At 42.8% G+C, this 448768-nt stretch overlaps 2 protein-coding genes across 4 annotated transcripts in view; both read left to right on the top strand.

The window, feature by feature from the left end:
- Positions 1 to 9568, top strand: part of PARVA (parvin alpha) — a 180386-nt gene extending 170818 nt beyond the window's left edge. For all 3 annotated transcript variants that reach the window (XM_079928089.1, XM_079928090.1, XM_079928088.1), the window contains one exon: positions 7508 to 9568. In XM_079928089.1, coding sequence (XP_079784215.1) covers positions 7508 to 7584 — 77 coding nt within the window. In that variant the 3' untranslated portion in view covers positions 7585 to 9568. The remainder of the gene's footprint in view (positions 1 to 7507) is intronic.
- A 152673-nt stretch (positions 9569 to 162241) lies between these two features.
- Positions 162242 to 424942, top strand: TEAD1 (TEA domain transcription factor 1; the record flags this gene model as incomplete). The annotated part of the gene is made up of 14 exons (XM_079929549.1): positions 162242 to 162356; positions 162520 to 162673; positions 162927 to 163404; positions 245991 to 246246; positions 350079 to 350143; positions 352639 to 352701; positions 366487 to 366621; positions 367749 to 367795; positions 368701 to 368762; positions 369759 to 369883; positions 384627 to 384800; positions 406100 to 406240; positions 411240 to 411392; positions 416628 to 424942. The coding sequence occupies 14 exons, from the start codon at positions 162242 to 162244 to the stop codon at positions 416739 to 416741; spliced, it is 2082 nt and encodes a 693-aa protein (XP_079785675.1). The 3' UTR covers positions 416742 to 424942.
- Positions 424943 to 448768: the final 23826 nt, after the last annotated feature.

Raw genomic sequence — 448768 nt, 5'->3', positions numbered from 1 at the left:
AAGGGATCAATACAAGAAGAGGATGTAACACTTGCTAACATATATGCACCTAAATATATAAAGCAAACATTGACATAACAGGAGAAATTGACAGTAATACAATAATAGTAGGGGACTTTTTTAAATTTATTTTTTGGCTGTGTTGGGTCTTCGTTGCTGCACACGGGCTTTCTCTAGTTGCAGCAAGTGGTGGCTACTCTATGTTGCAGTGTGTGGGCTTCTCATTGCAGTGGCTTCTCTTGTTGTGGAGCACGGGCTCCAGGCACACAGGCTTCAGTAGTTGTGGCACGGCATGTGGGATCTTCCCAGACCAGGGCTCAAACCTGTGTCCCCTGCATTGGCAGGCAGATTCTTAGCCACTGTGCCACCAGGGAAGTCCCAGTTGGGGACTTTAATACCCACTTACATCAATGAACAGATCACCAGAAGAAAATTAGTAAGGAAACAGTGGTCTTAAATGACATATTAGATTAGTTGGACCTAATAGATATCTACATTCCACCCAGAAACAGCAGAATACACGTTTTTTTCAAGTGCACATGGAATGTTCTCCAGGATAGAGCACATGCTAGGCCACAAAACAAGTCTCAACAAATTTAAGAGGATAGAAATTATATCAAGCATTTTCCCAAACACAATGGTATGAAACTAGAAATCCGCTACAGGAAGAAAAATGGGAAAAGCACAAACATATGGAGACTAAACAATGTTCTACTTTAAAAAAACGGTGGGTCAATGAAAAAATCAAAAAAGAAAGCAGAAAATACCTCGAGACAAACGAAAATGGAAACACAACTTTCCAAAATCTGTGGGATGCAGGAAAAGCAGTTCTAAGAGGGAACCTTATAGCAATACAGGACTATTTAAAGAAATAAGAAAAAAATCTCTAATAAACAATCTAACTGACCATCTAATGGAATTAGAGAAAGAAGAACAAACAAAGCCCAAAGTTAGCAGAAGGAGGGAAATAATAAAGATCAGAGAGTAAATAAATAAAATAGAGACCAAAAAAAAAAAAAACCCAAATATCAATGAAACCAAAAGCTGGTGTTTTTTTGAAAAGATAAACAAAATTGACAGATTTTTACCCAAGCTCACCAAGGGAAAAAAAGAGAGAGAGAGGATACCAAAAAACAAAATAAGAAATGAAAGAAGAGAAATAACAACCAATATCACAGAGATACAAAAAAATCATAAGAGAATACTATGAACAGTTATATGCCAAAAACTTGGACAACCTAGAAGAAATGGTCAAATTTCTAGAAACATACAACCTTCCAAGACTGAATCAGGAAGAAACAATCTGAACAGAGTGATCACTGGTAGTGAATTGAATTTGTAATTTTAAGAAAACCAAACAAACAAACAAACAAAAAGAAAAAAACTCCCAGCAAACAAAAGTCCAGAAAGCTTCACAGGGAAATTCTACCAAACATATAAAGAAGAACTAATATCATCCTTCTCAACTATTAAAAAAATTGAAGAGGAGAGAACATTTGTAAATTCATTCTACAAGGCCATCATTACCTTGATACCAAAATCAGGCAAAGACACTACAAAAAAAAAAAAAAGAAAAAATTGCAGGCCAATATATAAGATAAATATAAACAAAAATTCTCAACAAAATATTACCAAACCAAATTCAACAATATAAAAATCCCAAAATCAAGTGTGATTTATTCCAGGAATGCAAGGATGGTTCAATATCCCCAAATCAATATGATACATCACATTAACAAAAAGAAGGATAAAAATCACACGATTATCTCAATAGACACAGAAAAGGCATTTGACAAAATTCAACATCCATTCATGACAAAAATTCTCATCAAGTTGTTATAGAAGGAACATATCTCAATATAATAAAGGCAATTTATGACAGACTCACAGCTAACACCATACTCAACAATGAAAAGTTAAAAGCTTTTTCTCTAGAACCAGGAACACGACAAGGATGCCCATTCTCATCACTTCTGGTTAACATAGTTTGGAAGTCCTAGCCGTAACAATCGGAAAAGAAATAGAAATAAAAGGCATCCAACCAGATGGGAAGAAGTAAAACTGTCACTATTTGTAGATGACATCATACTATGTATTGAAAACTCTAAAGTCTCCACCAAAAAATGATTAGAACTAATAAGTGAATTCAGTAAAGTTGCAGGATATAAGAATACCTAGGAATAAACTTAACTAAGGAGGTGCAAGTCCTATAATCTGAAAACCATAAAACACTTACGAAGGAAATTGAAGACAATACAGAGAAATGGAAAGATATCCCATGTTCATGGATTGGAAGAATTAATATTGTTAAAATGTCCATACTACCCAAAGCAATCTACAGATTTAACACAATCCCTACCAAAATACCCATGACGTTTTTCACAAAACTAGAACAAATAATCCTAAAACGTATATGTAACCACAAAACACCCCAAATTGCAAAAGCAATCTCAAGAAAAAAGAACAAAGCTGGAGGAATCACTCGCCCTGACTTTAGACTATACTACAAAGCTACAGTAATCAAAATAGCATGGTGCTTGCACAAAAACAGACACATAGATCAATGGAATAGAATAGTGAGCCCAGAAATAAACCCACACACTTATGGTCAATTAATCTAAAACAAAGGAGGCAAGAATATATGATGGGAAAAAAGTCTCTTCAATAAGTGGTACAAGGAAAACTGGACAGCTACATGTAAAAGAATAAAATTAGAACGCTTGTTCATATCATATGCAAAAATAAACTCAAAATGAACTGAAGACCTAAATTTAAGACCTGAAACCATAAAACTCCTAGAGGACAACATAGGCAGAACACTCTTTGACATAGTTGTAGCAATATTTTGGGGGATCTCTCTCCTAACACAAAAGAAATAAAAGCAAAAATAAATAAATGGGACCTAATTAAACTTAAAAACTTGCACAGCAAAAGAAATATTGACAAAATGAAAAGACAACCTACTGAATAGAAGAAAATATTTGCAAATGATATTACCAGTAAGTGGTTAGTTTCCAAAATATATAAATAGCTTATACAACTCAATATCAAAAAGTCAAACAACCTGATTAAAAAATGGGCAGATGTGCATCTGGAGCTTGTGCTCTGCAATGGGAGAGGCCGTGACAGTGAGAGGCCCGTGCACCGTGATGAAGAGTGGCCCCCGCTCACCACAACTAGAGAAAGCCCTTGCACAGAAACAAAGACCCAACACAGCCAAAAATAAATAAATAAAGAAGCTTTCATTTAAAAAAAAAGGGCAGAAAACCTGAATAGACATTTTTCCGAAGAACATGTACAGATGACCAACAGGCACATGAAAAGATGCTCAACATGGCTAATCATCAGAGAAATGCAAATCAAAACAATAATGAGATATCACATCACACCTGTCAGAATGGCTACCATCAAAAAGTCTGTAAATAATAAATGCTGGAGAGGGTGTGGATAAAAGAGAACCCTTCTACACTGTTGGTGGGAATGTAAACTGTTGCAACCACTATGGAAACAGTATGGAGCTTCCTCCAAAACTAAAAATAGAACTACCATATGATCCAGCAATTCCACTGCTGGGTATATATCTGGAAAAGATGAAAACTAATTCAAAAAGATACATGCACCCTGATGTTCACAGCAGCACTATTTACAATAGCCAAGACATGGAAGCAACCCAAGTGCTCATCAACAGATGAATGGATCAAGAAGATGTGGTATATATATAATATGGAATACTACTCAGCCATAAAAAAGAATGAAATAGTGCCATTTGCAGCAATGTGGATGGACCTAGAGAATACTATGCTTAGTGAAATAAGCCAGAGAAAGACAAATACTATATGATTTCACTTATATGTGGAATCTAAAAAATAAAACAAATTAATATAACAAAACAGAGACTCACAGATATGAGAACAAACTAGTGATTACCAGGGAGGAAAGGGAATGAGGGAGGGGGAAGATAGTGGTAGGGGATTAACAAACTACTATGCCTAAAATAAATAAGCAAGGATATACTGTACAGCATAGGAAACTATAGCCATTGTTTTATAATAACTTTAAATGGAGTAAAATCTACAGAAATATTGAATCACTGTGTTGTATACCTGAAACTAATATAACACTGTAAATCAACTATACTGTAAATCAGCAATAAAAGGAAAAAGAAATAAATTGGAGTAAATTAAATGGTCATTTTGAAACATTCTCCCATATTGGACATTTTCTTTCTCTAGCAATCTTAGAACTCCCCTGTCTTTAAAGGGAACAACAGTGCTTCCCTGGTGGCGCAGTGGTTGAGAGTCCGCCTGCCAATGCAGGGGACACGGGTTCGTGCCCCAGTCCGGGAAGATCCCACATGCCGCAGAGCGGCTGGGTGCATGAGCCATGGCCGCTGAGCCTGCGCGTCTGGAGCCTGTGCTCCGCAGCGGGAGAGGCTACAACAGTGAGAGGCCCGCGTAGCGCAAAAAAAAAAAAAAAAAAGGGAACAATAAATCCTCCCGCCTCCATCCATAGCTCTCCTTCCTCAGTCTCCCAAGTTCATCCTTTGCACCCATGCCCATTGCCTCCACCTCTCATCTGCCCATTCTGCTGTTCACACCTTGCCACCACCTGCACATGGCCTTGCTCTCTCCCAAGCCACCAGCAGGACCATGTCCCCTGGGAACTCTTTCCAGCCCTTACCCTCTTCACCCTCTTGGGAGCATGTGGCTCTATTGGTCATCCCCTCTTTCTGGAATTTTCTTTCTTGGCTTCCAGGACATTGGGAAATCATTCATGCATTTATTTATTAATATCTTTTGAGGTCTGTGCATGCCAGGTACTGGGCCAGGCACTGGAGCAAAACAAGATCAACTCTCTGCAGTCACGTTGGTCACACTCCCGAGCAGAGGCAGATTTCATTAGATAAGCACACAAACCACTGCTTGAGAACTGGAGTGAGTGCTATGAAGGAAGAGTGTGGGGGTTTTGAGAACATAAGACAGGATGCCCTCACCAAGGCCAGGTGTCAAGGCTTCACTCAGGAGGCAGTGCTTTGAGCTGAGGTCTGCAAGAGGATCAGGAGGCAGCTACTTGGGAAGAACAATCTAGATGTTGCAACAGCATGTGCAGAGGCCGAGATGATGGAGGAGCACAGCCTATTGGGACGTTGTGAAAGGAAGCCCCTGTGACCAGTGCAGAGTGAATGAGGGGGAACGTGGCATGAAGTGAGACTAGAAGGGTGGGCCGGAGTCAGCTTTTGCCTTGTAAAACCATGGATTAGGATTCTGGACTTTATCTTATGTGAAATAGCTGTGTGGGCATACAAGTTGTGACCTGCACAATCCCTGGGGCCAGAGTTGTATTGTAGTCTGTGGTAATGATACCTTGGAAATATGAAGATGTGCCCTGGAGTTGTGCAGTGTGCATCCTGCACAACCATACCCAGAAGCCAAATAGTCTAGCTGCAGTGGGTAGAAGGGACTGGAGAGGGCAAGAGGCTTTGAGGAGCCCAGTTAGGAGCCTGCTGCAGTGGCCCCAGTGTCAGCCTACTTTCCCCTTCACGCTCACTCCCTTAGTGAGCTCACCTTTGTCCCTGTCTGCCTTTCTAGCAGTTCCTTCTTAGGGTAACTTCCTAATCTTTGACTTGGGTGGAATTTAAGGAACACTCATCGCCAAGCAGTCAGCGGAGGACAGGAATCAGCCCAGAGGACATAGGACCTACCTGACAGGGCGATTCAGCATTAGCAAGGCAAGGTAGCAGGGCTCAGCCACTGGGCAGGGTCCAAGCTGGAGGCTCACGTACGTGCACAAACCAGCATGGGAGCAGAAAGGAAGCTGAGCTCCAGGCCTCACGGGTGGTCCCTGAGCCCCTGGTCTATCGCAAGAGAGCTTGAAGCAGAGTCTGAACCCAGCAGGGGTGGAGTAGGATTGGTCTACAACTGGGACTAAGGCCTGGGAGGGGGCAGGCAGGATGGGGCCCAGGGGTTTGGGGAGCCCTAAGGAGATTCCCCAGCCCTGGGCCCTTGGCTTATGGCCCAGTAGGTGTTGATCTTTGCGGGGCCTAGGGCCTGGGCACACCTGACTGTGGCAGCTACAACTGCAAGAGTCCCAAGGCTAAGACCTGGAACCACAGCCCAGCCTGCCAGAGCCACCGGCCTCCCGCTCTGCTGGTCCTGGACGATCCCTGTTCCTGTTGACCATGCCGCTGCTGGAGCCCTGACATTGTCCCCCAATCCCTTCCCTCCCAGTGACTCAGCCTCCCACCTTTGAAACCCAGAGCATTTATTATTTTCTATTATTTTCTCTTACATCATTTACTTCATCAGACCTTCTGCACAGTTAGGGTTTTTTTCAAATAACTTTAGTGAAATATTATCCAACAAGCCACCATATAACCAGCACCCAGCTCAAGGGATACAGCAATCCCAGCTCCCCAGACTTCCTTCCGCTTGCTCTTTTTGGACACAATCTTCAACCTCAACTCTCCTGACTTGTATAGTCATCAGGCTTTTGCCTTTTTCCTTCTTTTTTTTTTTTTTTTAAACTTTTCCTTTTCCTTCTATTACCTCAGTCTGCATCCCTAAGTAGTAGGCAGAGTTCCTTTCTTTATGTTTTCACTATGCCAGTTCCTCAGGGAAGGCGCTCCCACAGGGGTGTGAGTGCAGAGGGGCAAGTGCAGGGTGGGGCCTTGGGGGGCAGGAGAAGGCAGAGGAGTCCACAGAGGGTTAGAGAGGCAGCCAGAGGAGGTGACCAGTAAAGAGAAGGAAGAGAGGGAGGGGTCAGGGGAAGTGAGGGCGGGAGGAAATGGTTGTATAAAAGCTCAGGACCCACGGTGGAACTCTCCTGAAAATATAATCCAGCTCCCAGCCTCAAACCTGGCCGCCTTGCTCTGTCCTTAATCTTTCGGATGACACATAATCTATTGAGTGCTCCCTGCCGGGTGGGCTTCTCTGCCCTTTAGGGGCCCTCCCTCCCGTCTTAAGGGAGAGGCAGCTTAGTTCTCCTAACTCACCACCTCGTCCCCCAGTGTAGCTGCAGGCCCTCCCCTCCTTGCCACCCCTCACGGCTGGCTCTGTGGGGCAGGGTGAAGGCAGAGGGAGAGGGGCCCCCGAGAGACAGGTGAGACCCAGGGCACAGAGTCGGGTCAGGGTCCTCTCGCCTGGGATTCTATTTCCAGGGCGAAGACTACATGCTCTGGGGTCTGCTTTCTTTCAGTGAGAGATGAGACGCCCATGCCCCAGCACCTCTGCCCCTCGCTGCCCCCTGCTCTGAATTCTTGCTGCACACACTGCCCATCCTTCAACACCCACCTGCCCCTGGTTGTCTCATGGGGATGCTCTTCTCTCCCGGCAGGACAGGGAGCTAGCTCTTCAGGAGCACAGAATGGTGTCCTATGGGAGAGGGGAGACACCCTCCCCAGGACCATGCTGGGCACATGGTGGGTGGCAGAAGGAAGAGGACACCCAATGCCAGTTTGGGGCCATGTGGCACCACTGAAGCAATGTGTGTTTTTTCGTTTTCTATGCAGACATCGTCAACTGTGACCTGAAATCCACACTGCGAGTGTTGTACAACCTCTTCACCAAGTACCGGAATGTGGAGTGAGGGGCAGACTGGACCGTCCCCTGGACCGCCTTAACCTGCTTATTCCTGTCTCTTGCTCTGTGCTCTCTCCCAAGTCCGCCTGCTCTATTCCCAGAGATAGTGGAAACTGAGATTAGGAAGGAAATGATCAGTAACTCAGGGGGCTGACCCACACCTCCCAGGCTCTAAAGCTGACCCTGCAATGGCTTGTGAAGGTTGTTGCCATCCTAGTGCCAGGTCCAGATTTCCCTCAGTGTGATCTGGAACCAACGTAGGCACAAGAGCCCACCCCCCCACCCACCCTCAGAAGATGAAAATAAAGGTAATAGTTACCATTGAATGGGTATAACCTATGGGCTGGGCACCACACTAAGTGCTCTGAGCTACTCAGACTCACAAATACTCATGACTCCCATTGAAGCAGATGTTATCAGCCCCTTTTACAGATACGGAAACTGAGGCTCAGAGAGGTTACATGACTTGCCAGTAGCTGCCATTGGTTTTTCTTCTTTGAAGAACATATGTGTTAATAACCAGCCCATTGCATTACAGTCTCTGCACATTCTATCCGTGTGTGTGTGTGTGTGTGTGTGTGTGTGTGTGTGTGTGTGTGTGTGTCTACGTGTGCACCTGTGCGCTCCAAGAAGACAGGAGCCCCCTGATCTCACCACCAGGCAGGCTAGGTCAGGGCTCAGTGATTCACACTGAAATTGGCAAATCAAATTTCACCCAATTAATAGTGTGTGCGTGGCAGGAGTCATGTCCCTCAAATCCTTTGCAAATGAAAATTACTCTTAATTCCTTCAGATTTGTAATAACCCCTTACTCTGGTTTCAGGGTGACATTTGGGGTAGATCCTGTTTAAAATTAATGGAGTGGCACATTTTGCAGCCTTCTTGCTTGATTGCATGTAATGGAAGTGCCCTATATTTTCCTACAAAATAAGTCCTCAATTCACTATCGTTAGGCAAATGTGCAATATACCCAGGCACCACAGAGAGCTGGGTGCGGGCCCATGCGAGCAGGGCTTGGGAAATAGGGCTCTTCAACAGGGACCCTTGAGCTTAAAGAAAGGAACTCCTTTTTGCCCTCTAATTGATCATTTAGACCATTTCTGGCTAAGTCTGCCCACATGCAATTACTGGCTAATTCAGGTGAGGAAAAATGTAAGTTATTTAGACCCAAGCTGAGTGGTTTCCTTGCGTGGGTTACCCGCAGACTTGCAGTTACATGGATCCCCTCTACGTGAACCCAAGTTTGGAATACAGGGCTCTAGTTGTCCCAGCCTGTGGGGCCTGGAGGGATAGGAAAGGGGCTGAAGTGGGGGCGACTAGGAGGACAAGAAGCGTGGGGCAAATACTTGCACACTTAGTATGCATGGGACCCCCTTAGACCGAAGGTTCCAGCTTGGGGTACTTAACACTTGTACTCATAAGTTGACCAAGCCCTTAGGATAATTAATAACTTGTACTGATATTATATCTTCATTATAGAATTTTCCTAAGTATGCTCAGTGGACACCAGTCTGTATCCCCACCGCCAGAAGTCTATGCCTGCTTTGTCACTACTTTAGGCCCAATTGCCCAAAGCCCATCCCTAGTTTGAGGAATTCACTGTGATCTCTGTCTACCCCACCCAGAGGGAGGCCTCCCATCATGTCCAAAACATTCCTTCCAGCTTTTCATCACTTCTTACTCTATGGTCTAGCTGCAGTCACTCAGAACCCATACAATTTCGATATACTACCTATTTCTGGGGAGATTTTGCTCTAAGAAAGAAGTATTAGCATAATGAGCATTAAGCATAGAAAGAAAATGTACTCTCTGGGTCAATTTGTGCAAAAGTATACAATTCTTTTTACATAATTAGTGAAATATTTCATTTGTCATTAGGAAACACTAAATACTGTGATATTTGTTTGCTCTCTTTTAAATTCCTGATAGCAAATCAACATAAATAATTGCTTTGTCTCCTTGAGCAATACTAAAGCGGGATGAAATAAATAATGCATTCATTTAAACGTGCTTTGCTGTATGAATTTTGTCTCCTTTTTTTGTGTTCTTATATTCAAGCTGCAAGTGGACAGTGGACAAGTGGCCTTATGAAGAGCATCCTTTTTTTATATTTTACAAATATACTGTATGAAGACACATCAGAACACTCGGAAACTTTTTTAATAGCAGGTCTAGTTTATCAGAAAATTGTGTTTTGAGACTGAGGTCTTCGCCACAGTCCAGAATCCCAGGGCCTGGGCCTGGTTTTATGATGCTGCTGTCTCATTTAGAGGTTTTGTTTACATTCTGGAACCTTCTGCCTAATACATGACTGTGTTTTTGAAGGGGGGTAAAAGGCATCAGGAAACAAGCCAGACTTAACCCTCATCTCTTTTAAAAGAAAAAAGAAAAGCTGAGGCAAGAATCAAGTCTCTGTAGGCTCACTGGGTCCTTTTTTCCCCCTTTTCCTCTTTTCTAAATTTAAATTCATTGATTTTTTAATAGCTGATGTATAAATGGTACAAAATTTAAAAAGTGTGAATGGGTATCTAGTGAAAAACCTACTTCCTCTCCCTCCCCTCCCCCAGCAGCCAGTACCTGTCCCCAGAAGCAACTATTTTGTTCTGTTTCTTATATTCACTTCCAGAGATGCCCCAACAACATAAAGCATATAATTATTTGTCAACATACATATAAAATCATTCTTTAAACATAAATAGCATATTATACACAGTATCGTGCACATTGCTTTTTTCACCTAATGTTCTATCTTGGAGATTATTCTGCACTGAGTATTAAAACTTCTTACAGTTTAAAATGAGAATATGAGTACTTTATAAATACAAATGCACACCTCTGGTCTGCATGAGCTAGAAAACGAAAGCCCTACCAGAAGGAGGTAACGTTGCCTAGGCAGTGATTTCAAAAATCAAGACTGGTACCTACTGGGGTGGGGGGGGGGGGTAGGGAGGGCATTACCAGAAACATTCTTCTGTGCCCTAAACTGAATTTATTTTTTTAAAGGCCTCCTTTGGATTATTATGGCAAATGATGTACAGTTTGATTAAGCTTTCATTTGTACATATTACTAGGGCTACTAATTTGTAATTGACTAAGAAAGTGCTAAAGGTTACTGAGTGCCCCACAGTATCCTGCTATAAGCCTGATGCCTGTACAGTGCCTGTCCACTCTATGAGAAGGTCCAATTTCACATGTGCAGGCACAGAACTGACACTTCCAAAATGTGAGAGAAGGACTTTTTATCAGGATATCATCGGTGTTGTCTTGAGTTGGTTGCTATTTGCAATTGCTGCTTTCAGTACTTTTTAATTATGAATTACAGTTAGCTTAGCTTTATCATTATCAGTTTATTTTGTTGTGGGTTGCTTGGTTAACCCTACAGAGTATACTGAAGCTTATTTGCATCAACAGTATTCTGGGGCTGTAATTTTCCAATAACTTGACTCTCAGACATGTATACATTGTGGTTCAAATATGAATCATCCATACTCCAGTGCTAGAGCAAATGTATACATAATCCACTCCCCCTATATTATCACTAATTTATTTTTCCACTGGAAAATGAGACTAGATGGAGTCAGTAGGTCAAGCGGTTTTGCCCTGCCTAAGTAGGGGCTGATCAAAAATAATCTGATGTTTGCAGATGACATGATACTATACATAGAAAATCCTAAAGATGCCACCAGGAAACTACTAGAGCTAATTAATGAATTTGGTAAAGTAACAGGATACAAAATTAATGCACAGAAATCTCCTGCATTCCTATACAATAACAACGATAGAAAGAGAAATTAAGGAAACACTCCCATTTACTATTGCAACAAAAAGAATAAAATACCTAGGAATGAACCTACCTAAGGAGACAAAAGACCTGTGTGCAGAAAACTATAAGACACTGATGAAAGAAACCAAAGACAATACAAACAGATGGAAAGATATACCGTGTTCTTGGATTGGAAGAATCAACATTGTGAAAATGACTATACTACCCAAAGCAATCTACAGATTCAGTGTGATCCCTATCAAATTACCAATGGCAGTTTTTACAGGACTAGAACAAAAAAGTTTACAATTTGTATGGAAACATAAAAGACCCCGAATAGCCAAAGCAATCTTGAGAAAGAAAAATGGAGCTGGAGGAATCAGGCTCCCTGACTTCAGACTATACTACAAAGCTACACTAATCAAGACAATGTGGTACCAGCACAAAAACAGAAATATAGATCAATGGAATAGGATCAGAAGCCCAGAGATAAACCCATGCACATATGGTCACCCTATCTTTGACAAAGGAGGCAAGAATATACAATGGAGAAAAGACAGCCTCTTCAATAAGTGATGCTGGGAAAACTGGACAGCTCCATGTAAAAGAATGAAATTAGAACACTTCCTAATACTATACACAAAAATAAACTCAAAATGGATTGAAGTCCTAAATGTTAAGGCCAGACACTATAAAACTCTTAGAGGAAAACATAGGCAGAACACTCTAACATAAATCACAGCAAGATTCTTTTTGACCCACCTCCTAGAGTAATGGAAATAAAATCAAAAATAAACAAATGGGACCTAATGAAACTTAAAAACTTTTGCACAGCAAAGGAAACCATAAACAAGATGAAAAGACAACCCTCAGAATGGGAGAAAATATTTGCAAATGAAGCAACTGACAAAGGATTAATCTCCAAAACATACAAGCAGGTCATGCAGCTCAATGCAAAGAAACAAACAACCCAATCAAAAAATGGGCGGAAGACCTAAATATATACTTCTCCAAAGTAGACATACAGATTGCCAACAAACACATGAAAAGATGTTCAACATCACTAATCATTAGAGAAATGCAAACCAAAACCACGAGGTGTCACCTCACACCAGTCAGAATGGCCATCATCAAAAAATCTAGAAACAATAAATGCTGGAGAGGGTGTGAAGAAAAGGGAACCCTCCTGCACTGTTGGTGGGAATGTGAATTGATACAGCCACTATGGAGAACAGTATGGAGATTCCTTAAAAAACTAAAAATAGAACTACAATACTACCCAGCAATCCCACTACTGGGCGTATACCCAGAGAAAACCATAATTCAAAAAGATATATGGGGCTTCCCTGGTGGCACAGTGATTGAGAGTCTGCCTGCCGATGCATGGGACACGGGTTCGTGCCCCGGTCTGGGAAGATCCCACATGCCGTGGAGCGGCTGGGCCCGTGAGACATGGCCGCTGAGACTGCGCGACCAGAGCCTGTGCTCCGCAAAGTGACAGGCCACAACATTGAGAGGCCTACATACAGAAAAAAAAAAAAAAAGATATATGAATAAAAAAAGATACATGTACACAATGTTCATTGCAGCACTATTTACAATAGCCAGGACATGGAAGCAACCTAAATGTCCATCGACAGATGACTGGATAAAGAAGATGTGGCACATATATACAATGGAATATTACTCGGCCATAGAAGGGAACGAAATTGAGTTATTTGTAATGAGGTGGATGGACCTAGAGTCTGCCATACAGAGTGAAGTTAGTCAAAGAGGAAAACAAATACCGTATGCTAACGCACCTATATGGAATCTAAAACAAACGGTACCGATGAACCTAGTGTCAGGGCAGGAATAAAGATGCCGGAGGGGAAGCTGGGACGAAGTGAGAGAGTAGCATCGGAATGACCTCTGTGAAGAAGTACAAAAAATTCTGAAGGAGATCTCATTCAGATTTTGAGGTCAAGAGAGGTCTCTGGCAAAGTGATGTTTTAAAGTGACGCCTGAATCATTGAGCCGCTCGAGTAAAGAGCTATTAAGGGAAGGGTCCCAGCTAGGAGAAAACTAGGTTCCCTGGAGGAGCTGGTAGAAAGCCAGGATGGCTAGACTACAAAGAGTGAGCGGGGAGAAGAGGTGTCAGATCAGAGGATTACAGATTTTATCATAGGAGAAATGGGACACAACGTGTGTTAAAAAGCCTTCTGGCCACTATGTGGGAAAACTCTGGAGAAAGCTATGTCAGCAATATGGAGGCCTGAGACTGCCCTTCCCATCTCCATACTGTGGTCATGGCTGGAGGGCAAAGGAGACCAGGAGAGGAGCTCCAGCTTCTTCCCTGCCCCACAGCTAATCTGGTCTCAAGCATGTGCAGGAAGCCTGGCTGTGCTATCCAAATGCAAGGCCTGCTGGGCGCCCCTAATACTCCACCTCCTGCTGGGACAGCAACTCTTAGGCCATCTCCATCCTCTCTACATTTGGGTCCTTTGAAAAGAGCTGAGGGAACCAGAAGACTGGACGAGGCTGCATATGTAAAGCAAAGGAAAGGAGAGGACTACCAGCCAGAAAGCTGATCTCTGGGTACCAGGGCCTCCAACCTTCTCACCAGAGGACCTGTGCTATTTTATCCCTGTATGGATTCAATGTGGGCATTGGGAATGCTGTCATCTAGCCTGGGGGCAGGGCAAGGTATAGGGTTCCTGAAGGTGGAATAATAATTTCATTTTCCCAATTCAGATTCATCAGTGTGAACTACTATTGCTATATTACATAAAGCCTATCAAAACGGTCACTTATGCTTCACAGTTAGGGTCTTGTGAAATATCTTTCATAGGAAGGTAGTATATTATTTTATTTTCACTGGGAGTTTTGAAATACCAAAAATATCCCAGGAAACCCCTGCTTGGGAGCTCCTTGGGTGGAAACCAGTCCAGTGGGTACCTGCCCCAGAAGGATACAGATTCTCCTTAGCAGGCTCCCTGCCCGAGCAATCGGTATTCTTGCCTCGACTCCCCTAGGCCTTCTGCAAACACACAGGCACTAGCCTTGATGCTGGCATTTCAAAGGGCACTTAGGAAATTCTAAAAAGCCCCAATGATTAAGATAAATGATGTTTTATCAGTGAAATGAACTTTTCATTTCTTGTTATCGATTTTCATGTTTTCACATCTTCAGATCTGATTTGTTCGCCCTGGGTGGCATTCCAAGACACACAAACGTCACTAAGGCAACTGCTTTAAAGAGTGCCCTGTTTTATTGAGGTGGACAGGACAATAGAAAACTATTTAATCTGCTACACGTTTGCTCAGTCTGGGAGTCAGGGTTAGGACCGCACGACACTCAGGCTCTTGTATGTCTTCCTGGAAGCCCTGACAATGGCCTCACTGCCTGCCCTTGGCAAACATTTGCCAGTGTTTCTGAAAAGCAGCTCCTGGAAGGCTTTTTTTTCACTCGCGCTTCAGAGGCTATCCCATCTTTCCTTATTTGCCATGGTATTGGAGAATATAAACTCTCATAGAACTGGGGACATTTGGCTTGAAATAATGGATAATAAGACGGTGACCAGTGAACATGTGCTAAGCTAGGTTACTGAGGCCATGTACCCCTCATCTCCTCCACGTTGTGAGTCTCTAGATGATGCAGCGCACTTGGGGGCAGGGGGTGGCTGCATCCTCTGTACAGTACCTGAGCCTATACTTCCTGCATCGTTGGTTCTCCAGCTAATTCCCATAATGTCCTACTATCTGCATTGGAATTGCATGCAGTCCAGACCCATGATCAAGGTTGCCATTGCCTGTGAGAGACCAAGCTTACCAGCAACCGCTCTAATCTGGGGACCTGCCAGATTGTTTTGGTTTATAAAATTTACCTATTCATGTGTCTTCATTTATGGAATAAATGGCTTTCTGACCTGCGTACCTTTGGTGTGATTTTCCAATAAGATACAGAGCTTTCTCTCCTGTTCTTTTCATGATGATTCCAATTCCTACATGAAGTGTTCCCACCCATGGCAGCACAGGCCTGCCCTAGCATTGATGACCAAAACACCGAACACCACGGGACAAGAAGACTCCCAGTCAACTCCTTTGGCAAGGCCCCAGACTGCACACGATCAGAATGCAGTCAAGTCTGGGAATATTTGTGGAATGCCTGTTCTAGGTCCAGGCCCATTCTATGCACAGAATGGGATCAGAAATTACAGGGTCCCTTCCCAAATGGAGTCTTCCATCCTAATGGGGTTGACAGATGCAGTTCATTTGAAATAATTCAGTGACGTGATGAGACAGGCCAGATACCTTTGAGGGTCCCTAGTTAGATTCTCCCAGAAAATACCCCAGCTCCAGCTGCCATGTAATCTCCAGTGGCATTTGCCCCTAGGGTCAGCAATTTCATGTTCCATACAGATTTGGTGCTTCAAAAACCACACAACTCACCCTAAAGCCAAATGGAGACTTAGGAATAGTTTTTTACAGTTCTTGCTTGTTGCTGGGAAATCATTGTCTTTGTTCCACAGGTCCCAACTAGCCAGCAAGGACCCCAACGTCTAGCCTGGGCTCCATTGCCAGATGTTTTGACTCTGTCATTGCACTCAAAGCTCCATTGCCTCTCCAAGTCTCCCTTCATTCAGCCCCACCATTAGGCATCTCTAGTCTTCTTTCCCAGCACAGAATTGTTGCAGAAAGTCACAGTGTGGACAACACCAGCTGCCCACTCGGTCATCTTGGGTGCATCTTCAGTTGCCATTGGGTGCTCCCTGGCTTCTGCAAGTCCTCTCTCATCTCTCGTGAATTGCCTTCACCTTTACAAGCACCTATGCCCTACATTTTCCCCATGCCACTTCTCTCACTTCCTCCCGGTTTATGTCTTCAGCCCTTCCTTCACCAAAAAATCAAAGCTGTTTGCTTCATGTTCTTTCCACAAAATCTCAACTTCTTGCTGCCTCTTGCTTCTTCCTACCTCAATCCCTGGACTGTCCCTTCCTCCACCTGCCTCATCCAGGACCAGCTTCCTCATCCTCCTACAAACTCGAGCCTCCCTCCTCCTCCAGCATCTTGACTTTTACTCCAAACCATTCATATTTCTAGGATGACAAAAACTTGTATCGATATTTGAGCCACTCCTCCCTGCAATTCCATCTTTTTCCCTATTGAACTCTTCCTTAAGACATTCTCCTGGAAGTATACAGATCCATACTGATTCCATTTCCTCCCTTTCTTTTATGAATCCCTAAAACGTATCACTAGTTTTCCAGAAGCTGAAACTGCTCTCTGAGTAGTCAGCTCTCCACCCACTGGGCTAAGCCAGCCCTTATTTCCCAGGCTGTGCAGCGTCTGACCTTATTGTCCATCGCTTCCTTCCAGGAACTCCGCAGCCAAGGTTTCGGAGGCACTGCATTCTTCTGCTTCCCTCCCAGCCTCCGGCTGCTGCTCTGTTTGCTCCTAGGTACCCTCTTCCGTTCCCCAGCCCCCAAATGTGAATGCCGCCTGGGGGCGTGCTCCATACTTCTCTCCTTACATCTCTCCCTGGCATCTCCTGCCACCTGCTATCCCCTGGCCCCAACATCTCACCGGCCAATTGGGTATTTCCAGCTTCACAACATCTCCTTTTGAATGGGGTACCCCAAGTCCAACTTGGCACACCCCAAACTCAATTTTTATCCTTCCTACACCAGCTTCTTCTTTAAACATCCCTTGTCTCTTCCAGAGGTGCTTTCTCCTTTCCAGGCCTCCTAGCTCTCAGATGCATGTGTCCTGAATTTTCTGCTCCCCACCCCACTGCAGCCAGTCAGTTCTACTGACTGCCTCTTCATGAACCACCTGTTTTGCATTGATTCCCTCCTCTCAAGCACTCAATGATTTCCCTGACTTAGACCTCATCCTCTCATTCCTGGACATCACAATGGCCTCTGAACTAGTTTCCCTTTGGGCTAATCCATGCTTCACATGTTCCCTGCTTAAATGTCTTGAAATGCAGCTCAGATTATCTCACAACTTATCAAATAACACTAACGGTGGTGCTTCTTGAGAACTGACAGTATGCACTTTACACATGTAAATCTCATTTAATCCTCTCAACAACCCTAGGAGGTAGGTACCACTATCATCCTTATTTTACAGAAGAAAAAATGAAGATGCAGAGAGATTTAGTGACTTGACACAGGTCATATGCCTTGTCAGTGACAGAGCTGGGCTTTGAGCCTGGGCAGCCCGGCCCCAGAGTTCAGGTTCTAACTTCATGAACTCAGAACCATTAGTGGCTCCCACTGTCCATAGACCAGAATCCCTTTGCCTACTCAAGGCCCCCAGAATCTGGTTCTTTGCCACCTGAGCAATCGTTAACTCTTTGCATCCAGACAGAACCATCTGTTGCCAGAGAACCTTTGTTTCCTGCCAGCAGCTGTTCTCCTTTGCCTTGTTTTAAAGTGGAATTCCTGAAAAAACCAGGTTCTGATTGATAAGGTTGTCGTTCATTCATTTATTCTTTGTTCAATAAATATTTAGACATTACCTATACTGCCAGACACTGTTCTAGGCACAGAACACCACAGAGAACAAAACAGACATGCCTCGTCCCGACATGTATACGCTCCAGACCCCACGTGGAACTGGGCTGCACCTCCTGTGCTTCTGCTCAGTCTTGACCCCCTACAGCTGCCATCTCTGCTAGGAACCTGCTAATCCCTTTGTCTCTGGGACCAGACCCCCTTTGCTTGTGTCGTACATAACCTGTGCTTTGCCATAGCCAAGAGTGCTGCCAAGGGACAGATGCTCCCTCTTGGGAAGGCTCAGCTCCAAGCCCCTTTCTGCTCAGGAGGCCATGATTCAGTGACGAGTGGCAGTGGTAAAGCAAAGACTTAACCCTTGTTGGACTCCAACCATGTGCCAGGCACAGGGTTGGCTCCTACACACATCTCAGCAACCTCTCAGGTAGGTGCTCTTGTTATCCCTATCTTACAGAAGAGAAAACAGAGGTCCACTAGAGGTTCACCAGCTGGGACTCAAAGCCAGCTCTGTCGCACTCTGAAGTCTCCATTCTCTCCACAATTCCCTGCTGCCTCGATGTTCTTATAATCGTGGCTGACCCAGGGCACACGAGATGGAGACAGGGGTCAAGAGCAATGCCAGTGGGGTTTGACTTTAACTGTGGGACAGTGTCCCTTTTAATGTCTTAAATACTATGTTTCTTCTTGACTTTATTTTATGTATTTGTGTATTTCATTATTTGATTGGCAGAGGGGGAATGGTAGGGCTTTCCTTAACTGACTGCAAGAAACTCTAATTGGATGAAGAAAGGTTTAACAAAACTCCAAAGGTGTTCTTTCGAGGGTATGTTCCGTGTCTTTTCTGGCAAACACCTGGTTATTGGGACGCTCTGGGAAGGGGTGCAAGTATAAATGCCTGAAGGAGGCTTACTTCCTTTGCAGCAAAGACATGGCCTGTCACTTCCCTGGAGTGGGGATTCAGGGGGCTGTGTGACTTTGGGCAGAACGCAGGAGACAGGCTGAGCACGAGGCACGTGGCTGGAGGGAGGGGAAGGGCCTGGGTCTGGGCAGGCTGGGGCAGCTGACCACTGCCGGGCAAGCAGCCAGACCTGCTGAGGTCCCACAGGTGAGGCTCACACAGGCTCCACCCAGTTCAGGCAGGTATATGGGGAGGAGGACCTCAGCAGGTAGGGCTGAGCCCAGGCAGTAAGCAAGGCTTGAGAACACAGAGGGAGGCTGACCAACTAGCCTTCTGAGCACCACTGGGGAACAGCGATGTAGGGCGGGGGTCCAGGCAGGAGCCTACGCCTGTGAGGTGGACAAGAGAGCCAGGGAAGAGGGCGCTGCCATTAAAGTGCCCAGGTGCTCTAACGTGACACTGGGTCTTTAACAACCAAACCTTTCCAGGGCTGTTGAGCTGCCATCTGCCTGCGAACCCTATCCCCACCCTCTCCAATCTTCCTCCCCAAATTCCCCCAGTCAGGGAGTTGGCTCCCACATCTGGCTGGGCATATCAGTGGACCCAGGACCCAGCAGTGGGGAACTGAAGAAATGTGATGACAGCCGTCCTGGCTCACAAATCCAGGCCCAGCCCAGCCTCCCTGCCTAGAGTACACGGCTCTGTCGGCAGGGCCGGCGTCCATGTGTGAACGGCTGCACCGAAAGTCTCTGCTTCCTCCACTCACGACCCAAGATTACTCACACTGGCCTCCGCCCGCATAAATGCAGTTCCAAAGTTAAAGGTGCCACACAGATGCATATTTACAATAACTCTATGAGATCACGTTTCAGAATGGATTTCTAGGGGACAAAGAAAGCCACACACAGCAGCCATTCTCTCCTCCTCTTAGATTTTCCCGATGGGTCAGGGAGTTAACTTACATGAACCAGGACAAACCCAGGACAGAGGACACAAGCACTAGGTGTAGCCAGAACCCCTGAAAACTTCTGTTTCGAGCAAAGGACCTGGACTCAAGCCCTAGCACTTGCTAGCTGTGTGTCACTGGGTAAGTCCCTTTACCTCTTTGAGCCTCTTTTTCTGCAGTGAGAGGTAAAGGGGGGTCGTCACACATTGAGTATTGGGCTTGGTTCTGCTTGCCTGACTCAGAAGGTGTATCCTTCTAACCTCACCCTCTTCAGGCCTCCCTTCTGAGGGCTGTGTTTCAACTCTGAGGGTAACCATCCCAAACCCAGCAGGACCATTCTATAACCCAGTGCTTGTCAGGACAACTGAATGAGTGTAGCTACAGACATTCAGTGAAGCCGAGAGCGCCAAGGTGGATGTGAAGTTCTTATTATTGTTATTCCTACAAGCATAAGACCAGGGTAGGCCAAAAGCAGCACGCTCACTCAGCTCCTCACATACCTACGGCAGACATTACTAATCAATCCAGCACTCTTCCTCCTTAGATTGACCAGCGATGTCTGCAGTGGAGTAGGAGGGAGGTAGGAAAGGAAAGCTCTTTGCCATTGCAATGCTGCACAGAGTTTACAACTTGGATACAAACACAAGTCTCCAAATAGGTGCCTGAATGCTAATCACTGGCCCTGTTTAGCTCAGATACCTACTCCTGGGCCAATTAGCTGCACCTGGGCATAGGGGCAGAAGGCAGAATCTATAAGGAGGTAGTAACTACCATTCAAACTTGAGAGAAGGAAACATCTACTAGAAGAAAGCATGTTGTTCTGCTCAGGTGGAACTATTGTTCTCCTCTGGAAAAGCCACTACACCGGGTTCTGAGGGTAGCACCAATTCACGTGGGAGATGAGCCAACAAACCCAGGGAGGTTAAGTGGTATGGACAAGATGACCCTCTAGAACCATCTGCCCCCAGCTTCTGTGCTTTTTACCTCTGGGCAGGCAACAAGGTTTGCAAACACCCATGTGTTACCCAGACAACCTTGCAGAGACCTGCAGACCCTGCAGCCAGAGGGCAGCCTGAAAAGTGAGACCCAGGGAGCCCTTGGCCAGGTTCTAAGAGCTGAGAAGCAACCACAATGAAATCCAGAAGGCTCTTTATAGAGAAGCCTGCAGCTTGGGAACAATCCCGCTAAGTCATAAATGCTTCAAATTCCTCAGCTTTTGCCTTCAGAATTTCTGGCAGCCCCAGGCAGAGGGTGAGTGTTCGTGGACAGACACTGATTTTCCTCTGCTGGGGAAGGCCAGGCTTGAGACAAAGAAGCCAGCAGACCAAGTCTCTCCTCTAGAAAAGTCTGGAGGGGGACTTCCCTGGTGGTCCAGTGGCTAAGACTCCGCGCTCCCAATCCAGGGGGCCCGGGTTTGATCCCTGGTCAGGGAACTAGATCCCACATGCATGCCGCAACTAAGAGTTCACATGCGGCAAGGAAGATCCCGCACAGGGCAGTGAAGATCCTATGTGCCGCAACTAAGACCTGGCACAGCCAAATAAATATAATAAATATTTAAAAGGAAAGAAAAGTCTGGAGGTGGGAAGGGTTTCACTGTGGAGGCTATGGTGCCCACCCAGATTCCCCTTAGGACCCAAGCTCTCATTCCCCCATTATCTCCTCCGTCCCCCTCCCGCCATAGCTGTCTCCCACACGGCCATCAGCCCCAGCCAAAGAGGCGGCTGGGTCCAAGTCTACACGGCGTCCCCTGGAGACCCAATCACCGGTCCACGTGGGCACCAAGGCCAGTACCTTGTTTCTGTCCAGGACCTCTCTGCGCAGCCGGCCCGGCTTCGGAGCTCCCGGTGAGAGTTGCAGCGGCCGCGGGGCTCACCTTCCCTCCCGCCGGCTCCGGCTCCCTCACCGCTGTGGGCCCTGCAGTCAGCGCTCCCGACAGGTGGATCTTGTTCCCCGCTCCCCTGTCTGCCTGGTATTGGCAAACCTCCATCTCAGAGCCTGCTTCCCAGGAAGCTGAAATGTAGAGCCTGGAAAGGGAAGGAAGAGTCATGGGGTCTGGTTACTGAGAGCACTGAGACTTAATCTCACCCAGCCCCACCATCCCACCCGTGGAAACAGCCTGCCCGAGGTTGCAGAGCTGATTGGTGGCAACGCTGGCCCCAGGGGTATTTGACCCCATTGCCCTCCACCTTTGTGGGATGATACTAAAATTCCTGACATGTTCGATGTTGGGCTACACCCCACAGGCCTGCAAGGCTTGTAGTTGCCCAGCCTCAACACAACTAACTGGCCCAGAGACAGCAACAGAGACATCAGTGGTTTAATGGATAGGGAGGTCTTACATACCTAAAGCAACACTCCACCATGTGCGCCAGATAGCGGGGAAGACGTGACAACACCCTCCTCCACCCAGAGGAGATGGAGGCTACCATTTATAGGGGGAATTAACATCAGGTTGGCTCATCAGCTACCAGGGAAACCAGCAGCAGGGGCAGATCCTTCACAGCCCCTCAGGTTAATGACCATCAGGAGAGCAGATGTTTTCCTTTAATAAACTCACAGGTGGAGCTGCTCTGGCCAAAGGGGCAGGGAGCAAGCACCTTCATGTCAGTAGGGCAGAGGTGAAGCCAGTGTAGGTCAAGCAGGAGGATGTACAAAGAGCAAGAGAACAGCCATCTTGAGCGGCCTGACCATACATTTGAATACCTACTCTGTATATAAGCATTTCCCCTAATCTTCACAGCACCCCTGTGAGGGACATGTCATCAGCTTCACTTTTCACAGATGTTATAAATGAGTTGCCTGAGGTTGCACGGCTTGGAGATCGTGGAGCCAGATTCCAACCCAGGTCTGCACATCTCCCCAGCCCAGACTCTGTGCACAGTGCCACTAGCTCTTTGGGAGAAAACGGGTTGTTTATGACACATACGAGACCCACGTGGGTCCCGTCCCCTGTTGCCTCTGGGTGAGGATGGCCTGGGGAGGTGCTCTGTGGACGAGGCTGCGCTCCAGGCCGCAGCGGGTCCTGAGCTGAATGTGGCCCACATGTAGTCATTCCTTTTGCAGATCAAGTTCCCACGTACTCCTCGGGGCAGCCCTGTCAGGTTGGCCTTCCACCCCAGGAATGCCAGAGCTTGCAGAATCAGGAATTAAGCCAAATCCGCTGCCGCTCCCCAGGGAGGTCCCCAAAGGTGACAGAAATGTGTCACACTCGTGCTCTATACACTAGGCTGAGTCAGAACTGCTGTGACTCAAGACATGGCTCATTGAGGAGGCAGCAGGCTGTATGTCCAAGACGAGGTACAACGGGGAAGAGGAGGAGGATAAAAGCCTCCTGACAAACCAGCCAGGAGAGAAAAGGGAGGGCTTACCTCTGCACAGGCAAGAAAGGGAAATGGGCAGAAAAGCAGGGGGCAGGCCCACCAGTTCCTGCGGGTGCCCCTGCACTGCTTCTGCATGTGCACACACACCCCGACCCTGCGCACCTCAGGCCATGAGGCCTCTACCTGCCAGGTCAGTCTCCTTTCAGGCCCTGAGCCCACAGAGGGCCCCGCAGCACCCAGCGATGTTATCCTCCCACGCCTGTGAGCCTGCGTGGCTGAGGCCTCAGACGCTGCGAATCTGAGCAGCGGCCTCTCACCGCTCCCCAACACACCTGCGTTTCTGCCCCAGTTTCCTTTCCTGGTTCTCACATTTCCCAAAGAAAGTACTGCTGATCCTGAGTCCACCCCGCTTGACTGAGGTCCTGACATCATGCCCAGCCTTGGCTCCCTTCCCCAGGGGTTAGGGGTAGGGATGTCAGTATTTGTGCCCACTGGTTGTGGCCTCCTCAAAGGGATAGCGTTCCCAGCACTCGGCCACCGATGGAGGGTGTTGGAAGCTGACGATGGAGGGTGGTCAGAGGAGGTGGCGCTATATGGCTGCGGAAGCTCAGACAAGGTTTAGATGGGGTGGACCTGGGCAGGGCCAGCCCCATAGGCAGACGTGGTATCCAATATCCAACATCAGGCAGAGGGTGGAGATGCTGGCCACCTACCCAGCTTGGCAGACTGGGAGCTTCAGGGAAATCCCTGGAGTTCAGGGCTGAGCCCCAGGCCAGAAAAGGCCTCTAGGCCCAAGGACTGAACTGCATCTGGATCAGCAATGAGAGCCCTGGAGAGGTGGGGCCAGCCAGGGCAAGAAATAAGGGGTCTGGACCCTGAGGTGCTCACGCACTCAGCAACGTTTGCCTGAGAAAAGCCAAGAGTCATCAGTCCCCGAAAAGTGACCCAGGGTAGGCAGGGGTGTACCCCAGGAATGCATACAAGAGACGAGCTGTCACGGTGCTCAGCCTGGTACAGAAGCATTGGGGCTGCAGAGCAGGGTCAGTCCAGGTAACACGTGAGATGTGTCATCAGGCAAGGAGTCCTGAGACCCGTGTTCAAGAGCCAGCTCCACCCCTGAGATGCCGGGAGACCTTGGGCGAGTCGCAGCACCTCTGTCTCAGGTGAGTCCCTGCAGAAAATGCATGGGGCACTCAGAAGGAGTGAGAATTTAATGAAGTCACTGTTTTCAAAGCTGCGGGCAGGGCTGAGGGAGCAATGAGGGACAATGAAGCGCTGGAGACAAGCAGCTCTGGGGACCTGGTACCACGCCAGGGGCAAGAGTAGGGGCCCTCACAGGGACCCAACAAAATCTATAGCTGCAAGAAAGGGCCACCAGACAGGAGCCATGGCTTTTTTTTTCCCTTTTTTTTGGCAGTACGCGGGCCTCTCACTGTTGTGGCCTCTCCCGCTGCGGAGCACAGGCTCCGGACGTGCAGGCTCAGCGGCCATGGCTCACGGGCCCAGCAGCTCCGCGGCATGTGGGATCCTCCTGGACTGGGGCACGAACCCACGTCCCCTGCATCGGCAGGTGGACTCTCAACCACTGCACCACCAGGGAAGCCCAGGAGCCATGGCTTTTGGTGGTGGAATCTACTCACTACTGCCAAACCAAGGTCAGGCAGGCAGATGAACACCCCCTCTTTCTCCTCCGGCCCTTGAGTCTCCTGCCGGAGGCCAGGGGAGCCCAGGTGTTGCAGTCTCCTGGGGGCACAGAGAAGCATGAACAAAGTTTAGAAGCAGACCTGGAGGGGCAAACAGAGACGATCCAGTACATCCTCTGAAAACATTTCCTCATCCAAAAAAGGAGGAAACCATATCTGTCCTGCTAACCTCCAAGGAGGCTGTGAGGATCCGGCAGACGGGGGACTGGGGCACTTCTGAAGTCCCGTTCAGCTCTCGGAGCCTAGGATTCTCAGCAAATAAATCCACTAGAAGGAAGGACTGAGAAGGGCACCTGGGACAGAAAAGTCTGTGGATGCTCACAGAGCCAGTCTGGAGACCCAGAGTTCAAACTTGAGTGTAAATTTAAGTGGCCGCCACAGTTGGCACCAACTTCCTCAGGAGACAATGGGTATATGTAAAAGGAGTAGTTAAAAGGCCCAGGTTCAAATTCTGGTTTTGCCACTTATTAGGTAAGAAACAGTACTAAAGAAAGACACTATCCTAAACTGTAAAAATGGGAATAAACTCTCACAGCCTTGTTATGAAGATTAAATTCAAAGAGATGATTTGTCACAATGCCTGGCATACAGTTTGTTCTCATTAAGTAGGAGCTCTTCCCTTTCCTTTCTTAGGGACACAGGACATGGAAGAAAATGGCACAGACTTAGTGTGAAATGGTGAAAATAAAAGTGAAAAAGCAAGTGAGCTCGGCTTGTCTCAGGAAATGGGTTGCCCATGAAACCAGTCCCCCTAAAGGAGGGCTGGGGAAGGTCTGAAAGAACCCCCAAAATGCTTTAAGACAGGTAATATGAGACCATAGAGTGACCCAACGTGAATGTCCAGAGATGACTCGGCCTCAGGGCAGAACGTGGTCCAAAGCACATACCAGCCAAAGTTGCAGGTCCTCCGGCAGCCGGCTCACCAAGTCTTGGTGAACACACACTCCTTCAGAGGGCATCCTGCGGCTTCCAGGTGCCCTGCTGGTTGGGATAGGCATCTAGGATAAACCCTTGGGCGTGTGCTCTCTCTGCGTGAGGGGCCAGCTCCTCGTTAGTTGCATGAGGGACGTGAATCGGGTGCTGAGGAAGTACACCTGGATGCAGTGCCAGCAGTTCTGGGTGCAGTTCCCACTGTGCCACTAGTTGCGGCTTCTCCTTGAGTCTCTTTTTCTCAGAAACAGCAGAACAGGAGTGATGATAATCTCCACTTCACAGAGTTTCCATGATGACTCTGAAAGAGTGCATGGAATGTGGAAAAGTACTCACCCAAGGGTGCGGAAGATCAAGGGGGAGTGTCCCGAGTTCCGTGCTCTCCTCTAGGTGGAAGTGCCCAGTGGGGAAATGACTCTCCCCATCAAAGGCAGAGGGAGGGCTAACTCTTCCCTGCCTCAGGGCAGGAGGGAGTTTATGCTGATTGGTATGGAGAACAGACATCCAGGTCCCAGAAATCTGAGTACCAAGGTCACAGGGAGAGAAGTCATTTGGGGATTTGGGGTGGTACTAGCAGGGCAAGCCGATTAGACAGAAGTAACCTCCAAGAGAGCTAATTCACCAAGACTGTGCTCACAGCCAACTGAACCACTGTAGATGCTGAGAATTCCCTGCATGGAAGGGGCATCCAGTGAAACTCGGCAGTGAGCTCCCAGTCAGGGAATACAGCAGCTGGAATGAGAGGACTCCTGCCTGAGTCAGGGCAGAGATAACTCCCCCCGTACCTCTCAAACCTGCCCTGACCCATGGTGTACAAACTGGGTAAGGTTCTCATTGTAGAGTGTGGGATCAGTCATTCCCAGCAAACCCTTCTTTATGCTCACAAGAGCTCCAGGTGATTGGTGATGAGGGAAGCCAACCTAGGTAGACTCTGTCTATAAGCTTAGTGATTCTAGTTCTCAGGATAGGCCAACTGAAGAAGCTCCCCAGTTCCCAGTCTTTGTTGGAAAAAAATGATCTCTTAGGCAGACTGGCTTCTCTCTGGACGTGCTTCCTGGGATACCAGCTCCCAGAACAATTCCTGGCCCCTCACCAGCAGTCAGTGAACGATCGTGCTTTCATTCCCCCATGGCATGTACTGCCATCTGGACCCAAGAAAACAACACTCATGGTCTAATATTTGTACCCAGGCTATTGGAGAAGGACTTCTGGAAGCAGTCTGCACCCAATGCCCCAGAAAGAACCGAGACCCCAGGCCCCAGCACATCTTAAAGGAGAGAAAGCCAAGCATCCCAGGCCCAGGATCTCCAGCTGTCTGGACCCAGTTAACAAGGCAGACAGCTTTTGCTGCAGTCCCTGAGCATCACAGCTCCTCCAGATGCTAGGCTGGGCTCTGGGGGTTCAGAAAGGCATAAGACACATCTTTGCCCTCAAAATGGCTATCCTCAGACTTGTAAACAGGTCTGAGTGATAGGGAACGGAAGGCGCGGAGTAGGGGTAAGTGTTGAAAGAAGGACAGGGGTTGGGTCGTGAAAGACCTTGAATGTCAAGCTAAGGGACTGTCTTTGTCCCGCGTTCCGGAGAGAGAGGGTCTCCAAGTTTCTCTAAGCTCAGAAGTGATAAGATCAGGTGTGACCATGCAAGGAGAGGGAAAGAGGGGCCCTGCCTGTTCCCTGGGCTCACAGCCTGGCCACCAGAGCAGCGCCGATGGGCATGTCAGCTCCCCTGGCCCACAGAGTCCAGGTGCCAGGTGGCTTCATCCCTGCTCTCTTGCTCACTTTACCCCCAGGCTCATTATGCTTCCTGCCAGCAGGATCAGAGGATTTGGATGGTCTTGTTAAGGCCCAGAAATCTTCAGACTTCACAGTGTAATATAAATGTTAGAGCACTGGCTTGGAGACAGGCAGGGTGGGTTCTAGAACCAAATTTCCTTTCTGAATGACTTTGAACGGGACATGACCACTCTCTGAGCTGGGTTCTGTTACTGGAGAACAGCTTTGCTCATTGCTGGGGGGAGGGGGTGTGCAATGAGATCACGTGTGTCAAGGCAGCTTGTGTGCCCTGAGCACCCAGAATGAGGTCAATCAATGCTTGCCGAACACGAACCTAGCAGCTCAGGCTGGAGGCTCTTCGGGAGGAAGTCTAGCCAGGCCCAGCCCAGCAGGAAAAAAGTTCCCTAACTGGGAGAATTCCGGGGATCACCAGTATTCTGAGACCATATCAGGCAGTGCTCTGACCCCTCCACTGTCCCCAGGGTAGGAGAGGCTGGGGCCCTGCTCCAAGTGTTTATAGGCTATTAATAGTTCGTAGCAGCAGGGCTGCAGGCCACTGTCCAAGGGACTTCTCTTTTCCCCGCTGCTCTCAGCTACTCTGCTCTTTAAACCACTTAGAAAGAGTTGTATTATTTGGGAAAGCTGGTGAGGGAGAGGGCATGAAATCCTTCCTAGAGAAGACCACCACTTTCCCCCCAATTTTTGTTTCCCAACAAATATCTATATATTTCTAGTAAGGTAAATGAAAGTCTTCCTTTTCTGCTCTTTGAGGCCTTTTTTAGATTTTGTATAAAGAGGAGTTCACACTGTAAAGCACTTTGACATTTTTTCATTTAATCCTTATCCTCAGGTAGCGGCTCCTTATATCCCCATTTTGTAGGTAAGAAAACTGAGGTTCTGAGAGCTTATGTGATTCAGCAAGAGCTGCAGAGCTGGCAACGGAATCTCCAGGATCAAGGTCGGTATTTCTTCCTCCAAGTCCTGCACTCTCTCTAGTGCCCCCGCCCACCCTCCCTTGTTTCCCTAAGGAACTCCCTCCAATGGCTTTTCAGAGTTTCTCTCTGAAGAGCACAGGAGCAAAGAATTCAGAGTTTGAAAGGACCTGCTGCATTTCCCACACAAGGCAGGAACCCGTCCCACAATATTCCCGGCAGATGGACGTCCTGTTTCCGGGAAGGGGAAGGGAGGAGAACCAACATTAACAAACCCGTGAAGGAGTGTATCACATACGTCGCCTTCAACTAGAGAAAGCATAAGTTCTGACTTGACCGGCCTAAATCAGAAGGAAACTTCATCTATTGTATGTAACAAGAATTCCAGGGCTGGTTAATTCGGTGGCTTTGTGATGTCATCAAGGGCACAGGTTCCTTCTGGGGTTCAGTGCTGCCATCCTCAGGGGTCAGTGTTTCTCCATATGGGCCTGAGACGGTTGCCTCCGTTCCAGACCTCACAGGCAGACTCAAGGAAAGCCAGTGGAAACAGAACAGGATTTATTTCCCCCTATGTGTCTTCTTCTTCCTCTTTTTTAAAGCAAAAACACCTTTCCTGGCATCCCTTAGTGATGTTCTCGCATGTCTCCTCGGCCAGGACTAAGCCTCACGGCCACCCTTAAAACAATCTCAGGCAAAGGGAGTGAGATCACCAGGGTGACTGGCCTGAAATCATGAATATTTATTATGCCTCCCTGAGTCACGGAGAGGGAGCATGGAGCCCTGAATACAATCAGGATTCTGCCAGCAAGGGAAAAGGGGAGAATGGTTTGGGCGGAGCTGACCAACTATCTCTGGTGCTGGTAAATGCTATTTTCTCTGGCTTTAGGTGGAAGAAAAAAATGACATTGAGAAGAACTCAATGACTTGAATCCTTGTCTGTTGGATTTTACCCAGCCTCTCCCTCACTTCTGTAACCCCAAGCGTATCCAGAACAATGCTTTTCAGATAGGTGGTGCTCAACAAACTAGCTGGATTTAATGCAAGACATTTAGGGGTTGCCTACTATGTGCCAAGAAGTTTGTAGAGTGATGGGGGTACAGGGATGAACAAGGCCGAGTCTCTACCCTTGAGCTTACAATCTGGCACCTTTGGGTTATTATCTTTTATATTGTTGTTATTATTAACTAACATTTACTTAAACACACATAATGTGCTACAAGTTTTAGAAATATATAACATTCATGTCAAGATTCAGGGTATTTTTTTGTACCCCATTTAACAAATAATTGACACTGTGGGGCAGGAAGTAACTTGCCCAAAGTCTCAGGGTTCATGGGCGTCAGGCACAAGGACAAACTCAGGTCTGCCTAATTCAGAGACCACTCTCTTTCTGTCAGTCGTGTTCTCCATGCCCCTCGCCCTACTGATGTTCTAGCTTAGCAATTAAAAAATGTATAAAGTTAAACTAGCATGTGGGTACGTAGGTCTCAAAAGTTATTGTCATAAGGCCAATTTTTGCTTCTCTCTCCTGGTCTTTTTTGATCTACTCAGTAGGGATTGCCCTTCCCCTTCCAAGAGATGCAAAGTTGAGCCATTTCTTCTGACTCTTAATGCCTCACATAAAGATTCCAGCAAAATAGTTGGAAGATTCAAATATCTCCCCTCCCTCAGCTGGAGACATGTCAGGGAGAGCCCACAGTCAGGGATGTGGGATGCCTCTTCTCTCTTTGCTCTTTAGACAGCAGATTTTCCTCAGGTCAGAATCACTGGTGAGCCATCTCTGGAATCCAGCAGTTCCTCCACTTTACCACCAGCCTCTGGTACCTCTGGGCCTTCTAGAACTGCCTCAGGATGATCCAGGGGACACGCTCTAAGATGCCACAGGAGAAAATGAAAGACATTTGTTGGCCAGCTTTGCTCAGAAGTGTCCTTTTTTTTTTCTTTTTTTTTGCGGTACACGGGCCTCTCACTGTTGGGGCCTCTCCCGTCGCGGAGCACAGGCTCCGGATGCGCAGGCTCAGCGGCCATGGCTCACGGGCCCAGCCGCTCCGCGGCATGTGGGATCTTCCCGGACTGGGTCAGGAACCCGTGTCCCCTGCATCGGCAGGCGCACTCTCAACCACTGCGCCACCAGGGAAGCCCAGAAGTGTCCTTCTTAACATGTCATGTGCCTCAGGGTCCCACTGGGTCTGCTATGAACCCATTCTTCTCTCTTCACCAGCACACACTGCTGGATGTTACTGGGATATGCTCAGAGTCCATCTCCCTCTCTGGATTGAGGATGATTTGTGCCTTAAAACAGATCTGCTGCCATCCTCCTGGGAGCCCAGAATCCCAGGAGTGGGCACTCAGCCACCCATCTGGCCCAGGAAGTCTGTTTGAAAGGGATTGTAATCCATAAACATCGCTCCCTAAACCCCAGTGAATCCCACTGTAGGTCTCTCAGTGCCCTGGGCCGTCGTGTCTGGAATCTGAACTCCTTAGAGCACAGACGTATCTCTATGTTGGGTGCACCCAGGAAGCTTCCTCCTCTCCCTCGGGGGCAAAGAGCAAGGGCTGCTTCTCAGAACACTTCAGGCTCTGTGCCAGTCGCTCAAAGTTCTTCTCCTTAAATAAGTGCTTTCCGGGGAAATTTGGTCAATGACCTCCCACTGGGCTCCCAGGGCTCACAAGGTCTTCAGAGGTTGGGCTCGGGGTGAATGTGGGCCTAGCCTCTGTCATTTTTATCATATGCTCTACCCACCTACCTCTACCTTCTCTCACCTGAGTTCCAGTTTCCCCTCTACTGTTCACCTTAGTTTTTCTTGTCTCAGTCTCCTTTCCTGGATGCTAAATAAGACCTTCTTGCTTATGGCCAGTGTTGTAACATAGTGAGAACAAGCAGAGGCCTGAGATTCAGGCTACAGCCAGGTTCCAATCCACATACTTCTACTTACCACTGAGTTCTAAAGTAACTCTCCTGAGACCCAATTTCCTCTTTTGTAAAATAGGGATAATAGTTCCTACTTCACAGCTCTGTTGGTGGATTAAATGAGATCTTTTGCGTAGGGGAACTGGTACATAGCCTGGCATATTGTCGGATACACAGTCCGTGTCATTCAGCATCACACCATGTAGCCCACCTAAACAGACTCACTAGTGTTCCATATAGGTTTCTTGAACTAACCTGAAATAGACATTTTTCAGATTTCTGGGCTGCACTGGAAGGGTTTCCTCGACCATCCCTACTTCAGTTTTTTTTTTAAAAAATCAAAAGCTTGAAAGTTGAGGAGGGACTGGAGAGAAGGCAATGAAGTAAGCCGGATGCTAGAAGCCCAGACTGCCTTTGGCTCAGTCCAGATTTGAGGGAAACCTGGAATTACTGCAATTTCATCACAGCAGCTGGTCCAAGATAAACCTGCCAGAACTGCTCAGAGGCCAGATCTGGATTGCAGTGATAGCCGGGGCCTGCTGAGAAGCAAGGAGAAACTATTTATCTGACATTTCTTCAACCCCAACCAAGAATTGTGTTTGGCTCAAGACGCCGTTGGGACTGGTTTTCATTTGCATGGAGCTCATTTGAGCATCGCGCCTCTGACAGCAGAAACTTCTTAGAAAGACTTCCATTCCCCTGCCTCCCTTCCACGTGTGTCTTTCTCCTAATTCGGAAATAATGATTCATCCAGGAAGGCTAATCCCCTGGTCTTACTTGTACTTGGATAGTGCCAGAACCTCACATATAGGTTTTCTCTGATTCGGTTCCCCACCCAGCCTGTACAGGCCTGGGCAGCAGTGAAGATGGCCACCAAGGAATATCTGCCCTCCTTCCAAATTGGCAGGCTTCAACTAATCGAACCCATGTTAACCAATGTGGCACATTTTAATACACTTCGCTGTTTCAAGCTGTGACAGAAAATTAGAGTGGGAATCTCCTTAACAGCCGCTTCTAGAGTGGCTGTCTGAAATCTCTGCATCTTTGACTCTTTGGTGCCAACCAAAGAAAGACTATTCCATTTATTATATATGTTGGAGGGGTTTTAAGACAGTCATGTCTGGACGAAAATGCCACCATTCTTGTAATATTATTATGTAGATTCTACACTTTTCAAATAGGCAGATTTGGGGAGTGGTATGAATAATCTAGGAATAGAATAGTGAGGTATTTTTTGAGACAACAATCCAGAATGAATCCAATCAGATCAGCATTATCTGCTTCCAACTAGTCACCTTATTCCAAGGGCATTGACCGGAGCTCCTGGAGCTGCCTTAGGGGCCTGTTGTATGTCTTTGGTTCATCATTTTTAGTCAAAACCAAGTGCAAGAATGGTCTTTGCTGCACTGCCATGGCCAAAGGTCAGAAACAAATGTTCATCAAAAGGGGACTGGCTAGCGGAGCAACTAAGCCTGTGTGCCGCAGCTACTGAGCCTGCGCTCTAGAGCCCGTGAGCCACAACTACTGAGCCCGCGCGCCACAACTACTGAAACCCCCATGCCTAGAGCCCGTGCTCCGCAACAAGAGAAGCTACCGCAATGAGAAGCCCGCGCACCGCAACAAAGAACAGCCCCCACTTGCTGCAACTAAAGCCCTCGTGCAGCAACGAAGACCCAACGCAGCCAAAAATAAATAAATAAAATTTAAATATATATATATATATATATATATATATATATAAAGGAGACTGTCTAAATTAATTATGATACATCCAGCCAATGGAATGCCAAATAATCATTAAAAAAAGAATGATGTAGCAAGAATAAACCAGTGTTGTTAGAGATCCATGTTGAAGAAATAGATCCTAGCCATACTGGTTATCTCTGGGGAGGAAAACTAGAGGCAGAGGGCCAAGGGAAAGCAAGAAGTTTTGTTTTCATCATCTGATTTTTATAGATGTTGCATTTTGTACCTTGTATTACCCATATACACAATAATAAAATAACTGATTTTTCCAAAATACATTCAGAGTCCAGTCCAAAGAAAGATGGTTGAACTAGCTATAGAATTCAAACAATTATAATCACTAGCATTCTCATCTGCTGAGCATTTAACCTGTATCAGCCTTTATATTAAAGCTACTTACTACACACTTTATCTTATTTTCTCCTCAAAGTAATCTTATGAAGTAGATTTTACCATCTTTATTTTAGAAATGAGGACACTGTGACTCAAAGAGTTTTTAAAAGTTGCCTAAGTTTACACAATCCACACAAGGCAAAACTGGGATTCAAACCTAGGTTGGGCTAACTTTTTCCTTTGGCCCCTGGGGGCCTCCTACCATCACTCAATGAGACTGCATCTCCATCGTCATTCCATCCCCAGGGCCTGGCAGAGTACTTGGCACACAGGAGGTGTCTAATACATGCTGAATGAATGATAAACAGAAAGAAAAACAGTGAGAACAAGACTCAGACAGAAATTCCCTAAAAGGAATGTTACACATGTTTGAGCATCTTAGAATTGCAGGATAACATCCCTCTGAGGTTACTTGGAAGACAGCAACCTTCATTTGGAGGGCTATATTCTGCTGTGTTTGCTGAAAAATAATAGTCACGTTGTTTTTAGTCACACCTCACAAAGCCTCATTACTTCAAAATGCTTTCCGCTGGAAGAGGATTTCACAACAAGGAGAACCAGAGAATATGGTTTTCATTAGGCTACCTTTAAAAAGAACTGTCTTTCCGATGGGATCATATGAACAAATAAGTATTTCTCTTTTGTTTTATCTTCTGTTTTTCTTCATGATTGTTGGAAAATTCCAACAAGCTTAGCCATTCATTTCAGGGTGAATTTGGGACCCAAACAGTTAAACATCAGCCAATTTGGCTTCCTTGCTGCCTCCCAGCCAAGGAGATGAATGGAATGTTCATGAGGTCGCTTGGCAGGCATCCACATTCCTATGGGAACGTTGCAGCAGGGAGAGCTTTGGGACACTAAGAGGCAAATGTGTGGGAGTTATGGGGCAAACTGCAAATGATCCAAAGTCTCAGAAAAATGTGTGGAGTGCCATTGGCCCAAGGATGCTTTGCAGAGGACCAGCTAAGTCTCCTCCCTTGCTCACATCCCTGACACAACAGGAATCACACTGTTCAGTACTTTCCTACAGCCTCCCAGGAGTGGAATGGTATGGGCCACTTCCCTCACCACTGCAGATGGAAGCTTATTAAAAGAATTTCATCAAAGAGTCCCACTTCTTCAGCTGATCTTTCTATTCGTTCCTCTTTCTCTCATCCTCAAGAAAATGACTAGGGGAATGTGCCCAACCCCCTCTTCCCCACCCCTGAAGCTTTCTCTGTCCTTCCTCAAGAAAGGGACTCAAACCCACTGCATTTTCATTTTCCTGAAGTGCTTCCTTGTGTCCTTTAAAATGTACTCGAGAGACCAGGTGAGCTCACCAGATTTCCGCATTACGATCCCCTCCAGCTTTTAGAAAAGGCTACATTTAATGGAGGATGATGGTAGAAGTGGGATTTTCTGTTTAAAATTAGAAACTGTGATATTCGTGTTCTCCCCCAAAGAGCAGCTCAACAGAAATTTTCTTACCACCACACTAAAAAGGAAGCTTGAGCCTAGAGTTAGGCATCCAGAGACTTCTGTGTGTCCTCCAAACATCTCCTGTGCTGGTCATACTGAGAAATGCTCTCTGCTGGGAGCCCTGTGCTCTGATTCCCCCTCCCACTTGGTGGCATTGGTACCAAGGAGTGGTAGACACTTGAGAAGAGTTCTCTGTAGTAAGCTGGGCTGTTAAGACTTTTTTATCTTGGCACCAGTAGCCTAGGACATGGATCATCTTAATCTCCAGTGTTTTCAAAAAGACACCTTTCCATTTCATCTCCAAAGGCTAAGAGATAAACTAGTAGGTCACTGGCTTTGTTGGTGAGGCCCTAACTAATTAATGTCCCTGAAGGCAAAACTATCAATCTCTCCCAAGGCCAGCAAGCCAGACTAAGTCCTTACAAGGAAGGACTATCTGGGGGAGAAACAGTAGTTTGTAGGGAGCGAAACAGCACCCTGGCTCTGTTGGTACCATAGGGCACCAAAACCTTAGAAGCCTTCAGGACCAGAACAAAAAGCATAAAGGAATAAAATGGCATGGAAATTACTTTAATATAATATAATATTAATGTAATATAGTCATCTGCTGAGCCCATAATCTATCTTCCAGAGAAGCTGCATTTCTTTGGCCACAAAAGTAGCCCTTGGCTACAGCATTAGCTGAACATATGCCCTGCTCCCCACCCCCTGGCTAATTGATCACTGATGGACACTTGACCCAAACTGAACAAATCAGATTCTCTGTCCAGGAGTTTATATTTGGGATCCAAAGATGCTACATGTCCCAGTTAGCCATTTGAATTGAAGAGATGTATTTTAGCAGCAGTGGAGTAGCCATCTTTTGTCCTGTAGATAGAGAAGCCTAAAACCCCCTCTGTAGAAAAAGAAGAAGAATGAACTGACCAGGTGAACAGAAGCAGAGAGAGACCACGTAGAGTCAGACAGCCCCTGAACGACCCTGACCCTGGCTCCTAAGGGTATCTTTGCTCAGGTCTGGTCACATCCTTGGATTCTACAAAACCCATCTATTCTTATAATAATCCCCCTCCCCCTATTTTCTTTGACTAAGCTTGTATGAGTGGGTTTCTGTCACTTATAACCTAAAGAACATTGGCTAAGACAGAAGCCCAGAAAGGTCCACAGGCCAAGGTAGGAACAGAGAGCGTCCCGGTAACATTTGTAAGGTGAAGTGGTTGACCTGGGCGTCAGGATGGAACTGCAACTGTCCTCACCTCATCTAGACTGCCCTCCTCCACAAACCCTGAAGAGTTTGTTGTTGTTGTTTTCTTACACAACTAAGATATATATACATACACATACACACACACACACACACACATATATATATACTCTTAGTAAAGTTCCCAACAATATAAAAGTATATAGAATAAATACAGATGTCTCTCATCACTTACTTAATAATCGATCCTACCTCCAAGATTACCTTTGCTTGCGCCATATTTCATGCAAACTGAAATGCCGTCAATTGTCAGATACATGCTCATTTCTGAGATGTTAAAAGATGCAAGGAGATACAGTAGTATGTTGGGTATCTTTTCACATATTTTTCTCAGCATTCCACATATCCATAGATTTTTGCATGGTTATTAGTTTTTATCATTAATACATTCATTCCAAGCACATTGTTCTTCAACTGCCTTCTGAACATTTCTTCGAGCATCTTCCTTTTCAGTGAAGATTTGATTCTCTCCACGACTGTATCTCGAGTGCTAGAACCGTCCCTGGAACATGGTAGGAACTCAAGAAAGAAAGAAAGTTTCAACTAATGAATGTCCAGCCTCTTTTGTTCTAATATCTACATGGTCTTCAATAGTATTTACTCAACCTTTCGCCATTAAAGTAACCAGAATGTTTACTTTATTCAAAGAGATGGTTCCTTCCCATTTTTTTTAACCTTTTACAAATAATACTACTTACAAATAATACCAAATATCCTGGCTCCACTGGGTTTATAGAACAGAAATGGTCATCATCATTTAGTTACAGATGCTATTATAAGCACTTTACATGTATTAACTTATTTAATATTCTCGAAAGCCATCTGAGGTTGGTGCTATTATTATCATTTCCATTTTTCAGATGACAAAACTGAGAAAAAAAGAGGTTAAATGACTTGCCCCCAAAGTCAGCAGGGAATAAGTTAACAGGCAAGGATTTAGATCCCAGGCAACCTTGCTCCAAAAGCCAGGCTCATATCACTGTGCTCCTTTGGCTGGATATCTTGAAGTTGAATTGTTATGTCTGACAGAAAGAACATTTGAATCCAAAAATGCTGCATCAATTTAATTCCCTCCCTCACTGTTTGAGAATAACTGCTTCCCACCACCCTGGCCAATAATGGATGCTATCAGTTTTTAAGTCATTTTAAAATATAGGTAAAAAAATGGTATTTCAGTATTCATTTCATTTGTATTTCCAGATTTACTGTGACATTAAGCTTGATTTCCATTGATTATTGGCTATTTGTATTTTTCCTGTGAATTGCCTGCTCATTTTCTTTGCCCACTTCTTCTATTGGGTTTTCTGTCTTTTAGTTATTGATTTTTAGGAACTCTGAGTATTATTATAAATGTGGCAAAAAGTTTCACCTAGGCCATTTCTTTGATATGATATAGTTTGTCACACAAAAGTTTTTAAAATCTGATGGAATTAAATTCATCCGTTTCTTTCTACATATGGCTTCTGACTTTTGTGCCCTCTCCCACTCACAATGATAAAGGATTCTATTTTCTTCTTCTAACATTTTATTTTTAGGTTTAACTCTATATTCCATCTGGAACCTATTTGGGGATAAAACTTGGGCTCTAATTTTTTTTAAGTGAAGACCCAGTGTTACTATCACTATTCTTTGCTCTGTTTATCATACATTGAATTTCCATAAATGCAAGGATCTGTTTCTAGACCTTCTGTTTCATTGTTTTAATGGTCTATTCCTGGCCACAGTATGTATGTAAAGCACAGAGACACAGTCAGCACATAATTAATGTCAATGATCTCCTTCATCTCTTGTTATCCTTCCTATATTCTTTTTCTTTTCACAGTTCCAATCTATAAATTCATGCCTCTGTTATTTTTCTTATCTATTTAGAATCTTTCACCCTGAATTTTAGAGTACACATCTGACTACCCTCGTCTCTAATGAAATGAGATAATGTGGTCACTTAACCAAATCATTTTTGTGTAGCTTTATAGCTGTAAATAACACAGCTCCCTCCCAGTCTTATTAAACCAGCCAATCTCTCCTCATTGATCAGAATAACAAACAGATGAATTTCTTCAGGTCACTTCTTAGGGTTCCTGGAGATAATATCATTCACAAGTCTGCTTGCCAATCATTCTGCTGTTAGCTGAACCTGAGGTTTTGGGAAAGGATCCAGAGAGACAACTCCCCATCATGGCTATAGTGCCATTTGTGTCCTTTCTGTTGTTGGTTCAGATGGGATCACTGGATGTCTCCCCATGGCCATGTGACCTACCACAAAGTCCCACAGGTGTCCTCACCACTGCCAGGTTTATTGATTCTCACTCAAGTGACCCACGTTCCACCCCTGCCCCTTCTCATAGGGCTGTTTCTGTGAATGAAGGTGATTCTTCTGTCAGCATATTCCAGTCCAGCTCCAGCCTCCACAGAGTCAGTGACACTATGAGATCCCTCTCAAGTCATGAATAAAAATCTCACATTTATTCTGCAAGTTACCTATTTTCTACACATTGGTGTTTTAATATTTGGGGCCATAATAACCTAGTCCCTATTCACTGTTTCTCCGTATAATGCAGAACATCTGGCTAAGAGCATGGCCCCAGAAGCCAGTCGGCTCTGTCTGATCCCAGCTGCCCCCTCAACCAGCCGTGCAATTCAAGCCTCTGTCTACCTCAGTTTCCTCATTTGTAAAACGGGGGCGATGATGACAATAAACCCATCTTATAGAGTTGCTGTGAGACTAAATAAATTAATAATTATAAAGTACTTGGAACAGTGCCTGACACATAATAAAGCCCTGGAATTATTTGCTAAAATAAGTTAAATGAACCATAAAGCCTTTCCTATATTTTCATTAATCTCCCCATGTCATTCCTTCTACTCCACATAAAAATTGCTTTATTTACATTTCTCTCTCCTTAAATATTCATGTGAAAATATTCTTTAGTTATATCAGCTAGGCTTGGAACATATACGCTTTTTCCCATCCTCCATAGATGTCCTGCAGATTTCTGAGATTGATAAGCCCATAGAAATAATAGTAGTGAAAGCATAATAATAATAATAAAGAAGTTTGCAAGGCCTGTATGAAGAAAACTTTTAAACTCTCCTGAAGGAAATAAAGGATTTGCCTAAGTGAGTAGCTTCCTATCATAGTAGCTTCAGTATCATAAAGATGTCAATTATCCTTGAGTTAATTTGTAAATTAACTCAATAAAAATACCGATAAGTTTTTCAGAACTAGGTAAGGTGATTCTAAAAATTATGTGAAAGAGAAAAACAAACATATCCTGGAAAACTCTGAAAAAGAAGAGAAATGAGGAGGGAACTATACTTAGCAGATTTAAAAACTTTTTTATAGAGTCTCATGAGCTCTTGGTACATGAAGTCACAGACTGACCAGTAAAACAGAAGAAATTAGCCTTTAGTGTACAATAAAGGAGACATCTCAAATCATGGGGAAAGATGAACTATTCAGTGATGGTGTGGGGGGCAGTTAGTAGCCATCTTGAAAAACCATAGCAGTCAATTCTCATCAGCAGTAGTTACATTCTATAAAAATACTGCAAACACTGAGTTAGTGAACACTGAACCACTTTTGCTAGGAGAAATACAGGGTTCTGCAAGCCTCTGGTCACAACCATTTCATCAGCTGATCAACAGATAACCTTGTTTTATGTGTCTTTCTGTTTAAAGACACCTTATTAATATACATTGTTGACTCAACATTTAACTCATGGCCAATAACACTATAACTCATGCCTGAACAAAGCTTATCTAGCACCCATATTTTCCCTGTAAGGCACTATAATAAATAACAAGCTTCTTGTGCTTGAGAACACTAGATAGCACTTCAGCGCTACACTTGCGGGCCATTTTAAACAGCAAAATTCCCAACAAACACAGCACGGAAACGCGAAATGTGGTGCTAAATAGACCACAGAAAGGACATTCGTTTCCAGTACTAGAGCTGAAACAAGAAAGCAGAGCAACATCTTGGTCAACCTCAGCTGGCAACATGCACATGACAGGCAACTCAAATTTCCGCCACTCCTTATATGTCCACAAGTGACAGCACAAGCACTGTGAGTATTGATTTTGGAGTTACAAATGCATTTTAGCAAGTAGGTGAATTTGTAAATGCAGAATCTGTGAATAATGAAGATAGATGTAGGTAGAACCATATCCCACATTACATACTAGGATAAATTCCGAAGCATCAAATCTTGAAGTGTTAAAAAAAAGTAATCACAAAGTATTAGAAAAAATAATGGACATTGTTCTTTATAACCTTGGAATGGAGAACTGTCTAATCAAAGCACAAAATCAAAAAGCCACAAATAAAAATTGTTAAATTTGACTGCAGTAAAAGAAACAAAAACAACTTTAAGACAAAAAAGAACTACTCTAACAGAAGTCAAACTTAACTTATTAAACAATCGAAATAACAAAAGATAAATGACAAATTGGGAAAATATTTGCAATTCTTATAAGAACAGAAGGCTAACCTCCTTACAAAATAAAATGTCCAAGACATTGACAAGAAAAAAACTAAACTCCAATTTTAAAAAAACTGAAAAATGCAAAGAAAAATTATACAGACAGTTCACAAATCATATGATAAGGTGCTCAACTTTCATAATAAAAGGAATGTAAAGTAAAGCTATATTTAGATATTATTTCTCATCAGACTACCAAAAATCCAAAAGATTTTAGAATGGTGTGATGACACTGCTTTGAAGAAACAAGCATTTTATACATTTCCATTGGGGGTTTTAATGGTACAACCTGCAGTGAGGACAAGTTGTCAATAATTATCAGAATTCAACTGGATATAACCTTTGACCCAGAAATTCACTCTTAGGAATTTATCCTATACTTAGGCACATGCAAAATGACCAATGGACAGAATTATTCATTGCAACATTGTTAGCATTAGCCAAAGATTAGAATGTCAATAAAATAAGGATTAAATACACTATGGTTATTTAAACAATGGAAGACTGCAGCTGTAAAAACACATGAAAGAGTTCTTTATGGATTAACACAAAAAGATCCTGGAGATACACTGTTAAGTGAAGAGCAAGATGCAGAAGTATATTCATGTTATCCTTTGTATAAAAAGGAGAGAAGAAAAAATATTATGCATAATATTATGCAATATTATGCACTGGCTTGCATATGCATAAAAATTCAATGAAAGGATTATTAAGAAACTAATAACAATGAATTATTAAGAAACTAATAACAATGGATTATTAAGAAACTAATAACAATGATTACCTATTCATAGTAATGGAAACTGAGCAAATATAGGAACAAAGTGGGAAGGAGCTTGTTTTAGAATTACCGATATTCAACCCTTGGAAATATACACCATATTCAAAAAATTAAGTAGAAAATTTTATTTGAAAATGGAAGCTGGATAGATTGGATTATAAAATGAAGGCACATTATCCTTTTATCGACACAAAATCAGAAAGGCAATTAGAAACTCCAGGAAGGGGAATTCCCTGGCAGTCCAGTGGTTAGGCCTCACTGCTGAGGGCCAGGGTTTGATCCCCGCTTGAGGAACTAAGGATACACGACCCGCGCGGCATGGCCAAAAAAACAACTCCCGGAAGAAAACAAACAAAAATACTATATACAAAAGTCCTGGTCCAAACTGCAAGCAAACTAAAATTCATCATGATAGCTGTAGATGATATGCTATATGCAAAGTGAATCCATCTAGCCTTGATGCTTAGGACAATGTCATTCAGGACCTATCCATTCTCTGGGTCCCAGATTCTTGAGCAGTCAGATCAGGTCAGTGGGTACTGATTTCAGCCCCTCCTGTGACACACTCAGTGAAACTAAGATCAATGACATTCAAAAGGGAAGTTGTCATGACTGGAAAGTCACTGTGTGGCCCAGCCACCTTGTCTTTTTGTAAAATTACTAAACTAACTGTTAAAATTAACATTAAATCTAACTGTAAACAAAAGCACCTTTCTTTAAAACTCACACACTTCTCTAACAAGTAATAATCTAAAAACCCAACCTCGCTTTGGTCATTCTACCAGCCCCAGCAGGCTCTGGGAAGACAAGGATGATTCAAAGACGCAATGGAATAATGTAACTATATTTGTGAAAATTCCCTGGCCATCACCAGCATAGTTTAGCTTCTCTTCACAGTCAGGCTGTGATAAGAAAAGAGTTGTGTGCCAGAGAGTTCCATCTCATTTTCTCTCCACTCTTGCTGGGGTTTCAAGAGTTGCCATCCAGACTTTCTCTACCTGATTCAGACAATCCCTGAGAGGTCCCTGAGTACAGAGGAAGCCTTAGTTTATGGATATATGTGTGTAATTATGGCATTTCATCGTGGAATAGACTCAAGAGCAGTGGTCAGCAAACTACAGCCCACAGACCAAATCTGGCCAGCTGCCTGTTTCTGTAAATAAAATTTAATTGCAACATGGCTACATCCATGCATTCATGTATTGTTTATAGCTGCTTTCATACTACAATAGCAGAGTTGAGTAGTTGCAACAAGAAAACATACAGCCTGGGCTTCCCTGGCGGTGCAGTGGTTGAGAATCCGCCTGCCAGTGCCAGGGACACGGGTTTGATCCCTGGTCAGGGAAGATCCCACATACCACAGAGCAACTAAGCCTGTGTGCCACAACTACTGAGCCTGCTCTCTAGAGCCCGTGAGCCACAACTATTGAGCCCACGTACCACAACCACTGAAGCCGCGCGCCTAGAGCCCGTGCTCCACAGCGAAAGAAGCCACCGAAATGAGAAGCCCGCGCACTGCAACGAAGACCCAACGCAGCCTAAAATAAATAAATAAATAAATATTTTTTAAAAATAAAAGAGAACATACAGCCTGCAAGCCAAAAATATTTACTACCTAGTCTTTCACAGAAAAATTTCACTGAACCCTGTGCAAGAGTATCTAGGGCTGGCATCCAGCAGATTCCCAATGACAAAATCAGACAGACATGTAGCCTGAATTGCCACTACAAATCCTGCTTTGGACGTATAGATATAGGTAAAATCATCATTATTATCATACATAGTAAGTATATATATGTATATGTCTGTGTGTGTATATGTATGACAGCACACTCTCACTACAAAATAACAGTAAGATCCAGAACAAGAGGTTCACTCAAAGGGATGTAGTAATCTTATCCTCACTCTTCATTCTCACAAGAATCCAGTGCGTTCTACACAGCTAAGGGAGGCAGCATAGTGTAATGCAAATAGCAGACAGATCTGGTTGAAAGCAGCCCACTCACATCCTGGTCCCCTGGCTCAAACAGTGAGACACCACATGTGAAGTGCACCACACATTGTCAGCACCCAGTAAGTGGTGATTATTAGTTTTACATCACCTATACCCTTCTGCCTGGATCCCACTCTTCTTTTCTTGCTTTTTTCATTCCCTGGTCCCATTTCCCAATCAGCATTTCCTTTCATTACTAACAATATCTTTATTAAAACACTTTCTCTTATCGGTATTTAGGTACTTAAAATTTATTTATTTATTTGGCTGCGTCGGGTCTTAGTTGAGGCACGTGGGATCTTTTGTTGCGGTGTGCGGGCTTCTCTAGTTGTGGTGCACAGGCTTCTCTCTAGTTGTGGTGTGCAGGCTCCAGAGCATGTGGGCTCAGTAATGATGGCACACAGGCTCTCTAGTTGTGGCGCATGGGCTCAGTAGTTGCAGCACGTAGGCTCTCTAGTTGTGGCGCGCAGGCTTATTTGTCCCGTGGCATGTGGGATCTTAGTTCCCCGGATAGGGATCAAACCCATGTCCCCTGCACTGGAAGGCAGATTCTTAACCACTGGACCACCAGGGAAGTCCCAGGTACTTATTTTTTAAATGCAAATTATTGAAGGCTGGAAGCTTCACTAAGTTGCCACTAACAGGCTTCTACTGGTGGCGCAGTGGTTAAGAATCTGCTTGCAATGCAGGGTCATGGGTTCCATCCCTGATCCAGGAAGATCCCACACACTGTGGAGCAACTAAGCCCGTGCACCACAACTACTGAGCCTGTGCTCTAAAGCCTGTGAGCCACAACTACTGAGCCTGCATGCCACAACTACTGAAGCCCATGCACCTAGAGCCCGTGCTCCGCAATAAGAGAAGCCACCACAGTGAGAAGACCATGCACTACAACAAAGAGTAGCCCCCGCTCGCCACAACTAGAGAAAGCCCTTGCGCAGCAATGAAGACCCAACGCAGCAACAAATAAATTAATTAATTAATTAAAAAAAGAAAAAACTTGACACTAGCTAGTAATCAAAAAGAAGTCATGTTGTTATCTGGAAGAGATATATTATATATATATATATATATATATATATATATATATATATATATATATATATATATGCTTTTAATAGTTAATACCATAAGAATAAAGAGAAATCTCTACATCCTAGAAATGAAGAAGAAACTGAAAATCAGAACAATAAATATGAGAAGTGACTCTGTGAAGGTCCTTGAGGAAAGGAGGTGATGCTAGTTTCAGTAATCTAGGGATTTCAGCACCAACATAACGACAGAAAAGCCTTCTATAATGCTAGGAGTTAGAAATGAGATATCTACACAAGGAGAAGTTTTCTACACCTCCTAAGGGAGGGAGAAAACTATCTATTAGCATGTAAGGAGCATAAGAAAGTTTGTCAGTCTTTTCTTAGGCTCTGGATTGAAAAAGAGGAAAAGTCTCTTTTGACAATTCAAAAATGAGAGCCCACAACATACATGGCTTTGGACTTTGAATTTATATACTTCATGTGATCTGAGGACATCAAAGATGTCCAATGGCTCAACACAATTATTTTATATATTTTGTGAGCTTATCTTCGGTGGGTTTTTAATCCGTGGGAATACTGTACAGCTGAGAAATTAACATAATCCAGTATAAGGGAATACAAAACTACCCTGGAAAGACATGCCTTCAACACTGGCTACACAGGATTTTTTAAAAAAGCCCACTAACAATGAGGTCATAATAAAAGATAACAATGTTAGATGTTTGAAAACATAACACCATGAGTAAACAGTATTCACCACATAAAACACAAGGTAATCATTTAAGTCTTAGATACAGTCTGCATCCATAATACAGATACTTTTAAAGTTATTAAGGATGAGAACTTCCACTTCTGGTCAATATGAAGTAACAGAGACGGCATATGCTTTTCATCTGAAACAATCCAAAAAAGGACACCATATATGAAACAATGGTTTTCAGATACTGGACATCAGGCAGTTCTGGACAGTGACACCTGAGAGAGAAGGAACACAGAAGATGAGTCCAACAATTGCCTCAGCTTACTGCTTGGAGGGAATTTCCTGGCCACAACATAGGAAGAGAGAAGGGAGGCAGAGGCTTGCAGTTTCCTTACGCTGAGAAGAGAGAGCTAGAAGACAGGGAGGCCGAAGAGGCTAGAGCTCCCAGGACAGAGAACCAGAGAAGAGGAAGACCAGCCAAGAGAGAGCTCCAGAGATCATCAGTGCCTCTTGAGTCTTCAGCTGAATACAGATCAGAGCATGTTTGTAAGAAGACTACCCAAGGATGGGGAAATAATCAACCAAAAATAGCAGGGGGAAAACCCCCAAAGCTCACACCAAGCCAGAAATAGTTCATTTTCCTACCAGCCAACATGAAAAACCTTCTAATTCATAAGCATTGACTAGAATACTTAGAAGGATGCCACTTCGTTAGTAATATCAAGATTTAAAACAAAAAAATACATAGTGATGGATAAAGAGAGACACAACAACAATAAAGATATCAATTCATCAAAAGGAAATAATTATTGACTTGAGGAGATGTAACTGAGAGCTTGGGGAGACCAAGGTGACTAATATTTGAAGGACAGAGTACAAGAGAAGACCGAGCATCACAAAAAGAGAGCTCTGGGGTCTGCAGGGGGTCTCCTTGAATATTCAGCTGAGTATGATAAGCACATGTGTGTGAAGAAACTAGACAAGGCTGGGGAAACAACCATTTAAAAGATTTAGAGGTAACAATGCCCAGAGCTCTCACATAGCTAGGAATAGTTCCCACTAGCCAGGCTGGGAAACCTTATGATTCTCAGAGTGTGAGGTAGAAATACACAGAAGACACTTGTACCAATAGTGGGGAATAATTAGTCCTCTACTGAACACTGCTTTAGCTTTGCCTAATAACTCTTAAAAGCAAATCCTGAGGACTTCCCTGGTGGTGCAGTGGTTGAGGGTCTGCCTGTCGATGCAGGGGACACGGATTCGTGCCCTGGTCTGGGAAGATCCCACATGCCGCGGAGCGGCTGGGCCTGTGAGCCATGGCTGCTGAGCCTGCACGTCAGGAGCCTGTGCTCTGCAACGGGAGGGGTCACGGCAGTGAGAGGCCCGCGTACTGCAAAAAAAAAAAAAAATTCCCAGATACAAAAAAGGAGAAAAAGTTGACCTATAATGAGATAAAATAAATACATACATTAAAACCAAACCAGAACTGAAACAGATATTAAAATTACCAAACATAGTCATTAAAACAGTTACAATGACTATATTCCACATGTTAAAAAATAGTTAAGTGGGGCTTCCCTGGTGGTGCAGTGGTTGAGAGTCCGCCTGCCGATGCAGGGGACACGGGTTCGTGCCCCGGTCCGGGAAGATCCCACATGCTGCAGAGCGGCTGGGCCCGTGAGCCATGGCCGCTGAGCCTGCACGTCCGGAGCCTGTGCTCCGCAATGGGAGAGGCCACAACAGTGAGAGGCCCGTGTACCGCAAAATAAAAAAAAAAAGTTAAGTGGAGATATGTAAGATATTAAAAAAAGAACCAAATAAAACTTCTAGAGAAGAAAACTACAATGTGTGAGATGGAAAATACACTGGATAGGATTAATGGCAAATTAGATTTTGTAGAAGAAAAGGTTAATGAATCTGAAGATGGAACAATAGAAACTATACAAAAAAAAAAAGAAAAGAAACTAGAAAGAAAAGAGAAATTTTCTTAAATGAGCATAGCATCAGTGAGCTATGGAAAGACTTCACAGGACCTAATAATGTTTGTAATGGGAGTCCCTGAAGGAGAGGAAATGTAGGAGCAGAAAAAATATATCCAGAAATAATAACAATAATTTTTCAAAATTTGATGAAATCTATAAGCCCACGAATCCAAGACTCTCAGCAATCCACAAATGCAGAAAAAATTAAGAAAAATATACCAATGCCCATCATAAATTGTTCAAAACCAGTGATAAGAAAACTTAAAAGCATCCAGATTTAAAACAAAACAAAACAAAACAATATGTCGCATCACACTTTCTGATTTCAAACTATATTACAAAGCTATAGTCATCAAAACAGTATGGTACTAGCATAAAAACAGACACATAAATTGATGGAACACAACAGAGAGTCTAGAAATAAACCCATGCATATATGGTCAATTAATTTACAACAAAGGAGCAAATAATATACAGGAAAGGACAGCTTCTTCAATAAGTGGTGCTGGGAAAACTGCACAGAGCCAAACGCAAAAGAATGAAACTGGATCACTATCTGACACCATATACAAAGATCAACTGAAAATGGATTAAGGACTTGAACGTAAGACATGAAACTGTAAAACTCCTGGAAGAAAACATATAGGGAGTAAGCTTCTTGACACTGGTCTTGGCAATGATTTTTTGGATTTGATACCCAAAGTGAAGGCAATAAAAGCAAAAGTAAATTAGTGGAACTACATCAAACTAAAAAGCTCTGCACAGCAAAGGAAATGATAAACAAAAATGAAAAGGCGGGCTTCCCTGGTGGCGCAGTGGTTGAGAGTCAGCCTGCCAATGCAGGGGACATGGGTTCATGCCCTGGTCCAGGAAGATCCCACATGCTGCAGAGCAGCTGGGCCCGTGAGCCATGGCCGCTGAGCCTGCGCATCCGGAGCCTGTGCTCTGCAACAGGAGAGGCCACAACAGTGAGAGGCCCACGTACCACAAAAAAAAAAAAAAAGAAAGAAAAGGCAACCTACTGAATGAGAGAAAATATTTGCAAATCATATATTTGACAAGGGGTTAATATCTAAAATATACAGAGATTCATAAAACTCAATAGCAAAAAGCAAATGAACAATCCAATTAAAAAACAGGCAGAGGAAATGAATAGACATTTTTTCTCAGGAAGACATACAAATAGCCAACAGGTACATGAAAAAGCACCCAACACCATTAATCATCAGGAAAATGCAAATCAAAACCACAGTGATATTACCTCATACCTGTTAGAAGAGCTATTATCAAAAAGACAAGAGATAACATGCATTGGCAAGGATCAGAGAAAAGGGACCATTGTGCACTGTTGATAGGAATGTAAATTGGTTCAGCCACTATGGAAAACAGTATGGAGTTTCCTCAAAAAATTAAAAATAGAACTACCATATGATCCAACAATCCCACTTCTGTGTATATATCCAAAGGAAATGGAAACAGGGTATCAAAGAGATATTTGCACTCCCGTGTTCATTGCAGCATTATTCATAATAGCCAAGACACGGAAACAACCTAAGTTTCTATCAATGGTGAATGGATAAAGAAATAGATAGATACACACATATATACATACATACATAGGCAGATATACATATACACATACATCAATACACACACAATGGAACATTATTCAGCCATGAGAAGGAAGGAAATCCTGCCATTTGCAACAACATGGATAGAAATTGAGGGCATTATGCTAAGTGAAACAAGCCAGAGAAAGACAAATACTGCGTGGTATCACTTACATGTGTAATCTTTTAAAAAAAAAAGTCAAACTGATAGAAACAAAGAGTAGAAAAGTTGTTGCCAGGGCTGGGGGTGGGGGAAATAGGGAGAGGTTGGTAAAATGGTATAAATACTGAGCTATAAAAAGAATAAAGTCTGAGGATCTAATGTAAAACATGGTGATTATAGTTGATAATACTGTATTTTATAATTGAAATTTTCTGAAAGTAGAATTTAATGTTCTCACACACAAAAAATGATAATATGTGAGGTAGTGAATGTGTTAATTAACCAGATGGTGGGAATCCCTTCACAATGTATATGTACATCAAATCATCACAATGTACACTGTAAATATCTTACAATTTATTTATCAACTATACCTCAATAAAGCTGAGAAAACCAATATGTAACATATGGGGAACAAAAATAACTTGCCAGAAACAATGCAGAGTAGAAGACATCAGACAACATCTTTAAAATGCTGAAAGAAAATAAACATCAGCCTAGAATTTGATACCTAGCAAAAATATCTTTCAAAAACAAAGATGAAACAGATTTTATTCAGATACTCAAAAGCTAAAAACAAAATTACTACCAGCAGACTCACACTATAAGAAATAGTAAAAGAAATCCCTCAGGCAGAAGCAAAAAGAAATAAGATAAAAATATGGATCTGCACAAAGGAGGAACGAGCACTGCAAATGGTAACTACATAGGTAAATACGTAAGATTTTTCTTTTATTATATAAATTACTGTAAAGGAAATGACTCTTTAAACAAAGGCAATAACTAGTTAATGTGGGTTTTATAACACATGTAAAAGTAAAACTTATGACAAAAATAGCACAAAGTTTAGGAGGAAAGAGATGGAAGTATACTATTGAAAAGTTCTTATACTATATGTGAAGTGGTATAATATCACTAGAAGGTAGAATGTGATAAGTCAAAGATGTATATTATAAATGCTAGAGCAACTTCTAAAATAATAAAAAGAATAATAAAAACTATAATTAATAATCTATCATGAGATAAAATGGAATCACAAAACATATTCAATTTATCCAAAAGAAGTTAGAAAGAGAGGGAAAAAGGGAACAAAGAAAAATGGGACAAATAGGGGGAAAAAAAGGAAGATGATAGATTTAAACATAACTATATCAGTAATCATGTTATGTGTAAATGGTCTAATTGCCCTAATTAAAAGGCAAAAATTGTCAGATTGGTTAAAAAAAATTGTGAGGCCCAATTATATGCTGCCTATAAGAAACTCATTTCAAGCATAAAGAGCAGAAGTCACCTTCCCTGGTCTTCTTGCCAGAAGGAAAAGGTTTTCTCTGAGTTTTACTCTTCATATTACAGTTCTATAATTGGGGCCACACTTGGGTTAAAGCTGGGATACAAAGGAAGAAGCAAAACCAGGAAATTCAATCTCATATTGATTGCTCTGCAAGATCTGACTTCCCGCCCCAATCTAAATATTATTTTTTTATTTTTCAGAGTCTTTAAGTAGTTTTTAAAATTTCTATTCAGAGTTATTAGTTTGTAACCTGTGGAAAACATAGGCTGTAGTGGATTTAATCCATCTTGACCAATGCTGGAAGTTACGAATATCTTTTCAAGGCAGGCGAAGTTTATGAACATACTTTCAATAGTGGCAGAGAACAATAAACTGATAAACTCATGAAAAAATACTGACATTCATTTATAATCATGGAAATGGCAGTTAATGTGATAAAATTTGTACACAGCAGTTTGGCAATTTTTTTTTGTCATCTGATAACATCAAGAGTGGAAGAAGATATAAGGACACAGGAACTCTAATATTTTAGGTGGAATTGTAAATTGGTATAACCAATTTCTAACCAAAGACAAAACAGAGATTAAAAGAGCTAAGAGAATATCACATGCAAAATCCATAGGCACAAATTTGAAAATCTACAGAAAACAGATAAGTTTCTAACAAAATAAAAATTATCAACATTAACCTGAGAAGAAAAAAAGTCTGAACAGACCAATTATAAAAGTGGTTGAAAAATGACAAAAAATCTACCATTGAAAATGGCACTAAATCCAAATGCATTTAGAACTGAGCTTCATCTAAGCTATAAGACAAATTATTATAATTCTATTTAAATTATTCCAAACCACAAAATAATATAGAAAACTCTCCAACTCATTTTACTAGCAAATATTTTAACAACCAAATTGGTTACAGACAGTACAAAACAAAGATGATTGAAATCACCCATTTATTTAGAAAGAAAAATTCTAAACAAAATATTAGCAAATAAAATGCAGCCATGTACAGTAAAACCATATGACCAATTGGTATTTATTTTAGAGATTCAAGGATGGTACAATAGGAAAAGATTGACCAACATAATCCATTACATAAAGACATCAAAGGAGAAAAACTGTGTCATCATTGAGCTTCTATCAACACCTGTCAAGATGTTCAAGACTAATAATCATTAAGAAGCATAGCTGAGAGAGAGAGAGCACCTAATTATCTTTTAAGTTGAATTCTGATCGTGTATGATCAGCACTTCGTCTGTCCTTCTTGATTACATAAACGGATACATTTCTCTTTTATTTAAATTTCTCTTAATTACATAAACCAATACTTCAGCCAGTTTGATTTGGAATGCTGTCACTTGAAATTGTGAGTACATATTAATAAAGCATCAACAGAAAAAACACTAAAAGAAAAGATTATTCAATAAGATAGTCACATACAAAGTAAATATATTAAAATCAATAGAGAATCTTCACACATTGCTGGTGGGAATGTAAAATAGTGTAGCCACTCTGGAAAACAGTTGGGCAATTTCTCAAAAAGTTAAACATAATCAATAACAAAAAAACAACAACCCAATCCAAAAATGGGCAGAAGACCTGAATAGACATTTCTCCAAAGAAGATATACAGACTGCCAACAAACACATGAAAGAATGCTCAACATCATTAATCATTAGAGAAATGCAAATCAAAACTACAATGAGATATCATCTCACACCGGTCAGAATGGCCATCATCAAAAAAATCTAGCAACAATAAATGCTGGAGAGGGTGTGGAGAAAAGGGAACACTCTTGCACTGCTGGTGGGAATGTGAATTGGTACAGCCACTATGGCGAACAGTGTGGAGGTTCCTTAAAAAACTACAAATAGAACTACCATATGACCCAGCAATCCCACTAGTGGGCATATACCCTGAGAAAACCATAATTCAAAAAGAGTCATGTACCAAAATGTTCATTGCAGCTCTATTTACAATAGCCAGGAGATGGAAGCAACCTAAGTGTCCATCATCAGATGAATGGATAAAGAAGATGTGGCACATATATACAATGGAATATTACTCAGCCATAAAAAGAAATGAAATTGAGTTATTTGTAGCGAGGTGGATGGACCTAGAGTCTGTCATACATAGTGAAGTAAGTCAGAAAGAGAAAGACAAATACCGTATGCTAACACATATATATATGGAATCTAAGAAAAAAAAATGTCATGAAGAACCTAGGGGTAAGATGGGAATAAAGACACAGACCTACTAGAGAATGGACTTGAGGATATGGGGAGGGGGAACGGTAAGCTGTGACAAAGTGAGAGAGTGGCATGGACATATATACACTACCAAACGTAAAATAGATAGCTTGTGGGAAGCAGCCGCATAGCACAGGGAGTTCAGCTCAGTGCTTTGTGACCACTTAGAGGGGTGGGATAGTGAGGGTGGGAGGGAGGGAGACACAAGAGGGAAGAGATATGGGGACATATGTATACGTATAACTGATTCACTTTGTTATAAAGCAGAAACTAACACACCATTGTAAAGCAATTATACTCCAATAAAGATGTTAAAAAATAAATAATAAATTAAGTAATTAATTTAAAAAAAACACATGTCCCCACAAAGACTTCATGCAAATGTTCATAGTAGCATTATTTATAAATAGTCCATAACTGAAAACAACCTAAATGTCCATCATTGGTGAAAAGATAGACAAAATGTGATATAAATGTGCAGTGGAATACTATTTGGCAGTAATAACAAACAAACCGCTAACATAGGCTACATCACAGATAAATCTCAAAAAACATTGCGCTAAATGAAAGACAGATACTTGAGACTACATATTGTATGATTTACTGATATGAATTGTTTAGAAAATTTATAGAGACAGAAAGTAGATTAGTGTTCACCTGGGGCTGGGGATGAGAACTGGGATTAACTGTAAACAGTCACGAACGATCTCACTAGAGGAAGGAAAATATTCTAAAAATAATTTATGGTGATTGTTGCACTATTCAGCAACATTACTAAAAATCATCAAAATGCATGCTTGAAATGGGTGAATTCTACCATACTGTAAAATTTATCTTAGTAAAGCTACTAAAAAATTTAAAATAAAGCTAATAGATTTCTGATATACAAAAATAATCAAGTAAAATATATGACAGAAGAAAACATTCCATTCAAATCATAGAAAATCATAAATTATCTAGGAATGCTGTAACAAGAAATGTTTGGAAGTTGTTGGAAACTATAAAATTCTACTAAGAACATTAAATCTTGAATAAATGGAAAGAGATATCTTGTTTTTTAAAAGTAAATTTCACCATAATAAATTTTTCCTAACTTAAACTATAATTTCAGTGTATTCACAATCAAAATCCCAGAATTATTCTTTTAGAAGGAACTTGAAAAAATGATTCTTAAATTTACCTAAAATTATAAACATGTGAGACTAGCCAGGAAAATTCTTAAAAGAACAAGAAATGGAAACATGTCATAAAATACATTATTATCATAAGGCTATCATCCTTAAACAGTAGAATAGAATTTAGAGTTATATCAATGGAATGGAATAAAAGTTAGTAAATCAGCAAATAAATATGCAAATTTAATATATTATAAATCAAAGTTCAAAGCAAAGGGGAAAACATAGAATATTCAATACCTGGTGTTTGGACTGGTGTCAAGACATTTGGAAAAACACAAAGTGTGATTCTGACCTCACTTCATATGTCAAAATAAAATCCAGATGGATGCTATTTCTATAATTGCTGAGTAGAGAAGACTTTTCTAAGCATTTCACGAAGATCATTGTCTATAGCGAAAAGGTTGATACATTGGATTGCATTTTAGCTAACAGTATTTGACAGCTCACCCTGTACGAGGCACTTTTCTAAGCTTTTAAAAACTAGTAAAGTGGACTTCCCTGGTGGTGCAGTGGTTAAGAATCCACCTGCCAATGCAGAGGACACAGGCTCGAACCCTGGTCCAGGAAGGTCCCACATGCCGCAGAGCAACTAAGCCCGTGTGCCACAATTACTGAGCCTGTGCTCTACAGCCCGTGAGCCACAACTACTGAGTCTGTGTGCCACAACTACTGAAGCCCACGCACCTAGAGCCCGTGCTCTGCAACAAAAGAAGCCACCACAATGAGAAGCCCGCGCACCGCAACGAAGAGTAGCCTGTGCTCACTGCAACTAGAGAAAGCCTGCGCGCACAACACAGCCAAAAATAAATAAATAAATATTTTAAATAATAATAAATAAAATAAAAACTAGTAACGTATTTAATCCACACAACAACCCTATGATGTAGGTACTAGTAGTAGCCCTAAAAATAATCCTATTTTGTGCACGTCCTCATAGTCTCTCAGCCTCACATCTCCTGCACGCTCAGCCATTTGCTCTGGCCAACACCCTGGCCAAAGGACTTCTTGTAGGCCCTTGTGGTCTTGATGCCTGAGGCTGGCCAACCACTTACCTGGAGTCTATGGCTCCTCCCACAACCTCCAGGCCCAGAGGAAATGCCACTCCACAGGGTAAGGGATTCGGTTGCCCACAGTTGCCAAAAAGCCTGATGATGCAACAGAGAAGGAGGGAAACTTAATTCCCAGTGGGACAAATGTTGACCCCCCCAGGAAAAAACAGGAAGCTGGAGGATAGAATCCCTACCCTTCCTTTTACCCACAGACTGTTCTGAGACTCAGGTTGTCATTCAGCCTATCTGGAGACATCTTGCATGGCTGACAGACTCACCAGCTAAGCCACTGCTTACATCCTTGTAGCTCATCAAGAGACAGTGGCCAGGGTAGTGAGACATTACTTTGCGTTGCTTCCCACACTGCCTGGCCTCACTTTCCTTTGCACTCATTCTTGCTATTCTGGAATTACACCTCCTTTATAAAGCATTAGCACTTAATCCTTGTCCCAGTCTGTTTATCAGAGAATCTAGAGTAGGACATCCATCTTTTTCTCATGAGAAAACTCACAGAGAGGTAAAATTACTTGCCAAAGATCGTCCAGCTAGTTATTTACAAAGCTTGGCTTTAAACCCAAGGAAATTCATTAATCTTATGGAATATAACTCTTAAAAAGAAAAAAAAAAAAAACCAAGACCAAAAACAACAGTGAACACCATCCTTACTGTTGAACTATGGAACACTACTTTGGGGACTGGGAACAAGACAAGACTGCCTTATTCTACTTATTACCACCTCAGTTCAGTATTACACTGGAAATCCTAGCTATTCATTATGGCAAGCAAAAAAACAAAAGAAACAGCATTGATATTACTCACAGATGTTATGATTGTATATGTAGAACAAATTTTTAATCTATAGGTAAATTATTAGAATTAATAAACTTGAATTAATAAAATATTTTTGAATACAAGGTCAATATACAAACCTCAAGTATATTTTTACATATCAGCAACAAAACACAAATACTGCTTTCAATAGCATAAAAAGTACCCAGGAATAAGTCTTACAAAAAATGTGCAAGGCATTCTCAAAACCATAGAACATTATCAAGAGAAATTAATAAGGACTACTCCAAAATGGAGACACATATCATACCAATGAATTATAAGAGTCAATATTATAATGATGTCATTTCTTCTCAAATTTATTCATAGATTCAATGTGATCTTAAAGTTTTAGCAATTTTTTGTTTTGGAGGTATTTTGCATGTGTGTGTAATAAATGGGTACAAAGGATCAAGAATAATCAAAATGCCCTTGAAGAAAAACAAATGAAGAGGGACCTGTTCTAACAGAGGCTAAGCTACAGAAAATTCAATACAGTATTGACACAAAGGTTGAAAAACAATGGAAAAGAATAGAACCCTGACTCAAACTTATGCATAAGGAAATAGGCCATAATAAATAATACACTCTTGGACACTTACTTCATACTATACCTAAAATGAATCCTAGGTAAAGATGAAATGAGAAAGGTAAAACTATATCACTTTCAGAAAATAATATATCTTCATTATTTCACAGTAGGAAAGGCTTTCTTAAGATGCAAAAAGGAAAAAAACACAGAGAAAAAAGTAGATATTCTAAAACATGACACAAATGAACCTATCTATGAAAAAGAAACAGATTCACAGACGTAGAGAACAGACTTGTGGTTTCCAAGGGGGAGGGGGGAGGGGGAGGGAAGTATTGGGAGTTTGGGATTAGCAGATGCAAACTATTATACACAGATAGATAAACAACAGGTCCTACTATATAGCACAGGTAACTATATTCAATATCCTGAGATAAACCATAATGGAAAAGAATATAAAAAAGAATGTATATATAACTGAGTCACTTTGCTGTATAGCAGAAATGAAAATGACATTGTAAATCAACTATACTTCAATAAAAAAATTTTTTAAAAAAAGAAAAGAGACCTCCAGAGGGCTTCCCCAGTGTTTTACTCCTGACCTTGATTGGTGGTTACATGGGTGTTTTTTTCTATTTGTTAAAATGTACAGTTGCACAACTCTGTGACTATACTAAACACCATTGAATTGTATACATTAAAGGGGTAAATTGTATAGTTGTAAACTATATCTTAAGTTGGGTTTTTTAAAGATATGTGTTTATTAAAGTGAAAAGTTAGGCAGGGAGACCTTCAAGATGGCGGAGGAGACGTGGAGATCGCCTTCCTCCCCACAAATACATTCGAAATACATCTACATGTGGAACAACTCCTACAGAACACCTACTGAACGCTGGCAGAAGACCTCAGACCTCCCAAAAGGCAAGAAGCTCCCCATGTACCTGGGTAGGGCAAAAGAAAAAAGAAAAAACAGAGACAAAAGAATAGGGACGGGACCTGCACCTCTGGGGAGGAGACGTGAAGGAGGAAAGGTTTGCAGACACTAGGAAGCCCCTTCACTGGCGGAGACGGGGGTGGCAGAGGGGAACCTTCGGAGCCACGGAGGAGAGCGCAGCAACAGGGGTGCAGAGGGCAAAGCGGAGAGATTCCCGCACAGAGGATCACTGCAGACCAGCACTCACCAGCCCGAGAGGCTTGTCTGCTCACCCGCCGGGGCGGGCGGGGCTGGGAACTGAGGCTCGGGCTTTGATCAGATCCCAGGGAGAGGACTGGGGTTGACTGCGTGAACACAGCCTGAAGGGGGCTAGTGCGCCACAGCTAGACAGGAGGGAGTCCAGGAAAATGGAACCGCCTAAGAGGCAAAAGACAATTGTGCACGAGGAGTGCACAAGGAGAGGGGATTCAGAGCGCTGCTTAGAGGAGCTCCAGAGACGGACGCGAGCCGCAGCAATCAGCGCGGATCCCAGAGACAGGCGTGAAACGCTAAGGCTGCTGCTGCCGCCACCAAGAAGCCTGTGAGCAAGCACAGGTCACTATCCACACTGCCCCTCCGGGGAGCCTGTGCAGCCCGCCACTGCCAGGGTCCCATGATCCAGGAGAACGCACGGTGCGCCTCAGGCTGGTGCAACGTCACCCCGGCCTCTGCCGCCGCAGGCTCGCGCTACATTCCGTACCCCTCCCTCCCCCCGGCCTGAGTGAGCCAGAGCCCCCGAATCAGCAGCTCCTTTAACCCCCTCCTGTCTGAGCGAAGAACAGATGCCCTCAGGCGACCTACATGCAGAGGCGGGGCCAAATCCAAAGCTGAACCCCAGGAGCTGTGCGAACAAAGAAGAGAAACGGAAATCTCTCCCAGCAGCCTCAGGAGCAGCGGATTAAATCTCCACAATCAACTTGATTGTACCCTGCATCTGTGGAATACCTGAATACACAACGAATCATCCCAAATTGAGGCAGTGGACTTTGGGAGCAACAATATATATATATTTTTCCTTTTTCTCTTTTTGTGAGTGTGTATGTGCATGCTTCTTTGTGTGATTTTTGTCTGTATAGCTTTGCTTTTACCATTTGTCCTAGGGTTCTGTCTGTCTGGTTTTTTTGTGGGGAGGGGTTGGGTTTTTTTTTAGTACAGTTGTTAGCACTTGTTATCATTGGTGGATATCTTTTTTGATTTGGTGGATCTCTTCTTTCTTTTTTTATTTTTAATAATTTTTTTATTTTAATTAATTTAATTTTATTATTATTTTTTCTTTCTTTCTTTCTTTTCTTCTCCCTTTTCTTCTGAGCTGTGTGGCTGACAGGGTCTTGGTGCTTGGGCCAGGTGTCAGGCCTGTGCCTCTGAGGTAGGAGAGCCGAGTTCAGGACATTGGTCCACCAGAGACCCCCCCCCCCCCAGCTCGATGTAATATTAAACGGCAAAAGCTCTCCCAGAGATATCTCAAATCTAAGACCCAGCTCTACTCAAGAACCAGTAAGCTACAGTTCTGGACATCGTATGCCAATCAACTAGCAAGACAGGAACACAACCCCACCCATTAGCAGAGAGGCTGCCTAAAATCATAAGGTCACAGACACCCCAAAACACACCACCGGACGTGCTCCTGAGCATCAGAAAGACAAGATCCAGCCTCATCCTCCAGAACACAGGCACCCGTCCCCTCCACCAGGAAGCCTACACAACCCACTGAACCAACCTAGCCACTGGGGGCAGACAACAAAAACAACGGGAACTACGAACCTGCAGCCTGCAAAAAGGAAACCCCAAACACAGTAAGTTAAGCAAAATGAGAAGACAGAGAAACACACAGCAGATGAAGGAGCAAGGTAAAAACCCACCAGACCAAACAAATGAAGAGGAAATAAGCAGTCTACGTGAAAAAGAATTCAGAGTAATGATAGTAAAGATGATCCAAAATCTTGGAAATAGAATGGAGAAAATACAAGAAACGTATAACAAGGACCTAGAAGAACTAAAGAGCAAACAAACAATGATGAAAAATACAATAAATGAAATTCAAAATTCTCTAGAAGGAATCAATAGCAGAATAACTGAGGCAGAAGAACGGATAATTAACCAGGAAGATAAAATAGTGGAAATAACTACTGCAGAGCAGAATAAAGAAAAATAATGAAAAGAATTGAGGACAGTCTCAGAGACCCCCGGGACAACACTAAACTCACCAATATTCGAATTATAGGGGTCCCAGAAGAAGAAGAGAAAAAGAAAGAGACTGAGAAAATATTTGAAGAGATTAGAGTTGAAAACTTCCCTAATATGGGAAAGGAAATAGTTAATCAAGTCCAGGAAGTGCAGAGAATCCCATACAGGATAAATCCAAGGAGAAACACACCAAGACATATATTAATCAAACTATCAAAAATTAAATACAAAGAAAGCATATTAAAAGCAGCAAGGGAAAAACAACAAATAACATACAAGGGAATCCCCATAAGGTTAACAGCTGATCTTTCAGCAGAAACTCTGCAAACCAGAAGGGAGTAGCAGGACGTATTGAAAGTGATGAAAGGGAAAAACCTACAACCAAGATTACTCTACCCAGCAAGGATCTCATTCAGATTCAACAGAGAAATTAAAACCTTTACAGACAAGCAAAAGCTAAGAGAATTCAGCACCACCAAACCAGCTTTACAACAAATGCTAAAGGAACTTCTCTAAGTGGGAAACACAAGAGAAGAAAAAGACTTACAAAAACCCAAAACAGTTAAGAAAATGGTAATAGGAATATACATATTGATAATTACCTTAAATGTAAATGGATTAAAGCCTCCAACCAAAATACACAGGCTTCCTGAATGGATTAAAAAAAAAAGACCTATATATATGCTGTCTACAAGAGACCCACTTCAGAACTAGGGACACATACAGGCTGAAAGTGAGGGGATGGAAAAAGATATTCCATGCAGATGGAAAGCAAAAGAAAGCTGGAGTAGTAATTATCATATCAGACAAAATAGAATTTAAAATAAAGACTATTACAAGAGACAAAGAAGGACACTACATAATAATCAAGGGATCAATCCAAGAAGAAGATATAACAATTGTAAATATTTATGCACCTAACGTAGGAGCACGTCAATACATAAGGCAAATGCTAACAGCCATAAAAGGGGAAATCGACAGTAACACAATCATAGTAGGGAACTTTAACACCCCACTTTCACCAATGGATAGGTCATTCAAAAGGAAAATAAATAAGGAAACACAAGCATTAAATGACACATTAAACAAGATGGATTTTATTGATATTTATAGGACATTCCATCCAAAAACAACAAAATATACTTTCTTCTCAAGTGCTCATGGAACATTCTCCAGGATAGATCATATCTTGGGTCACAAATCAAGCCTTGGTAAATTTAAGAAAATTGAAATCATATCAAGTATCTTTTCTGACCACAACGCTGTGAGACTAGATATCAATTACAGGAGAAAATCTGTAAAAAATAAAAATTCAAGGAGGCTAAACAATACACTTCTTAATAACCAAGAGATCATTGAAGAAATCAAAGAGGAAATTAAGAAATACCTAGAAACATATGACAATGAAAACACGACAACCCAAAACCTATGGGATGCAGCAAAAGCAGTTCTAAGTGGGAAGTTTATAGCAATACAATCCTACCTCAAGAAACAAGAAACATCTCAAATAAACAACCTAACTTGACACCTAAAGCAATTAGAGAAAGAAGAACAAAAAAGCCCCAAAGTTAGTAGAAGGAAAGAAATCATAAAGATCAGCTCAGAAATAAATGAAAAAAATGAAGGAAACAATAGCAAAGATCAATAAAACTAAAAGCTGGTTCTTTGAGAAGATAAATGAAATCGATAAACCATTAGCCAGACTCATCAAGAAAAAAAGGGAGAAGACTCAAATCAATAGAATTAGAAATGAAAAAGAAGTAACAACTGACACTGCAGAAATACAAAGAATCATGAGAGATTACCACAAGCAACTATATGCCAATAAATTGGACAACCTGGAAGAAATGGACACATCCTTAGAAAAGCATAACCTTCTGAGACTGAACCAGGAAGAAATAGAAAATATAAACAGACCAAACACAAGCACTGAAATTGAAACTGTGATTAAAATTTTTCCAACAAACAAAAGCCCAGGACCAGATGGCTTCACAGGTGAATTCTATCAAACATTTAGAGAAGAGCTAATACCTATCCTTCTCAAACTCTTCCAATATATAGCAGAAGGAGGAACACTCCGAAACTCATTCTACAAGGCCACCATCACCCTGATACCAAAACCAGACAAAGATGTCACAAAGAAAGAAAACTACAGGCCAATATCACTGATGAACACAGATGCAAAAATCCTCAACAAAATACTAGCAAACAGAATCCAACAGCACATTAAAAGGATCATACACCATGATCAAGTGGGGTTTATCCAGGAATGCAAGGATTCTTCAACATACACAAATCAATCCCTGTGATACACCATATTAACAAATTGAAGGAGAAAAACCATATGATCATCTCAATAGATGCAGAAAACGCTTTCGACAAAATTCAACACCCATTTATGATAAAAACCCTCCAGAAAGTAGGCATAGAGTGAAATTACCTCAACATAATAAAGGCCGTATATGACAAACCCACAGCCAACATCATTCTCAATGGTGAAAAACTGAAACCATTTCCACTAAGATAAGGAACAAGACAAGGTTACCCACTCTCACCACTATTATTCAACATAGTTTTGGAAGTTTTAGCCACAGCAATCAGAGAAGAAAAAGAAATAAAAGGAATCCAAATCGGAAAAGGAGAAGTAAAGCTGTCACTTTTTGCAGATGACATGATACTATACATAGAGAATCCTAAAGACACTACCAGAAAACTACTAGAGCTAATCAATGAATTTGGTAAAGTTGCAGGATACAAAATTAATGCACAGAAATCTCTTGCATTCCTATACACCAATGATGAAAAATCTGAAGGAGAAATGAAGGAAACACTCCCATTTACCATTGCAACAAAAAGAATAAAATACCTAGGAATAAACCTACCTAGGGAGACAAAAGACCTGTATGCAGAAAACTATGACACCGATGAAAGAAATTAACGATGATACAGATGGATAGCTATATCATGTTCTTGGATTGGAAGAATCAACATTGCCAAAATGACTATACTACCCAAAGCAATCTAAATATTCAATGCAATCCCTATCAAACTACCAATGGCATTTTTCACAGAACTAGAACAAAAAATTTCACAATTTGTATGGAAACACATAAGACCCCGAATAGCCAAAGCAATCTTCAGAAAGAAAAACGGAACTGGAGGAAACAGGCTCCCAGACTTAAGACTATACTACAAATGTACGGTAATCAAGACAGTATGGTACTGGCACAAAAACAGAAATATAGATCAATGGAACAGGATAGAAAGCCCAGAGATAAACCCATGCACATATGGTCACCTTACCTTTGATAAAGGAGGCAAGAATATACAATAGAGAAAAGACAGCCTCTTCAATAAGTGGTGCTAGGAAAACTGGACAGCTACATGTAGAAGAATGAAATTAGAACACTCCCTAACACTATACACAAAAATAAGCTCAAAATGGATTAAAGACCTAAATGTAAGGCCAGACACTATCAAACTCTTAGAGGAAAACATAGGTAAGACACTCTATGACATAAATCACAGCAAGGTCCTTTTTGACCCACCTCCTAGAGAAATGGAAATAAAAATAAACAAATGGGACCTAATGAAACTTAAAAGCTTTTGCACAGCAAAGGAAACCATAAACAAGATGAAAAGACAACCCTCAGGTTTGAGAAAATATTTGCCAATGAGCAACTGACAAAGGACTAATCTCCAAAATTTACAAGCAGCTCATGCAGCTCCATATCAAAAAAACAAACAACCCAATCCAAAAATGGGCAGAAGACCTAAATAGACATTTCTCCAAAGAAGATATACAGACAGCCAACAGACACATGAAAGAATGCTCAACATCACTAATCATTAGAGAAATGCAAATCAAAACTACGATGAGGTATCACCTCACACCGGTCAGAATGGCCACCATCAAAAAATCTACAAACAGTGCTTCCCTGGTGGCGCAGTGGCTGAGGGTCCGCCTGCCAATGCAGGGGACATGGGTTCGTGCCCCGGTCTGGGAAGATCCCACATGCCACAGAGCAGCTGGGCCTGTGAGCCATGGCCACTGAGCCTGCGCGTCCGGAGCCTGTGCTCCGCAACGGGAGAGACCACAACAGTGAGAGGCCCACACACCACAAAAATAAATAAATAAATAAATAAATAATCTACAAACAATAAATGCTGGAGAGGGTGTGGAGAAAAGGGAACCCTCCTACACTCTTGGTGGGAATGGAAATTGATACAGCCACTATGAAGAACAGTATGGAGGTTCCTTGAAAAACTAAACATAGAACTACCAGACGACCAGGCAATCCCACTACTGGGCATATACCCTGAGAAAACCATAATTCAAAAAGAATCATGTACCACAATGTTCATTGCAGCTCTATTTACAATAGCCAGGAGATGCAAGCAACCTAAATGTCCATCATCGGATGAATGGATAAAGAAGATATGGCACATACATACAATGGAATATTACTCAGCCATAAAAAGAAACGAAACTGAGTTATTTGTAGTGAGGTAGATGGACCTAGAATCTGTCAAACAAAGTGAAGTAAGTCAGAAAGAGAAAAACAAATACCATATGCTAACACATATATATGGAATCTAAAAAAAAAAAAAAAATGGTCATGAAGAACCTAGGGACAGGACAGGAATAATGACGCAGATGTAGAGAATGGACTTGAGGACTCGGGGAGGTAGAAGGGTAAGTTGGGACGAAGTGAGAGAGTGGCATGGACTAATATATACTACCAAATGTAAAATAGATAGTTAGTGGGAAGCAGCCGCATAGCACAGGGAGATCAGCTTGGAGCTTTGTGACCACCTATAGGGGTGGAATAGGGAGGGTGGGAGGGAGATGCAAGAGAGAGGAGATATGGGGATATATGTGTATGTATAGCTGATTCACTTTGTTATAAAGCAGAAACTAACACACCATTGTAAAGCAATTATACTCCAATAAAGATGTTAAAAAAAAAAGACGCAACGGCAGCCAAAAATAAATTAATTAATTAAAAAATAAAAATAGGGCTTCCCTGGTGGTGCAGTGGTTGGGGGTCCGCCTTCTGATGCAGGGGATGCGGGTTTGTGCCCCTGTCTAGGAGGATCCCGCGTGCCGCGGGGCGGCTGGGCCCGTGGGCCATGGCCGCTGGGCCTGCGCATCTGGAGCCTGTGCCCGCAACGGGAGAGGCCGCAGCGGTGAGAGGCCCACGTACCGTAAAAAATAAATAAATAAATAAATAAATAAATAAATAAAGTGAAAAGCTAAAAAACCCTGAAATTTCCAACCAATTATAGAGTTTAAGATCTGTTGGCATTTCTTCTTTATTTTTACACTGAAGGTAAAGTACTGTGCTCAAAATTACCTGGATTCATTTACTTTTTTTCTCTGAAGTTATGTTTATTTGAAATACAACGAGGTTAATTTGTTTCTCTTTATATTCAATATTAGAGTTGTAGCTACATCCATATTGATACAATTCTAGTTTTGAATACTTGAAACTTTTGTTTCCAGAATAAGAACTATACATATTATACTCAGAAAAAATGAATAAAATAAAATGCACATAGTGATTTATGCACATTTCTGTATAAATGTCCTATCTTGAATAAAACAATACAAAATTTTTTCAAAAGAATACAAGTTAGACTTCATTAAAACTTAGAACTTCAGTTAATCAAAGGAGTCATAAAGAAAGGGAAAAACCAAGCCAAAAATTGGGAGAAGCTGTTTGCAGCACATAAAACTACCAAAGGTCTTGTACCTAGAATACCATATTTTTTGTTTTTAAAACATTTTCCCAGGACTTCCCTGGTGGTCCAGTGGGTAAGACTCCACGCTCCCAATGAAGGGGGCCTGGGTTCAATCCCTGGTCAGGGAACTAGATCCCACATGCATGCTGCAACTGAGTCCACATGACGCAACTAAGAAGTCTGATTGCTGCAACAAATATCCCACGTGCCACAATTAAGACCTAGTGCAACCATAAATAAATTAATAAATAAAACATTTTCCACATTTTACCATCACAGAAATTGGGTACATATCATGGTCAATGGCAGGTTATAATTTAATTGATAATGTTCTCTTTCTTTTAATGTAACGTAAAATAGCAGAGCATTTTTAATCAATGGCATCTCAGCTTTGATTAAAAACTACATGTAATGAATACTTAAGAATCACTAAATAAAAGATAAACAACTCAAAAGAAAAATGGACAAATGACTTAAATACTGTATAAAGGGACAACCAAAATGGTCATCAATTATGTGAAAAACAAACCTTAAAATCGTTAGGAACAAGGTAAATGCCAATTAATACCATGATGAGATTCTACATATAGGCAAAAGGTTTCAAGTCTGGCAATACCAAGTGTTGACAAAGATGTGAAGAAATAGGACCTCTCATCCACTGCTGGTCAGAGAGTAAATTGGTAAAACTATTCTGAAATACAACTTGGGTTATCTAGCAAAGATAGACATGTGCAAACCCTATGATCCAACAATCTCTCTCCTAAGTACATATCATAGGAAAACTTTTATACAGTTACACCAGAAGATATAAATTACTTATAATAGTATTATTCATAATATGAAAAAACTGAAAACACAAATGTCCATCAACAGTTCAATGGATAAACAAATTGACATATCCAGGTAATGAAATATTATACATCAATGAAAATAAATGAACTACAGCTACATGAAACAACATGAATGAATCTCATTAACACTACTGAATGAAAGAAAGAAGTCACAGGAAAATGCATTCAGTGTTATTCCTTTTATATAAAGTTCACAACAGCCAAAACTAAACAAAATATTATTTCGGGATACACAGATATATGATAGAAGCATAAAGAAAATCAGGGCAATGATCGTCACAAAAATCAAGGTCATGATTTCCTATGGAAGACTGAGAAGTGCTTGTGATCATGAAGGGACACAGACAACTTCTAAGGTGCAGGATATTTTATATTTCTTAACTTGAGTAGAGGTTGCACTGGTGTACATTTAATTATAATTCATTAAAACGTACACATCCATTTATATAATCATCTGTATGTATGATAACATATCACAAAATTTTAAGAAGAAAAGACAAAAAAGCAAATTGCAGAGTAATATGATCTCATTTAATTTTCATACTTCTATATGTTAAGGGCTAATGGATACAAGAACTCTGGAATACTACATAAACTGCTTAACTTATGGGGTCTGACCTCTGGTATCCTGGGTTGTGAGCTTCTAAGATATTCATGGTCTACGCTGTTTGAATTTTTACAATAAGCTCATATTACTTTGTAATTAATTACTTTGTAAGTAAAACTTTTAAACAACCAGGAAAATCATGCTAGGAAAAATGTCCCAGGTATTGAGGCTAGCCAACTTTCACCCAAATAACTGAAATTGAAGATTTCCATAAATTTTTATATTCTTTACCATATTGCCTGGATTGCTAAGAATCTGATTTCAAAGGCCAAATAAAGCCCTTACAGAAAACCTATTATATCAATACAAGCACAGCCAAAATTCTGGTGCTGACAGTAACTCTAACTGCGGCCCCACCATCACATTGTATCACAGTAAGCTTTATCTGCTATAAATAATACTCAGCTACTTCAGACACATTCTAGAGCTTTTTCCAAATATAACAAGAGACAAAGACATTCCAAAATTTACACAAACATCTTGTAGCTTTCCAAAGACATGGACAACAGGGCAGTAGCAGGACAGTGGCAGGATGCGGCAAGTGTAAAATTTGTAAACACAGATTAAATCTCATGCATCACCTCCAAGCTTAATCAGCTCTAAAATAAAATAAAAAAGAATCCTATCATCCCATCTATAGCTATTTAATGAGATTTTCTAGCCCCTAAAATTTTTTTCCAATTGAGTTTATATTAATAGTGTCTAATTTCTACTTCATAACTACATTCTCATCAGCGTTTTATTTTTCTTTTCTTTTTTAACTAAAGAACACCCATACAAAACATTTTTATTTGTAAGATACCAAGCCCCCTTTTTTAGCCCCCTGAGTGTTAGCTATCCCAAATACAGAAGAGAGCAACCGCAGGCAACAGTAGTTTTAATCATTACTGTTCTTTTGACATTGGCTCTGAACCTTGCCCTTTTCCCAGGGATTAAATCAATGGTGTCCTGATAAATGTTTAGCAACCAGCTTTTGGGAGAGTGGAGGTTGGTTGGTAGTATTTGCTGATTTCCATGGTGTAAATACTTCACAATGGACCATTTCAAGGTACTTATGTAATGTCACTGAACACATAGTCAGAAAGAGATGCACAGTGGCACACCAACCACTACATAGTATTTCCACCATTCAGTGTTAATAGATAGAAACAACTCAAAAGCATAGATAACAGTAAAATGTAGTAAAATAATTAAGAAGTGATGAGTTTTGAGCTTGTAGTTTCTTTGTTCTTAGTATAATTTTTAATTATTTTATGTTTATAAAACTTAATTTTTAATAATGGCTGCATCTAATAACCAGCTCACAGAATTCCTGCAAATTTAACCATCAGCTTTGTGAGCTGGCACATCACTGGATTTGACCTTCCAATTTGAGCTTAACTTCCCACAGAGACCTCTCTTGGCTCTGTGGTTAGGAGACGTACACTTTCCACACTGGACTCCTTGAGGACTCTCACACCTCTGCATAGACAGGTCCCTCCTTTACTTACCTTTTGCCCAGGAAAGAAAGTTCCCTGAAGACTTTTTGTTATTCACAGCTTAGGTCATTTCCCTCCCTTTGAGTTAGAAAAAGGGGCGAAATACCTCCTACATTAAGCTTAAAACTAGTTATTTAGAAGTTATAAAAGTTAGTTATAGGGCTTCCCTGGTGGTGCAGTGGTTGAGAGTCCGCCTGCCAATGCAGGGGATACGGCTTCGTGCCCCGGTCCGCGAGGATCCCACATGCCGCGGAGCGGCTGGGCCCATGAGCCATGGCCGCTGAGCCTGTTTGTCCGGAGCCTGTGCTCCGCAACGGGAGAGGCCACAGCAGTGAGAGGCCCGCGTACCGCAAAAAAAAAAAAAAAAAAAAAAAAGTTAGTTATATTGTTGATAAAAACAGAAAGACCTGGGTCTTAATTCTTATTCTACTATGTATAAGCTGTAGGACATCATTCAGCTTCTCTGAGTTTCAGTATCCTCATCAGTAAAATGGGAATTATAACAACCTCATGGGTGGTTATGAAGATTAAATTAAATAATGTCTACAAAACAGCACAGTGTCTGGCATTGACTAAGTGCTCAACACATGGTAACTGTTGATATTACCTGTTTTTTTTTTGTTTGTTTTGTTTTTGTTTTGTTTTTGCAGTACGTGGGCTTCTCATTGCTCTGGCCTCTCCCGTTGCGGAGCACAGGCTCCGGACGCGCAGGCTCAGTGTCCATGACTCACGGGCCCAGCCACTCCGCGGCATGTGGGATCTTCCCGCACCGGGGCACGAACCCGTGTCCCCTGCATCGGCAGGCGGACTCTCAACCACTGCACCACCAGGGAAGCCCGATATTACCTCTTTTTAAAGGCCAATGTTATGCAGGTACACATATGATACAACTTATGAAAGTTTAGAATAATCTGAACTCCTGGTTAACTAGCTCATTACCAAAGCAAAATGCCTTCCAAAAATCACATTATTTCAATATTCACACTCAAATATTAAAATCAGGAATATGTTCTTCAGCCACCAAAACACCCAACCTGCTTTTTCATACTAATGTGGTAGAGAGGCACGTTCATTTATTCGTCCAGTTTTCCAGGCATGGGAAATACAGCATTTAACAAGGTTGATACACTTTTTGACAATCATGGAAATTAAAGGCCTGGTGGGGGACAGGGGAATGGAAGATAATCACATAAATATATAATTTCATACTGAAATTGAAGAGCAAGGAAAAGATGTTATAAGAAATTATTATAAACTGGAGTGATAGGGGAGCTATCTGTTCAAAAGAGACATTTAAGCTAAGATCTAAATAATGAGTTGGAGTTAACCAGCCACAGATTAGGTGGAAAAGCATTTCATGGTAAGGGATCAGCCTTTGATGAGGCCTTGAAGTGGGAGAGAGCTTGGTGTGTTCAACGCAGTGAAAGATGGGAGGTACATAGTGTAATAAGCAAACTAAGAAAATAAAGAAAAACTATGTCTGTTATTAACATTCACTATATTTGTTATTTCCCCATCACTCATTCCCCAGCCTCTCCAGTTCTTTCTAAGAGGGTGGATCCTATACCTAGAGAGCTCTTTGTGATATGTTTGACTGCACCAGTTTGGAGGTAGAAATTGGAAACAAGTTGGGATCAAGCTTAACAGCTCAGCATATTAACAGAATAAGTTTAAGAGCAACCTAGAAGGAGAAGCTGAGAGCCAGGGATGCAGTATGCTATACTGAGGAAGGGAGTTTCAGCTGGTAGGAAAAGATCAGAGGCTAGAAGGAGGGCAGAAGCCCAGGGTATTGACTCCCTATCTATCTGCCTCCAGCTGGGTCTCCAGCAGCAGCTGCACCTTTGCTGGTCACTTCAGACCCTGCCAGACAACCTCTTGGTCCCAGCTCCCTTCAGGAAGGCATGGCCATGTTGCTAGCTACCACCAAGGCACCGACTTCTAGTCTTTGGTAACAACGTCTCCTCTCGGTATTCCTTCAACTCTGAGGAAAACTGTGGCTTCCTGCTATTGGTAATCTCTGTTTGACTCAACTTCCCCTATTTCCTTGCTATTCAAAATGTGGCTCATGAACCAGCAGCACTGACTTTATTTGGGAACTTCTTAAAAACACAGAATCTCATGCTCCACTCCAAATCTATTGAATCTGCATTTTAAAAAGACCCCAGGTGGGACTTTCCTGTTGGCACAGTGGTTAAGAATCTGCCTGCCAATGCAGGGGACATGGGTTTGATCCCTGGTCTGGGAAGATCCCACATGCCACGCAGCAACTAAGCCCGTGCACCACAACTACTGAGCCTGAGCTCTAGAGCCCGTGAGCCACAACTACTGAGCCCGAGTGCCTAGAGCCCATGCTCTGCAACAAGATAAGCCAACACAACAAGAAGCCCATGTACCACAACAAAGAGTAGCCCCCGCTCGCCGCAACTAGAGAAAACCCACACGCAGCAACGAAGACCCAACGTAGCCAAAAATAAATAAATTAATTAATTTAAAAAAAAAGACCCCAGGTGATTTGAACACATTAAAGTTTGAGAAGTAAGGCCCTATTTGTGTCTTCAGGAAGACCATCCTCTAAGTAACAAATAGCCTGTACTAAATTCCCTCTGTTTGAAATGCCTAGATGGTCTCTGCAGGACCTAACTGACACAGTTAAGTTTTTATGTTCGCATGTTCACTTGTTTTCAATGCTTACTACCTACCCCTTTATACTACAATTTAATATTCTTGAATTATTTTAGACTCACCTCTCTCTTGGTTTCTCTGACCAATACTTGTTTCACATTTTTTTCCTTCAAAACTACACAGACATTGCTTTATTGTTTTAAGTTATTCAGTGTTGCCAAAGAGAAGTCTGATTTTTGTTCCTCTGTAGATAATCTGGGTTGTTCTATTTTTGTTTGGGGCATGGATTCTTACAGAATCTTTTGTTTTCCTTAAAATTCAAAATAGGTCATTAGGAATATATATTAATATCACCTGGAACATACCAAATCCTATTGTTCTCCAAACACTGCCCTTTTCTCCCAATAAAGAATAGTTTCTTCTATTAAGACTTAGATTTTTATCCTTTTTTATTTGTTCTAATCTTTTCTTCAGGAACAGTTCAATTTTATAAAATCATGTCCAAATTGATATTATTAATCCTGCTTTTGGAGTTGAATTGCAAGCTTCCTTTTTATTTCAAACCATTGCTGATAAAGCTCACTTATCCTTCTTCAGAGAGAACATGACTGCCTGCATCTTGCTGGAAAGAGCTAGCAAATGTCTTCCAAAAACTTTTCTGACTCCTCTAGTAGGTAATTTTTACTTTTTTTTTTTTTTTTTTTACTATTTTGTTCCAGTTTTATTGAGATATAATTGACGCACAGCACTGTATAAGTTTAAGGTGTACAACATAATGATTTGACTTACCTACATCATGAAATGATTACCACAATAGGCTTAGTGAACATCCATCATCTGATATAGATACAACATTAAAGAAATAGAAAAATATACGGATTTTTTCCTTTTGATGAGAACTCTTAGGATTTACTCTCTTAACTTTAATTTATACCATACAGCTGTGTTAATTATCTTTATCACATTACATAGTAAGTAATTTCTAGAGTAAAGATTTTCTTCTGAGCCTAGACAATAATTTTCCATTTCTTTTATGCTACAGTAATTTTTATAGGGTTCCTTTTTTTTTTTTTTTTTTTACTTTTGACTTATCTTTTAACAAGGCTCAACTTTTGCCAACAGGTAGAGGCCATGGGATCTCCTTGGTTTCTCTCCCTGTGCACTTGGGTGCTGGAGCATACTTCTCTAAGATCCACACTTAGAGTAGGTATGATATACATGGTCCCTAGTCCTGGGCCGGGCGGGTAATTTGTCTCACTTGGCTAAGGAAGACTGAGGTAAGCTCTCCTCTCCCTCTGACGTTTGGGTCAGATGCATTTGTTAGTTCTCTTGTCAGAGCATAAAAGACCACATCCTTTTTCCTGCCTCTGCCTCCATCACTACTAGCTTCTCTCTATGTGTGGAGTGGTATTTATGGAATTGAGAGGATAGGACCAGTTCTATCAAGTTCAAAAGATAAACCCCAGATGCAGAAGGGATGTAGCTGCACAAGGTTTGCTGATATTTGGGGTCACTTTAGACTCCTTCTCCAAAGGGGGCTCCATGCTTTCTAAAGGAGAATGTAGTTAGTCTAGGATGTGTACCTTTACCAACAGTATAGCTGGAAGGAATTCCCCCACAGACTTTGGCTTATGGTCTTCCCTTTAGCCTCCAGTGTTTGTCTTTTTGCATAACTTCGTGGATATTTTAATGGAAGGATATCAGACAATACACTGGGGCCTGCTAATCTGCTGTTATAACAACAACAACAATAAAGGCTAACATGGGTTGAGTGTTTACTATGTGCCAGGCACTGTGCTTAGTATTTTGTGTGTATTACCTCATATTTCATCCTCACAAAAATACTTTGCTGTAGGTGTTGGAAGCAACCTCTCGTCCTCTGGTTTCATGTTTCCACATGGAAGGATCTCCATTAGAATAAAACTCTTGGCCTCTTGCTCACCTCTTCAGTCTCCCTGGGGACAGTCACTCACCTCATTGGCTTGTTATGAAGAAGGAACTAGACACATCTGGCTCAGCCGCATCCAGGACCACTCTTCGATCTGCCTCCTAGAGAAAGGATGCTCTTTGTTCTGCTGCTGAGTCTCACCGTGAGCTGAGTGGAGTAGATCTGCCCCAGGAGAGGGGCCCGTATTTCCGTGTCTTCCTGTGCCTAGTGAGTGTGTTTGATGTTGAGGTACAGGACTAGGAAACACATCATTTCTAAAACATCCAAGTTTTCAAACAGTCTTATTAGTAGTAAAGCAACATTTTGATATCCATCCCTCTAATTTCTGCCCTTTCAGTTATTCAAATTTATATGGGGAAGATGGGAAAGTATTTGTAATCTTTTAAAATCCCCAGAGTAGGAATTATTGGCGTCTCTAGTTTAAGTTGTGAAACACAAGCACTGAGCCAACTTATCCAAGGTTCCACAGCTCATCAATGACAGAGCATGGATTCTTACTCAGTTCTGGCTAACTCTAGAGCAAACACTTGACAACCATGCCAAGCTAATCCCTGTAACTTCCCTGCTCCCCACGGCTGAACTTCACAAAATCTCATCATACCTTTAAGACTCAGTGTTGGCCCCATCTGAGGAAAACCCAACCTACCCTTCCAGGATCTGCTGTGGAGCCTTTCCCGATTCTCCCAGAGTTAGTGAGTCCATTCTCTGTGTTCTTTGTACAGCCTTCTGTTGGAGAGCAAAGATTAACTCAGTTACTGAATTATTTCATTTCTCTCTCTAACCTTAGAATCTAGCACAGAGTAGCTGCCAGCTGGGTTTGTGTTAAATGATACTCATAGAAACAGATTAACTAATACCAACTTCTTCAAAGCAACGACTTTCAGCACAAGGTCTTACACAGATTCCAGGATGGATTCAGTTGCACTCTAGCAATGTTTAAGTTACAGGGCCTCCCTCTGTTCCATTTAGTGTTGGGGGACGGGTTTTTGCTTTTGTGTGTGTTTGTTTGTTTAAGTTCTTTCTATTCTTGCCTTTAGAAGCTGTTGTGCTGAGAAGCAGTAAGCTGGCAGCATATCTGATGCCCATTAGCATTGTTTTACTGCACCTGATTTAATCTCACCCAGAATTACTACAAGAACCCGAAATAACTGCAACATTTACAGAACATGAAAATAATAACTACCACTTATTTTTTTATGAGTTAATTTATTATTTTTTTAATTAATTTATTTATTTTGGGGGGCTGTGTTTGGTCTTCATTGCTGCATGCGGGCTTTCTCTAGTTGCTGCGAGCAGGGGCTACTCTTCATTGTGGTGCGCAGGCTTCTCATTGCGGTGGCTTCTCTTGTTGTGGAGCAGGGGCTCTAGGCATGCAGGCTTCAGTAGTTGTGGCACATGGGCTCAGTAGTTGTGGCTCACAGGCTCTAGAGCACAGGCTCAGTAGTTGTGGCACACGGGCTTAGGTGCTCCACGGCATGTGGGATCTTCCCTGACCAGGGCTCGAACCTGTGTCCCCTGCACTGGCAAGTGGATTCTTAAAGTCCCATAACTACCACTTATCAAGCACCTATCATGTGCCAAACACCATGCCACATGGGTTATACCCATTAGCTCTAACCATCACAAGAAGGCTGTGAGGTAAGTATTATTACTCCCATTTTACAAATGAGAAAACTGAGGCTCAAGGAGATGAAGAGATCTGCCCCCTTCCACACACCAGTAAGTGGCAGAGCAGAAATGGAATCAGTGCTGTCTGGATCCACAGCCGGATTTCTTTTCCTTTATTCAGTGCCCTCTGGAACATATAGCAGCTGTTGTGATGATTAGAAAAGATAATGGATAGGAAAGTGCTTGGAAAACTCCACAGAGAACCAAGCATGTAAGAGATTATGAAGACTTGTTGAGAGCTTTGGCAAGGGCACTGTGATAATAGCCCTGGGGAGGGGGAACAAATTGATCTGGCTGGAGTTTAGGGACATTTCCTATTATATAATTGCTCTGAATGCAGTATTTCTCAAGCAGTGGAGATGCAGACCCTCCTTTCTTTGTGAAACAGTCCTCATCTCTGGGAACAAAGATGGGAGAGGTTAGTTTGGTTTAAACTAGTAATTTTCTTCCAGGACAAATGAAAGGGTGGGGGAGGATGATGGTGTTGTCCACTTGCTGTTGGGTCCTAGGCGTTGATTGGTTCCGGACTCTGCTTTGAGTGAGAGCAGTTACTACAACACATGCTGAACGTTTTTCCATTTAAAATGCATTTCAAAACCACAATAGGCCTGTGTGTTTATTCTCTGAAATATAGCACAACAGAACACATGGTTGTTACATATGTTCTGAATGCTTCACCAGAATTCAGAGGCAGAGAAAGGCATTTTTGTTCTCTCATTCACACAACAAATATTTATTGAATGATTTCTGTATGTCAAGCATTGTACTAGGCACTGAGGAACAAGACAAGGGCCCTGTTGTCAAAAAAAATAAGACTAGAGTAGGAGAGATATACTTATAAACTAATTTTTTAAATATTATGATACAACGTAAGTGTAACAATAGAAGTACACACAAGATAAAGAAAATTGAATGAGAGAGTGATGCTCTCCACCAATGGAGACTCTTTCCAAGAATAAATGATGTCTGAGCTGATTTTTGATGACCAAACTGGAATATTAAGCCCAATCCCTATAATGTGCACTCTGCATATATATATATGTCCGGTGCATGGAAACACACTAAAATATCATTTGTTATTTTAATAATTATTTATTAAGCACCTAGTACATGCAGAACACTATGTTAATATTTGTGCAGGATGCAAAGAATAAAGTATTGTTCTATCTACCTGACCTATCAAAACAGATTATATTAGAATAGAGAAAACAAGACATGTTCCATAATAATAACAGAATAAACAATAATGGGGAAAATATTTGCCCAACACTGGCTATGAAAGATCAAGCAGACAAAATATAAACTCTGAATCAACAGAGAGGCAGAGAGTGGGGTTAATGACTTAAGCATCCACCTTAAGAAGCTAGAAAAAGTAAATTAAACCCAAAATATGTAGAAGGGGAGAAACAGTAAAACCATTTCTGAAATGATCAATAGAATTGAAAAAAACTCTAGCAAGACTTCTCAAGAATAAAAGAGAGTAGACACAAAGTGACAGTTTAGGAATGAAAGAAGGAACATCACTTTAGATACTGTAGATACTAAAAGAATACTACTATGAACAACATAAGGTCAACAAATGTGACAACTTAGATGAAATGGACAAATTCCCTAAAAGAATACAACTTACCAAAACTGACTCAAGAAGAAATAGAAAATATGAATAGATCTATATTTTATTTAAAAATTGCATTTATACCTAAATACTGTTATGGATTAAATATTTGTGTCTTCCTAAAATTCATATATTGAAGCCTAATCCCAATGTGATGGTATTTGGAGGTGAGGCCTTTGGAGGGTGATTATCTCATAAGGGTAAAGCCCTCACGAATGAGATTAGTGCCCTTTAAGGGGATGAAGAGACAAGAGTTCTCCCTTTCTGCCACGTGAGGACACAATGTTGATGAGGATGTAAAACAACTGAAACCCCAGCAGTGCTGGTGAGAGTGTAAACTGGTACCACTTTGAAAAACATTTTCTCAGTTTCTTAAAAAGTTAAATACATTGCATGAAGCCCAGAAATTCCATTCATAGGGTTTTACTCAAGAGGAATAAAAACTTATGTCAAACAAAGAAGTATACACAAATGTTCACAGCAGCATTTTTCATAATAGCTCAAAACTGGAAACCACACAAATGTCTATCAGGAGGAATGGTGGATAAATGAAGAAACTGTTGTATATTGACCCAATGGAATACTACTCAGCAATAAAAAGAAACGAACTACTGATATATGCAACAACATGGATAAATGTTAAGCAAAAGAACCCAAACCCCAAAGTGTTCATATTGTATGAGTCTATTTACATGAAGTTCTAGAGAAATCAGGTTAGTGGTTACCTGGGGTGGAATTGACCCCTGAGGCAGGTGTCCCCAAGCCCCTGGCCGCAGCCTGGTCCACACAGCAGGAGGTGAGAGGCGGGCGAATGAACGAAGCTTCCTCTGCCGTTCCCCATTGCTGGCATTATCACCTGAACCATCCCCTCCACCCCCGTCCGTGAAAAAATTGTCTTCCATGAAACCGGTCCCTGGTGCCAAACAGGGTGGGGACCACTGCCCTAAGGGACACAAGGGAACTTTTGAGCACAATGGAAATATTTATATTTTTATTGTGGTGGTAATTACAAGGGTGTATACATTTGTCAAAACTCATCAAATTGTACATTCAAAATGAGGGCATTTTTTTTTGGATTTTTGAATTTTATTTTATTTATTTTTTTATACAGCAGGTTCTTATTAGTTATCCATTTTATACATATTAGTGTATACATGTCAATCCCAATCTCCCAATTCATCCCACCACCACCACCCCCGTCGCCACTCTCCCCCCTTGGTGTCCGTAGGTTTTTTCTCTACATCTGTGTCTCTATTTCTGCAAAATGAGGGCATTTTATTGTAAGTTAATTAGATCTAACTAGAGTTGACTTAAAAAGGAAAAAAAAAGAAACTAAACAACAAGGAAGTGTGATACAGGAAATAGATTATAGACTGATATTCAGACCAACTGGGTTCAAATCTCAGCCCTTATATCCCAGAGATGTGACTTCGGACAGATTACTTTACCTCTCAGATTTTCAGTTTCCTCATCTATATAGCGAGAGTACTGACATCTATATCAAACAGTTGTGTTTGATAACACACAGTAAATATATACACAGAGAAGTAAGTACATATATATACACATATATATATATATACATATAATACACTTATATACTTATAAATATTTATATGTAGGTAAATTCAACATATAATACTATTAGTGTTCTAATAATATTCATTCTCTTGTATTTAACTTCCACCAGGAGATGAAAGAACAGGAAGGCTGTGGTATTTCTTGGAGATGTTTAGCCAGCCTTTTGGACCCAAACAGTCCAGAAGTAATTATGGCCCCGAGTCACAGATCAGGCTGGCAGACACTACTTTCTTCCCTGGATAATAAAACAAAACACAGGAAATTGTGGCTTGGCAGTGGTTCTTAGATAAAAGGAAGGCTTGTAGGACAGACCATCCGGAGGGAGGAAGATGGGTAAGAAGCAGGGAAAGGAGATACAAGTCCAACTGTGGATAAGAAGGCTTTTCCTCTCTGCTGCGATTCCAAGTTTTTCTTCAGTTCTATGATTGATGGTGTCTGTAGGTAACAAATAATTACAGTGTCCAGTGCAGGGTAGCCTGGTAGAAAGAAAACAGCCTTTGAAGCTCTCAGCCTTGAGCTTGTATGCCAACTTTCCCATTCCATGGGTGTGTGATCCTTGGCAGGAGAGATAGGGTCTCTGAATCACAGTCTCCTCGTCTCAAGACAAGGATAATAAAAGAATCTAGCTCCTAGGGTGTCCTGGGTATTAAATTAGTACAGACTTCCACCAAAATCTATTACAGACAGAGTTCTCAAAGACAGGAGTTCCCCTGCATGCAGACCAAGAATAGGCACAGAGCTTCTGGAGGGGGTTCCCCAGAGGCAAGTCCAGATTGGACGAGAATGTTCCCTCAGCCAATTGGCCAAACACCCCAGCCCGGAGGGTCTTGAGTGAGCTACTCAAGATTTTGCTGGGTCATGAAAGTCTCTGTCCTCCTCACCCCGATTCTCACTCACATTTCTCCTGCAGGATCTCAGCTCTGCCCCCTACCACTGTTGAGCCTCTTGGCCCTGGAACCCCCAGAGCAGAATGTAAGTGTATTTCCCGTGGGGAAGCACTGCATCACAGCTGGGTACGTTCTGTGAAGTGTTTGTCCTGCCTGCTCTTGGTAAATGACCCCTCCCCTCTGTGGGCCCAAGGCCTCCTGTCCCAGTTGGCGTGCGCACGTCCCGCAGCGGCCGCTAGGGGGAGCCTAGTCCAGGAGCTCTGGGAAGTTGGACCACTCTGCTGAGGTCATCATCCCAGTAAGAAATCTTGCGGTGGCCCTATGTCTGTGCCCGAAAGGACCTCACTGTAAATAGACCAGTATTCGCAGAATATCTGAGAAAGGAAAACTGTCCAACGCTGAACGAAAAAAATCAGGAAACATACTATTATCTCTACACTCTCCCTTCACCGGCTAAGATAGTCAGCATTTTCCCCATTCATCCTTTCAATAGTCACTTCAGAAGCTGTGTAGTGTAGTGGGAAGAACAAGGGTCAAAACTCATGGATTCAAGACTGTTTTGAACTCTCCCTGGTTATGAGAATGTGGACGTGTCTCTACTTTTCTGAACCTTTGTTTATTAATAATCTCTATTACCATTCATTGGCTCTGTTCCCTGGGTTATGCTGCTAAAAATTACCTCATTTAATCCTCACAACAATTACATGAAGGAAGTGTTTGTTTTCCTCATTTTATAGACTAAGAAATGGAGACATAAGAAGTCACTTGCCCAAACTTTTAGGCCAGTAGAGTTGTTGAGATCTTTCTGACTCCAAAGTTTCTGCTGAAGCAGTTTTATCTCCAGTATAGTCTCTTACTTTTCAAATGTGCCTTAGTAGTAGTAATAATAATAATAATAACAATAATAATGTCTTCATCACATATTTTGTCTTCCAGACTTTAAAGTTATTCAAATGATTATTTATATTCAAGATTATGTTCAAGGTCACAAAAAGACCCTGTGTTTCAGAATGAGTCACCTCCACAGATGGCTGTGTGTGAGCAGGAAGAGATCTGTGGAGAGAGCTGAAACCAAGACCACGACCCAAGCACACACAATGGCAGCGGGCTTCTCCTTCTGCCTTCTCTCCTCACTTGGCACAGGTGCTGAGGCATGTGGAATAGCCTTGTTTCTTCCCGGCCACTCCTTTGCTCCTGGGCAGGGGTCTCCAATCCTCTCCTGAAGAGTCTGATGCCGCAGTCCCTTTTCCTTGTCACAGCTAGGCAGGCTGGCTTTATTCTTCTTTTGAAATCTACTGCATCTCCCTCAAAACATTCCTCCCAGACATTTATCCAAACTTTTCCTCCATTCTCCTCCTCTGCGGAGCCCCCAGGGTTGCATGGCTCATAATAGCTAAAATCTGGAGCAACTTAAATGTCCATCCATAGAGGACTGATTAAATACATGACGCTACCTCCTTACATTGTTCATTAGTCACCTAAATTTTAAGTGTAGTTGAAATAAACACAACTCAAACTCCCAGAGGCCAAAATGGGGGCTTACCAGCTGATGTAACTGAAAGACACAAGGACATATGGCTTCAGGTCCAGTGGGATCCAGGTATCCAAAGAATGTTGTCAGGAACCTGCTTCTTTTCATCTCTTGTCTCTGCAGTCTTCTTCTGCATACACTTCACGCTCAGGCAGTAGAGATAGCCAACAGCAGCTCAGGCTTTTATCCCACAAAATTCACTACCCCAAAATGTAAAGAGTATCTCATGTAATAGTTGGAGCTATGGCTGCCCATTTCTTGACCAATCTTTGTGATTCAGACCAGGCCAAGTCCTAATCAAGGGATAGATATAACATGAAACTTCTAGAAGAAACATGATAAAATCCTTACAGCTTTGGAATAGGCAAAGGTTTTCTTAAACACCAAAAAAGAACTCGTCATAAAAGGAAACAAATATATAAATTAGACTTAAGCAGGGCTTCCCTGGTGGCACAGTGGTTAAGAATCCATCTGCCAATGCAGGGGACACAGTTTCGAGCCCTGGTCCGGGAAGATCCCACATGCCGCGGAGCAACTAAGTCCGTGTGCCACAACTACTGAGTCTCTGCTCTAGAGCCCGCGAGCCACAACTACTGAGCCTGCGTAACACAACTACTAAAGCCTGCGTGCCTAGAGCCCACGATCTGCAACAAGAGAAGCCACCTCAATGAGAAGCCCGCGCACCGCCAATGAAGAGTAGCCCCTGCTTGCCGCAACTAGAGAAGGCCTGCTCATAGCAACAAAGACCCAACACGGCCAAAAATAAATTAATTAAACAAATTAATTAAAAAATAATAATAATAAGGGGAGAGATCCCCCCTCCCTTTAAAAACAAATTAGACTTAAGCAAAGTTAAAAGCTGTTGTTTGAATGGCACTATTGGAGGTGAAAAGTCAAGACTCAGACTGAGAGAAAACAATAGATGCCCCTTAAATTGTAAAATAATTTTGTCACTGTTAAAAATAAGTGGCATGTATCTATATGAAAAGATCTTTGGGATAGGAATTTCTGTTTTGTTTACCACTACATCTCTAACACTTAAAATGGTGCACAATCAATATTTGTTGAGTGAATGAATGACCAAAATATATTACTAAGTTAAAAATAATGCTATGTGCAGATTGATCTCATTTATGTAAAAAAGTATTCTTATATGTGTGTAAATGCATAGAAAAAGGATTAAAAGGGGGAAGAGAGAGGTGAGCTTTTACTTTTCACTTCTTATACTTATGTAGATGTTGGATTTTTTACTAAAATAAATAGAAAACATAAAAATCATAAGGCTATCTTATTTCAGGGCCTGGCCTTTGAGTCCTCAGGCCAGTCCTACTCCAGACTCTGTCTTCCAAGCCTACTTCAAAATTTCACTCAAGATTGATTTTTCAAGTTTTAGTCCAATTTGTACACAACTGAGCTTCTCATTTTTGACCCAGCTCCTTCAAACTGACAAATTGACTAACTTTTAATTTGCCTTTTTTACAAGATCCTATCTCTCTAGTCATTCCCTCAGACCGTCCATTTCCTCTCTTGAATGAATGATGCTCCAACTTGTCACTGGCCCAGGTTCCCTGGAAACTGTATCCTGATGCAGGAAGGTCCCCTGCAGAACAGGATGAGGAATCAACATTGCTCTCTCTTGGGGGTGAAAACTTTGCAAGATGCCTTCAAGTCACTGGAATTATGTAAAACATAACAGCGTAAGAAAAACTACCCTATGTTTAACATGTTTACTGTTTCACAGACTATGAGCATAACAAGGATTCTTTATTGTTCCCATTTTAAAGAAAGGGGAAAGCTGAAACTCCAAGTTTGAATAACATGCCCTAGGTCACACAGCTAGAGTGGCTCTGGCTCCAATGAAAGTCTCTTTACTGAAGTTCATTCTCTCATGTTCAATTACACCAAGTTACTACCCGAGAATATGAGCAGATAGCAGGACCCTGCTCATCCCCAAGTCTCCTCATCTAAATTTGGAACTAACAGAATTCACCTAAAGAATGAAGGAAGTTTCTGCTATAATCTTATTATTACCCCTGCATGTCCCATCAATGACATTGCTTTGAGAGAGCCCAGGTACTAACCATCATGAGTAGATGGACATCCCATCACCTGGAAGGTATCCCAGGTTATGAAAGATTACCCAAGCGAGCTTGATTATTTCCCACTCACCCAAACCAAGAGGTGTGGTTTCTCTGGAAATATAAAGATTTCAGAACTTGCAAAAGTGCTTCAAGGATAGTGAGTCAAAATGTAAAAATGTGCTTTATAAAGAGTTTGCTCATAATGCCCTCCCATTCAATATCCTCTTGGAAAAATACCCTAACCTCAGTACAAAAGTGGCAGCTCTATACACTATGTGACTAAGTCCCTGATCACTGTTTACTGGGCCAGAAATGGACACCTGAAATGGAACTGGTCAGACCTTACCCCCTGGCTGAGGTGTTCTAAACTCAGGGAACAACTCAAGGAAGTGGGGAAGCACTGGCCTGAATATTGAAGAAAGAAGTGAAAAATCATCAAACTGATTGGTGAGACATCCCAGGACTTTCAAAGCTAGGAGTATACCCCTGCTCAAGAGAAAGGACTTACATATACTGACATTTTAATGTCCCCTCAAGGAAATGGCCAGGTTACCTTTAATCAGTGAAGTCTACTGCAGCCTTTCCCCTTCAACCTCTCTCTCTCTCTCTCTCTCTCTCACACACACACACACACACAATCTCCAAACAACATTTAGTGCCTTGTTTTTCAAATATATGTTTTTTAAAAATAAGTCTCCTTAGACATCTGGAGAAAGTTTATATTTTAACATAACAGACTGATGCAAAATGAAGAAACAGGAGAAAGAAAAGAAGAAAGGAAGGAAGAAAAAAGACAGTAATATAGACAAATTAGAAACAATACAGGAAATTAATGTACTTTTAAAAATTATAATATGCTCAAGAAAAAGGCAGGTGAGGTTATTGAGTAATGTGAAATTAGATTATATAACCACTCTTCTGCTGAACTGTTAAAAATTTTTTAATCTGCTCAGAGTCACTGAAGAACCCAAAAGATAGTTAAAAATTGCTGGACAAAGATGCAGGAGAAAGCAGAAATTTGGAGGTATCAGGAACTTAGGGTACCGTTAACCTAGAGGCACTTACCAACTCCAGAAGTGTGTTGAAACACCAAAAGCTAATTTTCTTACAGTCTGGAGGCCAGAAGCCCAAAATCAGTTTCACTGGGACAAAATCAAGATGTCAGCAGGGTCACATCCCTCCGGAGGCTCTAGGAGAGAATCTGTTCCTGCCTCTTCTGCCTTCTGGAGGCTGTTGGCATTCTTGGACTAGTGGTGACATCACTCCAATCTTCAAGACCAGCATCTTCAGATTTCTCTCTGCTGCATCTTCATATGACCTTCTCCCCTATGTGCCAATGCCAAATCTTCCCCTGCTTCTCATAAGGATGGCCCACCCGTGGTGGCATTTTGGGCTTATCCAGGTAATCCAGGACAATCTTCTCACCTCAAAATCCTTAACCTAATTACATTTGCAAAACCTCATTTCCAAATAAGGTCACAATTGCAGGTTTCAAGGATTAGGACCTGACATCATTAGGGGGCCATTTTTCAGCCTTCTAAAAGGAGCATCAAAAAACCTCAAGTATCCAGTAATAAATATAATGAAAGATATGCAAGACCTCTACACTGACAACCACATAATGTAATTGAAAGAAATAACAATAAATCTAAATAAGTGGAAGGATATACCATTTTCATGAATGGAAGATAATAGTTTAAAGATACCAATACTCTCCAAATTGATCTATAAATTGTGAGCACTCCTGATCAAAAAATAAGCCATGTTTTATTGGGAGAAATAGACAAGCTGTTTTTAAAATTTATATGAAAATGCAAAAGCTGAGAAGAGCCAAGACAAACTTGAAAAAAGAACAACATTGGAGGACTTGAACTACTAGATATTAATAAAAAGTTAAAATATAAATGAAGTTATATGACAATTGAATTCTAAAGCAGCATTTTGAAAACCTTAATGTATACAGGAGAACCAGGTAGGCATATCAATTATATCTTTTCTACTCCCTGTCCCCCACTTTCCAGGATAAGCACATTCACTGCAGTGAGGGCTTTTGTTTACAATATGTGGAAGAAGTGGGTGTTCAGTAAATATTTGCTGAATTGACTTTCATAACCCAGTTCTCTCGGCAATTTTTTAAATAATAAATATCACATCAACAAAAGGACGAATACCTTCCCATACATGTCCATTAGTGGTCTGGGGAAATGATAAGTGATCTTATACTAAACTTGGATATTGGATATTGGATGAGTCCGTTTTCTATGAAGGCTTTTTCCTGATATAATGAGCTACAGACCAAGAAGACAATGGGACCAGTTCTGTACTTCAGCTGATATCTAGGAAGCACAAGCCTTATTCAGTAATTCCCTCAGGTTAGGTGTGTATTTTACATCAGTACCTTTATCTACACAAAAGGCCCTGGGACCTCAGTCTATTGTGATTCAACAAACAGTACTAGCTAGTGATCTGAAATCAGCTGCCTATACCAATAACGGCTCCATTGGACCTTATCTTTCTATTGTTGCTCCTAAAATTAGTATTTCTTTCTGTTATAATGAAAAAATCAATCTCCATTGATTGCAAAGAGCAAACCTGATATTACAACGTGATTACTTTCAGAATAAATTGAATCCTGTATTGTTCAGTAATAATTATCATGTTAAAGAGATTTCAATTTGTGAGATAAGAAGAAATCCCGACAATTAGATAATAGCCAATAAACCAATAACCAAACTGTACCAGTACATTAAACATAATTAGCTTTAGGTTTTTAAAAAATAATTCAGAGGCAAAGTCAAGCCATTCCCTGGGAAGATGTTATGATTGCCAAGTGCAGCTACAAGTCACTCCTGTATCTGAGGCTGACAGAGGCTCAGAAGACAGCATGATGTTTAAGAACATGGTATGAGTAATGCTTTTAGGTTTATTGTTTTATTATTATATTTAATGCTTTATTGTCCTTTGTTCCCACTATAGTAAGCTAGTTTAGGCCCTTGTCACTTAACATACGTGTCTTTGTGCATTCAGGTTACTATGACAAAATACCTCAGACTAAATGGCTTATAAACAACAGAAATCTATTTCTCACAGTTCTGAAGGCTGGATGTTTTGATCAAGGTGTCCATATGGTCAGGTTCTGTGTCTGGTGAGGCCCTGCTTCCCAGTTCATACAAGACCACCCTCTCACTGTGTCCTCACAAGGTGGAAGGGGACTAGGGAGCTTTGTGCGGGTCTCTTTTACAAGAGCACTAATCTCATTCATGATGGCTCCATGCTCACGACCTAATCATCTCCCAAAAGCCCCACCTCCCAATACCATCACATTAGACATCAGGTTTCAACATATGAATTTAGGGGGGTGCAGGGCACAGATATCCAGTCTATAGCAATATGTTCCCATATCTAGGCTGTGCTTCTCTCTACCCATGTCTGTTGAACACCACAATTATATTATCTAAAAAACTAGAGTCATACTTTGCCAACCTGATATTCTTTGCATCAGTTAGGATTGGTTAGGTTACGGTATGGCAAGTGCATTATCTCCACGTCCTAGCGGTTTACTGTACCAAAAGTTTATTTCTTGCTTATGCTGCATGTTCATTGATGGTTGGCAGTGGGGCTGTGCTCTTTGTAAACTCTCAGATCTGGGTAGAGGAAAGCTGTAATGGGTCATAATCCCCACAGCTGAAGGAAGGAAGAGAACATGGCAAATTATACACTGACACTTAACTCTTCTGCCTAGAAGTGACATCCGTGGTGGCCACTCACCTTTCTTTGTCCAAGGCAAGTCACATGACTATGCCTAACTTCAAAAGGGGCAGGGAAATGCTATCTTATTATGTGCTTACAGAGAGAAATGGAATATTATCAACAGCCCAAATAATTCATACTTTTATAATAGGAGAATTTAAATAAAAGAAACATGCAACCTTATGGGAAAAGTCAAGTGAGGACCACCAAAATTAAAACTTTCAACAAAGTAAATAAATTACCTCAGCACACCATTAGCATTAGTTTTTTAATACATATTAAATTAGCAATAAAGATTCTCTACAATTAATTTCCTATTATCATTCTTTACTCTCTGGAAAATTTAAAATTTCTCTCCTCAGTAGTTTCAGTACTAGCTGTATATTCATTTTGCTTGGTATGTATAATGTATGTAGAATACACAAATATACAAATTATATAAATATAAGGTATGTGAAAAGGCATTTTTCTACTATTTAATATTCCATTCAGGTGTTCTGTTTTATCTTTAACTCCTCATAACAATTGAAAATTCACATATTCCCAGTCAGACATATTCATAGTCTAGAATAATATACATAATTTTATCTTCCACAACTCAAAATTTATAGAAAAGATATTTGAGATAGAAAAAAATATCTGGAGTGGCTTCTTGCTATTATTTTACTTCTCTGCTCAAAATCTTTAAAATTTTCCATTATCTACCGTTCAAATACAAATGCTAATGTTTGGTATTAAATCACTAAAAAAAAAAAAAAAGAAAGAAAGAAAGAAAGAAAAGGCTACACAACGAACATGGCTTTGTTCCCAAAAAACTTGATTTACAGGCCGGAGGGGAAGATGGGGGAAGAGTAAGACGCGGAGATCACCTTCCTCCCCACAGATACACCAGAAATACATCTACACGTGGAACAACTCCTACAGAACACCTACTGAATGCTGGCAGAAGACCTCAGACCTCCCAAAAGGCAAGAAACTCCCCACGTAGCTGGGTAGGGCAAAAGAAAAAAGAATAAACAGAGACAAAAGGATAGGGACAGGACCTGCACCAGTGAGAGGGAGCTGTGAAGGAGGAAAGGTTTCCACACACTAGGAGGCCCCTTTGCGGGCGGAGACTGCGGGTAGCAGAGGGGGGAGCTTCAGAGCCGTGGAGGAGAGCACAGTAACAGGGGTGCGGAGGGCAAAGCGGGGAGATTCCCGCACGGAGGATTGGTGCCGACCGGCACTCACCAGCCCGAGAGGCTTGTCTGCTCGCCCGCCGGGGCGGGCGGGGCTGCGAGCTGGGGCTCGGGCTTTGGTCGGAGCGCAGGGAGATGACTGGGGTTGGCTGCGTGAACACAGCCTGAAGGGGTTAGTGCACCACGGCTAGCCGGGAGGGAGTCCGGGAAAAGGTCTGGAGCTGCCAAAGAGGCAAGAGACTTTTTCTTCCCTTTTTGTTTCCTGGTGCGTGAGGAGAGGGGATTAAGAGCGCTGCTTAAAGGAACTCCAGAGACGGGTGCGAGCCGCAGCCTAAAAGCGCGGACCCCAGAGACGGGCGCGAGCCGCGGCTAAAAGCGCGGACCTCAGAGACGGGCGGGAGACGCTAAGGCTGCTGCTGCCGCCACCAAGGGGCCTGTGTGTGAGCACAGGTCACTATCCACACCCCTCTTCCGGGGAGCCTGTGCAGTCCGCCACTACCAGGTTCCCAGGATCCAGGGACAACTCCCCCGGGAGAACGCACGGCGGCCCTCAGGCTGGTGCAACGTCACGTCGGCCTCTGCCGCCACAGGCTCGCCCCGCACTCCGCGCCCCTCCCTCCCCCCAGCCTGAGTGAGCCAGAGCCCCCGAATAAGCGGCTCCTTTAACCCCGTCCTGTCTGAGGAAAAACAGACGCCCTCCAGCGACCTACACAGAGGCGGGGCCAAATCCAAAACTGAGCCCCTGGGAGCTGTGAGAACAAAGAAGAGAAAGGGAAATCTCTCCCAGCAACCTCAGAAGAAGCGGATTAAAGCTCCACAATCAACTTGATGTACCTGCATCTGTGGAATACATGAATAGACAACGAATCATCCCAAATTGAGGAGGTGGACTTCGAGAGCAAGATCTATGATTTTTTCCCCTTTTCCTCTTTTTGTGAGTGTGTATGTGTATGCTTCTGTGTGAGATTTTTGTCTGTATAGCTTTGCTTCCACCATTTGTGCTAAGGTTCTATCCGTCCATTTTTTATTTTTATTTTTTTCCTAATAATTACTTTTTTAATGTAATAATTTTATTATATTTTACTTTATTTTACTTTATTTTCTTTCTTTTGTCCTTCCTTCCCTCCTTCCTTCCTTCTTTCCTCCCACCATCCCTCCCTCCTTTCTTTCTTTCTTTCCTTCTTTCCATCTTTTCTTCTTTCTTTCTTCCTTCCTTCCTTCCTTCCCTCCTTTCTTTCTTTCTTTCTTTCTTTCTCTCTTTCTACTTCTACTAATTCTTTCTCTCTACTTTTTCTCCCTTTTATTCTGAGCCGTGTGGATGAAAGCCTCTTGGTGGTGCAGCCAGGAGTCAGTGCTGTGCCTCTGAGGTGGGAGAGCCAACTTCAGGACACTGGTCAACAGGAGACCTCCCAGCTCCACATAATATCAAATGGTGAAAATCTCCCAGAGATCTCCATCTCAACACCAGCACCCAGCTTCACTCAACAACCAGCAAGCTACAGTGCTGGACACCCTATGTCAAACAACTAGCAAAACAGGAACACAACCCCACCCATTAGCAGAGAGGCTGCCTAAAATCATAATAAGTCCACAGACACCCCAAAACACACCAGCAGACGTGGACCTGCCCACCAGAAAGACAAGATTCAGCCTCATCCACCAAAACACAGGCACTAGTCCCCTCCACCAGGAAGCCTACACAACCCACTGAACCAACCTTAGCCACTGGGGACAGACACCAAAAACAATGGGAACTACAAACCTGCAGCCTGCAAAAAGGAGACCCCAAATACAGTAAGATAAGCAAAATGAGAAGACAGAAAAACACACAGCAGATGAAGGAGCAAGATAAAAACGTACCAGACCTAACAAATGAAGAGGAAATAGGCAGTCTACCTGAAAAAGAATTCAGAATAATGATAGTAAAGATGATCCAAAATCTTGGAAATAGAATAGACAAAATGCAAGAAACATTTAACAAGGACCTGGAAGAACTAAAGATGAAACAAACAATGATGAAAAACACAATAAATCAAATGAAAAATACTCTAGATGGGATCAATAGCAGAATAACTGAGGCAGAAGAACGGATAAGTGACCTGGAAGATAAAATAGTGGAAATAACTACTGCAGAGCAGAATAAAGAAAAAATAATGAAAAGAACTGAAGACAGTCTCAGAGACCTCTGGGACAACATTAAATGCACCAATATTCGAATTATAGGGGTTCCAGAAGAAGAAGAGAAAAAGAAAGGGACTGAGAAAATATTTTAAGAGATTATAGTTGAAAACTTCCCTAATATGGGAAAGGAAATAGTTAATCAAGTCCAGGAAGCACAGAGAGTCCCATACAGGATAAATCCAAGGAGAAATACGCCAAGACACATATTAATCAAACTGTCAAAAATTAAATACAAAGAAAGCATATTAAAAGCAGCAAGGGAAAAACAACAAATAACACACAAGGGAATCCCCATAAGGTTAACGGCTGATCTCTCAGCAGAAACTCTGCAAGCCAGAAGGGAGTGGCAACACATACTGAAAGTGATGAAGGAGAAAAACCTGCAACCAAGATTACTCTACCCAGCAAGGATCTCATTCAGATTTGATGGAGAAATTAAAACCTTTACGGACAAGCAAAAGCTGAGAGAGTTCAGCACCACCAAACCAGCTTTACAACAAATGCTAAAGGAACTTCTCTAGGCAAGAAACACAAGAGAAGGAAAAGACCTACAATAACGAACCCAAAACAATTTAGAAAATGGGAATAGGAACATACATATCGATAATTACCTTAAATGTAAATGGACTAAATGCTCCCACCAAAAGACACAGATTGGCTGAATGGATACAAAAGCAAGACCCATATATATGCTGTCTACAAGAGATCCACTTCAGACCTAGAGACACATACAGACTGAAAGTAAGGGAATGGAAAAAGATATTCCATGTAAATGGAAACCAAAAGAAAGCTGGAGTAGCAATTCTCATATCAGACAAAATAGAGACTATTTTAAAATAAAGACTATTAGAAGAGATAAAGAAGGACACTACATAATGATCAAGGGATTGATCCAAGAAGAAGATATAACAATTGTAAATATTTATGCACCCAACATAGGAGGAGCACCTCAATACATAAGGCAAATACTAACAGCCATAAAAGGGGAAATCGACAGTAACACATTCATAGTAGGGGACTTTAACACCCCACTTTCACCAATGGACAGATCATCCAAAATGAAAATAAATAAGAAACACAAGCTTTAAATGATACATTAAACAAGATGGACTTAATTGATATTTATAGGACACTCCATCCAAAAACAACAGAATACACATTTTTCTCAAGTGCTCATGGAACATTCTCCAGGATAGATCATATCTTGGGTCACAAATCAAGCCTTGGTAAATTTAAGACAATTGAAATTGTATCAAGTATCTTTTCCGACCACAACTCCATAAGACTAGATATCAATCACAGGAAAAGATCTGTAAAAAATACAAACACATGGAGGCTAAACAATACACTACTTAATAACGAAGTGATCACTGAAGAAATCAAAGAGGAAATCAAAAAATACCTAGAAACAAATGACAATGGAGACACGACGACCCAAAACCTATGGGATGCAGGAAAAGCAGTTATAAGAGGGAAGTTTACAGCAATACAAGCTCACCTTAAGAAACAGGAAACATCTCGAATAAACAACCTAACCTTGCACCTAAAGCAATTAGAGAAAGAAGAACAAAAAAAACCCAAAGTTAGCAGAAGGAAAGAAATCATAAAAATCAGATCAGAAATAAATGAAAAAGAAATGAAGGAAACAATAGCAAAGATCAATAAAACTAAAAGCTGGTTCTTTGAGAAGATAAACAAAATAGGTAAATCATTAGCCAGACTCATCAAGAAAAAAAGGGAGAAGACTGAAATCAATAGAATTAGAAATGAAAAAGGAGAAGTAACAACTGACACTGCAGAAATACAAAAGATCATGAGAGATTACTACAAGCAACTCTATGCCAATAAAATGGACAACCTGGAAGAAATGGACAAATTCTTAGAAATGCACAACCTGCCAAGACTGAATCAGGAAGAAATAGAAAATATGAACAGACCAATCACAAGCACTGAAATTGAAACTGTGATTAAAAATCTTCCAACAAACAAAAGCCCAGGACCAGATGGCTTCACAGGCGAATTCTATCAAACACTTGGAGAAGAGCTAACACCTATCCTTCTCAAACTCTTCCAAAATATAGCAGAGGGAGGAACACTCCCAAATTCATTCTACAAGGCCACCATCACCTTGATACCAAAACCAGACAAGGATGTCACAAAGAAAGAAAACTACAGGCCAATATCACTGATGAACATAGATGCAAAAATCCTCAACAAAATACTAGCAAACAGAATCCAACAGCACATTAAAAGGATCACACACCATGATCAAGTGGGGTTTATTCCAGGGATTCAAGGATTCTTCAATATACGCAAATCAATCAATGTGATAAACCATATTAACAAATTGAAGGAGAAAAACCATATGATCATCTCAATAGATGCAGAGAAAGCTTTTGACAAAATTCAACACCCATTTATGATAAAAACCCTGCAGAAAGTAGGCATAGAGGGAACTTTCCTCAACATAATAAAGGCCATAAATGACAAACCCACAGCCAACATCATCCTCAATGGTGAAAAACTGAAAGCATTTCCACTAAGATTGGGAACAAGACTAGGTTGCCCACTCTCACCACTCTTATTCAATATAGTTTTGGAAGTTTTAGCCACAGCAATCAGAGAAGAAAAGGAAATACAAGGAATCCAAATCGGAAAAGAAGAAGTAAAGCTGTCACTGTTTGCAGATGACAGGATACTATACACAGAGAATCCTAAAGATGCTACCAGAAAACTACTAGAGCTAAACAAGAATTTGGTAAAGTTGCAGGATACAAAATTAATGCACAGAAATCTCTTGCATTCCTATACACTAATGATGAAAAATCTGAAAGTGAAATCAAGAAAACATTTACCATTGCAACAAAAAGAATAAAATATCTAGGAATAAACCTACTTAAGGAGACAAAAGACCTGTATGCAGAAAATTATAAGACACTGATGAAAGAAATTAAAAATGATACAAATAGATGGAGAGATATACCATGTTCTTGGATTGGAAGAATCAACATTGTGAAAATGACTCTACTCCCCAAAGCAATCTACAGATTCAATGCAATCCCTATCAAACTACCAATGGCATTTTTCACAGAACTAGAACAAAAAATTTCACAATTTGTATGGAAACACAAAAGACCCCGAATAGCCAAAGCAATCTTGAGAATGACAAACGGAGCTGGAGGAATCAGGCTCCCTGACTTCAGACTATACTACAAAGCTACAGTAATCAAGACAGTATGTACTGGCACAAAAACAGAAAGATAGATCAATGGAACAGGATAGAAAGCCCAGAGAAAACCCACGCACATATGGTCACCTTATCTTTGATAAAGGAGGCAGGAATGCACAGTGGAGAAAGGACAGCCTCTTCAATAAGTGGTGCTGGGAAAACTGGACAGGTACATGTAAAAGTATGAGATTAGATCACTCCCTAACACCATACACAAAAATAAGCTCAAAATGGATTAAAGACCTAAATGTAAGGCCAGAAACTATCAAACTCTTAGAGGAAAACATAGGCAGAACACTCTATGACATAAATCACAGCAAGATCCTTTTTGACCCACCTCCTAGAGAAATGGAAATAAAAACAAAAATAAACAAATGGGACATAATGAAACTTAAAAGCTTTTGCACAGCAAAGGAAACCATAAACAAGACCAAAAGACAACCCTCAGAATGGGAGAAAATATTTGCAAATGAAACAACTGACAAAGGATTAATTTCCAAAATTTACAAGCAGCTCATGCAGCTCAATAACAAAAAAACAAACAACCCAATCCAAAAATGGGCAGAAGACCTGAATAGACATTTCTCCAAAGAAGATATACAGACTGCCAACAAACACATGAAAGAATGCTCAACATCATTAATCATTAGGGAAATGCAAATCAAAACTACAATGAGATATCACCTCACACCAGTCAGAATGGTCATCATCAAAAAATCTAGAAACAATAAATGCTGGAGAGGGTGTGGAGAAAAGGGAACACTCTTGCACTGCTGGTGGGAATGTGAATTGGTACAGCCACTATGGTGAACAGTATGAAGGTTCCTTAAAAAACTACAAATAGAACTACCATATGACCCAGCAATCCCACTACTGGGCATATACCCTGAGAAAACCATAATTCAAAAAGAGTCATGTACCAAAATGTTCATTGCAGCTCTATTTACAATAGCCAGGACATGGAAACAACCTAAGTGCCCATCATCGGATGAATGGATAAAGAAGATGTGGCACACATATACAATGCAATATTACTCAGCCATAAAAAGAAACAAAATTGAGCTATTTGTAATGAGGTGGATAGACCTAGAGTCTGTCATACAGAGTGAAGTAAGTCAGAAAGAGAAAGAAAAATACCATATGCTAACACATATATATGGAATTTAAGGGAAAAAAATGTCATGAAGAACCTAGGGGTAAGACGGGAATAAAGACACAGACCTACTGGAGAACGGACTTGAGGATATGGGGAGGAGGAAGGGGGAGCTGTGACAAAGTGAGAGAGAGGCATGGACGTATATACACTACCAAACGTAAGGTAGATAGCTAGCGGGAAGCAGCCGCATAGCACAGGGATATCAGCTTGGTGCTTTGTGACCGCCTAGAGGGGTGGGATAGGGAGGGTGGGAGGGAGGGAGATGCAAGAGGGAAGAGATATGGGAACATATGTATATGTATAACTGATTCACTTGTTATAAAGCAGAAACGAACACACCATTGTAAAGCAATTATACCCCAATAAAGACGTTAAAAAAAAGAAAAACTTTATTTCCAAAAAATTCTGTTGCTTGGCTTTTGCAAAGATGGCTAGTTCTCTATGAAAAATTCAGAAAGTCCTTTCTCCTTTCAGAGTGTGGAGCTGTCACTGGGAAATGGCTGCCTAGCTCTCCTTACAGCCAGATACAGCTAGTGGAATGTAAGCAGGAGTTATTATTACTATAGTTTTTGCTATTATATATAAAACACTTGTAAAGTGCATAATATGTGTCAGGTATAGATAAGTGTTTGACAAACATCAACTCATTTAATGCACATAACAATTCTATTGTTATGTAGAAAGGAAAGTTCTATTACTGCCCCCATTTCACAGACAAAGAAAGTGAGGGTCAGAGTAGTTGAATAATACAGAGGAACACAGCTAATAAGTCACGGAGATGAAATTCCAGCTTAAGACATCTAATTCGAGTCCATACTCTTAACCATTGCATTATGCTTCCTCTTGGGCCAGGGCCTTTATAAAGCAAATGAGGCTTCTCTATGTACTCTGTGGCCCCAGGGGATGGCAGAGCCACATAACTGTAGGGTCCTGGGTTTCTGATTAGCCACAGGGAAGCAAGCTGCCCTCTGACCACAAACTCCCACACTAGACTAACACATGAATGAAAAATAAACTTCTGTTGAGTCAACGCACTGAAATTTTGGCTTTGTTTGTTACAGCATCTAGTGCTTGCCCTAACTGATACACTTGGCAACCAAGACCCACCATAATTTGTCCAGAGTCAAAGACCTGGATTCTAGCCCCAGTACAGGCTCTGACTTAATGTGTGACCTTAAAGAAGCACTTCCCTCAAGGCTACATTGGAAAGGTAAGAGGATTAGATTGGATCAACATTTTACAATCTGTATTTCATTTTCTATCTTGAATATGTTGCTTGAATCTTCTTCAAAATAGGACTCTATGGCCAAATAAGGTCGGAAAATTTTGGATACTACATTCCCACATTAGAGTTACATAAATATTCACTGAATGAAGGCTTTGAGACATCCTTCTGTAAGGACTTTAACAATATTCATTAGATGGAGTTGACCACAGAACCTCTTAATTTTTTATTCATTGGGAGAAATTTATTAATACTTAGAGAGTAACTATAGTTAATAATACTGTATTGTATATTTGGAAGCTGCTAAGAGAGTAGATCTTAAAAGTTCTCATCACAACAAAATAAATCTCTAACTATGTATGGTGATAGATATTAACTAGACTTATTGTGGTGATCATTTTTCAAATGATACAAATACTGAATCATTACACTGTACACCTGAAACTAATATAATGTTACATGTCAATTATACCTTAATTAAAACAATACTTAGAGGAATACTAGTGTAGTAAGAATTGTAGTTTGGAGAATGGTGAAATAGAACCCTAAAGCTATTCAAAATTCTAAAAATGCTCTGCATGGTTCTCTACCTTACCAAATTTCCCATACACAGCTCCAATCAAATTACCTCTTTATTGCTATATGTATGCAGCATATATCTCCACTGAGAGCTGGGAACGTCGCACATTGTTTCCTGAAGCTGGAATGACCCTTCTCGCCTCTAAATCACTCTGAGTCTTTCTTATATTTCAAGGCTCAACTCAACTCTGTGCCTGGTCCGTGAAGACTTCACAGTGTGATCTAGCACACACCATACTTTTCTCTTACTCAACACACATTAAACTGTGTGGGTCTTCCATAGACATTTTAGACTTGGACTCCCCTGAAAAGCTTCTTGAAAGAAAGTGTTTGTAGGGCAAGAGATAACTAGAAGGTGAGTTCCTTGAGCTATTTTGATATGCATTGCTTGAACAAAGATAAAATTAGACTGGAAACAGTCACAAACAAGAAATATGTGTATTTATTCCTTGGTGGAGAAGTGGGAGAAGAAACTACGTGGTCCTTGGTCAAGAGAATCCGGGAGGAGCAAATAAGGAGTGAGATGCAGTTCTAGTTGGAAATTCCAAAGATAGTCTGCAAACAGGAAGAGGTCGTGTGTTGGGATTGTCTTCTAAGGTAGGTTTATGTTTAACCAGGCTGAACATGCATTGACTGCATGGGTGTGGCCTATGTATTTAGTTTGCCTCCTCTACATTATGATGGCATCTCCTTTGGCATTTTGGGATATCTGATCTACCAGGATAAACACCCGGGTGCCAGTTACATTTCATGTATTGCCACACCACAGCCCAAAATAAAGTTCTGTTTTGGGGGTTTTATTTGCGGTACGTGGGCCTCTCACTGCCGTGGCCTCTCCCGTTGCGGAGCACAGGCTCCGGACGCACAGGTCCAGCGGCCATGGCTCACGGGCCCAGTCGCTCCGCGGCATGTGGGATCTTCCCGGACCGGGGCACGAACCCGTGTCCCCTGCATCGGCAGGCGGACTTTCAACCACTGCGCCACCAGGGAAGCCCTAAAGTTCTGTTACTGGCTGTCCAATATACTGACATATTTGAAAGAAAAAATAAATAATTCAAACATAATAGAAGAGGAATGAATACTTTCTAACTCACTCTTTGAGGCCAGAATTACCTTGATACCAAGGCCAGACAACGAATTCTCAAGAAAGAAACTACAGAAAACTATATCCCTTATGAACATGGATGCAAAAATCCTGAACAACACACTGGCAAACCAAATCTAGCAGCATATAAAAAGGATTATACATCATTACAAAGTGAAATTTATCCCAGGAATTCAAGGGTGATTCAACATATGAAAATTAATCAACGTAATACACCATGTTGATAAAATAAAGGACAAAACCACATTATCATCTCAATAGATGCAGAGAAAGCATGGACAAAATCCAACACTCTCTTATGATAAGAATTTTTAACAAAGTAGGAATAGATGGGAACTTCCTCAACCTGATTAAAGGCATCTATGAAAAACTCACAGCTAACATCATAGTTAATGGGGAAAGACTGACAGATTTGCCTCTAAGGTCAGGACCAAGATCGGGATATTTGTCTCACCACTTCTAATCAGCATTGTAGTGAAGGAGCTAATCAAGGTACAAGGCAAGAAAAAGAAAAAAAAGTCGTCAGATTGTTGAAACAAAATAGAGCGCCCAGAAATAAACTTTATATGGTCAATTAATTTATGGCAATAATAGACAACAGGGAAAGAATAGTCTCCTCAATAAATTGTGTTGGGAAAACTGGACAGCCACATACAGAAGAATGAAACTGGACCATGAACTTACACTATGCACAAAAATTAACTTCCAATGAAGATTTGAATTTAAGACCTAAAACCATAAAACTCCCAGAAGAAAACATAGGCAGTAAGCTCCTTGACATACGTCTTGAAATGATTTTTCGGGTCTGATACCAAAAGCAAAGGCAATAAAAGCAAAAATAAACAAATGAAACTAGATCAAACTAAAAACTTCTGCACAGCAAAGGAAACCATCAACAAAATGAAAAGGCAATCTATGGAATGGGAAAATATATTTGCAAATATCTAATAAGGGGTTAATATCCAAAATATATAAAGAACTCATAAAACTCAATAAAAACCCAAACAATCCAATTAAGAAATGGATAGAAGATCTGAACAGATATTTTCCCAAAGAAAACATATAGTTGGTTAACAGGTACGTGAAAAGATGCTCACCATCACTAATCATTGGGGAAATGCAAATCTAAACCACAATGAGATATCACCCCACATGTGTCAGAATGGCTACTATCAAAAAAACAAGAAATAACAAGGGAATTCTCTGGTGGTGCAGTGGTTAGGGCTCTGCGCTTCCACTCCAGGGAGCACAGGTTCAATCCCTGGTCAGATAACTAAGATCCCACATGCCACATGGTGTGGCCAAAAAAAGAAAGAAAGAACAAGAGTCAGCAGGGATGTGGAGAAAAGGGAACTTTTGTGCACTGTTGATGGGAATATAAATTGATACAGCTACTATGGAAAACAATATGAGGGTCCCTCAAAAAATTAAAAATAGAACTACCATATGATCCAGCACTTCCACTGCTGAGTATTTATCTGAAGAAAAGGAAAACCCTAATTTGAAAAGATAATGCATCTCATGTTCATTGCAGCATTATTTACAATAATCAATACATGAAAGCAATCATTGATGGACGAATGGATAAAGAAAATGTGATACACACACACACACACACACACACATACACACACACACACACACACACACACACACAGAGGAATATTATACAGCCATAAAAAATGAAACCTTGCCATTTGCGACAACATGGATAGACCTTGAGGGCATTATGCTAAGTGAAATGAGTCAGGCAGAGAAAGACAAATACTGTATGATCTCACTTATATGTGGAATCTAAACAAACAAACAAACAAAAACAAGCTCATAGATACAGAGATCATATTGGTGGTTGCCAAAGGGGAGGGGTAGGAGATGGGAGAAATCGGTGAAGGGGGACAAAAGGCACAACCTTCCAGTTACAAAATAAATAACTTATGGAGATGTAACATACAGCATGATGATATTGGGTTGGCCAAAAATTTGTTCGGTTTTTTTTTCCATAAGCTCTTACAGAAAACCCAAACAAACTTTTTGGCCAACGCAGTAGTTAATAATACTGTATTACAAATTTGAAAGTTGCCTAGAGAGTAAATCTTAAAAGTTCTTATGACAAGAAAAAAATGTTTTCTAACTATGCATGGTGACCGATGTTAACTAGACCTTGTGGTGATCATTTCACAATGTACACAAATATTGAATCACTATGTTGTACACCTGAAACTAATATTATATGTCAATTATACCTCATAACAACAAAATAAGTTTTAAAAGTTTATTTAACATTGTTAAGATGACAATACTCCCCCAAATTGATCTACATATTCAACACAATCTCTTTGAAAATTCCAGCTGGTATAGTTTCAGAAGCTGATCCTAACATGCATATGAAAATGCAAACAATCTTGAAAAAGTAAAACACAGTAAGAAGAATCACACTTCCTTCAAAACTTACTAAAAATTTACAGTAATCAAAACAGTGTGGTACTGACATTATAATAGACATACAGATCAACAGAATAGAATGTAAAGTCTAGAAATAAACCCATACATCTATGGCCAATTGATTTTTTTTTTTTTTTTTTTTTGGCAGTACACGGGCCTCTCACCGTTGTGGCCTCTCCCGTTGCGGGGCACAGGCTCCGGACGCACAGGCTCAGCAGCCATGGCTCACGGGCCCAGCAGCTCCGCGGCATGTGGGATCCTCCCAGACCGGGGCACGAACCCGTGTCCCTTGCATCGGCAGGTGGACTCTCAACCACTGTGCCACCAGGGAAGCCCTGGCCAATTGATTTTTGACAAGGATGCCAAAACCATTTAACAGAGAAAGAATAATTTCTTCAACAAATGGTGTGGGACAACTTAACACCCCCATGCAAAAGAATGAAGTTGGGTTCTTCCCTCACGTCATACAAAAACTAACTCAAAATGGAGCAAAGACCTAAATATCAGAGCTAAAACTGTGACACTCTTTGAAGAAAACATAAGGGTAAAGCTTCATGATCTTGGACTTATCACTAGATTCTTAGGTATGACATCAAAAGCACAAGTAACAAAAGAAAAATAGATATATTCTACTTTGTCAAAATTAAAAGCTTTTAGGCATAAGAGGACACTATTAAGAAAATGAAAAGAGAAACAGAATAGGAGAAAATATTTGCAAATCATATATCTGATAAGTGTCTAGTGTCTAGAATATATAAAAAACTCTTACATCTCAAAAAAAAAAAAAAAAGCAAATAATCCAATTAAAAAGTGGCTGAAGGGCTTCCCTGGTGGCACAGTGGTTGAGAGCCCGCCTGCCAATGTAGGGGACATGGGTTCGTGCCCCAGTCCGGGAAGATCCCACATGCTGCAGAGCGGCTGGGCCCAAGAGCCATGGCCGCTGAGCCTGCGTGTCTGGAGCCTGTGCTTTGCAACGGGAGAGGCCACAACAGTGAGAGGCCCACGTACCGCCAAAAAAAAAAAAAAAAAAAAAAGTGGCTGAAGACACTTCCCAAATATATATACACATGAAAGATCCAGAACTGCCAAAGCAATTCTGAGGGAAAAAAACAAAGCTGGAGGCACAACCCTTCCTGACTTCAGACAATACTACAAAGCTACAGTAATCAAAACAGCATGGTACTGGCACAAAAACAGACAAATAGAGCAATGGAACAGAATCAAGAGCCCAGAAATAAACCCACACACCTATGGTCGATTAATCTATGACAAAGGGGGCAAAAATATACAATGGAGAAAAAGGCAGTCTACTTAGCAAGTGATGTTGGGAAAGCTGGACAGTTACATGTAAATAAATGAAATTAGAACATTCCCTTATACCATATACAAAAATAAACTCAAAATAGTTTAGAGACCTAAATGAAAGACATGACATCATAAAACTCCTAGAAGAGAACATAAGCAAAACATTATTGGACATAAATCATAGCAATATTTTCTTAGGTCAGTCTCCCAAATCAAAAGAAATAAAAGCAAAAATAAACAAATGGGACCTAATCAAACTTAAAATATTTTGCACAGCAAAGAAAACCATAAACAAAACAAAAAACCTACAGAGTGGGAAAAAATATTTGCACATGATACAACTGACAAGGGGTTAGTATCTAAAATATACAAACAATGCATAAAACTCAGTCAAAAAACCAAACAACCCAATCAAAAAATGGGCAGAAGACCTAAATAGACAGTTCTTCAAAGAAGACATACAGATGGCCAATAGGCACATGAAAAGATGCTCATCATCACTAATTATTAGAGAAATGCAAATCAAAACTACAATGAGGTATCACCTCACACCAGTCAGAATGGTTATCATGAAAAAGTCTGCAAATAATAAATGCTGGAGAGGGTGTGGAGAAAAGGGAACCCTCCAAAAGTATTGGTGGGAATGTAAATTGGTGCAGCCACTATGGAAAACAGTATGGAGATTCCTTAAAAAACTAAAAATAGGCTACCATATGATCCAACAATCCCACTCTAGGCATATATCCAGAAAAGATGAAAACTCTAATATGAAAACATACATGCACTCCAATCTTCATAGCGGTACTATTTACAACAGCCAAGACATGGAAGCAACCCAAGCACTCATCAACAGATGATTAGTTTAAGAAGATGTGTGGGGGGGGTGTGTGTGTAATACACACACACACACACACACACACACACACACACACACACACACACACACACAATGGAATATTAGTCACCCATAAAAAAGAATGAAATATTGCCATTTGCAGCAACATGGATGGACCTAGAGAATATCACACTAAGTGAAGTCAGACAGAGAAAGACAAATACCATATGATATCACTTATTTGAGGAATCTAAAAAATAATACAAATGATTCTATATACCAAATAGAAATAGACTCACAGACATAGAAAACAAACTTATGGTTACTGAACCAGGAAGGGAGGGGAGAGGGATAAATTAGGAGTATGGGATTAACAGATACAAACTAATATACGTAAGATAGATAAGCAACAAGGACCTCCTGTATAGCCCAGGGAACTATATTCAATATCTTGTAATAAACTATAAATGTAAAATAATCTGAAAATTTAAAAAATATATATATGTATAACTGAATCACTTTACTGTACACCTGAAACTAACACAATATTGTAAATTAACTATACTTCAGTAAAAACCAAGAAAAGTTAGAAAATATTTTGAACTTTTTAAAAATAAAAACCTAATATCAAAATTTATGGGATGCAGCTAAAGTAGGGATTAAAGGGATACTTTTAAACACCTATATCAGGAAACAATCAAGTTCTTAAAACCATTTGAATAGTATACTTACAGTTGGTGAATTTCATGGTATGCAAATTATACCTCAGTAAAGCTGTTAAAATGTGAAAAAAAAAATATATATATATATACAAATCACCAACAATCACATGAACAGACGTTCAACATCATTTGTCATTAGGGAAATGCAAATCAAATCCACAATAAGATACCACTTCACATCCACTAGGATGACTATCATCAAAAGACAGATAATAACAAGTGTTGGCAAGTATATGGAGACACTGGATTTCTCATATATTGCTGTTGGGAATGTAAAATGGTGCAGCCACTTTGGAAAAACTGTTTGGCAATTCCTCAAAAAGCTAACCGTAGATTTATCATATGACTCAGCAATTTTACTTCTAGGTATATACCCAAGAGAATTGAAAACATATATCCACACAGATGTACACAGATATTCATAGCAATTTTATTCAGCAAAAAAGTGGAAACCACCAAAACTTCCATCAACTGATGAATGGATAAACAAAATGTGGTCTAGCCATACAGTGGATTATTACTGACTCATAAAAATAAATGAAATATTAATTTATGCTACAACATGAACGAACCTTGACACATAATGCTAAATGAAAGAAGCCAGACACAGAAGGTCACATCCTGTATGATTCTATTTATATAAAATGTCCAGAAAAGGAAAACCCATAGAAACATAAAGCAAAGCACTTGTTGCCAGCATCCAAGGGAGGGAGGAATGGGGAGTAACTGTTAATGAGAATGGAGATTCTCTTTGGGGCAACGAAAATATTCTGGAATTAGATAGTTATACAGTGGTGATAGCTGCACTTCTCTGTGAATATAGTAAAACCCACTAAATTGTATACTTCTAAAGGTGAATTTCACAGGATGCACATTCTGTCTCAAAAAAAAATCATAGAAGACATGTTCACTCCTTGGAAAGAATCCCAGCAACATGACTTGGGACAAGGTACCTAGTCTTTTAGGACATTATTCCTTCATTTGCCAGTTAGACGCAATACCATCATCTCCACAAGCTTGTGGCTAAGTCAGTATATGTGATGTTCTGAGCCCTGTGCTCTTCATCCTGTTAGTACTCTCAGTTGAATCTGAATCCTTCTTCTTTTTTTATTTTATTTAAAAAATTTTTTTGTTTGTTTGTTTTTTTGCGGTACGCGGGCCTCTCACTGTTGTGGCCTCTCCCGTTGTGGAGCACAGGCTCCGGACGCGCAGGCTCAGCGGCCATGGCTCACGGGCCCAGCCGCTCTGCGGCATGTGGGATCTTCCCGGACCGGGGCACGAACCCACGTCCCCTGCATCGGCAGGCAGACTCTCAACCACTGCGCCACCAGGGAAGCCCCCTTCTTCTTTTTTTAATAGTATTGCCCTCTGTCCAATCTAGCCTCATCTAAGCCACTAGATGTTTTTCAGGTTTTTTGGTTTGGTTTGGCTTTTTATATGCCCTCTCCCTTTCTCAAAGTCCTGAAAGTCCTCTCCCTAGAGAAAGTAACATTCACTGAGGACCTATTATGTGCCAGACCCTGGTGTAAAATACCATAATTTAGGCCCCCAGACAATGACCTGGGTCAGCGGTATTTATTTCTACTTTAAAGAATAGACACTGAGGCCTGGATTACAAAATTCTCTCTAAGTCACACCATTAAAAAGGGTAGGATGTTGGAATTTAGATGGGCCTCAGTTCAAACATGCCTCTCAACAAATTTGATATCTCCCATTAATTACCTAAGCCTCCTGATCTTTGGTTTCCTCATCTATAAAACAGGGACAATGGGAGAAACTTTGCTGTGGAGTGGCTTTGAAAATTTAGTGATACAGAAGATGTACTTAGCACAGATCCTGAAATACAAGTTAACTATTGTTCTCTTACATTAATCTGACCAGTGGCTAAATTTGGATTGAAGCTGTGGCATTCCAAAGCCTTCTCTCCCACTTCCCCATGTTGCCTCTTCTCTTTTCTGTAGCTTCCAAGCAACTTGCCCTATCAGTTGACAAGCAGACTGTGTGTTGAAATGTTGAGTCAGCAGGGAGAAGGACTAAGAACAAATTATCAATAGGCATACACATCCAGTTTCCCCCAAACTTGTCACTTGCCAATCGCAGAGCTTCTTTCACGGATGCTCCCATGCTGCTCTTGCGCAATCTCTCGCTCTCTCTCTCTCTCTCTCACACACACACACACACACACACACACACACACACACACGCACACGCACACGCACACACACACACAGAGTTTTCTTACTTTTTCTGAGTAACCAGCCTTAACAGCTTCCTGGAAAAAGGGATACAGCTTGAATCAGAGTTTCACTGGAACGTCCCCAGAAAGTCTCACTTCTTTGGCCCTTCACAAAAACTCTGAGCCACAATCAAAAAGCTTGCACAAGCCTCTCCACTCCCTCTGTGTCTTCTAGTAAACTGGCTTCTGGCCTCTCACAGCTACATCTGTTCTTAGTGGAATGCGCTTATCAATCTTACTCCAGGGGAATGAGTCCAACAGCCTGGTGCCCTGGTGGCTGAGGAAGCTTATACAACCTTGTGACATGTCATCAACAAGTGGGTTGACACGGGATTTCAATTTTTTATCTTCTGGTAACTTCCATAAGACTCAGAATTCCTCCCCACATGCACCCACACTTCCAGATTCATTCTCTTTTTCTGTCTCAATCTCACTTGCTTTCCCGATCAGTCTATTAGCATCAATTGAGCATTAGCTCTCACTATGATCATTATTGTGTTGCTATTGTGGCGTACAGTAATCACTGGTCCAGCTGGACTCCCTGGTAGCTCAACAAAAGGATTTACCATTCCCCGGAAGGCGCTATGGAGTGGCAGAGGGCTTTAGGGTTGGACACCTCTGGCTTTGAATCCAGCTTTCAATACTGAGAGAACTTGAATATGGTTCTTCTCCTGAACCTGTATCCTCATTCGTAAAAGGTAGTTATTAGTCCCCACATAGCCAGATTTTTGGTGGGAAATAAATGAAATGATATAATAGGCTCCATGGCAATTATTGACATTGTCATTGCTGTTGTTGCTCTCAGGATTCCAAGAACCACCTGATAGGAACATATTCCAAAGCACGCTCTCAGCGCAAACTGTTACATCACTGTTAAAAATTAACCAGGAGATGTCTAAACCTCAAGGGTATACAACGCTTTATATGCAGACGCCCAACTCCTAGAACTTGAGTCTAAAGAAATAATCACGGATATAGGGCAAAGATTTAGCTACGAGAATGATCATCACTTTTTTTTTTTTTTTTTTTTGGCCGAGCTGCACTGTCCAGAACTAGGATCTTAGTTCCCTGACCAGGGATCAAACCCATGCCCCCTTGCAGCGGAAGCATGGAGTCCCAACCACTGGACTGCCAGGAAAGTCCTGATCACCACATATTATTGTTTATGACGCTGAAAAATTAGAAAAAACCTAAACATGAAAAATGACTTTGTATATAGACTATGGAACTCCAATTCAGTAGACAACTAGCAACCCTTTAAATGTGGTAAAAGAATGCTAATGACATGGAAAGGTGTTGACTGTATATATGGTGGAAGTTGCAAAACGCAGTTACAAAACAGAATCTAGAACATGGTCCTGATTTTTTCTGAAGGAAGGGCTGGAGAGGACATTTGAGTGTATAGAGAAAAGGCCAAAAGGATAATGATTAAAATGCTTGAAGTGGGTATTCTTTTGCAATATTTATTTTTCTATTTTGTATTTTCTAAATTTTTGATAATGAAAATATTGCGGAAAAAATTAACTTTTGGGGTAAGTTTTATTGAAGCAAAACATACACATTGAAAAGTTGTACAAATTCTAGTACAACTTGATGAATTTTGATAAAGTAACATACCTGTGTAATTAGCATCAGCTCATGAAACACCCCAGTCATTACTCGCCCCACACAGATAACCACTATTCTGATTTCTAACAGTCTAGACTAATTTAGTTTGATTTTAAGCACTTTACAAGTGGAATCATCCCATATGCTTTGTACAGTCTGTCTTCTTTCATTAACAATGTCTGTGAGTGTCCACGTTGCTGTATGTAATAGTAGTTCATTCATCCTCAACCCTGTATTCTGTTATATGAACATACAAACACAATTTATCTACCTATTCTTCTCTCAGTGTACATTTGTGTTATTACTTGTTTTTGGTACCATAAATAATGCTGCTGGGAACATTCTAGTTCCATCTTTTGTTGAACTTATGTATGCATGGAATTGCTGGTCAGAGGAAATGTGTATGTACAGTTTCATAGACACTGTCAAACTATTTTCCCAGATAGTTGTTCCAAAACACACGTCCACCAGTAGAGTGTAAAAGTTCTAGGTACTCCACTCCAGTCACATGTAAACACTTGGTACTGTCTGGTGTTTTCATTTTGGCCATTTCTAGTGGCATCACCTTGAGGCTTTAATTTACATTTCCCAAATAACAAGTGGAATTTAATATCTCTTCAAATGTTTATTGCCATTGGATACTCTCTTTTGTGAAGTACTGTTCAACTCCTTTGCCTATTTTTCTATTAGGTTACCTGCTTTTTTCATATTGACTTGTAAGAATTCATATACTCTGTACACAAGTTATAACAGATGCATGTACTGCAAACATCTTTTCCCATTGTGTAGACTTGATTTTTTTCAATCTCTTAATGGTGTCTTTTGATGAAAGAGAGTCTTAGTATTAGTGCCCGGTAGTTCTGTAGGATACTTGCTGTGTTCCCTGGCAAATGTGAGCCCCTGATCATTTTCCAAAGGCAAGAAAGGCAAACTCATAATCAGAATGAGTCTCTATCCCTGTGAGGATGAACTACTAGTCCTCCCAGAATGGAAAGAAGCCAGTAGTATTATTACCCCACCCTCAGTACTACTTTTGTTAACTGAGTCCTTGAGAAAGTCATGCCAAGATGGGATTAAGTGTGCAAAGATTTTCATTTAAGAAAATGGAGACAGAGCTGCAAACCACTGGGAGAGCCATCAGACCACAAATGCAGGAGACCCCAAGTGTTGGAGTAAGGAAAGAAAGCTTGGGTAGAAGCATCCTAGACTGTCATGGAACATTTCGCAAGGCTGTCAGGGAGTCCTTGAGCTGAAGTCAGTTGTCAAACTTCAGAATTATCCCACATCACTCAGAAATGGATCTGCCTCAGTATCCTGGCCACGCTTAGTCATTGCTGGCAGCAGCCCGTGGGAAGCATGGTCTCAGCCCAAACACAGTGAAGGATTTCAGAGCACAGTGGGCCCTTGGTCAATTACACTCCCTGTAGTTCACGTTCTGGTAGGTGCCCTCTCATAGCCACCACACCAAGGTAGGGAACATGGGAGAAGAAGTAGCGATAAATGGGGAAGGTGACTAATACGTTCATTTTTAAAATACTGAGTTTGATACACCTTTTCCTCTTAGCTATTCGGTAACCAACAAAATATACATAATTCAGCAAGTGGGTCTGGGTTGCTCAAATAAGACATTAGGGAGTGACCCCTAGAAGAGCTTTGAGAGTAAAGGACCCTCAGATATCTCCTTATAGGAGATATAATTGTACAAAGGGAACCCAGGGTTTTCAGTGACTTCCTGCTTTTTCTACCCAAAGCTCTTTCCGCTCAGTTGAGATGGTGGAGAACAGAGCGGGAAGAAAGAGATAGAGGCCTTGTGTGGTAGACCATGGGGCCATGCCCAGACTTAGTGCCCCTCCTTATTAAACACCTCCCCAAACATGAGAGCCCAATATTGCTGACATGTTTCTGCTCTATTTGTTTCAGCAGAGCAAATTGGTTTTTCCCATCTTAAAACTGAATGTGGCCAAAAGTAATTTGTATCACTATTCCAATAAGAATTTTAGAGGGAAGCCAATGTACATTCATTATACATATAAGTGAGCTTGCCCACATGCTTACACACACACACACACACACACACACACGGTACAAGGATATGAGCAGTCAGATGTGGTCAATCACAGAATTTATGCTCTGCAATCTGGAAGAGAGCGTGTGGGCCCACGAGTCAGGATTAAAACACCATAGCGACCAAGTCACTGAAGCTTGCACGAGTCAGACAGCAATTTCTGCTTAATAGAGCCCTTAGGTCTCAATAATTGCTTTGAAATCCACACATCAGCATGCAGTTCTCATACTGGGGAAGCCAGAAATCCAAGCGTGAGGACAGAACAGACAACCTCTCCTATGCACATTCTACCTCCTTCTCAGCATCTGTAAATGTGCATCTGAGACTATCCTTTTAGTACTGTCCAGTCACCCACCCTCACCTTTCGAAGTTTCAAGGCAGATTGGGCTGGTTTGTGGACAAGAGCAAGAAGTGGCCCCTGAATTAAAATTCGGCTTTTGCTAACAGAGCTGCCACTGAACCACACAACCAACGAGAAAAGGGCACCTTTTTCTCAAGACGCTATTCTTCTTATGTCTGAAAATTGTCGTAATATACTAACTTTGTTAAACAATTTAACAAAGCCACCTTTCAGAAAACAACTGTTGTAATAAATATGCAAATTATTAATGTTTACTTTTTGAATGGAAAATGTGGCAGGATTCAACATAGACAACAGTACATGGCAGCCGTCTCATCTCAGCACCCAGGAATTGTCCTTCTTCTGCTCTTTGTTTTCACACTGTTGAATTTAACATACTACATTTATATGGCTACCACTTGTTAGGAAAACAGCTATTCCAGCATGCCAGGTTCTGTGCCAGGAATTTCACAGCTGTAGATGCTCATGGTCTATCTGGAATGACAAGCAGAGCCTGGCGGGATAGAGGAGGCAAAGACTTCCAGCATCAGAGATACTCAAGAAACCTCAACAAACGTGGAGAACAAGGAAGCCTAGAACACTGTGCCCCAGATGTTTGCAGCCTAGAAGCTGCTCTGTGCCTGGCTTTCTTCCTTGGCCTCTGTCTTGCTGGCTCTTTCCAACTCTCCCTATTCCACTTCTCCTCACTCCCAGGGTCCCTCCGCAGCAGTAAATGTGGCTGCTTGAACAGAGAGGTCATTGCTTGGGAAACGGTGGTAGCCAGCATTGAGAAAGAGAGTGCTCTCCCCTTCTCTCCTGGACCAGCGGTGGTCACCATGGGGCCGAGCCCAGCCTGGCCAGAGAATGTCCAGGAACACATGCCTCTCACTGTGCAGGGCACTGCTCAGGAGCCTCAAGAAGAATTATGGAAACTCTGATCTAGAGTCCTGGATTAGAGTTTTTAAATCTTTTTTTTTCCCCCATATTTAAAATAATACAACACAGGGGAGTTCCCTGGTGGCCTAGTGGTTAGGATTCTAGCCTTTCACTGCTGTGGCCCAGGTTCAATCCCTGGTTGGGGAACTGAGATCCCACAAGCCACACGGCATGGCCAAAAAAAGACCCAAACAAACAAACAATAAAAAAAAAAAAAAACTATGGAAAAATAACAAAAAGAATTAAGAAGATGAGTTTCCCTTAATCTCACTAACCAAAGATAAGTTGCCTATTTTTTGTTTTGTTTACAGAAATAATACATGTAGTCATTATAGAAAAATCTGAAAAATAAACAGAAATATTAAGGAAAAAACTGTTTTATGTATCATTCAGCATCATTTAAATTTGTTCTTTGTCTTTTTCTGTGTACACCACTTTAAAAACAAATGAGGGGGGCTTCCCTGGTGGCGTAGTGGATAAGACTCCACGCTCCCAATGCAGGGGGCCCAGGTTTGATCCCTGGTCAGGGACTAGATCCTACATGCATGCCGCAACTAAGAGTTCGCATGCCACAACTAAGGAGCCCATGTGCTGTAACTAAGGAGCCTGCTTCCTGCAACTAAGGCCTGGTACAACCAAATAAATAAATAAATAAATAAATATTTAAAAAATAACAACAACAACAAATGGGATTATACCATATATATGGTTTACTGTGGGTTTCTTTTTTCATTTATTTTTATTCTATGAGCATTTTCCCAGGAATTTTAAAATTTATTTCTACTTCTTTTCTTTTTTTAAATTAATTTATTTTTGTCTGCACTGGGTCTTTGTCGCTGGGTGCGGGCTTTCTCTAGTTGTGGCAAGCAGCAGCTACTCTTTGTTGAGGTGCACAGTCTTCTCACTGCGGTGACTTCTCTTGCTGCGGAGCATGGGCTCTAAGCACATGGGCTTCAGTAGTTGTGGCACGCAGGCTCAGTAGTTGTGGCGCACAGGCTTAGTTGCTCTGTGGCATGTGGGATCTTCCTGGACCAGGGCTCAAACCCGTGTCCCCTGCATTGGCAGGTGGATTCTTAACCACTGTGCCACCAGGGAGACCCTCTACTTCTTTTTTACTTTTAAATGTTATTCTTATTTTTTATTTATTGATTTTGGAATGGGTTATATATCTACATTGTACAAAATTTGAAAAATATGAAAGGACATAAAGTGAATAATATGTTTTCCCTTCATTCCTATTTCCCACAGGAGCCATTATCATTAACAGCTTTTTATCTCCTTTCTGAGATAGATAGTCTACAAATTAACACACACACACACACACACACACATACACACACACACATTAGTAGTATATTAGTTATTGTGCTGTACTTTTTTCATTTCTTATATTGAGTTTTATTTAATACACAAAGTTCCACAGTAGTCATGAGGTAAATGAAGTACCTCATTCTTTTTAACAGCTGCATAGTATGCTACTTTTTTTCTTTTAATTTTGGCCATGCCATACAGCATGTGGGATCTTAGGTCCCCCCCACTGCATTGTAAGTCTGGAGTCTTAACCACTGGACCGCTAGGGAAGTCCCTAGTATGTTACTTTTGATAACTGTGCCATCTTGTATTTACCCAATGCTCTATTGATAGGCACTTAGTTGTTTCCAGCTTTTGCCACTGAAACAATACTGTAATAACTCTCCTTGTACATATATCATGAGACACAAATGCAAATGTATCTGCAGGATAAGTTCTTAAAAGTAGAAGTCTTGGGTCCCAAAGTTTGTGTATTTTAAAATTTGATAGAAATTGCCACTCATTGCAGCACTATTTACAATAGTCAAGACATGGGGCTTCCCTGGTGGCGTAGTGGTTGAGAGTCCGCCTGCCGATGCAGGGGACATGGGTTCGTGCCCCGGTCCGGGAAGATCCCACATGCCGCGGAGCGGCTAGGCCCGTGAGACATGGCCACTGAGCCTGCATGTCCGGAGCCTGTGCTCCACAATGGGAGAGGCCACAACAGTGAGAGGCCCGCGTACCGCAAAAAAAAAAAAAGTTACAATAGTCAAGACATGGAAGCAACCTAAATGTCCATTGACAGATGAATAGATAAAGAAGAGGTGGTATATATATACAATGTAATATTACTTAGCCATAAAAAAGAATGAAATATTGCCATTTCTAGCAACATGGATGGACCTTGAGATTATCATACTAAGTGAAGAAAGCCAAAGACAAATATCATATGATATAGCTTATATGTAGAACCCAAAAAAACAAAAGATACAAATGAACTTTTTTGCAAAACAGAAATAGATCCAAAGGCACAGAAAACAAACTTATGATTATCAAAGAGGAAAGGGGGGCAGGGAAGGATAAATTAGGAGTTTGGGATTAACATATACACTATATATATAAAATAACCAACAATAGATAACTTACTGTAAAGCACAGGGAACTATACTCAATATTTTATAATAACCTATAAGGGAAAATAATCTGAAAAAGAATATATATATGTGTATGTGTGTTTGTGTATGTACATGTATAACTGAATCACTGTGCTGTATACCTGAAACTAACACAACATTGTAAATCAACTACACGTCAATTAAAAAAAAAAAGTTACCAATCATCTTCCAAGAAGGGTGTGGAATTTATCTTCCTACTTGCGGAATATGTGGGCCTCCTATATGGCCCTGATAATCCTCATCTGGTATTCATGTCCTTAAGTGTTCTCCGCCCACATTAAATCAGAGTTTTTCCTGTATTTAAGAGAATTTACACCTACTTTCTTGTGAACCATATATTTTCTCTAAATACAGTGGACTCTCTGTATCCACAGGGAATTCGTTCCAGGATCCCTACAGATACCAAACTCCACAGATGCTCAAGTCCCACATATAAAGTGATGTAGTACTTCCATATAACCTACACACATCCTCCTGCATACTTTAAATCATTTCTAAATTATTTATTATACCTAATACAATGTAAATGCTATGTAAATAGTTGTAAATACAACATAAATTCTGTATAAATAGTTACTGGTGCAAGGCAAAGTCAAGTTTTGCTTTTTGGAATTTTATGGAATTCTTTCAAATATTTTCCATCTGCAGTTAGTTGAATCTGTGGTATCTCCACAGATATGGAGGACTGACTATGAATCATTTTTCGTGGAGGCGTGATATTCCACTATATAAGTTTAATGTTACTAATTTAATCATTCATCTATTATTAGACACTGAAGTAAATTTCCATTATTTTGGCATTAGCAATACTGGGATAAACATCACAAATCTGTGTTCATATAGCTGATCATTTCCTGAAAGGAGGTTGTTATAAGGACAGCCTCTTCAATAAGTGGTGCTGGGAAAACTGGACAGCTACATGTAAAAGTATGAGATTAGATCACTCCCTAACACCATACACAAAAATAAGCTCAAAATGGATTAAAGACCTAAATATAAGGCCAGAAACTATCAAACTCTTAGAGGAAAACATAGGCAGGACACTCTATGACATAAATCACAGCAAGATCCTTTTTGACCCACCTCCTAGAGAAATGGAAATAAAAACAAAAGTAAACAAATGGGACCTAATGAAACTTAAAAGCTTTTGCACAGCAAAGGAAACCATAAACAAGACCAAAAGACAACCCTCAGAATGGGAGAAAATATTTGCAAATGAAGCAACTGACAAAGGATTAATCTCTCCAAAATTTACAAGAACTCATGCAGCTCAATAACAAAAAAACAAACAACCCAATCCAAAAATGGGCAGAAGACCTAAATAGACATTTCTCCAAAGAAGATATACAGACTGCCAACAAACACATGAAAGAATGCTCAACATCATTAATCATTAGAGAAATGCAAATCAAAACTACAATGAGGTATCACCTCACACCAGTCAGAATGGCCATCATCAAAAAATCTAGAAACAATAAATGCTGGAGAGGGTGTGGAGAAAAGGGAACACTCTTACACTGTTGGTGGGAATGTAAATTGATACAGCCACTGTGGAGAACAGTATGGAGGTTCTTTAAAAAACTACAAATAGAACTACCATATGACCCAGCAATCCCACTACTGGGCATATACCCTGAGAAAACCATAATTCAAAAAGAGTCATGTACCAAAATGTTCATTGCAGCTCTATTTACAACAGCCCGGAGATGGAAACAACCTACGTGTCCATCATCGGATGAATGGATAAAGAAGATGTGGCACATATATACAATGGAATATTACTCAGCCATAAAAAGAAACGAAATTGAGCTATTTGTAATGAGGTGGATAGACCTAGAGTCTGTCATACAGAGTGAAGTAAGTCAGAAAGAGAGAGACAAATACCGTATGCTAACACATATATATGAATTTAAGAAAAAAAAATGTCATGAAAAACCTAGGGGTGAAACAGGAATAAAGACACAGACTTACTAGAGAATGGACTTGAGGCTATGGGGAGGGGGAAGGGTAAACGGTGACAAAGCGAGAGAGAGGCATGGACATATATACAGTACCAAACGTAAGGTAGATAGCTAGTGGGAAGCAGCCGCATAGCACAGGGAGATCAGCTCGGTGCTTTGTGACCGCCTGGAGGGGGTGATAGGGAGGGTGGGAGGGAGGGAGACGCAAGCGGGAAGAGATATGGGAACATATGTATATATATAACTGATTCATTTTGTTGTGAAGCTGAAACTAACATACCATTGTAAAGCAATTATACTCGAATAAAGATGTTAAAATGAAAAAAATAAATAAATAAAATTGTGCAACATCAAAAAAAAAAAAAAGAAATACTGGGCCAAAGTGCATTATGAGACAGATATGTATAACAGAGCTGTCTAGAAATCTGTCTAATTTTTTAAGGCTCCTTATACAAAGGGGCAAACTCCTTTTCGTAAAAGTTCTGTTAATGTATACTCCTACCCATCTCAACCTCATCCTTCACCGAAGCCAGTCTTATCATTTTCTTTTTTTTTTTAGTATTATCATTTAAAAAAAAAAAAAAACCATGTTGCTAATCTAAAAGACAAAAAATGGCCTTGTGCTACCAGTACTGCTTTTGAAAAGCACCCTCGTGGAGAACCCTAATTGAAACTGGGGTTGCATCAAGGCATGATTAGCCAGTAGGGGTATCTTAGGGCCTCTGGCATCACTCCAAATTCTCACTGTCACCTGAATGTCACCTGACATGAACCTACCTTGGACAATAGCAAAAGCAAAGGCAGCTGTTAGGGTTGTGAAGACCATAGAAGCTGGGACCCTACTGCTCAAAGCTTTGGCTACAACAGATGCCAGGTTTCTGGGGCAGCTCTGATTACACATATTCTGGTCATAATCCCACGAGCACACGCATGTTTGTCAGACCTTGTGTCCCCAGATGGGGTGTGGAAAATGTGGATGCAAATCTCATTACCCATGCATTGCCTTGGCTCACACTCCCCGAGCCCGGAACAGCAGGGCAGGCATTTAGGACTATCAGGACATCCCTATGAATGGAAGGTGGCTGGAGCCTAGGGCCCTGTCAGCTAGCTAGGGGGCAAAAGGCTCCTGACAGAAGAGCCCAGGCCCCCAGGGCTGTGAATTTCCTCTTCATGGAGGTTTGGAATCCTCCAGGGCTCAGGAGGCTCTTTGAGAAAGATTCAGACTAAGAGAGTCCATGTGGTAATATTTAGGCTGCAGGGCTCCCTTCTTGCCCAGTGCCAGTCCGTCCCACTGAGCACTAGGGATCCTGCCCTCTTATCTGACATGACCTCCCGATCCTGCCCTGAACATTCTCCCAGGCTCAGAGCCAGCCCTTGACTTGCTGGCCCTGCTTCCAGCACCCAGTTTCCCTGCCTGCTTTTCTCACTTGGAACAGGTGGATTGCAGGCCTTCCCCAGGACCTTGGGGGTATTAACAGAAGTAGGAAACTATCAGCCTGCTTCCCACAGCTCGAGTTAATTTGGATACTTTGGGACGAGGCACACCAGAGACCCTTAGCAAAGGCTCGGCTTTCCTGAGACAGTGGCTATAGGTCACCTCTTCCAGTTCCTGTATGTGTAGTGACTTCATGGTCCAAACAAACCCAATCAAGACATCAGACAAAGTAGGGTTATCTCTCATTGTACCACTTCAGAAATTCTCTTAAAGGTAAGAAATTATTAAGCAAGTGGTTTTTAGGTAGGGGAAGATCACTTATAAATAGGATATAAGGTAAAAGTTCTCAAAATGTTAATCTCCATCGTTTTTTCTTCCTGGGAACTTCCTGACCTTTTTCATAATAAACAAAATCATCTATGTGGCCTTAAGAAGTAAAGGTATTGACGGGGTGGGTTTGTAGAGCATTAAATATTAACCAATATAAGTGATGGGGCCAAGAGGTGGCTTCACTGTATCTTCCTCACTAATTATGCAAACTCAGCTTCCAGACAAATTCCCAGCCCCTGGGAAGACTGAAGGAAGATTGCTTCCTTTCTACAAATCCCCTCACTTCCTCTCTACAAATCCCCTCACTTGCAGCAGAGCAAGATTGTACTATTTAGTGGTTCTATTTCCAATGGGCCAAATATGCACATAGTAGGCCCTCTGTAGTGTTTGCTCTGCCTCATCAACTCATTGAATCTTCCAAAAAACAAAAAGACCTTCAAATATCTGGAGAAACTATCAACTTTTATCTAAACTTTCCAAACCCTTCAACTACATCCAGGTGATATCATTTGTTTATTCATTCATTTATTTATCCAATCATCCATTCATTCATTTGATAATTGCCTACCCTAGGCTAAGCACTGTGACAATCAATTAACTAAGGAACCATGGAATGACAGAGAAACATGACTCAGTAAAATGGAGTTGACTTCTGTATTTCATTAAATAATTATTTTAATTTGTTCTGTTTTTTATCTACTTCAAATTGAGGGAATCTAACCCAACCTTGTAAGCTAATGCTTATTTTCTTTTTCTCATTTTCCTAGGTTACCTAAGTAAGTGTTGTCATTATGAGTTCAAATTCTCAACTATAATATAGTATAGGTAAAATTATAAATTACTGATCTATGCTCTGATTCCAGGGCATTCGTTAGCTGCAATGAAAAACAAAAAGATATGTTTATCTATATATTTTTTTTCTTTTATTTTAAAGCTAATAATAGTTTTAAATGGAAATAGAACAAAAAAGTGAAGTAAAGAAAACCCGGAAAGCACAAATACATTACTCCTTTTTGGTACTGAGTATAATATAGGTGGTTCTGCAATTCAGAGCCAGTTGCACTCCAAAAGGGCACTTATAACTCAGTTGCTCGGAACGCAGATCTTGTTTCCCATAGGCAGAAACAATTGCACACATAGGGGTTAAGCCCCTCCACCCCTGGAAAATCTAGTGAAGGGAGAAACACAAACTGAAGCCAACATACTGTACGTTTCCCACTGAATACTGTTAGGAGACATGCTATGGCTACACACAAAATAGGAAAGCAACAAAATTCAATAAGAAAATTCTTTTTACTTATTTTTCTAGTTCTTGATTATAAGCGAGTATTATTCATTCATTCAAAATACATTTATTGGGATTTATTTAGAAAGAGATTTTAAAATCCATCTTGGCAAAATTTGCAGAGATTCTCTTTTATTTTGGGCCGCGCCTTGTGGCTTGTGGGATTTTAATTCCCCAACCAGGGATCGAACTCATGCCCCCTGCAATGGAAGCATGGAGTCCTAACCGCTGGACTGCCAGGGAATTCCCTTGCAGAGATTCTAAAAGGGACTTCTGGGCACTGTCAAGGCACTTGGAGAGTTATGCTACTTCTTTAATTATGAGTAATTTCATTTTTGAATGTATTGTTTTTCTTTTCCTTGATATAGGTAAACTACCAACAATATTTATGCACTGACTGGCATAAGCATGGCCACTTTGGGGGTTGTCAGCCAAATGAAACCAAGGTTATTGTTGAGGAATTTTCCAGAGATAACTGGGCAAGAGCTAGAAAACAATGGAAGGAACTCTAAGATCTCACTGTTACGTAACTAAACTAAAACAATTACCTATGTACTGGAAAAGCAATGAAAAGAGGGATATATTAAGTGTCTACTTGTACCAATAAACAAGACAAACATGTTTTTATAATTCTACGTGACACAAAAGAAAGAAGGCGATGGGAAGGAGACATGAGTCAGCATATTCCCTGTGGTGGCCTCCACAAGTTCTTCTCAGCCAGGGTGTCATTTGATTTCAGAGACAGATCTGGGAAAAGGAGGGAAGAGGCAAGTTCTCTGTGTTGGAGGTACTAGAAGAAGCATCCTACTGCTGTCTCTTTGAGTTAAGGGTGCTTGAACTGGTCATCCAAACTCCAAAAGCATCTATATGCCTTGAGGAAAACATAATTGCCGTAGAACAATTGCATAAATTGTGAAGAGATGAAAAGTAAAATAATAAATATTAGTAAGCATTGTATTGTTCCCCCACCTTATATTACAGGATAATTCAGCACTGTTCTCCATGTTAAAAGGCTCCACAGTAGATCAATCGGTCTATCAGTCAAGTCTTTGTTGAGCTCCTTGGGAAGGCACAATAGAAAACAATCCCTCAGGGAGCTTACAGTCAAATGGAGAAGGAAACATTATTAAACAATAAATAACTCAAAATAATAAATATTACAGGTGTGGAAAGGGATGGTCTCTGTTTCAGTGGGGCGCTGGATCTCCCCACATCAGGACACAATGAGAGGACTTTGCTGATGTGTGAGGCTTAGGCTGAATTCTGAACCATGAGTAGAAATTAGCCAGGTAAAAAAAGAGTGGCACAGCTTTCCAAGCACATGAAAGCTGTGTGGGTAGGTCCTGAGGCAGAAGACAGCTTAGCATGTTTGAGGAACTGGGAGAGATCTTGTGTGGCCAGTGGGAAAAGAGTAAGAAAGAAATTAGTTCAAACTGAAGCTGGAGAGCCAGGCTAGATTATGTAGGTTGGCCAAATTGAGAATTTTAGATTTTATTCTAAAAGTAATAGGGAATCATTAAATTCATTAAATTGCTTTAGGTTAGAGAGGAGGAATAGTTTCAGAGCAGGAAAATCATTTAGGTTTACATTTTTAAAAGATCATTTTGGGGGTGGGACTTCCAGAATGGTGGAGTAAGGAGCTCAGTGGGCCCTCTTCCCAGCAAAACATCAGTGTAACTGGAGAAAATTATTTTAAGAAAACAACAATTAAGTCTCTGGAAGGAGACGCAAGAGGGAAGAGATATGGGAATATATGTGTATGTATAACTGATTCACTTTGTTATAAAGCAGAAACTAGCACACCATTGTAAAGCAATTATACCCCAATAAAGATGTTAAAAAAAAAGAAGAAAAATGAAATAAAAAAAATATGTAAATTGAAACATAAAAAAAAAGTCTCTGGAAATTGTCTTAAAGACATACAGCAAATGGAGAAACATTCACTTAAGAAAATCTACTAAGTCTTGGTAAGAATAGTGAGCTACCACTCCCTCCTTTATACACTCTGATCTACATGTTATGGAAACTCTACCCTAGGTATTCAACTCCAGGCAGAAAGAGCTGTCAAGAAGCAGCCAAGAAAGTGAGGACTACGTCTCCCCTCAACCCCCAATCTGGGGTTATACATTCAACCCAGAGGGGGAATGCTGCTGGGGCTTCTCATCCACCACCACCACACCACATTCCAACCTTGTATTGCAGAGGCTCTATTCTATTCCATTCAGCCCCACTCATAGAATAGAAATTCTACCCTAGGCATAAAAGGCTGAGAATACTAGGAGTCAAATCATCCCCCACCCTCACCCCCACCCCATGTACTCACAGAGCAGAGTCTCCATGCTAGGAGAGTCAAGCCACGAAGATAAGGGATTGCTACTTCCCTCCCCTCCATTCCCAGTCTCCTCTTGTACAGCAGGAGTATCACCAAAATAAAAGTTGGTCTCCACCCCCAGTTAGATGCAGTGGCACAGGGTTATGCCTGGGAGGAGAGGTAGGCCACAAGATGAAGAACTCTGCAGGTCTGCCTGAGGGGACTGACTGGAACAGAGTGGAGAACTCCTTGCCTAAGAAGGTTGTCAAAAACCAAGAAGACTAGGTGGAGAACAATGAAGAGGAGGCCAGTAGCTCCATTATACAAATCAAATAATAAAGCAGACACAAGTTTAATAGAGAGAACCAGGGAAAGAGATAGTCAAGAAGAAGCTTCCTGGGATCACAGTCAACTCTGGAGTCAGGAAGGCTGTGTGCATGTGCAAGGCTGCACCGATGCAGGAGCAGTCAGAGTAGGACATGGGGCAGACTTGAAAACATTCCCTGAGCCACATATAGACCCATCAATACAAGGTGAAGCTTCAATAGAGTAAGGGGATTAAATACAGGCATACCATGGAGATATTGCAGGTTCGTTTCCAGACCACCACAATAGATTGAATACCACAATAAAATAAGTCACACAAATTTTTTGGTTTCCCAGTACATATAAAAGTTATGTTTACATATACTGCATTCTAATGCTATGTCTAAAAAAAATTATGTCTAAAAAACAACATGCACAATTTAATTTAAAACACTTTATTGTTAGAAAATGTTAACCATCATCTGACAATGCAGGGTTGCCACAAACCTTCAATTTGTAAAAAGAATGCAGTATCTGCAAAGTGCAATAAAGGAGAGGTCTGCCTGTACACATATGACCAAACACAGGAACAATAAGCTACTCTGCTGCAGAGACAATGCCTAAGAAGCCAATCTTAAAAATGAAATCACACCCATCACTGGCAAACTGGAAGAATGTGTGATGCACAAGACTGCACCCTCTCGGGAGTGATTAGAGAAGGAACATCCAAGTTACCAGTCCCTGGCTGAATGCGGTGCAAAAATGTAAATATCTTAAATTGTGATAGCAGACTGCAAAACACAACAGTAAAATGTAAAAAATCTAACTGGCTAAGGGAGCTTAAGCATGACCTTTGACCAATAAGTGACTTCTGCTGACCAAGGAGTGACTCTTAGGTATCCAGGCTAAAGGATAAAAACAAAAGGAGAAAATTGAGTAGGTAAATTAGAGGCTCCATACTACAGGAGAAACAGACTTTGTACAAAATTAGTTCATACAAGTCACTAAAGGAATAAGCAAACAATCAAGCAAAGAAAATAAACAACAACAACTTCCTGGGAATGAGGCAATAAGTATTCAAGCTGCCACAATATAATATCTAAGATGTCAAGTTTTCAACAACAACAACAAAAAAAACTATAAGATATGGAAAGAAACAGGAAAGTGTGACCCCTACATAGGAAAAAATGCAGACATTAAAAACTGCCATTCAGGGCTTCCCTGGTGGCGTAGTGGTTGAGAGCCCGCCTGCTGATGCAGGGGACATGGGTTCGTGCCCCGGTCCGGGAGGATCCCACATGCCGCGGAGCGGCTGGGCCTGTGAGCCACGGCCGCTGAGCCTGCGCTCCGCAACGGGAGAGGCCACAACAGTGAGAGGCCCGCGTACTGCAAAAAAAAAAAAAAAACAAAAACTGCCATTCAAAGGGGGCACAGCTGGTGGAATTAGCTGACAAAACTTGAAAACAGTTATTACATAAATGTCCAAAGAGCTAAAGGAAAAAAAACTTAAAGAAAAGTATGATGACCATGTCTCATCAATAGGGAATATCAATAAAGAGCTAGAAACTATTTAAAGGAATCAGTGGGATTCTGCAGTTGAAAAGTACAATAACCAAAATGACAAATCCACTAGAGGAGCTCAGTAGGAGATTTGAGCTGGCAGAACAAAGAATCAACTAATATGCAGATACAGCAACAGAAATTATGCAAATGTTTTTGAAAACAGAGTCTCAGAAAAATGTGCGATATCATTAAGTGCACCATCACATATGTAATGAGAGTATCAGAGAGGAAGGAAAGAAAAGGACAGGAAAAAATATGAAAAATGAATGGCTGAAATTTTCCAAAATTTGCTAGTAAACGTTAACCTATACATCAAAGAAGCTCAACATGCTCCAAGTAAGATAAACACAAAGAGATACATATATGGTCATATCATAGCCAAAATGTTAAAAGAAAAAGAGAAATATCTTGAAAACAGGGAAAGAAGAACTACTTGCCATGTACTAGGCAACACCAATATGACTTTTCAAAAAAATTTTATTATTTTTTGGCCGCACCACGCAGCACGTGGGATCTTCATTCCCCTGACCAGGGATCAAACCCGCACCCACTGCAGTGGAAGTGCAGAGTCTTAACCACTGGACAGCCAGGGAAGTCCCACCAATAAGATTAATTGTTGACTTCTTATGATAAACAGTGGAGGCCATCAAACAATGGAATGACATAGTCAGAGTGCTAAAAAAATTTTTTTAAGAAAAAAAGACCTGTAACCAAATATCTTATAATAAAAAACTATCTTTCAAAAATGAAGGTAAGACATTCTTATATAAACAAAACCTAAGTTTTTTTTTTTTATTGCTAGTAGATATGCCTTACGAGAAATACTAATGAGAAAGTAAAACTTAAGAAGACTGCCAAACAGGCTTGTTCCTGGCTTCAGCTTTTCTTAAAGGCGAGGCCAGCCCAGATCAGAGTGACTTCATGCAAAATGGTGAAGTAGGAATCTCCAACAGTTGGTCCCTTCACCAAAGCAACGGCTGAGCTGGAAAGAGTTGCTTGAATTAACTATTTTGGAACTCTGAAACTCTGACTAGATACTTATAATAACCAGAAGAGTGCTTGTTTCAGTAGATAAGTTTTTAAAAAACATAAGAGAATATAGTGAACAACTTTATGCTAATAAAATTTAAATGAAATTAAAAATACAGCAAACCATATCACCAAGATTGACTCCAAAAGAAATAGAAAATCTAAAGACTGTTGGCTCTTTAAGAAATTGAATTAATAGTCAAATATCTCTCAAAAAGCACCATGTGTTATCAGTGAAGTTTACCAAACTTTTAAAAAGAGAGATAACCTTCTTTTATATAAACTTTCAAAAGAAGAGAAAAAGACACTCAATTTGTTTTGATTCTAATAAAACATCGATACATAAACTAGACAAGGATGGTAGAGGAAAAGAAAATTATGGCATATCTTGCCAAGAAATCTAGACTCCAAAGTCCTAAAAATAATTGGCAAGTTGAATACAGATGTTTATCAAAACTGAATTTCTTAATTTGGATTTATCCAAGAATGCATGATTTCACATTAAAACCTCTATCAATTAATTTACAGCATTAATAGATTTTATAAACCATGTTATTACCTTCCAGTTTAGTGTGTGCTAAAAGCCTCTACAAAGAAAAGCTCAACTGTGTTGCAACAAATATATTAAACAATCTCTTTTTTTTTTGGCTGTGCCACACGGCATGTGGGATCCTAGTTCCCTGACCAGGGATTTAACCCCCACCCCCTGCATTTGAAGCACGGAGTCTTAACCACTGGACCTCCAGGGAAGTCCCCCAATACTTTTTTTTTTAGGTAAGAAGTGGATTTATTTAGAGAGAAACACACTCTACAGACAGAGTGTGGGCCATCTCAGAAGGTGAGAAATGCACCAGGGTAAGGGGTTGTCAGTTTTTATAGGAGTGGGTAATTTCATAGGCTAATGAGTGAGAGGAGTATTCCAGCTATTTTAGGAAGGGGCGGGCATTTCCAGGAACTGGGCCACCGCCCACTCTTTGATCCTTATGGTCAGTCTTGGAACTGTCATGGTGCCACTGGGTGTGTCATTTAGCTTGTTGATGTGAGCTTGCTGATACTGAGGTTCAAGGTCTAGTGGAAAAAGTTGACTTGTCCGCCATCTTGGATCCATTTGGTTCTAATCAGTTTATGTCATGTCCTCGGGCTATGTCATTCTTTCAAAGGTTGTGCCCTGCCCCCTTCCCTCCTGTTTCATTCCCCCGTCAGAGATTTTACTCCCATGTTCTTATGGGAAGCAGAAGGGCGATGGTCTGTCTTCTGTAACTGCTTCAAGGCTGAGTAGGGGTGTCAACCCTGCCTGTCAGGGAGTAAAAATCTCTGGATGCCTGATCTAGGGGCCCCAGGGGCAGGGAAGCTCCTTGTTAAGTCAGTATGGGCTGGAATCCTTGCAGAGCCATCATCTTGGTGTGGAACTGTTGTAATTGTTTCCATAGCCTTTCTATGAATCTCCTTGATGATGAAGCACTTTTTGTAACAGCATCAGAGTACAAAAATATCTATAAATGACAAAAGACTTAAAAGGCATGGTTAAACATCTGATTACAGTGTAACCGATAAAGAAACTTGGTTACAATAACCAGAATTACGAATGATTACATTTAACTTAACCTACCAAATAATCCTAGTTAAATATTTCTCTTTAAGATACCTCAGGGGACCTCTAAAGTACCCCAAAGTTAGCTGGAAATCAAAAGAAACAATTAAAATGTGATATTTGGGAAGTTCCTCAAAAAGTTTTAAAACACTTGGTCAAATAAGATCATAGGTCACTGTGAGACAATACTTATTCCTTAACCAAAGTTACAAAAGATCTTAAAAGCAAATACAAGTCACTTAAAGGCAAAGAAACTCATACAATCTGTTGTCAAAATCAGCATTTCAAGAATACTTTGGAGGGAGAAAAAAAATCCAGTCTTGTTTTAGACTAACAAAATCCATTTACCCAACTAAATTCAATCCAGTCTTAGAAAATCCTGATCATGCAAAACTCTTTTCAGTATTTTTCATTCTTCACACCTTTTACTAAAAACACATATTTTACTTTTCTTAAAAGTTTTTTTCACATTGAGTTACTTTTCTTGTTGACAAATTTGTAACAGAATAAGGTCTTATTTGACCTCTAATAAACCTAGGTACAACAGAAATATTATACTTGACATTGATGACTCTAACATGTCTATATTAATCAAATTAACAAGCTTAAAGCCACCTTCAATACCAGATATCAGTTTAGTACTGAATACTTTCCCAAAGACATGAACCTGAAATTCATTTTGGCCAGATTGTTTTTTATTTCTGAGTATTTATATAAGCACTTAATTTTTAAAAAGCCAATTAAGTAGAGCTCTTTTGTGAATTAATTCTTGGCAATACCATACACCTACAATGCACATGTAGGTACACAGGAACACACAAACAAACACAGAGGCCTCATAGTTCCCATTCCAAAATTTCAGCCCTGAGTCAGGTGCAACATAAAAGCCATCAGTTATGAGGGGCTGGATTCAAATTGGGCTTCTAGCAGATGGAACAAATCAAGGTCACCTGCCTAGATGGCTAAACCCTTTTTACTAGTGTTTACAGAAAAGACACTTAAGATTTCTATTTATCCTTGGCAAGTCAAATTCTAAATTACTTTACCCTCTTTTTATCTTTATTTAAGGTTTTAAAAATAACATTTATTTCTTAAAAGTTAACACGTGCATAATAGGAAACCAAAGAACACAAGAAGCAAAAACAAAGTCATCCATCATCACAAGCAGTTTACCATTTGATGTGTCCTTCTAGGTCTCATTTGTGTATTTAAACACAACTAAGCATCCATTTATATGTAATTAAGATCATACAGTTATGTATCATGCTTTTTCACACATCATGAATATTTACCATTTCAAAGTCCCAAAGCTATGAGTATTTTGATAACCAAAAATACACTACATCAACTCAATCTGGAAGGAAAAAAAAAATGTAATCCTTTCTTGGCGACAAAAATTTAAGAAAAGGCAAAAATAGCAACAGGCCTCTAGATAAAGATATTGGCAGAGTTATGATTAAAATACTACATTCCCTTAATGTTCAATTAAAAATGAGACATAGGGACTTCCCTGGTGGCGCAGTGGTTAAGAATCTGTCTGCCAATGCAGGGGATACGGGTTCAAGCTCTGGTCCAGGAACATCCCACATTCCATGGAGCAACTAAGCCTGTGCACCACAACTACTGAGCCTGCATTCTAGAGCCCATGAGCCACAACTACTGAGCGCATGTGCCACAACTACTGAAGCCCCCGTGCCTAGAGCCTGTGCTCCACAAGAGAAACCACCGCAATGAGAAGCGCACGCACCGCAATGAAGAGTAGCCCCAGCTCACCGCAACTAGAGAAAGCCTGCGTGCAGCAATGAAGACCTAACACAACCAAAAATAAATAAATAAATAAAATTGATTCTTTAAGGGAAAAAAAAGAGACATAAAGCAACAGAGTACACAAAGTATAATGCTTTTAAGAGGATTCATTATCCAATCTAAACTATTAAAGTATTAGGAAGGAGGTATGTATAAAAGGGAGGGAAGTATGTGGATGTGTTCCTATTTATATTTTGACAATAACCATTGATGTGTGTGCAATTCTTAGCTGTACTATAGGAATACATCGTTAAGTAATTCAATGGAAACATACCCTCTTTTTAAAATTTGCGTTTAAAAAGATGGCAGAGGTAAGCATTCCTGAGAAGACCAAGTAGGATATTTGCATCTCAAAGGAACGGGTAAGTGCCTCCTAGGATGACTTTGTTTCCCCTTTGTTTAATATTTACAAGCCTCTTAAGATAAATAGGGAAGGTTTGGGGAGTGGTAAAAGGATTGGTGGGTTTTGGATTATTTTTGGAGCCACACCTCTGGTCCTGTAAAGACTACATTTGTAAAACAAAGACAGTTTTCTTTTTCAAAGAATTGGGTGGTTACCTCAAGGATACTGAAGGGCTGACGTACCCATTCACCTATGTTAGAAAGTTTTACTTTTCCTCATGTAGTTTAGGGGAGAAGGCCTCCTCTAAAATTCCTATCAGACTCTGAATATCAGCTATGGTCAGTTTGGTCAGACCAGTGGCCTCCTATTTTGGTAATCTAGTTACAAACATTTTTGAGGATCTTCCCTAGGTTTAAGAAATTTGTACCTTATATTTAGACACACTATAACCCTTTTTACTTAATAATCACCGGCTGGATATCTTTGGCCAAGCCTGGAACCTCGATATTCCACATTCTAGGGTCTATTAAGGCTTCTGTTTCAGCTTCAGATTTTATCTGTTCCTTTTTGCTTTTTGTTAGAACCATTTGGTGATGAGGGTGTTCCCTTGCCCCTCAAGAAAGAGAATGGCCCCTAGCTTAATGAATCCCTCCCATTAAAGGGATGGGACAGTCAGGCACAAACAGAAAGGAATGTAAAAACAGTTGGCCATTGATCTTGCACAAAAGGGGTCCCAGGTTAAGTGTGCCCCTGTCTCTTCCCTGACAACCCCATTACGTATCCTTTATGATTGCTAAGGTTTCCAATCCTTTGGGTTAAGAGAAGGTTGTACCAGTGTCTATAAGAAATTCTATCAAGTAGCCCACCACATCAATGACCACCCAAGGTTAGACATTAGTTATGTAGATGGTATCTCTAGGCAGAGCCACTTTTGGCCTTGGGCCCCTTCAGTCTTCTGATTGCAAAACCATCGATGGCTGAAGGGGCCCCTTTGCTCTCTGGCATCTGGGGCATTCCCTCTTCCAATGCCCTGGATGTTTGCAAAGGGCACATCAATCACAGTCTTCCCCCCAGTGCCTTTTGTCCGCACAGGGTACACTGGCCTTGTATTGGTACCTGTGGCCTTGTGGTCTTCCAGGGCCAGATTAGCCCAGAAAAGCCAACTTCCCCTTTGGCAGTCTTTGAGCAGACAAAGCCACTGCAATCATTTGGGCCTTTTGCATATTTCTCTGGGTGCATTCAGGCTTTTTGGTCATATCCCTATTATTGAAAGCCTAAAAAGCCAATTGGAACAAATCATTCATTGGAGTCTGAGGACCAACAGTTGCTTTCTGAATTTTGTGCCTAATGTCTGGGACAGACTAAGTTATGAAATGCATAGTCAAAAGGGCCTGTACCTCGGAGGAGGAGGGATTCACATTCATTCGGGATCCATGGCCCTGTAGGGTGGGTCAGTTAAAATGTGCTCTGTGTCCTTCCTAGAGTTATCCCTCCAAGCTACACACGCCTTAAATTCCTTTTGGGTTCCATTGCCTAGATACAAGGCCATGAAAATTTGAACATAGGGTACTTCACTACATTTTAAATTTCCTAACTCATATAGTGGCCAAACCTGATTACATAACCTACTAAATGTTTTCCTTTTAATTCCTACTGTCCAATTCTTTCCCAGTCCTGGAGTATATGGCCCAGAGGGGTATTGGTTGGGATTGATACAGCCTGACCCATTTCAGACAAGCCTGAGGTGACGTCTGTAACTCCTGAGCTATCCAAAATTCCACCCTTAAGTCAAAATCCACCACACAATTTGGTCAATGTTTGCACTTATGATTTTAGATGTTATCCCTTCCAAGGTAGTCTCCCAACCGGGTGTTAGTGCCCCAAAAGTCGCAAAGAAATGCACAGAAGATGTCCTCAATGGTGTTGATGATGAGCAGGAGTTGGTGTAGCTATAAGTTGGGAATAAAGGGTCAGCACTTGTAAGAGTTAGAGGGAAGGGAGTAAAAGCAATAAAAAGTACACCTTGGTGGTCACACAGGTCTTCTGGGATTAACAGAACAGAGAAAGGAATAGAGCAGGAATGAATAAAAATGCAAGAATGTAGGAGAAAAACCTCAGAGTCAAGGAGAAGAGTATAGAGATTAACAATTCTGTCCTGGATCTGCTGTTGGATGTGCATAAGTATACGGAGTTGCCCTCTCGGTCTAAAATGAGCAGGCATGGGCAGAGTGTCCTCCCCAGTATGCCTGGCTCGTGGTGCCCCACGGGCCTCTTTAGGACCAAGACCTAACTCTCAACATTTTCTTACCTTATCACTGTCCCTTCGTGGTCACCAGCTGAAACCACGCACCTCAGATTGGGACTTGAACCCATGTGCCGGGACTAGAACCCAGCCAAAACCCAGAATGAGACTTGAACTCATGCGGCTGGGACTTGAACCTGGCCAAAACCCACAGTCTTCCCAACTGAGATCACACACCTCGTTTCAGGACTTAATGAAGCTCAAGTTCTTGATGTCTCATCACAGAAAGAATTCAGTGAGAGACAAAGTGATAGGTAAGAAGTAGATTTATTTAGAGAGAAACACCCTCCACAGACAGAGTGTGGGCCATCTCAGAAGGTGAGAAAGGCCAATATTTTTTTTAATAGTTGAAATTTTTTATTATTTTAATTGTAAAATACATGCAACATAAAATTTACCATCTTAACCATTTTAAAGTATACAGCTCAATAGTGTTAAAAGCATTTATATTGTTGTGCAATCTCCAGAACCCTTTTCATCTTGCAAAACTGAAAATCTACATCCATTAAACAACACGTCTCCATTCCACACTCCTCCCTCCCCCAGTCTTTGGCAACCACCATTCTACTTTTTATCTCTATGAATTTGACTACTCTAAGTACTTCATATAAATGGAATTACACAGTATTTGTCTTCTTGTAACTGGCTCATTTCACTTAGCATAATGCCATTAAAGTTTATCTATGTTGCTTTTTGTTTGTTTGTTTGTTTATTTATTTATTTATGGCTATGACAGGTCTTTGTTGCGGCACATGGGATCTTTCATTGTGGCACATGGATTCTTCGCTGCAGCATGCAGGCTTCTCTCTAGTTGTGGCATGCAGGCTTCTCTCTAGCTGTGGCACATGGGCTCAGTAGTAGAAGCATGTGGGCTCTCTAATTGTGGTGTGCGGGTTCCAGAGCACACAGGCTCCGTAGTTGCAGCACTAAGGCTCAGTAGTTGTGGCATGCAGGCTCAGTAATTGTGGCACATGGGCTTGGTTGCCCCCGCGGCATGTGGGATCTTAGTTTTCCAACCAGGGATCGAACTTGTGTTCCCTGCATTGGAAGGCAGATTCTTAACCACTGGACCACCAGGGAAGTGCCTATCTATGTTGTTTTGATAGCATATACCAGAATTTCCTTCCTTTTTAAGGCTAAATAATATTCCATTGTATGCACATACCACATTTTGTTTTCCATTCATCTGTTGATGGACACTTGGATTGCTTCAACCTTTTGGCTATTGTGAATAATGCAGCTATGAATATGGGTGTACAAATGTCTCTTTGAGACCTTGCTTTTAATTCTTTTGAGTATATACTCATAAGTGAAATTGCTGGATCATATGGCAATTCTATGTTCAATTTTTAAACACCATACTGTTTTCCCCAGTAGCTGTACAATTCTATATTCCCATCAACAGAGCACAAGGGTTCCAATTTCTCTACATCTTCATCAACATTTCTTATTTTCTGCTTTTTTAATAGTAGCCAACCTAATGCATGTGAGATGGTATCTCATTGTAGCTTTTAATTGCAGTTTCCTAATGATTAGTTATGTTTAGCATCTCTTCATGTGTTTGTTGACCATTTATAAATCTTTGGAAAAATGTCTATTCAAGTCCTTTGTCCACTTTCAGTCAGGTTGTTTTGTGTTGTTGTTGAGTTTTAGGAGTTATTTAAATATTCTGGATATTAACCTGTTATCAGATACATGATTTATAAATGTTTTTTCCATTAGGTTTCTTTTTCACTGTTGATTGTGTCCTTTGACGCACAGTTTTCAATTTTGAAGTAGTCCATATAACTACTTTTACTTTTGTACCTGCACTTTTGGTGTCATATTAAATAATACTTTTAAAATGTGGATATCAGTTAGGCAATGTCAGTGGTGGGTGTACGAGGTGAGGTCTCCTATCTGGGAGCTGCTACAGACAATAGAAAAAGATCCAGAGTAAATTAGATATTGGAGTTATCAAACAAGCATTTTAAATAACCATACTAACATGTGTAAAAAATTAAAAAATTTGACAGATAACTGAAAACTATTTTTAAGAAGTCAAATGGAACTTCTAGAAGTATAAAATAAACTGTAACTGAAATTAAGAATTCAAGAGATGGGCTTAAGGGCAGATTACAACATAGCAAAAAACAGGATTAATAAACTGGAAGTGAAAATATACAGGTTGAAATTCAGAGTGGGAAAAACAATGAATATTATATAAAACAGTGTAAGATAAGTATAGGATACAATGTGAAGATCTAACACATATATAATTGGAATTCCAGAAGGAGAGGAGAAGAAATAGGAACAGAAGAATGTTTGAAGATATACTAACCCCCAGATTTCCAAACCTAATGAAATGTATCAAACCACAAATTCAAAGAGTTCTTCAAACTCCAAGTTGGATAAATATAAAGAAAGCTGTATCTATAGTCAAACTGCTGAATTACAATTTCATTTGTAAATTATATCTCAATACATGTAAAATAAATAAATAAATAATAAAAACAAACTGCTTAAAATCAAAGGCAAAGAGTAAAATATAAGCAAATAGAGGGCAAAAAGGCATGCTACCCTCAAAGTAAAACAATAAAACTCAGTTACCTTCTCAGTAGAAACTATGAAAGACAGAAGACAGTGAATGATATCTTCAAAATACTGAAATTTTAAAGAAATCTGCCAACTTGGAATTTCATCCTTCAAAATTAAGGTAAAATTCTTCAAACAAACAATTTTTCAAACAAAGCTTCTGATGAAAAACTTTGTCACCAGAAGACTTGCACTATAAGAAAGACTCAAGAGAATTCCTCAAACTGAATGAAAATGATCCCAGATTGAAGCATGAAACTGAAGGAAGAAATAAAGACCATGGGAAAGGATAAATATGTAGATAATATAAATGAACCTTTACTGATAATAAAAATAATGTCGTAGATATTAAAATATAGGTAGTAATAAAATGTGTGACAACAATAACATAAAAGATAAGAAAGAGATGTGGGAATTCCCTGGTGGTCCAGTGGTTAGGACTCTGCACTTCCACTGCTGGGGTCCCAGGTTTGATCTCTGGTTGGGGAACTAAGATCCCACAAGCCATGTAGGGTGGCCAAAGAGAAGAACAAAAGAAAAAAAAGATGAGAAGGAGATAAATAGAATTAAACTGTTGTAAACTTCCTGCATTGTTCAGGAAGTGGCCAAAGTATTAATTTAAGTAGACTTTAACAAGTCAAGGGACATAGTGTCATTTATTTGGTAACCACTAAATGAATAATAAAAGAAGATATGACTCAAAAGCTAATAGAGAATAAAACTACAAATAAAAAAAATTTGGGACTTCCCTGGCAGTCCAGTGGTTAAGATTCCATGCCTCCACTGCAGGGGGCATGGGTTCAATCCCTGGTCGGGGAACTAAGATCCTGCATTCTTTATGGTGTGGCCAAAAAATTAAAATTATATTTAAAAAAAACTTGTTAATCCAAAAGAGGGCAAGAAAGGAGGAATAAAGAAACAAAGAAATAGAATGGACAAACAGAAAATAAATAAAAGGATGGTAGATTTAAACTCAGTTATATTACTAAGTATATACATTAAATATAAATGGATGAAAACTTTAATTAAAAGATAAATACTAAAAGACTAAATGTTTTTAAAAGGCCAGTTATGTTTATACAAAAACACTTTTATGATTATGGTTTTCATTCTGCAGGGTGCAGGATTGTAGTTCTTCTTGCTTCTGTTGTCTCAGGAAAACACTGTTAAATACAAAGTTAAGACAGACTGAGAGAAAAAGAAGGAAAAAGACATAAGATGCAAGTACTAATCCAAAAAACAGCTACATATATAAAATATAGCCCTCTAAGGAATCTAGGTGTATAATATATAGAACTCTAAGGGAAAAAAATATTACTAAAGGTTAAAAAGGAAATTTCATATGATAAAAAGGTGAACAGGAAGATGAAAAAACTCTAAACATGCATGAACCTAAGCTCACATTTGAAAATAGATAAACAAAAGTTAATAGAACTAAAAGAAGAAATACACAAACATAGTTGGAAATTTTAACAGACCTCTTTCAAGAACTAATAGAATAAGGAGACAAAAACTCAATGAGGATATAAAAGATTTGAAATGTATGATTAACCATCCTGACTTAATAAATATTTATAGAATAGCACACTGAACCACTGCATAATGTGAACTATTTCAAATACAGGTGGAACACCAAAATAGACTATAAGATGAGTTGTAAAGCAAGCCTCAACACACTTCAAAGGATTGAAATAATACGGAGTAGTGCTTCTCAAACTTTGTTTTTTTTTTTTGCGGTACGCAGGCCTCTCACTGTTGCAGCCTCTCCCGTTGCGGAGCACAGGCTCCAGACGCACAGGCTCAGCAGCCATGGCTCACGGGCCCAGCCGCTCCGTGGCATGTGGGATCTTCCCGGACTGGGGCACGAACCCATGTCCCCTGCATCGGCAGTCGGACTCTCAACCACTGCGCAACCAGGGAAGCCCTGTGCTTCTCAAACTTTAGTCAGCATAGATATCAACCAGGATCTTGAAAAAATGTAGATTTTTAATTTCCAACAAGTCCCCAAATGATACTGATGTTATTGGGCTCATGAATCACACTTTGAATACCAAGAATATAAAATATATTCTCTGAACACAGTTGATTTAAACTATAAATCAATTTTACAAAAGATTATTAGAAATTCTCCAGAGATTTGAAAGTTAAGCACTCACTTTTTAATAGCCCATGGATCAGAAAATAAATCACAATGGATGTTAGAAAAATATTTTAAATTGAATAATAGCCAAAAAAAATACTACATATACAGATGTGTAGGAAACACCTAAAGCAGTGCTTAGAGAGAAATTTTAAATGTTAAACGTATGTATTACAAAAAAAGAGAAAGGTTGAAAATAAATTATGAACGCTCCCAACTTTTGAGTCTAGAAAAAGAATAAGAAATCAACCTAAATAAAGTAGAAAGAAGGCAATAATAAAGATAAAAGCAGAGATCAATAAAACGGGAAGTAAACAGATAATAGAGAAATATAACAAAGTCTAAGTTTCTTTGCTGAGATTATTAAAATCAATAAATCCATAGAAAGATTGATGGAATAAAGAGAGCACTAATTATGAATATCAAGAATTCTAGAAATCCTACAACATAAAGATAAGAAGATATTAGGAATAACTTTGTGGCAATGAATTTGACAGAATAAAATGGATAAATTCCTATACAAACAAAAGTTAACAAAACTGAAATAAGAAGAAAAAATTCTTGAATAGTTCCATATCTATAAAAGAAATTCTATTTGTAATTTTTAAACTTTCTCTAGAGAAAACCTCAGATTTAAATGTATTCATTCCTGATTTCCTCTAAATATGTAATAAAGAAAAAGTACTAGGTTTTCCAAAAACTCTTTCGGGTCATAAAAATGTTAAGGGAATTTCCCAATTCATTTTATGAGTCAGCACAATTTTGATACCAAAAACTGAATAGGACATTACAAGATAGGAAAATTATAGACCATTATCTTTCATGAAACTAAACAATAATTCTATGTAAAATAATAGAAAATTGAATATAGGATTATGTAAAAGGGATAATCATGACCAACTGGACTTGTACCAGGAATGCAAGTGTATTACTTTTCTATTGCTGTATAATGAATTACCTCAGTATTTAATGGTTGAAACAAAAAATATTTATTATCTCATAGTATGGATTGGGAGTTTGAGAGTTGCTCAGATAGCTCTCAGGGTCTCTCATGGAGTTGAAGTCAAGATATTACCTGAGGCTATAGTCATCTGGAGGTTTGATGGAGACCAGATAATCAGCTTTGAAGATGGCTTACTTACATGGTTGTTGGCAGGAGGCCTCAGTTCATTGCCATGTGGGAAAGGACACAAAAGGCCACATATTTTATGATTTCACTTATATAGAATTTCTAGAAATAACAAAATTACACAGACGGAAAGCATTTCAGAGGGTGCTTAGAGGCTGGAATAAGAATAGGAATGAACTGCAAGGGAGAGCAAGGAAACATTTTGGGTGATAGTTTGTTATAGTGGTTGTACAACGGTGTACGTTTCCTAAAACTCATCAAACCGTACATTTAAAATTGGTGATTTTAAGGTATGTAAATTGTGCTTCAATAAATTTGTTAAAACATCAACCAATATAATTCACCACATTACTAAAATTAATGAGAAGAATTATATGTTTCTCAATAAATGCAGAAAAAGTATTTGATAAGATTTAACACCTATAAATGATACAGTCACAGAGGAGATTAGGAATAGAGGAGAACCTCCTTAATCTGATGAAGAGGTTATTACAAAAAAGGGAGAAGGAGAAAGAAAAAGCTAAATTTAAAAAAGACTAACACCAAATGTTGTTGAGGATACAGAACATTTGGAACTCATATATTGCTAGTGGTAATGGAAAACAGCACTACCAGTATGATAAACTGTTTTGAAGCTTCTTATAAAGTTAAACATAGACTTAATCCATCATAACTCAACAGTTCCTGTCCTAGGTTTTATCCCACCAGAAACTAAAATTTGGGTTCACAAAAGGACTTGTATGGAAATGTTTATAGTAGCTTTATTTATAATACCTTCAAACTAGAAATAGCTTAAATGTTCATCAAATAGATGAATAAATAAAAATGTATGGTATTTATGGTACATTGAAAATATTTTGCTGAGCAAATAAGCCAAAAAATAAAAGAATACATGCTCTACAATTCCATGTAAGTGAAAATTTAGAACAAACAAAACTAAAACCATGACAGAAATCAGAACAATGGTTGTCTATATGCTGTGTGTAGTGCCTGAAAGGAGGCAAGGGAGAAATAAAAATGTTTTAAATCTTGATTATGGTACTGGATATATGACTATATTATAATTCATCTAATTATATATATAATTATATACATGTGGATCTTTATGAAAATTTTACTTTGATTTAAAATACTTAAAAAACTTTAAACATGTGCTACATTCTCAATCATAATCAAAAGTAAATTATTTTACTTATTCTCTATTGGTCATTTTTTAAAATTGTCCTCTGAGTTTACAGTAGCAGGTCTTAATAATTTATATGGGGCTAAAGGACATTTTTTTAATGGTTCTGAATTTCGAACATGGGGGAAAACCCCCCCAAAAATCTATCATTGAAATCCTACTCAAAGGTGAAATATTGAATATTTTCCCACTGATCTCATAAATAAATCAAGGATGTCCACTATCACATTTATTCAGTTTTGTACTGGAGATCCTAACCAGTGCAATAAATCAAGTAAAACAAATAAAAATAAAGAGTAGAAAAGAAGAAAAAACTAAAATTGTCCTTATTCACAGAAATGTGATTGAGTACCTAGAAAATAAAAAAGAATCTACAGAAAAACTATTGTAATTATTAAGTAAATTTATCAAGTTGCTGGATACAAAATCAAAAATGTAAAAAAAATTATTTCTACATACCAATAATAAACATTTAGAAAATGAAATTAAGAAGTAATACCATTTACAGACAAAAACATCAAATGCACAGGAATAAACCTAATAAAAGATGTGTAAGATCTCTACCTTGACAACTATAACACTGCTGAGAGGAATTTAAAACATATGTAAATTGATTAAATATTCAAAGATCAATCAGTGTAACCACCATATCAACAGGCCAAAGAAGAAAAAACACATGATCATATCAGTTGGTGCAAAAACAAACATTTGACAAAATCTGTTTCCTGTTTGTGATAAAAACACCGAGCAAACTAGGAATAAAGGGGATCTTCCTCATCTCAATAAAGAGCATCTATATAAAAAACTGTCCGGTAATATTATACTTAATGTTGAAAGACTGAATGCTTTCTCCCTAAATTCAAGAACAAGACAAGGATACTCACTCCTTTTTTTTCCCCCTGTGGCTTGTGGGATCTTAGTTCTCCGACCAGGGACCAAACCCATGCCTCCTGCAGTGGAAGCGCAGAGTCTTAACCACTGGACCACCAGGGAAGTCCCAAGGATGCTCACTCTTAACACTCTTGTTCAACATAGTACTGGAAGGCCTAGCCAGCACAATAAGGCAATAAAAGAAAATAAAAGGCGCACGGATTGGAAAGGAGGAAATAAAACGGTCCCTATTTCCAGATGACATAATTATCTACATAGAAAATCCCAAGGAATCTAAAAAAAAACAAAACAAAAGCAACCTCCTAAATTAATAAGTGAGCCCAGCAGCAAGGCCACAGGAAACAAGATCAACACACAAAAATCAATGTATTTCTAGACACTAGAAATTAACAAGTAGAAAATGAAATTAAAAATATGGTATCAATTACAATCACTCAGAAGGAAAATATAATAAATTGAAGCTTAAATATTCCCTATCAATACACAACATTGAGCAAGCAAAAATGCAAGCCAAGGGCATGGGAAAGATATTTGCAGTGTACATCTCTACCAAAGGAATCCTATACAGAATATATAATATGTTCCAGCAGTTCACTAAATAAAAGTTGGGTGATTTTCACAAAAATGAGCTAAAATTTCAACAAGCACAGCACAAAAGAGGATGGGCAAATCACTAATAAATGGATGAAAAACTGTACAGTATTATCAACAATCTGGGAGACACAAATTAAAACCGTAGTCAATACCACTACACCCCCATCCTAAAAGACAGAGAATACCAAGTGTTGATGTTAATGTGGAGCAACTGGTACGCTCATACACTTTTTAGGAAGTTTAAATTGTTATAGCCACTATGGAAAACTGTTTGAAAGTGTCTCTTAAATCTGAATAAACTTATACTCTATGACCTAGCAATTCAATCTCTGAGTATGTTTCCAACATAAATAATTGCTTACATCCATCAAAAACACATCCAACAATATTCAAAGCAGGATTATTCACAATACCTCCAAACTCGAAAGCATGCTAATGTATATCAACAGCAAAATAGATCAATAAACTGTGCTTTTTCACACAGTGGAATTCTACATAGCAATGAGAAAGTACTAAATGTAATGAAATGGATAAATCTTTGAGACATAATGCTGAGCAAACAGAGACCCAAATAAAGAGAAAATCCTGTATGTGATATCCATATATGTGAGACTCAAAAACAGGCAAAAATGATTGGCATCAGTATAGCGGTTGCATTTCAAGGGTATTGACAGGGAAGGAGCATAAGATACTCTCATGGAGTACTGGAAATATTCCATATCCTAATCTGAGTGGTAGTTAGACAGGTTTATATATAGGTCAAACTTCATTTTAGCTATAAAACTAAGAATTGCATATTTTATGGTATGTAAGTTACAATTCAATAGGAAAAAAACTCTCACACACAAATCTACATAAACCTTTAGAATTTAAATAATTGAGCATTTGTGTAGTAATACACAAATGGATCAGTGTCCTGTGATAAAGAACTCAGAAATAGATTCACAAGTATGAGAATTCATATTATGAAGTGATAATCACATATCAGTAGGTAAAACAAGAACTATTTAGCTGTGTGTTATTGGGACAACAAAGTGGTCATCTAGGCAAAGGATGTGAACAATTTTAAGAAAAAGAAATACAGTTGGCTATAAAACATATCTTTTGCCTATTGTTCTTTTGGGTTGGTGGATTTATATTCTGGTTAATTTGTAGGACCTTATTGTGTATTATGGAAATTAACCCTTTGTAACAGGAGTTGCAAATATATAAGAATTTTACTGATAATTCCAGTTGATACTGTTGGAGATGAAAAAATTGTCCGAACTGAAATTAACAAAAAAATTATCTAAGAACCTCAATGGCTGAAGAAAAGTTGTCAAATTTGGCATTATGATCAATAGAAGACAAAGTACGTGAAAATCTTGACTGTAAGAAGATTATTAGTGATTTGCTGAAATGGAGGCAAGAAAAAAAACTTTGTGGGAAATATATAATTATTCATAGATTATATATATTTTAGTTTAGTAATCATCTAAATATCACAAATCCATCAGCAAACTCCCACACATACAGCAGAAACTAACAGAACAATGTACAGCAACTACACTCCAATAAAGATGTTTAAAAAAATTAAATCATATTTGTTATTTACTTACTTTTTAGTTTCAAAAAAGTATAGCCTTATAGTTTTTGGTCAGGAAAATTATTTGTCAGTGTAGGAGGGTAAAATATACTTTAACAGTTTGTTGTCCTGATTTAGATCTTAAATATTTAGACATAAAGTATGTGGGCCTCTATTTGTAATTTATCCAAGGCTATGAAAATGTAAGGAACTGACTAGAAGTAAATATGACAAAGTATTAGCAATTTTCAGTTCTGAGTAGTGGAAACACAACTATTTGTTACATTAATCTATTTGTTGTGTTTTACAAACAGTTTAAAAATTTTTTTAAATAATTTTTGTTTTATGATATGATACTTATTTTCTTCTTTATATTTTTCTCAATTTTCTAAATTTTAATATAATTAACATTTCAGTTTTGAATCAAAAAAAAGCATTCTAGGGCTTCCCTGGTGGCACAGTGGTTGAGAGTCCACCTGCCGATTCAGGGGACACAGGTTCGTGTCCCGGTCCGGGAAGATACCACATGCCGCAGAGCGGCTGGGCCCGTGAGCCATGGCCACTGAGCCTGCGCGTCCGGAGCCTGTGCTGCGCAACTGGAGAGGCCACAACAGTGAGAGGCCCGAGTAGCCCCCCCCCGCCAAAAAAAAAAAGCATTCTAAAATTTTAACAGAATAGTTTCGGGCTTCCCTGGTGGCGCAGTGGTTGAGAGTCTGCCTGCCAATGCAGGGACACAGGTTCGAGCCCCGGTCTGGGAAGATCCCACATGCCGCGGAGCAACTGGGCCCGTGAGCCACAATTACTGAGCCTGCGCGTCTGGAGCCTGTGCTCCGCAATAAGAGAGGCCGCGATAGTGAGAGGCCCGCGCACCTCGATGATGAGTGGCCCCCGCTTGCTGCAACTAGAGAAAGCCCTTGCACAGAAACGAAGACCCAACACAGCCAAAAATAAATAAATAAAAAATAAAAAAATAAAGGAATTCCTTTAAAAAAAATTAAAAAAAAAAAAAAGAATAGTTTGGAATGAAGATAATTTTAAGAACCCAATCCTGTTTTTACTTTTTGGCCACACCACACGGTTTGCAGAATTTTAGTTTCCTGACCAAGGACTGAACCCGGGTCCCGGCAGTGATAGTGCCGAGTCCTATCCACTGGACTGCCAGGGAATTCCCAAGAACCCAATCCTTGTACGAGCCTGTTTAAGCTTTTTAATATTTAAAGGAAAAACTGCTCCAACAGGCCTAGTCAGTCATTCACTGACATGCACCAGTAGCAACTAGGACAGGGTGTCAGAAGATAAAGATTAAAGGCAGGTCAAATCAAAGGACTTATTGGAAAACAAACTGCAGCACAATCCAATAGGGATGGGTAGTGGAAGTAATGAGTTGCCTGTAGGGAGACCAATCAAGGACCTTAGGACACATGAACTCATCCCCACTTTATATGATATTGTTGTCTATTATTTTAATTCTAGCCTGTATTCCTTCACAAACTGGACACTTAAAAAAATTTTATACAGTGTTTGCTTAGAGTTACTGAAATGTTTTTCAATATGTTCATCATTCCTTCATGCTCCTCAGATTTCCATATGCATTCATTTTCCTTTTGGCTGAAGTACAGCCCTTAAAATTTCTTTTAATGAAGGTCTGTGGGTGATGTAATCTCACATCTGTATCTGTCTGAAGTTTTTTTTATTTCTAACCCATTCTTGAAATATATAATATGTATATTATATATGGTTTGTATATGGTTTAGAATTGTAGTTTATTTTCTCTCAGCACATGAAGATGTTATTCTACTGTCTGCCAGCTTCCATCAGATCTTCTGCTGTTGAGAAGTCAGACAGCAATCAATATTGCTCCTCTGCAGGCGATGTGTCTTTTGTCTCTGGATGCTTTTGAAATCTTCTTTTTTCTTTGGTGTTCTTTAGTTATCTGATGATGAGTCTAGATATGTGTTTTGTTTTTATTCATCCTTCTTGGGATTCATTGGATTTCCTGCATTTAAAGATGTGTTTTTAACTCTTCTGGAAAATTATCAGTTATTATGAATTTGAATATTGGCTATTTCCTATTTATTACCTCTTTTTAAAACAGCTTTATTGATATGTAATTTATATAACATAAAGTTCACTTGTTTAAAGCGTATAGTTTCCGGACTTCCGTGGTGGCACAGTGGTTAAGAATCCGCCTGCCAGTGCAGGGGACATGAGTTCGATCCCTGGTCCGGGAAGATCCTACATGTCGCAGAGCAACTAAGCCCATGAGCCACAGCTATTGAGCCTGTGCTCTAGAGCCCAGGAGCCACAACTACTGACCCTGTGTGCTGCAACAACTGAAGCCCACGTACCTAGAGCCCATGCTCCACAACAAGAGAAGACACCACAATGAGAAGCCTGTGCACTGCAACGAAGAGTAGCACCCACTTGCCACAACTAGAGAAAGCCCATGTGCAGCAATGAAGACCCAATGCAGCAAAAATAAATAAATAAATAAATCTTAAAAAAACCGAAGTGTATAGTTTCCTGGTTTTCAGTGTATTTAGAGTTGTGTGCCACGACCATAATCTAATTTTAAAACACATTACACCCAAAAGAATTCTTGTACCTGTTAGCAGTCACTCCCCATTCCTACCTCACCTGCTGCCTAGTCCTGGGAAACCACTAATCTTCTTTCTTTTCCTATTTCTCTGCCTATTCTGGAAATTTCATATAAATAGAATCCTACAGTATGTAACTATTTGTTAACGGCTTGTTTCACTTACCATAATGTTTTTTTGTGTTTTTTTTGCAGTACGCGGGCCTCCCACTGTTGTGGCCTCTCCTGTTGCGGAGCACAGGCTCCGGACAAACAGGCTCAGCGGCCCTGGCTCATGGGCCCAGCCGCTCCACGGCATGTGGGATCTTCCCGGACCGGGGCACGAACCTGTGTCCCTTGCATCGGCAGGTGGACTCTCAACCACTGCGCCACCAGGGAAGCCCCATAATGTTTTTGAGATTCACTCATGTTGGAGTATTTATTTGTACTTCATTACTTCTTATTGGCAAATAATATTGTTGTATGGATATATCACATTTGTTTGTCCATTCATCATTTGGGTTGTTTCTACTTTTTGGCTATTGTGAATATGATGCTATGAACATTTGTGTACTAGTTTTTGCTTTTTTAAAAATATTTATTTATTTATTTGGTTGTGTTGGGTCTTAGTTGCGATAGGTGGGCTCCTTAGTTGTGGCTCGCTGGCTCCTTAGTTGTGGCATGCATGTGGGATCTATTTCCCAGACAAGGGATCGAACCCAGGCCCCCTGCATTGGGAATGCTGAGTCTTAACTACTGCGCCACCAGGAAGTCCCTGTATATAAGTTTTTGTGTGGCTGTATGTTTTCATTTCTCTTGTATAAATACCTAGTAGTGGCATTTCCAGATCATACACTAACTCTAAAGATTTTGAGGAATTATCAAACCATTTTCTAAAGTGTCTACAGCATTTTACATTCCCACCAGCAATGTATGAGGGTTCCAATCTTCCCATCCCCATTATCTTCTTTTGGAAATATGACTAGAGATATGCTAGACCTTCTCATTACATCCACCATATCTCATAACCTATCATATATTCAATCTCTTTATATTCCGTATAAATTCATCCAATTCTATCTTCAGTGGTAGAATCTACTTTCAGTGGTGGAACCCACTTTTCAAACAGGTGTTTTACTTTCCGTTATTATAATTTTAATTTTGAGAATTTCTATGGACTTTTCTCGATTCTGTCAAATTATTCCATGCTCCTATTTTAAGCTTGTCTTATATTTATGTAAACATATTGTGTTAGTCATCTTGGGCTGCCATAACAAAATACCATAGGATAGGTGGCTTAAACAACAGAATTTTATTTTCTCACAGCCTGGAGCCTGGACATCCAGAATCAGGATACCACCATGCTCAGGTTCCTGGTGAGTGCTCTCTTCCTAGCTTATAGGTGGCACTTCTGACCGAGTCCTCAGATGGTGGAGAAAGAGAACAAGCTTTCTGATGTCTTTTCTTATAAAGACACTAATCGTGTCGGGGCTCCACCCTCAAGACCTCATTTGACCTTAACTACTTCCTTACTCCAAATCCTTTCACACAGGGGGTTAGGATTTCAACATACACGTTTTAGGGGGGATATGATTCAGTCCATAACACACATTAAACTTAGTTACTTCAAAGTCCATGTCTTTTAGTCTTGTATCTGAATAATCTGAATACATAAAGGCTCTATTTCTGCCTTCTGTTTTTTCTGCTTGTTCTCACAGATGATACCTTGCTTTTTTAAAAAAAATTTCATTTATTTTATTTTTATTTATTTTTGGCTGCGCCAGATCTTCGTTGCTGCGCACGGGCTTCCTCTAGTTGCAGTGAGCGGGGGCTACTCTTTGTTGCGGTGCGTGAGCTTCTCATTGCGGTGGCTTCTCTTGTTGAAGAGCACGGGCTCTAGGTGCACGTGCGTCAGTAGTTGTGGCACGTAGGCTCAGTAGTTGTGGCTCGCAGGCTCTAGAGCGCAGGCTTGGTAGCTGTGGCGCATGGGCACAGTTGCTCCGCAGCATGTGGGATCCTCCTGGACCAGGGCTCGAACCCGCATTGACAGGTGGATTCTTAACCACTGTACCACCAGGGAAGCCCGGGTCCTTGCTTCTTAGCATGTTTTGTGATCTTATTTTACAATGCATTTCTCATTTGTGTTGGAACTTCATCTGTAGGAATTCTTGGAGGCCTGGATTGAGTTTGAATTTTTCCAGTGAGCATTCACTTTTGCGCCTCTGAGTCAATGAAGGGCCTTACAACAGGGGACCACTTTGAATACCATCATCAGCTTGCATTTTCCTTTACAGAAAACTCTGTAAACCCATATGATGGTCAGTTTTTGGTTACAAATTTTCAGATGATTCTTTTCCCCAACATCTAGCACCAAGGACAAGACATGTATGCAAGTTTTTCTTGCTGTCTCCTTTTTTTCAGTAAGATTGTTTTTCTCATTCACCTTAGACTGAGGGTGGGGTCTGAACTTTATGTAAGGGTCTGATATTTGATTCCCTTCTTTTTTTAACCCTTAGCTTTGCCTTCTATTTCCCATGCACCATGTAACTATTAAAATAGGAGCTCAAGTTCTCCAGTGATGCAGAAAATCTCAGGGAAAAAGACAAATCTTGGAGTCTCTTGTCTCCCAAGTTTCCTGCTATTATTTTGATTACAGCTCTGAGATTTCTTATATTCTTTCTGGTTCAGAGAAACATTTAAAATAATGGTTTAAAAAAATTTTTTTTAACTGACATTGTAATCATTTAATTAGGAAAGTGTGCCAAATTGTTACACTAATGGCCAGCAATGAATTGTCTCCCTGTGCTCCTTTGCAATGTAACTTGCTGCTCCAGCTCCAGCCATCAAAAAGTGAGGGTCTGGGGCTTCCCTGGTGGCGCAGTGGTTGAGAGTCCGCTTGCCGATGCAGGGGACACGGGTTTGTGCCCCGGTCCAGGAAGATGCCACATGCCGCGGAGCGGCTAGGCCCGTGAGCCATGACCGCTGAGCCTGCACATCCGGAGCCTGTGCTCCACAACGGAAGAGGCCACAACAGTGAGAGGCCTGCGTACCGCAAAAACAAAGAAAAAACAAAAGTGTGGGTCTGTTTCCCCACCCCTTGAATCTGGGCTGTCCTGTGACTTGCTTTGACTAATACAATGTAGTGTAAGTTACGTTGTATGACTTAAGAGGCCTTTCAGTTTTGCTTCCTGGAACACTTCCAGAATCATGAAAAGAAGTCCTAGGTGAAAGACCACACGAAGAGAGAGCTTGAGCCGTCCCAGCCATCTCAGCTAAGACCTCAGAAATGTGAATGAGGACATCTATGAATGGCCATTCTCCACCCAACCCACTAACTGAATGCAGCCAGATGAGTGAGCTCAGGTGAGATAAGCAGAACCTCCCAGTCAAGCCACAGAATTGTGAGAAGTAATAAATTACTTTTGTTTTAAGCCACTAAGGTTTTGGGTGGTTTGTTGCACATCTATTGGAAACTGATACAAAGGGTCATTTGGGATATCTAATTCACCATATTCCTGGAATAGGATGTTCCCAGTGTGAAGTGCAGGAACTTAACAAGGTGAAGACGGCATCCATGTCAGGGGAGGGGAGGCAGGAAGTGGTGAAGAGAAATTAGTTACAATAGGGGATTAATCAAATCATATATTAAGAATAATGGGGGGCTTCCCTGGTGGCGCAGTGGTTGAGAGTCTGCCTGCTGATGCAGGGGATACGGGTTCATGCCCCAGTCTGGGAAGATCCCACATGCCGCGGAGCGGCTGGGCCCGTGAGCCATGGTCGCTGGGCCTGCGCATCCGAGCCTGTGCTCTGCAACGGGAGAGGCCACAACAGTGAGAGGCCCGCAAAAAAAAAAAAAAAAAAAAAAAAAAGAATAATGGGAGCCAGTTTTCACAGTGTTGGAGAACGGAGATACAAATGTGGAAAAGAAAACTAGAATGAATTCAAGAGTATTTGTCTGGAATTGGAGGTACCATTATAAACTCATAGTTGCAAAAGATGATACCTAGCTAGCTAGCTAGATATACATGTAAGTATATATGTGAATGCATGCATATATTATCTAATTCTGTCTATAAAGATGCAATGAGAGAAGTAGTCACCCAAGAGCAATGAGCATACCTAGCACCCAGATCCTGACTTCTAAAAACCATTCTCTACTAAAAGGAATCATGTCTCTTTGGTGAAATGGCTAATTTGTGAGCTGGCCAAGGAAAGTATCAGATGTGTTGGGAACACTTTGGGGCCAGAAAGTTGTAAAGTGCTCAAAAAACGATGGAGACATGTCAAAAGGACACAGAAGTCAGTTGAAGGGGCCCTGACTGGCTAAATATGATATGAGTTGATCATCAAAATAAACACAGATAGTAATGGCTTATAACCACTGAATAAAATAGGAGTCCAGGGATCTATACAGATATAACAAAAATTGACGAATAAAGTGGAAGTTGTTTAAACACAGTACAGTCACGTGGTATCAAAGTACCTCCCCACAAATTACTTACTAATTACACACAAAAAAATATGCCTTTACAGTGGAGAAGCATGGCAGACACTACCTTAATCAAATGATCAAACCTAACCAATAAATTGAAATAATCATAGAAATGACAGGTTGCAATGAGAATATAGCATTACCACTGTGGTGTGCCTGCCATAGATGAATAGTTTGTATCTAATCATGAAGAAACAGACAAATCTGTATTCGTTAGCTATTGCTGCATAACAAATTATCTTTCAAAGTTTCTGTGGGTCGGGAATTTGGGAGCAACTTCGATGGGTGGCTCTCACTTAGGCTTTCCCCTGAGATGGCTGGAGAATCCACTCTCAAGGGGGCTTATTCCATGGCCAGCAGGGTAGTGTGGCTGCTGATTGGATGTTTTAGTTTATCTCCATGTGAGTTTCTCCACAGGAGTGTTGGAGTATCTTCAGGGTGCAATGACTGGCTTTCCCCAGAGAAAGCAATCCAAGAGGCAATCCAAGCAACCTGAGGCAAAGGTTGCAATGTCTTTTACCACCTGGTCTCTAGGTACATGCTGTCACTTCTGCAGTATTCTTCTGGTCACACAGGTCACCCCAGTACAATGTGGGAAGGGACTCCACAGGCCATATATACCAGGAGATGAGAATCACTGAAGACATTTTGGAGTCTGACTACTACAAACCCAAATTAAGGGACAAAATATTGATAGCTGACCTATAATCTTCAAAACCATTACCATCATGAAAGTTAAGAAAATGCTGAGGAACTAACTCAGATTAAAGGACCCTAAAGAGACATGACAATTAAATGCCACACATAATATGGGACAGGTTCCTTTGCTATAAAGGACTCTATTAGATAATTGAGGGAACCCAAATGCAGTTTGAGGCTTACAGGTCAGTGTTAATTTCCTAATTTAGATGACTGTATAAGGTTATGTATTGGAATGCTCATGTTTGGAGGAAAGACACATTGAAGAATTTGGGGGTGATGTGGTGTCATGTTGGTGGCTTCCACTTATCTTTTTGAATATTTGAGATTGTTGAAAGAAAAACACATACACCTTTCAATACATAGAAATGATTCAAACTTCTTAAAATATACATAATCAGGGGGTCTTATACTGCAATTCTTTAACTCAGATAATGTTTTTAGCAGACCTTCTTTATAAGAGTCACAGTGCTTTAAATTTGAAGAACACAGAAAATGCCAAAGAAAAAAATAAAAAATCACCTGTAATCTATAATATTCTGGCATGTACCTTTCTGGTCCTTTTCTGTGCACACATATACTTTTGTTTTTAATCTGAAATTTTATTTTGATTCTCTCATGCCTAATTTTTTAATGGATTAATTTTTAAATTTTTTATACAATTTTTAAAGTTTACACTCCAGTTACAGTTATTACAAAATATTGGCTATATTCCCTGTGTTGTACAATACATCCTTGTAGCCTTTCACCCAATAGCTTGTACCTCTCACTCCACCACCCATATATTGCCCCCCCTCTTTCCCTTTCCCCACTGGTAACCACTGGTTTGTTCTCTATACCTGTGAGTCTGCTTCTTTTTTGTTATATTCACTAGTTTGTTGTATTTTTTAGATTCTACCTAAATACTGTGATATAATACAGTATTTGTCTTTCTCTGACTTATTTCACTTAGCATAATGCCCTCCAAGTCCATCCATGCTGCTGCAAATGGCAAAATGTTTTTCTTTTCTATGGCTGAGCTGTATTCCATTATATATATGCCACATCTTCTCTATCCATTCATCTGCTAATGGATATTTAGGTTGCTTCCGTATCTTGGCTATTGTAAATAATGCTGCTATGAACATTGGGGTGCATGCACATTTTCAAATTAGTGTTTTTGTTTTTTTTCAGCTATATACCCAGGAGTGGAATTGCTGGGTCATATGGTAGTTCTATTTTTCATTTTTTGAGAAACCTCCATACTGTTTTCCACAGTAGCTGCACAAATTTACATTCCCAGAAATAGTGTACAAGGGTTCCCTTTTCTCCACATCCTTGCCAACATTTGTTATTTGTGTTCTTTTTGATGATAACCTTTACAAAAACAAATTATAAATGTGATATCATACTGTTCATGTTTTTTATCACAAACCTTTCCTTGGGCCAATAACATTCTTCTGCAATGTAAAAAAAAAAGATTACTTCTCACTTTTATACATCAATTCAGCAATGAGGCTGAGAGCCAAGCCAAGTTTGTACTGCCTCCAAAGTCTATACTCTTTCTCCTTGCACTCCTCCATCCCCCTGCCACCAAACAGTAAAATACAGCACAGATTTTTTTTTCCTCACCCACCAAAATGTATCAACAATGGCAAAGATGCTTGCCCGGTGTGCAGCTCTTTGCAGTTCCCAGCACCCTTTCACACCTGTTGTCCCAGGATCTACCAAAGAGGTGTATTGTTTTTTTTTTTAATAAAAAAATTGTATTGAGGGACTTCCCTGGTGATCCAGTGGTTAAGACTCCATGATCCCAGTGCATTCCTCAATCCCTGGTTGGGGTACTAAGATCCCACATACTGCAACTAAGCCCACAAGCCATAATAACTACTGAGCCTGCATGCTCTAGAGTCCATGCCCTGCAACTAGAGAAGCCCACACACAACAACAAAGAGCTTGCGCATCACGATAAAGACTCAGTGCAGGCAAAACTGAATAAATTAATTAATTAAAAAAGTAAACTAACTTAAAAAATTGTGTTGAAGTATAATTGATGTACAGTATGATGATATGTTACAGGTGTACAATACAGTGAGTCACAACATTTAAAGGTTATACTCCATTTATAGTTATTGTAAAATATTGGCTATATTCCCTGTGTTGTACAATATATCCTTATAGCTTATTTATTTTGTACATAGTAGTTTGTACCTCTTAATCCCCTACCCCTATATTGCCCCTCCCCCTTCCCTCTCCCCACTGGTAACCACTAGTTTGTTCTCTATATCTGTGAGTCTATTTCTTTTTTGTTATGTTCACTAGTTTGTTGTATTTTTTAGATTCCATCTATGAATGATAACATACAGTATTTGTCTTTCTCTGTCTGACATATTTCACTTAGCATAATAGAGGTGTACTATTTTTAACGCACCACCTTCATCCTCAGGACATTTACATAGCTAATAGCTGTCAGTCTCCATTTCATAATATTCTTTTCAGGAGGTTTATTTAAAATAGTGCTTCGTGGTTTACCACTGGCCCCTTTTGAAGTGATGATAGAAGGTGTCAGTGTATGAGTCAATCAAGCAATATTTGAATATCCACTATGCACAAAACTCTGCATCTCAAAACTCTTGGGAGAGAAAAGATGTGAATGCTAATTCCCTGCCAGAATGCACACTGAAACTCAACTAGGGAGAGAAGATAAATATGCATATGACAATACACAGTAGCACCAGGAAGTTCTGTGCTCAGTGACGGGAGTCAGTGAAGCACTTGGGATTTTATTATCAGAAAGACTTCATTGAGAAGGATGGATTGGGCTCAGCCTCCAATGATGAAGGGGTATACATGGAGCAAGTATTTTTGGTGAGAGAGATAGTATTAATAAAGCTGCAGGGGCAGGAATGTTTTAGACATGTGTGGTGGATGGTGAAGAGACGAGCTTGCCTAAAAGATGACAAAGAAAAAAGGGTAAGAAAAATGGGCCAGGGACTGATTGGGGGGAGCCTTGCATGACATATCCTGAACAAATTTGATTAAATAGGAAGCAAATGAATTAGATGAAAGTTAGGCTCTAGGTAAGAAATGAAGATGTAGGCAGACAGCTCCCCAGAACCAACTGGTAGGGAAAAGAAGGGGAAGATGGGACGGTGGCCTCAGGGTTAACTCAGGTTAACAACATTGGGTAATCTGTGCCTACTTGGTGGAGAGGGAAAGATGAAGATGATGAAGAGAAAGAGAATAATTAGTAAAGCAAGTTCTCCCGTGCGATGAAGGGCATAGAATCCAGAACACATCTGTTGATGGAGAAGTTGATGGAGGAACTGTATCTAAGAGGGAGAGAAATTACATACTCTGAGACAGGAGGGGCAAAGATTGGCCTAAGTACAGAGATGAAATGGTTTAAGGGTAAAGATGTGTTGTCTTGGCAGAGGAGCTGCCTAGAATAGGCCTAGGCTCAGTGGGTTCAGGGCAGCAGGTGTGGAGCAATCTGGTCTGGAGAGTGCTGGTGATTATTTAAAGTGAGATAGCTCAGAGGATAGATGGAGAAGAGAGAGAAAGCCTGGTGAGAGAGCACAGACCTGTAGAGGAAAATCCACACCCAGAGCCCCTCGATTAGGGACCATTTCCTTCAGGTGAGCTGGGGCTGTCTTTGCGATGGATAATTCCTCTAGCCCTTGGTTTCCTCTTCTTCCATGGCTTGGGAATTCTCTGGGGTTAGGATTATCTAGGTTCTCTGGCAGCACTATTCAATAGAATATTTTTGTGATAATACAAATGTCCTACAATTTGCACCTTTCAATATGGTAGTCACTCGCCACGTGTGACTTTTGAGCACTTGAAATGTGGTTAGTGCAACTGAGAAACCGAATTTAAAATTTTTATTTAATTTCAATTAATTTAAAATACACAAATGACTAATGGCCACCTCATTGGACAGAGCAGCTAATGAATGTCTCCTTTCTCCATAGTAAAGAAGGAGATAAGACTTTGCACAGGAGTGGAGGAATGCATGGGGTCAGATAGAAGAATCCGGTATTGAGAGCCACTAGTTCTCCCAGTGACCACTCTGGGTGATTCTCCCAATAGTAGATTGGTAGTTTCAGAAACTCCACTTTCTCTTCTTTTCATGATAAGAAAACTCAAAAGGATCAATTACTTTGGAGAACCTTTTTTTATCCATGACTAGATTCTGAGTATTATCTCACTTTAAGAACAATCTGTCCTTAAATTCTTACACCTGGGAAACTGAATTAGCTACCCCAAGGCTTCCTGATAAGAAAATCTAGAAACATAGGAGACAATTTCACTCAGACCAGAGTAACTTCTGTGCCTCTTTTGTTGTCATAGGGAGAAATTCTAGAGTCCTAGAAATAGTTCTGGCTTAGCAACAGAGGGATATGGATTCAAACTTTGGTACTTGAACAAGTTACCCAACAATTTTGACTCCACATCTATAAAATGGAAAGAATGATACCTACCTAAAAGGGGCATTGCAGGTGTCATTTATAATCTATAACTTATTCATATTTATTCCACACTAATTGCCAGATAGCGTGCTAGGTACCAGGAATCAGATGGAAAGAAAAGTAGATATGGTTCTTGTCCTACTAGCTTATTCCACTAACTTGTTTTAATGTGGGAAGATAGGCATTAATCAAATAGTCACAGAAGTATATACACAGACTGTGGCAAGTCCAGGAAGGGAGGGTATAGGTGAGGTGATTTTTAAAATATGTCTGCAGATTTTTTGACATTTCCCCTCTAAGCAGTAGAATCGAATTCCCCTCTCATTGGATATGGGCCAATCATCATGACTCACTTCTAACAAACAGAACATGGTAGAAGTGATACTATGTGGCTTCTGAGGCTAGTCATAAAAAGGATGCAGCTTTTTGCCTGCATGAGCTTTCTCTCTTTCTCTCTCTCCTTCCCCCCTTCCCTCCCTCTCTCTCTATCCACAACTCTCCCTTTCTCCCTCTCTCTCTGTCTCTTTCTCAAATCTTACCTTTGAATTCAAGCCACCATCTTGTGAGGAAGCCCAAGAAACATACGGAGGTCCATGTAGAGAGAAAGTGAGTCCCCTTGCCAAGAGCAAATACCAACTTGGTAGCCACATGAGTGAACAGTCTTAAAGTGGAAACTCCAATCCCAGTCAAACCTTCAGATAGCTGTATCCCCAGCTGATATCTGACTACAATCTCATGACAGATCGTAAGGTAGAACCACCTAGCCAAGACATTCCCAAATACTTGACCCATAGAAACCATGAAAGATAATACATGATTATTACTGTTTTAAGACATTACATTTTAGAGAGATTTGTTACCCCGCATTATATAACTAATGTGATAAAGGCTGGAGAATCATGAAAGACCCTCTTGACGAAATAACATTTGAGCTAATAACAGGGGGAGAAGAATGAATTAGCTAAAGAGGAAGGAAAAGTACTCCAAGGAGCTGTACTAACACAAAAAAGGACCCTGTGGGCAACTGATAAATTTGAGGAACTAAAAGTTTTCCAGTGTGCTAGGGACACACAGTTGGGAGGGAGAGATGCAAGATACCTGAAAAGGTAGGGAGAGGTTGGATCATGCAGGGCTTTAGAATGGCTTTTTGTAAATATGATAGAACACTATTGAAGAGTACTAAGCAGGTAGGGATGTATCAAGCCCATCATCTGTGTGCTTTTCTCAGAGATAGGAACCACCTGACAAGGACCACATTCATAGTGGAAGATCACAATTCTGGACAGGTTGTCTGACATACTTTTGAGATACCCAGATGATGTTGTCAAGCAGGAAATTATATATATATGTAACTGAATCAGCTACACTGAATCATGAGGGCTAGAAGGACACCTGTTTTGATGGAATAAGTAATGGAGGCAGAAGCCCAACTGGACAGGGTCAAAGAATAGTAAGAGGTAAAGAAATGGAGGTAATGGAGTCAGACAGTTCTTTTCAGATGTTTAGCTATGAAAGGAAGGAGAGAGGACAGTAGGAGGGAGGGCATGAGGTTAGAGCAATAGAAGGTTGTTTTTTATTGTTGTTGTTTTTAAGATGGGAAGACTTGTGTATGTTTAAATGCTGATGGAAAGGATCCAATATACAGTGAAGTTGAAAATCTGGAAGAGAAGGAATGATGTAGTCCAAAAGGATTATGGGAATGTGAGAAGGGATAGGATTCAGAACCAGGTCAAACCCTGGGCACATGGGAGGCATTTGAATATTGGCAGGTCTCTTTAACATTTATTTTTAATGTTTAAATATTGTGAAATATGGTCACCAAGGTGGCGACATCGGTTGTCCCTGACTTGGTCCCCCTCACAAGAGGAACAACTAGCAACTATTCCAGAACAAGACACAAATGATAGAATCCTAGAACACAGGGGTAAGGCTGGAGCACCTCCTGTAGCACAGAGACCAAGATAGATGGCATTAGAAGGTAAGAGAAGTGGTTACATGTTAACAGCATTGTCCCCACCCCCAACCCTGGGCCAGCATAGCACCATGGGGAAAGGTGTCCCCTGAGCCTCCAGTTCTTCCAGTGGGAAAAGAGAACCCCGGCAGGAACAACCAGCATCTCCCAGCATTGTGGGTCACTTTGTGGGAGCCCCTGCTCTGATCTCGTTCCATGGAATTGCAGGGAATCTGACTGACAGAGAAAAGGGTAGACGCTTGCGAAAACAATGGATCTTGGCAGATTGAGTTTACATCATGCAGTGCCCAAGTATTAATCCCAACCAGAGTTTTGCTCATCTGCAGAACCAAGCTGGGGGCACACTCTGACCAGGGAACTTGGCAGGGTGCATATCTGTCAGATTCGGACTTCAAACAAGGAGTTTTGCTGGCCCTAGACCCTGGTTTACCCATGCCCGGGCAAGCAGCTGAATCATAGCCCTACCCCCTGCTCTCCTTGCTGTGGAGAGTGTCTTGTGGCCCCATCTGACCAGAAGGGCTGGCAATAACTCCTGGAAGCAATGTGGCCCAGCAGTGCTCAAGCCAAGAGGTAGGCAGGCAGAGAGGACTGCCACCAGAGCAAAGCTAGTAGGGGACGGGGAATGTTCCCGTGCTACACACAGGCAGGGGGATTAACTCATAGCCAAGGTTGGTGATAGCTCTCAGCCTTTCCAACCTGAGCGCCTGTTCAGGAAATTGAGAGTTACCTAGAGCAGCCCCTCTCCCTCCTGTCCAGGCAAGGAAGCTGCTACATAGCCCTGTAGAGAGTACCTTCCAGCCTCATCTGACCACAAGGGTTGGACAAAATTCCTGGAAGCTGTGTGGCCCAGCAGCACTTGAACTGGGAGGCTGGTGGGCAGAGTTGACAGTTTGCAGAACACAGCCAGTGGCCCTATTCAATCAGGGAACTTGAGTGTGGGCTGGCTTGAGTTAAGATAATAAACACAGAACTTTACCAGCTTTAGGGCTGCTTCTCCCACTATCCCTGGGCAGGAAATCTAATTTGTAGCCCTGCTCATTGCAGAATACAGTCTTCAGCCTGTCTGACCAGGGAACCTAACCAGAGAACATGGGAAACATGTGGCCATTCAACAGTCCTACACACAGTGGCACTTGAACAGAGAGCACAGCCTATGGCTTCCACCATTTGTGTGGTAAAATGGTGGCCTCACCTGACCAGGGAATTCAGTGCACATTCTGATTTGGGTTCCCAAACAGCAACCTGTACAGGCTGGGGTCCTGTCCTGCTGTCCTGCCAGGGCATGGAAGCTAATTCATAGTCCCATCAGCTATTAAATATAGTACCCAGTCCTGACCATCTAGTAAACCTGACCAGGGAATCCACACAACCACGGACCCCATCCTAGAGCCTCACTTGGGTAGGAAACAATGCCAACAGTCCTATGCAACTGTTCTCAGTCAGTGGCACATGCCCTCCATCCATGTTCTCAGAGCTTGAACAGTTGCCTCCCCCCAAAATAGACCATAATAGCTGGTCCCACCTGCCCAAGGACATTACCAGCAGACATACCCAGAAATCCAACTAAGCTGACTGGTGAAGAACTGTTTCTGCCGAAGCAAACCTGTGAAGTCTGGAAGAGGAACCCCACTACTCAAATGCGCAGATACCAACATAAAGAATCAAGGATCATGAAAATCAGGTAAATATGACACCACCAATGGAAACTTTATTAAGCTCCAAAAACTGACCCTGAAGAAATGGAGATCTATGAGCTGTCAGACAAAGAATTCAGAATAATTCTTTTAAGGAAGTTTAGTGAACTACAAGAAAACACAAACAGACAACTAAACAGAATTAGGAAACTAATGCATGAACAAAACAAGAAGTTTCACCAAAAAAAATAGCAACCATCAAATAACAAAAACAAAAATGAAACTACCAAACAGAAATCCCAGAGTTGAAAAATACAATAACTAAACTGAAGAATTCAACAGAGTTTCAAAAATAGGTTCAACCATGCAGAAGAAAGAATCAGTGACCTGGAAGATAGGACATTGGAAATTACCCAGGAAGAGGAGCAAAAAGAAAGATTGAAAAAGAGTGAAGAAACTCTATGGGAATTATGGGACACAGGAAAAGAAACAATATCTACATTGTGAGAATTCCAGAAGGAAAAGAAAAAGGGACAGAAAGTATATTTAAGGCTGAAAACTTCCTGAACCTGGGGAGAGAAATGGACATCCAGATCCATCAGGACCAAAGGACCCCAAATAGCTTGAATTCAAATAGGGCTACAATGAGATACATTATAATTAAATTGTCAAAAGACAAAGAAAGAATTTTAAGAGCAGCAAGAGAAAAAAGAGAAGTTACATGCAAGGGACCATAAGATTATCAGCAGATTTCTCAAAAACTTTTCAGGCCAGGAGAAAATGGGATGACATATTGAAAATATTGAAGGAAAATAACTGTCAAACAAGAATTTTACACTCAGCTAAGCTTTCCTTCAGAAAAAAAGGAGGGATACAGACTTGCCCGAACAAACAAAAGTTGAGGAAGTTCATTACCACCAGACCTGCCTTACAAGAAATTTTATAGAGTTCTTTGAGTAGAAGTAAAAGATTGCTATCTAATATCATAAAAATATAAAAAGGTAGTATAAAACTCACTGGTAATGGTAAATATATAGTCATAGTTAGATTCTGCAATTTGGTAATAGTGGTGCATAATTCACTTACAACTCTAGTTTAAAAAAAATTTTAAGTAGTAAAATAGACATAACTATGATAATCTGTTATTAGTTATATAATACTAAAAACATGTAAACTGTAACAGCAATAACCAAAAATGTGTAAAAGTTTACAAATTCTATTGAAGCCAAGTTGTTATGAGTTTAAAATAGAGTGTTACACATTTAAGATATTCTATGTAAGCCTCATGGTAACCACAAGGGAAAACCTGTGGTAATTACACAAAAGAACATGATAAAGAAACCAAAGCACACTGATTCATAAAGACATCAAAACCCCCAGAAAGAGAGCAGGATAAGAAACAAAGAACAACAGATCTATAAAACAGCCAGAAAACAATGAACAAAATGGCAATAATAAGCGCTTATCAATAATTACTTTAAATATAAACAGATTAAATTCTTCAACTAAAAGACATAGAATGGATAAATGGATTTAAAAAAAAACAACAACAAGAAGATCCAACAATATGCTGCCTGTAAGAGACTCATTTTAGCCTTAAAGATATACATAAACCAAGAGTGAAGGGATGGAAAAAGACATTTCAAACAAATGGTAACCAAAGAAAGCAGGGGTAGCTATACTTATATCAGACAAAATAGACTCAAAACTGAAAATGGTAAAAAGGGACAAAGAAGGTCATTATGTAATGATAAAGGGTTCAATACATCAAGAAGATATAACAATTGTAATTATTTATGCACCCACTAAATATCGGGTTGGCCAAAAAGTTCATTTGGGGTTTTCTGTAACATCTTACAGAAAAACCTGAACGAACTTTTTGGCCAGCCCAATATATAAAGCAAAAACTAACAGAGTTAAAAGGAGAAATAAACAGTAATACAATAATAGTTGGGGGCTTTAATATCCCACTCTCAACAATGGATAGATCATCCAGAGAATCAATAAGGAAACTATTTGGACAAAATGGACCTAACAGACATATACAGAATATTCTATAAAATAACAGCAGAATACACATTCTTCTCAAGCACACTTGGAATATTTTCTCAGACAGACCATATGGTAGCCCACAAAACAAATTAGCAAATTCAAGAAGACTGAAATCATATCAAGTATTTTCTCGGACTACAATGGCATGAAACTAGAAGTCAATAACAAAGAGGAAAACTGGAAAATTTACAGACACACAGAAATTAAACACTCTCCTGAACAACCAATGGATCAATGAAGAAATTGAAGGGGAAATAAAAAAGTTCCTTGAGACAAACAAAAACTGGAAAATCAAGATACCAGAACTGGTGAAATACAGCAAAAGCAGTTCTAAGAGGGAATTTCATAGTAATAGACACCTACATGGAAAAGCAAGAAAGATCCCAAATAAACAACTTAATTCTATGCCTTAAGGAACTAGAAAAAGAGGAACAAACTGAGTCCAAAGTTAGCAGAAGAAAGAAAATAGTAAAGATGAGAGCAGAAATAAATGTAACAGAGAACAGAAAAAACAATAGAAAAGATTTTAATCAAACTAAGAGTTAGTTCTTTGAATAGATAGACAAAATTGACAAATCCTTAGCTAGACTAACCATGGAGAAAAAACAAAGGACTCAAATCAACAAAATTATAAATGAAAAAGAAGACATTACAACTGATACCACAGAAATTCAAAGGATCATAAGAGTCTACGAACAACTATAGAGTCTATGAACAACTATACACCAACAAACTGGACAACCTAGAAAAAATGTAAAAAATTCTTAGAAACATACAACTCAGTAAGGCAAATCAGGAAGAAATAGAAAATCTGAATACACCAATTACTAGAAAGGAGATTGAATGAGTAACCAAAAATCTCCAAACAAAGAAAAGCCCAGGACCAGATGGCTTCAGTGGTGAATTTTATCAAAAATTTATTTTTTTTCTTTATTTTATTTTATTTTATTATTTACTTTTTGGCCACGCCACACGGCTTGTGGGATCTTAGTTCCCTGACCAGGGACTGAACCCAGGCCCTCAGCAGTGAAAGCATGGAGTACTAACCAGTGGACCACCAGGGAATTCCCCTTTACCCAACATTTAAAGATAAATTGACACCAATTCTTCTCAAACTCTCCCAGAAATTCAAAGAGGAGGAAGCACTCTCAAACTCATTTTACTAGCCAGTATTATCCTGATATCAAAACCAGAAAAAGATACTATTAGAAAAGAAAACTACAGGCCAATATCCCTGGTGAACATTGATACAAAAATTTTTTTTTTTTTGATACAAAAATTTTTAATAAAATAACAGCAAACTGAATTCAGCAGCACATTAAAAGGATCATACCCCATGATCAAATGGGATTCAAGCCATTTGAATGGATTCAAGCATCTGGGATGCAAGAATGGTTCAACATAGGCAAATCAATCAATGTGATACATCACATTAATAGAATAAAAGAATTATATGATCATCTCAATAGATTCAGGAAAAGCATTTGACAAATTTCAACACCCATTTATGATAAACACTCTTAACAAATTAGGCATAGAAAGAATGTATCTCAACATAATAAGGGCCATATATGACAAGCCCACAGCTAACATCATTTTCAAAGGTTAAAGACTGAAAAATTTTCCTCTAAGATCAAGAACAAGACAGGGTACCCACTCTCACCACTCTTATTCAAAATAGTAATAGAAGTCCTAGCTAGAGCAATTAGGCAAGAAAAAGAAATAATGGTATTAGAATTGGAAAGAAGAAGGAAAATTGACTGTATTTGCAAATGACATGATTTTATATACAGAAAATCCTACAGACTCAACCAAAAAGCTGTTAGATCTAACCAATAAATTCAGTAAAGTCAAGGATACAAAATTAACATACAGTAATAAGTAGTGTTTCTATACACTAACAGTGAATTTTATGAAGAACAAATTGATCCCATTTATAACAGCATCAATTAAATATTTACGAATAAATTTAACCAAAGAAGTAAAAGATCTTTACTCTGAAAACTACAACATTTTGATCAAAGAAAGCAAAGAAGACACAAATAAATGGAAGTATATCTTGTGTTCATGGATTGGAAGAATTAATTTTGTTAAAATGTTAATAATACTACAAAAAGTCATCTATAAATTCAATGCAATTCCTACCAAGATTCCAGTGGAATTTTTTTTTACAGAAGTAGAAAGACCACTCCTAAAATTTGTATGAAACCACGAGAGACCCCAAATAGCCAAAGAAATCCTGAGAAAGAAGAACAAAGCAGGAGGCATCATATTTTCTGATTTCAAGCTGTACTATACAGTTATAGGCTTCAAAACAATATGGTACTGGCATAAAAACAGACATATAGACCAATGGAACAGAACCTAGAGCCCAGAAATAAATTCAGGCATAATATTTGATAAGGGAGCCAAGAATACTCAACGGAGAAAAGAAAGTCTTTTCAATAATGGTGGGATAATTATATATTCACATGTAAAGGAATAAAACTGAACCCGTAACCTACATCACCCCAAAAAATTAACTCAAAATTGGTTAAAGACCTAAATGTAAGACCTGAAACCATGAAACTCCTAGAAGAAAACATAGGAAGAGAGGTCCTTCACATGGTTCTTGGTATTGATTTTTTGGATATGACACCTAAAACACAAGCGACAAAAATAAACAAGTGGGACTACATCAAACTAAAAAGCTTCTACACAACAAAAGAAACCATTGACAAAGTGAAAAGACAACACATGGAATGGGAAAAAATATTTGCAACTCATGTGTCTGATAAGGGGTTAATATCTAAAATATATAAAGAACACATACAACTCAATAGCAAGAAAACAAATAACCCAATTAAAAAATTGGCAAAGGACCTGAACAGACATTTCTCCAAAGAAGATATATGAAAGGCCAACAGGTACATGAGAAGAGTCTCAATGTCACTAGTCATTAGAGAAATGCAAATTAAAAGCACAATGAGATATCACCTCATGTCTGTTAGAATGGCCATATCAAAAAGACAAGAGATAACAAATACCAGCATGGATGTGGAGAATAGTGAACCCTTGTGTACTGTTGGTGGGATTGTAAATTGGTACAAACACTATGGAAAACAGTATGGAGGATCCTCAAAAAATTAAATATAGATTTAATTTTGATTCAGCAATTCCACTTCTGGGAGTATATCCCAAGGAAATGAAAACACTAACTCAAAAAGATAGCACCCCCATGTTCATAACAGCATTATTTACAATAGCCAAGACATGGAAACAACATAAGAGTCCACCAGTGGATGAACAGATAAAGAAGTTGTGATACACACACACACACACACACACACAAACAGACACACAATGGAATATTATTCAGCCATAAAAAATGTGGAAATTCTATCATTTGTGACAACATGGATAAACCTTGAAGGCATTATGCTAAGTGAAATAAGTCAGATAAAGACAAACACTATGCGATTTCACTTATATGTAGAATCTTAAACAAACAAACTGAATAGCAAAAAGCCATAGAAAAAGATCAGACTTGTGGTTACCAGAGGTGGAGGAAATTGGAGGAAGGCGGTCAAATGGTACAAGCTTTCAGTTATAAGGTAAATAAGTACTAGGGATGTAATATACAACATGATGACTATAGCTAACACTACTCTATGATATAAATGAAAGTTATTAAGAGAGGAAATCCTATGAGTTCTCATCACAAGGAGAAAAAATTTTCCTTTTCTTTTTTCTTTCTTTTCTTTTTATTGTACCTATATGAGAAGATAGATGTTAGCTGAACCTACTGTGGTAATCATTTCACAATATATGTGAATCAAACCATCATGCTGTATGCCTTATACAGTGATGTACGTCAATTATTTCTCAATAAAACTTGAAACAAATTGTGAAATACAACAGATATGTAAAGAAGAATGCTTAAAACAAATACATAGCTTAATGAATCCTTATAATAAACACCCATGTAACCAGACAAAAATATAACATTGCCAGCACTCCAGAAGCCCCCTCTCCCAGGTTTCCCCTCTTTGCCAGAACATCCTATCATTTGGGATAACCACTACCCCAGATTTATTGGTAATTACTTCATGTTCTTCTATCTAGTTTTTTCCCCCCTTCTTTCTAGTTTTGTACATAATTATATATCCCTAAACAATGCTGGTAAATTTTGCTTATTTTTGAACTTTATATGAACGCAATTATACTTCATGGATTCTTTTATTTCATGCTGCTTTCACTCAATATTATATTTTTTAGCCTTTATCCATGTTGTTGCATGTAGCTGTACTTCATTCATTTTCAGCTCTGTATAGTATTCCACTGTATGATTATATCAAAATTCAGGTATCCTTTCTACTGTTAGTGGACATTTGGGTTGTTTCTTGCTTGGGGTTACTACAAAAATGCCCCAATGAACATTCTTGTACATGTGTCCTGGTGCATACATACCTGAGTTTCTCTTGGCTGTATTCCTAAGAACTTCTGGCTCACAAAATATGCATAGCTTCCACTCCACTAGCTACTACCAAACTTTTCGAACGTGGTTGTACCAATTTTTACACTCCTATAAGAAAAGGGGATCAACTTCTTAGAAACAAGACAAACTGTATCATTATTATTAATCATACATCTTTGTCTTCCAAAGCAGTATCTTCCTGAGCCAAGTGCTTCCTTATGGTAAATTCTAACCCACTGGCTCTCCTTTCTAGTTTCAGGTGGACTCAGAGTTTCTACCTCAGCATGACTTGTTACCATTAAGTGGATCACTGTTTCTCTTATATGTTACAAATTAGGTTCTTCCTTGGTAAAACTTGAAGGTAACAAACTTTCCTTTATCATAGGTGATATGTATAATTGTTACATTTCAGGGTAGGTCAGCCCCCGCAGATGGCTGATCTTTCTTGTTCTGTATACTACTGAGTTTGGGCCTTTGAGTGGAAGGTTAAGAGCATGAAATCTGGAGCTGGAATGCCTGGGTTTGAATCCTCACTCTGTACTTTCTAACAGTATGATCTTGACCAAATTATTTCACCTGATTCTCAGTTTGCTCACTGATAAAATGAGAATAAATAAAATCACCTACCTCATAGGGTGACTGTAGGGATTAAATGAGGTAATATATAGGAAGTACTTAGAACAGTGCCTGGCATTCTATTGTTTTGATATATATCCATTTCTGTTTTGTGGGCAATAGAGGGGTTCTGAACATGGGCTGAAGTCAGAAGAAATTCAGGACCTGGCTCTGCTCTTCCCTGACTATGGGACTGTAGGCAAGTCATAGTACCTTCCTATACCTCAGTTCTTCACCTGTATAAACTGAGCTAACGATTGCTACCTTGTACAAGTGCCATGAGGATGAACTGAGATGGCAAATGCAAAATGCCAAGGGCTAAGTGTTAGTACAGTACATGGTAGTTGCTACCATCTTAGCAGGTGGCAGCTACTTTTCCTGCCCTCAGATGCTGGGAGTGAACAGCTTCCGGGTCCTAAACCCTTAGCTCCTCTGCACTGACCAATGGGTAGCTGAGGAGACTGAGAATGTGTGGAGAGACCATGAAAGTTACTCCCATTTATGTGTAGGTCTCTGGCAGCGTACACATAGCTGAATGAGACCCAGTACACTTTCTAGAGGCTCAGATCTGGGGCACCCCAGTATGCTGGTAACTAACAGAATACAAGTACTTTGTCTGGAGAAAGGAATTTTGAGGGTGCTAGGGAGGAAATATCTACGTGAGTAGTCTTGCTGGAAGAAAAGGTTTTTAAGATGAGTCTCAAAAAATATGCTTGTAGATGGAAGTTGGAGAAAATACTGGTCATGAAGAGCTTTGAATCCTAGGCCAAGGATTTTTTTCCTGAATTCAGTAAGGATTGGGAGACCTTGTATTGCCATGTGGCTGTGAGATGGGAAATAGTGTCTGAAAGGTGCCCAGGTGTACTGGGCTAACCAACAGTGATTTAGAAACCCTACTGTCTGGCACTGTCATCGGACTCTATCTGGTGTATTTAGAAACTGATATTTGGAGAGAGATACGCCTAGTACAGCTGTAATGCCAAATTTTGTGTTTCCCTAACAAATTTCCCCAAACCAGCGTTAAGGTGGCTAGTCATTATTGTCACCCTCATTGTATCACCTCATTATTGCATGCAAACTAGATAGAGATAAAATGCATCTGTACCTGACTGTGGTGGTGGATACCTACACAGGTGAGAAAATTGTATAGAACGAAACACAGGCACACACAAATGAGTACAAGACTGGGGAAATGTGAATAAGATGTGGTGGATTGTATCAATGTCAATATCTCAATTGTGTTATTATAGTTAAGACATTACCACTGGTGAGAGAAATGGGGAAAATGAACAAAGGTTTTCTCTGTATTGTTATTTTTTACAACTGCATGTGAATATTTAATTTTATTCTCTCAACAAAAATTTCAATTAAAAATGCATTAGTAAAATTATGCCTTGTAGAAAATGTGCTGTCTCCAGTCACATTCCGCCTCCCTCAGTTACCCATATTTAGGGGATTCCTGGGGGCACACAAAATAGACGGCATTATGTATCCTGGGGGCCCCAACTGGAAAGGAGAGCGAAGTGCCCCAAGAAAAGAAGTCAACAGAACAGGAATTGCTATGCTACTTCGATCTAACTGAAACTGCCGGTTACAATTACCCCAAATTTTAGACAGTTCTGCCACAGTGGGTCAGCTTTACCCAGCTGTTTTCTGATTTACCCACGGAGTCTACTATGTCACTTCAGCGTCACTACCTCCAAAGGTAGGGTAAAAGTTATTCTATGTGTACATGAAGTTTATTCCCCCCATCACCAAAAAAAAAGAGTGACGTGAAATTGCCGGATGTAGCATTTAAAAATTTAGGGTTTTTACCTGACCCATTGCTTTCGAAAATTACAACTCGCAGGGATGAGTGAACTCGATTTCTTGAGCGACTCGGAGGAGACCGTGTTAGCAGGGCAGCATTATTACGAACTCCGGAATTATCCTTTCTTTGCTATGCTAAAGGTTTCCCTTTCCAACAGTAGGGCTGACTTCGACTTGAACGAGAGTCCTGAACTTTTATAAACTGAAAAAGAGGGGAAGACTTGGCAGGCTGGGAATCCGGCCCCGGGAAGGCGTCCACCGCGCTTGTGAACAACTACGTGAATTTCCAGAAGAGAAACTTCTCTTCCCCACACTTGCAGACTTCCTCCGAGTCCAGGAGCGCTCCAAGCGGCCGCCCGAGCTTCCGCGTCTCGGGACAGGGAAACTGAGGCAGGGCAGGAGCGGCGCGCGCATCTGCGGCCTCGGCGCCCGCCCCAAGGAAGGAACCCAGGATTCCAGAGTTCTTCGCGCTGCGTAGGCTCCTCCGAGGCGCCCTCCCCCCGGTCCGCCCCGCCCCGCTAGGGACAAAGCCCGGAGCCCGCGCCGGGAAGGGGCAGGGCGGCTCCCGCGCGCTCCCCGCTCCTCCGTGGGCGCGAGACTCCGCCCCGCCGCCCCTCCTGAGGGAGCCCGCGCGCGCCCCAACGGCTAGGCTGCCGAGCCGGGCCCGCCCCGAATCCCCATGACGTCACCGGCGGCGGCAGGCCCCGCCCCCGGCCCCGGGCGGCAGGCCGCATGACGTCACCGAGGCCCCACCCCTCCGGAGCGAGTTCGGTCCTGGCGTTCATTTCATTCCTGTCCTCATTCCGAACATTCTTAGCATCGCTCGCGCCGTGCCGCGCCGCCCGAGCCGAGCCGAGCCTCTGCAGCCGCCGCCGCGGCCCCGCCGCCCGCCGCGGGCGCCCACCAAGCACTTTGCAGACTCGCTTCCACCCTGCGGGCCAGTCCGCGCGGCGGGGCCCGGGCTCGGGGCGGCCGCGTCCGGGGACAGGCCATGCAGTGAAGCCCCCCCACCCCGTCCACCTTTGCCCGGAGCCGCGGGCAGCAGCCCAGTACGTCCAGCCGGCCCCGGGGCAGGAGTGGTGCTAGGTGGGGGGGGGGTGGCCCAGCCCGGGGACCGGGAGCCGGGCTCCGAGCTGAAGGCGGGGGAAGCGGCGCCGAAGTTTGCCTCGGACTCGCCGGGCGCTGCGGCAGCTCCCTTCGCCGAGGTAAGTTGGCGCGCGGGGCTGATGCTGGGTGCGGGGGGCGCGCGGGGCGCCGGGGGCTGGGAGCCCGTGGCGTACGGCACGGGCCGCTCTCTCTCTCCGGACTCTGCTTTGTGTGCAGAGGGCGGGTGGGCACGCGGAGGGCCGGGGCCGGGCCCCTGCGCCCGCCTCCCCGCGCCCCTTCAAGGTGAGCGGCCGGGCGCCGCCGCGGGAGTTGCCGGGACGCCAAGTTGGGCCGCGCGCTGCGGAGCCCGCGCGGCAACAGGCGGCCCTGGAGGCGCCAGGCCGGCCGCGCCCCCCGCGCCCCCCTCTCGCGCCCGTCTGCCTGCCAGCGCGCACACGCACACACCCTCGGGCAGTTTCCACGTTTTTCTCGGGGAAGTCAGAAGTTAGAGCGAGCGCGGGCTGCGAGAGCCGACGGCGCCTCCAGGGAGCCCGAAGCCGGCCCGATCCCCCCACCGCGCCTCCCCAGCCGCCCCAGGCGCCTGGGCCCCCCGAGGCCGGCCTGGGGGCTGCGCCGACTTGTGCTGCTGGCGGGGTTTCGCTCCTTCTTCTCAAAGATGAAAGGAGGCACGGTCGTCTTTGCCGCTTCTCCAGGACTGTTGCTGCCGCCGCCGCTGCTTCATTGCACATTCAAGTGGAAAATTTTCAGGAGTCAGCAGAAACATTGTGTCCAAAAAAGACTGAGTCGCAGTTACCACCAAACCCTGGAGGAGACTCTCCCTGGAAAACTTCCCTTCGGTAGGAAATACTGGGGGATTCGTTTGTTTATTGGAAGAGAAATGATCCCCAGGAGGGGAGAAAATCAGGGTGCATTTCTGCTCTTTGTTCGTAGCAGCAACATGTTTTGTTCTAAAGTCCAGAGGCCCGCTTTAAAGAAAGTACAACTTCTATGAGTTTCCTTTTTTTCTTTTTCTTTTAATGTGTTTTTATTTTTTTTTAAACCGAAGCAACATTTTAAATGAGTTGGAAACAGTGGAGGGGCTCACACCTCCCTTCTTTTTCTCCCACGAAAATAAATAAAATCCAGATCATAATTTTCTTCGCTTTTTAATTGTCTTTTTAAAGATTTATTTAAAGTTGAATGTCACTGTATAAAAATATTTATGAAACAATGAAATACCAGCCACCAGCATTTCTCAGGAGGCTTGTTAACTTCTCAGAAGCAAGTGGCTGCCTGTGATTTGCAGAAATGAAAATTGACCTCAGTAAGCACTGGAAACTTAGAGACAGATGATGTTCCAGGAGCGGGTAATGTAAAAAGGCCATGTTTTAAAAACAGTGCTTTGGAGGAAGCCCAGGTCCTGGCACAGAAAGGTCTGCAAAACCTATCAGATTTCAAAATATTATAGTTTAAAAAATATATGTATTAAAAATGCTACAGATATTGCAAATGAGTAGAACACTGTCAGTTCTGGACAACCACGTGTTTCTTCCTCCCTACCCTTTGCCTTGATTGTTTCTGGAAGTTTAGGTGGTCTGATGCTTGGGGTGTGCTGAGTGCCTGCAGGTGGTTACCTGAATAGACAGATCCCTTCAGGAAGAAGTGATCCCGCTGCGTTGTCCGAGCAGGGAGTGAGCTCTGTTCTCTAAAGCTTGCAGTGAATTTTGGCTGGTGTTTTATGCATGGGGGCTTGTCTGCCAGGGTACTGTGAGGTGGTTTGGGGAACAGACCTCAGGCTGTGCCAAGTGCTTCATCCTTTCACTATTGGATTTGTGCCTTTCTGTAAATAGCAGGATCTTTGAGCCCCAAGTACATCTGAATGCTTGTAAGGGCCAGACTTAGATCCAACTTTGGTAAGAATCTTTCCTTTTTAGATGGAAATAGTAGAATCAATTACAAAGTGACTCAGGAAAGACAAATGGATTAGTTGAACCTTTGTCAACAGTGAGGTTTTGAATTGTTGATTGTTTTTTAGGGGAAAGGCTTATTTTTCTAATCTCACTATTCCCATAAATGGTCACAGATATTTTTGTTTAGTATTTCTTTCTATGTGCAATTCTGTGTTGGACTCTCAGGTTTCAGATTTTAAACAGAGTTTACAATTCTTTTATTTGTTGTTGATGTAAAAGAATGAGCTGATAAGCTTCATCCATTACTGGTTCTTGCCGATGGTATAAAAATGCCCATGTAGACCATTTTATTTTTACGTTAATGATTAAGTATTATTTGATTTGCAGTTTTAGGAGAATATCAGCTACCTTTCCTTCCTCCCTTCCTCCCTTCTCTCTTTCTTTCTTTCTTTCTCTCTTTTCTTTCTCTCTCTCTCTCTTTTTACAAGTTTGAAATAAAACCAGTGTGACACTTTGCCTTGACAGTAAGAGTAAAAAACTATTAAAGGAAAGAATTTTTGTGTAGATTTCTCCTCTGTGTGATGTTTTATAAAGTAACAAATAGAACTCCATCCAGGAAACATGCCTGAGAGAGATTATTGGGGGATTTTTTTCTTCTTCTTTTCCCAAAACATAAACCAGGACTCACCGTGGCATATACTTAATGAAATTTAATTTAAAGAAGGAGGACACGCTAACTTAGTTTGAGCCAGACTGAACTGAATTTCTCACCAAGAGGTGCTTCCTGGCATTGTGGTGCTGTGTGTGCCTAGGCCCCAGCAGCAAATCAATTATATGTAAGGGCTGCTGGTGGTAGGGGGTTGGGGGGCAGCCTGGGGAAAGTCAGCTTCCTCCTTTCTTCTTCTCTGCCCCTCCCCCTCTTTTGCTTTATATAGAAAGAATTCTATATTCACATACTCAACTTTGGACACTGGTACCCCCACTTTTTTTTTTGGAAAAAGGACAAGTCATAAGGAAAAAAATGTTCGGGTTTTTTGCTGCTTGAGTTTCAGTCATTTATGAACAATTTTGAATTTTGTTGGCTCTGACGGTACAGGACAGCAAGTATAAGAGGGTATTTCTTAATGCGAAAATTTGGTGGAATATACTTGTATTGATATGGGGATCTAGATCATATTTGTTGTCACATTTTCAGTAGAAAAATGTGACAGTTCGAGAATGTAGATCCCAAATGTTAGATAGGCCTTTGGAGGAATGAGCTGTGCCGTTAACAATATTTTAAGGTTTCTTGCTTCTGAAATGGATTGACCTGTCATACATGGCAGTGGGACAAGAGTTTGTGCATCTGTGGGGTTACTCGTCTCTCTAATCTCTTGTGTTATTATGTGTTAATTGTGAGCATAATTATACTGCCTGCAAATGATAATTGTAGTGTCTTATCACTCCAAAGGTTGGTGCAAATAACTGTGTGTATGATCCCATGTATGTAAAATGACCGTGCTCACATACAGACAGTAGGTAGATAACACTTTTAAGCTTGTATTTTAGGCATTTTATCTTGTTTCCAATAAAGAGATTGCGAAAGGAGAGAAAAATATTGTGGATTGAAAGCTGTGCTTAGAAGTTGGATCTGTTTAGTGATAAAACTTTTTGGTTTTTTTCCAAAGACTGAAGAATACTGGCCCGAGCAAGTGTCCAGCTTTCTCTGTAGAATTGCAAGGAAATCAGAGCCCACCTTTTTGTTGATAAATGCGGGCATTACAGCTTCCTCTTTCGAGTTCAGAGACTGGAACTGCAGAGTGCTAATGGCCTACTTCTGAACTCGGCAAGAAAAGTATATTGTAAGCTTTGACAGACTCAGGCTGTGCTGCTGGGCTATTGGGGACTGACCGATGACTGGAGTAATCTCTTACAGCTGCGCGGCGCTTTTTCTTATTTTATCTGTAGAAGCCACAGATTACACTGTGGTGTTTAAGTTAGATCCCAAGTCAGGTTTGAACAGTATCAGTGATATATTTTATTTTCTTGTTCACGAAGGTGATAAAATCAAGTAATTCAGGTCCATCCTAAGCACTTAATGTTTCAGTATTTAGTATTTTTGACAAATACTAATTTCGACCCCCTTGTATCGCAATTACTGAATACTTCTGAAATCAGGGAAGTTTGGGGCCTTTCCTCTTCTGGGGTAGTTTGTGGAATGCTAGAATATTTGGATCTAAATACTTGGAGTGTTTTTTTCTTGTTTTTTTTTAAAATTTTTATTTATTTTTTGGCTGTGTTGGGTTTTTGTTGCTGCGCGCGGGCTTTCTCTAGTTGCGGGGAGCAGGGCTACTCTCCGTTGCGGTGCGCGGGCTTCTCATTGCAGTGGCTTCTCTCGTTGTGGAGCACGGGCTCCAGGTGCGCGGGCTCAGTAGTTGCCGCACGTGGGCTCAGTAGTTGCGGCTCATTGGCTCTAGAGCGCAGGCTCAGTAGTTTTGGCACACGGGCTTAGTTGCTCCACGGCATGTGGGATCTTCCTGGACGAGGGCTTGAACCCGTGTCCCCTGCATTGTCCCGTGGATTCTTAACCTCTGTGCCACCAGAGAAGCCCATTTGGAGTGTTTCTGCATGGGTTTTTATAATTTGTTTCAAAGCTGTGGGCAGTTGAGAGTTTTCAATGTGTAAGATTGTCATCATAAGCTTCCTCGACACTCTCCCTTGTTTGAACTCAGAGTAGAAATCCAACCATTTCTTCATATACATTCGGGCTTTGTAGTGGTGCAGCATAAGAGAATTTTGAAATGTGTATTTATTTTAGTCAAAGCAAATGGGTTTTCAGGAGTGTTTCTTACTGGGTGGGTCGCTTTCAGCTCTTAAGTTCTCCTTTTGTCCACTGGCTTTTTGCATGGTTGGGAGGATTCTCTGAAAATACTTTCCATAGTCTGGGAGTCCTGCCTGGCTAACTGTGAAACCACTGGTCTCTCTTCTGATTGGATAAGGGGTGGGGGGAGTTCCTAAGAGGCCGTCTTTTCTACTTTTGTGGCAGGCCCAGGGAGGAAGGCTCTATCCTGGCTGTATTTTGCCGCTAACCCCCCAGTATTAACTATCCTGATGCACTGCTTCCTGCCCTTTACACGTTAGTTTTTAAGGCTGTGTCCTAGGATTTCATTAATGGTTTTAGTATGAGGAGCAGAGCCCAGCATTGGAAAAGGGGTTTAAAAGAAAAAGCCAGTTTATTGATGAACAAGTTAAGCACCACCATTGTCTCCATTGGGAAGTTCTGGTTGCTTTGAGGCATCTGACAGGTTTAGATGTACGTGTAAAGTGACTGAAACATTATTGGCGGGGGTAGATACAACAATGGCGAGTGCTGTTGTTTTTACATATAAACTGAAAAACTGCTGCTAATGGTGGGAAATGTTAATTATGTGAGAACATATTGAACTTATATTCTCTGGCATGAACTTTTAAAAGAAATGCATGAACTGTGCTGCTTTTTTATAAGCACAGCTTTCTAATTATCATAATTCAGTTCAGCTCTGCTCTTGGATGGAGTTCAAGTGCAATCTCAATTTAACTTGAAAGGAGTTTTTTTTTTTTTATTTTAACTGAGAATGTTTAAGAAAATTTGAAAAGTTCATCCAAGAATGTTGTCTGCTTAGGTGTGGTTAATTGGGGGGATGAAATGAGTGGCTTTCTGTAATAGTTAATTAGATCTGAATATTAGGATAGAGGCTTTTTTTTTTTTGCTTTGTACTGTATCCAAACCTGCATCTTGTGCTTTTTTTCATAACCAGATGCTATGTGTTGTTGAGTTCTCTTTGAAAACCAGTGTCTTTTCCCTGATAGTAAACTAAATAGATATTCTGTTACCATCAATGATATAATCTCTGCAAAGATAGGAACCTGTTTTGAGAGAGTAGAAAGAAAGAAATGCAGAAATCTTATGAATTCATTTGCCAAAAATCACTTAATCTTTTATACCACCCAAGACTTTAGAATGTGATATCCTTATGTGGTCATACTTAATGGCATTTTGTAAAGGGAGTCATCTTTGACAGCATTCATTCCAGTGTCCTTTACATTTTCTGTGACCTTAGTGTCTTTTCAAAAAAAAAGAAAAAGTTAGTGAAGCCCAGGTGCCAAATCCTCTGTGGAATCAGTTTTAATTGGAAGAAAGAACATCTTCAGCTGGACCTTCCGACTTTCGTCCAGTCTGACTTCTGCTAAAATGCAGACTTCTGCCCGAGGAAACCAAATGACTTCATTTGCTCTGGCACTTGAGAGTCCGAATTCACTTCCCTGGTGGTGAAATAAAAGGAGCCAAGTGTTTTAAATAGCCACTCCCCGAGGCCCGCCTGCCCGAGTGTTTTGAGAAAAGCGCATTGTCTGCTTGCAGCTCTAGCTGGGAGCTGGCCTGGCTCGCCCTCCCCCCAACCAGACAGCTCCGTTTCTGAAGTTGACATCTGGTTTTCTCTCTGTTCACCTGATGTATACCACACACGTGCACACATGCAGCGTGCACGCATGTGTCCTGCAGGTAACACAGGTCTTTGACATTGAATGTGTGTATGTTTCAAGTCACTCCTGGGATAGGGGGAGGCTCACAGCTAATAGCACAAAATAAAATGTAAACATAGTAGCCACCCCACATGCCGCTGCTGCTGGGTTTCTGTCCAATGGTGCTTTCTGGGTAGGCGTGCCTATTGTTGTGGCAGCAACAGGCGGCAGAAGTTGGGGCACCATATGGCGGATGTGGGCCTCAGATAAGCTGTCTGGTAATTTAGCTCATCAATAGCATTTTGATATGCTTCATTTTCAGATCACCCATCACTGTGGCTGGGGCTATCTTGGGGGCTGATTCCGAAACCATTGAAACCTCTGGGAGCCGATGCTTCCTTTGGTGGAATCTCTTTCAGCCCTTTCTCCTTTTCATTTCAAAGCTTTTGGGAGACAATGGTGGTTGGTAAGAGTTAGAAAGAGCTATATCAGCTGAGGGAACCTTCAACCCCGTCTTGAAATCTGGAATGCTTAGAAGACCTCATCAGGTATTTCCATTGACAGAAAAGCAGAAAACAAGCTATTTAATAGCGTTTCATACTGGCAGAGCCAAGAAATTCCCATAATTCAAAATTTGCTTTTGTTCTAAATACTGGGAGGATAAGACCAATATGGTTCTTATTTTGACAAAATGTTTCTAGTTTTGTTGTGCATTAAAAATACCTCCCTAATTTTTTTCCACCTTTCATCAAGTGCAAAAATGATTAATATCTATGTAACTGAAAATCAGAGGAAGTATTATCTGTGATTCGGAGGCAAAAAGCAGCTTCCTTTATGACTAGGAATTCTTAGAGAGGGAAATGCTCCTAGAACATCTCTACTCAGATGTTCAGTGAAGCTGAAGCAAAACTAAAATCTCTGCCACTGGTGAATCGACTGGGGGACTCCTGCCTTGAGTTGCTGGGGCCATTTCAGGGATTCTGCACATAGTAGGTGGATTAGTGGAAATTTCATCATGTGCATGCCCAGGTGCTTATCAGCCATATGAATCTCATTCAGCAAACATTTGTGTCCCTGATGTGTGCCAGGCACTGGGGAAGCCAGGGTAAGACTGTCTGTCCCTTTCCCCACCCAGCCTCTCTGCACATTCTCAGTCTCCTTTCCAGGCCTCCCGCCTTTTGAATTTGGGGTTTCTAATTCTTGCTACACAGATCTGTTTACATGGCTAATGCAGGATGGTTCTGACGCAAACCCAGGGCAGCCTCTTTGCACGCCTGTCCTAGAGAGTCTCTGCCTCACCAGTGATTCCCGCCTGAGCGTGTGCATCACAGCCTCCATGGAGCTTTCCACAGACTGGGCATCAGCCCTGGAGCCTTAGGGCTGGGATAGGTGTAGTGTTTCTGTATTTCTAAGAGACCCCAGAGTGGTGTCCACCTCTGATTGGGAATTATTACTCTAGGTATTCTAACTTTTATCCTCAGATGGAATCAGGCTAAATTTGCCTCCTAACTCTAGATTTTTCCTGTATCTGTGAGGTGATGTACCTAGGAGCATATACTGACTGTTTATGGAATTCACTAAGATCTTTTTGGTTGGTTTTAAAGATATGGCTACACAAAAATGCGCAGGAGAAGCAACACAATGAGCAGAACCGCCTTCTCCGTGCTCAGCACACATCTGTTATCCCTTGGGAAGGTAGCAGTTGTTTCCAGATGTGATTATAGAGGTGAGCCTCAGGCTCCCTGGCAAGGAGTTTGAGGACTAATTCTTGCCTGGCTGTTTGCAGAGGTAGTTTTCATTTTTGAGTAGTGGGGATGTTCATAGAGGGTCTCACGTGGTGCGCCTTGATATTGCAGAGTGAGGGCATAGGAAGGGTGATCGTGACAACATCCCAGAGATGAGCATGGTTTTGCTGCTGATAAACCATACTCGGCTCTTATTCTTTCCTTTCTTCTTTCTTCCTTCCACCTTAGGCACTTTGAAATCTAGGGGCTCCCAGTTTTGCCTAGAACTGTTACATTGAAACATTTTCAGGGGTTACTGTGTGCCAGGGATTTGGTGATCAGCCAAGGGTGGTCAATGAATGGCCATCAGTAAAACACCCCTGCAGAGTTTCCAATTTAGCAAGGGAAACAGGCATGTGAAGAGATTAAAGAGATCATCACAATCCAGTGGGGAAGCTGTGTTTTTCATATTTCATGAGTTCCAAGGTGCAGTTTTCTTCCCCCATATTTGAACATTTCGAAATTAGGATGTGTCCTGCAATCATGGCTGGCCAGGTGGTGGTCATGACCCATGATGTGGTTGCGTACACTCATCACAGCCTGCAGAACAAATGCAGTGGAGAGGAAGAAAATTCCAGCGTCAGTCGCTAAGCATTCCTAAGAATGTATTTGATGTCGCCAGTGCTCTCATTGACACAGAGGGCAGTACTGTGTGGAAAAGCATGGATGTTGATCTCTCTGAGAAGTTGTTTTAGTATATCTTACCCACTTTTGTTTGCTTATATAGTTTCCTTTTTATATCTGCATAAGATTGACATATGATAAAGTTTCAATATTTATAAAATACAGTTTCTAAGTGATAAGGCTGTGCTCTGGCAACGTGTTTTGCAACAGTATTTCTTAGAAATAAAGTCATACTGCATTTAACAATCACTGGTGTCTTAGAGTTGATGAAATGTTGATGAAATATGTTTGCATCTCTTTCCAAAAGGATCTGGGAGATTATACATCATTGATGGGTTGCTTTGAGGGAGTGGATTGGGAAGGGGAGGGGCTTTCATTTTTACACATTTGTAGTTTTCAGGAACATACATTTTCTTAGGTAATATCAGAATAAAGGGGGGAAAAATCCAGTGGGGTGAGTGCTCATGATATATCCAAAGAGTTGTGTTTCCCAGTGGTGGAGACTAAAGAAACCTTTGTAGAGGAAGTGATGTTGGAATTGGGCCTTGAAGGGAAAGCGTTTTTTTTTTTTAATTTTTTTGGCCAGATGCCGTTTTGGGATTAGAGTGGGACTAAGTTGTTAAATAAACAAACAAACATCTCCCCCACCCCCTAAATACTCTCCAGAGTAATGAACTCAACCCTAAAATACTAAAAAAGAAGTTTCATCGCCAGTCGTGAGCCAGTATAGATCTAAAACTTGGCTATGAACAGTTAATGAAAGAAGCAAAAGGGAGGGAGGGGTCTGGTTGTGGGGAGCTGGAAGCTTCCTGATTCTGGTTTGGAAAAAGGCAGGATAATAACATAGGTTTAAAAGCACAGGTTTGGAGTCGGACACACCTCAGTGCGACTCTTGGTGCAGCCACACTTGTTCTGTACCCTTGGACAAATTACTTCCTCTCTGAGCTCTGAGCCTCCGTGTCCCCATCTGTACATTTTAATAGAATGCCTCCTGTGTGCCCGGCACATAATACATGCTCAGCAAACAGCAGCTTCATGTGCTGTCTTGTACACCAGGTCTCCCTGGAGTTCCTGCCAGGTCAGCCTGGACGTTGACTCCCGAAGAACACCCGAGGCTGAAGCAGTTGCTAAGAAGAGCCAGACTTATGGTCTCGGGCGAATGATTGAAATCCAGGAGAGGTGAGGCATCCCATAAAGTCCTAGACCATTTATCTCTTTGAACCACACTTCCCTGATTCATAAAGTAGAGGAAATCCATCAGTAAATACGCAATATCTGAGGTCATTCCTTGCCAAATGGTAATACCAGTTAAATGGGAATGCTTCCAAAGATGGGTAGCATGGTGCACCTATATCCACTCGAAAGGAAATGTCTTCCTTAGGTTCTTGCTTGGAAGCCACTCTCCCAACTTTGGGATTGGGTTCTGAAAGTTCTTTTCCAAGGTGTTTGTATAGAACTCGTCTTTTCATAGAGAAGCTATGCTCAAGGCCCTGGACCTGTTGGTAAAGCCATTATTGAGGAATCCCTGCTGGAGTTCTGAGGGCATCAACTCTGGGTGTGAGAGAACAAGAGGCAGAGAGGTACCTCCCCATACCTTTGCTGGCCTAATCGCACCTCTTAACCTGTTTAGAGGCAGACTGCTTAACTTCTCTGTGCCCTCAGTTTCCTCATCTGGAAAATGGGCTGGTGTGTTACCCACCTTGAAGGGCTGTGATAATATGTAGATAAGAGCTAGCTCAGTAGGCTAGAGCTGCAGGTGTGACTGCTGTTAAGACTTATCCTATTCCTCCAAGTACTCCAAGCTCTGGAGTTAAATCTCTGCCCCTCTCATCAGATTCCTTTCTCTGGGCCTTAAATATAATTCAAATAATAATTCACACTCATGTGTGAATGGCAGACCATCCCTCTGCCAGTATATTTGCATATTTTAAGAGAATGTTTGTTAGTCCCAGGTGAGTGTCTAAGTTGGGTTAGTACTGAGGTACTTCCTGGGCAGATGAGCTGAATACTTTCTGGATGCTGGTGGGTAGAAACCTGTGTTTTCAAAGCCAGAGGCCCTAGGCTGGTCATGCTCCACTTGACACCCAGGTACACTTCAGGGTGTGTCCATGTCCCCGTGTTTTCAGAGCGGGGCCACTCCCAGTGACTGGTTTGAGCAGTTAAGACTGCTTTGTGTGAGCCTAGGCTGAGGACCACCTGCATTTTTGCTCATGTCTTCTTAACCGGGGTATATAGAACTGTGTGTTAATCTGGTTTCCTAGTTTAAATTAAAAATTGAGGTTAAAAATTGTTAAGAGAGATGAGGAGACTAGTTGGGAAATAAAGGCTTTTAGAGGCAGGCAGACTGATAGTTGAAGAGGGGAGAAAGGTAGATTAAAAAAAATGGTTTACAACCTGTGAATCTACTAAAAGTCACTGAATTATACTTTTAAAAGGGTATGTGAATTATATCTCATAGAAAAAGATGGAGCACGGTACTCCCAGCACTCCTCACACGGCGGTACATTTGTTTTGCTGGTCAAGTGATTTAAGATTGATATTCAGAGCAATGACCTAATAATAAGGGTTTACATCTCTGCTAGTTTACTGGTTTTAGTGCGGAGCCTAAAGGTATCCATTAGAAGTATCTACAGTGGAAGGTGTTTTTACTTAAGAAAGAATAACTTCAGTAATGTGGGATGACTTGCTCCTTAATGATAAACGTTGACTATGTTAACCGCCCGTATGGCTTACACTTTAAACAGCCTGTGGACTAAATCATAAAAGATAAATAAACTAGGAGATCACGAGGGAGGGAGACCTGGAAGGCACGTGAGGCCACAAGTTAAGTATCGAATCTGATTTAAGTTGATTTAAGATGGGGAAAAGTTGAACCCAGCATAGGTTAATTTATACCTCCGAGTTTCAGGTTCTACTCTGCCCATTTTCTTCTTTTTTCTTTTTGTAAAACATCACTATTGGAGTATAATTGCTTCACAATGGTATGTTAGTTTCTGCTGTATAACAAAGTGAATCAGCTGTACATATACATATATCCCCATATGTCCTCCCTCTGGCGTCTCCCCTCCCCCCTGCCCATTTTTTTCTTAATTTTAACTTTTAATTTATTGCTGGGTCCTCCCACCAGATGCACACTGTCTTCCTCATAATAACTGTTTGTGGTAGTTTTTATCCACTTGTATTTCTAAAGGATTGTTCTCTACCATTCCTTGTGGCTGTGTAACTTCTGGCCTGGTGCAGTCCTGGTTTGGGCTGCTTGTGGCGCAGCCCTTAATCGCGCCCTCTTTTACTGTCAAAATGTCCCAGTTTGGAAGATAAGTGATATGGTCATCCTACGAATAGGAACTGTTGAGGAAACTGGCTGACTCTCTAATTAAGCAGAATAGAGAGAAAAATCTCAAGCAGGGGACTTTTGAGGTACCCTGATATTGAGCTCATAACAGTGTTATTCTTGCAGCATCCCAGGCTGTTTCTGAGCTTCAATAGAGGGGAGTTTCAGAGAACAACTTTTCCTATAAACCTGTGCTAGTTTCAACCAAATTGTTTCAAACCCTCTGCTATTCTGTGGATCAATTCATAACGAATTAAAAAAAGTGTCTCATCATTCATGGGAATGATTCAGCACTGGTTCATTTCCTTTGGGACTTGCAAAGTTCAATTTAGAAGTTTTTCCCAGTGGAATTCTGAAAGCTTTGTACTGTGTGAAATCTGGGGATTTCAGATTACAGATTTTAAAACCTGTAGTTTTGGCTCTCTTGACATTCTTAGTTTCAAACTTGCTTATCTTTGTTGTTTGGGAGACTGTAATGATGTCCTATGATGTGCCGAAATACATTGGACCCGGACCCAGTATCCACAGGGGATTGGTTCCAGGACCTCTGCAGATACCCAAATCCTCGGATGCTCAAGTCCCTTATGTAAAACGGTGTAGTATTTGTATGTAATTTACACACATCCTCCAGTATACTTTAAATTATCTGTATAGATTACTTATAATACCTAATACAATGTAAATGCCACGTGAATAGTTGTAAATACGGTGTAAATACTAAATGTTAATAGATACCAGCTTGTGGCATATTCACGTTTTGGTTTTTTTGAATTTCCTGGAAATTTTTTTTTTTCTCAGATAGTTTCGATTCGAGGTTGGTTGAATGTGGATTTGGAACCTGTGGATACAGAGGGAAAATGGAGTGGAATCTTAGAAATTTAAGAAATTTTAGTACTTTGCCTAAAACCAAAAATAATTGTAATGACACTGCTCAATTCCAGGTGGTTCTCTTAACAACACTATTCATTTAGTTATTTTATCATGTGCTCTAGGCAGTAACTTGGGCAGGTGTTCAGTTTGAAAGAATGGCTTCTGGCCTTTGCTGTTGAGAATTGGGAGAACTATTTCCTTGTTGGGGTGGTTCACTGGGAGAAGGCATTTGAGGGTCTTCCTAGGGCTGGGGTCTTGGTCCCTCCACTTCCAGCTGTGTGGGTTGGATAGCCCTTGGTCTTGGCTCTCCCTGTGACCTTGGGCAAGTCACTTGAAAATCTTTGCTTTCCCTTTCTGGTAAGATGATCCAGCCTGCTTTTGAGCCTAGCTTTAGATTAAAGAGATAAAGTGTGAGAGCCTTAGGCCAAAAGGTCCTGGAGCAGTGTTGTTATCTGAGCCATCCCGTCCACAACCCCACACTCCCTTCCCTTTTATGGAGGAGGAGCAGTACTGCTGAGTCTATTCCATACCTCTTCTCTCAGTTGTGCTAATTCCCAGGCCACCCTGGGAGAATTTGGATAAGAAAGGAAGGCTGACAGGCCAAGTTCTGTCTTAAGCCCATTCTTCAGCATTACCTTAATTTAAACCTGAGAGCTTTATTTGTGGTTGAAGAAAGTGAATCTCAGAGAGGTTTAGTAACCTGCCCAAGGTCACACAGCCAGTGCAATGGGGACCAAAATTTGAAACCAGTTCCTAGATCTGTGTGACTTCACGGCTGCCAGGCTGAAAAAGATTGCCTATTAAGTCACCTGTGGCATTTGAATGGTGTTTAGATTGTGACATTGAAACAAAGGTAGACTTCCCCTCTTTTGGTGTATTTGTGCAGAAAAGGCAGACTACTTAATACTTTATTTTGTTTTGTGTTCTTGGTGGCCCATTTTACTCTATTTTCAAAACAAACCTGTGGCTAAGGTCCTAAGATGTTAGGTGTGACCCACTCAAGCCTTTCCTGCCCCACCCTAGTCCTTCATCTTCTTGTGAAGGGGCAAGATTCACCTCCCCACTTTGGTGTCAGTCTTCAAAGACTGTGGGGACCCAGAACACCTCACCTCTCAGACTGGTTATATGAAAATGAGAGGCTATCTGGGGACTGGGTTGATCTAAACTGCTCTATAGCTGTGTTGGGGGCTCTGGCAAGAAGCTGATCTGGTTTGGAAGCCTGGAACTGGACCTGCCAGTTTATCTGGTTTTCCTTTGGAATGTGCTCTTGTTGGCCTGCAGGCAGAGTAAGTTAGCCCCCTCTACCACCCGGAAGGCCTGGATATGGAAATGCCTTCATGTTGGGGGTAGGGTTTTTAGGTAGATGACCTTTGGGAGTACTTGGGAACTAGGGAGATGGGGTGAATTTCTCCCCTCCCCACCCAGGTGACCAGCTGGAAATATGTTTTAGGCAGTGATGTGTGATGGACAGTGGCAGGGGCAGAAGGGAAAAGGGAGTTAACTGCTTTCTTCAGAGCCCTTAATAATCAGGTCTCTGAAATAGACAGCAGGGACTTTGAAATGGGATTGCTAATGGGGTTGCTACCCATCTTTGATGTCATGGTTGGTTTTTAGTGGAAGGTTGTGGAATAGTTGATACTGTCTTACTCCTGTTCACCTAATTCTGCTGACTCTGGGCCAAAAGGGGCTGGGGCACTGATGGCCAGTTTCTAGGACTTGTGCTCCTGTCTTCCCCTCCTTCCCTGTACTGGTTTGCCCCCTTCTTAGAGTTGTCATATATTTCCCAGTGCCTTTTGGGTACCTCTGCTGTTGGCCATTTTGGTGTTGCCCTAACGTTGTGTAGATCTCTCTAGTGCTATATATATTAAGCAAATATAAAAGCATGGCTTTGAAGTCAGACCCAGGTTCCAGTCCCAGTTCTGCTTATTGGCTGAGAGGTCTTGGGGAAAATTATTTAGTCTCTCTGGGCCTCTGTCTCCTTATCTGAAAAATGAAAATAAAAAGAATAAGTAAAATGATGGAGTATGGCGAATGGCCCACAGTGAGCTTCTCCATTGGTTGCCCCAACCCATTCTGAAGTCTCCTGCTTCCTCTGTCCTCCAGTTCTCTGTCCAAGATCCTGAGGGTTTTGTCCCAACCAGAATGGACCAGTCTGACAGGAGCTCATTTATTTGCTTTTCCATCTTCCTCCTTTGGGTTTAGTTTTAAGCTTTTTTCCAGCTTCCCTTCTTGCTGGATTTCCTGCTCTGTTGTTTTTCTCTCTTCAGACAATTTCCCTTTTGCTTTCATATTTTCACACACACACAGACACACACATGTGCCGTCCACTTTTTTCACCCTTTCTCCTCTGCTTTTATCACTTTGAGATCTTAAAGAGACTGCCCCTTCAGTTTCCTGGGTTTCACCAAAAATCGTCATCAGCAAAGCACCACTTCTTGATTCTGCTGTTTTTCACATTGGAAAGCGTCGGATCTCTTGACTTAGGGAGTTACCGGCACTTCCGGTAACTATTTTGCAAAGACATAACTCATCATGATTCTCATTACATTTTTGAATTTGTGGAATTACATACATTTCTTCCACTTACCTGTTTGACCTTGGGCAACCTCTTTATTTTTTTTGAACCCCAGTTTCTCACCTGTAAAATGGACATAGTAGTGCCCTTCTCATGGTTTATAGTGAGGGTTAGCACGATGCCTGGCAGAGTGTCTCATTAACGTTATCTGCTGATTATAATTACGGCTACTCTAAGTAGCCATGACTTAGAGTGCCAAGTATCTCTTCTCTTAGCATCTTTCTGTCTTTTTGAAGGAGGCGGACAGGAGCAGTGCCTTATTTTTATTTATTTCAGATTTTTAAAATATTTTAGATTTTATTATGAAAAGTTCAGTATAGTATATAGAGGGCAGTGAACGTCCCTGGACCATCATGACTTAGCAACAATCATCACCCCGTGGCCATTCTTGTTTCTTCTAAATCCCGGGTTCCTTTTCCACTAGATTATTTTGAAACAATCCCAGATGCCATACCATTTTATCTGTAAAGGTTTAGTATGTATTTTAAAAATATAACTCTTTTTAAAAAACACCAACTGTAATATCATCACGCCAATATTTTAATAATAATTCCTTAATGTAAAATATCTAGTGGCTCTTCAGTTTTTCCTTGACTGTCTCATCACTGTTTTTCCATAGTTGGTTTGTTTAAATCAGGGTCCAAACAAGATCAAAGGTTATCTTTGGTTGTTCTGTTTCTTAAAACTCTTTGAAGATCTCTTCCCTCCTTTATTCCCCCTTGCTGGTGATGTGTTTATAAAAGCCTATTTCTCTTGTCGAGTTTCTCGCTCATTCTGGATTTTGCAGTTGCATTCTCTTAGTGCTGTTTATCATGCTCCACTATCCTCTGTATCTCCTATAAATTGGAATTTAGACCTAGAAGTTTGGTCTGTTTGAGGTTTAATGTTTTTTGTTTTTTAAGGCAGGAATATTCCATAACTAGCAATCCACCAGGAGGCACGTGATGTCCAGTTGTCTCTTTCTTTGTGTGTTAGCCACTGATTTATGATCTCTACCTGTATCTGTTGTTTCATATGGGCTTCGTAAACTGGTCATATTCCAGTCCTCTCATTCTTACTTCATTTATTAGCCAAAATACTCATAGAAACTTTCTATCATCAATTGTTTGGTTAACCTGGCATATAGTTGTACAGAAAAGGCAGGTATGTGGTTTCTTTTGTTTGTTTGAATATCATTATGCAATCGTGGATTTAAAATTGTCAGATTTTTTTTTTTTTTTGGCGGTACGCGGGCCTCTCATTGCTGCGGCCTCTCCCGCTGTGGAGCACAGCCTCTGGACGCACAGGCTCAGTGGCCATGGCTCATGGGCCCAGCCGCTCCACAGCATGTGGGATCTTCCCAGACCGGGGCACGAACCCATGTCCCCTGCATCGGCAGGCGGACTCCCAACCGCTGCGCCGCCAGGGAAGCCCTGTCCAATGTTTTTGACTCTGTGTAGTTTCCTCTTCCTATTGATGCTCAAATTGTACAATCTTTGGGCAGTGAGAATTTCTTTAGTTGGCTCCTGTGTCCTTTTGATGGGACCCTTATTGATAGCAGCTTCCTTGCTATCCTGTGTCTTTTGTATTCTTGGAGTTAGAATGAACCATTTCCACAGAGCTTGGTTTCTTTTAGTGGGAAATGCTATTTCAGAGCTACAGCTTGGGTAGGATCTCTGTCACACACCCCTCGCCCCCTTCAGAAATGGATCCCACCTACCATGTCAACTTTTTGGTCCATGATAAAAACTTTCCTTGCACACTTGTCTCATGTTTGGCCCCTTTGGCTCTCATTCTGCCATTTCCACTCTTGTGCTTGTCATCGTGTCCTTTTCTCCCCTACGAAAAAGGCCAAACTGAATTCCCCCAGGACAGTTCATGACTTGACTCTCATCTTGAAGGCCAAAGCTCACATTAATTTAGGCTTCACGGAAGACTTTAATCATTGCTTTCAGTCCTGTCTCCCTGATGGTTTGTTCTGTGCCTTGTTTAAATAACCAGAAGGTGAGAGATTCCTTATCTTAAGACCGCTCTGAGCCATTCAGACTGCAAGCTGTATTTTGATGATATTGTTGGGGTCAATTTACACACATGTGTTTGAATAAATACTGGTTGAATTAAGTTTTGTACCTTTCTCTCCTAAAGTGTTTAAAATAGAATATATTTAATCTCTCACTCATTTAAAGAGTTTATCACTAACACATTATTTTTATAAGCTAAAAAATTTTAAAGCTCTGGTTTTAGGCAGCTGTATGCACTGGAGTCCTAGATGGAACACGGCTCTTCTGCTGTTGTGGGAATACAATAGTAAGCCTTTAAGTCTAAAATGAGTGTTTTTTTGTTTAATGAGTCTCCTATTAGACTTATTTTTAGTAATTTCTGTCTTTGCTTTTTGCAAATTGTTTGATGCCCCTGTTGGTGCGTCACAGAATATGCACTTAGGCCAAAAGAAAATCTCGTTTTAAATACATCTACAGTGGTCTCTCCTCAGAGGTTCCATTCAGGCCTGAAGTTTCAGTTTCAGTAATACTTTTTTGTTTTGTTGGTGAAACAAAGCCGTATGGGTTCACAGTCCAGCCAACACAGCCTCACAACAGAATGAGTGAGTAGTACTGAAATTATCATCATTCATGCCATCCCTGAGAAATTAACCAGCATCCTGTCCTGTGAAACTTTGTATACTCATTTAATATCCCTACCACACCCCTTCCCACCGCCCCCCCCCCTTTTTTTAAAGGCAGCAAGCTTCGTTTAATGGTTCCTCTGTGTTAAGGAAAGTACAGTAGAGTAGGGGTTTATTCCCTTCCCCTTCCTCCAGGGGCACAGAGAGAGGGTGAGGAGCCCTATAATTTACAGGCAGGCGTCTGTGCCCCGAGGTTAAGCTCGTTTCACAACGGGAATTTTCTTTATGGTCCTGTGGCTCCCTAACACAGGGGAGGCAAGTGGTAAAAGCTACCAAAGAAAAGCTGGACTGGAGCCACTGACGTCATGTCAGTAAATCTGTTGGAGGAGCCCAGCTGGGCAGGGCCTGCCAGGCAGCCCTTGCACTTTGGCCTTGCCTGGTCAACTGGTCTTACTGCTTCTTCCATCCCCCATGGCCCCCCTCCCCCCTGCCATTTTTGTCTTCTTTTCCCCCTTCCCTCTGTGTGACTGGACTGGTGTTGGTGTTGAAACCTGTAAACGGTTTGAAAGCCACCCCTGAAACTGGTCCTGTTCTTTTTTTTTTTTTTTTTTTTTTTGCTGTACGTGGGCCTCTCACTGTTGTGGCCTCTCCCGTTGTGGAGCACAGGCTCCGGATGCGCAGGCTCAGCGGCCATGGCTCACGGGCCCAGCCGCTCCGCGGCATGTGGAATCCTCCCGGACCGGGGCACGAACCCACGTCCCCTGCATCGGCAGGCCGACCCTCAACTACTGCGCCACCAGGGAAACCCTGGTCCTGTTCTTAATGCCCCTAGGGGGAGGGGCAAGGAAAACCCAAGGATTGGTGGGCCAGGGAGGCTTGAAAACTTTTCACTAGTGGGCTTTCTTGATGATGAATGCATCTATGGGGCAGTTACGGGGAGCAGCTAGAGGTGCCAGCTTCTGACTCTACTTTTAGAGAGTTTTGCTTTTCAGGACTGATGTGCTTGTGTGTGCGTGTGTGTGGAGGGGGGAAAGAGAAGACTGGTCAGAGGATGGGTGGAAATACTGAGTTGCAGTCTTCCTGTAGAGGATGATTTAAGAGAGTGAGTTCCACCATGAGTCCTTTATTACCCATTACTCATTGGTCAGCTAACCCTGAACTCTTTCCCTGGTTTGCAACTGTAGCAGTTAAATTTAGAGCTACATGCTGCTTTCCATCTTGGGTATTTGGAGTCACAACCCCAGATGCGCCTGAATTAAAACATTGCTGTGCTAAATCTATTTTTACATCTAGGGGAATGATATCTAAAAATAAACCTCATCCCACCTGTTATTCACTTTTGGGAAGTTTGGATGCTATCAAGTCACAGCCCACAGATTAGGCTTTTGATCATGGCTTCAAATGTGGCATCCACATTCTGCTTTTCCTGCCCTTGGTGTGATGTTTTCATTGTTTCATTAACCATTGTCCTCCTGTTTATTTTGCTGTGAATAGTCATTTGCAAATAAGAGTGAAGCCTAGGTTCAGATTGGTTTTCAAGTTCCTGAGTCTTAGGGTCAGAAACGTATTAAAAGCAGTATCTTATCCATGAATCATTAGATGAGTCAGTTCCTGAAACCACTACAAGCCTCATAGTTCTTGGCTACAAGCAAAAGCAGGAAATCCAGGCTTCAATAACTTCCTTTCCCAGTCCTGGCTATAGTCGCATTGGTGGTTAGGTTCTGCTGCCTGCCTTTGTAAGTGGTAGAAAGATGTATGTCTGAGGAACAAAGACACTCAAGTCAATTTACTGAAACTGTTTATAATTTGTGGTCTTGCTCTGAATGTCAGGCTGCATTGGCATACCCTGCCCTGCGCAACTCAGCCAGGAAAGGCAGCTGGCTCGGTCTGCCGAGGTGCCCCCAGAAATGCACAGGAAATGTTTCAGGGAGCTTTAGTTAAGCGTCCAGTGAATCCTAAAACTTGAGGGCATGCAAGCAGACATTAGGGGCAGAAAGCTCTGGAGTCCATATGAATAGCTGAAGTATCAACTTCTTTTGTTTTGTTCGCCTAGTCGGGAGACTGAGAAGGGAGAGAGAGAGAGAAAGGGAAGGAGGGAGGGAGGGAGGGATGGAGGGAGGGAGAGAACACACGAGTGCCAGCCTGCCCCGAGCTCTGGCTCTCTTGCTCTTGCTTTTTCTTGCAGTTTACTTCCTTATGTACAGGGTCTTTTTTTTTTTTAATTCCTTTTGCAGTGTTTCAGGCCAGTCTTACTGACTTCAAAATCAATTTGATAACTCTTTTATTAAATATTGTAAAGAGTGAGGGAGAAACGTGAAATGCTGCCTCCCAAAGTCATGCGTCTCCACACCCTGTATGTATTTATTCTCTTTTATGAGCAGCCCCCCCTTGTCTGCCTTCATAAGTGGGGGCAGACTCAGGCTGGTATCTCTCTGCTGCTTTATGGTTTGCTGGTGAGTTTATGAACTTTTTCCATCTTAAAAAAAATTAAAATTGAGTGTGATGCGTTTTCAGTTATTAACTCTAATGTTCTTCTCCGATGCTAATTGGTGTTGGCCAGCTGGAGGATTTGAGAAAGTGGGACTGAAACTAGACTTTTTTCCACTAGGTTTACATGGAGTCATTGGAAGTTCTGATAGGAGTCTAAAAATAGAGTGGGTAGACAAACCCTGTGAAAAAAGATGAGGAAAGAGAAGAGAAAAATGAACCTATGAGCGGTCACATATTGATGCTGTCTTTTAAATTGAGCTTGTTTCCAATTCATAGTTAGCGATAGCTCAGAAAGGTCAAATTCTATTTCAGCCTTTGTAAAGGATAAAGTAAAAGCAAACGCAAAAGTTTGCCTGCCTTCTTAATGAAGCCTGGCTGATTCAGAGCACAGCCAGGCTGGTGGGTGCCACTTTGTTCTTACTGGTCGTTTGTATTTGGGTAATTCTCTATTCAACTTCAGTCTGAGCTGAGAGGTTCTGATGAGTTTTTGAGAAAGGTGGACTCATCTTCATTTCAGAGGCTGGACTGAGAGTCATAATATCTGACTTTGGTTTTCCAGATTTCAGGCTTGTCCAAAAAAACCGCTTAATCCTAGGTGAGTTTGTTAGGAAATCACTGAAAATATATTTCCCTTATTAATATGTGAAGAGTAACTGTCTAAACTTGGAAGAGATTTTTTCTTATGTTGTAAGAGATACAAACCCAATTATTTTTATTTGTCCTGCATTGATCTGAGAGTTAATTTCTTTTTAAGGTAGCTTTCAGGCTGGGAGTGCAGATTGAATCTTGAATTGCTTACCCTTTCTGGACCAAGTTGTTCAGGCTCAGGGATTGATTCATTAATTAAAATCAATGTAAATGGATTTGTAAGCCTCCTGTAACAGATTATCTTATTAGCAACCACACAGAGCAGCCCATGATCTGGGAGGAATGTGTTTGTTGCTCTAGGTGAAGTAGACCCCCCACTGATGGACTCTTTGGGTCTACTTTATGAAAAACCCAGACGCTTTTGTAAGGAAGGAAGGAGCCTTGCTTAACCTTTACACCGAACAGATTCTTCCTATGGAAAATTATTTTTAGTATGCCTGCCCCAGAAGGCTTTAGTTCTGTGTGTGTATTTCTCTACCATGACTGTGTCTCTCCCCTACCTCTGTATTCATGATTCAAGGACATTTTTGTGTACTGCCGGGTTCTGCCTGTTTCCAGGCAAGATTCCTGCTGAGAACCCTCCTGTAAAGAGGAAAGGAGGAACCAGAAATAAATTCCTATTTGATAACAACAAAGTGCTTTTTTTCTCCGACCCAAGCAACCAACAGGCAAACTACAAAGAAGACATTTATCTGTTATTTGAGGATCTGGCTGTACAGCTGTGCTTCCTTGGAGTGATGATAAGAAGACAAGATGGTACCTTTGGAAACCTTGTGGCTTTAACAAAGGTCAGAGTTCATTAAGCTGTTGTCATTTATATTGTCATTTTTTGTAATTGTGCCAGACAGGTAGATATCCTCTATAGTTAGACCAACTTACCCACCTTCTCTCTGATGTTTGGATCAAAGGGGGCTGTCTGATTCAAGCTGAGTTGAACTCTCTCTCCTGAATCTTTTGGGATTGAGACAGCAATCCTAGTTGGTCTTTGATGCTCACCCTACAGTTCAGGGAAAAGCTAACTGGGGAGTAGATGTTTGACCCATGGGTACACAGAAGCATAGAATTAAAACTGATTTGCAGAGAGAAAACAACAAAGCTGTTGTGCAGAGGAGGAGATGAGAGACCTTGGGAATAGTCTCATTTCCGGATGGTTTTCCATTTCCTGGTTTCCATTTCCCATGAGGGCTGGCTGCAGTTCCTGATTCAGGGTCATCTGATAGACCCCTTGGCCTTATAATGAACCCACGTTCCCCTACCCTTCTTTTTTTTTTTTCCTTAGGTTAGTGGGAGTGGGTTTCTGTTAATTGAAACCAAATGGTCTCTGGCCGACTAGTTTGCTGGGAAGTAAGCCCTGTGTGGTGTTCTGGAGAGGCCCTACTCAGTGTGATAGCACACAGCTTCTGCTTGGTCTGCAAGGCAGGGCTGCTGTCCTGGACCCAGTTCTCCAGTATGGGTTCTGTCTGAGGGAGCTAAGCAGGTAGTAACAATAGGGTTACCCTCCTAACCTGTGTTTCAGACTGGAACATTTCCAGGCTTTATGTAGGCCTTTCTGCTGCCTGGTTTGCCATGTGGTTTAGGTTGTACGGTGGCTTGGTTCAAATGTGGCAGGTGAGGAATTTTTCCAGTCATACCCTGGGGCACTGAGGAGTTCTGGTGGCTGAGCACCTGGAAGGAGGCAGGCCAGGTGTGTCATTAGACCTGGGTGTCCTGCCTAGTGGCGCCACCCTTCACTTCCTCCCCTGCCGTCTCTGATCAGTGTGGAAAAGCATGTGCTCAGTGGCCTTTGGCAAATGCTTCCTGATGATAAATCCAGTGTGTATATTGTGCACGTGCATGAAGCTTCCTCGGTCAGGGAACCTTCCAGGTTCCTTTTATTAGCAAATGGATTAAATGGCAAACGCCTCTCTTGAGGAGACCTATAAGATGTGTGTGTGTGTGTGCCCCTGGGGATGGTGTCAGAAACAAAAGGCCTGCTTCATCTGCTGTTCCCCAGATTGGGGGGCATTGGGGGTGGCAGTATAAATGAGCAGGGAGGAAGATTTAGGTGAGACTTAACATTTAGAAATAGCAAAGTAGAAGTTGTTAAAGAGGATAGAATTTGTTTTGGAAAACCCTTACCATGTACATTAGGAGACATATGCAGTATTTGTTGGCATCTTTTACAGATTTGAAGCCATTTTTAGTTTAGGCTTGATATAACACGTTCTACCTGCGGGTTTTTTTTTTTTTTAACTGAGAAAGTTTGGAAATGTTTCCTCCTTTTTTTTTTGATTGACATATAATTAAGGTATAATATTATATAAGAAAGTGATTCACAGTTTTTAAAGGTTATACTCCATCTATAGTTATTATAAAATATTGACTGTATTCCCCATGTTGTGCAATATATCCTTGTAGCTTATTTTATACATAATAGTTTGTACCTCTTAATCCCCTACCCCTATACTGCCCCTGCCCCCTTCCCTCTCCCCACTGGTAACCACCAGTTTGCTCTCTATGTCTGTGAGTCTTTCTTTTCTGTTATAGTCACTAGTTTGTTGTATTTTTTAGATTTCACATATAAGTGAGATCATACAGTATTTGTCTTTCTCTGACTTATTTCACTTAGCGTAATGCCCTTCAAGTCCATGCACCTTGTTGCAAACGGCAAAATTTCATTCTTTTTTTTTTATGGCTGAGTAGTAGTATTCCATTGTATGTGTGTATACGCACACACACCACATCTTCTTTATCCACTCATCTGTCGCTGGATACTTAGGTTGCTTCCATGTCTTGGCAATTGCAAATAATGCTGTTATGAACATTGGGGTGCATGTATCTTTTCCAGTTAGTGTTTTTCGGTTGTATGCCCAGGAGTGGAATTGCTGGGTCATATGGTAGTTCTGTTTTTAGTATTTATGTTCTACCTGTTTTGTTCATAGTGTTTAGTTTGTATATTTAGAAAGTGGAAACCTGGAGAATTTTTTTTTTTCTTTAAATTGAGAAGGGATTGGAAAGGGGGGCAACGTAGAAATTTGTTGGGACGTGGACATGAGGGGGTTCAGATTTAGACGAGTATGTTCCCAATGTCACATCTAGTAAAAACGTCTAATGTTTATGTGATGTTTTACAATTTACACAGTTCTTTCAATAGATTAATTTATTTAAACCCTCACAACAACTTGGTTTGTATAAGTGAGGAAATACAGTCCAGGAGGTTAGGAGGCTAACCCAGGATCACGCAGCCAATAACTGGTTAAACAGCAACTGGGTAAACCATCACTGGGATGCCACTTAACCATGCTGTGGGCCTCCTTTGCTGTGCTCCTGTACTTTTGTCAGCCTTTGTTGTGAGAGGAGAATATGTTAGGACAAGGCTGCAGGAAGGTGATGTGTGGGTAGGGGAGGGAGGTCTGGGGGTGGGAAAGAAGTTTGAACTACCAGTTCAAACATGTCTCTCTGTAGTATTCTGAGCACAGAAAAGAGCAGGAAGGGACTCAGATGATCTTGTCCACTGGATTTCAAACCAGGCTGAATATCTTTGTCACCTGGGGAGTTAAAAAAAGAAAATACTGACTCTTCCTGTTCACCTTGGATCTTCTAAATCAGAATGTCCAATGGTGAAGTTTGGACCAAGGTTCTGAAACTTTCCCAAGTGATTCTTATGAGGTATCTGAGCCCCACTCAGTTCTGGCCCCATGTCTCTTTAATTTGAAAAGTTCTGTAAAATTTAGCTACTTGGTATTCCCGGGAGCCTGTTAGAGATGCAGACCCTGAGACCCCCCACTCCAGGCCTGCCAAATTAGAATCTTGACTTTAACAAGATTCCAGGTGAAGAGTATGCACATTAAAATTTGAGAAGCACTGCTAATGTCCCAGCGAAACGTCAGGGGGCTGTAGGGTGGGGTAGTTGCACATATTCTTTCCCAGTTTGTCATTTGCCTTTTGACTTTCCCTGTTACATAACTTTCCATGCAGAAATTAATCTTACATCAAATTTATCAACTCTTCCTTTATGGTTTCTAGGTTTTTCATTTGCATGCAAAAGACCATCTTATCCTGAAATTATTGGAAAAATGTCTTCCACATTAAAAAAATGAAGTCATAATATACTTTACATAGTTGAATATGTCTAGATTTTGTTTGGTATGGTAGAAAGAGTGAGGTAGAGATCCCAACCTTTTAACTTAATGCTTGTCTTGTCCTAACACAATTCATTGACTCTTTTCTCTATAGATCGGTAAACTAAATTCACATGTGCTCCATTATCTACCTGGAGCTTTAATTACCATAGCTCTGTGAGAGGGGTTTTGCTGTATAATTCAGCTACTCACTTTTTCATCACTTTCTTCTTTAAGATTTTTTCCTGGCTTTTTTCACAGGTGTGTTTATCTGTTTACACTTTCAGATGCACTTTGTCTAGTCAAAAAATTTTTCAGAAACTATTTTTATTGGGGTTCTATTAAGTTTATAGATTAGTTTAGCCTCATTCTATTATTAAACATAATTTTGTCTTTTCTAAATTATATATACTAGTTATTCAGAAAATTTTTTCAGTAACAGTCACACCAACCTTTGTAACAGGTGTTTTGCAAGTTTTAAGGATGTATCTTCTGTAGGGTTTTGTCTTCATAGAAACTCTAACTAACCATCCTATATGGTGGGTGCCTATCCCGTCTCTTCCCCAGCCCAGCTGCCTGTTATCCTGAATCATGTTCCTTTCCCTCAATAAAATTCATTTGTTGATGCTCTGACTGCTAGATTGTAAGCCCCACAAGGGAAGGTTCCATGTCTGTTTTATTTTCCAGTGGAATTGCTCAGTGCTTAGAAAATTCCTGGCAGTTGATGCTCAATAAATATTTGTTAAATGAGCTGGAATGAGTGAAATCCCAGTAACCAGAGCTTCTGGCCCTCTAGTTGAAGATTAGCTTCTTGTGGGATGGTCTGGACTTGGATCCCAGTTAGAATTCAGCCCATAGTTTGAGAAATTATTCAAATGGATTAAAGTGAATATGTGGTTTTTGAGGGGAAGCAGTAGTTATCTACCAAATGAATCAAGGACTGGCCTGGAGTGTTTTAATCTATGAAAGTTGACGAAGTGGTAGAAAGTCACAGTGAAGCGTGGAGATTGATGGTGATCGATAGCTAGTGCAGGTCTCGTCACCGGCCAGTCCTTTGGTAAATTAATGCACCCGGTCACATCCCACCACTTTGTGTTTAGCAGCGTCTGTCTAATAGATCATTCTGGTTAGGTTAATTTTTTTTTCTTTAACTAGGGGAAATAAAATATTGCTGCAAAGAACTTTGGACCTTTTTTCTGTTACTAAAAGTCCCTTACTGAAATTCGTATCATCTATTTATTAAACCCTTTCGCTTTGGGTACAAATACCCAACTTGTGAGCACCTTATGGGCAGGAACAGAATCTTCATTCATTTTTTTTTTGCAAACAAATTTATTTTATTTATTTATTTTTGGCTGCGTTAGGTCTTCACTGCTGCGCATGGGCTTTCTCTAGTCGCAGCGAGTGGGGGGCTACTCTTCGTTGCAGTGCGCGGGCTCCTCATTGCGGTAGCTTCCCTTGTTGCGGAGCACGGGCTCTAGGTGTGCGGGCTCAGTAGTTGTGGCACACGGGCTCAGTAGTTGTGGCTCACGGGCTCAGTAGTTGTGGCACATGGGCTTAGTTGCTCCGCGGCATGTGGGATCTTCCCGGACCAGGGATTGAACCCGAGTCCCCTGCATTGGCAGGTGGATTCTTAACCACTGTGCCACCAGGGAAGCCCCTTCATTCATTTTTATAACTCTTAACATCCAGGTGCTTGACAAAAGCTCAAGTAGTGAGAGAAAAATCAAACTCTAAACATACCGTGTATTTTAAAATTGTTGGAAAAGTGACGTTTTATCTGTAGTGTGCATTGTGCAGTGGAAATAACTTTTGCGTATGTCCTAGTTTTTTGCTGGCTTTCTTAAAAGCCACACGGATCTTTCAGGCTTTCCCTCCTATGATGGAAGAATTTCTAGAAATTGTGTTTCTTGACTCTCATTTATTTCCCCCTCACTCTGAAATGAGAAGTGTGGGATATTTCGATGGAGTTGGTCAGTCATTTAAAACACTGCGGCTTTGGCTCTGTAGTTTGTGATTTCAGGTCTATATTTGGAATAAATCGAAACTCCAGTGCTATTGGAGGCTTTTAACACATTTGGTGCCAAGGGGCTTGGCTTTGCAGATTATAAGTAGTTCAGTTGATTGTTTCTTCAATAAAAATTATTTTGAAAACCATCACAGTAGCTCCACCGCATGATTCTGTGGTCATCTCCTTGAGCTCCATTCGAGATACCCTGAGAAAGCCTGTCTCTAACACTTGCCTGCCTTGTGGTTCAGCTTTCGAGCGAAAAACCATGGTACTTCCCCACTGATGACCCTGTTCCGCTCGCTTTGAATTTGTTTGCTTCTTCGTGTGGACAGTGTACACTGTTTGAAGAGTGTATGTAAGCCCGCTGTGTTTTCTTTAATAAAACTGCATTTATCCTTGTGTAGACAGATTGTGTTCTTTGAGTCTAAATTCTTAGAGAACTCTGGGAACTGTTTACTTAGATCTTTTTTTCTTTCTTTAAATAAAGCGCTTCCTCTAGTTTATCAACTTTAAAACTGTTAAAAGTCAGCCGAAAAAGTTGGTTGAAGGGAGAAGGCCCTGTTCTTGAGTGGTTTGTATTTGGTAACTGTATTTTGGAGTGATAAGGGCTTTTACTTCTCCACAACCTGTATCAAACAAATCAAAACTGTAAAATGAAACACAGGCTAAGGTCACAAATCTAAATTAGGCCTTTCCTTTGACCTCGGAAGTCAGGTTTTTGGAAAACCAAACAGGGAGGCTTGAAGACATGAGGTGCTGCTATATTAAAAGACTTCTGAGTAAGGGGCAAACTTGAGTATTTGGAGCAGGTTGTGCCTGTGGGTTCTCACTGCTTTTGGATTCCAAAGGATGGGGTGACATTTCAATTCATTATATGCTAGGGTCTGTGTTGGGTGGTGGGGACTCAGAGAAGGATGAGAACTCTAGGCTAGTTCAGGAAACTTCAAGGAACTCCAGGGTAGTGGGAGGGAGAGAGTTGTGTTAAGGACACCGTCCCAGTCTTCTGTGGTGAATGATGTGATAGGGAGGCGCACGGTCTGCTGGAGAAGAGACTCGGGGCTGGGGCTCCTGAGTTCCTCCCGAAGCTAAAATAAAGAGAACTTAAACAGGGTATGCGAGCTGCTGCTCTTTATGGTCTCCTGGACTCTGTAGACTACACTCAACATGAAAAAGATGAGTTTCTGTAAGAAATCCTATCCAGAAAGTGACAAGATGTTGCAGGAAATGTAAACAAACACTTGGCTTTAATGGAAGGCAAACTGCTGGGGGGGCCGCCTGCTGCAGCCCACAGGGGCTGGTTTTCTCCTCCCCATCCCTGGCTGGCTCTGGAACCCTTCTTTTGATCTGCTTACAGGCTTTGTAACTGGAGAGCTGGAGGAGGTAGAGCCAACTGGGTTTTCTATGGGCTTCTTTTATACCTGGTGTGCCCTGGAGTGGCGAATTCTGCTGTCGGCACTGGGGGTCTGCCCCTTGAACCTTTGTGTGTTCTACCCTCAGTGCCGTGGCAGCCTCAGGTGTCCCTGGTCCCGGGCTGGTACCAGCCGGTAGCTGTGCAGGGCGAGGATGTTGGAATTGCCCCTCAGTCTTACTCTCTGGGAACATCATGGACAAGGTTGAGTAGAGTGTCTCTCTTTCCTTGGGCTCGTTCCCCAGACTAGTCCCTTGTCCCAACTCATGCCTCCCATCTGTACAGTGCATTATGTGTTAACATCCTGTGGCCAAATCCACTGCCCTATTAGCTCCTCATGACAATGCTGAGAATAGAAAGAGTAAGGATTGTTGGCTCCGTTTTCGAGATGGAAGATTTGAGGCTCTGAGGACTGCCCCTGGGTGTGTAAGGATTGAAGTCTAGCAAAGAGTCCTCTGAGTCTTTGCCAAGTGCTTTTATGGCTGAGCAGCCCCTCCAGCAGCACTGCTTTTCTCCCAGGCTGCAACCCTCTCCTCCCCTTTCGAGTTCTCTGATCTCTCAGATCGCTGACTTCCTCTCCTCCCCCCTCCCCTCGCCCCCCCTCCCGGTAGCTGCTACCATCCTTTCTCTTGTCTGGATTACTCTAGTCATCTCTGAGATAATATCCCAACTTCAGGATGTCTCATCTGGTTAATTAAGGCTGCTTCATCATCACCATCATTATCCAGTGACACTTCTATAGCAGTTTTTATGGGTGGCATTATTCTTATTGCTTTGCAAATTCATTTAGTGTCACAATTCTGTGAATTAGGTAGTATTATCATCCCCATCTAATAGGTGAGAAAGTGGAGGCACACAGAAGTTAAAGACCTTGTCCACAGGTCAGAGCTGGCTGGCTCCAGTGGCTCTTAGCTGCTGTGCCTGATCCTGGGCTCTTGTTTCTCCAAAGCTGCTTCTTCCCTACGTACTTCATCACCCAGTCAACAAACACATTCGCCTAAGGCCAGGTAGATTAGGCCCCTGCTGTGTGGTTTCAGTGTACCTTTCCAGCCGGATGGCCTACAATGTGTCCTTCCAACATATTGGATTCTTCTCATATCCCATACCGGCTGTACTCATGCCACTCCCTCTACCAGAAAGGCTTTCTGTAGCAGAGAACGAGGGCTCTACCACCCATGATGTGTGTGACATTGTGCTCACCAGGATTTCCATGCCCAGTCCCTGCGGTATCACCTGGCACACTGGTTTGTTGTGGGATTGAAGTGATGCATAGCAAGGGCTCAGAAAAGAGGAGCACCTTTTCCAACTGTTTTGTGTTGAAAACCTCCTCCATTTCTCTGCAGCTACCTCCTTCAGGAAGTCTCTTCCTTCTTTACCAGAAGGGACCTTTACTTCCTTTGGCCCGTCATGGTCTTAATGGCACTTTTCACCATCCAGCATGTTTTACTGGCTTTTAATATTATTATTTTTTGCTGCACCACGCAGCATGCGGGATCTTAGTTCCCCAACCAGGGATCAAACCCACGCCCCTTGCAGTGGAAGCGTGGAGTCTTAACTACTGGACCACCAGGGAAGTCCCTTTACTGGCTTTTGTAGGTGTCCTTCCTCCTAGGCTGTAAGCCCTTTCAGGGCTTGGGCTGTGGCTTGCACACCTTTATGGTCTCCGTGGTACTTTGCATATAATAGGCATTCAGAATGTATCTGTGAAGTGAGTGAATTTGGGGGCAGTGGGATTTGGTTACTGCATTGCTTGGAGAGCTGGGTGAGCAGTGCCCCGCGTGGGTTCACCTGCAAGAGCAGCTCTCTATTGCATGGGCTCTGGGTTCTGCTCTTTATTAAAAGTCTTCCCTGTTATAGCTGAGATCCTCCCCTCCATTTCAAACCCAGGCTCATGGGGTGGTGCAAATTTGCACAGCCTAAGCAAATTGGCTAAAACCCCAAATCCCCTGGAAGCAGAGTGGCCTTGGGCGTACTTTTAAAAAACTGCATGGATTTTAGAGCATGGAAAGACTTATGTTAGAGGAACTCGACTCCTGCCAAGTCAGAGACATGTATTATATTTATCTTCTATTATGGCTGAGTCGGCATTGTGATTGGTTTGTTTTGGGAGCTCCCCTCCATGTACCTAGAGCAGAGGAAGATGATGTATGTATTGGCCAAGCCTCCTGCCAAGCACAGGGAGAATGCGGTGTGACCACTCAATTTGGTATGTGGAGTTTGCTGGAGGAGCCACTCTTTCCACTTTACAGATGATTGAGGTGTCTGAGACCAGGCGACCTGAATCATATTAAGCCTGCTGATGAGAAAGGCTTGGTGTTCCCTCCCAGCCTCCTGGCCAGCCACTCCCACCCATTATTCCTGTTTCAGCCACACTCAACTGTCTCTTCTGCCTCCGTGCCTTCTCTTCCTCCTGCATCTACCTGGGATATGTTCTTGCTTTTGTTCAGCTCTTGCTTCTCTCTAAAGAGAAGAATGTACAGCATTTCACAGAAGCCTTCCCGGTTCCTTCAGGATAATGTAACTAAGCCTTCTTTCCTTTCCCCTAGTCCCCCATACTGTTACTCTGCCTTTGCATTTATCACATTGTCCTCTGTATCTTGGGTTTACTCCATTCCCTCCCTCTGAGCCCCTTGAGGGCAGGAACTGGATCTTATCTGTGTATCCTGCCTGGCACACAGAAGCGCAAAAGCACGCTTGCACAAGTCAAAGTATTTGGATGTGATAGAAATGGTTAACATTTGCCAAGTGCTGTACCTGTTTGGTTAACAGAAGTGAGTCCTGGTTCTGGTGATGGTCACTCATTTTGGGTATCTTCAGGTTACTTTTAAGGGTATTGAGGAACTCTCCAAAATAAAATATAATTAAATTTATGTGATTGGAAACATACACCATGCATATGCCTTCCGAAGTAGACATCCAGTGGATGTCTGCAGGTTGACCAAATTAATGTGTGAGTGAGTGGATGAATGAAGTGAGCCTCCATCCTCTGGGAAGGAGGGAAGGGTGGGATGTACTGCACTTCTGCACCGCTCTTGAAGCTGCATTTGTTGCTTGGCTTGAGGGCTGAGGCAGGAGCTGAGCTGACAGCAGCTCTCGGGGAATCAGCAGGTCTTGTGTGTCTCCTCACATGTTCCTAGATCCCAAGGGTTTACCCTGTTCTTAAGAATCGTAGAATTCCACCAAGTTTCAACCTGACGTGGAACACGTACTTGTAGCTTCCCAGTCCTCACCTCACAATACGCTGTGAAGGTGGTTAGTGTCGTCGTAGAGTGATGCATACAGAGAGAACCAAATGCTCCCCGTTTAATGAAAGTGCTGGGGCTGATGATGAATGCTCTTATGATGTAGCTCAGCGGAAGTGTGGGTGGTGCAGTTGTCAACGTTTTGCTTGCATTTGTATGTGTTTATCCAGGCAAACATGAGAAAGACCAGTTTTTTCAAGTACTTGACACACAGAAGTGAAGAAAATTTCATCTTAATATTGTGAGAACAATGGCAGCAAAATTGCCGAAGGGCTGGTTTGTATACCAGCTGTTACCAAAAGTTGTGTGTTGTATATACAAAACTGCTCATTCAGTAGGTAACCTCTTAGAGCGATGCTATGTGTGTAATATACAGTGTGGGCATTATTCTAAGATATTATCTTTTTATTTTTATGAGTTATTTGTAATGGCGTGGATAATAATCCTTAGGAGTTTACTTTTTCATACTAGAGTTTGTTAACCACTCAAGGAAAGGTTGAGCTCCAGATATTTCAAATGAGGTAATAAATCACTTCTTTACATCGGCTGACAAACTCCACTACCTAAATCTCTCAAATATAATTTGGTACCCTCGCTTGTATATCTTGTTGAAACTTTTACAATAAATTGAATGAGTTCCATTAGGCAATATGGGCTTGTGTTCTCACTGTGCGTATTTACAAAGGCTGGTAGAATGGCAGTGATGAAGTCGAAACTTAGTTTGAACTTAGTGTGTGAAACAAAATAAATTTGACTCTTGAAATTTTGCATAAATATCTGTCAGAGCCTGGTACCAAGTATCTGGGGATTTTTAGAGCTGACCTCATTTGAACGTTGAATTATGTTCCAAGATACATTTTAACAGTGCTTTCCTCCACACATAAAAGCTTAAACTGGCCAGTGAAACCATTCTTCACCTCCCTCCAAACTGAACATTTCCTAATAAGAAATGTAATCCAACTTGAAATAAAAATTTCCTAGGGGCCTCCCTGGTGGCACAGTGGTCGAGAATCCACCTGCCAATGCAGGGGACACAGGTTTGAGCCCTGGTCCGGGAAGATCCCACATTCTGTGGAGCAGCTAAGCCCGTGCACCACAGCTACTGAGCCTGCATGCTGCAACTACTGAAGCCCGTGTGCCTAGAGCCTGTGCTCTGCAAAAAGAGAAACCACCGCAATGAGTAGCCCGTGCACTGCAAAGGATAGTAGCCCCCACTCGCCGCAACTAGAGGAAGCCTGCGCGCAGCAACAAAGACCCAGCGCAGCCAAAAAAAAAAAAAAAAATTCTTATTGTCCTAAGTTTAGGTTTCTGGTTAGTTTAATTGAATGGATTCTTGAGGCTGCAAGTAAAAGACTAAATAGATACCATTTGCACTATTTGAGAATCAGGATTTTGTATTCCTGCTTTATATTTCTTATACTGTCAGAAAAATAAAAGGGAAATATATTAGATGTTTCATTTGTAATTTAATCTTATGTTCATGAGAGCAGCCTCACTGTATTTATAATAAATAAATACTATAAATTAAATAATTAAGAAATTCAAATACCACTTTTTTTTTTTTTTTTTTGCGGTACACGGGCCTCTCACTGTTGTGGCCTCTCCCGTTGTGGAGCGCAGGCTCAGCGGCCATGGCTCACCGGCCCAGCCGCTCCGTGGCATGTGGGATCTTCCCAGACTGGGGCACGAACCCGCGTCCCCTGCATCGGCAGGCAGACTCTCAACCACTGCACCACCTGGGAAGCCCCAAATACCACTTTTTATCTGTTTTATATATTGGGGGCATATGTAAGGTTTCCTTTGACAGAGGGTGATTCTGCTGTTAAAAACCATTGCCAAGATATTTCTAAAGCAGACAGTGGAGCTTCTGGGCTGCAGCCTGCTGTGTTGAATTGGAAACTTGTCATTGAGCCCCTTTCCTACCTGGCTCCTTCTAGGACTCTCAAGATCCTCTGGTGTGGCCGGACCAGATGTGGTGCTCCCCATGCACGTGTCCTGCAGTTCTTGCAGGCTTGAGTGGGAGGGGCAGCCTGGCCGACTCGTGGTGGCCACAGCTGTATCTCCTCACACTCCCCACGACGGCCCTCTTTTCCCAGAGAAGAGCAGGTGTCATCCCCGTTTTATGCTGATGGGAAAACTAAGCTGAGAAAGGGCATATGATTGGCCCAAGGTCATCTCTTGACCTTGACCCCAGCACAGGCCATGTGACACTTGTAGATCTCAGTGGCTGTGCCTAGGAGGAGAGTTTTGGTTTGTAAAACCTGTTGGCTCTAGATTGTTGGCCATTTGGAGGTTTTCTAGAAAGCTTAAGGGAAAGGAATAACAACATTTGCGACGCTTTTTTTTTGTTAGCAGTAGCATGCCGGCAGAAGACTTGTATACTTGCGGTGCTGTGCTTGTGTGCCTGGATGATCCTCTCATTTTCTGTGGAGGAAAGCAGTTGATGTGTTCTTTCGAAAATACTGGACCCAAGACCTTAGGATCACCCTTCCACTCCTCCTCATGCTTTTTCCTTTGGCGGCCAACCAGCTCCCTGCCTCTATGTGTCAAAAACAAAATCCCTCCCTCCAAGGATGTGATAGAGCTCTCTGCAAGCCATTTTAAGGCACATATTCAATGTAATGATGGCTCTTGAATGAGTTTTCACAAAGTCTGTGCACCAGAACTTAACTGCTTCACTCACAGTGACCTCCCCAAGCTTAGCTGCATCACTCAGAGGTGATTTCTATGCTCTGTTTGTTCTTAATGTATTTTTAATTCTAACCTACTTAATTACTGCTTCGCATAGCATAAATGACTGGAGGGGACCATTTATGGCTCTGAAGTAGAGAGGGGGCATCTGCTGGAGAGAGAGAAGCTGATAGCTGATAGTATGGGGAGAGACAAACTCAATAGTAGACACATTTAAAAAGTATATTAAACTGGGGTTCTTTAGCCCTCATTGCCCTGTTGTTTTGAGTGGTCAACACCCCTGTGGGTCTTCATGGTATGACTGTGATCCTTAAGAAACATGCTTCTGTCTAGTGAACTCTATTTAAGAAGGCAGGGAAGAATTGTAGAAATATTCTTCAAAAATATAAAAAGTTTTGATGCTCCAAGTGTTGATCCGTATTCATACTGAAAGTATATTAATGAAGAATGAAATTGCAGCTTGCGCCCCCCCCCCCCGTCTCCTATTGCTGACGATCCTTCAGCTCTGCCATCTCCCACCTCCTCTCCCTCCTGTAGTCAGTAACTCTCCTTGCCTGTTCACTCGATGCCAGCCCCTGTATGCCAGCTGTTGTACTGTACTACTGAACTTTTCAAGATACTGTACTGTAAGATTAAAAGTTTTTTCTTTATTTTTTGTGTTTGTTTTTTTATGTATTATTTGTGTGAAAAGTATTATAAACCTATTACAATACAGTACTATACAGCCGATTTTGTTAGTTGGGTACCTAGGCTAACAGTTGGACTTATGAACAAATTGAACTTTCGAATGTGCTCTCGGAATGGAGCTCGTTCGTATGTAGGGGACTTACTGTAAATGCTCTTGGCTCTAGCTCTGCTGTTGCAGTTCCCAGAGTCCCTCAGAACACAAGAATGATGAGCGGGGGTATACGTACTTGCTGCACAGCTGCTCCTTCATGAGGGTCTGTCTTGCAGAAGCTACAGGCTCTCTGTATACTGACGAGGGATCCTACCTGTGATCCCTTTGCTTTGTGGTCAGAGCCCAGAGCTAAGGACCTCTCTGTGGAATAGTGGTCTTCACCTGAGGTCTGTGCAGTTATGTGTGCCTCTAGTACAGCCCAGAGTTAACCTTGGTAAGGCTCTTGAACCCTGGTCCAGAATAGAATTAATGCCTGCTTTTCTTGAAGAGGCAGAGTTGGTGAGGTGAGTATGAATTGGTGCCAAGGGTCAGAGATTTTATCCTGCTGAAGGCATTAACTCTATTGATCAAAAAAAAAACCACCCTTCGTTGAGGTGGGGTGATGGTGGAATTTTATATATTACTGGTCGGGGTCCACATAACTTTTCTGGAGGGAATTTTGACAACAGGGATTATAAGGTCAAATGTGCATATTCTATGACCTGGCAGTTCTACTTCATATAATTTATCCTAAGGAAAGATTTGTATGAGTATGTTCCTCACCATACTATTTAATATAGTGTCAAACTAGGACTTTATTCTACATTTTTTAAAAAAATTGAAGTGTAGTTTTTTTTTAACAACAATTTCCTTGCTTTTTATTTATTATTATTTTTAAAATATCATTTATTTGTTTATTTGGCTGTGCTGCGTCTTAGCTGCGGCGTGCAGACTCTTAGTTGCAGCATGCATATGGGATTTAGTTCCCTGACCAGAGATTGCACCTGGTCCCCCTGCATTGGGAGCATGGAGTCTTAACCACTGGACCACCAGGGAAGTCCCCCCCCCTTTTTTTAAAAACTTTTTTGTTTGTTTTTTTAAATATTTATTTATTTATTTGGCTGCACTGGGTCTTAGTCACTTGCATGCGGGATCTTGGTTGCCGTGTGTGGAATCTTTGTTACGGCATGTGGGATCTTTAGTTGTGGCATGCGAACTCTTAGCTGTGACATGCATATGGGATCTAGTTCCCTGACCAGGGATCAAACCTGGGCCCCCTGCATTGGGAGCACAGAGTCTTAACCACTGGACCACTAGGGAAGCCCTGTTTTATTTATTTATTTAGCCATTTATTTATTTATTTATTTAGCCATGCAGCATGTGGGATCTTACTTCCCCCACCAGGGATCGAACCCACGACCCCTGCATTGGAAGCTTGGAGTCTTAATCACTAAACCACCAGGGAAGTCCCAAAATTCAAGTATAGTTGATTTACAATGTTGTGTTAATTACAGCTGTACAGCAAAGTGATTAAGTTGTACACATATATACATTCTTTTTTTATATTCTTTTCCATTATGTTTTATCATAGGATATTGAATGTAGTTCTCTGTGCTGTACAGTAGGACCTTATTGTTTATCCATCCTGTATATAATAGCTTACATCTGCTAACCCCAACCTCCCACTCCCTCCCTCCCCCACTCCCCTCCCCCTTGGCAACCACCAGTCTGTTCTCTATGTCTGTGATTCTGTTTCTGTTTTGTAGATAGGTTCATTTGTGTCATATTTTAGATTCCGCATATAAGTGAGATGGTGTAATATTTGTCTTTCTCTTTCTGACGTACTTCACTTAGTATGATAATCTCTAGTTGCATACATGTTGCTGCAAATGGCATTATTTTGTTCTTTTTTATGGCTGAGTAGCATTCCATTGTATATATGTACCACATCTTCTTTATCCATTCAACTGTCGATGGACATTTAGGTTGCTTCCATGTCTTGGCTATTGTGAATAGTGCTGCTATGAACATAGTGGTGCATGTATCTTTTTGAATTAGAGTTTTGTCTGGATATATGCCCAGGATTGCTGGATCATATGGTAATTCTATTTTAGTCAAACTAGGACTTTAGAACATTCATTGGTAAAGGAGTAGTTGAATAAACTCCAGTAAAACCATGTAGTAAATATTATAAAGCTTTTGAAAATGATGAAGTCATCTTATGTATTGTTATGGAAAGATGGCAGAGAACTTATGTGAGAAAGTTAGATTACAGATCAGTATGTATAGTGTGATCCTATTTTTAATATATATATATGTGTGTGTGTGTATGTATGAAATGAGTACATATTATATAATTTGATATGCATTAATTTTGCGGCGGGGAGAAGAATATACATCAAATGCTAATAGTTGGGCTTCCCTGGTGGTGCAGTGGTTGAGAGTCCGCTTGCCAATGCAGGGGACACGGGTTCGTGCCCTGGTCCGGGAAGATCCCACATGTCATGGAGCGGCTGAGCCCGTGAGCCATGGCCGCTGAGCCTGCGTCCGGAGCCTGTGCTCCGCAATGGGAGAGGCCACAACAGTGAGAGGCCTGCGTACCACAAAAAAAAAAAAAAAAAAAGCTAATAGTGATCACTTATTTAGGATTTAGAATTACGTAAGGACACTCATTTTCCACCTCATTCATTTTGTATTGTTTGAACTGTTTATTAAATGGAAAACCAAAAGGTTTTTATTACCTCTTTATTTTTTAAATTGATGTATAGTTGATTTACACTGTTATATTATTGGTAGTGTCAGGTGTACAACATAGTGATTGAATATTTTTATAGATTATACTCCATTTAGAGATAGTTACTTCTTAGAAAACCAGCATGGGCCTGTTTTTGAGGTCTTCTAATTTTTTGACTTGCTGGAAACTTTCTGGTTTCCCTTTTTGTAAGGGAGCTTTTTATACTTTTTAAAAGTCCAAAACTGCAACACATTTTTTTTTTCCTCTCCTAAATTTGTATAACCAGAATGAGCAAAGACATATTAAATAAAAAGGAACGGATTTGTGGATGTCTTTTGTGAAAATATGTGGCAGTCACCACTGGGTGTCCACTTTGTCAGGTGTCTGGGATGCAAGGGGTTCTTTGAAGAGTTTGCAGTGAAGAGACATGATTATCAACTGGATGGTAGGTGCTAATGGAGCGCCACGGTGCACACAGTGAGAAAGCAGTGATTCTAACAATTCATTTATCCAGTAAAGACTGAGCACCTTGTCTGGCCAGCTACTGTTGTAGGCACTGGGGACAGAGCACAGAGCAAGGCAGGTAGGATCCTGTGCTCATGGAGCTCCCATGCAGCAAGAGAGGGAAACAGACATGTCATGAAGAGCATGATCAGTGCGATGACAAAGAGTCAAGAAAAGGATAGGTGAGGCGGTTGTTGTGCCCCATGAGTTAGGAAGTAACTTCAGGAGGAGTACTGATGGTGAGCAGAGGAGAGTACTGGTGTTAGCTGCAAGGAAGGGTATGGAAGAGATGGGATGGCATTCCAGGCAGAGGTTCTAGCGGGTACAAAGCTACAGAGATAAGAAAGCTTATATCTGGGGATCTGCACCTGTTGTGGATGGACCCCAAGTCTGGAACAGTGTTTCTGGGGCTCCACTGTGAACATGTTTAGGAGTCTGGATTGTATCTATTAGTGACCAGCTGGCCCGCAGAATTTATGAACTGGGAAGAGATGTGATTGGATTGGTGGTTTAGAAAGTTTTCTTTGACTTTGAGGCTGGATTGTAAGGGAAGGAGACAGGAGTCTCAGGATATGCTCACCAGGGAGGCCACTGCACTGGCTCGGGAGGAGGTGATCTGGTTGTGTCAGAGGGCCTCCTCCCATGAGGCCCATTCACATTTCCGCATCCACCCAGCTTCGGTTGATGCTTATGCATGGATGACTCTCACCACAGCTCTGCTCCTTACTTGCTGTGTGACCTCGAGCAAGTTACCTAAACTCTGTCTCACTGTCCTCTTTCGGTAAAATGGGAACGCTAATATACTTATCTCAAAGGTTGCTTTGAAGATGAAATTAAACAATGATGTAAAATACGTGGCACATTGGCTACAATATATAACGTGCTAAAATGTCACGACGACCACCGCCACTACTACTACCATTAGTATTACTACTGTCACCACCATCCTTTCTTCCCTTGGGAAATATATCAGTCACATGGGAGAATTGGGAAAAAGTAAAATGAGAGACCAGTTTTATTTATTTGTTTGTTTGTTTGCCGCAGGAAGTCCCGAGAGACCAAGTTTTTATCTGGGTGAGAATAAATCAAATCCAGTGTGCTTGGCATTAATTACGCAAGCGTCAGAGGGCAATTTTGAATTGACCACAATCGACGGGTACCATCTGGGAAGACTTCATTGGGGGAAGTGAGTCTTAAATAGTTCTTGGACCTGAATTGACAAGGAGAAGCATAAAGTGTGGACCCCAACTGAATTGGAAAGGTCTTTGGTCTTCTGTTTAGTCAGAGGGTTCTCAAGTTGGGGGCCAGATATTTTTTAGGGGCTGGGGGAAAGGGCTGTGCAGTTAGTGTGAGTGTCCTCAAACCCGTATGCCCAGCCAAGAATTGTCTGCAGGCTCACTTAATTTAATTCTATGTGTGTTGTCTAAAATTATGCCTGAGTGTTTTTAGATTTCCTTAGATAGAATTAGTTGTCTACAATGCAAATTCACTTCAAAACATTACTGGAGGGCTTCCCTGGTGGCGCAGTGGTTGAGAGTCCACCTGCCGATGCAGGGGACACGGGTTCGTGCCCCGGTCTGGGAGGATCCCACATGCTGCGGAGCGGCTGGGCCCGTGAGCCATGGCCGCTGAGCCTGCGCATCTGGAGCCTGTGCTCCACAATGGGAGAGGCCCCAACAGTGAGAGGCCCGAGTACCGCAAAAAAAAAAGAAAAAGAAAAAAAAAATTACTGGAAGTCATAGTAGTTTATTGACTGTTAGATATTGGATACTGAAAGTAGGACTGCTATTAGATGGGTGTTGTGTAGAATGTTTTGACGTTGAAAGGGGGTCCCAAACTTGAAAAAGTCAGGAACCACAGATTTTGCCTAATAAAACTGGAAAGTTGATACCGGTAGCATTCCGGCTCATGTAATGTAGCTGGAGGCTTTTGGCTGCAAGTAACAGACAAACCAACTCAAAATGGCTTTATAATAAGGAGAACTTTAATCTCATAGGACTAGAAGTCTGGAGGTAGGGTGATCCTAGAGTACCTTAGGTCAGCAGCTCAGTGACCTCATCAAGGACCTGGGTCTTTCCATTTTTCTCTCTGCCATCCTTCACATGTCAGCTCCCTCCTCTTATGTCAGCAAATGACTGCAGCAGTTCCAGGCATCACATCACACTAATGCCCAGAAGTATTTGTTCCCAGACTCTCTCATGGTCAGCAAATGGCTGCAGCAGCTCCAGGCATCACATCACAACACTAATGCCCAGAAGTATTTGTTCCCAGAGTCTATTCTTTCATTAAGGATAGAAGGTACAGGGTGGTAGCCAGTAGAAATCTCTCAAGCAGTCACATCTGAGGGCTGTTCTGCCAAGCGGCTAGCCCCAGAGAGCCCCAGGGAGCTACGAGAAGTGGGAAGTTCTGTTTGGAGGGTGGGATGCTGATGGTAGAGATTGTACCCATATCCCTGTTCCCAGGAGCTTCAGCCTGGTCAGCCTCCAAATGGTGCTCTGGGGAGAGACTGGCTGCTGCTTTGGCCTTTTAAAATGACAGTACACCATGAATACTGGCACAAGCTTCAAAGATAAAATGCAGAATGAGACAGGCATGGACTCATCCCTCTTTCATTCATACATGTATTTGTTCATCCCCGTTAGTACTTCCGTAGGGTCGCCATAACAAAATACCACGGGCTGGGTGGCTTCAAGATGAGGGTGTTGGTGGGATTGGTTTCTTCTGAGGCCTCTCTCTTTGGCTTGCAGATGGCTGCCTTCTTGTTGTGTCCTCACTTGGTCTTTCCTCTGTCTGCGTGCACCCCTGGTGTCTCTCTGTGTGTCCAGATCTCCTCCTCTTCTTAGGACTCCAGTCCTACCGGATTAGGGCCCACCTTATGACCTCATTTTACTTTCATTATCTTTGTGAAGACCCCATCTCCAAATATCATCACAGTCTGAGGTACTGGGGGTTAGGGCTTCAATATATGAATTTTGGAGAGACACAATTCAACTAATAACAACCCCAGTTGTCTACTGTGTGCCAAAATGTGCCCTGCACTGTCCTAGGCACTAGGCCTATAGCTGTGAGTGAAAGAGACAAAGATCCCCGCCCGTATGCAGCTTGCCTTGGGATGGGGAATCGAGTAGTCACCGATTCTGGCTTCTGTTTAGGACCATCTAACGTACTGTGATTTCAGCACTTCACTCTCTCCCAGACTCCTTATTACTGTAAATTCCACGCTCTGGAGTCATTCCTTCTTCAGAGACATGGGTGGAAACACCTTGTGACCTAGTGTAACCAGCAGAACAGGTGTGAGAGAGAGAGAAGACATCCTTTCTAGTTTAGAGGGGCTTCTTGGGTCAGAGGATGGAAGCCAGCCTGGAGGCTGGGGAGGAGGGGCCGGGGAGAAGGTGTAGGTTGGGTCAGGTGGTTGGAAAGGCGGGGCAGGGGTAGCTGCGTCCCCTTCAGCTGGGTGCTGAGCACAGGCACCCTGCTTCTGCGGAAGCTTGTTTCTGGAAGTTGCAGCAGACCAGCCACTGCACTGGGGGCCGGTCTACACGAAGCAGGATCCTCTACCAGCAAAAAGATTACGACTTGATGAAGCCTCAGATGCTGGTTAGCATTTTTTAGCAATAAAGTACTTTGAAATTAAGGTATGTACATTGCTTTTAGGTATAATGCTATCGCACACTTAATCGACGCCAATATAGTGTAAGCATAAGTTTCATATGCACCGAGAAACCAAAAAATTTGTGTGACTCGCTTTATTGTGACATTGGCTTTATTGTGGTGGTCTGGACGGAACCCTCAATGTCTTCGAGGTAGGCCTGTAGTTTATAGTGACCATAGGCTACAATACCAAGAGTAATTTGGGGCTAATAAATAAGTAAGCAGCAGAATTGAATGGGGAATAATTATATATCTCTGTTATAATGCTGCCTTCTACATACAGCTGTGTGTGTTTGGTACTGTGTTTTTAAATGAAAAGATCAGATTAAGTTTGACTTTCTGTCACCAGATGGAGTCTAGCTGTACCTGAAACATGGATTAGGAGGCAGGGCCTTTCATTCCTGGGTATCCTGACTGATGGGGGTCTCGTGTTTTATGGATATAAGATGTGCTGGGTGAGGAGGACAATGGAATTACGCTTCCCACAGAAATCACTCCTGGACTGAGAATCGAGTTTGCACGTGTGCCCTGTAGCATTCATTCTTGCCGAGTGCTGGGAGATGGGTGGTTATTAGGTTATGTCAAAGTGGTGTTTGCCTTAATACACGATCCTCCTGCAGTAACTCAATAATGGGAGGTGGAAGGAGGGAGGGAGGGAATGTGGTGACCTGCATATTTCTGAAACACGGTGCGTCTGGAAGTTGAGGAAGCTTGGTGTGGTACTGTCAGGGAGCTGTGAGGGACCTGTACCCAGGCCCACGACAGGTTTGAATCCACGAACACTGGCACCTCTTGTGAGGCAGTATGTAGGTTAGTGGTCAAAAGAACAGCATCTGGGCCTAGACTGCCTGGCTCCTGGCTCCTGGCCTACCAGTTTCCAGCTTTTTGCCTTTGGGCAAATTACTTAACCTTGCTGTTTACTGAATAGTACAATAGGGGTATTAATAGGAGTTCCTACCTCATAGAGCTGTTGTAATAGTAAAATGAGGCAGGGTACATGAAGCGCTTAGAATCATGCCTGGCTCGTGCATCTTTATTGAGATAAAGCAGGAAGGAGTGGCTTTCTTTCCCTTTAACCTCATACTGTGAGGTAGGGTATGCACAGCTCTGGTAGGAATGGCTCAAAACAGGCTCACCATTCTACCCGCCCCCCCCCCCCCCCACCATCTCATACAGAGATGCATGGACATCCCTGGGAAAGATCCTGGGTGTTCTTTGTGCACAGTGGTCCATGGATGATGCTTGGCCCTGACGTGACCCGAGGCTCACCTGCTAGACCTGTCCCTTGCTGGCTGCGGGACCTTCAGCAGCTTCCTCCCCTCTCAGAGCTTGAAACAGATAAGCGGGCATCCCCACAGCCCTCACAGGAATGTCTTGGGGACATCAGAGAAGATAATGAAAGTGGAAGGGCTTTGTAAGCTGCAAAGTTCCTCTTCAGAGGGAAGGCATCACTGCTCTTAGCATCATCTTCCTCACTATGCTCCTGCATTCCCTTGGCCTCCCTGCAGCTCCCCCCACCGCCCCCCCAGCCCTTGTGGGACAGGGGCTTTGAAATCATGTTTATAGAATGATGTGGTTCTTCTGTAAGGATTTTGATATCTCCCATTTTTTTTTTGGTGGAATTATTGACATAATTCAAGTTTGAAGTTGTGTCAGAATAACATTTTGATTTCGTGTTAAGGGCATTTCTGAATCCAGTTCCTTCCTTTCCTTTTCTCTTCGCTAAATTACATTCTTGTTTTATCCCTGTAGGGTTCTCAAGCAGAGTGCAAGGCTAGTCTGTAGTCAGATCTAACTTTTCTCATTCATTTTAGTGTGACCCAGGCTTTTTTTTTAAAGGAGAAATTCCATCAAGTTCCAATAACCTCCATCCTAATGTTACCTTAAATATCTTCCTCTACTCTAATTTGGGCTGAGTAGTATAAATTTTACTTCCATATGCTTTACATGTATCATCATATTCAATTAAGGGCAGTTCTGTAACTTTTGAGAGTTGGAAGACTCTGCTCTGGAGTGTTCTTGGGGGGGCGTCCAAGAGTCTTTTGAGCAACCACCGTTGAATTGTGGTTGCTTTCTGGGATTGCCAGAGCTTGGGAGGCTATCTCTTAGACAGTGACATTTCCAGGAATCAGGAAAGGGCCCACTGTCCTGGTCTGGGTCACCCTGAGACCCCTCCTCAGGGTCTCTGCAGGGGCAGCAGCCCCTGTTTGCTCACCCCAAACAGTAGAATGAGAGCAGTTTGAGGAGGTGATGGAAGGTGCCTGGGGTTGGGTGAGGGACTGCGGTGGCATGCTGTAGCCTGCTGTGGAGGCATGTCCTTGTCCCAGAGTGAGAGAGGGAAGGAGAGGGCCCCACACACATCACTCACGTGAACGAGGGTAGGATACCGTCCCATAGGCTCCCCAATACCTGAGAGGGAGATGCTGCCCATGAGTCAGCCTCACGCCTTGCCGAGCCGCTGCACAGTCCCCGGCCACGCGGGGCATCGCTCAACGTCGGAGACTGTGTGCTGCGTGCCTGATTCCAGAGGGCTTCTCAGCACATCTCCGTCTCTCCCTCTCCTCCCCTTCCACTTTTTTGGTCAAAAGGCCAGGCTAGGGACAAGGATCGTTTTGCACTGAAAAGGACAAGCAGTGCTGAGGAAGATCTTGGCAGCCTTTTCAGAATTTGATCTGGGAGAAGCCCTGGGTTGGAGGTGGGGTAGGGGTAATGATTTAAACAGCAAAGAGCTTGACCAGATATACCAGCCTTGAGCTTTTGAGCCCTGAGACTTGAAAATTATGCTTTGGGAAATAAACATTGGGGGCATGGCCTCCCAAAAGAGGGGAGGGCAGGGCGGGAGGAGCATTTGCCCAGTAGCATTGCCCATAATGAAAATTCGAACCCTTCCACTTCACAAGCCAGGGTGTGTTGGTGGATGGAACAGGCTGTAGATTCCCTAATCTGCCATGTCCTTAAAGCATGAATGAGTCTTTGAATCCCCAGAGCCTATTGCTCCATAAATAGTTACTGAAGTGATTTGAATCGTAGATTTCTTTTCTTTGGGTAGGATGTTTGAAATCTAACTTGTACATTTTGCGGGGGCCCAGAAAGGCTAGGTGACCTTCCAGATCCCAGCCAGTAATTGGTCGAGGTGGAGCTCCATTCCCAGCTTCTCCTCCTAGGGAGGGGCATTTCTCATCATATCGTGTTGCTCTTCTAATTAAATCGTGGATAATGTCTATGGCATGTTTAATTTCTAATTAGATGACTTTATGGATCAATTTGCATTTAATGTTAAATCTAATGTGGAAATCATTAAAAAGTTAGATCCCTGGGGAGAGGAATAGGCACTTATTCCATGCCTATTAAAAATAACAGGTATATGCCCTGTGTTAATACATGATGCTTTTTTATGGGGAACAGGAAAAAATCAGTAGAAAATGCAGGACACATAGGTAGTGTGTGTGCTTGTGAATTGGAGAAACGTTAGGTGTCCAGATTTTACAATGCTTGTAGTGACTGTTGTAGTAGGTACCATTTACTACAACTTCATTGCATGCCAGTCCTGTGGTGAGTCCTTTAAGGACATTGTTTGCTTAACTCTCAAAACAGCTCTCTGAGGTGAGCATTATTATTATCTCCCTTTATAGATGAGGAAACCGAGTCTCGGGAGATGAAGGTCTCGCAGTCAGCAAATGGTGAATGCAGGATTTGAATCCAGGCCAGTTTGATTTCATAATTGATCTCAACTCTTCATTACATTGGGAAGTGCTCCCGTGGGTGCTCAATAATTATATAGCCAATAGAACCCTGCACGTGGTCTGGGTGTAAAGTCCATTGGATTCTAAAGTGTTTGCAGCTGATGGTAATTTGGGGGCAGCATCAGTGCTGCCATTACTTACTGCTTTCAAGGAGAGAGATGGCTCCCTAGGTGAGCAGCTGAGGCTCTCTCACAGCGTCCACAGGCTAAAGGGACAGTTCCTAGCAAGGGCGACCCCTGTCCACAGCTTGTGTAAGGTTGGCCCCAGTGCCTCCTCTTGGAAGCCTCTTTAAGTTAACTCCAGATCTTTGAACGTGTGTATACAGTGGGTTTCCTTTGGACAATGGATCCTCTATGGGGTGTTCTTTTAGACTTATATATTTTTTAATTTTCTTATTTTTCTTGTTTGACTACCCTGTATTAGTTAAGACTGCAGAGAATGTGGTTTTGAGTCCAGAGTCTCTTACTTACTGCCTGGGTCTTTGGACAGACCATTTAGACCTAGTTGCTAGTCTACTTGATGTCATTGTGGTTTCCTTGAGGACAGGTGAGTGTGGGAGTACGCAGCCCAGGGCATGGTGTGCACTTGGTAAAGAAGTTCCCCATTCCCTTCTCCTGTAGGAACAGTGTCCGTTTATTGATGAGATGACTGGATCCAGGAGCCCTCATACTTTTTCTGGCTCTTGCTGGTGCCTGTTGTTCATTCACTCAACCACTGTTCACAAATGCACAGCATTCCGGGCCCTGTTATAGCGTCTGGGGACACAGTGCCACTGTGCAGGACAGGAGGGATGCTCTACAGCCCACCCCCACGTCATGGGCCTTTCCCAGGGCTGCGGGCGGACAAGCACGCAAACAAAATAAACACTAAGTGTAGTTGGTTGGAAGATACTGCCACACTACCAGCTCAAGCAGTCCTTCATTCCCCTGTTTTTTCAGTAAGCGTTTTGAGCACCAGTTATGTTCCCAGCACTATGCTAAACATGGACATGTGAAATTGGATCATGTCTGGGAGCCCAGGAATTATTTCACCAGAAAAAGAAGTGTCTGAGGAATACAGATCACTCTCTTGTGTTCTTCCGTCTTAAACATTTTAACTCTTTGAGGTTAAATACTCATTTGAACAAGTACAAGCTTCTAACCCCCACCCCCCTCCCCAACCCAGGGAACTTTCCTGTGTGTGGGGAGATGGACATATGAGTTTGGGTGTTTGGATTTGGCAGATGTTTGCATGATTCTTAACTAGCGGTTCTCAAATATTCTTGTGCATAAGAATTGCCTGGGTAGCTGGTTAAATTCAGATTCAGGTGCTACACTCCCAGATACAGATCTTCCTTGATGGGGTTACATCCCGATATTCCTTAACTTTTACATTCTTTAATTGTAAATGTGAAATATGTTGGCTTAAAAAAAAAAATCAGACTACGTCTGCCATGTAAAGTAGAGAAAGTTCTATAATACAGATCTTCCTCCACTTAGGATGACTTTATGTCCCGATAAAACCCATCCTACATTGACAATATTGTAAGTCAAAATGCATTTGAAGCTTAGCCTAGCCTATCTTAAATGTGCTCTGAACATTTACCTTAGCCTACAGTTGGGTAAAATCATCTAACATAAAGCCTCTTTTATAGTAAGTGTTGAACATCTCATGTAATTGATTGAATAATACTGAAAGTGAAAAACAGACGGGTTGTATGGGTGCAGAATGGTTGTGAGTGTATCGGTTGTTTCCCCTTGTGATCGCTGTCCAGCATCATGAGATAGTGTGGTACCACTTATCACTAACCTAGGAAAAGATCAAAATTTAAAATTCGAAGTACGGTTTTTAGTGAATGGGTGTTACATTCAAACCTTGCAAATTTGAAAACTCCTTAAGTTGAACCATCCTTAAGTCTGGGATTGTCTGTACTCTGATTCACCAGGTCTGGTTTGGGGCCAACTGTCTGAGCTTTAACCTGGCGTGCAGGTGAGTTGGCTGCAGGTGGTCTATGAACCAAATGTGGATGGATCCACACAGTGCTGGAAGAAACTTGAATCTCTTCATTTTATTAAGGAGGGAAAACTATTTCCCAGTGATGGAAGGGATCTTGGAAGTAGTGGCAGAAGTAGACAGGATGGGCTGGGGCTTTGGAGCAGAATTGATGTGAAGTCTCATCCTGTCTCTGTCATTTGTAGCCTCATACAGACTTGGGTAGGTCGTTCTGCTTCTCTGAGCATCCGATTGCTCATCAGCCCGCCTCACTGGCTGAGAGATGTGATTGGAGGGACCCATGCAAAGCATAGGATAGAGACTCGTGCTAGGTATTGCACATGCCCTGAATTAGCGTATTGGTTTCTCAGATTCCTGATTCATCCTTTGAATGTGAGTTGAGCTGCTGCATATACACCCCGTGATTTCTCTTTATTTCACGAGATGAAATGCTCTAACCACAATAAAGGAAATGAAACAAAAGAAAAATAGTTCACCCACAAGCGTGCTATTCTAACACAACTGTTTTCATTTTTCCTTTTAGCCCTTGTCTGTATGCAGACATATTTCTGTATAGCTGTAATCATATGTAGACTCAATTTTGTATTCTGCTCTTTTCAGTAAACCTTAAGCAAATGTTTTCCAAATGGTTACAGAGTCTTCAAGATGATTTTTAATGGTCTTACAATCTGTCATCCCACAGGCTGAATTTATTTAACCATTCATCTATTATTGTACATTTAGATTTTTTTTCCCCTACAGTTTTGTGCTATTATAAATAATACTTGGAGATATGGCTTCATCCTATTGTAGATTAGTTCCTTGGGGTGAATTCCCAAGAGCATGATTTCTGGGTTAAAGGGCACAAACATTTTTTGGGGGGCCTCTGGATGGATTGCTAAACTGCTTTCCATAAGACTTGCGTCAGTTTACCATGCCACCAGCAGTGGGGTAAGGTACCCGTTTCAGCACTTGGCCTGCATGAGATAAATGGTCATTTTTACAAAGATTTGGCTCAGTGGTGCCTCGTTGTTTACTTGGTATTTCTTCTATTATGATAAGGTTGAATATGGCTTTATTATGGTCTCTTTTGGGTTTAATTTTTTTGCTTTTGTTATAGGCAGGACCTAGCCATGTGAGGTCAGGTTTTCTGCTCAGAATTTTTTAGATTCTTGGATTTTACAGTTAAAAAAAAACAAACCAAGCTACCATTACCCAGACCCAGAGCCCATCAGTATAATAAATACTTTGGACATATTTTACGGTTGGATTAGCTGTTTGTGATCTTAACATCCTTGCAGGTCACCGGTTAATAGGGTGATACTTGGAGAGGAGAGGGGCTCTTCCTCTTCTCCTTGGAGTCCGCTTTGTTCTTTCCTTCCACTGTCACTCCCCCATTTCCTGTCCCCCTCCTTCCCTGTAAATACTGTTTTTGTCTCCTTGGAGATAAAACATGAAAGGATCAGCTTTTCAGTCATGCTCCTTCAACTTATAAAATGCAGGTTGCCTAAATTATGTAGTACGGAACCAGGTTAAAGAAAATCACAGCATTGTAGCAAATTGCCTTTAACTGCACTGCAAAAGCAAATGTCTCAGAATCGTAGAAAGGTGTGTTTGAGGGTGTAATCTTAGCTAGTGGTGAAGGGGGAGTCTGACTTGTTTTTCAAGTCGGTCTTGAATAGCTTTGTTCTGGAATGCTTGCCCTCCTCAGCATGACAGAGTTTGCTTGATGACAGACTCTTTCACTCTGCCGTGCATACCAGGGCCGCAGAACTGGTTTGCTTATTTGCCTGGGGTAAATGATGGAAACGCCTCCCTCTTGCAGCAGCACCCAGCATGACAGGGGTGACTCTTGTCCCCCAGGTGCCCTTACAGTGGCCCCTGTGGTTGTCACTTCCCCCCACCCCCCAAGGACCACGAAAGCGCTGAAGGACACGCACTCCCTTGAGCAGAAGACACAGTTTCTTGGCACGTGGACGCCCCCCTTGGGTAGTGCTGCCCCAAGTGGGCGACAGTCTCATGTTGGCCGAATAGCCAGGCGTCTGTACATAAGAGAGTGGTCATGGCTCTATTGCAGTTTAATTCGCTAATGAAACAAGACGGAGCGCATTTTCCCCTCCTGCACACCTCCCGGGCTGTTTGAGATGAGGCACAATTAATTTATTTGTACTGTCTGTGGAGGCGTATGCCAGCTAATGTAGTGCAAAAGCTTTTATCTTTCTGTTTGTAATGAAGAGGGGCAGGCTGCTGGCAAATTGACAAGGATTACTGATGACTCATTCTCGGACTGCAAAGTGCTTTCTTCTGAAATGATAAAATGCGTGTACACACACACGTAGGTGCAAACCTAGTTCCTGTTTGAAATGGGCAGAACTGGTTTGGGAAAGTTCAGGTGCCCCTGAAACACTGCAGGAGAAAGAAAGAAAGAAAAGGCAGGTGAAGCTATTTCTCCAGCTCCTTGGCGTGGCCCGACTGAGGGCAGGACCCCTTGCTCAGTGGCGGCCCTGCCTTTCTGAGACAGAAACTCCCTGCCCAACCTCGAAAGGCTGGCTCCTTTGTCCGGTAGGCAGCCTTCCTCCACGGCCACGTCCCAGTGGCGCCGGGCAGACGCATGCCTGGTTTACCTGGGGGAGCCTGCCCTCTGGGCTGCTTCCTATCCAGGCAGCACCTTGGGGGCTCGGCTTTGTGAGGCTGTGAATTCTGGGCCTGTACAACGTTAGCCCCGGAGTGGAGTGCACTGGGTTCCTTCCGGCCTTTCCCTGAGTTCCCCAGGCCTGGGCCTTGGCCATGGCTGTGTTAGTTGTGAACTGCTCTGTCACCCCACTTTGACATGCTTTGGAAGAAGTAGTTTCTATAGTAGCTTACATTTGCTTGGCTCTGTATGGTATATAAGGCATTCTGGCATTACAACAACTCTGTGAGTTGGTTATATTGTTATCCCTGTTTTATGGATAAGGACATTGAAGTACAGAGAGGTTAAATAACACGTTGATGACCAAGGAACTAGCTGGTAAAAAGGCAGTTGTGATGAAAACCAGGACTTTGGAGTCTAAAACCTGATCTTGTGATCTTTTAATGACATTCATTCATTAAGGATAAAATTAAACATTTTCTGTATAAGAAGTATATAAATTATTGGCCAGGGAAGCTATTCAAGAATTACATGAGAGAATACAGGCATTTCTGTAGTTCTGTGGAAAAGAAGGAGGTTCATAGGATACTTTCTGAAGACCTGAAAACAGTCTGTTTTGCCCCATTTTGCACTGGTCTAGAGAAATAACCTCTCAAGTGCAATCTAAATGTTCCTTCCTGTGTCAGATGGCTAGTCAAGCTGGCTGTGCAATGTGGGCTCAGTATAAGCGCCCCAGTCGGTGCTGTGACCCGGGCGTAAGCAATGCAAGTCACTGCGTGGCCTTCTTGACTTTCAGAGCTGGAAGGAACCGTGGAGATTTTACAGACGAGGAAACTATGGCCTAGAGAGCGGGAGATTTTGTGTTAGGAGGAATTTCATTCATTTATCCCACCATCCATCCGTGCGTCTGGCAAATGTTTATTGAGGCTGTGCTGGGCTGGGAGATAAAGCTTGGGCTGTGAATGAAACAGAGTCCTGTTTCAAGGGACGTACAATAGTGGGTAACACAGCTGGGCAGGCACTCACAGTGTGGGGTTAAGGGCTGTGGTGTCTGAAGTGGGAGGGCTCTGTTGGGGGCATGGTCAGTGGGGGCTTCCTTAAAGGAGTGGTGCCTACGGTGAGACTTGAAGGATGGACCTGAAAGTCATTGAAACATGGAGAACCTATGTCGACTGACATTTGGGCCCTTCCCAGACTCAAATACAACAGAAGTCGGTGCCACTGAAAAGGCTTTATGTGCTTGGAAACAACAGGTGTTAGGCTCTGTGAGATTCAAGCACGTGTAAGAAGTGCTCGCTCCAGGTCCGTGCCGTGCAGTACGTAGCCACCAGCCACATGTGCTATTCAGCACTCAGAAGGAGGCTCCTCAACTGAGATGCTCCATCAGTGTGCAATGGCCACTGGACTTCAAAGACTTAGTACGAGGGCCTTCCCTGGTGGCACAGTGGTTGAGGGTCCGCCTGCCGATGCAGGGGGCGCGGGTTCGTGCCCCGGTCCGGGAAGATCCCACGTGCCGCAGAGCGGCTGGGCCCGTGAGCCATGGCCACTGAGCCTGCGCGTCCGGAGCCTGTGCTCCGTGACGGGAGAGGCCACAACAGTGAGAGGCCCGCGTACCGCAAAAAACAAACAAACAAAACCTCATTCGCAGCTATTTTTATATTGATTACAGGTAGAAATAATATTTGGGTTGTTGGGTTAGTAGATGTTATTAGAATCAATTAACACGTGTTTCTTTTTTCCTCTTTTTAACATCTTAATTGTAGTATAATTGCTTTACAATGGTGTGTTAGTTTCTGCTTTATAACAAAGTGAATCAGTTACACATATACACATGTTCCCATATCTCTTCCCTCCTGTGGCTTCCTCCCTCCCACCCTCCCTATCCCACCCCTCTAGGTGGTCACAAACCACCGAGCTGATCTCCCTGTGCTACGCGGCTGCTTCCCACTAGCTGTCCACTTTACGCTTGGTAGTGTATATATGTCCATGCCACTCTCTCACCTCGTCTTTTTTCCTCTTTTAATGAGGCTACTAGGAAATGTGCGATGACACGTGTGGCTCGTGTTGCGTTTCTGTTACGTGGCGATGCTAGGTGGAGAGTGAGGCCTGGGAGAGGAAGCGGGTAGGTGATGAGAGCACGGGATTTAGAGTGAAGAGGTGTGAGTTGGGTCCCAAGGGCACAGCCTATGGCAGGCCTGCGCATCACTGCACCTCTCTGCCCTCCTAACAGGGCACTAACAGTCTTACAGCTGGGGCTAAGAATGAAATAAAAATGCCTATGAGAAGTCCACCCCGTTATGAGGGGTGGCTCTCCTTGTAATAAAACAGTTTAGGGTGAAGACAGGATATGCCATGCAGTATATACCGATATTTTAAAAGACAGATGAGAAATTTGGCCAGTTGCAGAATAAGAGGCTGGTGTGTGGGAAATGCATTCAGTACACAATGAATTACAGACTGGGGGTGGATCTGTGTGAGATGCTGTGGATAAGAAAATTCCATTTCTGTTGCACTTGGCTTGCTCTGCTCCAGGAATTCCCTCACCCCTCACATCGGAGTTTGCATCCAGGCTTTTTCATAGTCCTTGATCCTTGTTTTGTTTAGTCTCCAAAGGCCAACAAGGGCTAACCATTTCTTTACTACTTTTTATCTTTGGGTATTTAGTATTTTAATCCTAAAACTCAGCACTCATTAAATGCTTGATGAACGAATTGTCATTCTGTCAGTATTTACTGAAGACCTGGATGTGTCAGGTATCTGCTGGGCTCCAGAGATGCTGCACTGAACAGAAAGCTACCCCGATCCCAAGATGCTCATTGTGGGGAAGGAGACAGTTAACAGGTTAAGGTAGAGAGGACTGCAGGAGATAGGAAAGCGTTCCTAACTGCTAGATCTTGTGGCCCAAAGGATAACTTGATTAAAGATAGCGAAGGAGAGAGCTAAGAGACAGTTGTAGCTGGCTGGAGTATACTTTCTTATAACTCCCTTTCAGACAGTGAACCCCAAGAGCTGAGTTTGCTTGGGATCTTACCAGCCCCCAGCCCGCAGGGGTTTCCAGCACTGTGGCAGTGTTCGATATTAACGTTACGTTTGTATATTAGTTACACTTTCCATTGTCGGTTTACAGACCGCAAGGAGCAAAGATGTTGCAGAACACATGGAGCAAACTGATAGCCCTTCCCATCAGGAGTGACCTGGGCTAATTGGAAGGCTCTCACAGGACCGGTGGGGTAGAGGCAGTTTGGCAGGGCCAAGCAGGGGCTATTTGGGGGCATGAAGTAGCTGTGACCTGGCATAGGAAGGCAGGCAGGCAGACAGTCATTTCAGCGGGAGAGAGCATCTGATACTCATCCCTTCGGGCTAGTCTTATAATAGTTGCAGATAAATAAGCTGCCTCCAGTATGTTCCCAGAATATCTCTGTCTGCAAGATGTCTTTGAGGGGATGTTTGACTTGCGAGCATGTGGTTGATAAAATAAATACATTTTGAAAATGTAAACCTCTCTATGAGAGGTTTTAGTCTCTTCTCTCCCCTGGGAAAAATAAGGCCCCTCTTGAACCTCTCTTCTCCCCTCAGTGTAGAATTCCTGCCATGCTTTATAAGAAGAAATATTTTTGGAATGTAGCACCTGCAGAAATATAAAGGGGCTGTGCCCAAACCATTGGGCGGTGGCTATGGTGTGGATGGGTCCTTGGTGGTTTGTGAAGAGATAGCAGCCCTGACACCTGCAAAGCATTTGAGGTGCTGGGCTAGGGTTGGAGGAGCTGGAATTCAGAGGCACTTAAATTGCTTTTAGCTGGATTTTGTGGGCAGGCAGCTGGATTGGGCCATTCTCTCTAGTATTAGAGAATCCTTACTGTTCAGTCACACCTGGCTAGAACAGGACCTGGCACCTAGAAAAGTGCCTGGCATGGTATAGGAACTTAATATATGGTTGTTGAGTGAGTGAATGACTGAATAAATGAGTGAGTGAACAAATGAGATGCTTTTCTGGGCTTTGGAGATCTTGTTGGATGAGCGTGCCCCTGGTCCTTGCTTCTTGAGGGTAGTCTGTAGACCACCAGCAGCCTCACTTTGTTAGCATAGGATTCATTCGAGGATCTTATTAAAATGCAGGTTCTGATTTAGTGGAGCTGGGACTTGGCCCAAGAATCTGCATTTTAACACGTTTCCAGATGATGCCAATAGTGCCAGTCCATAGGCTGTACTTTAAGTAGGGGTTCTATTAAGGTTCAGGCTCAGTAGTTGTGGCGCACGGGCTTAGTTGCTCTGCAGCAAGTGGGATCCTCCCGGACCAGGGCTCGAACCCGTGTCCCCTGCATTGGCAGGCGGATTCTTAACCACTGTGCCACCAGGGAAGCCCCTTCAGTGCAGTTTTCGATGTGTGTATATGTTGTTGTTTTTACAAAATGAAATTTGCCTGTAGTATTTGTCTATAGTATTTTGTAATTTTCTTTTTCTTATAAATAGAGTTTTCTTTTTATAACTTTCATGTCAGTAACTATGATATTGCAGTTGGTAACATTATTTCATAATGAGATAGGTAATTCTGTTTCATTTTGCCTGCTACCTCTCATTTTTTAAACCCCTGCTTTTGGGTTAACGTCAGTGCCTCTGTGGTTTAGGTCAACTGTATCTCTGTTAACCTATTCCTGCGAGTGGAATGGTAAAGCCCAAGACTAGTTTGAAAATGACTCTCATGGCCCTGTGAATTGTTCATTCTCCAGCTTCGTGATCCTCATTCCTATTAGCATGTGGCTTCACACTCCTGTCAGCGCTCTGAAACTTGCTCACTTTTGACCATTCATCCCCTGTGGTTGCTGGAATCCAGATTTGAGAGCTCACTTTTCTTACTGTGAACGCAGCAGTCTACTCAGGGCAGCCTGATACTGCATTAGCTTTTATAGGTGCCTCATCACACTGAGTCATTGAGCTCGTGGGCAACCCAGTCCCTTAAGACTTTCTCATGTGATCTTCTCTACCCTATACTTGTGAGTGAGTGAGTGAGTGTGTGTGTGTGTGCGCATGCGCGTGTTTTTTTTTTTTTTTTTTTTTTTTAGCGAGGTGCATAACTTGACATTTATCCTTATTAAATTTCCACCTTGTTAAAGTCAGCCGGTCATCATATCCTTTGAGATAGTATCAGGAGCAGACTCTGTTATCCTTCAGAGTCACTGTCCCTTCCAACTCCCAGTCACTGGCAAATTCCAGTGTCAAATGATTCAGCAAATCCCAGCAGTCAGTTACGTCTCCATCCTCCTCACTGGATTGTGAGTTGTTTGGGGCCAAGACCATACCATATTATTTTTCTTAAAAAAACCAATCCCTACTTCTGTTTTTATTTTACATGGCCTAGCGGATACCCAGAAAATGTTGCCATGTGGATATTTGCTTAAACTCCATGGTTGAAGGCATGGTGGTAGTGGTAGTATCATAGTGATGACAAATACAGAGAAGTCAAGGCTGGGTCTCTGGGTGAGGAACTTACAGTGGGGTTGGACAGCGTAAAAACTGAGTATCAGTTGTAGTAAAGATAAGTACAGAGACTTCTGGTGTTGCCCAAGGGTTGCCTGTTTTGCTTGAGTTCATTGTTGAGAAGGATCATTGATGCCTTCCAGGGAGGCAGGCGGTGGAGGGATTCCTCAGGGCACAGTAGGTGAATGGCAGGACGTCGATGGCAGGGGACGTGTTATATGCTGTGAGAGCTGATGACAGGAAAACCACCCACCCAGCCTTTGAGAATTGGGTTGAGTAATGATCACAGAGAGTGTTCCTATCTGACTGTCCTACGAGATACAGAACAAAAGTTGGCTTCTTTTTCCTCTTTTTATTTATGTATTTATCCCCCCCACCCCCTTTTTTTCTTTTTTGTCACACCTCGCAGCTTGTGGGATCTTAGTTCCTTGACCAGGGATCGAACCTGTGCCCCCCCTGCAGTGGAAGGACAGAGTCCTAACCACTGGACCACCAGGGAACTCCCTCTTTTTCTTTTTATAGTCATTGAGCTTAAGGCTCACAAAGTTAAGACCTACTCGCCATTGATTACACCTTAGATGAGAGGCTGAACTGAGACCAGAACCCAGGAGCTCAGATTCTTCTCCCTTGGCCAGTCGTCATGGTGTGAAGGTGGCCTGGTGGCTCCTCCATTTACCCACTTTGGTGTCTGCCTTTGGCCCCATCAGCTTTCCTGAACCTCAGACCCCTCACCTGTGAAAGGAATAATACCACCCCCCTTGCCTTTGTGGTGGTTGTGAAACACCCGAGATGGTGCTGTGAGAAGTGAGCCCTGAGCGCTGGGCTCTGGACACAGCTGCTTCTAAGTAAAGACCTACTGAGGTGGATGACAGTGAACTTGGCAGCATTTCTTAACCTCAAGAGAGTTAAGGGGCAGCAGCCTGAGGGTTCCAGCTCCCCCGGTGTGGCTGTGGTCTTTTGCAGGCATGAAGGCAGCTCTGGAGCCCCTGCTTCCCACCCCCAGCAGTTTCAGCTCTCCTGGTTGGGACAAAGGCCCTTGTTTACTAAAAGGAAAGCTTTCTTCCAGGAAGAGGGAGAGGTTCTTTAGGGGCTGGGTCCAGTCACAGGGAGTTCGAGCACCTCCAGCCCTCCAGCCCTGGTCTTCTTGGAAACTTCAGGGCTTCTTCATTGCGTGGGACCTTAGTTTTTGGTGCAGGGTGAGGTTGCAGGATTCTGGAGTAGACACTCAACTTACCTCTCTTGCTGCCTCCGGGTATGGTAGATACAGATACAGATGCTGGTATCTGTCACACTTGCCTCAACTACAAGGTTGGTTTATATTTGTATATAGATGCATGCCTACTTAAACAATGCACATATATGTGTGCATGTACATATATTTGTAAACATGTGCATTCACCACTAGATACACAGAAATACACAAACGCCCATTTTTTTTAAAAAAGAAAATGCAAGCTCTAAAATTATATTTGAGCTTGGTTTAGTCTTTCTTTTGTGTTGATTAAATGTTAATGTGCTGCAATTATTTTAATTTAGTAAAGGAAGTTCAAACAGGGAGATGGGAAGAAAATAACTACAGCTAATTGGCAAGAATCCGAGGCTATCCAGAAAAGTAGTCTAACCAGCAGAAGTTGAAATGTTTTAGGTATCTGGTTCAGGAGTTTTTTTGTTTTTTTATTTTTCCCTTTTCCAGTTTAGAACTACTGATGGCTTCCCTTCCAAAGGATGGCCATCTTCTCTTTTCTTTATTGTTAGCCAGGATTCTCTTTCCCACTCCCTTCCTCCCAGTTCCTTTTTGGTTCATTCACTCTGAGTCTTGCTCAGTCAGCATTGGGGAAAGGGGGGTTTTGCAGGAAGGATTAGAAAAGGGAGAGGAAGAAGAAGTGGCAAAAAAAATCTTATCCTCCCACAGTGGTTCTCTGCCACTCTGGTCCCTGCCCCAGACCTGGGGTAGCCATTGGGCAGAGATGGGGTTAACACATTTGCCATTCCAGATATTTCCATGTATGTTAGCTCATCACTACCCTAGGAGAGAGCACATGAGGACGCTGAGGCGTGGCAATGTGAAATGCATTGCCCTAGTACAGCAGAGTGGTGGAGTGTGCATTCCAGCCCAGCCCTCCAAGTTAAGAGTCAGGCTCCCTGCTAAACTCCAGCTCCTCAGGCCGATCTTTGCCTGCCCTCCCTGGCTCCTAACCTGCTTTATATTTTTTGAGTGCCTGCGATGTGCTATGCACTGTTCTGGGTGTCAGCTGATGTATCAGCCTCTCACTGAACTGTGAGATCTTTGAGGGTGGGGCCCGTGTTTATTACTCATCTTTATCTCTCCAGCACTAGTGCCTGGCCCAGAGTTGGCCACATGCCTGTTGAAGGCTAATTGAACAAATGCTTGTATGTTTTTTCTGACAGCCATCTAAATTTTGAGCAATCCAGATACCTACGACTTCTGTATCTCAGCCTTGCAGAAGTAGCATATAGTAGACCATGCTTTATCTAGACATCTAGAGAAGGGGATAAGGCAGTCCGTCAACCACTGCATTAGTATGTGTGAATTGTGAACAAAATTTCCTTTAAAATGTTAATATGATTATGGTATTTCTTTACTCTGGCAAAGTTCTTTCAGATTTCTGTCTATGAATCTACACGTAATATCCTGAAATTCCAACCGCATCCTTTTTCTTCCTCGCATTCACTATTTCTGTTCAAAACCGGAATATGTGAACATGTTTACAGCCTATTAAGACCAAAGAGATTTTTTTTTCCTAGACTTTTTTGTTTGTTTGTTTTGGTGCCACTGCCCCACCTAGAACAAACTTTTCAGGAAGCACAGGTTTGCCTGGAAGCAATGTATCTTAAAATAAAAAAGAACTCAATTTAAAGAAGGAATATGGAATTGAAAATATTATTTGTATTTAGGATTCTAGATATTTTGTTGAATTCAACTAGTTGTAAAGTGGGATAGACATGATCACTTCTCTTCCTTTGAAGATAGGATTTATCAATGGTTGTTCTTAAAACTAAAAAAACTCTATGAAAATTCACTGTATTCTAAGTTTCAGATGAAGGTATAATCCTCAAAGCTTATTGAATGGTGCTTGAACATATTAATTAAATAGAGAATTTTTATCAAATTTGATGGTCATGTGGAATGTGATGGGCTCCAGCTGGAACCTTGGTTTTTTATTCTTACCCATTCACAAAGTAATATACGTAAAGTGGGGTGGGGAGGGAAGCAGGAAATGTTGCTTTGAGATAGGCAGCCAAATGAAGCTTTTGCTTCTCTTTTATTTTATTTTTTTGTTTTTTAATCTTTTGGCTGCACCATGCGGCCTGCCGGGATCCCAGTTCCCCGACCAGCGATCGGACCCGCGCCCCCTGCATTGGCAGGGTGCTTCTCTTTTAAATGAGTTGTTATGCATGAGAATGTATTTTCTTTTTAAAATTTACCCATAATTTTCTTATAAGATTTTGTAAAACCTTTAAAAACAGTTGGACAAAATTATAAACACCATTTTTTATTATTTTGTGAGAAATAGTCTGCTTCTTCAGAAGCAAAAATGCTGTCAGAACATGTGTGTATATATATTGGGTTGGCCAAAAAGAAGTTCATTCGGTTTTAAGTAAAGATAGACACACTTTTCATCTTCACCAAGAACTGTATTGAACAACGTATTCACTAACAAAACGAACATTTTGGCCAACTATATATATATATATATATGATGTGGTCAATAATATTTTAGGGGACTTTAAAAATATTTAAGTGTTGGACAATCCACCCATGCCTGGGCTTGGAAAAAAAAAGAATTGCCAAAGGTTATACTCTTGTTCTGTCTTATCTTACCCAGCAGAAGTTAAGGGTCAGATTGTGTGCTGATACATCTCTGTCTCCATAATTCACATGTTTTGTAATAAGGATGGTTTGACTAAATAAATGGAAGATTAAGCAAAAAAAAAAAGAAGTAGTAATCAAGATCTCCATATAAAAATGTCCTCTGAGTGTCTGCTCCTCTATTTTAGATCCTCAAATATCCTTTACCTATGATTTTTATTGTGAATGGGTAAGAACAAAACCTAAGGTTCATGTGAAGACTTTGCTTACTGATTGAGGGTTTCCAGAAACCCACAGGCAGGTCTATCTCTTACCTTGATAATCTTTCCTTGTTACATCAGCATGACCTGTTTGGAGCTGTAACTCAAATGTGTGCACGTGCCCTGAAGTCAACTCAAGTCATGCTGGAAGTCATTTGTACTCCAGTTGGGTCCTATATGCTCTGCATGGTGGGGTTCCAGTGTGGATGAGCCTTGCTTGCCTCTCAGCGTCACTCTTATAGTTTGCCCGGTGATTGGAGGAGGAGGGGGAAAGGAAACACACTTTGCCCAGTAGCAAATCCAAAAATTTGTTCTCCTATGCAAAACATGCACCAAGAGTAGACGTGGAGATGTATACGGCAGAACAGATTTAGGGGTGATGAATTAATTTATATGGCAGAAAAACGTACAAGAGGAAATTCAGTACAGGTACCAGCTGCCTTAAAGAATGGACTAGGCAAAAAACAGCAGTTACTGCCCCCGCCTTCTGAGCTGACCCCTCAGTATCGATAAAGATTTACCAGCCTTTAAAGAATGTTTTCTAATTTTAGCCTGAAGAACAGGTGCCTGACAAATTGATCAAACTGCAGTTTAAACTTTTGTTCCTGCAAAGAGGAAAATACTCCCTTGACCTCAAGAGAATTTGAAGAGGTGATGTGTTTAAGCCCCTGTGCTGCGCCTGGCACCTGGGTCTCCGCCTGGGTATCAGAAGGTGGGCGTGGAGCTCTAACTTTGGTGGGGAGGGGTATAGATTCTGGAAATCAGCTGTTCACGAAGAACATCCCCTCTGTTTAATAGAGGAGGTAGAGGGGCAGTGGGAACCTGTCTGGCAATCTTCTGCGGTTGGATCCCCCACTGTTTTTTTTTTCAGTTTCAAGTTAGAAAATCTTTGGGTTTTCTGTGAGTTACAGTCGTCCTTTGGTATCTGCAGGAGTTGGTTCCAGGAGCCCACATAGATACCAGAATCTGTGGATGCTCAAGTCCCTTATGTGAAATGGCTTAGTCCAGTCAGCCCTCCATATCAGTGGGTTCTATATCTGAGGGATATGGAAGGCCGATGTATTAACTTGCCTTGTTGACAACTCCTTAAGACAACCCTGCGTGTAAGCTCTGAAAATCAGAGCAGTAGTCTAGCCTCTCCTTTTCTCAGCAGTTAATTAATTGACTCAGTACTTATTAAAGGTGATATTGGTTGAGTCAGGTCCTGTGGACTCATCTAAGCAAGATAAGGGTGCAGCCTTCACGGGCTTGACACTGGCTGGATAGACCTGTTGACGGGCTCTGGTACAAGGTCCTGGTACTATGGGAGCATGTGGCGGGCCCCCCAAGACTGGACTTGGGTATCCAAGAAGGCTCGCTGGAGGAAGTATCATCCTTGCTGAGAGGGGAAGAGTCTTGGAACGATACATGCAGCATCTATGTGCAGTGGTGAGTGTTCCAGCACTGAGGGCTATGTTTGGATTGCACTATAGGTATACTTTGACTTGGTCTGACTTCTTTGCTTTGTGGTCCTGTTTTACCTGTCTAATTATCTACCTACCTATTTATCTATAATTTTAATTATGGTAAAATGTACAGAACATAAATTTACTATTTTAACCATTTTTAAGTATAGAGTTCAGTGGCATTTAAGTACAGTCACATTATTTTGCTACCATTATCACTATCCATCTCCAGAACTGTTCTCATTTTGGAAAACAAACTCTGTGCCCGTGAAACAATAACTCCCCATTCCTTTCTCCCCTCAGCCCCTGGCAACCACCATTCTGCTTTCTGTCTCAATGAGAGTAATTATCCTAGGGACCTCATATACAATGAATCATACCGTATTTGTCCTTTTGTGACGGACTTATTTCACTTAGCATAATGTCCTCAAGCTTTATCGTTGTTGTAGTGGTTTTCCTTCCTTTTTGAAGATGCATACTTTTCAACGCCCTATTTTATTTTAACCCCAAGCATGTGTGAAATATTCACCCACCAACACATGAATTAGTTCTCTAGTCCCTTTACTGAGAAGTCATTCATGCATTTGTCCGGCCACCCATCCATCGTCTTCCCTCCCTCCTTCCTTGATTACATGTTACCTGCCAGACATTGGGCTAATGACTAGAGATACAAAGAATACCTCTATCTACTCCCCACCCCAAACTTGTATTCTCTGAGGAAGAAGGACTCAAACAATTAAATTACTAAGCAGTATCAGTGAAACGGTAATTGTGTGTTTAAAGTTCCATGAGATAGAGGAAACACAGCAAATCTGCATGAGAGCCAGGGAAGGCTTCGCTGAAGAGGTAGCACTTGAGGTGGCCTTTGTGTGGTAGCCTTAGAGATGACTAAGGGGAGGAAAGACGTTTCAGAAAAGAGGACCAGCAGAGCAGTGGCTGGGAGACTTGGCTATACAGACAGGCAGTCTAGTTGGGTAATTATCAGTTTAGACTCTGAAATCAGACTGTTCAGATCCTGGCTTTGAGGATGCATGAGCCAGGTGGGAAATTTACTTTCTCTTTTGGTGTCTTAATTTCCTTGTTTCTAAATGGGAATAATGATAGTACTTTTCTAATAGTGTTGTTATGAGAGTTAAATGCATTGACAGATAAAGTGCTTAGAATAGGGCCAGGTACAGAATATACACTCTGTAGGTATTAGCTATTATTGCTACTGAAATGTTTAGAGGAACATTAAGTCCTTAGGTCTACCTGAAGTAGGCTATCACCTGTGTATTGTGTTTGCATTTGAAGGTTGCAGCTAGACCTTGGAGATTGGTTGGGTGGATCCGAGTGGTAAAGAGGATTCAAGTATCCACAAATGTCTGACCTCTAAGCTTTCTTGTATTCAGATGCTTGAATACCTCAATTTGTACCTGAGTTTCCTTAAATTTTCTTAAAGTCGGAATAATTTCTTAAAAATTACAAAAACAATGGAACATAAAAAAGTGTAAAATAAAAATCTGTAATGTCACCCTCCTAACAGAGTAACTGTTTCCTTTTTATTTTCACTTTATTTCTGTAGAAATATGCATAAAACTAGAGTTGTAATTACATATATACATAATTATATATATATATACACATATACACACAATTTTGTATTTTGCTATTTATTTATGTATCTCTCTTTTTGCCGGCCTATCTGTCTATCTACCAATCTATCTAATTTTTTAGCCGCGCTGTGCGGCATGCGGGATCTTAGTTCTCCCTGACCAGGGATCAAACCCGTGCCTCCTGCAGTGGAAGCGTGGAGTCCTAACCACTGGACCGCCAGGGAGTTCCCCTGTATTTTGCTTTTTAAAATGAATATTCTTTGAGAAACTTTCCCTCATGGTTCTATTTTAAAAAATTTTTCTTGTAAAAGAATGCATAGTTTTCCTTTGCATTCATGTACTGTAGTTTTCTTAGTCATTCTGCTATTCATGGTATTATAGATGATTCTGTAATATAGATATTTGTGCTCCTAATTTTTTTTCTACCGTGGGATTTTCTCTTTTTGATAAATTTCTAGGGTTAAGGTTACTAGGTCGAAGAATTTCAGCCTTTTGAGGCGCTTAGTTAAGTATAGCCATTTGGATCTTCACATCCCCAACATCACTAGCATAGTTCCTGTGTCATGTTCACTACAGATGTTCTTATTGTCTTTTAAGGTTTGCTGATTAGGAGATTTAAAATAACACCTTAAACTTGCTTGAATTTGCCATTCTTTCCCCCTCCTAGCGAAGATGCGTATTTTGTCATATGCTTGTTCTCCTGTGTGACTTGTTCATTCACTTCCTTCTCTGGTTGTGTTCATGTTTTTTTCCAGTGCAAATGTGAATCATTAATTCACTGTAAATATAAGCTTTGTGTTGAAAAAAAAATTCAGGTGCAGGGATCACAACTCTTTCCCAGCCCTGCAGTAGCGAGGCTCTCATCCGTGCCACTGCATTTCTGGAGAGGGAGAAAGAGACACCAGTGCTTGCCATGTGCCAGCTCTGCTGGGGTCACGATGGCCAAGAGTCTGGACTCTCCACTGGCCTTGCTTTTCAGCTGCTTTTTATTGTGAGCAGAAAAATAGAGCGGCTGTCCATTATCTCAGCTCTAACAGTGTGCTCACTTCATTTACAGGGTCTCTCTTACTCCTCATGTCCCATACAGACACACCTGGTACAGAGCCAGCATACAGTAGGCAACTTGTTTTCGTGTGTCATAGATCAGGGGTTGGAATGGACCTTCCCTGACATTCTTCTGCCTACTCTAGTCCCCTGCACAGCATCCCTCCTCAACTGTTCCTTGATTACCTCCGGCGATGGGAGGTTCAGTGTCTCACAAAGACAGACCTTGGGCTCAAGGTGAGATAGATCTGGGTTTGAATTTCTGTTTGACCAGTGGATAAAAGACTTACTGTTTCTAAACCTTATTTGCTTCATTATCTGAATAATCAATATTGTAATATTACATCTCTACCTAATATAGATGTGATGAGGATTAGAAGAAATAATAAAAATCGAGTCTAGATCCCTGTTCCTCACACACAGTAGTGTTGAATAAATGTTACTTGTGAATATTATCTCCACTTACTACTACAAGGCATTTCCTTAAACTTTTGCCATTACATCTGATTTTATGAATCCAAAATATTTTTTATATCCGTTAATTAGAATTTTGCTTAATTGGCAAAGAAGCTGCAGCACCCAGAGTGACTTGGAATTTTGAGCATATTCTTCCATCATGGAGGTGTTGGATAGGCATTGTCTTTGAGCTGATTCCAGCTTGGGCCATGATCCCAGCTGCTGGGCTGGACAGTGCTGTAATGCATCCAGGTTGACCCCTTCTTGATTTTCAAAGTCTGATTTTACAGACCCCTTGTTTGTCTCTCTTCCCTTTCCTGGCTGGTGTTCCTGCCCTGGCACCCCCAGTAGAGGATGGACAAAAACATTTAGAGGAAACAAAACTCTCTTCCACTTATTAGTTACCTGTTCTCTTCCACAGAAAATAGCGTACTAAAGGGAGGGCTAAGGTAGAGGTCATGCTTCCAAGTGCATAGTCATATGCCCAGCCCTAAATGTTGCTTTGGTATTGTAGAGTGAGCCAGTACCAGGGTGGTCGGGGCATTAGTTAGGCTGTACCGACTCTTCTTATTCCTAGACTTCAGCATTTCAGTATTCTTGCTTTAGCTTGCTGAGACTATCATTGACGATCTGAGACCTCCTCAAAGTCTCATGTGATTTAAGCAGGTAGCTTTTACCCTCAGGGAACCAGTGTCACTGGTGTTCGTACTCTTAGGATGACTCTTAGGACTGTGATGTTCGTCTTTGTCTAACCCAGCTCACTGTGCTCTGTAGAGAATAACTTGGTGGGAACTGCCCCCCACCCCAGCCGCCGTCTCGGGAAGTTCTTCCCATTAAGTGTCCATTTCAATTTTAAAAATAAAATATTAGGGAATTTAATGAATTTCAGAGACAGCGCTGATGCGTTGGTGAATAAGATTTTAAGCAGTGGTCTCTGAGGAGCTGGTTGGAGGGGAGGATTAACAAAATTTAAAAAGCAAATCCCGGGTTATAGGTTATGTGTGGAGAGGGGTGATGTTTAAGGTATTTTAACAGACAGTGTGGACATGGACCCAATGGAAGACACTGGAGGCCCCCAGGTGTGCCAGGCACTTACATGTACTTGTTGTATACTGAGAAGATTGGGGGCACTGGAAGAGGGGTGGGAGGTAAGGAGACAGGCATTCAGTGGGCTTGGGCCACTGACTCTTTCCAGTTCGTGTGGAAGTATTTCAGTATTTGAAACAAGCAGGGTGGCTGTACAAGTGAGGTACTGATGGGGGCTGGCAGCATGAGGGGGTGGGAGCAGCATCTGAATCACCTTTGACAGGTGTTCAGAGGTGTTAGATCCATTCCTTGCTTGCCTTCCTTTATCTCAGTGCTTAGGGGACCTTTGTGGTGCTGACCCTGTTGACCTCTTGGTAGGCACTCGGAACGTGTCACATTAGACTTTAGGGTTCTCTGTTTGGAAAGCACTGAGACACATTGCTTTAATTAGAAAACACTACACGTGGCGGGCACCGTCCCTGTCTTCATGGGGTTCCCAATCTTCACCAGTGGCTTCAAGTTTTTCCTGCCCCTGGACTCTAGGAATTTGTCCATAGGAAATCATTACAAGGATGTTTGCTATACAGTGAAAAGCTGGGCAAAATCTAAATGTCCAGCCATGGGGAAATAGTCAAATAATGGTATATCCGTGACATGGAATACTATACCTCTTAAAATTCATGAATACAAAGGATATTTCAGGACTCAGGAAAATGCTGAATGTAAAATGTTCGGTGGACAATAAAAGAACCCGAAACTATAGGGAATAATAATAATAATGTTACTAGTACAAGGATGTACATCAAAATGCATTGTTAGCACTGACTATTGTTTGGAGGGCTGTGGGTAAAGTTAATTTTCTCCTATGTATGTTTCTGAATGTTCCACTTTTTTGGTCATCTGTGGGTATTAACTTTATAATTAGAAGCGTTCCATAAATATTATATTTCTTAAATCCAGTTTAGAGTTTAACAAGTTATTTGTATAATCAGCGACTGAGTATTTTGAATATAAACTTGGAGAAACACTTTTGGAGGTTGTGTTTATCGCCTGTAAAGGAAGCTGCTGACTTGGTGGGATAAAAATAAGAGCCTAGGTCAGCCTCGCGATGCGGGGGCCCCAGCTCCCCCGGCTTCCAGACTGCAAGGGTTCCAAGAGGCCCTAATACGCTTGTTGAAAGGCTCTCCTTGGCTTCTTATTAATGTCCCTCGCTGAGCCGTGCTCTGCTCTGCTGGCTAACCTTGTCAGAAGGTTACCCGTGGCTCTCCAGGTCTCAGCTAATTTTAAACCCAGTGTGCCGGCCAGTGCAGTGGCGTGGCATTGCGCTGCGGGGAAACGAACACTCCCTGGAAGACACGGCTGGGGAAAGATGAGCCGAGTCCCTGGGTTTTCCTCCTCCTCCTGTAAGTGACCAGGCACGCTGAACAAGCAAAGAGAGCTGGGATAATAATGAGAGCTTTTATGGTAAAAATCAGGACTATTAAAGATCTTTTAGCAGTGGCAATCAATGCTGGTTGATAATTGCACGGTGTGATGTGTCCTGCATGAGCTGTGTGAATTCTGACCACATGAGCAGGAGCGAGCTGGATGAGGTCCTCTCTTCCCGGAACTAGACTGACTGTTTTTAAAGCAGAATGAAACTGCCTCTCATTTCACTATTTATTTGGTGTTCTTCTAAATTTGTAGAGCTCAAACTCTGCTGGTAGTACGTTCCTTTTCTGAAGTTTTTACTGATTTGATTGGGAGAGAGCTAGTTTTTCTTAAAAGCTAAAAAATAAAACACACAGAATCTGCCTGTCTGCATGTCTGTTAGCTGCTGTTGGCTGCCACTAAGATTGTCATTTTAAGTACCTCCTTTTTTAAACATTTGCAATAGATAGAGTCCTGTTTAGAGTACTGCTGTGCCATATAAGGCTTGTAACCCTGATATTTTAACATGAAACATAAATCAGTAACTGCAAAATAACATGACATTGGGGAACCTTTCTCCATCTAAGTTAACTTAAAAACAAACAACCAACCAACCAGAGAATCCTTTTTCTCCCCCCTTTTGGATTTTATTTTTTTAAATCTTCTTTCTCTTTTAACACCTTCAGGCTGGGAATCTAAGGTGCCTATTAGAGTTAGCCGTCTTCCCCTGCCAGAGCATTCACAGCGTCTCTCACATGTAAGAGATTACAATGGGAAACTTCACCCACCCGGTTCACTGCCTGGTCTGGGGTTTACCTGCCCAGCTGGAAGAAGGGCATCTTTCCTAATAGCTGGGTCCCTATCTACTCTCTTATGAAACAGTTGCGAGAAGCCAATTAAAAAGGCATGGTGTGTGGAGTAAACCAAGATGAAAGCACAATGGATGGAGATTCAATAACCTGCTAACTCCCTGTAGTGATTGAAGTTAACTTTGTTTGAAGTACCCAGGCTGGGTCAGACCACATCAAGCCAGCAGTGTTCCTGCAAGAGGATAGCACAGGAGTGAACTGTAATTTTATTTTAGGGAAAAAAAATACATAAATGCTTTTTATTGGCCTTTTCTGTTTTGAAGGTCTGTCCCTCCTTCACTAGGCCTAATTAGCTCTGTCATGTTTGGATTTAATTTTGAGAAAATTAAAGCTGAGTAATATCAGGAATTTGTTGAATGGGAATACTTGTTAAAATCTTCACTGACCCAAATCTGACTTTTATAAATAGTATTAAATAAGCAAACTTTAAAAAAACCCCAAACAAACCCATCCCCCTCTTGCCTTAAAATAATGTTTTTAAAAGCACATTCAACATACTTAAGAATAATATATAAGCTACCCTGGATTGGATGCTAAATGAATGAGTTATTGCAGGGGCTGTAGTGGTGATGTTAGGAGTATACTTATGAATTTAAAGTACATTTTGTAAAGCCCAGTTCCTCTTCGACACAGACTCAAATGTCTGCTTTTCTTCTCCTGGTTCTCTCTTTCTCACCTTTCCCCTCCTGCGCTTGGCCTGCACGCCTGCCTGGTGTGGGCCCGCTGTTATTTTTGTGGTAACCTGACACTTTGGCCAGCAATCGCAGCCCCCAGGTCCCTGGGGGGTGAACTTGCTGTGAGCTGAAAAGGCAGGCTCCAGATCTGATCTCCCAGGTGGAGCAGCTGCTGCAGCAGGGCTGGGGGATGCCACAGACTGGGGAGGAGGGGTGTGTGTCACCAGTTCAGCCCTCGGATTGTGGCTTGTCAGGCAACAGGCCCTACCTTGAGATGGGGGGCCAGTAGAGGCCAGCTAGTCAGGGGTTTTGGAGACTGGAGGAAGGTTTTAAGCTACTACGTTTTTTTCATTTCATTCTGTGGGTCTGGTCTAGAGTATGCCTGAGGCTGTCTTTGTGATTCCTTAGACAAGGATGAGTTTCTTAATAGTCACGAAGATTGTATTAATATTTTATGTTAAACTAAAGCGAACAATTTTATCAAGCTGGGGTAGGGACGAGGTACAGAAATGAATGGGACAGAGCCCCTGTCTTCTGGAAATCTGCAGTATAGCAGGAATGACAGATATATAAGAAGTAGGTATTAATTATAGTTGTGTACGTTCATTCAGCAATTATTTGAGGACCTTCAGCGTGTCAGGCACAGCTCAAGACGTGTGCACACATACCCACTGATCTGTAAACATACAGATTAAGTAATGTATATAATGGTTGCCGAGGATTGAGACATCTATACTTACATGGATCATCTCGTTTAATCTTTCAACAGGTATGTAATGTTAATTCTCATTTTGCTTTGTACCTGCATGCGCACGCACACACACACACACACACAACACCCTGAGACACAGCTAACAAGTGGAGAACTCAAAATTAAAACCTCTGGGATTCTAAAGGCTTATATACTCTTTATATACACATATTTTTAACTGTTTGGCCATATAGACTCTCCAGATGCACAGTGTCCTCCCTGGAATTGCAGGGGTGCCCACAAAGGAAAGCACTTAGCAAACATTTTTGGAGTTCCAACAATTCATCTGATAGTGAGAGACGTTAAACATAGGAATGCCAAGGGACTTACCGATCAGCTGGAAACAGTATCTTAAGAGAAATTACAGTGAAGCGTACCAAGTATGATGTTGGAAGTTTGCTTGAGGTGCTATGAGGACATGGAAGTGACTTCTCCTAGTGGAGGAATCTGCCAAGGCTTCCCAGAGGAGAGGTTGGTGGCTTTGGTCTTGAAAGGACCAGTAGACATTCATTAGATGGAATTGCTGGTGAGAGAAGCAGCTGAGCAGAGGGGCCCAGGTGGCTGAGGGGGTGAAGTAGGCAGCCTGCTGTGTCTGGGCACCTTGGAGTGGTCTCTGGCTGGAATGTGGGGGACTGCACAGGTGCCTGAGAAGCAGGCTGGGGGCAGGTGGTCAAGGCCATGGGTGCCCTGTTATGCAGTTAGGTCCTGGAGGGTGTGGGCCTCTGCTGAAAGATTTAAAGTGAGCATAGGATAAAAGTCATATTTGCATTTTGGGAAGACTCTGTCTGAAGAATAGCACAGGAGAAGCTGACTAAAAATATATGAGCTGGAGATTCTGATTCAGTACTTCTGGCATCAGGGCTGAGATCTGTATTTTTAAGAAGCCATCTATGTACTTCCCAGGGTTGGGAACCTGGCAGAACTAGGTTGTTGGTAGTGGTGGTGTTTGGGGACATAGGGGACAGCCCACCTCAGGGAGGTGTGAAGAGGTCCTGCCTGTGAGACGGGAGCAAAGTTAGTGGGGGTGGAGAGGAGTGGAGGGGATGCAGTTGAGAGATGAGGGGCCGAGTGGACATTCTTGGTGACGAGTTGCATGGGAAGGGATGGGAGAAGCCTGAGATGATGGCCCTCCTTTGGGTGCTGATTCAGCGAGGTTCTCTGAGGAGCAGAATCCCTCAGAGGGAGCCTGAGGGATTGGGTTCCCTCACCCAGGGCCTGGGAAACCCTTTTTGGATTTTCTTGGGCGATTTTAGAGACAGATCCTTAATATAGAAACGTGACTTGGAAGGTGTCAGTGCCCGGTATGCCAGGTCTGTGTGTCTGTGAGGGTTTGGGTTTGTTTGCTTTGTCTTTGGGCCTTTTAGCCTCTCAAGTCTCGCCCTGTAAGTAAAGTCCTCATTAGTCGTTTGGACTGAGCAGGCATCAACACCGTGAATGTCCGAGACGGGGAGGGCTTTAGCGGCAGTTCACAGGTGTAATTGGAAATGGTGTAAATGTAATTGGAAATGCATTTTGATTAGAGAGAGGAGTTCCTTGTTCCTCTACCAGGGTTAGGAGAATCCGCAGGAGGAAGAGATCCTGGAAGGAAATACATATCTCTCCCCTTTATTATTATTTTTTTTCTAAAGAGACTCACTCCTCCTTTGTGCGTGTGTGCGTGTGCTGGGGAGGTGTAGAAATATTGATTGAATCAAGCTGTGGCCTTTTGCCTTTTTTGCTTGATACGACTGCCTCATTTGCTGGGGTGGGGAGCGTTGGGGATGAGGAGGGAGGAGTCCGGTGGCGGGTGTCATGACCAGAGTCCGCTTTCCTTCAGAGCACCTTGAGCCTTGCAGAAGTGAAGCAGATGTTTCGCCTGATTTCAGAGTTGGGTACCTCAGCTTTTCTGTCGATGCCTCTCTTTGCCTGGGTTTCTTGCCCCACTACATGCCCTGACGCGCTTATGGACTGCTTAGAGCTGGTGTTGTGCACACAGTAGGTGCTCAAGTAATATTTGTTAATTTGAATGACTGGTGTATTGTCTAAGGGGGAACAATACTTATTCTGCCTCAGCCAGTTTCCTGCCAAGATTCTTTCTCCTGATGAAGTCGCACTGGGTATAAAACAAGGACCGGTTTTCCATTTGGAGGGCAGGGATGGGGGCGAGGGTGAGGCTTTAATTGGCCCCTGAATTTGCATCCCTCTCAGTGTAAGACCAGTTTTGCAGCTGCTCTATCCCTGTATCATCATTAAATGGCAGATGTGTTTCTCATTGGAGGGGTGGGGGCTCAGTTGTATCAGTGACGCTGGGAACGGGTAGACATTTGTGAACAAGCAGTGTCATACATTTTTGGTTTGTTGATACACTTGCTCTCATTGCCATTTGCACGTTGGCCATGTGCACACATGTGTCACTGTGTAAGCATAGCAGTCTAGTCCCCACGTTGGGTTCAGGATGACCGCGCTATCCGCGAGGAACCAGGGAAATACGTGGAACCCTCCACGACCAACTCTGAGAGCATTTATTGGAAGAGCTGAGTGACTGGGCACCAACAGAGTGAATCCTGTGGTTCTAGGCTGTTTAAACAAGCACACCTGTATAAACGGTCATTGTCTTTTTGTGCATTAAAAGGCCTTTATAAATTTGGAACGCTTCAGGGATGAGCCACACTGTAACACTTGAATTTATCTAGAGAACTCTTTTGGACCACACCACACTGAAAATGCTTTTTTCTAAATGTCGGTTCATTGGTTTATTTATTTATTTTTGGCTGTGTTGGGTCTTTGTTTTTGTGCGAGGGCTTTCTCTAGTTGTGGCAAGCGGGGGCCCCTCTTCTTCATCGCGTTGCGCGGACCTCTCACTATCGTGGCCTCTCTTGTTGCGGAGCACAGGCTCCAGACGCGCAGGCTCAGTAGTTGTGGCTCACGGGCCTAGTTGCTCCACGGCATGTGGGATCTTCCCAGACCGGGGCTTGAACCCGTGTCCCCTGCATTGGCAGGCAGATTCTCAACCACTACGCCACCAGGGAAGCCCTGAAAATGCTTTTGATTAAACAATTTGGATTCCAAATTTATAAAATTGCCGGTTCTTCATCCTTTATCCCCCCAAATACACACATACACTAACACACACACCCCCCTTTAGGAGTTGCTTGCATACTCCTGATATTGCTGGCGTTTTCTTGTTGCCTTTGAATGAAACAACCCAAACTTTTTGTTGCTGTGTGTGTGGCCCCTTGTGGTCTGGCTCAGTTTACCTTTTGTTTTCTTGCTTTGTCTTTTCTTCACCACATCCCCTTCACAGATACCCATCTCTGCACAGGCCTCCCTGAGCTTTCTCATAATTGGCCTCGTAAGTCCTGCTCAGACTTCAAGACCAGCCTAAGCATCACCTCCCATGAGGCCCTTGTTGACCTGAGAGACAGAATCAGCTCCTGTTTCTGTGCTCCAACAGCACTTAGTTCATTCCTCTTTTGACATATTATATTCATGCACTTGTTCATTCATTTCTTCACCCGTGGGTTCATTATTTTAGGCACCCTTTGGGTCATTATTTTTGGGGAGCACTGACTGTGTGCCAGACCTTCATTAAATGCCAAGGACAGGAAAATGACTAAAGGCATGGACCTAAGCCTTAAAGATCTCACAAACCCCCAGGGTTGACAGCCACAGAGACGGATCATTCCTGTGCAGTGAGTGAGAGGGTTCATTTGTCCTGGGGAGCGAAGGTGCTTTCTGCAGGAACATGGCGGGAGTGGCTTCCCAACGAGTGGCTTGAAGTCTTGAAGGATAATTAACCTACTTCTGTGTCTCCCTGCTGGAAGGGTGCTCCTTGAGGGCAGGGAGGGGAGCATGTTTATTTCCTCTCTCTAGTGCCTGGCACATGGGTGGGGAGACATGGGATGGGGGGTTTCAATAAATCTTTGATCATATTGAATTGAAACAGATAATAAAAAGAAAACAGAAATTATTTCCCCTTCGTGATTCTGCCCTGTCCTGTTTCACAGTGAATTTAAGGCAGCTTGCAAGGCTGTAGAAGAGCACAAATTAAGAAGCAGGGAAAGAAGGAAGAAAAAGAAGAGGATTGAGGCAGGGACCTCAAAAAGCGGGTTTGGGAATGAAACCAAACTTGCCAACCATATAACCACCGTGCTCTGTCTGAGGGGCCTGCCAGTGGGGCTTAGTGCTCTTTGGCAGTGAGTGAGGAAGCCTAGTCGGGTGAACACGAGGTGAAAAACACGTGGTGTTTTGTTGGTTATTGAACTTTCCATTGGGACCTTTGTAAAGAGCAATCTGTGTAATGTGATGAAGGACATACTCAACTTCTTGGAGTACATCCAGTGACTAATTCATGGGATGTTTCTGGGTATGCTGATGGTATCACGTAAAAGCATAATTCAATAAAAGCAGTTTATCTGGAGCTCCTGGAATACACTTTCTCTCAGATAACTGTGGAATCACTATGGGACTGGAACAGATAGTTCTACCTGCTGTTCAGTCTGTCCCTCTTTTTTATCCAGTGTCCTAATTCTACATGCCACTGCCTTTGGTCCTAGAGGTCACACAAGCTCTGTTTCTGCTCCCAAGGAGTTTGATGATCATGTGTTGGGACTCAGAAAATACTCATGTATGATATGGGATCAGTATCTCTATGATCAGATGCATTAGAAATGGGTATTTAAAGTAAGATGGGCCAGACCAACACTCACACAAAAATGTAAACATATGATTTGTGATGGTTGAGAGGATGGAAAGGAACAACATTTGTCGCCGTGTATCGTGTTCTTGGTTACCCTAAGTTGGCAGGAAAGAGGAGTTTTTTCCTTCTGGGCATGTTGGAGCCTAAATTTTGGATTCTCTGATGCGGTGATGATGATAGTCTCATGGATCCATTGGGTCTTTAGAGAGCATTTGAATGCCACTGTACCCAGCTGAAGACTCTCAGCAGAGCTTGGTCCTCACAGTTCAGCACTTTCAAATGCCATCTTTTTCCAGTTTTCCTTGTCGATTGGCTTATGACCCAAGCAGAAGTCAGCCCTGGATTTACCTGTTGCTGCTTTCACCCAGCATGCTGTGTAATAATCCAGGGTAGACGGAGGCATGGCTAGAATGGGGGAAGCATCCTAAATCATAGAAACTGGAGAAGGCAGCCCAGGGCCGTTTCTCTGTGTAGAGTGGAGAGGGCCACTCCTAATGCAGCAGAATTAGGATTCCGCATCAGCCAAAGGAGCTGCATCCGGGCAGCTCAGCTGCTGGGACTTGGAGTCAGTCCAGAGCCAACACATCATTAAGTTGGCCGGCAATGAGCTGTGTAACACTGAGTGAGTCTCCACCAGCTTTTGTAAGAAGGATGGTGCCTTCTTACAACAAACGCCCCACCCCATGTCTCCCCACCCACGTGCCTACAGACTTGCCACCTAGGGAACAGCACCTTGATTGCATGAGGCCCATTTGTTTGGCATTCCTTCTGACCTGGGGCTGAGATGGACTCTTTTGCAATGCTTGTCTTAGGATCTGACCAAACGCAGCATATGTGTTTATCTGATGTGCTGGTAGCTTTTAAAATATGAACTGTCAGGATGTCCCTGGTGGTCCAGTAGTTAAGACGCCGTGCTTCTACTCTAGGGGGCACAGGTTCGATCCCTGGTTGGGGAACTAAGATCCTACGGGCCGCACGGTGTGGCCAAAAATAAAAAATAAAAAAAGTAAAACTGGGGCTTCCCTGGTGGCACAGTGGTTAGGAATACACCTGCCAGCACAGGGTACACGGGTTCAAGCCCTGGTCTGGGAGGATCCCACATGCCGTGGATCAACTAAGCCCACGTGCCACAACTACTGAGCCTTGGCTCTAGAGCCCGTGAGCCACAACTATGAGCCTGAGTGCCACAACTACTGAAGCCCGCGCGCCTAGAGCCCGTGCTCCGCAACAAGAGAAGCCACCACAATGAAGCCCGTGCACTGCAATGAAGAGTGGGCCCCGCTCCCCGCAACTGGGGAGAGCCTGCGCGCAGCAATGAAGACAGCCAAAAATAAATAAATTTAAAAAAAAGTAAAATAAAATATGAACTGTGTACTTTTGATTTTTAATTTGTACTCATTGTCATGTAAAATTCTGAGGCATCATGATAGGCTGATGGTGAATCTCACCACCTAAGAAAGTAACATTTCCCATGACTTAGTGACTAAAGAGTATTTTTTTCCTGGTATTTGTTTTCTTTGTTTAAGCATTAGGATTGGTGAGTCTACTTGAAATGTGTGTTCACTCTACAGACCTTTTGGAATGGAGGAGTTAGTTTGGGGTGTTTTCTTTGACTGTTATTCCTGGGAAAGGGCTTAGGAATGTTCCTTTTGAAATGCTACTTACTGCTAACTCTGTGGCATTGTTTTCTTTTTTCCCTCTTAGAGCATTAAAGAAGCTTCTGTTTCTGGCTTTGAAACGTGTTTCCCAAGGTTAAACAACCCACCTTCCAGGGATCCATGACTTGGGCTACAGGTCATGTCATCCAGCTTACGCTCCCCTTACAGGTGCACTGTTCTTGATAGCAAGTCTTCTCTTGGAATGGTCAGATGGCATAGATTGCCTGGACCCGAGTGTATGGCCTTGTCTTTTTGAAGGAGCCTACTGATGGAGAGCAGTGATTAAGCTTGCCTGGTGGTGGTGAAGAGGAAAGGAAGAGACAGGAATTTCTGTTCTTAATGGCTAACACATTCATTAAGGGGATGGGGAAGGTGATTCCCTCAAAGGCTGGTAATACAGAACCACATGGCATGAAATCAATCAGAGCCTTTCTCGAGCTGTCACCTGGGCAAGTACTTGGAGCTGATGGAGCAGAGAATTAATCAGGGAATCTCAGGAGGGTAATGCTAAGACCTCTGATGGGGTGCTCAGCATCGGGGTCTTGGTGAAGAGGTACTGGCTTGTTGATGGATCCTGTTGATAGAGAAGTGATTTTCGAAAAGGAGAAGGTGTAATTATCTGCTCCTTCCTGCTGAAATTAGAGGGAACCTATTGGCAGTTGGAGTGTATGACACTAAGGCTCACTGGCTGATACTACACAGCAGACGTTCCGTCTCTCTGGAGACTGCCTTCAAAACCAGGCTGCCGATCCTCACCTGTATTTCTCAGGCCACTTGTTAGCAAGTTTGGCTAGCCTCTGAAATGGTAGGAAAATAACAGCTCTCCCCATTTACATATGCAAAAGCGGTGAACCATCATTAGTGTCTGACATTCCTCCCAAGTACCCAGGGAGGTGAGTCAGTATCATAACTATTCATTAGGAATTCATTAGACTGTGCTTCATGGTGTCAGTTGTGGACAGAGCTGAGAATTCAGCACTGCCTACATTCTCTCCCTTTCGAATCCAGCCTCCAGCTCACTGTCTAGTGAGGATGTAGTTTGAGTCCAGTATTCCCATGGAACGTGCATTCTATCTGGAGCAATGACTATTAAGCATATGTGACTTCGGTCAACTTATTTAGGCCTCTGGACCTCATAAGGTAGGAATAATACCCAGTGCGGGCAGTGCAGTTACTAAATACGATCCTGTAGGTCAGCAGTCCCCAACCTTTTCAGCATTAGGGACCGGTTTCGTGGAAGACAGTTTTTCCACGGACCGGGGTGGGGCGGTGATGGTTCAGGCGGTAATGCGAGCGATGGGGAGCGGTGGGGAGCGGCAGATGAAGCTTTGCTCTCTCGCTGGCTGCTCACCTCCTGCTGTGTGGCCCAGTTCCTAACAGGCTGTGGACTGGTACTGGTATGCGGCCCGGGGGTTGGGGACCCCTGTCCTAGAAGACCCAAACCATATTTGTCCCTTTAACACAAAGGGCTCTTGGTTGTCTGTAATCGTGATTAATAAATAAGAAGTGGAATCAGACAGCTAACTCATGGTTATCCAAACTGTGCTTGGCATAAGTCTGTCCTCTTACATCTTCTTGGTTTGCTGATTTCCTTTGGGGCTCTTATTATTCATTAGAACCTTGGCCAGAGTCAGAGTGAGGAATGGGAAAGGAGCTGAAACTCTGACCCTTCTCATGGAAAGCTTGGGTGATAAGTTCAGTCATGTTGTTATCAAAGAATGTTCACATCATTTGGTTGTTGGTTCATTTTTTCTTTCTTTGAATATTTATTATGCCAAGTACTGTGCTAGCACAGGGGATACCTATGGTGACTGTAGTAGTCCTTGCCCTCAAGGACATTGGGATGTGGATGGGGGGAGTGATAACAAACCAACTTAATCTAAGATCTCTTATAGGTAGTCTTTGGAAACACAGGTGATGAATGATGAAGTTGGTTTCCTTCAGTGTTAACGGTGGAAACTGAGGCACATGGCGGATACTGTGTGGTCCAGGGTTACTCGGGTAGAGGCAGAGTCCTAACTTCCAGTCCACCTCTTTTCTTGTTGCCTCACAGAGTATGAAGATATTGGCTAAGATAAGCTTTATGGATTTTTTTGTTTTAGATCCTCACGTTCAGTGACGTTTCCCTAATCATGAGGGTTAGTTTAAACTAATACTTTTATTTAAGAGCTCTTAAATCACCAGTAAGTGGGTGAGATGCTTACATTATGAGAAACCCACAGGAATTAATATAAAGGGAGCAGCGATTCCTGTGTCCTGTGTCATACCCCTTGTGCATACGTTCCTTGGATAGAGTTGGTGTCAGAAGCACCTGCATTGACCATCTAACCTCCTTCTTCCCCTAGACTTTTAAATCAAAATATGTACTGGTTGAATACTATATATGTGTGTGTGTGTGTGTGTGTGTGTGTGTATGTGTGTATGTGTGTATATATATATAGGTGTGTATATATATATATATATATATATATATACACACACACACACACATATATATGTATAATGTTCATCATATAAGATGTCATTCCAATGTGCTCATGTTACCTGTCTTGAAATGTAAGTGGGTAATCCTGAAAGAGTGATTCATTTAGGCAGTGTGGCTATTAGCAGGAATGTTTGGGTCACTGGTAACATTTCTTTTTGGAGTTTATTCCAGTGTGGCTGGGAAGAGTTTCAGGAAAAAAGGAGGTTTTAGAAAAGTGTTAATGTTGGAAACTGAGGCACATGGGGGCTACGTGATATATAGTACATTTTCAACCAACAACATTTTCCCTTCTCTCTTTTGTTTTAGGCATTCGTTTAGATTTAGGGTTATTCCCCTCAACGAAACTTCCCAGAAGAATATGAAAACTATTGATTGTGTGCATTATAAGTGCAGGCGTTTGTTACCAATTTAAATTTTCCATTTAGGCATCTGAAGACCTTAAGGAAGAGGATCCTTTAAACTTATTTCCCAAAGGGAGCCATTAGGGAAGCTCCTTCATTTCTTTACCATCCCATTATCAGTAGGTGTTTGGGCATCACAAGGTCCATGCCACTGTCTAGAGATGATGGACTTGAAAACGTCATCTGTTCATGGTTTTTCAGATGATAGAGCACCTTCATTCATTATCTCACTAAATCTTTATGGAAACTCCATGGGGTAGAGTCCCTCCACTACTTAATGATTTTTCTGCACTGGGGTTGCATTTAATTTATTATTTTCATTTTATAAATTAAAACCTGAGCCTCTAGAGATTACCTAATTTAGTCTGGGCTGCGTGGCTAATGGGTGAGACAGGTTTGGAATCCAGATCAGTTTGAATCTTAATACCATACACCCCACCCCCCACCTCCGCTGCCTCCTCCACCCCCGCTGCCCCACAATGCTATGTTCTTCATTTACTGAAGTGAGTGAAAGTTGGCTCCCTTGCTCAAAGGATGTATGAGGCGGTGAGGACATCAGCTCTGCAGGCACAGATATTCTGTGCGTATATCACTTGATTAGATCTTATTGTTGGTAATAAGCAGGTGCTTGTTATTGTACATTCAGAAGCCAGGTAGATCGGGTGGTAGTTAACTAATTCCACACATTTTTAGGATGCTCCTAATGTGTGGCTGATTCTCTCAGAGCCACTAGATACAAGGATGGTTTCCAGGATGAGGTGGATTTTGAGCTGGGCTGGAAGGGAACTGAGGGATGGAATTTGGTATCCAGTACAGGGAGCTTTTCTCAGCCAGTCCTAGTCTTGTGATTGGAAACTCTGCCCATACAAGGCCTCATCTTACAATTGGGTTGTAAAACCAAGGGCCTGTAGAAGTCTGTGGATTATGTATCTGGTAGCTTCTGGGGCTGTGTCCTGGCCCTTGTCCAGAGTAGGTAATTCCATCCTGCTGAGCTCCAGTTCACCAAATGCAAGAGCCTGGACACGGAGTTCTTCTTCCCTTTGCAATAAATGAATAAAAACATGTGAGCATTTAGAGCAGCGCCTGTGGTTCCTAAGTGGATGGATCAATTGATGCTAGTTAATATTGCATTCCCCAACAACCAAGGAGTTGTGACCCTTAGCTTTAGAGGTAACTTGAAGGGGTTGTCTGCAAGACTCTGCTGCCTGTCTTATGAGGCCATCTACCACTTGTTGAACTAACAGGAAATTTTTCCTTATGTTGAGCCATAATCTTCTTTGGAACTTCTACAAAGCAGGTCTAACACCCTCCCTGTGTGTAACACCTTCAGAAGTTGTTTGGTGTCTGAGGACATTAAGCTTGGCAGTTATGATTCAGAAAGATCTTACCAGTTTTGAGCCACTGGCTAAGGCTAAAAATAATGGAATTTAATAGAATAGATATAAATTCCTGATTTTAGCTCCTAACCCAATTGATCAAGAGTCGGGATTCAGGAACAGCACTTGGAGGGTGGGAGCTTAGAAGTTTTATGGATCCTGAGTCTACCTCTGAGTGTCATTTATTGAAGGTTGTGACAAACTGGGCTGGGCAAGAGGGATGATGTGAATTGTGTCTAGTCTGGAACATGGTCAGGAGACTGGGGGCTGCTCTGGTCATACCTAAATGGGTGTCTTCGGGGAGATTTGCTTCCCCAAGGCATGGATAGACCTCAAGGCTGAATGATTAGAAGTTAACCAGGAGATGGGTTTTAGCTCGATAGATGGAAGAATTTCAACATGTTAGTACAAAGGAGGTGATACTGGGAAGGTAGTGGGTTCTTTGTTATTGTTATTGGTGATGTTCATGCATAGACTGACCAGTTAATGAGATGTGTCAGAGGGGACCTCAGCTATTGAATTAGGGTTGTTGTGTTTTGGTCTGGAGACTCTGAGGCTTTCAATTATATGGTAATGTTTTTTTAGTCAAATAAAGTTCCCCTGGTCCCCTGGATTCCATCCCTCTACCATAGTGGTTGAGCGCTGGACACAGTTTAATCTTAAAATGTGGCTCTCTGGAGTGAAGTCTTACTGCTGTGAGCTGCCTGGAGCTGAGGAATTGGCCTGTGTTTTTGTATGTGTCTGGTTGTGTTCGTTTTGTTTTGTTTAGTTTTGGGGTAAGGTGGAGAGGGAGAGGGTGAATGGCTAGTCACCGCTCAAAGAGTTCACACATATTCTTATAATTTCTCTAATAAACCTCTTTGGAGCTAGACTCTAGGGTAGCGTGCAGTTCAGCTTGGATTTTGTAAGACTCTTAGATCCCAACCAAGGAAAAAAATGTAATAATTTGAGAATTCAAAGGCCCACACTGCAGGCATTGTAGAGTTCATCTGGGGGTCAGTCACAAAACCCTTTCTTGTGGCATAATTTATATCTTTAACATTTGGCAGTTTTAAAATTCCTGTGTCAGTGTACATGTGTTGGTAAGAAGTAGTAAATATTTTGCTGACAAGTTCTTTGAAAGATGGATCAGTGGCAGCGTTCAAAGGCAGATAACCTGAGGGTTTCCTTTATCCAGGTGCTGCCAAATCTAAAGAGCTGTCAGGATGCGGAGCCAAAAGCACCCATTGGTTATACCATTTATTGTGTAATGTTCCTGTGCCTCAGACTTTCTGCACCTGGGATCTGTAGATATACACAGCAGGGGAAGGCAGGGGAAAAGGGTTCAGTTGGGAGAGAGAAGGAAAGGTCTGGCTCTCAGAGGTGCTGGCTCTCAGAGGTGACTGCCCTGGGATACAGAGCAGTGCCTGGTACCTAGTAGGGCTGCCTGCATCTGCTTCCCTCCTGGCCGCCTTTGTTGTGATGTTGCATGGACTTGAGGCAGCGGAAGGGGGTGGAATGGTGGTCGCACTAAGCTCTCCATACTCAGGCCCTGCGCCTCCCCTCTTCCAGTCAATCCCCAGGAGGAATTCTTATCCCCTTTTTGGGGAAGGCTTTGAATAAATGATCTGATGCCTTTTCAACAAAGGCATATTGATATGTTAGTGTGCAGACAGCAAGGGGTACTGGATTAGATCATTTTCACATTGGTGTTTGTGCCACTTTGACATTTGTTTGGAATGACCATAGGTTACATGCATAATTTAAGGAGAATAAATCTTTGAGAAAGATTTCTTTTGGTTCTGTAATCTTTAGTGCTACAGAAAAATAAACGAAAGCCTCCCGCACAGTTTTCCTGTGATCAGGAATTCCAAGGAGGCTACCAGACGAAGTGCCTCATGTGGGTGTGAAACATTTCTTCAGATGTGCTGGCCGCTTGCAGTTGTTGCAGGGAAGGCAGGAATTGGGGACAACTTGGTTCCAGCTTCAGGGTTACAATCTAGAAGCTGAGAGTGGCAAAGTGACCTGACTTGTACAGTGTAAAAAGCCCTGCGGATAAATGCTATAGAATAGCAGGTCCAGGTCTGCTGGCATTGCTGTTTGTAGAATGAGTATTTGTGATAAAATAATCTCCCTCCTTCTGTCTGCCATTCTGCCGCCATCTTGCTTCTTGGTGATCCCAGTGACAAATTCTCGGATGGTTTGACATTTTAGAGTTATCGTGCTAATTGCCACAGTGAGGTAGACGCCGTTTGTTTTACTTTATTTTCTTTTAAGCAACTTGTTCTGCTCTGGAGATTTGATTATCATCGAGCCAAGTGCTCCTGGTAGATAGTAGGTACTTAGCAAATTTTGCATGATTCATTGTGAACTTGCAATTCAGAGTGAGTACTGTTCGCAGATGAAAATTTCCTCTCATCTGTGAAGATTATCCAGCTTCTGCCTGCTGTTTTCTTTCTGTTCCTAACGTGATACATAGGAACAAAAGACACTTGGATCTCAGAATTCCATATTCTCTCCTAGGAGTTATCCTCCAAGCAGAGCTGGTGACTGAAAAGTCTGCGGTAGAACCAGCGAGAGCAGTATGTTGACGGTTACCGTGTCCTTATACTATCTTTTGATTTCTCTCTTAGGTTTATTTTCTTGAAAAGGCTCCAGGCTTCGGCTTGGAAAATCCAACCGCCAAAATTGAGCCCAGCAGCTGGAGCGGCAGTGAGAGCCCTGCCGAAAACATGGAAAGGATGAGTGACTCTGCAGATAAGCCCATTGACAATGATGCAGAAGGGGTCTGGAGCCCCGACATTGAGCAGAGCTTTCAGGAAGCCTTGGCTATCTATCCACCGTGTGGGAGGAGGAAAATCATCTTATCCGATGAAGGCAAGATGTATGGTAAGTGATTTGAAATGCTCCTTTGAAATGCTGCAACCTGCTTTTGTGGTAAGGGGTCAACGTAGCTAGCCTTCTACTGAGATCCATTCCTTGTATTGGGTTGAATGATCTTTGTACAATTTTAGTTGGCCATCCAAGGGACTGAATCTCAACTGAAGAGGAGAGTCAGTAAAGGACCTCTGGGAAATCATTCCCTGGAGTTTCTTCTTCTTCTTCATATCAAAAGCTCTCGAGGACCAGATAGGAACAGAGGTAGTTGCAGTGGCATATGCAGACACCAAAAGTGGGGACTAATTCTTCTGAATGCACGCCCCATGAAAAGGAAGTGCTGCTGCCTAGCTCCAGATAACTGACTGAAGCTCCGTAGAAATGGGGCCTCGTGCTGCCAAATCTAGCAAGATACATGTTTATATATGAAATGTACTCATTTTTAAAAGCCAGCATTTTTTTTTTAAACACAACCCTGTATAGGCCATATAAAACATGCCCAGGGACTTGATCAGACCTTTGAACCACCAGTTTGCTGCGTTGTTGCCAATTTGCAGTTGAATGGCCAGACAAGGCACTGACCCCCAGGCTACTCTGACCAGTCTCCCTTTCCACATGGGGACCCCTCACAGTGCACTCAAAACTCCAAGAGCACCCAAGAGGATGAGACCAGTTGACCAGATGGCTGGGGATGCCAAAGGTGGCAGCAAGCACCACCCATCCACTAGTCTGGGGCTTGCACACTGGGTTTGGACCTTCCCTGCACCTGCTGTAAAGGCTTCCAGCTGCTGACCTGTACTTTCTGCCTGCTTACCTTTTGGGAAGCAGATGGCAGGTGGTTGCAGATACATTCTGCTTGTCTAATTGGGCACGTTAAGTTGACAGTTTGCACTGTGGCTGAGTCTAAAGAGATGCAAACAAATAACCTAAACTCAAAGAGAACCGGCTCAGCAGCCTAGCGGAGCTTGTTAACTTATCATGGGAGTGATTTATTTCTAAATAATTTGAAAGCTTTTCCATAATAGGGTGTTGTACCTTTAATACCGCACCTCCTTTATCAGGAGCCGTAGGAGGCTGCAGCTCAAACTAGCACCCACTGCTGAGGAGAAAGCAGATGGTGGTGCAGCTGCCACCAGCTGTGCCCCCCACCCTGCCCTACCCCTCTCCAATTTGGATGATGTAATGGAAACAAGGAAAATTTTGCTTTCTGCAGCATTCGAGTCTCTCTCCCTTGGCCAGTCGGTGTCACACACACAGGAGAGAAAGAGAACGTAAACCTTCAGTATTTGTTTTATGTTCTCATGTGATCCTTCGTAGCCAAAGAAGCTTCTTCGTGTCTGGTGAAATGGACTCAAGATGAAACATCTCAGCTGCTGTGGGTAGAAAGTTTCAGGGCCTTCGATTTTCTGTGTGCTTGTATCTTTCCTGGGCTACCCTTCCTCAGCCTGGCTATTTGCTTTCAGGGTCTTGTTTTCATACCTAAAAATACAACTTCCCCATTTTAAAGGCAAAGAAAAGCACTTTAATCTTTGAGCCTTCTTTGAAGCTGATTTTATTAGGAGTAGTGAAGGTGGCTTCGGGCCATTCTACCTTGTACCAACACCCATTTGTTTACCCAGAGATTGTTTTAATCTAAAATACTGGCCTAGTGTTGGACATGCTGGTGGGAAGGACTACTGCCTTTCATTTCTCACTGGGAATATGGGAAAGGAACTGTCCCTTTAGGAAGCAGGTTTTTGGGCTAGGAATAAGAACATAATTCAAAGCTGGAGTTATTCTTTTCAACTCCAGTTTTGTTTTGTTTTTTTCCATTGATTTTACTTTTTAGGTGGCAGCCATGGTAGATTGAACTAATTTTTTTTGTGAAAATAATTTGTGAAAGAATTCTTGTTGGTATTTGGGGGTCAAAGGCAGCAGACTAGGAAAAAGAATTGTGAGAAGCTTTGGATTTGAGCCGTCTACCCACAGTGAACTTGAACAATCCTACCCCTTGGTGTGTGTCTGAGTTTTCTCCCCTGTACAAAACGAGGGTAGAGTAGATGATATCCGTGGTCCTTGGGGCGTATATGTTGTATGACGCTGGATTTTGTGACTTGTACTTCAGTAAGAGTGATCAGTCTGTTGACAAATGTGGTGCTGGTTGTGGAGCATGTCTTTAATACTGAAAGTAATCAGATTCTGAGTGCTTCCTGAGAGCGTGTGTTCTTGACGCATAGATTCTTTTTTTCCTGAAATCCACGTTACATTTATTGACTGTGTTGGTGACCAACCTGATTTAAAATTGGGCAGTCATTTTGAGCGAGTAGCATTAGGAATTACAACTGCAAGGTCATGTGTCCTGGTTAGGGGTGCAAGAGATGGATTTGCTGCAGTGGCCCTGAAGCCATCCCCATGTCTAGGCCACTGCCTTGGAGAGAAAACATCCCCTTCAACTCCCTCTCTTTGGCCAGCGTGGAGGAGCTTTGCTTGTACTGCTGCTTTGGAAGGGAAACATGGTGGTTATCAGGGCTATGGGAGATGGAGACTGGATCCCTTCAGAGAAGCTTGCCCAGGTGCCTGAGAGCTGCACGGGACCTGCCTGTAACTTTGAGGGCGAGAGACGGTTGATTTGGGAGCTTCCACAGTGAGGCCCCAGCCACTCGGGAATTGAGTCATGTGAGCAGTGTGGGACCAGAGCTACTGTTCCTTGGCTTCCAGCCTGTTCCCCATCTTACCACACGTGAATCAGGACACAAACCAGACCAGGAGTCGAGGTTTCTGAAGGTCCTAAGAGCATGCTTTTTCTCTTAAGCATTTTGGAAATGAAAACATTGAAAGCATTTTGGATTCCATGGAGTAAAATCAAAATAATTTAATGCCTTCTAGTGAGATACCAAGTGTTTTTGACTTGAGGGGGTTATTCTGGTGTTTCTGAGCATCTGTAGAGTATTGTGATGTCACTAATCCTGAGCCTTTGGAGAAGCAAGGTCAAGTGCAGTGCTGATTTATTTTGGTAATGAAGTCTCCTCCGTGGTTGATAGTGGGGCAAATGCGATCTTATAGAGGGGGAAAATGGAAAGCTCTCTTTACTTTGAGGTTTGGGCCATTAGAAAAGATGGCTTAATTTTCCCTATGCTACCTGGGTTGGTGGAGAGGCCAAGCCTTTATGTGGCTGGTCTCCACGTGGACAGATTATTTCTGCTTGCGGTACCCTATGGGTAGGCAGTTGTTCTTAGGGATTATTAGAAGGAGGGTGAGACTTCTTTGACTGTTCTTAAGAGGTTACAAGCTCACTCCCTCTCTTCTCTGTGTTTTCTTTTTCCTTTCTTTTTCGTACTTTTACATTGCTGTGTGTCTCTTTCTCTGTGGAGCAAGCTGTGGAGTAGTTAGCAGGAGGACAAGATGGCAGAGATGTTCTTGATCAGCAGAGTTGTCTGGAATTGAATTTCACAGGAGCAGGTCACAGCTTAAAACAAGACAGAACAAAACAGTGAATCATGGGAATGTCTGGATGTGTTTTCTATTGCACTTGAAAACCCTAGTCAGGCAGTGTGGTCAAATATCTCTCATAATCAAGTTAGGGACCGGAGCTAACATTCACTGGCTGCTTGCCTCAGAGACACGCAGTGTAGCACCTTAAAGTTTGAACTTTGGAATTGATATGAAGCCTGGCCCTACCTCTTCTAGACATCAGACTCCGGGCAAGTTGCTCTTCCTCTCTGTGCCTCCATTTCTTCAACTGCAAGAGAGATTTAGATAGATCTTCCTTCACAGGATCGTTATAAGAATTAAATGAACTTGTGGTTTGGGATCCTCCTACCACGCTTGAACAGTGTCTGGCATACAGTGTCTTAATCAGTGTTTCTGAAGTGAAAATAAAGAAGTGCTGTCTGCCAATAGCTGGGTTAAAGGCTTTACATAAAACTTCCGTCTCATGCTCACAACAACATTTTGAGGTGGGTATTGTGATTCCCACTTTATAGATGAGGAAGCTGAGTCTAAAAGGGATAAAGTGGCTTGTGCATGACCAGTATAAATGGTATAGCTGGATGCTTTCAAAACCAGCTCTGTCTGACTCCCAAACCCGGACTCTTTCCACTGTGCTTTCATTCCTTCCTTGCTGGAGGTCATTATAAGTGAATTCGACAAGTCAGCATTGAGAGTACCGCCTGTATTCCGGCCTCATACTAGGGGTTGTCAGGGATACAGCAACGAGCCAGACAGACAAGTCCCTGCCCTCATGGAGCCATCACAAGTTCATTTGCAGGAAGCACTGACCTGAGGTTAGGGCTGTGTGCCAGAGCTTTCTGGGAAGTCTGAGACCCCTTTGAAGATGTTCACCTTCCACTTAGCCTTTTGAAGCCTGTTCTTGGCCACCAGTGTCCAGGGCACCTGGCCCAATGCTGGCAGGAAGAAAGCTTCTCAAATATCGCAGCGGGGAGGATCCTAGATCATAAGGCTGGCCTTGGTGGTGGCCAGAAAGATGTCTGGAAGATTCTGGTGCCCTAGGATCCTACAGGCAGCTTGGGCAGAGCAATTGCTGGACAATTGATTTCTCCTTTTGTGAGCAGATATCTTCAGGGTCCTTGCTTAGGAGAGCTCCAGGGGTGCCCCCACTTTCTTGCTGGGTTGCTAGGCCTACTGGTCAGCCCTAGAGAGCTGAGTTGTGAGGCATAGAAAAGTTGAGGAGGAAGGTATCGCTGGGCCAGTCCTCCCTGGCTGGTCTTCCCCAGTTGCTGACCTGAGCCCTCCCAACCAGGGGAGCACAGGAGTCGGACTTGCCTCTTTTGCTTACTTCATAGAAGTACCAGATAGAGGAGAGAGGGGGCTGCTTCAGTGAGGTGGTGGCAGAACTGACAAGGGGACATCAGAAGGAGTGCACACAAGCAGGCACAGGTGTGCGCCAGTTCATCAGTGCAGACAAAGTGGCTGACATCTGAGGTCCCCATGCTCCTCCTGCTCCGAAGAACTGGGCAAGGCAGTGCAGAGTCGTCCCTCTGGAAGACGGGGTACTTTCATGTCATTTCTATGGGGACCAGGAAGGTGGGCTACCTCTGTGGAGGCCCCAGCAGCCCTGATGTGGACATGGCTGTAGAATCTGAGCCCTGTAGGATCTCCAGGCCTTGGGAGAGTGAGCCTTGGGGCCTGACCTGAACTTGTTCTTCCCATTTCTCTGAACATCATGTGGCATCTTTGATTTCCTCTTTCTGTCTTACCTGTGATTTGGGATATTATTTCAAATGAATTTGCTAGAAATGTGAAGGACAAAGTGCTGTGCCCTGAGAACAGGCTAGAAGCTCTGTAAGGCAGGGGCCCCACCCTGTCTTGCTGGACAGAGAAGGTATCAGTGATGTATGCTGAATATATGCATGTGTGAGTTATTATTTAAAATAAAGAAAGGTGAGTAGGTAAACCTCTGAGCCCCGAGAGGAGCTGGCTAGAAAGAAAGGGAGAAAACAGAAAAAAAAAAAAGAGAGAGAGAGAGAAAGGTGTGTTGGTATATTTAATGGTCTTCCTAGACTGAGAAGGAAGAAATACTGGTTTTTGCTCTGTGTGTTGGCAAATGTTAGTTCAAGAGGTAGGAAGGATTTCTACCCACATAAGCACAGCAACAGAACAAGGGTTAATTCTGGGATCCTCAGAACACATGAGTAATGGGGGATTTTGAAATAGTTTGGTTCCTGTGAGAATAGCAAAGCCAACGTCATCAGTGTTTGGACTGGGAAGTTTAACATAGTGGGGGTCTGACCTACAAAGGTTTATGCACAAGGTGTGAGCCCTTGTGCAATCCAGGTAAAAAATAGCTAATTAGGATGGCTCAAGAATTGGTCATAAGGGCGAAAAAAAAAAAAAGAGAGAGAATGTTAAATTATTACCAAGTTGGAAACTTATGCTTTTCAACAGCTTTCTGTGGCAATGGATGAGCGCTGGGATTCGGGAAGACATGGATTCGGGAGTCGTTCAGTGAGGGCCTGTGCTGTGCGTGGACTGTGAGTGGGGACTACAGATGTAAAATAATTAAGAAAGCTGACCTGTTTGACCACTTAACTGTGTGCTAGGCACTTTCTCATTGCTTTAGAATGCTTCGACTTGTTTATTCCTCAGAACAACCCAATGATGTAGGTTACCATGACTATCCCTGTTCTATAGCTGAGGAAGCTGAGGCCCACCAAGGTCAAGTTACTTGCTCAAGGCCACAGTAAATAAGTCGTAGAGTTGATGTTTGAAAGTCAGCTTGATACAACAAGCCAGTTAAGACAACTAACTACAATATTGACATGGAAGGAAGTATATGCTGTTCTAGAGAGATATACGGCTCAGTGGTAGGGCAGTAGAAAGTAACGATTGTTTATGATTGGGGAATGCGCATGTCTATATTTGAAAGTGCAAAAGGCTGGAAGAGTCAGAGTCTGAGAGGCAGACTTAGGTGAACTAACTTTCAATGGGAAAAGGCCACTTAGTGTTTTTTATTTTTATTTTTTTTGCTTTTAAACTTATTTTGGGTTACAGACTCCCTTTGAGAATCTATAGAAAGTTGTGGATCTCTTCTCCAAAAGAATGCATGCTTGTGCAGTTACAGAATTGTTGCATATAATTGTTGCAAGGGATTTCTGAAGCCTAGGTTCACATTTGCTACTGTGGGGAGAGAGAGAGAAGGGGAAGGGCATTCAGGCCTAAGGGAGCAGCATGATAAAGGCACAGAGTCCTGAAAGGACCCAGCTCTGGTGCTCTTAGAATTGAGGGTGTATCCTGGAGGGGGATGGCAGATGAACCTAGAAATGTGGGCTGGCACTGCATTGTGGAGGGCCTCAAGTGCCATGCCATGGTGTCCGGCGCTCATCCTGGGGACAGAGGGAAGCCATTGCATGTTTTCAGGAGAGGTGATGTGACTCAGCCTGGGTTTGACAAAGCCAACTCTGAAGGCGTGAAGAGAAGTTAGATGACTATTGCAGTAGGCCAGTGGGAGAGGCTGAGCCTAAACTTCGGTACTGACGGTGCTGGCAGAGAAGTTTCAGAGGTCGAACCAACAGGATTGGCTGACCAGATGCGATTTGTGAAAAAGAAGATAGAGTTGAAGATGATTCCAGGGTTCTGCTTCTGGGTGGTGGGGAGGACGATGGGACTATCAAATGGATGGGGAGTGGAGACATGAGAAGCAGTTTGTAGAGAGGAGAGGAATGAGGAGTTGAATTTTGTTATGTGCCGGAGGTGTACTGGGTGGCCATCCAGATGAGGGTGATCTGTGGTGTTCGGAAATTCCTGCTTGGAGCTCAGGCAGCTTGGAGTTGCAGGGGTAGTTTGGGGGCTCATCACCAGAGAAGGGATGAGAATGGGGGATATGCGCAGGCTCACGTGTACTGTGGTGAAATGGGCATGGATTTTAAATGGAGTGTCTGTGTTTGTGGGAGAGTAAAAAGATTGCCTTTTTAAGAAAAAGATAGACCCATCAGTGGTTCCCAAGTCTGACCATCATCAGCAGAAGCACTTGAGAAGCTTAAAACAAGAGACATAACAAAAACAGACTCAAACCAGTTGAATCAGAATCTCTGAGAGTGTGGTCTGGGAATCTGTGTTTTTAAAAGCTCCCTGAGTAATTTGGGTGATCAGCCAGGTTTGGGAGCCACTGGGCTAAGCTACAGCCTGGGTCCAAGAGGACAGGGCCACAGTTTTAGAGTTGGTAAAAGAAACAAATGAGGAGGGAATGAGACTGACATTTGAAGCAGTCCTTACAGACTTTGGGTACAGGAAATGAGCTACATTATTCAGTTTATGCTCCCTGTGTACAGAGAGGGAACATTACCATGGCCCAGATTTGCCATGTACAGGAAGAGCCATGAGGTAGTATCTTAAAGGGCATAAAAAGTTAAAGGAAGACTTATTTTAGGACAGGGTAGAGACTTGGCCATTTGGTTAGTAGAGGAGAAAATATATGCAATTGAGGATATATATGATGGAATAGAACCAGGAAGAGACTTTAAAAGGAGTAGGGCTTCTTTTACTCTGATGCATAATGGCAGGAGAAGGGTCCAGGTAGAGGGCCCAGGGAGGGCATAGTGATTCCTTTCTTCAGATGAGAAGTAAGGCCATGTGAGCTGAGGTGGCTTATGGGCTTTTGAAAAATAGAGCAAGCTTAGTAGAGATACTGTGGGGGAATGGGATATGGACGCACAGGGGTGAGTAAAAGAATTGCTGAGCGGTGGAAGGAGGGCCTGAGAGAAGTTGGAGAACATTACTTTCTTCTTTTAATTGAAATTTTTATTGAGATAATTGTAGATTCACATGCAATTGTAAGAAATAATACGAAGATCCTTTGTACACTTTGCCCATTTCCCCCCAGTGGTTACATTTTGTAAAACTGTAGTATAATATCATAATGAGGATATTAATGTTGATATAATCCACTGATCTTATTCAGATTTCCCCAGTTCTACTTGTACTCATTTGTGAATGAGTGTGTGTGTGTGTGTGTTTTATGAAGTTCTGTACAGTGTTATCACCTGTGTAGGTTTGTGTATCCACACCTCAATGGTACAGAACAGTTCCAACACCACAGGGATCCCCAGGGTTGCCCTTTTATAACCATACCCAATGCTGTCCTGCTTCCCCTGACTTTACCCCTAACTCCTAGCAACCATTAGTTATTCTCTATTTCTAAAATGTTGTCGTTTCAAACATGTTATCTAGTGAAATCATACTGTATGTAACCTTTTGGGATTGGCTTTTTTCCATTCATCATAATTCCCTGGAGATTCATCCAGGTTGTGTGTGTATCAGTAGTCTGTTCCTTTGATTGTTGAGTGGTTCCCTAGTGTGTATGTACCACAGTGTACTTACCCTCTCACCTGTTCAAGGGTATCTGGGTTGATTCTAGTTTTTGGCTATTACAAATAAAGCTGCTATGACCGTTTATATACAGGTTTTTGTGTGAACGTAAGTTTTCATTTCAGTGGGATAAAAGCATTGCTGGGTCAAATGGTAGTTGTGCCTTCAGTTTTTTTGTTTGTTTGTTTTAAACTGCTCAAGTGTTCTTCAGAGCAGCTGTACCATTTTACATTCTCACTTGCAATCTAGGTTCTCTGAATCCTCACCAGCATTTGGTGGTATCACTATTGTTTGTTTTAGCCATTCTGATAGGTGTGTGGTGATATCCCATGTGGTTTTAAATTGAGTTTCCCTAATGACTAATGATGTGGAACATCTTTTCAGGTGCTTATTTGCCATCTGTATATTCTCTTCAGTGAAATGTCTGTTCATGTCTTTTGTACCTTTTTTAGTTGGATTATTTATATTTTTACTGTTGAGTTTTGGGAGTTCTTTATTTTAGATATGAGTTCCTTGTCAGGTATGTGGTTTGCAAATATGTTCTCCTTGTCTGTAGCCTATCTTTCCATCTTCTTCACATGGGCTTCCGCAGAGTAAAAGTTTTAAATTTTGATGAGATCCAATGGATTAATTTTCCTTTTTGTGCATTGTACTTTTAGTGTCAAGTCTTAAGAACTCATTGCCTAACCCTGGATCCTGAAAATTTTCTTCTATGTTTTGTTCTGAAAGGTTTCTGGTTTTATGTTTTACATTTAAGTCTATGATCTGTTTTGAATTAATTTTTGTACAAGGCGGAGAACGTTACTTTTGGGGGAACCCACTGGCGTTATTGTGATATATATATTTTTTTCTGCCAGGGGATTATTGGTTTATCCATATTTTGACAATGTCAAGGCTTGGGGCCTGAGACACCAAGGTGCTAGTGAGTGCGTGCTTGCACCAGTCTAGGTAGGGACAGGGACAAGGTGAAGCTGGAGGGGCCGGCAGGTCGTGACATGTGCTGCTCAGAGGCTGTGCACACGTAGGAGAGGTGGCGGGACAGGAGGCTGTGGTCATGCACAGGTGAGGAAGCATCTGAGGTTAGAGGTGGAGAGATTTCAAGTGACGAGTTTCAAGGTGTGGCCGCAAATGTGGTCAACTGATGTGAACGTGGGTGATGGCCACTGGAGACACGGATGTAGGACATGGTGAGGCTCATCAGCATTGATTGGATAATATGTTGACGTTGAAGTCCACAGTAGTGAACTGTGAATTTGCAAATAAACCTACCAAAGTGTAACCAGTTAGTAGGGGGATTTCTTTTTTTCTTTTTCTTTTTTTTTTTTTTTTTTTTTTTTGCGGTACACGGGCCTCTCCCTGCTGTGGCCTCTCCCGTTGCGGAGCACAGGCTCCGGATGCACAGGCTCAGCGGCCATGGCTCACGGGCCCAGCCGCTCGCGGCATCTGGGATCTTCCCGGACCGGGGCATGAACCCGTGTCCCCTGCATCGGCAGGCGGACTCTCAACCACTGCACCGCCAGGGAAGCCCAGGGGGATTTCTTTGAGGAGGACATGACCCCATGGATATGAATGGGAAGAGTTTGATATTGATACGAATGGCATGGGCCTAGTAAAGAGCAGGTGGCAGAACAGCCTGGCAAAAGGAACATTGGGGTCACAAGAAATTGCTAACATTCTCTGCCTTCCTACTCCCAAATCTTTGGCTGCCCTAAAACTATACCTATTTGTGATGTATCTATATGCCTTGTTGCCCTCATCTGTAGAATGGGGCGAGGAAATCAACATATTTCTCCATACCTCTCAGCAATGTTGAGAGAAAATGCAATTATGTATGAGAAAGTATTTTGAACTGAATTCTAAAAATACTACTTTTCTTAGGTTAAGCCCCCCTGTTCATGGCACATTAGAAAGGTAGGAAAGTACATTTTGGAGCAGTCACTCAGGATTAAGTTGCCTAGCCTAGGTAGAGGGGTGTTTGGTTAAGGGAGGTACTTTGGTAGAAGAAACATTTCAGAGTTTCTGCCAAAGGAGGTACTGGAGAAGGGGAGATCAGGGCAAACTTGACTAGGTCAGAGTCACAGCTGATGGAAGGGACCAGTGGGCAGTGGGAACCTGTTGCCGGCAGAGGCTGGGCAGGCCCCATAGCAGTAGCTTCCACTGGACTCACGGATGTGCACTTTTTTAGCTGCACGGCCCTGGGTTCCAATGCTGTCTCTCTCGTTTACCCCTGCTGCCTTCCACCTAGGGCTAGAGCTTCGATTCCTCTCTCTATAGCATTTCACTTGAGAGTGTGTCTTAATTTCTTAATACCATTGTTATTTAAATGTATCCCATTCCTTTGGTAGTAAGTGTTTAAAGTGGTCATTTTACAAATTATTGTTATTATGATAGTGTTCTGCTGATCTCTGTAGTAGAGGGCCTATCCTAGAGAATACTCAACTCAGTAAATTAAAACATATAAATGTGCTATGTGATTAAGGTCATAGAAAAAATCTGAAGGAATTTAGAACATGAATAGAAGTTGCTGCAGGCGGATGGGTTTATGGGGAACTCTGTGTGTCTATTATATATTTCTGTATTAATGGAGTTCTGTTACATAGTGAACATATGTTACTTTTGGAATTAGAGGGAAAAATAATTATATAGTTTATTTTTTCCTCTGATTCTGAGTAAGAAATACTCATTAAAGAAAAATGTGGAAAATACCAAGAATGAGAAACAAGTCATATCATCCAGGTGGACAATGGCGTGATGTTCACTAGGGATTAAGTTGGGTGGGCCACTGCAAGGTCCTGGTGGGCAGGAGAGCGGTGCTGGGAGAGGAGCTGGTGCCAACAAGCTGTTCCTTCCATGGGTTCATGGCCGAGGCACCGATCTGGGGAAACAGGTGGTTTGAGAGTGGTGGTGCTGGGGCCAGGAAGCAGGGCAGGGTGTTCTTATTATACATCGTAGGACATTGGTCCAGGAGTTCGACAGGTGCCCAGTCAGTTGGACCTGTCAGTCAGCTGTCCAGACTAACAGTGGCATTATTCTGATGTTCATGTTTTGTGGTAAAATGGTGATGGGAGAGACAGAGGAAAGCCTTCAAATAAATCCATTCTTCCAGTGTCCACATGTTCACAGCAAGCTGCTACAACAGAAGGAACAGGATCCACATCTTTGCCGAGCTAATATTAATCGTTTAACTTGTACTCTAGGGTGGACATGCTTTATTTCTGGAGGGTTGCGGCCCTGTCTTTTTAAAAATGTCGGTAGTCTTTTTGATGACCATGTTATTCTTTGTAACAGATTCCTGGCAGGTAATCTTGTACTTGCATTGCCTTTAGGCAGAGGTGGGTGGATTTTAGAGTATGAAAACACTCTGGAGACTTTAGAGAGTGCTATAAATTCTCATTTGATTATAATCATTTGAGTTAATCACGGGTATATTTCATTTACTTGATATTTACCTGCTGTGCCTTCACTACAGATTATTCCGTCTGCCAACCTTTCTTCTCTCAAATGCTTCAATTCCAGGTAAATAATAAAATCAAATCGTTCTTCAAAGTCCATATGGATATTATTTCTTTAAAGCCTCTTCCCTCTCCTTTCTGCCCTCTCCTTTCTGCCCTTTTAGAATACAGTCTGAAAGGTGTGACAGTGAAATTTCCTGCCTGGGACATTTAATTTATTTTAAAAAAATTTTATGTAGTGTTGCAGTGCTCCCCCTCTACAGGCGGTGAAATTGGTCATTAGCTGAAAAAAAAAAATTCCATAGACACTGTTCTTTTTACAATAGCTGGAGGAACTTTTTAGGGCTACCTTGAAAGCAAGTGCTCTGGGGGAAATGTAATTGATCACCCCAAAGCTCTGCAGCATCCCGGGTAACTTTGAACATATGTTAATAAGCTGAGTCCCCCCGCCCCCCGCCATTTACAAAAGTCCTAATTACTCACTCTGTGCCTGCCCTCTTCCCTGGGTCTGCCTCTGTGCGCTGTGACTTGCTTGCTATTGTGTTGAGACAGGCTTTGGCAACTGTCTCTTAGATGAATGGTTCTATTACAAACACAGTAGCTTCCGTGACAGCTTAGAGGAGATTGTTGTTTATGACTGCTTTTATGGAGAGGGGTTTGGTGCACATTAATGTCCTGATAAAGACATTTGTACCTATAAAGTAGCCACAGCCTTAAACATACTTGATTGTGAATAAGGTATTGGGGCTGATGACATGCCAGATGTTAGGTATCGGATTGCATGTTTATTCAACTGTTGCTGCAGTCTCTGTACTTGGATGTGCCTTTGTGTTTGCTGTCTCACAGCAACACACAGACTGCAATGGCGATATGATCCTGATTATGGAAGATGCTGTTTGGGTTACTTGGATCCTAAGCCATGTGTATTAGGAAGCATTCTCTCAGTCCCCGTGTGTCCTGAGACAGCAGACATGAACAGTTGTTAGGTGAAGGGAATTGCCAGGTGGGATGACCACATGCATTGGGATAGGGGCCTTTTGAGATGGACAAATCTTAGTCAGGCCTGGACTGACCAGAGCAGGCATTGTGACAGAGATTGATAATAATAATAATAATAATGGTATTTATCCAGTGCTTGCAGTGTGCCAGGTACTGTTCTAAACAATTAACATCAACTCATTTAAGCCTCCTTACAAATCAATAGCTATTATTATTATTCCCATGTTACAGATGAGGAAACCAAGGCCTAAAAAGGGTCAGTAAATTGCCCAGGATCGTAGAACTAAGAACTCCTGGAGCCAGGATGTGAATCCCCATCAGTTTGGTTCCATTGCCTGAACTCTTCACCACCATCTTCTGCTGCCTCTGATTTGTGACAGGATGGGAACCTGAGGTTCTCTGGACCGTACCCCTACATTGCTGCCTTGCTGTGTGGAAGAGAGTTTTGGTTCCAAGTAAACAATGAAAAAAGGAGAATGGGCTTTCCTGGTATCTGGGACACTCTTCATCCTGTTTTCTGCCTGGTAAACTCCTACTGGTCCTTCAAGACCAGTAGGAGTAGAAAATACTCCCCCCTCTCTGAAACCTTCCTTAGTCTCCACAGGCAGAGCTAGTTGCTCCCTCCTTTGTGTTTCCATAGCATGTTATTTGACCGCCTTTCAGAGCGCTTTTCAGACTCTTTTTTTTTTTTTAACATCTTTATTGGAGTATAATTGCTTTGCATTGTTGTGTTAGTTTCTGCTGTATAACAAAGTGAATCAGCTATATGTATACTTATATCCCCATATCCCCTCCCTCTGGTGTCTCCCTCCCACCCTCCCTATCCCACCCCTCTAAGTGGTCACAAAGCACTGAGCTCATCTCCCTGTGTTATGTGGCTGCTTCCCACTAGCTATCTGTTTTACGTTTGGTAGTGTATATATGTCCATGCCACTCTCTCACTTCGTCCCAGCTTACCCTTCCCCCTCCCCGTGTCCTTAAGCCCATTGTCTACCTCTGCGTCTTCATTCCTGTCCTGCCCCTGGGTTTTTCAGAACCATTTTTTTTTTTAAGATTCCATGTAAGTATGTTAGCATATGGTATTTGTTTTTCTCTTTCTGACTTACTTGGCTCTGTATGACAGACTCTAGGTCCATCCACCTCATTATAAATAACTCAGTTTCATTTCTTTTTATGGCTGAGTAATATTCCATTGTATATACGTGCCACATCTTCTTTATCCGTTCATCTCAGACTCATTTTTAATGTGCGTGTCTGTATCTCCAGCCCCTAGCATAGTGCCTGGCACACATTAGGCCTTCAAAAAAATGTTTGAATTAGTGAAAGTTGCCGGTGATAATACTTTCATCTTTTTTCTCTATAAGGTGTTCTTTCCCGCAGCCTTATTGTTATCACATTTACAACATTCTAAAGAAATAATGGAGGCGAGGATTGTAATTTCATAGATAAGAAGCTGAGGCACAGAGCCCATGATGTTTTCCATTAGAGCATCTTATCTTGAGGAACCTCTTGGTGAAGCAGAACTTAGTGTAGAACCAGCAGCACCTCACTCCCATGTTTACACCCTTCTGTTGTAACCGTATTGACCCTGTGCCTGAGGTGTTGCGAATGAGAGCAGTTTAGTTTAGTTTACATTTTATGTCAGTATCACAATGATTTTGTCCAAATGGGACATTCAGTGGCTGTCTTCATTGCTGAGCTTGGTTTGGTTATTGCAGTGACTGAATCTACCCACTTCCCACCCTGATTTGATTTTTACAAGTCAGAAATTCTGTCCTTAGAAAGCTAGACTTCGACAATTATTTTTTCCTAGTATGTACCTGACACAGTATGTTTGTACGGTTATCTGTCTCCGAATGGAGGGTGTGTGTGTGTCTGTTTGTGTACATGCGCAAGTGTACATAGCTTTTTTCAGGTTGACTCTGGGTTTAGTTTTAGTTGTCTGAACGTTACCTCAACCACTGATTATTCTAAGATGACATTGTTGATCCTGGATGATTCACTTAAGTGGAACAATGAACCAAGTAAGCTATCACTGTGGAATTCAGAAGGATGTTAAGTTAGGGCGGGTTACTAGACCTTTGTGACCAGGTCACAAAATCTGGTTAGTATAGTTTTAACCTGCCACTAATCTAGTTAGTGTCTGGTTTGTATGGGGGCTTGTCAGTTAGCTCAAAGGAGTAAGTTCTTCATGGTGATGCAGGTCATAGGGTCAGGAGTGGGGGCTGACTGGGTTTAAATCCTGTGTCTACTATGTGTAACCGTGGGCAGTTTAATATTCTTAGACCTTCATTTCCTCATCTGATAAATGGGGCAAATACGAGTGCCCATCTTACAAGTTTGATGTGAAGGTTAAATAAGATAATGTGTGAAAACGTTTTGCACGCCCAACCCATTCTTTGAGAGCAATATTAACCCTGAAAACAAAACCAAAGACTTTATAAGAAGACTATAGACTAAATCTCTTATGAATATAGATGCAGAAATCCCCAACAAAATACTTGCAAACCGAATCCTGCAACATATATAAAGGATTACACACCATGCCCAAGTGGGATCTACCCCAGGAATGCAAGGTTAGTTTAAAATTCGAAATTAGTTAATGTATATAATAACATCATATCAATAAAGAACAAAAATCACATTAACATCTCAGGAGATGCACAAAAAGCATTTGACAAAATCCAACACCTCTTCGTGATATTAATACTCAACAAGCTAGAAATAGAACTTCCTCACCTGATAAAGGGCATTTATGAAAACTCCACCACTAACATCATACTTAAAAAGATATTCTATGTTCATGGATTGGAAGGCTTAATATTAGTAAGATGGCAGTAATCACCAGATTGATCTATAGATTCATTGTAATCCCTATGAAAACCCCAGCTAACTTCTTTGTAGAAATTGACAAGCTGATCCTAAAATTCATATGGAAATTCAGGGACCCAAAATAGTGAAAACAATCTTGAAAAAGAAGAAACTTCTTTTTCAAGATAACTTCTAAACTAATTACGGAGCTACAATCTTATGATGATGTGGTACTAGTATCAAGTTAGGCACACATGTCAGTGGAATAGAATCAAAAGTCCAGAAATAAACCCTCACGCTTATGGTCAGTTGAGTTGCAACGAATGTATCAAGATGATTTTAAGAGGAAAACAGTAGTCTTTTCAACAGATGGTGCTGGGACTGTTGGATATCCATATGCAAAGAATGAAGTGGACCCCTTTCTCATATCATACACTATAATAACTAAAAATCCATCATAGACATAAATGTAAGAACTAAAACTATAAAACTCCAGAAGAAAACTGAGAATAAGTCTTTCTGACTTTGGTTTAGCTTTCTTGGATATAACACCAAAAGCATAAGTAATATAAGTAAAAATAGATAAACTGATACTTCATAAAAATTACAAACTTTTTGTAAATTGTAAACTTTTTACAAACACAATATTGTAAAGCAACTGTACTCCAATAAAATTTTTTTAAAAGTATTAAAAAAAAGAAGACAACCCAGAGAATAGGAGAAAAAGTTTCTTCAGATTATAAATCTGATAAGGGACTTGTATCTAGAATGTATAAATAACTCTTACAACTCTAATAAAAAGACAAATAACCCAATTAAAGAATGGGCAGATGATCTAAACAGACATTTCTTCAAAGAAGATATACAAATGGCCAATAAGCATATGCAAAGATGCTCAACATCATTAGGCATCAGAGAAATGCAAATAAAAACCACAATGAGATACCACTTCATATCCGCTAGGATGGCTATAGTCAAAAAGACTGGCAATAAGTGTTGGCTTGGATGTGAAGAAACGGGGACTCTTATACATGACTGGTGGAAATATAAAATGACACCACCACTTTGGAAAATAGTCTGGCAGTTCTTCAGAAGGTTCATCATAGAATTGCTATATGACCGGAAGTTCTTCTCCCAGGTATATAACTAAGAGAAGTGAGAACAGATGTCCCGACAAAAACTTGTACGCTAGTATTCATAGCAACATTATTCATTAATAGCCAAAAAGTACAAGCATCCCAAATGTCCATCAGCTGATGACTATGTGAATAAAATGTGGTATATCCATACAACAGATTATTTGGCAATAAAAAGTACTAATAAATACTATGATATGAACAACTGTTGAAAACATTATGCTAAGTGAAAGAAGACTGTCACAAGACTACATATTGTGTGATTCTGTTTGTGTGAAATGTCTAGAACAGGCCAGTCTATAGACAGGAAGTAGATTAGTGGTTTTTTAGAACTGGAAGATTTGAGAGAAATTGGGGAGTTCCTGCTAATGGGTTTGGGATTTCTTTCCGAGATGATCAATATGTTCTAAGTTGGTTGTGGTGAGGCTTACACAAGTCTGTGAGTATACTAAAAATCAGAGCATTGTGCACTTTCAATGGGTGAGTTGTATGGTATGTGAACTATATCTCAATAAAGCTGGTCTGGGTGTATATGTATATGCCTAGCATTATATTAATACATGGCCCATTTTGAAAGTGGTCAATAAATGTTAGCTACTATTATAATAAAACTTTCTTCTTTCACTAGTAAAGATGAAATGAGAGGAGAATGCTGAAAAAGTAGGTGAACATACCAGTTAATTAAGATACTGAGTGAGAGAGAAGGTGGCCGAATCCAAGGCAGCAGTAGGCCAGGAGCTGAACGCTAATTTTGGAGAACTAATGTAAAGGTTAAGTCAAGTTACGTGGTGCAAGTGCCCGGCACATAGTAAGCACCCTGAACTGTTATGTACATTTGAATTTAGCTACCCTTAAAATGTTGTTGAACTTGGGTCTCCAGATCCAGATGTCACCAGACCACATGTTCTTCACAAAAGAATAATCACCGTTAGTGTGATAAAGGCCAGGGTTTTGTGTCGAGGAGTCATTAAACCAGATGTGTGTGTTTTCCTTTTAAATCACAATAAGTATGACAAAGACCAGGGTCTTGGTTCTGGTGCTCTGGTCTTTTTCCAGGTGCAATGTCTGGGGAAACTCAGTTTCCCATAGTCAGTCCAAGGTGAACAGCTTTGCTCTTTGCAGGATGCCTTTGGGCCTGTGTGCTCAAATCCCTCTAGAAGAGATGGACAGAAAGCCCAGCCCTCACACTCTGGAAGTTATTCTCTGCAGAAGCTTTGCATCAGTACTGTTGATGCCCTGAGCTAGTTATCAGTGGTTCCTCTTGTAGAGCTTGGAAAACATGTGCCAACTAGGCAAGAAGGTTCTCTGCTAAGTTGTGTGTATTTGCTATCGTGTGTCACAGTATTTTTTTCCCCAGGTGTCTGCCTATGGAAGGAATCTCCCGTGTCGCTGTTGAGAAAACCAAATGAGCTGCTTTTCTGATGTTTAGGCCACGCACTGGCAGCCAAGGTCACATAGTACTGAGTGGTGGAGTGGGGACTCAGAAACTCCCAGGTCTACCTGACTGCCAAGGCAGTTTGTTCTTAGTCTTAGCTACTATGCCGGACTGCCTTTCAGGGATGGACTAAGTAGAAGAGGAAGAGGGTTGAAGGCAGAGAGCTGTGAAAACATTCATGTTCTCAGGAACAGTAGGGTTCTGGTAGAGCTAGAGTGTGGGGTGCAGAGAAGGATGGATGAAGTAGAGCGGCTTATGAGCTGGGAAGGGCAGGATGAGAGATTATGGGGTAATGGGCCAGGCGATTGGGGCAGTAAAGGTCAACTTTTCTGTGCAGGTAGCACATTCCTGGAAGGGGTGGGGGGAATAGAAGCCATTGTTTTAGGGTATTCAACTAGTATTTGAGGAGAGTTATTCTGGAGGCCTGATGACCCATAAGGAGGCTATTGCAGTACTTGGGGCAGAAGGGCTACAACTAGGTCAGAGGCTATGGGAGTGACAAGGAGGGGATGAGGTGGGAAAGGTATTTCAGATCAGTATATTTGTGATCAGGTATTAGATTAGAGATATTGGAGATCAGAAGACTTGGTAGGGTTTATTGCAAGGAAAGAGATGCAGGTATTTCATCTGTATGGGCAGCTGTGCATTTATAGAGACAAGGAAGATGTACAGCATGGAAAGACAGGTTTTATGGGGCAGAATTGGAGTCACGAGTTTGAGTTGTATGGAATTTGCAGGGCCTTGGGGCTCTCCATAGAGCAGGAACCAGCAGGCACTTGGAAATTCAGCATTCTGGGTTGAGAACAATTTGGAAAATAGCATCTCAGGATTTGGAGCAGAAACCTTGGAAATTGTCTAGGAGAGAGAAAAGGCAAAGAGGAAGGAAGGCTAAGGAGAGAACCCATTTGAAGCACTGAGTCAGTGCTTCCCAACTCACTCCTGTGAACATCTTAGTGAGCATGTTGCATGTCACATGAAACCTTACAAATGCTGGAGCAAGATCCCTGCATCTTTACTGTACTAAGTATGCTGAAGTTTTTAAGTGTGTCCCTTGGTGGTGTGCTGATGGAAACACATATGATTTTTCATATGTGTGTTAACAGGGTGCCTCATGTCTTGGCACGTTCTAGTCTGTGGCTCCCTAGAGTGTTAATGGGCTGGACCCCAATCCAGTGTGGCTCCTTCCTTTTTTTTTTTAAGCCAACTCAGGTCCAAGCCCAAATGTGATTTCCTTCCTCCCAGTTGGGAGTGTTGCTGAGTTTCATTCAGTGGTTTCAACTGAGGCATCAGCCACCCTGTTAATTGTAGCTCCCACAGCTGAGAAGCGTGGACTTGCAGTGCACTGTGAATAACAGTGACAAGCTGCCCGGAGCCCTTGGCAGGTGTGTCGGGGTGTGAGGGAGCCTGGGGAATCAGCACTGTTTCAATATCTGCTACAATTTGCTCTCTTGGGGCCAACCTGAGGGCCAAGAAATCTGGAGAAAACCCAGAGGCAGTAGGTGTGACCTGTGAGAAGAAGCAGGGCCTGGCCTCTCTCCGTGTCAGATCAAAGACCGACTTTTGAGTCACTTGACACCCTAATGTGAGGATGCTTCTGAGCCAAGGCTGGGCTCCTGGTGGCCTGTGCCCGGGAACTGCGGGGGACGTGTGGACCTGCATGTGCTCGGTGCAGGCCCAGTGGGAGGGAAGGACAAGCATCTCTCCCAGCTGTTCTCTTAGCATTCAGAGCTGGAGGGATCTGGAGAGATCAGCCCTGTCTCCTCGGTTTTCATACTGGAAGCTGCTGCCCACAGATGCCCTTTCCCCAGTTCCAGTCCTGGGGGCGAGTTGGCCCTGCTTGATCGCAGCTGCTCTTACATGGCTGTTCCCTTCTGTCCCGTAGATCCTGGCTCCAGGGTGCCAAGGTCATTCTCAGTTTCACCACTTAACTTAATGTCCAAACTGAGACACTTAGAATAAAATGGAGCAGTGTAAATAACAACACCTGGAAACAGAAATAAACTGGGACCTTCCCAGGCAAAACAGGATATGTCATCTTCTCTGTACCTGCACTTTTGGCTCCCTTCCACCCCCTGCTCCCAGATCCCATGACCCACCTGACTTTAGGTGCCAAGGGCTTACAGATCTCGGTCCTTTGAGATTTAGGCTACAGAACGGAAACCTCAGAGGTCTCCCACGTTAGAAGTTTCAGGAGATGGGAGACTTGGGAATAACCCTGGGGAGCATGTGTCTGAAAATCCGTGACTATTCAGAACCTCGATATGGATAGTGTGGGTATGTCATAATTTACTAACATTTTTATTCTAAGTTCTAGATTGTTTTCACATATATTCAGTCTCCTCTCACATGTCGCAGAAGGTGGCCTGCTGGTGGCATACAGATAACGAGAGAAACATGCTGTTCCGAGAGCCTGTGGCCCTGTATAGAGTCAGAAACGCAGCCACACGGTCTGACCCGGAGCTGGAGCGGGAGCTGGGGCTCCGGGCCGTGACGGGAGTGTGCAGGCAGCCCGGAGTTAGGGACTTGTTTATGCTCTGTCTCTGTGGTTTCCACAGTCACAGAGGAGGGTGGGAGGGAACAAAGCATCTGGGCCTCTCTGAGACCAGGCCAAATGGGGATTTAGGAAAAGAAAGTGTTCCTTTTTGAGAGCAGAGGAGGCATAGATGAGAGCTCTGCCTGGTGGCTTCTTCAGCCTGCATGGGCCCATGTTTCAACCCAGAGCTGGCAGAACCCGGATCACCAGGGACCTCAATGAAGAGGGCCTGAGGAGAGGAAATGACCTCTCCCTTGGCCCTTTGATTACATCCTCAGACCTCTGCCTCGCCCAGTGACCTGGATGGCCTGGGTTTGACCATTCTGGAGTGAGGACTAAGGTGGTCAGATTTAGGGGGAAAAAAAATTGAGTTGCAGATAAACAAAGAATAATTTTTTGTGTACGTATATCCCATGCCATAGTCGTATTTTATCAATACATGGCAACCCTAGTTAGTAGGGCCTGGCCAGATTTTGCTTTCCAGTGGAGCATGGTGTAACCATTCACAGTGCTGCCTTCATTCAGCAGGTGTTCACTGAGTGCCAGCTATGTACTGCTCTAGGTGCTGTGGAGATGGCAGTGAGCAAAATCCAGCAGGGGTTTCTGACCTCATGGAGCTTACATCTAGTGGGATGATAGACGGTAAGAAAGTCAGATGGCGAAAGTGGTAAAGAGGAAATTAAGGCAGGAAGGGGGATGGGAGAGTTTGCACCTGAAGGAGGTGAGGCTACAGGCCAAGCAGATGTTTGGGGAAGCATGTTCTAGGCAGCGGGTGGGTGTGCGCGCGCGCACACACACACCCACCCTTGGCAAAGCCCTGGTGTGCCTAGTGTGTTTGAGGAGCCTGAGGGCCAGCGTGGCTGGAGTGGTCAGCGAGGGGGGAAGTGAGAAGAGGAACCAGTGAGGTCACAGGCCCAGAGTTTGTAGAGCCTTGGAGGCCTTTGTAAGGATTTTGGCTCTCGCCATGTGTCGGGATGAAGGGGGCCGGGATGAAGGGGGCCGTTAGAGGGTATTGAGCAGGGTTGGGGTGTATCTGATTAGATTTGCAGAGAGTCCCTGGCTGCTGATGGAGAACAGGCCAAAAGCCGGCCGGGGTCCTGGCCCCTACCTTGTCCTCAGGGATGGGCTGTGGGACTTGAGACATTTGCGTGTCATTTAGAATAAAGGGATGTTGCTCCCTGGACACAGCAGCACTTTATAGGGTCCTGGACCTCTGTTCTCTGAACAGAACTTCAGAGTTCTGAACCTTCCTGACTTTCTTCCTATTGGAATGGAATGTTCCTAGTGAAGAAGGGGAGGGATATGTAGTCATTACCTGTCCCTTTTTGCCAACCACTGTGTGATGTACCTGGTTTGAGGGACCAGTCCTTAATGTCTCCTATTCCTTAATGTCTCCTATTAAACTTGAGAGAAAGGGTTAGTGACTTGCTGCATATCACTTATATCTGGAGTTTTCACAGCCAAAGGATAATTCAGTAAAAATGTCAGTTTTTTGTTGAGGAAGTTGTTTTCCTTTGTATTAATTTAAATTTAAATTGTTTGAGAGCCGAAGGGCTTGAAAGCATGTCTTTTGTTTCCAGTCTGTGAAAAGAAGAGTCACATGGTCTGACTTACAATTTTTGAACTTTATAAGAGTGTGAAAACGATATGCATTCAGTAGAAACTATACATCAAATTTTGAATTTTGATCTTTTCCCAGGCTGGCGATGGGCGGTATGATACTCTCGTGATGCTGGGCAGTGGCAGTAGCCACAGCTCCCAGTCAGCCACGCCACTATGAAGGTGAACGACCGATACACTTACAACCATTCTGCACCCATACAGCCAGTCTGTTTTTCACTTTCAGTGCAGTATTCAATCAGTTACTTGAGATACTCAACACTGTTGTAAAGGAGGCTTTATATTAGGTGATTTTGCCCAACTGTAGGCTAATGTAAGTGTTCCTGAGCATGTTTAAGGAAGGCTAGGCTAAGCTATGATGTGTGACCGCTTAGGTATATTAAATGCATTTTTCGACTTAATGATATTTTCAACTTATGATGGGTTTATCAGGAGATAACTCAATTGTAAGTCAAGGAAGATCTGTGTCAGAACTTCTGCTGCTTTACCTGGCTGAATCAGTCTACTTTTTTAAAAAAAAGGCCAAACATATTTCACATTTCTTATTAAAGAATGCAAAAACTAAGGAATATATGCATTTTATTTTTATTTATTTATCTATTTATTTAATTTTATTTTTGGCTGCATTGGGTCTTTGTTGCTGTGCGTGGGCTTTCTCTAGTAGCGGCGAGTGGGGGCTACTCTTCGTTGCAGTGCGCAGGCTTCTCATTGCAGTGGCTTCTCTTGTTGCAGCGCAGGGGCTCTAGGCACGCAGGCTTCACTGGTTGTGGCACGCGGGCTCAGTAGTTGTGGCTCACGGGGCCCTAGAGCTCAGGCTCAGTAGTTGTGGCACACGGGCTTAGTTGCTCTGCGGCATGTGAGATCTTCCTGGACTAGGGCTGTAACCCATGTTCCCTGCATTGACAGGTGGATTCTTAACCACTGCGCCACCAGGGAAGCCTTATATGCATTTTATTTTATAAAATAATTCTTTGGAGAAAAATACTGAGACTATGAAAGCTTGGCTTTTTGGTCAGTAGGATTATTTTAAATGTCAGCCAAATTTGATGATGAGACTTATAATTTCCAAAGGGGTGGCAAATATTATCTAAATACCTTTGACAAGCCTATTGGCTTAGAGATGGCATACTAGTAAATTAGTTTTTATAAGTAATATTATTAATAAATATTTAAGTTTTCACATATTTCCATAAGGTTTATTTGAGAAAATGCAAAAATGAAACAATTTAAAAAATGTATAGTGCATGGGCTTCCCTGGTGGCGCAGTGGTTGAGAGTCCGCCTCCGATGCAGGGGACCCGGGTTCGTGCCCCGGTCCGGGAAGATCCCACATGCCGCGGAGCGGCTGGGCCCGTGAGCCATGGCCGCTGAGCCTGCGCGTCCGGAGCCTGTGCTCCGCAACGGGAGAGGCCACAACAGTGAGAGGCCCACGTACCGCAAAAAAAAAAAAAGTATAGTGCAAACATTTCAAATGTGAAAATGGCCTATTTCTACAGAGTTGTGAAGAATGTATTGAGACTGAGTCAGTATTTAAGCAGACTTTTCCGAGGGACTGTCTTTGCCAGTTTATGTGCTGGGCCCTAAGAATACATAATTGCTGGGGTGAGCACTGTAAAAAAAAAACATGGAATGAAGTGCAGTGTGTGTTAAAACACAGGTATGTATGCTGTGTAATTGGAGAAGTGGGTGTTTTTGTTTTGTTTTGCTCTGTTTTTGTTTTGGCTTTGCTGACAGCTTTCAGGATCTTAGTTCCCTGACCCAGGGATTGAACCCGGGCCCTGGCAGTGAAAACACCGAGTCTTAACCATTGCGCTGCCAGGGAATTCTTGAGAAGTGGGCATTTTAGATTACACCTTTTCTAGTGACTTTAGCTGTTCTCTTAAGCAGGGACTAAAATTCACTGTAAATCATTTTAATGTAATTGAGATCCCACCCAGGATAAATTGAGATTTTTGCCACCTCACTTTCGAATTACAAGGTAGAAGTGCATTTTAGTGTGTTCTAGCTCTTCATTTTAGAGCTAGAACGATATAGCAGGTTGACCTTGATTTCTCTAAGCTTTAGTTTCCCCTTTGTGAAATGGGGATAATGAAACCTACCTTGCGAAGTAGTTGTGCCAGTTAAATGAGGCGACTCCCATCGGTTCCTTAGATGGGTACTGGCACACAGTACGCTCTCGGTGCGTGTTGGCCCATGTCTTTCTTATGGGCGCTGCTTTTATTATTTCCTGATGGAGATAATGATTTCCAAGGCCACCCAACTTCAAGTTTGGGGTGTGCAGCTAGCATCTCTTGAATGCCTTGAGAGAGGGGGCACAGGCAGGAGAGAGTTTGGCTTAGGAATAGGTGGGAGGTGGGAACCCAGGGTCCTGGTGAATGTGCTATTACACTTGACATTGCCCTCCAGATTGCTGTTCAGCCAGGTTGATAAGTAGCTTCAACAGACGCAAGTCGAGAGGCTCCTGGCTGCTCTTCGACCGCGGGGATACGTAGTGAGAGGAGGACGTGAGGCAGGAGGCCCAAGTGTGGTTGAGGTGTGTGCAGCCGGGCTCAGCTGGGCCCGGGGAGGCATTGCCACGAGTTGGGCCCCCCTGACTCTGCCCCTGTCGGGGGGCTGCGGCCTCCAGCTACTCTGCTGTCTGTTTCAGGCCAGGGCTGTGCTATTTAAATCCATCATTGCTGGTAACTGCCTCCAGCCTAAGCAGAAGCAGTGTGTATTCGCTACAGGTTTCAGCCCATGACCTCGTCAGGGGTCCTGTCCGGCGTCTGGGTGCAGGCAAGGCTAGCACTGCAGCCCCCTGTGCCAGTCCTGACCCTCCAGAGGCAGTTGCTGAGCCTGGGCCCATTGTGGGGCCTCTGATGCCCCTGCAGTGCCGCTGCCTCCTACCTGCCCCCACCTTTCAGTGGACCTTTCTGGAGTTTTGTTTCCTGCCAGCCTGGGGGGAACTGTGATACTCAGGATTGGACAGCAAGAAGGTATGGACTCGGCCACCCAGGTTAAGTGACCTTGGATCACTTAAGTCAGTTTACCTCTTGGGTTTTGTTTCCTCTATTAATAGGCAGTGAACTTTTCGAGGGCTGTTCACATGCCTTCTTCATCTCCATGTCTCTTGGTCATAGTAGGTGCTCAGTAAACAGCAACTTAAATTTGAAAAATGGAGATGATGTTGCCTACATCCCTGAGTTGTGCTGAGGAGGAGAGACAATTTTTGCAGTTCCCTTAATCTGTGGAAAAGGGGGATTTCCCCAGGTTCTGCTCCTTCTGTATCCCCAATATCAAAGACACTCAGGATGTAAAAAGAAGCCTGTTTGCATGTCTTCATTTATTGATTCAAACTTTTACTGACTTTGCCAATGGATCATAACAGACATCTCTTCAGAGAAGGTACATAAATAATCAAGAAAGCACATGAAAAGATGCTCAACATCATTAGCCATTAGGGAAATGCAAATTAAAACCACAACGAGATACCCCTTCACACCTGCTGCTAGGATGACTGCAGTTGAGATGACTAACACTAAGAAGTGTTGTTGAGGATGGGGAACCATTGGAAGCCTCATAACCTGCTGGTGGGAGTGTAAAATGGTTCGGTCTATGTGGGAAATAGTCTGGCAGTTCCTCAAAATGGCAAACGTAGAGTAATCCACCTCTAGGTATCTACCCAAGAGAAGTGAAAGCATATGTCCACACAAAGACTTGGGTGCAAATATTCATAGCAACATTATTCTTATAGGCTGTATGTGAATGGCTGGTTTCTGTTATGGACTGGGTGTTGGGACATCCTGTGGGAAAGATCTTCCAGAAAGATCTTCCAGAAGTGGCTGTTCTCCTGTTGGGTCTGTCACGTGTGGCTCATGCCTAGGAAATACCTAGCTTTGGCTTTCATCATCTATAACTTTCAGAGAACTGCCTAAGTTTGGCCTGTGCTTAAGAACACAAATTCAGAGCATCTTTTCAGGCTTCTGTAGAAACCCTTATCAGCTGAAGGTATCTAGTATCTTCACAGACTTTGGTCTCCCCAGCGTTCCTTGCAATCAGCATGGGACGACCCCTTCTTGTTATGATGTGACTTGCTCTCAACACTTTGAAGATGGATTCCTGGTCTGATAGGAGATTCTGGCAGTAATGGGATATCTCTGGAAGGCACTGATAAGGGCCTTGTCAGTTTCAAGAGTGGGTAGGTCCTTCTTACTGAGGTTTCTTGTGACTGAGATACCCGATCAGCAGGCTTTTTCCTGGCTCCAGCCAGTGATGCCTTACAGTCGGGTTGGGTGTGGGAGTGGAACATCTTAGATATGTCTGTGGAGTTCAGGAGTCAGCGAGTATCGGCCTGGAGGAGAGGGCCTGTGGATTGAGGCCTGGGGCCAATTTAAGCCAGTTCTCTTTTCTTTCTTTTTTTTTAAAAAATAAATTTGTTTATTTATTTTTATTTTTGGCTGCATTAGGTCTTTGTTGCTGTGCGCGGGCTAAGCGACGAGCAGGGGCTACTCTTCGTTGCGGTCCCCGGGCTTCTCACTGGATGGCTTCTCTTGTTGTAGAGCACGGGCTCTAGGCTTGCAGGCTTCAGTAGTTGTGGCACTCAGGCTCAGTAGTTGTGGCTCGCGGGCTCTAGAGAGCAGGCTCAGTAGTTGTGGCGCACGGGCTTAGTTGCTCCGCGGCATGTGGGATCTTCCTGGACCAGGGCTCGAACCCGTGTCCCTTGCATTGTCAGGCGGATTCTTAACCACTGTACCACCAGGGAAGCCCTAAGCCAGTTTTCTAAGCAATTATTTTCTTGCCTTTGAGATACGTTCTTTCTTTAGTAAAATTATAGTGGAATAGGGGAAAATGCTTCCGTAATAGCAGGCCGAATAAAGCTAGATGACTGTAGGGAGACAATAAAAAGCACACAGCAAACAGCCTTATTTATTTGGAGAACATAGGTGCAATGTTTATTATACACAAAGTAAGTTAAACTAAAACTTGTGCATGAACCACAATGTGTAATTACAGAAACCTAAAGATAGAGGAATAACAAGATAATAACATTGTTCCACCAAAGGAACAAATGAACTAGACATGGACTCCGATGTTTCTTGAAACTAAGGATGGGTGGGCACTTAGAAGTACCTTCAATGGGAGATCAAGCTGCAGGGAGATGGACACTGGGCAAGTGCCCAGGACATTCCTCTGTGTGCATGGGGTTACTTCGAGATCACCTCACTGATTAGAAAGTTGCTTGGTGAGTCCAGAAATAGGACAAAAGTGAGTGAGTGTTTTTGAGGGAGTTTTCCATCAAGCTTTGTTTGATAGATAAATAGTGCCTCTCTGCTCTGGGGTGTTTTCTCTCGAGTCAGCTGTCATTGACCCCTCAGATGTTTTGTGGGGGCAGTTCTAAGGTTATTATAAGAGTAACCAGAAAAGGAAAGTAAGGGGAAAAATAGTTAAGAGTACTATATAGTACTATGAAGAAAGTTTTTACCTAGACATAAAAATAGAGGCAAATCTGAAAACTTGTTGCTTTCTTCTTTAGTTTGTTTCCTTTGATGTAAGCCTGTTTATTTTCATATCCTTGTGATGGTCACTGAAATAGAAATGCAGACTTGTTCTCAGGACCTCCACTGCATCACTCTGTTAGAACAATGTCCTGGTTTTAGAACAGGCCTGTATATGCACAGCTTAGCTTATACCTGAGCAACTCTGGGCAGGTTCACCAGCTTCTCTTTATCTTTAAAGAGGACAGTTGTGTGGAACACATATGGTAGCTGTGATGATTAAATGAGACATACGTAAATCTATTATAATACCAGGAACAAGGTAAACGCTAAAATGTCCTATTATATGTACTTAATTATCTTATAATGAAAGTTATAAATGGGAATAATATGTAGTACTTACTCATATTTACTGTTTTCCCTCTGATTATAACATTAGAAATAATTGAAGAATATAAATAAATGAAAATCAAACTCCCGTTATTTGGAAATTAATCAATTTAATATTTGGTTATATATTTTATATATTTTTATTTTAGTTTTTTTTTCGATGCCTAAAAACATTTTCTTTTACATAATGGAACACTGGAGTCACAATTTAGATTTTTGCAATATCATTGAAAATTTATAAAGTTACTTTAAAAAAATTACCTAGAATTGTAATTGTAGAACCAGTTACCTGTTTTTTGAGCAATTAAAGCAGTTTTTCCCTGCCACAAGTTAACTATAGTGAATGCTCTTGAGTAATATACCTGAGAATTTCTTTAGGACAATTCCAAGAAGTAGAATGTACATGGTTAAATGGTAGATTATTTTCTTTAAGAGCTATGATGATATTGCCAATTACTTGTGTCCACCCTACTAAAAAAGTAATGAGAATGTTCATTTCTCCAGTTCATGATCACTGCTGGGTATTTAATTTTTTAAATATCTGCTATTTTGATAGAAAATGTCTCATTATTAATTCAATTTGTATTTCTGTGGTTACAGGTGAACTTAGATAATTGTATATGTTTATTATGTATTTGTATTTCTTTCATATATTATCTATTTAGTATTTTCCTCTATTTTTCCCTTAGAGTATTGTCTTTCTTATTATTTGTAGGATGTTGACCCTTTTGAAGTAAGTTACAGAGAGATTGAGTTTGGCATTTCACTCCTTTTTCTTTTTTTAAGGCATTTTTAGATACCCACTGACATGGTGATGTTAAGACTTTGTTAGGAAAAAGGCATGCAGGATGTGGAACATGAACCTAAAAGACCTATCCCAATGACTTCCTTATTGTTAAGCCCTGGGATAGTCTGTGATGCAGCAGGCCAGGTGGGAATCTTGCTGAGGGCCTAACAGCTAGAGCTCATGTTCTTATTGTGACGTCACTGCAGCTCTTCAGAAGTCAGCATACGGGGTATTCCTTGAGGGTGTCCCAGGTATATCTGCAATACTTTGATTTGAAGAATCGGTATTGGATCACTACAGAGGATAATGGAAGCAGACATTTCATTCTTAGGGCGCTGGAGTGAAATGGCCATGACCTTTGGTCTACCCTAACCTCTCTTAAATTCTGTTCACTTGGTCAAATCTGTCAGGAAACAGCTGTGGGACGGTGGGAAGGGCTTGGAACCAGCAGGTCAAATCCTACCTCTTCTATTAATCAGCTGTGTGACCCTGCAAAGATAATGTAATGTCATTAGTCTCAGTTTCCTGGGCTTGCTGTGTTGGTAAAGTGAATAACATATGTGATCCACTTGGCAAGGCCTAAGCACCCAGTAAATGCTTGTCAATTATCTTTTTTCTTCCCGCCAGACGTGCGGTTCTTCAGGCCTGATCTCCGCCACATCCATCTCTGTAACCTCATGCGTGTAGTAGTCACTGTGTGATTATCTGATGGCCGAATGAATGAGGCCAAGGGCAGCAGCTTATATAGGAGCAAGTATGCTCTGAAAAGTGATAATTGACTTTAACACAGTCTCTGTATGTTACTCTTATATACATATAAAAGTATTAAAAAAATACACCTTGTGGTGCGGATGATTTTTGGGTAATCGGGTTCACTGATTTAGGAGTGTCCTATATAAATTGGCACCTGGAATCCTCACTGTGGGACTCGTGACAGTCCCTCTCGGGGTTAGGGCCAAGGCTGATGTGAGGCGCTGATTGTTCCTCTCCGGGAGGGCCCTCGAACCTTGAGTTTCCCCCTGTATGGCCCACAGGCTGCCTGTCAGAACTTCCAGGTCCAAAATGGGCCCCCAGGACCCAGCCGGGCCTGTAACTGTTTGCACTCATGACAGAGCAGAGCTGCTCCTACGACCCACTGGGAGCAGCTGAGTGGGTGCGCAGACACATAATGGGCCCCGTTGCCTGCCGTGGCTGCCACCTCGAACACCCTCCGAGAGGCTAGGTGCCAGAACACGTCTCCCAGCAGCTACTTTTCCTTGAAAGGGGATGCTTATCACCTGGTGCTTTTCCCTAATACGTCTAACAAGGAAAGGAAATTTGTCCTGCCCTGATCAGCAGGGCCCTCACCATCCCCAATAGCAGATTCAGGCTTGCAGCAGCCCTGCCAAGGGAGGTGTCAGCGCCTCATTTTATCAGTTTGCTAGGGCTGCTGTAGCAAAGGACTACAAACTGGGTGGCTTAAAACCACAAAAATGTATTGCTTCCCAGTTGGGAGGCTAGAAGTATGAAAGGAGGTGTCGGCATGGCCAAGCTGTCTCGAGGCTTTAGGGGAGAATCTGTTCCATGCCTTCCTCTAAGCTTCTGGTGTTGCCATCAGCCCTTGGTTTTCCTTGTCTTGCAGCTGCATTTCTCCAGTCTTTGCCTCTGCTGTCACATAATGTTTGGTCCCCATGTATCTTTGCAGTACCTTCTTATAAGGACACCCATCATATTGCCTTCAGGGCTCACCCTACTGCAGGATGTCATCAACTAACTTAGCTAATTACATCTGTAATGATTCTGTTTCCAAATAAGGTCGAATTCTGAGGTACTGAGGGTTACGACTTGAGCATATCTTTTTTTTGGGGGGGGGACACAGTTCAATCCATAACACTCATGTGGTATACGAGGGTGCAGGTTTAGAGGATTAGTAATTCGGCCATGGTTGTGATTCCAGAGTGTTGGGGCCAGGATTGTAACCCAGGTCAGTCTGACCCCAAAGTCAGCTAATTCTCTTTCCACTAAACTTTGTTGTATCAGAATCACTTGGAGAGCTAATAAAAAACACGGAGGCCTAGGCTCTACAGCCTTGCTTCCCCAACTGTGATGCATGGACTGGGGGCACCCCATCACCTGGGAGCTCTTTGGAAGTGCAGGTTGGTGAAGTTCCTGCCTCGGGTAGCGCACTGCTTCTGCACCCTAACTGTGTATCAGAATTACTTGAGAAAGTTTGAAACAGAGAAAAACAATGACAGCAGCCTCACCCCAAGCCAGCTGAATCAGATCTCTGATGAGGTGGCCAGCGTTGTTTTTCTCAAAAGCTGTGCCTGCCATTCTGATTCACTGCCGGAGTCTAGAACGACTGGGGGCCTGGAGGTGCTCGTTTTGGGGAGAGTGTGGAGACTCTTCAATGTTAAGGTTGAGAACTCTGTCTGCTTGGGATTGCCTTTTTATTTCCACAGTAGTACAGAAAGTGTGGGGAAAACTGTATTTCAGGGGGAGGACAGACTATCCGAGCAAGGAAGATCACACTGCACTTCTCTTCTGACTTTACCTTGTACAAATACTCACTGAAGGTGGCAACTTGTGTATCGAGACTGGGACCTTGGGGGAGCATGAAAGGTGGTATGGAGATGGCACACAGCAGACCCTCGGTGTTTACTGAATTCAATTGGGGGGAAAAATACCCAGCATGGTTTGTCTCACTGAGTTTTGTCATTTATAGAGAAACCCTTGTATTACCTTGGGGTATAAGGAAATGTTGTCATTGGGAGTTTTGTCTTCTTCAGGGTCTGGGATTTTATATCTTGTCTTCACTCACCTACTGCAAGTCACTGCCCTGCACATAGTAGGAAGTTGATCCCTCAAGGTCAAATAAACGCACGAAGAGAATTGAAACCTGTGATGAGTATATTTATTTAAGTGTGTAAACCAAGAATGCCTTATGGTGTGTACGCCAAAAGTATATAACGTTCTCATCTGTAATTACCAATTTAAAAACACCTCGTATTTACAGTTGAGTTTGGCACCAAATCAGCGCTGGTTTCTCTTTCTTTGGTACAAATGTTGTAAAACCTTGAATGCTCTGTTTCTGTGCAAGGAACATGAACCTCTGTGGAGGTGGTGATTACTGTCGGATGTCTCAAGGCAGTGCTGTCCCACTTAGGAGGCAAGCACGGGTAGTGGTGATCAATCTAGGCTCAGTCGGTGAATGGGTTTGGTTTTTCTCTCCTCCTCCCCTGACCTCCCCACTCAATAAAGAAGAAAAATCTGGCATTCTGCTTGCTGGTATACCACGTTAAAATAGAAAGATTGGAGTGTTTCATATCTGTCCATCCATACACTCAGGTTGAGTTTGAGGTTTCATACTAGTCCTCCTTCATCTGTAGGGGAGTTAAAATCTGAATGAATAAGTGTCATGGAAAAGAGAGGAATACAAATTTATCTTCTGTTTGTTTGCTTGTTTATTTATTTACCTACCTACCTACTTAGCTATCAAATTAGAAATGTGCCAGGCATTAATCTAAGTGCTTTGCAAATATGAACTCATTTGAATTTCATAACAACCCCGTAACATGGATACTCTCATTATCCTCATTTCATAGATAAGAAATCTGGGCACAGAGTGATTTAAGGGGCCCGTTAACAATCACACACCTAGTTCGGGGCTATTATTTTTAACAAGACTTTAGCAATTACTATTTTTCATATTCCTTGACCTCCAACAATTATTCAGGTGACTAAATGTCTGTTATTCCCAATCAGATGTCTCATTCTATGGCTTTTATCCCCATAAGTCATTCTGGCTCTTGTTAATGGTCATAGCTGTACTTGTGTTTCTCTCTAAGATTGACCACAGCTGTGTGTTTGGTGTGTGGATCTGTATTTTAACACCTACTGAAAAAAATCTCCTCCAGAGCTTTACAGTTTATATAAGTGCTTTTTCAGATGTTATCTGCCTTAGTCCAGCAACCCTGGTAAGAAGAGTTATTATTAATTTCCATTTAGCAAATGAAGTAAGTGGCTTAGAGAGGTTAAGAGACTGGCCTGTGGCCTTAACATGATTAGTACATTGGAATTTGAACCCAAGTCCTCTTAATCCTTTGCTTTTCCCATACTAATATGCTGCTTATAGCTTGGAAGGTTCTAGTCTCTGTTTTTCTTGACATGCTTTGCTTTTAAAACCTGGATCAACAGTAATTTTTTTTTAAATTCATATTCTAGGTCTGTATGGTCAAAGGTGAAAGTAGGGGGATTGAGAATGCAGTCTTTCTGAAACAGGGGAGATTATCAGATACCACAAGGAATTTTTTTTTCTTTGATAACTATAGATTGAAAGTTTTGCAAGATTCTTCTTGATATTTTTGGACTCAGGCACCCCAAGGGAATATATGTGCATAATGCTAATAATTAAATACAGTTTCTACTGTGGGAGTGTTCTCACTTCTACCTGCACAGGCCTACACGTTGGGTGAGAGAGGCTTTTAAGGACAGATTTGAGGCTGGAGAACTCATTTGTTCTTCTAGCGCTAAATAGTCCCCTCTAGGAAAGATCCCGCAGTCACCCCAGTGCAGAACAAGTGAGCCAGAGCTCTGGGTTCCAATCCAGTTCTCTGCTTAGCTCTGTGATCTTGCCTAAATCGCCCACATGCTCTAGACCGCAGTTCAGTTGAGTGTGGCAAGCTTCTGTGGAGCAGCTCTGGGCCAGGCACTGTGGTAGGTGCTCCAGATAGCAATGTAAATTAGATAAGGTCTCTGCTCTTGGAGAGCTCTCAGACCATTGGCGGAGACTGCCAGGAGTCATGGTGATGGTCCTGTTGTTCTTGAGATACAACAACAGATAGAGCTAGGCCCCGGGGGCTGAGGGGAGGCAGCAAGCCACACTGTACAGCTGGGTGTGTATCAGGGAATGTTCCCTAGTGTGCTGGTTAGACGTCAGCCTTCCTCCTCTCCCACCTCCATTTCCCTAGCAGTAGCCCCCTTAAGCAGAGTACATTTCCCTGTACTCTGCTTGATATGGGGACATTAGTGGGTGTGATGAAAGTGAGTGGTTGCACAAGAAGGAAGAAGAGCCGCAGGAGTCACAGTCTGTTTCCCCGGGGATACTGTGGTCAGGCATTCGATCTCCCCTTGCCCCTGTCTGTGCCCCCAGGACCACGTGCATCTCCTAGCACAGGGCTCACCTGTGCTAATCCTGTGTAGATGTCTGTATCCTGCACTGGCCTAAGAATGCCTCTCAAATGGCGTCGGTTACATCTTTGTGTTCTAAGCATCAGCATGGTACCTGGCACAAAGATGGTGGCTGGTAAATTCTGTTGAGTGTGTGGATGGATGGATGAATGGATGGTGGATGGGGATTGCTGGATGTCCAGCCTGGAAGGAACAGAGGCAAGAGAGACTGAAATGAGAAGAGGTGAGATGCCATTGGGCAGTGACTGATAAAATTTAGCCCAAGCAGGGAGGGAATTGGGCTGGAAGCCTTATGAAAAAGCTGCCATCTGCAAAACCAGAATTTAACTCCTTGGTTTCATAAGAAAGGACTGAGTTTATCTCAGATATGGGCTGGATTTGACAAGTCAGCCGAATACCTGCAGTTTGTACTGTAGTGAAAACGTCTCCAGTTCTGGCTGGTGGTTAGTGTGGATGGTATACTGTGGAGAGAAGAGGGTTCTTGGCGGGTGGAAAGGGACCCAGCTCAGCCTACAAGTCCTCTGCTTTTCTCTTTTCATGAGTTTGGCTGTGGAGGTAGAAACTAGGGCCTTCAGTTTTGTCCCGTTTTTAAGAAAAGTAGAAAATCAGCGGAGGCTTTAATTAATATCCACAGCGTCTTTAGTACCTGCCATAGGCAACGGACTGGAGTAAACACTTCCACTGAATTCTTGCAGTAACTTTCTGAGAGGTATTAGTGTCCTTATTTTGCAGACGTGTAATCGGATGCTCACAGACGTTCGTATTAAACAGCTCGTAGAGTTGCAGCCTTGTTTCGAGCCCAGGCCTGTTTGCTTCCAAAGCTTATGCTCTTAAATGGATTTCAGTGCTGCCTGATCACTGGGTTTTCCTGAAAATATTTATGTGCATCATCACTGCAGAGTCCAGCTGAGAGTCTGATTGTTATCTCATTCAGAATCATAACATGTTTTAATCCAGATTCTGTCTCAAATCATGAAGGTAGGTGGCTCACAGGCTGTATTGATCAGTGCTTCTCACGAGTTAAAAAAGTTGATTTTGTTCTAGAGAAGCGGAATGGATCACACCAGAGCTTGGTGGAGTTTGGCATTTACGTAATGTGGCTATATTTAGTCTAAGCAGAAATTAGGCAGAGGGCTGAAATAGGCCCTCTTGGGTTGCCTTGGAGTGAGTAGAGGTAGTTACGCCCAGCTCTCTTCCCATTTCGCACTTCAGTTTAACTGTTCGTGAACGGAACATAGATCTTTGGTTTTCACTGGTTGTAGCTCAAAGGTCAGCCCTTCAGACGGATTGTTTCAGTCTCAGGGCACCAATTTTAACCTCTGAGGATGAGACCACGTTCCAGGCAACTGGTCAGCATGGGATGGTGTCGGAGGAGAAAATCCGTCAGTGATAAGTCAGATTACAATTAAGGTGTTTTTTTTGTTATTATTTATTGGGTGCCCACAAGATGTGGGGTTTAGAAATGTGGAGTGATCATTGTTTGTTTGTGAGAAATATCCAGTCACTTTTTCCCCATGAGGAAGATAGCCCCGAAGTAGGGGAGATGTATCTATTCCCCTTTGAATTTATGAGTTTTATTTTGTTTTCTCTAATAAAGCATGTCAAGTAAAATACATCACTTAAAGCGGTTATGTTTCTCCCCCCGACCCTCCATTCAGATAGCTCAGTTTTGTCTCCCGGTGGGGAGGAAGATGGTATTTATGGAAGTGCCTGGCACGCGTGGATGCCGGTGACTCTTCATTCCCCTGTGCAGCTTGCGTCCCCCAGAGGTACTGGTGGCCAGGTGCCCTGCAACCAGGGCGGGGTGAAGGAGATGCACTCTTGCCATTTCCTCAGGCATGTGGCAAACCCAGCCGGGTCTCAGGTATTCCAGATATGAGCGGTGTGCCGATGGCGCAGGCCTGGGAGCATTGCTCGCGCAGAGATACAGAGGCCTGCCTGCCCGGAGCCCTTTGTTCTCCTGGTTGAAAGCAGTTAATTAGCAACTGTCTCCATAGCAACTACCTCATAGTCCAAAAACATTGTCTAGTTTTTCAGTTTAGCTTATCACACTGTTTACCTGAAGGGCTTTTCACTGCTCTGAGTCTCATTTGAGTTGGCGGCATGCCTGTCGGGGAAGTGAATTGTCAAGATAGAAAAAACACCATGGTAGCGAGAAGCCGGGGAGCTTTCTCCCTCACAGGACCAACCTGGGCTCCGGATTCTGCGAAAACAAAAGTTGCGAGGGCCTAACGTTTTCACCTTTATTTTTTTTGTTGGCCTGAAAACTGCCGTTCTCTCCAGCAGGCTCCGAACTGTGAGGATTTTTTCCTCTCTTTCCCTGAGAGGCTTTCTAAGCTCTTTAATATTCCCTGTTTACAGTACATTTCCATTATTAGTCATTTTGAAACCCCGGGTGTTCTCTGCCTCTGTACATTCAAGGAAATTTCACTTCCCTGAGGGTCTTGGCATTTCTGAAGGCCCTCGGCTGAGGGATTATGAGTCTGCATGTGAATTAGTGCGGCTTTGTTTTTAGTTATAATGAGGAAGGTTTCTCCTTACCTGTGGCTTAGGTGGTTCAGTCGATCTTGTGTGAGAGAAAGATGTCTTTAGGTGCCTTGTTGGTAAATAGGAAGGGGAACTATGGCTTTTCATAAGCCATGCAACAAAGATCATAATTTTCGTGGCTTTTGGTGATTGAGTGCCAACTGTGTGTGCCTTCATGCTGGGATTCCTAGCTTTAGGGAAAGGGGAGATGGGAGGTGAAGAGGAAGGAAGATTGCGTTTCCCGAGTGCCTACCATGTCCCAGTCACTGAACCGGGTCTTTCAGAGTGGGGTCTCCTGGACCCCTCCCAGCAACCCTGCAGAGTAGGCTCTATTATCCTTATTTTAAGGGCGGGAAGTTGGTGTTCTAAGGAGTTGCCCCCTGCCCAGGACTGTGGAATGCAGGCCAGTTCTGTTGGTGTACAAGGCACATGCTCTTGCCCTCCTGTCAGGCAGCATGATGGGTGGAGAGCCTTCTGTCAGGATTTGGTGGTGGGGTTTTGCCCATCCCTGGTGAAGGGCAGAGTGAGGAGGTTTGTAGCAGTGCTCCGGAGACTTTGGCTCGAGGGGGTGGTTAAACTTTGGAGGTATACATGTGTCATCAGATCCCTAAGTTATGTCCAGGAAAATCACGAAGCCCATCTGTTTTGTGAGGTTTCTTGGGGTACAGTGATAAAGTATTCAAATTTAATTTTTAGGCGCATGTACCAGAGCTTATATACCTAAGTTAATGTTGTTCTTTTTGAAGTATTAACCTGGAAAGACTATGCTTTATGATGTTTCCATTCTTCAAACTTTTAAGGGACTTCTGTGAGGGAAAGTGTTTTCCAAGCTTGTGACATACGGCTTTAAAAAAAATGAATGAATTAATTAATTGAATTTTGGCTGAGTAGATGGTAAACATGTGACTTGGCAGTACTACCTGAGTTTTGTTGACTGTGAGATTACAGCACGTTTATAATCATGGCTTCTGCAGAAAGGAGTGTCATCTCAGGCTGTGTTGATGAAGAGAGGAGGAGGATGACCATATTAGGTCATATTCGAGTTTGGTGTTCTGTATTCTTCCTGTTTTCCCCCCTCCCCTCTCTCCCTCCTATATACTCTGTGCCGGGTACCCTTCTGTGTGTTGAGGGTCCAAGTGTGGACAGAAGAAAGCCCCCATTAAAGAGAATGTGGACATTGTGGAGCTTTTTCAGAGGAGAACAACCCAGATATTAAAGAGAGCAAGAAACCATGTGCTACACAGAATCATTGAAGGGACTGGGGGATATTCGGCCCAGCTTGGAAAAGGTTCCACAAAGACATGAGAGTTATTTTAAAATAAGTGTAAGATGCTCATCGGTTAGGAGGAAGCACATTAGTCCTATAGGACCTGGTTATGGTGGAAGCAGTCAAATTTTGGCCCAATTATAGAAAGATCCTTTTTTTTTTTTGCGGTACGCGGGCCTCTCACTGTTGTGCCTTTCCTGTTGCGGAGCACAGGCTCCGGACGTGCAGGCTCAGAGGCCATGGCCCACAGGCCCAGCTGCTCCGCGGCACGTGGGATCCTCCCGGACCGGGGCATGAACCTGTGTCCCCTGCATCGGCAGGCAGACTCTCAACCACTGCGCCACCAGGGAAGCCCTCTTTTTTAAAAAAATTTTTGAATTTTATTTATTTTTTTATACAGCAGGTTCTTATTAGTTATCCATTTTATACATATTAATGTATATATGTCAATCCCAATCTCCCAATTCATCACACCACCCCCCTGCCCTTCCACCACGTTCCCTGCTTGGTATCCATACGTTTGTTCTCTACATCTGTGTCTCTATTTCTGCCCTGCAAACCAGTTCATCTGTACCATTTTTCTAGGTTCCACATATATGTGTTAGTATACGATATTTGTTTTTCTCTTTCTGACTTACTTCACTCTGTATGACACTCTCTAGATGCATCCACGTCTCTACAAATGACCCAATTTCCTTCCACTTTATGGCTGAGTAATATTCCATTGTATATATGCACCACAACTTCTTTATCCATTCGTCTGTCGATGGGCATTTAGGTTGCTTCCATGACCTGGCTATTGTAAATAGTGCTGCATTGAACATTGGGGTGCATGTGTCTTTCTGAATTATGGTTTTCTCTGGGTATATGCCCAGTAGTGGGATTGCTGGGTCATATGGTAGTTCTAGTTTTAGTTTTTTTTAAGGAGCCTCCATACTGTTGTCCATACTGGCTGTATTCCCACCAGCAGTGCCAGAGGGTTCCCTTTTCTCCACACCCTCTCCAGCATTTGTTGTTTGTAGATTTTCTGATGATGCCCATTCTGACTGGTGTGAGGTGATACCTCATTGTAGTTTTCATTTGCACTTCTCTAATAATTAGTGATGTTGAGCAGCTTTTCATGTGCTTCTTGGCCATCTGTATGTCTTCTTTGGAGAAATGCCTATTTAGGTCTTCTGCCCATTTTTGGATTGGATTGTTTATTTTTTTAATATTGCCCATTTTTGATTGGGTTGTTTATTTTTTTAATATTGAGCTGCATGAGCTGTTTATATATTTTGGAGATTAATCCTTTGTCCATTGATTGGTTTGCAAATATTTTCTCCCATTCTGAGGGTTGTCTTTTTGTCTTGCTTGTAGTTTCCTTTGCTTTGCAAAGGCTTTTAAGTTTCATTAGGTCCCATTTGTTTATATTTGTTTTAATTTCCATTACTCTAGGAGGTGGATCAAAAAAGATCTTGCTGTGATTTATGTCAAAGAGTATTCTTCCTGTGTTTTCCTCTAAGAGTTTTATAGTGTCCAGTCTTACATTTAGGTCTCTAATCCATTTTGAGTTTATGTTTGTGTATGGTGTTAGGGAGTGTTCTAATTTCATTCTTTTACATGTAGCTGTCCAGTTTTCCCAGCACCACTTATTGAAGAGACTGTCTTTTGTCCACTGTATATCTTTGCCTCCTTTGTCATAGATTAGTTGACCATAGGTGCGTGGGTTTATCTCTGGGCTTTCTACCCTGTTCCATTGATCTATATTTCTGTTTTTGTGCCAGTACCATATTGTCTTGATTACTGTAGCTTTGTAGTATAGTCTGAAGTCAGGGAGTCTGATTCCTCCAGCTCTGTTTTTTTCCCTCAAGACTGCTTTGGCTATTCGGGGTCTTTTGTGTCTCCATACAAATTTTAAGATTTTTTTGTTCTAGTTCTGTAAAAAATACCATTGGTAATTTGATAGGGATTGCATAGATTCTGTAGATCGCATTGGGTAGTATTGTCATTTTCACAATATTGATTCTTCCAATCCGAGAACATGGTATATCTCTCCATCTGTTTGTATCATCTTTAATTTCTTTCATCAGTGTCTCATAGTTTTCTGCATACAGGTCTTTTGTCTCCCTAGGTAGGTTTATTCCTAGGTATTTTATTCTTTTTGTTGCAGTGGAAATGGGAGTGTTTCCTTAATTTCTCTTTCAGATTTTTCATCATTAGTGTATAGGAATGCAAGAGATTTCTCTGCATGAATTTTGTATCCTGCAACTTTACCGAATTCATTGATTAGCTCTAGTAGTTTTCTCATGGCATCTTTAGGATTCTCTATGTATATTATCATGTCATCTGCAGACAGTGACAGTTTTACTTCTTCTTTTCCAATTTCTATTCCTTTTATTTCTTTTTCTTTGATTGCCATGGCTAGGACTTCCAAAACTATGTTGAATAATAGTGGTGAGAGTGGACATCCTTGTCTTGTTCCTGATCTTAGAGGAAATGCTTTCAGTTTTTCACCATTGAGAATGATGTTTGCTGTGGGTTTGTCGTTTATGGCCTTTATTATGTTGAGGTAGGTTGCCTCTATGCCCACTTTCTGGAGAGTTTTTATCATAAATGGGTGTTGAATTTTCTCATAAGCTTTTTCTGCATCTATTGAGATGATCATATGGTTTTTCTTCTTCAATTTGTTAATATGGTGTATCACATTGATTGATTTGCATATATTGAAGAATCCTTGCATCCCTGGGATAAATCCCACTTGATCATGGTGTATGATCCTTTTAATGTGTTGTTGGATTCTCTTTGCTGTTATTTTGTTGAGGATTTTTGCATCTATATTCATCAGTGATATTGGTCTGTAATTTTCTTTTTTTGTAGTACCTTTGTCTGGTTTTGGTAGCTGGGTGATTGTGGCCTTATAGAATGAGTTTGGGAGTGTTCCTTCCTCTGCATTTTTTGGGAAGAGTTTGAGAAGGATGGGTGTTAGCTCTTCTCTAAATGTTTGATAGAATTCACCTAAGATTTTTAATCACAGTTTCAATTTCATTACTTGTGATTGGTCCGTTGATATTTTCTTTTTTTCTTTGTTTCTTTTGTTTTTGATATTTTCTGTTTCTTCCTGGTTCAGTCTTGGAAGGTTATACCTTTCTAGGAATTTGTCCATTTCTTCCAGGTTGTCCATTTTATTGGCATAGGCTTGCTTGTAGTAGTCTCTTAGGATGCTTTGTATTTCTGTGGTGTGTGTTGTAACTTCTCCTGTTTCATTACTAATTTTATTGATTTGAGTCCTCTCCTTCTTTTTCTTGATGAGTCTGGCTAATGGTTTATCAATTTTGTTTATCTTCTCAAAGAACCAGCTTTTAGTTTTATTGATCTTTGCTATTGTTTTCTTTGTTTCTAATTTCATTTATTTCTGCTCTGATCTTTATGATTTCTTTCCTTCTGCTAATTTGGGGGTTTGTTTGTTCTTCTTTCTCTAGTTCCTTTAGGTGTAAGGTTAGATTGTTTATTTGAGATTTTTCTTGTTTCTTGAGGTAGGCTTGTATAGCTATAAACTTTCCTCTTAGAACTGCTTTTGCCACATCCCATAGGTTTTGGATCATCGTGTTTTCATTGTCATTTGTCTCTAGGTATTTTTTGATTTCCTCTTTGATTTCTTCAGTGATCTCTTGGTTATTTAGTAACATATTGTTTAGCCTCCATGTGTTTGTGTTTTTTACGTTTTTTTCCCTGTAATTCATTTCTAATCTTATAGTGTTGTGGTCAGAAAAGATGCTTGATGTAATATCAGTTTTCTTAAATTTACTGAAGCTTGATTTGTGACCCAAGTTGTGATCTATCCTGGAGAATGTTCCGTGTGCACTTGGGAAGAACGTGTAATCTGCTGTTTTTGGATGGAATGTCCTATAAAATATCAATTAAATCTATCTGGTCTATTGTGCCATTTAAAGCTTGTGTTTCCTTGTTAATTTTCTGTTTGGATGATCTGTCCATTGGTGTAAGTGAGGTGTTAAAGTCCCCCACTATCACTGTGTTACTGTTGATTTCCTCTTTTATAGCTGTTTGCAGTTGCCTTATGCATTGAGGTGCTCCTATGTTGGGTGCATATATATTTATAATTGTTATATTTTCTTCTTGTATTGATCCCTTCATCATTATGTAGTGTCCTTCCTTGTCTCTTGTAACATTCTTTATTTTAAAGTCTACTTTATCTGATATGAATATTGCTCCTTCAGCTTTCTTTTTATTTCCACTTGCATGGAATATCTTTTTCCATCCCCTCACTTTCAGTCTTTTTGTGTCCCTAGGTCTGAAGTGGGTCTCTTGTAGACAGCGTATATATGGGTCTTGTCTTTGTATCCATTCAGTGAGCCTGTGTCTTTTGGTTCAAGCATTTAATCCATTCACGTTTAAGGTAATTTTTGAAATGTATGTTCCTCTTACCATTTTCTTAATTGGGTTTGTTTTTGTAGGTCCTTTTCTTCTTTTGTGTTTCCCACTTAGAGAAGTTCCTTTAGCATTTGTTGTAGAGCTGGTTTGGTGGTGCTGAACTCTCTTAGCTTTTGCTTGTCTGTAAAGCTTTTGATTTCTCCATTGAATCTGAATGAGATCCTTGCCAGGTAGAGTAATCTTGGTTGTAGGTTCTTCCCTTTCATCACTTTAAGTATATCATGCCACTCCCTTTTGGCTTGTAGAGTTTCTGCTGAGAAGTCAGCTGTTAACCTTATGGGAGTTCCCTTGTATGTTATTTGTCATTTTTCCCTTGTTGCTTTCAGTAATTCTTCTGTGTCTTTAATTTTTGTCAATTTGATTACTATGTGTCTTGGCATGTTTTTCCTTGGGTCTATCCTGTCTGGGACTCTGCACTTCCTGGACTTGGGTGGCTATTTGCTTTCCCCTGTTAGGGAAGTTTTCAACTATAATCTCTTCAAATATTTTCTCGGGTCCTTTCTCTCTTTCTTCTCCTTCTGGGAGCACTATAATGTGAATGTTGTTGCGTTTAATGTTGTCCCAGAGGCCTCTTAGGCTGTCTTCATTTCTTTTCATTCTTTTTTCTTTATTCTGTTTTGCGGCAGTGAATTCCACCATTCTGTCTTCCGGGTCACTTATCCGTTCTCCTGTCTCAGTTATTCTGCTATTGATTCCTTCTAGTGTATTTTTCATTTCTGTTACTGTATTGTTCATCTCTGTTTCTTCTTTAATTCTTCTAGGTGTTTGTTATTTAATTTTTCTATGTCTTTGTTAAACATTTCTTTCATCTTCTCGATATTTGCCTCCATTCTTTTTCCGAGGTCCTGTATCATCTTCACTGTCATTATTCTGAATTCTTTTTCTGGAAGGTTGCCTATGTCCACTTCATTTAGTTGTTTTTCTGGGGTTTTATCTTCCTTCATCCGCTACATAGCCCTCTGCCTTTTCCTCTTGTCTATCTTTCTGTGAATGTGGTTTTTGTTCCACAGGCTGCAGGATTGTAGTTCTCCTTGCTTCTGCTGTCTGCCCTCTTGAGCTGGTGTTTTCTCAGGTGGGTCTAGTAGGAATTCTGAGATAAAAAGGTGGGGACTGGAACCTCATTCCTCTCAAGGCTTTGACTTTTCCCATGATGAATGTGGCCTGCTAGGGTTGGAGGGTCTCCTGCAGAGGTGGGGGGTGGTTGTGGCTCACCGTGAAGGCAAGGACACTGGCAGCAGAAGTTTTGGGAAGTACTCCTTGACGTGAGCCCTCCCAGAGTCTGCCCGAAAGATTATTTTCTAATAGTCCTACAATGGTAGACTAGGCCTCTGTTTCAGGATATAGTGAGAAGTGTTTAAGCAGGCGTCAAATGACCATTTGGTGGTTCACTATGCAGATCAAACAATATAGTGAATCTCCTTTCAAATTTCTAGTCATAAAAATTCTGTCATAGTGCAGGCTTGCCAGTTGCCTGGGAGAGAAATGCTAGTAATGAAGGAAGATGTGTATCACAATTAACATGACTTCTTTTAAATTATTTACTTATCTGTTTGGGGAGACAGCTGAATATGATCAATTTAGAGATGTTTGGACATTTGTAACTGTAGTTTATGAAATGAGCAATTTTTACTACAAGATCCTTTCCTCTAGAATCATAGCACAGATCCAATTCACTATAGTTGTTATGGCATAATTATATATTGTGGGTGTGTAATTCCTTTTTGAGCCTAGTAGTAAAGATCATGTGGTAACATATATCCTGGCCATTGTAAAAGTGTTGCACTTATTATAAAATCTATCTTTGATGTAGAACCACTAAAGTTTGGAGGCCCCATACATACTACCAAGGGAGTTTATCCTTTTTATCTTCAAAATGCTTGATCCTAAAGATGGCACAAGTTTCCATGTGCGATAGATATAATGGTGATCTTTTTGCTATTGGTAGTTATGTATCATAGTTTTAAAACAACCCATGGAGTTTCAGAAATTGAGACTGTCTCCAGACTCAGCTGTTGAGTGATTGGATAAAGATAAGTAGCCGCAGAAACTTGTTGAAGCATTGATTGATCAATCTTGTATGTTCTGAAGAACGGATCTGTTTAAGTCAAGTTACTTTTACAGCTCTATTTGTTGTCTCTAAGTTGATTAGATAGTTTTATGGAGTTTCTTTTATTCTTTCCTAGGAGTTTTGCTGAGCAATTTTTGATGCCTGAATCAACTGGCTGGTTTATACATGTTGGGGGTCTGTGTGAGCTTCTCATCTGTCTATTTAAATGGCAGTGCTTTTATGTTTGAATATAGCCAGACTTGCTCTGAGTATTTATGGCACTTTTGAAGCAAGAGTGTAGATGGGAGCTCATATACTGTATGTCTAAATACTGAAAAGTTATAAGTCAAGGTAATACTAAACTCTTAACTAACATTTCCTCACCTCTTACTTTGACAAATATACCTTATAATAATCTGGAACCACCTTCAAATTTAGGGTCCTGTCCCCATCTCTTCCTACCCCTGGTTGCATCTCATAATATGTGTGTATAGATATCCCAGTTGGCTCAAGCAAACCTTCCTCCATTCCCTGCATCCCCAAAGCTGCCCCTTGGCCACTCCTTGCACCTAAGCGTACCCACACCAGTGACAAAAGTGTGCCTTTGTCACAGACTCAGGGAACTAGCCTGCGCGGGCCGTGGAAGTGGAATGGGTATCTTGAGCTGGGAATTCTGAAGCCTCAGGTCCTTGGTTCATGGTCTGAAAGGTAAGGGGAGCCCTAAGGGGGCTATCCCCTTGACCTTCAAAGATTCCTCACCAGTAGAGGAGAAGTATGGCTGAAAGAGGACCAGTGCAGGGCCTTCTAAATCCTAGGGTTCAAGTTGGGCCCGCTGGCCTGGGCCTGAGGACAGTAGTAAATATGGGTAGAAACATGACCAATTTCCAGCTTTCAAGCTTCTGAGCTTTCCACTGAATAGTAAACTGACTAGTTGGGTTAGCCGAAGCAACTTTTGTCTTTTAACCTTGGTAATGATCTCAACATCATGGTCTGAGAGTGGAGTAAAAAATAGGTGATGATCAGGACAGGTTTGGATTCTTTCCTATTTTTTGGTTTGTAAATGTACAGACATGAAATCCCTGCAGCTGTGAAATTGCCTATAAGAATAGCAGGTTGTGCTGAATAATCAAACGAATTGGTAGGTTGGCTCCCATAGGCACCATCCTGAGGCTGTTTGGAAAAAAAGTTCAAAATATAACTAGTAAGAAATGAGTTGCGATAAGAATCAAATATAATACACTTTCCTGGGGAAGCAAATTGCATTGCAGGTTGTTTTAAAGAATGATGTGAAAATACTGAGTATAACAGCACAGATGCTGTTTTTCACAATAAAAATCCTCCAGTGTGAAAGCTCTCCTTTTTTTGCAAAGGTATTTGGAAGCAGTAATGTTTGCATGTACAGTTGGGTTGATTACAGTAAGATAATTTTTGGTCCTATGGATTTGTTTTTGTTTTTTTTAAGGAAAATGCAACTGCTCAAGCTTTAGAGTTCTCTTTGTCATAGAGTTCTGTTTCTGTCAGCTCCAAACACAGTCTTTATGAAGACTAATTCCCCATAGGATGCTTTAAAACGTTTTTGTGTATAACACATGGTTGAAGACAGTGTAGGATAATGGTTTAACCTGTTGAGGTGAGTTCGGAAATCACAGTCCTGGCCCTGCTCTTGTCCCCGCCACTTCCTGGCTACCTTTGTGACCTTGAGCAAATTACTTAATCTGTCTCCAAGTTTCATTTTTTTCATCTGTAAAGTGGATTGGATAATAGCACCTGTGCTGTATGGTGGCAGTAAGGATTAAAAGAAAAATACCAGTATAGAGCATAGCACTTAGTAAAACTATTGATAACAGTTAATTACCAGATTAACAAATGGAAACTGTTAATCATCATTAGCTCACCTGTGTAAGGAGGGTCTAAGGGTTTATATAAAGGCAACATTTCATGGTAAAATGACTTTCCATGAGAATTTATGAAAACTCCAAAGGGCTGTAAGGAAAATTCCATTGTGGATGATTGGCCTTCTCCTGGAATTTACGTGTTAAGGTGAAGTAGGTCATGCTTTGAAGTGTTGGCAGTGATCAGTCCTGGACAGATGTTGAGAGCTCAGTGGCTCCTGTGGTTGCTGTGTCCCTGTCTCCCGTCCTGGATGGCAGATTATAGTCCTCAGCCATTCACAAGGAATCCTAAGTAGCCAGAGCCCTAGATGTATGTGTTTACTGCTTATCCACAACGTGGTGGTTTTTTTTTTTTCTCCAGTACGCGGGCCTCTCACTGTTGTGGCCTCTCCTGCTGCGGAGCACAGGCTCCGGACGCGCAGGCTCAGCGGTCATGGCTCACGGGCTGTGGGATCTTCCCGGACCGGGGCACGAACCCGTGTCCCCTGCATCGGCAGGCGGATTCCCAACCGCTGCGCCACCAGGGAAGCCCCACAAAGTGGTTTTGAAGAATATGATTTTTCCTCTTGGAATATAAAATGGAAGAGGGCGAAGGAAAAACTAGAAGTTTCTTTTTCTAAGTGAATACAGTACACAACCTCAGAAAATACAGGGAAAAGATGAGAAAGAAAATGCTTTCTGTTTCTAAATGCACTGTTCCTCTCACTTCCCAAGTAACTTGTGGCTCTCATTATTTTTAGTGATTTATGCTTAAATAGTCTCCCTTGGGAATAATCAAATACTGGCCTCAAACATAGACAAGGAAATTACAGGTCATAGCAGGCTCATAAAATAGTGTCTAGAGTGAACTTGAGATTTGTCGTGGAATGGGGCAGCACACTTCCACCATTCCTGTGTCCTCAGCTCTGCCCCGGAGCCGTTTCCAGCCGAGGCCAAATGGCTTATATGGTGCAGGAGTCTGACCTCTTTTCTGGAGTATTGCTACTTAACTGGTTTCTAGCAGCCCCAGTGAATGTACCTCCCCTGCTCCTTCCTCTTCTTTAAGCCTTGGCTTTCTGCTCTGTAAGAAGGGAGGCAGGTTCCCAACTTGCCAAGGTGCTCTGAGGCTGAAAGAAGAGGCACCTGGCGTGGGACCACCCAGAGCACGCTAGCTTAGCTAACGCCTTCTCTCTTGCTTGTGGCGGGGTGGGGGGATCGTTGCACTGGTCACCATGCCTCTCTTCTTGGAGACACTAGGGAGAGAGCAACAAGTGTGATTCACAGAAGTTCTTGAGCAAGCACAATTTCAAATTTTCTACCATTACTCATCCCCATACGCATACTTTAAACATTTATTTATTTATTTGGCTGTGTCGGGTCTTAGTTGCAGCATGTGGGATCTAATTCCCCGACCAGGGCTTGAATCCGGACCCCCTGCATTGGGAGCGTGGAGCCCCAGCCACTGGACCACCAGGGAAGTCCCCACATACTTTAAAGTTGCCAATTATGTTTTCTTTCTCATTGTTGGTGTTTGAAAAAGTCACCTAAGTTTCCATTTTTTTCATCTGTCAAATGGGGAGAAAAATAGTGTCCTCTCACTAAGTGGCTGCGAGGATGGAATGTCACAGGTGAAAGGCTGTATGACTCCAGTAAATGCAGTCAGAGCAGCTAGAAGAGGAGGAAAGGAGCTGTGAAATCCTTTATTGAACTGGAGGTTTTAATCCTGAGCCTAAGTTAAGAAAAGCAGTGAGACCCATCCCAAAGTAGAAAGCAAAAGTGTCGTATTGAATATGGCATAAACACTGGTTTTCTTTCTTTTCTTTTCTTTCTTTCTTTCTCTTTTTTTTTTTTTTTTTTTTTGCGGTACGTGGGCCTCTCACTGTTGTGGCCTCTCCCATTGCGGAGCACAGGCTCTGGACGCGCAGGCTCAGCAGCCATGGCTCACAGGCCCAGCCGCTCCGTGGCATGTGGGATCTTCCCGGACCGGGGCACGAACCCATGTCCTGGGCATCGGCAGGCGGACTCTCAACCACTGTGCCACCAGGGAAGCCCTGGTTTTCTTTCTTAATGAGTGTGGTAATGATTAGCGTTAGATCCTTCCCGACCTAGCAAGAGTGAATGAACCTACAGACTCCCACATCTGAGCAGGGACAGGCTTAGAAGGCAGAGCAGTGGACCTGTGGTGATGGACCTGCTCTCAGTCCAACCCTGACCCCACCAGATCCCATAGGTCAGTGTAACCTTAGGAGATTTGTGTCTTCAGTTTCCCGTTTTTTCTTCGCAGTGGACTCCTTACCATTCCCTTTGCTTTCCCATTCCCAGTGGAAGAGCCTTAAATTCTACCCTGCATGAAGGCATGTGGAATCTGGAAGATTCAAACCCACTGCTCTCTCCACGGACAGGCCGAGTGTTAGGGGGAGGCACAGTTCCACTCATCCCTAGCCCTGTTTCTGAACCCAGCCTGGTATCTAGCAGGCATTCAAGAATCCCCACTGGAGGAATGTCACCAATGTGGTTGATTCCTTGGGTGCACATCCCCAGCTCTTCAGAGACCATAGTTCTTGATCTGGCCACAGGAACCTCTTTCCCTCCTCAGCCTTAGACACAGCTAGGAGGTTGGGCACAGCCTTTCTTCACCTCCGCAGATACTAAAGGGTCCATGCTTTCTGGTGCGACTGGGGGCCTTGCTGCAGCTCCCTGGGTCTGGAGGTGTCACCAGCAGTGAGTCGATGCTCAGCACTCCGTCCTTCACGCTGGTGTCACCTGTGGCGGTTCCTTGTGGTGACACTCTTACTATTGCTTTTGGCCATAGGGGTCTCAGGCGGTTCTGTGCCTCTAATGAAGCTGTCTCCTTGTCCCCGGCCCTGAGGTATGTTCCTTGGGGCTGCTGGTACTTCCTCACCTGGTGGCTGCCTGCAGTTAATACTTCTTTCCCTGGACTGGTGAGATGGCTGCGGCCTGTGAGCCTGGGAGTCACTGGTACTTAAATACTCCAAAGCTGTAGAGGGTATTTTGGAAACCTCAGCATCCACTCTTCTCCTTACGAAAAGCACCCAGGCTAGCCTTCCCCCTTGTCCTCTGGCTGGGGTCACCCTCACTGACGACTACAGAGGTGGGCATGACTGATGGAAGCCAAGCAGCTTATGTATGTCCACAGTGATTGGTTACCCTCTCGGAGCCAGTGAAGTAGATGAGGTTCTTTTCTGGGGCTTCTGGAAAATGCTTTCTTCTGCAGAAGCTTTTGGAAGAGAATCTCACAGCCTGTGGATGGTGTGGTGTGAGGACATGGGGTTTGTAACTGTGGTGGCAGTTTTATTTTATGAGGAACCTACACAGGTACAGGACTGGTCACTGGTTGGAACGAGGAGCTCACCTAATGGGAGCAGATTTGCGGTGATGTCATCTGAGCTGCTGGATTAAGACTTCTTATTTAAACGAGCCACTGAGCGCCCTGCCCCCATCCTTTGCTTGAAAGCCAGTTTTATTGTTTCTTGGAAAGTAGTAAGCTGACATGAAGACTCTTTCCATTCAGAATTTGTTGAGGAATTTGCAACAAGGTCTCTTCCAAGTCCTTATCTTGGCTGGGGCCCGGTACCTTCCCTCTCTTCAGCTGTGGTGGGCGGGTTCAGAGCATAGCTCTCATCTCCTGCCGAGGAGGGCCAGGGCCAGAGAAGGGTGTCTGTGATCCCCGGGGAAAGCCTAAGGTGGGACCCAGACGCCCACAGAACCAGAGGGAAACAGCAGGTTGGAAGAGATCAGTGAGAGGTCTTCGCTGGTAGTAGCGAGTGGCTTTGCTCATAGTGGAGTGGCCCCAGTTCCACTGAAGATCCCAGCATGGATTGTTACAAATTATAATGTCATTATAAACTTGCCCAAACCCGGAAGATGTACACCAAGAATGAACACTATGGTAAACTACAGATGGGTGATAATGATGTATCGGTGTAGGTTTATCAGTTGTAGTGAATGTGCCATTCTGATGGGGGATATTGATAATGGAGGAGGCTCTGCACGTTTCGGGGCAGGCGATATATGGGAAATCTCTGTACCCTCTGCTTAATATTGCTGTAAACTTAAAACTGCTCTATGGGACTTCCCTGGTGGCACAGTGGTTAAGAATCCGCCTGCCAATTCAGGGGACACAGCTTCAAGCCCTGGTCCAGGAATATCCCATATGCTGCAGAGCAACTAAGCCCGTGCGCCACAGCTACTGAGCCCCGTGCTCGAGAGCCTGCGAGCCACAGCTACTGAGCCCACGTGCCACGACTACTGAAGCCCGCATGCCTAGAGCCCATGCTGCACAACAAGAGAAGCCTACGCACCACAACAAAAACTAGCCCCCACTGGCTGCAACTAGAGAAAGCCTGTGCGCAGCAACGAAGACCCAACGCAGCCAAAAATTAATTAATTACTTAATTTAAAAAAACTGCTCTAAGAAATAGTCTATTAAAAAAAAAAGTTCCCAGCATGGAGATACAGGTCCTCAGTTATCGTAGACTTTGGGAATGGGATGGGGGTGAGGGTGGGTGGAAGACCAGATTCTATCATGCTTGGGGAGTCTGGGGTGTTATAGATGTAACTTCTTCCCAAGTGATCTCTGCTTATTTTGCTTATTTTGTAAAGCTCTTGCCTCTATTCTGAAAAGAGTCCTTCAAAGCCATCTATGGTTGGATAGATCATCCTGTACGCAGCAGCTATACGCCAGCCAGAGCTAACCACAGGGCCAGGGCCATGTGCGGAAACACTGTCTTTATGATGCACATGGGCTTTTGAGCTTGTGGCTTTGGGCTTGTGGTTGTGGACTGAGAAGATTGCTTCCTGAATTTACAGGGAAGGTAGGGGAAATGACCCTCTTGCCACCACTTATTCAGCGATGGCTTCCTGGTGTGAGCACTTGGGGATGGATGTGAGTGAAAGACAAGACTTCAGGGGTTTGCAGAGAGGTGTTTGGGTAGGCAGGGTGGAATAGTACATCCTAGTACACAGGGCTAATCCCTATCTGGTATTCTCTTGTTAGAATTCCAAAAGGGCGCCAGTTAAAAGAGACTTACTGTCTGCCAGTCCCTGGGGAGATGGAAATGATAAAAGTATTTGTCTCCATCCGAAGGAACTCTCAGCCTTACACGGACAACAGATCTGTAATAAATGGTATAAGTGATAATAGATGAAGTTCACACAGGCACATGTTCTTTTAAAAACAATTTTAAAACAGAATTCTGAATTACTGCTGGTAGCCAGTCTTCTGTCAAATGTAGTATCTGAGACATGAAATTTATCAAGAGAAAATTTACATGTTGGAGATGCTGGAAGCCCACGATCTTTCTCAATTCCACTTGGTTAGCATGAACCCTCTACATTCAGGACCAGAGGGAATCAGCCATATTTGGGGAGGGTGGCGGCTGAGCGCTTTTCCAGTTCAGGACACTAAGCTGGAGAATCACCCCTAGTGAGCTTCAAAGCAGGTCATCTCTATACCCAGTGAGACAGTTCCATAGAGTGATACCTCTTTGAAGGCATTTGGCCATGCTGGGAAGAAAAGACAGGTCCCTGGAGTGAAGGAAAGGGTTAATGACCATGATGTTTGCAACCAAGAGTCAGGGCACATAGTCTGTCAGAGTGGGGTGAGTGTGGACAGGCAGAATCAGTGGCGTTCTAATGCTCCTGCTGGACCTGTGGCAGTGGGCTCTGTTGGGTAGATGGGAGCCAGGAGGAGCAGCTAAGCCAGGCAGCTAAGAGCCGGCCCGAAGCTGGAAGGGAGGAGTTCAGTCCTGGTGAGGACATTCACGGGGCCGAGGGTGTCGGAGCTGTAGAAGCAGTGAGGGTGAGCTGGGGGCTCTCTGGGAGTCCTGGCGGCAGCTTCTACCTTTTGGATGCTTGAGAGGTGGAAGGAGGCCAGAGGAGGCTGTTGGGTGTTTCCTTTTCCTTATGAAATTATAGAAATGTCATCTTTCAGTCAGCCATTGAGGAAGCCCCCTTTAAGAGAGCGTCAAGTGAGCCAAATTACGGGATAGGAGGGAGGGAAGAGCTGCTGAGGTGAAGGGACCACTGTGAGTCACACTCTGCTCTTTTGGCAGCCCGTAGGGCCTGGGAAAATAGCATTTTCTTTTGTGTGTGCATGTGCGTGCGTGCGTGTGCGTGTGCGTGTGTGCACACGCATGCTCTGTTCTTTACAGCAGTGCTCTTGATAGGCAGTGTAATATTAAAGCGAAGACTGTGCTTGTCATTTCTGGAAATGAAGCATAAGGAGCCAGAAGCCTCCCTACGAGATAAGAGCCGTGTGACTTCGTGTGGACTGCTTAGCTTCTCTGAGCCTCAGCCTGCACCTCCTTTGCAAGCTTATGGAAGGACTCAGTGTGATGGTACCTGGTCCTTCCCTTCTTTAGGGAGGGTAGTGGTGCCAGAGGAGAGCACACTGAGCTGCAAATTCACTTGAGATCTTTGCATTTCATTTGGATTTAGCTGGGGCGCTGGTGTCCCCTCCTCCTGCAGCCAGTGTCTTGAATCACCACCCACGGTGGAGGAGAGAGGGTGGGGTCCAGCCTGGGTCCAGCTCTCTTGGACACAGCTGGGAGGTGCTGACCACAAGTCTGCGGCCCCAAAGAAGTGCTACAAGGAGGGTGTTTCTTTCCCCATTGGCACTGCATCCAGGTTCTCAACAGTTGGACACAAACAAACTGTTCTGGTGGCTGTTTCTTGTTCCCCTTTGCCTCCTGCTAGCTGCTCGCCACCCTCGCTGGTCCCCAGGGCTGACGTGTGGGGAGGACACTGCATGCCATTGTTTGCTGTCTGTGCGAGGAGGCTGCTGGCAGCAGCCGGAGACCACACTCTGGCTGTTGAGGCCCAGGCCCCACGGAGGCCTGGGCACCCTGGGATTACGTATGAGCTTCTGTCTTCAGAGGACGGTGTCCTGGGCCACTGGTCCTGTGTTTGAGTGCTGCTTCCTCTCTTGAAAAGAGAGTCTGTTCCTCTTTGAAACAGATGCGTATGTAGCCAACGGGCGCCAACAAAGGTTGTAGGAACCAATGTACATTAAGAGTGTGTGAGACGAGTAGCCCCGAAGAGGTGGAGTTGAGTTCCATGACTGCCCCTCGAGCCCCAGCTGGCCTGCTTAGAGAACTTGCATGGAAGAGGGGGACCCTGGGGCTGGGCCAGGGCGGGTACTTTTGGTTTCAGGGAACCTCAGGGGCTTGTCCTTGTCAGGAGTGCCGGGGTCTGTAATGGAGGGAAAGTCCAGATCACAAGTGATTCACAAGTCATATAAATGAATCAAATAACGGCACTTGAGAATCTTGCCTGTGTTGTCTCATGTCATTCCCCCAACAGCAGGAAGGACGTAGAGGTTTAGAAAGGTTAGGACATTTGTCACACAGTGAGAGAGCTGAGAATCCTGATCTCAAGTCCAGCCAGCCCTGACTGTCCCAAAGCACTGTGTGTGTGTGCGTGTGTGCGTGTGTGCGTGCGTGTGCGCGTGCGCGTGTGTGACTGCCCACCCACCCGTCACTGGATGCTCCCTCCCCGTGGGCCAGGCACATGCTTTTTCTTTCTGTTATTCTCAGGAACAGGCACCCAGTGCAGAAGTGGGCCCCATAATGGCTGCTGACTAAGTGCTTAATGGAGATGTTGCCGCTGATAAACCACAGCTGCAAAGGGAAAGAGGCAAGAGCTGGCCGACATCAAAGCCCACTTCTGTTTAGAGATAAGCGTAGGTTTCACTCTGTGGGCTCCAGAGCCCCTGTCCCTCAGCCATCAGAGAGGGTGAGGTTAAAATGGAAGCTGTGTTGCTTTCTCGCAGTAGCTGGAAAACAGGCCTGCCAGGGCCAGGAAGCTGCCCTCCCTTCCTTCCCAGACAAACCAGGCCACTGCCCTCATCTGCAGTGGAGGTCCCTGGGGAAGAGAGAGGGCTCCCAGCTGCCTCTGGAGTAAACAATGCTTTTCCCACCCCAGCGGTTTCCATTGGGTTTTTGTTCTTCAGAACTTTTCTTTTCTACTTAAACACAACATTTAAAATAATTCAGAAAATATGGACAATAAATAGAGGAATCTGCAGAAGAAAAGAGGTCTCAGAAATGTAACGGGCCCAAGCTGCAGAAACATAGACCACACTGTGTGGCTGTGTGTGCAGTGACCATCCTCCTTAATGAAAACTTAGCGTGGATGTGATGTCACGTCTCTGGTGACAGGTGTTCCCAGTGAAAAGTTTAGCTAAATGTAACCAAGTAATAAGTCGTTTCAATGATTGGCTGATGATTGGACTAAATTGTAATCTAGGCTGAAGCATAGGGATTTGACAGTTTTAGTGAGTGTTTGTGTTAGGGATACGTGTATACTTGTGTGTTGCTTATGTGTTCTTCAGAACACAGGTGGAGCCAAAGGAGAACTGTGTGTTTTCAGCACTGGGGTGCATAAGAGAGCAGGTGCTGGCCATGCCAACACATGTAAGTTGCTGCCTGCCTTAAAGGGTGATGAATTCTCTCTGTTACTTCACTGGCTCGGTGGAAAGACAGAAGGCTGCAAGTTGGGATCATAAGTATGGATAAACCTAATCCTTTTAAGTTAGTTTTTACAGCGCTTCAGTTTTGGTTTGGCCCTGACCGAAGTCCTTTTCGCTTTTCAGAGGATGGAGAGTTCTTAGGAGCCCAGGCCAGTCCTCTGTTGAGGCTGAGTGACCTGGGGACTGCTGTGTCCTTCCGTTGTTGGGAGCCACCCTCAGGCTGATGCCAGTGTCTCATGAGCCATTCTCCCAGGCACCGGGTCTGCACCTGGGTGGATTTCTATTACCCCAGTACCACTGCATCCGTGGTCCCATCTGGGGCTGGATGGGGGTCAGAGGGCCTACCTTGCCATCACCCTCTCTCATTCTAGTGCCCGTGGGACCACATTCCCACTAGGCCCTCTAGAAAGCCCCATAGGGTTTTGGAAAAGCATTCTAGCAGTGGTCCGGTTTTCGGGACACTCGAACCAGGCTTCTTGTCAGTCGTTAGCCCTTGGGAACCTCTTTTGCCTGCATATTTATTTTCCAGGGGGATTTCAGGATTGGTTCAACAGCGTAACTCACCCTGCCCTTTTTTGGTGTTCCTAGTGGCTTACAAACTCTAAAGTAATGGAAAGCATTTGTTGGCTTACCCGGGGCATTTTCACATTGCGCCCCTAATCATGGGTATCAGGAAGACGGCCCTTTGTGACCTTTTTCTCTCCTGGTGCTGCTGTGGATCAGTGCAAGAAAGAGGATACGTTTAGTTTGTACACGCACGCCAGATGCAAGATTCCCAGAGTGGGAGGGCATTTACACACTAGATGTGGCTATTCATTTACCACATCTTTTGTGCACATCTCTGTTGCCAGGGAAAGGGATACCAAGATGAATAAGACCTGGCTCTTCCTCTCGAGATGCTCACGGTTTAGTGGCAGAGACAGTTGGACATAGGTCACCACAGTGTTAATAATGTGAAAGTAGGGGACTGAGAACTGTGGGGCCCCTTCTTGTTCCATATTGAATATGTCCTCTCTGGGCAACATGGCTGGAGGCCTGCTGGCTTGGAATATTGTTTGTTCCCCTGTCTGATGAAGGGTTCCCGTCTTTGGTGGAGCAGCCTGTGTGAAGTTTATGCACCCAGCACAACTAAAGAGAAAACACGGGCTGCCAGATAAGGAGAACCTCACGCCAGGCTCTCCGTGGACACACGCAAGCCAGGAGACTCTTGTTTCAGGCCAGCCGTTCATGTTCTTGGAATGAAAGGTACTTCAGAGCAGGGGTAGGTTGAAATAATTCTTCTATTATCTAGAAATTAACAAGTTTTGCTTTTGAAGAAAGCAGGGATAAATATGGTGGCCAACAAGAAGGGGTGTAAATGGCCAGCATTTGGGGTTTTTCTGTTCTTATTTACAGAGAGAGACTGCCGTGGACTTAATTCTCAATTTGTTAATATGTTGGACCCTGTTTTAATCATTTTGCCAGATTTAAACATTTTTCTTCTTTTGTGAACAGTGTATTTACTCCATCTCTCACAATTATTGTATTCTGTGCGTGAGTGCCGGCCTCTTCAAAACTGTCTCCTTCATCATCCTTGTGTCTTCTAGAAATGAGATCTTGATGCCCCCCAAATGAATTATGAAAAGCTTTTCATAGTAATATAATTGACCCACTGTTGGCCACACTTATGAAAAAAAATCAGTGTAACGTGTTAATATTTCATGAGTGCCCACGTTGCCAGCTCCTTGCAATGGGACCAAACTCTAAAGAATGAGAATTGTTTCACAATAGCCCAGCGCATGGACACAGTGCCAGGAAAGAGAGTTTGGGGTCGACTTGAAAGTTTGAAGTGCAACAGGGCCATTGAAAAACAATCCTCTGACTCATGTCAGATTGTTATAATTATTTAATGCCCACAATGCCGCCTTGTCCCCACGGATTTATACTGGAGAGGTTTCTTACCCACACATGTGGTTATTAGCTGCAAAGAAAGCGACGTTTGTTTACAGTGATATGGGGTATATCTGCATGGCAAAGAAAACACTGCAGATTCTGTCTCCTTACGAAGGAGGCAGGAATTTGGCAGGAAACCTGTAGGAAATTGGGAGACATGTTCTCATTACTTTTCATGTATGTGGGCGGTCGCAGCTAATAACCATTAAACACCTTTTATTTTTAACCTTTGTCTTAAACTCTTGAGAGAATGAAAGTGCGTGCATACTTTTCATCGTATGATATCTTACAGCAGGTGTGCTCCGAATTGTAACTGCAATTATAATTGTTCTGCCTCCATCAAATGTGGGGTCACCAGCGTTGTCTGTGGAACCACTGTTAATGTATGTGAAAAGTGTGGATGTGTTTTGAACAGTTCTCACATGGCCAGACCTCATTAAGCTCTTTCAAAGGGCATACCTTTTTTTTTGGAGTCGAGAAAAGTTGAGGAAGTAGTGCTTTGGGGCCTCTCTGGGGACAAGTTGGTCTGGAGATCAGTGCTGGTGCTTATGACCCAGAGTCAGGGCGTCCGGCTCCTTGGGAGATGAAAGCCCTTTGAGTCCGGGAGGGTCAGTCAAGTCCAGCTCCTCAGAACTGCCCTTCTGTCCGTGCCTTCCTTGGCCCTCCCTTCTCCCCTCACACGGAACTCTCATAATTGCCTTTGCTGTCAAAGGAGATTCAATGTCAGTGGGTTTCTCAAGCTTAGAGGGCGGCAGGGAGACATTGAAGCAGAGCAGTGTGAAATTGTCCTGAGGCACTTACAAGCTGGGGTGTGCAGATGCAATTTATAATTGCACCAGAAATACTTGTAACCTTTACCACGCTTAGTGGTGGAGATGAGAAAATCTCTGAGTCAGTTTAGGACTGACTTGGGACCCCTATGAAGCAACTGAATCTTACTAGGTTTTGTGAGAGAAGTACAAACAGAAAGCAGACACAGAAAATAGGCTAGAGTAACAGTAAATACATTTTGAGCCTCAAATTAGGGCTCATGGTATGTTCAAGGTTTTTTTATGATGCTTCTGGTCCAACAGAAAGTCCTGGAGATCTGTAGGAATTTGAGGCACTTTTGGTGGTTTATGGAGACCAGAGAACCTAAATTTTGGAATTCGGTTGTCCTGGGAAATCTGGAATGTATGTTGAAATACAAATGGAGGGGTGTTAAAGAGTGATGCAAATGATGACCCAATCAAGAGAAAGCTTTGCAACTCAGCATCTTCCACTTCTACTGGTGACGAAGGCTTCGTGACTGCATTTGTTATCACTGCTTTTTCAGAGGGGATTTTTTTTTGTAAATAAAAAAAAACTGAGTACCTATGTCAGTTCACTTTATAATGCTTCATTTTAAAGGTATATCTATGTCATATGCACTTTTATGTGCATATATTATATTTCACAGTAGAAAAAAAATGTTTAAGAGGCAATCTTATTTTGTAATATATTGGCCCAGTTTTACACCATTTGAAATGATGGATTAAAACCATGTTGTTACTGTTTCACGTACAACTAAATGGCTTACTGATTTTCATGTGATAAACATACACTCAAAACCTTTAGTTTGGTACCCTGATCGTGAGCTCCTTGAGAATAGGGTCATACTTCCTGGAGTTGGAGGTGGAGGCGCTGAGTGAGCAAAGTGGCCAGGTGGGCAGGGACCTGGAGTTGGGGCTCAAGGCTGTGGGGGGAGGGGAGGAGGTAGAAGGCGAAGGGGGTGGAGTGTCAGGTCTTGGAGTTTAAACTTCTCCGTCAGTGCAGAGCCAGCTGGCAAAGGTGCTAAGTGGGAAAGTATGTTGGGGGTTGTGACATGATTCGATTCGAATGAAATGTGCTCCGGGCTCTTGCTTTACAGAAATTTTCTGCAACTCACAGGACACTGCTTTACTGGGGACTGGAGAGTGGCTTCATCCTTAAGGCAGCACCAAGGCTGCGTAGCCTGAGAGCCATAGGCACCCCTGCCCCCTCCCACCCACAGGGGCATTTAAAGCCTTCGCCTCTAACAGCACTTTGTCTCCTGAGAAGAAAGGCACAGTTGTTTTTCCTTTCTTCCTCTCCTCCCGCCCCCAGAGCGTTCTGCTTCTCACCCAAAACCATGATCTCAGACCTTAGGAGTTACAAGTCAGACATGTCATGGAGCTTCTGAGATCAGTTGTCTACATTGGTGATGAAATCGAAACACCCTAAAAGAAGCCTTTGGAGTAGGAACTTGCCAGGGTCATTAGACATGCTCGGGTTGCGAGAGAAAATGCGATTACATGAAGTAAAAGTGGGATACAAAGTAGTGCCTATTCTACAATCATGGCTACTGTTTCAGAGGATGAGGACCAGAAGGGAACCCAGACAAATGAAAACCGTTGGCTTGGAAGGGCTGTGGGATTGTAAGTGCTGGTTTTCCAAATGAAGTTCATTATTATAATGATTTTGTCGGGCTACTGATGTACATTAATTTAAAGAAATCAAATGCAAACAATTATAAGATGGCAAGATTAAGTCTGAAAGTCCAGCTGGGAACCCAGGAAGGTATGTTGTATGTCAGTCTCTCTAAGGCTGAGAGCAGAAAGGGCTTGGAGGTAAGGGAAGTGTTTGCAGCCGCTGGGGAGCTTTGTACCTCTCTGCATGCTCTGTTCAGTCTTTGCCTTGGTCTCCCCACTGGCCCGTCTGCCCTTAACACGGGGAAGTGAACCACTGTTGCTGTCCAGGGCTTCCGGAAGCAGAGCCCCTGTTCTCCAGTTTGTTCTCCAGTTTGTTGTTATCCAAAGCCAGGGTCTCTGTGGGATGACTTTCTTCAAGGCCCTGGCATGATGAGCTCAGTGCCTTTGTAGCAGGTGGTGCTTTCAGATCAGTGATTTGCTATTCCTTACGTGAAAACGAGTCCAGAGTTGTGAGTTCTGTCCCCAGTTCCAAGCACTCTCTTGCCCTGTAACCCTGGTCTAGTCCCCAAAACTTTTTGAGCCTTGATTTAAAAAAAAAAAGAAGAAAAAAAGCTTAATTGGACCACGTGAAAAGACACATGTGAAAGTATTTAGAAATTGTTAAAGCTGTATGCACACATGAGAGGATAGTTTTATTCATATTTGCATCATAACGTAACGTGGACACCGAGGAAAGTTAACCTTTGTCAGAGTTTAGTTTCTTCTAAACTAAAATGGGAACATAACTGAGGCCTTCCTTGGGAGTTCCCTCAGCATGCAAATGGAAATTTAGAACCTCATCTACACAGCTCTGGGGTAGTTAGAATATCTTTGGAATGGAAGTAGGTTGCCTCCTGTCTTGCAGGGCATCTGCATGGGGTATACTGGTAGTACTGGGTTTAGAATAGTCAACAGTGTCCTACAACAGGGTGGCCTCTGAATGGGTGGGTAGGCTGCATCTCATTTCATTCATAGCTTATCTCTTTGGATTCCATTTGGCCATGTGGGTTGGAATTGTAGTTATGAGTTATGAGTAGTAGTTATGAGTTATGAGAAATGTTTCAGGAAGACTGGAAGTAAGTAAACAGCCTGGGAATCCCAGCAGATGAGCTGGGGAGCATTGATACCGTAAATCCCTAGTCAGGGCTGTGTTAAACTCACATAACAGGAAATCCCTGTTTCGTGTGGGAGAGGAGGTGGCACAGTGCCAGGGAGGCTGCTCAGCTCTGATGTGCTACACACAGGTGGTGAGGTGTCCACCCAGTCGGCTCCCCTCTTTGAGTTCAGGTTTTTCATCCAATAAATGTAATTACAAAATAGGAAGATCAAAAGAGATAAGATAAAATGTTAGCGGTTACTTCTATGATAGGGAAAATACTTTTGGGCCTGAGAATCTTAATGTTTTCATATGTGTGCTGTCTTAGTCTGTTTGGGCTGCTGTAACAGAACTCCATAGACTGGGTGGCTTATCTACAACGAAAGGTTACTTCTCACGGTTCTGGAGGCTAGAACTCCAAGATCAAGGCACTGGCAGATTCAGTATCCAGTGAGGAGAGGGACAGCTTGCTGGTTCATAGAAGGCTGTCTTCTCACTGTGTCCTCACATTGCAGAAGAGGAGTATTCAGGTCTCTTTAGCCCTTTTTAAGGGTATTAATCTCATTCATGAGGGCTCCACCCTTATGACCTAATCACCTAGAGGCCCCAGCTCCAAATACCACCACACTGAGGATTAGGGTTCAACATAGGAATTGGTGGGTGCACAGACATTTAATTGTAGCATGTACATTGAGGAAACAATATACATAAATTCTCTCATAATAACAATATTTTTGTAACTCTTACTTTATATAGATAACTTGTTTAATCCTCATAACTACGATAGGTGTTGTCATGTTCCTGTTTAGTAGGACAGTGGACGTCAAATCCAAAGCTCATAAGTGGAAAAGCTGGGATTTGAACCCAGGCAGTCTGGCCCCAGAGTCCCTCCTCTCAACCACTCTTCCAGTCTGTTTCAAGTTAATAAGCCCCACATATGCTGGGTTTGATATTCCCCACTTGATAGATTCTCATTCATTTGGCAACATGCAAAATTTGTATGCCACAGCAAGGGAAACTAGAGCCCCAAGTTAAAGAGTTCTGTGTTGAGTGGAATCTCTTAGTGTGTGGTGATGGCTTTCCTCTGGGCGGTGCCCAAGTTATAAGCCCAGCCTCATGGAGACTGGCTATTCAGGTACAGCCTTGTGGATCTCATGCTCTCTGGGGCTTGAGGAACTTGCCTTTGTGTACCGGGGGTATCACAGACCACAGTTCATTCTGCTTTGTCTTGACCTAGGTGCTTTTCTAGGCAATATGTAGGTTCTGTCCCTGGCTTTTCCAGTACACGCACACACACCTTTCTTGCTGATTACAGCAAATGATCCAGAACCCTAAACTCCCAGCCCTTCTGGAGGGTCATGACTTAAAGACATCACAGGTGGTCAGTTGAAGCTTCTTGAAAAAGTGAAAAATGGCTTTACAGAAAATGCCCAGATCTGTTTTCATGTATTTTTAGACTATTGATCAACCTGTGTGGAACCTGTAGCCAGATACTGATCGACTGAGCATTGGTAAAGCATTGCAGTGCGACCCCCGCGTGAGCACCCCTCCCCTTTACACCCTCGCTCACTTCTGTCCTCATCCTTCCTTCCTTGCTTTTCCTCCTCCTTTTCCTCCTTCTCCTAACTGCTCTGCCTCACCTGTAGGGAAATGAGAGGGCTCATTTCTCACACACGGGTCCTCTGTCGATGAAAATATAGAGAAAAATTGTTCTCACAAGTGTAGAACATTTATTGAAATAATTATGTTGAAGGACCCATTTCATACAGGGTGCATATACCCATTTGCCAGATGAAGGCTTTGGGGAAGACAGGTCCACCCTGTCACATCCTCTGAGAGTAAGAACTCAGATAATTTATCCCAAGCTTCTCATCCTCAGCTTCTCCACAGGAGTCCAGTAGAAGATGGGGTGCTGGAGGCCTTGCCTGTGAAGTGTCTCTACTAGAAGGATGACGAAAGCATGTAGCTGGTGAAGGCCAATGCTTTTTCCAGGGACCGGGGCTGGGGGGTATCCTTGTGCTTATCTACTCTGCTCCTTCCAGCTAAGCAGGGGCATCCGGGAGCTTTCCTCAGCCTTGCCGCCTTGTAGAATGGGGTGCAGTGGAGCTTTGCTCAAGGAACTTCCATTTCAGGAGCACCCTCATTCTGATATCAGTGTGGTTGCGCAGATAAAATTAGCATCTCTATTAGTAACACCCAACCCCAAGAACCATGCAATTATCGGATGATTTTATTTAATGACTGTGCTCTTTTCAAAGCTTATTGGGGGTAATCTTCAGAGCATGTCCTGATTACATGTTGTACAGACTACATAACAAGTGAACTAAAAAAGCAATTCAGGCCCCAGTTCCAGTTTAATTTGTAGTTTTTACATTTCAAGACAACATTCTTAGTAGGTAATTGTCCAGCATTTGTGTGTGTGTGTGTGTGGCATATGTCAGATTCTACTTGTTTAACAGTTTGCATCCTCCACTCCTCACACATCTTGTCTGTGGTCGTGACAATGAAGAAGAGAGAACAGCTGTCCTGGTTTTCCTTCACCTTGCTCATTAGGCCATCTCTCTGAGCACTTTAGGAAATGTTTAATGGCTAATAAGACCTTGCAGGACATGTGTGTGGGCCCTTGGGGTCTTTTCTAAATGGAAGACTAAATTGCAGCTGTGTGATCTTGGGCAAGTTCCTTGGCTTCTGAGCTCTGATAACCTTTGCCTGTAAAATGTTCCCACTTTATAGTTGAGGCCTGCTTCGCACGGTTGCGCCGAGGCTTAAAGGAGGTAGTTCTGTGCAAAGGCCCTGCCTCGTCTGTGGAAGACCTTTGAAAGTCATTTCCCAGGGGCGGGGCAGGGCAGGTGCCGAGGCTTCCCAGACTGCAGGTGGGGATGCTGGGGACCTTCGAGGAGACCCTAGACCCTTCACCTTTCCAGCCAGAGAGCAGGGAGAGTAGGTGCTTCCTTGACATGGGTAATTTCTTCTTCCTGCACACCATTCTGATGGGAGATCAAGCTATGTGTGGGGAAAGCTGGGAGGCAGGGACCTGCCACATTGTGTAATGTGCTAGTGCTGTGTGACAAAGCTCCAGCTATGATGAGGTATTTCCAGTATCACGTTTTCTTGTCCAGAGAACCATTACCAGAGGAAAGAAGGAAACATGTGCTTGGTACCTATTATATACCAGGCACGGAGCCTACAAAGGTGAGAGGGACAGTTGTTGGCGGGTAGGGGGGACAGAGGGTGTGAGAGCTGGGGGTGGGAACTAAAGAGTTAATGTGCAGAAACTGTGGTGAACGTGTATGGGCTTCCCTGGTGGCGCAGTGGTTAAGAATCCTCCTGCCAATGCAGGGGACACGGGTTCGAGCCCTGGCCCGGGGAGATCCCACATGCCACGGAGCAACTAAGCCCGTGCGCCACAACTACTGAGCCTGAGCTCTAGAGCCCGCGAGCCACAACTTCTGAGCCCACGTGCCACAACTACTGAAGCCCGCGCACCTAGAGCCCATGCTGCACAACGAGAGAAGCCTGCGCACCACAACGAAGAATAGCCCCCACTAAACGCAACTAGAGAAAGCCCACGTGCAGCAACGAAGACCCAACGCAGCCAAAAATAAATAAACAAACAAACAAATAAATATTTTTTTTAAAAAGAAAGAAAATGTGATGAATGTGTAAGTGGAGGTAAGCAAAGGGCACCCTAAGTGTTGCCAGTTTCCCTTCAGCAGATGGGGTTCCACCTGCCTCAGCCCAAACGAATTCTTGTCCTTGGAGAAACTAAGTGATTTTGGCTTTTCACCACTCTGAGATACTGGAAAATGAGAACTACTGTAAAATTAGAGAAATGAGCTTTAGTTCTACCCAGAGAGGTTTTTTTCTCTCTCTGGCTAGATTTTAAAACCTCGTAGCAGGTCTTTTATTTTTTAATTTATTTTCTGTGAAATCCCTACTTGTAATGTCTAGTCGGTTTACTATGTCCATTCCTATCAGATTTATCTCAGTGTGTGATAGAATATGTATGTTACAGATAACTCCGTGTATACTGTGGGCACTGGGTTCTACATATAGTAGGTGTCTAACCATTGTCTGCAGGCTTGTCTGATTGTAAAAATGGTAGTCATTCTAGGCAGGTGCAGTGACACAGCATGGAAGTTGTGTACAGGATAGAGTGTGAACGTTTGTCAGAGCTGGCAGTTCTGTCGAGCAGTTGGATTCTGAACACCCATCTGTGCCTTTTGCTGGGGCATCTAAACTTTCATCTTTCAGAGCAAACAAGGTCTTTGGAACCAATATGTTCTTTCAAACAGTGCTACATGGTGCCTGATAAGTTTCCATTCTGGAACCGAGTTTCTTTCTTTTTTTTTTTTTGTAAAGAAGTCCAGCTGCTTTGTTAAGAAACTGTTATGTGAAGATTGCTGAGTGAGAGCTCCCACTGGAGGCTTCTTCTCTTCCAGTCTCCTGCATGGTTCACTCCCAGCTGGCTCATGTGCTGATGGGGAGAGGTTTTGGGCCAGACTGCTAGAGCCTCCTCCCCCCAGGCCCTTCCAGTCCTGGTTGCTAGGGATAGTGGAGGGTGGAGAGAGTTGGTGAGCCTGGGCTCCTGGCCCTGCGAGCCATGCTGACCTGGAGGGTGTTCAGCAGCTGGCAGTGACGTCACCTTCCCCAGACTGGGCTGCCCCTGTTTGCCCTCCCTTATGTTACCTTTCTCCACTTTACACAATCAATGACATGTGACAGTGCTGCTTTTTCATATATTTAGTTTTTAGTAACTTTATATGTTTTTATCTATTAGATGACATTTTTGGTTCTCTGTTCTTAATTTAAAACACACTGATTTTTTTTTTTTAAGTTTGTAAGTATGTTTTTCATTTGTGTGTGCTCATGGGTCATCAGTATACGAAAATACTTACCCAGCTCTGTTTCATAAAGTCTTCAGGAAAGATAATAGCTTGAGTAGATTGCTTTGTGCAAATTATGAATACAGCTCCCTCCTGAGATTGGGAGCAAGGCAGGGATGTTCATTCTTGCCACTTCTATTGAAAAGTATACTGCAAGTTTAGACATCCAGCTTGTAAAGTAGGAAGCAAAACTGTCTTTATTTGCAGGTGAATTGAGCCTGTATGTAGAAAGTCTTGAATACATACACATACACACCCACACAAACCTATAATAAGTTCATTAAGCTTACAGGATACAGGATCAATATACAAAAATCAACTGTATATATTAACAAAAAACAATCTGAAAATGAAATTAAGAAAATAGTCTTGTTTAAAGTAGCATCAAAAAATAAATTTCTTAGGAATAAACTTCACAGAAGAAGTACAAGATTTGCACACTGGAAACTATAAAACATTGGGGAGAAAAATTAAAGAAGATCTAAACAAATGGAGTAATATTCCATGTTCATGGATTGGAAGACTCAATATTTGTTTAATTCTCCCCAAATTGATTTATAGATTTAATGCAATCCCTATAAAAATTCCAGCATCCTTTTTTTTGTCTTTTGGGTTTTTTTGGGTAGAAATTGACAGGCTGTTCCTAATATTTATATAGAAAGGCAGAGGACCCAGTATAAAGAAAAAAAATTGCAAAGGAAGAAAATAGAGGATTACACTTTGGTCTCAAAACTTACTAAAAAGCTACAGTAATCAAGACAGTGTGTTATTGGTGTAAGGGTAGGTCATTGGTACTGAGTTGAGAGTCTAGAAATAAACCATTATATTTATTGTCAATTGATTTTTTCCACAAAGTGCCAAAGCAATTTAATAGAGAAAAGGATCGTCTTTTTAACAAATAGTGTTAGGACAATTGGATATCCATATGCAAAAAAAGATCAGTTTAAACCCTTACCTCACACCATACACAGAAATTAACTCAAAATGGATTGTAGACCTAAATGTAAAAGACAAATGTAAAAGCTAATATCTTCATGACCTTAGGTTAGGCAAAGAGTTCTTAGATATGAAACTAGAAACAGTATGCCAGACTACTTTGTAGAAGGTTTGCTAGCAGTACATATGAGATGATCTCAATCAATTTACCTTTGCTAGCATTGAAAATTGTCTTTTAAAAAATCTTCAGTCGTTCAGTGGGTGAAAAGTGAATACATCATTTAACTATATTCTCTTGTTCCTAGAGAGGTTGAATTTTTTAAAAATCTATTAACCACTCAAAATTATTTAAACTTTCTGGACGTATTCTAGCTCTCCGTCCTGTCTTTTCCTAACCTGCCAAACCTTTCGGGAGGAAAAATTTCCTTGGAGAAGAACATAAGTTTGTTAGGCTTTGTACCTTGGATTACACTTTTCCTTGTCAACTGGTTTTAATGGGCCTCCATGGTAGATTCATAGTGTCTTTTGTCCTTCTGCAGAGAAAATAGTGTGAGTGACTAGTTTTCAAGAAACAAACATCAGAGTGGAGAGTGGATCTGCAGTGATCCTGTGTGATGAGAAATAGTGTGGGATTTGAAATCAGCATGCTTGGGTTCAAATCATAGTTCTTACCAGCTCTGCAAACCTTGGTCCAGTTACTTAACCCTATCAAGTCCTTAACTTCACCTGCAAAATGGAGATCTGATAATTACTTCTCTCTGACCGGGGATTGAACCTGGGTCCCCTGCAGTGGAGGGACGGAATCCTAACCATTGGACCACCAGGGAATTCCCAGGAACCCATTCTTAATGAATATTGTTAGACTTTGGATTTCTAGTCCCTGGGACTGGAGCTTCCTGAAGGAGGTCCTTCCAGGTGTTCCATGCAGTCTTCTTTTCTTTTAAAAGCACAGGTCACTGGAAAGGTTGGGAGCAGGTCTTTCTGTCCCTAAAGACAAGATTTCCTTTGGGCCCACTGTGCTCCCTATGGTTTGAATTCATAGAGTAACTAAAGGGCAGGAAAGAATTCCTCTCAGCTCTGTCTCTGAGAATACCTTTGGGCGCTGCCGAGATACCACTCGTCAATTCTGTTGTTATTGTTTTTAGGGCTGTAAGCCTTCTGGATAAAACCCAGTGGATTTTTTTGAGTGCAAAAGAATTGTCAGATGAGGGGAAAGCATTTAGACTTTATTACCTCCAGCGAACCATGCCTAATCTTGCTTTAGCCTTAAACGTACATATCCTGCCTCTAATTAGCCTGTGAGTTCTTCACAGGCAAGAAGACGGCACCTTTTAATTCTCTCCATCTCCTAGGCACCTGCCTCAGTGCTGAGCAAACAGTAAGTATTCATGAGATGCTGGGATTATGCCTGGCATTTTCCGAGTTTCCAAGTAGACCAAGTTAAGGAATTATATTCGTGTCAAATGATGTTCATCTGCATAATCTCATTTCGTTCTCTCAGCAGCCCTTCGGGGGAGGTTGTGAGAATGAGAACACTTATTATCCCTATTTTACAGGTAGAAAAAATTAAGGCCCAGATAAGTTAATGATTTGCCAAACAGGATTCAGCTCTTAGGAGGGAGAACAGAGATTTGAACTTAGATCTCCTGATACTAGTCAGTTGCTTATGTTGCTTCTGTTGTGGACTGTCATGTGCATCAGATACCACCCGGTCAATGGGTTTTGTCCTAGTGACAGACCACACATCCCACTTGCTTATTTTCAGATTTGCAGGAGAAAGAAAACAGTTTTGTTTTGTTTTTTTTTCCCCATTCAATAGGTTGGATAATGAGAAAAATCCTAGGACCAAAGGTATTTACTCCTGGTCCCCCTCCTCCAAACTCTGTGGACAAACGTTTATGGATTCGAGATCATTTTGCCCTCTTTGTGCCAGGACAGCTCAAATGGATGCTTTTGTCACCACCCCTCCCTTTTTGGCAGGAGTTGTATCCCTAGCCAATGAAAAAATGAGTGAGAGAAAATGACATTTCCTGGTAATGGAAAGTAACAGTTGGTGAAACTTTAGGGGTGTGTGTGTGTGTGTTTCAGCAAATAAGAAATGACCACCGTGGAGGGAGTTGTTAGTTTATTGGGCTGAAGGATGTATTTGCTTGCATCACGATTGTCAGTAAAGATCTTTAAAAACCCCAGCTTGACTCTTGAGGGCTGCGGGGTGGGGGGGTGCCTGCTGCTGCTCAGGGATGGAGATCTCTTCCTGGTGGACACTTGATTCACAAGTACGCTAATTATTCCTTCCTCATCATGCAGCCTGCTGAAACAATTGCCCCGCTTGTTTGGTGCCCAGTGTGGCGCTGGACAGCAGGCCTTTTTATGGAACTGATGGCCCTGTATGTTCATATTGTTCTTTATGTACTTGTTTTATAGCTTATGCAGCAGACATTCGAGTCAATTAGCTTCTTGTCTTGCAAACTGGGCGCTGCTGTTCTAGAATCAAGTTAGAAGGGTGTGTCGGAGGGCAACCCGGCTGACCTCCCTCCTTTCTTTTTGTGCCGTGTGGGTTGGTTTCAAGTTACAGCATTTTTATTGGCTCTTCTGTGCTGAACCTTGGTTTCAAAAGCTGACGTTTGTGAGTTGAATTTCTTAAAGAAATAGCTTTCCTTTTTACAGAATTGAAGTCGAGCAATACACATAGCCTGCCCCAGGGCAGGGTGGTTGTTTTAAAAAACTATATACAAAGTATATATTTTATGGTACATCCTAACCAAAAATACAAGCAAAAGGTTTCCTACTCACAGTTCCCTCACTGGTATCGGTTCAACGCAGGCCTTGCTATATGTAGAGTCCTTGTTTTTTCTTGCTTTGTATTTTTTGGTATAATCTTACTCCTGCCTTATTTTTTATTCTTTTGTCGTCATTGTTTTCTTCACCCTGTATTTTTGGGAACGTGCCTTAAACCCTTTTGAGAACAAGTTGGAGTATCCGTTAGTTAGGTTCTGTTATGTATTGATATACCCCACAAACTATTTCTGCAGATGATAATGTTTATGGAGCAGAGATGCAGTGATTTAAGCTTGTGAGGATTTTTAAATATTGGAAAGAAAACTAACCCCCCAAAAAAGAAGGAAAGAAAAGGAAATTTGCCTGCTTCCTCTGTCCCCTTTTCCATGGTTTTAGCTCCGTGACCTGATTAATGTATGTAGTGATGGTGGACTTGGAGGCACCGTGCATGTCTCAAGAGCTCCCCCAGACCCAAGTGCAGCAGACAGGATTTATATCAAATGCACTTTGCCCCAAAGGACCATATGGTTCTGTGTGGCAGAGACTTATGTTTAACCTTGAATCTTCAGAGCCTTCCATGTTGCCCAGTCCAAGACAGAAAATACATGAGGGAATGAACGAGCAAATGAGCCCACCCACTCAACCTCTCCCTCCCTCTGTGTGAGCATCCCTTAAGCCTCACCCGAACCAGAGAACTTTCCCCCAGCCCATTTGGCTTTGCCATATAGCTGTGCTCACCAAGGGACCCTGGATGTGCCCTGGGGAGCAACTGGGTTCTTTGTAGCTGTCAGTGCTGTGATGAAAGCATGAAACATTGCTTACCCTGATATTTGTCTTTAGAAGAAAATTCTAAACCAAAGAAAAGGATCTTGAATTTGTTCCTTCCTCTTGCTTTGTTTATTTATTTATTTTTTATTTGGCTGTATCGGGTCTTAGTTGTGGCACGGAGATCTTCATTGCGGCCTGCGGGATCTTTCCTTGCTGTGCCCGGGCTCCAGAGCATGTGGGCTCAGTAGTTGCGGCACGCAGGCTTAGTTGCCCCACGGCATGTGTGATCTTAGTTACCAGGGATTGAACCTGCGTCCGCTGTGTTGGAAGGCAGATTCTTAACCACTGGACCACCAGGGAAGTCCCCCTCTTGCTGACTTTGAACATTGGCTTATAATGCTCAGATTGATCCTTTAGCCAAACAGTTTTCTTCCTTTGTCCATGTATTTATTGAGCATCTTCTACATTCGAGGCTACAGTGTTAGCACAGGAGATGGAGAAGCATAAAGATATGGAGTGCTTCTGCCGGGTCCCTTCCTACCCAGTTGTAGAGATTAGGCGTGAACTTGGGTGTTTGTAGAAACTCATCAAGAAAGCTATAAGATTTGAGTATATTGAGCACATGTTACACCTGGAAGACAGTTGAGTTGCATAGTACCTTACTTGTAATCTCCTGTGTAATTCTTTTTTTTTTTTTTTTGCCGCACTGTGCTGCTTGCAGGATCTCAGTTCCCTGACAAAGGATTGAACCCAGGCCACAGCAGTGAAAGCACCGAATCCTAACCACTGGACCACCAGGGAACCCCCTTCTATGTAATTCTTGAGGCATGACACATGTGTTGGCATCGTGAGACTGTTGAGGCCATCTTTATTTCTCTCTAACACCAAATCTTAAAGGCTTTTTTTTTTTTTTTTTTTTTTTTTTTTGCCATACGGGCCTCTCACTGTTGTGGCCTCTCCCGTTGCGGCCTCTCCTGTTGCGGAGCACAGGCTTCGGACGCGCAGGCCCAGCGGCCATGGCTCACGGGCCCAGCCGCTCCGCAGCATGTGGGATCCTCCCGAACCGGGGCACGAACCCGTGTTCCCTGCATCAGCAGGCGGACCCTCAACCACTGCGCCACCAGGGAAGCCCCTTAAAGGCTTTTTAACAGAAGCGTTGGGAGGGGGAGGGTTTGTAGTTGTCTGTAGAACAGGGCAAAGGGCATTTTCTAACTGAGAGGATCAGAGAAGTTTGATGAGGTGATTTTGCTGAGCTGGGCCTTGGGAGTAGAGATATTGAGGGAGGCCAGGTGAGGGACAAGGAGGCCAGGGAGACCATCAGAGAAGGGACTTGGAGTTACTGTCGAGGAGAGACCTCTGTGTCATTAGGAAATAGAGGAGCTTAGCCTTGGTGAAATTGGAGGAGAGAATTGAGAGAGATGAGGTAGTTGAGGGTGACAGTGAACAAATAGAGAGAAAACCTCCTGGAGACTGAGCAGTACCTCACCTCACCGGGCAGGTGAGGTCAAGAGGATAGCCTGCCCTGCAGAGGTCACAGAGGCTTCCAGGGGGCATCCTGTTAATATTATAAATAATTTCTGGATCCCTTAGTGAAGTCAGCGCTGCTCATCTCGACATGTATTGTATTTATCTCGGTAGGAAGTGGGCAGCCTCCTCTTGGTTGGCCTACCTGGTTCACTGGGCTGCCTGGGCGGCGTGCTGCTGCCATAGCCCCTGAGCCCTGGGCCCTCAGGAGGACTCAGCTCAAACCTGACGGCCGTTGGGGCAGCCTGAGAGTTGGCTTCTCTTCATCACAGGCCCAGTTACCTCCAGGCCTGGAGACGGTCGTGCTCAAAGGCGGGCACAGAATGACGGACCAGCTCTCAGGGCCTCGTGTCATCCGGGGACGTCCCTTCCCCAGCAGCCCAGCCCAGCCCAGCCCCGTTTGTTCTTAGGTGTCTGCTGCCGGGGTGCATTTGATAAACAAGACTGTCATGTGTTCATTCCTTTAAAGAAGCTGTCAGCATATGTGTCATATGCATAAATATACACACATGTGTTTTACACATTAATTATAGTGGATTGTATGTGTTATTTATAATTACCTTATATATACACAGACACATACTGTGAAGTATATATACTTCAGAACCCATCTCAAATAGCACTTCTTCCATGGATGTTCTCCTGCAGAGCCTGCCCTTCCACAGCCCCCTCTGCCACCTAAAGGCTTTCTCTTTCCCCTGAATCCCCCCAGTGCCCTGATCTTAAGATCTGCTTTGTTTACCATTAATTAGGTACATATTACCCTCAAGCTCCTTGAGGGCGGATACCCTGCCTCATTATCTTTGTGTCTCAAAAATCTGGTTTTTATGTAGTCAAGAAATACGTGTTTGAATTAATTTTTTTTTTTAAGATTCTGGAGAGGATTTTTTTTTTTTTAAGCAAAAGGAAAACAAAGTCTCTTATTTGTCTATAACTACGTACATTGGCTTTATATATTTAAGTTTTGTGCTGTACTTATTCTTTACTTATTTCTTATTGAAATATACCACTTTGCTTTAAATAGGAAGGAAACATTTGCACTTCTAATTGGTATGCCAGGCAGGAGATTCACTGCTTCCAATAAGTAGAGGAGGCAGGAAACCTCTCCCCACCCCCCACCCCGCCCCTCCCCTCTAGAGCACACGGGATAACTGATCCTGGAGCAGCAATGTGACTTGCCCTGAGGCACATAACAAGGGAGCCACAGATCCCAGATTCACACCCACGTCTGACTTTTTCCAGTGAACCACACTGCTCCCCAGTAATGATTAAACTGGTTACTGTGTACACATAAAATGCATTAGGTTGCAAGTTCTACTTGTTTACACTTCCAAGCTCTGTTTATGTGTGTTGGATCTTCATAATTTAGGGGCATATGAAGGATTGTCTATCCCTAAATTAAAAGCAAGAAGCCTAATAAAAACCAAGATGAACATTGTCAGAGATAGTCTTTCAGTCAATCTAGACACTGAACAAGGGTTATAAATACAATATATATAGATGACTGGGGAAAAATAATCAAAATTTTTGGTAAATTGTCCTCAAAGCCAGACTGCTTCTTAGTAAAGCAAGAGAAAAGTAGTAATGTTCCCAAGGCTGTGTTTAATCTATAAATTCTTGGTAAGACCTTATTTTCCCCCCTCTTTCCATTGAGTTTAAGCTTTCCTTCTGGTTCTTGCACTAATCATTAATAACTATACTGTTGTCACAGCTCAAAACTTTCCTATTGACACTTCAGTCATTTTTAAAGATCTTGAATGTTCAACCTTTATAAAGCTAACCTTTTGCACTCTATTAAAATTTAAGAACTGCTTGATTCTCAGTGAATGCCCCAGCTACTGGATCATGAAAGCATTACCTTGTGCCAAGGGCATGATGCAGTACACTCATTCCTTTTTAACAAATAATAAGAAGTTTGACTTTCCATTTACACATCCTGCCAATTGCTAACAAGTTTCCATCTCGTTCAAACACCAGATTGATCCTAAGAAATTGAAAATATTGATTTAACCCTCTGTCTGATTTGTACTGCAGGCACCTGCTAGTGCAGTCTTAGCACATTACAATTGCTTGGCTGTAATTCCTCAGGGGACCACTAATAACTACCACATCTGTCTTTTCATCTTCCGAAATTATGCTAGCAGTTGTCCAAGTCAATTGTGATTCATTTGATACTGCTCTCCTTCAAGACATATTGCAACCAAATAGACTTGCTCACCAGTAATATATCTGATGACATAGTTAGTTCTCGTTAATTGACAGAATGATTCAGGCTTTTATGGATGGCATTAATTGGTCCCTTGTGTCCGTGCAATAATTGACCAGACAGAAGCAGCAGCATTAGCGTTCACCCAGTCAGGAGACTTGTGAGATGAGGTAAATGTAGTAAGAATGACAAAATGTCTGTATTTTTAATCCAGATTTTATCAATGAATTGAAAAAAGTAAGATTTGGAGTGGGGGCGTGGAATTCAGATCATCTTAATTATGAACATTGCGTTCCAGCCTGCACAGAGGTGCTGAAATGCTGCTGATCTACCTTCCCCCTGCCCTTCTTGTGCTGAAATGTTTTAATACAGGGTTCAACTTGGATCTAACATGTACAGAGCAGGAGAGTACTGTGCATGAATTAAGATCATGAAAAAGGAGAAATATAAACAGCTTTTTTTTTTTTTTTTTTTTTTTTACCACCGCCACGCCACCCATTCCGAGACGCACCGGAGGCTCCGCGGGGACGGTCGCGAACGGGGGGGCGTGACCGGAGACGGAGGCGCGTCGTGGGGGGCTCGTGCCCCCCCCCCAACCTTCAGACCCAAACCTCGAGGAACGTGGCGGGGAGGTCGAGGTCGGGCGGGAGAACACCAGGACGGTCGCGTGGTGATGGGCGGGGTCGCCTCCGCGGCCATACGGCGAGGGGGCGGGGACGGTGTTGCCCCGGGGGAGGCACAGGCGGGCGGGTGTGGTGAGGGAGGTGAGGAGCCACCCTCCCAACCCGATCTCTTTCGGGCCACCCACTTCTCGCTCTCCCCACTGTGGAGGACCACCGACCCGACGGGCCGCCCGGGGCGGCAGCACGCACGCGCACGCACACGCCCATCCGCGCTCGCGCCAGGTGCCAATTCCCGGGCTCCTCCCTCCCCCTCCTTTTCCCGTCCTGCGCCGCACTGGTGGAGAGGCTCCTTCGCGAGCGGGCGGGTCCGCGCTGTCGGAACCACGTTAATGATCCTTCCACAGGTTCACCTACGGATACTCATCATTAGCAACCCAAGAAACTAGGCACGTAGAGTCTACAAATGTGGGGTTTGTCTTATATCTTAGCTAGAAACTTAGTCACACCCCCAAAAATGTTTGGATACGTTGTTTCATCTTCCTGAAACTTAAATTTACTCTTGTCCTTATGCTGCTGAGAAAAGCTTTGGATCCCTTTTCCCTGCAGGAGAAAGTTTTTCACGTATAAAAAATTTCACAACCTATCACCACTGTTTATTCCCCCTATTCTTTTAGTCACACAAAGTTACTTAATAAATGTCCAAGGTCTAATACTATTTAGCCATTTTATAAGTCCCCACTCATTCTTCAAGAACGCTTTTCAGGTGCCTCCTCTGAATTTCTCAAACCGGGATTAGCCGCCGCCTCCTTGGTGCTTACACATTTGGTTCCTTTCTTCCCCAAGCTGACTTTAAGTTAGCCTTGGGCAAGGGCTGTATCTGTATGCTTCACACATGTAATTATGTAAAGACCTAATAAATGTTTGTTGAATTGAGTTGCAGTAGGTACATTTTCAGGAATGAGAATTTAAGGTTTGAATTCAAGAAAGATGACTTGGATAAAATGAGATGTCAAGCAATATGTATTATAGCCAGTGTTAACAAGTGGCTGGCAACCAGTGTTGGGGGATAATTACAGTTTCGTGTAAAACAAGCCATTCGAGGTGTGAAAGATAAATTACTCAGCTCACATTTGGATGGGGGAGGGTGATGTATGAATTACGCAGAATAGATTTTCTAGCATTTGATTTACTTAGACCGTTCATCCTTTTTAGGTCATCTGTTACTTAGGCTGGACAGTGGCTGGAACAGATATCCATGGAAGCTTTGGACTTGTGAACATCTGATGCAACCTCCTTTTAAGGGCAGTGCACTCTGACGGACCTGGGCTCAAATCCCAGCTCTGCCGTCTATTAGCTTTGTGCTTTGAGTGAGCTCTTTAACTGGTCTTAGGCTTCGGTTCCTCATCTGGAAACTGGGAATAATAATAGTACCTGTCTTACAGAACTGTTGTGGTAATGGAGAGGGATATTTGGGAAATGTGTTGCTCATTGGCTGGCACACAGTAGGCACTTAATAAATGATACCTGTTACTGATTAAAGATAATGTTTTGATGCTTCCTTCTCGGAGTTCGGAAAGGTGGAGTGTAAATACAGTAGTATATGTAGAGAAAATGCTTAATGGAGTTTTGTGACTTTTTACCCTGCCTTTGATTCTCTAGTTGTATGAGATTGCCATTATCTCTGTGATTATATGTCACTTCCATGGGACTCAGAGCATTGGGTGCTCAGAATGTAGCAGAAAGAGGGCAGGAGCTAATGTGCCAACACACCAGGGGTGAATATATGTATTATCAAACCTTGTGGTTCTTTTGTTTGTTTGTTTTTTTAACTAGAAAGCAGCAGATATGCCATTGTGATAGTATTTTATTTTCACTGATTTGGGATAGATTCCTGGCGATGCCAATAGTTTTACTACCCGATCTAGGTCTAGCATTTTATACTTACAGAACGCTTTCATATTTGCAGGAGAATAAACTTGTTTGGCAGTGAGCTTTTAAATGGTAAAATTTATACCATCAGTTGTTACATGGATGGATGGATGAATGAATGAATGAACACCTCAGGGTTGCTCTTTGGAGTTTTATTTGAGAGTCATAATAATCTTCTTTTAAAATGTTACTCTTCCTGTTAGGACAAATACAGGGCACTGAATGTAGTGTAAATGAGGTCAATCAGATCGATTCCTCATAACCCCTAAGTGGGATCATTACACTGAGGGAATGGGAGCAGAGAAAAGGCTTGGTAATTTTGGAACCTAGTAGACTTTAGGGGTAGAGTACCTGGGACCTAGGGAAAAAAAGATAATAGGATTTGGGAAGGAAGGAAAGCTAGGAAACGAGGATGATAGAAAGCAATCGTTACTTCTTACTAGATTGGGGAAAACGTGGAGAGGACTCCCTCTTCTGTTTCGCACCGCAGGAAAAAACACAGGTCATCACTGTTAGTAGTCTTACTTTTACGGGTTGGATAGAAAGACCGGTCTTGGATTTATGAGCTCATCAAGATTTTGTAGATGAGCTGGAAACCTAACTCTGCATATTGTCTTTCCAGGGGCAGTTCAGTTTCTGACTTCAGGCCTTGGAAAACAACCCATTCTTAGGCTGGGTACTCTGTCTCCTAGTTTCTGTGCCTTAAGTGTTATTTTGAAAAACCTTCACCGTATTGTGGACATAGCAGGGTAAAGGTGGAGAAAAAAGTCACATTTGTCACAAGAAGAAAAAGTAGATCTATTTTTCTTTGGCAAAGATCACCTCTGAAAAGTGTTGTATTGTGAAGTGTAGTTTCCTTAAATACAACTAACTCAGGCTTAATGTGTGCTTTTTTTATGTTCAGCAGCTAAGCCCAAGTTAATTAATGCTGCACATCCCATAGTGACTCTTTCTCAAGCCAGGCACACTCGCATATACCCTAGTGCAAAAAGGCAAACAACTTAATTAACTTACTCTCCATCCATAATTCTCTTGAAATTAACTATTTATAATGTCTAGGAGTTTACATTGCAAGCATACTTTAAAAACTGTTTAGAATAAAAGGGACCAACATGGTTGGTTACCCTCTTGTTCCTCTCTTTGCCTACTTAGCTGTTCATATGAAAAGTAGCCATTCCTGTCACACTCTAGGGCTGCATGGTTGAAACTATTATTAATTTCTGCAAACACTCAATATTTCTTATTTGTTATTCCTTTTTTCAAGATGTGTTAATTTTTCATTGAGCCCTTACCCTGTGCCTGGCCCTGGGCCCTCAGTAGTGGACAGGGCAGATGTGGCTGCTGCCCTCAGTGAGTTTAGAGTTTCTTTGGAAGCTTCAGACACATTTTGCTGGTTTGCTAGGGTTGCTGTAACAAAAGGCCACAGACTGGGTGGCTTAAACAGCAGAAACTTATTGTCTCACAGTTTTGGAGGCTGAAGTCCAAGATCGAGGTACCAGCAGGTTTGGTTTCTCCTGAGGCCTCTCTTCTTGGCTTGCAGATATCCACCTTCTCCCTGTGTCCTCACATGGGCTCCTCTCTGTGTGCAAGCATCCCTGTTGTCTCTTCGTTTTCTTGGACACCAGTCTTGTTGGATTAGGGCCTCACCCTTATGACCTCATTTAACCATAATTACTTGTTTAAAGGCTCTGTCTTCAGATACAGTCACATTGGGAGTTAGGGCTCCAACATATGGATCTTGAGGGGGACACGATTTAGTCTATAATACACGTTAATAGTTACTGACATGGGTAGGTGGTGGTCCCTGTGTGTGAACCCAGTCTTGGTCAGGACAGACTTAGTGGAGGCAAGGGCTGTCTAAGATGGGAATTGACATAGAAGTAGGAGTTGGTCAGGAAGAGAGGGAAGGGAGAAATATCTTAGGCTACATGTTTGAAGGTCCAGAGGACATGGAAGAGGATGTGGTGGATAATTCAGTATGACTGGGTTTAGAAATAGCTTGCTTTTCCTTCCGTCTGAATTTGAATGCCATGTACGCATGAATTGTAGTCTTGAATTGTGTCAGCTCGTTAGAACTTAGTGTATTTTGTCCTTGGATTTGTGATCGGTGTTCAGTGTGAAGATGGGATGCCGTCCCCTTTTATCTGTGGAGAGTCGGGGTTATGACTGGGATTGACAGAGTAGCCTCTCCCCCACATACCTGTACAGCTCTGGTTGGGTTTGTCATCTGCCCTCATCTACCACCTACAGGTGCTGCCTCTGCAGGCGATGTGTTCCACAGGTGGGTGCAGGAGTGAGATGGATTGCCCAAACAAAAAGTAGGGGAATAAAGAAGGGGAAAAGATCCACCTATAATTCCTATCACCCAGAGCCAACCACATTTTGATATATTTCCTTTACATGACTTAATTTTTATTTTACAAAGTTGGGATCATCCTATATGTATATTTTATCTTGCTTTCTTAAGGTATAGCATAAACCATTCCCGTTAAATATAATGTTTGTTTGTGTTCTGCTCAGAACAATACAATGTAAAGCAACGATAAAATACCCATTTTTGCCTGTACTCATTTTCTAATGTTCCTAGGAGCAAGTATTGCTGTTGGGAGTATTTATTAATATATTGATTCAACCCTTTTGGGTAGCAATTTGATTATGTGTATCAAAAGACTTAAAAATAATCTTTGCTCCTAATGTAATTTAGGGGTAGTATCTTGAATATTGGGGCAGGGAAGGAAGTTGCTAAGAGATGTCTGTCATAGTTTTCTCAGTGGGGAAAAGAGAAACAAACTAAACCAAATATAAGGAATTGTTAAACATTGTTTTGTCTTGACTATATGTAAGGATGGACCTTTTCTCATTTCATCAGAGCATTTACGTTTCTTCTTTTGTGAATTAGCCCTCGATGTTTTTTGACCACTCTTTCTATAGGTGCAGTGGTGCTTTGAGGGAAACAAAAAGTTGCAGAGGCGTGAACATTCTCTTTGCCCTCACTTAATTGGCAGTGATGAATGTTGGAGGGGTGTGAGCCTGTTTCTGTTGGACTGAGGGAGTAATTGCAGTCAGGTCACATTTACAGCAATGTAGATGAGAAATTATAATAGTGATGAGAAATGAATTTACTTATAGCTAATTTGGGGTTCAGCTGACGTGTACAGTGTGTTTGATATGTGCCAGAGACCATGCCAGCCGATTTCATAGAAATGTTCTTTCTTGATCCTCACGACAGTTCTATAAGGGAGTTTTAGACCCTTTTTACATACAAGAAAACCGAGGTTCAGACAAATTCAAACTGGAGTTTGAACTAGGTCTCCAGATACCCAGGCCAAGGGCCCTTCCTTCTAAACCACCAAATCTGCCTTGTATATAAGATCTGGTATCAGTATTTTTATATGAGTGTCCTGTCCAGTTGTTTCGTGTGGGCCCCTGGAATGTCATGCCCAGTGTTATGTTGCTGCTGCAGGAGGATGTTAAGAGATGAGCACACTTGCTGGCCGTGAAAATGATCCTGGGGGTCGCCTTCGGATGGGCTGAAGACGTTAGACCCCTTCCGTCGGAAAGAAGAAAGTTGAAGGGAAACATTAAAGGCAGCTTAAAATCATAAAGGGTAAATGTAGATTTATTCAGTATTTTCCCAAGTGCTGCAGTGTAGATGCATTTGGAAATTACAAGGAAGGATTTGTAGGACAGAGTTGCATAATACATTTCAAATTCTATTACTCTGTATATCTTAACAGCTGAGATTTAATTGGCTCAGACATTCTGTGGATGAAGGAATGATCCATAGAGAACGATTCAGAGAAGTTGTGTAGTTGCAGAGAGGATTCTAAGTTTTTAAGGTTGAAGTTATGGATGAAGGGCCACCAGAATGCCTCCCCCAGCAGAAGATTGTAGGTATGCACCTGGGCCAGGCCTGGCCGAGGGGCAGCGCAGGAGGGATGAGCCATCACCACCCTGGTAGACAGCCCTTCATGGGGTAAAGCAAGGACTCAAGTGACAGCATATGTCATCTTTCATGTTTGTGGATTTGCTCAAAATTAGTCTTTTTTGCCTCCTCGTATCTCTGCCATATTATCAATCCAGTTAAAAAAGAAGGTATTTCATTCTCTCTCTTCAAAGCTTATGGGATTTTGAAAACACTGCTCTACCTCATGACATACCACATGTCCCTGTGAATCCTAATAACAAAAGTTTTGGGTTCTTTGTGAACATGGGACCTCCTTTTGTGAAACTTTGAATACATTCAGGAGGAATGTGTGACAGACAGGATTCCACTGTTGAGGGGCACTGGGAACACTGCATTGTCCTCGGATAATATTGAATGTAGACAATGCTGTGTGGCCTCCAAGAACATTCCAAGGCCACTGATCCTTCAAGGGGAGGATCAACCTTTAAGTTTTTGATTTTGTGACTGTGATCAGAATAGACTCTGGGACATAATTCCAGATATATCCAGATTAACTTTCTCTGTCTAATTAAGAAGAATTTTGGATTTAAATCCTGTTGGAAGCAAAGTTAAGGGCCCGTTTTATGCAATTACTAAATGCTAATGATGACATGGACTTTAAAGAAAAATTTTAACATTTAAGTAGAAAATCGGTACAAAATTAAGGTTTAGCATAGAGGGGTTCTGAAATGAGCACCGTCTCAGGGTCAGGAGGCCTCAGTTCTGCCCAGTTGTAAACTCATGAGTGGTGTGGCCTTGGGCATTGTCTTTGGCTTCTCTTTGCTTTAATTTTCTCATCTGCAAAGAAAGTTGAAATTGTTGAAGTTATCCCTACAGTGTCTTCTAAAGCCAAACATTTCTGACTCTGTTTAATATTAAAGTAGCTGAGAGAGTTCCTTAAGTCTAGGCATTATGGTTACAAATATTTTCGTTGGTTTTTGTGATAATATTTTGCCATTATGAGGCTTGGGTAGATGAGAAACCACATACATGACATGAAAGGGTTTCTCAGCAGAAAATCTGTGTGGCTCAAACTCTGAAAACAGGCGTACAAATTTCTCCTGAAAAACAAACATGTCACTACACGAGCAACTCATGAAAGACCTCTGAGCACTGCTTTTCATAGACGTAGGACAATTCCCAAATAATATTTTTTTCAAAATAGTATTTGCCATCCAACTTATTTATTAAAAAAAATTTTTTTAATATTGTAGGCTTCAGAAAGAAGTACAGTCCATACTCTGTGTACATTTCTGGTCCATTCATTCTGTCAACATTTATTGATCATCTCCTATGTGCTAGGAGGTATCCTGGAGGCTGAGAATTAGAGGAGTTACAGAAAAAAGCTCCTGCTATCTAGTTCCTAGTTTCCAGTACATAGACTAGTAGAGAATGTGGTTGTGGAAACAGTGATGATAGAATGTGGTTTTGAGCGCAAGGTGGGTGTAGGGAGCCTGATCAGGGAATCATTAATTGTAGGTCATGGAAGCCTTTATTGAAAAATGAATAGAAGTTTGCAGGTAGCAACAAGGATTGGCATTCTTGATGTAGGGGTCTGCAAGATAGAAAGCCCAGGGATAGGAAGATGACATTGAAGGTAATGTGATAAGACTTGATATTTTAAGTAAGATCACTCTGGTTACAGTCTTAAGGAAGGTGAGAGTGGGGCAGGGAGAGATGGATGATAAGGAAAGCAGTTAGGCTACTTTAAAAGGTCCAAAAGAAGAGGCAGGGAAGGTTGGAGCTATAGGCAGGCCTGAGAGATGGATATTTATGTAACTGAATGATTGAGCAAGGATTGCATAAGGATGGGGAACCAGAAGGGGAAGGCAGGCATGATTGTGGGGTTTCTAACTTGTGCGAGTTGGTTGGAGCACCCTTGAGAGACTCATTGGCAAGGGAATGATCTTAGGATCCTCAAATGTGCCATCTCTTGCTGATTTAGGAACCTGCTGCCCCTTTGGTGAAAGTTTTAGAAGCAGTGACTGGAATAAAGAGGCGATAGCCAGTGGTGTGCTGGGAAATACTTTCAATCAACTAACCACACACACACACACACAAACGCACACACATGCACGCACATGTGCACACAAAATCAATGTGTTGATTAAACATTTTACTAATCTAAAGCATGTGTAGCACACAAGTTATAAATACTAATATACATGCTTTTTATTGTAAAATACATATAACTGATCTTCTCACAGAATATCTTCACTGATGATCTCTTGTATCCATAGCTTAGCTCTGCTTGCCATTGACCAGGGAGTGTAATTGCCCTGCACCCCCAGTCTTTGCATCGGTCTGGGAAAGTGCCTCACCTCCCTTACTGTCTACCAAAGGTCTGCACGATACAGGCGCCGCTTTGTCCACACTCTCTCCCAGACCACACACCATTCGGTAGCTGCTTTTGGATATGTTTCTATTCCTTCCCCCACTTCCTAGGTCAGTGACCAAAGTCTATGCATATGAGACCATATGAGTCATGTAAAATCTCGAAGGGCCCCTTGATCCTTACAATCCCACTTGAGAAGCAGACTGAACTAGACCAGACTGATGGGTGGGCCTCACCTCTAACCACAACTACTTTTGCATGTGAGGATGTTTATTATATAGCATTGAAGAGATGTAATTTAATGTGCCGTGTAACGTATCCTCATAGTTCTCATCCCACTTGACCTTTCCCTAGCGTTTTATATGATTGACTTTTTTTTTTTAAGGAACATTGATTAATTGATTGATGGATTGGCCATGTTGGGTCTTTGTTGCTGCGCACGGGCTTTCTCTAGTTGTGGCGAGCGGGGGCTACTCTTTGCTGTGGTGCGCAAGCTTCTTATTGCTGTGGCTTCTCTTGTTGCGGAGCACGGGCTCTAGGCACGCGGGCTTCAGTAGTTGTGGCACGCTGGCTCAACTCAGGCTCAGTAGTTGTGATGCACGGGCTTAGTTGCTCCATGGCATGTGCAACCTTCCCGGACCAGGGCTCGAACCCGTGTCCCCTGCACTGACAGGTGGATTCTTAACCACTGCACCACCAGGGAGGTCCTATCATTGACTTTTTTTAGCACTCTTCTTTTTTCAGCTTCATCTATCCTTGCCTTCCATGATATCACTGGACCAAGTACATGTCTCTTTTCGATTTCTCTGCCTCTTCTGCTGATTCCTTTTCTTCTGTTCTGTCAGTTCTCCGCAGTGCCCTGTTTCTTTTACACTTCTTGCCTGGATGTCATTCATTGCTCTCAGGGTTTGGTTACCAGCAGCAGGCTCTAGACTACTGGACCCGTGTCTCCTGCTCAGCCTGAATCTCTTAATCTCCAACCCTGCACATCCACCTACTTGCTGGACGGTTCCACGTAGACATCCTTTTGTGTTCTCAAATGAAAATACCCCAAATGAGACCTATTGGCTCCTTTGCTCCAGTCTTCTGATTTTCCCATATTCTTTGTTTCTAAGTTGTTACTACCATCTTGGAGCTCAAAATATCAGCTGCCGGGGCTTCCCTGGTGGCGCAGTGGTTGAGAGTCCGCCTGCCGATGCAGGGGACACGGGTTCGTGCCCCGGTCCGGGAAGATCCCACGTGCCGCGGAGCGGCTGGGCCCATGAGCCATGGCCACTGAGCCTGCGCCTCCGGAGCCTGTGCTCCGCAACGGGAGAGGCCACAACAGTGAGAGGCCTGCGTACTGCAAAAAACAAAAAAAGAACATCAACTGCCATGGAAATCCTTTCTTCCCATCCACACCAGATATGTCAAGAAGACCTGGCAGTTCTTCATTTGATTCCATCTCCTCTCCTGCTCTCTTCGGGTTTACTCCCCAAATTCAGGCCTTCATCACCTCTCTCACCTGAACTGTTGCCCATCTCCCTGCCTCCAATTAGCCCCGTCAGTCTAGTTTGCGTCCCATAGCTAGATTTCTTATCTTCATTCCATGGCTAGATTTAGCTTTTCAAAGCCCAGGTAGGATGTTCAAGCATTCTCTTCCTTGAGCACATCTGATGGCCCTTTGCATTGTCTGCAGGATGCAGTCTAGATTCTTGGCACGGCTGTCTCACTATAGCCAACTTAGCTCATCTTCTGCTGTTCCTCTAGCTACTCACTTCATAAACCAAGCTAAATAAATACTCCCAGTTGCTCATTCACGCTGAAGGGTCTGTAATTAAATTGTACAGAAAGGTCAGTCAAAATTCATATAATGGGGATGGTTGTTTCTCAGTAAGGGTCTTTCTCTCTCCACTTTTACTTATATTCTTAATCATGACATGTAAGAGCATCTGTTGGCCCTTGATGCCTGGGTCTAGGGTTCAGTGATGTCATTGTGTCTCTCCTTGTGCTCTTCATGTAACTTGGGGATGCTGGCTATGTTAATAGGTACACCAGCTCTCTGCATGTCTCCTTTCAGGGAGAGAACGGCCCCATTCACACCACAAACCTCATTTTCCTCAGAGGTAGAAAAATGAGACACAGGCTTCATATTAAGGGAATTTATACATACATGACGGCTCTCTGTATGTGATTTCATGACTGGAATGGAATTAGATATGCAGTGGCTTTCAGAGTTCTGGTAGACATTTGATTGTTCCCCCTGGATAGTAACTTTATGGTTTTTACAAGGGGAGTCATACTGGAAATTTACCCTCTTTGTCTTTCAACTGATTTGTCCCCAGGCCAGACCTGTCTGAAAATTGAAATGGTAAACCTTTTCTCTTTTCAGGTTATCTGTCGGAGCTGTCAGGAATTTGTTACTGTCTGCTAAAGCCTTTTAGCTAAAGGCAGCACTCGTGTGGGAAGTTACACTATTATATGGATGCAGAGAGGGACTTAAAACTAGATTATTCCTGTGTGAAAGGGGTTGGGGGGCAAACGAACAGAATTAAAAAGGAAAACCCTTAAAAACATAAAACCCCTGTGGATCTGCCTTTCCTTCCTACCTGCATCTCTTGTATGCCACAGGGTAGATTGTAAGCTCTGTGGGTGCAGAAAAGCTGCCTTTTGTCCTCCTTTGATACTCTCAGCTATCTGCACCCAAGTCATGCCCATAAGGTACGGTGGTAGTCAGAAGCCGTTGGCTTTAGAGAGTGTCTCTGTCCTCTTAGCACAGCCCTTGAGGTGGCTGGGACGGATGCTGGTTAAGAAGTGTGTTCCCTACGTGAGCGCACAGACTGGACTTATTCTCCTTGATCATTTTTCTCCAGGGAGAGCTCTGTGCTGAACGCTGGTTTTGCCTTGTTCTTGGAGGGTTGGTTTAGAATTCTCTTGTGCTTTTCCAAGAATCCCTCCATACCTCCACTTCCTCTGCCACTGCTCGCATAGTAGCCCTTCTTGTAGCTTCTTGGATTTACTGGGAAGTATGCCATCTTCCTTTGGTTTGGACCTTGGAGACTCAGCTCTTTCAGTGTTCAGGGAAATGGAAGGTGGAGGATCAAAGGACACCAGTGCTTTCTGGTGTTCTCTGTGTTTGGAAGGAATGTAAAAGCAGTGAGATCTCATCATTATTGTGATATTACAGCATTATAAAGTATTAGACCTTTGGGGAAACTGAGGCGTAAAAAGGTTAATAAGTGTCCCCTAAAGTCAGTGACTAGTTGATGGCAGAGTTCTGAAGTCTGCACCACACTTCCCTGTTCATATGGAAGGTTCTGGAAAGGTCTCCTTTGAAAATGTATCATGACATCATGAAGTATAAACTTCAAGGTTATGTATGTTAAAGAAATGCAGTCAGTTTTCCTCAGGTGCCCATACTGGTGAGCAAGCTGATCCTATCCTCAAATGGTTTCTACAGAGCAAGGAAAAAACAGTCAGACTAATGTTAATCATGGGAGCCTATTATAATGATATATAACTTGTCCTAACACATTATAATAGTACAGCAAATATATTTAACTCATGGAACATTCTCAGGGGGCTCTTAACTCCCTTTAAAATCATGCTCCAGGCCTCTGTTATAGCAAGATGGAGCTGCAGAGTTCTGTCTGTGAAGCTGCCACACCACTTTGACCAAGCCAGTGTTATGAGAATCCCTTTTCAAAACCCCTGCACTGTTTTTCCAGGCTTAAAAGTATGTTTGGTTTTGTCAGCACCTGGAAACGGGAAGTTGAGATTTGAGGAGAAACCTTTGGCGTTTATGCACTAAGCTTGCTGGAGAGTTGGAGTCTCTGTTTCCATGGAAACTGCACTGCTGCCTCATTTATTAATGGAGGCTTGGTGAACTTCCAGAGGTACTCCTGCCCCGTCCTGTAAATTCATTCTAGAGAAATGCAGGTTGACTTTTCAAACATGTCTCTGTCATTTCTCAGGCATTGCCCCCTGGATCCTCATGAGCTCCAGAAAATTGCCTGTATGCTGTTTCAGAACCACCAATTTTTCTCTGGCAAGTGCGTGTGAAGGCTGTTTCCTCTCTTTCATGCTTAAATCATGTTTATGCCTGCCTGCCTTGTCCAATAAGTGAATTTTTTATTATTCCGCCTTTAAGAATTATGGATTTAAAATAAGGGAATGGAAAAATTAAGTAATCAAATGCATTGAAAACCTTGATGCTAACTTTAAGGGAGTTATACGTCTCTAACTTTTGAACTTCTAAACTTGGTTTTTTATCCAAAATGGATGGTTTGCTTCTTTCCACTCCAGAAAGACACTTTCAGAAAATGGCTCAGACAAATGTTTTTAAAGTAAGTCTTCATTTCACTAAACTAACTCTCCCCTGCCAGGTATATTAACAGTATTGGAAGCTGCCTCTAGAAAAAAATTTTTTTTCCATCTAATTGTTTATCTGGAGGATGCAAATAGTAGTTTTAAGCCTTTAAATCATCCATCATGCCTGGCAGCCTCTATTATCTCATTGCTGAGTTGGAGCCAAGTGAGAGTCTTTCTCTGTCTTAGGAAGGAGGTGCATAGATCTGGCTCTGCCAAATCTGTGCTCTCAGGGGGTCCGAGCCCTGCTCTAAGAGAAGGCAACTTAGGCAGACCCACAGGTCCCCTAGGATGGAGAAAGATCATGGGTCCCCATTTTCTGATGTCGCGTTAACGTAGAGACTAACTTGCTGTTCAGAGTAGAAGTGATGGGACTTGTTCCCTTGGTCCTTCTAGTGTCTCTGAATTACTGTTAGTTTTTAAATGCATTTTTGTGGCTGTAATAAAACACTGTTTATAGTCAGCTACAAAGTAAGTAATTACAATGCAGCAAACGAAATTCAATATAACTTTGCCGTGGTTTTTTGAATTTTAATCAAACCAGACTTAGAGTAAATTATAAAATCCCGTTGCTTTTGTTGTGATAAGTGACATTGACAAAATATTAATCTAATGGATTGTTATTCACAGAAGCTAAATGTCTTCTCTAGTCTGCAGGCTTTGGATGTTTGCTTTTTGTTTTAATTTCCAGTGTATGCTTTAAAAAATCCAGAGAAAAGAATAAAGTTTTAAAACCACATGAAATAAAAACTCTATGGAATATTCCATTGTTGATATCTTGCCAGTCACAATTGCACATCTCATTTATGGCACTGAAAACGTTTTTTTTTTTTTTAAACCAGATGTCTCTGTGGTCACTTTTTTTGGTATCGTTAAAACTGGAGCTGGGATAAAAAAACCAACTGTTGACTACGAAGTCTAATATTAAAGGAATAATCGGCCCATGTTCCTATTAGATCATTTCCCTTTTATTCTACTTTGTAAATTACCTTGTGCTGTTGCTTAAAAATGGCATTTTGTTGGTTGTGTATCCCTTTTGTAGCTAAATTATCTTGAGTTATTTTCTTTGGAGATTCTTCTAACTTCAATTTATATAATAATCTATAAAGTATATATATATGCATATATATGTATATATTGCGTGTATTAAAAATTCAGAAGTTAATTTTTCTTTCTGTCAGTTTATTTGCTTCCTTCCACCATGGCTCAATGCCTTTCTTTGTTTTAACATTTTGATGTTAAAAATGAATGTAAAGAATTTAATTCCCAGGTCTTCACATTAGTCCTGCAAGAGTTTTTTAATAATACGAATTTCAGTCCAAGGGTAAAATCTTTACATGTTGTTTGTCTCCTTTTACTCTTCAGAGCTGACCCAGAATCCAAAGGTTGGAGTGACATTAATTTCTCCCCATAGCTTTTCCTTCAAGGTATTGTAGAAATCCTCCTTTTGAAAAGTGGAGCCAGTTACTCGTGTGTGTGTGTGTGTGTGTGTGTGTGTGTGTGTGTGTGTGTGTGTGTGTGTGTGTGAGAGAGAGAGAGAGAGAGAGAGAGAGAGAGAGAGGAGGGCAGTGGTAAAATCACATTATTTAGTCAGTTTCCAAGTATGATTGTTTCCTGTATTTTTATCCGGGGATTAAATTGTTGCCACCACCATCACCGTCAGCTCGTGGGGGGCAAGGGTAGAGAAGGTGCGAGACAGTTGGTTGTAGACACCCAGACATGACAGCAGAATAATCTCTGCAACAATATGGCAGTGGAGCATTTGCTGACTTCAGAGCGCCAGATCAACCCCAGTATTTTTTCAGGGATGCTAAACCTCTTGTAACTGCTAAATTGGATTTGTCACTGAATGAAGTATCAGCTGCTGTTGAACAAGGCCATAAAAGCCAGCCGGCTGGCCCTTTGTAGGCAGGGCTTACCCAACGATTGATATGTTTTAGCACTTTTGGGATTATTGTGATTAAGAGGAAACCATCCTGAATGAGAGAGAAAAGGGGGTAAGGACGCCCAGCTCACAGCTGTGAGCAGCCTGTGTTTGCTGCTGAGGAAGTCACCATTACGGCTTTCTCCGGGGTCCTACCCTGATTGACGGGTATGAAATCTTTATATGAGGAAGCGGTGTCCTTATTTCCTCCAGTTGCAACTCTCCCTGCAGGGCAGTAGGCACGTGGAATGTTGTGGACTTGAGCATTCCGAATGCCTTTCAAGTGCTCAGGCACGCATGCGTGCACATGCCCACAGTGGCTAAACGCGTTAGTCCACACACACACAAGTTAATTGAGTTAACGTGTGGGGATTTTGGTAGCAACAATAGAGTGCCCTCTTTTATTTCCCAGACTCAAAGCTCTGTAACATGCGTTAAATAGATACCTCCGTGTAGTTTGCGTCTGAGTCGCTTGTGTGTGTGATGGCTGAATGGAGACTCCACAGCCCTTGGGTCTGTAAACTCGGAGCACCTGGCTGAGGGTTTATTAAGTACGAGAACCTTACCGTCTTTTTAGAACAGGCTGGTTTTCAAGAACCACCTGCTCCTGGGAGTGGGCGAGGTTTTGCATGGCTCTTGCACCGGCCCAAGGCAAGCTTTTCCCGAGAGGCAGCTTGTTGAGTAGGCTGGAGTTTGAAGCTGCCCACTACTTGCAGATGCACATGGAATGAGTCGCCTCTCTGGACATCCCAGCAGGCTGTGCCTGGTTCATGCTCAGAGTTTGCTCAGCATACCGCACAGGAAAGAGGCCGGCTTGCCAGGTCCTGCAGAGCGTCTCTCCAAGCCTGTGAAAAGCACGAATCATCCAGCAGCAGAGCATGCTTACAGCTGGCCCTTTGCTAGCTTTGATCTGCGACTCAGGCTGCACCATGAATGCCCTTATTGTCATGTTATGTGTACACAGTGTGTGAATTATTGAAAATAGGGAGGCCTGAGCCTCATCTGGTAGAGATTACAGTGCAGGCATGCTGGGCGAAGGTCTGTAATTGAAAATCCCCAGATGCTGTTTATTTGGCCTTTGTCACATGACCTGCTGCAGGAAGATTGTCTGAACAAAATGTTGCCTGCATGAAGAGTGGAGCCCGCCCTCCCCCTCGTCCAGAGCCTCCCCAGGCTCAGTCTGTACACAGCTTAAACACCTGCCCAAAGGATTTTTAAAGGCTTAAAATAGATTCGCTCATAGCATTTAAATAGAGGGCATCTTGCTTGTTGGTTTAAACTGCTTAAGCGGTTGTTGACTTGTGGAACCTTCTATCCACCAAGGGTTTGCTGAATAATTTCACTCTGAGATATCTTTGCAAAGCAGCCTTCAGGGCTGGAGTCAAGAGTAGTTTGGGCTCTGCCTTTTCTTACAAAATCAAACTTGTGTGTGGTGAACGAACTTGCAGATGAAGCCACGTCGACTGTCCGTATTCCCTGTCTTTAAAAAATATCATGGCTACCCAGGATACAGCCCGGAGTGAGCTGGTTTGTTTCCATTTGATCCAGTTTTTTCTAACTTATTCTAGCCGTTTCTTAGAACATTTGTTTTTCTCAGCTAAATACTGAGTGTTCTCCTCTGTGAGGGTGGTGAATTGAGGCAGGATGATAAATCTTAAAGATCACAAGAATTAAAAACAGAGTGGCTTTAGCAAGCTAATTTTGAAGAGGGAAAGGCTCTAAGTTTTCCGGGTCCTGTCCACTAGGGAATGGAGCAGTCACTCGGTGTCCTCTTTTGCCCCCTGTATCTCAGTTATGATCACGTGTGCCTTGTCCGTTTCTTGGAGCTTGTGAGGAGGAGAGGTGTCTTGGGGTGCCTGGGTATCGCAGCAGCTCACAAGCGCTCAGCTGGGCTGTGAGTTCCTCGAACTCTTGTGTTCTTCTTTATATCCCAGTCCTGCCAGCACAGTGCTTTTTCTGTCCTTCCTGTTCCTTTTCCCTCCCTGTCTTCCTGCCTCTTCAAAGAAAACATTGTCACCACCTCCTGTGTGCCATGATGTCACCTCTTCAAATGTTTTTTTCTTCCAAGAAGTGGCTAAAATCAGCAGCAGTGCTATCATTAAGTAGCAAGCTCTGAGTACAATGCCAGGAGTTAGAGGCCGGGGGATACTGTGGGAAACAGGACGTGGGCCTTGCTTTAAAGAAGCTCCCAATTTGTCAAAAAAATAAAAAAAAAAGGAGCAAAAACTTGCACAGGAAGCGTGCATGGCAAGCACTATGCTAGTTTGCATGGAGGTTGCCGAGCTGAAGAGGCAGAACAGACTGTCAGGGAGCTGGGGGAGTGCCTTTGGAACCGGGTCTTGACAACTCAGAAGTAAGTGTTCAGCAGATTTGGACAGGACCGAGGGGCGAGGGCAGGTCATCTACACAAAGGGAATTGCACCCAACGGACACAATAGCTCTGTAGAGCGAGGCAGGAGAAAGGGCAAAAAGTGGGCTTGTATGTGTAACAGTTATGTTTTTTACAGAGAATATATTGCATATTACCTGAGTAATTAGAAATTTAAAAGGGGAATAAAAATGGGTTAACTCTCCTGAATCTAAAACTCAACCAAAAGAGCTAATAATCTCTTTGTTTTGCTTGATCACTAGCTAAAATGAAAGCCCATTTCATAGGCCACTGCTTTCTCGTTGATGATATTGTTGCCTTTGGATACTCCTGATTTTGAGAGCAGTCTAATGCGTCCAGTGCAGTTGGGTAAATGACAGAGAATGTGGCAACCACAGGAGGAAACATTTCTGGACTTTTCTCAAACTGTTCTTCAGTATGTTTCCTCTCCTCCTAAATATTCTGCCTTTTATTACAGACGTGTGGCTTCTTGCCTCAATTCTCCTAAAATCTAAACTCCTTGGGGCCAGAGAACATGTTATTATTCCAGTGTGTATCTCCTCCAGTGCCTAGTGCAATGCCTTTTACATAGAAGATACTTAGCAGATATTACTGAACAGGGGACGGGGACTGCATTGTGGCCAGATTATGATGGCCTTGAAGGCATGAAGAGGTGAGGTTTTATCTTGTATTATAGGTGGTGAATGGACTTTTAAAATGGTATATTACAGTTCCATCCACTTTGTGGTTGGGTTGGGCCCCTTTAAGATTTTGTTTTGGTTAAGCACTTAGTAATGATCTTGTGAGAAGTTAACTTATTATAGAGGCTATTTTCAGAGCAGTTGGTCTGATGTTAAGCATAATGAGCTTGGAAGACAAAGCTGGGTTCAAATCCTAATTCTACCACTTAACTGGTTTGGGAACTTGGGCAAGTTTCTTCTTTGAAGCTCAGGTTCAGCATTTATAAAATGGGAATAAGGTGGGAATGAAGGTTAAATGTTTTCATGTGTTAGCACAGTGCTTTGAATACTGCTGACACAGTAAGTATTCACACAGTAGGTACTGTCTAGCTTTCTTTTATGTCACTTCGTCCCTACCTGTCATCCAATATTATTTCATTTAGCTTAACCCCCCAAGTTTCAGTCTCTTGGGTTTGAGTGCATTTTTTAAAATGTTGTTCTTTATGTTATGGTTTCCATATTATTTTTAAAAGAATTACTAAGTGCCTAGACATTTAGAATTCTTTTTATCGAATACTGTGTTTTCTAAGCAGCAAGTAATCCTATGTGAGTGTCATTTGGATTTTAATGCTTGCATAACTCACCTTTGTATAGCTACTGCTATATAACTTCAGAAGTTGATGCTTAATTCTTCTAATGATAGTTTTGTTTTTACACTGACAACTAAATTCTGGAAATCCAGTGGGAGACATGCTGTTTATTTTCTTTTTTCCTTTAGAATAATTTTTATTAAATCACAAACGTGCAACAGCTTCTTAACTGTACACACCCACAAAAATTTTTTAAAAGGAATAACATTATGTCTTATTCCACCATGATTCTGGCTAATAGCCTCCATAACCAGGGCTACCTAGAAAATTGCCACCTCTAGGTCCTCCTCCATAGCCATGATAGCTACGCCTGAATCCAGGACCACTTCCATATCCATCAGATCCTCTCTAAAGTTCCTTCCTGGTCCTGCTCCAAAATTTCTACCACTACCATGAGAATATACAAAACCAAAGTGGCCTCCTCTTCCACTTCTAGAACGTTGGACTTCTTGCATTTTAGGTTGAGACAGGGCCTTTCTTACTTCTGCATGATGACCATTGATGACATGGTTGGGACATTTAATGCAATGCCTGCAGTCTATTCATAGAGGTAATTTTACAATCTGCCACAAATTATAATTTTGGCCTCATTTAGCCCTTAGCAAAAACGTAGTTCTTGCTATTTTATTCAAGGAAGAATCTATTCTAAATTAAAAGATTATTATAGCAACTACGTAATTTGCATGATGCCCTCTTAATATTCAGATATCACAATAAAGGGCTCCTTTTACTTAGAAACAGGTTTTATGGCCATATCATTTGGATGATTTAGGGTAATGAATGCAAAGATTTTGAGGACATTTTCAGTGTAGCATGGAAAAGATGTTCCATTTCTATAGCGTTAAAAGTAGAAACATTGTAGGTTTATACTAGATGCCATGTGGTATGGTATCCTGGACAGAAACCATGTATGTCAGTTCAAGTGATGAAAAAGAGGTCCAGAGAAGTGAAGCAAGTTTCCCATGTTCACACAGCTAATAAGTACATGTTCAAATTTCCCAGAGAAGATCTAGGCAATGATACATCTGAATCCAAAAAAAAAAAAGTTTGCAGCAGTGCCACTATTAAAGAATCTCCATTAAAGACCAGCAGTTTTTAGCACTTCAGATGTGTGGATTTCACACTTCTCTAAGGCCAAATAATTAATAAATAAACAGAGTGTTCTTACCAAAGTTTTTCATTAACAGGACTCTCCTGGGTTAATGTTGGATTACCTTTTTTTTGGACCAGGTCCATATTACTGTGGCATGTGGAGGTCATCGGGGGAGAGAGGGGTGAGGAGGAAAAGAGCATGTGTTGGTCACACTTGAGCCAAGCTAAGAGCTCAGGACGAGTCTGGAGAATTGTGCCGCCTCTCACTAAAATAGTTGTAACTGTAAAAGGGCCTACAGATTTCAGATGGTATTGACAATGCTGTTATCCAATTTAGGTACTCTTTTTTTAGATCTTTTTTTTTTCTGATTTTCTTCATATGGAAGAGGAGAGCTCATTCATTCATTTTTTTTTTTTTTCCCTTTAATTGAAAACATTTACTGAGCACCTACTTAATAGGCGCTAGATCTGGAGTCAGAACCAGATGGGTTCTGTCCATAGAGCAGTCACTATTCTAAGAGGGGACTGGATAGTCCTGTAGGTAAGTAATGGCAGCGTAGCAGCAGCCGGGCTATCTGCTCAGTACATGAGCAAACGAAGGAGAAACGACTAGCTCAGTTTGGAAAGCTCCCAGATGTCGAGGAGGAAATGCTTCAGTTGGTGCTTACAGGGATAAATAGGAGTTTTGCTGGCAAAGGAGAAGAAGAACATTTAAGGACAGATGGTTACACAAAGGCATAGAGGTGTGGAAAAGCATAGTGATGGCTAGGGGAACTCTATGAAGCTGCTATAGCAGTACAGGAATGGGCTGTTAGCCTTAGGTAACAAGCTAAGGAGTGTGTGTCTTTCTTATAATGGATGGGGACCTGTTGATGTAGGAAAGCAACGTAATCAGATGTGGGCGTGAAAGAGAAGGTGAATGCCCACAAGATGAGTGGCAGGAACTGTCAGGACTGAGCACTCTCCTGAGAGCCTCTGGGTAGGGGGTCTACTTAGGTTGCCACTGGGGTCAACAAGGTTAGAGTCTGTTAACATCCTGTACACACCTTGAGTGTGTGGGACACAAAAATGCTGAAGATATAGAACCTACCTTTCAGAAGCTTATGGTCTTTTACACAAGGAACTCTTACTAGAGCCAGAATGTGGGCAGTGCCCTGACCCATGAAGTAAAGTACTTTGGGCCCAGGGCAGCATGGGGAATCTGTGCTACTTCCCAGTCAGAGTCAAGCCATCTCCCTTCACCCCACTTGTATATACAAGGCAGTTTTCTTTTTTTTTAATATATAAATTTATTTATGTATTTACTTTTGGCTGTGTTGGGTCTTTGTTGCTGCGCGCGGGCTTTCTCTAGCTGCGGCGAGCGGGGGCCATTCTTCGTTGCAGTGCGCGGGCTTCTCATTGCGGTGGCTTCTCTTTGTTGTGGAGCACAGGCTCTAGGTGCGCAGGCTTCAGCAGTTCTGGCACGTGGGCTCAGTAGTTGTGGCTCACGGGCTTAGTTGCTCCGCGGCATGTGGGATCTTCCCAGACCAGGGATTGAACCCGTGTCCCCTGCATTGGCAGGCAAATTCTTAATCACTGCGCCACCAGGGAAGTCCCAGACAGCTTGTTTTTAACTCACAGTGTCTTTGGTTTCAGTTTGCTCTGTAGTATTGTGGTCTTTCCCAGCCACTGGTCTGTGAGGTGAGCTCCAGGTACCTGGCTCCCTGCCTCACGCCTCTTCACACACTCCAAGCCTAGTGCATATTTCAGGCCTTTCATGGAGGTTTTGTGAAGGAAAGAGTATCTGAGCTGGACCTGGAAGGCTTTTGATTGGTGGTCTTAAGGTGTATTGTACTTGTGAGCAAAACCTTAGAATGGCAGGATGGTTCAGGGAACTGAAGCTAGGTGTGCATTTTGATGGCAGTAAAATGGATTAAGGTGATGGTGGTGTGTCATGAAAAAAAAGTTAGGGCCAGACGGTGGGACCATACTGAATACTATACTAAAGGAGTTTGACCTTTAGACTATAGGCAGAAGGTCTTGAAGCAGTAGAGTGGTTGAACCAGAGGTGTGTTTCAAGTAGCTGTATATAGGATGGATTAGAAAGAACAACTAGAGGCATAACATAATTAAGGCTAGGTAGAGGATTAAAAAGGTGATTGTAGGGCTTCCCTGGTGGTGCAGTGGTTAAGAATCTGCCTGCCACTGCAGGGGACACGGGTTCGAGCCCTGCTCTGGGAAGATCCCACATGCCTGCGGAGCAACTAAGCCCGTGCGCTACAACTACTGAGCCTCCGCTCTAGAACCCACGAGCCACAACTACTGAAGCCTGTGCACCTAGAGCCTGTGATCTGCAACAAGAGAAGCCACCGCAATGAGAAGCCCACGCACTGCAACGAAGAGTAGCCCCCGCTCACCACAACTAGAGAAAGCCTGCACGCAGCAACAAAGACCCAACCCAGCCAAAAATAAAATAAATAAAGTAAATAATTTTTTTTAAAAAAAGGTGATTGTGTAGCATCTCTTTATTGCTTCGTAAAGAATGAGCCATTAGAAAAATTTTCTTCATTTATATTTATTTTCCTTCTGGAAATAAACACAACAAAAAGAATTCAACATGGAGGGATTGTTTGTATTCAGTGCATAACATTAGACATTTTTACTTGCTCGTCTCTCTCTTCGACCCTTGTAGTCTTATGCAAATGTGTGGTTTGTTAGCTAAGATGAAGTGTTTTATGGAGCCATCACTTGATAATGTTATCAGCTGCCGTTGACTGATGGGAACTCGGAGAAGGTGGGACTGGGGTTATTGCCAGGCGTTTTGAAGGGATTCAAGGAATAAGTTCTGACCAACCAGGGTTAACACAGCCTTTGTCTGTATATTCTTCCTTCTAAAGCTGTTCCTTGTAAGCCTCTGGGTGAGTGTAGACAGGATATTTGTTTTAGAGACTTGCCAGTGTTCACCTCCTGAAGGCCACCTGTTCATTTTGTAAGACTTTAGATGGGGAACATGCAGTACCAGCCCCTGGCAATGCAGAATGGGCTGCCTGGCCCATTCTGGTGATTTTCCATGTTGGTTGGTGCTGATTTTTGGTCAATGATTTATATTGGGGATTAACTGAGACACTGGTGTCCAAACTTCCTCATTGGCAACAACACTCTGTGACCATTTCAAATGCTCTTTTGTGCGCCTTCCTTTACCCCTAATCTAAGCCTTGTACCCCTCCCCCAGTCTGGTTCTCCATCCCTCTCATTCAGTTATTCGTTCCATCAGTGTATACTTTCTGAGGACCTGCTGTATTCTTGGCACCAGGGGCACACCGATGAGCGAAAACACAAGGTCTCTGCTCCTCTGGAAATTCCTGTCTTTAGTGGGGGAGGCAGGTGTTCATCATGCAGTCATTGAGATAAATGGAACTTGTCAGCTCTGATGCGTGCCATGATTGAGAGGCGTGGAGAGGGGTAGGGTGACTTGAGTCCGTTCTCACGGGTGAGAGTCCTTCACAGATGTAAGCTCCCTGAAGGCAGAGATGGCATCTCTTTACCCCCAGAATCCTAGCGTGTTGCTTGTGCCCTGTAGGTACGGTGGGTGACTGGCCAGCTTTGGTAGACCTCCTTTCTTTCCCAGTGTTGCTGGGGTGATGAAGCAGTGTGTGAGAAATGGCTAATTATTAACTCCTCACAGGTCAGTGAATGGTCTCTACTGCCTCCTCTGGCAGTATCCGTAGATACAGACGCCCCAGGTCTTCAGCAGGACAGGTTCATCCAACATCCCCGTTCTGTAGACCTCTCCCAGCAGCTGACAATTGGTTCCTGCAGTGTACCCTACACCTGTGCTTTTTGTTTGTTGGCTTTCATATTCTAAGATACTTTTTCCTTTACATGAACCTCAGGTCATACAGAGAGGTCCAGAGCTAGAGAGTATTTTAACACCATCTCGTAGAATCTTACCCAAGAAAAGTCCGTTGTAAAGCGCTCTCTCATTGGGCATTGCTGCTGGTGTTGGAGGACAGAATCATGCCTTGTGGTGTTGTCACCTCGTAGAAGACATCTTTCTTTGCTTCTTCTCACTGGGTCATCTTTTTCCAGTTTATGCTGATGATTCAGTGTCAAACTGGATTGTAGGGACATAGGAGCCTCTTTTCTGCTCCTGATGACAATTCATTCCATAAACATTGAGCTGATTGGGAAGGGGAGGCAGAGAAAAGATGAATGTTATTGGCTCTTTTTTTGTTTTTGGCCTCTAGGTGTGGCTTGTGGGATCTTAGTTCCCCGACCAGGGACTGAACCCCGGACCCTTGGCAGTGAAAACCCAGAGTCCTAACCACTGGACCACCAGGGAGTTCCCTCATTGGTTGTTGTTCTTGTTGTTCTTTATGCTCTGTTTGCAGCCATGACGTGTGCTGAAACGATCAAATACAAGGCAGAAAATATACGAGCCAGCAGTAAAGAGGCCAAGGTCAAGGGCTGTGGATGTTTAGGGAGAGGGGACCTGACCTCTCCCAGCTGGAAAGCTCATGAAGGACAAGGCATTTGAGAGGTGGGCAGAATCCAGACGTGCAGCACTGGGCAAGGAGATGCAGGCCATGAAAGCAATTGTGTGTTCAGGTACAGAGCTCAGGCAGCTCAGGGTCTTAACAAGGAACAGCCTAATAGTGCCCTTGGGCCAAGTTAAGGCTTGTGAGGGGGTGTGGAAGACCATATGGCTACAACCATAGCATCAGTGCCTGTTTCATACAGCTTTGGTCTAGCAGTCAGAAGAAGCTTGAGTTTTCCATCTGATTCTCGTTCTTTTAACATGGGAAAAACCTGTGGGGGAATCCTCCCATGTCCGTCCCAGCAAAGAGAGGGCTAACAGAGGTTTCCTTAGAGTACACTAAAGCCCCTTCCCCAGGCCAGAGTATGTGTTAGCCTTCAGACCGGCTGCAGCCAGGGAAGAGGTTCCATTCGTTACTTCTTCCTTTGTGGCTCCCTGACTCCATTCAATTACAAAGTGGCTCTTACACTGTTAAAGCCGAGTGTCTCTGGGCTACAATTTGTAGCCACAGACCCTGCATTTGCTGTGCCTCAAACATGACCCTGAGGCCACATCCCATTACACACAAGCCCACAACAACGTTAACCAGTCTTCTCTCTGGGTAAGGCAAGCACAGCGCAAACTCCCTTTCTGTTGGAATCTCTCTCTCTCTCTATTGCCCCTTTAGCGGAAATTTCACAGCAATCTGGGAGGCTGGAAAAGCCAATGATGGGCTCACTTTCAACTGTGTTATGTCACTTAGGAGAAAGGAAAAAGAAAATAAAAACTGGATCGTAGCACTTAGGATCACAGTATAAAAGCAACAGGTCAGGCTGTTTGCCTTTGCTGCTGCCTCTTGCCTGTGGGAAAAGCAAAGGCAACTGCAGCTGCTGCATCTCAGATTTAAAGAAGTGATAGGGTGTGCATTTCTAAAGGACATTCTGTGCTGCAGAGAAGCTGTAGTATAATGACACTTAGTGGTGAAGTGTGACATTGCCACTCAGCTCTATAAGCTATTACAGGTATTTATAGAGAAGAATGAAGGAGATGATTCATGGATGCTGTGAATGTAGAACCTGGAGATTCCTGGGCTCAGAAAGAGAAAGTGTGCAGTGGTCAAGGGAGCTTGAGGGTCAGCATGCCTGGTTTTTAGGAGCCCCAGTTTCCTCTGTATATATATTTTAAAATGCTGCTTCCTCTGTCTAAAAGGGTCTTCAGCATACCCCCTCCATTCTGCCTATCGAAATCAGTCTTATCACTGTAGTTAATGATATGCACACTGAAGGATGCAGGGATGTTATCATGCCTGCCACTTATTTTGAAATGCAACAACAACAAAATAAGATGGCTCGGTGGACGGGTAGAAGAGTGGATAGATGGAGTGACATGTGATAAAGCGAATAAAGAAAAAGTGAAGGTAGGATCTGGGTGGTGGGTATATCGTGTATATAGCATTCACTTTGTATGTTGGAAATTTTTTATAATGTTGGAGAAAATGTAATCTATCTTTAAAGGCTAGCTTATATTCCAGTACTTTGGGGAAGGCTTTCTAGATTTCTGGAATTATTTGTGGCTGATTACCCACATATGTTACTAGAACCTCTTTCAGTTGCTGTCTGGCACATAGAGCTGATTTCCTCTATCTTAGCCCTTGTTTTGGACAGTGAACTCCTTGTGAGCAGCAGGCTAGGCTGTCTTTATATCCCTGATACACCACACAGGCATCATGTAAGGCACAGGGAGAGAGGGTACTCACATAACTGTAGGAATAGTTTAGGAATGTCATGATTAACTTTAAAGTTAACTTAGTTGAAAGTAACTTTTGTAATGTAAGGTTTACTGGATCAAGCACCACTATATGTGTACATGTGTATTTTTTTTTGGAAGCAAGAGTTAGAGAAATGAGGGTTAACATTTCTAATAACCAGCATTCTTCATGGCTGTGAAACAGAACTGTGTTGTATGCACCAGAGCCCCACTGCCAGTTACATCAGTGATGTTTGGTGTCCCTGAGTTCCCTGTCCTTGATTGGAGAATTCTGTACCTTAGTACCATGATTCAAATCCAAGGCTTTGAACTGTATGAATCCAACCTGTTTGGAGGGCCATGCTATAGAAATATAAATAGGGCTCAGAAAGTCCTATCAGGGTTGCTAATAAGAATTCATTCAGAACCTAGTAAAATAAGTACAACCCCAAGCACCCAAAAAGATATTCCAAAATCATTTGGAATGACATACTTGTTTCCTTAAAGGGTGAGCATATTATAATTCTGGGAAGATTTAGAGTTGAATGTAGAAGTTTTTAATATAATCAGAGCCATAGTGTTAATACTTTTTATTTAAAGGATTTGTGCATGTGAGTACTTCAGTATGCATATTTAAAATAATTTGGCGCACATAACAGGTTAGCCTGTATTTCCAATTTAAAATATGCAATAAAGTAACAGACTTAGACTTGATTTTAGGGAGGGTTGAAGTCTTAACTAGATTTCTAAGCAATATTGGGGCACTTAAGAGAATTTATTAGGTTTCTAAGAGTTGTTTAAGGGGAGATTTTGTAAGTTAAATCAAACAATTCTAATATTTAAAAGAATTAAATAAATTATAGATTATAAATAACATAGTTTAAATGTTTGAAGGAGTTTAACTAGGTTTGTAAAATGGACCAAACATGAATCCGATGGCCCTTTGAAAGTGATTATAAAAATTATAAGATCTGTAAGTTGAACTGAACTTAAAAGATGAGCTAGGGCATTTAAGGTTTTTTAAAAAATAACTAAACAAATGAAATAAACATTTCTAAAGCCAGGTAAACCTGACTAATGTTTTCTGTGCACAAAACCACCCTTATCGTCATTAAAAAAATTCACAAAAAATGAAGTGATTAACCGTCTGCTCTGAGTTCACGGTAGATGCTTAGTGTTAGTGGAATTTGAATTTATAATTTGAATCAGCAGTATTCCTTATGGCAGGGCAAGAAGGAACACATAGCAGCTTCAAGTTAATTACTCTTCGTGGCTTGAAACATGGTATGAAAGAAAGAACACAGGCTTTTAAAAGAAAGGTAATCTTGCTCATGTAAAGAACCAGGGACGTGAGAGTCATGACCAGCTTTCTATGAAATGATGTAGCATAGCGCTCAGCACATAGTAGATGCTCATTGAGGTCTTCTTGTAGAAGTAGTGGTCTTTAGAAGCATTTTAATCAAATTATGAGTTGACATTGTTTATGCCACTGCATAAACCACAGGGTGCACAGTCAAACGTGGCTGTCCTAGGTACTGATCTCATTCATTCAACCAAATGCCATAAGAAATTAAAAACTGGTGATATAGGTTGTATGCCACTTGTATCAAGCTATTCTGTCTGCTTTCCTAGAAAATAAGCAAATGGGGAGGGCAGGAGACGTTTTTCCCATCTGGACAAGGTTCAGATGAAATTGCATGTAATTCAGAGCCCTAGATTTATTTCGTCCTGGCCACTCAGCTCCGAACAGGGTGCACAGTGAGGCCCTGAGCTGGAGGATGCTTGGCTCCGCTGCAGACATTGTCATTTAGGTCTGGCTTCTGGTAATTAGGCACTCCTAGCTGGGCTCTGCTGTCAGCCAGCCTTTGAAACAAATTGCAAAATCTGTACAACCATCTGAGAGATAGAGAAGTAGACCCGATGACACTACAGGGGATATTGGTAGTTCTCAAAAGTTGAAAGAGAATGCTTTGAGAAGCAGTCCTCAAAACTGAATTTAGAGGTCCTTTTCCTATGGTTAAAGGGTAAGTTCAGTCACAGAATCAGGATCTGAGATTCAAAGACTGGATGACAGGCTTAATCTAATAAGATGAAGTACAATAGAAATACACACAGCATTTTGTATTTGGATCTGAAAATCCCAACTACGCATGAAAAGACTGGGAACAGGGGTAGGGATATATCTGAGAATTAGGCTATATGAAAAAGGCCTAAGAGTTCAAATTGACATCAGTTGACGGTTTATTGTGATTCCCCCCCAAATCTAGTGCAGTGTTAGGCTGCATTAACAGAGGTGGAGTATTTAGGACCAGGGAGGTGACTACAGTTCTGGGCTCCAGGCTATGAAAGGAAACTAGACAAAGGATGGTCACAGGATGGATATGGGAGTGTTCCAAAGCTTATCACAGATAACAAAGGAACAGGAAAGGTTTAGCCTGGATACAACTGCAGGAGGACCTGAAAGCTGTCAGTAATATCTGAAAGGCATGTGCATTAAGAACTAGCCTTGTTCTTATTACGGGGAACAAAAAGAATCTGGGGATGAAAGTTACAGGAAGCCTCAAATAAGGAGGGTCTTTTAATTCTTCAGTATATTTTAAGATAGCATGGGCTACTTCCTTAATTCTAGAAGTGCTGGCTTACATAAGGACTTAGACTTTTAGGGGTAGGAAAGGATGACTCAGAAGTACTTCCCAGTCCCAAGATTCCACGATTCCCTTGCCTTCCAGTGACGACCATATCCTGCACGGTCCTAACACGGGCAGGTGGAGAACAGAGCCATAATTACAGGAATGTTCTAGGCAGCGATGGGAGAGGTTTTAGAATTCTCAGGCAAGATTCCCATAAAGACACTGTCGCCAGGGCCGCCAGTTCTTTACTCTGCTGGGGAGGTCTGGGGCTTGTGGTACTCTCTGTCACCAGAGGCTGTGTTAGTTCCTCATTTCTTCTTTCTGTGTGCCCAGCAGTGTGCTGCGTGCTGGGGAGACCTTGGGGAACAAGACAAAATCTCTTGCTGTCTTCAGCTATGCAGTATGTGTGGGGACTAAGATAGCAAACACAAATTAGACCACTAGATAATACCGTGATGATTATAGTGGCAGTTTGGACCCACGTGTCCCGTATGAGTGCATTTATATTTCATATAGTATTAGTAATACATTTCCCCACTTGGCTTTGGGGGTGTAGTTTCCCATTATATTATAGTTCAGGTCATCTCTTTGAGATTTCTCAGTCTCTTGGAGTAGGGACCAGAGGTATTTGTTTATACTTTAAGGCGTTTTCTTTCCCCCAGAGGTAATAAAGCTTGGAAAAGGTTGAGTCTTTTTTTTTTTTTTTTTTTGGCGCTGACAGTTTTGTGTATAGTTACTGGCACAGTGACTACATTTAGGGGGGTGTCTGTCTTCATACTGTAGCTTCTTTTCGTTGTGTTTCCGTGGCCAGAGCAGTTCATCCTCTCGTGGCTCTTATGACTCTAACTGGAGTTAACTCTGAGTAGAAACCTGGGTGAGAAGGAATATGAAAAATAAGACTGGAACAGAACCAGGTCTGTATACTCCCACACTAATCCTTTTATTTGTTTTTCATACAAGTGACCATCCGTTTAGGGACAAGCATGCAAACACAAAGGCACATTTTTAAAAGGCACATTTCTCTCCTCCATTGCTGACTGTAGTTCATAATTAAATTCCCTTCGTCCTAATTTCTCCTAGGAAATATTGTTTGCAAACGATTGTCCTTTTTATTTTTCTAGCATTAATAAACTTAGAGTTGCAACAAAAACTCCTGATTCTGAATTCTATTCTTAGCTTTTCAGAGGCTCCCCCCGCCCGCCCCCCCCCCCCCCCCCGTCCCACCCCAAAGTAACCTACTTTATTGTAAATTCTTCTTTCTTTCAGGTAGGAATGAATTGATAGCCAGATACATCAAACTCAGGACAGGGAAGACGAGGACCAGAAAGCAGGTAAAACAACCGACCTGGAAATTGTGCATGTTAGCGAATGGCCCAAGGAGGCATTTTGGCTGCAGTGGCTGTCTGTGCTTTGGCTCCTAGGAGCCCCCGATTGGAGTTCCCTGTAAGGACGTCAGTGTTGTAGGTGTTTGAAATTGGCTCAGTTTTCACTGTTCATCATTTCAGTGACCTTTTATTATGTGGTCTCTGGAGTTCCTTCTATACACATATGGGAAAGTTTCAGCGCTAAGGACAGTGTATGAACTGTTCCTGTACTGTATTGTAAAACTTAAATTTCTTTCCGAAACTGTGCATCTGCAAACATTGCAAAAGCCGCAGGTGCAGGTATACTTTGCAAGTCATGAAATTTTGAGATTTTGCGCATTGTAAAATCCTGGAACAATTACATATTAGTCATCATTTCAATGAAAAAGTAACACCAGCAGCCATGAGTATTGGCTGGATTATAAGGCTGAATGATGTGCGTCCAGGGAACTGTTGCTCCTTAAGCTATGGCTTTTTGTCAGTAGCTGCTGTGACTGAAATGAAGTTACAATACCTTTGTGCAGAGCAGGGTCAGGAATTTTCCTCTGCCCTCTGTCAGCGTTCTGGCGCTCTTCGTTCCTTCTGATGTAAAGCAGCCCAAATCTCTGACCCAGTTCAGAACTGGAACGGATGAGAAATTAGTGTTTAACAAAAAACAGAAAAAGAAAGAAATGGAAGGGGGGAAAACCATCAAACCAACCTCATGGGTGAGTTGTTAACAGAAAAAAATATATATGTATATTTTAATGTTGACCTATGCTGACTGAAATGGCATGAATTTTAAAAACTATAATCAAACCAAAAGGCGAGCTCAACTGTGGTCTCGTTAAACCTGAGCAGCAGATTCCAGCCCTCTGCTCAGTGACGAGTTGTTTTCCTGAGTGTTTATGACGGGGAGAGCTTTCCCCAGGAACGCTCCTGTGCCCCAGCCGGGAGCCCACTGCTGAGTCAGCACAGAGGCAGGTGGCCTCCTGCCCGTGCTCAGAGGCAGGGCATTGTCTGTTCGGTGGATATTCCCCCCACTGTGGCCCTCAGCAAGTCAGAGAATCACATCAGAACAAAATTCTGGTGAAAACAAGTGAAAGCAGGAGCAGGATGGAGAGGTGAAGAGGATGGGGGAGAGTTCCTGCTTCTCCGTACTTAAAAAAAAAAAAAAAAGGCAGAAGCAAATTGAAACTCGAAGAAAAAGTTAGAGATAAGAGGTTCATTTGTTATCATAAATCCTGTTTTTAGGGTGGCTAGAGTGTTTGAAATCAAGTAATGGCCTCACAGTTGCTGAACTTCTAAATGAGAGGTTCTAAATTTCTGAAACAGACACATCTTAATTCCCAGCATACTGAAGGTGCTGGACCTGGGCTGTCTGCCGGTCTGTGAGCTCTGGTCATGTGCCCAACCCCTTCACTGGGGGGGCACTTCTAAATTTAACCAAGTCCCGCTGAAAGAGATGCAAATTTGTTTACCCCGTGGAATCATTGTGTTTCAGAAGCCGGGCTTGGCTTGCTTTCCACACCCCGGCATCCCGGGGATGTTTTTAGGCGGCAGTTGGTGATACCTCTCCAATGTGAATTTGTTGTTCAGCAAATCCGTGTGGTTTTTCAACCCAGATTTTTAACAGGATGGCTGGCTGGCTGTATTCACACTTTTCGCTCTGTAATAATATGCAAATCCACTTGGCGCCCAGTCAATACCCAAAAGAGTGGAAGGATTAAAGATATTTATAAGGGGGAAAAAAAAAAGCTCTGCTAACTGGGTCTTTCCATTTCTCTTTGAGATCTAATTTACATGTCAGTATTATTTTAACATTTGCTACAGAATCCAGAGCTCTTAATGAGATCAGAATACAACCTACAGCTTCAGCTTTTTGATTCTGCGGAATGTGCTAATTTATGGATAGTCTCTTCTAAATTGAGAAAAAGGGATTTTCCCTCCTGATACTGAGAAGCTATAAATATTTTCATTTACCTCTACTCCCACCTTTTTAATTTTATAAAGAAAACAACCCCACTCTCCCCCTCTCATCCCGTGCCCATGATTTCTCCTGGGTGAGAAAACTAAGATTAGTTTCAACTTTCATCCTGACTCCAGTCACTGCAGTGATGACCCAGTCTGAAAAGCTTAGAGCAGCGCTGGGGGCTTGGTGTCTGGCTGGGACTGTGTATTCCTAACTGCAGAGCTTTGTTGAGATGCAAATAACCTTCCCCACCCCCCCACCCCGAAACCCTCCCAAGGAGTAGCGATTTTATATTTGATTTCCTTTTTTTGTTTTGTTTTGTTTTGTTTTGTTTCCCCTCATAAACCCGAACAATGTAGGTGTCTAGTCATATACAGGTCTTAGCAAGAAAGAAAGTTCGAGAAATTCAAGCCGCCATTAAGGTACGTCTGGCTTGCCCAGTTGTAGGGGGCTTTTCATCTCCATGGTTACAGGCTTTTCCTTTGTTTTCCTCCCTTCCCCTACCCTGCAGGTGTCTAGTCACATTCAGGTTCTTGCCAGAAGGAAATCTCGTGATTTTCATTCCAAGCTAAAGGTATGCGCTTTCCTGCTTTTTGGCTTGTGGTTGCTATGCATCTCACTTCCTGTTTTCCATGGTGACTGGTGAATGCCTGGTGCTGGGATTCTGGTAACCTAGTTTCCTCGCATGTGAGAGCTGTTTACATTTCTTTGTGTCTAATCTCTCTGTTTCTGTACTAGCCTCACATTAAGCTCAGAGAGAGAGAGAGAGAGAGAGAGAGAGAGAGAGAGTGTGTGTGTGTGTTTGTGTGTGTGTGTGTGTGTGTGTGTCCCTAATAACAATGCAAATGCAGCAGAGAGCTGGTCTTGATAACTTTTCAGCACAGAAACATGATTTTTTTTTTACCCTTCAAATAACCACCAAGCAGCCCTGAGCTGGGAGAGGGAAAAAAAGTCAAAGAGATGCAAAGTTGGTGTAGAAATTATAAATGAATCATTTCCAAGTGGCCATCATGAAATTACTTTGAAAAAAATTTAGAAATTATTTTAATTTGTGCTTTTGATGTATTTTCAGTACTTATGAAAAATACATCTTCTTCATGTAATTTTTCATGAGTTCTTCCAACAGAGAGTATTTTCTGCCAGATTTCTTCCACATTGCTTAATGTTTTTTAAGTGTGTGGCTTTGTTAATTAAAAAAGAAATTGGAGGTGAGGGCTTAAAAAAAAGATAGGTCTTAGAGATGGGAAAGCTCTTGATCAAATCCATGTTTGCAATTCCGTTTATACTTGAGTTTATTATTTTTTTTGTACATGTGCCTCATGTTCCAGTCTTTTAAAATATATTTCATAGCAAAAACAGAGGCATGGACGACTTAAAAATGCAAGTTCTCCCTATTTTCTCTCGTTCCAAAACTTGCAGTAGAACATGCATGACTTTTTCCCTCCATAATGCCCTATCTGAGAAATGCAAAGGGATTATAGTTTGCGTGGAGGAGCTCTACTCTATAATAAAAATGAATCTGTAGTCCATATTGTTGTCTTTCCCACAAGCTTGTTTTTGGTTCTGTTCTGATTTTTCCCCCCATACATTAAGTAAATTTGTGTTTTTGTTCTAAACTAAAGGACAAAGTGTGATTTCACAGCCCCAAGTGGTGAACACTGGGACCCTTCCCAAAGGCCTCCAACATTTTTTATGCAAACGACGCTGACTGTGAAATAGGTCTAGCGACCAGGAAGGCGCATTTGGGGTGCCCTCTGCAGTGGGCAGCATGCTGGCTCGCTCGCTCACACATGTGGCTGATGGTGGCTGGCTTTTAGTTGCACTGGCTGAGCAGTTGGAAGACTAAAATAACTTCGTAGCTCCTGCTTTTTAACCAAAGGTGCAGTCCTTTCTATGTGGATGTAACTACCCCAGTGTTTGCTCAAGTTCTCACTCTGCTTCTAGTTTCTCTAACGGATTAATGATGTACAAAGAAGTTTACAGACATCAATTTTGTGTTTCCATCTGTGATGTTATGAATTGTTCTATTTCTGCACTGTGTGGTTCCTGTATGCTCACCAGGGCATATGGCCCTGGACCGAAAGCCCTGTAAATGGTGGGTAAAGCTCTCCCGGTCAGAGGGGATCCCTATGGGATTCCACAAGCACTCTTTTTCTCTCTTGGTGACTTGACAAATTTTCCTCAATGGAAACAGTTTTGCCATTATCTTATACATACACATACATACCAACGCACAGTCGTTTTTGTGTTTGTTCTTACAAAAAGACTTCCCCCCACTTTCAGCCAGCCCTGGACCACTCTCCTCTGGGGCGGGCATGAAGAAGAGGCAGAGACAGAGGCAGTGGGGTAGCAACTGGCTCAGCATTTCATCTCCAAGAACCACCTCCATCTTCTTACAGTTCCTTTCCTTCCTCCCTACCTCATTACTCTTGGAAAAATGGAGGCCTTTGTTCTTCCCATCAGCTAATACCAGTCGAGTGTTCCAGGCATGGCGCTTATCACAGTGGGCAGTTAACAACCAATCCTCTATTCACAGAGCTGGCCGTGGAAATGGGAATGTGAAATATAGGGCACTGTAGGATAAGTGTCCGCAGAAAGAGCCAAAGTTAAATGTGTGGGCAATCCCAGAGACGAGCTGTATGGACAATGTGCTGCTGAGTTTGGGGATGAAAGACAGGAGTTAGTGCAGTGCAGGGCCTCTTGTGCGTTCTCTCATGTAAGCTCACTACAAAGTGAGTTCCATTCTCAGATTTTCAGGAGTAATATTCAGGAAACCAGGGATCCAAAGGTTTAATTAACTCACCAAAAGCCATCCAGCATAGGAAGTGGCGAAGTCAGGATGTGAACTTTCTGAATCCTGAACTACTGCTCTTCCAGACAGGGTTTCCTGTAGCGGAGGCTGAAGTGGATTTCAAGCAGTAGGCTTCTCATCAGCACACACTGTAGATAACGTGTCACCACCCCTCACGCCCCTTTGGACCTGGGCGTGCAGGCCTTGCTTCCCACAGTCCCTCAGCCACTACATTTTAGAAGTAAGATGATTTTTAAACTTTGAGCCATCGGTCAAGATGTGGGCCTAATTTGGGATTGACGGTCATCAGTATCTCGGGGTGATGTGTTCCTGGCTGCAGAGCTGCTGCGTCCCCACTCAGAGGGAGTTAGGACAGTTGAGGAGAATAAGGCTGGCTGCCACCTGCCTGCAGATGTCCTGCTGCCTTCACCTCCCACAGGCGTTTTATGTTAAAGATGCCCTCCTTAACCTTCCTGCCAGCCATTACCAGGAAACGGGCTCAGGCCCCTTGGCGTGGTAGGAGGATAGAACTCCTCTCTCTGTCTGCGCTTTCTTGTTCAGCTCTGGGGTCTGACGTCCTCGGGAGGCAGGGATGAGCATCCTCGCCGAGTTCCTTGTGGGGTCAGGCTGATAGCCTCTGACTTCTTGGCCTCCCAACACCGGCTAATGAGATAAACTCACTACAGAAGTTGAAGTCATCTCAGTAGACAGCAAGGATAGCTTCTGAGCAGGGATAGGGGTGGCAGGAAGTATCCAGACTCACAACAGGTGCCGTGCTTTGTCTGAGACGATGCAGCAAGACTTCCTGGAGGAGATAGCCGTTGACTGGCCATCTCCGGACCTGTCCTGGCCGTGCCTTGCCAGCCGGGCTTCTCACTATTTCTCCGCATGCTCTGAAGTCAAAGGATTTCTGTTCTCTGGGGTGGACAGAGGCCTGTGGCCCTCCTGTGAAGACTGAAGCCAAGTTTCATTTCCCTGTTCTCCCTCGGGGTTTGAAAAAGTGGTTTGCTCACACCTGGGGCCGGGGCCAGGGCCAGGGCCAGGTGTGGCTTCCAAGGGCACCCTCTTGCCTGTGAGCCTCTCTTCACTCTCCCAGGAAGGGTGCAGGAGAATTCTTGAGGCTAGTGGTTTTCCAGCCTTTTTTAAGCAGCAAAACTCACATTTCAGATTGAAATCTTACTTGAAATTTTCCATATATAAAAGAGTAAAAGCTGTTTTATTTAAAGCTCACACTCTCTCGTCCTTAGCAGTGGCCTCTTTGGCTGGTTCTGTTGAATAAGGTTTGAAAACCCACACTGCGTTAGGCAGAAGGAAAAGGAAATGCCCGCCTCTCAGCCGTGCCTCCGGCCTTTATGGGACAGCTTGGGGGTCCCACTTAGAGCCCACATTTTCTAAATTCCGTAGCCTGTTCTGCCATAGCCTTCTGAAGAAAACAGGCTCGAGAGAGTGGTTATTCTCATGTCACGGTTGTGGATGAGTCATCCTAGCTACAGAAGTCACGTTCTTGAAAATCTCTTAGGATGCGTTTCAAAGGTCAGCTTTATGCTTCTGCTAAATGCATTGGTTCTCAAAGTGCTTGTTTGTGAGCCCGATCACCCCAAAATGTGTGGATTTTAATTTTCGTTTAAAACAAAATTGTCTTAGTAAAAGTTTTAAGATTTCCGTGTAGATTTGAACTTTAAAAGCACAGAAATGATTACTTTATTCAGTCCAGTAATGGTTCCATTGAGAAGCCATGTGTTCTAGACCCTTTAGTAGATGTTGGGCGTGGAAAGTTGAATACACAAGAGTCTCTGTTTTGGGGGAACACTCATTCTTTCTGTTATTTTTGGGCACATTTGGGGAAAATACAAGATTCCCAGTGGATTGTCCCCAGCTAGGGGGCTCTGCAGTAGAAATTTAACAGAGCAGTGCAAAGACCACGCAGTGAAAAGGATGATTAATTCTGAGTGTGGGGGGATTAAAGAAAGCCCCGTGGAGGGGTTCCATTAGAACTAAGCATAGAGGAAGGTAGAGAATTTCCACAGATAATGGGGGTGGGGGGGTTGGGGGAACCATGAAGAACACCCATCTAGCTGGAGGCATGGAATGAGGAATGAGACTGGAGGGGTGAGGTTCCCCTGAGGAGCATGGGAACACGCAGGGGTCGTTCACAGTTATGCTTTGGAAAGATCCCTCCAACCATTTTTAGAGGATAGCGCGGAGCGAGGCAAAGCTGGAGGCAGGGAGGCTAATTCAGGGGCTGCTCTAAGAAGCCAAGGGAGCAAGATGTGGGCCTGGGCCAGGGGCCGACCAAGCACCCCTGGGGCCCTGCTCCGTGGCTCTTATCCATCCGTATTGTCACCCTCGGCTGGTCCCCACTCCACTCCAGTCTGATTGCTGCATGCTCTTTCTTGCTCATTGTTTTTAAAGAGTGAATTATGTTAAAAAGTTCTATTCTTATTAAGTCTGAAAACTGTACACTGAAACTTTTCAAAGGCAGCATTTAAAACTTAGGTTAGGGCTTCCCTGGTGGCGTAATAGTTGAGAGTCCGCCTGCCGATGCGGGGGACGCGGGTTCATGCCCCGGTCCGGGATAGATCCCACATGCTGCGGAGTGCTGGGCCCGTGAGCCATGGCCGCTGAGCCTGCACGTCCGGAGCCTGTGCTTCGCAACGGGAGAGGCCACAACAGTGAGAGGCCCACATACCACAAAATAAATAAATAGATAGATAGATAGATAATAAAAAATTTAAAACATTAAAAAAAAAAGTATGTTATTAAAGCCCGGGTTCTCTTAAAGTAATGGCCATTAACTGAGAGTATACATCAAAATTAACTATGAAGTTTTTGTTGCTAAATTTTAAATACACCAGAAAGTTAGTACAGAGAATGCCATATTAAGCATTCATGTTTGTACTATCCAGAAATGATTCTTTTCATTATATTTCCTGTAAGGATTTGTTTTTTTTTTAACTGAAAGAAATCAAATGGCAAAACATTATTCTTACTTTTTCTGATTTCCTCTACCTACTGTCTTTCCTCAACCAATCTCAGCCCCCCACCATCAGTGTCTTTCCTTGCCATTTAGTATTTCCCCGAGAAAATCAAATCCAGTGAAAACTATCTCTTCTCCTTTGGCCCTTATCCTAAAACTAAGCTAGATTTTTACCCATTGTTTACTATGAACTTGTGCTAAAGCCGTTGGCACCAACCTGAGACTTCTTCTCTATAGTTTATCCTGGCCTGAGCTAGGATAGACTTGGCCAACAATTTGGGATGGCCTTGGACACAGACTTCAACCACAGGAGAGAGATGCAAGGGGCAAGAAAAACTAGGGGATAGTTGAAGAGGTCAAGGAACGATGTGAAGAGACCAAGAACCATCAGCAGGGAGACTGGGGCAGTAGGGAAAAGGGTAAAGGGGCCAGCAGAGTGCAGGTGAGATTCAGAAGCCCTAAGATGGATTGGAACTGCAAGGCATTTGTGGCCAGAGTGCCAGAATATTGGACATCAAATATATACTTTTATTTTTTTTTAATTTTCTTGACTAAAATGTCTAAAAGACAAGTCGGAGTGTGATAACCGCTGGTCTAGAACAGAGTCATTTCTCTGTGATGGGAGGACCACATGTTTGGCCCCTGCCCAGACAAGATCCTTTTGGCCCACCACTCTTCAGGTGCCTGTTTCTAGTTATAAAGTAGAAGATGGATCCGTGCAGTTACAGCATGCAGGTGGCTTATAGGTCTATGGAACATGCATTGAGGAATTCCACAGATGCTGACTCAGAAATCTCCCTCGGACCTTGTGTCACCAGCTGGGTCTACAGCAGTGTTGCCCATGCCGGTTTCATGTGTTATCTTCCATCTCCCCCTGTTCCCTAGTTTATCCCCTCATTGGAATCTGCAATTGAGCAGTGAGAGGCAGCAGCCTGTCTGAGAAGACTTTGTGTGGTACAGACTGAGGCCTGGCCTGCAACTTTAGACATGATTCGGTACTTTGAATTATTTCACTCACCATTAATTCATCAAAAGGTCTTTAACTGTTTTTGCTTTTTTTTTAAGCTCCATGGATTTATTATCCCAGCATGTAGAAAGACTGCAGAAATGTTCTCTGTGCGCTATAAACAGTCTCTTCTTTCCTACTCAGAGTTCCTACTTAGAGTTTCCTGCTCTGAGTCTCTGTATGTTCGTTTGTCCTGGGAGGTTGTCCAGTCCCCGCCCAGAGGCCTCCTTTCCCTGATAGCAGCAAAAAGGTGGTCCTTTATTTGCTGGCTTCAGAGGCTTGTGAGAGCCACAGCCAAGCTCTGCAGGCCACCACCACACTGTGGACTGTCCTCATCGTTGTGGACTGTCCTCATCTTCCCCTGAAGGTGGACCAGGCCGCTTCTGGTTTGGGGTGTGTTTTGGTGAGTGCATGAGTCCAGACAGTGCTAAGAGTAAAGGAAGTCTTTGTTCTGCCCTAACCTCAGCAGGAATACATCTTAGGCAATAGACATATTCATGTCAAGCTCTGGATTGTATTGAAGAAAAGCCTGTACTTGCTGACATTGCATCATCCCAGTAGAGCAGAAAAAAGCCTGAGCTTCTCTGATTGTGTCCAGTCGTTGGTGACTAATTTACGAGCTCCATGTGCTCCCCGGGGCCATTTTCTTCGTTCTCGCCCTGGTGGCCTTTGTGATTTGATTTCTGAGCAGGCCATTCTTTCCAACCTGCCATTCCTTCCAGTAAGCAGAGAGCTTAAAGTTCAAATTGTTGATTTAATTCTCTTGAGGAGTTCAAGAACTTTGCTGTGGCTTTGCTGCATCTACACTGCTGAATCCTGGCTGTGTCACCACTGATTCTATCCAGGAATGGGCCTGTCCACGGGGAAGACACGCTGCACTTCATCCAGTGGTGCTCCCCATGGCCTTCTGAGCCACTTTGCTCGTTCAGGCGTTGACTGTTAACAGTACACAAGGCAAAAGAAGCCCGAAACAACCACCTCCTTTGTCTCAACGCCAGCACCAAGGCACTTGGCCTTGCTGCAGGATTTGGGAAATGATACACCGCCTTTCCTGGCATCTCCCAAACTTCAAGGAGTTCTTTTGCATTCATGACATGTACTCTTTCTCCTCAGCAATATTTTCATTACCTTTTTTTAAATTTAGCTGGGTTAAAACCAAAACTGGAGGCAGTTAAGTTCTTGTGCTTGGATGTGGTGGAATTAGAACCTCTCATCAACGGTGTGATGATACAGAACTTACAGTGTAAACTAGGAGACTGAATACATTTACCTTTCTATGTCAGCTGAGCCAGGTCTGGATTTTCTCTTTAAGGACAACAGAAACAGCCTCATTCTACATTTTTATCTCTTCCTAGGGAAATCCCATTGTTAACTGGCCTCCAATATAAACAGTGCTCAATCACATTGAGCCCAGAGGTATGTACTCAGGACCAGGGCTCCTAAGCATTTCAGTTCTCCAGTGACTTGAGCCTGGATGGTCAGTCATGTGGGCCCCATAGATGGCACGTCCACAGAATGGCGAGGCTGTGGGCACTGTGTGCTCAGAGTGGTTGATGTGGTTCTCAAAGCACTCTTGAAGGTGAGTGTTGTCGTCACTTTGCAAGTGAGGATGCAGAGGCTTGCAGTGGCTAAGGGGCTCACCCAGGGTCACCAGTCTGAACTGGATCCCAGGGCTATCTGGCACCACAGCCCAAGCAAGCTGTGTTGTCATGCTGCCTCCTTACAGAGTGCTCGCTGGTAGAGGATGAGGGCTCATTGCCCTAACTCGAGATGCTTTTGCATCGTCTCCCTCAACTGAGCCCTGTTTTCATTGTGTCTGCCTGTTCGAATGAAACAGAGAAGATGAGTGGTGGGAGCTGGTACTTTCTGGCTTTTCAAGGGAGATTTGCCTCCTGCCTCTTACTGTCCCTCACGGAGAAAGGGGCTAAAGTTAGTGGGTGCCTTCTCCCCAACACCCAGACCTGGCATTAGCAGACCTAAATCCCAGGCTGCCTGGTAGAGAGTCATCAGGCACACCTACAAATCACAGATCCTTGTCTGCAGTCCTTTATGATGCTGAGCCCCAGATGAGAATTAAAGGAAACACTATTGACAATTATAAACTACTAAATATAGAACAGTACATTTAAAAATGGACAATGGTAAAAGCCTTGAAAAATTTTTCTTTGATGTGAATGGAGTTTTTGGCATTTGGAAATACAATAAGATGAATTAATTGCTACTCATTACATGTCAAGTCAGGAGAAGCATGAATGGGCCTTCTCTCCTTGGCATTAGCCATTGCCCGCCTGAAATAGGCCCTTTTGTATTTACTCCTGCTTTCTCTAATAATAAGCAAATTAGAGATCATGGCTAGAAAAATTCAAGTGCCCTCCATCCTTTCTCCAAGCCATCATAGACTCTTATGATGTTTATCTGCTTAAGGGCTACTGCTAATAATTGCAGAGGTCATGTGAATCCACATAGTGCAAGATTAGAAACAACATCTGCAAAATTACTTCTTAGGAAAGTATTGTTTTGTCTTTTTCTGAAAAAGTGATTTTGCAAGCAAATTGCTATCTTTCCTCTCATGTGCTATATTTTTATATTGCTGAGAGAAGTATATTTGGAGAAGAACACTTAATAGCTATCCGAAGTTTTTGTATCCATGGTCTTTTTTATTTTTGACTGTACATATTTTTCCTGATGTATTGGTGGGCTTCCATATGAAGAAATTAGATTGGAGTCTTTAAATTCTGAAATGATGGCCCCTGAATAAGCAGGAGTATATTGATTTAGTATGCTGTTCATTCAGATTTCATATGTAGCCACTATAATATAGTACATGCGAGCATGCGCCATTTTATATTATCTTTAAAATGTGTTTATGATTAATGCCTAAAAATTATGAGATAATTGATTCCCCAGAATATTTAAAAGCTGAGAAAACAGAGGGGGGAACAAGGGTCCCCTACTTTCCAGAGACTGATTCATAAAATCTCCCTGAGTTTGAAGAGCGCACCACTCCAGCCATGTGCATCTGTGATAGGCTGCCTTCCTGTCATGGATATCACCTGAAGACATTTTCCAAACATTGTGTACATTTCAGCAGCAAGAAGAAGGTAGTCAGCTGATCCCAGAGTTGTAGTGGCAGCCTTGCTCTGCTTCATGAAATATGAAAGCCTGTTTACTTAGTAACAATAACAGTTTGAAAGGCTTCAGGCTGAGAAGTTTATGTCTGCCATGGCCTGCTGGACCCCGCGTGGCAGAGGTAGTGAGGCCGTTGACAGCGCGGTATGCCAGGAATGGGGAGGAAGAGAGTCGAGTGGGTACTGAGACGTGCACCCTGCCTTGGAGTGCTTCGTCTGCCCTCAGTCTCAGGTCACATGGGCTGTTTGTTCTTAGCACTCCATCAACAGTCTTAGACCCATGTTTCCTGCTCCATAAATATTTTCCACATTCCAGGTTGTGGGTTTGAGTTTGGGTTTGGTTGGATAAGGGAGATATGCCTTTTCTTTCCCCACTTTGGCTTTTTATGGCCTCATTCTTTATAATCTTAGGAATAGAAGGGCTTAAAATCAGTAAAAAGGAGTGAATATGAAGTTGTCCACGCTTTTTCCTAGGACACATTTTTCCTCGTGCATACTCGTATGTACACATGCATACACAGTATTTTCTGTAATCTAAGACATCATAGACGATAACTCAGTATTGACTTAATAACAGTTTTTCAAGATAAAACAATGTGCTCATCCTTTGTAAATCTCTTCCACATCTCAGAAATATTAGTGTGAAAACATCTTAGAATAAAATTAATGTGGTGTACAAATGTAGCATATATTTTTGATTTTACTTAAGCTACTGTTGTTTGGATGGATTAGCGACACCCCCACCCACACCCCCCTTTATTCTGGGGGTAGGTGGTGATGATAGAGTGGAACGTTTAAAAGTCCAGGATATTAGACTAGAATGACACAGAGATGCCATTTAGTCAGGTCTGACACTGAGAGTTATAATTTCTTCAAAGCCAGGCATGTATCTCTAGGCTGAAAATGACAATTTAGACATCCTTCAATTGAAATCTCTCAGCTAGGTGTACTCCCATTTCAGGATAAGTAGGCCTATAGCCAGTCTCTCAGTTCTGATTTCGAGATCTCCCTGGTGGTGCTTATTATCTGCAGGGTTACTTTAGATTTTAAACAAATTTTTAATTTTCCATCGTATATCATAGGTAGAGGGGAGATGTTATAAAATTAAGTGAGTACTCAGAATGTCACCACTAAAAAAAGTAAGAAATAACTGGTGTAGACATTTTAGTCCATTTGTAGGAAATTGCCTATTCTCAAATAGGTAGGTCAAGTGCAGAAAGAACCTCTACTTGAGATAAAATTTCCTCTCTGCACTTGGCTTTCTCTCTATTAGGACAGGTGGCCAAGAACTGCCCAAATTTTAACATCCTGCTGTCTTTTCACTAGTGGTTTTTCAGCTATATGTATTAAGATGTATTTGCTTATAATGGATGTCAAACTCACAGCTATGAATACTTTTAGAATCAGAAGACCTTTAGAAAATAAAGTACAACTCTTTCCTTTGTAGTTGAAGAAAATTAGAGTGTTAGGTGATTTGCCCAAGGTAATACAGCCCATTAATGTCAGGTGGAGGGCAGGTTTGGAACCAGGTCTCCGGACTCCCCAGCACGTACGCCTTTTACTGGCATAGAGCAAGTTGGTGTGCTCGCAGCAGTTGACTTGCTCTTCTGCTTCTGAACTTCTGTTTTCATTTGGGTACCTGGTGGAATGCTGGGTAATAAGAGAGTCAAACCTGACTTTATTTAACAAAAGAAAAAGACCGTATTCTGAAGTGTCTGGAGCTATGTGACATAAATGGCAAAGTTGGTGACTTTTCTCCTTTCCTCATTGACTGATTACCCTGTTAGAAAAGAAAAGTATCAAACTTTCGTGAACGTTTTGAAGAACTTTTCAATCAGCCTAGCAAAGGGAAACATCTCAAGCAACTCTAATAGAGTAAGAGTGGGTTGTGGAGATGTAGGTACTTATTTCCATGTGGACCTGGACTTAATGATTCCTGGTCACTGCACCCAAGTGTGCACAGACGCACTTTGTATTTGGGCAAGCAGAACCGCCCCTGTCATCAGCATTTCATAAACACAGAAGTCTCAGGTCCGAGAGAGGCCCCATGACGTACTCTTGGAATAGAGCCAAGCCCACAGCTCTTTTGTAGTTATTCTGCACAGTCTGCATCGGCCAGGCAGACAAGCAGCCTGGGCTGCCATTTTCTCAGCTCCCCCCGCCTGGGCCCTGGACAGGTTGTAAGGCTTGTAGCTCGCTGGGGAAGGCACCTGTGTTTATACCTATGCCATTCCTTCGGTTTCCTTGAGGGTACTGATAATCATTTTATTAAGGGTTACATGACTTGGGGGCTGGGGTCCAAAGGGACTGGTCCAAAGAGAAACCCATGAGCTTGTATTGATGTCAAGGTGCTCTTGACAGAGAAGGAAGGAAGTGTGACTGAGCCAGGTTTCCTGTTCCTTATACCAGGGTTACCCTCTGAGGGGATGGCGGGGCAGGTGGCAGGTGGAACTGCAGGACCAGCTAAGGGTAGACTGACGCGCACTGAGGTTTGTACGTGTCAGGCCCAGTTTGGCTGTAGGGCATTTGCACACACACGGTCAGTTTATCATAAAATTCCACTGACTTCAATATTTGCCCTTTTTCCTGGGATCTCAGTGTCTGAAATGTTTCAGGCCTTTAAAAAAAGGTGACCTGAGAAAGCTGGCTTCAGGATAGAACGTTCAGCAGATTAGCAAATGGAACTTCAACTCGAAGAATGCCATCTGACCAGAGGCAGCAAAGGCATCACTTCAGTCTCTGGGGACCAATAATCCTGCAGGCCTCCAGAGCCCTCCTGGTGTCATTCAGCTGCAGCAGTGCCCTTACAGATACTCATTATGACCATGTGTATCCCCGAATAGCTGTTAGATGAGGCTCGTTTTTTCAGTTGAGAGCCAGAGAAGTGTATGAAATATAAAATTTTATGCAAACGTTAGGCTCCTTTTCAACGGTTAATTTAAGCGTTTTGAAAATTCACACGGTGCTCCTGGCAGTTATGGGGCAAAGTGGCGTCCCTACCTTGGGAGCACCTGATTGATCTTCCTTAGAACCCTCTAGTACTTGTCTTGTAGGCTTTGATTTCCCCCCCCCCCCCTCCTTTTGGCCTTGCCTTTGGCGCCTCAGCATGTTTATTCATCACCTTTGGGTAAATCTGTAAACATTGAAGCCACCTCTCAGCTGGTACTCAGTGTCTTAGCCTGAAGCTTCCCTTGACCTTCACTCTCTGTCTGAACTCTGAATGACAGCTGGGGAGAGTGCTCTTTTTACTCTGATGTCACCATTTTGTTCCTGCTTTGATGGAGTCTGGGCCTGGGATAGCTTGCATAGACCTTGTGCAAGCAGCCAGGACCCTTGACATGTTTACTGAGTGTGAAGCCCTGCCCCCACCATCAGGGCCTGTCCCACACCAGGGGCCTGACCACTTCTCCATCTGTACTGGGGAAGCCTCAGAACCAGCTCAGAGGAGTTGGGAGTTGCGGTCGTTGATAATTGCCCTTTAGATAGTTACCTGGGTCACACATTTCTCCTAAAATGTGGAAAAAAAAAAAAAAAACCCACGCTCCTACGCATTTTATTGTACCCAAGTGTCATGTGTTTGTATACGTATATATTTTTTAACTAAGAAGAAACATAACCCTGCCTTTGTAACGCAATCCTTTTAACAAATTGTTTATTGTTGTATCCAGGTAACAAGCATGGTAAGTATTTTCACCAAATCGAGTATTCTGTACTTTAGCTGTGCTTGGCAGACTTTTTGGCTAGCTGTGTGTTCTCAGCCTTGGCTTTTTTAGAAAAGACCCTTTTAGGAAAAGGGGAAACCACTTACCTGGTAGCATCCCCTGTGTCCTTGGGTATAGAAAGAACCCGTCTAGCCTTTGACCCAGGCGGGGATACCTGAGAAAGCATGCCCCCCGCCAGCATGCTGCTTGGCCCCGTCATCGCCCTGCCTCATCGCCCCGCCGCCCCGCTGCTTCTGAGCCTCCCCACCAGGTGTCTGCCAGGGCTCCCAGGCCGAGCACACAGACGGGCCTCCCAGCACTCTGCGATGGTCCTACCCCAGATCCACAACCACGCCTCTTCTCTCACCCTCCTCCCCATCTGTGTGCTTGAAAGCAGGGCCTTTTTTCCCCCTCTCCTTGAGTCTGTTAAGTAATTGGAGACATCTCCCTTTGGAAGCTGGAAAAATAAATACGTTGTCCACTCTTCTCAGAGGCTTCCCATTCTGTTGGAAAATGGATTAAAATTTTTTTTCTTTTTAAACCTTGCTACTGGGTGTTCTCAGTAAATGTTCAGAGTTACAGTAGGTTGAGTGTGTTTTTAGCCTTCTGGCTGTGTTTATTTATCTGTGCATGTTTGCTTTTTTGGCCTTTTTTGTGGCACTGTATTTTAGTCCCTGTGCTCGTGGCTGTGCCTGTTTAAGCTGCCCGGTAGCCATGTGTTGTGTATTAATTCTGTGTGTCACTGTCACCTTCAAGGATCAGACTGCAAAGGATAAGGCCCTGCAGCACATGGCCGCCATGTCGTCAGCCCAGATCGTATCAGCCACTGCCATTCACAACAAGCTGGGGCTGCCAGGGATCCCACGCCCCACCTTCCCAGGGGCGCCGGGGGTAAGTCATGAGGTGGCTCCATAATGATGGCCCCTGAGCGCATGGGGTCCACATGGCCAAGCACAGAGCCATCCACCTGGCGCTTCTTGTTAATTGGGTCAGGTGTAAGAGAGGGTAAGGACCATTTTGTGGCGCCCTGTTGCTGAGTGCAAAATGGTGAAAGAAAGCATGGAGGGAGGGAGAGGGGGAGAGTAAGAGAGGGAGAAGGAGAGGGAAGGAGCTTAGTCCCTGAAGACATGGAATTAAGTATCACTTTTTTGGTGCCCTTCCAGGTTGTTATCTGCCTCTTCAGCTCTATCATTTTAATCCTGGCCCTTGGTCTCTGTTCCTGTGTCCTCAGGGTTACTTTATGGCAACTAACTCCTAAAGGGACAGAAGTATTCTATTATCATTTTCATTTTGCACCTGCCAAGGGCTGAGAAGCTTAATGTTATGATCTCATTTAATCCTCAAAATAATCTTAAATGCCTCTTACTGTTATTGCCATTTTACAGATGAGAAAACTGGAGTTAATTAGTAACAAGAGTTTGGGTAACTTGATCGTAATCACATGGTTAGCGATGTCAGGACTCATACCCAGGGCTCTCTGACTCCCTTGACATCCTACTGCCTTTCCAGCAGGCCTCCAGTCAGCGGGCACCAGAAAGCTCAGGAAAGGTCGCAGCAAAGGAGGCGTCTCTGCTGCTGCTCCGAGCTCCTGGCCTCTCGTTCTGAGCTGTGTCCTCTCCCCGGTGCTGGGAGCTGTGGAGGCACATGTTACACAGGAAACATTTCAGAATGGAGGGAGGAGGAGAAGGGTGGGTAGGCACATGGGTAAAGCAGTCAGATGAGATATTTTTGAACCCTCTGCAGTGCACCCAGATTTCAGCTGGGTGTCAGGTGAACACTGAAGAGCTGCTGCCTAGTCCCTGCCGTCCAGGAGATTTTCTGGAAGAAAAGCCAGAGGGAGCTGTAGGTTGCAATCTTCTGCAGGGCAGCGACCATATCTGCATTTAGGGAAGGTCACTTTGCAGCTGGTGGATGATCTGAACCCACTGTCTTTAGCAAAGATTACAGTGCACAGACATCCTGAGCAGTGCTTTGAGGTGAACTCATAACCCTGAAGCTTTTTGCATTTTGCCTTCCAGTTCTGGCCGGGAATGATACAAACAGGACAGCCTGGATCCTCACAAGAGTAAGTTTGAGGAGGGGCCAGCAGTGACAGCTAGGGGCTGGTCACAGCCCACCCCAGGTAGAGGTTTCCTGGCACCAGACTGCCTGCAGGCTTGGAGGAGAAGGGAGAATTAACCTGAGATCACCAAAGTCATCCCCTATTGTTATCTACTGAGGCCAATAGCAGGAAAGAGACTGCTCAGATCCGGGAGACGTGTAAACACCTCACTCCCACCTTAAGTATTAGTGGTTGTGCAGCTGGCAACAGGAGGAGGGGCTCCATCCCTTCATGGTTTTGGGGGGCAGAGCCTGGGGTCCTCCTGAAAGTGCTTGCTTGAGAGAGGGCAGTGGAGGTGATCCTATAGCCCATTTTATTCCGGCTTTCCCTGTAGTGGGGGCAGCTAATAGAAAGTCCTACTGATGCTTTGAGGGCGAGGGAAGCAAGCTCAGTAAGCTGGAAGATAAGGGCAGTCTAGGGATAAAAGCAGAAAGGAACTCCTGCCCATGTATTCTCAAAAGAACTAGAGCTATTTGGCCCAGAGAAGGAGAGCCTGAAACGTCCCAATCCTTGCCTGGAGATGGTGACCACTGACCTCGGTCTCTGCAGGGATCAGAGGAGAGGTTCAGAGGTAGATATCACAGCATGTGCCAGGCAGGCTGACGTCTGTCCAGCTCGTCCCCCGGAACTGGCATGAGGCTTGGTGGTTTGGTCCCCAGCAGCCTGCTGGCCCGTCTCAAATGGACAGCATACCTGGGTCTCTGTCTTGGCAGAGGTCTGCCTGGGCTGTGCTACCACCTGCAGACAGGGAACCTTACGGTGGCGAGGCCCCCAGGTGGGTCCCTAGCCCTGGGAGGCCAAGGCCAGGCCTGGGAAGTAGCCGCTGCTGCAGTCGTGGTTTCTGACTCTTCTCCGTCCTCTGTCTCCAGCGTCAAGCCCTTTGTGCAGCAGGCCTACCCTATCCAGCCAGCGGTCACAGCCCCCATTCCAGGTGAGTCTCTGCGGGACCCTCTTGCTTTGTTCCACAGCTGCACACCCTCCCTCACTTGCAGAGCCATGGACGCCCCCTTCTCGCCGGCACCCTCCTTAAGGCAGGGTTAGCCCGGAGCTCAGGAGGGTCAGGGGGGTGTCCCCTCCCAGGTCCTGATTCGCCTCGGTCATCTCTAGAGAGCTCTTCTCATGAGCTTTTAAAGAAACAGGAAGCCTGATCACTTTCACTCAGGACCCTGGGTCATCCTTGGAAGGGGAAGTTGCTGTGGTTCCTCCCTCATCATAAACAGGCCATGTGGGGCAGTCCCAGTCTTGAGGGCAGATAGGGTTTTACTCACCCTTTCTCAGAGAAGTGCGTTTCAATTCCGAGCCCGCTTTTTTAAAGGAGCGCTTACACGGAAGCCCAGCCAGAAACCGGAAGCCCAGCCAGAAACCGGGGACCCAGCCGGCCTGCCCGCCTCCCGCCGCACGCAGGTGCAGAGGCTCAGTGGGACTCTCTCCGTTAGAGACTCCCCAGGCTGCCGTGCATTCGCTCGTCACCCTCTGCTCCAACACCACGGAGCATTCCAAGAGTATTCCACAGTGCTGGTGACTGCAGTCTTAGGGAAGGAGATGGTTGAGCACAGGAGGTCTTTGTTGCCTGTCTTTCCTGTCTCACAGGAGATCTTTGCCAGCACCTGCTTCCACTCTTCGTCACTCTTGTCGTGGTCCCCAGCGAGGCCCCTTTGCCCAGGACTAGGTGTCCTCACGCCACAGCCCTTAACCTGAGCTGGCGCCAGCTTTAGAAGGCGCCGCCACGTGCATTGCGCTTCTCCAGCTGGCCCTGCCTCTGGGCTCCTCCGCCAGAGCCCACCACTACCTGGCTCAGCTCCACCCCTGACTCTGGTGGATGGGCCTGTTGCCCTTTCCTCCTGGTAGGGCCCTGCCCCGGGGTTGGCCTGAGGCCCGAGGGGAGGGGAGCGGCCAGGTTGAAGGTGACGATCGATCGGTATTTCAGGGTTTGAGCCTGCGTCAGCCCCAGCTCCCTCGGTCCCGGCCTGGCAGGGCCGCTCCATTGGCACAACCAAACTCCGCCTGGTGGAGTTCTCAGCTTTCCTCGAACAGCAGCGAGACCCAGACTCGGTGAGTGTGCCCAGAGAGGTGTGTCCTGAACCCAGGGTTTGCCCCTCTTTCCCTGCCCTCAGGCCTGACAGGTAACCTGTGTGAAGCAGACCTGGTGGAGGATAGCGGAACAGCCCTTCAATTAAGAGAAAAGGTATTTCTGTTGACAAAATATGTGGAACTTTAGAGCTAAATGGTTATGGTGCTGTGGGCTGCGAACTGCAAGGATTGCTGGAGCTGTAGCGAAGGACCTTAACAGGCTCTTGCACGTGGTAAAATGTAACGTGTTCTGAGCCCTGCCCTGTGGCTGGTGCTCTGTGCAAAGCTTATAGATAGGATCACATTTAACCCTCACAGAACCCCATAAGGGTAGGTGCTCTGTGGTACACGAGAAAACAGAGAGGTTAAATAATTTCCCTATAGCCACAGAGTTACGGATTAGAGATTCCAACTCATGTCTTTAAAACTCAAGCCTAAACATTTAGCCATTATTCTATACTTCTTTTCAAAGCTGTGTCTTCTCAAGATAGCAAGAAGTAACAGAGTAGTACTTAAGTAATTTGAAGTGGAATGTGATGCATTATAATACCAGAAATACCAAGAACATTGGCATCTGGACTCTATTTGTCGCTTCTCTTCCTTCCCATTTCCCTGCCCCATCTAGTGCCCGTCATCCCCCTGTTTCTCAGCCAGACCCACCATTTCCCCTGCATATGTGAGCCTCCCTTCTTTCCCACCCGACAAGCCTGAGACCCTTTCTTCCCTCCCACTCCTTGGCTGTGATTATGAGCACTGCATCTGTGTGTGGGTGAGCCCAAGGCAAAAACTAAAGAAATCATGAGTTTGTCTTTGGGAGCTTTACCAACTCCTTTCCATAATTTGTACCTCACTCCACCCTGCTGATCTCGGGGGCTACCAAAAGCACACAGGTGCCACGCTCTCTGGGTATTTGCCGCCTTGCTGTCATTCTGTTACCAGGAAAAATCATCATGAATGAGTTCACTGTCTGTTGTAAGTAACTTGGATACAGACATCTGGAGGTGACCTCTCCTGGGAGTATTTGTACCTTGGCTCGCTGGAAAGCCTCTGATGGTAGGATGGGGGAGAACCCACAGGTGGAGGGGTTTCCGCCAGCCGTCACCAGAGTGGAGACTCGGGAACCCACGTGTGGCCCCCTGACATTTCTGTCTATGAATTGTGAATGCTGGGAGCTGGTGGAAAAATAGAGCCTGCTCCAAAATTAGGAAAAAATGAAGAAGGAGATGTAGAGTAGGTCATTGGGCCCATTGAGGCAGGTCAGGGAAAATGAGATTATTGAGAACAGGGAAGAGAAGGCCACCTGGAGCCTCTTCTCTAGTGTCTGAGTGACTTTACAAGAAGGGTGATGGTGAGAGCTTAAATCCCTCTCTGCGGGAGCATTGAAATTAACAACCAAAAAGATTATCTTCCTTTTCTTCCTCTTCTGTCTGAGAAGTGTAGATGGTTCTTTGGCTGAAGACTGGGCTTTTGGCCCAGATTGTGCTTCTGCTTTCTGTAACTTGTGTTTGTATGACACCTCATTGCTTGCAGAGTACATTGTCATTGGTTATTTCATTTTGTCCTCAACGTGCTGATGAACTGCATTCTTTTTTTTCCCCATTGTACAGATGAAGAAACTGAGGCCCAGGCACATTAAATGACTTAGGATATTTAGCCAATAAGCAGGAGGACCAGGAGTTCAGATCTTTCATTCGTGTACTCTCTTCACTACTGTGAACCACCACCAATTGTGAAGGTCTCTTGGATTGTGTTTTCAGTCTGTGTATCTCCTGTATCAGCAAATCTCTCTCTTTGCTTCTGACCATTTTTTTAAGGAATAGACCTCCAAGACATTGGGAAGCAGAAGTCCCAAGATGTTAGTTGTTATCCTTGTTACAAGACTCAATATAATGTTTTATCACCAAAAAAAGAAACAATTTTTTTTTTTTTTTAAATTTAAAAAGCCTATGGCAGCCCCCTCATATTGTAACTGTCCTCCTCAGTTATGGACCTGTTAGGGCCCAGGATGACCAGTTCCTCTTTTTCCTGTTGTTGGTGTTAATTGGGCTTCACACTGTGAATCACCGGCAGATTCATTCAGTCCATTCTATAAACATTTATGAGCACTTGCATGTTCAGGGCGCTGTACCGAGGAGGGGCCGGCCCAGTGCTGCACAGCCAGCCACTGACTCTGCCCTTGGCGGGGGTGGGGGGTGGGGGTGACGTCTAGTGGGGGAGGCACACGAGGCGATAGTCACACATGAGGCCACTGCAAAGTGTGGTGACCGCTGGGGACGGAGGACACTGGATGCTGTGAATGAGGGACAGGGAACCGGGCAGGCTTCGTCAAGGAAGCAGCCCTCATGCCAAGAGGTAGAGCATCGATATGGGCAGGGACGTGTGAGGGAGAAGAGCACTCGAGGGGCGATGACTCTGTTGTAGATAAAGCAGGAGGTGAAAGCTGGTGACTAGCTTAGAAAGGCAGGGCCCACCAAGTCCTTGGAATAGAGTCCAGAGATACTTGTTTCATGTATGTTCAGGATTACACGTAAGACTCTGAACGGTTCGCAGTTGGCAGGGCAGAAATTGAGACACAGATGTAGAGAACAAACGTGTGGACACCAAGGGGGGAAAGTGGTGGAGGGGGGTGGGTAGGATGAATTGGGAGATTTTGATTGACATATATACACTAATATGTATAAGATGGATAACTAATAAGAACCTGCTGTATAAAAAAATAAATAAAATTCAAAAAAAAAAAGAATCTGAACGGTTCAACTAGATTTGACCTTTCACTGATGAATGAACAGGTTTGCCTCTTTAGCTTAAACTCTTAACACGTGACTTTAATGGTGACAGATGTGGTAAACTAGAGAGTGAATTTCCAGAGTAGGAGGGACTTAAGGGAGACCACCCTGGACCGAGGACCAGGCAAACTAGATTCTCCTCTTGGCTTTGTTGCTCCCCAAGTGTGCCTTATTTCCTCTTGGGCGACAATACAGGCAGAAAAGGGTTCAGACCTGCCCACAGCCATTGACTAACGATCTCTCCAAGCCTCTTCTATAGAAAGAAATAGAATTACCTACCTCATAGTGCTGTGATAGGGATGAAAAAGAATCGCACTGCACCAAGCTCATTAATTTATTTGCTTGGTTTTTGCCAGCACTACCCATAGACCCATGATTCCAGTGAACCCAAGCCATTGCAAAGACATAGGGGGAAATGTGTGTACATGTCTGTATGTAGACAGAATTGCAAAATCCCAAGTTGAATTTGTTTAGGACCTTTAATTATTTGTCACTTTGTTGGCTTCCTTATCAAATTAACATGCTTAATGTTTGATGTTAAATTTTAAGGGTAGTATATCCAAATTTGTTTAAATGTACCAGGTGAGTTTCTTTTCGATGGCTTTAAATTTTCCTATAGCTGGAAGTCTGAGAGCCAAAGAAACCATTCACATGCTACATGTCTTTTCAGTGTGACCTTGGACCTCAAGGGCCTTTACATGTTCATTGTGACAGCACCTTATGTTTGCAAAATGAAGCACCTATTACATAATTGGAGAGGCTGGTGCTTGAGACTTGCCAGAATGCTTGTTTTGAGTAAGCTTGTGAATTCTCCCCCATTTCAGTTAGTCAGCCACCTCTTTTAGTCCCAGCTATGCTGGAAATTCACTCTTCGGTTTACCACGTGTCACCTGCTACCACTAAAGATTCTTCACAATTCTGCTACCCCTACCAGCAGTAGTACTGGTGATAGCCAGCACTGTCTTACCCAACCCTATGACATAGCCTGCCCAGTATTAGGCAGCCAGCTGACATTGGAAATGGGATTCAGATCCAGGTCTGTCGATTCCATATCCTGAGACCTGTAACCAAAGGTTCTGGGGTCCATTTGTATCTGATGTGTGTACCTGTAGCCAGCCATAATCTACAAGGAGCTAAGGGAAGACTAATCTGGGGGATGAACGCCCCCTGCTGGCTCTGCCTCATGTGTAAACCAGACATTTCCCGGAGTCGGTGGTTGTTTATATTGGTGGAGAACCAGCAAGTCAGTCCCTCTGTTACCTTTGGCTCCACTAGAAGCTAAGAGAAAAACAGCAGAGGGTGAAGAAAGGAAGATCTAAAAAACAAAGACTATTTTAGAAGTGGTTAGTAATGCTCGAAAGTACACTTTCTACACGATTTCAGTGTTGCGTATCAAAGGTGTTAAGTGCAAAATCCTCCACCCAGGGTGGGCTTTTTAAAAGGGCCTCGCCTGTAATCAGGGCCCAGTTCCTGGAGACCTGAAGCAGCTGCTCCTTTAGAGAAATGAAAACCCGGCCTTGATGAGCTGTAAGCTGAATCCCGTGTGTGCATGCAGAGTGGTTTTCCTGATAAAGCCTAACGGGATCCCTCTACCTGCTCCCTGGTGCAGGGCAGGTTCCTCCAGCCGCCCCGAAGCTCAGCCACACCTTCCCAGGCAGAGGTTGTGTATTTAATGCCTACCGTGATCTGGATTCCAGAGCAAGCAGGGCTGTGAGCAGGAAGAGAGTGTGTGAGTTCGGTTAGGTAGGAGTTACACAGCCAGAGAAAGGCAAGCTTTGGGATGGAGAGGGCGGGATAGGAGATTATTCTCTTTAGATTTTGAAGGAGCAGTATCTTGGGGAAGGAGAAGTTCCGTGATGTGCAGGAGCACACCTGACCAGGGAGACACCTCTGCTAGTTGCAGCCATCACGATAACCTCCAGCACTGGCTGAGCTGTGTCCCAAGCCCTGCGTGCCAAGCATTTGACACAGGCACTGTTCTTACGTCCCGTCTCTCAGTAATGGAACGGAGGCTCGGGAGCATTAAGGTACACTATCAAGTTCCACGGCCAGGAAATGGCCGTGCCGTGGTTTGTCTCCCCTTTGTATATTCACCATGTCACTGTACTTTGGAAGAAATTAAAAAATCAGATGCAAAAACGGCTGCCCTTCAAGGTCTGAGCTCCCCAAGCACAGCCTGGATGTAGCAGGCCCTTCACACGGGGGCAGCCAGTGAAGGCAGGTGATCGGGACATTTGGAGAAAGAAAAGTAAGGACCCTTGATTTGGGCTCCACAGGAGGAGAGAATTCCCGAATGATACCCAGGCTTGGACGATGGCAGTTCCTCAACCAGAAGGTGAGGAGTTTTGCTGCCTGGAGTGACCTGGCCCCTTATCTTTATTTCTAAGTGGCTGGAACAGCCTAAAAGCATGGGACTTCCCCAGTGCGGGGAGTGAGTCAGCAGTCTTCACAGCCTGAGGGAACCTGAGTTCTTCCCTCTGGGGGGAGTCTTGTCCCTCAAGTCTTGCAAATATATTCTGCAGACAGCCTGATTCTTTTCCATACGGGCAGTTGGTTAAATGTGGACCCCAAGGAGGATTTCATGGTTTTATGTCGCTTCTTTCAAAGGCCTAAATTCACAGATCAACTGAAATTCCTTTGTCAGATCTCACCGATCCCGACTTTGGTTTGGAAAATGTGACCAGTGCAACTCTGAGGAAATAAAACATGGAGGAGGGCCGTGGCAGAAAGAAGAGTCAATTGTTTCGTATGGGAATTCAGTTGGAGAAGTAAGATCAGAAGCAAGGTTTATTTAGATTCCAGATTGCCAGGAGGAGCCTCGCCTATATCCTGGACAGAGTGGAAGAGGGCAAGTTCTCTCTGCAGAAGCTCCCAGGCCCTGCAGTGCCTGCTGATTAAGGGGGGTTGTGTGTTCTCAGAGCGGGGTTGTGTGTTCATAGGAAACAGCTCTTTGGGGAGATTTGGTTTCTGGTCCTTCAGAAAAGAGACTCTTTCTCTCCCCCAGTTCATGGCTTGTGTGTGGCTCTCATTAACAGTGAACCTGCATCCTAGCATCTGTGCAGCTCCCTAAGGCTCACACAGAACTGTCATGTTTCCTGTTTTGTTTGACCTCACACTGACCCGTGAGATGAGCAGGCCAGGTGACATCTCTGTTCAGATGAGGACACCACAGCCCAGAAAGTTTAAGCAACTTGGCTCAGGCCACACAGCTCAGCAACAGCAGGGCCTGGATTCTAACCCATGGGTTCTTAATGTACGCATCACATATTTGAGTAAATGGTCAGAAAGCACATTTGGCCTTCCAGGTCCTCAGGAGGTCTGACGGTTGGCTGCGCTCAATGTTCATGCTTCTGCCTGCTTTTTCTCTTACGTGTTACCACGTGTGGTCTTCCAGTAGGACGTGGGACATGGAGTGTTCTCCAGTGCTGGAGGTGACAGGTCGCTGTGACAGCCTTTCCCACCCTGTCCTGCACGACTGCCAAGCTGCACTGTCAGCTCATCCATGCCAACTGCACCCTCTCGTAGCAGCAGTGGGTGGTTTGCTCTCCATGTCTGAGCTTCTCTGGACGCTCACCCTCTTTATTCATGACCATTTGGGGATGAGGCAATTGAAAGCATCTGGAAATCTGGGTTTTATAGACATTTCACAGAGGCCCAGCCAGGCTCCATCTGCTTTCCTTAGCAGGTCAGCCACCGCCCCCCCCCACCCCCGCCTGCCTTCCTGGTCGCTGTCCCTGTACTCAGCCAGTGGGCCTTAACGGCTGCACTTGTGTGGGGAAGACACACTTCTTTTTAAGAAAACAGCGGCCGCTCCATGGAGGTGGTGGTAGAAGTGGGAGGTGGGGTGAGGGGTTGCATCCTGGTGTGAGATCCAGGAAGGAAGGACCGATGCGTTCCTTGTTTCTTGTGTTCAGTGATGTTTCTTTCTGGGAAGAGCACAGGGAGGGGAGGAAGCAGCACCGGGGGGCCAAGTAGCCAGAACAGGGCTGGTGCCTCTGGACTAGCTAGCTGAGGCGAGAGCCTGCTGGAGCGTGAGCCCAGGCAAGCTCCTCTCCCCAGGGACTGAAGACGCAGGCCACTTTCCGTGGCTTGGTCCTGCATCCACTCCCTGTCCCTGCAGGGCCCAGGGGCCGTCACAGGTTGCCCAGGCTGCGCTGGGGGTGTCTGAGCAGACTGTCCAGGCAGCAAAATAACAGGAAGCAAATGTAGGTGATTTGTCCTTGTTCTGTTTCAACTTGTACATTAGCATCCCTTGACATGAGTTATTTGTCTTGGTTTCTTTGAATTCCTAAGTGGATTATAATTTTTCTCCCGGTATTATTTGACAGCAGTCATTTTTCAAGGTTTTACTGCGTTCTTCAAATACTTGGAATTTTTGGAATAAGTTTAGGGAAAGACCGCCATCTTCAGGTCAGACAGTGTAGTGCAGCGTTGGGGTGTGTCCAAGGGAGCCTCTCAGATGCCAAGGACCAGCAGATTCTTAGGGCTTTCCCTTTCCTTTTGCATAAAAAGTGAACTGCCTCATCAGAGGGCTCTGGACTAGAACGTATTAGCAGCCCTTTCAAAAAAGGGAAAAGAAAATTAAACCCCAGTGGCCACTTTGGGAGTTGCTTTTTCTGGTTGGTCTCATCTGCAGTAATGGGCAACCTCCCAGGCTGCCCTAGCCCCACTTGCGAGGACAGACTTTGCATTCTTCACGGACACGCCTTGGGGGTAGTTCAGGGGCCGGATTCCTCAAGGCCTCGTGTACACGTCACCCCTACCTCAGCTGCCCGACAGTACAGTACTTAATGGCAGTGTCGGGACAGTAGAAATCACCAATGTGTCTGAAACTTTCCTCTCAATTTCTGCTTTAAATTTTTAGTATTTCCATTTCGTTGCTGTCAGAGGAACAGCCATAATTTCAAGTAATCTCACCCGAAGTACAGAAACATCGTGATTATTGGGGAAAATAATAATAGCAATGATAATAATAACAAATTACACGCTTGGCACAGCATTGTGGATTTTCCACGTGTGATCTCCTTTAAGCATCGTGACGCTCCTTCGAGGTAGGTACTGTTATTATCCCTGCATTACCGATGTGGAGAAGGCTGAAAGCGCCCCTCCCAGATGACTCAGCTAGGAAGCGGCGCCGGCGCCAGGACTCAGACCCAGACCCTGTCTGACTCCTGAGTCTGGTGCTCAGCCCTCCTCCCCTGCAGCCTCCCCAAGCAGCAGAGAGAGAGAGGGAGAGCCAGAAACCAGGAAGGAAAGCGACCTCGCAGAACAGCTTTGGAGGAGGGGGAAAGTCCTTTGTTAATCCCCCAGGGTAGCTAAATTACCCTTCACAAGTCACGTTGGGGAGATTTTAGGATTACATTTACCTTTGTCACTGTTTACAACTGCTGTGAAGAATAACTGGAGAGGTTCTAGCAATAAAAAGAGAAAATGAGCATTTCCCCAAGCCAGAATAGGAATCTGTGTATTAAGATTGTGTCAGGGGCTGCTGAGCCGCGGGACATCTCAATCCAGGTAGGATTGTGCTGGTGCAACATCAGTCTTTCTGGTGAACCCTGCAGGCAGACAGGGTCCAAGCTCCTGCTCAGTCATCCTGAGTATTTGGGCCTAGGAAGGCTCTATGATCTGACCAAGCTCCTTTCAGGTCCAGGGAACTTGCGGCCAACTGGAATGCACATCCTGAAGCACGACTCTTTGTGTTTTTGTTTCCCTTTATAGTTCTTTCCTCACAAAACTCCATGATGTTTCAAGATAGTAATAGATGTGCTTCGTGTATAAGCCAGATCACACCCCATGCATGGCCTATAAGGCAGAGCAGCCATCGCCTGCCCCCTTGCCCTGTCTCCCACCCCCCAGTCCTGCTCCTTAGAAACAGCTGCTGCCGCCTTTTATTCCTTGCTTTGTATAGTATCTCCGTATTTCTAAACAACATGCATCTACTCTGTATCTCAGTCCATCGATCTGCAGACGTTATCTCTGACTTCTTACTGTGGAAGACCAGGACTTAGCTCTCTGAACTTAGCACATCCTCACCCCCCCCAATATGGTTACATCACAATTTTTGGTTTAATTAACACTCAGTGTTTATATTACAAACCTGTGCAAATTTTGTACACAGCATGGTTAACGTATAATGGGTTAGAACCATTTTCTTGATTGTAAAACTTGTTTTTTCTAAGGTTTGTCACTGCCTTTTTATTTGTTCCGTTTTTATATACCTACACAAATTCATCCTCCGCATTTCTAACAGAATTCTCAAACTCTTCTCCAGACGATCAGCTAAGTCAGGGAATCTCTCTAGTCCCTTTAGGAGCCCTCCAGCTTCTCGTCCCCTCTGGACTGGCTGCTGTGCAGGTCAGCAGCCCAGCTGCGGGCCAGTGTGTTCCTTTCACCTCTCTTCTGGGTTCCGGCCTCATCTCCCTCTTTTTTTTTTTTTTTTTTTTTCTTTTTTTTGCGGTACGCGGGCCTCTCACTGCTGTGGCCTCTCCCGTTGCGGAGCACAGGCTCCGGACACGCAGGCTCAGCGGCCATGGCTCACGGGCCCAGCCACTCCGCGGCACGTGGGATCTTCCCGGACCGGGGCACGAACCCGTGTCCCCTGCATCGGCAGGTAGACTCTCAACCACTGTGCCACCAGGGAAGCCCATCTCCTGCTTTTTTGATTTACTCCCTCGTTTGAAAAGAACATATCCTCCTACTGCTACCTCATAGTTGCAGGGAAGGTCGGTTTTCTGAACCCTGACAAATCTGAGAGTGTGTTCTGTTCTCACGTGTGATGGCTAACTTGGTTTTCATCGTGGTTTGCACCTTAGGCTTGTGAAGCTTCATTCACTTTTTCAAGACAAATCCCACATACATTCTCCTTGCTAATGAATCACACTGTCTGTTTAGTGCTGGAGAATACTGCCATCCGTACAAACAGAGCAGGTACATGCTGATTTAAGTCATGGGATGTTGACTGTCCTTAATCCCAGTCTTCTCTATGAGAATCTTTGAGGACATGTATTTAATGGGCAGCCGATGGTTCTGACTACAGAGGCAATACGCTGGCTCCATACATTCACTCTGTAGGTTCTTTGAAGGGAGGGGCTTTGTACTGTTAGCTCATGGATTCCCTGTGCCCACCCCAGTGCCTGGTATATAATGGACCGTAGGTGTGCTGATTTGTGCCACGGAAATCCACAAAAGAAATATGCAGAGTGAGCACCTTTTCTGTTGCTGTCATTGATATGTTGATAATCAGCATATCTACTGAGTGCCTAGGAGACTTTCTTGTCATTGAACAAGCCAGCGTTAACCTCTCTTTTCGATATCAAGGAAATTCAGGCTTAGGCTTTGGTAGACGTGACTCACTGACATTCACCCCATTTCTGCTTGTACATTCCCCACATACTTGGGATTGTTGGTTGTTGTTACTTTTGTTGTTTTTGTAAATATTTGTTTTCTGCCATATAGAATAGAACTGCCCTGTTTTGGTTTTGTGTTTCACCTTTAGTTTTGGGGAAACCACCACTGCTGGAAAGAAAATGGGATTTATTGGGGAAGGAGGAAGGGAAGTGAGGTATCCACCCTAGTCTTCTCTTATGAGGAGATCTGGCAGGATGGGAAGTAGAGCCTCACCAAATAGTTTTTAGGGTTTCAATTTCATTAAAACTTGAACCCAAACATATCAGGTAGACGTCTTCTTTTCAGCCTTCTAGATTTGGGTGCAGAGGGATTCCTCACCTAGCCAGTTGAATTAAGGAGAGAGGGAGGTCTGTTTGTCCCACTGCTGTGGCCTCCAGGATGCCTTCTTTAGCCCTTTGTATTCTTAGAAACAAAGTCACCTCTTGGCAGGAATAAAGCCACTCAGATGCCAACAGTCAGGGTTTGGTTTCAAGTCACCAGCCTTGGGGAGGCAGCGCCCGATTTCCTTTGGCAAAGACAGCCTGCCCATGCTCAGTTCATTTCAGCCACTTGGGCACTAAGGTAACTCCTCAAAATAGAAACCTCTGAAGCCTCTATCTGATGCATCTGTGAATAATTATGTTTGTCCCGAACTCTAATTTCATTTCTCAGAATTTTGAAAACGTTATTCAGCTTTTTTCTCTTTTCTCAGATCAACTTTCAGAAAAAGTAGATCTGAGTTAGAAGGATCTAGGCATTTATATTTTCTTCTGGAGACAGTGTGGTTGATGTTTGCAGCCAATGCATGGGCTGTGGCGTTGACAGATCCAAGTTTTATTCTTAACTTCAGGACTGTTCCTGGATGTGTGACCTCAGGCACATCTGTTCATCTCTGAGCTTCTATTTCCTCATCTGTAAAAATGATTTTAATAAAATCTGTCTACAGTGTCATTGTGAGGCAGTGACCCTGAGGTCATTGTATAGAGGTCACATATATAGAAAGCACATTGTACAAACACTGAATGGACACAGTTCTCTTTCTTTCTGCAGACACAGGTGAGAGGCCAACACCTCGAGCAGCTTGTAACGGGTGGGCTGTAATCAAGGATCTGAACAGCCATGCAGCTTCACAACTTGCTCCCAGCTCTTGGCTTATTTGTGTTTATTTTTCCATTGCTAGGCAGGAGGGATAGCTAAAGTAGGAAAGTTCTTTTGATTCTACCCCAGGATCTAGTTAATCTCACATAATACACTGCAACAACAGTAATCTTAGCAGCTGTGATTTATTGAACACTTCTTGTGTGCTAGGCCCTATGCCGAGCACCCTCTGTGCATTATTTCCTTTAATCTTCCAACCTGTTCTGTATGACAGTCATATATCCCCATTGTACATATGAGAAAAACGAGATTTCAGGTTCTTGTCTGGCTCCAGAGTGCTTTGTGCTCAGCACCTTGATTTTCAGCTATACTTTCATGGTCCCCATTGAAGAACGGTACATTTTACCCTCTGGTCGTTCACCTTCCTGATCTCTGACGCCTGGAGGTCCAGGCTGTGGTCCCTGAGTTACAACAGTTTTAATTTCACCCCAGCTCGGATTCCCTGGCTCATGGGAGCTGGCGAGGCAGAAGAGCTGGGAGTGAGGTGTGCTCAGCAGAGAGACTCTGATTCTTTTCACAGGTATACTACCCAAGGCTCTGTTTGTATTCCATTCTTTCCCGTAAACTCACTGCCTACAGATGCCACAAGAAGTGACAGAAATGGCGCCTCTCAAAGCCGGGTAGGGCTGGGAGCTTGCTGCAAGCAAGGTTTGGTTAAGGGCTGGGTGATGGACATGGAGACAGCCAGTTGTCTGGATAATGAAGGAACAACGCCTTTTGCCCTCTGCTCCTGTACTGGTAACTGAGGTCCAACAGAGGGGCCAGGCACGAGGCATCACCTCTTCATGCACCTCCTCATCTCTGAGGGCCTTGCACTAGTGTTTGTGCTCCCAGCTTCACCTGTGTTGTTTTTTATCCTCCTACCGACTGATGAGACTGGAAGCGCCTTAGCAGCAGTGCCCCATACATTTCTGTGGGCTTTGGTTTGCTTATAATTGAAAAGATGATGTGATGACATTTGAGAAAATTTTTAAAAGATCAGAGGTACTTCACCCCTCCCTATAACCTCACTTCCCTAACATGACAATGGCTTCTACTTTATTTTAAAAGTTTTCTTCCAGCACAACATATTCCGTTCCTGCGTGGCTGCATCCAGGTCTCAGGCCATCCTGAAATCCACCAGACAGCTGGAACAGAGGCTGGGTCCATGTCAGAGCTTGACGTTCCTCTTTTTCATTTCACCTGATGCCTTTTAGGGTTTTGGAAGCCTTGGTAAAGATAGCACTCTGATGCTGAGCAGGAGAGGGGCTTAGCCCTCTCCCAGATGGTGCTGGGCCCTGGCCACACTCCCTGTATGTGGAGAGCTGGCACCAGATGGGATATTGCGCCTCCTGCCCTTCCACATTGTGGCCAGAGATCCACAGCGTGTGGGTAGCAGATCATGAGTGTAAACCAGCACTTCCTCAGGATATATTTACAGGGTTTTGTGAGCAAACAACTTTGGGAAACTTTGGGCTATAGAAAGTTACACAATGTTTCTCTTCCGCAGTGCTTTTAATGTGTTATATTCAATGAACCTCAAAGGAGAGAGGTTTTATGAGACATAGTAGTAGCTAACATTTATTTAGTGTCTACTGTTTGTTGAATGGAGGAGCTCCAGTAAGCTCTTAGTATGCAGTACCTCATTTAAACCCTATAGCACTGGGACTTCCCCGGTGGCGCAGTGGTTAAAAATGTGCCTGCCAATGCAGGGGACACGGGTTCAATCCCTAGTCTGGGAAGATCCCACATGCTGCGGAGCAACTAAGCCCATGTGCCACAACTACTGAGCCTGTGTGCCACAACTACTGAAGCCTGCGCCTAAAGCCTGTGCTCCACAGCAAGAGAAGCCACCGCAGTGAGAAGCCCGTGCACCGCAACGAAGAGGTAGCCCCCGCTCGCCGCCAACTAGAGAAAGCCCGCGCGCAGCAACGAAGACCCAACGCGGCCAAAAAAATTTTTTTAATAAAATAAAAAATAAATAAATAAGCAAAAAGATTAAAAAAAATAAACCCTATAGCGCCCTTGGGAGGTAGGTACCATCGCTGTCCCCATGTCGGAGGCTGGGGGGACTTACCCAGTGTCGTAGCTGATTGGCAGTGGGCACAAAGTTTTGTGCTGAAGCAGGCTGAGCGCAGATTCCATCTCAGCCGGTACTCAGTACTGCTGGCGAGCAGCTTAGAGCAGCCTTCTTTTATTTGGGACTTCTCATTCCCTATGGAACTAGTACTTGGAAGGACTCTAGTTGGAGAAATGCCAGTGTAAACTTGAAAAGTGAATAGGGACTGGTGGGCAAATACTGACATGGGTTTCTCTTGTGAACCCTGTTGGGTTCTGAGCTCCCTGGAACCCCTGTACCCCGGATGCCTTTGTGTCACATTAGGCTGGTCTTAACTGCCTATTCAGCAGGAGAGGCGGGCATGGGGGGGCTGGAGTATAGAGTTTAGGCCAGTGGTTCTCCAACTTGGCTGCATATTGGAATTCATCAAGGGAGCATTAAACATTACTGATGCCTGGCGTCATTCTCAGAAATGCCAGTTTAGCCTGGGTGGGACCCAGGCATTGGTGATTTTTAAATGCTCCATGGTGATTCTGCTGCATCCTGAGTGAGAACCACTGGTTTGCCACACTCCTTTTTGGTCTGGTTACCATATCTTATACCAAAGCAAGGAGAAGAAAACATTTCCATTTGTTAAATGACTTGCCAGGGTTTTGATTTGTCTGTTTCTGGTTTTGTGAATGAGTGACTGGACTTTTTTTACGGGTCCCATATAGCCCTGCACCATGAATCCTCTCCATGATCTATACCCATGACTCTAACTTTGCACTGACGGTCACATATTGACCAGCCCTTTTGCAGAAGTTTTAGATTGGTTACTAAGGGGACTTGTGAGAAAGACACTCAGCTCTCTTATTCCTGATGGAAGAAGTAGGTGGGTACCATTGCTCAGAGCACTGCATTCATGCTGTTGCTAGGGGAGCTGGAGTGACAAGTGTATTTTGGGTGATGGCGTTAGCTGACCACACCCATACTGCTTATTGGACTTACACTGTAAATAATGGGCTCCAAAGTCACTGTCATTTTCAGTTAAGTCAGGTAAAACTGGGTAACGGAATTGTTTCTAGGTTTGGTAGTTGGGTAACTTAAGTTGTTGTTTCCTACTGTGTCTACAAAAAAGACATTTTTAGGCACTTGGGAAAATATATGCCCTTGTAATAATAGACAATGATTGTTTTAACCCTTAGCTATAATGGCTTTTCTTAATATCTTCATCTTTTCGAAGGCACAGACCCGAGGCCATTCAAGGCGGAATTCCGGGATTTCGAGACTACCACTCTTTGTGCAGCTCAAGATGGATGTGTCCCAGGTTGATCAAAGGGTTTGTAATGGGAATGTTTCTGTTGGTTTCTTACAGTACAACAAACACCTCTTCGTGCACATTGGGCATGCCAACCATTCTTACAGTGACCCATTGCTCGAATCCGTGGACATTCGTCAGATTTATGACAAATTTCCTGAAAAGAAAGGTGGCTTAAAGGAACTGTTTGGAAAGGGCCCTCAAAATGCCTTCTTCCTCGTAAAATTCTGGGTGAGTAAGACCTTGCTGTGATTTCAGTGGATTTTGTCTGAATGGTCGCATCCCACACTTGAGGGCAGAGCACTGGCTGTGGATTCCCACTGACTGATCTGCAGGATCGCCAAGGGATCACAGATTCACATCCGTGGGCCGTCCTCATGCTGGCCTGTGGCACATCCATGTGGTGACCCAGGTGGCATTTGCTGTCCCTGCCAAAGAGACACAGGCAGCTGCTTGGGCTTCAGGGCTCTCTCATGCAATGACAAGAAACTTTGCAGGTGGCTGGGGTCACAATGGCCAACTTGAGACACTTAGACCCTCTTTCTGTTTGTTCGCACACCATTAAGCAAAGCAACCTATAAATTCCACTGGAGCGTAGGACCTGAGGCAAAGGAGGGGCTTGGGTGGAGCTAAAGACATGCTTCAAGATTTTATAAGTGTCAGAATACACAATGGCTCTGCCCATTACGTGCCTCATTTGTGCCTTAAAACACCAAGGGCACATTCCCCCAGCTGCTGGGGCTTCCTGCTGTCCCCTGGCCTCTGAGGACAGCTTTGCTGTCCCTTCTCCACTAGTCAGGCCCGGCCAGGGGACTGCTGTTGGGTCAGGGATGTCACAGCAAGCGTAAGGATAATGTGTGTGTACTGGGGGCCTAAGAGCAGAGGACCTGCTGGCACTGAGCGTTTATAACTCCTCAGTCTTGACAAGAATAAAAAGAAAATGGCTCAAATGTTTGCGCTTCTTAGCATGGCATTAAAGGCCCTAAAAGAGCTGGTTCCGGGTGTTTCCCTTGCAGTCTGTCCTATGGCCTGCCTTTGTGTGTGAGTGGGTGGACTTTTTACTTCTCCTCCTTTCCCTCCTTCTTTTGAGGTGGTGGCTTCTTTATTACATAGCACCGTCCTCACTTAAACAAATGGTTGATTTTTCTTTTAGTCTATCGCGTTGTGTGGTTACTCAGTTCCCATGCTGTGTCATCATTACTTGGATGTGTGTCCCACTCCTCTGGACACCTTATTCATAATGGTGGCTACACTGATCGAATGCCTGCTGTGGGCCGGGAGCTGCGCTCATGCTTTACATGCATTTTATCCAGTCTTCCCAGTGTTACCTGGAATTTGCCTCATATCCAACTAAGAAAACAGAGACCCAGAGATCACAAAGTACAGGCTGCACCAGGGTGGGGACCTGGGGCTTGAAATCCGATCCGTTTGACTGAAGTGCCTTTGCTCAGTTTCCTGGCTGCTTCGTGTCCCCTGGACCCCACCCACAGGGTCTGTCAATCGCTCTCCATATCTGCGAAGCTAAGCAAACACCTGGCACAAGAACATCAACAAATGGGGGAAACAAGCAGATGAACTAAGGAAAAATTCATATTTTAAATTCCTTGGGAGGAAATTTACATATTAAATTCAGTTCGTTTAGGTTTTTTTTTAATCCTTGCATGGTAACTGGATTTCATTTGTCATGCTTCCATATTGAATTTGGATTGTGGAAGTAGCCTTCTACTTAATTTAATGTTCTCGGGATCAGTAATACATGTGGACACCCTGAAAAAGCACTTCCTTTTTCTAAGCAGTCACTTCCTTCTTCTAAATTAGTGGCTGCCACCTATTGACTTGAATGGTGGTTGGGGGTCAGTTGTTATATGATAACACAGCAGATTTCAAAGGGTGTTCTACAGACCCCTGGGGGGTTCCTCAGCCTCCTTTCAATGGGCTGACAAGGTCAAAACAATTTTCATTATGACACTGAGATATTATTTTCCTTTTGAACTCTGCTGATGTGCTCATTGATGGTTCAAATGTAATAGGGTAAAACTGCTGAAGCCTTGGATCAGTCGGGCTGGGTTGCATGCACAGTTTCTGGGTTTTTTTTAATATAAATTTATTTTTTATTTATTTATTTTTGGCTGTGTTGGGTCTTTGTTGCTGCATGCGGGCTTCTCATTACAGTGGCTTCTCTTGTTCCAGAGCACGGGCTCTAGGCACGCGGGCTTCAGTAGTTGCAGCACACAGGCTCAGTAGCTGTGGCTTGCGGGCTCTAGAGCACAGGCTCAGTAGTTGTGACGCACTGGCTTAGTTGCTCTGCAGCATGTGGGATCTTCCCGGACCAGGGATAGAGCCTGTGTGTCCCCTGCATTGGTAGGCAGATTCTTAACCCCTGCGCCACCAGGGAAGCCCACACAGTTTAAATTAAAAAAAAAAAATCAGTCACACCAAGAATGTCCTTTATGAGGTTTATTGTATCTTGAACCTAGAGTACACACTGAAAATGAATGCAGTGAGCCTGCCTGCTACATCAAGGAAAACAACGGATAATTTTTGTTGCCAAATATAAGCTTTGAGCTTTCAAGTAAAAATAAGAATTTTGGAAAACTTGTATCCACTTTGGTGAACTTGACAGCTTCCCAATACTTAAAAGACTTTTCTGCTGGGATCTACAGTCATATTAACAAATGTGATTTTTTTTTTTATACTGTGCAAGATAAACCAATGGATTTTAAAGTAACAGAGTGTGAAAAGTTCATTGATATGGTTTCAGACTCCACACTATAGCTAACCTTTAAAAACTACGGCTTGTCAAGTTTTGGTGTAGTGTCAAAGAAAAATGGCCACAATTATCTGAAGAACCTATTAAAATATTCTTCCCTTTTCCAGCCACATATTTATGTGAGGCTGGGTTTTCTTCATGTACTTCAACCAAAAGTTGAAGTACAAATCATGACAGATTGAATTTAGAAGCAGGTATGAGAATCTAGGTATTTTTCATTAAGCCACACATTAAGTAGATTTGCAAAATGTAAAACAGTGCTATCCTTCTCACTAATTTTCATTGTTTTTTAAAATATAGGTATGTCTAATTAAAAAAAGATGTATGTTAACACCCAATGAGCTTAATATTATGTTTAAATCAGGTAATAAATATTTAAAATTTTTCTCAGTTTAAATTTCTGACGTGGAAAATACAGACAGCTATAACCTACAGAAACAAAAGCTCTTTGAGGTCCTCAGTAAATCTTAAGAGTGGAAAAGGGGTCCCAAGATCAAAAGTTTGAGAGACACTATTGTGAAGGATATAAAAAGAGACTGTTCTACCCAAATGAATTAAAATTAATCAGAAATTGTAGGATAAGATAAAAATAAGCCATTTTCAGTGCTTTCAAATTAAACGGTATTGGTTTTTTTGTTTTCCTTTTTTTTTTTGGCTGCGTTGGGTCTTCGTTGTGGCGCGTGGGCTCAGTAGTTGCGCCTTGCGGGCTTAGTTGCCCTGCGGCATGTGGGATCTTAGTTCCCCGACCAGGGATCGAACCTGCGTCCCCTGCATTGGAAGGTGGATTCTTAACCACTGGACCACCAGGGAAGTCCTCTATATAGTATTGGATTTTAATGATAATAAGATTTCTTATAGTCAGCATATTGTTTGACTATAAAGTGGAATGCAAAGTATTAGAAAGTTGTTTTTGTTTTTGCTTCCAAAATTTTCCATTTTACACAGGGGATGATTTTAATAAATGCTTTCAGTGATGGGACCCTTCAGTCATGAATCCCCAAATAATGAAGTCTAGATTTGCAGATGTTTAGAGTGTGGTGGCTAGTATGAGATTTGCGAATGTAGAAACAATTACTCTGAGATTAGATATTAGTTTATTAAATTAAGATTTGCAGAATTAAAATTGAGCTCTTCTATGAATATGATGGAAGACATCACTCCTTCAGTATAATTGTTAGCAGTACTTAACCTTTATGAAGAAATTCAGTCCTGACTATGTTAGAATAAATGAGGAAAGGCAGTTTGAATTAGGTTTACAGTTTGCTGCAACTTGAAATCTCATTGCCTTCCTCTAATGACTGAGAAAGCATGAATTACACTTAGACTCTATCCTTGAATGTCAGTGGGTGTTTCTTAAGTAGGCTTAATCTTCCTTTTGAAATTTCTTTCGTATTAGCAATTTGCTTCACAGATTTTCATTTTTGTGTGAATTCAGTGCATTTCAACAGAGGTCCTATCCTCACGTCTCCTTTCTTCTTCCTTTTACCTCTTTCTCAAAGTGCCTGCAGTCTCCAGGTTGTCACCATCAGGCTGACTCTTAGTTTGTTCATAATGATTGCTCCGTGTCCATTCTGGGCTCATTCAGGCTAGATCAGCTTAGGAGTTTGCTGTGGGAGAAATACTGAGTCCACCTGAGGTACCCGCACTTACGCCCAAGCTGTGACCCCAGCTCTTTGCCAGGGGACACTGAGGTAAACGGGATGTCAGTGAGTCATGTAGTGGCCACTCCACTGGCTTCAGGGTGGAAGACTGACTGGCCCCCCAGGACTCAGGCCCCAAAACACAAGTGAATGGCAGAGCCACAGATGCCAGTGTTGTGGGTGCCCCTCCACCCTGTGAGCCTTAATGGTATGGGACACCCAAGGGCCTCTGTGAATGGCTGTGCATCTGGGGAGACCTTTTTTTTTTCTTAAGAACCTTACTGAGGTATCATTTACATACCATAAAATTTTACTCATTTTCTGTGTACAAGTCAATGATATTTAGAAAAATTTGCAGAGTTTTGTGGTCGTCACCACTCTTAAATTTTAGAATATTTTTATCATTTCAAAAAGATGCCCAGGGCTTCCCTGGTGGCGCAGTGGTTGAGAGTCCGCCTGCCGATGCAGGGGATACAGGTTCGTGCCCTGGTCCGGGAGGATCCCACATGCTGCAGAGCGGCTGGGCCCGTGAGCCATGGCCGCTGAGCCTGTGCGTCCGGAGCCTGTGCTCCGCAGCGGGAGAGGCCACAACAGTGAGAGGCCCGCGTACCGCAAAAAAAAAAGATGCCCAGTGCCCATTTGCAGTCAGTCTTTATTCCCACTTCCAGGCCCAGGCAGCTACTCATCCGCTTTCTGCGTGTACAGATTTGCCTTTTCTGGACATTTCATGTAAATGGAATCATTCAGTGTGTGGTTGTTGGCATCTGGCTTCTCTCACTTATAATGTTTTCTTAGCCTGAGTCAGTGATTTGCTGCTTTCTGTTGCTAAATACTATCCCACTGTATGGATAGACTGCATTTTACTTATCCATGCACTAGTTGATAGACTTGTGGATTGTTTCCACTTTAGGCTTTTATAAATAATTCTGCTATGAGATCTTTGTGGACAAGTCTGTGTGTGGACGTATGGTTTCGTTTTTCTTGGGCAGCTAGCTATGCAGGAGTGGAGTTGCTGGGTCTTACAGTAACTCCGTGTTTAGCTTAAGAAACTGCCCAGCTGTTTTCTGAGATGGTTGTACCACTTTACAGTCCCAGCGGGGAGATGTTAGGGGTCACCTCCTCCTTTGACCGTTACGTCTGCGAGTATTAGGATAGGGAGAGATGGCAGTGAGTCTGGCAGGTAAGGGACCAGTGGGAAGCACCAAAACAAGGGACATGTAAGGCTAGTTAAGGTGTGTTCAGGTGCATCAAGGTGTTTTGCAGCTGGGCCCTCACTTATATAGGAAACACAGGTGGGTGGAAAATGAGGAAAGAGAGGAATCAGGGGGGTTCATTTGTATCAGTCATAGGGAGCTGTCAGTGGCTTCAACAAATTTTGAGCCAAGAGAGTAATAGGATTCTTTTTACTGTTAAGCAACTTTCTCCACATTTTGCCTTTTTAATTTTTGTTCTTTAACTTCTTCCTTTTATGACAGTCTCCTGTTTATTTCCTTTCTCTTCCTTCTTGCCTACTTTTTATTCACTCCCGTGCATTTTAATTCTACTCTACATCTCATTACAAAGAGAGGAAAGTGAATTTGCTGGAGCAGGAGGGAAGGGGCTCCTCTCTTTTTCAGCAGTGTGTGACCGTGGCTGTTAATGAGTTCCTCCTTTGAGCCAGTCCCTGGACTAGGCATAAGCATGTACTTGGTATTATTTAAACCCTGTGAGGTACATGTGATTATTCCCACTTTACACATAAAGAAACTGAGTCATGGAGAGGCAGAGTGATTTCTGCAAAGTCACACAGCTAATTGATGCCAGATCTGCTGGACTCCGGAATCCACGTGCTTTCCACGACGTCTATGCGTGGAAGCCAGTGCGGGTACCTGAAGTGAAGCAGTGTAGTTTCTTTGTGAAGGCATGTCAGTATGGGGCGCTCAGGTGTCTGTTTACCTGGGCAACAAGGTGAGTAGACTGCTGTTACCAGGAAGTTCAAGTTGAATCCTAAGTTTTAGCAGAGCGATCAGTGCAACCCTGGTAGCTGCCTGTGCAGGGGGCAGCACCATCGCGTTCACATGTTTATGAAGCCAACATCATAATCTTCTAGGCAGTTTTCGAAATCTATAATTCTTAATTCCTTCCTAAATGCACCATGAATATGGCTTAATGTGATACATGTTTATGTAGTTTCAACCAAGGAGTGCGTTAAATCTGGCATCCTGCTTTTCTTCCTTATCTCGCACCCTTCCCTGTAGCTAGATGTCATTAGATCCCTAATACCATTATTAATGACTACATAATATCCTCTCTACTGGGTGTATCATAATTTAACCATTCTCATTAGACACTGATTAGGATATGTGTGTGTGTGTGTGTGTGTGTGTAGGTATGTGTGAGTTTGTGTCTGTGTGTAAAGAACCAAGTTGCTTTCGAAAGTTGTCAAGCCGTTAATAGTGAGCATACCAGGCATCTTCATCAGCCTCGTGTGGCGTAATTTAAAAGAAAACAACTTTCTGTTGTCACTTTGGGTTTTGGCTTCCTCTGCATCTGCAGCTATTTTTTCTTTCCACTCAAAGTCTTTAATCCTTCCTCACTCTCTATAGAAACAACTATTAATAAGGTTAAACATACTGTGTTCCCTCGATTCTAAGACATATACTTCCCATGTCAACAGTCATAGAAGTGGGATGCTTCTTACAGTGGCCATGATAAACACCGTGCCCACCCCTACACAGAGGGGTAAGTCATGATGCGGTTATTATTACTTGCCCTTTGCAACCCTAGGCAGTGTAAAAGGCATCTCACCACCTCCTTGTCACCGTAGTTGAATTACTTGCACTAGTAGTGTATACTACTATACTTAGTAGCCTAAATTTGAATCCCTAATTAAAATGTCTCAGAAAAATTATAGTTTGATGCAGCATTGAAATTGTCATTATCGTTGAGGGAAGAGTGTGGGACCAGATTTGTACTAAGTGAACATTTTGCACTGGCAGAAAACCATGCTTCTATTTTCCTTATAAAACAACGGTCAGATGCTTTGTGGGCTCTAAGAAGGGAAGATGTACACCCACAAGTGGACAGAGCTGTGCTTCATTTCAGTATTGAGATCCATGCAGGTGGGTTGCCAGCGATATGGCAGACACTGCAGCTAGTTTAAGATAAAATGTCAGCTGTCTTGGAATTCATCATAGAATCCCCAAAGCTAGAAGGAAGTAGGTGCGATTCAGTCATGCATCCTGAAAGACAGAAACCCAAGTATAGCTTGCAGCTCACTTTCAAAAGAAGTTTGTTTCCAGCCATAAGTAGCTTATTAAGGGAATAAACAAAATGATGGATTTAACCAAATTAAAAAATGCAATGAAAGTAATATTTTTGGAGGAGCCTCAAAATTCTACTCTCTGTCCTAACAGTCCTCAAGAGTGTCAAGCTTGGGGACACTGGTTCAAAGAAAGCTGCGCCACTAACATGTTACTTATAAACCTCACAGCCTAAAACTATTCAGAAGAATCATTAGGATGATGAAGGCTTACTCTCAAACTTTGTTTGGAATAACAAAGAAGAAAATAATATGAAATTGTATGGCTCTGTATCCTGTGGTTAAGAAACAAATTCTTAATTATAATACTTCTTTTTTCTCTCAAATCATTACTAAATTAGTGGTATGTTAGAAATCAGGATATACTCCATGTTACCCTATGGCTATTTATGCTTTGCTTTTTAAAATTCTTGGGATTATGATCATCCAGTGTAAACAATTAACAATTTATTCATAGTGATTCAACTTACTTTCTTAACCTATTTTTCTGGAGGAAGAAAAAGCAAGGCTAGTTTTACTAACCAGAGGAGATGTGAGAAGATATTATAGAACAGAAATGGAAAGCGAATTATCTGGAAAGAGGGCAGCCTTTAGAAGATGTTTTTATCTTGGTAGGAACGAAATGACATTTGTTGGACAAAATGACAGGCACTATAAATAAAACAACTGGGCTTTATTTAGGGAGAAGACACTGGGTGCACATGTAACCCTCCAGAGTTTCAGCCTGTTTCTAATTGGATTCTGCATGATTTAGGCTGGAATTGTAGACTTGAGTCTATCATTTGGAACCAAATGTCCCTGTTGCAATTCATGGAAAAGGACGTTAGCAAAATGGAATAATTTGCTCCCCACATGTTTTAAACGGTTATCAATAAGGAAAGGGCCTTTCAGTTCAACAAGCTTTCCCTTTCTCTCTACTTCTGTCTCTTCTCACAACAGTGTTAAGTTCTGAAATTATGTGAACAATAGGAAGTAATGGAATGATGTAGTGGAAGGAAGATTAGCAAGAAATACCATATTCAGAGGTACTGATGGGGCTAATACATGATAAATTCTCTTTGGTAGACTGTGACTCTATGATTATCTTCACCAGGGTCTGTTTTTTTGAAAAATCATCTTTGGATAGCAGTTTCTGATTTCATGTAGAAGGATGGGGGTTGGGGGGGCATGGTGGTCAGTAACCTTGCACATCCAACCCATTTTGGCTTGATTTTATGAGAAAAATATCTGGAGCTTGTTAGCGCTTTCTGCATTGACTGCTGTCTATTATTGCTTCCTTCCTGTTTTCCCAGGCCTGTGCCCTAAACTTTGTAAGCCTTCCCCAGGGAGAAAGGATCCTATCCATAGCATTTGTTTATCCAGCAGTGCAATGTATATAGCAGATTTTCAACAGTTTTTTATTTTATTTATTTATTTTTTTAATTCAGTTGATGAAGAGTTATTTCATTCAGTACACCTAGAGGAATTGCTGTACACGGGGTCCTAGAACTGTCACTTGGCCAGCACTGATAGTGTAGGCAGATATCGTAGGCATCTGACAGTTTGTTGAATAAATTTCTCAAGGAATTTACTGAAAGGGGGTAGGAGGAGACCTCAAGAGATTCACACAAAAACTTTTCCAGGCTCTCTCTGGAGTTGTTAGGTTCTTAGAGAAATAGTTTAATCATTTACATTAGTAATGAATATACACATCGCCAGTGAGTCATTCAACAAATCAGTCAATTCACTGATTTCTACTTTGCTCCTAGAAAGCTGGGGAAGCAGACATGAGTAAGAGGCAGACCTTAGGGTCTGGTGTGGGATGGCAGACACACTGTGGGATAGGGGCTCTAGTGGAAATGTGGAAGCACAGAGGTAGAGGAGGTGCTCTTTCTGCCTGAGAACATTCTGGAAGGCCTCACAAAGATGTGGCATTTGAGCTGAATCTTGAAAGAATTTAATCAATGGAAGGGGAGTGGGAAGGAGTTTTCAGGGCAGGTGGACGCTTGTGCAGAGACCAGGAGTCCTACTGAGAGTTGACAGAAGGTCCTGGGGGCCACTGGGCCTCACAGAACCTGGAGAATTGTGAGAGTTGAGGGTGGAAACGATCTCCATGGCAGTGACTTTATTTAAAAGAGCCTTTCTGAATCCACTGAAAACATAAGGCAGAATAGGACAGCCTGGAAGCTGGGAGCAGAAGCTCACTCTGCTTTTCCCTCAATCCCTCGACCTCAGTCCCACCACGGATCCTTTTTTTTTTTTTTTTTTTAACCTTGAACTCTTCAGGACATCTAGGCAGAATCTAAATTGGGAATTCCCTTAACCTCATGGGAGAATCCATCTGACAGCTGTTCCTCTAATGCTTTCTGTCCTGGGCCATTGGGCTCAGTGGTTGCTAACAAAGCCAAGGTCAGGGGTCCATTCTTTCCTGCATGGGGCTGTTTAACTCTGCTCCGTGCCGTGGTTACAGGCTGAGATGCAGAGCCACTGTGTCCCCCAAGAGCTGCTGCTAAGCAGAAGCCCAGGGGAAAGCAGACGTGTGGTACACCTGCACCTCCCAGCATTCACCCTGTTCATGGAGGCACAGTTAGCTTCACTCTGTAACCATCACCAAGAAAAGCTTGAGAAGGAAAGAATTGAAGTGGCACAATCAGGGTGTGGCTGCTTATTTCCAGACCCAGTTTTGCAAGGAGTTAGTGGATTACCTAGACATAGTCATAAACCCCTCAGGCATCTTGGTCAGTTGTCTAAAACTGGACCTATACCCTTGGTGATGTGTGAAATTCCCTCTCCCTGTGAAGGTAGAGATGCAAGGTACACCCTACCCATCCACCCCCATTTTAATGTACTGTTTACATTACCAAAGCAAGAGAAGCTTATTAAATTTTCCGAGCCGTTCCAAAGACTATAGAAGAAAAAGTGAGACCGGCCCTCTGCCAGCCCTGTATCCTCCCTGGCTTTTTATACGCATCTACAAACGTTTACGTACACCATTTGTTTTCACTAAAAGAAGTATCATGCTCCATGTGTTATTCAGCAGCTTCATTTTTTTCCCACTCAAAAATATTTTGAGCATAAGATGTCTCCGTACAGCAATGGAAATTTGAGGGTAAGTCCCAATTTTTGTTATTCTTTTTTGGTAAAGGTGAATTGTTAGAAGAGTTGCCAGATTTAGCAAATAAGAATTTAAACCACCCAGTTTGATTTGAATTTCAGGTAAACAGCGTATACTTTTTTAGTGTCTGTCCCATGCCATCTTTGGGACAAAGGGATATGTCCCTATCTATCCCCACGGAAAAAAGTATGTTGTTTATATAAAAATCAAATTTAACCAGGAAGCCTGTTATTTTATTTGGCAACTCTCCACTTGTTAATTAGTTGATTGATTTGTTGTTATTGTTCTATGTAAGACTGTTCATGCACAAAAACTCCAGACCAGAAAAAAGGCCTTGTTTTCTGGTCTGGAAAAGGTGGTCTCTGGCCGATGTTCGCCTGCCTGGTGAATGCTTTGGGTGAAGGGCCAGCTCAGCTGGGCGCCCAGGACTCATTAACTGCCTCCGGTGGAGAGAACTGGCCTGTGCAGCTGCTTTGTACTAGGACCTGAGACCTTTGCTCTTTCACCCCAGCTACTACTGTGTGAAGTCACCGGTGGCAGTTACCTGAAGTTGTGTGGGCGATATTAATTGAATTTTTTTTTAATGAATGCGAGTATTTGTAGGAATTTGCAATGCAAACAGCCAGTCTTTCAGGCAGTGCCTATTGTAATTAGAGCAAGCTTTTAAGATTCTTTGAAGTACTAAATGTTGATGAAATTCAAATGGGTGCTGATCTGCACTATAAAGGGGCTCTTGGTGGTTGTTTTTTAAAATCTTCTATTTTGTAGATGTAAATATATGCCCTAGTTCGTGGGAAGTAACTTGAAGAGTTGGGGCGGGGGGGCTGAGTTTATGCCTGTTATTTTTATTTAGAACAGCTGTGGCCGGAGAGCTACAGCTTCGTCCTGTTGCACCGGGCAGGGGCACCATGGCCCGAACACCCTCAAAGCCTCCCTTCCCTTTGGGCAGCTTTCTCGCTCTCCCCAAATGCAAGTCGACCTGCCCCCGGGGGGTGGGAGGAGGGGGCGTGGCGGCTGTCCCACAGTCATCCCAGCTTCCCGCACCCCAGGCCTCCGAAGCCACGGGGCAGATGCAGGCAGATGAGTCAGGCGGGAGGGTTGGGGAGCAGACCGCAGCCTCAAGAGTCCCCTGCCTGGGCTGCCTCCTGGAGCACTTCTGCCTGCCGGCTCACGGCCCAGGGCAGAGCAACTGCTGTTGCGGCGCCTGGGGGAGCAGCTGTAAGGCCCACGTGGTGCCCTGCCTGGCCGAGCCTCACCACGTGGCAGGCCTGGATGGACGCCCACGACAGGGCCTGGCTCCCAGCGCTGCCTGCCAAGGAGCCAGATGCTGCCATTGGAAAAAATTGCTTCACAATTTGAAATCTTGGTCCTTTGATCATGGCTGGGAGAGGATGGAGAGGAGAGGTTCAAAGTGGCGAAAATGCCAGCGTCTCCTTGCATCCATCGGTGCCTATTATACTGTCTCTTGTCAGGGACAATCCTCTTGATGTTTTCATTTTTGCAACCAAGTAATTCCTGCCCAGCCCTTCCAAGCCCTCCAGGTGGAAGGGAGAGGCCAGTGGGAAGGGAGTGTCTGCAGCCTGCTCCTTTCCTACCCCGTGCCCAAGCCCTCTCCCCTGCCTTTGGACTGATCTGCTTCCCCTTTATTCCTGCAGGCCTTTTCTTTCTGAGGCCAGTGACAAAGTAGTTGTGTCAGCCAAACGCTGCCTCTGCCTGAGCTGCACCATTCCATTCCGCCCTTGGCAACCCTCACACTCATTTCCCTGTCGTTCAGGCACCTGGAGCCAGGTTTCCAGAGGCCTGAGGTTTTGCAGAGCCCCTTCCCTGGCCCAGCCCTCCCCTCAGAGGACTCTGGATCCTACGTAACTGGGCTAGGCCTTGTTTTCCCCACGCATGAAATGGGAAGAATCGTTCTTTGAAGAATATTGCTTTTTTTTTTTTCCTTCAATTTCAAAAACATGAAATGAAGCAGTGGAACACATCCATGAACAAATACGCTTGCTGAGTGAGAGGTAACAGAGGAGAAACCAAGCCGAAGTCTTGTCTTGTGACTTACATGTCTCAGCTGCACAAGTAACAAGTGTGTAGGAGAAGGATTATTTAGGGAAGAATTTGAGGGAATTTGATGTTTCACTTTTTTGTTTCCTTGCTGTCTGGTGCAGTCAGCTTTCTCTGCCTAGCATTGTAACCTGCTTCTACTTCGACCTTACACTGTTTTCCAGGACTTGCCCGCATATAGATCCTCAAGTTTTTAATCCATTCCCCACACATTTATTAACGATGGCCTTTTTTGCTTCCAGGCAGAATTTCATGACATCTCTAATCATATCTTTGTGGGAAAGATTGTAATTTTGTACCTGATTGAGCAGTTATGTCTAAAACCTAAGGCTTGTTATAAACTCACAAACCAGAAAAAGTACTAAGTTTTCTGTTTGACAAAAGCCATTGCTGCATCTGTGCTGCTCACCTGATAAGCATGGATTGGGACTCAGACTGGCTCTGGGGGGAAAGCGTCTATCTTGTTTGTTGATTATGAACCACCGTCTACTTTGGGTCACACCTCTGGAGATGTGACTTGAGGCTCTGTCTTTAATCTCTGTCCAGGTCTGTGTTGAAGTCCCTGGGTTGACAGGAGTGGTCTACGTTTATGTGGCACGTTTCAGTATACAGATGAGGCTCGTATACGTTCTCTCTTCTGATCACAGTGGTGGGCTTTGGAAACAGATCTTCTCTGAGGTTAGAGATGCGGAGAGTGAGACGCAGAGGAGTGACCGCTGTCCATGCTGTCCGTCAGGTGTCTGAGATGAGATGATGACAGGTGAAGACTCAGGATTCTCAAGTCTCTGAACTAGATGGAAGGGAGGTCTGAAGTCAGGATGGAGTTTAATAAAAATAAACATGGAACTTGGATCCTAGGAAGCAGTAGGACCTGAAGAACTCTGTGGTGTGAAGGGGGAGTGGAAAGGTGAGATGAGGGGGGAAATGAAAGACGGTTGCAGGATTGTCTTACAGCAGTGTTCTTAGGCCTGCGTGATTGCAGAAGGCAGAGCTGTAGGTGGAAGCGGCTGGGAAGCCGATTGCAACGTAACGGGTGTGGTAGGCATCAGCATGTCCGAGTTCTTACCACAGTGTTAGGGGGTGTATTACATTACATGGAAAGGGGGAGTGGAGGTCGCTAAGAGCAGACAGGGAAATACCTTGGCTTATGTGAGTGGGTAAATCACAAGTTTCCTTAAAAGTGGCAGAGGGAGGCAAGAGAAGAGGTCTAGAGAGATGACAGCTGGCAATGTGAGGGCTCAGCCTGGTGTTGCTGGCTTTGAAAATGGGGCAAGGAGCTAAGAGACAAGGAATGTGGAAGCTGAAAGAGGCAAAGAATCCGATCCTCCCCAGAGCCTCCAGAAGCGAACACAGCTCCACCAATACCTTGATCTCAGCCTGGTGAGACCCGTGTTGGATGTCCGACCTACAGAAGTAGAAGACCATCAATTGGTGGTGTTTTAAATCACTAAATTGTTGGTAGTTTGTTAAAGCAGCAATAGAAGACTAATAACAACAGGAAAAAGAACTCTCTAACAATTAGGTCTGCCCGGGACATGGTGAGTATTTTATTAAAGGAATGATTTTCCTGTGTCTGAAGGTAGTATTTAGCCAGAAGGCACCGCAGGTCAGGATACTGTAGAAAGGACTCCTGCCTTAGGTGGTAGGAGAAGGAGCTGGTCTCTGAACCCAGTTCATATAGAGGGTCTCTGTTCTAGGGCAAAATGGGCAAAGATTCCTTAGAAGGGCCCGTTTGCCTGGACTTGCCCTCTCCAGTCACATCGGCAAGGCGCTTGTTTTTTTGTTTTTGTTTTTTTTCATTTTAGAACATGGCCCATGACTAGCTAGGGAGGGGGAAATTTCCCCTTCTACCCCTCTTGAGTTCTTGTGGCTGGACTGAAAATAAAATTGACACAAGACAGATTAATAGGAGAAACAGAAACAAATTTTTAATTCATGGCAATGGAGTTCACACAGAAATGGGACCTAAGAAGTGGCTGAAGCAGGCATCTATTATACTTTTTAGACAAATGATAAATTTGTGAGGAATCACAGGACAAAGAGACGTAGGTTTGGGGTGCTTAATTAGTGAAGAATCTAAACAGGGCTTGGGCTTGGGGAAGTAAAATTTTAAAGTAACAAGGTTTGTTTAAAAGGCTTCTCGGCCCTAAATTCTCCATCTCTGGTGATGAGGGTGTCCTTCTACCTCCAGACGCAGGAAGTATACCTTTCATATGAGAGATTTATTTCCTGATTTCAGGGAGACCGAGGGGCGGGTCAACCTCTTCCATTGGTTGTTTCTTAAGTAACTTTAATCCAAAATAAGTACGCCATTGAGGCACATTTTGGAACGGGCTGCCCTGGGCCCCAACAGCTGGCTTATACCCGGAGGATAGGATATCGTTTGAACTTGGAATTTGTTGGAAGGATAAGTTTGCTGGGTTCTAGTTGTTTCTTGGATTTTTAAAAATTAATTAATTTATTTATTCATTTACTTATTTTTGGCTGGGTTGGGTCTTCGTTGCTGCGCGTGGGCTTTCTCTGGTTGCGGCGAGCGGGGGCTACTCTTTGTTGCGGTGCTTGGGCTTCTCATTACAGTGGCTTCTCTTGTTGCGGAGCACGGGCTCTAGGCGCACAGGCTTCAGTAGTTGCAGCACGTGGGCTCAGTAATTGTGGCTTGTGGGCTCTAGAGCTCAGGCTCAGGAGTTGTGGCGCATGGTCCTAGTTGCTCTGCGGCATGTGGGATCTTCCCAGATGAGGGCTCAAACCTGTGTCCCCTGCATTGGGAGATGGATTCTTAACTACTGCACCACCAGGGAAGTCCCTGTTTCTTGGATTTTTATATTTATTTGCTTTTAGAAAATATCCTGTAATCAGATAAGAGCTGATTAGGCAAAAATAGTTTGTATGTCTGATACCAGCATTTTTTCCCTCATTTTCTTGCCTTCAGAACTATATGAAATAGGTTTGCCCTGAGTTTTCAGTTGGGAAAAATGAGTCGAGAGGGTGGATAATGAACTCAGCACGAATCATAGACTCATTACAGAGTTTGCCTCCTCTGTTGCTGATTTAATGTTAGCATTCTTTCTTCGATATTACCTTTGCTCCACGGGGGTTCAGTGACCATATTTCTTTCTGGGATAATCATAATATCATCAGCTGACAGATAATTATCTTTCACATCAATACCTCCTCCTAGAAAATTCCCAAAGAACAACTATGATATGGTTGGATGGCTGTGTAATTATTTTCCATGTTCAAAAGTAACTGCAAAGCAGTTGTAATAGCAAATTGCTTATTTACTGTTAGTTGAGAAGTCTTTTAAAATCTAACCTATTAAATATACACTAATACTTAAATACAAAGTTGTCTCAAACTTTTTTAAGGAAAGCAAGATAATTCAAAAACCAATCTGTTCCTCTTATCTAAATGAAAGCTGAAAGTGCACATAGATCTCATGACCAGCAATTCCACTCCTAGGAACACCTAACAGGAGTACACACATGAGTTCATCAAATGCTTATCCCTGAATGTTCAGAGTAGCGCTCTTCATAATAGGTTCAATTTGGAAACATTGTAAATGTCCATCCCTAGAAGAGATAGGTGGTGGTATAGTCCATTCAGTGGAGTACTCTACAGTGACAAGGATAGATGAACACCACAGCATGGATGGCTCTCTCACTGTAATGCTGCACAAATAGAACTAAACACAGAGGAATCAGCACTATGTGATTCCACTTGTGAAACGTTCACAAAACCAGACTTAACGTACAGTATTTTAGGATGAAGATTACTCTTGTGACATGGGGCGTTTGATTGTACTGAAAGGGAGCATGGATGAGGGGGCTTCTGTTCTATTTCCTCATCTGGGTGCTGGTTACATGGGTGTGTTCACTTTATAAAAATTAACCAGTCTGTAAACTTGTGATTTGTACACTTCTCTGAATGTATGTTCTACTTTAATTTTATGTAAAAAAGTTAATCCTAACAACTTTAAAACTCATACTTTGTTGAGATTGTTTCAGATGGTGGAGTTTCATTATGTGAATTCTTGAATACCTTCATTTTTGATACTTCCTGACATTGTACCTACGGGTCATCCATTCCGAATTAAAACTAATTAAATTATTTAGGGAATTCTAAGGGACAGTGGTGAACCAAAGGTGAGAGGGTGGGAATGGTCTGCCCCAGGTGCAGGCATTAAGGAGGTTCATTGCAGAGAAGTTTATATGGCAAAACCATCTAAAAATGGTTGTCATTTTTATTATCACACTGTGCCCACAGTTCTAAACAATGCTATCAATAAAATATTCCTCAAAAAGAAAAAATCCTTTGTTGGCCTAAACCTTAAACAACTGGTAAAATTAGTGTTGGGCTTTTATTTCGTATATATATTTCATATATATTTTATTTCGTATATATGTATAGACACACACACATATATATGCTTCAAACCAGCACACTTATATTGCTTATCCATTATGTTACTTATTCTTTAATAACACATGTGATTAAAGACTCAGTCTTATATTCTAGAGTAAGTTCTAACAGTTTGGAATCGTTGGAGCTGCAGTCCACACAGTGCTGCTGCTTCTGTGATTTGGAAATGGCCACAGTAGTTATGAAGACGAAAAAGTAGAACTAGAGTTACGTCATTCTCTGTTACCACTTTCAGAGTTTTTGTGTTTAAAGTTTAAAACGGTGAAACAGTGCTGATGATTACTGAAGATAATTTTGTCAAAGGAAGGGGGTCTTAAAAATGATCCACTCTAACTGTCAAATCTACTAGGTGTGCTGCTGCTATAGCACCAGTATTACTTAAGCGTGGAAACTCATAGAGGTGGAAACATAAAAGCTGTGAAAATTTTCTGCAATTTTGCTAACATCAAATTATGGTGAATGCCATTATAAACTTGGGTAACATTTTGAATTTGTATGGATTATTTTGTATATTTCTATGCTTGCTTTAGATTTTAAGACTCGTAGTTTGTTTACATTGTAAATCTTTTGCTTGTCAAAAATACTGCCACTGCATTATGCTAAGTGAAATAAGTCAGACAAAAAGATAAATACTGTATGATATCGCTTATATGTGGAATCTAAAAAATACAACAAAATATAACAAAATATATTATAGAGATATAGAGAACAAACTAGTGGTTACCAGTACAAGAGTGGGGGGGGCAATATAGGGGTGGCAGAGTGGGAGGTACAAACTATTGGGTATAAGTAAGATAGGCTCGAGGATGTACTGTACAACACAGGAGTGTAGCCAATATTTTGTGATAACTGTAAATGGAATGTAACCCTTAAAAATTGTATATGAAAAAATACTGCCACTGAAGTAAACAAAGTGAAAAATGGAGCATTGAAAGAAAAGAAAACATTGTGCCTAGGGAGTTGAGGTGCAATTCTTAAGAAACCTCCCTCCTGGTTAAGTTGATGTAATTTGAAGTTGATAGTTTTTAAAAAGTAACCCAATCCCATGTGCTCGCTCTCCTGTTGACTCCCCTGCACATTGCTAATTTCCCCATGCTCCTTCCCACACTCCACCCCTTACACCACAAACACCAGACTGTTTTTGATTGTTCACCAGTCCTTCACAACAACTTGATTACATCAAAATGAGTTTGTTTAAATTGCAGTATTAGTTAACAGTGTATTTATGGTCCATTAATTCCCATTTTCAAAGCAGGGAATTTTTAAAAATTGAATGTAAACAAAGTAAAAGTAATTTCTAATGGACCTTTCCTGTTCCACTTAACTTATTATTGCACTGTTGTTGGGAAGCATTCTAAATATTCATCAGTAGAGCACATGTTAAATTATGGTGCATCTGTATAATGGAATAATACGTAGCCACCAAAAAGTGTGGCTGTTCAGTTTTTTAAAGGGCTGTTCTTTTGAAAACTGGTATTCTATATCAGTACTATGTGAATTCTAAGAAGTATTTATTTATTTATAGCCAGGTTTAGAAGAATGCTACAGTTTGTGCAGAAAAGAGGGAATGTGTATGTTTGAATATCTAAATGCTAAATATCTCTAAAAGGACACTTGAGAAATAGAAAACACTGGTCATCTAGGGAGGTTGGCAAGTTCAAGGTAGAAATACAACGTACATCGTTTTTACAGTTTGATTTCTTTTTTTTCCTTTCCACATGCATATTTTTACTTTTTTTTTTTTTTTTTTTAAAGTTAAACCTTGTTGGCACAAACTACATCATAATAGTAAGAACATCAATCCCACAAAGAACATCACTGGTCATCCCACCCCCGCAAAACACCTGAGCCACTTCTCGGAGCTCTGTGTTCTCAGCTGGCGGCAGGACCCGCTCAAAGTTCTGAAAGGCCCTCTCTTAGTTCACAGCAGGTGATACCCGCCCTGGAAGGCTGGATGACAACCCAGTGTCAGAGCTCCTGTGTGCCTAGGACACACTGGTATCTTTCTGTACTGGAGGTTGGAGCCCACATAGACTCACGGGCCTCTCTTCAGCCTTAAGGAGCTGAGATACAAATCTCAGGGTAAGACCTCCATCATTCCCCGCTAAACTGCTCTCTCATGGAGCTAAATGTCAAACCTTTGAATGTGAGCAAAAGGCACACCTGGGCATTTTTAATTATTTGCAATTTATGCCCCATAAAATTTCAAAAACCAAAATGTGAGGGAGCAATACTAAATTTATGGATAATGTAAAACTGGACAAGTACAAGTAAAAGTAGATTGGAATCCCATAACAGGAGCTGGACACTGGTTGTTAGTAGTTATTAGAAGTACCTAGAATAAGTTAATGACTATAGTTGAACACTTAATTTAACTTTGAATTTCTTGGCATATAAGAAAAGGGAATATAAAGTATATTGTCCTTTTATTTGAAGCCAGCATATCCGAAGTTTTACCTAAGAAAATGGAGATTTTCCTGATACCCAATTCAAGAGGGAAATGGAAATGCAGATCCTTATTAAAAATATATATAGGCTGACTCAGGTCTTCATGGCGGTTAGTACCTGTCAAGGTATTAAAATTAGCTAGCCAAAACGTGCCACACCTCGCAAGAGATGGTCTCGTTGTATGTCAGATCCCCCTCTCTTTCTCTGCAGTCATCCTAGTAGCCCAAGTACCATGCCTCACCTGGAACTTCTTCCAGGCCTCCTGACACACCTCACTCATCCATTCTCACTCTCTTCTCAAGTCTCCAAGCTGTGGTCAGGGGTGCCCTTCTGGATTGCAGATCTGATCCTAAACTGTCACTGGCCCTATCCTATGTACTTAAAACTCATATGTCCCTTGGTTTTAGGATGTAAGACCCTCCCCCGCACCCCTCCACACACCCCCACCTCCCCAGCTACCCTCTCTCCTTGCGCTCTCTGTTCCAGCCTTGTTTCTGGCCGAGCGCCCTTTATACACTCTCTCTTACAGCATGATCCACCGACCCATGCCAGCGCTTCTCTCTTTGGATCTGAGCTGCGTCATCATCAGAAGCTTCCCTGACCCCAAGGGCTCCCTCCCCACTGTTTGTTCTCATGTCTCTGTGCCCATCTCAGGAGTGCTTATTTCTGTTGCGATGTCCCCACTCCTAAATCTTAAGCTATGTGGACTCGTTGATCCCCAGCTCCACACCCAGTGCCTAGTGTGCAGGAAAGGGTCAGTAGATATTTGAGGGAAGGGGACCGTCCGTCAGTGATCTAGCCGCTGAAGCAGCCTCCCAGCCTCCCTCTGCGGTGAACATTATACCACTCTGAGACACTTCTCCTTGAAGCTCAGCTCTGATCACCTCACTTCCTTGTGTCAACACTTCCAATAGGTTCCCATTTCCTACAGGATACAACCCATACCCCTACTTAGTCCTCCTCTACCTGGGCCCTTGTGGCGTTTCCAAACTCATTCCTCCCAGTCTCCTTAGTCCTCACGGTGTAGCTAGAATGAAGCACTCCAGGCTGCTTCTGTGCAAGCGTTCTCTCAGCCCTTCTCCGCATGTTCAAATCTTAACCATCCTGAAAGTAAATACCCTTAATTGAAAATAATGCTTCCATTGTCCAAACTGAGTACCTTTGACATGGTACTTATTTTCTATCTAAATTAAAGCTATTTTCTGTACATCCCATATTGGCTTGTAGTCCTGTATTGTTTCTAGCATGAGCCTCACTAAGTAATCATAAATACGTTAAATGAGTGGGAACTTGTATTAATTATTTTGCATCTTTGTAAGCCAGTCTTTAGTAGGAACCGTCTCCCCTCTGGGTGCTGTAATTTGTTAACGAGGTATCTGTTTTTACTTATATAACAAATGGCCAGTCAGCTACAGAATCTCCTGTTCTTTTAACTATATCTACAGATTAGTGAATATGAATACAATTCACATACTGCTTTCTGCACATATTTCAGAGACCTCGTGAATGTCTTATTACAAGGATATATAGTATTCTCTACTGAATACAAGAAAGTAAAATGAAACATACATATAGCATGTCATTATTTCAAGGGAAGACTGCCCAAACTAGCATTCTCTTCAAAAAATAACGGATGAGCCATAGAACTTGTTTCTAGCGAGGCGTCACCTCACCACCTCTCTGAGCCACGCCGGCCCGCTACTGCCCTCCAGCCAGCATGGTGGAGGTCTTACCCGGATGGTTACTGCTTTGACTTCTGCCATGAGAGAGTAATCCCCACCTCCATCTCATTTCCAACAGGCGGATTTAAACTGCAGTATTCAAGATGATGCCGGGGCTTTTTACGGCGTGACCAGTCAGTATGAGAGTTCTGAGAACATGACAGTCACCTGTTCCACCAAAGTTTGCTCCTTTGGGAAGCAAGTAGTAGAAAAAGTAGAGGTAAGTTGTCCTCTGTATGCTGGAACCTTCATTCAGGGCGGCCTGTCGCCTTCCTTTAAAACTAAACTGGGGCAGAGGGTTTTATTTTTCTGGTGTCTTCTCCTTCCCCTCCCACTCCTACCCCCGACACACACCATTACTTCTAAGAAGGCAAAATGATTTGAAAGCAACTGAAAGAAAGAAGGCCAGGAGTAATCCCATGCCAGCCCTCCGACTGTCTGAAGTCAGCCCTGTGCTTGCCAGTGTGTCAGTCCTGCAGGTGGCCTTGGGATGGGGGGATGGAGGGGGGGCTGATATGGAATCTGTTAGAGATAGACCCTGCTGCCCAGTAGATGGTACCCCTCCCACCCCAGGTTCCAGGTTCAAGGGCACTTCCAGGCATCTTGATAACAACCAAGGTGGTCCTCAGCTGATTGGCACCTGCCTTCTAAAACCCTGATGCCTTGAGTTTGGTTTTTGCTTTTGCCATTTCCACTCCCTTCATCTTAATTGTTTTAAACATATTTCAGTATATACTGGGACCAAAAACCTATTTATGGCCTTTATAGTTCATGCCTCCCTCCCCTTCAAAAAATGGATGTTCATTTTACTGGGGTGGGTTGCTTTTTGTGAATAATGTTTGCAGGTGATTTCATTTAGAGTTGTGCTTTCCATTGTCTTCTACCCATCACCCAATTCATCCATGCTCAGTGAGTGGTGTTTATTCACAGATGTCCAGGACCTCTCAGGTCCAGGAGCCCAACCTGACTTTGTGTTGAGGCGTGAGAGAGAGGATGCATTGGGTGGAGAGAGGGAGCAGGAGATGTTTTTCAAGACTTTGGGCTGAACAAGGCGGATTTGGGATGCTGCAGGCCCTCTTAGCTTCCCGAGCACAGGATGGGCATCCTGAGAATGGTGTTAAGGAGGGTTATGCTGGTAGAGGAGGATGTAAGTGAGTTGACTAGATGGTAGCCGTAAACTTAGGTGTCATGAGCTTTACTAAAAGGGTGGTAGTGGAATTCAGGAAGACATTTTGAATGGTACTTAGAAACTGACTGGATATTAAATATTAAAGAGGAGGAAGAGTCAAAGATCACATGTTTTATGCTTAGGAGGACAGTGTAGCCACCAGCAGAGATAAGTAAATAAGATGTTCAACTGGAAATAGTCAGGGACGAATATAGCTGCAACACTAGGATTTGGGAGACAGGTAAAGACTGAAAATATCAATTGAGAATCCTGAGCATTAAGGATAATCAAAGCTGTGGGAATGGAGAGCTAGCTGCAGAGAGGGAATAGCAAGGAAAATAGGGATCAAGATTAAGTTTGGAGAGTGGCAGCCAGACCTAGGGTAGGTGGAAAGGGAGACATGAACAGAGAAGCCGAGGACAAAGAAGGGTGAGGGAGGGGGGAAACCAGCTCAAGGCAGTGTCTGGGAAGTCCAAGGAGAGGGTGGGTGAGAATGTGGCTGTGTAATGAGACACAGCTGGGAGACCTGGAGCCACATGACCTCCATCTCCCCTGAGAAGGAGGAAGCAAAGGTACCTGCTGGTGGTTGGGAGCATGGAAGGTTAGTTAGTGTTACTGTTGCTACCAAATGGCCAAGTTGTCAGGGCTTACCTGTAGATGGACTTCCTGCCTGGACAGGTACCTGTGAGAAACAGTGAACCAGATAAGTAACTCAGTTTCCCAGATGTCAAACTATTCTTCAGTTCATCCTCAGCTAACATACCCAAATCTCTTTATAAGTTCAGGGAACAGGGAAAGGTTGTCTTCGACTGATGAAATCCCAGGCATTTTCATGGAGAACGTGCTGTGGTGTGGCAGGTGGAGTTTTGTAATTAAGCCTTTAATCTACTTGGAATATGTTTCTGCATTTGGTGTGAAATGGGAGTCTGCTTATATTTTCTTCCAAATAGATAGGCATTTGTGTCAAAGTCATTTATTAAATCATTTATTTTCCAACTGAGTGGATCTGTCCCCTTTAAGATACTGCATATACTGGGTGCTGTTCCTGGAGTCTGTTCTATTCCACCCTCTATTTATCTCTACATGTCCCAGTATTGTGTTGATTTGATTACAGTGGCTTTATAGCATGTTCTGATATCTGCTGGGGCAAGTCAATCTCACTGCTCTTCTTTTTCATATATTTTTTAGGCAGGTAGCCAGCATTTATTCTTCCAAACTATAAGAGCATTTTAAAAATGTAAAAAATGGGCTTCCCTGGTGGCGCAGTGGTTGAAAGTCTGCCTGCCGATGCAGGGGACGCGGGATCGTGCCCCGATCCGGGAGGATCCCACATGCCGCGGAGCGGCTGGGCCCGTGAACCATGGCCGGTGAGCCTGCGCGTCCGGAGCCTGTGCTCCGCAGCGGGAGAGGCCACAACAGTGAGAGGCCCGCGTACCTCAAAAAATAATAATAAAAATAAATAAATAAAAATTAAAATGTAAAGAAAAACAAAAATCTTGTTTGAGCAACCTAATCGTTTTTTGGGGTTTTGTTTTTTGGCCGCGGCATATAGGATCTTCCCGCGCCCCCTGCAGTGGAAGTGTGGAGTCTTAACCACTGGACTGCCAGGGAAGTCCTGAGCAACCTAATTGTAATTGCATTAGATTTAGATATTATTTGGGGACAGATTGATGTGTTATTGATATTAAATCTTTCCAATCAAGAACCTATTTGCATTTCTATCTCATTTTATCTATTTTAATAAGATTTTAGTTTTCATATATAGGTTTATCCCTTTCTTGTTAAATATATCTCTAAATATTATATAATTTGTTAATACAATTTTTCCAGTTTCCAGATTTTAATTACTAGAGTAGAAGAAAGGTCCTAGTTTTTGCATATCTGTATTCTATTTGGCCATCTTACCATATTCTCTTATTTATCTCCAGCGGGTTTTGCCCCCTAGATTCATGGGTTTTCTCTGTTGTATTATCTTAGCAGCAGCAAAAAGAGAAGACTTTATTTTATCTCCTCGTTTCCAATGTTCATGCCACTTTTATTATTATTACTATTATTATTTTCTCACCTTCTCTTCATTTGCTAAAACTTCCAACACAGTTGTAAAAAGAAATAAAAGAAATAGTGATGGTGAGTATCCTTGTATGGTTACTGATGTCAGTAGAAATAGTTTTGATGTTTTGACGTTTGGGATTAAACTTATTATTGGTTTTTATAAATAGTCTTTATTTTATATTGAAATTCTTTCTATTCCTATTTTACTTAAATTTTTTTATTAGTAATAGCTGCAATATTTTATCAGATGCCTTTTCAGCAACTCTTACTATGTGATTTTTCTCCAATTTGTTGACATCATGAGTTAACGCACATCCTATGTATGAACCACCACAGCATTCCTGAAGAAAGTTCTACTTTGGATACTTTGATGCATTGTTTGCTATTTTACGTAAAATGTTTGCACCTCATAAGTGATATTAATCTATACTTTTCTTTTTTATAAACCATCAACTTTTGGTATTGAATATACATCAATTTCATAAAAATAATTGGAATATCTATCTTTTTCTATGGTATAGCATTGTTTGAATAACATTAAAAATAACTGTTCTTTAAAGATTATATAAAACTTAGCTGTGAAACCATTTGGTCTTTGGACCTTTTTCAGTGGTAGATTTCTAAATAGTTTTTAGTCATTTCCACAGTAATTGAGCTATTGGAGTTTTCTACTTCTTTTTGGTTCAGTATTAGCAATTTGTATTTTGCTGGGAAATCATCCTGTCCTCTAGGTTTTACTTTGCTTTTATTGATTGATTGGTTGGTTGATTGGTTGTTTGCCAAAGAGTTACATAAAGTAACCTCCTCTAAATCTTCTGAACAATAATGTAATTGTGGTTTTGTCTCTTTTCTTTCTTCTCCTTCTTAAGATTGTGAAGGGTTTATTTATTTTATTTTGTCTTTTTAAAGAACTAGTTCTTATATCCTGTCTACATTTTAAATTTCCTTTACGGGACTTCCCTGGCAGTCCAGTGGTTACGACTTCGCCTTCCAATGCAGGGGGTGCGGGTTCGATCCCTGGTCAGGGAACTGGAATCCCACATGCTTCGTGTCCAAAAAACCAAAAACCATAAAACAGAAGGAATATTGTAACAGATTCAATAAAGACTTAAAAAAAAAAAAGGTCCACCTCAAAACAAAACAAAAAAATCTTAAAAGAAATTTCCTTTGTATTGATTTGAGCTTTTATCTTTATTAATTTCCTATTCCTGGTTTTCACTGGTTTTGGTTTATTTTGTAGGGTTTATTAATTTTTTAAGATGTGTACTAAGTTCTATAACTTTTCATCTTTAATGATGAAGACATGAAGCTGCTTTCCTGCAAGTATAGCTTCATCGAGTCCCAAAAGTTTGATGTAAATATTTTCTTTTTCATTACGCTTTAGATAGCTTGTAATTTCTTTTTAAATTCCTCTTTGATCCAGAGTATCTACGAGTGTCTCTCTTATTTCTAAGTGCTTCAGTGGGATCTTCAAACCGCATGTATATATTTTTTAAAAACCCCTTTTTTGAAAAAATTAAAGACATAACACAGTCAGGGGCTCATGATCAGTGTGAAGTAGTTTTTCCTAAAGAAGAGAAATTAGCTGCATTGGTTGTTGGCCTGTGAGGCCTTGTCACAGTAAAGAAGGATTTTCTATGGGCCCTTTGAAGAATTGTGACTGGCCGGGCTTGCTCTCACAGATCTCGAGGTAGAGAATCACTAAGCAGGCAGTTATATTTTTTTCTAACCTTTGCTGAAAAGCATCTATACAACTTTTCTTTAAAGCTGTCATCTTCCCAAGTTTAAAAAAAAAAAATTCCAGAAAAATAATGGATTCTGAGTATGGTGTTAAGTTTGGAGATAGGATTTTTTTTAATGAAGTAAACTACATAAGTAGTGCAGCATATAGCAGGTGATTCATGTTGAATACGTAAAATGCTTTTACAGGCAATAATATCTTTTTTATGTATTTTGAAGTCAAAGGTGTAAAAATGCTCAAATCCTTTTTCCCTCACAGACGGAATATGCAAGGTTTGAGAATGGCCGATTTGTATACCGAATAAACCGCTCCCCGATGTGTGAATATATGATCAATTTCATCCACAAGCTCAAACACTTACCAGAGAAATATATGATGAACAGTGTTTTGGAAAACTTCACAATTTTATTGGTAACTGTTTGTCTCTTTCAAGTTTTGTCAGTCTCAGCCATGAGGCTGGTGGGGAAGATGGGCCTGGGAGGTGCTGGGGCTTGGGCCAAGGGGAACTGACTAGACTGTGGGGCTGGGCCCCAGGTGGTCAATCAGTAGTTGAATTCACACATCCATAGGGCAAACTTAGTTTGGCTCAAGTTTGTGGAAGAGAAAGGGGTCTCACCTGGCCGGTCTTTCTAAGCTTAGCAGAACTGGAATTTGGGGAGGGAGGGTGAGGGTGATACAGCTGGATTCTTAATTCTGGCTGCACATTAGCAAGACCTGGAGAATATCTAAAAATCCCGATAGCAGGGCTGCATCCTAGATCAATTAAATCAGGGTCTGTGAGGATAGGGCCCGGGCATGTGTATTTTCTAAGGTTTTCTAAGGTTCCCTGGGTAATTCCAGTATTAGCTAAGTGTGAGTCTCAGCAGCACCATGGTATACAAATCATAAATGAGGCAAAAGCCGAGTCAGCAGGTTTGTGCTTCAAACATACCTAGACTCATTTCATGAAGGATTTACAAGACCTTATTATTATAAGTAACATACATTAATATAGCAAAGTATAAACCCTCAGTACCAGGAGAAATGTAAACTAGAATACAGTCAGTGGCATAACCAGGAGCGGGGGGAGAATATTTATGGGCTGAAAAGTATGGTCAAACTTAATGGGCAGCTAAAGGGCAAGGAAAAAGCAATGGTGCTCAAAGCCCATGATGGGAAAATTTTCTGGTTCCCCAGGCAATGCTTGGTGTGTTTTTTTCCCCCTAAATTTAACTTTAAAACAGTTTCTCACGGGGACTTCATTTGGTTACTTAGGAAGGTTAATAAGTACAGTGCTCCTCTCAAAATATACCTATAAAATATGCAGTAATGGATTTCATAAAGCGAATTTTTTAAAAATAACATTCCTTGATTAAACCAAAGGCAAAATGCTAAAACAAAATTTGGTGGAAACAATTTTACAAAAAGGGGCAGCAGGACAATATTGTGGTCAAATATTCAGCCCTCTGAAGGCCTACTTTGTTATTCTTTGTTACCAGGTTTAAGAACTAGAATACTTAGAGCAAGAATTCTTCACCTGTACTTTTTGGATTCAGTAGGACAGTGATTCTCAATCAGTGATGTGCTGGTTTAAAAAAAAGGCTCTCCCCTAGTTCCTTCCAAAGCCCTGATCCATAGCTTTTGCCCATTTCCATTGTTGCAGATACAGCTTCCATGGGCAATTTCAAGCTACCAACATTTGTCCAGCCCACGAAATTCCTTCATATTTAACAATAACTTTCAGAGCTAGTAGGAGCCAGCTCTTGTATGCCACTGTAAAAAAAAAAAAAAAAAAAAAGATAAATAAAAATCAAGAAATTAAAAACCTTCTGCATATCAAGATATTCATCCAGGAAGCTTTTAAAAATTCTGAAAGATGGGACCCAGAATCATGGTTTTTGTTTATTTTTACTGCTCCCCAGGTAGTTCTGGTGTGTAGCCAGGTTGAGACCCACTGCTATAGGGGATTGGGTAAGTGAGCCACAGGGAGCCTCAGAGTTCACAGACACGTGATTATGGGTATACAATTGGCAGACAGATAATTTTACATCTAATTTTCATTTATTCCAAGGAGAGAATCTCTGAATTCTCATATGTGTCCATGTCCCTCTGAAACTTGGAAACTAGCAGTCCAGGAGAAAGTTTGGAAACCATATTATAACTATTCATTAGTATCCTTTTTTTAACGGTCTTCGGTGAAAATTGAGCAGTTCAAGGTTTGGGGTGCTGGCAGGTACTTGTCATATAGGTGTTCTTTGTTGCTATTTAAGAACAGATGGATCACCTTAGTGCTCAGATGACCGGAAGGTGTGTGTGGCATCCTGGTGTGGACATTCAGTTGCCTCAGAAATTAACCAAAACTCTCTGAGTGGATGGCCACCCCCCCTCTTCTGGAGGGCGTCTTAGATGTTTCTTACAAACCAGTGAGACTGTTTCAGCACGTTAAGGAATATGTCCTCAGTCCCTAAAACCCGACTTCACGGCACAGCCAAGATAAATATGATCAGGGAAAGTTGTAAGTATCTATTACCCACAAAACCCGTGTAACTATATCAGTAATGCTCCCTTGGAACACATGACTGCCATCCATTTAACTTACCAGGTTAAATTAATTTTAAAACGTATCATTAAGCAACTATATACATCCCTTTGATATGAAGAATCAGAAGCAAATAAATATAGAATTAGTAGCAAATAAATATTTGCTAGAAATAATAGTTTTCTGTAGAAAAACTGAAATTAAGCCAGCACTCCTGGGCAATGAAAATGAAGTCATCTCACTGATAAACAGGAGAGATCATACTTTTCAGCACTTCCTCAGGTGTAGGGACATGGCCAGGATGACAGTTGCTGGACACAGTTGCAGGTGTTTTACTAGGAACATTAGATACAAAACCTGTGTCACCACGGCCGGTTCCATGCCTTACTGGCTGGTGGGCTAGACTCTGGTTTCGTCAGAATGATTCAGGAATTGAGGTGACCCTGTAGGTTTGGGGACTTAATGGTGGCAATCAGACTGGGGAAGACAGCGACTGAATTGTGGGCCAAGGATTTCGATCATCATTTGAGGTCATATTCAGACCTACAGGTTGCTAGAAACATTTTTTTTCCTTCCTCCTTCATCTCAAGCATGAAGCCTAAATAGGATATAGTCTTTCATAGAAAGTCTGCAAGAAGGTAAAGTAGATCATAGAGGTTCCAGGCACAGTGCTGAATCTTTTGTAGATAAATTATGAAATTCTCACTGCAGAACTGTGAAGTCATTTTTATCCCTATTTTATGGATAAGGAATGTTAGTCCTTCCTGAGGTCACAGAGCCAGTGATAGACGTAAATTAAGATTTGAACTGATGGAAAAGACACTTTGCAGGATGTCATGGTCATGGAATGAGAAGACTTGGGTTTAGGACTTAGCTCTACTTTATGACCTTGGGTAAGACATTTAAAGTCTCCAGACCTCAGTTACCTCTGTTTACAAAGTGCTCAAGTCTGCCCTCTCCACCTCAAAGGTTATTGAGAATGTTTGCATTGATTCGGCTAAGTTATGGAAAGGTTGTACTAGCTGCTGAAATACAGTGCAAATAAAACACAGGAAATCTGGGCCTTGTAGGGAGAACGAGGCGGGTAAATAGATGATGACGATGCAAGGCCATCATGGCTGCAGTAAACTTGTGAAACAGACATCATGGGAGCACAGAGTAGTTGAACTGCCTGAGGAGGCACCTGTACTTGGAATGAGGTGGGGAATTCTCAGGGATGTTAAAAGATGATATTTAAGTTGCCTGATGGGCAAGCAGATATTTTTCAGATTTACCAAGAAAAGGCCCGTTCGGTGGGTGCATACTGACATATCAGCTGCGGGGCTGCGGTGAACTAGACAGGCAGGACCAGGCATCCTGGTGTCTGGTGAGGGAGGCAGGCATTCATCAAGGACAGGGAGTCACAAGATGCGTGTAATTCACCTGTGGCTGCCGGCTGGTAGAGGTCGGTGCATGGTGACAAGAGAACGTGTAATAGGAGGTCAGGGAATGCTTCCCTGAGGAAGAAACAATTGAGAGGTGTCTCCAGATGCATAGAGAGGCAGAGAGGGTAGGGAAGAATACTGCACGTAGGTGGGAATGTGGTAGGAGGAGGACTGGAAACGGAGCAGTGCGGCTGGCCCGGTAGGACTGGCCAGAATGGGCCGCTCACTCTCATCCTTGTAGGATGAGAACAGGTTTTCTCTTCATCCTAAAGTTTAAAAGAGGCCATTCAGTTTTTAAGCAGGAGTGTGTTGTTGTCAGATTCATATTTCTTTCAAGGTTACTGTGACTACTGTGCACAGGTGAGACTGGTGCCCGGCAAGGGTGGCTGCTGGTGGAGGAGTCCAGGTCAGCTTTGCTGGTGCCTTGGGCTGTGGCAGGGGAAAAGGGAGATGGATTCAAGAACTCTTCAGGAGATAAAAGCAGCAGGACACAGCATTTGTTTGGATATAGTGATGAGGGAGGGAAAGATTTCAGGGCTGGAAGACTTGCATACTTGGAGTATTTGATCTGCAAGGGAAGTGGCAGGGAGTGAGACTAGAAAAGCAAGTGGGTACCAGTATTGAAAAAAAACTTTGTTACCCAGAAAAAAAAAAATTAGATGATTCATCACTGTATCAATGCATTTATCTAGAGCAGCATGGCATAACAGGTAAGAAAAAGGTCTTCAGATCCAGAAGATCTGGGTTTTTCGTTGACGTTAGTATAACCTTAAACAAATTAACCCCAAGCATCCTCCCTTGTCAAAGAGGGAGTGATATCGCACCTGCTCCTAGAGTTGTTGTAATATTATATGAGATACTTTCTGTAAAGCATTTAATACTGAGGAGGTGCATCGTAAGCACTGAACAGATGGTGGCTATTATTCTGTGAATTTCCATCCATTCAGCGAATACAGTGGACCCTTGAACAACATGGGTTTGAACTGTGTGACTGCTCTTTTACTCCGCATGTATTTCACTGAGTCCAGGCACTGCACGTTAATACAGTGGTGAGCAAGGCACTCACAGAGTTTATGTCTCCCATTGGCTATCGTGAAACAAAATTTAGTAGAGGTTTAGGAATAAGATAGGAGACAGTCCCTAGGATAAATGACTGTCCCATGGAACTGAATTATAGAAAATTCTCTGTGTTGTAAAAAAAATTGCACCACCACCCCCGAAGAAAACAAAACAAAACAAAAACCCCACACTAATTCTTGTGGTGTCTTCTTAGGCTCTCTGAGTGAGACCCAATCTGTAAGGTCTTTCTTACATATGGTAACTAAGCTTAAATAGGATTTAAGTCAGACCTGTAATATCCTGAGTTTTTGCTGGAGGGGGCGGAGGGAGGCTGGGCAGATCTCTGAACAATCCACTTTTTGAACATTGGACTCCATATTCCTTTCCAAGTAAATCATAGTCATCATGGCACAGATGGAATATGTTTTCATTCATGTGGTGTTTGATATAGATATATGTGTGTATATATATATATATATATATATATATATATATATATATACTTTAAAAAATATTTTATTGACATATAGTTGATTTACAATGTGTTAATTTCTGCTGTACAGCAAAGTGATTCAGTTATACCTATATATATTGTACGTTCTGTTTCATATTCTTTTCCATTTATACTTTTTTTTTTTTAAACAGGTGGTAACAAACAGGGATACACAAGAAACTCTCCTGTGCATGGCCTGTGTATTTGAAGTTTCAAATAGTGAACATGGAGCACAGCATCATATTTACAGGCTTGTAAAGGACTAACCGTGGTTATTTATATATATAGATATCTGTATATACACACACACATATGTGCACACACACACACACTCTCTCCATGATCGAACGACTGACTGTAAACCTCACCACACAGGGGTGCTGCCCTGGCCCTGAGGTCACCCCAACTTTTCTAAATCCTGTTTGAGTGAAGTCATTTTTTCATGTGTTCATACTCATTATAGCTGTGAAGTTCTGGTACAGTTGTAAAAAGAGAAATCGAGTTGTTTCTGTGTGTTATTCAGATCCACAGCCCACAATTCCTCAGAAAGGTGAACCTTAAGAACCCAAGTCTCTGTCTGCAGAGACCTGTTTCTCGTTGTGGTAGAAAAAAAAATTAAGACAGAGCATTTACCATTGGACATTTACAGCCTTTATACAAATGTATTTAGTGTTTTTTTTTTTCCCAACATAAAATTCTTGTTTTAAGATACAAGTAAAATTAATCTTTAAATATAAATGTAAATTAGTACACAAAACTAAGAATCTTTAGACTTATCTTTGTAACAAATTAGGGTGGAAGTTATGAAAGAATGTAATTCACTAAATTATTTTTTAAATGAAACTTTTCCTTCTTTTTGAAACCAAATGTTAAAATATAGCCTTAAGAAATGCTTGGTAGAAATATCCTAATGAGACAAATTTGTACTTTTTTCCTCGAGGTTAAAACTAATCTCCTAATCCATTAAACTCTTGAAACAGCTATTACAGAGGAAGAAAACTTCACCCCTTATCCTTAACATATATAGTATATTTAAAAAATATAAAATTGTATTGTACTAATGTGATGATTATTTAATGAAAAAGAAAAGATGGCTCTTTTTGCAATAAGTAGATAAATACTGAAAATCTAAACTTACAATGTTTATAGTCTTGTGTGTGCAGTTATATTTTATATGGACAACCAAATTTTTTATTAAGATGAGTAAATATTTGAACCACTGAAATTTAATAACAAAAATTTAAAATTGGCATGAATACTGCACTGTGAGCTGCAAATTATAGAAAACCCTGTGGCTGGGAGAAATTTCATCAACCAAACTCATAAAAGGCTCATCAGTTTTAGGATCTCTGCTCCCCAGAAAATCACAAGCATGCTCACCAGCCTGTGGGTAAATTATTTCTGGTGATCCAATGTGCATATTAACCTGCCGTAACTATATGTGTACGTGTGTGTTTGTGTGTACATATATACACATATACATATATAGTTATTCAACACATATTTATTGAACATCTATTCAGTGTCACTCAGTTTTCTAGGTGCTGATATGTGTGTATTTCACAGTCTGTGTCCGTAGATCTAGGTGTATTCGCTAAGGACACGCGTTTCCTTGACATCTCTCAGTAAGTCACAATGCTTATTTGACTGAGGTTGAAGAGGCTCAGCTATCTATCTCTGCCCTTTCCAAACAGGCACATTTGGGAGGTTTTCTTCCTAGGAGGAATTCAACTTTCCAACCCAAATATTCCAAAGCATTGTCCAGGCAGTCTGTTTGATGTGGCCACATGTCTTGGGTTATTTCCATAAGTGCTTCATTGGGAAGGGGACAGGGCATACTCCCCAACTTCCTGGAGGAAAGTGACGTTTTTTATAATTGTCAGGAATAGGTTAACACTATTAGAACATAAAATGTTTTGTAAGTTGTGAAACATGTCAAGACTTTTACGTCAAGCCAGGAAATGAAAACTTTGTTCTGTCACATTCAAATAACCTACACACCCACTTCCCTGTCCCACCACCTGCTCTGACCCTGCTTATATATTGATTAGTATCTGGTGGTCATGAGGGTGTGGCTGGCTCATGGCAAACAGAAGAACCAAGCCTAACCTCTCCCAAACCCATGACCCTGGTCACTGGGAAGACCAAAGGAGAGAGCGCAGAACTTTCCCCTTTTGGAACACACATCCCTTACATAAGCCAGTAGCATGGTGTGTATCTTCCCTACGTAAAGAGACTACAGTTTGTTCCCTGATTCCAGGTGGACCTTTGAAGAATTGCCCTAGTGGCCCACTCTTCTATCTGGTCTTCGGCCCAAGCATTAAGCTTCTTCCTTGGTCATATATTTATGATTTCTCTTGGTCACCCCTCTTAGGGATGCTTCTTTGGCTCCCATCTCCTGTGTCTTTACTCAAGGTGTTACCCCCAGTCTCTCAGGACCAAGGGGCGCAAATGATCTTATGTGGCTAAAAGCCACGCCATTCCAGAACTTCAGGGCAAGAGGTATTTGGTTCCCGCTTTCTCCCAGGAATGGGGCTCTTCGGTACTGCCAGGAGGGCTCTGAGGATTTACTTTTTTCAAAGCGCAAATAGATGGAGACCCAAGAACACCAGCTAGAGGATAGTTCTTTTGGCTGCAGAGAAGGGCATACCCTGGTCTGCTGAACTCACAGAGTTAGGCTGGGCGCTCTGATGCTTGCCTCTTCCTCCGAATGCCTTTGTAGTTGAGTTTGGGGGTTTACATGGATGAACTTGAGGATTGCTCTTTGCTCTTAAAACAAGTTTACTTCTTGTCTTGTCCTTCTAAAGATTTCTCCAGGGCAGATATTTTCCCTATCTTAACCACTGGTCCAACCTCTTAGCCCTTTCTCTGTCACTCCCAAATTAGACCCTGGGATTAGATTTGTGTTAGAACATCGAATCCAAGTCTGTTTTTGGTCCTTCACCCTTTATGGCAGAGTCTCCTCCCCTCGTAAAGCTTTCTGTACCATAAAGAAGCCTTTCCAGAGCTCCGTCCTCACTGCTCTTTTCTGGGTGCTCTATCTCCTGGTTGACCCTCCACTACCAGGATCGATTCAGGGACATCTTGTGCTTTCATTGGAGAGTTCAGAGGCCACTTTCCGCAGCCTAAATAGGGAGAAGCTGAAGAACTGGGCTTTGGTCTCTTGGTATTCATTTTCATCTTAGCAAGAGACCTAAATAAAGTTGGGGCTTTTCCAAAACATGTCCTAGAATCCCAGAATGTCTAAGCTACCCTAGACCAGGGTTTCTCAACCCCTTCTTGACACTGTTGACATTTGGACCGGATAATTCTCTGTGGTGCAGGGCTGTCCTGTGCACTGTAGGAGGTTTAGCAGCATCCCTAGCCTCTGCCCACTAGATACACCTTTCCCCAGTTGTCACAACCCAAAACGTCTCCAGACATTGCCAAATGTGCCATGGGGCACAGAACTGCCCCTGGTTGAGAACCACTGCCCTGCATCTGACAGGTCACAAATGCCATATTTGAGGTTTTCTTTCTCCTTCCATTTTACCCTGAGAAAGCTGCTCTCTTGGGAGCCTTGTCTCAGGCCATCAAGAGACAGGTAGGAATATTACTCAAATGATATTGTGTCCATGTTTCTTCCTATTTCAGAACTTCTATTTCACAACAGAATCTCTCTGCTACAAGTATTCTTTCCTTCCTCCCTGGGAAAGTTGGGGACAGCTGGCCACCATCATCCCTAGAATCAACTCACACCTATTTAAAGAGCATTTCTAATTTGCTCTTCGTTGCTTATTTTATCAGGTTAAAGAAAATCCCACCCATTTTTGTGAGTTCTCCTAAGGTTATAGTTCTCATTATCAAACCCTTAATCATTTCAATACATTTCCTCTGGTCTTCTACTTTTAGCCTTGCACTCATTGCTTTTTTGTAGAATTTACAGAGACCTCTGGGACATTTCATCTTTAAGGATGGTGGAGAGAGGGATTCATTTCGGAAGAGGGCTGATCGAATTTTCCTTTATCGAGCTTTAGGAAAGCACAGTCTTCAGGCATACCTCAGAGCTAGCGCGGGCTCAGTTCCAGAGCACCACAAGAAAGCAAATATCACAGTAAAGCGAGTCACACAGTGCATATAAAAGTTATGTTTACCCTATATTGTCGTCTATTAAGTGTGCAATAGTATTATGTCTGAAAAAAAAAATCAGTGCACATACCTTAATGAAAAAATATTGCTAAAAAATGCCGGAACAATTACAATAGAAACTTGAAGGTCACCATAAAAAATATGAAAATAATAACAAAGTTGAATTGTTCTTCAATTATTAATTATTGCGAGAATTATCAAAATGTGACACAGAGACGTGAAGTGAGCAAATGTTATTGGAAAGTGACGCTGGTAGACTCGTTTGCCTTAGGGTCGCCACAAACCTTCAATTTTTAAAAACTGCGATATCTGTGAAGCACAATAAAACGAGGTATGCCTGTGACCTCCATTTTGTAGATGAGAAAGTTGAGGCCCAGAGGGGAGATGACTTGCCCAAAGTCACCCAGCTGGTCAGTGACAGATTAAGAGTAAGGCTCTGGGACTCCTGACACTTAATCCTTGGCCTCTTGGCGGGGGTCGTTCCTCTCTGGTGCTCAGGGCGGAAGAGAGAGGGAGGTTAAGACCCCCTTCCTCTGCCAGAGCAGCAGCATCTCCTGGTGGTGACGCTGCTTCTCTCCCTGGAGCATCACGTCTGGGAGGCATGCGCGAGCAGATAGGAAAGCTGATGAGCCTTTTCCTTACCCTGAGGACAGTTCACCTGCCACAGGCTCTGAGTTAAATTTCTCTTCACAAAGCATCCCAGCAGCAAAGTCCCACGCTCGGACCAGCCAAAAAACAGCCCCCGTGCCCAGAACTTGGTGTTACAAACCCAAGTCTTCTCTAGGTCTCAAGACTCTAGTGGCTTTTGCAGTTTGTTTTTGTACAAACGTTAAGTTATTTAAATCACACAAGATGACAGTCAACTTTTCAAACCAGGTACCGATAACTTGTATGATTTTTGTCTATGCTCTGGTACACTACACCTGTTCTAATGAAGGGTAGAACCAATTTTGTGTGTTGGTGTTCACACCTGTGACATTAAGAGGATACGTCTGCATTGCTTCTTTCTTTCTGTTGATGTTTCTGTGGCAAAACCCTGCACATGTCATTTCTGAAAAGCCTTAAATCTTTGCGATGTTGCGTGTAGGGTTTGCAGTGCAGAAGGCTGCCTCGGAACTGTGAGCCCTTTTGTAAGCTGGAAGCATTTCTCTTACTACTGTTAACTTTTGTAGGAAGTTTTCAATTCAGAGCTGCCAAAGCGTTCAGTAAGCAGTGCCTTAGTGATACTTAGTCGTGCCGCCAGCCTTTTCTCACACCAGTTCTCGATGTCCCTTTACTGATCGGCATGGTATTTAAAATAGAGCAAGCAAGCATTGTTTTCATTTTTGTTTCGTAAGCCCATTTTTCTCCAGTTCTATTGGAAACTGACTTCTTGGTCTGAAATCTGAAATGAACAGAAGTCAGTTCATTGACCACACTGTCAAATGTCTATACCAAAATGGAAGGTTTTGCAACTTCGTAGTTTACTATGAAAAGCAAATTGTATACTTTTAATGTTGCCTTTTAAATTCATGACCAAATACTTAGCTATTTGTGAATCTTCTGCACTCTAGCATGAAAGTGCCTTTGGTTTGAGATTCCAGCTTAGAAAAGTGCTGCCGTAATCACGATGATTTGTAGAGAGACCAAAAATATTCTGAGATCACCGTAATGCCTTCGGTTTACTGGGATGGTAACCAACCACAGGCCTCCATTCACAAGAGCACGACGCGGACCCTGCCTGCCGCGCTGTCTGCCTGCCGTGGGGGAGCCCCTGCCACCCATGCCCCCGGGGCGCACAGCGGCAGGAGGGCCCCCAGGAACTGGTGTGTTTGTGCGCCGTGACCCCATGCGCCATCTCCGCCCGTCACCCAGCCCTGTGTCCGCCTCAGGGAACTTGCACACAGACCGCAGACTCTCGGCCGGTGGACAGAGTGGTCCTTCTTATGCTCATGTTCAGTCTGTGGAGGCCTGCCTTTCCACTCAGACGACAGCGCGCACTTCCGGTTGACGCAGTGATACCGTTCTGAAAGTTGGAAGCCTCAAACTGAGATGACAGTGCAGAACAAAAAATGGGTTAGGGTCATTACAATTGAAGTGTTCTTCTTAGGGCGAAAATGTTGACTCTGAGTGTTGTCTGAATGCGCTATGAGAAACTTCCAAAGAGCACCACTCACGATTCGGGATTTTCGAAGAATGTTCCAGCCCTCCAAAGGGCAACTCTTTAGAGTCCGTGCTGGCTTTTATCAAAACCTTGTGTAAATTGGGAAAATTGATAGAGGGGAGGAAAAGGAGTGAAAAGGATGAGAAGGCAAAAACACGAGCCAAACAAAAGCCAGGACAAAAAAGACTTTTCTTTACCAATATAGACTTTACAGTGACATTAGACATCTTTGAAAGTTAGCCTCTGAATGCGATGGTCCGTCTGTCTCTACCTGGTGTCTTTAAGAGTACCCTCTTTGGGCTGTCTGAAATTTCAGGAGTGATTTCTATCCACACCAAGTTGTGAGTATTCGTAGAAATTTCTACAAGAAACAAAAAAAGTTAAATGAAAAGGAAAATTGCTCAGCACAAGTTATAGTTAGCTGCTTGAATTCAGCCCCTCCCTGTCGTGGCAGGACTACACCACAACTTGGAAGAAATTAATCAAATGTTTGTTTTCCTGTTTCCCTTTTCAACTGTTACTGTGCTTTCTTTGGCAATAGTTTTCTCTCATTAACTCATTACTTATATCGTTAAGAATGAAGGTTTTGTGTTTAAAATTGCATTGCAAAGGATAGTTTCACTGAAGTCATGCACCATTAAATAAGATGAAATATTTGTCTTTATTGTTCTACTTCCTAAGCCGTAAACTTGTTTTATTCTCTGTGAATTTGCATTGAGTCTGTTATATGCCCCACTCCATCATTTTAGCATTTGAAATAGCATTTATGTTCCCTCTCGTTCATCATGAAATGGGGGCAGATTCCAGGAGATTCCACCTCTATCATGTTGGCTCTCTTTTGTCTGCCTTCCATTATGAAATTGTCTCCCCTTCCCCTTTTTCTGAAAGAGGCTGACAGAATCTAGGTGTAAATCAATTGGAAACCAGTCTCTGGTTTTCTCCCTCCCTCCTTCCCTCAGTCCCTCCCTCCTTCCTTCCTTCCTTCTCTTTTCTTTTTTGCATCAGTCATTTTCTGTGATTAGTTTCACTGTGTAAATTAGATATTAACTGCACTTCTTTAAAAAAAAAAAACCACCTCCCTGTTACCTCCTTGAAAGAGTCACTTCTGTAGGCCTTTTTCAACAGGCTCATGACTGCAGATAAGGAAAAAAAAAAAAGTAAAAACAAAAACTATGTGCCTAAAAAAAGACAAAAAAAGTTTTGTAACATTTAAAAAAGAAACCTGAATAGCCTTTAATTCTTTAATATGCTTAAATTTTATGTAAATCGGTTTTTTGCCACGTGTGTTTGTTCACATTCTAAATGGCTTAATGGGATTCTCACAGTCTGTCTTCGTGTCACGTGTATGAAATGGGCTTGTGACGTAAGCGTTTCATCTGGTCAGTGGTTCCTTTGATATTGTACTGCTGCTGTGAGTGGGCTGGGGAGCCTGCCTTTAGGCAGTAAGGTTCCTCTTGGGTAGATTGGAGAGATGGGATGGGGGCAAATTCTCACATACGTTTTCATAACCTGTTTGCAGAAACTTTGAAAAGGCGTTTGGTTAAACCTCTTGGCAGTACAGTATTCTTGTATTTGTTAACGTCTGTGTTTAGGTACTGGTACCTTTTTGTTTAAAAATGTTCTAAGTGTTGGCTTTAAAGTGAATTTATCTTTAGTATGATAGTTATATGAAAATTATAGGGTTTGTGTGCAGAGAATTTTTTTATAAAGTGCTTTGTAAAAAAAAAATGTATTCTAGCTTTCGCGGTACATATGTGTGATAACTGTAATATCCATGACAGTTAAGTGCAATTATTTCATCACTCTAAAAATGCTATTTTTGTGTCAGTTCCTGCAGGTGTTTTCATGTCTTTGCAAAGTGACACATTTTGATGCCTTCTTGATAAAGTGGTAGACATTTTGTAGCTTTCTAGAAACTTTGTATTCATACGGTATCAATGAAAAATAAAGAAAATGAAAGTGTGGGTCACCTTTTTTATCTGCCAAAGTGTATGTTGTTGAAAATGAAAGGTGCTTTATGTGTTGTGGGTGAATGTATGAAGGACAGAGTAAAGGAGGTTGAAGCCATGATCCTTTTGATGGTGTCCACCAAGCTCAGTTATCCGAACATGACATGTTAATGTCTAGCAGGGTTTCTTTCTTCCTGTTTGTTTTTTTTTTAATAGAAGTATATTCGATTTACAATGTTGTGTTTCAGGTGTACAGCAAGGTGATTCAGTTATACATGCATATATATCTATCTTTTTCATATTCTTTTCCCTGATAGGTTATTACAACATATTGAGTATAGTTCCCTTTAGCAGGGTTTCTTAAAAACATCCACAGGTCAGTTGGTCTACCTGCCTGTCTGCCTGTCTCTCTTTAGTGTGTCGTTGAAATTGTTAACCCGCCTTGCTGTGTGCGTGCCAGGAACCAGGGGTAGAAGTAGAAGTTGGTGCCCGCGTGGTGCAGGCTGTAACGCCGCCCTGTCCTCGGGAGTGTGCAGCACACACATGCACAACAAAGCCTTGGAGTCACTAAGTTTACTGATTCTCACAACAGTCCTGATGACAGTAATATTATTACCCCCCAGCCGATGCTCAGAAAGGGCAGGTCGTCCAGAGTTGTGACTGGTGCGTGGTAGAGTCTTCAGCTGGTCACCCTGGCTCTGATGCCTTGACCCTTGGCCCCTGCATTTTGGCTCACTGAGACCCCGTGGAAACAGCTCAAGGCTGGGGAGGAGAAATCTGGGGGCCGAGGGGCTTTCTTAAGCAACAATGACCTTAGGCCCTGACAGCAGGACCCAATGTACCCTGGGATCCTTCGGTTAGAACTAGACCTTAGAAGGTCTTGCTTCTCCCCATTTCTTTGAAATCTGAGGTACAGCCTGCCTCGAATCCCAAGAGGCACTGTGGGAGGGGGAACAGAGAAAAAATTAGCTTCCAGTTCCTTTGAAGAGGCATATTTTTAGCGAGCTACAATTCAAGAGGAAGGCCATTGTCTCGTGAGCTGCTCGGGGCAGAGGGAAGGGGAACTGTGGGCCATTTTGCTGAGGCCCTGTTAATATGCCAGGTACCTTCACAGTCACGATTTCCTTTAACCCTCATCCTCTTGAGTAAAGGAATCATTTCCGATTTTCCAATAAGGAAATTGAAGCCCAGAGAAGTTAAGTCCTTGTTAAGATCATAAAAGCTAATAAGTAGCAAGAATTTAGAGGTGGAAAAACCTCCTCCCTTGCAGTCCTGGCTCTGCTGCTGGCTGTGTGGCACTTTACACCTCCACCACCTCCTCTAAAACAAGGTGTTTAACGCATCAAAAACATCCTTTATTAGTGCCTGCAGTTCCAGTCAACTTGAGTTCAGCAAAGAGAGTGACATGCTAGGTGACCTAACATCCCTGAGGAAAGGGATTGAAGGCACACAGGGGAGGGAGAATAAGGCTTCTTGTAATATCGGGGAACAAGAAACTTCACTGGGAACCCCGATCATTTCTTCCTGCCTTACTACTGACAGAGATCCCTTTCTCATAGCTACCGCATACTGAAAGCTAAATGAGCTCCTGTTAAGTCATTGGTAAGCACCTGAACAATTCCAGTTCAAAAAGCACAGTGTTGTGTTAGCTGCTGAAGCCTCAGAGTTTTTTTAATTGCCTTTGAAGACACTTTTGTTCTGTTTAATGCCCCATATGTCAGATTTATCTAGGTGGTTGTAACTAGCAAAGCCTCAGGCTGCTAGAAGCAATGAGATGAGGTGGGGCAGATTGCGGGGAGGCGAGCACTTCATGTTGTGAGGCTTCTGTTTCAAATGGGGCCTTAACATGGTCTTCAGGCAGAGGGGTGGACGGCTAGCCTAGAAGTTTCAGAGAAATCTGAGGTTCACAGCGCTCAGTGTTCCCACCCAGGTGTTCCCACTCCATGTTTTCAGTATCCCACTCCGTATCTATTAGGGCCTGACAGGAGACTTGCGAGAGCTCTAAATTCAGCTTTATTTGTAATTTCTGGCTTGATTTTTAGCACAGTCTGCCCTTCAACTGCATGAGCTAAGGATTTCTTTAAATGCTGCCAGGGAGACCTTTTACACCATGCCCTGAGTTGAGCCTGACATTTTCTTCCTTCTGTGCACCAATCGCACTCAGCAACAACTAACCTATTAATACCACCAACCAATCATAATTCACACCACCCCAATCTCTCTAGCATGCTAGAGATTGCATAAGGTAGTGCATCCCTTTCCTTGTGGACCAACTATCCTAGTTTAGGCTCCCCCAGAAGCAGACCCTGAAAAAAGACTTGAGGGTGAACAGTTTATTTGGGAGTCTTAATAAAGATGTCACTTCACGTGATGAAAGGTTAAATTCACCACAAAGATGAAATAATTGTAAATTGATATGCTCTTAATAAAATTACCTTAACACTCTTAAGTGAGAGAACTGCAAGGAAAAATACAAAACCATGCGATGCTTTCAGTAGTTGATGGAACAAGCAGACACATTCCAGGAAATATGTAGAAAAGTCGAAGTACTAATTGTGTACGATGTGTCCCAAAATTGTCATTCATATGAAAACCGTACACTTGCAAATTAAGCAAGTGTCAGTATATTCCAAAGGATTGCTGCAAAGCTGCTCAATATTCTCTGACCTCAAAGCAATTAAGGTAGAATCAATTTTAAAAGGATCTTTGGGAAAGCTCTCATATATTTGGGAATTAATAAATATTTCTAATTAACACATGAGAAAAGAAGTCACAGAAGTTAAATATTGAAAACTTTATATGAAAGAAATACTATCTACTAAAATGTGTGGAATGCAGCTAAAGCAGTATTTAGAGGATACTAGACTAACATGCGGAGAATCGTCCATACTAGATAAGAAAAAAGACCAAAAATTAATGAGATAGGCATTCAATTCATGAAGTTAAAAGGACCAAAATAAGCAACACACACACACACACACACACACACGCAAGGAAGGAACTGTTAAAGCACAAAGTAATGAAATAGAAAAATGAACACAATAGAGAAGATCAACAAAGTCAAAAATTGGTTTTTCAGAAATACAATCTATAAACCTTAACAAGACTGATAAAAGAGGGAGAGAGAACCAAACCAACCAACTGAATAAACAAAAAGTAACAGGAATGAAAATAGTTATCACTACAGATCCCACAGATATTAATAAAAGTATAATAAAATAGATAATTAAAATATACTGTTATAAACTTTATGCCAATGAAGTTTATACTACGTTTTCCCTTTTCAGGAATATGTGTGATTCCTGTGGCTGATATAGGGGACTAATCCTACCAAGGTATCAATATTTATTATAAAGCCCTAGTAAATAAGTCTGTGTGGTAATAATGCACAATTAGACAAACTAACCGATGGAATAGAATAGGGAGATTGGAAAAAGACCCAAAGTTGTATAAAACATGACAGAAATGGTACATCAGATCAGTGGGTTAAGACTCTTTCAGACTCTTGCCTTTAGCTGAGATGCTTTGTGTCTGTTTTGTGTTTGTGTGGTCCAGGAGCCAGCCAGAGATATGAACAGATAAAATTTGGGGACCCCCTCTCTGGCCCTTCCCTTCCAGGAATCCGTCCCCTCCTTTCGGCAGCTGTAGTTGCCCTGTACTCGATCTTCTTTTCTCATGGGCCAAAAAGATGGCTGCTTTTCCACCAGCACCACCACTGGCTTGCACAACACTCCCTGTACCTGGCCCCTCGGGCACAAAACAGCAGAAATAGGGAGCTCACTTCCTATCACTTCTCTCTCCACACATGGACTTCCCACCCAAATCCACCTGCTTCTTTTTACTCCCCGGTACTTTCAATGCTTCCATTTTGTACACGTCCATACAGTAAAAATCTTTTTTTTCTTTTGGTCAGGCTCCGCGCCCTGTGGGATCTTAGTTCCCCGACCAGGGATTGAACCCGCGCCCCCTGCTTTGGAAGTGCGGAGTCTTAACCACTGGACCGCCATGGAAGTCCCCATCTAGTAAAATCTTATTCAGTTACCACTGTAAGCAGAAGTCTGGCTGTGATATTTTCGGGGCAAGCAAGGTATGAAGATGCTTGTTTCTTTGCAGGTTTTGAGCTCTTGCAAGGGCTTCCCAACTCTGCTGTGAAATCAATATGACATCTAGTGGCTTGGTAAAGAAAGTTTGGACTGGTTTTAATCAGTTACATCTAGGTTTGGGGCTTCCCAGGTGTGGAGGTGAGGGTGGGGGGTCAGTGGTTACAATATGTTTTAATAATTGATTTTTAAGGAATAGTTACTAGAAAACAATAACAACTAATATACCTAAAGACCTGGACTTCAATCTGCTCATTGATAGGAAAGAAAGACAGGGGGATGATAGGGATGGGAAAGGAAAGGAATGAAATAGGAAAGAAGAGGAAGAAAAAGGAGAAGCTTGGGGTGAAGAGAAGGATACAGGTTGAGGAGAAATGAGAAGAGAGAAGGGGATGGTGTGGGCAATGGATGTTCCAGGAAGAGGAAGCAAGACTGAGAGCCTAGAATTAGGAAGTAGGTGACAGAACAAGGACAAGGCAGTAGCAGGAAATGCAGTTTATGAGTGGTCTGGCTTGGGAAAGACCTTTCATTTCATGGGGCAGAATTTACATTGTATCCAGTAGGCAACAGGCACTCATCTGAGTTTGTAACCATCAAGGGCGTCTCTGCCCCAGGCCTGTCTGCGCTCAGATCCACTCCTTGCCTTTTACCTCATCTGAAATGCAACCTTGTTGGTTGTCTTCTCCAGGCACCTCTGCCAGGTGCCTGGCAGCAGAGCGTGGCCAATGCAAGGTCCTGGTGGAAGGGAGAAGCTGGCTCATTGCCCTCCCTTTCCGTTCAGGGGGTGCCTCCAGCAGCAGAGGCTATATTTCCTTCATGGCTCCAGCTCCCACTCGAGGGACCCCCAAGGGTTCCAGCTTCTAGTGATCTGATCTGGGGATCTAGGACCATCACCTTACCCCTTCGCTCTTCTATCCTAAAAGCTAGAGTGACTTTCTGTTCCTGCCCATCTTGGAGTTCAGCTTTTCAGTACCCTCACCACCAGTCTCCGCATCAAATTCCCTTTGTTGTAAATATTGGGTGGGCCAAAAGGTGCCTTCGGTTTTTAAGTAAAAATAAAAGACACATTTTTCATTTTCACCAAGAACTTTATTGAACAACGTATTCACCCTTTTGTTCCACTACCTTCTGCCGTTTTTCAGGCAACTTCATAATTCCATCTTCCCAAAACTTTTTTTTTTGAAGAAAGAACTGTTCCAGGTGCCTTTTACAGTCTTCCAGGAAATTGAAATTTTTTCTATTAAGAGAATTTGTAAAGACCGAAATAAATGGAAATCTGAAGGTGCGATGTCTAGTGAATACAGCAGATGAATCAGAACTTCCCAGCCACGCTGTAACAGTTTTCGCCTGCTCATCAAAGAAATATGCGGTCTTCCGTTATCCTGATGGAAGATTATGCATTTTCTGTTGACTAATTCCGGATGCTTTTCCTCGAGTGCTGCTTTCAGTGGGTCTAATTGGGAGCAGTACTTGTTGGAATTAATCGTTTGGTTTTCCAGGAGGTGCTCATAATAGAGGACTCCCTTCCAATCCCACCACATACACAACATCCCCTTCTTTGGATGAAGACCGGCCTTTGGTGTGGTTGGTGGTCGTTTATTTCACTTGCCCCGCGATCTCTTCCATTCCACATTATTGTACAGTATCCACTTTTCATCACCTGTCACAATTTGTTTTAAAAGCGGAACGTTTTCATTATGTTTAAGTAGAGAATCGCATGCGGAAATATGGTCAAGAAGGGTTTTTTTGGTTAACTTACGTGGAACCCAAACACCAAAGCGATGAACGTAACCAGGCTGGTGCCAATGATTTTCAACGCTTGATTTGGTTATTTTGAGTATGTCGGCTATCTCCCGCGTGGTATAATGTTGACTGTTGTCAATTAATGTCTCGATTTGATCGCTGTCCACTTCAACTGGTCTACCTGGCCGTGGAGCATCGTCTAGTGAGAAATCTCCAGCACGAAACTTCGCAAACCTCTTTTTTTTTTTTTTTTGCGGTAGGCGGGCCTGTCACTGTGGTGGCCTCTCCCGTTGCAGAGCACAGGCTCCAGACGCGCAGGCTCAGCAGCCATGGCTCACGGGCCCAGGCGCTCCGCGGCATGTGGGATCTTCCTGGACCGGGGCACGAACCCGTGTCCCCTGCATTGGCAGGCGGACTCTCAACCACTGCGCCACCAGGGAAGCCCCCGCAAACCTCTTTTGATACATTTGATCAGTCACAGCACCTTTTCCACACAATGCACAAATCTTTTTTTGCGTTTCAGTTGCATTTTTACCTTTCTTGAAATAAAAAGCTAAAAATCTTGCTTTTTTTTCTTCCATCTTCAGTATTAAAATGGCTACACAAAAATTCACCAATTTTGATGTCTTTTTTTTAAAATGCACGCTGATATGACAGCTGTCACATACAATTTAACAAAATTGTTTCAAATAAAGTTAAAGACAACTAAGTGCTACTAGAGCCATCTTATGGAAAAAACCGAACAAACCTTTTGGCCAACCCAGTACTTGAAGTGGTTTCTATTTTCCTAGTTAGTCCCTGACTCATACAGGTTGGGGGAGCACTTTCTCCCCACTGCTCTGGTTTTCATGGAGAGAGATTTTCTTCTAGTTACTCTTGGCATCTTGCCTTACTCCTTACCTCCACCCATGGAAGTACATATACTAAATTATCTGGGTAGTGGATGACAGCAATTGGTTCCCATTCTCATTTGGGTGGATATCTCCTGGTGGAATTGGACAGTGAATTTGAGCATACTCTTTAGTTATAGGTATGCTCTGTCATCCAAGATAGCCTGTTCTGTAATCAGGTTGATGTTTGAATCTTCATCCGTCTGATTCCTGAGTCTGAGTTGGTGCCCAAGTTCAGGACAGGTGTGCTATATCTGTTTCTTTGTTGTTTTCAGTTTTTCTTTTTTGGGTTTTGTTTGTTTGTTTGGCTTCCTCAAACTCCAGCAGTAAGCAGAAGATTAGATTTGTGCTACAACAACATTCTAGCCAAAAGAAACCCCACACCCACTCCGAGTCTGGCTTACTAGGGAAGGCCCTTTCCCCACCTCCTCTCCCCAGACATGTTCTACTAAATTTCAGGTCCTCTGGGAACTATGACGACTAGGACATGGATCCAGAAGTTTAACGTCAGAGCAGGTAATAATGAGGTGTGCCAGTTGTATGTGTGTCACACATGGAGTTGCACAGGGCCCCGTCCTCCAAAGTGCCCATTGCCTGGTTTAAGACTCTCGTCCCAGTCTTGAAATTCTTAACTTTCTAACAAGGTGACTTGCATATTTCACTGGACCCCTCAGATTATGTAGCCTTTCCTGGTACTACCCGCCCTCCCTCTTGGGGTGCACCTTTTGGAGGGGTTGGGTAAGTCCTCGACATCCAAGCTCCTTGGAATTTGGAGGCTGGCAGCACTGCGAGAAGCATCCCGGAGTTTTCCAGATGGACAGCAGAGGGCAGCAAACTGCCACTTAAGGGTTTCTCACCCAGGAGGGGTAGGGTTTGAAGCCGACTTTCCCGAATGTTTACGGGCTACAGGGCTGCTTGTTTGTCTGCTTGTTTTTATCATTGAAAACCAGAAACTCTATGCTCTTGAGCCCCACCTTAGGTGCGGTGGCGCCTGGTATTTGCTACTCTGGTGAAACCCGTCCCGAGTTGCGTTAGAGCAGCTCCTTTTACCTTGAAGGTACAAGCCTAGCGGCCGGATGAGCAGTGCCCCGTGCCAGCTGCTCCTGTTAATGGCCAGACCTGCTATGAAGAGCCTTCCATGGGGTCCGGCATGGGGTCGTCCAGGGATTGCCTCTAATCCTTAGAACATGCCAGCTAGGTCTGTATTTTCATCTGCATTTACTGGTGGGAAACTGGACTCAAAAATGTAACTTGATGTAATTTGTCCATGGTTACACAGCTATGAAGTGAGAAAATGTGGGTTTGAACTCTGATCTACCTGGGTTCAAAAAGGCATGCTCTTGGGGCTTCCCTGGTGGCGCAGTGGTTGAGAGTCTGCCTGGCGATGCAGGGGACACGGGTTTGTACCCCGGTCTGGGAAGATCCCACATGCCGCGAGCGGCTGGGCCCGTGAGCCATGGCCGCTGAGCCTGCGCGTCCGGAGCCTGTGCTCCGTCCACAACGGAAGAGGCCACAACAGTGAGAGGCCCACGTACTGAAAAAAAAAAAAAAAAAGGCATGCTCTTTACACAGGTTTATTCTGCCTCTACAAAATTTTTAAAAAGAGAATGCCATTTTTTTCTTGTCTTTGCTTTGTCAGGTGGAAACAAGTTCCCTTGGGCTATACCCCAGCCCTCTCCCAGTCACAGAGAAGGCGTGCAAACAGGAAAACTCACAACCACCCAAGGTCTGTGACCTGGACTGCATCTCTCATCAAGCAAAGAAAGAACTTTTAAAATTTCTCTTTTTTCTTTTTAAAGCAATAATCCAGCAGCTTACTCTGTTCTCTTCTGGAGCGCTGTCGTTCTAAGGAGAAACTCAGCATTGATTCAGCCCAGTGAAAACTGACTTTAGTGGACATTCATTCACATTCCCAGTCAGCTTCTAACTGTTCTATATAAATGGATTACATTTAAAAGCTACTTAGAGACCCCAAAGCACACAGGTGTCAAGATAAGACAGAGCTGAAATTTTTCATAGTCAATGGCAATGTTTTGGTCCAGCAAACACAAATGCACACCAGGAGCAGGCAACAATCCTAAACATCAGATGTGAGAGGCAGTGAGTGCCTCATTAATGGGCATTCACAATGAAACAACAAAACAAAAGAGAAAACCATCACGGTGCTCCTTTGCCCTTCTGAGGAGTGAGATTCGTTAGCCAGTGTGCAGCTTAGCTTTGCCTTAGTAGCTAGAGGACGCAGGACTGAATGATCAAGGCTGGTAACAGTACAGGAGAAGAGTACCCTGCGGTGGCTAGGCGGAGGGCTCTAGAATCAGGATTCCAGCTCTGATTTATCACTGACTGGTGATGGGTCTTTGGGAAATTTGCTCCCTTTCTCTGAGCCTTTGTTTCTTTATCTGTCCAATAGTGGTGACCACATTTACCACTACAGTGTTGTGAAAAACGAGTAAGACGATGGATGCCAAGTGTTGACCAGACTCACAAATGGGGGCTCTTATGTTATTCCCCTCCTCCAAGCTCAGGCTGGTATTTGAAAGCAAATATTCTGCTCCAGCCAAAGAGGCTGCTGCATTTTGTGTTTGACTACCTTCTCCTGTGTCATGCTTTCTCTACGCCCTCTCAGATGCTTTCAGAAGAAAGGTATATATTTTAAATGGATAAACAACAACAAAATGAGGAAAAATGGCCCCCTTTTGGTCCCCATTGTCTTCTCTTTGGCCATTTGGGTGGGGAGAGAGCAGATCTGGCCCTGAGTCACTGGCAGAAAGAGAAGGCCCTGCTATTTATTTACCCCAGGGTGAAGCTGTCCAGGGACTCTCTTGAGGTTCCCAGAGGTAACACCTGAGAGGCGAGACCTGTTGTAACCCTCAACAGTTACCTCTGTGAATGTGGGAAGGGGCTTCTGCTAGGTCCCAGCGTGGGAGCCCCCAAGGGTGGGACCCTACACAGCGAACCTTCCAAGGACAATGCTGGACCCTCCCCTGCTGAGCTGGGCCACGGCCAAGAGGCCTTTTAGCAAAGGATTACAGGTCCAGATCGGATTGATTGACTCTCTTCCGGATGGAACGCGAGTGTGGCTGGGAAAAGGTCTGAGCTGGTGAGATCGGGGCACTGCAGGGGCTTCTGGAAGAGAAGGAAACCCCTCCTCTTCCAATGTCCCTTGGTTTGAACAAAATACCTCTCTCCAGCACAATTTTGCCCCTCTTTTTCCTCTGCACCTAACAAAAGAAAGAAAATGCAGGAGGTCCTACTCCTGGGTGTCCCAAACCCTGAATCCAAACTCCTGCACAAGAAATCAGCCTCATGCTGGGGTTCAGGGGAGGGGGGCATACTTTTGAGGAAACCCAGGATTTTGACAGCTGTGACAGGCAGCAGATTGAGGTCACCGACAGCACCAGGTCTCTGTGACCAGGATGCCCAATACTGTCTGAAACTTCTTGGGATACTAAGTAGATGCACATATTTTAAAACTTGGAGCAAGATTTCAAAGGTGCTTTGTATGTTGTTCTGCAGTTAAACTAGAAGGCTCATCTCTGTTTTGTAGCTGTGCCTATAGCTGTTTGTGAAGGGGGTCTGGAAAGCCAGATTTATCAAAGTAGTTACCACATTAAAACTGTAGAAGCTGCCTCCAATCCTTTTTGACTGGATATGAAAATCAATAGATAAATGCAAAGGTAATTAAAATATTATCACAAAAATGTAGATCAGGGTCAACTAGATCCAAGATAAGAACTTTGAAAGGGGATTTATGCAGAGGAAGGCGAGCTGTAAGATCGCAGGGAGCTAAGGCATGGATTTCTAGATCCAGAGGTGAGATGTGTAAAGTACTGGGCTGGGTCCTGAATGCATCTACTCTCAAGCTATAATCTGTGAGTCCCTGTCTGTCGGTGGGTGGCCTGGGGCAGAATGGGGTGTGTGATGAGGTCAAATCCAGGATGGGAAGGGGAACTTTAAGGCGGACTGAATTTCCCCTGCAGAGAGACTGCTATTTTCACCGATAGAGAAGGAGAATTTGAGAACTTGACCCTTGACTCTTCTCTTCCTGCTCTTTCTCCTTCCGCCTCTTTCCCCTCCCCCACCCTCTTCGAAGCTCCGAAGGGGTTTAAGTGGTGTTCGTACCCCCCCTTTGCCCCCTCAGCTCTGTACCTACAGGCTCAGGAGCTGCCTCAAGTGGGAACTCAGAGTCCTTTCTTCTCTCTTGCCTTGGTCATTGTACCCCTCTCCCACCTCTAATTTAACCGTTTCTTCTTTTAATGCAAATTTTCTGAATTCCTATACCACAAGTACTCTTTTAAACTTGAACCTGTCCGCAGAACAGCCAAACTTGAGAATTCTTGGTGATCAGATGAAGTCCTTTAATGTGGAGTCTTGACCTCCTTACCGTTCCTGCTGCCTTATTACTGACCCCCCTTTAGGCCTCACAGCTTATGTCTTAATACCACCCTGGGAGCTTGAAGATTTTCTTAAACCCCAGAAGAGAATTGCCATTGATTGAACACTTACTCTAGAGACCAGAACTCTGCAGCCTCCCTGGAGGTATTGTCCCCACTGCATAGGATGTCTCATAGTGAAGGACTCAGTGTCACGTTCTCATGGTGTAGGACTTCAAGAAATCTTTAAAAGAAAAAGCAATCATTACAGTAGAGGTGGGAGGGGGTGCAGTACCCCAGCTTTTGGTTCTGGGCTGCTCTGGAGGCTGTGGTGATGATGAGGCTCCGCTGAGTTGGCTGGGGCGGGGGGGGGGGGGCATGTCATCACTGCACTGTCAGCCTCTCTCCTTGATGGACTTGGCCCAGGAAGCCCTCCACCTGAAGCCCGTGCTGCAGCACCTCCATACTCCGCCCCCTGTGATCCCATCCAACCTGGAGGATGATCCAGGGAGTAATTTACAAGCCAACTCCCCTGACATGGGCTGCGGCAAGTCCCAGCTGGTGTCTGCTGGCTTGGGGTCGGGGAGTAGCCCTGGCTGGTGCAGCCGCTGAACACCTGCAGGTCCCGGGATTGTCCCCAGCCCTCCCTCTCCTGCAATCTCACGCTGGATCTCGCGTTCCAGCTCAGATGCAGGGGAGAGAGATCAGACATAAAATTCTAGGGGCTGAAAATTCCTCCCACAAGGACATTCCCGGCCCCCACCCTTTCCAATGAAGCAGAAATTTTAACTCTTCGGGGCAAATTTTCAAAGCTGAGTAACTACCTGTTACACCCTTAAATCCTGTTATTTGTTAACAGCATTTGAATGAGTAACTTGCTCCCATTGCTTTGAAAATGTATCTTTTAATAGGTGAGCAGGGGAGATTAGAGATGAAAAGTACCAGTGTGGTGCCTTCCGTGATGCCAGAGGCTGTTCGGAACTGGCATTCCAAGGCTTGTGAAAATGACTTTCTTTAGAAGAATGTAGAAGGTGGGTGTCTTAAAGGGGAGAGGGGACAAAGAGGATATCCATGTGGTAGGAAAGATATGGTCAGAATGCTGACCATTCTGTGCTCCGTTCGAGGACTTATCCTGTGATCGCCAGTCTCAAAGGCAGACAAGTGTTACATGCTGCCCCTGGATTTTCTGGGCTGTTAAAGAGACAGGCCCTAGGCTTTCAGGGTAGAACAGGGGTGTCAATTGAAAGAAAAGCTTCTGAACCCCGCCCCCTCCCGGGGCTCTCCCTCTTGATCGCTCATGCAGAATGCCGCCTTCCTGCAGTGATGCCCAATAACCCCCGCGCACTCCCCTAGTGCTGAGCTTGGCTGTGGAAACCCTGGAACCAACAGGTGTCTTTCGTGATGCCCGAGGCCCTCCAAGATGGACACTTCTAAGCAACCTGCAGTCCTGCATCCCAGATGAGGACTGCAAAGCCATTCAGGGAGGAGAGGTGCTCTCTGCAGCCAAAGAACGAGGCCAGAGAGTTCATTGTATACCTGAGACCCCACCAGGCTCTGAGCTCAGCTCAGAGCTAGAGGCAACACGGTGTGGTTCAGTGGATTCTCCATATTGGCTGCACAGGAGAATCATGTGGGTTTTTAAAAAAAATCCTGTTGCTCAGGCACCCCTGTCCCCAACACACACACACACACACACACACACACACGCATAGACACACACACACATACACAATACCCATTGCATCAGAGTCTCTGTAGGTAGGACCCAAACACCAGTCATTTTTCAAGCTTTTCAGGCAGTTCTAATAAGCAGCCACGTTTGAGAACTAGTGATGTCAAATGGCTGAGATGGTTCTGAGACTCTGGGGCCCAGCGGGGAGAGAGAAGGCGGCTGACCAGCTTCCGTTTGGAAAAGGAGGTCAGTGTTCAAGCAGAGAGGACTTGGAATCCTCCTCCCTTTTCTATGAAAGTTGTGATGCCCTTTGATGGTAGAAATAGTTCCACTTCTTCCTTTGAAAGCTTAACTAGCTTAATTTTTTTTCTAGTAAACTTGACTTCGGAAGTCAAATGTTTTTATAAAAATTTTTGGAAATAATTTCAAACTTAACAGAAATTTCAAGAATGATACATATAACCCTTGTATACTTTTTATCCAGAAGCACTAATTGTTAATATTTACCATATCTGTTCACACACACACATATATATACACACATATACATTTCTATATATACCCATGCACACATATACAATCTCTGTGTATGTTCATACACACATATATGATGGGCATTGTACATTTTTTTTTCTGAACCATTTCAGGGTTAGTTGCATATATCATGCCCCTTCTCTATGCATTGTATGCCTTTATCTTTAATACTTCAGTGTTATTTCCCAAGACCATGGCTATTATTATCTCATATAAACACAATATAGTTATAAAATTCAGGAAATTTGACATCACTACAATACTATTGTCTAATCTACAGTCTATATTCCAGTATTGCCAGTTGTTTCAATAATGTCTTTTACAGATTTCTTTTTTCCAATTCAGGGTTCAATCTAGATTCATACGTTGCATTTGTTTACAGCTCAAGCTTGCTGGTACAGGAGATTTACATTACAAATTTCTTACTATATAATATGACAACATAAGGAAGCTGTCATCTGATCTTATTTTTCATTCCCCAAATTCAAAAGTTTTTCATTAAAAATTTCCTCAAAGGTTAAAAATGAAAAAATTTCTCATGATTTTTCAAACCTTTAGTTCTTGAAGAACTCACAACATATTACCACATTTAATCTTTTCTCTCATAGCATGGATACAGCATTGTTGTTTAAAGGAAATTTCTCACAATAACTTTGTGAAGCATTACCCCTGGTAACGTCTTCTCAAGAGGTGGCCAAGAAATACTTGTTCAGTAAATGAATGAATGAATGAATGATCTCTTGCTTGGATTACTGCAATAGACTCCTCACTGGTTTCTTGCTTACATCCTTCCCCCTGTTTGTTTGTTTCTCAACCCAGCAACCAGAATGATCCTTTTAAAAACATTAATCAGAGTGTACCCCTCTTCACACTCTGAACACCCTCTATGCCTTCCCAGCTCATTCAGAATAAGAGCCAGCATCTTCAAAATTACCTACAGGGCCCTGTGTGACAGGACCCCCCATACCCATCTGCCCTCCCACTCTGATGTCATCTCTTACTATCCCTCTACTCCTTGGTCCCTCTGCTCCAGCCATCCTGGCATCCTTGTGGTTTCTTGAAAGTACAAGGCACACTCCTGCCTCAGGACCTTTGCACTTGCTTATAATTCTGTTCTCCCATCTATCTACCTAGCTGTCCTTCACTTTGTTCACATTTTTAATGAGGTTAACCCCTCACCCCAATCCCTGCTCTGTTCTCTAGGAGGTCACTCCTCATGCATTTATCCCCCTTCTCCACATCTGAATGGGCTTTGGGGGCCGCACAGCATTCTTAGCCCTCATATAGTTTATGGAAGATTGGGAACCCAAATTTCTAACTTCTCTCTCTAATTCCTGACTGCAAACCAGCAAATAGTTCTGGAACTCATCTCTTTATTGAAGTGTCTTGTCAAATGCAGTCAATGGCAAGTTTTTTTGGAGCATAACCGTACTTCATTCCTTTACATATTGTCTCTGGCTGTTTTCATGCTACAGTGATGATAGACTTGAGTAGTTGCAAAAGAAACCGTATGGTCTGTAAAGCTGAAGATTATTATCTAGCTCTTTACAGAAAAGTTTGTTGACCCCTGCCTTAGACTTACAAATTCGTCAGCTCACAGTCTGCTTTCCAAATTATCTCCCGCCCACCTTTATTCAACTTTTTGCCACTGCATATCACGGATTGCCATCCCTCCAGCTTGACTGCTGCGCTAATGCCACACATCTTAAATTTCTTTGTTTTGGTGATATTCTGCGCCTGGCGCTGGTCAGGATACTTGACAACAGCTGATTGAAATCTCAGTGGTTTAACCTGACAAAAGTTTGTTGCTTGCTTACTGTAAAGTCTGAAGTTGGGCGGGCAACCACCCTCCATCTTGTAGCTGTCCCATCTGGAAGGCGTGGACTCCAAAGCCACTCAGCAGTTTGGGAGGTGGAGGAAGAATTCTGTTCTCAACTGCCTTTCCTTCCATTGGCCAGACTAGTTACAAAACCCCAGTCTCAACAAAAGGGGGCTTGGGATGTTTAGAGGACCATTTAAGTGTTTGATGAGTTTTAATCAGTCTTTGTAAGTTTGATCCTTTACCTCAAGCAAGATTAGAGCTAAATCATCCCCATAAGAGCCTCTTGGAGAGTCCCATAGAGTGGGAATCCACAGGCTATTCCAGAGAGCCTGGAAATCTTTCTTCATATCTAGCTAAAGCAAGGAGATTCTTATATCTTGAGATTGCCTGATGCACAGGAGGAAATGATTCGATAAAAGGAAAGGGATGTGTGTGAAGTAAGGGGGGAGGCGGAGAAAAGACTTGTGAGACAGGGCTTCCCTGGTGGCACAGTGGTTAAGACTCCGCCTGCCAATGCAGGGGGCACGGGTTCAAGCCCTGGTCCAGGAAGATCCCACATCCCGAGGAGCAACTAAGCCTGTGCACCACAAATACCGAGCCTACGCTCTAGAGCTCGCGAGCCACAACTACTGAGCCTGTGCTCTAGAGCCCACAAGCCACAACTACTGAAGCCCGTGCGCCTAGAGCCCGTGCTCCGCAACAAGAGAAGCCACCGCAATGAGAATCCCGCGCACTGCGACGAAGAGTAGCCCCTGCTCGCCGCAACTAGAGAAAGCCCGGGCGCAGCAACAAAGACCCAATGCAGCCAAAAACAAATAAATAAGTTTAAAACAAAACAAAAAAAGACTTGTGAGAAAGAAAGGGATACTTGAAGTCAAAAAGACGCGGGCAGCCAAAATGACTGACAGCCTGTAGAAGCCTGTGAACTGCAGTGCTTTTCAAACAGTGCAGTGTGAACAGGCGCCATTTAAATCCAAGCTATCATTCTGACTACAAAGCTATTTACTTATTTCAATGTTACGATTTAATATAGTGAATCAAGCATTTTATGACTTGAAGTCACTTCAGAAGTCAGCTTTGATTTCCTCAAGTCATTGAAGGAGGGTTCAGAGTTCATTTCTGCTTAATAGATCAAGGTAGCCAATTGCATTTTCTGTCGAAAGGAAATGTTTAGAGAGTGTTGTGGGGGAAGGCTGGGTTTTGGCCTGAGAGGTAGGAATGTAGGCAGTGTGCCCAGCTCTTTTTCTGACCCTGTTCATGACCTTAAGAGGTCATATAACCTTCTAAAAACCTCAGTTTCTCCTCTGAAACAACCACCGCTTGCCTCCTTGGGCAAGTTGGATGATTAATAATGACACAGTGTTAACAAAGTTACTTTGAGGTCTTTTGATGAAAGACAGCCTATAAACTCTGCTAAAGAGTTACTGCCTTATTAAAGAGATGGCCGCATATAATACTGTACCAATAAATGCTGACAAAGGTAAATGTTCTCCATTCATCCTGACGAGGACAGGCTATTCATCTATTGAAAGTATGAGAGAGGGTGTGGCCCAAAGTTATAAAATTTTGTATTAATATTGCCCAGAAAGATATTTTGGATCTGTGTCTTTATTATCACTTGAAGTATTAACTAATAGAACCAGCCATCTAGACTTATAATTATATAACAACTAATAATGAACGAAACAGGTATGCAGCACAGCTTTGTTCCTTGACTGGAGTATGAAAAGAATAATAAGGATCGCTATCCCAAAAGCTAAAATTCTGGGAAAACATGATAAAGCTATGAGAGAAATATGGAGCATTGTGTGGGGATTGCCTTTGCTGAGCACCCTGAAAAATTAGACAAGAAGGCCTATGTTGAGGCTACAGAGAGATTTCAGAGCTGTTATCTGTTATTACTTCCTAGTATCCAGGTTTCTCATCAACTCAGCCAATCTACAGAGGCTTGAACGCACCCGCGACCACGTGACCTGGGCGTTGTAGGTGATTTCTCTGGTTATGTGGAAAGAGTTAAGGAATATGAGTCCAAGAGACTATTAGCTCTGCCACTAACTGTGCAAAGTTGAGCAAACGACTTTCCAGGCCTCAGAGGCCTTGTCTGTAAAATGAAGTCATTGAACTAATAATAAAATCACTGTTCACTGAACACATGCTAAGTACCAGGCCTCCTGAGTAGGAGAAATGTCTATTTATCCATCCTTTCCATTTCCTTTTCACTGCTGCCCCCTTAATCTAGGCTCACAGGTTTCTCTCCTTTCCTCCATTCTTTCCCAGTCAGTCTTGTACATGACTTCCATGTACATATTCCTAAACCACTACCTTGACTACACCTTTCCCAGCTAAGAGGCTTTATTACCTACTCAACACAGTTCAAATCCATTGGCAGTCAAGATCCTCCACACTTGGCCTCAAACTTCTCCCATCTTCTCTCCCAGCCGTACTTCTATATAACCATGCCCTGTCTACTCCTGGAGACCATAGCAGGCATGCACTTTCTCACCTTCATGCCTCTTCTTAAGCTCTCCCCTTTGTCAGGAATGTGCTTCTCCCCTTCTCCACTGAGACAGTATCATCAAGGCCCAAGTCAAGTCTCTCCTTCTCCCAGCTCACTATGGCCCCTCTGAAATCAAAGCCCCCTGGCTTATTCACCAGCAACTACACACGTCCTTGCTTTCTTGTAGTATCTCTTGCAATGTGGCTTTTATCATTTTATTTTTTTACTTTTATATTGTATTGAGCCTTTTGCTGGTTATGTTTTCTCTCTGGCTCTGCCATGAACCCTCAGCATGGCACAGTGGAAGAGCACAGACATTGGAGTCAGACAGACATGGGTATAATGCCAGTCCTCTTATTGACTAGATACGTGACTTTGAGCAAGCCACTTAATCTGGAGCCTCAGATTCCTCATGTGTAAGATGGGGATAATAACGATATCACAAGATTGTTGTGAGAATCAAATAAGACGATGTCCATGAAATTGCCTAAGGGTTCACGGTTCATAGTTTTTCCCCTTCTTTTTGTGTCACATGGAGACTTAAAATAGCACGTTTTGAAAATCTATTGATTTCGTTTTGAAACATGTCTATTGTGAATTATGAGCCATTAAAGAACAGTCACAGGATAAATATAGACACCGATTTCTGCAATACACTTTTGCAAGAGGAAAAGAAAAGGAAGAAAATGCTCAGGGTCTAAAAATGGAGTGGAAGCTGAAAAAAGGAGTTTCAAGTAGTATCTGATGCTTTGGCTGTCCTTGGGGGCAGAGCTGTCAAGTCTGAGTTTTGCTGCCCATTCAGGGACAGGGGCAAGGCCTTAAACGGAGACCCCTGCATAGAGTAAATAACTTTTAAAGGCACATTCTGGAAAATTCTTCCCACCAGCAAAAGGCTCTGGGTAAGAAAAAATATTTCCCTTCAGAGAAATTGTAACCTGAAGCCAACTATAACTAAAGGGTTTTACCCACAGGGGTTATTCAAATTTCACAGGTTCAAACTTATACTATCTGAGTGGAGGAGAAGTCCCTAACAATTCGACATGAAAAACGTCCTGAGCTGGTAACAAGGCTGGCAGAAGCAAATGCAAAACCCCCTTTGTAGACACACAAACCAGACTACACAGAAATCCCACCGTTAAACACCCTCAGAATCAGCCCACAATCGAAGATTATGACGCGTATAAGGAAACAATCTCATAGGAAACAGTAGAAATAAGCAAACAACGAAGCAACAACAAAAGCAGCAGACTTAAACCACAGGTTAGGCCTTCCCTGGTGGCGCAGTGGTTGAGAGTCCGCCTGCCGATGCAGGGGACGCGGGTTTGTGCCCCGATCAGGGAGGATCCCACATACTGCGGAGCGGCTGGGCCCGTGAGCCGTGGCCGCTGAGCCTGCACGTCCGGAGCCTGTGCGCCGCAACGGGAGAGGCCGCAACAGTGAGAGGCCCGCGTACCGCAAAAAACAAAACAAAACACAGGTTAGCAATATTTAGACTGCAATGGTTAGATCCAAGGAGCATCCCATCAGCCTGGAAGCAATTCATTAACAGTGTAAGGCAATGCAGACAAATCCCAATTGAAAAATGGCTTGTATTCCACAAAGTTAATTTGAATATGATATTCAACTATCAGAATGGTATTTCCTTACAAAACATCGTTTTACCCATTAGATCACAAAAGCTTTTGGAGCCCACAAGTCAGAAACTCTTGAGGACACAGTGGCACAATTTCTAGCACAAATTTGTGCTCAATAAACATTAGTTAAATGAATTTATAAGTGAATGAATAAGGCAGCTAGATCTGACCCAAGTTCCAGGACTGCAGAGCCTGGGGCCTGGGGTTGTTGCTTTGTTGTTTGTTTATTACTGCTGTATCCTGTGAGATTGTTTCCTTGTGTGTTTCAGAATCTCTTGGAGAAGGAGAAACATTTTATTTTCTTTCCAAGGCACAAGCCCAGCTATCTGGAAACCTTGTAAGTACAGAGGTACAGCTTACGTGAGACACTCTCTACTTCCCCCTTCTGGCTTCTGGAGCTTTCCTCACTGGTCCTAAACCCATGGCTGCATGGATTCATCAAGGCCATCCTACTCCCATATGCCCTTTTGCCCTTAATGCCCACCTTTTCAGTGCCGGGGATCTTAGCTCCCTGGCCTTGGGAAAGCACCCAGACTGGTCTCAGGGGAAGATATGAACAGCTGTTAATCCCTTCCCACCCGCCCCCACCCGCAATCCCCCACCCCCCCACCCCCGAGATGGCTCCACCTCTATGGGATGCTTATTTCTCCAAGTCTCTAACTGGGATGGCAAAGTGAAATGAATGCATCCCAGCCATGTGGTCAGACTGGGGCTGAAAACCTGTGCCCAGGCCCACCTTCCTGAGAGCCCACCTTTGGGGGCATCTTCATTTATTCAATCATTCCACAAATATTTACTGAAAGCCTACTTCTGATCAAGGGCCTGGAGATGCAATGATGAACAAGACTGAAAATAGCTAGGCTCTCATGGAGTTTTCAAGGTAGGAGAGAAGACAGATAATAATAAAAACATATACACGAACAAGATAAAAGCAGATAGTGATAAATGCTATTTAAAAAACAAAAGGGGAAGAAGTGAAAGAAAGCAACCCCGCCTCCCTCCCACATTTTACCTCTGCCCTATCACCTCTGTTGAACCCGAAGTATTTTTTTTTAAGCTTCAGTTTCTTTTGAGCTGCCTGTCTTCGTGGCTGGGTCTGTCTCATCGGCCCAGGGGGAGGGGAGTGAGTATAGGGTGGTGTCAAACCTTGCAGAAGTGTCTTGGTCGCAGGATGATAACGACTATCACTCTATCTGATTCCTCTATGGTTCACTCACACACAGGAGCAAAGTTCTTTCTCTTTGTGAGTTTTGAGGTTCTACACATCAGTGGACTCTCTCTGCCTCGCTGTTAATTTCAACGAGAAAGGGAAGTTTTCCCACGTGTAACTTTTCCAAACAAAGGCGGTGCAGGAGTGGTGATCCAGGCAATGATTAAGCGCTCCCAAGTAGAATGTGAGCATGCATTCATTTCTGCCCCAGCAGCCTGGGCTTCTTCCTGGAGACTGTTGACAAAGGAACTTGAGAAGGCAGAAAACCCTTTAAATAACAAGAGGGCGCTCTGAAGTGAGGGAACAACGTTCTGCTGGTGATGGACAGCGGATCACTGTCCTTGGAGTCCAGTGACGATGAGAGACAGCCCAATCTGTACACAGCGCTCAGACACTCAGCTGCTGAAAGAGCCCTGAGGGGAGCCACCTGCCTACTCCCCTCCTTTGGAGGATTGTTCTCCTAGAGAAGCTACCGTGCGTTTGCGGAGCTTTCCTGAAACTCCTTATCCTCTTGGAGGCTGAGCCCCCGGGGTGCGGAGGCTTCAATTGAACCAAGAGCTCTCTTTGCAGCCCGAGCTGCTTCCCTGATCTCAGCAGCCCACAGATCTTAATGCCCTGGAAGAAAAAGTCTTTTATACTTGAAAACTCATAATGAGGAGAGGTTGCACTTTCCCCATGTGCAGAAGAGAAAAAAAAGATCCTTTTTTTTTTTTTAAAGGTTTTTCTTTTAGATTTTTTTGTATGTGTTAATTCCAGGTCTTGTCCTGTATCTTTCTGGAGAATAAAAGAACCAAAAATTCAGTGGTCCTGTATCAGGACCACTTCTCCCTGTCTGCCTCCATCTCTCTCTCTGCATGTCTCTCTATGTCTCTGTACCTGTCTGTACTTCTGTCTGTCTGTCTGTCTCTGTCTCTGTCTCTCTCTCACACACACACACACACACACACACACTCTGTTGAACCCACAGTTTTTCTGCCAGTTCTATTTTATGTGTTGTCCCCTCCTCTCCACCCCACATCCCTGCCCAGCTCCACTCTCACCATCTCCCGCCAGGACTAGCACAGTAAGACTCCTAATATGCGTCCAGCTCTGTGGTCTCACGTCACTTTTTTTAACTTGAAGGGGAAATGTGGACTGAATATCAAGTTTCAAATGATTTCTACTTCTTCTTAAATGTAGCATCATGAAAGGGATTTGGGATATATGATAAAGGAATTTTGTTGATTGAGAGTAGCCAAAATTCAAGAACTGTGGAAAATGCATAAGATGTTGGGTATGATTTGATAAAAATCCTTTGCATTCATGATTGTTCGCCTACAATGATAAACGAATGCTGTCAGAAACCATTCCAACTCAAACTTAAGTGGGCATATACAGAAAACTCCATATTGATTATATAGATATATACTGGAATGATGGAAAATAGAAATCGCTTATATTTGATTTTATACTATATTTTACAAATGGAGAAGAGCAGCTTTAGACCTGGCAAAATCATCAAGCATTGATTGTGTTTGTTATACATAGGGCAATTGTGCAAGAATAAATAAATAGTTATATCTTTTAAAAAGTTAAACATTGATTTTCAAAAAAGACATCATTTGGCAACTTTAGATCTATAAGCAACATTAATTTGATTTCATTTGGTTCTCATCCATGTTGTTGCAGGAATCAGTAGCTCCTTCTTTTTTATTGCTGTGTGATACTCTATTGCATGAAGTACCACAGTTGGTTTATCCATTCATCAGTTGAAGGACATTTGGGTTGTTTCTTTTCTTTTTTTTTTTTTGGTGATTACAAATAAAGCCATTATGAACATTTATGTGCAGTTATTTGTGTGAACGTACCTTTTCATTTATCTTGAGTAAATACTAATGAGTGGAGTTGCTGTAGGAGAGTTCCAGTTTCTCCACATCCTTGTCAGCATTTGGTGTTGTCAGACTTTAAAATATCAAAAAAACAATTCGGTCATTCAAACAGGTGTGTATTGGTATCTAATTGTGATTTTAATTTGCATTTCCCTAATGATGACTGTTGCTGAGCATTTTTTTTTCATATGCTTATTTGCCTGCCATACCTAATTTTCTTTAGTAAAGTATCTTCAGATCTTTTGCTATTTAAAAAATTGGGTCGTTTGTTTTCCTTATATTATTATTATTATTTTATTTTATTTTATTTTTTTTGCGGTACGCAGGCCTCTCACTGTTGTGGCCTCTCCCGTTGCGGAGCACAGGCTCCGGACGCGCAGGCTCAGTGGCCATGGCTCACGGGCCTAGCCGCTCCGCGGCATGTGGGATCTTCCCGGACTGGGGCACGAACCTGTGTCCCCTGCATCGGCAGGGGGACTCTCAACCACCGCGCCACCAGGGAAGCCCTGTTTTTCTTATATTATTAAAAAAAAAAAATCCTCCTCACTGCCTTGGTTCATTATTATTATTGGTCAGTAGCTCCTTATTACCTACAGGATAGAATCCAAACACTGCTGAGGTGGCAGGCTCTGACTACCAAGGAGAAACTGGATAGATGCCACATAATGAGGACATGGAGGACCGTGTCTGGAATCTAGGGGTTGCTTGGGGCACCTCTTAGTACTTCCACGTCCAGTAGTAATACTTAATGGAAAAGTGGGCAGAACCACTGAAGATTCAGACCCTTTCGAAATGAAAGTTGATGTCATCCTAGCAGGTAAAAAACCCACACCAGGTGATATGCTGACAGAGCAAAGGAAGGAAACATAGAATGAGTTACAGAGGAAGGAAGTTAAAAATTTCAACCCTTCCTGGTGATCAGCTACAGAGACAAGGACTGTCACCACTCTGCATGTTTTTTTCTTACATATTTGCACAGTGTATACTTTTTTTTAATGGAAGTATAGTTGACTTACAATGTTGTGTTAATTTCCGCTGTACAGCAAAGTGATTCAGTTATACATATATATATACATTCTTTTTTATGTTCTTTTCCATTATCGTTCATCATAGGATATTGAATATAGTTCCCTGTGCTATACAGTAGGACCTTGTTGTTTATCCATTCTCTATATAACGGTTTGCATCTGCCAACCCCAAACTTCCAATACATCCCTCTCCCACCCCGCCTCCCCCTTGGCAACCACAAGTCTGTTCCCTATGTCTGTGAGTCTGTTTCTGTTTCATAGATAAGTTCATTTGTGTCAAATTTTAGATTCCACGTATAAGTGACATCATACACATACATATATTTAACGCACACTTATTTCTTCTCTTTCTCTTCCTTCCCTTATAATTTATATGAGTATTGGTGGCAGTGGTAAACTTTAAAATTAATCTTTGTTTACAAAACATTCAGGTGGGACTGATAATCACATCACCCAGAGACAGATACTGTGACTGTTATCCACAAATGGACACCTTTACTTTTGGGATTTTGTGCCTTTCCTCTCTGGGAGAGGTAAAGTTGTCTTCATTTGTACAAAGGATAGTTGTGTTTTGTTAGGCAGAAGCATACAGTTCTGTATAGAAGTTCAAGTGTGTGTAGAAGGATATATGTGAATGATATATGTGAATGATGAGCGGCCAAGGGTGGGCTATGCTGGGTGCTCAGCTCTGACTTCTCTGCT

Source organism: Stenella coeruleoalba (assembly GCF_951394435.1).
Source record: "Stenella coeruleoalba genome assembly, chromosome: 8".
In the NCBI taxonomy this organism is placed as follows: domain Eukaryota; kingdom Metazoa; phylum Chordata; class Mammalia; order Artiodactyla; family Delphinidae; genus Stenella; species Stenella coeruleoalba.
This window is presented reverse-complemented; position numbering and strand designations above follow the sequence as displayed.